A 559,692-nucleotide genomic window follows, 5' to 3' on the forward strand; every position below is an offset into this window, starting at 1 on the left:
ACCTAATGTAGATGACGGGTTGATGGGTGCAGCAAACCACTATGGCACGTGTATACTTATGTTACAAACCTGCACATTCTGTACATGTATCCCAGAACTTAAAGTATGATTTTTAAAAAGACACATAAAAAAGAAGTACAGCTTGCATATTAAAGGAGGTGAGAGATCCATTCTACTTTTTATTATTCAGATCACATTTAGTTATATTTTCAGTTCTGCCAAGTATTCCATAGGAAAGACATTGGCGATCTAGAAGACATCAAAAGAGCAGCAAAAAAGACAAATCCCTCAACCATTACATATGAGGAACACCTGAAGAAGCTTGGAATATTTGAACTGAAAAATCAGCATGCCACATATATGAATAGTCTCCATGTGAAATTCAGTTTATTCAATGATGTTCCAGAAAGCAGAACCAAATGCAAAGGTTGGAAATTACAGAGAAGCAGTTTTGAGTTTGATTTTAAAACGAAGAAAATTCTACAGTAAGAGTTATTAAAAATAAAATGGATTTCCTTGAAAAGTAAATAATTCAATATTACTGACCATATACAAGCAGAGGCTGTATGTCAACTATCATGGGTCTTATCAAGTGGGTTTCTACATTTGAACCAAGCTAAATTAATGGACATCTGTATTTCCCAACAAATCAAGACTCTCTGAAAGAAAAAGTGCACTACCTCCCCAGCCACAGTTTAGCCAAAAAGATAACTAGGTCAATTCTTTAGCTGAACTGAAGAAAGTAGATGGTAGGTAGAAAAACATTTTTTCCTCTTTATTCTGACGAGTTTGTAATGAATATTCCCCCAATCTGAAAAGATAAAGCCAAACCATTAATTTATTTCCAGTTCAAAATTTCTCAAAACAATATCCGTGAAAAGAAGATCATTGTGCATTTCCGCCATCAATCACTGCTTCTTTTCCGTGATTACATGTAATGTGGTCTTACTCTTACAAATTTTACATTTTTCATCAGTGTTCACTGATGTAGAGTTAAATCAATATAAAGTGATTTTACATTTTTGTAATAAAATTGAGATCCTTTAAAAGCAAGAATTACTGTTCTAAAAAGCTACCCTATAAACCAGATTCTCTGACATGATATTTCAAGAACAATCTGTAAGACTGTGGAAAAATAAAGGTCAATTTGAATATTTACATTAAATTAAGCAGAAAGGGAAAACAAATGACCATCTGCTAAAGAAATGGATGTTCTGTAATCATTTATACTGGCTTTTAAGACATTGAATGCAATTTGGCCTCCAGTTAGCCAAAGGATTCTAGATCATATCAAAATCTCTTTTATGCAGCTTAAAAACATTCTGTTGGCTCTCAGGATATTATGGGTACTTGTGCTTTTACATCAAACCAAGGGCCACCCCAACAGTCATCTGAACCTTGGCAGCTAATGAACTCACCCAAGTGTGTGAATCATAGCTTCTAAATGACAGAGACAAAAGCTGACATGCTTTCAGAACATAAATTAAGAATAAAAATGCTCTTTTCAGCTGTCAATAAGGCTATGAGAGAAAAATGTTTCTCCCTTGTAGAGCAGAAAGATTTTAAATGATGAGCAAAAGCACATATTAGATTCTGGTTTTAAGCACCTCTGGGTCAGTGGTTGACAGTAGAGACTAGACCTGTTGGAGAAGAAAGGAAGATTCTGTAACCAAATTCTCTGGTTTTTCTTCAAGGAGCTATTAATACTGAGTGCTTTGGGTGCTTCACGTAGAAGTTAGTCAGGGCAAAAACACCAACCAGGAAAGAGAAAATAAAACTCTATTTTTTAAAATATGTTGGCACTGGATCCCAGCAAAGCTTTGTGAAAGAAAGTCACTTTCATTAATCCTAATAACTCTAAGAAGATATATGGAGTGTGTCCGTGTTCCCCCAACATAGTGAATAGGAAGATTGTCTCAACATTGCCACTTCATTCTCAGACTCTCACCTTTGGGTATCTTCTGTCTCTCCCTTAAAGCCTATTTACAGCACAGGGTGTGGTAAGTGATTCACACCAAGGTCATAAGCAATAATTCCAGATCATATCAAAATCTCTTTCATGTCATTGGAAAACATTTTTATTGTTGTCAAGATGCTATAGGTGCTTAGGGTGTTGGCTGACAACCCCAGGATACTCACATTTTAACAGATTCGGGACCTTAGTTCTCAGGCTCTTCTGTAGCATGCTGGAATCATCCTGAGGGAGGTAGAAAAGGCTGTTCCAAAAATCCTAAAATTCCTGTACCCTGTAGACAATTACACTGGGTCAAATAATATCTTGGGTCATTCACAAATAGATAGATAGACACATGGATACATATATAGATACATAGAGGATAGATAGATGATAGATAGATATAGATAGATGATAGATAGATAGATGATAGATAGATAGATAGATAGATGATAGATAGATAGATAGATAGATAGATAGATAGATAGATAGATTTTAAACAATATATAATTGAAACAAAAAAGTCCTAAAGTTCAAACCGTACCTAGAAATCTCCATGAATTCGTAGTTTTGAAATAACAGCAGCTACTGCCATTTCCCTGATGTGGTTTTTGCAATGCCCACCCTGAAACAGGCATGAATAAATATGCTTCATTGACTTCTAGCATCGTGAGAGTTCCCCATGAAAAGCTGCACCTGGAGCTCCCCCACCGCATCTGAGTTTGGGACATGCTACAGCTTTTGGAGCCTCAATGATCATAAGTGTCTTATCAACATAGCCATTAATTCATCCATTCAGAAAATATTTTTTGAGTACCACCAGGTTTTACTGCTGCGAATGAATAAAACAGGGTCCCTTTCCTCAAAAAGCTGCTGTCTAATCTCCAGTCAAATAACTTTTTCCTTTAGTCATACTGTGATGGCAAACTCAAAAGTATAACACATGTAGGAGTTTGAACCGAAATTTACTGCTTTTTTTTTCAAATCTGTGTGTTCCAGAACTTGCAGGGCTTGCTAGTTTTGTTATATAATATCATGCAATGTAAATACCAATATAGCATATGGACAACCATTTTGGAACTAATGTTTATGCTTAAAGCTAAGATTCAGCTCTGAGTTTTAAGGATCTTCCCACAAGTGGAAGAGAAACCCCAAATTCTCAAGAAGTAAATTTAGTGGTCTCAAGTTATGGATGATACGTCTGCTGCTCTCTGTTCAGAACACTCATTTAGAATCAGAAAAAAAAATCTTAATTTCAAAAATTTTCCTTGTCTTTGGAAGTCTAAAAGTCAGTCGGCTACTGATTTTTTCCCCCAATATATATAAGGTTAGTGAAAATTCATAAATACAAGCACAAATCTATGTGATTCCTTGGGGGGTTTTTTTGGAAACATTACAGTGCCTTGGCGAGAAACCACTGAGCCAGGATGGGATTGTGTGGGCCCAGGACCATGGCTCTGGTGCAAATATTAGGTATACACCCAATATTTAAATAGATGAGTTATCAAGTTAGAAAGCTAAAAGAAAGTTTACCTTTTTGTTACTTGGTTATGTTTCTCAGTAAATGTATTGTGGGAGTCCTATATGATAGTTTTGAGATATTACTTGATTTCCTAATTATGTTATTATTCTAGAAATAATATCTTAACTGTCGTGTATATTGAAGTAATTCATTCAAATTCACTCTAAATTTGGGAAGGGCTTCTACTGCTCAATTCTATATCTTACAATTATTATTTGAGCACACTGGAAGTCTCAATTTAGGCTTCTGTTCTAGAAAGAACTTAAAAAGAAGCATGTGAGTGATTTGTCATTTGTAGTCACAGGAAAAAATGTTTAAGTGTCTATAGTGTTTGTTAATGACTTACTAGTTTATGGGTATTTAGAAACATGTTTTATGGCTTACATAAGAAAGAAAGGTCCACAGCTTGATATTTCAAAAGCAATGTAAGTATTGAAATACAATTCCTGTTTAACTATATGTGGTTAATCTGCAGACCAATTTTACCAGCCCTTAAGTTAAAACCACCCACATTCTGTAATTGAGACATGCCGATACCTTGGGTGGTCACTTAAATGTTGATACTTCTTACATTATGCCGCACTATTCCTTTTGATTTTTTCTTCTAGTTTCAGAATTCTCAAGTTGAGCTCCCAAGCAGCACCACATGAAGTTACTTTACTATGATTATAAAAAGAAAGGGTAAAGCTGCACTATTTTCATTCCCATTGCAATCATTGTCCCATGAATAGATTCTTGATCTGACATTTTCTATTCTTATTGCAATCTTTGTCACAAGAATAAGTTTTTTTCTTTTTTAAAAAAAATGTTTCATCCATGCTGTGAAAGCCAGCAGCAAAGTCTACTGCTTTGACCTTTTTAATGTTCTCCCATTTGATTGGGCAATGATTTCTCTTCTTTTCTTTTAACAGCATTGGTAACTTAGGAGAAAGAGGTAGAATAGCTAGTCAGTCAAAACGAGACCACATGAAAGGTTAAAACAGAATAGTTTATTGCCTTTCATAGATAACACTAGCCATTGAGATTCTCATATCTTGTTCTTGTGACAAAAAATGGCAAAGAAACAGAAAATGGCACAACATGAATCCATTCTCATAACAACAATTGTAACAAGAATGAAAACTAGTACAAACAACCTATTTCTCTTCTAATCTTATACTTGGAAACTTGTTGCTCTACATGACTGTAGTTGCAGTTTTCCTCAGCCAACTACAATTCCTTTTTCAATTAATTAGTTAATTTAAATGAATTCGACTTCACGAAAATATCAACCACAGATGGATCATAATCACTTGTATACTTCCATTCATCACTCATAATTACATACATTGCTCTCTATAGAAATTATTCCCATGTAACGTGCTAAGTACATTTGACAATAAAATGTTTCAGATTTGTTTGGTAGTTGTTTTTTTTTTAATCTCAAAATAAAACATTTGACAATAAAGCACGTAACTGAGTTTGAATCAATTTGGGAAAAATTATTGACCAATTGGTTTAATTTTTTTGGCATTACACGTAGATTGTGAAGGGCAGAAGTAAGCTGACACTTTGATTAATTTAATTGGTGTGGACAGCCAATGCTGGCCATTACTCTAGATGGCTGGGGAAGGCTGTGGGGTAGACTTTGAGGTCTGGATGACCCATACTGCCTTTCTGGTCAATCATATATATTGTCAACTCTTACCTTGATTTTTAATATTTATACATAACTCATTAGTGAACAAGTCATCTAAAGACATTATGTTTTAAGGCGATACACCCAGCTCTCAAAATAATTTCAAAAAAATTTTATCTATATATATTTTGTAATCAGAATTAAGCTGAAGTTTTAAGCAAACATTGAATGCATTATATACTTGGCATCATATAGATGGCTGCATTAGTTTCATGCACGTAGTATGTGTTCAATAAATTTTGGTTGAATAAACCAATAAATGACAGCTCAAATTTCTGTCTTATGTAGCTACCCATGGATTGAATGTCCAGTGTTATGTCTAATTTTTAGGTGGTTTCTTAATGGAAATCCTGGAGAATAATGAGAAAGCTCAGAAAAGACACTACTAACAAGGGAAATCCTACTAGCCCAATGGGGATGGCTCTGTTAGTATGAGATTAAGATAAATTGCACACCCTGAGCATTTAATCCTAGCAATTGCTGGCTGAATCTAGCAGGCAAAACACTCTAGAACAAGCTGAACTTTGCTTTGATAAATTCAGGGGATGGCCAATATTTGGCCCCTTAATGATCATAAAATGCCAAATTTCTGTTTCCACATGGTGGGCACTCAAAGAGAGTTGTTAAATTGAACAATTGTTAAGGTAGAAGTTTATAAATACGCCTTTTTGAAATTATTGATTTAAGGGCAACATAAAAGTTTAACACTTAATTCATGTTGTTGCTTTAAAAATACCGTGAGATAAGAACTTTGGGACAGAATTAAGAGCATTCTATGGAAGACAGGCATAAAAATGGTAAAAGCTATTGCCATAACCTGACAGATGAGAAACAAGAAAAATCTTCTGTACTAGAGAGGGGTCAAGTGAAATCTTTACAGCTGTTTTGTAATCACTTGGGGTATAGGGCTCTTTTCAAAGGCTATAATAAAATTAGTCACTTATTGTAGTTGACTGGTGTCAGAGTTAATATCCTTCAGACGTTACAGAATCTGTGTCCTAGGAGCTGTTTCAGTCCATCATTTTTCTTGCTCTTCTTGAAACATATATTCTTTTTTGAAGCATTCTACTCTTTCCTGTGTTATATTTTGAAAATCCCGTGTGAATATTTTAGTACTTTTACTATAAGAAGCCTTACTTCTTATAGCTTTGCTTCATTAAATGAAACAGTAAACTGGCTTGGAGTACTTTGGTTTTCTGAGTTTGAATTTCTGTTTTAAAAAGGCAGAAACAAGAATATACAACTTCATTTACTAAAACAGAAATGAATACAGTTTGTACAAACACAGGCTCCATTTTGGAGGTTCCCTTCAAGTAAAAAGGAATCAAAGCAAACCAGAAGGAAAGCAAGGGTAAAAGTTACATAATCAGAGCAAGAGCAGGAGAATTCTAGAATCAAAGGCCCTACCATCTATGGGGTGAACCTCACAAGATTAGTGATGAGATGATGAAAGACCAGGTCCCACTGGACTGAGAGAGCTTTGTGTGAATGGTGTTGCAAAGGTGGTGTTGCCATTCTATGTGTATTCTTTTGTTTGTGCCTCAGTTTCCCTTCTATTCCTGTGACACCCTTCCCCCTTCTTCTTGGCCTGGATAACTTCTTTGGGGTTTGCAGGACATGGCCTACATGTCGCTCTGTTGAGGAACCCTTTCCTGATTCTTCACAGCTTCAGGCTGGATACCATTCCTGGGGATTCCATAGGACTTTGTATTGTAATTAATTGCTTCTCTGCTTGTCTCTCATTCCTGCCGGGTTTGTTCTTCCATGAGGGCAGGAACACACCTTTGTATGGAGGGCACTTGACTCAGTGCTCATTACAGAGTATGTACCCAGGAAATATGTATGAAAGAACAAATGAACTCAGGAGAGAAAGAAATTCTAATGCAAGCAGGATACCTTTGGTTACCAATGACTAAGAACTGTGCAATAGAAAATACTAGCCCTGAAGTTAAGAAGATGGCCCACTCAAAAGATCCAATCACACCAAACACCCAAAAGAGGATGCAGGTTGGTTGAGCAAAGATTTAGGGTTGGTACGAATTTTCTAGTTATATCAGAACCTATCTCTAACCTTTAGCGTTTGTTCTAATACAACATATTGAATACCACCCTCTCTATGGAGAATGGGCTCAGCAAGCTTTAACAAATCCTTTTGTCATTTTCAAAAAGACCTGATTTCAAACACATCCTTAGTGTTATGACAAAATGTCTTATAATGAGAAAGACCTCATCTAATTATCATAGTTAAGATTCCTGTATGTGGGAAAACCACAAAAGCATCCGTTTAAAGAAAGGTATATGAGTATACTGGATGTTGCAGTTATTCTCATTCAAAACCATCCTCAGGGGTTTCTAAGTCTTGACAGGACAGTTTTGTTTTCCAAGTAGATGGTGCTTAGAAAAACTATGCATGAGGTAAAATTGTATGGAACTATTCACCCCCAAAATGCACTACTGGTATAACTATTCTTGCGTTGTTTTTGAACTATTTTCCCTATTTTTGAGCTATTTTCACAACTTCTTATGCATCCAAAATTGTTTCCAAATAAAAACTTTTTAAAAATACACGTTTGTGGTAGAAACAATTATCCTATGTATACAGATTAGGTAACTAGAGAAGTTATCCAGTTTCCTCAAGGTCATCCTGCTGGAACATGGCAGAAGGGGGGCTGAAATCCAGGTCTGCTCACTGTCTCCCAAGATCATGCTTTTTCCGTTTTAGCACACGACTTCCTTAAATCAGCCGAATGTCCTCTAAGTATTTAATCAAATACCCATCGGACACTTTCAAAAGCTTTAACCTTTTTCATGTTTTCTGTCAAATGGAATATGTCCCTTTACCAATACCAATACACACACACATACACATACACTCTAATACACATGTGTACACACACATATATACACTCCCAAACACGTGTGCACATACACGTGTCAGCACACACACACCTACTTCCATCTCCACCTTCACTGCCACCACTTCATGTAACCAGTGGCTATGAATTACTTAAAAGGAGAGATCTAGAACCAGAGGAAGTCGAAGTTGGCAATAAGAACTCTTTGGTGTGATTTTGGTTGAACAACCACACTCGCAGATATGGTCGTGGCAAGATTTACATATTTGGAACTGAAATTGGCATAACAGTGGTGGGGAGAAAAACTGAGACTGAAGAAGGGTTTTTTTTTTAGCAATGTGCAGTTCAGAAATGTGTTCTTCCATATGTTCTTTAGGTTAGGCCAATTTTTTCACTTTTAAGTTTAAAAATTATTCTATTTTTTCCCTACCTCACAAGCTTAAGTAATTATCCTTTATAAAATTATATAATTTCCAAATTTTCCATCACAAAGTCAGACACCAAGTTTTCTCCATACTTAGGACATTTCTATTTAGAAGAAGCTTCTCCTGGGTCTGATACACCAGGAGACCAGACCTCAATGTGTTCAGTGGTAATTATTAACAGTCTGAAATCATTGATCATTGTTCTATCAGTATGAGGCTTTACCAACGGAGAGAAACCACTTGGCAATGACAGTATACCTGCTTGATTATTTCTGTTTCCATATTCTCTTCTTCCAATCTCTACCTGAGGTCACAGAAGAATGTTCTAATTACACTAGAAAGTATTGACAATGCCCTTATACTTTACACAGCCTTTTTTTCCTTCAAAGTGTCTAACGTACTTTTTCCTTTACATAATTTGTCTAGGGAGACATAAAGCCTTTGTATTCTAGAGATGAAAAATGAGAAAAAGAGATGCTGTCAGCCACCTAAGACAACATGGTTAGAGTCAGTAATAATATGAGAGACTCACGTATTAAACATCAGACTGCTATTGCTGAATATGACAATGAGACCATCACATTATGCTTACGTACCTCTTTATTTCTACTCCAGTATATCATACTCTGATTAGGAAGCATTCCAAAAGATCATTCCCTGATGTCTGTTATGACTGAATTGTATCCCCCAAAATTCATATGTTGACATCTTAACCCCCAATGTGACTGTATTTGGAGACAGAAGCTTGAAAGAGGTAACTAGGGTTAAATGAGGTCATGGGATGGAGCTCTGTTCCGGTAGTACTGGTGTCCTTATAAAAAGAGAAAGAAACACCAGAGACATACATGTGCACAAAAAAAGGGCTATGTGATCACACACAGGAAGGCAGCCATCTGCAAGCCAAGGAGACAGGCCTTAGGAGAAACCAACCCTGCTGCCACCTTAATCTTGGACTTCTAGCCTCCTGAACTGTGGGAAAATAAATTTCTATTGCTTAACACATTCAGTCCTTGGTATTTTGTTATGGGACCCCTAGCAAACTAGTACAATATTCATGATTCTGCTGGAAACCAATACAGCATATTTGACTTTACTAACTTCAATGAATATTTGCTGTGCACTCAAAAGTTTACCTGTCCTTTCAGCCAACACATGTTAAGAACTCGTGGTGTAAGTGACATGTAGGATAAATTGGTTGGATAAGGTCTCATCCTTGCCCCATGGAGTTTTCAAGTCTGATAGAAAAAGCAGAAGTAAAATACATGAAGGAATTATTAAAATCTCTAAAATGGTTGTTCACACAGACTCACAAGGCAGTGAAATTCTGTGACACAAATTTAGCATGTTCAGAGAAAGAAGAGCTCCATAAGGCAAGTCTCTGTAACGTGTATTAACACAAATGGGGGCAACTTGTTCTGCAAAGGGCCAGTTAAAAAATATTTTTGGCTCTTTGGGCCATGTGGTCTTTGTTGCAACTCTTCAACTCTGCCATTAAAAGCAGCCACAGACAATACATAAGGAAATGAGTGTCATGTATTCCGATAAGTCTTTATTTTTGGACACTGAAACTCAAATTTTACATAACTGTCACATGTCATGAAATACTCTTCTCCTCTTGATTTATTTTAACCATTCAAAAATGTGAAAACCATTCTAAGCTCACAGGCCATACACAAATTAAGGGTAGGGTCAGATTTGCTCCACAGGCCATGATTTACTGACCCCTAGTATAACTCATTGCATTTCAAAATGGTTTCGGCGACAGATTTCTTTGTTCAAATGAAACTTGGCAATGGAGCACAATGAAGACAATGAATAAATTAACATGAGGAGGGAGAATGAAGAACCCAGTTTGTCTGTAACTGCACTTCCAGAGAAGCTCTGGAGCAACACTGATACAGTGGTTTAGGGATTAGAAAACCAGGCTTTTGTTCTAGTTGTCTTATAATTTGTGAAGACTTCATCAATTATTGAAATACAACACACTACCTTTTCCTGAATTTCAAAAGGAACATCTTTGACCCCTTTGGCTCAAAACTTCTATTTTTTATGATGAGTATCAATAATTGACTCATGCAGTAGATTCTTATACCAGAGCTTGGGTTTAAAGAATGCTAGGGACAGCCAGCAAAGTGGAGTGCCCTTCCTCATCTCTGCTTATGTGACCCCTCTCCCTTTGAATGCTCTCCACTCTGAGGATGGATACGCAAAGTATCCATCAGTGGCAGCCTTGGAGACATGATTTCTGAGGCCAAGCAGAATGGAAAATATTTGCCAAGACACAAGAACAAGAAAGTATTATTCCAGGAGAAAACAAGTACATTGTAGCCTAAGAAAGAAATGGAATTTGGGGAACTGAGAAAAATGAAATAAGCAGTTTAGGATGCTATATACATTAGGCTGCAATGACAAATAGAGTTGGATAGGTTGATGGGGATGGATCCTGGCAGGTCAAGAAAAGGAGACTGCTAGGTTTACATTTGATGTAACCAGGAGACAGAGGTGATAGCATGGCATGATCTAGTGATCAAGCAGCAGAAGGAGAGGCAATGTGGCAAAAAGATTAAGAGTTCAGACTCTGAAACTATATTGCCTGGGTCAAGTCCCAGATTTTTCATTTGCTGGATGTGAGTTTGGGCAAATTATTTCCCATCTCAGTGCCTCTGTTTCCTCAAAATATATAAATAACAATAATATATCCTTCTTTGGTTCTTATGAGAATTAAATGTGTTAACACAAAATAACATGGAATAGTCCCTGAAATATAGTACATGCTCAGTAAAAGTTAGGCTATTGCTATTATATACCAATGATTACACACACACACACACACACACACACACACACACATAGCTTCTCTCAGATAGATATTTAGCAGGCAGTGTTACTATGGGAATGACAATAGAATTGGAAAAGATGCAGTCAAAAGAAATTTCAAAGAATTATTCTTTTGACTCAATAATAGATTGGAGAAAATGATGCAATAAAAGATGGATCTAAAGTTTTGTGCCTAGAAAACTAGGAAAAATGTGGTGGTGTTAACAAATGGAGCAGTTCTGAAAGAGATTTGTGAAGGAAGAGTTCTGTGGTTTCAGGTATCCTTTTTGAAGCGTTGAGAAATTGTTTAAAGATGATTCAAAGACATGAGATTGGAGTTTGTGCCAAAGTTTGGGCCGCTGAAAACCATGGTTGAACTATAAGAGGATATCCAATCATTAAGTCAAGGAAGGAAGCTAGAAGGGAATGGAGGCCTAAACCTTCCAAGAATGGCCAGAATTCGGAAATGGAAACAGAAAAAAAAGCCATCAAAGCAAACAAGAAGAGGTCTGTCCAGAGAGGTGGTGGACAAACAGAAAACTGTTGTATGTTGGAAGCCAGTGGCAACAAAATTTAAGGAAGAAGGAAGATTTGATCAGTGAAGCAGTATCTACTGTGATAACATTAAAAAGAACGAGAACAAAAAAGACAACACTGAATTTTTAAAGAAGAAAGTAACTGGATATCTTTAAAGAAACAGATTAAATAAATTTGTCAGGATAAAAATCATATTGCAGAAGGTCAACAGAGAATAGTGTAGGAAAGAAGAGTTAATGAAGATGGACAATTCAGTCCACTTTAAATAAATAAGACATAGTAAGCAATTAGATAAGATGCTACCATTGAAGTTTCCCTACCTACTTCATAAGACAGCCTTACAGGATCACTAGACCATGGTGCCATTTTAAGAGACTGTCCATCATCTCCCATTATTAATCCATTCCTTCCTTAATACTAGAACTCTGTTTTTCAGTAAGCACACTGTCAAGCAGACATACAGCTACATTTCCCAGCTTCCTGTGCATCTAAATGCAGCCATGGGACTCAGTTCTGGCTACTGATATGTAATCAGTGTGATGTTGTACTTCCAAGATGTCTTCTTAATAGAAAGGGTGCAAATCCCAAGCATGCCATTTGCCTGTTCTTCCACCCTGAGACAGATGGACTGCATAGACATTCCGCAGTCATCTTGGAGCTCCTCAGGTGGGTGGAGTAGTGAAAGGAAGGAGCCTGGCTCCCTGACGCCATAACATCACTGGCATATACATTTCAACTTCCTTAATGTGAGACGGAAATGAGTTTTCATCCTGTTTAAGCATGCATTATTTGAGCTATTTCTATTATCGGCCAAACCTAATCCTAACATTTAATCAATGATACTCAGGATGCTCCAGGGATGAGATAAAACAAATGGATAAAATAAACAGATTCACATAGCAATCTGAGCCTAATCCGGGCCCTTCTCTGTTTATAAATTAGAAGCAATATACATTCTGAAAAACCGGAGGAGACAGAAAGAAGCTCTAGTGGTAGGGCTCCTGGCCCAAATGAGAGGCACACTCGGAAGAGGTGATTAAAAGAATGCAATGAAGATATTGTTTGTCTAACAATGCAGGGTTAAGCAAAGCCAACAGCACTAATGAAGCACCTTGGAACTAGCAAAGTAGGAAGCTGTGGGCACTCTCAAGCCTGAAGACAGAGGTGGGAGCAGTTACCTCCAGTTACTTCCAGTAACTGCTCCCACCTCTGCCTTCTAACCATCAGGCACTTGACAGAAGCTCTCACCTTCAGGAGGGATATGCGCAACTAGGTCCTGTTGGGGAGGGAGGCAAGGCAATGAGTACCCCGAGATCTCCTTATGCTCACTTGTCTCCTGCTGGGGCCTCCCATTGGCAAATCCAACCAGAAGCAAAGAGCAGGGAGCCTGTTAACTCTAGTTCATAAGGTTCAGCCTAGCAACGCACCAAGCAGGGAGAAGAAGTAGAACTGGAAGGGGAAAAGGAAAATACCCAGTTCAGGCATGATTCAAGTTGTGAAAATGGTGTGAAGACAGTTATGACAGAGAAAACTGAACGATATACAATGAGCAAATACATTGTTTGGAGCAGAACCTATGAATAGGGAACGAAACAAAGGGAAGGACCCAGTATATTTAGCAGAGTCAAGAAGAAATGGTTCTGTCCCTGAAGATCCAAAACAATCAGATGGTCAACTCAGCTAGTTGTTTCTAAACCATTCCCCTTCCACTTACAGGATCCACAGTAACAAGCGTTGGCACTCAAAGTACAGAAAATATTTATCCTTCTAATAATGCATTTTAAATATCAAAGCCTGGGTATCTCTGAATTTAAACCAGCCCTCTTTTTTCCTTTTTGTATCCAAAGGAAACCATATATATTGTCTACTATAGAGATATATTGAGATACATTTACATCGTTTAGGGAGAGGAAGCTCCTTCTCATCACCATCCATGACTTGGAAAAAAAGAGGTTAAAATTGACAGACTCGGACTTCTCGTGTGGATACACATGGCACACTATTTCCTCACTTCCAAATAAATGTATTGACTGCCCACTGCGTATTTGACATTGCTCCATATTAAGTTATTATTAAACTTGGCAGAATCAGATGTAATAGAGTAATAAATATTTATAATTTTAAAGAAGATTATCTGAGAAAAGACTCAATAACCCTGAAGTTGGAGATTATAGTAATGGAAGCCAAATGTGCTAATCTTGCACATCAATAGCAAATGAAATCAAAACAACAACAAAATAACACCACATGTTATCCCTTCACTTCCAACATCTCTAGACCCTTGATATATGTTGCCTGAAGCAGAGCCACTCCTAGATTGTGTGGGGCTTTGTGTAGTATTTGTCAGTGGGGACCTTGCCTATATAGATAACTTGATTTTTAAAATGCACTGCAAAATTCATGGGCCCATATGAGGCATAGTCACTCCTGGATGGGGAATTTCAAATCTCTTTATTGCAGGAAAAGGTAGCAATGCCAGGACTTTCTGGAATACACTTGTATTGAAACAATCTTGATCTTTACCTTTGCAGTTCCCAAGCACCATTAATGCAGTGCTGGTTACATCACTGCTAATGAACCGCATCATCCATTGTGTCCGGCACTCTGGTTGCCAATGACACTCTCAGTGGTTGTTACCCTGCTTCTTTGATACTGACCCCAAATGCAAGTCTTATCCAGAACACGCAGGAAAATGGCAATGCTGATTCATTTTCTGTTCCTATTACATTTACCTTTCAGAATTTTCTAAGATCAACTTCGAGCAACACATCCTCCAAAGTATGAGCTTTAGGCTACACTCACTGCATTCCTAAAATGAGATGTCTTTCGGTGTTTACCCCACCAGGCCACCAGCAGAAGGAACATGCACAAAGTGAGAAAAGCAATCAATCCACCCCCACACAGCCTAAGTAAGATGCACCTGGAAGGGCAATGTCACCATAGCCACTGCAGACAAGAGCAGCCAGCGAACTGAAGGGCCCTAGGGAGTTGGGTCTGGAAGGCCCTCAGAGAAAACAGAGGGCTGCCTGACACGCAGTGTGGTGTCTTCAAAGGACAGGGCAACCGCCCTGCATGCGTTCTGTACCACCATGGGGGCTGTGGCCAACCCAGGAACCTCCTTCTCCCCCTACACATGGCTCAAGCCCAAGTAAGAGCCCTGTGTCCTATTTAAATGAGAGTTACTTAAAATCAGCCTATTAGTCCCAATCTGGTGGCCCAATCTCCTGTGAACCAGGGAGCCGAGCGGATTGCCAGGCCACGCACCTAGAAACAGGGCCAGCCAAGGCACCCACCACTGGCCTGTGGTGTGGAGGGTTGAAGATCTCTGGCAAAGGAGAAATTCAGCCAGGAACCCAGCGGGTCTGGTCCACTCTGGGGCCACCCTGTTATTCTGCAGACATGGTGCTGCAGGACCCGCCCCCGCCCTCCCCTTTGGGACAAGAAGTTCCAGGAAGACATTCCAAACTCAGGCCTGGGGCAGGACCCTGCTTGCCCAGGTCTAATTGTGGGCTGGTCTGAAGCAGGTAAAGAATAAGTCTAGAACTAAACTCACAATAAACTCTTCTAGACATAGAAATGAGGGCACTTAAAGTGACTGATTTTCCCTAAACTCCTATGCACCCATTCATCCTAATGACCCTTTGGGAAACAGACACACTGGTTTGGGTGTTCCGGCAAAATCAAATCACATCTTCAAATTGAAGTTTCAGCACAATAAGCATAACTGTGGGAAAATCCATTCAATCTTTTCATTTAGAAATTCCCTCTTTGTCTTTCTAATGGCAACTTCCAGTGAATAATTGTACGCTTTAATGAAACACACACACACAGACCCCTAAACAATGTTCTACACTTGTACGCTTGATCTTAGCTAAAAAGCCGAGAAGTAATCTCCACATTTGTAAAGGGAAAAAAGAAAAAGAAAAAAAGCATCCAGGTGTAAGAACCTATGTAAAATTCCAGGGTGGAGTTATGCAGGCTGAACTTCCCAGGCAAACTAGAGCCTCAGATTTCATTGAATAGGAACACTTAGCCGACTTGTTGAGCTAATCTACTATATGTAACCCTTAGCAAAGCAAAGTGAATGTGAGACTCATATCTCTAATATAAAGCATGGTACTTATACACAAATAAACACATGTAGAACTGGGGCAATTATCTGTGTAAATAGAAGGGAAGAAAGCGCTGTGGGAGGAACAAGTGGAGATTGACTATTTACACCCCTCAGTTCCACCCAATGATTACTCAGTTCTCCAGTGTGCTGTGAAAATGCAGTTTGAAATTAGTTATGGGCTGAGTAAATAGCTTTACCAATCTAGCCTCTGCAGAAATCCTAATATGCAGACATGACAAAATTGAAACTATTTGGGGGAGAGTTATAATGTGGGACTAGCTGTTGCTTAAGAACAGACAATTATGAGGCTGTGTCCTGGTCAGGAATGAAGCGCTGTATGATGGAGTTGAAAGCCCACTCATGGTAGACTTTAAATTGAGTTTACAACCAACTGGACTGCATACGGTTTTGCACTTTAATCAAGATCTCTTTACATTCCCTGCTTCTCATAGAAGGTCTTATGGGAAAATAGCGGAATGCAAGCCCAGAATATTTCATCAGCTGTTTTGTGCCAGACTCAATTTCTTCAGTTTATATTTAGAATACTTAGGTTGGCAAGAAGCACTGAAAAACATACACTGAAGTAGTTTTTGTATAAATTACAGTACATCAGTGTCACACAAATCACCAAAACTAAGAAATCCTAAGAATTTTATTTATAAGTTATACTTTTAAAAATAAAGAAAATGAAAACACTGAGAAACACAGAAGAATTTTCATGGTTGACTTCTCCCCTCTTTAAATTGACAAGAGATAAAAAGGCATCTCATTTTTTTAACTAATTAAAAAAATTAAAATGTGTCCATCTGTTTTTGCTGTATGGGTTGACTGCTTCTCTTTTCAGGATTTCTTCCTAGACTGAAAAAATAAAAATAAAAAAAAACCTTTGTTTTCTAAGTAAGAATGTAGCCCTTTAAGACATATTTTTTCATCACACTCCAAGAAAGGGGATATCATAGCCTCCCTTATTTATTGGCAAATAGTCCTATATTTCATTTATGCTTTCAAGTGTTTCATTGGCAATCTGTGACAAACTGTAAAATTTGCCACCTCTCCCCAGAACAGCTTATGAAATCTGTCAGCTCTCTGTGTAATTTACATGAACCTTAATTATGAATCAGTGTTTCGTTATGAATAGAGGTGTTCGTCGTTAATGCCTTCACCGCTCAGTAAGCAACACCGCTATCGCCAAAAACAGTGTTCCTCTCCCACAGCACTTCCTTTTGGATGGCCACTTCTGTGGTTACAGACATTTTACTCAAGCTGATGGTCAAGTTATAGGGAAATGATGTGCGATCTAGGGACTTTTTACATTGCAAATAAGCAAGGATATTCTTACTGGAAAAATGAAAATCTCCTGAGACCGTTGGTGACTGACACTGTATTTTATCTGCACACTGAAACAACACACTTATCAAATGAAAGAGAAGAAGAAAAATTACAAGAGATTTGATCTCCTTTATAGCTTCTAATAGTAAAATACACTGTATGATTAATGAACCTGTCAGTTGTAATGGGAAGAATATGTAACAAGTAACTGTGCATTACTCGTTTGTGATTTTATCTTTTATAAATTCAGCCATGTGTAGTGTGATAAGATTAACTCCTTACAATTTTAAGGTAATGCTATAAAGTAAGTTGAAAACTGAGTCTGTTCTATTTTTGCCTTTCTGCCAATTGTCAATGTGACTTTTAAGAACACATTTCCGTCAATCGATAATTACTCAATTAGCAGCTTATTAAGTTTATATGTCAATAAATTTCATTACCAGGTGTTTGATGAAGGGGGAAAATGCTCTGGCATTCTTAGTGTATGCAACGGCTCCATGAGAAAAAATTATTTATTAAATGTGTTCTTTGCTAGATTTATTAGCCTATATAATATTCATAGAATTCAAGCCTAGACATACAACTACCATTACTCAGAAATATATACATGGCTTAAGTTAGGAAGCATAGGTAGTGAGGATATCATCTTAGCATCAGATTTATTACAAAGAAAGAAAGAAAAAGAAATTTTTTAAAAAAGGAAGGAAAGGAGGAAGGGAGAGAGGGAAAGGGGGAGGAAGAGAGGAGGGAGAAAAGAAGATAGGTAGGGAGGCTGAGCACAGTGGCTCATGCCTGTAATCCCAACACTTTGGGAGGCCGAGGCAGGCAGATCACCTGAGGTTATGAGTTCAAGACCAGCCTGACCAACATGGAGAAACCCTGTCTCTACTAAAAATACAAAATTAGCCAGGTGGGGTGGCGGCGGGTGCCTGTAATCCTTGCTACTCGAGAGGCTGAGGCAGGAGAATCGCTTGAACCGGGGAGGTGGAGTTTGCGATGAGCCAAGATTGCACCATCGCACTCCTGCCTGGGAAAAAGAGTGAGACTCCACGTCAAAAAAAAAAAAAAAAGAAAGGGAGGGAAAGAAGGCAGAAAAGAAGGGGAGGGAAGGGCAAGGGAGGAGACGGAAGAGAGGAATGGTTAGAGAAGGAAAGGGGTAGTAAGGGAATAAAGGCAAGCTCTAGTAGCAGTAGAATGCTCCAGGGAAAGGAGTTGAGAGAAGCGGTAGGTAAGGACAGTGTTATAATTGAGTCTCCATCTGCCTCTTTGCCTAAACTTACTGAGATGGAGCAAAGTATTCTCAATTACATCCTTTACGAAAAATACAAAACCTATGTGAGCATCTCAACATTTAAGTGCAAACCTGATGATATTAGCAGCCAGGACCTGTGTGGTTTGATGGTTGCCAGAAAACGAAAAGGCCTCATGACTCTTCTATTAGTCTACCTGGGTTCCCTCCTTGCCGCTGGAAACCAGCCTGAAATCCCACTGCTTAGTTACTTTAACAGACTGCAAAAGTAGGTTGCAAAGAGAGAAACGCCAAATTTAAAATGCATATATGTTAAAATGAGGGGAGAAGACGAAGATGAAGACCAGGACAAAGAAGAAAGAAGAGACATTTGTTGTGCTTACTACATTCCAAGTTTTGTGATAATAACATTATGTTTTGCTCTTTAAATATTTTTATAAAAAATAATGTTACTATTATTTGTATTCTCATTTTACTCATGAGAAACTGAGGCTGAGAGCAGATATATCACTAACTCAATGTCAAAGAGCCAATAAATAGCAACGATGAAGTCTGAACTTGCAAGGGCCATAATAGTTCTTAGCCAGAGTCTGCAAAGTGAGACTCAAGAGGGGTATTGTTTCCCAGGGGAGAGACCACACCTGGAGAGGGTGGTTGGAAGTTTCATTCACAGAGTCAGCAAGAGGTCACATGCCAGTGGGAAGACGAAGTAAAGACCCAGGTGGAGGGTGAAGAGGGATGGCACCGAGGTGCTGTAGATAAACCTCTCTTACCTCACCTTTCTCTTGCCACAAACTGATCACATCTACACAAAGTCACAGTTTAGGTTCGTCTTCCACGAAGGGGAATCCATTCCATATTTCTTCTGTAGAGCGACATACTAGAAAGGGGTCTGGTTGTAAAGAAAACAGCTGAGTTGTACCCTGGTGGGGCTTTCATGTGCCCTGCACTACTCTAGGGGATGCCAAATTGCAAAACCATATGTGAGGCCGGGTGCAGTGGCTCATGCCTGTAATCCCAATATTTTGGGAGGCCAAGGTGGGTGGATTACTTGAGGTCAAGAGTTCAAGACCAGCCTGGCCTACATGGTGAAACCCTGTCTCTAATAAAAACACAAAAATTAGCTGAGCATGGTGGTGCATGCTTGTAATTCCAGCCACTCAGGAAGCTAAGGCAAGAGAATCGCTTGAATCCAGGAGGTGGACAGAGGTTGCAGTGAGCCGAGATCATGCCACTGCACTCCAGCCAGGGCAACAGAACAAGGCTCTGTCTCAAAAAAAAACATGTATGGCAGGACCTCTCACTGTTCACATAAAGCTCTGCCCCCTTGGGGAATTTATGTAATTTTTCTGAACTCCACTTCCTCAGATGTAAAAAGGGATACAAATTTCCACCTCACGGTATTCTTATGAAAATTTAATGGGTATTACATCTGGCATAGAGGTTAGCAATCTGATTGTTGAGAGTCTGGTGTCTGGTTTAATGTTAAAGATCTATAAAATAAAGAAGTATAAAGTAAGTTTAAAAGTGTGACTATTCCTACATATGTTCAATGCATTACCAACTGTAATTTGACATATACACACAACTGGCTAATCAATAGATGTTTTCACACTATTAGGGGAATCATTTCAGGTTATATTTTGGACAAGTATTGGGAAAAGGACTCTGCCTGTGGGATCAGGGAAATATTCTGAAATAAGATGAGCTATAACTATTGGAGTGTTGTCAATTTATGGCAGTGTGGGCTGGAGAAGATTGAGAGTCATACGCCAATATTTTATTTTTTAAGTTTTGTATTTTTACTGGAGGGAATCAACTTATTACTTCACATTTCTTTTTTGTTTTTATTTTTTAAACTTGTTTTTAGATTCAGAGATACATACGAAGTTTTGTTATATAAGTAAATCCGTGTCACAGGGGTTTGTTGTACAAATTATTTCATCGCCCAGGTACTAAGCCTAGCATCCACTGTTATTTTTTCTTATCCTCTCCCTCCTTCTACCCTTCTCCCTCAAGTAGGCTCCAATGTCTGTTTTCCCCTTTATGTGTCCATTAGTTCTCATCATTTAGCTCCCATTTATAAGTAACAACATCTGGTATTTGGTTTTCTATTCCTGTGTTAGTTTGCTAAGGATAATGTCCTTGAGCTCCATTTGTATTTCTGCAAAGGACATTATCGCATTTTTTATGGCTGCGTAATATTCTATGGTGTATATGTGCCACATTTTCTTTATCCAGTCTACCATTGATGGGCATTGAGGTTGATTCCATGTCTTTACTATTGTGAATAGTGCTGCAATGAGCATATGCATGCATGTGTCTTTATGGTAGAGTGATTTATATTCCTTTGGGTATATACCCAGTAATGGGATTGCTGAGTTGAATGGCAGTTCTGTTTTTAGGTCTTTGAGGAATCGCCATAGTGTTTTGCACAATGGTTGAACTAGTTTACACTTGACCAACAGTGTTTAAGTGATGAACCAATAATTTAAAGGCCAAAATCAGACAGGAGAACAATGAATTCCTGTAAGAAACACCTATAGGAAGTAAGGAATACTCAACAGGAAAAAACAAAACCCAGGCTTTAGGGAGAATTACTGTAGCCCTGGATGAGTCATTGTATGCCAATCACAAACCTACAAAGTATCATCTTGATTCTGTTCAGAATTTGGAGAAAGAAGTGACTCAATAGCATGTTATTTCATTTAACAAAAAAATCACCTGGTATTTATGAGATTGTCTATATTTTTAAATTTTTGTGTGCATATATTTATTACTTATCTTATAAATCTGCCTACTATGGTATCCAAAACTAAAGAATTTTGCCTGCCAAAATTCCTAAGCCACAATCATAGATAATAATAACAATACTCTGTGGGATATTAATTCATAATCTAACTCAAGGTTAATTGCAACTGCCTAATTACTATGCTATCTGTGGTTTGAGTGCTAGAATTTTTCATGTTTAAGTAATCCATAGATTAGGATTTGTCAGAGGTTATTATATGTGACAAATACTGTGAAGTTAAAGCTCTAAATTTGAACATGTAACTTATGACCATATCATTTCCTGCAAGTTTATACGGAGACCACAGAAAGCACTGCCAGGAACAGTTGATTGGTGAATCATAGAATTCCTACGCCAAACATATATAAACAAGTAGAAACTTTATGTCAAAAGATAATTGGTCTTCCTTGAGATTTATTATTGCACCCCGTACTGAACCTGGCAACACAGGTGAGCTTTGTGACTGTACACTTCCAGATCATAACTTACCCTTAGTTGAAATCTTGACTCACAAAATAATTGTGCTTGGAATCTTTGTTGCAGCCTAATGAGTTACATATGGAGTGCATGCAGTATCTTTTTACCCTCCAACTATCCAAGCAAAAATGAAACCACAGTTACATAAAAAATCATCCTCTTATTAAAACCCAAATGTTTTCAATTTGAGGTGGAAGCTCCCTTTAGGACAGACAATGCTAGAATCAAGTTTCTTTTGATGGTATTTCCTTCTCTTTTCCCTGCCTGCTTCCCATACCCCATGGCCGAAGATTCTATAATATTTTGTGCCCTTTTCTTACCTCTGTTTTGATAAGATAAAAAGTATACTTTTAAAATATTCATTAGTGAAAATTGTTTTTCCTTAATTAATAGGTATATCCCTGGACAAGAAAAGAAATTATGCTAGGCGAAAGTATCAGTTAATATTTAGTATCTCAAGATTTTTAGGAAGTTATACATTTTTAAATAATTAGCTATCTTAAACCTTTTTAAAGCTTTTCAACAACCTTTCAATTTCTACCACAGCTTTTCCTTTTTGAAAAGTCTCGTGCTTTTTATTCTCTAAAATCCCTATTCATGTTTAGAAATAAGAGTAGTGTATTTGAAATAAGTTAATTTCTCAGTTTCCTAAGAGGTAGAGTACATATCCATTGAAACAGTCATTTTCTCAATAATTTTAACCAATCATAGTCTACCAACTATAAACTTGATTTTATGTCTCTTTACAATTAGCACCTGTTTTGAACATTATTCTTACTTAGATTGGGACAGAATTACAGAAAGTCAGAATCCTAGAATTTTAATACTATATCTTACCAAAATCATTTTGTCTCTACTTAAGCAGCAGCATTTTCCATGATGAAAAAACACAATCAAACTATAGGTTGCATATATTTCTGAATATATTAAGTTGTCAAAATAAAGCAGTAAAAATTATGCTGAGTCTCCTCCCACAGAAATCTCCACACTCTTATAGCCAGCGACAGTTAATAAATTATTTATATTTTAATTGGATTGATATGCCCAGATATAGAAATGAGTATGCTTTTGAAATAACAGCCAACCATGGGTTCCTAAACAAAATTTCCAGAGCCAGTAGAATCAATGTAGAAGGCCTGTTATTTTATGACCATTTAACTTACTATGTAGGATCTCCTTCACAGAAGAAACTCAGTTTCAGGCTGATTCTCCTTTTAGGACACTAATATTGTCAAGTTTCATCAAACTATATTAATACAAAATTACTTTTCAATTGGAACTAAAATCTAATAATTCTGAACTATTTCTTTTCTCTTTTTTTTTCCTCCTCTGAATTTTCTAAATTGTCTTCAGTAACTATATATATATATATATATATATCTTTTGAGACATGTGTTAAAAGTTTCATTTTCTATTTTAAAGAAGCCAACAAGAGCCCTACAACTGCCTATAGGTAGATTTAGGGCAAATTTGTCTCTCTCTGACATCATACACCAAACATAGTCTATCAAACTAATCCCTTTCAATGGTATACAATTAGCCTGATTCAAGGATTATACTTTTAATTCTTAATTCTCAGACATTTAGGTTTACAGTCAAGTTAAAAATTGCTACCATTTTGGTTATTTTTTTCACCAACATTTAAATGCCACTTTTACTCAAAATAGAACCACAGGATTTGTAAAATAAAGGGCTGCTGGGCCATCATCATACCAGGGTTATCATGACCAGGACAGGACATGGAATATGTCTTGGAAGCCAGCACTGTTCAAAGCAAGCCAGACATGGGCACAGCCTTGCAACTAAAATTAACCTGATAAAAATGGAGGTGAGGAGGAAAGTTAAGAGTCATTGCAAGGAAATACTTCTCTTCCCAAGAGAGAAATCAGACACACAACCAAGCCCAGACCTCTTAAAGGAGGCACTTCAAAAGGGAATATCTCTCTACTTCCTTCAGCATTGCCCAGTCCTGCCATTCACACTGGCTAGGTCTGACAGCGATCCCACTGTCCTCCCTCTCCCTCGCACACAGCAATTAAAATTAAATTTGCAATAGAATATTTATTGACCTAAAAATATGTTCACGATATATGATTAGGAAGATTTCAAAGCATGTACACTATAATTTAAATCCGTAGAAAAATTATGTTAACACAAACATACATACACACATACATACATGGAAAAAATGTGGGACTATGTATATTCATATAAATACATATATAGGTATTTTATATTTATATATACAGATCTTTATATTTGCATATTTATGCTAGGTGGTTAATTCATGTGGTGGGGCTACTGTCCATTTATATTGTCTTATTTTTGCTTTTCTATTTTTCACCCCAATAAACATTTGTCATGTGTAAAGTTTTTCTAATAGTCAATTGTGAATTGACTCTCCTTTATCTAGAGGATAAAGTCCCAAACTTCTTAGCTCTCACAGAGATTCTCCGGGACCCATTCCTGACCACCTCACAGACTTCCCTTTCCCATCATGCTCCTTATGTGAGAGCCATTCTTTTCCCCAACATGCCTGTTCTTTCCTGTTCAAAGGCTTTTGCACATTGTTATTTTTGCCTGGAGTGTGCTTTCTCTCCTTGTTATCTGGCAAGCTCCATTCTCCATTCAAGCCCCAGAATTTCCCAGACCTATCCCTTCTTTTGTTCCCTTCTTGACTTATACAACCTTCCACCAACATGCTAACCTACCATGACATCGTGAGTGGTCGGAAGCAGGGGCTACCTATCAGCCAACTTTGCTTCACAAGCCTCTGGTGAGAGACACTGAAGTATCAGATGAATGAATGAGTGAGTGAATGAGTGTGTGAGTAAATCTCACAGGGTTAAGCAGAAGGTTAGATGTGATGTTGCTTGGAAGGTGGAAAGCAGAGAGCCCAGAATACAGCGTTTGTGTGGTGAGTAGTGTCTGTCATCATCATGACTGTATGAAGCACAGCTGTCTGTTTTGCTTTGAGTGTTGGATCTCTGCATTGCTCATTCACCTCATTCAAGGCAAATGTATGATTAAGTTCCATCAAGTCAAAAATTCTGCTATGAGCCCTGCATACTGGGTGTTATTATTCTACAGGAACAAGATATCCAGAGCTAGGCAGCTAAAGAACAGGGGAGATCTGAAAGCTGATGATTTTTTTAAATGCAAAAGATTGAGGGCCTGAGGCTTTCATAATTAGGTTACCATGAGTCAGAACAAGAAGCAGTTGCTCAAAAAAATGAAAAAGCGCTTTACCCAGCACTTCTGCACCCTTCCTTCAGGAAGAGCGCTGCTCTTCTCTGATAACGTTTGCCATTCACTTTTACTTTTAAAGCAACTGTCCATGATCCACTTCATCCCCACTCCTTCATCTCAATGTAAGGCTGGGCTGTCTAGAGTACCTCAAAATAAATACTAACCATAGTTAAACACTGAAAGGAAACTTCACAGTAAAAGTAGAATGTAAACATATTAGAACTAAACTTGTATAATGAGCTTTCACCTGGGAAGGATGGAAAGTTGGCTAATGTGAAACTTCAGAAACTTCTCTCTTTGACTAAGAAAGCCACGGGTTCCAGGATGGTGTTCCTCACTTAAGACCCAGAGATATGTTACAAATTGGCATAGTTTTAAAACAAGTATCAGCAATTACATGTATACTAATACAAAATACTTTCCCAAGATTATTTCTCTGTTTTTGCGAGTAGGAACTTTAATTTTTTAAATTTGCCTTTAGCCTTCTTATTTGCCACTGACTTTGGTAGCAGTTTACTTGGGGCCAGTCCAATTCTTTCAAGTCACTTACGTCAATATTTTTAGGTATAGGGATATTTTACATTTTCAAAAACACGGCTTTTCTGTATCAATTTTCTTAAATGTTCCACTATAATTTCTCCACTTTAATTAAGTTAATTTTCTTGTCCTTCATTACCCTTTTTTTCTTTTTCCTGGAATGGTGAGTATTCTGTAATATGCACAACAAAAAGAATTCTCTTAGCTGTCATGTCATTTCACAATGGATAGGGTTTAAAAAGCAAAAAGACTATAGGCTGTCTTATTACATCAATTATATCAATTATTTTTAACCAATCGGTTTTATAAAAAAGATCTCAATTAATCTGGAAAGATTGCCATCATATTCCTCACATGCTATATCTCAGACAGTTGGTACTTGTGGGTGTGGGTGATTGTTTTATGCAATTACTCATGTTGTGTTGTGAGCGTGCCCCATCACATCACTCTAATTAAGATTCTGACAACATATCCCTTTGGTTGTTGAAATGCTTACTGAGCAATGTCAAGTGGTTGTTTTTTCAGACTAAATTCTAACACGAATAAAAATACTCAAATCACACATCTGTTTAAAGTGAGATTCCAGTTCCAAAAATGGCTCTCAAGTTTCTATTTAAAAGCGAGAAAATAAAAGGCATGTACACACAGAAAGTTGTCCTCATTTGGACAGATACATAAGTAGGTATGTATGTAGGCATCACTTGAGGAGCACTAGACAGGGGGTGTTCACTTTGGAAATATCTGTACCTGGAATTTCACCATTAGAAATTAAATCATTTATATTCCGTGTTTCTATAAGCACAGAATGCTTTAGGGTCTTTAATGTCTCATATTAAATCTTAAATATATTGGAAAGGGCAGTTCCTAATGGTTTCAACTACAGCATATGGAAATTAACTGACAGATGGCAGAAGGACAGCCTGTAGAAGTGAGTTGCACACAGGTAACTGGTTGAGGGGATCGTGAGGAAGAGAGTAAGAATCTTGAAAAAGTAGCTAAGAGAACACCAAAGCCACCAGTGTTTGTCACTGAAAATGACTTCATCTGGATAGATGGCAACACCATTTTTAAGCCAGCTTGTTCTGCTGAAGGTAGTGGAAATTTGCATTTAGAGATCTTGACCTAATCACTGAACACATAAACGGCTTTAGTTTCAGAATTTTTACATACGCCAAAAAATATTCACAATGCAAAAATATCTTCATGCAAATACATTCAAATGTATCAATACCAAACAACTTACCAGTAAGCATTTTTTGCTAAAGGGAGAACTTACAGAGAATACAACTGCAGAGAACAACTTGGAGACATGCTGGATTAGAAATTAAGTATGTTTAATTGAATAATTAAGTAAATGGATGGCAGCTGGTGGGAGCCAGGTTCTCACTGTTGAAGTGGGAGTTAACAGATAAGCAAGGTAGGAGGCTACAATTATCCAAGTGGCAATGGATTAAAGTTGAGGACATCAGCATGAACTCATGCTTAGGTTAATATAGATACCGATGGGTACACATGGATATATTTATAGATACCTGTATATACACAGGTTAATATGTACACACATTATTTCCTTGCCCTGTAAGCTAAGAGGGCTTAGAATCAATGATACCCCAGAAGGAAGGAGCACACCTAGAGTCCAGATCTTGCTTTCTAATACCATTCTCGAATAAAAGAACATAGAAGTATGTCAAAGCATCCTGGGAATCAACTGAAAGAGTTCCCAATGGCCAAATCTGGAACAATTTAAGCAACAAAGTAGAACAATATAGAATTATAATATAAGCTATGAAATAAATATTTGAACATGCATATTAATATAATCACAGTAATTAAATAAGTAAGTAAATAGGGGAGAAGAGACAGACTTCCAAATAATTTATGTGAATACTCTGGCCTCAAGGAGATGGAGCATAACTCCCCACTCCTTAAATGTGGGCTCAATACATCAACTTCCTTCCAAAAAGTACAGCCTGGAAAGGGAAAAAAATAGAATAACTTTATAGCAGAGAAACCTGACAAACACTATATGAGCCAGGAGATCAAAGTCAACAGCAACAGTGATCGGTCATGTTGACAATATGTACCCTTGATACGATGTGATAAATTGAAATAAGCCACACACAGAAAGGAGAATACTGCATGACTCACCTATATACAGACTCCAAGAAAAAAGCTGAATTCAAAAAATAGAGAGTAGAATGGTAGATACCAGGGATGGGGAGGAGGAAAAAAATGGGGAGAAGTAGGTCAACTTGCTATTATGTAAGTTGAGTAAGTTTAGTGATCTCATGTGCTGCATGAGGACTATGGGTAATAATACTGTATTGGATACTAAAAATGTGTGAAGAGTAGATTTTAGGTGCTCTTACCACACCATACACACACACGCACACACACACACAAAGAAAAACTATAAAGGTGATGGATGTATTAATTTGCCTGACCACAGTAATCATATCACTCTGTGTATGCGTATGTGTATGTGTGTGTGAGTGTATGTGTGTGTGTATATATATATCAGAACCTCATATTGAATACCTTCAATACATACAACAAAAAAAGACTTAAAAATGGCATTTTATTTCTCTGATCTTCCTTTTGAAAACACATAAACCCAGACTAATCATAGGAATAGCACCAGACAAATACCAGTTAAAGCACATTCTACAGAATACCTGACCAAAAACTCCTCAAAACTGCCAGCTCATCAAAAATTAAGAAAAGTTTGATCACTTGTCATAGCCAAGAAGGACCTAAGGAGACACAATAACTAATGTGATTGTGGTAACCTGGAGGGGATGTTGGAAGAGAAAAAGAACCTTAGGTAAAAACTAAGGAAATTTGAATAAAGTATAAACGTAATAATGTATCAATATTGTCCATTAGTTGTTAACAAATGTACCATACTACTGCAAGCTGTTATTATTCACTGGGGAAACTGGGTGAAGGGTATATGGCAGCTCTGTACTCTCTTTTCAATTTTATGAAGATCTAAATCTGTTCTAAAGCAATGTTTTTCAAAAAATGTAATATGGTTACTTTAGGTTGAGTGCTTGACACCAATTTAATCATAAACACGTGTGTTGAAATCACGGCTGTGCTCTATAATACCCATATTATTGATGACCCAGAATAATTTGATGTTTAGATATTCACTGAGATAGAAGCACAGCATATTTAAAACTTTCATTTGGGACTCTCAGATCACCACAAAAAACTTCTATGATCCCCTGACACAGATTCTAGTTTCTAGAATTTGGTTCAAGGACCTCTGTGCACTCAGCCCTTAGGCACACACCAGTGAAGGGAAGGCCAATCACTTTAGAGGCTTCTGTTCCATCTCCACTGAGAGCAATTGGCTTTCATCTCCCAAATAACAACATAACAACTTGTGATTGTGATTGGCCTGTAGATAGGTGTATATATATATATACATGTAATCATGTGTATGAAGAACTATAGTGATTTCCTGCTGTCTACTGATTAGTAATTGATGGTTTTAATACCTATGACTCAGGTTTGGTGCTGCAGTGTCTAACATGTGTGGCTCACTTAGATATAGTGAAAAAGCACATGGTCTGTGCAAGTGGCAGACCTGAATTCAAATCTTCAAACCTTCATCTGGCAGCTTAATAGTGCAAATTATTGAAACTTTCCAAACCACGTTTTCCCACCTGTACAGGGTAGTATGATAATATGTCAGGCAGGCTTGTCTGATTTGCCCGATATGTTATCATGCCACCCTTTACAGGTGGGAAATCAGACCATATATAGAAACACACAAAGCACACATACATATACATATAGATAAACAGGTAGGTAGGTAGACAGATAGATATAATGTGACTAGGACATTGGAAATACTCAAGTGAAAGGTTGCTAACACTATTACTATTCATGAGATTCTCTGGAGGCTCCGTCCACTGGCATACTTCAACTCTAATCCCTCCCAGGTCCCATCACAAAATACAAGCCTCGTTGATGTACAGAAAGCTGGGTTTTGATAAGTATTCTGTAATTCCTACATGCCTTTTGCTGGGTAGTGGATTTTAAAGCTCCCCAGGCAATTCAATGAGCCATTGTACTTGATCAAAGGTCTTTGCAATTTCCCACCAGTATGGAGCTACTCTCATTCTGGGACATGGTACCATCAGCCAACACTAAGCATTTCAATTCCTCTACAGAGAGGTTATACTGACAATAAAATGATACCTTCCTGGGAGGGATGCCAGTATTTTTTGGTACCTTTGCAACTCAAAAGGCAAACAAATGGTGAGTGTCATCTTAGAGGGTATTGAAATAAAACAAATCCTGGTGCATTTGCGCCTGTGAAATTTCACATAGTTCTAGTGGCCATAATTCAAGAACAGTAAAATGGAGCTGGAAAATGTGTGAAAAATAGGAATTCAAATGTTCAAGTGAAAAACAGAGATTTTAGGCCAGACACATTAGATTACTGAAGTCAAAATAGTTTCATTTTTTAAGCATTTATCTCTGAGATATTCTCGGAGGATAGATTCCAGGGACTGTTGCTACAGTGAAATGCCATTAGAGGTTCAAATAATAGAGCATAAATACATTCATTAATAACAGATACATTATGCTCTTTGTATCCAGTTATTTTCAGGTACAGAAAAAAAGCATGGATTTTTTTGTTGTTGTTGCTATGCTTCTTAATCCTAATTTAACTACATGATCACATTGAAGCCACTTAATTACTACATTTCCACTCAACACATTTCTATTCCCATTACCTCCCAAGTGGTATATTAATAGACTCCTATAAACAGAATTTCTACTGACTTCCATTAGTGTTGAATATTTATTTTCATTGTAACTAAATACTACAAAATATTAAAAGGAGCACCGTGTAAGAAATACAGACATTTCTCTCTCTCTTTCTTTTTTTTTTTTTTTTTTTTTTGCAGGCATAAGTATACATAATGAGTTGCACAAAAATAGCTTCATCTCCAGAGAGGTAACATCACTACCTCACCCTTATGGTACATATAGAATACTTTGGGGATGAATTTTCTTTTTCAGTATTATTTCACTCCTATACTCTCTACAGAAGGCAGAGAAATGACTGCTTTCAGAGCTGATGAGATCAGCCTCACAATATCACTGAAGAAAGAGTCTTTCTTTCAAGGGGCTTGTGAAACACTATTTCAAAATTCTGTTCTCAGAGATAGATTATCTTAAGGTATATTTCTCAAACACTGAGCATTTGAAGGCTCTAGCTTTGCTAATGAGTATTCATGGCAAGAAGGAAAGGGGTAGATCCCACGGCCTTAGTGGAGAAGCTAAATGCTGAGAAACAGCTCTTTCCTCCTTGGATTCCATCTCCTTAGAATATATTAGTCCCTTGATGTGGCTGGATTTCAACAGGACATACAATCCTACTAGAAGTAAGTCACAGAACTAATGACTTAACAAATGTCTACCAACTGAGAGGAGTACATGGAAAGAGCCAGTGAGTTGAAGGAAGTACTTTTCTATCTTAATATTTATTCACTCTTCAAACATTCCTTGAGTGCCTTCTCGGCCACGCACTTTGCTTAGGCACTGGAAACACACCATAACTTCTATAAGATTGATTTCCCCCACATTAATTAGAATGAAATAATATTGAAACTGTGCTTTGTAATGTTTAATTTGTCGTTACTGCAGCAGATTTCCTCCATCTTGTTATGAAGATCCACCCTTAACTGTAGTCAACAAACAAGCTCTCTGCTCAGCCAGAGCCAGAGGTGCTCTCAGTTTGTCTTTGCAAGACCTTCCTAGCAGAAAATCGCAGCAAGGAGAGCTGGCAATGAGTCTAGAGAGCACCTGGAAAATTCCCTCTTCCTACTGGGATGCACTTGTTAAGTGGGGGTGCATCCCTACTTGCAGAGAAACTCACCCTGCTTTGAATCCAGTCTCTGTGTGACCATGGGTTTCTCAGCTCCCTGATACAGAAAACAGCAGGTATGCACACTGCTCACCGTTCCCAGAAAAAGAATTAGGATTAGGATTATGTGAGAAAATTTACAGAGCATAGCACGTGGTCACACCAATTAGTGTTCTCAGGCAACATTATTATATCATCGTGCTATCATTATTTTCATATTTCTATAATATTATTATCATTATATCATTATTATAATTAGCGAGTAGCAGAAGAATGAAGAGTTAGAAAGAAGAGATTCTGGAGCCATATTGCCTGAATTATAATCCCATGTCTCCCAGTACCAGTAAATTACTTAACTGTCCTCTGCCTCAGTTTCCCCATCATGCCTAGAGAGATAATACTAGTACTGCTACAGAGTTATATGAGGATTAATCTAGTTTAAACTGTCAAAAAAAAAGCACTTGAAACAGTGCCTGGCATACAATGAACCTATTTAGTGTTTGCATTATTACTAAATAATAATGATGATTAGTTATATATTTGGAAACTGAGGCTTCCTTAGGGGACGGGACTTGGAAAAACTCACAGACTTGACACTTAGAGCCAGAGTTCACAGACCTTTTTTTTCTCATTAAGTAATAGAAATACAAATATGGAAAACAAAATAAACAGCAATATGTATTTTATAATACCTTTGCTTCAGGTGCTACTTTTCTATCAAATTATACTATTTCTCTTAAAAATGAGTTTTTAAAAATGAAGCTCAAACTATTGCAAGGACAGAAAACCAAACACTGCATGTTCTCACTCATAGGTGGGAATTGAACAATGAGAACACTTGGACACAGCTGGGGAACATCACACACCTGGGCCTGTCGTGGGGTGGGGGGAGGGGGAGGGATAGCATTAGGAGATATACTTAATGTAAATGACAAGTTAATGGGTACAGCACACCAACATGGCACGTGTATACATATGTAACAAACCTGTACGTTGTGCACAGGTACCCTAGAACTTAAAGTATAATAAAAAGATTAAAAACAATGAAGCTCAAAATGAGGAAAAATCAAGGCATCCAGGGACATATGATTTATTTAAAATGACAAAAAAGATGATCGATTAATTTCACATGGCTCTGAACTCTGCTTCTATTTCCACCCTGGTTCCTTACCACCACCAGTGTAGTTAGCAGAATTTCACAATTCACTTAAAGGTTGGTTGAAACACTGGCTTATGGAGAACCTTTCCCCCAAATCCCATTCAGATTCTAATGCTTCTTTTTCATTTCCACATGGTTTGCTTACAGTAACACTTCACTGTGCATCTCCCTGCAGATATTTTGCATCCTCCTTTTCTCTGATCAGATCAAGCATCTGCCCTGTGATGACAAACTCTCCACAAGTCCTGGGCTAATGGCTATGTGCTATTACATCCAGAGGATATACCCTAATTTCCTCGATCACTTCTCTGATGTTGAACATCTAGTTTTCCATTTTTTGTTTCACTATTATAAACAATATAATGAATGTCCAAACAATATCATGAATTGTCCAAACAATTTTTGGAAATTGGAGACTTTAAGACATTAATGTGCGTGAGCTCGTTGTTGTTTTTGCAGTGAGTCATCATCCTGTTTGTGTCTCACCTTTTCAGGTGGTCATTTGATGAACTTATTTTGCCAAAACAACACTCACACACAGACACAGCAAATTGTTGTATTTATGGCTTTTTTTCATGTTTGACTTTATAGTGGCAATGTGGAACATGATAAAACAATTGTGATAGTGCTTTGAAATGGCATAAAGAATTATACCAAAAATTATGATGTTAATCATCTGAGGTGACAAAATATTTTCACTCTTCTTCCATTTTTCCTTTCAGTTTGTTTCATTTTTAGCTATAGGGAAAGGACCATATGTCTCTCAATGTTTTTTTTTTTGTTGTTGCCTTCTTAAGTGAATTTTTTCTTGAAAAATAGGCCAATAAATGGGCAAAAAAGTTTGTCTTGAAAATTATACCAATTTTCTGAAAACTCCAATTTCCAAGTTATTTCTCTTAAGGTTTACTTAGCAGTATTTTACTTCTCCCACCTAGTTGTAGCTAACTAAGTATATAATAAAAAATGGAAATATCTGTTTATGACTCATTTATTTATAGTCTTGCTACTTTTAATGGAGCCTTTGAATCTAGGCCACACAATAGTTTTGCAGAGAAATCCCTTTGTATTTCTTGGAAAAAATGCTTTGTTAAAACCTATTCAGATGTGTGTTCAGAAATTAAATACTAAGAAAATAAAAATAGGGTTTTTTTTCTAAAAATGTAATCTGTGCCAGAGGCCAAGCTGCAAACCGTCCATAAAATTTTAGTCTGCTAATAAATAATCCAGTGACATTTAGATTAATCAGTCCACCAGAAAGGGGAAGATAGCAACAATACTTAGGGGAAATTTTTTCAAGTATTTTTAAAATGAGACAAAGAAGCTAGCTACTAAGAAACATAAGGGAAAAAAGTATTAAAAAGTTTAAGAAAAGAGAGAAAGCAGAAAGTAAAGAAACCTAAAGGCAAAAAGGAGTTTTCCCTTAATGGTTGTACATAGAAAGTTGTCAGGTTTCTCTTATTAGAGGGAAAAAAGGAAGTAAATTTTAAAAGGAAAACTTCTTAACAGAAAAAAAAAATTGATGGAATAGTTTATTACCCGTAGATGCTAATAGAAGCTATTGAAGATTTATCTAAGCTGAGAAAAATATACGGTAAGCCAAGTTTATTCAATCTTTGTGGGAAAATAAATCTAAACAAATCCAATTTAACTAACAAGATTCCACCATTAGTGGCCAGGCGCAGTGGCTCATGCCTGTGATCCCAGCACTTCCTGGGATGCCGAGGCGGATGGATCATCTGAGGTCAGGAGTTTGAGACCAGCCTGGTCAACATGGTGAAACCCTGTCTCTACTGAAACTTCAAAAAATTAGCTGGGTGTGGTGGTGTGCTCCTGTAGTCCCAGCTAGTTGGGAGGCTGAGGCAAGAGAATCGCTTGAACCCAGGAGGTGGAGGTTGCAATGAGCCAAGATCGTGCCACTGCACTCTAGCCTGGGCAACAGAGCAAGACTTTGTATATATAAAAAAAAAAAAAAAAAAAAAGGTGTCATTAGTAAAATGGATATCTAACTGTACCTGGGTTCTTTTTTCTTTATATTACACTCCAGTTTGGATTTTCTCATTTTAAATACCATAAATGAATAATTTTAGCAAAGGTCATTTTGTTATTTGAATAAAATACTACTTTATAGAGAGTTAACAACAATTAAAAATACATGCTATATGTAACAAACCTGCACGTTGTGCACATGTACCCTAAAACTTAAAGTATAATAATAATAAAATTAAAAAATAAATAAATAAAATAAAAATACATGCTAAAGTTTTTGACTCAACTAATTATGCATACCTAAACAAGCCTCTTGGTTAGAACCCTGAATACTTAACCAGGCAGCACCATCCACATGATGTCAGTTTGCTACATTGCCACCTTAGGAGGAAATATATACCAGATTGTTGGCCATGCACATTTGAACCAATGAAGAAACAACAAATATTTAAAATTCCATAAACTACTTGCTTCAGGTGGCCCTATTTGTGATCCATCTTCACAAGGAAAAAAATAATAATAATATCTGCTATAATACATCAGCTGAAAGAGCCATACCACTCAGAAGAAAATATAACCAGCTGAAGATTTCCAACCAGGAGACTGAAGAAATCAAGTATGAACCATCAGATGGTAATTTGGTAACCACAGGAGTGGAGTCTCTAGTGTTCACATTCTCTTAGACATATGTCACATGACACCAACTTGGCATCGCAGACACTGTTCTGCTTATTTATTTGATATGAGATGAGTTGATTTTACTGGACCATATCTCTTCATACATGCAGAATTCCCATTGAAGTAAAGAACCCTTCTGTTTACCATTGAAGTTTATCATCATTCTGTTTATCATAATGAAGTAAATGGGAGCTCTGTGCACACAAGGAATGAGGCAGCCAGCAAAATCAAGCCCTAAATACTAGAAATCTGGATAGAGGCCAAGGATGAACTGGCATGAAAATGGAATTACCATCTTGCCTTTACAGCTGGTCTCTTCAAACGGAATGGGAGAATATGGCAGGATGCGCTGCAGAAATGGTACCTCTGCACCGCGTTTAGTCTCTGGGCAAACAGAGGACTGGAGTGTGTGGTTGTCAATCTGCCACTGGATCCATGGGACCACTTTCATCAACCCTTTATGAAATTAATTAATCTAAGGGAAAATGAAAGTGAAGCAAAGTTATCTTGGAAGTAAAAAAAGAAATTCATCTTGTAACGAAATGGCCGGTTCAATAATTTGAAAGGAAACAGTGGCTGAAGAAATGATCTCAGCTACATTACAGCATGAGGTTCCCTCTGACCCACCCACACCCACCACAAACACTCATTTTCTGAAGGGCAAGATTGTCTCAGGTCTTATCGGCACTAACTGCATTACGAAGGCACACAGAATACAATCAGATCTCTCCCCTTCATAATGTAGATGTTGTCTTTTTAAAGCAAGCTTGATTATATTCTGAATAGGTCAGTCTGTGTGCCTGACATTTCTCCTCAGTTTCCTGTGACCTTTTAATAAGAATGACTCGGTTTTGCACTGCAGAAAATGGAACTGTCCCTTTTCAATCAGTGAATATGAGAAGCACAGTGTGAACATATCACATTTTCTGTACTGCATTATTACTCACACAACAACAAAGTCCATGAAACCCTATCTTTCTTTAAAAACATGTGTCCTATTTGGCTTTAATTTTGCCTTCTTCTGCTGCTCATTCACCTACCTTTGTAAATATTTAAGCCAATGTGCAGTCACATTTGCTCAGAGAAAGTAACAAATTAATAAATTCTCTGTTGAACAAATCTGACTTTTATAATGTATGCTTAAACAGATATCATCTTCGAATAGTATGGCAGAGAATTATTAACATGGACCTTCCATGGTTATAGAAAGACAAATCAACAGTAATCCAATTTCTAACATTTCAGAATGGTTGCTCTTGATTAGGTTTCAGTGACAGAGGATTCAACCAGACAGATCATCAGTGCTCAGACAAACACAAGAAAGGTCTCCAGCCTGCCTATGCGATGCTAGAACTGCAACGTCACGGGGGCCAGCCTCCCGACTCTCCGCAGGAATACTGATAAGTCTGTGAAACTCACAATAGTTAGCCCTTATGCACAACCCTAGAAGTGCAGGGTCACACTGCTGAATTCACATGTGCTGGAAAGGAATGGGTACAAGTTTTATTCCCACAACTGAACTGGGTTTCCTAATGTAGAAATTACATGTGACTAATTACACAAAGGTAAGCACAGAAATGGTAACTAACCTGGTGTGATATGAGCAGGAGCACCAACCACTAGAGGACATCTGAGAAGTTGAACTGGGAAGAGAAACAGAAATATATATTTAGCACTCATGGCAGCAAGACACGTGGGAGACACTGAGCCGTACACTCAAGAATTCTGCAAGGATGACCTCTGTGCTTGCAGAGGCATAAAGGAATCAGACCTTCAACAACTAAGGACCCTAAGAAGAATATAATTGCAAGGTGAGGTATGCGATATAAAGAACATAACTAGAATGCATTGGTAGAAACAAATGAATTTAGATAGGAATTGACAAACTTGCTATAATAGGCAAGACAGTGAATATTTGGGAGTTTGGAGACCACATTTCATGTCTACTGCATATTTTTTCTACAACTCTTTAGAAGCATAGAAATGATTTTTACTTAGTTCAAGAGTCTTACAAAAACAAGGCAAAGGCCAAAACCAGTTTGTGGGCCATAGTTTGCCAACCCCTAATGACAAAAGAGGAAGATAAGAACCAGAGAACAATTATGCACAAAAGCTCCAAGGTGCAAAATCAAAGCCAGTCCAGGTAATGTGTTCACCTCAGAAAGGAGGAGCGAGCCCAGGCTGCGGGGGTGGGGTGCACCCCATTGGTGGCAGTGAGGGATATAAACATCATTCTAAAGGTAGAGAGCCACTGAATAGTTTTGAGCAAGGGAAATAATATAATCCAATTTATGTTGTCATTGGTGGCAGTGAGGGATATAAACATCATTCTAAAGGTAGAGAGCAACTGAATAGTTTTGAGCAAGGGAAATAATATAATCCAATTTATGTTGTTAAAAGGCCAGTTTCCCTCCTGTGTAGAAAATTAGCATGAGTTTTATACAGAGAGTGACGCCCAGAAGATGCCACTGGTGAGAGGGAATCAGGAGAGGGCGAGCAGGCAGGATGGAGTGGTGCGGGCTGAGAACAGGAGATGGATGAGCGCCTGTTCCTTCCTTCATGAGGCTCTGTCGTGCCTCCTCCCTGCATGCAGGCTAAAGGTATCTTCCATCTGGCTGCTTCTAAGGCTCTTCTAGTAGGGTTATTGCTCCTAGACATTATTTTGTATTCTTTTAATTTCCAAGAACCCAATTTTGAGCTTAAAAAATATTCATTTTCTCTAATGTAGTTGTTCAATCAACAATATTTTTTAAAGTATGAATGTGTCTACTTAGAGGAAACTCTTCAGGGATTTTCTGGCTGAGAATGGGGATGGAAGAACAAAAACTGGTACCTGGAGCCAAGGAGAAAGGCTGTAGTATAAACGGGTGGGCAGGAAAGATTTATGAGATCATAGGTGTCCTCCTTTTCCCCATGTTTCCCCTCTTCTGGAAAGGGGAATAAACTTAATTAGATGTGCCTGGACATAGAGGGCACAGAAACCAATTGTTTACTTTCTCCAGGATGTGATTCACCTTTTCTAGTCTCACACATTCCCTGCCTCGTCCGGAGACTTAGCACGCTCCTGCCAAAGTCTCCCCTCCTATAAAATTAACCTCAGGACTCACCTTTTTTGCGATGCTTCCACAGGAAAAAAGAAACCCTTGCCTGCTTTATTTGGTGATTGCATATGTGCTCGGGACCTCCCGTATTCAGCCTTTCTTCTTGGCTCCGGGTACTTGTTTCTGTTCTTCCATCCCCATTCTCAGCCAGGAGCACTCACACATTCCAGGACGACGTCTACTCTATGAAGTTTCCCCCAAAAGGGATGCCCAAGGTGATATTAAGGAGAGTATCAGAAGTAGGGTCAGCCACATAAAAACAAACACTACCAATTTGATATAACTCAAATATCACAAAGGGAAAACTTCCCAAAATTTGTCCCCTAATCACCTATTAAGGGCTTCAGAAATTCCCACCACTTTAGGTCAAGCCAACAATTTTTAAAGTATTTTACACAGAATACTATTCCCCTAAAAGACTCTATTTAAAAAAATAAAATCAGCTAGATGTGGTCAAATATATCTGGGGTATCTTATATGTTAACTTTGTCTCTTGGAAACCAGTGAAGCAGATTAACACGTTAAAGACTCTGACCCTATTAAACTTGACTTGGACCAACTGTTTGCAGTTCTTTGACCACAGAGTCTATTTTTCTTCTAACACTTACTAGTTCCTCAAAACACTTTGGCCAATGCTAACCTCAGGTGCTTTCCCCAACAGGGCTAGCGTAGAGAGTTGTGGGGAGAAAGCAGCCATTTCTTGAGTGGTGTGACCCATTAACACTCAACCCCATGTCAAAGTAGCTCCTTGCACAAAGAAGGTAACTTGGGATTGGGGATGAGGGAAGCAGAACAGCGTGCCCAGCCCTGGACCATTTCCTGGGAAGGCTTGGCAGGGCCATTCAAGAGTCAGCTCATGGCCATGCCCATATAAAGCCCAATCCCTCACCACTAGGCATTGTTGGAAAGTGAATGGGCTGCAGAGCAAGACACAACTCATGGCAGAATGGGTGTCTCAGCGTGGAAGAACAGGCCCTTTGCCTCAGACAGGGTTGAGATAAAATCCAGGCCTTTTTTTTTTTTTTCCAGCTGCGTGGGTTGCCCAGTAAGTTCTGGATTCTTCAGCTGTAAAATGGGGTTAATGATATTAATGTAGGATTGGTGAAAGCATAAAGTTAATTTTCTCAAAGTAACTAATATATTATGATGAATAGGAAAGACTATATAAATGGAATATCTGAGAGAACTTTAGAAAGTGGTTTCAAGGACTATACTTAAATTTAGTCACAATTATCACTTTTCATCTCAGATTCAAATTTTCCCTCATGCAAATTTAAATCAAGTATTAATTTTCTTCAATTATATTCTGGCCTAAATATATGTTTAGCCCATATATCTTATTTTCATTGTAATAGGAAAATATCTAATGATGCATAATTTTAGAGAAATAAATAACAATTACTGATGGAATTAAAAATGATGAACTTCTGGTCCAATGATACATGGGTGGGTATTGGCTTATGTTAATTTCAAAATTATGTATGCATTTCTTAAACATAAGGCTTTTCCATTAGATGTACCTCCTATTTAGTTTTGTTTTACTTGTATATTTATTTCATCAATAGGCAAAGGATGATTTTTTTTTATATCAAGTTAGCCTTAAGATAGAAAGTGACTCAGTTTGGGCAAGGAAGAAATAAAATGCCTGGTGGGTAGTCACCAGAATTCTGCAGCTGCCCAAAATACTCTTAAAAATCAGCTGTGCTTACCATCTTTAATTTTGACGGTGAAATGTTTTTGGCCCAGATAACACAGTATTTGCTACACAAAAGCAAATCAAAACACATCTACCCATGTAAATGTCATGAAGGCAAATTATACGGAGGTGTTTTGTTCATATGTCCAACTACAGGCAGCTTAAATTGAAAAGAATCTCATTATCTCAGGCCTACCATATGTATATGTGCATATAAGTAGAAGGAAAACAAACTCAAAATATAGCCTCAGCTGGTAGGATTGTGAGAGCCAGTCCAAGCACTTTAAATGAAATGTTGCATATTAGCTTTAATCCTTCTGACACACATACTCCAGCAACCTTCAGGTCAAGAGAGGATAAGGGCATTGGCATTTTTTAAACTCACAATTTATTAAAAATTGAAGAAATCTCAAAATAATATTACAAAAGTTGTAGTATAATTTAAATGTTTCCACTCAACAAATTAACATTTTAACTTAAAATCCAATGCAATATAAATGTGCTTTTCATGTGATAATTATAAAAAAAATTACTGCAAATGGGGTCTCTAGTAACAGGAAAAGAGAATAAAGCTCTATGATTAACATTTTCTTTCATTTATGTCAGTTTCTCTGTAATAATGTGTACACCATCACTTGGTAATAACATCAAATATCCAAATGTAACTTACACATATGGACAAGCAAAAAACAAATGATCCCATTAAAAAATGGGCAAAAGACATGAACAGACACTTCTCAAAAGAAGACATTCAAGCAGCCAACAAACATCAAAAAATTCTTATCATTAATTATCAGAGAGATGCAATAAAAACCATCATGAGATACCACCTCACACCAGTCAGGATGGCTATTATTAAAAAGTCAAAAAACAATAGATGTCAGTTAGGCTGTGGAGAACAAGAAACACTTATACACTGTTAGTGAAAATGTAAGTTAGTTCAGCCACTGTAGAAAGCATTTTGGATATTTCTCAAAGAACTTCAGGATACAAAATCAATGTACAAAAATCACAAGCATTCTTGTACACCAATCACAGACAAACAGAGAGCCAAATCATGAGTGAACTCCCATTCACAATTGCTTCAAAGAGAATAAAATACCTAGGAATCCAACTTACAAGGGATGTGAAGGACCTCTTCAAGTAGAACTACAAACCACTGCTCAATGAAATAAAAGAGGATACAAACAAATGGAAGAACATTCCATGCTCATGGGTTGGAAGAATCAATACCGTGAAAATGGCCAAGGTAATTTATAGATTCAATGCCATCCCCATCAAGCTACCAATGACTTTCTTCACAGAATTGGAAAAAACTACTTTAAAGTTCATACGGAACCAAAAAAGAGCTCGCATCACCAAGTCAATCCTAAGCCAAAAGAACAAAGCTGGAGGCATCACGCTACCTGACTTCAAACTATACTACAAGGCTACAGTAACCAAAACAGCATGGTACTGGTACCACAACAGAGACATAGATCAATGGAACAGAACAGAGCCCTCAGAAATAATGCCGCATATCTACAACTATCTGATCTTTGACAAACCTGACAAAAACAAGAAATGGGGAAAGAATTCCCTATTTAATAAATGGTGCTGGGAAAGCTGGCTAGCCATATGTAGAAAGCTGAAACTGGATCCCTTCCTTACACATTATACAAAAATTAATTCAAGATGGATTAAAGACTTAAATGTTAGACCTAAAACCATTAAAATCCTACAAGAAAACCTAGGCAATACCATTCAGGACATAGGCGTGGGCAAGGTCTTCATGTCTAAAACACCAAAAGCAATGGCAACAAAAGCCAAAATTGACAAATGGATCTAATTAAACTAAAGAGCTTCTGCACAGCAAAAGACACTACCATCAGAGTGAACAGACAACCTACAGAATGGGAGAAAATCTTTGCAACCTACTCATCTGACAAAGGGCTAATATCCAGAATCTACAATGAACTCAAACAAATTTACAAGAAAAAAATAAACAACCCCATCAAAAAGTGGGCGAAGGACATGAACAGACACTTCTCAAAAGAAGACATTTATGCAGCCAAAAAACATATGAAAAAATGCTCATCATCACTGGCCATCAGAGAAATGCAAATCAAAACCACAGTGAGATACCATCTCACACCAGTTAGAATGGCCATCATTAAAAAGTCAGGAAACAACAGGTGTTGGAGAGGATGTGGAGAAATAGGAACAGTTTTACACTGTTGGTGGGACTGTAAATTAGTTCAACCATTGTGGAAGTCAGTGTGGCGATTCCTCAGGGATCTAGAACTAGAAATACCATTTGACCCAGCCATCCCATTACTGGGTATATACTCAAAGGACTATAAATCATGCTGCTATAAAGACACATGCACACGTATGTTTATTGCGGCACTATTCACAATAGCAAAGAGTTGGAACCAACCCAAATGTCCAACAACAATAGACTGGATTAAGGAAATGTGGCACATATACACCATGGAATACTATGCAGCCATAAAAAATGATGAGTTCATGTCCTTTGTAGGGACATGGATGAAGCTGGAAACCATCATTCTCAGTAAACTATCGCAAGGACAAAAAACCAAACACCGCATGTTCTCACTCATAGGTGGGAACTGAACAATGAGAACACATGGACACAGGAAGGGGAACATCGCACTCCGGGGACTGTTGTGGTGTGGGGGGAGGGGGGAGGGACAGCATTAGGAGATATACCTAATGCTAAATGACGAGTTAATGGGTGCAGCAAAACAACATGGCACATGGATACATATGTAACAAAGCTGCACATTGCGCACATGTACCCTAAAACCTAAAGTATAATAATAAAAAAAAAAAGAAAAAAAAGAAAAAAAAAAAACAGAACTATCATTTGACCCAGCAATCCCACTACTGGGTATATATCCAAAAGAAAACAAGTAACTCTACCAAAAAGACACATGCACTAGTATGTTCATTGTAACACTATTTACAATAGCAAAGACAATCTAGGTGCCCATCAACAGTGGATTGGATAAGAAAATATGGTACGTATACACCATTGAATACTATGTAGCCATTAAAAAAACAAAATCATGTCTTCTGCAGCAACATAGATGCAGCTGGCAGCCATTATCCTAAGCAAATTAATGCAGGAACAGAAAACCAAATATTGCATGTTAGACACTCATGAACATAAAAATGAGAACAAGAAACACTAAGGCCTATGGAGGCAGTGTAGGGATGGAGAGGAGCAAGGGTTTAAAAAATAACTGTTGGTGACATATGCAAAAATGCTCATCATCGCTGGTCATTAGAGAAATGCAAATCAAAACCACAATGAGATTCCATCTCACGCCAGTTAGAATGGTGATCATTAAAAAGTCAGGAAACAACAGATGCTGGAGAGGATGTGGAGAAATAGGAACACTTTTACACTGTTGGTGGGACTGTAAACTAGTTCAACCACTGTTGGAGACAGTGTGGCGATTCCTCAAGGATCTATAACTAGAAATACCATTTGACCCAGCAATTCCATTATTGGGTATATACCCAAAGGATTATAAATCATTCTACTATAAAGATACATGCACATGTATGTTTATTGTGGCACTATTCACAATAGCAAAGACTTGGAACCAACCCAAATGTCCATCAGTAATAGACTGGACAAAGAAAATGTGGCACATATAGACCATGGAATACTGTGCAGCCGTATAAAAGGATGAATTTGTGTCCTTTACAGGGACATGGATGAAGCTGGAAACCATCATTCTCAACAAACTATCACAAGGAAAGAAAACCAAACACAGCATGTTCTCACTTATAAGTGGGAGCTGAACAATGAGAACACATGGACACAGAGAGGGGAACATCACACACTGGGGCCTCTTGGGGAGTGGGGGTCTGGAGGAAGGATGGCATTAGTAGAAACACCTAATGTAAATGACGAGTTGATGGGTGCAGCAAACCAACATGGCACATGTATACCTATGTAACAAACCTGCACGCTATGCACATGTACCCCAGAACTTAAATTATAATTTAAAAAAAATAAGTAAATAAATAAAATAATTGTTGGGTACTATGCTCAATACCTCGGTGATGACATCATTCGGACCCCAAACCTGAGCATCACATCATATACCCAGGTAACAAAGTTGAACATGTACCCTCTGATTGTAAAATAAAAGTTGAAAAGAAAAAATATAAAACCAAATGTAAGACCATTGTGAGTATGACGATCAGGCAAAAATGTCCTCATCATCTCCCACCAATGACAAGCCAGGTTGCCAACAAAACTCTTCCATTTATTGATAATGTCCTAAAGAAGAAATTTAAGGATGTCATCTAAATTCACAATCGGAATTAATATTAGGTATAACCTAATTCAATACGATTTAATGACAGATGAGAAAACTGAGACTTAGGAAGACTAAATGACTTGCATATAGCACACAGTTTATAAAATCCTCATTAAGACCAAAAACTAGGTTCCTTGAGCAAATTGCCAAAATATTTTTATTATATCTAATTTTAAAACACATACCTAGGACCTGGATCTATTTGGTATCATGAAGGGAATGAGAAAAATTCATTTGATAATTAATATATTCCTAAAATAATTTAATAAATGATTAACATTGAATACAGAATATGCTGTGCACTTACATTTATTCATAAAAGATAACCATGTATGTGCTATTCTAATCAAAGAAACTAGATAAACAAGTATAATACAGTTGGATAAAAAGATATATGGAATCTTTCTAATAAATGCATAAAAGTTGTACCAAAAAAGTCATAAATAATTAACTTTAAAAGAGGGTTTTGTTACATACAAAAACAATGAATGAGAAATTTTACTTCTCATTTTATTATTGTCTTTTCTGTTTTATTTTTGTAAACATGGTTTTCTAACTTTTATTTTATAAAAAAGTAGCCAAGCTGTGAGGCTGGGGAAATAACCACCTGAAAGAATTAGAGAAAACAGTACCCAGCAGCACTCACACGACACAGGGAATGGAACCTGTCTGACCAGCCAGACTACAAATACTCGTAATTCTTGTAGAACTGGGTAAAGTACACAGGAAGTGGTAGAAAAACTTCAGTAGAGGAAAGTAATTAACACTAGTCTAGGACTCTCCTAATCTTAAAAGCAAGGCCTGAAGGATCAAGCCATTTTTAAGTAACTTAACATTAACTGAGAATCAAGCAAAAGCATATTTATAAATTATTCTTCTACCCAGAATGATAAAATTCATGTCTGTTATCCAATTAAGTTACCAGACATGCAAAGAAGCAGGAAAATATATCCTCTAATGAGGAGAAAATTAACTATTTTTAAAAAATGACATAAATGTTAGGATTAGCAACCAAGTACATTAAAACAATTAACATAACTGCACTCCAAATGTTCAAAACATTAAGCAGAGACATGAAAGATCTGAAAAAGAACTAAATTAAATTTCAAGAAATGAAAACTTGAGTGTCCTGGATGAAAACTATATCAGATAAGATTAATGGCAGAGTAGACATTGCAGAAATTATTATTGACCTTAATAATCTAGCAATATAAACAATTCAAAATTAAATATATAGAGAAAGAATTTTTAAAGCTGAATAAATATATGAGCTTTAGGTCACAACAAAGTGGCCTAATATACAAGTATTTGCAGTCTCAATAAGGGAGAGAGAGCATTATACAAAAAAAGTTTTAATGGTCAGGGATTTTTTTAAATATGGTGATAGCTATAAACGTGCAGATCCAAGAAAATCAATGTATTCAAACACAAGAAACATGAAGAAAATGACACCAGGGCAACTAATAAACTGCTCAAAACTAGTGACAAAGAGGAAAATCTTTTAAGGGGGCCAGAATAAAAGACAGGTTACACACCAAGAAAGAGGATGAGGATGACAGTAGATTTCTCATGCAAACAAGAAAAACAAGAAAAAGTTACACAACTGATTTAGAGTAATGAAAAAAAAAATCCCAATGTACAGTTTTATACCCAGCAAAAGATCTTTCCAAAACAAACAAAATGTAAAAACTTTTAGAACAAAGCTACACTACAAGAAATATCACAGTCTTCCAAGAAGAAGGAAAATTATATCAGATGGAGAGGGTTTGGATCTACAGAAAAAATGAAAACAATAGAAATGCTAATTATTTAGATAAATATGTAAGATTTTCAAAAAATACATTTTTAAAAATAACTGGCTGCTAAAACAAAAATAATATGAGTATAGTGTGGGGCTTAAATATTTGAGAAAGTAGAAGGTATGACAACAATAGTAGAAATGTCTGGAGGGAACAAATGAGTGGCTCCTGCGCTATACATGATGTGTTCAATATAATTTGGAGGTAGAGTGTGCAAAGATAAAGATACACACGTTGAGCATTTCATATCCAAAAGTCCAGAACTTGAAATGCTCCAAAATTCAGAATTTTTAAGTGCCAACATGATACTCAAATAAAATGCTTATTAAAACACTCTGGATTTCAGATTTTCAGATTTGGAATGCACGACCAGTAAGTATACCTAACGCAAATATTCCAAAATTTGAAAAAATTTGAAATCCAAAACACTTCTATTTCCAAGCATTTCAGATAAGGGATGCTCCACTTGTATATTTTAGAAAAACACACTAAAATAACAAAACAACAAATTGTGGCCAATAAGCCAACAACAACAACAACAGACAAAAACAAATTATTTTAAAACAATTAAAAAATCATAAAAGATACCCAAAAGAAAGAAGAAAATAAAGGAAAGGGTAGCAAAGAATAGACGAAACAACTAGAAAGCGAATGGCATGATATAGACTCAAATCTCACCATAAATTCAAACTAAACATGCCAATTCAAAGGCAAATGTCAGATTGGATAAAAAACAAAGATTTGACTATATGCCACATCAAAGGAACGCAATTCAAACATAAAGATACCAATAGGTTTAAAATTAAAGAAATAAAAGATGGAAAGGGAAACTGACAACGCTAATCAAAAGAAAAGCTGAAGTGGCCATATTAACATCAAAGAAGACTTCAAAATGAAGAATATGTCATAGATAAAGGTCATTTCATAATAATAATAAAGTACATTCATCAAGATTGCATAACAACTCTAAATGTGTATGTATTTAAGACAGAAATTCCAAGTATATGATGAAAAAAAAAGGAATTGCAAAGCGGAATAGAAATGTCCACTCTAACAGTCAGAGATTTCAAAACCCTATTTTCAATATCTGATAATACATGTAGGCAGAAAATCTGTAAGGCTTTTACAAAAGACTTGAACAATACTATCCATCAATTTGATCTGGTTGATATTTATAGAACACTCGAAGCAAAAATAGCAGAATATGCATTTATTTAAAGTACACACAAAATACTTACCAACATAAACAATATTTGGTAATTAAAAAGTTTTCATATATTTTAAATACAAAGTATTTTCTTTGACCACAATAGAATTCAATTAGAAATCAATAACAGAAAGATCTCTGAAAAAATCCTCCATATTTGGAAACTAACACTGTGTTAAATAACACTTACATCAAAGAAAAAAATCAAAAGGGAAAGAGAAAGTAGAGTGAATTGAATGAAAATGAAAGCAAGTAGAATACTGCTAAAGCAGTACTTACAGAAAATTTTTAATATTAAATGCGTATGTTACAAAATAATAAAGGTTTAAATCAATTACTTCAATTTCTACGTTAAGAAATTTGAAAAAAAAAAAAGCAAATTAAAGTAAGCAAAAGAAAGAAAATAGTAAAAATGAAAACAAAAATCAGCTGGGCATTGTAGCACATGCCTTTAGTCCAAGCTACTCAGGAGGCTGAGGTAGGAGGATTATTCAAGCTCTGGAGTTTGAGGCCAGCCTAGACAACACAGTGAGACCTCTCCACAAAAACAAAGACAAAGAAATCAATGCAATAACAAATAGAAAAATACTCAAGAAAGCCAATGAAACCAAAACCTCTTTTATTGAGAAGAATCATAAAAGTGATATATTTTATCCAGACTAATCAGGAAAAAAAAAAGAGAGAAAAAAAAACTACTAATAATAACAATGAAAGAAGCATCATCAGTACAGATTCTGTAGTTAATAGTAAGATAATAAGGATGTATCATGGACAACTTTATGCCAAGTAATTTGATAACTTAGATAAAATGAAAAAATTCCTTGTAAGATAAAAACTACCAAACCTCACTCAGGAAGAAATACGTAGCCTGAATAAAACTATTTTTATTGAAGAAATTTAATTTTCACTTAAAAACTATCCCACAAAGATAACTCTAGGTCTAAATGGGTTCATTGTCAAATTCTACCACAGCTTTAAGGAAGAAATAATACTAGTTTTAAACAAATTCTTCCAGAAAAATGAAGAGGAGAGAATAATTCCCTGTTCATTCTATGATGCCAGCATTACCCAAACAAGACAAAAATGCTTAAGAAAAAAAGACTACAGGCCAATATGTCTCATGAATATAGAGGTAAATATTCTAAGCAAAATTTTAGCACAAGGGCTCCAAAACATATAAAAAAAATAATGTTCAACTATAATAAATCCCAGCAAAGGATTATATTACATGTATATTATGTATATATATTACATGTCTATTATATGTACATATACATATAAAGATCAAATATAATTAATCCCACCAAAGTAAGAGTTTATTGCCAGGTATTTTGTATTTTGATGTGATATTGAAAGATAGGTTTAATTTTTTATTGATTGGGCTTGCAGCCTATTTAAATAGTTTCTTACTATGTTTTATAGTTTTTAGGGTACAAGTTTTCCACATCCTTTGTTAGGAATACAATTAATATTTGTATACTAACTTATATCCTGCAACCTTGCTAACCTCAACTTGCTAGTTTTAGCACTTAGCAGATAATATAGGATTTTCTATATAAAGCTATCATGCCATCTGTGAATAAAGATAGTTTTACTTTTTCCTTTCCAAACCGGATGCATTTTATTTCTTTGTCTTGCCTTACTGTACTGGTAGAACCTCCCCTATAAAGGTGAATACTCTTATTCCTGACAGCCTTCTGCCATTAAGTACACTGTTAGTTTTAGGGTTTTGTAGATGCCTTTTATTAGGTTAAGAAATTTCCCTTCTATCCCTACTAGGTTGAGAACTTTAATAAGAAATGGATGCTTAATTTTCTCAAATGCTTTTTCTGCACTAACTGATATGACCACATCAATAGACACAAAAAACTACCATTGAATATCACATCAAAAAATATTAAATACTTAGTGATAAGTCTGACAAAAGATATCTAAGTCCTGTGTAATAAAAACTGCCAAACAGTGGTGAGAAATGTAAGAAGACCTAAATAAACAAAGATATATTGTGGCCATGTGACAGAAAACTCAATATTTCACAGATTAAAAATCCTTCAAAGAGAGATATAAACGAAGCAAGGCAGCAAATGAACTGAGAGGCTCTCCAGAAAAGGAAGGTTCCAGGCAGAAGGAACTGCAAGAGCAAATACCAAGAAACAGGAGCATGATAGCTGTTTAAGGAACAAAAAGGTGACCATATGGTTGGAGTGCAGAAAGCAGGCAAAGAGAGAATGGGGATGAGATTAGAGAATTAACCAAGTGCCAGATCATGTAAGGCTAAAAACATGGAGCTTGGAACCCATTGAAAAGTTATAAACAAAAGAGTATTGTAATCTGATTTAGGTATTACAGGGAGGCAAGACAGAAGCACAGACATCACTGAGAAAGTTATTGCAATAACCCAGTAGTAGGGTGGTGGTTGAAACCAGACTGGTAAAGGTGGAAGTCATGAGAAATGGTTGGATTAGAAATGAAACCACAAAATTCTACCAAACTTGCAAAGAAGACTTAACACCAATACCTTCAAAATTGAAGAGGAGAGAATTCTGTCTCACTCATTCTACAAGATCAGTATACCCTGATACCCAAGCCAGACAAGAATACACTTTAAAAAACCCCACAGGCCAATATCTCTAATGAACATAGACACAAAAATCCTTAATAAAATACTAACAAATTGAATCCAGCAGCAGCAGCATATCAAAAAGATGAAATATATCATGATCAAATGGGATTTATACCAGGGATGCAAGCATGGATCAACATACACAAATCAACAAATGTGATACATCACATCAACAGCATAAAGGACAAAAATCACATGTATTTCTCCATAGGTGCAGAAAAATCATCTGATAAAATTCAACATCCTTTAACAATAAAAACTCTCAACAAACTAGACATAAAAGAAACATGCCTAAACATAAAGACCATATATGACAAACCCACAGCTATCATCATACCGAATGGGGAAAAGCTGAAAGCCTTTCCTCTAATAACTGGAACAAGACAATGATGCTCATTTTTACCTCTTGATTCAACATAGTACTGAATCTCCTAGCTACAGCAACTAATTAAGAGAAAGAAATAAAATGCATCCAAGTTAGAAAAAAGTAATTCAAATTATCTGCTTTTGCAGATGACATGATTTTATATAGAGAAAAACAAGATTTCACCAGAAAAGTTTTATATCTGATAAGTAAATTCAGTAAAGTTGCAGGATATAAAATCAGTGTACAAAAATCAGTAGTGTTTCTATACACCAATAATGAAATAGCTGAGAAAGAAATTTAAAAGGCAGTACTATTTATAATAGCTACAAAAAAATAAAATAAAATATCTAGGGATCAATTTAACCAAGGAGGTAAAATATCTCTACAAGGAAAACTATAAAACACTGATGAAAGAAATTTAAGAGAACATAAACAAATGGAAAGACATCTCATGCTCTTGGACCAGAAGAATTAATAGTGTTAAAATGATCATAGTGTCCAAAGCAATCTACAGATTCAATGTGATCTCTATCAAAACACCAATGTCATTTTTCACAGAATTAGAAAAAAAAAGAACTAAAATTCATATGGAACTGGAAAAGAGCCCAAATAGCCAAAGAAAAACAAACCCAAATCCTGAGCAAGAAAAAAAAACACACATACAAAAAAGCTGGAACATCACTCTACCTGACTTCAAAATATATTACAAGGCTATAGTAAACAAAGCAGCATAGTACTGCTGTAAAAATAGACACATAGACCAATGGAACAGAATAGAGAACCCAGAAATAAATCCAGATATTTACAGCCCACTGATTTTCAACATAGGCACCAAGAACATACTTTAAGAAAAGGATACTCTCTTCAATAAATGGTGCTGGGAATATTGGATATTCATATGCAGAGACATGAAAATAGACTTCTATCTCTCACCATGTACAAAAATGAACTCAGGATGATTAAAAACTTAAACATAAGCCCTGAAACTATAAAACCATTGGAAGAAAATATAGGAGAAACATTTCAGGACATTGATATAAGAGAAGATTTTATGGTTTAGTTCTCAAAAGTATAGGCAACAAAAAAATCGACAAATATTAAACGAAAAAGCTTCAGCACAGCAAAGGAAATAATCAGCAGAGTGAAAGAACAACCTGTTGAACAGGAGAAAATATTTGCAAACTATTTATCCAACAAGGGACTAATACCTAGAATATTTAAGAAATTCAAGCAACTCAACAGTAAATAATAATAATAATCCCATTAAAGAGTGAGCAAAGTATGTGAATTGACATGCCTCAAAAGAAGACCTATAAATGGCCAATAAGTATATGGAAAAAGGTTCAACATCACTAATCATCAGGAAAATGCAAATCAAAACCACAATGAGGTATCATCTTGCCCAGTTGGGATGGCTATTATTAAAAAAAGAGAGAGAGAAAAAAAGTAACAGATGCTGGTGGGGATGTGGAGAAAGGGAAACTTTTATACAGAGTTTGGGAGAATGTAAATTAGTATAGCCAATATGGAAAACAGTATGGAGATTCCTCAAAAAAGTAAAAATAGAACTATCATACAATCCTGTAATCCACATACTGGGTATTTAGCCAAAGGAAAGGAATTCAGTATATCAAAGGAATACTGGCACCCCATGTTTGTTGCAGCACTATTCACAATAGCCAAGGTACAGAATCAACTTCAATGCCCATCAGTAGACAAATGGAGAAAGAAAATGGGGTATACATGCACAATGGAATGTTATTCATTTGCAGCAACCTGGATTGAGCTGGAGATCATTATGTTAAGTTAAATAAGACAGGCACAGAAAGACAAATATCACATGTTCTCACTCATATGTGGGGGCTAAGAAAGTTGATCTTATGAAATTAGAGAATAGAACAATAGATCACAGAGCCTGGGAAAGGTATGTGTGTAGGTGGAGTTGGGATGAAGATTAATGGGTACAAACATGTAGTTAGATAGAAGGAATACATTCTAATGCTTGATAGCAGAATAGGGTGACTATAGTCAACAACAATGTATTGTATATTTCACAGTAGCTGGAAGAGAGGATTTGAAATATTTCCAACACATAGAAATGGTAAATACTCAAGGTGATGAATACCCTGAATACTCTGAGTTGATCATTACACATTCTATGCATGTAACAAAATATCACATGTACCCCATAACTATGTACAAATTGTGAATCAAAAATAACCTTGGCATAGTTCAAGTTAATATGCCTATCAAGATGTCCAATTGGAAATGTGAGTCTGAGAGAAGCAGTCTGGTAGAAGCCATCTACATAACATTAGACTTGAACCTGGATGAGTTTATACAGCGGAGTGAGAGTCAGCCCTGAGCTGTCAATGTTTAGAGATGGGAAAGACCAAGAAAACAACAAAGAAGAAGAATGGGAAGAGCAGCTAGGTGGATATAAGGAGACCAGAGAAAATGGCGTCCTTAAAGCCAGTATACACAATGTTTCAAGAAGGAAGTAATTAACAAATGTGTCAATCCTGTCTGAAGACTGACCACTGGGCTTAGGATCAGCGTTCACTTGTGACCTGAACACCGGAAGTTTTAGGTGTGGTATTAACAGAATTGGATTGGGCTTCTGAGAGAAGGGGAGTGGAGGATTTACAGACAGAGGAGACAACTATTTTGAGGACATTTTCTGCAAACAGTGGCAGAGAAAGAGGTCAACAGCTGGAGAGGAGATTGAGATAAAGGGGAATTGAGAAATGTGTGAGATGAAAGGAGAATTGTAAATAAATCAAAGTTTGCCTTTGGATGATGAAACTGTAGGAAGGTGGTTTTCTTTCCTTTTATTTTCAGTGGATAAGTAATTAGTCTATATTTTTCAAATTCCTATAGTGAGTATACGTTGTTTTTTTAACTGGAAAATAAATGACGTATTAGAAAAAGAAAAATATGTGAGCAATTTCTCCTCCCTCAGTGTTCCCACTGCAGAAGGATTAAATATGTTAGTAAGATAAAGGATTATTGAAAAGCAAGTTTTTGATTATATTTATTTATTTTTTAAGCCAGGCCACAGTATCAAGAGACAAGCTATACAGGCTCCACAAGGTGAGTGGAAATTCAAGTGCCTTGGCTCAGCCTCACCATGCCTTAAGCTATCACCAAAGGTGTGTCTGCCACCCAGAAAGCACTTTCCAAGTCTTGGAAGCTTTTCGTTTTATTATCCATCTGTTATGATGATTCAAGTTGCTTACAATTATTGTGGAATGGAAAGTGCCTTTGATACCAATAATTTTGCTTCTGATTCTAGGCATTAAAAAACCATGGGCTTAGGTCCTTTAACTACTTCTTTGATTAATTCTGCTTAGTTTTTACAAAGGCTCCAAACTCAAGTCAATCAAGGGTGCAGGCAAGTATAACCACTGCATGCACTATCTAGATGATGAACTCTGGAGAGGCCACACCACAGACTCTTTAAAAATAAGTAGCAACCACTGGATCCAGGCAGTTGTCCTGTAGAAATGCAGGTACTGTGTTCCTATCTTTTCTAGTCAAACAAACAAACAGGTAACATTATTTTTCACTGGTAAAACCATTTTTAAGACTGGGCTCAGCATTTGTTTTAAAATAGAGACAGGGCCAAATGAAACATGATGCCAGTCATATCACAGGTCCTCTGATACACACATGCAAGCCCTTCTTTTTCAGAACTCCCTCATTGTGTAAAGGACACCACTGTGGGAAACAATGACAGTCGTTAGGGCCCTGTGGGCACTGCAGCTGGGTGCAGGGCGGCATGACTTCCTGTCTCCTGGCAGAGGGGGATGCTGTGCAGAGCCATTTTGGAAATGCCAATACAGGACTGCTGTTTAATGTCCTTCAACCTGTTTTGCACCTGCCCCAACACAACCAAGGCCTGACTTGTTCTCATGCCACTCCTCCACATTGTCCACAGCACTCAGCTCTGTTTAGAAGGTCACTGCAGTTTCCTTAGGCCTGCCAAGGCCTTTCTTTTGCTTCGGCTTATCTCACCCTGTGGTTCCCTAATGGTCAGCTGGCCTCTGGCCCACCAGTTCACCTCCCATTTTACAGCTGGCCTTCTCAAAATATGGGTTGTTATACCCGGGTTGGCCTCAGGACTGCCACAGAAACCTCACTGCATGCCAAAATAATCCTAGAATAAACTCGTTGTTCCTATAACCGACTGGTGTATTGGTGGCCTCCTCAGTCTCTATTTCCCCTCTTCAACAGTTGTTAATTTCCACTTGGAGAACAAGCATTTCCAAAAAAACAGTATTTACCCATAGGGCTCAGCATGTGGACTAAGCTAACCCAATCAGCAAATCCTGCTCCTCTGGCTTCAGATATTAGTTCAGTGGTAGACATGTAACAAACACATCCAATAAACATGATTTTAAAGAGAAATCTGAGGCAAACATGTCTCTGGCTAGATATAAATATATATATAAGCAGATGTTCCTAGGATAATCAGACGTTAATCTAGGAACCATAAATGCAGCCAAACCGAGAATGAAGAGTCAACAACATAAGAGAAAAAGCAGAAAAACAAAAGGAAGTGGGTTTCTTGGTGAAATTATTAAATGTCTTGATCAAGCTATACCTGATGCTTGCCCTAATTTTAGATTTTTCATGTTAACAATAACTCTCTTTTATAGAATAACCAGTTTGAATAGGATTTTCTGTTACTTGAACAGAAATAATTCTAAAGAGGCCTTTTGTCATTACCAGATTCTTGTCCAAGTAGTGAGCAATTATAACAACACTGACCGTAAATACTGCACAAAATTAAGTGATTATAGGCTATCTGATCAAGATTGAGCTGAAATTTATTATTTAGAGCAAATTAGCCAAAATACTACAGTTTTTCCCTATCTACAAAATTCAGTAGATTTGAGAGTTGATTTCTGGGAATTCAATGGAAAGAAATGACTCCAAAGTTGCACAAGGTTAATGAATGTAATAAATTGTCAAATACAACGACAAGTTCCTCCCATCCCAGTATGCTCACCCTTTTGCAATGTGACTCTGCTACCCTCCCCAGGAGGTGATGACCACTTACCTCCCACCCTTGAATTCAGACCAATATTGCGACTTGTTTTGACCAATAGAACGCAAAAGAAGTGATGTCATGCAACTTCTGAGATTAGGCCTTACGAGACTTTACAGCTTCTGCTTTTTCCTTAAGATCACCACACAAGGAAAATGTTTAGCCCACTGGAGAAGAGGCGTTGTGAAGGAGAACCGGGGGCCCTAGCTGAGGATCAGCACCCACTGCCATAGGTGTGGATGAAGCCATTTCAGCTTTGCCTGCTTACACAATCATTCAGCTAAATGCAGCCACAAGAGTGAGCCATGGAAAGCCAGAAAAGAATGTGCTCAGGCAACCCAGAGAATCCTACATCATCTGTTTAGTCCACTAAATTGTGAGAGTGATTTAATCACCAGCAAAATCTGACTGATCCACTGAAGTTTAAAAAAATACATCAATAAAGACTCAAATAATTCTCCAAAATATATCATAACTCCTAAAATCTTCTATAGGTTGAGAACTGTTTCCTATTTGAGGGGGAGAATTTAAAAATTTGGGCTCAGAGCAGGAAAGACCATGTCAAAAAAAGAAAAAACAATAGCGAGCAGACTTGGCATGAAATGAATACAGAATCTTGCATTATTTATTCAAGAACCTGTGCATACATTTTCAAAACTAAGACAGAATCTGTGAAAATCTGACTGAAGTGACAGTCACATCTCTTTCTAGGTTTTTTTTTCTTTATGCTTTATTGTATATATTTAAGATGTACAACGTGATTTTTTGATATGCCCACACATTGTGAAATGGTTACTATAGTCAAGCCAATTAACATATTCCTCATCTCACATAGTTACTCCTTTTTTGTGGCAAGAACACCTAAAATCTATTCCATTAGCAAAACTCTCAAATATTATACAATACAATATCATTAACTACAGTCCTTATCTTGTACATTAGATCCCTAGACTTGTTCATCCAAATATCTCCAGTTTGTATCCTTTGAGCTACATCTCCCCACTTCTTTCCCTCGACCTCTCCATAACAGCCAGTTTACTGTTTTATTTTTACGCATTAGGCTTCATTTTAATTCCACATATAAGTGATTGTGCAGTATTTTATTTTTAATATTTTTCTTCTTGTGTCTGGTTTATTTCCCTTATCATAATGTCCTCTATGTTCATCTACAGTGTGGCAAATGGCAGCATCTCCTCTTCTTTGTTTTTTAAGGCTTAATAATATTCCATTATACAAATACACTCACACACACACGTACACATATAAGCACTCATCGCTTACATATCTCACATTTTCTTTATCCATTCATCTGTTGATGGACACTTCGTTTCCTTATGTTGGATACTGTGAATAGCATTGCAGTGAACATGACAGCGCACATATTTTTACAAGATGGTGACGATATTTCCATTGGGGATATATCCAGAAGAGGGATTCTTGGGTCATATGGTAGCTGTATTTTTAATTTCTTTAAGAATTTCCATACTGTTTTCCACTATATCTGTACTGGTCTATCTTGTCTTTTTGATAACAGTCATTCTGATAGGTATGAGGTGATATCTCATTGTGGTTTTGATTTGCATTTCCTTCATAACTAATGACGATGGGCACCTTTTCTTATGCCTCCTGGCCATTTTTATGTCTTCTTTAAAGAAATATCTATCACATCTTTTGCCTATTTTTAAATTGGATTATTTATTTTTCTTCCATTAAGTAGTGTGAATTATTTATATATTTTTGGTATTAACCCCTTATAGGATATAGGATTTGCAAATATTATCTCTCAATCTGTAGGCTGGCTTCTAATTTTTTTAATTGTTCCTTTTACTAGTTTGATGTAGTCCCATTTATTTATTTTTGCTTTTATAGCCTAAGTTTTTGGTGGGATAGCCAAAAAATCCTTGGTAAGGCTAATGTCAAGGATCTTTTCCCCTATATTTTCTTCTAGGAATTTTATGGTTTCAGGTCTCACATTTACAGTTCTACCTATTTTGAGTTGATTTCTGTGTATAGTGTAAAATTAAGGGTACAGTTTCATTCTTTTGCATGTGGAAATCCAGCTTTCTCAACATCATTTATTGTAGAGATTATCCTTTCCCCATTGTGTCTTCTTGGTGCCCTTATCAGAAATTAGTTGGCCATATATATTTGGGTTTATTTCTGGGCTCTCTATTCTGTTCCTTTGGTCTATGTGTCTGTTTTTATGCCAGTATCATATTGTTTGAATTACTGTATCTTTGTAATTAATTTGAAATCAGAAAGTGAAATCTATGAAGTGTGATTGCACTTTCCAATTACAAATTATATTACAAAGCTACAGTAATAACTTTTTTTTCTCAAAATTGCCTTGACAGTTCAGAGTCTTTTGTGGTCCCATACAAATTTTAGAATTGTTTTTTCTGTTTCTGTGAAGAATGCCATTAGAATTTTAATAGGGATTGTATTGATTCTGTACATTGTTTCAGGTAGTATGGACATTTTAACAATAGGGATCTTTTTTATGTCGGCAAACAAAACACATTTATTTTACATATTTGTAGCATACAAGATTAATCAAGAGATGTAGAAGAGAGTCATTATGAAGAAAAATGTACTTACTATGTGAATCATTCAGTAGAGTAGAAAGATCAAATTCTTCTCTTCAGAATATTCTGATAGCTTCGTGGTGGTACAAAAGAAAGATAAATACTGACAATTAAAAAGCTTTTTTCCATAAACAAATATTGGTGCTTAAATTTGTAAATTATTTGATTTAAAAGATGAAAGGCCGAGCAGGTCAATTCCTCCCCACCTCAACAAGATTCCTTAGCATTTATTGAATAGTGTTAAGTATGAACATAGACTTTGGCAGAACATATTTTCTCGTCAAATATAAATGCAGTTCTGGATATGAGTAAATACCTAGGGCTTGGCAAACCTGAAAACAACAAGAGGCTTGTCTTGGTGTTTTGGAGCTCAGGATTTTCAGGAGAAGAATCAGTGCAAAAGGATGATCCATATAATAAGTTTCCTCTCCCCATCTGCCTACCTTCGATCTAAATGGTCTACTTATCAATTCCTTTATTTAATTCTGCTATGTGACAGGTACTGTTAACATGCTGCAGATATGGCAATGAATAAAACCAACAAAATCCCTGCACCCGTGCAGTTTATGATATGGTATGAAGAGATTAATAAGGAAGGAGGCAGGAGGGTACCCTGTGAGGTTTCATAAGCCACAGTAAGGAATGCATACAATTTGATTCTACGTGCAATGACAAGTCACTGGCTGATTTTAGCAGGGAAATGACACGATCTTGTTTATATTTTTAGAAAACCACTCTGGCCATGGTGTTGAGAATGGAATGTTGGAAGGCAAGAATAGAAACACAGAGCCCAGGTAAGAGACAATGGCAAGGCTGTGTGGTATGGGGGATGAGATAACAGACTCAGAGCCCCTTTGAATCTTGGCTTTTTCCTATATCAGCTATGTGGCCTGCAGCAAGTGGGTTAAGTTCCCTAAACCCGTCTTTCCTCATTTGTAAGACAGCAATAATAATAATGCTCACTTTACAGGGTTGCTAGGAGGTTCTTAGGATGCTGGCACGTCACAATTGCTCTACACGTGTTTTGGTTTGCAGCATAACAGGCTTGGGTTAGAGACGTACTAGTGAATATGAGGAAAAGCAGTAGAATCTGGGTAGGTTTGAAGGTAATGTTGTTGGACATGCTAACATTTTGATATCAAATGTATGCAAATTGGTGAATCAAATGTTTTTGTCTAATCATTTATAGCTTATTATAATTCTTTTGGATTACAGTGAGTCATAAAAGAGCAGCATTAATCTGCCATACAGTTAGGGAATTTTAAATTTAGAAAAAAATCAGAGTAAGCTCAGTGGTTTTCAAAAAGAGCTCCACAGGGCTAGCCCCAAGGGCTCTCAAGTGTCCACAGCAGTGGCATGTACAACTGGAGGCTCATCCCCATGACAAGTCATTGTAAGGATGATGAAATGTCTTCCTCCCAGCAGGTATTTTTGGTTAAGTATTGCATTCTGTAAAATAGTACCAAAAAAAAAAGGATGGAAACAAGAAAGCAAGAAAAGAAACAAAGCAATTCTACTGTTCATTTATAGATTTTCTAATAACACTTTAAACAAGTAACTAAACTTCCCCCAGAAAGTTATTTAATTACTCCAAATTTTATTTTCTATATTTTGAATATTATAGGAAACAATTAAAAATAAAATGTCAGACATTCCTGTTCTTAAAATCCATTTTCCCATTTCTTGCCATCAAGAAATGTGCTGAATTATCCATTTTCCTTAGACTCCAGTCTGTAGCAATGTTTCTAAACTCTCTCTTCTTCAACTTTCTCCAAAACTTATCTACCCTTAATACCGATTTCTTATGAAAACGAGTACAATTCTTTGTCATTCCTAGCTCACACTTTCAGGCTCTAAACTTTATCTTTCCACATCTAAAATTGCACATCAAGATTTTTATAAATAGACACATTCCTCTTATGATAAATTTTAGTTGCCACCATAAAAAATTAATATTTTGTATCTATTATCCATACAGGCATGGGATGGGGAGGAAAAAGTGAACCAGATTCTAGGGCTAACTTCCAAAACAGGGATGACGCATAATTAACCTATGACATCCATCATGGCGTGACCACCTCAGGTACTGTCCAGGTTAGCACTGAACCTGGGGTTCAATCTGATGGGTCATGCAGAAATTGTCAATGTCAGCCAACAGATAGGCTCATTGATCTGGGTGATTCAACTAGTTTGAAGCAAGGCTCTAACGTGTAGCATGGTGGGTATGAAGAAAGATTTGATCCCTTGCAGGGAGGGTGTTGACAAGGACCAAGACAAATAGAATTGGACTGCATGCTTAAGAGCCTCTAGGAATTGGAGAACCAATATGAACACCAGCTCAGAAGGACTGTCCTCTGTGCTCTGCACCAACGATGATTAAAGAGGCGTTAGGATTCTGTGCAGTAGGGAGGGCCCTTGCACTCTGCACAAGGATCACCAAGTTTGTGGCAGCAAAAGTTCTAATTGCCCAGTAAAAAAATCCTGAGATACATACAGCCTTCTTTGGCAAGAACTGCAAGTAAAACGAGTCAAGTTAGCCCTGAGAGTTGAAGACATCAGTTTCTGTGGCTGAAAAATTCTGGAAACGTGAAACCTGACAAGTTGGAAGACTTTGTTTATACACAGAAAGAAGGGAGAGACACTTACTTTATTTAGTGGCTGCTTTGGAATTAACTAAAAAATACAAAATGGTGATATGGAATGCCCAGGTTCCTTGTGTCCATGAGCAAGCTACTATTCCTTAAAGTGAATTTACTATGATTTTCAAATATTCTAGATTCTTAATTCTGATAAATTATTAATTGAGGAATAGGTGTATGTAGACTTTATATCTCTGTTGTTTTGTTGCATTTAATATGTGATGTATTTGTGCAGCTAGCACAGGAAATTTTCAATGATGAGAGAAGCGATAGCTTCACAAATTCTGTTACGATAAGTCATCCTTATGAATAAATGTCTTTGTTGGTATATATGTGTGAATCCATACATGTAAAATAAACAAATGTGCATTGTACATATTTGTTTCAGAATGTGATAAGCAAAGGCAAAAAGGTATACACGTTGGTCCCAGCCTGCACCCCTATAACCCAGGGCACTCATGTTCTGCTTTGATGTGGCAAATTGTAGCTTTGGGGCACACTCCAAGGGCAAAGACAAAGTGATAAAAGTGAGCAGGGTGATAGTAGGCTGGTGCAGAGAAAGGTACAGACCAGGAGACTGCCTCTGCCACGACACACTATCAACAGATTATCCAATTTTCAGGCAGAGTTATACCTCCCTCCAAATGGAGACTTTTGATAAATACAGTGTTCATATGAAATATCACCAACATTAAATGGCTCAAGAGAAAGAAAGGAAAAGAAACAAAAGCAATGCATTTGTTTTTATACTTATAATTATAGTTAGAGTGGGTAGACTACAGATGTCTCATTCTTCAGTAAATTGTTGAATTACTCCCAACCTTATTTTTCTCTATTTTTCATTTTTTGTTCTCTTTCTCCAAAGATTACTGAAAGCTATAAACTTTCCTAGGGTTTGACCAGTAATAATGAAACTAAGCTAATCTATATTTTTTCTTTTTCCATTTGATCTGAAGAATTTATAACCCTGACTATGCAGGTTAAGCTATCTAGTTATCCTTATGACATTGGATTGTCATGTTTAGTATAACCATTAATGTTTAATAATCTGTGAATTTGCATTCACTGTTTGATGTCAGCCAGGGTAACCTGTTTCTGGTCATGCTGATCCTTCTAGAACTGCTCGAAGTCATGTTCACAACTCCTCCAAGTCTCAGCCTCCATGGATTGTGCTGCCTACACTGTGTCATTTATGAAATGCCAAAAGAATTATCTAATCACTTCATGTAAACAGTTATTATTAACGAAAATATTTTCCCACAGACTTGCATATAGCCTAAAATTCCTCCCATTAATATCATTTTATAAGGACAAATTTAATACATAGTTATTTCAACTGGACATAACATTGTCTAAAAGAGAAAAGTGGTGTTAACACATTATCTCAATGGGTTTATCTATTTTATTAATTCATTATTAATTAGCACTGCCTGCCACAAGTAGAATTCAAGTAAAGGATGAATAAGTTTTGATGGAGACAAAAGAAGAAAGGCCAAAGAAACATATTGGGCTCCTGAGTGCAGCTGACAGTCAGTCAACACACATCCTGACCTTCTTTGGACCAAATACTCTTGGGCAAAGGGAAAAGGGAATGGTGTTCTAAAAAAAATAGACTAGATTCTAACCTCATGAGACTACAGAAAATAATTGGGAGGTCACTAAGGGAAGGGTCAGAGAGAAATGAAGGCAACTTACTTTCCTTTTAGATGGTTTCATGAAAACCTCTGATCAACTCTCCCAGAACCTCAGCACTCTTTGGTCTGTTAAGGATCCCAGCAAAAATTTTCCATCTAAATCTATTGTCTAATAATGATATTGGCCTTTCTAATAAGTAGTAAAGACTGTCCTTACCACTAATGTATTACTTTCATTACTGTAATACTTGTGTTATTACAATAATATACTAATGCATCATACAAGGAGAACAAAATCTCAATGGTATCTATCACGTGGAGGAAAAATGACATTCCATTGATTGTGCCTGGAAAGAATCAAGTGCTCTGTGTTCTAAATGGTTTTGAGCTTATATAGTAATTTACAGGAAACTAAAGTTATGTACTTAGGTTAGAGTTGAGAGCTAATTCTGTAACACTTAAGTATTTTGTAAGATATCAGTGAGGTCAACTCATCTTAAGATAAACTACAAGTCAAAACAGCCAGTATAGCAAATGGTTTTTAATAGGACGTGTATTCCCAGGATCACATTAAAGCTATTACTAATAAGACCAATTTAGGAAATTTTTAAGGCAGGTACCACTTTCCAGGTTTTCAGTTCACTTTTCTTAGTTTTAAGTCCTGATTAAATACTCAGAGGAACAGAGTCCACCTGCTGGAGGTCGTGGAGCCACGGTCTGGAGAATGGTTTTACAGACTGCTCTCCCAGTTCTCACTTGTCCCTTTTCATCATTTTCTTTGTTATGGCTGATCAAAAACTACAACTGGCTGAGATCTCAGAAGGGTGACCTGCCCCTCCACTGAGAATCTGGATTTCTAGTTCCTTCTTTTCTAAAGTCATTCTGATTACAAACAAAGGAGAGAAAGGAACACAAAGAAAGAGAAAAAAGAATTCTTACAGCAAATAAAGACATCAAAACAGCATAGCCCCACCCAGAGCAGAGAGAGAGGAAATTACTTTTACGGATGACTGTCTTATTTTTTAATTACCAAAAAGGGGAATAATTGTCACTAAAAGTATTTTCAAATGATGTGTCAAAAACTTCAAGTAAATCAAATTTGAAATTTGTCACTTGCTGATAATTTCAGCTGGAAAGCACACAGCAGTTTGTATCTTTGTTTCCTTCTTACAATTAAGTAGTTTCCTAGAATAGTTCATGTCAGCCAGGTCCCATGTTACTAATAGGACTCCTAACCATCTCTAAGACCTATCTTCTGCCCACCTACTTGGGCAGCCCTCCCTTAACCACTTGACTCCTGAGCCCTCCAGCACTCTCTCTCTGTCACATGCATTTGACACTCACCATAGACTTCTCTGGTGCTTCTTCTATGTGTGAGTGTTTGTCTCCCCAGCTATACTGAAATCTCTTTAAGGAGAGAGTACCTAACTTCCTCTGCATAGTCTGTAATCCTTATCACAAAGAACCCTTATCACAATTCATTCACTAGGCATTGTACCCTCATCACTGTCATTATAGCAATGAAACGAAACAAAGCTAAGAGTTTTTATGAAGAATATCAACCCAACCTTGAAACAATCTTTCAAGGAAACTGTCAGAGAAGTTAAGCAACCCACTCAATATTAAATATTAGTACATAACAATTATCTACTCATTTATTCAACGGCTACCAACAAAGCAGTGATTCTTAATCTTTACCACATCACAGCACACATAGAAAATATGTTTGGGAGACACAATGGTCAAAATGGGCTGTTGATGGGTGAAGATGACTGTCCCAGGCTGATGAAATCCATTTCTCAGCAAGCATACCCATGACCTATTCAAAGAATACCAGGATAGCATGGTAACAGAGTAGTTCTGCTTTAAAGGACTTATATGCTGTAAGACAGTAACTTTCATACGAAGATGGATACAAGAGTCAATAAGGCTTGATCCTTGCCATTGGAAAGTAGGGATTGGGAAATGGTGAGTAAAATAAATACACAAATACCTGTAACCCAAGGCCAGAAAAGAGGCAATGAACAGGTGAAAGAACACAGAAAGTTTCATGCAAAAGGTAGGATTACATTTACAGAGTCATTGAGAAATGCCAGTTGCTATCTACTGTACACCTAGCACTGTGTGAGACACTGGGGAAACAGTTTCAGTCCCCAAGGAACTAACATGCAGACTAATGGGAAAACCACACCAAAGATACATTTTTATATGAGATAGAAAGTGGTTGCAATGATGGAGTTTCCCCATGGGGTTGTGGGGAAGCACAACCAAGTTGAGCATTAAAGAAGTTGAATTTTAACAAGCAGAAATCTAGGCTATGAGAAATAAGATTAATCTACTGAAAGGCATAGCAGAAATAAAGAGAATGATGAGTCATCGTGGTCAGAGAACTCCTGGAGAAATATGAAGAGAAATAACAGTGGGAAGCCAAGTCCAAGCTCAGTGCCATCCTGCGTATAGAGGAAAGCTGAGCTCCGAGCACATTTATAGGCTAATGGCAAGCAGTTGTTTTCTAACAGCCATCAGAGACAAAAAAACAAAAACAAAAAAAAGTGAAACAAAGCCTTGGATAGAGTAAGAAGTAGGGTCTTATGTTTAGCAAATAAAACTATAGGATGTTGTGATGGATAATACTGAGAGTCAACTTGATTGAATTGAGGGACACAAAGTATTAACCCTGAGTGTGTCTGCGTGGGTGTTGCCAAAACAGATTAACATTTGAATCCATGGGCTGGGGAAGGCAGATCCATCCTTAATCTGGTGGGCACAATCTAATCAGCTTCCAGTGAATATGAAGCAGGCAAAAAAAACGTGAAAAGGAGAGATGGGCCTAGCTTCCCAGCCTACATCTTTCTCCCATGCTGGACGCTTCCTGCCATCGAACATCGGACTCCAGGTTCTCAGTTTGGTGATTTGGACTGGTTCTTCTTGCTCCTCAGCTTTCAGACAGCCTATTGTGGGGCATGGTGATCGTGTCAGTTAATACTTAATAAACTCTCCTTTACATAATTTTTAACATAATCGTATCTCCTCCAATGTTTGGGACAGAGGTTAAAAATTATTTGTCGTTTACCTGAAATTGAAATTTAACTTAATGTTCTGGCTTATCTCAATTCTAGTAGGAGAGATAAGATTCAGAGGACAAGCAAAAGTGAGCCTTGGCCCTGAAGCAGTTTTTCTCAGGGTGAGCCTATGGCCCTTCTGCAACAGAACTCCTTGGAGTAGTCATGCAATTTCAGATTCTTGGGCCCCCACTACAAACTTGCTTAAGTGTTGTCTGTAAGGTAAATGCAGGAAACCTCCATTGTTAAGGTCTTCAAATGGTTCTGTGATTTACTAGAGTCTGAGAACCATTGCAATAAGGACCCTTTTCTCAAATATAGGAAATAAAGAAGCAGGCGGGAGGAATCATAGTGCAAAAGGACAGAGTGACAGCACTGACGTTAGATGGCTCCTGTCTCCTGATTAGTTTAGAAGGTATCTGTTCAGAACTGGGGGACTGAAGTCAAGTTAGTAACCTGAAAAGAGCTCAAAAGAATTGCTGCATTCATTGCAGATACTGGGAATAGGGATACTGAGCAGCAATGACAGCCCCAATGGGGCTAAGTAGCATGGATGTGTAATAGATTTGCTCAGCAACATACCTTTATCAACTCTTGACAGCTCAGGAGTAAAAAGAGTAGCAGTGGAAATTAGAATCTGGGGATTAATTTAGATTAAATTAATTAAGATAATAGAAGGCAGGAATGGCAGGAAGTCAAAGAAATAAAGCATTCAACAAGTTCAGATTGGAAAGAGAGGCCCTAATACCCAGGAAAGTGACAGCGGACACGAAAAATGCCACGCTAGGTCAGGACAAGATGGCACAATGAACACAATGGCTTGTCTCAGAGAGAATGGAAACTACTAAATAATAGGAGAGAAATTTTTGTATCTCTGATGTTAGAGGTAGAGTAAGTCAAAGAAATCAATGGAATGTCCAGTATTGACTAAAACTGCATGAATATGGAAGTTCTGCAAATGTGATGTTGTGAAACTAGAGTTTTAAAAGAGTCATCAAGATAGATGATAAGGTTATCCTAGAAGACCTGAAGTCGTTGAGATGTTGGTAATTTTATGGGGTTATTTATGTATGGAAAGTAAATCATAGATTTTAATGAATAAATTATTAGATCCTCACCTTTTGTGTAAAAATATTCTCCAAATATCTCTGAGGGTTGTGACAGCTCAGTCCGCATAGCAACAACCAAAATTTACCCTTCTATTTACAACTTTCCCATTCTGTTATAATGCAAATATGTTTGTTTCCTATTGAAGAAAAGCAGCATTTTCTTTCCAATGACAAAGAGTCTTAGTTTATGGCAATCTGTGAAATGCATTAGGTGAAATGAGATTTTTTTTTTTGCTTTTACTCGTCTTTTATGAAAAAATTCAATAGCTTCACATTATATGTGAACATTTTCTCACAACTTTCCTATTTAGAAGCTATTATAGCATAGTCAAATGGAAAGTAAATGCTCTCCTTATTTCACAAACCACTTACAGGAAAGCAAAAATGTACAGATAACAGATTCAAGAAAGTGTAGAATGAAATTCTAAGCATGCCAAGAACAGAAGAACCATTAGTAATGAATAGTCTCATCAAGATTTATACAACAGTATTTAATTCCATTTAAAATGTGCTTTCCCAGTTCACCTGTCTGTAGAAGATTATTATCTAGAAGGGTCACCTTAGTTCTCATATCTGTTGTCATCAGCACTGAAAAAGGTTGGCAGCATTAGACCACCTGATAAAAAGACTAATTAAAGAGTGCAAATTTTGCAGAGAAGAAGGCTTGGGATACTGCTGCAGAGACAGTTCATGATGAAATCCAGCTGCAATGCAGTGTACCATTAAGATAAATTGTTGAGGGTGATATTGTCAAAGATATAATGCATATTTCAACACTATTGGTTCTCGGCTGCTCAATTCCAAGGCCACACTGCCTAATAAAATTTTATTAATAGTAATTTCATTTGTTATGTAACTAGATGCAATTCAAATTTACACCAACAATCACCCCATAACTTGCATAAAAATTACATGATTGTAGTCCTGAATGCCCAACAATATGTAATTGTTATCCCATAATACATACACACAACACAATACAGTGAGGCTAATAAAAAATTACATTCTAGAATAATATTTAATAATGTGAAAATGTTCACATTATATTGTTAAGTAAAAAAGAGGGGGCTACAATGGTTTGAATATTTGGTTTGAATCAAACTGATAAATAAAATATGTATGTGTGTGTGCGTATATAAAGACAAAGAAATTGGACAGCAAGAAAATTCATTAAAATATTAATGGTTCTCTCACCTTGTGGAATTAGAGATGATTTTTATTATATTTTTCATGTTTCCAAATGCTTTGTAGTAAACACTTATTAATTTTCCTCACTAATCATCCAATATAATAAAGCATTTCATCTGTGCTTTTAAAAACATATTTGCCGAGCTCCAGTCTGGAGCTAAACTACATGTTTGGAAGCTGACAGGCAGGAGGAGTTAGTAGTTGAAACCACTAACTGTGCTAGATGAGACCGACTGCCTGGGGAATGCACATGTCTAAAAATCCACTATTAAATTACAGCATCCAATTATCCTGGGTAAATCCCCATTAAAGATTGAATAAGGACAGCAAAGAAATGAAAAATACAGTAAAGCTACAACAATTAGATATATATCAAACTCTATACACCCCTAATAGGAATTACATCTCCTTGAAAGGCACTGTAATTTAGTAAAAAGGGCAGCAACCTTTGGCATCACACACACCCTACTCCGACTTCCAGCATGACCAGGTACCCAAGATGTGATTGGGCAAGTCACTTAACTGTATATCTATTTTTCAACTGAAAAAAAAAAAGTGTGGATAATAACTCTTACCTCACTGTGTTGTTATGGGGATTAAATGAGATAAATACTGAAAGCCTTTTTATACGGTGTGTACTTAAAAATCATTAACTCTCTTCTCCTCCCACTCCTTTCCAACTCTCAAGTGTCCACAGAAAATTTACAAACATTGATACTATACTATGCCAAGAACAAAAAAGAGGTAGATTTAAAACACCAAACATTGTATAGATTCTTTGCCAAAGATCCAACACAATAAAATCAGATACTTTACATGTCAGAAAATGTGAAAACTTATAGACACACTTCCGACAATAGTAATTATGTCAGAGAAAAATGCAAGATCACTATTATAGAACATTTAGAAATTCATTAGATAAAAACACTACAGATTTTATCATATTAGATGCAGATGAAAAAAATTTGGAAATATATTTCTACATATTGTGGTATGAGTCCAGTCACTTTTTCACACAAAAAGGTTTCTTATGTTACCTGTGAAATAATAATACCTATTCTTTAACATGTCAATGTGTTTGTGAAGTTGCTCCTTAAAATTTGGAAATTTGGGCTGACTATTGAAACATAATCAAAAGTTCCAGCAATCTGTATAATATCTGGACACAATTATTTCTAGAAATGCTGATGTTTACACAAGGAGAAGATGTTTTAGACAGTAGAAAAATAATAGATCAATGACAAATCTAAAAGCTAATTTTGCTGGTAAACCAATAATATAAGATTTAAAATTCCAGGCAAGCCAAATATGATAAAAGACAAACAAAAATTAAAATGAGAATGGAGAAGGAAATAAATTTATTTATTTTTATTTATTTTATTTTTTTTTTTGAGACGGGTTCTTGCTCTGTCACTGAGGCTGGAGTGCAGTGGCGTGATCTCGGCTCACTGCAAGCTCCGCCTCCCGGGTTCACACCATTCTCCTGCCTCAGCCTCCCGAGTAGCTGGGACTACAGGTGCCTGCCACCACGCCTGGCTAATTTTTTATATTTTTTAGTAGAGACGGGGTTTCACCGTGTTAACCAGATGGTCTCGATCTCCTGACCTCGTGATCTGCCTGCCTCAGCCTCCCAAAGTGCTGGGATTACAGGCATGAGCCACCACACCTGGCCAAATTTTTTAAGTATTATGATTTACTACTCATAATTGATTTTAATTACTCAAGCAAATGACAGAATGTCAACAAAAAATTTTTAAATATAAAAGTTGGCACAAGCTGAAAAAGTTATACAGGCCAATATATATATACGAGAAACTGAAAAACATGTATTAAAAGCCATTCTCTAAAATATGTCAAATACTGAGAGATTTACTAATTATTTCAAATACCACAGAATAGATTGTTTTCATGTTAGATACTTTATTTCAGAAAACTGAAAAATTGTGGGAAGCTACTTGATTTATTCAATGAATAAAATATAAAAATCTTAAGCTTGATAAAGATGTCCAACTGGCATATATCTATGAAATATCAATTAAAATTGATAATATAATAAATAGATAAATCTAGATACAAATATGTTAAATTTTTAAAAGTCAAAGGCAATTGTTCAAAGTCTATTTGGTTATGACAATTAATTGTTTGAAAATGAATATGTATAGCAGGTGGTGCTAGTAACTGGTGCACCGGGGGAATTTTTTCAAAATTGTTCTGAGTCTATTTTGTCTGTGTTTAAATGTTGGAAGGTTTTGTTTGTTTTTACAGTTCAAAATGCATTTCATTTTTATTTACAACCAATTTTTACAATTCATTTTTGCTTTGTGCTGTTAATAATAATGAAATGTTAGAAACAATAACACTGCCCAATAATAGGCAACTAAGTAAATGATAGTCCAATAAAATAGAGTATATGAGTGAAATTGTATATAATCATTAATTGTGACCTTGGAGAAATTACCCATTGCCTTGGAAAGATATTCATGAAAATAAACCAGATTATATGTGTGATATTTACTCTATCTTTGTAATTTTTTTAAATTTAGTATATGCGTTGGGAAAAAAGATCTGGAAAAATGTGCAAGAATATATTAATAATGATAGGCTCAGAGTGGTTTATGTCATGGGTATTCTTTTGTGTGTGCGTTTTGATTATTTCTTCCTTTCTACATTGAGAAAAGGAGATTAAAAGCTATGAAAAGAAAACTGTCATTCCAAGCTTTAAGATTTCTTAAGTACTTTAAAATTCAATTAATTTGTAATGAATTATACCTCTTCCCTTTTAGAAATGTTTCCATTAATTTATCAACAATTTCTTCTTTTAATCACTCTCCACTAAAAATATACTAAATATTTTATCACTTCATGTCAAACCAGTGCCATTTTTTAAACATAATTGACTGATATTGATCTAGAGTTGACCACTGACAATAGTGAGAAATCCTGCTTAAAACAAGAGTAATAGACAGTGTTTATTTGGGGGCCAATTTTTTTAAAGAAAATTTTATTATGAACAATTTGTTTCTCATGAAGTTGTTTTAAACTCCATGCTACACTATGCCATGATCAAGAAAGTTCGATCTGGGAATGTAAGGATGCTGCAGTATTTAGCAAGCTATTAAAATAGTTACCATAAATGCGTGATAAACTAAAAATTAACATTCTATATCTTGATAATAACTTTAGTACATACAGTAAATTGTTAAAATTTTAATGAGAATAGAAGGATTTTTAAATAAGGAAAATCTATTTTAAATAAAAAATTCAGCATTAAGAACTCTAAAGTCATTTTCTTTTTTAAAAAAATTTATTTAGGTTTGGAGATACATGTGAAGGTTTGTTCAAGGGTAAACATGTGTCATGGGGGTTTGTTATACATATTATTTCATCACCCAGTTATTAATCCCAGTACCAAAGAGTTATCTTTTCTGCTCCTCTCTCACCTCCCACCCTCCCACCTCAAGTAGACCCCAGTGTCTGTTGTTCCTTTCTTTGTGCTCATAAGTTCATATCATTAAGCTCTCACTTATAAGTGAGAACATGTGATATTTGGTTTTCTGTTCCTGCATTAGTGTGCTAAGGATGATAGCCTCCAGCTCCATTCATGTTTCTGCAAAAGACATAATCTCATTCTTTTTTATGGCTGCATAATATTCCATGGTGTATGTGTACCACATTTTCTTTATCCAATCTGTCATTGATGGACATTTAGGTTGATTCCATGTCTTTACTATTGTGAATAGTGCTGTAATGAACATTTGTGCGCATTTGTCTTCATGGTAGAACACTTTATATTCCTCTGGGTTTATATCTCGTAATGGGATTTCTGGGTCGAATGGTAGTTCTGCTTTTAGCTCTTTTAGGAATTACCATACTGCTTTCCACAATGGTTGGACTAATTTACACTGCCACCAACAGTGGATAAATGTTTCCTTTTCTCAACAACCTTGCGAGCATCTGTTATTTGTTTTAATAATAGCCATTCTGACTGGTGTGAGATGGTAACTCATTGCGTTTTGATTTGCATTTCTCTAATGATCAGTGATACTGAGCTTTTTTTTCATATGCTCGTTGGCCACATGTATATCTTCTTTTGAAAATTGTCTACTCATGTCCTTTGCCCATTTGTTAATGCATTTGTTTTTTTTTTCCTTGTAAATTTCTTTAAGTTCTTGTAGATTCTGGATATTATACCATGTCAGATGCAAAGCTTGCAAATGTTGTCTCCCATTCTGTAGGTTGTCTGTATATTGATAGTTTCTTTTGCTGTGCAGAGGTCTTAAATTTAATGAGCTCCCACTTGTCAACTTTTGCTTTTGTTGTACTTGCTTTTGGTGCCTTTGTTGTGAAATCTTTGCCCATTCCTAAATCCAGGACCTTTGGTTTATAGGATATTTATTACCGATTCAGCTTTGGAGCTTATTATTGGTCTGTTCAGGGAATCAGTTTCTTTTTGTCTTAGTTTTGGGAGGGTGTATGTGTCCAGGAATTTATCCATCTCTTCTAGATTTTCTAGTTTGTGTGTATAGAGGTGTTCATAGTAGTTTCTGTTGGTTCTTTGGGGTCAGTAGTAGCATTCCCTTCATCATTTCTAATTGTATTTATTTGCATCTTCTCTCCTTTCTTCTTTATTACTCTAGCTAGTGGCCCATTTTATTAATTTTTTCAAAAAGCCAACTCCTGGATTTATAGATCTTTTGAATGGTTTTTGATGTCGATTTCCTTCAGTTCAGCTCGGATTTTTGTTATTTATTGTCTTCTGCTAGCTTTGGGGTTGATTTGTTCTTGGTTCTCTAATTCTTTCAGTTGTGAAGTTAGGTTGTTAATTTGAAATCTTTCTAACTTTTTGAGGTAGGCATTTAGTGCTATGAATTTCCTTCTTAACGTTGACTTAGTTATATCCCAGAGATTCTGGTATATTGTATCTTTGTTTTCATTATTTTCAAATAACTTCTTGATTTCTGTCTTAATTTCATTATTTACCCAAAAGTTATTCAGGAGCATGTTGTTTAATTTCTATGTAATTGCATGGTTTTGAGCAACTTTCATTGTTTTGACTTCTATTTTTATTGTACTGTGGTCCCAGAACATATTTAGTATGATTTCAGTTATTTTACATTTGTTGAGGATTGTTTTGTGTCCAATTATGTGATCAGTTTTAGAATATGTGCCATGTATCATTGATAAGAATGTATATTACATTGTTTTGGGGTGGAGAGTTCTGTAAAGTTCAATCAGATCCATTTGGCCCAATGCTGACTTTACGCCCTGAATACCTTTGTTAATTTTCTGCTTCAGTGATCTGTCTAATACTGTCAGTGGAGTGTTTAAGTCTCCTGCTATTACTGTATGTGAGCCTATGTCTCTTTGTAAGTGCCTAAGAACTTGCTTTGTGAATCCAGGTGCTCCTGTATTGGGTGCGTATATACTTAGAATAGTTAGGTTTTCTTGTTGAATTATACCCTTTACTATTATGTAATGCCCTTCTTTGTGTTTTTTGGATCTTATAGGTTTGAAATCTGTTTTGTCTGAAATTAGGATTGCAACCCCTGCTTTATCTGTTTTCCATTTACTTGGTAGATGTTCCTCTATCCCTTTATTTTAAGCCCATAAGTGTCATTACATGTGGGATGGATCTCTTGAAGATAGCACACTATTGGGTCTTGCTTTTTTTATCCAGCTTGCAATGCTGTGCCTTTTAAATGGGACATTTAACCTGTTTACATTCAAGGTTAGTATTGATATGTGTGGATTTGATCCTGTCATTGTGCTGTTACCTGGTTATTGTGTTGGTTTGTTTGTGTGGTTGCTTTACAGTGACACTGGTCTGTGAATTTAAGTACACTTTTGTATTAGCTGGTAGTGGACTTTCCTTTCAAGATCTTTTATAAGGCAGATCTGGTGGCAATGAATTCCCACATTTGTTTATTTTTCCTTCCCTTAAAAAGCTTAGTTTAGCTGGATATAAAATTCTTCGTTGAAGTTTTCTTTCTTTAAGAATGTTGAATATAGGCCCCCCAATCTCTTCCGGATTGTAGGGTTTCAGCTAAGAGGTCTGCTGTTAGCCTAATGGAGTTCCCTTTGTAGGTGACCTGCCCTTTCTCTCTAGCTGTTTTTAACATTCTTCCATTTTGACCTTGGAAAATCTGATGATTATATGTCCTTGGAATGATCTTCTTGTATAGAATCTTGCAGGAGTTCTCTGTATTTCCTGAATTTGACTGTAGGCCTCTAACAAGATTGAGGAAGGTTTCACAGACAATATCCTGAAATATGTTTTCCAAGTTGTTTGCTTCCTCCCCCTCCCTTTCAGGGATGCCAATGACTTGGAGATCTGGTCTCTTTACATAATCCCAAATTTCCTGGAGGTTTTGTTCATTACTTCTTATTCTTTTTTCTTTATTTTTGTCTGACAATCTTATTTTAGAGAACTAGCCTTCAAGTGCTGAGATTCTTTCCTCAGCTTGGCTTATTCAACTGTTGATACTTGTGACTGCATTGTGAAATTCTTGTATTGTGTTATTCACCTCTGCCAGACATGTTAGGTTGTTAGGTTCTTTTTCATATGGGCTAGTTTGTCCTTCAGCTCCTGTATCACTTTTTTGTGATTCTTATTTCCCTTGGATTGAGTTTTGCCATCCTCCTGAGTCTCAATGATCTCTGTTCCTCTCCATATTCTGAATTCTATTTCTGTCATTCTAGCCAGCATGGCCTGGTTAAGAACTCTCGTTGGAGAACTGGTGTAGTCATTTGTAGGCCATATGAGCCTCTGGTCATTTATGTTACTGGAGTTCTTGCGTTAGTTCTTTCTTAATCTCTGTATGTGAGTGTTCTTTTAACTACAGTGTAGATTGAATACAGTCAATAGACTTATTTTCTGGATGTTATAACCAGGCCAATGCTTTGTGTAGGGTCTTTATTTGAAGCTGACCTCTTGTCTCTGGTTTCAGAGGGAGGTATGTTAGTTAGGTATTCTTGGTGTTGAAGCTTTAGGGTGTGATCAAGCAGGTGGCACTTAGGCTTATTGGTCACTTGGCAGACTCTTGCTTGGTTGTGTGTTTCTCCTATATTTCCTCACAATTGAAGCCATGTTCTCTCTCAACACTCTGAAAGTGTGGATTTCTTTCCCCCTTGAGTGCTGGCTATAGATCATGACTTGGCATTCCTGGGCTGCCCAGAAGCTCTGGGGTAATCTCAGTGTTTATGTTCCTTCCCCAGCTTAGAGACAGCAGAGGAGAGGATCTCAGTAGTGGGTGTGGTCAAGGGTCATTTGTTTGTCTCCTGGAGTAATCAGCTCAGTGTAGTCAGCCCAGGATAGAGGGTCTGTGCTGTGAGTCTAAGCCAGGGGTTCCCTTCCTGGTGATGAGCAGTGGAGGGTGTGTGGGACCCATGGGAGACAGACTGGCCTCCTCTCCTTGGGTCAGCTTGTTGAAGGTGTAGATGAGGCACTTAGGGTCTTTGCTCCTTGTTAATCCAAGGATGACAAGTGCTGTTCTACTGCAGAAGAGTGGGAGGGAGGCTTTCAATTGCCCCAGAGGCTGTACCTAGAGAGTTGCTGAGTTGCTACTGGCTCCATAGCTCTGGCAGGGAGTGGTTAGAGGCCCAGGCCTACAGGACCTGCCCATTGAGGAGATATGAGAATGAGCATCCCAGTAACACTCTGGCCACTTTTCTGTAGGGCTGCTGCAGTATACTTGGGGCCCACTGCAGTCTTTAGTTGCCTTAGATTTTCCAACACCTAGAGGTATCACCAGTGAAGGCTATGAAACAACAAAGATGGCAGCCTGTCCCTCCCTCTTAGAGCTTTTTCCCAGGGAGATAAGGGCCTGTTGCTGACCCAAAGGCACCTGTATGAAGTGGCTGGAGATGCCCACCCAGTGAGGAGAAATGGGATCAGGGATCCACTTTAAAAAGCAGTCTGGTCACATTTTGATACAGCAGCTGTGCTATGCTGGGGGTCCACTTCAGCCCCTAGTTGGCTCAGATACTCTGAAGCTCAAAGGCTGGAATGGCTAAGTCATTCAAACAACAAAGATGGCGGCCTGCCCCTCCCTCTTGGAGCTTTGTCCCAGGGAGATTAAAAATCTCTGTCGACCAGGGAACACCCACAGTGTTTTCTGGAGGCCCCATTTGGGAGGTCCTGCCAGTGAGGAGGAGTGGGGCCAGGACCTGCTTGCTTAAAGAAGCAGTCTGCCCACGTTTTGGTACAGCAGCTGTGCTATGCTGAGGGATCCCTTCTGTCCCTGATTGCTCAGAGTCTCCAAAGCCTGAAGGCTGTATCAGCTAAGTCACCCAAACAGCAAAGATGGCGGCCTGCCCCTCCCTCTTGGAGCACCATCCCCAGGGGAATTCAGATCTCTATCAACTGGAGAATACAGGTGGGGGAGCTGGAGGCCCCAGTTGGGAGGTCCCATCCAGTGAGGAGGAACAAGACCAGGCACCTGCTTAAATCAGCAGTCTGGCCAGGTTTTGGTAGAGCAGCTGTGCTGTGCTGGGTGATCCCTTCCACCCCTGATTGGCTTGGAATTTCCAAAGCCTGATGGCTGAAACAGCTAAGGTGCCTGAACAGCAAAGATGGCAGCACACCCCTCCCTCTAGGAGCTTTTTCTTAGGAAGGTGCAATGCCACTACCGTGGGTGGCTGGAATGCCAAGCCAAGTGGGTCTTATCATTTTGAGGTGCCATGGAAGTGGGGCCTGCAGGCTGTTACTGGATTCAGCATCTTTCCTAGAGGTATGTATGGGTGTCTAGCCTGCCACCCTGCCAGAGCTGCAGCTACTTTTGCCAGAAAGCCCAAGTGTCTAAGGTTCCAGGGTCTCTATGCATGCCTGGACAGCTGTTCTGTCAAGACGCCACGTAGTTCTGTCTGTCAGACTGAAGGCCCATGGTGGAGTGGGTTCACAAGATCTCCTGACCTAAGGGTTGCAAAGATCTGTAGAACCGTGGTTTCCTGGGTTGCTCATTCACTCACCACTTCCTGGGCAGCAGAGGTTCCCTTAGCTCCATGTTGTCCCAGGTGGACCATTGCCCTGCCTTGCTTTTCTTCATTCTCCATGGGTCAAGTTGTTTCCTTGATTAGTCCCAATATAAGTACCTGAATGTTTCAGTTGAAGGTGTTATATTTACTCGCCCCTTCTTTCTTCTCGGTGAGAGTCATGCACACTAACTGCTTCTAGTTAGCCATCTTGGCCACTTCCCTCTAAAGTCATTTCCAACAAATTCAAAAACAACAACAAAAAAAGGGCACAATCTTTAAAATCTCACACACAAATCAGGAAAAAAATAGAATATCAAATTCCGGAAAATAAGAAACAGATTCATTAATAGATGATATAAATGTGTATCAAGAGTCACCATAGGAATTATTTTCAAAACAAAACAAAATATTATAGCAACATGTGGACTCCTAGTTAGTCCTTGTGGGTTGGGAATATATAGCTATAATATAGCTATGTTAAAGATAAGTACACAAAAGTCAATATATTCTTCAATTTCTATACACTTGGTTGAAATATATATTGGAAACAAAAAGATCATGGTAATAGAAAAATAGAAAAAATATTTTAGAAATCAATTTCAGAAATTCATGTGCAATAGGAAAGTAATCCACAGTATATTTAAGATAAATAATTTTTGCCAAATGGGAAATAGAATCATTAATGGTATGCTTTTTTAAATAATTAAAATACACAAAAAGTTTTATCTGTAGCTAGTTTCCTAAGATTGTTAACTCTGTGACTTGTACTAATTTTTATCCCAAGGAGTGTAGTTTTCAATGATACCTCCAGTTTTTATATATTCTCCGCATGTGTTAATAACGTCTATCAATGAATGCTTACTCTCTTCTTTTTCTTTTCTCTCTCTCTCTCTTTTTTTTTTTTTTTTTGAGATGGAGTCTCACTCTGTCACCTGGCCAGACTGGAGTGCAGTGGCATGATCTTGGCTCACTGAAACCTCTACCTCCCGGGTTCAAGCAATTCTCCTGCCTCAGCCTCCCAAGTAGCTGAGACTACAGGCACATGCTGCCACGCCTGGTTAATTTTTGCATTTTTAGTAGAGACAAAGTTTCACCATGTTGGCCTGGCTGGTCTCGAACTCCTGACCTCAGGTGATCTGCCATCCTTGGCCTCCCAAAGTGCTAGGATTACAGGCATGAGCCACTGCACCTGGCCAATAAGTGCTTGTTCTCCTTATAAATACTTTGCTAGAGTCAACACTGTACATTGCTCAAAAATGCTGAGAAAATGCTGAAGACCCTATTTACACAACTTGAGAATGTCTCCCAATGGACGAGGATAATACTGACCATTTTCCAAATGTCCAAAAGCTATCTTTCTAAGTTGTGTAACCATAGATGATATGACAAAGGAAAACATCTTTAGACTGGATTAAGAAAATGTGGCACATATACACCATGGAATATTATGCAGCCATAAAAAATGATGAGTTCATGTCCTTTGTAGGGACATGGATGAAACTGGAAACCATAATTCTCAGTAAACTATCACAAGGACAAAAAACCAAACACCGCATGTTCTCACTCATAGGTGGGAATTGAACAATGAGAACACATGGACACAGGAAGGGGAACATCACACACCGGGGACTGTTGTGGGGTGGGGGGAGGGGGGAAGGATAGCATTAGGAGATATACCTAATGCTAAATGACTAGTTAATGGGTGCAGCACACCAACATGGCACATGGATACATATGTAACAAACCTGCACATTATGCACATGTACCCTAAAACTTAAAGTATAATAATAATAAAATTAAAAAAAAAAAAAGAAAGGGAGGAAAAAAGGGAAGGAGGTGTGGAGGGAGGAATGGAAAGTAAACCACAGAAATCTCAATACTATAGTCCCAGCAAAAAAAAAGGGGACCAAATGAAAGTGGTATGATGAAATACAAGAGAGAAGATGAAAATATAAACTGTTGAATATTTCATGAATGAGGGAAACTGGATAATTTAAGAAGAATGAGAGCATGAATGGAGGTATTACTTTATCTAGAAAACATGTCACTTGAATTCTCTAGCAGCTCAACACAAATCTTTTTTTTTTTTTTTTGGAGACAGGGTCTGGCTGTGTTACCCAATACAGTGGCTATTCACAGGCTCAATCACGGCACAATACAGCCTCAAACTCCTCCTGCCTCAACCTCCCAAGTAGTTGGGACTATAGACACACACCACCGTGTCTGCCTTCCCGATACAAATCTTAACTTCAGTTGAAAGTGAAGAGGTTGAAATAATCAGGCTGAGGTTACAATCACTTTGCAGTTTACTACTCAACTCATTAATAAAACTTAATTTATATAAAGGCTCTAAATATTCAAATTCCTACTTCATGTATCAATCCATTTGTCAGCTTACAGATATATGAAGTCACCAAATTATAGAGTTAGAAATATGTACACCATCTAGTCAGTCTTTCAAATATTACAGATTAAGATACTAAACCTCTGTTGTTATCTAGATCAAATACCCTGTTTCAATTACATCAATGTTTTATGCCATTATTTGCAGTCCTGCGGGTGATATTTTGAAACCTATTTTTTTGTTTGATTTTTTGACACAGAATCTTGCTCTGTCACCCAGGCTAGAGTACAGTAGCGTAATCTTGGCTCACTGCAACCTCCACCTCCCAGGTTCAGCAATTCTCCTGCCTCAGCCTCCCAAGTAGCGGGGATTACAGACATCCGCCACCACACCTGGGTAATTTTTGTATTTTTACTAGAGACAGGGTTTTCACCATGTTGGCCAGGCTGTCTCAAACTCCTGACCTCAGGTGATCTGCCCGCCTCAGCCTCCCAAAGAGCTGGGATTACAGGTGTGAGTCACTGCACCTGGCCAAAACCTCTATCTAAAAACATCCGTGGAAATTATCCGGAGGCGATATTATCTATTCTAGTGAGCCTCAGATTATTCCTAACAGCATTCCAACAAACTGTCAAGGAGCTCAAAGGTAGCAAAACGCACTGGAAAAGTGGAAAACATCCTCCCAAAGCAGGGTGACATTTCCCTCCTTTCCTTCTCTTGTCTTGATTTAGCTTATGCCAAACCACCTAACATTTCACTAGAGTTATGATTTGGGGCTGCTTTCTTGATATATGCAGAAAAGCAATCTTTGGACTCACTGATTTTCTCTGTTTCTCTTTTCTATTTCATTGATTCCTGCTCTCATCATTAATATTCTCTTCCTTTTAATTATTTGGGCTTGATATGATCTTTTTCTAGACTCAAGTTGAAAGCTGATACAATTTATTTCTATACGTGTTCCTTTTCTAATATAAATCTTTGAAGCGATAAATTTTACATGAAATTTTGCTTTAGCAGCATGTTCCACAAATTGAAATCTTTTGAATTTTTAGTTTTAGTGAGTTGAATTTTTTCTTTGACCCATGGATCGTTTAGAAATGTGCTGTTTAATTTTTAAATACTAGGAAATGTTGCAGATAGATGTGTTATTGATTTCTATCTTAATTTTACTGTGGTCACAATACATACCTTTATTATTTAAATATTTAAAAATGTATTTTGGCTAGTTTTATGGTATGGCCTGGAACATGGTCTATCTGAATGTTTTTCATGCTTATTCTCTGTTGTGGTTGGGAGTATTCTAGAAATATCAATTATGTTAAGTTCCTTAATAGTGTTGTTCAGGTCTTCTATATCCTCTTGATATTCAATATGTCCTATTAATTACTGAGAGAGAATTACTAAAATCTTCAACTATAATTGTAGACTTAACTATGTCTCTTTAACAACTGTCAGTCTTTACCTTGCTTTTATACTTAAAATCTAATGTTCATTGGATACAGAATTCTAGATTGACAAGTTGGTTTGCATCCTGATAGCACTTTCAAGATGTTCATTGAATGTCTTAAGGTTTTCATAATCTCTGACAAGAAGTCTGTTGTCATTCTTTTTATATAACATTTATTTTTTTTCCAGCTGCCTTTAAGTCTTAGTCTTTACCCATTTTGCGAAATAATTTGTTGCAATGTGCTTGGTGTTAGAAATTTGGAAATTGTTTATTTCTTTAATTTTTTTCTTTGAATCTTTCTCATCCTTTTGGAATTCTAATAGCACACTTGATAGACCACTTGATGTTGTCCCATAGCTCCCTGAGGATCTATTCCTTTTACTAAGGTTTGTTTTTTCTTTTGTGTTTCATTTCAATCATTATGGCTTTAAGTTCATATATCTTTTTCCTTTTTTTTGCTTGTGTCCAGTCTGCTATAAATCTCATCTAGTGTTTTTCTCATTTTAGTATTTCTCATCTCCAGTTCTATTTGGTTTTTTTAAAAATCTTTCATTTCTCATCTCATGATGTTCATGTTTTCCTTTAAATCCCTGCTCATATACAGATCAACTGTCAGTGCTTGGATCCAAATACCCTTACTTTATTCCCAAAGTACAAGAGTATTCATGCTGGCAATTTGGATAGACAAAGAGAAGCCATAAAGAGCTTAAGTGGAAAGGTAAAAGTTCTCTACTTAATAAGAAGACATAAAAATTGTATGCTGAGGTTGCTAAGATCTACAGTAAGAATGAATCTTTTTTATCCATGAAATTGTGAAGAAGGAAAGAGAAATTTGTGATAGTTTTGCGATCACACCTCAAACTGCAAAAATTATGGCCACAGTACATGATAAGTGCAAAGTTAAAATGGAAAAAGCATTGAATTTTTTTAGTGGGAGATATGAACAGAAATGTGTTTCAATTGACAACATCTGTGTTGCCTCAGAAAGCATTGAGCCCAAAGGAAGCCATTTTTTATCGATACATAATAGATGTACATATTTTAGGGTACATGTGATACTTTGATACAATAATATAATGTATAAAGATCAAATCAGGGTAACTGGGATATACAAAGCATTTTATCATATCACACCATCAAAAGAGGATGGGTAAGTACAATATAATAAGATATTTAGAGAGAGAGAAAGTGGCCACTTCATGCAATTTTCTTACAGTATTTGTCATAATTGTTATATTTTATTATTAGTTATTATTTATATACATATATATATGAAAAAGCATGTTGTATATAGAGTTCAGTAGTATCCACAATTTCAGGCATTCACTGGGGATCCTGGAACGTAGCCCTTGCAGATCATAGAAGACTACTGTTACTGAATTTCACACATCACTTTCTTAGTACATTAATATGTTCTGAATTGGGCTGACGTGTTTCTCTGCTAAAGTCTGATGTTGGTAATCTATTCCAGTTCAAAACATATATAACAATGTGTGTCTGCTCGTATATGTATGTGTAATTAACAAACCCTCAATAATAGATTCCTCGGTATATTTTCCTTAAACTTTTGTCTCATGCCTATTTGTCTGCTTGTGCATTTTAGCAGGTGACTAAACTGATCAATACATGAAAGAATATAAAAGGAAAAACAAATGCTATTTCTAAAAACAGTTAAGATATAGTATTATTTTGAAAGACCAACATATACATAATAGAATAATATTTTATGTTAAGACAATTGTACTTTGATCACACGATGGTGTTACATATATTTGGTGCAGCATTTTTCACAAGAATTGTCAGATTAAAAATTTGAGAATCATTTATGAATTCAGTGTTAATTCTATATCAGAAAGACAGCTTCTGATTTTAGGAGCATTCTAATGAGAAAAATTTGACATTTTTATAAAAATGTAGTTTATGATAAGGCTAACTGAAGTGTATGTTATTGAAAATAGGAACTGTAATTATATTTTAATGGCTTACTTTCCTTTTTAATTAGCAGAAGGTGAAAGTTTATTAAAGTTAGGGAAAAAACGATTTAACTACGTTCTACCTAATACTAATTTAACCCTCTGTTGACAGAATTTCAATTATGAGAATTAATTAAAAGCCTATGGGTAATGAAATATCATTTTCAAAAAAGGAAAATGTATGTTGCTCTTCTAAAAGCAAAAATTGAGGATGAAATAGAGATGACAGGTGGGAAAGAGAAAAACAGTCACACTCTCTTTTCCTCTTTTCACCTAAGACAAAGCTTATGAAGGGAAGGGCTTTCCTCTGGGTACCCTTGGTCTCTTTGCAGAAAAGCTTGACTTTAAGAAAATGAACAAAAGGGGAAGATTTCTATTCTCAGAACAACATTTTAGGAAAATTAAGATGCTGCAATAGACTATAGAATGGTTGAACAGGAATGGTATAAAATTATTAATAATAATCCTGGAAGGAGCCAGATGGCCAACTGGATGCAACCAGGAAATGCCTCTCCACAGAGAGAAACCAAAATCTCAAGTAAACCATCACGCTTTGAACAGATTTTTTTTTTCTAGACAGAGTCTCACTCTGTCACCCAGGCTGGAATGTGCAGTGGTGTGATCTTGGCTCACTGCAACCTCTGCCTCCTGGGTTCAAGTGATTCTCCTGCCTCAGCCTCCCAAGTAACTGGGATTACAGGCGTGCACCACCACGCCTGGCTAATTTTTGTATTTTTTGTAGAGACGAGGTTTCGCCATGTTGCCCAGGCTTGTCTCAAACTCCTGACCTCAAGTAATCCACCCACCTCAGCCTCCCAAAGTGCTGGGATTACAGGCATGAGCCACAGCTCCTGGCCAGAACAGATTTTTTTAGAGAAAACACTGAAAGTCAATAGAAAGGTGACAAAAACACCAAAGTTGAAGAGGGAAGAGGCTGGGAAGCCTGCACAGAGTTACTGCCTGCCAGGATCACCTCCTGGTTCTGAACAGGTCCTAGAGTGAAGGAACTGCAGGGCACTACACTCCTGCCGTGGACCCCTGGGATCCTAATAGCAAGAGATCCCAGGACTCCCAGATATTTATACTGTCAGGGGGAAATGGTTCAGAGAGTAGGCAGAGGCAAAGCTCAAACCTATGCAGAGTCTAGAAGGTTTTGCACCTGAGACAGCTGGAACAAAATGCAACCATAGGTGCTCATGCCCCCAGGCTCTCTAGCTTGCTATGAGTGCCTCTAGCTCCTGCTGAGCCAAGAGAGAGCAGGGCTGTCTGCCACAGGACTGGGCACATCTGATCTGTGTGTCTTCTTGTCTGCTGGTCCTTCCCAAGGACCCTGCCTGGTCACTCCACAAGAGGATTCACACAGCATAGCCTCTACTGCCCCACCTGAGTGTGTGCTGTTGGCCAGACAGCAGTTCAGCAACCCTGCACAGCCATTACTCCACCCTGAGGGGCCAGAGGAAAAGCTGCAGGCTCAGTCTCAACCACACAGGCTCAGGTGCATTGAACTGAGATCTGGGGCCTGGCTCAAGCCGGGGAGGAGCCCCACTCTCAGAACACCAAGAGGAGTGAGAGGTGGTTGGTGTGCCAATGCAGGAGCGACGCATTCTTCTCTCCATAAGACCAGTCCAAGAAGGGCGTAGCCTGTTTGCCAGCCACAGCCTCTACCCATGAGAGTCCCATGGCCTGGAACACCTAACAGCCCAGCAATCTGGGTGCAGAAGGATTGGGACAAATCTAGCTTCTTGGGCTGGCTCCTGGGGCAGACACTGGAGGGAGACCTGGTCATGGGGAGCATGAGCTGGGTGGTCCCCACAGAGGTCTGCTGAGCAAAAATCCTGGGGTAGGGGAACCATATGAGCTGCACACCCACAGCACCATTGGCCTGGCCAAGGATTCTCTGCCCTTGAGCCACTTCATCACCAGAGCACCTGCAGACATACACTACAACTTGCCCTGACTCTGCCAAGCTCAGAGGACCAGTGGGTGCCTGGGTGGTTATGGGTCTCCCGGCAACATAACCTTCCTCTTGGGCTGCTCCTAAAAGAGGTGGAGAATGCAACCCGCCAGGGCCACCCTTGGGGCTAAGGAAACACAGAAACTGTGTCAGTGATTGGAGGGGGCTTCCCCAAGGCTCAGGAATGGACCTGGTCATGGGGGTCATCTCTTATCACTTATTTCCCCCTCCCCAGACTGCTGCTGCAAACACATGAAAAGACAAAAGAGGCATGTGGCCAAGAACCCATCTGCCAGCCCTTACTCTTAAGTGCCATCTGCTGCATTGAAGTCTGAATTACATCACCAAACAAAAATAAATTCCTTCAGCACACCTTGCCTATGAAACCCAGTATAGGAATCTAGCAACAACTAAGGAACTAGTACAGAGCCTTGGCCCTCTGAAAGCACCCAGAAGTGATGCACATTTGTAGTGTGTAGTCCATACGCATCATAAACTACAGTCAAACATGCAAGGGGAAAAAAGGAATATAAAAACAAAAAGCCCCATCCAAACAACAGCAACTTTAAAAAGATTTTTAAAAACCACTCCTTTCAGATGAAAATCAGTGCAAGAACTCTGCCAATTCAAACAGAGTGTGGCCTAACCTCCAAAGGATCTCACTAGCTCCCCAGCAATGGATCCTAACCAGATTGAAGTGGTGGAAATGGCAGACATAGAATTCAAAATATGGATGACAAGGAAGCTCAATTAGATTCAAGAGAAAACTGACACTTTGGGAGGCTGAGATGGGTGGATCACCTGAGGTCAGGAGTTCAAGACCAGCCTGGCCAACAAGGCAAAACCCTGTCTATACTAAAAATACAAAAAATTAGCTGGAAGTGGTGGCGTGTGCCTGTAGTCCCACCTACTCGGGAGGCTGAGGCAGGAGAACCTCTTGAACCCTGGAGGTGGAGGTTTCAGTGAGCCAAGATCGCACCACTGCACTCCAGCCTGGGAGACAGAGTGAGACTCCAGCTCCAAAAAAAAAAAGAAAGAAAGAAAGTTGAAACCCAATCCAAGGAAGCCAGTAAAACAATCCAACAGTAGAAAGATGATATAGCCATTTTAAGAAAGAACCAAATTGAACTTCTGGAATTGAAAAATTTACTACAGGAATTTCAAACTACAGTTAGAAGCCTTAACAACAGACTAGTATAAGCTGAGGAAAGAATTTCAGAACTAAAATCAACTCAATCAGTGAAAAATTAAGAAAGAAAGAAATTTTTTCAAATGAACAAAACCTGCAAGAAATGCAGGATTATGTAAATAGACCAAACCTACAACCCAATGACATTGTTGAGAGAGATGGAGAGTAACTTGGAAAATATAACTGAGAATATAGGTCATGAAAATTTCCGTCATCTTACTAGAGAGTTCAACATGCAAATTAAAGAAATTCAGAGAATTCCAGCAAGATATTATACAAGACAACCATCCTTAAGACACATAGTCATTAGACTTTCAAATGTCAACATGAAAGAAAAAAATCTTAAAGCCACCTGCAGAAAAAAGTCAGATCACTTACAAAAGGAACCCCATCAGGCTAGTAGCAGACTTCTCAGAAGTAAGCTTACAAGCCAGAAAATATTGTGGGCCTATTTTCAGCATTTTTAGAGAAAATAAATTCCAACCAAGAATTTCATATCCCATCAAATTAAGATTCATAAACAAATGAAAAATAAAATCTTTTCCATACAAGCAAATGCTGAGGGAATCAATTACCACTAGACTAGCTTAACAAGAAGTTCTTTTTTTTTTTTAACATATAAATTGCTCACAATAGAGCCTCAAATAGCTCAAATTTGTTTTCTTCTTCTTGTTGTTTTTCTTATTCTAGTTAATTTTTTTTCTCCAACTTTTATTTTAAGTTCTGGGGTACATGTGCAGGATGTGCAGGTTTGTTACTTAGGTAAACATGTGCCATGGTGGTTTGCTGCACAGAACATCCTATCATCTAAGTGTTACACCCAGCATCCACTAACTATTCTTTCAGATGCTCTCCCTCCTCCTATCCCCAATCTTCTGACAGGTGTGTTATTCCTTCCCACCTGCCATGTGTCCATGTGTTCTCATCATTCAGCTCCTACTTATAAGTGAGAACATGCAGTATTTGACTTTCTGTGTTCCTGCATGTTTGCTGAGGATAATGGCTTCCAGCCCCATGAATGCCCTGGCAAAGGACATAATCTCTTCCTTTTTAATGGCTGCATAGTATTCCATGGTGAATATGTACCACGTTTTCTTTATCCAGTCTGTCATTGATGGGCATTTAGGTTGATTCCATGTCTTTGCTATTGTGAATAGTGCTGCAATGAACATACATATGCATGTATCTTTATAATAGAATGATTTATGTTCCTTTGGGTATATACCCAATAATGGGATTGCTGGGTCAAGTGGTATTTCTGCCTCTAGGTCTTTGAAGAATCGCCACACTGCCTTCCACAATGGTTAAAATAGTTTATACTCCCACCAACCATGTAAAAGCATTCCTTTTTCCACAAGAGGTCCTTAATGAAGCTCTAAACATGGAAACAAAACAATACCTGCCACCACAAAAACACACTTAAGTACATAGCCCACACACCCTATAAAGCATCTACACAATCAAGAGTACAAAGCAACCAGCTAACACCACCACAATGGTATTAAAACCTCTTATATAAATGCTAACCTTGGATGTAAATGGCCCAAATGCCCCCATTTAAAAGTCACAGAGTAGTAAATTTTATAGAAAAATAAGATCCAGCTGCCTATTGTCTTCAAGAGACCCATCTCAAATATAACAACACCCACAAGCTCAAAGTAAACAGATGGAGTAAGATCTATCAAGTGAATGAAAAACACAAAAGAGCAGGGGTCACATTCATATATCAAGTAAAAAAGACTTTAAACAAACAACAGTTAAAAAGTACAAAGAGGCTCATGGTGGCTCACGCCTGTAATCCCAGCACTTTGGGAGGCCGAGGCGGGTGGATCATGAGGTCAGGAGATCGAGGCCATCCTGGCTAACACGGTGAAACCCCGTCTCTACTAAAAATACAAAAAATTAGCCAGGCGCGGTGGCGGGCGCCTGTAGTCCCAGCTACTCAGGAGGCTGAGGCAGGAGAATGGCGTGAACCTGGGAGGCGGAGCTTGCAGTGAGCCAAGATAGCACCACTGCACTCCGGCCTGGGTGAAAGAGCGAGACTCTGTCTCAAAAAAAAAAAAGGAAAAAGAAGGACATTATATAATGATAAATGGTTCAATTCAACAAGAAGGTTTAACTATCCTCAATATATACATACCCAAATTGGAGCATCCAGATTCATAAAACAAGTATTTCTAGATCTAAGAAAAGACTTAGCCACACAATAATAGTGGGGAACATTAGCACCTCATTGACAGCATTAGACAGATCATTGAGGCAGAAGACTAACAATGAAATTCAACACTTGACCAATTGGACCTAATAGACATCTAGAAAATATTCTACCCATCAACCACATAATATACGTAATTATCATGTGCACACAGAACATACACAAAGATCAACCACATGCTCAGCCATAAAGCAAGTCTCAATGAACTTTAAAAAACTGAAATCATACCAGCCAAACTCTCAAACCACCATAGAATAAAAATAGACATTAAAACCAAAATATCTTTTGAAAACACACAATTACGTAGAAATTAAACGATTGTTCCTGAAAAACTTTTGTGCATACAATAAAATTAAGGCAGTAAGTTTTTTAAAATCTTTGAAATAAATGAAGACAGAAACACAACATACCAAAATCTCTGAGATGCAGTAAAAGCAGAGTTAAGAGGAAAGTTTATCTCTCTAAATGCCTATCTTAAAAATTTAAAAAGCTCTCAAATTAATGATCTAACATAACAACTAGAGGAACTAGAAAAACAAAAACAAACTAATTCAAAAGATAGCAAAAGAAATAACTAAATCAGAACAGAACTGAATGAAATTGAGACACAAAAATACATACAAAGGATCAGCAAATCCAAAAGTTAGTTATTTGAAAAGATAAACAAGATTGATAGACTGCTAACTAGATCAACAAAGGAAAAAAGTGAAATGATCCAAATAAGCATAATCAGAAATGACAAAGATGACATTACAACCAATCTCACAGAAATACAAAAGAACCTCAAAGACTGCTATAAATACCTCTATTCACACAAACTAGAAAATCTAGAGGAAATGGATAAATTGTGGAAACACACAGCCTCCCAAGATTGAAACAGGAAGAAATTTAAACCATCAACAGACAAATAATGAGTTCTGAAATTAAATCAGTAATAAAAACCCAGCAACCAAATAAAGTTCTGGACCAGACGGATTCACAACCAAATTATACCAGACATACAAAGAAAAGCTGATACGAATCCTACTGAAGTTATTCCAAAAAATCAAGGAAGATGAACTCCTCCCTAACACAGTCCATGAATCCAGCATCATCCTGATGCCAAAATCTGGCAAAGACACAATGAAAAAGGAAAACTGCAGGCCAATATCCCTGATGAACATAGGCACAAAAATCCTCAACAAAACACTGGCAAACTGAATCCAGCAGCGCATCAAAAAGTTAATTCATCACGATCAAGTAGGCTTTATTGCTGTGAAGCAAGGTTGGTTCAACATATGCAAAGCAGTACATATGATTCACCACATACACAGAATTAAAAACAAAAACCAAATGATGATCTTAAAGACACCGAAAAAGCTTTTGACAAAATCCAACATCCCTTTATGATAAAAACTCTCAACAAACTAAGCATCAAAGGAACATACTTCAAAATAATTAGAGCCATCTATGACAATCCCATAGCCAGCATCATACTTAATGAGAAAAAGCTGGAAGCATTCCCCCTGAGAAATGGAACAAAACAAGGATGCCCAATCTCACCACTCCTATTCAACATAGTACTGGAAGTCCTAGCCAGAGAAATCAGGCAGGAGAAAGAAATAAAAGGCATCCAAATTGTAAAGAAGAAGCCAAACTATCTCTCTTCACTGACTATATGATTCTATACCTAGAAAGCCATAAATACTGTGCCAGAAGGTTTCTAGAACAACCAGTAAAGTTTCAGGATACAAATTCAATGTCCCAAAATTAGTAGTGCTTCCATACATCGATAATGTTCCAGCTGAGAGCCAAATCAAGAATTCAGTCCCATTTATAATAGCCACAAAAAATAAAATACCTAGGAATATAGCTCACCAAGACAGTGAAAGATCTCTACAAGGAGAATTACAAAACACTGCTGAAAAAATCAGCAGTGACATAAACAAATGGAAAAACATTCCATGCTCATGGATTGGAAGAATCAGTATCATTAAAATAGCCATACTGCCCAAAGCAACCTACAGATTTCATGCTATTCCTATCAAACTACCAACTTTATTTTTCACAGAATTAGAAAAAAAAATTCTAAAATTCATATGGAAAGAAAAAAAGAGCCCAAATAGCTAAAACGATCCTAAGCAAATAGAACAAAGTGGGAGGCATCACATTACCAGATTTCAAACTGTACTACAAGTCTACAGTAACCAAAAATAGTATGGCACTGGTACAAAGAAGACTAATAGACAAATGGAACAGGATAGAAAACCCAGAAATAAATCTGCACACCTAAAACTATCTGATCCGACCCCCAAAATATTTGTGGCTAAGTCATCAGAAGCAATTGCAACAAAAACAAAAATTGGCAAGTGGGACATAATTAAACTAAAGAGTTTCTACAGAGCAAAAGAAATTATCAACAGAGTAAACAGCCAACCTACAAAATGGAAGAAAATATTTGCAAATTATGCATCTGACAAAGGTATTACGAAACTTTTAAACAAAAAAACAAGCAAAAAACAAGTAACCCAATTAAAACATGGGCAAAGGATATGAAACATTAACTTCCCAGAAGAAGACATACAAGTGGCAAACAAGCTTATGAAAAAATGCTCATCATCACTAACCATCAGAGAAATGCAAATCAAAACCACAGTGAGATGCTATCTCGCATCAGTCAGAATGGCTACTATTAAAGTTAAAAAAAACAACAGATGTTGGCAGGACTGCAGAGAAAAGGGAACATTAATATGACGTTGGTGGTAAATGTAAATAAGTAGTGGAAAGCAGGTTGAAGATTTCCCAAAAAACTAAACGCAGAACTACCTTTCAACCCAGCAATCCTTTTATTGGGTATATAACCAAAGGAAAATAAATTGTTCTACCAAAAAGTCACATGTACCTGTATGTTCATCACAATAACTATTCACAACGGCAAAGATATGGAATCAATCTAGGTGCCTATCAGTGGTGGATTAAAGAAAATGTGATACATACACACCATGGAACACCATGCAGCCATAAAAAAGAATGAAATTATGTCATTTGTGGCAACATGGATGCAGCTAAAGGTCATTACCCCAAGACAACTAACGCAGAAAATGAAACCCAAACACTGTATGTTCTCACTTATAATTGGAAGCTAAACATTGAGTACACAGGGACATAAAAATGGAAACAATAGACACTGAGGACTACTAGAGGAGAGAAGGAGGGAGGGGAAGTTTGAAAACTACCTGTTGAGTACTATGCTCACTACCTGAGAGATAAGTTCAATCATATTCCAGACTTCAGCATCCTACAGTATACCTTTGTAACAAACCTGCATGTGTACCCCCAGATCTAAAATAAAAGATGAAAAAAAATTATGTTGGTACTTTATCGATTTGGAGCATTGCTGTTTGCTGATTTTTCAAGAGGTAAGTTTGTCACCCAGGATAGAAGCCTCTCTTCATGGGAAAGTAGTATCACCTATTCTGTTGTTTACCCAGAGCTAGACATGTAGTAAGACTTTAATTTTTTTTTTTGAGATGGAGTTCCTCTCTGTTGCCCAGGCTGGAGTGCAGTGGTGTGATCTTGGCTCACTGCAGCATCCACCTCCAAGGTTCAAGCTATTCTCCTGCCTCAGCTTCCCGAGTAGCTGGGGCTATAGGCATGCAGCACCATGACCAGCTAATTTCTGTATTTTTTGGTAGAGATGGGGTTTCACCATGTTGGCCAGGTTGGCCTTGAACTCCAGATCTCAGGTGATCCACCCACCTCAGACTTCCAGAGTGTTGGGATTACAGGCATAAGCCCCCACTCCCAGCCTGTAGTAGGACTTCAAATACTAGTTTAATTTATTTTCTCAGCCTGTTTGTTCTTTACATTAAATTTATTTGCCCCTGAATTTTTATCTTGTAGGGATCCTTGTTTTTCATCTGCTATCTACAAGGGGAAATGATCAAGAGAACTTAAACAGGCCTTATGACTCAGACCCTTAAGAGAAAATCTTAGTAAAAAGTTTAGAACTTTGTGCTCTAGCAGAAATATGTTTGTTTCTTTTCTCCTTTCATTGGTTGCATATGGGAGAAATAATGGCAATGGCCTGATTGCTTGCCCTGACAACAGTGAATCAGGACTCACATAATTATTGTTTTTCAGGGCAGGAGCTGTACCTTTATCATCTAGCCCTTTTGAATGACCCTTAAGAGCAAGGACAGAGATGACTACATTTTCTGAGAAGATTAAAAATGAAATCTATTGTCAGTAAGAGCAGTCAATGCCACACAGATTCCCTGTTTCATCAAATGGTTAATAGTTGAGATTTATTACAGATAGAATTAAGATCACTTGCTACTCCACCTTGTACCATTTCACTGCTAATAATAATAGCAATGAATTTGGAAGTGGGAATTGTTAAAAGCTCCCTTTTGTTTATAGTAAACACTTCCTATATCTCAAATCTTTAAAACTTAACATTTAAAAATATTTTCTTCTTAAATCCTGTATGCCTAATCTTTCTGCCTACTCGGAAAACACCTTTTCCTTCTGTTTTATTTTTTTTTTTTGATTCCTTGGGACCTATTGCAACAATTGACTCTTTTTAATACAATGCCTCCAATGTATTTAAGCCTCTTTCACATAAGGATACTGAGTTTCCATTTATTTATTCATATAATAAATATTTACTGAGTCTCTCTTCTGCGGCAGCCACTCTTCAAGGTGCTAGAGACAGAGCATTGATGAAAACAGGCAAGGTCCTCCTTCTCATAGAGTTTGCATGAGTAAATGAGTAAACAAATAAATAAAATAGATCATTTATAGTATAATAAGGAATATAAAAACAATAAAAGATGGTAATATTATAGAGATTGACCAGAGAGCCACTTTAGATTGAGTAGGTAGAATACGAATCTTATGACAAAGACCTGAAAGAGATTCAGAAGTTAACCATGAGAAGATTTCAGGAGAAGTGCAAGTATAAATGCCCTAAACTGAGGATGGACTTGGATAAATGCAGGAACAGAACTAAGGCTTATTCATAGAGGGTGGCTTTATTTCTAGCTCATGTGAAAAATAAAGGCTGTGTACTTCTAATGTTCAGTAAAATAATTTTTCAAAGCTAGTACTTTCAACTGGAAAGTCTCCTATTTAAAACCACATTATGAAACATCAAACAAAATGCTAGAAAATTATTCACTGACAGTATCTTTATCTTCTGGGAGTGGTTGTGTTTGTGGAGGGGTAACAAAAAGTTAGAAAGGAGTGCAATAGCGGAAAGTGCTTAGGTAACTTTACTGTGTTACTAACACATATTTCAGGCCGCTGTAGGTGTTTGAAGAGTGGCTACACCCAAGCAGCTTGTTAGACCTAAAAACATCCAGAATGCTTTAATCAGAAACTTCTTCTATTTTCAATATTGACAAAAATGATTAATACTGGTAGATATTTTGTAAGTTGAGGTAAGAAATAAAATGCTCTGGATTGGATTTCACCCTGCAAGTATCAGTTCTGAGGCCAGATTATTAACCTTTTGAACAAATGAGCATCAGACTAGCCTGGGGTTTTTTTGCCAAAATTACAAATATTGTTATAAAGTGAAGAAGTAATTACAGTAATTAGTTATTTGCTTATTTTTGCAATTCTATTCAAAGTACAACAAATGATTTATTAAAAATTTTTAAAATGGCAAAAAAGTCATGCCTTTGCAAATAATTTTTAGCAGCTGTTGGATTCATGTTGGGGTCTAGAATAGTTCTCAAATGTAATAAACATTAAAAGTAAGTAAAACTTCAGATACATTATTATATTCTGGAGGAAGGATTGGGCAGGAGAAGGAATGCTGGTTGGGAGGGGGATGGGAAGTTGGCATTGTGTTCTAGCTCAGACGTAGTTCTCAAGTCATGTCTTTATTCATTCATGTCTGAGTCATAGAAAGGGCTGTCAGCAGAAACAAACAAATAATATTTACAAAAATTGTGCTATTTTATGAATTAAGGCTCCTTAATTATCTCTAAGCAAGCTTCTCTCTACAAAATCTCCTTACAGATAATCATGCTGGACTGAAACTTCCACCATGTTTAGTGATAGGGGCTAAATGCAGTGGTTTCTCTTTTCTTCCTCAGCATGGCTGCAGAGAAGTATCATGATGAGACAAAACACACTGGGATCATCACAAGAAGTAAGAGCAATCTGGGGAAGCAGCTCAGGGATGGGGCATTGGTGAGCCCTTTGCAGCTAGATATTGGAGAGACATCACTATACCAATTGGTGGATGAGAAATGGTAGCTGAGAACAAGTTTGGAAACATTTATCATATACTATCTAGGCGATGGCAGAAATAGTTAACAATATTGAGGGTGTGGGAGGGAGAACCTACAAGCCACAATAGAATTAGCCAGAAAATCCTAAATTAGTTACAGTTACTTGTTATGGTGAGAATCAATCAAAACAGTATCCTTAAGACTTTGTAGAGGATTGTTTTCAAATAAGTGATTAAAGTTACGAACCTGGGCTAGAATTTTAACCACATCTTCCATACAAGGAAATAATGAATTATTCAGTAAATGATAAGCAATTTTTTGCATTAGTAATGATGAAATTAGCTGCAATCCAGACTTTGCCATAATATATATAATAATATCTATTCCAGGGGAGTCGCTGTGGACACAGACTTTGAAGCACACTAAAACAATCTGGAAACTCTCCTAAATCATTGTTCATTCAACTGAGGAGCTTGCCTTTATATCCTGAGAGAAAATGCAAGGAGCAAGGGAAAGAAATACAAGACAACGAATTATCTTATGATAATTTGAAATGGGAGGGGAAAAGTAGAAAATATTTAGCCCATGAAGGTCTCAACTTGATGGAGAACAGATAAATGAGTCTTAACAATCACTTAGGGAGTTTTTCAAATGACAATACTCCCAAGTCCCTACCCAGAAAGGTTCTACTATAGATTCTGATATGCTCTTATTCAAAGCCCCTGTTAAGCAGGTGCAAATGATTATCTTTGACAAATGATAAATGTCTAAATGTTATTATGACCTCCTGTATAGATTTAAGTTGCTTGTGATAGAAGAAGTCTACTACTAAGAACATCTAAAAACTACACTATAAAATAATTTGTTTAAAGGCATCAGAGACCTACTAAAGCAAGAAGTATTAGACAGAGCAAGAGCCACAGAGAGCTGAACTGATTATCTGCAGCTTCTTTTTCTCTGAAAAGACTTGCTGATTCTGTGTGCAAGAGGAGAGACTGATCATTTGGGTGGCATCCCAGCAGGAAGACCAACTCTTGGAGAAAGAGAAATGTCTGTGCTTTTGGCAGCCCTGTGAGGCTAGAGGTATAAAACTGGAGATTTTAGAGGTATCAAATAATAGCCATTTTGCCTTCAAGACATTTGCAGAATTGTTAAGAAGTGCAGGTAGAAGGCAAAACAGCTAAGCAAACTGAGGAATAAAATGGAAGACTCATAATGGCAGAGACTCCTTTCTTATACCACTTTGCCAGTGAACAGAAGTATACAGCCTAGAATCATAGGATGAAGTAGTACACTGAGCCTTATCAAAACTTTAATCCTGACTGGACTCACTCAGTTCCTGATTGGATTAAGATAATTATCTAAGAAAAGCAAGAGGTTTTCCTTATTATCTTGATCCTCTGCAATTTTATGTGCCAAAAAACAAGACCAAAATAACAAAAACCAACAATAACCAAAATAGGCAATAGAAACAAACGTACAGGTGATTTAGATATTGAGGTTAGCAGATAAGAATAGTAAAGTAATTACATTTAACATATCAAATAAAATTTGGGAACAGGTAAAGAAAATAAGTAAAAAGACGGAGAAGTTCGTCAGAAAATTAGAATACAAGAGAAATAAATGGAGATTCAAAAACTAAAATGGACAATGTCTAAAAATTGATTTAATAGTAGATTGAAGGAGAGATAATGGCAGAGAATTTTTCTGAACTGATGAAGGTTGTCAACCCCGGGTTCCTCTGTAAACCTCAGGACAAGTACAACAAATCCTACTTGACACATCATAATAAATCTGATAAGAGATGAGAGTGGAGTTGGGAGGAAAGCAGAGACAGAGACAGATGGACATAACATGCAGACTGAAAGAGATATTTTAAAAGTCAAAAGAGAAAAATGATATATTACTTTCAAAGAATTAATAGCTAAGACTGGGAGCAGAGTTTTCAATAGAAATATGGAAGCCAAGATACAATGAAATATTATGAATATAATGTTTAATGTGCTACAAAATAAAGAAAGCACAGCTTAGAATTTTATAACCAACAAAAATATTTTTCAAAAACAAATGAAACAAAGATATTTTTAGACAAATAAAATATAAGACACTTTATCCAAGAAAAAACTGAACTGAAAGAAAAAATTATGATTCAGATAAAAAATTTAAAAACTAAAATACGTTTAAAATAAAAATTAAATACTTGCCACTTCTAAGAGATGCATTTTTAATATAAAAAAGTGAAATATTTAAAAGTATAATAAAAGAATGAAAAATATCTACCATGACAATATTAACCAAAATAAATATATTTTTATACTAATATCAAAGCATATTTTAATGCAGAGAGCATTTGTAGACACAAAAAGAATTATTTCATAATGATGTAAGCATCAATCCACTAGGAAATTATAACAATTCAATATCAATATGCACTCAATAACATAATGAAAAAATTGATAAATTTTGAAAGAGTAGACAAATTTATGATCATAGTAACTTTGGCACACATTCTCAATAGGTGATATAACAAGAATATAAAAAGATATAAATTGAAAGAAAACAATTACCAAGTTTAAGTTACTTCAGATATATAGAATATTGCTTTCACTAACAACAAAACATACTTTTTCCATCTACATATGGAATATTTACAAAAATTAACCATATGCTACATTATAAAAAAGCCTTTAAAAATTTCAAAGGATTGCTCTCACTCAGAGTATATACTCTGCCAATATTGGAATTAAACTAGAAATGCACGAGTAAAGATGACTAGAAAATCATCAACTGTTAGCAATCACACAGCTAATTTCTAAATAACATACTAGTAGACACGTAAAATTGTAAACATTTCTTTTTTTTCTCTACTTTTCGTGCCTGAACAGCCAAGTACTAATAAGAAAATTATCAGTTATACTGATTGAATTATCTTTTAACTAATAATGCTTAGATTCAACTTGATCCATATTATTGCTTAGAAATCTTGTCATTCATATTCAGTAGATTTCATTTAAGTTTTTCAAAACTATCCCTAAAGTACAGAGCTCCCCAAACCCACATGCAGATATAGACATTTATAAGATTACCTTGAATTCTAATTTCCTAAGATTTATATCATTTAACATTGATGTCTAACATTTTCTTATCACTTCGTTTAGTTTTTAAATCTTTAATCTTTGTCAACCATATATGAACTCCTTGAAAACAGATTATTTTTAGCTTATTTATTGCCATCTATTCAGCTCCTAAAGCAGTATCAGGAACAAAATAACCACTTAAATATTTACTAAAAGAATAATTTGGGGCTTTGATTTTCATTAATTTGGGACCAGGTTATTCAAGCCATTGCTTGCTCTAAAAACTAAAGTACAAAATAAAATATTAAAAATATTTTTGTAAAAACAAGAACCAACTAACAAAAGAGTAAAGTACTGCCAGGCCAAAATATGAGAGAAATCAGAAACATAGAAAGGGAAGCAGATGGCCAAAACACTAATGCCACTTCTGTTCTGAAGTATTTGCCGATCCCTGAAAACATAGGCTTCAGAATGACAAACTCATCAGATGAGACAGATGGAAGATAAGGCTTACTGGCCACCCAAAATAAGGAATCTAATAGGAGAACCTCTCTACATTAAGAAGAATTTTCAAAGTGCTAAATGCTTAAGATTAAAGATAAACCAGAAGTAAATCCACCCAAGTACATAACTTAATGGATTGGCACTAAAAAGAGCATGGTGCAAAAGAAAGAGAAATAACAATTTGAGAAGTTATGGGTGAATTTACTGCCTAGGTTCACATTACCTGGATGATCCAGGCAAACTCAAAAGATGAACTGTATAAAAGTGTCCTGAGAATAGTCCAGGAAAAACAATAATCTTCTCTAAATGAAAACACTTTAATTGTAGTCTTTAAGGAATCTCTTCCCCACAAATAAGTTTTTTAAAAATAACAACAAATAGTCAGTAGTCGGAAAAAAATATATAAGCATACAAAGAAGGCACTATATTAAAAAAAAGTTGATAAAAAGACAACAGAAATAGATTCACACTATTTTATTAGCTATTAGAATTTTCAAAATGTTATTAAATAAGTATATTTACTATTTTCAATAAATTGTAGATAAGCATAACCATATCCACAATAAGCTAAAAATTATTAATAATGGCACATTTTTAAAAGATGCAAAAGGAAAGGGAATTTCTAGTAATACAAAATGCTAAAGCCAAAATTAGAAGCTAATAGCATTTTACATAGAGTTGAAGAGAGAATTAGTGAATTGGAATGTAGATTATAATAATCAACCAGAATATAATGGGGGAGGCATGGAAAACAGGTAAAGAGATCAAGAACATAGATTGAGAAAGTCTAATGTACTTACTTTTCAATAAAAATAGTAAAACTTATTTATTCTAGAAGAGTTTCCAATTTAACAAAAAGAGATAGTGGAGAGTTCCCCTATACTCCACACTCAGTTTTCTCTGTTATTAACACCCTATATTAATATGGCACATTTGTTCTTATTAATGAACCAATTAATATTGATGCATTATCATTAATTAAACTCTATACCTTACTCAGATTTGCTAAGTTTTTAACTAATGTCTTTTTTTATTGCCAGGATCTCATTATAGATAACATATTACATTTAGTAGTTTTATCTTTTTAGGCTTCACTTGGCCATGACAAGTTTTTAGACCTTTCTATTCATGACACTTTAACACTAATCTTTAAATTCTAATAGCTAATGTCTGTGTGAATCTATTTCTATTGTTTGTTTTTCCACTTGTTTTGTGTTATTGTGCCTTGTTTCTTTGTGTGCTTGTTTTTTTGACTGCTTACTGTTTGCTGGCATTCTTGAAAAATTGATGATCTCAACAGATTTGGAGAGTACAGGTCAGGTATTTTGTAGACTGTCCCTCTGTTAAAATGTGTCTGACATTTTTTATTAGACTAGCATTACGATTTGGGGGAGGAGTACCACAGAGATACGGTGCCACTCATCACATTGTATCAAGTGTACACATTCAACATAACCTATAATTGTTGATGTTGTCCTTGATCACCTGGTTTAAGGAAATGTTTGTCAGGTTTATCCACGGTAAAGCTATTTTTTGTTTTTCCTTCTCCATACTGTAGTCTTTGGAAGGAAATCACTGTATACAGCCCACATTCAGGCAGTAGGGAGTTAAGCTGTACTTCCTTAAGGGTGAAGTGTCTATGTAAATTACTTGGAATTCTCCATGAGAGACTGGCACTTTTTTCTCATCAGTTAATTAATTGCATTATTTCTTCTTATGAAAGCTGACTCATAAATATTTGCTTTATGCTTTAGGTTATAATATAATATTACTTAATTTATTTTATTGCTCAGTTTGTTCCAGATTTAACCATTTGGAGCTCCTTCAGGTGGTTCACAGGAAAACCCTTTTGATGTTTCCCCATTAATGTAGGGTTTTTTCAAGTTTTTTGAATACTTTCTTACTTTCTGGCACTACAAGAGGCTTCAAACTCATCTTGTATATTTCCTGCCCCAGGCCCGGAATCATTCATTACTCCAGGAGTTTTTTTTAATTGGAAAATGGTTTAAGAAACCAAGATCTGGGCACTAGATGTGCTTGTCGCTAGGGGGTGCCATTTCTTCCAGGCTTTCTTGACAGATAGTTATGAAATATGTGTGTGTGTGTGTGTGTGTGTGTGCGCGCGCGTGCGCGCGCTAACCTGTGTATTATACACTTATACATAAATATTTCTTTGTGTAATCTCTACACCTACACTAACCTCAACATGAGTTCATATGATGTCTCCAACTTTAATCCTTTGCCACGTGGATATTTCTAGCCCCGTCCCTTTATCTTTAATTCTCACTCCAATACTGAGAAACCTGGCTCCTACCATCTGCCGTCTATTTACTTAATTCTTCAATTCCAGTGCACATATATTGCAATTTTAGAAATGTTAACCTGTAACCATCATAGGAAGCAACTTTATCAACTAGAGTACACTGCTTAGACACAGTTTCTTTTGCGGTCTTATAAACTCTGCTTATTTTCAGTTACTTTGGTCAGCACATTTCCCCATCAAGCTTTGTTGGGTTGTTTCATATATTTTGTCACATTCTGCATTTCATACTGGGGTTTCTGACTTTCTAAATCATTTTTTAAAATTTGCGAGCAATAAGATTTATTGTTTGTGCCATAATGTTCAATAGGTTTTGACAAATACATAGTGTCATTTATCCAACATTATAGGGTATCATATAGAGTAGCTCTCTCACCCTAAAATCATCCCTATTTAACCTTCACCATCTTCTCCAAAATCCTGTCAACCACTTCTCTTTTTATGATTGCTGCAGTTTTGCCTTTTCCAGAATTTCATGTAATTAAAATCACACTGTACGTAGCCTTTCGGACTGGCTTCATTCATTTAGCAACATGAATTTAAGATCTATTTGTGCTTTATTTGGCTTGATGGCTTATTTCTTTTTATTACCAAATAATATTTCATTGTTCAAATGCATTAAAGTGAGTTTATCAGTTCACCTATTTAAGGACATCTTGGTTACTTCCACTTTGGGGCAATTATGAATAAAACTGCTATAAAAATTTACATGCAGGTTTTTTTGTGTGGGCATAAGTTTTTAGGTCAGTTGAGTAAATAACTAGAAGCTTAATTACTGGGTCATAGGATAAGATTTTGCATTGAGCCTTGTAACAACTGCCAAAGTGTTTTCTAAAGTGGCTGAACTGTTTTGGATTTTCAGCAGCAATGAATGAGGGTTCCTGTTGCTTTGCATCCTCACCAGTAATTGGTATTATCAGCTTTAAAAAAAATCAGAATTGCCGTTTATTTTTGCTTAGCACTTGGTAACTTTCAATTCTTCATGTGTGTTGCTTCTTAAAAAAATTATCCTCCAAGACAGTTTTCTGAATGAGGAATAAATATTTGCCCTCTTTACAGGTCAGGAAACTGAGGCATGGTGAGGTTATGCTCATGTTCAAAGTTACCTAGTGACAGCATGGATCAGAATCCAAATGTCCCAACCTGTGGAGGTGTTAACCCATTGCATTTACTCTCCCAGAAAATACTGATTGAGCACATACTATGTGCCAGGCATTGGGGCCCACACTGGCAAAGAGTCAAATAGATAGGAGAAATAGGATGTGCAAAGGCCCTGGAGTGGAAAGGAAAGGGAGTAAAAAGTGGGATGAATAGCATGGTACAAAGGACACAACCACACAGGGTTTTAAGGCCACATTAATAATTTAGAACTCTCCCTTGAGATCAAAGAAAAACCAGTGAATAGTTTTGAGCAGTGGAGTGACAATAATCAGATTTGCATCTTCTCCTTTCTGTCCATATGCCCAAAATCTCTCCAGGACTTAGGCACAGCCTAAAGTATGATAGATGGTAAAATGCCAGGCACCATCAGCCATGGCCCTTAATTTGACTCACTGGGGCAAAGTGATACTTTGCACACTGGCACACACTGGATTCAATCTCAGCTGCATAACCTGTGGCAGCTGTCTCAACATTTCTGGAGCCTCAGTTTCTGCCTCTGTAAAATGAATGTTTGTCGTTCTACCAGCTAGAGTTTGTGTGAGAATTAAATATGCCTAAGGTGCTTAGTAGAGTGCTTGATAACAAGTAGCTACTCTAGTGCACATTGGTCATTATCAATGTTGATGCATTTTCTGATTGGCTTGTCAATTATTATCCTGATACAAGAATGAGGCTTTGGTGGTCTTCAAAGGGCTGGTGTTTTTTAATTTTAGAATTGGGGGTGTACCAGCAGGTTTGTTACATGGGTATATTGTGTGATGCTGAGGTTTGGGCTTTTAATGATCTATCACAAATAAGTAGTGAACATAGTACCCAATAAGTAGTTTTTCAGTCCTTGCCCCCTCCCTTACTACCCCCTTTTGGATTCCCCAGTATTTATTGTTTCCATCTTTGTGTGTGTGTGTGTAATAGTCCATTTTCACATTGCTATGAAGACATACCCAAGGCCAGATGCAGTGGCTCACACCTGTAATCCCAGCACTTTGGGAGGCCAAGGCAGGCAGATGGCCTGAGGTTGGGAGTTCGAGACCAGCCTGGCCAGCATGGTGAAACCCTGTCTCTACTAAAAATACAGAAATTAGCCAGGCATGGTGGCAAGCACCTGTAATTCCAGCTACTTGGGAAGCTGAGGCAGGAGAATCATTCCAACCCAGGTGGCAGAGGTTGCAGTGAGCCGAGATTGTGATATTGTACTCCAGTCTGGGCAACAGAGCAAGACTCTGTAAAAAAATAAATAAATAAATAAAAAATAAGGACATGCCCAAGACTAGGTAATTTGTGAGGGAAAGACATTTCATTGACTCTGCATGGCTGGGGAGGCCTCAGGAAATTTACAATCATGGCAGCAGGTGAGAGAGAAGCAAAGGCACATCTTACATGGCAGCAGGTAAGAGAGAGTGAACGAGCAAAAGGGGACAACCCCCTTATACAATCATCAGATCTCATGATAACTCATTCAGTATCACGAGATCAGCATGGAGGAAACTGCCCCCATGATCCAATCACCTCTCACCAGGTCCCACCCTTGACTTGTGGGAATCTTAGAAATTACAATTTGGGATGAGATTTGGATGGGGACACAGAGTCAAACCATAACATCGTCTGTACCCAGTGTTTAGTGCCCACTTATAAGTGACAACGTGCAGTATTTGGTTTTCTGTTTCTGTGTGAATTCGCTTAGGATCCTGGCTTCCAGCTGCATCCATGTTGCTGTAAAAGACATGAATGTGTTCCTTTTTATGGCTATGTATCACATTTTTAAAAAATTTGTGATTCCCTAATGGCAGTTGATGTTGAGCATCTTTTCATATGCTTGTTTACCATATGTACGTCTTCTTTGGTGAAGTGCCTATTCAGATCTTTTGCCCATTTTTAATTTGGTTGCTTATTTTATTATAGTTGAGTTTTATGAGGTCTCTGTATACATTTGATACAAGGCCTTTGGCACATATTTGTTTTGCAAATGTTTCTCTTAGTCTGTGATTTAGTTTTAGATTTTCTTAGTCATGTCTTTAACCAAACAGAACTTTTTACTTTTAATAAAGACCAGCTTATCAACTGTAACCTTTATAGGTCAGGTTTGTCATGCTATATCTAAAAACTCATCATCGAATCAAGAGTCACTCAATTTTCTCCTACTTTTCTTTCCTAGAAGTTTTATAGTCTTTCACTTTACATTTTCATCTATCATCCATTTTGAGTTAATTTTTGTGAAATGTTAAGATCTAGACTCATTGTCATCACATATGAACTTACAATTGTCCCAACACTATCATAAACAACTGTCCTTTCTCCATCTAAGTACCTTTGCTCCTTTGTCAAAGATCAGTGGCTGTATTTATGCAGGCCTATTTCTGTGGTTTACATTTTGTTCCATCAATCTAGAGCCAATTGTTTGGGCAATAAAATCCTGTCTTGATTGCTGCAGCTTGAGAGGATTACAATTGAGTACTTTTTTTTTAGTATTTTGTTGGTATTCTTGGTCTTTTTGCATTTCTATGTAAACTTCAGAATCAGTCTGTCAATTTTAAAACAATATATTTCTGGAATATTGATTGGGATTGTATTGAATCTACAGATCAATTTGGAAATCATTAACACTTTAACAATATGGAATCTTTCAATCTATAAACATAGAATACTTCTCACCTAACATACTTTAACTTGCAGCTCCACAAAGAAACAACAACAAAGGTGGAGTAGGGAGGGAGGAGAAATGTTAAGGCAATAGTTTTTAAAAGGTATGTGGTGAGAATTTTTCATAATAGATTGAAAATAGCAGTCCACAAATTCTTATACTAAACAAACCCCAGCAGGATGAAAGAGATAGAGAGAGGAAAGTAAGCTAATCTTACACACATAATGGTGAAGTTACCAAACATTAAGGAATATGCAAATTTTTAAATAACCTGGCAATAAATTGATTGCATTAAAATAGTGACAACTAAGCCACAAATAAGTAGAACCAAATTTTCAACAGAATGAAAGAATTCTAGACCCAGTCAAAATATTTTTAAAGAATATATGTGAAATAAAGACATTTTATCATGAAATGAACTGAGTTGTCACATGAAGGTTAAATATCTTTCCACGATGATTACCAAGCCCACAATCTTAGTGTCAGGGGCTTATCTAAAGGTGATAAAAGACAGGTCAAGAAAGAGAGAAGAGGGGTCTATAGAGCTTCAATTTTTTTTCATTTGTATTTCATCTAGAGGACCCAGCACAATGTCTTTCATACAGTTAGCACCAAATAATCTATGAATAAAATTTGCCAAACATCACAAGGATAAAAACGTATTATTTATCCAATCAGCTATTACTTAGTAAACATTTATTAAATAACCACTGCATGCCAGATTCTTAGTCTTTTAAAGGATACTATTTCATATGAAATGTGACTGTTAGGAAACATTATATCCCGTAAAAGGAGAAAATGATAACTGGTCAGGAATGAACTTTTAGTAAATATAAAAAAGGGCCAATGGAAATTTTGCCATCTGCTGGAAGTACTTCTTACCATGTGATGAAAAAAGTTGAAATACTGTTCACTTTTCTACTTTTTATGACTTCAAGTAACTTCGATTTGTATAACTTTACATTCCTGTTTTTAAGGTCTTAAACAGGTTTCCAGCAGAGCCTGTTGGGTGGAGCTATTAAACCTATTATAAAGGCAACAGCATTTGGTGCAGATTGGCACCCAGTGTAGAGTGGGTGCTGGCCATTCTCACTCAGAAGGAATAGTTACACGTAGCACTGTTCACTTCTAGGGAAGGAAAAACATCTCCTGCCACTCATGGATGACATATAGTGCAAGCTTGAGAGTGATGGGATGGGATCCTTCTCAGAGCTTAAGTATACACATCAAAGATTTGCAATTACTGTGAAACATAACTGAGGTAAATGAGAAGTGAGAGCAAAGGAGTTTTCTTAGCAAATTCCAAATGAAGGGCCTCCCACAAAACCTGCCTGAGACACAAGCGTATTGTCAAGGTCATCAATAAACAGGAGTCTGAAACTCACTGCCAAGGAGAGCCTAAGGGTCAAAATGACGAAGTCGAATGTGGGACCCTACATGGGATGTTAGAACAGAAAAAGGACATTAAGTAAAGACTGTCTGAATAAACTATGGACTTTAATCATAGTAGTGTATCAATATTGGTTCATTAATAGTTACAAATTGCCATATTAATATATTGATAAGAAAAGAAACTAAGTGATGGGTATATGGGAACTCTTGGGACTATCTTCTTAACTTTTCTATAAATCTAAACTTCCAAAGATTAAGGTCTTTTTTGAAAAGATTACTGGTACTGAATTTATACTGAGGTGTGATCAAGAGCATGGGGATCCTTTCATAAGTCTAAAAATTACACCATAGTTAAAATTAACATTTTTAGAAATATTAAAATCAGGTAAGAAAGAGATACCTAGAGGTATCAGAGACAGATGTTTTGGTTTATTAGCAGTCCTGAAGATTATAATTTGATTGAAAGCTACTTTTACAAATCACAACTTATTGTTAAGTAAAATACAGATTTGAGGAGCAAGAGAGTTATTTACTATTTAGGACTACAGTTGCACCACTACTCTATTCCATTTATAGGAAAATCATAAGTATTAAAAACAAAGCCCTTTTCTACCCAGTCAATTGCTTCTAAATTACATGAGTTATTATTTAAAATGGACTTCATCTTTTATCATCCATTTGAGATATTACTATCCATTTGAGATTGCAGGAGTTATCACATATCTAAAGTGACATTTTTATCTCCAATAAATTCTAATTCAGTTCATACATTAACTGGAGAAACACAATTTTAGTGTGCTTAATCAAAATGCTTTATGGATTCTTCATTCCATACTAGTAATAGCATGATGCTTTAACAAAAATAGTAATTAAAATAATTCATTTAAATAACCTCAAGGAGGCTTTCTCTGCTGTCCCTTTAAGGGGACTCTCAAATGGACCAATCTTGTTCAGCAAATCACACTTTTCACAGGTGTCATTATAATCCAATGATTTGATTATTTTCTTAATTTTTTATTTACTTAAGGACTTCTCTATAGATATCATTTGGTAATTTCACTTTAAATAACTCAGTATTTTAACTCATAAATATACTTTTTATTGTCACCCCTATAAAAAAAATCTTTTTATTTTCAGAGACAGGGGCTTGCTCTGTCACCCAGGCTGAAGTGTAGTAACACAATCGTAGCTCACTATAACCTCAAACTCCTGGACTCAAGAGACCTTCCTACCTCAGCCTTCTGAGTAGCTAGGACAACAGTCATGTGCCACCATGCCTAACTCATTAAAAAAATTTTTTTTACAGACAAGATCCCACTATGTTGCCCAGGCTAGTCTCAAAATCCTGGCCTCAAGTGATCCTCTTGCCTCGGTCTCTCAAAGTTCTGGGATTGCAGGTGTGAGCCACTGCGCCCAGCCAAAAATATCCTGTTTTAACCCAACATTCATTCGCTTTTAACATAACTGACAAACTTATGAGTAATTCTAATTGGCATATTATGTTATACAATGAAGAGTTGAAAAGAAGAGGGTACACTATTCCATAATTATAACGCCATTTGCACAATGGTGTACTCTAAACTGTCTCTGTTTTTTTGTTTGTTTGTTTTGAGACAAGGCCTCACTTTGTCTCTGTCCCTGGGGCTGGAGTTCAGTGGTGCAATCTCTGCTCACTGCATCCTCAACCCCCAGGCTCAAGGGATCCTCCTGCCTCAGCCTTCCAAGTAGTTGGGACTACAGGCATGCATCACCATACCCAGGTAATTTTTTTTTTTTTTTTTTTGAGACGGAGTCTTGCTCTGTCGCCCAGGCTGGAGTGCAGTGGCATGATCTCGGCTCACTACAAGCTCCGCCTCCTGGGTTCACGCTATTCTCCTAGCTCAGCCTCCCGAGTAGCTGGGGCTGCAGGCGCCCACCACCACGACTGGCTAATTTTTTGTATTTTTAGTAGAGATGGGGTTTCACCGTGTTAGCCAGGATGGTCTCAATCTCCTGACCTCGTGATCCACCCACCTCGGCCTCCCAAAGTGCTGGGATTACAGGCATGAGCCACCGCACCGGGCCTATAATTTTTGTATTGTTTGTAGAGATGGGGTTTCTGGATGTTGCCCAAGATGGTCTTAAACTCCTGGGCTTAAGCAACCCACCAGCCTTGGCCTCCCAAAGTGCTGAGATTAAAGGCATGAGCCACCACACTGGCCCCTCTAAATTTTTTTGTGTGGAAATAAAATATCATATTGGATGTATTCATACAACCTTTATATGCTGTATTGGTGCATAAGATTTATTTCCATCTTATGGTACATTTTTGGCTTAAATTCTTATAATTAATATTCTTTCATCCAAGATTTATATCCTTTTGAATATCATTGACTGGAGTTTAATGAACTTACATTACTGTGTATATTTTTAATCTAATCTTCTAATTTTTCAATATTTTTACCTTCATGATCATATGGTCATTAAGAGGTTTTTGTCTCTAAATTAATATACCCCTTTAATCAAATTTTTAAAGATTTATTTCAATGAAAGCCTTTATCTACAGGTGTGTGCTTACATAATTCTTCAAATTCTTCACACACACATACAAAGTTTATCTTAACCTCCTCAAAAGTTTGTTTTACTATTTCTGCATTCTTCTCTTGAAAACAACTTTTACTCCGTGAATGGAAACTATATATTTAACTTCTGTTCTAGCCCCAATAGAGATGCCATTCTCTCTTCCCCACAACCCACGTCCTTTGAGTAATCTTTGAGCCATCTCCTAACCAGTATAAATCATTATAATAATGAACTTGGAAAAAATTCTTTAATTTTTCTCAATTATTTTTGTCTTTTGGCATAAACCAAATAAGGTTAATTTTCATGTTAGTACACAAACATACTGCTAGCTTTTTATCACATTAATTATATACATCCATTTTAACACAATCTCTTTTTGACTATTAACATTATTTAGGGATACAAATTAGACTTCAAAAGGAATAAGGCTTAAATAATTTAGCCATACCTTAAGGCAATTCTTTCCAGAGTTTTCACAGAGCATTTCGGGTTACACAGATGGAATATTTACTTTTAAAACACATTTTGAATATCCCTATGCAGAGCTGTAAGCTTGATTTTGACAAATACTAGTTCTTAAATAATTTCAGTGTTCATGTCTAGCCACTTTCCTTCAATTTTTTAATACTCTCAGGATGTTAGGCTCAATAATCTTTTAAACTTTAAATGTGAGTATTAGCTACTGTCCATTGCATTAATCAATCATTTGAAGTATTTTAACAAGTCAGAAAATAAATCAGCATGAAGTGGGATAAGCTAAAACCTTGCTACAGAGTTAATAGAAACTTGAATGCAATTTGGGGAAAATCTACACAGACCCAAATTTGTTAACTGTGGGGGAAATTAGAACCTGAATAAAAAGCACATCAGTAAGAGAGAGGAAAATATATAAAAGCAAAATATGGATTTTTTTGTTTCCTTTTTACTTAGTTTTATAACATTTCATGAAACACTAATTGAGCTAAAATGTGATATTCTAACACCGACAGTACTAATCCCCATCTGCCTCATACACAAATGTGATTTATCAGTGGTATGTGTAATAAATGAAACTCCATGTATTTAGAATGGAAGCTGTCTGTTCCTTGTAAGCTTGACACCCATTGCTGTGACTACTGTTCTGCCATTGGCATTGCCATTCTTCCATGACCTTGAGAGGGACTAAAAAGCAACAAACATTTATAAAACCAATTTCACTCTTGAAGAAGATTTGAGTTACACTTTTTAGAATGGATCATCCTTTCCCTCAGTACTCAGTACATAACAACAGTATTATAAATTGTATTCTCATTGTATAAACTAAAGGGCTTTGGAGATGAAATTCACATTTTTATATTGATGAGAAATCATAGTAGAATGCTAACAGAATTATCTCTAAATCTGCATCTGATTTGTAGTGATGATTTATAAGCTAAATAAATTTTTCTGGCTCAATTACTTTTGTGAGCAGTAAAAATAAAATTCTAGCCAATGACACAAGTTGAAATTAAGAAATGAGAAAAAGCAAAAAACTCTATGTATGATTAGTTGCCTACTTGGGGATTTCTGAAGGAACAAATTTATGGAGTTAATGTAATGAGCTACTCTGAGATCTCTTCCAAGAACATCAGCTTGTCTAATTAGGTTTTTGGACAATTTGCCAACCATAAATAAATTACAGGAAAAGTTCATAGTGTCTATGAGCAATATATTTTCCTAATCACTCCATTTCACTAAATTTGGCCTTTTCTCAAACCTCCCATTTATTCTGTAATATTCGTAACTGGTGGTTACTCTTTTGTTGGTCATAGAATCATCCTTTTATTTCCAAATAAATTGCCGGTTGACTGATACCTTCAGAGAAACTCTCTTTTAAATGGTTCTGGGTTCAGCATACATATATGTATATGTATACATATATATACACATATACACATATACACATATATATACATATACATATATATATATGCTTTCTAGTAGCCAGTAAAATCTAATCATGTGGGTCATTATAATGACTCAAATTTTCATAAACCGTAAGAGCCTGTGTTTGCATTAATGTTCACAAGTAGTCAAAAATGTAGCAGAAAATGGGTGACTATTATGTGACCCACCTTACCTCAGCTTATAACATTCTTACAGTTTAATTACACACTGTACAGTTCCCATATGCTTCCCAAATGGCCAAGAAGCAGTAAACATATGGTGAACTACAAACCCAAATTTGTCCCTTTATTTTGACATTAAGGATATAAAATATAAGTTATAATGGAAAATGAGCACTGTGTATTCATGCTGAGTAGCCTTGTCAGAGGTTTGACTTTTAAAGACCTACTTTCATGGCTGTGGTCATTCTGTCCGCCCGCATTTGAAGAAACAGTCTTTCAGTTTATCTGAATCCTATCTGTCCTGCACAGGACTACCCAGATCTCCTAGTTTTTAATTTCCAGGTAATAGACAAACCTCGGTAAAGTGACTTTATTTTTAACTTCATGTGGTGATAGGAGTGTGGTGGCATAAGTCTCTGTGAAGTGGCAGTTAACCCACACCACAAGCCGTTTCACCTGCCGAGCCACACAGCCGACATGGGTGCAGGAAGAGAAAGGGTGGGCTTCTCAGACTCATCATTGCTAATGAAGAAGGCGAAAAATGCCAGTCCACAGCAGGCTTCGGGGTGGCCAGCTCAGCTCCAGCCCGCTTGAAAGAAAGCTGGGAAATCTTAAGATTTTTATTTGTTGTTTTTAGAAATAAACTTAATGTCGAGGCTATCCAGATTACAATCAACAAGTGGCAGCTCCAGCTTGACTGTTCGTCATCATTGGATGAGCTAGTCTGAGATCTCTTCACAGGACCCTTCTAGGGTAGGAGCACAGAAGGTAATAATAGCTTGCTTTGTTCTTTTTATAAGACAGGGTAGCTTGAGCAAATAGCAACATTCTCTCTCTCTCTCTTTCTCTTACTTTTTCTCCCTCGTCTATTTATCAGTTTTCTTTGAATTAGGCTTCTTCCAATAAATTTAAGTGGACAAGGTATTTATTTATGGGGAAAAAAAAATAAGAGGTTGAATTTCTGGAACCCAGAACTGTGTTTTCTAAGCGTCTCCACTGAAGGCCTTTCTCATGGATGGCTCTGTTGTCTTCTCAGTGTTATTAAATGACACAAGTCAAAGCTGTTCATCAATTTACCCACTTCCCCATCCCAGTCTCTTGCTCACTCTCTTGCCACATTAATCGTTCCCCTGAAATCCTATCACTTTGCGGGAGGATTGATGTAAGTCTCCAGCAATTAACATAATTACAAGCCTGATTATCTTCTATTGCATTATGAGTATTTGGTTATTCACTACACAAATTAGAGGAAATTAAAGAGGAGCAAGATCCTGCAGCGTGGGCGTCAAGCTTTCTACAACAGTTATGAGCATTCGAATGTAAAGTGATCACTGGAAGGTGAAGACCATTTTAGATTTCAGTGAGGAAACAACGGAATTTTGGAGAAAGGTACTTCTTTTTTACTTTTTCTATTTTTCTTTTCGGTTAATGGCACACAAAATTCTCCCTGAATTGTTTATAAATTCTCTTCAAAACACCAAAGCCATCAAATAACTTGTGGCAGTTCCATATTAGTCTGTGTTGGTTCATGTATTAATAATAAGATCAGTGATCAAAAATAAATGAATAAATGGCAATTGAGAATACCCTAAGTTAGACACAGAAGTTACCACTTTAAACATCCATAATTTCTGGCCGGGCACGGCGGCTCACGCCTGTAATCCCAGCACTTCCGGAGGCCGAGGCGGGCAGATCGCGAGGTCAGGAGATTGAGACCATCCTGGCTAACACGGTGAAACCCCGTCTCTACTAAAAATACAAAAAATTAGCCTGGCATGCTGGCACCAGCTTGTAGTCCCAGCTACTGGGGAGGCTGAGGCAGGAGAATCGCTTGAACGGGGGAGGCGGAGGTTGCAGTGAGCCGAGATTGTGCCACTGCACTCCAGCCTGGGCGACAAAGAGAGACTCCGTCTCAAAAAAAAAAAAAAAAAAAAAAAATATATATATATATATATATATATAATTTCTAAAATAACAGTAATGATAATTCCAGGATAAAATTCACTCTAGTAAAGAAAATGAGGCATTAAACTCTGAAGTGCATGGTCTTTATATAGACTATGCTGCCATATCAGATTCAAAAAGATTAGCTTTCTTTCTAAATAGAAGGCAGAATTATCTTATACATATCGAGCAACTTTGGAGGAACAAATGGAGTCAACTCTTCCGTTATTATTCGACTGTGTTGTGGACTCTCTTGCTTCAATTCTTGTGGCTAGCCTGTGCTTGACCTGCAAGGGGGCACACACTCCTTTTAATGTTATGGCCTCATTTGATGACACACCAAGACAAACACACAAACAAACAAAACACACAAAAAAACTCTTCTTTGCTTATTTATTGCATACTTGGGACCTGCTGATTCTCAAGGGGAACTTCATTAAATGCTCAGGGAGAACAAAATGAAAATAGTAAAAAAAAAAAAAAAAACAATATAAAGCCAAGTTTCCAAAAGATACGTTCCCAAATCTACAGGAATTTCCCCAAGCACTATTCAGGCTTCCTTCTCCCTTGGCTCCTTGCTAGCAACGTCTGGCTGCGTTATTTCCTGCCCTAAGAACACATTATTTTGGGTCTCTCAGTCTTTTTCATGTCAAGAATCACATTCAGGTTTTGAAATTCTTCTCAGACTCTATTGGTGTGAATGATAAGCTACTCCAGTGGTCATTTGGCAGAACTGGGTGCTTAAAACAATGGCCTCAATCAGTGCATTAAAAAAAAAAAAAATCCGCTTTGCTGTCTTCTCTGGTCCACGTTGGGTGGGACCCTAGGTGGTCAGAAATAGAATCACCAAAAACTGTCTCTAAGTGCTTTTTACTTGGAAATCTTCAACTTTTTCTACTAGACAGCCAGGAAGGATAGAAGTAGGAATGCATCAGAAAGGATTTTTGCTGACAACAGGTTCTTGCCGACAGCTGACGTCTTACTGCCAATAGTCACCCTGGCCAATGGCAGAAAACACAGCGCATAGCAGAAGTTAACACAGGGTGGTGAATTCAAAACAATGGCCTGAATAAGAGAAACCGAACATTGGTAATTCTAAATGTGCTTTTTACTTTTTCCTGCTGCATAAATTATTTCTCATTTGTAAAATAATAACAGCTCTCTACTTTGCATTCCCATACCACTTTACTCCCCTGTCCACTTGCCATTCATCCATTCATTCAATCAAGAACTATTTAGTGAGAGCTTACTATGTGTTTGACACGGTGACCAAGCCAGATGTAGATCTGCCCTCCTGGAGCATGTGATCAAGTAAGAGACTCTTACGGAGCTGTAAGTGCTAAGGTTACTACTAAGGTGCTATGGGAGCTCATGGGAAGGCGCAATATTGGAAAGATTTTTATTTTCATAAGAAACAGCACATAAGGCAAAATTGGGCAGGAGTGGAGCAAGGTCAGTAAAAAAGACAAGTATGTCAATGGAAGACAGACAAGGGACGGCATAGGCAAAGACCAAAAGACAAGTGACTATGGTGCCTCTAGCAAACAAAATAACTTACTGTGGCTGGCTGGAAAACAAAGTGTGAAGGCAACAGTGTTCTAATAATTTACATAACATTTGGTTCATCAAAATTGCCATTGCTTAATGCCTGCCCTAGACTCTCAGCTCCAGAAGCATAAGAACAGTGTCTATCTGGGTCATCATTAAATCCTCTGCACAAAGCACTGCCTGGTACGTACTAGGTGCTCAATAACTACTGGCATAATGACACTGAATTAAGATGAGGTCAAAGACCAAACAGGAACCAGAGCATTCAGTGAATTTCAAGTCACGTAAGTGATTTGAATGTTGTCCTAAGCACAATGGAAAGTTATCTAAAGGATTTGAACATGAGAAAAGCATTATTTCATTTGAATTTTGGAAATACCATTGATTTATTGCTCTAATAACTAGTGGTTGAGTTCCAGGCGATTCTGTTGTGTAACCTTAGAGCAATGGGGCAACATAATCAGAATTTTTGAAATTATCATGAACTGTAGTGTAGATAATAAGATTAGGGTCAGGGAACAGGGGTGGATGTGGAAAGGATAGTTAGAGATTATTAGAGTTTCCAGGCAAATTAGGGTTATATTCTGGACTTGCATGGTGGCAATGATGTGGGGAAGCTTTGAGGTTGAGACATCCAAGCAGAAATATTTAGGAAGTGGTTGAATAGAAGGTTCTCGGTCACATTAAAAAAAAAAAAGTCTAGATTAGAGGTAACAGTTTTTAAATGATTGGTTTACAGATCCTGAACTAAAGAGAGGGTACAAATGTGATTCACTTGGAAGTGAAAAAAAAATGAAAACAGAATTTTGAAACTGCCCTCTTTCTTGTTCAGAGGAGGAAGATGAGCACGTAAAAAAGGAAAAGGAGAATGGCCAGAAAAAAGTGGCCATTCTCACCTCTGGAAGAGTAGAGGTAATTCTGTGGATGGATTAGAGAAAAACTAACATCTGGGAGCCAAGTGAGGCCTCAGTTTGGTAAACCAGGTGAAATACAAGGTGACTTCAGCTAAGGTTAAGTGCATGGGAGTAAAATAATTGGATGGTGCCAGAGATTCCTAATAAATAGCATTGCCTGGTCTTGGTGATGGAATGGATGTGGGAGATGACAACAGTTAACAAGATCTGAAATCTTCGGTTTGGGTAACTGGGTAAATTCATCCAAAAAGGACAGAGAAAGAGGAGGGAGCCTTATTGAGGGAGAGGCAAAATATTAATTCCCTTTAATATTTAGGGAAAAACATGTTGCTCAAAATCTTGTCAAGAAGAGTTTGGGTGGTAAGCCTGATGAAAGGTTAACGTTTTAATGTATGTTAGTTATTTGAGTACCTTCGCTTACTGTTCCTACTAGGTTTTAAGTCCTACAGAACAGGAAACATATGGGGCAAGACAACAGAATGGAAAGAGGAAGGAAGAGAATATGAGCTAATAATTTGCACCCAAAGGGAAACAATAATAATGAAAATGAAATCTAATAACGAAGAGATGTAAGTTAAACCAATGCCATACCTGTTACTAGCAGAAATTTAAAACAAAAGCAAAGCTATTGAAGCTTGTATACTCACATCCTGCATTATAATTCATATTTCAAACTCTACTTTTAATGCAATAGTACAAAATAAAAATTTTCATAATACCTATATGTATAATATAAATTATAACATATAACTTAGATGTCTCCTAAATGGCCAAAAGTAGTAAAACATGCAGTAATATATCTTCTGTAATATAATGAAATCATTAGAAATAATTATAAAATTATTCACAATTTTAAATCTATTTATTATCTAAAGTGAAGCAAAGTAAAAGCAAAAAAAAGAAATGACTTTTATTCTGTGGTTATAAAAATTATAATGCGCACAACTGAACATTTTTACTTTTGAATTTCTACTTTTGAGTTCTACTTTGGGCACCCTGGGCAGGCATAACTTTCCTGCTACTAGTGAAAAACAAGAAGAACCACCTAATGAACAGACTTGTTTAGTTTCTCCAATACCAGTTGCCAGCACTTACTGTTCCGAGTTTCCTTCCAGACAGCCACAGTGACAGAATAGGAGACAGAGCATGGATATCCGGCCCCATGACTTAGAATCAGCAGTGCCTCCCATCAAAATCAGTGGAAGAGGGCTGGGCGCAGTGGCTCACGCCTGTAATCTTAGGACTTTGGGAGGCCCAGGCAGGATCACTTGAGGCCAGGATTTCAAGACGAGCCTGGGCAACCTAGGGAGACCCCCATCTCTACATACAATTTTTTAAAAATTAGCTGGGTGTGGTGGTGTGTGGCTGTGGTCCCAGCTACTCAGGAGGCTGAGGCAGGAGGATCACTAGAGCCCGGGAGGTGGAGGCTACAGTGAACCATGATTGAGCCACTGTGCTCCAGCCTCCATGACAGAACAAGATGTTGTCTCAAAAGAAAAAAAAAAATCACTGGAAGAAACCACTTTGGTCCTCAGAAGCTTTGTTACACCCTTGCCTCAAAGCCCATTCTTCATGACCCCAACCTTCAACTGCAGTATCAACTCGCTTACAGTCCTCTCCTGGCTTTCTTCAAGACAGAACTAACCAGATATAAGTTCTTCCTCCTCTTTTTCCTATTTACTTCTTTCGTAAGGTAGACTTTTTTAAAGGAGGGGGTGGGAGGGGGACTAACAAAGTGGAAGGGACTTCTCTCCAGGGTAATAAAAGTGGGGCATCCAGAGTTCAACCTTTCAAAAAGCTTTAACTCTGTGGTCGTTTTAACAACCATATTCTCAATACAGTTGTTGAGGGGAGTTGTCCCCTCATTCTTGCATCAAAAAAATAAAATGAAACATTTCTTAGTTCTACCACGTCCACCACTCCTGTGCTCTGTTTCCCGTCAGGGTGGTGCCAATCACTCATCTTTTCCCGAATGTATTAGTGACATATTTTACTTCGACTTCCTAACTGCCATAACTTTTTCTACTTTTCGAAATAAGCAGTTTCTCTGAATATCCCTACAAACCCAATAATGATTACTATTCAAACATGAACAGTCTAAAAGATAAAATGTTAAAAATTAAACTTATTTTATTAAGATAGTTGGGTATATGTGATTTTTTTGTTTTAAAATTCTATTTTGTTTTAATGTTATTACTGTGCAAAAATACAATTTTTAGATAAATAATAATGTCTCAGGTGGAAGTTTAAAGACCTTCTCTGCCAACTGCCCAGGCTTGTGAGGAACAATGAGAAAATATATGTGTACATGTTCTGAAAATGGCAAGCCACCTCTCAAGTGAAACAGATTCCTATAAAAATCTCTACATTTGTTAGAACACTTAGCATTGTACGTTGGGGGAATTGAGACAATAAATTATTGTTTATGGAACAAACTAATTAAGAGCTGGAATTATGTAACCAAAAAAGTCCTATAGTTTCATATATCATTTTATGCAGTTATTATAAAATGAAACATAATTTCTGAGACAGCAAAAGTTTTTCCATTGTCATTGAAATGACTAAGCCCCAATACCAAGGAGGTAAAGAAAAAAAAAAAAAACCTTGTTTATTAATTTTCCAGGGGAAGTGGTTTTTATTTTATAATGTTTAGGGGAAGACTTATCATGAGGTTACAATTTAGCCTAACTTTTTTTCATAGATTTAATTTTTAGAGCAGTTTTAGGTTCATAGCAAAGTTATGTGAAAGGTACAAAGATTTCCTATAATATACCCCTGCCCCCACGCAGGCACTGCTTCCCCAGTGTCCACATCCAACCACAGTGGTACATTTGTTAACCATTTGTTACAATTCATGAACCCACATTGACACAGCATTATCACCGGAAGTTCACAGTTCGCATTAGTGTTCACTCTTGATGTACCCTCTATGTGTTTTGACAAATTAATAATGCCATGCAGCCACCATTATAGCATCCTACAGAGTAGTTTCACTGCCCTGAAATCCCCTATGCTCTATTCATCCCTCCCAGCCCACTAGCCCCTGGCAGCTTCTGCCTCTTAGTCTAATTTTTATAACAGTAACACCAGTTCTTCAGATGTTTTAAAATGCCTTTTTATACTTTCTCTATTGGTTACATAGAGGTGTACTACTGCCCGTCTCCCACTACCACGTCCCCTACCTATTTGCTTCAAACATTATCTGTTGTACAACACCGTTGTCTGAAATGAAAACCTACAACAACACGGCAGGAAAATTCATTAACAGTTACAATTTAAACACCAGTGATGTAACCACTCACTGGAAAAATATGAATTGATGACCTACTATGGGCCAAGCTTTAGGGATCCAGCAATGAACAAGCAGATAGAGTCCATGCTCTTGGGTTACTTACATTCTACCTATAATATCTAATACATCAATGGTCTGGATGCTGAGCGAGCAGTTACATATTTCTGGCTCTTGATCTTGTTTCTTATGCTTACCTTTTGAGAAAACAGCAAGATATGGAGCTAAATATATTATCCAAAAACTTTACCTCAGAATTAGTGTCCCGAAGAGATTAGAGCTAAAGTCTAACGTGATTTTGTCTCTCTTTAATTATTTATCTACAAGTCCCAAGTAGAAATTTTGAAGTTAGGTGACAGCAAAAGCAGAAAGCATTTTTTTTTTCTTGCAGTCACCACGGCAGTGGTAGTAAAAGTAACAATTAGTATATGTGGGGTATAGGCTAAGTGCTTCATATATATATGTGTATATACACATATATATGTATACACACACAACCTCATCAGTCCTATAAAAATATGTATTATTGCCCAAACTTTACCCCCAAAATTGCCATGCTGAAAGCATATTTATTTAGCATCTCATTGGCCAAAATGTGACAAATTCTGTAAGAGATACCAAAAAATTATGAGATGCTACTATTTTCAAATGTAGCAATGATTAAGATATCAGCAGTAGATAAACACGCACAAATTAGAAGCACATTTACTAGTTCCTCTCTCACTCCTTCATTCCATTCTTCAGCAAAGACATATCCAATGACCACTTTATGCCAGGCCCTCTGCTAATTTTCAGAGCTGTCATGGTTAATAAGACATAATCCCTTCCTTCCAAGAGTCCTATCTAGTGCTAAAAGGCAGCAAGTAAAGAGACAATTAAAATAATGTTTACTAATCGCTAAGCTATGGGTATTTACAGAGTGACCAGAGAGCAATATGCATACTAAACAGATATTTTCCATATATTCCCCTCCAATCTCCAAACAAATTGTTAAATTCCCCTATGGCCTTCTGAGTATGATGTTGGAAGTCATTATAACAATCTGATAGCAATTTTACTACTTCTGCTATTGCTGGCTGAATCTAAAGCAAACAGACATTATCAAAGTTATTGATTTATTGATTAATTGATTTATTGATTAATGATAAGTATCAACATGAGAAAATATTCTAGAAAAACATGGGGAAAAGAAAGTTTTGGGTGAGGAATGAAATAAACACAAGACTACTTGTCATAGGTACTTTGTGGCCTCATTCATCATTTTCAAGAAAATGTCTGCCAAATACCCAAGTTTGAAAAAACAGTTTATCTGTAATGCTATTTCAAGTAAAAATTGGTGTTACATGCAAAAAGTGGTTAGTTCCAGTTGCACCTAAAATAATCACAAAAGTGTTTTTTCCTTGAAGCAACCATAAATACCTCAGTATGCAACAGGAACACTTTATGTATACTTCCCACTTCATCATGCAGAATAGAAAAAAGGTGTGTACTCAAGGATTGATAGTTCATAAAAATAATTATTTTTACTGCTTAATCAAGGTCATTCTTAAGCAAAACTGTTTTTTTTTTTCTTCTGCAAGTGCCTGGTGGGAAATAATATAATGAGTTCTCGTATAGTTTGGTACCACTGCTTTGATTCGTACTAAAGTTCCAGCAGTTTTAACCACAATCGTTTCTGCACCAACCATTGTTTTTACACCATCAGTGCAAATGTCAACAAAGTGCAAAAGACAAATGACACCTCGGGCCCCTCAGGAGCCCACAGGCTTTACTTTGCAATCTGCTACCTTAGGGCATATTATGCCATTCCCCTCTTACTCCTTCTTGTTCCTTCACAATCTACACCTTTTTCAAACTCCTTTTTGTTCTCTAGTTCCTGGCCCCTCAAAACACAGCAAATATTCCTCCACATGCTCCTGCATAACGTGTTGAAAAATGTGAGGGATATCAAATAATTATGAGATGATACTATTTTCACATCTAACAATGGTCAGGATATCAGGAGTAGACACCATAAAGTTAGAAGTAAATTTGCTAGTTTCTTTATCATTTAATTCATTTTCTTCTTTCAGCAAAGAAGCATCAAATGTCTACTATGTGCCATATCCAATGTTAATTTTAGGAGATGTCATAAAGAAATGGACCTCATTAAAAAAAAACTAGCAAACAACTCTATGAAAGACCTTGTAAAGATGAAAAGACAAGCTACAGACTGAGAGAAAATATTTGCAACCAATTATATAACAAAAAACTAGTATCTAGAATGTAAGAAGAATTTTCAAAACTCAACAGTTAAAAGCAAAAACAAATGAGAACTAAAAGTCAAAATGAGCCAAAAACATTAAGAGACATTTCACCAAAGAGGATATGCAGCTGGCAAATAAACACATGAAAAGATATTCAACATCATTAGCCTTAGGAAAATGCAAACTAAAATTACAATGAGATATCACTACACACTTGTCAGACTGGCTAAAATAAAAGTAGTGACAACACCGAATGATCATAGGATGTGAAGATACTGAATCATGCACATGCTGCTGGTGAGAATGAAAACGGTGCAATCAACACCAGGAAAAATTTGGCAGTTTCTTACAAATCTGAACATGCAACTCCCCTATAGCCCAGCAATTTCACTCCTGGCCATTTATTCCAGAGAAATTAAAACTTAGGTTCACACAAAAACCTGTACATAAATGTCCATAGAAGCTAACTTATAATAGCCAAAAAATGGAAATGCCTTTCAATGGGTGAATAGTTAAACTTTGGTGCATCCTTATCACAAAATATTGCTCAGCAATAAATAGAAATGATTAATACATGTAAGAACTTGGATGGATCCCTCCAAGAAATAATGCTGAGTGAAAAAAGCCCATCATAAAAGGTTGTATCTGTATGATTCCAGTTATACAATGTTGCCAAAATGACAAAATTACAAAGACAGAGAACACATTAGTGGTTGTTAAGGGTTGGAAAGAGAGGAAGGAGGTGGGTGTGGTTTATAAAATGACAATACAGGGAATCCTTGTAGTGAAGGAATGGTTCTGTATCTTTACTATCATGATAGATACATGATCCTACATATGTGATAGAATTGCATAGAATCAAACACACACATATGAAACAAGTGAAATCTGAATAAGTGGATTTCACCATAGTCAAACTTCTGGTAGATATTGTACTAAGATTCACAAAATGCTACCATTGGAGAAAACTGGGTGACTGGTACATGAAATCTCTATTATTTCTTAAAACAGCATGTGAATATACAACTATCTCAAGATAAAAAGTTAAATTTAAAAAATACATTAAGAAAAGTTTCAGGATACAAAATCAAAATTTAAAAATTAATTGTCTTTATATAAACTAAAAATGTGTTAATACAAAAAAGAAATATGAAACAATTCAATTTATAATAGCATCAAAAAGAATAGAATATTAATACTTAGGAATACACTTAACAAAGAGGTGAAAAACTTATACACTGTAAGCTATAAAACACTGCTGAAAGAATGTAAAGAGTACATAAATAAATGGAAAGACATCCATGTTCATGGATAGAAAGACATCATATTGTTGAGATGTCAATTTTACCTAAAGCAGTCTAGAGCTTCAATCCCAATGACATATTTTGCAGAAACAGAAAAATTCACCACAGAATATATGTGGAATCTCATGGACCCCAAATAGTCAAAGCAATCTTGAAAAAGAACAAAGGAAGGACTCACACTTCCTGATTTCAAAACTTACTACAAAGTTACAGTAATCAAAACAGTGTGGCACCAACATAAAGACAGATATAGAGATCAAAGAATAGAAAGCCCAGAAATAAACCATCCTATATATGGTCAAAAGATTTTTGATAAGAGTGCCAAAACCATTAAAAGGGAAAGGACAGGTTTTTCAACAAATGGTGCTGGAAAAATAGATAGTCACATCCAAAAGAATAAAATTGGATTCTTACTTTACATTGCATATAAAAATTAACTCAAATTGTCTCAAAAATCTAAACATGAGTATGAAAACTATAAAATTTTAGAACGAAACACAGGAGAAAAGCTTCATGACATTGGATTTGGCAATTATTTCTTGGATATGACACCAAAAGTACATGCAACAAAAGAAATACAGATACATTGGACTTCATCAAAATTGTGTACCACAGGACACCATTAACAGCGTGAAAAGACAACACAGAGAGGAAATATTTATAAATCATATATCTGATAAAGTATAAATATCCAAAATATATTTTTTTAAAACCTCCTATAGCTCAAGAACAAAAAAATGGAAAAATACAATTTTAAAATGGTCAAATAACAAATAGACATGTCTCCAAAGAAGAAATACAGGTGGCCAGTAAGTACATGAAAAGATGCTCAACATCACTAATCATTAAGGAAATGCACATCAAAACCACAATGAGTTCATCTCACACATGTTAGGATAGCTATTATAAACAAACAAGCAAACAGAAAAGTGTTAACATTATGCTAAGTGAAATAAGCCAGTCACAAAAAAAGAAATATTAGATGAATCCACTCATATGAGGTACCTAAAATAGTCAAATTCATAGAGACAGACAGAATGGGGATTTGTAGGAGTTGGAGGCAGAGGAGAATGGGAAGTTATTATTTGATAGTATGGAGTTTCAGTCTGGGAAGATGAAACATTTTGGAAAAGGATGGTGGTGATGACTACACAACAGTATGAATGTACTTATTGCCACTGAACTGTACCCTTAAAAATGGTTTAGATGGTAAATTTTGTTTTGGTTACTTTATTAGAATAAACTTATAAAGACACATTAAATAACAACAAAAAACACAGACAGGTATAATAATGTAAAAAAAAAAAAGCAAATAGGCCATGCGTGGTGGCTTACGTCTGTAATCCCAGCACTTTGGGAGGCCGAGGCAGGCAGATCACTTGAGGTCAGGAGTTCAAGACCAGCCTGGCCAACATGGTGAAACCCTGTCTCTACTAATAATACAAAAATTAGTCAAACGTGGTGGCACACACCTGTAGTCTCAGCTACTTGGGAGGCTGAGGCATGAGAATCACTTTAACCCGGGAGGTGGAGGTTGCAGTGAGCTGAGATTGCGCCATTGTACTACAGCCTGGGCGACAGAGAGACTCTGTCTTAAATAAATAAATAAATAATAAGTAAAAATGCTTTATTTTTCTAAAACTGTACTTTTTGCTGGCCTTGCACAAATATGCATAATGTAAATATTTTGTGGCTTTAAAAAATAACCTATCTTTAGATTCATACAATTTGGTGATAAAAACTTGTAATTTGGTACTAAAGCATCTTTTAATATATAGAATATTTTATTTGAGAATTAATGGAATTATTGCAGAATGAATATATGAATTAAAATGCAAGCAATGATATTGTTATGTTTTCTGTAATTCCAGAGAGGAGAGCTGACTTCCCCTGAGATATGATCTTTCTAGACTAAAGATGAAAAGCAAATAAAGTATTGCTCTGTTGCTTCATTACCTTATTAAGGAAGGTTGACTCTGTTCTCGGCCAGCAGGAAAAATAATTTATTTCACTGTCACTTTATTTATTCACCTGCAGCAAGGTAAAGGTGTTACTTGTAATTTATTTAGCTTATATCGGACACCTACCCATCACAGGAAACATACGTTATTATTAGGAAATCAATTCTCTTCTCTTATTTGGGTAATATGTATAACTGAATTATTTATAATAAAAGTTTTCTACACGTAAAATGTTCACAATTCTTAAAATAGTATTTAAAAACGTTTTAAAAATCCATTTGCAGTAGTACATTATTTTAGTTAACAAATTATAACAAAATCAAAACTAAAATCATCTTGATACTTATGGTAATATATGACTATGTATCTCAATTACACATGGTTTTAGAAGTGGCAATTATACTGAGTTAAATTGACTCAGATAAATGCAGATTAAACTTCGCAAAAATCTTTCAAAGACTGTTAACTTTAGTAGTTAAGTAGTAGTTATAACCAAAATTGAGTGACAGTTGGGGCAGAAAAAAAACCTGAACATTTTTCACCTGATATACTCTATGTAAACTGAGGTGACCTGGAAGCTACGAGGTGCCTGATCCTAACAACCCTGTGGAAGAGTCTTCCACATCCTACTAAACTCCTTCTTTGTCTCACGCAAAGGGAGGCTCGGGGCAAGGCCATCATAAGTGTGCCTCAATAGGAGGGAAATCCTTTAGTCCTATTTATTATAGAATCAGAAGAAAGTGAAAAGTGTTCCAGAAATTAATCTTCAGGCCTCCTTTGACCTTCCTTCCAAGAAATCATGACTACCTGAGTGTTCCCTTAACATATTAAAAGTGTTACAGTGTAGGACACTTTCAGGGTGAGGCACCTCCCACCGTCATCCTTCTCTTCTTTCACTCCAGCCTGTTCACAGAGATTGATTGTGATCAGTTACAGATAAGAGAGGCCAAGAATTTCAAATCATGTGTTTCTTCATAAAGAAAATGGATACTTCCATATATAAAAACAGTTCTTCTATTGGTAAAACTGAACTGGACTTGCTATGACCGTAGAGAGCAGAGGGAGATTTCTTCTCCTTGCATTAGATGCCCAGTGGTCCTGTAGGTCTTTACTAGATGACTGTTTTTAAAATATTTAAATGTGCCTAAAAACTATATAAAACCACAAAGCACTCTGGGATGGAGAGAGAGGGAGAAATAAACTAAGTAAAGAAAAAGCCATATTTAGAGTCATTAACTCAGTTGTTCAGTTGGCTCCCCAAAATATAGCTGGGTAATAAAATCAGAATGGCCAAAGAAGCATAGCTGTACTCAAGCACACATCTATTTAAGGATCTGATCCATAAAGGGTGAAAGTCCTTGTTAATACTGCCAGTTCTGAATAATATTTACATAACTTTTCTGGGATGCCCTGCCAACTTAGAACTGGGTAAGACAAAATGGGCTTCAGACCTTGGGGAGAAGTTAGCAAGAACAAATCAGGTGATCAACGCCATAGACAAGTAGTCTGGGATACAAAATCAGAGTCCAGTCCTAGAGATAAAGAGATACACATATTCCAAGAATTGTTCAGTGGACAACAAATCCTAAATGTTGCACACGCAGGAGGGTTGTAGATGGTAAAGCTAAAGGTCCAGAGATACACAGCTTCCTAAATTCAGCACAGGATATAGATACAATTAATTATATATGTCTGGTATAGATAGAATTCTTAGCACATTTCCTAACCCATATATACATACATAGGCCTGACCCAAAAGAATGAGAACTGAAATTACACTTGAAGGAAGACACACAACATTCCTTAGTCAGGAAGTAGACTATCCTCTCATTAGTCTTGTTATATCTGATCTGTATTTATTCTCAGTGCAGAAGTAGAATTAATAGCCAACTAAAATATTTTTGAAAATCAGAAAATATGACAGAAAAAAATATATAAATTATACGACTGTATCATTATATAAACAGCATTCCACTAAATTCAACACTTATTCATTATTTTTTTAAAAACTCTTAAAAAACTAGAAAAACTAATTTTAATCTGGCAAAGAATTATCTTTAAAAATCGTGCCTACAGGACGTGGAGCCAAGATGGCCGAATAGGAACAGCTCCGGTCTCCAGCTCCCAGCCCGAGCGACACAGAAGATGGGTGATTTCGGCATTTCTGCTTGAGGTACCGGTTTCATCTCACTAGGGAGTGCCAAACAGTGGGTGAAGGACAGTCGGTGAAGCGCACTGTGCGCGAGCCGAAGCAGGGCGAGGCATTGCCTCACTCGGGAAGCGCAAGGGGTCAGGGAGTTACCTATCCTAGTCAAAGAAAGGGGAAACAGACCGCACCTGGAATATCGGGTCAGTCCCAGCCCAATACTGCGCTTTTCCAACGGGCCTGGAAAACGGCACACTAGGAGATTGTGTCCCGCACCTGGCTCGGAGGGTCCTATGCCCACGGAGTCTCGCTGATTGCTAGCATAGCAGTCTGAGATCAAGCTGCAATGCGGCAGCGAGGCTGGGGGAGGGGCGCCCGCCATTGCCCAGGCTTGCTTAGGTAAACAAAGCAGCCAGGAAGATCGAACTGGGTGGAGCCCTCCACAGCTCAAGGAGGCCTGCCTGCCTCTGTAGGCTCCACCTCTGGGGGCAGGGCACAGACAAACAAAAACTCAGCCGGAACCTCCACAGATTTAAATATCCCTGTCTGACTGACAGCTTTGAAGAGAGTAGTGGTTCTCCCAGCACGCAGCTGGAGATCTGAGAACAGACAGACTGCCTCCTAAAGTGGGTCCCTCACCCCTGAGCAGCCTAACTGGGAGGCAGCCCCCCAGTAGGGACAGACTGACACCTCATTCGGCCGGGTACTCCTCTGAGACAAAACTTCCAGAGGAACTATCAGACAGCTGAATTTGTGGTCTCACGAAAATCCGCTGTTCTGCAGCCACCGCTGCTGACACCCAGCCAAACAGGGTCTGGAGTGGACCTCTAGTAAACTCCAACAGACCTGCAGCTGAGGGTCCTGTCTGGTAGAAGGAAAACTAACAAACAGAAAGGACATCCACACCAAAAACCCATATGTACATCACCATCATCAAAGACCAAAAGTAGATAAAACCACAAAGATGGGGAAAAAACAGAGCAGAAAAACTGGAAACTCTAAAAAGCAGAGCACCTCTCCTCCTCCAAAGGAACGCAGTTCTTCACCAGCAATGGAACAAAGCTGGATGGAGGATGACTTTGACGAGTTGAGAGAAGAAGGCTTCAGACGATCAAACTACTCTGAGCTACGAGAGGAAATTCAAAACAATAGCAAAGAAGTTAAAAACTTTGAAAAAAAATTAGAAGAATGGATAACTAGAATAACCAATGGACAGAAGGGCTTAAAGGAGCTTAAAAACCACATGATTATCTCAATAGATGCAGAAAAGGCCTTTGACAAAATTCAACAACCCTTCATGCTAAAAACTCTCAATAAATTAGGTATTGATGGGACATATCTCAAAATAATAAGAGCTATCTACGACAAACCCACAGCCAATATCATACTGAATAGGCAAAAACTGGAAGCATTCCCTCTGAAAACTGGCAGAAGACAGGGATGCCCTCTCTCACCACTCCTATTCAACATAGTGCTGGAAGTTCTGGCCAGAGCAATCAGGCAGGAGAAGGAAATAAAGGGTATTCAATTAGGAAAACAGGAAGTCAAATTGTCCCTGTTTGCAGATGACATGATTGTATATCTAGAAAACCCCATTGTCTCAGCCCAAAATCTCTTTAAGCTGATTAGCAACTTCAGCAAAGTCTCAGGATACAAAATCAATGTACAAAAATCACAAGCATTCTTGTACACCAATCACAGACAAACAGAGAGCCAAATCATGAGTGAACTCCCATTCACAATTGCTTCAAAGAGAATAAAATACCTAGGAATCCAACTTACAAGGGATGTGAAGGACCTCTTCAAGGAGAACTACAAACCACTGCTCAATGAAATAAAAGAGGATACAAACAAATGGAAGAACATTCCATGCTCATGGGTAGGAAGAATCAATATCGTGAAAATAGCCATACTGCCCAAGGTAATTTATAGATTCAATGCCATCCCCATCAAGCTACCAATGACTTTCTTCAAAGAATTGGAAAAAACTACTTTAAAGTTCATATGGAACCAAAAAAGAACCCACATTGCCAAGTCAATCCTAAGCCAAAAGAACAAAGCTGGAGGCATCACGCTACCTGACTTTAAACTATACTACAAGCCTACAGTAACCAAAACAGCATGGTCCTGGTACCACAACAGAGACATAGATCAATGGAACAGAACAGAGCCCTCAGAAATGATGCCGCATATCTACAACTACCTGATCTTTGACAAACCTGACAAAAACAAGAAATGGGGAAAGGATTCCCTATTTAATAAATGGTGCTGGGAAAACTGGCTAGCCATATGTAGAAAGCTGAAACTGGATCCCTTCCTTACACCTTATACAAAAATTAATTCAAGATGGATTAAAGACTTAAATGTTAGACCTAAAACCATTAAAATCCTACAAGAAAACCTAGGCAATACCATTCAAGACATAGGCGTGGGCAAGGACTTCATGTCTAAAACACCAAAAGCAATGGCAACAAAGGCCAAAATTGACAAATGGGATCTAATTAAACTAAAGAGCTTCTGCACAGCAAAAGAAACTACCATCAGAGTAAACAGGCAACCTACAGAATGGGAGAAAATTTTGGCAACCTACTCATCTGACAAAGGGCTAATATCCAGAATCTACAATGAACTGAAACAAATTTACAAGAAAAAAACAAACAACCCCATCAAAAAGTGGGCAGAGGACATGAACAGACACTTCTCATAAGAAGACATTTATGCAGCCAAAAAACACATGAAGAAATGCTCATCATCACTGGCCATCAGAGAAATGCAAATCAAAACCACAGTGAGATACCATCTCACACCAGTTAGAATGGCCATCATTAAAAAATCAGGAAACAACAGGTGCTGGAGAGGATGTGGAGAAATAGGAACACTTTTACACTGTTGGTGGGACTGTAAACTAGTTCAACCATTGTGGAAGTCAGTGTGGCGATTCCTCAGGGATCTAGAACTAGAAATACCATTTGACCCAGCCATCCCATTACTGGGTATATACCCAAAGGACTATAAATCATGCTGCTATAAAGACACATGCACACGTATGTTTATTGCGGCACTATTCACAATAGCAAAGACTTGGAACCAACCCAAATGTCCAACAACAATAGACTGGATTAAGAAAATGTGGCACATATACACCATGGAATACTATGCAGCCATAAAAAATGATGAGTTCGTGTCCTTTGTAGGGACATGGATGAAACTGGAAAACATCATTCTCAGTAAACTATCGCAAGGACAAAAAACGAAACACCGCATGTTCTTACTCATAGGTGGGAATTGAACAATGAGTACTCATGGACACAGGAAGGGGAACATCACACTCCGGGGACTGTTGTGGGGTTGGGGGAGGGGGGAGGGACAGCATTAGGAGATACACCTAATGCTAAATGACGAGTTAATGGGTGCAGGAAATCAACATGGCACATGGATACATATGTAACAAACCTGCACATTGTGCACATGTACCCTAAAACCTAAAGTATAATAATAAAAAAAAAAAATTGTGCCTACAGCATGCAATATATTCAATGATGAAATCTTGAAAACATTCTCTGAGCTTGAAAAGGAAACAATGACCACTACTATAAACCCTTATATTTACCAGAAATTTTAGCAAATTTCAATTTACCAGAAATTTTAGCAAAATGAGGCAAAGAAAATAAATAAAAGGCATAATGAAACTGCCATTAAGACAACATGGTTGTGTAAATTGAAAATCTACATGAATCTACACACTAATTAGAATTAAAAAGTAAATTTAGCAAGATTTCTTGATAGAAAGTCAATAGAAAAAATCAATTATATTCCTGTTTATCACTGAAAAAGAAAAAATGAAAATTTAAAAATAATATTATTTATAATGCCATTAAAATAATCTCTTAGCAACAAATCTAAACAGAACTGTGCAACATGCTTACACTAATATGGATAAAATATCATTGAAAAGAATTAGAGATCTTTAAAAACTTCAGGGTTATGCCGTTTTCACAGATTAGGAAACTCAATATTGTAAAGCTAATGTTTCTCCTCAAATTAATCTATAGATTCAATGAAGTCCTAAGTAAAATATCAGCTGGTTTTATGTGTGGCAGGGAGCAGTGAAAAAATTGTTAAAATTAATAAGGAAATGCAAAGGGCCAAAAATAGCCAAGACAATCTTAAAGAAGATGAGTAAAATTGGTAGATCACACTGTAAAATATTTAGAACTATTATCAATCTACAGTAATTACAACACTGTAACATTGGCTCAAAAGTAGACAAATTGGACAATAGGACAAAATAGAGTTCGAAGCAGACCCATACATATGCAGTCACCTTATAACAAAGCTGACTAAATTGCAGTTGGAGAAGTTACTGTGAGAATTAGGTATATATGAGAACAACAAAAATATACAGATATAAAGTAAAAATATAGATGTAGATACTTTGACATAACCAAAAGTCCATTCCAAATAAATTGAAGATCTGAATATTAAAGGTAAACACTAATAATGATAAAACAAAATTAACATTTTTAGAAGAAAATCTAATAGAACATTTTTGTAATTTTGGAGTAATCAAAAGCATCTATTAAAAAATGAAAAGGCCAAGAAACATGAAAAAATTCTCAACATCATCATTCAGAGAAATGCAAACTAAAACCACAATAAGCTACCACCTTACACCCATTCGGATGGCTACTATCTAAAAACAAAACAAAACAAAACAGAAAATAAGTGTTGGTGAGGATGTGAAGAAATTGTAAACCTTGGGCATGGTGGGATTGCAAAATAGAGCAACCCCTACGGAAACAGCATGGAAGCTTCTCAAAATATTAAAAATGAAACTACCATATGACCCAACAATCCCACTTTTGGATATATAGCCAAAAGAATTTAAAACAGAGTCTTGAAGAGATATGTGTGAACTCATGTTCAAGGTAGGAGCAACCTAAGTGTCCATGAATGGATGAATGCATGAACAAACTATGGTGGATACACACATATACAATGAAATATTACTCAGCCTTGAAAAGGAAGAAAATCCTGTCATACGCTACCACATGGATGAACCTTAAGGGCACTGTGTTAAGTGAAGTAAGCCAGTCACAAAAAGATAGATAGTACATGATTCCATTTATATGAGACATCTGAAGTAATCAAATTCATAGAAACAAAGTAGAATGTTAGTTACCAGGGACTAAAGGGTGTGGGGATATAGGAGTTGTTGTTTAATGGCTATGGAATTTTAGATTTGCAAGATTATAAACTTCTGGAGACCTGTTCAACAACAAAGTGAATTTACTTAACACTAGTGAACTACACTTTTTAAAAAATGGTTAAGATGGTATATGTATAAAAAAGATATGAAAGCACTAAATTAGACTATATTAAAATAAAGATTTTTATCAAGTTACTTGATAAGGCAATTGATAAAATGAGATAAAATATCCACAATACATATGTTAGCAAAAAACTGTATATCTAGGATGTGTATTTTAACTGTAAGAATCAGTAAAAACAAAAAGACATATAACTTAGTAGAAAATGGGCAAAAGTTTCAACAGACACTTGAAACAAATGATATTCAAATAGCAGGTAAACATATGAACATCATTAGTCTCAGGGAAATACTAAAACTTAAAACAACAATTGAAATAAAATACTATTATACACCTACTAGAATGTCTAGTTGAAAAAGATAATGCCAAGTGTTGGTGAGGGTGTGGGGCAACTACGAACTCTTCTCATTCCTACCAGAAGAGTACATTGGTATAACTACCTTGGAAAACTTTTTGCCAGTGTCTTCTAAAGCTAAATACATGAACATTCTATGATCCAGCAATTCTACTCCAAGGTATATTCCCACATAAATGTCCACATTTGTTCACGAAGAGACAACTACCAGTACTAGTAGACAAGTACTAGAAATTCATAACAGATGCACTAGATTACTAACAGCAGTACTACTCAACCAAATGGTCAGCTGAGGTAGAATGACAAGTACATTGTGGTACTTTCACAGCACAGACAAGACAATACAATAGTGAAAACCAATGGTATTCAACAATGAGAATCAACAAATGCAACTGCTCCATAAAAAGAGGTTCCACTCATATAATTGACTACACCTATATGATTAATTGCCAGTCAGCTGGTTAGACGTCATGTATTCCTGATCCGAGCACTGATTACATAGCTGTCTTCAGTATGTGAAAATCTATGATGATATATACTTTCATATGTACTTTTCTGTAGGTGGATTATAATTTATTTTAGTAAATTTACATAATTCATATGGAAGAGGTTTGGCATCATCCTCTGTCCCTTCGTTTTTCTTACCTCCTTCATCCAACTGGTCACAAAGTTCCATGAATACCACATTCTAAACATTCTCACATTTTCCCCAATATCTATGTCCCCGGTGCCACTTTCTGCCTTCCATCCCCTTACTCTTATTTATTCATTCAGTAAAATGTTTGAAAACATGCCTACTATGTACCTGGCACTGTGCTTGAACTGAGAATTCACGATGAACAGGATGCTATAGTGGACCCTACCTGGTGGATGTGTTAATCTCCCATGCGCCATCTGGCACAGTGATGATTCCCAATGCCAGTCTGACCCAAGTCAGAACAATTAGGATCTTCCCTAGGATTTTGGTGGTGAGGGCATGAGTTGTTGCAAACTTTGGGGAAAGTATTTTGGAAATATTTGTTAAAATAAACTACACAATGCTTTTTGACCCTTCCACCCACTTGTATAAATCTGTTCTACAGAAGTAATGGCACAAATGTATTTGCCTGCTTATTGCAGCATTTTGTATTGTAACAAAACTGTCCATATGAGAGTACAAAACCTGAAAAATCTCCCAAAAGTCCATCAATGCAACAATCTTTTTTTCCTTTTACATTTTTCCTCCCTCCGTTTCTGGGGTTTTGCCTTTTTTTTCTCCTTTTGATCACTCTCCTTTACCACCCCCACTCACACCATCCTCTCCTGATTGGCCTCCACTTGTCTCCCAGGACCAGCTGGCCCATTCCTCCATCTAGAATGTTCCTGGTCCCAGAGACACTGTGGAACGTGCTGCTCCTTTGCTTCAATTATACTCTATGATGCTCACTCTGCATCCTCTAATAAATACTAAAAAGGATTAATTTTGACCTGCATGATTCAGTTCTAAAGCAGTACAGTGGTTAAAAGAACACACAAATTCCTCCCAAAAATGCAAGATAAATCAGCATTTTTGTTTTCTCTAACACCTTAAAGAAACTTATGATCCCCCAGCAACACTTATAAAAAAAATCTTCTTTCTCCTTATCCCTAACGTATTGCCTTTTTTCTCAAAATTTTCCCTCCCAAATGTAAATTAGTACAAACACTATAGAGAATAATTTGGAGGTTCCTCAAAAAAACTAAAAATAGATCTACAATATGACCCGGCAATCCTACTGCTGGTTATATATCCAAAAGAAAGGAAATCAGTATATCAAAGAGATATCTGCATGCCCATGTTTGTTGCAGTACTGTTCACAATAGCCAAGATTTTGAAGCAACCCAAGTGGCCATCAACAGATAAATGGATAAAGAAAATGTGGTGCATACACACAATGAAGTACTATTCGGCAATAAAAAAGAATGAGATCCAGTCATTTGCAGCAGCATGGATGGAACTAGAGATTATTACATTAAGTAAAATAAGCCACGCATGGAAAGACAAACATCACATGTTCTCACTTATTGGTGGGATCTAAAACTAACAACAATTGAACTCAGGGAGATAGAGAATAGAAGGATGGTTGCCAGAGGGTGAGAAGGGTAGTGGTGGGTGGGAGGGAGGTGGTGATGGTTAACGGGTACAAAAAAAAAATTATTAGAAAGAATGAATAAGACCTAGTATGTAATAGCACAAGAGGGAGACCATAATCAATAATGATTTAATTGTACAATTTAAAATAACTAAGAGGATATAATTGGATTGTTTTTAACAGAAATAAGTGCTTTGAGGGGATGGATACCCAACTTTCCATGATATGGTTATTACACATTACATGCCTGTACCAGAATACTTCATGTACTCATAAATATATATACCTACTATGTATAATACGCAATTTATTTCCCAAAATAATTTATTTTGTCCTCTTTTTTGGTATGCATTTTCTTGTCCTTCTCCTGTCTTCTTTTGCTCAAAATATTTCATCTCAAACACCCAAGAGCTCATGTGGCAAGGCCTCTTCTTAGAGAGGACAGAAAGAAAGGGAATGAAGTGGACAGAGCCAGAACCTTCTTTAGTATTTGGGGATCGGGAAGGGTAGGACTATTCCTATGTTCATTGTTAGCCCATCACACATCTGTTCTAACCATTATGACAACATTGGATAATTGGTATTTAAGCAGTTCTCCCTAGAATGTAAGCTCCTTGAGGATAAGGATTTTATTTCATTCACCATTCTTTTGAACACTTGTACACTTAATGAATGTATTGAATGACTGATAAAATGAATTATTTAAATATATTGTGAATCTAACTTCATACCTTAAAAATACCCTGTCAGTCCCATGGTATTTTCATTGAGATTTTTGAGACTGGATAGCATATATTTTGATCAAAATACGCTTTGTCATTCTAGGTGTATCTATGGAGAAGATGTCTGTGAGGCTCTTTTTTATTTATGAAAAGCATAATATCTTGGACTGCACTTATTTTCTTGAGCAGTCAAGAGTGTTATAAAATCCATTTTTTATCAAGAGAACACAGACTATATGACTCAACAAACCATGAGCTCATATACAAGGAAGTGTATTGCTTTGATCTTAGTACGCAGCACAGTGCAGTTTGATACTACCTCTATGTTCCAAATTGGAAATTCTAGGTAAGAAAAACTTTACATGTGAATGAGTTCAGCAAGAACTAGGAAAGTTTCCTCAAGGCTTAACTAAGTGCTGGATAAAGGATTCTCCATTTAGTAATCTTGCAGCTTTGTGAGCCACAGCAGATCACAGGAATTCCAGGATAGGGACATAAACTGAAAAATATAAATATCAAATCATATTGCTATAGCTGAATTAATCTTTAACACAATATGTGTGAAGAAGGAATTCCTGAAAGTACAGAACTTTAATGATTTGTTCTGTTTATATCCATCCTCGACAGTTTCATTAACCACTACCTTACTATTTGTATAGTTTGGGTTTTCTTTGTTTTTGGTTTGGTTTGATTTGGTTTCTGGGAAAAAGTTAAAGATCATACACTAATGTAGCCGAGTTATCTCATCAACTTTTACTGCTTTCCTGGAATTGTGCTCAATTAGTTCTTTGAGTTTGTTTACTCAGACTATCATGGTCTTTTAGCAATAAAGGTTGTTTGGTTTGATGTGGTGTACCAATTATTGCTTTGTTCTTAACAATAACAATTTTTTTAAAAAAACTAGTCTTTTCTCACACTGTTCTGCCTCATAATTCTAGCATTTCCATTTTAAACTAGTATGAAATATGGTTTACAAGATTATGTTAATTTTTGAGTTCACACAAGGATGTCTAGACTGAAATTTAGGTTACTAAATGCCTCACAAAGTCATAGAACTCTGTTGCTGGACGAAATTTGGAGAATATCTATTCGCAACTTTGAGTGTGACCTTGGATAAGGTACTTAGTTTCTCTGTACCTCGATGTCCCCATTTGCAAAATGCGGATGCTAACGGTTGAATAATAAGGTTAGAAACTCATATCTCCTTTTTTAGATAATACAGGCTTAGAGCAACCTACAGGGAAAAAGATTAAAGAAACAAACGAATTTGTGGAGTTTGTTTGAAGCTTTGAGCCTGCCAGAAAGTTATAGAAATATATGAACTATAGAAATTCGGAGGAAAATATGCTATCTCACAGACACTTTCTAAAATATGGATTTGTGGAGATCTGGTGTCCAAGGGAAAACATACACACACAGGAGAGTAGAAAAGATTAGTCACTAACTACTCAATAGAGGGAATAAATGTAAGTTAAACAAACTAGGCAAGAATGTTAATAGTCCATGTGAAACACTACAGTTATTATGTAGAATTGTATTATCTGTGTCCCTTGCAACAATGTAATTATATATGTACCAAAATCTCTTTCAGCATCAGCTCCAAGAATGCAACCTTTTGTGGAATGCCTCCATCGCAAAGGATTGTGTTTTTGTCAATATACTGGATTTTCACCTTCTCTATATCTGACATACGCTGGGTCTAAGTAGATAAGCCCAAGACAGGAATCTTTTTTTAGGTTGTCCCTCATGCTGTCCACACCACAAGCCCAACAATAAAGACATTGTGTATGAATTCAGCAGCCATTTGTAAAGTGGACATTACCAACAGGTTTAAGTGTTTCACTGGACCTTATTTTATTAAACAGTAAAAAAATCAGTCAAACTGTAAAGGCTCTCTTTATTATTTTAATTTTCAGAATTCATTAACTTTAATGAGATTTAGAAATGCAGAATGACCATAGGATTGGAACATCCATTCTTCTGAAATATGAATTTTCAAAATTAACATTTGAGGAGGAAACAATCATTATCACACTGAAACCCTTATTTTGAGTTCTTTAGGTTGCCGAAGCAAAACCTGACTTGTTTTTACAGTGTTATAAAGAGCTGTGGGAAAGTTATCCCTAGAAGGATTCATGGCTAATTAAAATTTTCAAATGGTATAATCTGAAAAGTAGTGTTTGCAACAAAATCAGCTACTCAACCTTGAACGTGGCATTCTGTGTGCTCAGCTATAATGAGCTGCTTTCGTGAGGTCTGCAGTCCTTGACATTTGTCATAATCCTCAGACCACCCAAATATAGCAATCTGCTATTTGGAAAAGACACCCTACGAGTTTCTCTCTTTCTTTTCTTAAGGCCATATTTTTAAAGAGCCATCAGTTATCCATAGAATTCACTCATCATGCTAATGGCTTCTATAAATACCCTGACAGAACATTCTTCTCAAAGTTGCCTAGCAAAGAAAGGATATAAGAAATGTGTCCTCAGAGGCTGTGACCAGGGCCATGCATGAGTCAACTTTCTGCCTCTGGTAAGTAATCATGAATGAGCATTGAAGGGCCTACCTTCTAGAGCATTCTATGTGCAACAAAGCACAGGAAGCCCCAGGTAGAAAGTATGTTAAAATATGAGGCAACAATAATTCTACTGAATATTTGTAAACTTTTCACATTATAATGTTTAAATGGTGGATTATATTTTATTTATCTTAAGGCTTTCTTTCAAGAACTCTTTACAGGGAAACAAGGTATCTATTTTATCACCCTTAGCTCAGATTGCTATAAGAAAATACCAGAGACAGGGTAGTTTAAACAACAGACACTTATTTCTCCCAGCCTCTTAGTTCTGGAAGCTAGAAGTCCAATATCAAAGTGCCAGCATAGCTGGCTTAGGGTGAGGGCTTTCTGGTTGGTTTATGGTGAGGGCTTTCTTTCTGGCTTGTAGATAGCTGCCTTCTCTTCATGTGCTCACATGGTCGTTTCTCTCTTCCTTCTCTTGTAAAGCCACTAATCTCATCATAAAGGTGCTACCCTAATGGCTTCAATTCACCTAATTACCTCCCAAAGACCCCACCTCCAAATGCCATTACATTAGAGATTGACAGTCCATATAACACATCCCCTTGAATAAAGCCAACGTCTGGAATAGGATCATCAATTGGCACTTTAATCATTGAATGGACTTTACAATTCCATGTTACAACAATATTCTCAAAATAAGCCACAGGAAAATGGAGCACAGAAACTAACATTTGATGATGATTAGAGTGAACATATAATTTGTCATGTAAACTTCTGAGATTAAGTGGGAGTGCACTTAATAATTAGTATAATCACTAATATCATTATAAGTATCAATTAATCTAATTATGAATAATTGTTCCAAGAGAACAGGTGCAAACCAGGACTGCCCCTTCTGATATCCAACCAGGCACTATGCTGACTCTATGACATGCTCTGCCTTATTAGTTCACAACATAGATGGATAGAGCCCTATATGACAGATAAAAAACTAAGCCCCAGAAAACTTAAGTAACTTAGTAAATCAAGGAACTGGGGTTTGAACACAACTTTCTATCTGCCTAAAAGCCTGAGCTTTTCTTGCCATGTTGCTGCTACTATGGGTTAGAGAAATAATGGCAATCTTTTCTCTTAAAAATTGACAAAGAGGGAGCATACTCACTTGTTCTCACTCACCCTCTGTCTCCCTGTATGTGAATGTAAGTATAGTTACAAAAGACACACATGTTGGTTAGAAGTCAAAGAGATGGAATACAATTCTGCCTCTAGCAAAGAAAATAAATTTGGGATTTCACAAATCTTTCTAAATCAGGTGGCAGTACTGACTTGCAATTCAATAGAATCTTTGTTGCATCCCCTATGGAAGCATTCCTCTTTGGAACTAAGACCACTAGCCCAGGCCAGCCTTAAGTAGCAGGAATGGGGAGCAAAACTTTGCTAGTGGATATTAAGGATTATAGGCAGTAATGTTACTTTCATTTCAACCCCCTTGATTTCTGGAATCATGAATCTTGGCCATGGGAGACACAGCCCCACATGTTGGATGCTGATTTAGAGCATATATACAGCCTTCTGGAGGACATTGCCTCAGCCCTCAGGTGTTGTCACCTAACCGGTGCCTTAACTGGGTTTTCAAAAGGGCACTCCACCACTTTTTCAAGCCAGCCACTTCAGGATGGCAAGGAACATGGTGAGACCAGTGAAGTCCATGAACAGGAGACCATTGCCACACTTCATTTGCTATGAATAAGTTCCTACATGGGAAACGATAATGTGTGGAATACCATGACGGTGAAAAAACTATTTTGTAAGTTCACAAATGGTGGTTTTTGCAGCATATTACAGGCAGAGAAAGCAAATTCATATCTGCAGTAGAATCTCTTCCAGTAGAAACAAAATGCTGTCCTTGCCTTGATGAAAGTGGTGCAATGTAATCAGCCTGCCACAGGTAGCTGGCTGATCACCCCAGGGAAAGATGACATATCAGCAGCTCAGTGTTGGTCTCTGTTGCTGGCAGATTGGGCACTCAGTAGTAGCTGTAGCAAGGCTGGCCTTGGTGAATGGATGTCCATGTTTCTGTGCCCACCGACAACCTCTCTCCTTGCCACCATGGCTGATTTGTTCATGAGCCCATGAAGCAGTTACAGGGGTGGCTATGAAAAGAGGCTGATTGGTACGAACAGAACAAATCATACTATCCTTTTCATTTTTAAACTCCTCCTTTGCCAAGACCACCCATCAGTGAGCTTTCACATGGGACACAGATATTGTCACATTCTGTGACCATTTGGAGAGATCTAGCCACATACCTCTGCCCCAGACCTCCATGTCACCAATGTTCCCATCACGTTCCTTCCACATCCCTTGTTCTGAGACAGGGCAAGGCAGCCAGGCCCTTATACACCCACATTGATCAGTCATTGAAAGGAGATAAGCTTTCTGGTGAGGCAACCGTCTTCATGGAAGACAACCCCATAGAGGAGCTACAGCTGAGCACCATCTTCCAGCAGCCCTCCTAGAGGCTCAGCGGATAAATTCTTTATTGATAAAGAGGTTCCTGGCAGCATGTAACAGGCTATCCCAGCATCTACCACATGGCTCCTTCTGTTCTCCACTCTGCTGAGCCATTTGCATCAAAATTGAACCAGAATAAATAAATGAGTTTAAATGAAACTTGAATTATTAGGTTACCACAGACATTAGCAATGTTAACATTAGAGATTTGAATTACAAAAATATTTAAAACTTTAAGTATTAATTTACTACTGAGTCCTCTTAGCCTTCTATTATTCTCAGTTTCAGAGGGGTAGTTTCCCAATGCAGATAATATTTGGAATGCTGGCCTGAGACTTTCATGCCTCTGCCTGCTTTGTGGAATTTTTTTTTTTCCAAAGGAAAAGATCTACATGCACAATTTTCTGTAATGTGGAGTTCCTGCAGATATTGATGATGAGTTTTCATTATGAAAATCACTCCTCAGTTTCTTAAAGAATCTACAAATTCCTCAACCCTCTTAATATTTAAAATATATTGTATATAATTGTTCTGCATTTTTTTCTGCAATATGTACTAAATCTGTATGGTAGAATGATTTGTAATGCTGTTCTCACCTGGAAATGATATACACATCCAAAAGATGCCTTCATTAACTAGATTAAATCTTAATGTGAAATTGAAAGCTTCTGAGATTCTCTGTCAGCTCAGTCATGGTCTCCTGGGCTCTGTGACCAAGAGCAATTCACTTCCTGCTCTCGATTCTTCATTGGAAAGGAGGTAGAACTGTCTATGCATAGAATGCAATAGAGTATCTACCTGCCACAGCCTACGTTTTGATGTCCACTGAGGATGACTAAACTGCTACCAAGTGAACCCAATACAGCTTACCTAAATGCTTCTTAAGGTGCAATTTTGAAAATAAATCGGGTTTAAAATATGTTATTTTACAAAACAATTTTCAAATGGTTGCTCCCCAAAATCAATTATTTACTTTAAAATCATTGTTTTTATAGAATGTACCTTACAGAATCAGCTAAAATGTCACTGTGAGTATATTCTCTTGTACTCAAATTTAATTATTGACTCTACAAATCATTACACAGTGAATGTCCTGGGCATTTATATACTTGCATTTGCAATTTATTTTGTTTTCAAAACATAATTTTCTCTGGTTTTGTTTTTTAAACCAGGAAGGAAATGTAAGAGTGTTACAGCAACCATAGGTACATCAGGTGAGAGAGAAAACCCAGGTCACTGTCTCAGTCCCAGCAGTTTCTCAAACAGAGGCACATTTTCCACAGGGTCACTGGGTCTCTACAAGGAGCATTCTTTCTGCCAGGCACTTTGTAATGTGCAGTGAACAGTGTCATTTATTTTCATTTCCTCACACTTAATTGCATGCTTCTTGCTTCCAACATTAAGCCAGAAGGCAGGTGGCAGAAGCAATGAACTGAGCGGGGACTGTCATGTTATAGGCCATGCTCCTTCCCTTAAATACAAGCGGGCTGTTTACAACCCAGCAGAAGCCACTCGGCTGGAAAAATATTCTCTTCCGTTGCAAGTTCTGACGCTGCAGAAGCTACTATAAAGACTAACGCCCAATGAAGAGAAGGCACTCAGTTGACTGTACTCTTCAGCAACATCAACCTAAAAGTGATGAAGATATTAATCCAATAATAGATATCAAAATCTAGTAGGTATCCTGACAAACTATATAAATCAACTGCTAGATGTTATGATGGGAGGATTGGTCAGTGCACAGCTCTTGTTCAAACTATGTGCCTTACTTCTAAATGCTCTCTATAAATTTCAAGCAAATCTGTTTAAAATTGATTACCTAGGTCAGGCGTGGTGGCTCACACCTGTAGTCCCAGCACTTTGGGAGGCCAAGTCAGGCAGATCACGAGGTCAGGAGATCGAGACCATCCTGGTTAACACGGTGAAACCCCGTCTCTACTAAAAATACAAAAAATTAGCTGGGCGTGGTGGCGGGTGCCTGTAGTCCAAGCTACTCGGGGGGCTGAGGCAGGAGAATGGCGTGAACCTGGGAGGCGGAGCTTGCAGTGAGCCGAGATCGCGCCACTGCACTCTGGGCTGGGCGAAAGAGCGAGACCTCGTCTCAAAAAAAAAAAAAAAAAAAAAAAAAAAAAAAAAAAAAAAAAAAAAAAAATTGATTACCTAAAGGAACAGTGTAACTTAGTTAAACAAATTAAATATCAAATAGATGTAATTATTATGTACATATGTAATTATTTATAAGTCATTTAATAACATATTCAAGATAGAAGATCATTTTCATACTCCTGGGGATATCTCAATGTGATACAGTTTTGTGGCCCAAAATAAAATTGTTTAATGTTGAGACAAAATAAATTTAGTTGACATCTTCCCCAAAATAACATACCCTTTTTTTCCATATTACTGTCTTGAAAGAAATATTTCATGCCACATAAGTTTGGCTTCTTCAGTAATGTCACACATGTGTTGCTAATCAGTTGTCCTTTGGAATCAGAGAATGAATACTGCATTGCAATGGTAAAGAGGAACAAATGTCACAAGAATCTAATTTCCTGAGGCAATTCATTCTTTTGTTAGGAAAAAAAAAAGCAGCCATATTGTATGAAATGTGCATTTTGCTCACTCTTAATTTTTATAGAAATGTGGCTTGAAATAATGGAAGTGAGGAACAGAGCAGGAGCCCCCACTCTTTTTCACTTCCAATGGGACACAGGCACTGAGGCTTTTCCAAGTATTTTCTCTTTTGCCCCAAATCTGGATTCTGGCTGCATATCAGGGCTTAGAAGTGTTAAGCATGCTTTTTCTCAACCCTCTCTCCATCCTTTCTGCCGTCTCTATTTCTTCTCAGCTTACCGTTGTCTCTTCAAATTTCAGCTATTGTTATGCCCCAGATCCCCTCTACACTAGTGTTTGATAAATGTCTATCTTCCATCTAATTTTTATATGTCTTCTATCCAGGAATCTGCAAAGTTTTTTTTTTTTTTCTTAGGACTCATATAACTGATGTCCCGCAAAGTACTATCACTTGGTAATCATTTGTGAGGAAGTAAATATAATCACAAATGTATTCACCATGTGTTTGGTAAATATAACAGAAATGTCATACTAGGTCACAGTTTTACCTGGGTACGGACAGCACCGTTTCCAAGAATATTAATGGTCTTTGATTAAAAAGGTTCTGTGATCAAATAAATGTGGGAAATGCTGCCCACCAAATTTCTTCTAGAAAAATTCAAATGTACTTGCAGTCCCGTAGTGAAGAAATCTAACTTGGTGTTTTCCAAACTTACCTGAGCTTGGACTCTCCTTTTTCATAAACTGTCTGTTAACACTTCTTGGAACACATTTTGAGAAACATTAGTTTAGAAGCTACAAGGACAAGTAATTTTTAGATAATAATTTAAAAGCAATCAATAGTTACATTTATGAAATCGCAGAGCTAATAAAGCAAATCAAGAATATATTCCCAAGTATGATTTATGATATTAACATAAATAATGTATATTAATAACCACACAAAGACTTAACTTTTTCCTATTCTGCACTGTAAATTTAATTAGGCTGAAATATTATCTTTCATTAATGCACCAGCATCAAAGATCTTTTGTTATTGGTAAAGTTTCTTTGATACTGTTTGGAAAAACAATGCTAGCTGTTTACAGTTTTATTGCCAGTCTACATATTTTATGTTTTTGTGAATCTTTCCATGGCCTGTTGGATAATTTTTTAATATAAACAAATCAGAGTCACTAATTTGTAACAGAAATGATCATTTCTGGTATCTCTGAGATGATTTTGACTTTCTCTGGTGGGAGATTTATTTATTCTCTATTCAATAAACACCTATTGACCATCTATTATGTGCCAGGCATTGTGCATGGGCCTTGAATTCATCAGTGAACAAAAAGATTAAGATTTCTTCTCTTGTGTAACTTATAGAAGTGGTGGCAGTTGATAAATAATACACATAATAAATGGGTAAGTTGTGTATTATAAATTATGTGTGAAGCAAAACATAAAGAGCAAGGTTAACAAATTAAAAGAGAGGGAACACGTTAAAGGGTGGCTTAATTTTAAGCAGAGTAGTCAACAGAGGCCTCTTTGGAAAGTTGACATTTAAGTTCAAAGTTGAGCATGAGAAAGTTTCAAACTGAGACCAGTGTTCTTTTCCGAGGACGCAGGCAGCACACAGGCTAGGGGAGGATCTGGCATATCTAAGGAGAAGCAAGGGAGGCAAATTGGATAGAACAGAGTGAGCAAGAGGAAGAAACATAGGAAAATGGGCCATTTTAAGGACTTTGATCTCTAATAAAATGAGGAGCCACTTGCAGGATTTGAAGAAAGAAGTATCATGATTAACTCATACTTTATAAAAAAATAATTTCCCTAATATATTGAGACTAGACTGTAGAAACACAAAAACACAATGAGGGAGGCCAGTTAAGTGACATAGTTGGAAAACCTAAAGAGGATGATGGCCTCAAAGCTATATGAAGTAAGTATGCCGATATGGAAGGTGAAATCAAAGGAAAGAGAACTTACCAACTGACCACTGAATTTAGCAACATGGAGGTCTTTGATACTCTTGATGAGAGTGGTCTAGTGCACAAGACATTCCTAAAGGACTAAAAATGCCATATGAACATTGGTTTCCAGGCATCTTTTTCAGGTGTTAAAAAGCCCAAAATAACCAGCACAATATTGAAGGAGAAGAACAAAGTCAGAGGACTGACAATATCCTAATTTAAGACTTATTATAAAGCTACAGTACTCAAGACTGTGTAGTATTGGCAACAAAACAAATAGATGGATGGAACAGAAGAGAAAGCCCAGAAATAGACCCACAGAAATATAGTCAACTCATCTTTGACAAAACAATAGCAAGGGCAATACTATGGAGCAAATATAGTATTCCAACAAATACTGGTGGCACAGCTGGAAATTCACATGCAAAAAGAAGAATCTAGACACAGACCTTACACCTTTCACAAAAATTAACTCAAAATGGATCACAGATCTAAATGTAAAATGCAAAACGATAAAACTCCTAAAAGATACCATAAGGGAGGATCTAAATGACTTTTGGTTGATGATGGATCTTTAGATGCAACACTAAAAACACAATCTATATTTTTAAAAATTGATACGTTTCCCCTCATTAAAATTAAAATTTTCTGCTCTACAAAAGACACTGTCAAGAGAATAAAAAGACAAGCAACAGACTGGGATAATATATTTACAAAAGGCATATCTGATTAAAGACTATTATCCAAAATATAAAAAGAACACTTAAAACTCAACAATAAAAAACAAACAACTCAATCAAAAAATGGGCACAGTCCTTAATAGACCCTCACCAAGAGGTACAGATGGTAAATAAGCATATGAAAAGATGCTGCACATCATATGTCACTGGAGAAATGCAAATCAAATAAAAAAATGAAATAGCACTACACACCTATTAGAACAGCCAAAATCCAGAACACTGACAACACCAAATGCTGGTGAGGATGCAAAACAACAAAAACTCCAATTCACTGACAATGGAGTGCAAAATGGTACAGCCACTTTGGAAGACAGTTTGGAGGTTTTTTATAAAACTACATATACTTTTACCACACAATTCAGCAATTGTGCTCCTTGGCATTTACTCAAAGGAGTTAAAGATATATCCACACAAAAACCTGCACATGGATGTTTATAGAAGCTTTATTTGTAATTGCCAAAACTTGGAAGCAACCAGGTTGTCCTTCAGTAGGTAAACAGATAATCTCTGACACATCAGATAGTGGAATATTATTCAGCACTAAAAGGTGAGCTATCAAGTCATGAAAAGAACTGGAGGAACCAAAAATGCACATGATTAGTGTGAAAGAAGCCAAACTGAAAAGGCTATGTGATTCCAACTATATGACATTCTGAAAATGGCAAAACTATAAAAAGATCGGTGGTTCCTAGGGGTTGGAGGGGAGAAAGGGAAATATAGGCAGAGCATAGAGGATTTTTAGAGCAGTGACAATATTCTGTATGATACTATAGCAGTGAAAATATTCTGTATGATACTATAACAGTGGATATATGTTATTATACATTTTTTCGAAACCCACAGAAAATACACCAAGACTGAACCCTAATGTGAACTATGGACTTGGGGTAATGACGTGTCAATGTAGGCTCATCACTGATAACAAAGGTGCCACTCTGGTGGGGATGTTCTTAATGGGAAAGACTATGCACGTGTCATGGCAGGGGATGTATGGGAAATCTCTATACCTTCCTTTCAATTTTGCTGTGAACCTGAAAGTGCTCTAAAAAAATAAAATCTTAATAAGAAAAAAAGAAAGAAAGAAAGAAAGAAAGAAAGAAAGAAAGAAAGAAAGAAAGAGAGGGAGGGAAGGAGAGAGCGAGAAAGAGAGAGATATGTAACAAACCTGTACATTGTGCACATGTACCCTAGAACTTAAAGTATAACATATAGATAGATAGATAGATGATAGATAGATAGATAGATAGATAATAGATAGATAGATAGATGATAGATAGATAGATAGATAGATGATAGATAGATAGATAGATAGAAAGAAAGAGAGAGGAAGGAAGGAAGGAAGGAAGGAAGGAAGGAAAGGAGGGAGGGGGAGAGAGAGAGAGAGAGAAAGAAAGAAAGAAAGAAAGAAAGAAAGAAAGAAAGAAAGAAAGAAAGAAAGAAAGAAGAGAAAGAAAGAAAGAAAAGAGAGAAAGAAAGAAAGAAAAAAAAGAAAGAAAGAAAAAGAAAGAAAGAAAGGAAAGAAAGAGAGAAAAAGAAAGAAAGAAAGAAAGGAAAGAAAGAAAAAAAGAAAGGAAAGAAAGAAAGAAAGAAAAGAAAGAAAGGAAAGAAAGAAGAAAGAAAGGAAGAAAGAAAGAACGAACGAACGAAAGAAAGAAAGAAAGAAAGAGAGAGAGAAAGAAAGAAAGAAAGGAAGAAGAAATTGAGTCTTGACATCCACAGAGAAGTCAGGGTAAAATTAATGAACACAAATGTTGTTTATGACATTTTCTGTACTATTTACAAGGTGAAAACTAAGTAGAAAATGCATCCTTCCTATATGGAATTTGGAGGTTAATCCCACATAAAATTAAGAATAAATAAATATTTATGGCTTTAACTCATGTAAGAATTACCAAAAGTATAAGAGACGTGAATCACGGTCATTCGGTACTCTTCAGAACCATAGATTATATGCCCAGAGAGATAATAATTATGGGAGCATCTGGATAAACAATAAACCATCTATTATTCTGAGTCTGCTAATGGTTGAAAATAACAGCCTTGGTGTATTTCAATGTGGGTATATGAGGGGTGGAGGATGGGTGGTCCAATCCACCCTGTTTCATGTTGCATTTCCACCATCTCCAGTATGTAGTTTAAGGGTTGCCCTCTCATCAGCTGAAAGGTAGCTAATGATAGTGTGAATGTAAAATATTGCAGGTGCTTTGGAAAATATTCTGGCAGTTCCCCAAAATGTTAAACATAACATTTCCCTTTGACACAACAATTCTATTCCCAGATATATACCCAGGAGAATGAAAACACATGTTCACACAACTTGTGTATGAATGTACATAGGCATGTTATTTATAATAGCCAAACGACAGAAACAACACAAATGTCCATCAACTGATGAATGAATAAACAAAATATGGTATATCCATACAATGGAATAATATTCAGTCATGAATATAAATCATACCATGCTACAACATGGATAAGCCTTGAAAACATTGTGCCAAGTGAAGGAAACTAGTCACAAAAGACTATATATTCTATTATTCAATTTATATGAAATGTCCAGAAGACAAATCTATAGAGACAGAAAGTAGGTTAGTGACTGGGGTGGACTAGGGAAGAGAAAGAAGGAATTGGGGGTTAAAAGCTAAAGAATATAGAATTTCCTTTTAGAGCAATGAGAATGTTCTAAAATTGATAGTGATCATAGTTGTACAACACTATGAATATAATACTAAAAACTATTGAATTATACATTTTGAGTTAATTGTAGTTAATTGTATGATATGTAAATTATATCTCAATAAAGCTGTTACCAAAAAAACCAGGAGTGACTATTTAATAGCTGATAAAGTAGAATTCAGAACAAAGAAAATTACCAGCGACACAGGAACATTGCACAATGATAAAAGAATCAGTCCACCAGGAAAACATAATATGTACACATTCAACAACAGAGCCTCAAAATACATGAAGCAAAAACAAATAGAACTGAAAAGAGAAAGAGACAAACCAACAATTATAGTTGGGGACTTTCTATCCCACTGAGCTACTGATAGAACTACCAGATGAAAATTAGCAAGGATACAAAAAACATGAACAATGCAATCAACCAACAGCAACTAGTTGAAACATATAGAACACTGCAAACAATAATAACAGAGTACACTTTTTTTTTTTCAAAAGCCCATGAAACATTCACCAAGATAACATATTCTGGACCACAAAATGAACCTCAATAAAAGTAAATACAGCCAGACACTGTGGAATGCACCTGCAATCCCAGCTACTCAGGAGGCTGATGTGGGAGCATTGCTTGAGCTCAGGAGTTAAAGAGCAGCCTACAACCAGATCCCATCTCTAAAATAAATAAATAAATATTGAAATTATACAGAGTATGTACTCAGATCAAGGTAGGATGGAACTAGAAAGCAATAAATAGAAAGACAACAGAAAAATGTCTAAGCGCATGTGTCTTAGTCCCATTGTGTTACTACAAGGAATACCTGAGGCTGAGTAATTCATGAAGAAAAGAGGTTTATTTGGCTCATGGTTCTGCAGGCTGTACAGGAAGCATGCCACCAGCACCTGCTTCTGGTGAGGCCTCAGGAAGCTTCCACTCATGGCATAAGGCAAAGGCGAGCAGAGGGGAGCAGGTATCACAGGATGAAAGAGGAAGGAACAGAGAGGGGAGGGAGGTGCCAGGCTCTTTTTAATAGTCAATGTTCAAGAAACTTAATAGATGTGACAGCTCACTCATTACCATGAGGACAGCATCAAGCCATTCATGTGGGTTCCACCAGCATGACCCAAACAACTCCCAATTAGCCCCACTGTCAACATTAGAGATCAAATGTCTTTTTTTTTTTTTTGAGACAGGATCTTGCTCTGTTGCCCAGCCTGGAGTGCAGTGGCATGATCACGGCTCACGGCAGCCTCGACCTCCAGAGTAGCTGGGACTACAGGCACATGCCACTATGCCTGGCTAGTTTTTGTGTTTTTTGTAGAAATGTGGTCTTGCTATGTTGCCCAGGCTGATCTCAAACTCCTCGGCTCAAGTGACCCACCCCCCTCGGCATCCCAAAGTGCTGGAATTACAGGCATGAGTCACCATGCCCAGCCAGGGATCATATTTCAACATGAGATTTGGAGGAGACAAATACCCAAACTATATAAACATAGAAATTAAAGACACACTTCCAAATACTCTATGTCCAAAGAGGAAGTCTCAACAGAAATTTAAAAATATATAGTAAAGAAAATGAACACAAAATTATCAAAATATGTGGGATGAAACTTAAGTGATGCTGGGAGGCAAATTTAGAGCAGTAAATATTTACATTCCAAAAAAGAAAAGATCTCAAATTAATACCCAGGTTCCTACTAAGATACTAGAAAAAGAGCAAAATAAACCCAATGCAAGCAGAAGGGAGGAAATAATACCTACAAGAGCAAAAATCAATAGAATTGAATATAAGGGCACAACAGAGAAAATTAATGAAACAAAAATCTGGCCTTAAAAAAATTAATCAAAATCTCCAGCACGACTGACAAGTCTAAAAACAGAGAAGGCACAAATCCTAATATCAGGAATAAGATAGAAGCTATCACTACAGATTGTGCAGCCATTGAAAGATTCACAAGGGACATTGTTCTCATACTAATAGAACTCTTATTCTTCTATGTACGTGTATCACACAGTAAACGAGAAAGGCTAAGAACAAGTCAGTTAGCAACATGGCTGTGATGAAAATATCTCAGAGCGCTGTGGCAGAATGACCACAGAGTGATGTAAGATGGAGTGATCAGGGAAAACCTCTACAGGGTTGATATTTAAGCTAAGCGCTGGATGATGAGAAAGAGGAGGCTCTGAGAAGATCTCGATAGAGAATTGTGTAGGCAGAGGTGACAGCTAGTCAAAGGCCCTGAGGCATGGAAGAGTTTGGTGTGTTCGAGAATTAAAAAAGAGAAGCGTGACTGGAATCTAGTGAGTGGAAAGACAGTAGGAGGAAGAAAGCTCAACAAGGGCCTCATCAGGTGAAGCCAGGGGCAGGGATTTGAGTTTGTCTCTCCTATAAAGGGGACATTCTGGGGAGTTTTAAATAGGAGAATGACGTGTTCTGAACCATGTTTTGAAAAGATCCACTATGGTTGCTCTTCGAGAAAGGATGGTGGAGAGACAAGAGTGAGAAAGAAATGAGCGAGGGGGCTGTTGCCATCGAGGTGGGAATGGCTTGGATGAGGCTTTTGGTCATGGAAATAGAATTAGACAGATTCAAATACATTTGGTATGTGGTAACCTTTCCCCCCAACATTAAAATTTAAAATAAGGAATTCCACCACTAAAATTTTTTCTCAGTATAGACTTGCTAACAATATAGTGAGTGCTTTCACTTTTTTCTTGCCTGCGATTATTATGTATTTTCTTGACTTCATCATGATCCATACTGATACAATGCCGAAAGAGAGGCTGTGTAATAGGGACCACATTTATTATTAGAAAACATCCTAAAATATTTGAAAGAACATTTCACTTCTGTGTTAATTTCAGCACCCAATCTAAGTTAAAATTTTTGTTTTTACCAAGTTTGTACATTTTTTCAAAACATCTGCTTTTCCACAATTGGTTTGATTTTCGTTTTTATTCTTAGCAAGCATCTTATATAATAAGACCAGCATCACAATCATGAAAGTGTTTTTCATATCTAAAAGTTTGTTTGTTTTAGTATCATTTTCAACTAAGGTTCATTTAATATTTACTTGTATGACATGAATGCATATATTAAAAGAATAAATAAAAATGTACATTTTTGAAATGTATCAAAAATACATGGTTTTCTGAGCAGACTTCCAGTTAATATTAGTGCTGAAAATAATACTACAAACCTTTCAAATGGCAGTCATTAATGGAATTTTCATTTTTGTTTTTGACAGCATATGATTTTGTAAGTGATCTGGCTAAAGGCAGAAATGCTAAAAATGTACAAGCATTATCTTACTGAACAATAATATAAGTGTTTCTTCGTGGTTTAGACATGTAACTCTTCCGTCATTTAGATCAAGAGTGAAGATCTTACTTATCCTTATCTTGACTTCCTTGGATGTCACATGCAGACATATAGCCTAAGACAACAGAGAGCTGAGTATTTATAGCTACTCTTAAAAATGATCATCTCCTACCCCTAAAAGTATTAAAATTGGATGTAGTTACTGGCTTTCACCAAAGCATGACACAGACTTTTTCATGCATCACCAGTTCTGTCAGTTTCAGTTCTTTTGTCCATGAAGAAGAGAACGACTTCTCTGGGCTGCATATCAGAGCCAAAAGCTTAACAAACGACCAAATGACATTCTTATTATGTTTTAAGTGCTTTCCTTACATTTGCTAATTCAATCATGCTTAACAGGAGGAAAATGACTTCCTCAGTTGGAAGTTTTAATTAATAATTATACTAAAGCAAAAACTTAGACTTTGATACATTTCAACACACACACACAAACAAATGTCTTGAGGTTGATTTTTTTTCAGATTTTCACTATCACTAAAAGAAAATTCTCTTGAAAAATATCTCAACAATGAGGCTTTCTGTTCAACTGACGCTGATAAGATATGACTGGTTAGAAAGAAACATTTGGCTGTGTTTTGTGTACATATTGGCAATCTGGAACCATGTAGCTAAGTTAAAGAAGGATCTCCATTTCAAAAGTGATGTTAACTCTTGTAGTCCCAGTCCACGTTACTAATAGGAAAAATCAGGGACCCCTGCTATATTATTCTTTTATTCATTAATTTGATACAGATTTATTGATATTTATTTATTGAAATATTAAATCAGGTACAATTCCAGGCATTGACCATACAGCTCTGAATGAAGCAAAGTCCTGCCTTCAAAAGTATATATTCTAGGACAGGAAATATGTCAATATACAAGAGAAAAATCATATTCAATATTAAGTGATGAAGTTCACAAAGGACTTTGACTCCAATCTGACCCCAGCTGGACTACCCTAAGAATCTGCATAGAACTCTTGCCTCCTGGCAGACAGGCACACTCAGGAGGACGGGGGCTGCTGGCATCTCCCTTACCCATGAGTGCCTGATGACGGCTGCTGCCATCCCCTATCTCAGCTGCAGCTGCCCCTTCAGAGCTGCCCTCAGACCATTTGCTGGGCCACCACAATCCCCGGCTCCACTTCCAGCTGCTGCTGATGGAGCAGGGGCCATGCTGCTGTAGCTCTTCACCATGGGCCACAAAGCTCTAGGAGTTCTAGCCCCTGCCCACCTAACCAGCCTCATCTGCCCACAGTCTCCCACCTGCACAGCCAACTTCAGCACACTTTCCTTGCTTTACTTTAAACTTCCTTAGCTCATTCCCAAATCAGATTCTTCTCTTTCTCTCAGATTCTTACACGGCTAGCTTTTTTTCATTAACCAAACCTCAGCTCAAATATCACCTCTACACAGAGGGCTTCTTTGACCACATTATTAAAATGTGTGTCTCCTTTCATATCACATTTTCAAGTTCCATTTTCCTTACTTGTCATTATCTGAAATTACTGTGTGTCATTGTTAGTTGATTACTGTGTATCTTCCTGACTATAATGCAAGCTCTGTAACAGAAAGGACTCTGTCAGTTGTGGTCACTCTTGCATCCCCAGCACTTGGAGCAGAGTCTGGGACATGTAGGCCCTCAGTATCTGTTTGTTGAATGAGTGAAATGAATGGTACTGCACTCATTCTCATCCAAGTTGAGTGTGAATCGTCTATCATTCCAGAAGAACAAAGTTGAAAAGAATCATACACATCAAAGAGGAAAACTTTCATTGCTTCACTCAAGTATCCACTCAAATAAGATGAACTTCCAAAGTCTGTTGACATTGCCAAATATTTTTTACCTTAAATTTTGTTTTTGTTTTGTTTTGTTTTGAGACAGAGTCTTGCTCTGTCACCAGGCTGGAGTGCAGTGGCACGATCTCGGCTCACTGCAACCTCCGCCTCCTGGGTTCAAGTGATTCTCCTGCCTCAGCCTCCTGAGTAGCTGGGACTACAGACACCTGCCACCACGCCTGGCTAATTTTTGTATTTTTAGTAGAGATGGGGTTTCACCATGCTGGCCAGGATGTTCTCGATCTCTTGACCTTGTGATCTGCCCACCTTGGCCTCCCAAAGTGCTGGGATTACAGGCATGAGCCACCATGCCTGGCGACCTTAAAATTTTAATTCATTTTATTACACTGTAGGAAAGTCTTCATTTTTCTAGGCAGAATAATGTATTTCTTCTTTGATATCCCATAGAACATTGTGTATATGTCTGCAGAGTAAAGCATAGGTGATAGTGACAATGAAGTGAGGAAAGAGTAATTTCTAACTCATTGCTTCCAGGGGAATGCATAATACGTTAACTAGAAAGAGCCATTAAACTGTACAGTGGAACATCTGTTTTCAGGTTTGTCACCAAAAGAAAGTGACTGTTTCCATCAAAGGGAATCACAAATTCCATTACCTTTAACTCAATGCACAGATCACTTAGCTCGAAGAAAAATTACTGCCACTAGCATATTAAGTTCAAAAGACAGAGTCACAGCATCATTTCTAGGGTTTAAAAACAAGGCTAGCTAGAGTTGACACATACACAAGCAAAAAAATAAAATAAAGCAAACATCATCAAAGTTTAAAACTTTTGTGTATCAAAAGACATTATGAAGAAAGTTAAAAAACATACAACAAAATGGGAAAAAAAAATTGTGTCTTAAATCTGCCAAGGGTCTAGTGTCCAGAATTTATAAAGAATTCTTACAACTCAATAACAAACAGGAAAACAATCCAATTTTAAAATTGTGCAATAGACTCAGATAGACATTTCCCCAAAAAAGATATACAAATGGCCAATAAGCATAAAAAAGGAATTCAACATCATTAGTCTTTAAGGATTGCAAATCAAAGCCACAGTGAGGTAATACTTCACACCCAACTAGCTGTCTCTTTTTTTGTTTTAATGGGAAATAAGTGTTGGTGAAGAGGTAGAGAAATTGGAACCCTTGTGTATTGCTGCTGGTAATGTAAATTGGCACTGCCACTGTGGAAAACAGTTTGGCAGTTCCTCAAAACGTTAAATAGAATTACCATATGACTCCCAATTATACTCCTAAGTATAGGCCCAAAAGAATTGAAACAGGGCCTCAAACTAGTACTTGTGCACACATGTTCATAGCAGCACCAGTCACATTAACCTAAATGTGGAAACAGCCCCAATGTCCATCCGTGGATGAATGAATCAACAAATATGATGACATATGCCACTCCACTTCATCCTGGGCAACAGAGTGATACCTTAGCACAAAAAAAAGACAAAAAATTAGTCTATGATGCTTATCAGAGATATGCCTTAGACAAATGATATAAAGAGAATAAGGTATATGTAAACATAAAAGAAAGCTAATGACATTATTAATTTCAGACAAATTATAATTCACAACTAAAATTATTAAAGCAGCAAGAGGTATATAAGTATCAAATAATGTGTAACAATTATACACAAGATATACTATATACTGAATAACATACTGTCATGGTATTTAAGACTCTTGTCTTAGAAAAAGAAACTAGAAAACCAAATTTTGTGGGAGACTTTAACATGCTTCTCTTGACCTTTGTTTGATCAAAAAGGTAAGCAGTGCAGACAGAATTTGGCTTTGTAATTTACGTCTGTATTGAATTTTATACTCTGCTAACCTCATACAGGTTTGTAGCTAGCAGCACACAGCCTATACACGTAGCTACAAACCTGCATAGCATGTTACTGTACCGAATACTGTAGGCAATTGTAACACAATCGTAAGTACTTGTGAATATAAACATATTTAAACAGAAAAGTACAGTAAAGATACTGTATCGTAATCTCATGGGACCACCATTGTATATGTCATCCATAGTTGACCTAAACACTGTTATGCAGCACATGATTATATTTTGTTTTCAAAAGTACATTGAACATTTACAAACATTTAGGTAGCAAACAAAATTTTCAAATTTCAATTCATTCCACAGTGATTTAAATGGACAGTTGTGATGATTTCTTTTACATGTCAATTTCACTGGGTTAAGGGATACCCAGGAAGCTAGTAAAACGTTATTTCTGGGAGGGTCTGTGAGAGTGTTTCTGGAAGAGAATAGCATTTGCCTCAGTAGACTGAGTATAGATAATGTGCTCTCATCAATGTAGATGGGCATCATCCAATCCATTAAAGGTCAGAATAGAACAAAAAGGTGAAAGAAGGGTAAATTCTCTCTCCTTTCTTGAGTTGGAACACCCATCATCTCCCGCCCTGGAACATGGAAGCGCCCAGTTCTCTGATCTTCAGACTCTGAGACTTACACCTGAGGCCCATCACTGCCACCACCCTGCCCCACCACCATTCGCAGGCCTTCAGCTTCCAGCTGAATTACACCAGGCAGTTTCCTGGTACTTCAACTTGCAGAAGGCAGATGATGGGACTTCTTGGCCTCCATAGTCACATGAGCCAATTCCTGTAATAATTTATGTAATAAAAAGCAGAGCAGAGGGAAAAAGTGAGGAACAGATCGAGCTGAGAGCAGACAAACAGTTTCTTGGCACTGTTGGACATTCCTGCTACATATTTTTCATCTTTCTTCGTCCTTATGTTTCAGGTGTTCTACTTTATCACAGTTTACTTTATTGCCTATCATTTTGTTTTTGTTTAAAATCTGACAGTTTCTGGATAAATATTTGTATTTTTTAAAAATTTTTCATGGAGTTATTTTAGATGTATTAAGTATTTTGTGGCTCCTTTCCTCATCCTATATGTTTGCTCTGTTAATTCAGGAAAATACCTCCTTTTATCTCATCATCCTTCTGAGATCATTTTCCTTCTACCTGAAATATGTGATTTTTCTTTTTGGTTTATTCTTGTTAGCAATAAACTCTTTTCATTTTTATTGGCCTAAAATGTCTTTAAAAAAAAAAAACCTTCATTCTTGAAAGATAATTTAGGATTGATGGTTTATTTTATTGGAGTGTCTCCTTCTGTCTTACAAGTCTCTTAACCTCCCATTTTTTCAGATGGCTCTTCCAGGTTGCTACTTCTTTTTACAACTGCTTTAAATTTACTGTTTAACCAGTCTATTAGTCTCTAATTTCATTCATAGTCTCAAATTTCATCTGTATTTTTAAATCAAATCTTTCTAGTCAATTTTGGTAGTCTCATTTTTTTGGTCATGTTTTTAATCTTATCTTTTAAAAAAGATGTCTTAAACATATTTTTCAATATTTTTATCAGATAATTCTAACAACCAGTGATTAAAGAGCTGATTCTGTAGTTTTATGCTTAGTGTGACTCACTCAGGCAGCTTGGTTTTTAATGTCTGAAGATGTTTCTTAGAATTTCAGCTGTGGGAATTCCTTGAGGGTACTTTTGAAATGCATCTCTTCAGAGGGGTTTTGCTGTTGCTTCTTCTGAATGTGGTGTAAGGCAGCAGTCTCCAACCTTTTTCCATGAAGTTGGTGGCTGGTGGGTTTGGGGGACGCGGGGGTGGTTTCGGGATGAAACTGTTCCACCTCAGATCATCAGGCATTAGTTAGATTCTCATAAAAAGCGTGCAACCTAGATCCCTTGCATGCACAACAGGGTTCACGCTCCTATCAGAATCACGCTCCTATCCTATCATGCTCCTATCAGAAGGCCACCGCTGATCTGACAAGAGGCGGAGCCCAGGCAGTAATGCTGGCTAGCCGCTGCTCACCTCCTGTTGTGCAACAGGTTCCTAACTGGCCACAGAAGGGTACCGGTCCGCGGCCCAGGAGTTCGAGACCCCTGCTCTAAGACCTGAAATTAAGATTCTGTATTACCTGCTGCCTTGTCATCTGAAACTTGGAGGACCACAGATGGCCAAACTGTAACACCCCCTTCCCAATTCTACTCCTGTGGATAAGGTCCCGTAGCCATAAAAAACAAAAAACAAAAAACAAAAACAAACAAAAAAAAACTGTGCTTATCATAGAGACCAAGCACAAGGCCCGCTTACCCCTGAATGGCAGGCTTCAGTTTCCTGCCAGTCTGCGGAATGATTTAAACTAACAAACCGCAATCTCTCACATGAAGCAGGGGTCACCTCATCCTCTTAATACTACAAAGACTGCCTATCATAGCGACTCTGTGTTCACTCTGCAAGGACAACCCCCATGTGACCCTGCATGGCACGAGGTCTTCCTCCCCCAGGCTGTGCATGTGTGTGATTAATAAACTGCTATCGATCTCTTCTGTCCAGGGTGGAGTGTGGTGTGTTCAGCTGTCTTCATAACCCTAGGTTGGGAAACCCTCCCTCAGGACAGAGTGAAGAGACAGCAAATAAAACATTGGACTTTGAGGGCATTACCAACCTATAACACTTCAACTAAATTTCTATCTTGGGAATTTGGAGACTCATTTACATGTAATATAAACAAAGGTCTCAACTCCAGATAAGCTTAAGCAAAGTTTATACCTTCACCTGGGCAAAGAGTTTTTTTTCCTTCCAGTTTTCTTCTTTACTCAAACTCAAACATAAGATAAGCATAAACTCTACCATCTCTCTCTGGAGTGTTTTCTCTATCTACTACCTAGGGTAGGTGTTGCCCTGTAGCACTTCCACTCTTTCTATGAGGGTCTCTGATTTGACTTTTAGCCCTAACAGCACCATGGTTTATTTCCTATCCCCTACGCAGGACTTATTAAACCCACTCAAGGCATCCCCCAGGTAAAATACTAACCCCTGTGCTTACTTGCCCCATAATTTCTGCTTTTCTTGCCCTTTTAGACTTCTAAGGTTTTCTTTTTCCTTGTCAGAAGCTCCATCATGTATTACAAATATTTCTGTTTATATATTTTATACAGCTGCCTTTTTTTTTCTATACCAGGAGGAGTTTTCTAAGCATTTCTGCTTCTCTCCCTCTCCCTCTCACATACACACAACCAGCATACAAAACTGAACTTGAACGTTTCTGCATGTGATTAAATGTTCTTCAAACATGTGATTATTATTGGTGTCACAGCATTTAATCATAGCCCTTTAATCGTAGAAATGCAACAATTCTATTTTCAGACATTGTTTCAAAATCGTAATATCTTTACAATTATAAATAGTGCTACAGCTACAAGAAGATGTACAAAAATCTTTGTGTCGCTGATTATTTCCTTAGAATAGATTCTTGGATATGTTATTATCCTGACAAAGGGTATGAACTCTTTTGAGCTCTTGATATATTTTGCCAAATTGCTTTCTAGAAAGGTTGTAGCAATTTACAATTCACTGCAGTGTGTGTTAGGTGAAAAGTGATGTATCATAGATGATTTAATGTGCATTTCCTGATTACCCATGAAGTTGAACATTAACTGAGTGTGTTTTATGTTTAACCAATTCCCTTGTAAGAATACAAGGTGATTTTAATCATCCAGTTTGGAGCTTTGTTCATTTCTTCACTCAAAATATTTGTGAATCTTACTCTAAGCATAATACTGCATTAAACCGAAGGATTAGCTCACCACCTTGGTGTGCTTCAATATGTATGGAATAACTGGCATACAAGGCAACAATTATGTACTGAGGCAGAGAAATGTAGCAGAAAATGAAGGCTTCTACTCAGCAAACACACTGCTGTACAAAAGAAGAGATCCTTATTTCACTGTTTTAAATAATCGAATTGAGCCTTAATGTAATTTCATGCTTTCTCTTGAAAAGGAAAATACCATATTGAAATTTAACTTTCAATGATTTTTAATTTGGCTATTTTACAGTTAATAGTGTTCTTCCACCCCAGGGCTGTTTTGGAAGCATTCAGCACTTACTATCGGCTATGCCTACGTCTTGCTCAACAATCAATGTTTCCATTGTTGTTGGGAGGGGATCAGCCAATTGGCACCTAAAGCAACTCTGTGATATTATTTAATGAACTATTAAAATTTAATACAACTGATAAAATCGTCAGCTTTTCTCTTAGTTTTATTTATAACATTCATATGATGAGTTCTTAAAAAAGTCTTCCTGTGTGATGCCTTCCCTGGAACAGCCATTCATTTGTCTTCCTGTTGCACTGCCGTAATTATTCATGAGAATTTCTCATCCTAGCAAAGGCCGCTCATGGGAAAATGTGGCCATCTCAATGAAATTGGGTGATACCCCCACCAGGATGGCCCTTCAAACCCTAGATAAACAGCTTTATGCCTCTTCATTCCCTTTATTTCCACAGACAGAGGGCCTGTATGCTGCAGGCAAGGATAAAAACGTATGCACACATCTCATTTGTCTGAGTAACCAGTATCAGAGGGCTAATAGGAAAGAATATATATATTTATGTTATGTAGTATATATTTATATTTTAATATTATATAGTATATATAAATTTATAGATGTATTCAATTGATGTAAAAGTAATTGCAGTTTTTTGACATTAAAACTAATGGCAGAAACCACAATTACATTTTTACCACCCTAATAATATACATACATTTACATTACATGATTTTATGTATAATGTAAACATATAATGTAAAAATATAAGTTTGCATAATATAGAAGTATATAAAAAGTAAGAAAATATAAGTGTATGTAACATAATGTAAAACATAAATATATAATATATCAAAATGTAAGTGTATATATACATATATAATATATGCTATATATTATATAAGAATATAATACACAATATATTTTATGTATGAACATTATATATGTACTATATATGTATTTATGAAGTACAATATAAAATATAGGGGTGTTGTGAGGGGGTTTGTATACACACATACATACATACATACATATACTTCCACTTAAAAAATAGAAGCAGGTAACATTTAATACAGAAAAAAAGCAGACTACATATTAAGAAACAGTTTTATTAAGGGAATAATTTTGTTCTGTAATGATAATTTTTGCACTACCCTCCCAGTGCACTGGCTGTATGAAGACTCCATTTACTTTGTAGGTTGCCGGAGCTAAGAAGTGTCTTTCCTAATCTCAATTGCTACAGGCCTAATATGGTAGATGTGATGGTCTATTAGAGTACCCTACACCACTAAGTCTTAGATTTACTGAAAGAATGGGAGGAAAAAGCCAAAAAGGAAGGAGGGAAGGAAGGAGGGAAGAAGACAGAGAAGGATGGAAGGTAGGAATGGTCTGCAGGATGGCAGCCCTTCTGATCTCAGCTGGGGCTGCTTGTGTATCCATAGACAACTTTGCTGAACTTGGCTGGTCTCTTCCATTATGCTAGCATATGCTTGCTCTCATAGTGGTGGCATGGCTCAAAAAAAGAGAATAGTTAGTTTCGTTAGCTTAGTTTTAAGCCTAGAACTCAAGAGTCTAGGCCTCTTGAGTTCTAGGCTTAAAACTAACATAGTTTCCATCATTTTCTATTGTCAAAAGCAAATGCCAATATGAATCTAGACTTAAGAAATAGGAGAATGGACTCTACTTCTTGCTAGAAGAAACTGCAAAGTTGTATTGCAAGGAAGATAAATAAAAAGGAGGTGAAGAATTGGAGCTATTTTTGAAATCCATCTACCTAATGTAATTATTTAAAATAAAATTATGTACATTATTCTCCCTAATTTTTCTTGTTTATTCACATTTATACATCTAACTTTTATAAAAACAAATGATGCTATAGATATTTACCTCCAGGTTTGTTGTGTAAATAACTTGATGTGATCAGTATCTTTCCAGTTAGTACATATAGCTAGATTATTCTTTTTGATGGGTGCATAGGGTTTAATAAATCATGATGCCATAATTTGTTGAACCATTTACTTATGGATGAAAATATAGTTCACTTTTTTTTCCTATTGCAAGCATATCATTACAAGCACATGTTTGTATACTCATGGTTTTAATTGTAAAGCTTTGTTTCCTAGAAGAGTAATTTCTAGTTGGAAGGGTGTGTACATATTTCATTTTAATGGATGATATTTACTTTATAGAAAGGAGCTAGTACTGGTGATATATTTGTCATAGTAATTAATGTTAGTTGCTGGAACAGATAACCATAAAACACAGTGACTTAACACAAAGTCAGATATAAATCAGGCTATCTTGGATCTACTCCATGTGGTGACTCAGGAACCCCAGCTTCTTCTACCATATGCCTCTGCCACCTCAGAGAATGGGCTCAGAGTTCTCTCACTAGACCCTCTGATTCAATAAGCTGTCAAGAAGAGAGGGAGCAAACTAAGGAAGATAACAAGAGATGTTTTAAGGCCAAGACTTGAAGTGGCTTATTTTCTTCCACCTATGTTATGTTACTTTGGTCAAAATTCAGTCAAATCATCCAATCTAACTAACTACAAGAAAGGCTGGGAAATGTAGCTTTCTTGTTTGCCCAAGAGTAGGAGTAGCATTGGCTAGCATCTGGGCAGTGTGTTCCTCTGATGATGATATGTTTTCTGTACACGATATTTCTATTATCTTTATTATTGTTATTATTATTTGAAAATCCTGAAAAGCTTAAAAAGGAACAAGGAACAAATAATAATACCAGAACAGCCTCCTGGTATTTAGCACAGCTGTGTTCTTTTTTTTTTTTTTTTTGAGATGGAGTCTCGCTCTGTCACCCAGGCTGGAGTGCAGTGGCGCGATCTCGGCTCACTGCAAGCTCCGCCTCCCGGGTTCAAGCCATTCTCCTGCCTCAGCCTCTCCGAGTAGCTGGGACTACAGGCGCCCGCCACCACGCCTGGCTAATTTTTTTGTATTTTTAGTAGAGACGGGGTTTCACCGTGGTCTCGATCTCCTGACCTCGTGATCCGCCCGCCTCGGCCTCCCAAAGTGCTGGGATTACAAGCGTGAGCCACCGCGCCCGGCCACAGCTGTGTTCTTATACTGACTGTGTAGAAAGAAAAGGAAATAAACCTACCCCATATGCATTTCATCTCCGGGCCCTGCGCCTCGTCTATATTGTGAATAGGGAAATATGGAAGACCATCATTCCAGACCTTTTAAAATTGGAAAATGAATCAAATATTCTCTATCCATTCCATCCCAACCCTAGAGGTAAACATTGCTCACAATTTGGAGTTTATCCTACTTGGTTTGTTTCTGTAACATGCACCTACCTGTTTAGTAAGTATGTGTTTATCTATGTATACCCGTATATGTTATGAGCTGAATTGTGTCTTCCCAAACTTTATATGTTGAAGTTCTAACCCCAACTACCTCAAAATATAACCGTATCTGGAAACAAGATCTTTAAAGGGATACAGAAATTAAAATGGGTTTGTTGGTGTGGGCCCTAATCCAATATAACTGGTGTCTTTCTAAGAACAGATTAGGACACAGGCATAGAGCAAAGACCATGTGAAGACACAGAGAGAAGAAAGCCATCTACCAGCTAAGGAGAGAGGCCTCAGAGGAAACCAGCACTGCAGACACCTTGATATCAGACTTTTGGTCTCCAGAGCTGTGAGAAAATACATTTATGTTGTTAAAGTCACTAAATCAATGGTACTTTGTTATGGCAGCCCTAGCAGACTAATACACTACACATAATTACACATAAAATATGTGATTTCAAACTCTTTCACACCCTTTCACAACTACCTATTGTACATAAATGTTTCTCCTCCCTCCTTATTTCTTTTCTCTTTTCTTTTCTTTTCTAGAAGTAAATCCTTTTTAAGTTTTTGCCTATATGTTTAAAATTTGGGGGGCAGTGATTTCACTTATACTTTCTCAATTTCTAATGAGTATTAGAATTTTCCCACATGTTACTGACTATTCATTTATTTGCACTTCACCTTTGGTTAAATAACTGTCATTTATCCATTTTTTAAATAATTTTTTCAATTTAAAGAAATTGTTTACATATTATGAATCACAATACACTGTTAAATAAGTTGCAAAGGTTTTCTCCCAATCTGTTGTTTGTATTTTGACTTGACTTGGTTTATGGAATGGTTTGATTTTCACATTTTTCTATTTCATAATGAGCTTCTACTTTTTAGATGATAAGCTGTATGCTGTAGGTCATACCGTGATCCAAAAGTCAAAATGCTTGTTCTCTAAGGCCAGTGGTGATGGCTCATGCCTGCAATCCCAACACTTTAGGAGGGTGAGGCAGGAAGATCCTTAAGCCCAGAAGTTCAAGACCAGCCTGGGCAACATAGTGAGACCCCATCTCTATAAAACATAAAAAAATTAGCTGGGCATGGTGGACATCTGTAGTTCCAGCTACTTGGGTGGTTGAGGTGGGAGGATCACTTTATCTCAGGAATTCAAGTCTGTAGTGAGCTATCATTGAGGCAAGGCACTGCACTTCATCCTGGATAACAGAGTGAGACCCTGTTTCAAAAAAAAAGAAAAATAAAAGAATCCTTGTTCTCAAGAAGATTATACACTCCTGGTTGGTTGAGAAGGATGCATATGGAAGACATCATAAAAGAAGAACAAACAATACATCTGAGGCAAAGAGGTGAAGAAAGGCTTCACAAATAAAGGAGAGGTTATGGAGCATCTTGAAACATGAAGTCGGCCAAAAAAAATATCTAGTATTCTAGACATGTTTATTAGGCCTCCCAGCCCCACAGGCTCTTAAATGGCAGCCTCAGAAGTATTCTTTTATTTATTTGACTGCTGATGTTTATGGATAGTATGGTGGGGGGATGAGGCGCAAAAATATTAGACAAAGAGGAAAGGGAAAGTTGAGCTTTCAAGAAAAGCTCAGAGCAGAGCAGTCTCAGCACGGTGGCAGGAGCCCAATTCTGGCTGGCCTCTTGGTCACACTTTCTCCCAAATGGAAACACCCTAACCCAGGTAGGTGATGAACCTCAGCCCTCACCAATCCTGCTAGACTTCCTTGGGCCTTGTCACATCACTCAGAAGCACTCAGCATACTACATGCACATGTTGCTGTGTGCTCTGAAATCACCCTGAGTCACTTCAGCCGTGCTTGTGAAAAAGCAGCTTTGCATAGTGGAGAAGCAGGCACCTGCAGAAGCAGCCAGGGCTAGAATTACTGCCAGCACTTAACTGCTGTGGGACTAAACCACTTCTGTGCCCCAAGTTCTCCAAGGAACTGCGATAAATATTAGAGTCCACCTCATGGAGTAATGGGATAATCCTTTTTTTTTTTTTTGAGACAAAGTCTCGCCTTGTTGCCCATGCTGGAGTGAAATGGCATGATCTTGGCTCACTGCAACCTCTGCTTCCCGGGTTCAAATGATTCTCCTGCCTCAGCCTCCTGAATAGCTGGGATTATAGGCATGCGTCACCACGCCTGGCTAATTTTTGTATTTTTAGTACAGACGGGTTTCATCATGTTGGTCAGGCTGGTCTCAAACTCCTGACCTCGTGATCCACCCTCCTCGGCCTCCCAAAGTGCTGGAATTACAGGCATGAGCCACTGTGACCAGCCAGGATAATACATTTAAGGAGCTTAAACCAGTGCCTACTATTAGTGCTCAATAATATTAGAATTATTTGCCTTTATGGGTCTCCCTACCATAAGGTATGCATTGCACTCTTAATAGCATCCGTAGCATCTACATCTTTTTTTTTTTTTTTTAAGACAAGGTGTCACTGTATTGCCCAAGCTGGAGTGCAGTGGTGCACTCATAGCTCACGGCAATCTGAAACTCCTGGGCTCAAGTGATCCTCCTGTCTTGGCCTCCTGAGTAGCTGGGATTATAAGAACATGCCACCATGTCCAGCTAGTTTTATTTTTATTTTTTTGGTAGAGACAGAGTCTTGCCATGATGTTGAAGCTAGCCTTGATCTCCTGGGCTTAAGCAATCCTTCTGCCTTGGCCTCTCAAAGTGCTGAGATTATAGGCATGAGCCACCATGCCAGCCTGCTATCCTTGCCTTATAATGAGGAAATTAAGAATCATCCAGATGGATTCACTCCCCAAAGCCTGGTCAGTAGCAAAACCTGTTTTTAGACCCAGGTTGGACCTCAGAGCCTGACTTTTAATCCCACACTGTCCTCTCCCACCCAGAAAGCACACACAACTAGCCAACAGTGTGTGCATGGTTTTTCTACTTCCCTGGCAGAAATTGTTGGTTGTATTGAGGTAGTTTCAAGACAAGCAGAGCAAAGCTAGACAGAGCCATCTAAAAAAGGGAGAAAAATATTTTTCTGAATATATTCTTCCAAGTTTATTTAATTATACTGATAAATGAAATCTTAGACCTACCTTTATTGGAAAATACCCATAAATCAAAACAAGGGCAAACTATCCTGCTGAAAGTTTGGTGGAATGGGGTCTGAGATCATTCTCCTCCTGGAGCAGGAGGCCCACATTCTTCCAGCCAGCCAGGGAGCTAGTGCATTGGCCTTGGAGCAGCCCATGAAGCATCACAAAGCAGCGGTCAACCTGGTTGGTATTTTTCAATTTCTGTGCAATTCTTTGTGTCTGATCACTTGGCAATGAGTATTGTTGTTTCTCATCTGTAGTCTCTGGATCTTTCCAAAACCTCAAATTCTCAAAATATTTTAGAAAAGAAACTGTACACTGGTTTGTAAAGTAAAAAACCTACTTAAGGTATTCTTAACAGAGAGATGTGGAGCTGGAAGGGGGTTCTTGATCAGGATGATGGTGGAGATCGGCATGTTGACTGGAAACACCAAATGGTAAAAACAGTAAACTCATCTGCACATAAGGAAAAATCACAGATAATTCAGGAAAATTTTGATCCTGCTTTTAAAGGACAATGTAAAACAGACTTTCTACTTTCTTTCCTCCAGAAAAACCCCAGACACTACTTACAAATAGGTTCAGATATATCCCAAAATGCAAATGGAAAATTCTTTGCTACATCATCGGTTCACTCAGTTCTTTCTCATGTTCTATAAATGAATAAACACAATGCTTCCAGTTAGAACAAGTAGTTACTTTATGTGGGGACCAATGGAGTTAACATTATTTTCACACTCCCTTAATGGATTTCAAGTCCCAACACTGAAGAATGTTTTGCTATGCCCTTACTTCCTCCTGCTTGTTGAAGCCCAAAGGCCCAGAATAAGGATCTGATCGCCAAACCAAGCTTATTTCAAATCCTACATCTTTGGCTTTTAATACAGTACGTTCTCGCCACCTTTGAGCCTCTTGTGGATCTTCCTATCGTAAGTTATGCATTGCACTCCTAATAGCATCCCTGTCTTATAGATTAGGAAATTGAGGATTAGAAAGGCAGATTCTCTCCCCAAAGCCTGACCAAAAGCACAACTTGTATTTATGCTCAGGTTGGGTAGATTTCAGAGCAATTGTCTAGGTCTTCAAACTGGGAACACTCACTCTAATAGCAAATAGTAAGTTTGACTATGTCTACATGTTTATAAGTTTGTATCTATACATCCTGAAAGAATTAAACTAGAAAATAGATGATAAGGTTATCATAAATTCATGAAAGGAATGCTCTTATATATGTTCCTACTCCTTGAAACTAATGTCTCAATAAAAACTTTTTTTTTCTCTCACACACTGTCCGGGAGAAAATGTTAGGTCTCTTCAGGACACTTTTTATATTTTTGCAATTAGAGTGAAGCTCCATAGCTGGACCAACAAGTTTGCAACACATATTCTAACTGCTGTCAAGGCAACCAAGTCCAAGAGTTTAAAGCACAGTAAACTGTCTGTATTCAAATCCTGGCTCAACTGCTTATTGTGATTATGTATGTCTTTGTTATAATTATTTTGGTAACATGTAGTGAGGAGAAAGCTGTTTGAATTTATTTTAACTAACCTCAACTAAACAAATAATTATTGAGTACTTGGTATTTTCAAGTTGTTCTGGGCATTGTGGGAGCCTCAGAGATGAACTGGACATAGTAATACTTCCCCTAAAACTTTTTGTCTAGTTGAAAAAGGAAGCTGGGTGCAGTGACTCATGCCTGTAATTTCAGCACTTTGGGAGGCCAAGGTGGGATCCCTTGAACCCAGGAGTTCGAGACCAACCTGGGCAACATAAGGAGAACCCCCATCTCTACAAAATATGAAAAAAAAAAAAAAATAGCTGGGCATGGTGGTGCACACCTGTGGTCTCAGCTTCTCGAAAGGCCGAAGTGGGAGGATGGCTTGGGCCCAAAAGGTCAAAGTGCAGTGAGCCATGACCTAGCCACTGTACTCCAGCCTGGGTGACAGAGTGAGATCCTGCCTCTAAAAATAAAAGAAAGAAAGGGAAAATATATATATATATATATATATACACACACACACACACACACACACATTATATATATGTTAATTATATATGTTATATAATGTATATATTATATATATTTTTCATATATATATCTGTAGGGCAGGGTGAAATATGAGAAGTCCCATCAAAGGATCACCAGCAAGCACTCCAGTGTATAAGAAAGGTGAGAACTCAGGTTGGAGCCGGAGAGATTTCAGAAAGGCAATGGCAGTTAAGATGGGAAGACAGGCTAGAGGATGACAGGAGGAAGTGGCAGGCAGGCAGGGCACTGCCCCTGAACAAACACATAGAAGCCATAAAAATTCAAGGAGTGTTAAAATCATACGAAGTGATCTGCTTTAATAGAAACACAAACTTGAGAGAAATAAGCCTAGAGATCTAAGTTGGGATCTGGAACACTGGGTGTGGAGTCCTTACCTAACTCTGAAAGCAGTAAAAATGGGCAACATTCACTGATAAGTACAAAGTGCCTCTGGAAGCTTCTAGAAAGAGATTAAATTCTAGTTTAAACTCTAGATGCAAAATACTAAGTCAATAGGAAGCAACCTTATGAGTTTTCACATGTGAAAATAGCAGATTAAACTTTGAATGGAAGTTTATACATTAATTTACAATTTTTAAGAACGTGTTGAAACTTTATCACATTTTACCAAGCGGCAGCCTCTCTCTGAAAGACCTTTTTGCTGGGATTGAAATAATTAAATTGGAGATTTGGTGTACCTTTTCAATCATTTTATTAAAAACTCATTCTGGTTTTCTCTGAGGGAGAGATAAACTACTGCTAAGGAAGTGGCTAAATCTTTTTTAAAGTACTGAATTCATCATAAAATATATGACACTATTCCCAAATAACACCTAATAGAAACTGGTCACATCAAAATCAGAGAACAGTTGCCTTTTCAAAACTAGTTTTTGTACTCATTTCTATTCCAGATGTTAGGAGTATAATGAAGATTTAGATAATCTAGAATGGAAGAAGAGCTTATAAGCAAATCTTTACAACACCATAATGAAAGAATACACAGTATGTATTGGGGGAGGGGGGTTAGCAAGGCTTTGCCAGTCATATATGACTGGGTCTTGAAGGTGATAAAAGTCATTATAGGAATATAGGGTATTGAGGACTTTTTTCATACACAGAGGAGGCAGTAAGAGCAGATGCTTGGAAGGAAGCCAAATACATGTGGCTATTTGCAGGACAACAAATGGTTTGGGGTGCTTGAGTATCAGAAAGTTGTTGGAGATGTTTAAGCAGGACAATGGTGTGCTCACGTTGTCTTTTAGTTAGACAGTCATAGGAGGTGCGTAGATTCTGAATTATATTCAAGGAGACCCCATGGGAGACTCCAGCAATAGTCCAGCTGAGAGTCGAGAAATGGGAACCATGGTTAATTATCATGGCAGGGTATTGAGTATTACTATTAAACGAGATATGTATTCCAGGAGGAAATGCTTAATACGCATATTATATTTATCAGGATTGTATTTGCCAGGGAATAAATAAGAAATTGCCTAATGGGTACAATGTACATTATTAAGCTGGTAAATACTCTAAAGTCCTTGACCAGCATGCAATTTATGCATGTAACACAATTGCACTTGTACCTCATAAATTTATAGAAAAAATGTATGTGTCTATGCTGAGTTTGAGTGTCTCCAGAGATATAGCCAGATATACCTGGTAGACAGTTGGAAATATGTACCCGGTATCAGAAAATAGGAAAGAGACATAAAGTTAGGAGGGATTGGAAAATGAGCTGGAGTTGGAGTTATGGAAGCAAATGGTCATACAGGAGAGGGTATAGAAAAGAGTTTGTGGACCTGAAGTCTAACACTGTGTCTGGCATAAAGTGAACACTCAAGTAGTGTTTGTTGAATGGATGGCTAACTGAGTGAGGGAACAGATGAATGTCGGCCATTCCCTCCTGGAAGGTACCCTATGACTCCCTGCTCCCTGGAGTTCTCTTATTTCTCTGTTTTTTTTTTTTTTTTGGTTTTTTTTTTTTTTGTCATGCTGCTTTCTCTACCTGTTTTTTTCTCTTCGTATGGATGTGCTCCAGCTGTTTATCCACCAAGACAAATAAAGCAGGATCCCTCAGCTCAAAGCCTTCACAATGTAATAGGGAACTAATTTATAAAGCTCCAAGAAAGTCAAGTAAGGTGAGGAAGAAAGAGTGCTCAGCGAAATTGGCAGTTAGAAATTCAATGGAAGTCTTAGAACCGTTTCAATAGAAAGTAGTTCAGGAGCAGAAAACCAAACTGCAAACTGCTGTGGGTTGAAGAAAAAATGGGTGCAGTGAAGAAGAACAGATAGGGAATGAATTCAGGAAGTTTAGCAGCAATAAGATGGAAGGATATAGAGCTTTATCTGGAAGCGGAGGCAGTATGAAAAATTGTTTTAGTTGAGAGAGGACAGGGTGGGGGATAGGGATATGGAAAAGGTGAGTGCTCTTCAGTCCAAGAACCCAGGAAAGCATAAACAACACTGTCTTTTCCCTCAATGAACTAACTGTTTATTATAGAAAACACACACGCAAATTGATCAGAAAGGTACAGTCTGACGGATGTTAAGAGCAGCCTAGAACATGAAGAGTTGGAGGGTCTGGGAAGCCTTCCTGAACAAAATGATGATCTAATATCCAAGTTTATCCATTCTCCAAGAGAAATAAGAGCTCTTCATGCCAAGACCAGGGAAAAGGGCACACCAGGTAAAGGAAATAACAGAAATAACAGAAACCAGGCAGAGAAATTTTGCAAACATGAGCGTTACAAGACATTTGTCAGATGTTTTCTCCCAGTCTGTAGAATGAATTTTCATTTAATTAACAGTGTCTTCTGAAAAGCAAGTTCTTAATTTTTCTACAATCCAATTTAATAAATTGCATTTTGTGTCCTAAGGAAGCTTTGTCTAACCCAGGTCCTGTATTTTCTTCTATTAGTTTTATGGTTTTTGCTTAAATGCAGATCTGTGCTCTGCTAATTTTTGTATGTGGAATGAAGTAAGGGTTTACTTTGCAAATGGATATCCAATAGTTCTAGCAGAATACGTTGAAAAACTATCATTTTCCCATTGAATTACCTTGGCATCTTTATTGAAAATCAATTGACCATGTATTTTTGGGTTTATTTCCAGACTACTGTTTGCTTGGTCTATAAATCCTTACATCAATAGCATGTGATTTTCTTTATTGTAGCTTTAGAGTAAGTCTTAAAATCAAATGGTATAAGTCTTCCAACTTTATTCTTTTCCAAAGTGTTTCGGTCCTTTGCATTTTCATAAAAACTTTTAAAATAAACTTTTTTTATTTTCAACAAGAAGGCCTAAGATTTTTATTGAGATTTCATTGACTCAATAGATCATTGTGGGGAAAATGACATCTTAATTATATTGAGGCCCCCATACAATGAACACGGCATGTCTCTGTTTATCTTGGTCTTCTTCAGTTTCTTTCAGCATTCTTTTGTAATTTTTAGTGCACAAGTCTTGTATATATTTTGTGGAATTTATTCCTGTTTCATATTGTTGATATTATAAATGATGTATTTTTCAATATCTAATTGTTTGTCATAGTATACAGAAATGTAATTATTTTTGTATACTGACCTTATATTCTATAGTCTCTTTTAACTAATTTACTTGCCCTAGTAGCTTTCTCCCCCTAGGCTCTGAAAAAGAACTCACATTCTGAATATATTAAGAAATTATATAACTCAGTAATACGTGGACAAACAACCCAATTTTTAAAAGGTAAACGTTTTTAAAAGACTTTTCCTAATATTAAATGATTTGTCATTATACATCCACTAGGATGCCTGAACTTGACAAAACTGGTAGTGCCAAGTGTTGACAAGGATTTGGAGCAACCAAAACTCTCATACATTCTTAGTGGGAATGAAAGATGGCACAGTCACTTCTGAAATCAACTTGGCAGTTTCTTGTAAATTTAACATGCATTTACCATACAATCTATCAGTCACATTCCTAGATATTTACTCAAAAGAAATGGAAACATATGTCCATACAAATGTTTGTACTTGGATTTTTATAGCTACTTTATTCATAATAATTAAAACAGGAAAGAGCCTACGTGCTCCTCAACCAGTGAATGAATAAACAACATTGTGTTATACTGATAGTCTAATACTACTTAGTAACAAAAAGGAGCAAACTACTGATGGATATGACAACATGGATGAATTTCAAACACATTATTCTAAGGAAAAGAAACCAGACATAAAAGTTCATATATTGAATGATTAGATTTATAGAACGTTTTGGAAAAGACAAAACCAGAGTGACAAAAATCAGGTCAGTGGTTTCTGGGGATTGAAGACTGGGGGAGGATTGACTGCAAAGGGGTTCAGGAAAACTTTGTGAAAAGATGCAGTTTTTCTGCATTGTCATTGTAGCAGTGGTCCACAAATGCATCCATTTCTTAAAACTTATCAAATTTGTACATTTAATATCAGTGGTTTTATTGTAGGCAAATTATTCCTCTGTTTCGAAATAAGTCACAGTGAGTTTAGCTCACTACAAGTACGGGTCCATAATCTCTTATCTGACACCCTACAGACAAACGTGTTTTGAAATAAACATTTTTTTAACTTTTGAAAAGTTTTACAGAATATTACATAAACCACATTTAATGTGAGATTTGAGGTAGTACCACATAATGGGACAGTAATATTCTGCAATAATACATATGAACATACATTGAGTAGGATCAATAAACTCTAAAGAGGCTTTTGTCAGTTCAGATTAGATGATGCCTCTAGGTTTTGCTGCCAATGTGTCATGACACAACTTTAAGTTTTCAGAACTTTTTGAATTTAGAGTTGCAATTTAGGGGCTGTGGTCCTGTTTAAGTAGTTTGCTATATTTTAAGATACTAAGGTTGGGGCTGAGAGGAAGGGGATTGTGGGGCTGGAAAAATATGAAGCTAAAGAGATAGGTAGATCACAGAGGGTAACAATACTCAATTTAATATTTTTCTAGGTATATTTACATTCAATAGCTACTAAAACAGATTTATAGAATTTTGGAAAAAGTAGTATCTGCTCTCTTTCTGTAGTAAGTGGTTCCTGCAATTGCTTATGGAATCCTTACTTTTACGAAAATAGTGTGTGAAAAATCCCATTGTTCATAAAATATTATAATCCAAATATACCAAAGTTAGGTCCTACATTAAAGCTCTTCAAGACTCCCCAGCAGAGAGTTCCAGCTCTTCAGTTAGAAGGACAACATTGCAATGATCAGAACCTCCTCCGTCTCCTCTCATGGTTCTCCTCCATCTGTCCTTTTCCTACTTCCACCTCAACACCTTAAAAATTATAGCAAATACTCAATTAATCTGGTTGTTGCCAAATTTTTCTTTGTTTTTGAAGCCTCTCCGACTCGGTTCATGCTCTTCTCTTGGCTTAAAGTGTTATTTTCTCTGTTCATTCTCTGACTAATTTCTAATCTAGAGATTACAAATGTGTATAAAGGCGACACAGAAAACATAAATGGGTAAAGCAGCCAAGAGCGGAAAAGGGAAGGGGAAGAAAAGGAGGATCAACAGCAACTAACATATATTGATAGTCACAGCACCTGACATACAGAGGACTCTTAATAATGGTTTCTTTAACTAAAGGTGATATTGAATTATAACAATACAGATGAGGCAACATAGAGAATATAAGACTACTGTAACTCTTCCTAAGCTGTCTTAATGCAGTGGAAGTGATTATATACTGTTACACCTTGAATCTGCATCAGTAGCATCCTAAATTAACTCTGGCTGAGACCAAGAAAAAGATTGCTAAGTTGTTGTCTTAGCTTGTTATAACAAAATACCGTAGACTGGGCAAATTTATTTTTCTCACAGTCCTGGAGGCTGGAAGTCACAGGAATTTATTTTCCTACAGTCCTGGAGCCTGAAAATCTAAGATCAAGGTGTCAGCATCACATGTTTCTGGGGTGGGCCCTCTTCCTGGCTTGTAGATGGCCACCTTTTGTGTTTTCACATGTCAGGGAGGGAGACAGCAATCTCTCTGGTGTCTTTTCACATAGGGCACTAATTCCAGCCTGGTGGCCTCATCCTCATGATCTTGTCTATACCTAATTATCAAAGTCCCATCTCCAGATACCATCACGTCAGAGTTGGAGCTTCAACAGGTGAATTGAATTTGGGAGAGACACAATTCAGAAGCAGTCGTCTTCTTGCAAAGAGTAATATTTAAGGAACCGATGATACATGGGGTCATATATCCTATTGAAGAGATTCAAAGTCAGGTTCAAAGAGATTCTGCCCCTTTCCTCTAGGAACCTATAATCAGTATCAAACACATTAATAGAGACAGGCATATTCAAAAGCCATTAGGAATAAAATGGAAACATTAAAACAATACATGGGTAGATAGCTAATCACATTATGTAAAGGTCAAGCTTAAGTGGATTTTTAGTGGAAGGAAATACTACCTATTCCTGGGGGAGATCGCGTAGGGGGAGGGTGCAGAGTCACATTTACCCACACAACCCTGGAAGATTTCATGGGAGAATTCGGAATTCAGCAACTGCCATCAGCCTGATTGGGAATCTAGGGTATTTCTTGTCTGAAAAACGTGTGAATTTTGACTTAGTGAATGCCATGCATTAAAATGTATGATAGTAAGGCGGGAGGACCCCTTTTGTTTTATCTTTGGCTCTGAGGTCATCCTAAAAGACCATCCCTATCATGTGAGACTATCCTTTTACAAATGTAACACTCTAAAAATGTGTTAATTATTTTGATTTTTAGTTTTATGTCATATCTTAAATTTTGCCTGCAAAATCAGATGTGTTATTTTTGTGTGTAACGAAAGTCCTTGAAAATATTCATCAACAAGTCATAATATAAAGGGAAGCATTTATTGACTTCAAAGAACTGTAAGAGATTATTTAGCTCACATCTGGCTGAACTTCCCGATACGTTATCCAAAATTTATGAGTACATCTCTTTTAGATAATCAGAGCTAAGTTCAAACTATCAGCCCACTCGATCTTATATAAGGAAAGCATACTCAAGAAGGGTGTCAGTGGATGTGCAGGTGAATTCACAAACTTTGGTTGCAGAGATTTTTAAATCAGTCCTACTGAGAGCCGGCACCTCTCCTTTGGCAATACATTTAAGCTTACACTAGGAAAAATTCTTTTCGTGCGGGCTTAGTCCTCCATGTTCTAGTATTAAAATCCAATTCCTCATGTCATATCTTCAGTGCAGGTGTTCTTTCCCTGTTGCTTGTGAAAGAGCTCTGGATATATATGATTTGAAGACATTACATTGCCTCTCAGTATTGTTCTCCCTAAACAGGTCCTTTAATCTTTCTTAAAGGTCTTATTTTCTGATCCTTTAATCATCTCTGTGTAAGAAATTTAAGTTCCCATTCCTCTTTGTCTCATTCTGGATGTGGGCACTGACTAATATAGGTCCTGTGAGCTCTCTTTATATTTTTCCACCACAGTATTACCTTTGCTGTTTAAATTGAAATGTTGCTGTTCACTCATCATACCATTTTGAAAAACAGTATCAAAATATGGCTGTGAATCCATTTCAAGATAAGATGTAGAGTGTACAAATAAATGAGAATTATCTTTCCTTTGTATTACTCTGGTTTTCTTTTGGGCCCCACTTCCCAGGAAAATATGAGCCTTGATTATCCATTCTTACCAAAATATCATTTACTAAGGCAGGAATATTAACTCAGGTAAGCAAAATGATTGTTTCTTTCATCTCAGCAATTCCACACTTACTCCCTACCAATTGACTTTTTATAGAATATTAGTTTGCATTAAAAAATCCATTTAATTGCATTGGAAAAACACTTCACTGCCACGCTCCAGGCCGATACCATGTTGCAGCTGCTCCTATTTAAGGGATAATTGTAGCCTCACTCTTCTACAAGGAACTAATTCTGATTTTGAAAGGATTTGTCCTCATAGTTTATCCTGATGAGAGAGGACTGGATTATTGCCGTGTAAAATAGCTGAATAGTCTTATTATAGCTATTATGTGACAAATGTTGTGTATTGTTGAAGATCAAAGTACTGTACCACACTCAATGGTGAGATGTACAAGCATGGCACACTTCCCAAATTATGTAAAAAATACTGCATGTTATGAGTCATTTAGTACCATGTGAGCTATCTGTGGACCTGTATCATTTCCCTCAAACTTTCCTCATCATTCTGAAATCCTTTATTTTCTGGTTGAAAGACTTACAATCTGTCATTTCTCACTAGTGTCCCCAGGAAATAAACTTCAGTACTCTGCGTTCTTCCATTGAAAGATATTACTTATTGCATATCATTCCATTTTACATTTAAATTACCTTAGAAAAATGTTAAATAACCCTGGACAACAGTAAATACTAACTGGTAAATTGAGAACATGTAAACATTTCCCATCAAAACCATGAATGATGTCCTTTTGAATTTAAGATGTGTAGCACTCAGGATTGGCTAGATTCTAAGGAAACAAACAGCTACTTCACCCTGTAACCTCATTGGGTATACACATGTCTAAGGAGGGCTTAAAATCCTAGGTGGGCCACATGAGATATAAAATGAATGGTATTTTAAAAGAATGAGGCTTTCTTTTCCCTAGAAATATTGCGACATCACCTGTCACTGGAAAACTAGCCTGTAAGTCAGAAAGGCCAGTGAAGGGCTAAATATTAATTTAGTTATACAATATGGCAGGCTTTGATTTTAGTTTTAATATCTGGCATTTCAAAATCAACCCTTCTATATGACATTTCATTCTCATGTGCATCTATAGAGGGCTTCAACCTTTGAAGAAAAGCTAACTCCAAAATCCAGCAAAGAATGCCTGCCAGGAAGTACCATGGTTTGTTGAATAATTTTTATAAGACTCTTGTAAATCACAGATAGGATTAACTGTCTAAAAGCTGTTTTCCCCAAAGTAACACATTCTGTATGTGATTTGGAGACATTACTACAAGATTTAGGACTTAACCTACATAATACAAAGAATCAGTAGACATAAAATGTGGTCACTGAAAACAAGTATAAATTTGAAAACATAACAATTTGTGAAACTATAATTAAAATGAAGATGGACAATGTTGAGGGAACAAAATCAAATGCTCCGTGTGGTTTGTAATTACTGATGAGGCTTTCCAAAGTAATCTGGAAAATTAAATAAGACAGCGAAATTCAATGTAAAGAAATTAGGACCAGGTCCATGATATAGTAGGCATTTCACAAGTAGGTACTGATAGCATTACATCAGCACTAGTAAAGAGATGTTTTGTTTACAGGCACTCATTTTCTGGTAACTAGAGTACAAATAGTTCCTAGGTCAGATGAATAAACTGTAACCTGGACCTTTACAAGTCATGCAAGTTTACTGAGAGTAAATGGGCAAATTGCCAACTCCATCTCTCAAAGGCAGTGTAGGTGATGAGGTTTTGGGAGTGGTGATCCTCAGTGTCCTCTTATGGGTATCAACACAAAATGACAATCCAGGCTATCTACTATAATTTCATACTTTTAACATTTCCTTTGTTAAGGACTGTTTCCTTCTAGACTACCTTATCTTTCCTTTTAGGCCAGTGGTTCTCAGTCTTTTCTGAAAATTAAAGCCACCGGAGAGCTTTTAAAAATTCCTGTGCTCAGGCCCTACCCGAAAAGAACTGAATCAGAATCTATCTGGGTGGGGCTCTGGCATGAGTATTTTTCGAAACTGCTAAGATGACTTCACTGACCAGACTAGGTTGGAAAATACTACTCTGAAAGACTACATCTAGAGCAGGAACCATTTTAAGTAATTTGTTTTTGTATTTTAAACCTATAAATAATACATAGCATTAGTGGTTTTACCACACTGTCTGTTGATTAACGTATAAATGAATGAGTGAATGGACAACTATTTTATTTACCCATGATGTGGAGTTGAATGTCCAGGAAACTGAAAGGTATTACAATGACGCTCTACTATTTTATTTTCTAAATTAAGAAGATTTGCTCAGAGGTTTAGATATTCAACTTTCCCCAACTTTTAGTAGAAATACATTCATTTAGCTTTTGATGGGCCTTGGATACAGCATTATAAAGTGAGCATTTTTTCAGATTACACTGAGATGGCCTCTCTTTGTATAAGTGGCTAGAAGAACTTTTTCCCCCAGTAGCTCATAGTCCCACCTATCACACCATGCCATGTACAGAATACCACTTTGACTCCATACACTCCGATGGAAGAAACCAGACTCTTGATTATGTAGAGGAATGCACAGGTCTCATGAATTTGGATTTTCCCTTAAAGCAGAGAAAACTGGTAGGTCTGTAGAGCAAAGCAGGAGATATCATTATCTCCCAGGTGTCAAGATGCAGATAATGGTATTGTTCCAGTCTTGAACCATTTCATTTCATCTTCCTGATGTTCACAAGGCCATCAAACAGACATCAATGATGAATTCCAAGAAAGTTTTACTTTTAAAAATCAAGTTTTGATATAATAAATGTTGGATTGAGGATAGAAATTTAAGCTGAGAAATGTTTAATTTGGACCTAAAAAGTTTATTATTACTATTATTATTGTGGAAGGAAATACATATAGGCACATTTTAGTATCTATAACAGTATTTGGAAAGCTGTTATGAAACACAAAACTTCGTTTAAATTTTATTATAAAGACCTTTATTAGGAGAAAGGACATATTTTCTATTTCTTACTTTTATTTTGTGCCTTAAAGGACTTGTGAATGTATAGAATAATTATTTTTTCTTACTGCTTCCTCTTTGCAACCCAATCTCCACCATGTCAATCGTGAAGGTAGGAAGAAAGCTGTATTTCTGTTACTTTTAAAAATGATAACGAGAAGAAATTAAAACAATGGCTTAAGAGAAAGAGGATGTAAGGAGTACAAAGCAAAACTTAACAAACAGTAAAGGAACTTGCATTGACAATTCACTCAGCCATGTTAATTTTATCATTAATATTGTCTTCACAATTTTTTTTTTCCAGGTCTCTCTGCTTGTATTTGCCTGGTGCTCCGAGATGCACGGGAAGAGACAGCTATGGGAAAGTTGCGCAGAGCAGTTGGCAATCAACATGTCCTAGAAGGGTGTGTGGAGTAGCAAAACAAGTGGAACGGATGAAGAACTTCCAAGTTTCTTTGCAGAGTTTTGGGCCCTAGTGTGCAGGGCTGCTCCCTCATGAGATGGAGGTAAATGTCGCCCACTCCTACTTGGACCTCCCACCGAGAACACTGCTGTTGGACAGCAGCCAAGAGACCCCAAATTCTCCCAACCTCCAGGACACGGCAAGTTGCAAGTTTTCGAGTTGGGGAGGCAAAGCGGGAAAACATGATTGGCGATTTCCTCCTGCCACTCACCGACCGGAGAAATGGGGAGGCCGACTCCAGGTCTTTCGTGGACTGCCAAGAGCCCTGTAGGGCGTCCAGCTATAAAAAGAGAAGAATCTCATGAAGGGCAACAAGCAAACTCATATGTTATCCCTTCAGCCGGATTGTGTGCTGATGATTGTTTCCCTATTTACACTTCGAATCACTCCTGTGGTCTTTTGTGAGTCCCCAAGGCAGCCTCAGCCTTCGCAAACCGTCCAGTGGGGCACGAATCTCGGAGGGGTGCGGGCTGCAGGCGGGAGAGAGAAACCAAAGAGGGGCGGCTTTTCCAGGCCGTCCACCCCCAGGCGAGCGGGTCCTCACCCTTCGATCTGCTCGAGTCCCTCGGACAGTTGCCCACTCACAGCGTGCAAAGGGGTCGCACTCCCTGTGGGTTCTCCGCCCCCAGGATCGGCGCTGCGCAGGAAAGTCACCTCCACTACGGCCCGGGAGTAGGGAGGGGAGCACAGTGACAGGGTTGGGGAATAGCCGAGGAGAAGTGTGGGGGTCGCGGAGATAGGGGTGGGGACGGCCGCGGAGGGGGCGGTGGGAGTGGGGTGGGGCCGGGAAGAGACGGGGGCGGGGCTGCGGGGCTGCGGGGCGGGGTGCGCCACAGCGCCCCCTCGCTGCGCGCTCCCCACGGTGCCCTGAGGCCGCCGGTGGCTCTGGCTAGGCAGCCCCTTTGTGTGCGACGCGCTGGCCCCGAGGAGCGCGGCACGGGCACAGGCACGGCGGAGGCCTCCCAGGGTCCCACTGCTTCTGTCCCAGCCGGGCCGTGCTCTCCTCCTTCTCCTCCGCTCCTCCTTTCTCCGGTCCCCGGCCTCCGGCTCCGAACAGCAGCCATTGGGCCGTGAGGAGCCCGCGTCCGGCCGCGCTCCCTACCCCGCCCGGCCCGGGACGCTCGCCCCCCTCCCGCCCTGTCCCCTCTGGATCCCCGCCCCACCCCCCCACCCCCCACATCCCGGGCCTCCAAGGTGGAGAAAATAAACTATAAGCAGAACAACTCAGAGTCTCCAATAAAACGCCCAGTACCTAGAGCCCGAGCGCGTGTGCCGGGCTGCGAGGGGCGCGGGAGGCGGAGATGGGGGGGCGGGCGGGGGGACAATGAGCGCATGAAGTTACCTGCCCGGCGGCGGCGGCAGCGGCGGCGGCGGGACCGAGAGGCGGCGGTGGAGCAGGCTGCGCGCTCGGCGCCGACGGGTGCGCGCCGCGGCTTGGGGGAGAGTTGAGCGCTTTTCCCCCCTCTTTTTTTTTTTTTTTTTTTCCTCTTCTTCTTAAACAAACCACAAACGGATGTGAGGGAAGGAAGGTGTTTCTTTTACTCCTGAGCCCAGACACCTCACTCTGTTCCGTCTAAGCTTGTTTTGCTGAACACTTTTTTTAAAAAAGGAAAAAGAAAAGGAGTTGCTTGATGTGAGAGTGAAATGGACGTAAGATTTTATCCACCTCCAGCCCAGCCCGCCGCTGCGCCCGACGCTCCCTGTCTGGGACCTTCTCCCTGCCTGGACCCCTACTATTGCAACAAGGTGAACGCTCTGCTTTTGTTTCCACCGTGTTCTTGCTGCTTGATCCCGGGAGGGGGGCGGCGGTGGCCGGGCCGCGGCGGGGCCGGCTTGGCGGAGGCCGGTCCCGGGCGCGCTCGGCTCGCAGCCCGCTGCAGCCTGCGTGCGCTTGGGTAGTAAATATTGTGGAGTAGCTCGGGGGCTTGCCAAACACCGCGATTGTGCGGAAAGTGATACGATTTGCTCGGATTCTTTCCTTCCTGCTGTTCGCGACTAAGGATCCCTGCCTAGGTTTGCCGGGGGGCGTTTAAAAAAATAATAAGAGAAAACCGTGGAATACTTTGGGGGTGTGTCTGGGGTCCAGGAACGGAGGCAGAGTAAGAGAATTCAGTTTATTTCCCAGTTCCCCCTTCTCTCTCCCTCCCTCTCCCGGGCAGTGGGGGCTCGTGGCACCACTTCCCTTCTCCGGATTAGTTGCCAGGGGAGCAGCCAGGAGTCGGGGTGCAGGGACCCGGGAGGCGCCCCTGCCCCCCACAGGGAAAACTGCCCCACAACTCTTTTGTTTTCCCAAAGCGGTTCCGGCAGCCGAGCCCGGGTTCGGACACAGGTCCGCGGGCCAGAGCACAGCTGGGTAGTTGGGTCAAGGTTTGGGGAACAGCTCCTGTTTTAGGGGTGCGCGCGGAAATTGCAAGTTTGTTGGGAGCCGGGCGAGCACGTCGCGTTCAAGTCCAAAGCTCCCGCACTCGCAGAGCAGCGTCCGCGGCTGAGCTGTACCCACGGCCCGCTGACCTCGGGTGCCAGGGCCGCGGGGGCCCGGGGAGAGGCGGATCATGCCGGTGACCCGGAGGTGGGGCGCTGGCCTGGGCTGCTGCGGAGTTCGGCTGGGTCCACCTATAGGACAGTCAGGGGGTACGAGGGAGGGGGTTACTCTCCCGGCTTCTCGAACTCTCTCATCCCCGAGAGGGAGAACACGTAGGGACCGGTCCCCCAGAGTGGTCGCAGGGGCACGACTGCCCACGCCTAGGGCTAGTTGGACCTGTGTATGCAGTCCCGTTGGATGAACGCCGGTAGAGAGAATTGAGTTCTCTAAAACGCTGGGCGGGCCTTTTAGACGCCCAGCTCTCGCTTGGTGATAAATCCGCCTGATACTCACAGCCCCTGCAGGCACATCCATGACGACCCTCGGTGTATTCCAAGGGAAAAATCGTTGAGACTCCCAACATATGCCTGGTGGCGAGTGATCACCAAACGGCTTTTTTACCTGATACAGAGATATTTAGTGCGCTGCCTTCTCAGCCCCTGGACTCCCCACCACGCGACTGAGTCGCAGTTCCGAGTCTTGGACAGTGTTGACACACAGGCAGGTTCTCACACACACACTTCCCCGTAGAGAAGCTCCTCGATGCTGTGTCCAGTGTAAGATCCACTCAAAGGACTGTGCTGTGTGCCGACGGTGTTTAGGCAAGTTAGAAAAGAGGGACATCCAGTCTTGAGCAAGGCAGAGGGCTTCCATTGTACAGGGAGCCCTTCAGCTAGGGGCAAGTTGAAAGGTACGGGGAACTTTGGCAAGCGCAGAGGAGTTTGTATGATGAAGTTTCATTATTTGCTGGTTCTTTTAGTCTAAAATCTGTTTTGTCTGTACACTCAAGTATTGTGTTACGTTTTATTTTGCTTATGACACCAATACTACTGCTGATAAAAAATAATAAAGTTGCAGCCCTATCTTGGAGAGTAAAGACGTATTCCACTACTTACCGGAACCAAAAGCTCAGAACTATTTTGGCAATGAGACTGGACAAATCTTATTAAGTTTATCAGTGATTTTAGGCCCCAAAAAGAAGTTAATGACTTGGATATACATTTCACTCCTCGTTCTTGTGATAAGTAGGGTCAGATTTAATTTAAAAGTTAAATGCTTTGGAAAATCAGGAATTACTTCAATATATTAAATCATTTTCCAATTAAGTGCTTTAAATAATTTTAGTGGGTTGTGCTGTGAATTGAATAAATTAATTTAGAAAGTATTCAGAATTTCTTTACTAGCTCATTGAAGTTCCTTTTAAGTCACCCCGTGTATAAGAAGCAAACTGTTCTTTTTAAATGCAAATTAGGCACCCTTTCTATAGCCTAGTTGCGAGTCTTCTATTTAACTTATCCAGAGAATAATAGATTTTTTAAAATGCAAAGTCATAAGACATGTTTCTAATAGTAGAAGAAGACTTCATGGAAATGTTTCTCCAGGGACATCTCTGGCCCGTCTGTGTGTAGCAGTCCATCAAATATATTTGTCACTGGTCCCTGATTATATTAAATGTACTGGATAGTTTTCTAGGCCTCACAAATCCCAGGCACTTGAGTTTTTTCACTCCACCATGATTAGCATTGGTACAAAATTTCTGTCCAGCTCCACAATTGTAGTTGTGCATAATGCAGCCAACTAGCATTTGTTTTTGCAATGACATGAGTGGATTTGCAGGGAAATGGAAGAAGGACAGAAGTTTGGAAAAGGTGAAGTAAGAAATCTGTGCCTACATTTATTAAAACAAGTTGGATGAGACATCCCCAAAAGAACAATACTGCAAAGTAAATCTTGCTTCCTTCGGAGGCATAATGAATATGTAGTTTATTACAAATAGCAGTCAGTTTGTCAGGTGATTTGTTTTTAATAGGGTGATAAGATCATAAATTACTAATTATCTTTATTTTAAACCTGTCAACACTTTGCTTATTTAAAGTTGGTGTGCTAAATCCCAGCGGAACCGGTATCTATCTGCGCTTTAGAATCCTACAACTGTAGCTACAGTTTCCCAGTGACATTTTTTTCAATGTCAGAAGAGACTCTAATGGAGAAAATGAATATTCTCTTCCTGAAGCTTTCTAAACTGAAATGTGATTGTTTTACTCTGCTGACACTTTCCGGCACTGCTGCTCTATAGATTGCCAAAACACTACTTACATTTTTCAGTTAATAAACTCTGGAGGAGGCATTTTTGGAAACGGTTTAATCTAGTATTGCTCTATTGTAAGACTAATATGCGTTATGAACATATCACTATGCAAAGTGGCCTCCATTTTCACATAGCCCATTGTGGGAACAATGCGAATGATGTTGGTTAAGGCAAGTGTGTGAGGCATCTCTTATACAAACAGCCAGAACGGATGGCGTGTTGCTGTATATAGGTCAGTGTTGGAAATAGCAGTGTAGCTCATAGACTGGACAGACACATGGAGGCTGGAGTTAACAGTATTCACCTCTTGCAGCCTAATGCATGGTTATATTTCAGACATTGAAAGATGAGTACCATAGTGGAGTTTCATCTAATTAGACTATTTTAAGTAACATTGTATCCCTTCATTGAGCTGAATGCTACCAAAATAAATTGGATTAAATGAGCTTACAATTGGAGTTCTGTAGTGATATAGTCTTATTTTCTATTCTAGTTAAAGATGTCAGATCATCAGTTTAAATATATACCTACAGAGTAATAACAGTTCTTTTCAGTTTCTTAGTGCAGCGTCATTTCCAAAGATTGTTTTCACTGGTTTTATGCTAAGATAGGGACAAAGAAGTGGTACTTTTTCATTTTTACAACGATGTGATGTGTTCAGTTATTGCTCAGTATCTGCCCACATAAGGAGCAGTAATACAATTATGTTATGACATGGCTAATGACAGGGATGGTGACCTCGGCCTGCAGTGGGAGGAGAAATAATGGGCTTCACTGTTCTCAGTGGTTGCCTTTATGGAATCATGTCCTGAATCTTTCTTTGGTTGATTTAGAAACAGGGAAGTCCAAAACACAAACCCATGCTTCATGCTGGTGATGTACAGAGTGAAGAATAATGGGCATTGGAATATTCAGCTTTTATCATTGAAATGAGGAAGGACAGTGTGCATGTTCTTTTTCGTAAAAACGCACAAGGAAGAACCCATTTGTGATGAACTCTGCTTGAAAATGTCAGGGCAAACATTAGACATTTGATAACTTTTAAAAATAACAAGATTCATTACAGTCTCTGCAAAATCTCCTTTGAGCTTATTTTCCTATTTAGAATGTATTATGTATTATACTTTAATGTGACAATACTCATCACATCAAAAACACAGGATTTGTGAGCACATTAAGAAGGAGTCATTATTCCTATTTTGAACAGTAAATGTAAGAAAAAGGAAGAGATGGGAGGAGGAGTAGATCAAGGAGGAGTATGGGGAGAAAGAGGGGAAAGAAGGGAGGGTTATAAGCAGTTTAGAGCATCATGCTTGATTAGTTCTTCATCCACCTCCATAACTTCTAGGACTTTGGGAAATTCATAGTTGGTAATTCATACATCACATATATATAATTAAAATTCCCCTGGGAGTTTTATCAGCTGGCACTTTTCAGAAGTTTTGAGGTTGTAAAATATGTTTTAAATAAATGCCTATGTAAGAAAGAGCATAAACCAAGCAATCATGGCTTTTTGGCCACTAAATCAGATATAGAAAAGTTTCAAATGGAGCTATCTTGACTGTGTGGGGTATTTCAGTATTGCAAATTCAATTTTAAATGTCTATGCAAACAAAGTTATAGGTATGAGCTATAGAGGGATCTGATGTTATTTTTAACATTGCATAGGTAGTTTAGTATTCTCACAGTTTATCATATATTTTAAAAGTTAGTAAATGATATTAAGGAGAATTTTGATATGTTGCTTAGTTACAAAAACTAAACTAATATGTAAATATCTAATTGAATGATTATTGTGGGTTTTGTTTAAATGATGTGATTGCAAGGGAATTAAGAACAGTGGAACAGGAAGAAGTAGGGAAATTTCCAGTTTTAGGGGTGGTTTCCTGGGTACCAACCTGGTTCTCAAATGTTGGTTTTGGTGTGTGAGACTATTTCTAGTGGTCATACATTTTTTGTGATGGGCTCCATTCAAGAGGGTTAGCCTAGAAAATGACGAAGGTAGTGGGGAGCGCAGTGATTTTATTTGGCTTGAAGGGTGATTTATTATAATGCTTTCTAAACTTTTGCTAGGACATTAGAAACTTGAAAAGACCCTGGGGGTGTCTCTCAAATACCGATGATTCTTCCTATTCTGTTTTAAAGTCAACCTTCAGTCGCAGGTCTACCAGTATGCCCAGTGCCTCCCACCTCCCACCTCTCCATCTCCTTCCCAGTTACCCATTTCCCAGCCACTCCAACTCCTGGGACCACCCTTGCTTTTGCTACTCTCCTCCCCAGTCTTAATTTGAACCTAGGAGGTCTGTACTTCTAATCTGAACTCTCTTCTCCACGGGATGCTAATCACCATTGTGGTTGCCTCGGCTGCCTGGCTCCCTCTTCAGCTCACCTTCCTTCATCACCACCATAATTATGCGAACATATCCATTCTTGCAGCAACTTGATTCCGTCTTCTATTTGGGATCTACCAGCCCTCAGGCTTATATCTGCTTTTTGAAATCCCAAATTATGCTGTTTTCTTTTCCCCATCCCCCCTACCTGAATGGGTGATGTGGAGTTATACAATATTGTACTAGAGTAAGACAACCTCCATATGATGCTGAGAGGAAAAATAACTACGACTGATATTTCTAAGCTATCATAGTGTCCCTTCCACGCCCCCTCCCATTTTATGCGGTGTATTTAGAACTCAGAGATAAGCCCCTTAAACATCCTTCCTCAGTGAGAAGGCTATGTTTAGATTCCAAAATAGTATGAAGATGGGACTGTGATCTTCAGTTGGAATACAGTAAATTAGGTTGGGTTACACTTGAGGTAAGTTACAGGGGTTAGCATGTGGATGTATTCTCATCAGAATATACATAGATAACTAGAACGGGAATGTTTGGCCATGTAGAACTGAATCAGTTAATCAAATTTAGATCACTTACCACCCTACGTTTTAGCTATGAGTGTGAATCTCAAGGTTTCTGAGAAGTCATAGGTAGGTTAGTTATCTTACATGTCAATAAAAATGAAATGTAATAATCATGAGTTGATTGTATGCTATTAACAATTACATTGTAAAAATATGATCACTTGTTGTTTAGAATAAAACATATTGTGTGCATCCAAATACAAGAATATAAAATTCATACTTTTATCAGAAAACAAGATTGTAGCACATCATAGTTATTAGACACTGTGGCTCTCATGATGCTAACTGTAGTTCTTGCCCTCAAGAAGCTTCTGTTTGAGGCATCTTAGAAGCTGGAATGCTCCCTTATTTGTTTAAATTGCGTGTTTACCCAAGATATTAATTTTACCAATTTTAGACATGCTTTTTTCCCTTTTCATTTACTTCCACCTCAGAGTTATTGATGTATTTTCAATTGATCTTTTTCTTTGAACGTGCACTTTTCAGAACTAGAGAGGCTGGTCTCCCCTGATTGATAACGAATTGTGTTAAATGGGCTGTCCACTAGGAAACTACAGTGCCAAGATGATACTGCTTACATCTGCCCTAATGAATTTGAGCCAAGTTTCATCCCAAAGAGCAATTTCTCATTAAAAACAGTTGAGTTATAAACTGCTTAGAAATGTGGTTTATAATGGAAGTGCCAACAGACTGTTAATTATAGCAGTTCTTCCATAATACTTTGAGACATGGAATTCACATTAACCTGAATGAGCTTTTCCTGGTTATAACATGTTTCTCCCTACAGCATTCATTTTGAAAATGGGAACCTTATATTGCTCTGTGCTTGGATGTTGATGGTGCAGCAGAAAAGACGAGAAGGGAGGGTAATTCCAGAAACTCCTTGCTCTTTCCTGATGGGACTATTTCCCACACTTCTTTAGTTTGATCTATGGCAAGTTTGCCTCACTTGATAAAAATTTTAAAGTTAAATTTTAAAAGCTATTTTCAGATTTCCATGTTACTCATGAAAAAAATCGTCACTGATATATATTTATAATATCAAAGGTCATGAAACCAGGGTCACTATTAATGCTTTTTTCTGTTTGTTTTTTGCTTGGGAGATTTAAATGGTTCTGCTTTAGCCAAGTATTTATCGTTTTTCATTCCTGAATTATGTGCTTTTATGAAACTGTCTGGAAAGGACTCCTAATTAAAAGAGGCCATGGTTGGTTGATAAGAAGCTTTGCCAGTGGCCAAGAAAATAGAATGCATTTTGGGTGCCATGTGGTCTTACAGGTTATTTGTCTGGTCCACAGTAGTGATGATACTAGCTTTTGGCTAAAATGCCTTTTGATTGAAGTCTTTGACGCCACTTTGGGGGTGGGGTTACCGAGCTAGAGACATTGGTGTGTGTATGGGTATGTGCATGTGTATGGGTGTGTCGGGGTGGATTTGTGTGTGCATGTGTATTTGCATGTGTGTGTGTGTGTGTTTGTGTTTCTCGTGGTTCTGGAACATTTCTGGCCATAAATGCATGAAGATTTACCCTAAATGGCAGACTTCCTCAGTGTGTATAACAGCAGCAACAAAGGAAAAACATCATGACTACTGGGAATGCCTGGTTACCACTCCCTTTTAAGATACTCAGCAATATTTCACAGGAGAAGATGCTGTTTAGAATCTTAGGGCTTTAAACAGACATGTTATATCCTAGTAAGACTACAGAACCAGGTCTTTTTGAGGAAAACCATAGGCTCTTCTCAGGGAAAGACTCCATTATGTTGAATATTTGAGATAAAAACCAAGTGCCGTTAAGTCTATGTTGACTTACTCCCTAGGCAAAATAAACCTAACCATAAGAGGATGTGATTCCCTCCCACTCTGTTTCCCATTCTCTTGAGAAGCCTGACTTTGTTCTGTGTCTGGTAAAAGTTCTGACACTAAAACCTTTAATCCATCTGTGTTCCAGTCTTCCATATATCCAGTAGAGAAACTACTTTATATTTGTATCAAAGAAGACTTATGAGAATTAAGTAGGTAGATTATTTGAAATCTTGTGGTGAAAGATGTTCAAAAATTCAAAGAATTTAGCAAAATACTGCATTCTCAGCCCATTTCTTCCATTTCTGCTGCCCTAGTGGAGTAAAAGTGTTTTGAAAAGTTGTAGACTAGTGGTTCTTTCAGGAAGAGAGTCAAAGAGATAACCTTTCTGGAGAGTCAAAGGTGAATTGGGAAAATGGGGTCTCTGCAGGTACAGTGTGTAATCTCCCTCCCTCGGATATTGATAGGCCCCTCGGGGGGCCTCTTTTTCCCTCTCCACATTAAGAGTCAATGCACCTAAGAGAGATGCTATTATGAGGGCTGTTGTCTGTTTTGCACTGTAAGAAGATAAGATAAAAGTGGAGAATAACTGCGAAAGAGGGAAATGCCCTCTTGTTCCTGACTTCAGGGAAGCAAGTTTACCTCTCTATACCTTCCTCTGATACATGGGTCAGAGATGCGAAATATAATGTGCAAGATTAATTAACGAATGGGCCAACTGGGCCTAAAGACAGTGCAATTACATTGAAAGAGTATCTGAGCACTGCCTGATTTCCTTAAGTCTGTTAACTCAATTAAATGGTTAATTTAAAAAATGATGGGTAAAGCGTTATACGCATTGGTGTTTTCATACCATTGAAAAACACCGGTGCTTCCTTTCTATACCAATACGCCTCAGCCTAAAATGCCAGTAACAATTGTATTAAGAGAAATGTTAATAATAAAGAGGCAGGATAACCTTTCAACAAAAAGTGTATTTTATCATTTGGCAGATGCAGTCATGAACATTAATCACAGAAACCTGCAGATAGTAGCAGCTTAATATCAAAGCTAATGATTTATTTTATGTTAATGACTTCCTGCCAGGGCATAAAAGACTGTTCATAATGGACTCTCAGAGCTATGTTCAGTTACTAAGGCTAATGGGATAATCTTTCCTCTCCCAAAATTAAGCTTTTTGAAATAAATTATGCTGTTATTTTTCAAGGTAACTCTCAAAAATTTACTGCAAAACTAATCTTTTAAGAACTACTTAAAGAAATGAAAAGGAAGAAAAATCCCAAAGCAGCTTTTCTAGTTCATGAACACTTTTACTTAATTAGGGAGAGAAAGTTTGCATGTATGCTAATATCCCTGAACTTGTAATGCTAAATAATTTTAAAGGCAGCCTTCTGTGACACAATCTGCCTTTTGAGATTCAGCTCCTGTAAGTACGTCCCACAAAATAGACCATGTTTTCGTCGGCGATTACCAGCCAATAATGAGCTGAATGGTAGTAAAACATTTGAATTTTTCACTGCGAAGTTTTAAAAATCATGTTTACAATTAGTTATAACCAACATTATATTTCAATAAGAGATAATTTGCCTAGTAAAGTTCACATAATGTGCTAATCATGTCTAGTGGTTAATAAAGGCCTCCTGCCTCACTCCCCTGATGGCTATAAAAGGCTATTATATTCATGGCAGCAGTTCAGGTACAGCTGCTGTGTGTTAATAATGCATCATTGTCCCACTAATCAACATAGCAGAGGTCAGCACCCCTAAGCACCTAAACCACCTATTCTCTTTCCAAAATATTTATTAACACCTTAAAAACATATCTGTTCATTTTCCTTAGCCTCGAGTCAGTTAATTCCACTCCAAGCTACTTGTGTGATAAAGGTTTTGTAACCTAAGCTAGGTCGTAGAAGAGATTAATATATATTCATAGTAATCTTCTCCCATAAACATGTTTCCATTTCCACATTGACTGAATTAGTGTCGGGTTGTTATAGCCGTGAGCTCCTTTATAATTAAGTAGGTGTGTACCAAAGTGAGAATATTTTCAGATTTTACGTGTTATTTAAAGAGATGTTTAGAAGAAAAACAACTTTTCAATAACCAGAGACTCATTTAAAGCAAACAGACCTAATCGGGAAATGGGAAGGGATATTTAAAATCTAAGAAATCAATCAGTGTTAGTTTGTAGACCTGATATGGTGGTGAGATATTATTTTCTTAATTGTTCTTTTGGCATAGGAAAGCAATAATAGTAAAAGCTTCTTAAGCCATATTTTCTGCACACAAAGAACATATTCACGTGGGATTTCCATTTTGCTGGAAAATCGTGCAAATCAATAAGCCAGCACTTATCTGCGTTAAAATTAGGTAGACAACAATTTATAGGCATAGTGTTAGTGTAGTTCTCTTCGTACCCTCAGTTCGTGTTGAAGATAATCCTTGCTTTTGTGTCCTCAGAGAGAAGCCAAAATGTTAAGTGAACAAGATCTTGTTTTCTCATCTTGTATTATTGCCTTCTGTTTTCTGTTACTCTTTTGATAACCTTGTGTGTGTGTGTGTGTGTGTGTGTGTGTGTGTGTTTCCTTTATGATTTAGGAATCTTCAGTGTTTTAAGAGAAGAGAAAAAAATGAAACTCAACTATGTTTCCATCATCAAGAGAAATGCAAAAGGCGAATGAGTGGGAGGAGCTTCTATTTGTGCAGCACATAATGTACAATGGTACATTTGTCATGCTTTAAATATATAATGCCTACAATAAAATATGTACAGGCGCAGTTGTGATCTATGAAGTCCCTGGCTCCAGTGCCATTGTTTGTAGTCTCTACGGTTGTCATACATTGTTCTTTGCACATCATACCCTTACAGCAGAATTTGACACAATTTCTAGCTTTCAGCCCTGCACCATTTTCATTGCACAATATACATGAATTTGACAGGGTGTGTTGAGGACAACTCTGGCAAGCAATTGATATTTTGAAGTGGCAGGCGTTTCAGCAGCTGCCTGCTTGTGAAAAAGGAATGATAAGATATACTGTATTGTTAGTTTCAGGGAAAGCATTAAGGTTTAAGCTCTGTAAAAGTGTACACATTATTCGTCAGTGGTGAAGCAAGTCTTTTATGTTTTTTAGAGCTTAGCTCTCTGGCTGATGTGAACTAGAATGACATTGGTCAGTAAATGAATAGGAGTACTTTGAATTTGAACTGCTGCCAATTTTGCACCAACAAAAGAACTGACAAAAGATTATGTGAGATGCAAAGCACACGCAATGTTTTGGGGGCGGGGAAAGGGAAGAAGAGAGCGAGAGAAACCCACATCAGAGAATATTCTTTAACACATACTTGCAAGGATACCAAGTAGTTAAACACATCTATTTTTCATGGCTCATCAGCTACAACCTAAGCTGTTTTATCTAATATGCTTTAAAAACCTGTTGTATACACATAGGCTTTCAGAATAGGTTCATATGGAATTTAGAATGTTTTTCTAAATATCGCACTGTGCCCTAAAGGCCTGTTGGCAGAATATCAGAGTCACACACTGCTGGAGTCCCCAACTCTCTCTCTATCTGGTAGTGGGAAATTGTAGTTTAATCAGTTATGGCACTTTCAGTGTGTAACGTTCATTAGCAAGGCAATTTGTCATGACTGTTAATGGTCAGGATGCATCTGCTCTCTCAGTTGCAGAGCATGATAGGTAAGAAGACAAATATTTCAATATCTGATAGTATTAACTTGTTTCAAATTTGTAATCCAAGGTTAGTTGCTTAAAACAGACACAGTACCAGATTAACAAGCATCCTGTATTCAATTTTACTGGGTCCTGTTTTTATGGATTTATGGCTTTAAAGCACACTAATATGCTATTATGAAGGGCACAGTCTTTGATTAGATGTTCAACAGAAACTAAGTTATGAGCAGAGTACCTTCTGGGTTCATCTGGAAAGAATTTATGTGCATAATATTTTCTACAGAGCTTCATAAATTGAAAGGTTTGATGCATGCAATATTTCTAACATGCTACATATTCTTTTCATGATTAAAAAAGTCACTTACCCACTGGTTTATAGATTGGTTGGTCACTTTTGAAGTGAGTTTAGAGCCTCGATCTACTTTAAAAGTTTAAAAACGCTAATAAAAAACTTCAGAATGAATTAGAAATGTCACATTCCCCCCCCCCCCCCCCAGCAAACTGCTTTATAAGATCATTGTTTATTGTTCTAAATGGGGAAAAAAAGTTTAAAAGATTCCCCCAGTTGAAAAGGTTAGGATTTTTTACATATCTCGTATTTTCTGGTTATGACATCACATCGCTTGCCATACAAAATCTTTTTGACACATTTTCATTTTTAATGAAAGGCCCTAAAATTCAGGGCATAATGATTTCTTAGAAACTGAACCCAATCTCGGTGAAAAATTCGTTCTTGCTAGTAACAAAAGCTGTTACTGTTTAAGTTCCTGTTGAGCGGTTAGTTGGTACGCTTCGCTGAATGTTGTCAAAAAGGCTTTCCTCATGATTGACAACCCGGCAGGAATGTGAATGGAGATTTTAATTGCATATCATGTGTGCATATCAGAGTGAGTGAATTCATGACTCTGCTTAGCTCCATATCTCTGCAGGTCAGCCGTGCCAAAAAATGCTCTTTTATGTGCAATTTTTCCAAAAAGAGAAAGGTGTATGTGTACTGAAGTCATTTGTTATTCATTTCTTAAGTGAAACACTTGTGTTCCCTGAGCCTTGGAGTTTGAAAGTAGAACAAAAATCTATTTTGAGATTTCTTTCTTTTACTCTCTGTACTTATAATATACTTGGATGATGTAAATTCTTTTCAGTTACAAGTTAGGAAAAGTCTGCCAGAACATATTTTTCTTATGGCACTTGCTATACGAAGTGTGTTTATCTTTCTTTCTTTTTTTTTTTCTCCCTAAAGAGTACTTAGAAAGGAAAGAAAAAATGTAAGCCAGTGGAAAAATTTACTGAGGTCAATTGCCTTTCTATAACTTGCAATCTTGAGAAAAGATCTGGCCTGGGGTGGGGGAGGGAAGGAAGGATGTATTTCTGAGAGGTGGAAGGTTCATACCGTTGTTTCTGAATGTTGGAGAAAATAGCAAGAATGTAATACTTGTTGTAAAATGACATTATTAAACATATGAATGTTCATTTCTTAGAAAATCGCTCTTTGATTGAAGATTCATTTCTGCTATCACTGCTTGGTCAAGGTACAGTGGTGGTGATAAGCCATTTATCTTATTGAAATGCCCAAAACCCAATGTGGTACATGTGAGATTTTAAAGTGGAGTGAAACTTACTTTGTAAGGTAACTTTGGCTACAATACCCCAGACTAATCAAGAACTTAATAATGTAAAAACAGGAAAAAAATAAAAACAATTATGCCATACGTAAGTTTTCATTTTATGTAACAGGAAACTTTGGGGTTTGGGCTGTAAATTTAGTACATAATTACTTTTTAATGTCATTTTGAATAGGTGAGAAAAAGATTAGCACCAGGGTCATTTTAAATATAACTAGAGTAATAAGTAGGGTAATGTTGAAAGGATGGTGATTTTATGGCCTTAGGATATCCCCTAGGGACTTAACTTTGTTCTGGGCTCTAATATATTATCTCAACTCATTTTAGAACATAACAAATTGCAGGCTGACAATCCAGCCTTCATATGGTATGCAGTACCGATGATCACTATATGAAGGCACTGCGGTACCTTTAAAATGCTAAAGAAGAAAAATCTATTTTATTTTAAAAATTCAGCTCTATGTACAGGGTGACATTTTTCTAATGTTATGGAAGACTATTTTGTACTTTATACTGAGAGCTCAGGCAGGGAAAAAGTCTATTTACAAAATGAAAAAAAGTGCTCAGCTGAATGCATTTCACTTTTAAAGATGATATTCTGGTAATGAACTTTATCAAGCAGAGAACATTTCAGTAAAAGTATTAAAGTAGTTCCTATTTCGGTTGCCTCACTTAAGGCTGTGTCACTGTTTCCATTATAACTTCTTATTTTCAGATAGCTCTAATGTGGTCCCTATACAAATATTTGCATAGGGATGAAATGAGAATATTTGAGCCTAAGAAGTTGACTTTTTAAAAAAAAATTTGGAATGCGCTTGTTAAAAAGCTCTGGGGTTCTTAATAGGGGACACTTAATTCATTTTCAGAAATTGAAAAGCATTTTTTGAACACAGAGTGCAGAACTTGAAGTGTTAAGGGGGTCAGGGAGGGACACAGAGATGAATAAGTCATGAAACCTCCCTCCATACGGCTAATAAGAGAGGAATACAGATAACTATCGTGGAACCACAGTGTAATTGATGTGATATGAAGTCTGTGGTCAAAGTGCTGGTGGTATAAAAGGAAAAGTTGAAGTTGGAGGAATCCCTGTTGCTTCCTGGAGGAGATGGCATTTCAATTGGCCTCAAAAATCCAGCAGTGAAGAAGGGGAGAGTCACTCCTAATTTTTTGAATTATTTCTTAGACTTCCCACCTTTTATAAAATGATCTATGACAACTCAAAATAAAAGCAACATATACAATAGGGCTATTTGAATTAACATAGAACATTATCTCCCGGAAGTGGAGATGCAAGCATACTTCTTGACCTACATATTAAGCTATAATTCAACATTTAAATTGGCCTCTTGCTTTCTTCATCTGAGCAAAACTGGAAATACATGAGTGACAGAGTTCTGATTATCAGAGAGAGTATCAACACTAATTAGTCACGTGTAATAAGTTTTCCTCTAGTGAAAAGTTGCAAAAACTCGAATGAAAGGCTGCAAAAGAGGGAAAACGAGGCAACGCATGGAGGGGCGACATCCTCGGCTCTCCGAGGGGGAGTCTACCGGGAGTTGCTTGGGGTTTCTGTAGTGGGAGATGGGGCATGGCAAACCGGGAGGGGCCTGCAGGAATAAGCAATACAGAGAACCAGGTACAGTTTAGGATTAAGGTGCGTGAAAAGATTATAACTGTGTTTGAGGAAGATACTGCTGCCAATGTAGAGATAATGTGCTGGGGGAAGTTGGGGTGGAATTCAAATTGCTATTGTCGGTGGGCTGATGTTCATTTCTAGTAACAATGTGCCAGAGAGGACTTCCCTGGGGGGACTCACATGTTGAAATGAATGACCAGCAATTGATCTATCTTTTGATGGCTTTTCAATGAAAGCTAACCTTTTAGAGGTTTTATACTTTAGCCAAAAGTTTGAGTTATGTTAAAATCTAACTTCTTAAAGCACATATGAAGTTGTAGTCTACATGCAGATTAATTTTTTAATTGATAAGCCCAGACATTAGCATGAATATTAATGCTTTATGTGTAGTCTTAGAAGCACACTTGCTGAGTTAACTTCCAATCTGTTCTAATTGTGGAGTAATATTTACTCAAGTTATTGGTAATTGCTTTCCTGAAATAGCTTGCTTAGTGGTAAACACACATATTATTAGTAAATTTGGGGAGTATATTAAAGTGTCCAAACATATTCAGAAATCTCTATCGGCATTTTTGAAGGTATCTCGTAATCTTCCAGTATCCACATAGCAAAGCTGAATGGGAGGGAATTTATATTTCAGGGGGCTAGAGGAAGATCCTTGGAACTGCCTCTGAAATCTACATAGGTCTTAGAAGGCTAAGGTTTCATCTTTAAGCAATATGTGGATCTTATATTCTACAACACACCCATGTCTATTTTAATGTGAATATGATACTTTGAAGCACTTACAATTAAGTCAACTCTATTCTAGGAAGATAGTCTTTGCTGTTCTGTAGTTCTACTGCTTTGAGATATAGTTCTTTGCTCCTAGGAGACGCATGACACAACATAATACCCTTTTGTCCTTATTATTAAAAAGTAGAGTTAAGCCTTGAAAAACTTCCCTTTATTAGGTCCTCTTTACCACAGAGAATGGAATGATTTGTTTCCCCTAATTATTTCTCTGACTTTCACTAATTCTCTACTTTTGATAAGAAAGCTTGACGAAGTGTTTTAGTCTAAACTGGATGACTTCAGTTAGGGCTCAATAGTTGCTGGTGCCCCAGGCCGACCGACGTTATGCTTTGTAGGGAGACAATGGAAAAGAGGGAGGAAGTCAAATATCCTCTGTGTAGGTGGAAGAGAAAAATCCCTTCGTTATTTCCAGAAACTGATGATGTTTAGTGATGGCAGAAGATAGTCAAATGTGGTATTATATTGTTAGGCATTAGTAGAAAACCTAACATGAAGTGAATTTGGAAAATTCAGGAAAAGGATCAGCAAGAAATTGAACAATTATGGTGATAGTTTGGGGGTGAACTGGGGGCAGGTTTAGGACTGAGAGAGGCCTGTAACATAATAAATGGCATGAGGCATGGATTCCTTTCTCCCATACTTCCTTCTTTCCTCCCTTCTTCTCTTCCTTCCACCACAGGCAGACATAATTTGTAAGATGATTGATATTATTTTCAAGATTCTTCTGAATTACTTTCTTAGATGCTGATATGGTTTGGCTCTGTGTCCCCACCCAAATCTCATCTTGTAGCTCCCATAATTCCCTTGTCTTGTGGGAGAGGCCTGGTGGGAGATGATTGAATCATGGGGGTGGGTCTTTCCTGTGCTGTTCTTGTGATAGTGAACGGGTCTCACGAGTTCCGATGGTCTTAAAAACGGGAGTTTTGACCGGGCACAATGGCTCACACCTGTAATCCTGGTATTTTGGGAGGCCAAGGAAGGTGGATCACCTGAGGTCAGGAGCTTGAGACCAGCCTGGCCAACATGGTGAAACTTCATCTCTACTAAAAACACAAAAATCAGCCAGGTGTGGTGGCATGTGCCTGTAATCCCAGCTACTCGAGAGGCTGAGGCGTGAGAATTGCTTGAACCCAGGAGGTAGAGGTTGCGGTGAGCAGAGATAGCCCCATTGTACTGCAGACTGGGGGACAAAGCGAGACTCCATCTGAAAACAAACAAACAAACAAACAAACACAAAACGGGAGTTTCTCTGCACAAGCTCTCTTTCGTTGCCTGCTGCCATCCACATAAGATGTGACGTGCTCCTCCTTGCTTTCTGCCATGATTAGGAGACCTCCCCTGCCACGTGGAACTGTAAGTCCAGTAAACCTCTTTCTTTTGCAAATTTGCTCAGTCTTGGGTGTGTCTTTATCAGCAGCATGAAAACAAACTGATATGGATGCCCTTTCACTAACACTCTCCCACCTGCATCCTCACCTGCCCACAGTTGGCTTCTGTTTCTGGGCAGCCAGGCCCTCCCATCTTCCCCATTGTTGTTAGGGGACACCCAGTAGCTTTGGTTTGGCAGGGTGGCATGCATAGATTTTAGGTGTGTGCATAGAAGACTTCTCAACAAATGTCAAACTACACGATCGCCATAGAGCACCATAAAAATAAAAGGTTTTGTTTGTTTGTTTTTTGGATTTATCCCCCTTTTCCTCATTTTAGCCTTAATCTGGTTTTGGAAGTTTTTGTTAAACGGACATGTGTAAATAATGGATATTTGCTCTTATTGACAGGAATATGTTTTTCCTTCTAAAAACTCAGTTTAGGCATATAAAAATAAGCGTTTTAGATTTTGCCTTTGTCCAAATCAAGGTAATTTCCTCATATTTAACACATTTTGAAGTTTCATCTGCAACAGCATTCAGGAGAATGAATACTACGTGTCTGCAGTTTATGTACATTTATTCTCAAGGTCTCATTAAAATAAAATGAAAAATTAATGCCTAAGAGATGTAGATTCCTTATACCTGATCCCATATCCCAATTTTCTAGGGGTTTTTAGAACATTTGCCATAGGGTTGGTACAGAGAAGGCTTCCAGGAGCATGACATTTGTGATATTGGTTAATTTATTCATTAAATATTCTCCGAATGGTTGTTTTGTGCCAGGAACTGTGCTAAAATGATGAGGATAGAAAAAGAAAAAAAATCTGTGTACTTACAGAGGTAATAATCTTAGATGTGATACACCTAACCCTATTAACAGAAGATGAGTCAACTGAGAATTAAATGGACAACTTTAATATTTGACCTAAATACTATTACTATTGAGCTCTGAATACCCCTGCGTTCACTTGTGCATTTATCTTCTCTGTGCTTTTCCTTTCCTTTAGTCTAGATGATATGACTGAGAGTAGAACCAGCATTCCTTGCCTTGTCTCAAGTCTTGCTGTGACAGCAACTGATAGCGTGTGGGATGCAGTAACTTGGTAACTGAAGCCAGTAGTGACTGTTTATGAAGTAGTTAAAGGAATGAATTTTTAAAAATTGAAATTCTAATCATGCAAATATTTAAATCTTTGGAAATTTGAACTAGGTATCATTCAAAAATAAAAAATGGGAGTTCATGTTCAACTCTTTTTTTTAATGTCTTAATGGGCTGAAATCACTTGTTTAACATTACTCAATACTATTTTTATGTATGAAGTGTTCATAAGCTCAGGATATTTTTGGAATAGTCAAATAATCAGTGTTCATTTTGTTCAGATCATCATAATGGGTTTCAAAAGGTAAACATCGTTGCGCATTTTAAAATTGTTTTTCTGACAAGTTCTACTTACTCTGTGAGAGTCATTGCAGAAATTGCTTACAAAATAATTCTGTGAATCTCATATTTTCTTACCATCTCATTTCTTCCCCTATATGGTATGGAACCAGACTGCAATTATACTTTCACAATTACTTTATTATATGGGCTGAAATATACTCCTGAAGCTCTTATTACCTTTTCCATACACCATTTACACAGACCTGCTGATGGCTGTCAGCGGTGCTTCCTTGGGACAATCAGCCATTCTTAGCAGGTTGTGTTTAAATTCAGAACACCACAAATAGAAAGCACCTCTCTCTCCTTGCTGATGAATTTTTAATGTTCAAGCATTTATAATAATTCAAAGGACTTCATTATAACAGCTTGTAGAATTAGGCCATGTGTTTTAGAATGTTGGATATTTACTTGTGATCTTTGTCAAAGAGAAAAAAATGAAAATAACACAATATTAATAGTGTGTTTGTGTCTGTAGCAACCCGAGAATTATGATGTTACCCAGTGTAGAGCTCCTTTTCCCTGAAAGAGGTTGATTAAGATTTTCTACTTCAAATAATTCACTCAGAAGCTCTTCTTTTCTCCGTAATTGCATTCTATGGGAAAAAAAAAGATGCAACTCTACTCCATGTCTTTAAATGGAAACTGGAATGCCTTATATTCAAATATTGAGTACATTTACATTTAATGACAAAATCAGGAACCTTTCTTTTACATTACAAAGCAAAATATTCTTTTAAAATAACCAGTTCTTAGGGTCTTTGAGAGTCTTCCAAAAGGAGATTTGGTTGCCTTTGAGAGCCATATGGTACAGTCAGTCTCTTCAATGTATTTTTTCTTTGTCATATTGTTTAACTCCCAAACTGTAATTACATTACAACTTACATATTTGGCCATCTCTTATAAACTAATGACATTTGAAATATAAATAATAGGACATAGTTAAAATATAATCACCTTACGTGTTTCCTGCTGTCAAATGCCAACATAGAGTGATTGCTTCTCCTTTGAAATGTTAGAGAGATTTGAGCCAAGTGCTAATACCCTATGGGTACTGTACTCCTACACGTCTATAATGTCAAATGTTCAGAAATTTCCAGATAATTGATTGCATACCTCAGGTTTTTTTCACAGTGCTTAAATATATCAGTATACTTTTTTAAACAACATAATTATTCATTTATTTGGTATTAAGCCATTTAGTGTCTGTCTTTCAGGTAATTCCTTTTACATTGCTGATGATTAGTGATAGCAAGGAAATCAATTCATGAAATGGTCCTGTTTGTAGCTTGGTATGGTAGAAAGAAGATGGAGACGGAATATCAGGCCCTGGATGTTAATTACAGAACTAACCAAATGACGTGGGGCAAGTCACTTAATTCTCATCTTTCTCTTCTCTAAAAAGAGGGGCTTGATCACCTCTAAGATTTTTTCCAGCCCAAGAAGTCAGAGAAATCCATTGGCTTGTTAACTAGTAAACTCCACAACATCAAGAGGTTCTGAGACTAAAAGCAAGTGGAGTGTCATCTCTATTACAGACACCAAGTTTAAAAATCTAATGCTGTTGTCTTTTAAGGCACCATGGCACTCGTCATAACAACTAAAAAGTACAGCAAGGTAGGTTTCCAAAGAGTGAAATTTAATCGAGAGTAGACATTGAACATGATTGTAGCTAGTTCCATCATAACATGTTGGCAGAAAACTTCACTCTTTTTAATTCACATCGGAACCATTTTTGGCTAAAGGGCAACTGGAGCATATTAAAGTAGCAAAGGATAAAGCATTTCTCCAATGTTTCCCTGTACTCGTAGGGCAAGTCATGGATCATAAGTTAGAAAAAGAATTTGGGAATCAGAAGTCAAGGAGGATGCTACAGGAGGACAGGTCTCAAAGAGCTGGGAAGAATCCAGGGATTTAGCAAGGCCTGAAGGAGCAAGCCAAACAGCTGTATCCAGGCATCTTGATTAAAACAGTTTCCTGCCCCGTTCGCAGATTTATCATCATTATTAGGATTCTTTCACAGCTGTAACAAATCCTAGCCTTTCTGATTCAGGCAACTTGAAAGGCCCTATTTTAAGTGGAGAGTGTGCAGGCTTTCAAAAATGGACCTGCCTTCTGTCAGCCAGCTCCATCTTTCACACATATAATACCAGCAGGATTCAAGGAGGCAGAGTTCCTGATTTCCAGAAGGTTTTGGTTTGGGGAAAAAAAAAAAGAAGAAGTTTATTCTTGAAAACCAAAAAATCCAGAGAGAATAGCATGAAAGACAAAATATATTCTTAGTGCTAGATTGTCAGTTGTTCTTAACCTTTTTGGTTCACACATAGAAGTGAATATTCTAGAATTTCTGACACTGTACTTAAAAGGAATTCATAGGTCAATGCTTTAAAAGCAAAGTTTTGGAAAACTGAAAAAGGAATCCTCCTCAGCTCTCTTACTGTTCTGGTGTTCACTCTCTGTCCTGTTGAACCTGGCTGCTGGCGCTCCGGCAGGTACCTGTGAGGCCACCTTTTTGGATGTTCCTGTAGGTGCCCTTTTTCTTTGACTTTAGCTCATTGTCACTCTTGGATTTTTTTTTTTTTTTTTTAACATGAGTTGCAACAAGATCGTATCTGTGCTGGTTACTCCAAATGATGGATTTCCCTCAGTGATTCCCCCAGCTATAGCGCCATGAGTAATTTATCTCAGTTAAAGCAAAGATAAATGTTATGCTTTGATCAAAATTTAGGGGCCCACCATGAAAAATTGAAAAACAAAAATATGCTTTGACACACTAGTTGACAACCACTTGTTAAAGTAGTACCAGAGATAATCTTTATGCTTACAAGATGCATGAAAACAAAATATTAAAACTGTATGTTCATAAAACATGTTTACATATCATAAAACTCTAAAATTTTCTTTAATACCTCAAGAAACCATGGAGACTTTCTATACCATCCTGTACAACTATCAGTCAAGGCCATAGCAGAAATCACTTGAGTGTTAACTGTTGAGATATTTGAGTTTTACAGATGGATTTTTCCACTAACTCTGGTGTAGAATGAATGTGCCACAGATGAGAAAGCATCCTAGGTACGAAGGAAATAGAGGCATCATGGGAAACTTTACGTGAGTTTTATTTCTTTCCTGTAGCACAGATTTCCCATCTGCAAAATGAAATTAACAGCAGTATTTTATTGGTAGAATTTATAATGAGGATTAAATGATAAAAATCGTGTAAAGCACCACCTAGACTTCCTGGATGAGAAGTGTTCAGAAACATTAGTTGCTGTTGTTGCTGCTGAAAACCTCACTCTGGTGGCGTAGACCCTGCCAGAGGAGCTCACCCTGTCTATAAACTCCAACACTTCTGAAACTCATAAACTTGTGTTCCTTGGGGTTTCTCAGACAGGTATGGAAGTTGGTGGCATTGTTTGTAAGCTCACACCAGCGCAGTCACAAACTTGTTAAGGTTATCGTCTTGGAACTGTGGTCAGAACCTTCCGAGGGATGGTGTCACATCAGGGATATCTGACCTGAAGGTGCTAGCAGACTTCCTGATCACGTGCTCCCCCACATCAGGCTGTGGGTACCTCCAGTCACCAATGAGTCCCAAAACAAAAGCCAGAGCATTGTTTATAGTTGGCTCCAGTGAAATATGCATCTCACCTGGGATTGCCCTCTATCCTGTTTCCAGCAATGCACTTAGATTAATTCATCACATTAATAAACTGACACCCTAGGCCCCAAGAGATGCCAGATAAAGAAGTCTCAACCCAAGATGCCTGTAGATTTGTGTGTGTAGGTCACACCATTTGGTTACAGAATCGGAAAGAACAGGAGATTTTTTCACAGGAAGAGATGATGGGAGGACGCCAGCAACACTCATCACCTGGTTCTTAGCTACGCTTCCCCCACAGTTGCTCCTGGAGGTGTTCACAAATCTGGAGGAGTCATAGGCAAGTCTCTCCTCCTGTGAAACTCTGTGCCTCTAGTGATCTTTTTCATTTTCTCTAAAATTACCAGAAATAATATTATGATCATTATCTGTTAAACAGGAGTCAAATTACCTTTGTTGTGGATTTCTGGGTTGAGTTTTAGTCTTTTAACTAAATTATAGACACATAATTTTTGTATGTGTCACCAAATTTTAAGAATTGTTTCTAAAATACTACAGGGCAATCTGGGTTTTATTGAATACAGTTTCATTACCATGTATCCCATAAAAGCAGAGAGGAATTCATTTCCAATTTGGAGGTATGCACTGTCTGTATTGGTTACCATTGTTAGCACTGGTTTGAGGTTAGTAAAAGGTAAATTGCCACAGTGCAAAGAAGTTAAGATGGGTTACTGATTCTCTGCATAATAAGGATTCAGCGAAAGCTCTTCAGATGGCCACTAATATTATTAGGAGTGTTAATGGGTGTTAGAAAATTAAACTAATTAAAGTCATTTTTGAAGCAATGTTAGTCTGTTTCATCAGGTGATAATAAAAGCGTAAAAGAGACCTTATCATTCCATTTATACTTTTATTAGTAATTTGATAAGAAGCAATTATCCTTTAATTGGTATTACCTCTTGTAGTTTTCAGGGCATTTGTAAATATATTTGAAATGAATAACAACACCGTTGGGGAGAGGTGGGGAGTTGGACATTTGGATTTCCATTTCACAGCTAAGGAAACTGAGGTTCAGAAAGTTTAAGTAACTTATTTAAAGTAAATCAGTAAATGACAGAATGGGGATGTGTTAAATGAATGACTGACTCAAATACCTCTCTACACATCTATTCTACAACCCGTCAGTTCTACTGAATTCCGGAAGCCATTGGAGTGCTAGCACGCCTACCTAAACACTTAAATCATTGGCTAGGTGAAAACTGCCACAGAAATGCAAACCTGTTTCACCTTATTTTTAAAGAAGTGTGCAGGAATCTGCATCTTTTTAAAATTATTTTTAATATTGGCTGGGTGCAGTGGCTCACGCCTGTAATCCCAGCACTTTGGGAGGCCGAGGCAGGTGGATCACTTGATGTCAGGAGTTCAAGACCAGCCTGGCCAACATGGTGAAAGCCCATCTCTACAAAAATACAAAAAAATTAACCGGGCATGGTGGTGCACGCCTGTAATCCCAGCTACTTGGGAGGCTGAGACAGGAGAATTGCTTGAACCCCGGAGGCAGAGGCTGCAGTGGGCCAAGATCATGCCATTGCACTCCAGCCTGGGCGACACAGCGAGACTTCATCTCAAAAAAAAAAAAAAAAGATTATTTTTAATATTCATCTTTCAGGATATTCTTGAGAAAATGAATGCACAGAAGGTCAGTGTTGACAAGAAAGCTTCCTGAGATGGATGTTAGAAATCTTATTCGTAAATTGTTTTCATGTGTTGGAATATGGGCAGAATGTATCTCTGAAATTCCTATGGAAAAAAAAAAACAACCCTTTTAGAGCAAATATTACCTTTAAGTATATAGTTTATGTATATAGTTGCAAGGTCAAGTTAGATCCTAAAACAAGTCAATTACGTAATTCAACAAAAATTAACAAAATCATGAATGATACGACTATGATCACGGTCCTTGTCCCTGATGCTTACAACATAATAGGGTTTATAAGACATCTGTAAATGATGATGTAAGATAGTGAAGTGCTGTAAAAGAAATGCAAATGATAGTGAACTTTGAATAACAGCATCCAATACTATTCTTCGTTTTTATATCATTATTTTTGGATCCAGCGTAGCAATGGCTTTCTGTACCACTACCAAATGTAGTGACATCAGTAAGACCAAAAGGCTATTTGAGTGTCCTCTCTTTAGAAAACAGGATAAAAGGTGACTAAAACATGTGTTTCTCTTAGAGTTGCATATGGAAATGTAAACCTCCTTGGGGGCTTAGATAACTTGAAGGAACACTACTCATTCTTCAGAAATGTCAAACCCATTAACAATGCGGTCTGCGGGTTTGCTTCCAAACTCTGGACTGCTTCAGAGGTCCTTCTGCACTGTGTCTCAGGACAATTACTGCTTTGCATTTTAAAAATATTTGAATTATGAAGTCTTTCAAACCCAATTATTATCATTACTTATAATTATTATATAATAATTAAATATAATAATGAAAACCCCAAGTATTATTCTAAATCTTTTAAACCCAGTAATTATGTAATACCTATAGGCATGTGCCACTACACCTGGTTAGTTTTTGTATTTTTAGTGGAGACAAGGTTTCACTATGTTGGCTGGTCTCAAACTCCTGACCTCAGGTGATCTGCCTGGCTCGGCCTCCCAGAGTGCTGGGACTACAGATGTGAGCCACTGTGCCAGTCCCACTATATGCTAATTTAATATTGTAATTATGTAATACTCATACTAATTTTTACATTTATTATGTTTTCACTTGTACAGAAATAAAATAAAAAGTCAAAACATTCCTACTTTCCCCTCTAGTTCCACTTCTAGTAATAACATCCACCAATAGTTTAGTGTGTATCTTTCCATTTTTTTTACTATTTTTATTTAAGCATAAATATTTATGTTATTAAAGATACTGATACTTAATGTATAATGAATATTACAAAATCTGTAAAACGTGTAATTTTTAACCAAATTAGAATCATGCTCTGTCATATTCTTTTTATTTTGTTTATTATAATTTTCAGTAAATAATAATTGAAAGTCCTTAGTTTGCCGGCTTACATTAATACAGCCATCACTCTTGATATTTCGATGTTGTAGGCAAATATTTGTCTTGTTTAGTGTGACAAGCTGGCAGGTAAATGCAAATGATGTGACATTTTCTGCAGGAAATTGTTGTTGTCGTTTACCAACATGCCAGTAAAAGTTGATCAAGCCTGTAATTGTATCCTCCTGGATCATTTTTTGAAAGTTGGATTATTAGGGGAAAACATTAGGATTTATAGCTCAACAATCAAGTTATCAAATAACTCTACTATTTAATTGAGGCCGTATATGTAGAAGCAAGAATGTATTTTCAAGCAAACAGCTTCTAGTTGCAGGAGAACCCGAACAGAAAAACTTATATTTTGCAGGAGAAAGAAAGGATTTCAGGTACATTTTCTACACAGGTATTCCCCCATTATGAACTTGTAACAATAGCTTTAAATATTTAATTATTTTACCAGGCTTAAGGGAAATATTTGTTGAAGAAACAACATTCATAAGACTTGGTTCAAAAGCTTTTCTAGTACTTAGCAGTTAGGCCATGTCAGATAGAACACATAACAAAGTACATTAATAATCATTCAGTGGATGTTAACTGAGCACTTAGCACCACCTGTGCTTGGCTCTACTGGGAATTAAAATATGAACAAGACACAGTTTGCTTGAGGACTTCACAATTCTGTAGATGCATTCACCGTTATTTCTCAGTGGCACTTATGAAAGTGGATGCTGTTACGGAGAGATGAAGCTTGGGCATAACAAAGAATTCACAACCAGTAAGTGATGAAGCTGGAACTGGAAGCAGAATCTCACCTCAGAGCCTACTATAGGAAGAACAGAAAGGATTAAAAAGGCGTGAGCTGCAGAAGTTCTACCATGACCCCATCCTGTGCCCCTGGAGAAAGTGCTCATACGTCTTGTGACGTTTTCTTGCTGAGTTCAGATACAGCCTCAGATTCCACTTCCCGACACTACTCACTTGTTGGTATTGGGATCCCCCTTGCCACCTGTTTGCCAATCCTGTCCAATGCTCTTTCCACTACACGTCACTGCTTCTAAAGAAAACAATAGTTTATGTCAGAGTGGCGAATACTTACTGGGCACTTACTCTGTTCTAGGCACCAGGAGGTAAAGGTGATTAGGATAAGCACTGTCCAGAAAGAGAGACACACAAATAGGTCATTATGATATATCATGGAAGATGCTAAGATGGAACAACACACAGCACAGAAAGAGGCTCTAACCTGGCCTGGATCTCAAAGAAAACTTCCTAGAAGAGAGGATGATGGAAATAGAAGAATCAGTAAGAATTAGCCAGGACAAAGGTGGGAAGTGTTTCCCAGCTGAAGAGACCAGCATGGGATGAGAGTGAAGGATGGGGCCAGACTCCTTCCTCTTGAGTTATGTTAAAGAGCTTGGCATTTGTTTGCTGATGCTTGTAAGAAGCCATTTAAAGGTTTTATTGAAGAAGTGGGATATCAGATGTAGATTTTAGAGAGATTACTCTGGCTTCCGTACAGTGAATGGATTTATGAGGACAGGATGGAAACCAGGAATACCAATTAGGAATCTATCAGACTGATAATTTTCCAACTTTTTTTATAGCAGCAAGAACTTTTTATTTTTTATTTTACATATATATGTAAAATATATATATATTTGAGATACCAATATATATCAATATCTATCTATCTATCTATCTATCTATATCTATCTATCTATCTAGATAGATAGATATAGATAGATAGATATTTGAGATGAAGTCTTGCTTTCACCCAGGCTGAAGTGCAGTGGCCTGATCTCGACTCACCACAACCTCCACCTCCTGGGTTCAAGTGATTCTCCTGCCTCTGCCTCCCGAGTAGCTGGGATTACAGGCACCCACCACCATACCCAGCTAATTTTTTTGTATTTTTAGTAGAGACAGGATTTCACCATGTTGGTCAGGCTGGTCTGGAACTCCTGACCTCAGGTAATCCACATGCCTCGGCCTCCAAGAGTGCTGGGATTACAGGTGTGAGCCACCGCGCCCGGCCACAAGAGCTTTTTATTAAAAACAAATCTTACACTGAAATTTAATAAATATGGGAGATAGAAAAAGAGGATTCCTAAAGCTTCTTAGAAGAAGTTTGAAAACCATTGATTTAGGTGAAGGTGACTGGAGAATGGAGTGGCAGCACTGACCTAGCATGGTGAAATCAGTGGAAAGATTTGGGATGTAGGTGGAAGGGAAAATCAGATGTAGATGCTTGGTTGGATGCTGGTCACTGAGAAAAAAAGTCATTTATAACATGATACAAATACTTATTGATACCACCATACCAGACATGGATTAAGCCCTGCGCTGAGGGCTCTGTGTATTATTTAATTCTTATAATAACCTAATGAGAGATGTGCTGTTACGAAACCCATTTTACAGATGAGGAAACAGTTTTGTGCTTAGGAAGTTAAAAACAAAACTGAGCTAAGACTAACAACTAGATCTGTCTGTCTATATTGTCCAAGAAGAGCGTATTGGGAATAAAGGAAAAGAATCATGAGATAACCCAAGTTTTAAGGGGTGAATAGAGGAAGAGACCCCTGAAAAGAAGGAACAATCAGAACCAGGATAGAGTGGTGTGTCATGGAAGCCAGGAGAATGCAGCGTTCCAGGGAGTGTCTCAGAGAGAGTTCTGGGGAGTGTCATCTCAACAGTGATGTTATAAGAGAAAGACTAAAACATAGCCATAGAATTTGTCACTATGGACATTATTGGCAACTTGGTCAAGGTAGTCTGAATAGAGTGCTGAGGCTGGGAGTCAGACAGTGGTGGACAGAGGAATGAGAAGGACTTGAGGCTTTGAGGCTGGCAGTATTGAGGGCTCTTTCACTGCACTTACCTGAGAAGATAAGGGAAGAGAGAGAGCAATAGTTGAGGGAGACAGAGCCCGAGGGGTTATTTTTGGATAGGAGAGGCTTGGGTATATTTATATGTGAGGGGACAACGCCGCTGGAGAAGGAGCACATGGGAAAACCTGCTGGAGTCACAGCTGGCAGAGGTGGCATAGGGACCTACTGAGGCTGGGGTGGGACTGCCTTCGGTAGAATAAAGGGCACCTGTGCTTTGCAACTGGCAGGAAGCAAGTAAGGACACATGCAGAAGGTGGTTGATTTGTAAGATGGGCCTTGAGGAAGCTCCTCAATTCCATGTCCCTGGTTACTCAGTGCACTAGGAGGTGGAATCCTATGCCCAGAGTGATGAGATGGGGCTGGCTAGCGGCCTTGAAGAGATGAGTGAAGATTTGGAACAGGTACTGTGAGATGAGGGGAAAGGATCTAACCAAAAGCAAGAATAAGGATTTGTGAGCAGCATTGAGGACCCAGCTGAGAGCAGGGACCCTGAATACTTGGATTCCTTCTCTGAGGAGCTCATGACCTTAGGAAAGTTACATCAAACTTCCCAGCATCCTGGACTCCTTTTTCTGTGGGGGATGATTTTGCTATAATAATATCAGGTGCTAATAAACAGGTGGCATTCTCTGGTTTGCTTTTTCCTTCTAAATTTGATTAGAAATACACAAAGGATACCTGACACACACCATGTCCACCTCTTGACATTAGATGCTTGGTCATATCCTGCATTTGAAACATATGATGAATTCTACCAAAGCGCTCTTAGATTTAAGCAAAATTTAAAGAGTCACAGGGCAACTAGTATGCAGATAATTTAATTCAGTTACCTACAGCAGGATTTTCCACACTATGTGCTGAAAATATGTATGTCTTGTGAAATTTTTAATAGGTGTTCCTTGAGAAAAGTTTTCCTAGGTCAAATAAAACATCACTGCATTCACTACTCTCCTCTTAGAAACTCATTACATATTAGCTAAAAAAGGCTCTGAGAAGCCCTTCAATATTGTCACTTTAACTTTGTGTAATCCAGTAGAACACAGTTGGGAAACAAATGGTTTTGTATCTTGCCATAGTGCACTGAAAGCACCTGACCACATCAGTGGCCAACGTTCTGAGTCTGATGGGGCCTTCAGTCTGATAGATCATCACTGGAGAATGCTGGCCATAAAGCCTTAAGTTCCTAGCATGGATGGAGGTGTTAGCATCCCAGACTTCTGGCTTTGGGCTGGACATGGTGGCTTACAACTGTAATCCCAGCATTTTGTGAGGCCGAGACAGGAGGTCACTTGAGCTTGGGAATGTGAGACCAGCCTGGGCAACATAATAAGGATCATCTCTACAAATTTAAAAATTAACCGGGCATGGTGATGCATGCCTGTGATCCCAGCGACTGGGGAGGCTGAGGCGGAGGATCCCTTGAGCACAGGAGATTGAGGCTGCAGTCCAGCCTAGATGACAGAGCAAGACCTTGTCTCAGAAAAACAAAACTTCTGGCTGAATGGTTTGGATTAAATCAGCCTTGCGTTTTTTCCCTGAGGCTCTTCCATGCTACCAAGGAGTGAATGGAATTCCCTAGTCACTTAATCTGAGAAGTCACTTCCAGCAGGCACTGCTGTGAAATAATACAGTGGCTGTATGAGGGACTTGCAGGAACTCTTAACTCAATGTCCCTTCCAGATTACCGAAGAGCTGAAAGAGGTCACTATGATGGTCTCACAACCCACTGAGCTGGAGACATGACCCCTGAAGTGAGAAAATATACAACAGGAAGTGACTTGAAAAAATTCAGTTACCTACAGCAGGATTTCCCACACTATGTGCTGAAAATACGTATGTTTTATAAAGCTTTATATACCTGTAAACATGTAAGCTATATCCTAAAATTGTTTTGTACATCATAAGCATGTGTGCTACGCCTGAAACAAATATGCTAGATCTACCATCAGCATGAAGCTCTGTTAGCCTGCCTTTCACAAAGTGATTTCAGAGGGTTAGGATTCACTAAGATCTTGATTTCTAATTTGTCGTGGAGAACTATTATAAATTCTTTTCTGGCCTGTACTTATTTTATCTTAAACTTGGATGCTGACATAGTTTACAATCTATTTAGGTTTAAGTATTACATTTCACTAATCATTAATAATGTGAAGATCAGTATTATTTTTAGTGAATGGAAGTCCATTAGTATGATCTATAACTTGTGGCTAATAGGTACCTGCTAAGAGATGTGTAGTCATGTCATTGTGCAAGGATACCCAAATGTCATCATTTTGTTTTGATTTGCAAGCAGTGATGCATTGTCTGTGAATGCTCCAGCTTTTCTTACACCGCAGCTACCTCATTTGCCAAATTTGGGAATGATCCTTTGTTCGTGTTAATTGAAAATGACATCCTTATTCATCATATGCAATTTTTTTAGTCATTAAAATTCTGTCCAAAGCCTATCCAACTAAGGGGAATGGCTGACTAATACCCGGGGCTTGTTAATCTATTGTTATCAGCTTTCTGTTTTATCCTCCTGACATGAACAGAAACAGGGACTATGATGTCCAAACTTTGCCTTGAATTCTGTACCCAAAATGTAATGCTGGAGCAGTTATACTCATGATCTAGAAACACTTTTGGCCTAAGTTATCCAGAAAATGTCTGGCGTCTTTCATTTCACTTGGAGGTTCTAAAACTTACGTCTGATTATATTCCCATTGGAAATACAAATTCCTATGATGAATTTCCCTTCACATTGTTACCTATCCCTTCATAAGCATACAAAGCATGATAGTGCAATTGATTGAGATAGTGAGCTGAATGAACTTTTGAAAGAAAAAGAAAAACCTTTAAAAATAAGCCTGAGTCCAAATTACACTGCTAATCATCACCTGAATTAAGATATAGCCATAGTCTGTATCTGCTTAACATCTTATTCCTTCTTTGTGACCTTCTGAAAAGTAGTAAAAAAAATTGCATTAAAATAATTTATATTCGCTGGCAAAAAATGTGTTTTTTTAATATAATAAAGGTTTCCATCCCTTTGATTAAATTTATGTTTATATTTGACACTTTCTTGAGGTACATAAATTCGCATGACAGTGAAAGTCCACACACTCACAGGACCCAGGGCCAGGTTGAGTTGAATTTGGACACACGACATAAATAAAAGTGGTTTTATGTTTCACCTTCATCTGGTAGGTGAGCACTCCACCTTTTCTTGTGAAACATAATCGGTTGTGACATGGCAAAATTAGATCCTGGCTATTTATTATCTTCTGAAATCAAACCCCATAACTGGGAAGGCATTTGGTAGGTCTGCTGGGGCAGCTTGCATGCAGAGAGGAAGGGAGGGTGGGTTTCCAGTTTTATAAGCTCAAGGTGATTTTCTCCAACATCTCGAGCATTTTAATTAATTACCCTGAAAGATTGAGTAAATTATTATTTGAATACTTTATGGCATTACATGTTAACATTTCAAGGACAAAGTGCTGTACTTTGCTTTTCAACAATGCTTCATCTGTCAGAATATATCTTTGAAATTTATGTAGTTTGCTACAGAGTAAAGGGGGGACAGACCTGGAGTCCTATGAATTATTAGGAGACACCAGAGTCAAATGTGATCTATTCCACAATAAAAGGAATATTTATCGGTATCTGATTTCAAGTTAGGTATTAACAAAATTAACAGTGAAATTGATTGGCTATATTTTTCTCCAAACATGTGAAACAAAATTGGCTTTCTTTGATGAAGTTTCTCTGATTTTTTTTTTTTTAACCTTTGGTAAAGCTGAAAGGCTAAGCAAATGCCTTTAAATCAGAAGACAAAATTCATGAAAACGGTTTTGGGCATGCCAGCTTCTCCCTGGGTGCCATGCTTCACAAAGTATGTTGTAAGATATGTGCTTGACTGTTTATGCTTTTAGAGAAAATGTCTTTCAGTTTAGATATAGAAATCTTTAAAAACATGTATTTCATTTTCAAAGCATTCTTCAGCCTGCAGAAAGCCTGGCTTGCTGAGTTTGACAAAGTCTGTTTAAATGTAGAAAGTGCATAATATGTCATAGGCTGTTTAGTTGGTCTTTGTAACCAATAACAAGCTTCTCTCTGCAGATATAATCTTTCTTTCTCCATAAGGGCACTGAACCTTTTACTAACTTCATCCTACCATCAGTAGATTAGATTAAATCCCCATTTACTGCATCATATTAATATTTTCAATGGCGCACTAATCCAAGAAATAAATGTGTCAGTTTCTATGGCTACATTGTAATGGGTATAGCCATCAGAGAGTGCCTTAAGGCCACATAAAAGACTTAATGTACAGATTGAATAGAAGCACATTATTTATTACGAAGCTATCAAGCTGAGAAATTTAGCAATCTCATTTTTTAGATTTGCTCATTTGACCTGGGCCAATTTGCCTGAATGATAATATTGAATATTTAGTATCACAATGTTTTTGCAGTTTTAAGGATAAAGTGTTTCAGACTAATTTGATTCAGAGCAGTTTATTGAATTGAATGATTTTATGTCCCTGGAATCTTTATTAACTTCTTTTTTAGTCTTAGTGACTTAAAATTTAAGTGGGACTAAGGAGTAGTCTACTTTATATACTGATGACGGGAGTCTATTTAGCAAAAACAATGACAGAAATTGAAGCAAACTTATTAGGCTGGATTCTGTCTTCTGGGCATGGACTGCTGGGGAGAGGGTAAAAATGGGTATGGAGTTGGGGAGTGGAATAATGTGCTTCTCACATCTCTTCACACCCCAAGAGTCAAATAAGGTTTAATATTCTATGGGCTTTAGTCCGGGTATGGTGGCTGTCACCTGTAATCCCAGCCTTTTGGGAGGCCGAGGCAAGTGGATCACTTGAGGTCTGGCCTATGAGACCACCCTCGCCAATATGGTGAAACCCCATCTCTACTAAAAACACAAAATTAGCTGGACATGGTGGTGCACACCTGTAGTCCCAGCTACTTGGGAAGCTGAGGCAGGAGAATCACTTGAACCCAGGAGGCGGAGGTTGCAATAAGCCGAGATTGTGCCATTGCACTCCAGCCTGGACAACAAGAATGAAACTCCGTCTCAAAAAAAAAAAAAAAGGAAAAGAAAAAGAAATACTCTGTGGGTTTTGGTGGAATGGTTTTATTCACCCTGAAATTTGTAATGGGAGAACCAGAGGAACAAAAGTTTGTAAAGAAAAATTTCTGTCATTCTCTTTCTCGTAAACCTCTCCCACATCCTTTCCTTTGGACAATAATAAGAAAAATGCTAGGATCATTTGATTAAATAAGAGTCACTCAATCAACACAAAGCCTGCTGTCTTCCTCCAGTATATTTGCATTTGAACCAAAAATAAAACTGAAAATTTCGATTTTAGGCTGGGCACAGTGGCTCACACCTGTAATGACAGAACATTGGGAGGCCAAGGCAGGAGGATCATTTAAGCCCAGGAGTTTGAGACCAGCCTGGGCAACAGAGGGAGACCCTGTCTCTACAAAATATCAATAAATTAGCCAAGTGTGGTGGTGCATGCCTGTGGTCCCAGCTACTTGAGAGGCTGAGGCAGGAGGATCACTTGAGCCTGGGAAGTTGAGTCTGTAGTGAGCTGTGCTCATGCCACTGCACTCCAGCCTGGGCAACAGAGTAAGACCGTGTCTTAAAAAGAAAAAAAAGGCCGGGTGCGGTGGCTCATGCTTGTAATCCCAGCACTTTGGGAGGCCGAGGGGGGCGGATCACGAGGTCAGGAGATCGAGACCACGGTGAAACCCCATCTCTACTAAAAATACAAAAAATTAGCCGGGCATGGTGGCGGGCACCTGTAGTCCCAGCTACTCGGAGAGGCTGAGGCAGGAGAATGGCATGAACCCAGGAGGCGGAGCTTGCAGTGAGCCAAGATTGCGCCACTGCACTCCAGCCTGGGCGACAGAGCGAGACTCTGTCTCAAAAAAAGAAGAAGAAGAAAAAAGGAAAAAGAAAATTATGATTTCAGATTGGTGGTTTGGCATCATATAATTAAAGAAAAGTTTGATTACATTACTTTTCTTAATAGTTAATGTAGATGAACTAATTTAGAAGTTGAATTCAGCCTTCAGTTACTGGTAGCTAAAAATTGTGGCATTGGAATGTGACTGATTATTTTTCATTCACTGATCTGCACATGAAAGTGAAAGGGATTGCTTTCATTAAAGTTTGGTAGTAAAGTTCCTCTCAGATCAAAGGCTGTTTTGGTAAGTGCTATAGTGTAATATCTAGAGGATACTGAAAATTTTCAGGCAGACCTGCAGGGGCCCATTTCTATCCACTTTTTGTATTTCTTTGTTTGGTTTATTCTCTTATTATTTGGCATTATTTAACGTTTAAGCAGACGTAGGATCTGGACTTACTACTACAGAATATCCATTATTATATCCATTTCATTTATACTTGGCATTACACTTGGAAAACTGTATTTTAGTTTGGGATTTGGGTAGAGAATGTTTAAAAATTGTGGGTATTTTACTATATTCTAGAAACCTGTTGAAAGACAAAATGATTTTTTCCAATATTCCTTTACACTTCCTAAGAGAGCTACTAATAACTGTGTTAACTGCACCATTGCCAAAAGCTGACATTTCTAGAATTTCACATGTCAGTAAAACAGTGTAAAACACTATAAGGAGCAGTGGGAAGACAGGAGAGAATTAGCAGAGCATGTTAATGGCTTTAAAGGAGTCCTCCCAATCTATTGAAGTCTTAAACTTTATGTTCTGGAAAATTCTATTTCTAGTAAGTAAAAATAACCCTCATGACAAAATTTCATCAGTGTTAATGCTAACGAGAAGTAAAAGATATTAATAGTTGGTAGCTTAAAGTTGAGAATGCATAGAAAGTTATTACCTATGGATTATTAGTAGTTTAAAATAACATGATATTTGCATGGATTGGTGTATTTTTATTTTACCAGAGAGTGTTATCTGTCTCTCACTTAAAAAGTGACTAATATGGACTTTTGTGGCTATTTTCCATTACAATATTAATACAATCATTCCCTTATTTTTCTAAAAAGTAAATAAAGGATCTTTGTTTTTAAAGAGTCATATATCGTTATCTTTTTCTTTATCTCTGTAGTAGTTGGTTTATAGTTTGATAATAACGATGTAATATTATAAGGCCTCCTTCATCATTCAAGTAAAAAATACCTGAAAGGCTTATTTTAAAATAAATATAAGTATCTATTTTTTATAAACCCAGTGAATGGAATAAGTATTTTAGTAAGAACATTCTACGGTGTGGTCATACGAAAAGGTACTTAAGCCTGTGGGTAAAGAAATGTTTCCTCTCATAACATTTCTTTATAACCTGAGCATTAAAAGGATTCTATGTATTGTGATACCTAAAACATTGAGTATAGCATTGTGATAAAAATTAACAGTCATAGAGCAACAAGTCAACAAGCGTCTTTTGCCCTAACAGTATTTTTAACTTAAAGTTAAAAATGTGAGGGTTTTTCTACTCTGTCACTGAGGCTTGTTTCTGAATTTAGGAAGAATAAATGCAGATATTCTTCCAGCAAAAATCGTGAAAGAAAATTTCTACAGCATTTTAGCCTCTTGGTTCCTAAAAGAGTGAGTTATCGTTTCTCTCTCCCATGGTCATTAATAATGACAGATGTACATGGTGCAGAGTTCACCTACATTATTGTCAGTAGCAGGGCTGGCAAGAGAATATTTATTACAGGAGGAGGAGGGACAGAGAGACATGATGTTGAAACAGAAGACAAGAGCAGGGTTCGATTGTTTTTTTCTGTTGAAATAAAATATAATCATTCTCCAAGCTTTCTCAATAGCATTTATTTCAAAGCACTCTTATTATAAATATATTTCATCTCCATAAACGCTCCTTGTGGTGTTGATTTTAAAATTGAAATGATGAGGCACTCATTTTTATTTTATTTTTCCAATAAACCTGTCTAATAACCAAATATATTTGAATAACTCTTAAAATATTATTTGAATTGTGGATGGGAGGACCTTTTGATTGTTAAGGTCTTTTCCCATCATGATATACAGAACTAAAGGCATTTAAAATGGATGCAGCTAGCATTTGAATCGTGATTTGAAATTTTGCTTAAATAAATATTGTAATAATAAGTAGGTTCCAAGATGAAGAATTTACAAAGTGCATTTATGCAGCCTCACCTGGACTCTCTCCTTCTACTTTCTCTTTTTTCCTCCACCCTTCCTCCCTTTCTAATTTCAGCCTATTAAGACAACGCTTCTTGGGATTCCTTTCCTGGGTTAGTCTGTTGATTGTCCCTTATGGTACAAAGGAAAGCCTGTATTTGGAGTTGTGTTTTCTGTGCCTACTCACACTCCCTCACAACAGAAATCCAGACACAGCCTCTTCAGTGGGAATACCTGACTGACTGTGAATTCTTTAAAACAAACAAACAAACAAACAAAAAACAATGATGAAGGGGTTGGGGTAGGGAGAAATGAAATTGGATAAATACACTGTGCTTCTCTAATTTCAGATTAAGGAAAGGATGAGGGACATAGCTTCCTGTTTGATTTATACAGAAATCACACAGATTCCCAAGGGTAGAGGTACGCAAATGAGGCTATATTAAAAGAAAACATGAAAGCCATTTTATCACTTAGCTGACAAAAATCATACAACTTCTCAATGGTATTCTTCAGAATGATTATAGTTGTAACAAAGATACAGTCTAGGGTATGGCACATGGGGGGTCCCTCATAAATATTAGGTTCTTTTTCCCTTAAGGCAAAGTCCATATCTTGTTTATTTGCCTACCCCCTCACCAACCAGCATTATGCCCACATCTAGAAGGCATTTCATGAATATGTTTTTGATGTATATATGTAGAGATGTAAAGGACATGTGGGCATTGATAATTAAAATTAATGTCCATAAATATATGTTAAGATCACTTCTAGCTGCACAGTCATACTGTTTGCAAGCAAACTACCAGTTTGGCCTAAGTGAATTTCACAGTGCAATTTGATGCGAGGAAACTACCTATCTCGTGGCCTCAAGGCCAAGGCCTCATGGAAAACTTGGCTTTCAGTGGCCAGACTGACCCATTGAAGAATGATGCTTTCAACTCCCCAATTCTCTATGGAAGATTTTTTTAAAAGCAGACTTTAAGGCATTAGTGGTCCTCTAATTTGAAAAAGAAATGAAATGTAAGCCTTTTCCAAATTAAAACTAAGCCAGACAAATAAAGAGTATTAGGAAATAAAATTGAACTACAATGCAAAGATCACTACTTATGGATCTACCCAAATGGCATTAACAAGAGCAGGGCAAGATCAACACAATTAAAATGATATCTGTTTCAAAAAGCTGTTCTCAGATAGAATGAAATAAATCACTGCTTTAGTTGACAAATACTCAACTAAACTTTTTATTATTTTTCCCCTTTATAAGTGCTTAATGATCCATTTTAAGTTGTGGGAAAATGAAGAAATATGTATTCGCAATTTTGGTAATGGTATAGTCTTAGAGCAGCTAGGGAAATCTGCCGTGCAGTATTCGATTTTTTTTCAACCAAGTCCCATTGTCAGTTATCTATGGCTTTTAAAACAGGATAGAGTTACCCGTTATTCCTTTGCCTCAGTTTTATCCACCGCCTCACCATCTCTTTGAACATGATGCCAAAGGAGGCTAGTGCTTCATCCTGCCTGACAAGTTCCAGTTATTAGAGCTTTCCCAAGTAACATGATCAATACCTTCAGAGGTGTTTTATTCTACTTTTCTTAGACATCATGTAAAGACACTTTTTCAAGTGCTACTTTTCAGAGATGCTGAATGATGCTCTGAGCGTGCAATCACAATGTGAAACTTAAAGCTACCATTGACTTCCTCTTCTTTTGCACTGTAACAAACTTAAAAAACCTTAAGCAAATAAGGGTGTATTGCCCAGGGAGTTGCAAGAATCTTGTGTAGAAGCCATACCTACATTTTTGCCATCTCTCAACTCATTTATGCTGCAACCCTGAATTAACTTGAAAACTCCCTTTATACACAGAATCAAATTCCTCTCATTTTAATACCTTCCCTGGCCCGGCACAGTGGCTGACACCTGTAATCCTAGCACTTTGGGAGGCTGAGGCAGGCAGATCACTTGAGGTCAGGAGTTTGAGACCACCCTGGCCAATATGGAGAAACCCTGTCTCTACTAAAAATACAAAAATTAGCTGGGCGTGGTGGTACTCGCTTGTAGTCCCAGCTATTCAGGAGGCTGAGGCAGGAGAATCGCTTGAACCCAGGAGGCAGACACTGCAGTGAGCCGAGATAGCACCACTGCACTCCAGCCTGGACGACAGAGCGAGACTCTGTCTTCAAAACAAAACAAAACAACAACAAAAACAAAACCATCCCTATACACTGTCAGATACAACATCTAAAATTTATAACTTCCACCAACACACAGGTGAACACTGACCAGTAGGTAGAGGCTTGTGTTAGGCTGTTCTTGCATTGCTATAAAGAAATACCTGAGACTGGGTAATTTATAAGAAAAGAGGTTTAATTGGCCCAGTTCTGCAGGCTGTACAGGAAGCCTGGTAGGGACTTCAGGAAGCTTACAATCATGGTGGAAGGCAAAATGGTAGCAGGCACATCACACGTTGAAAACAGGAGCAAGAGGGTCGGGGAGAAGGTGCCACATACTTAAATGACCAGATCTTGTGAGAACTCACTGTCATGACAACAGCACCAAGCCATGAGGGAATCTGCCCCCATGATCCAAACACTTCCCACCAGATCCCACCTCCAACATTGGAGATTACAATTCAACATAAGATTTGGGTGAGGACAAATATTCAAACTACATCATTCTGCTCTAGGACTTTCCCAAATCTCATGTCCTTCTTACACTGCAAAATACAATCATGCCTTCCTAACAGTCCCCAAAAGTCTTAACTCATTCCGGCACTAACTAAAAAGTCTGAAGTCTAAAGTCCAAAATCCCATCTGAGACAAGGTGAGTACCTTTACCTATGAGCCTGTAAAATAAAGAACGAGGTAGTTACTTCCAAGACACAGTGGGGCACAGACATCGGGTAAATACTCCCATTCCAAAAGGGAGAAATTGACAAAAGAAAGGGGCTGTGGCTGGGTGTGGTGGCTCACGCCTGTAATCCTAGCACTTTAGGAGGCTAAGGCAGGCAGATCACGAGGTCAGGAGTTTGAGACCAGCCTGACCAACATGGTGAAACCCTGTCTCTACTAAAAATACAAAAATCAGCCAGGCATGGTGGTGCATCCCTATAATCCCAGCTACTCAGGAGGCTGAGGCAGGAGAATCACTTGAACCCAGGAGGCGGAGGTTGCAATGAGCCAAGATCACACCACCGCACTCCAGCCTGGGCGACACAGCGAGACTCTGTCTCAAAAAAAAAAAAAAAAGAAAAGAAAAGAAAAAAAGAAAGGGTCTACAGGCCCCATGCACGTGATGTTAAGCCTTTGGTGGGTTCCAAGGCCTTGGGCAGCTCCACTCCTGTGGCTTTGCAGGGCTAAGCCCCTGAGGCTGCTCTCACAGGTTATTGAGTGCCTGTGGCTTTTCCAGGCTCAGAGTCTGAGCTACCAATGGATCTACCATCCTTGGGTCTGGAGGATGCTGGCTTTCTTCTCACAGCTGGGACTCTGTATGGGGCCTCTAACCCCACATTTCCCCTTGTCACTGACCTAGTAGAGGTTGTCTGTTGGGGCTTCACCCCTGCAGCAGTGTTCTGCCTGAGCATCCTGGCTTTTCCATTCATCCTCGGAAATCTAGGTGGAGGGTACCAAGCCTCATTCACTCTTGCACTCTGTGCACCCACAGGCTTAACACCACATGAAAGGTGCCAAGACTTACAGTTTGCATCCTCTGAAGCAGTGGCCTGAGCTGTACCTGAGGTTTTCTGAGCTGAGGCTGGAGCTGGAGTAGCTTGCATGTGAAGAGCAGTGTCCCAAGGCTTTAAAGGCCAGTAGAAAACCTAGGCCATGCCTATGAAATCATTCTTCCATCCTAGGCTTCTGGGCCTGTGATGGGAGGGGCTGCTGGGAAGGTCCTGAAATGCCTCTGAGGCCTTTTTCCCATTGTCTTGGATATTAGCACTTAGATCCCTTTTGTTTTGCCAATTTTGCTATATTTGCATAACTGAATTTTTTTAATTCCTCTCCCAAAAAGTTTTTTCTTTCTCTGCTCCATGGCCAGCCTGCAAATTTTGCAAACTTTTATGCTCTGCTTTCCTTTTAAATGTAAGTTCCAACTTTAGGTATTCCTTTGCACCCACATCTGAGTTTAGGTTGTTAGAAGCAGCCAAGTTACTTCCTCTTAAACACTTTGCTGCTTAGAAATTTCTTCCACCAGATACCCTAAATCGTCACTCTTAAGTGCAAACTTCCATAGATCCCTAGGGGATGAACAAAATACAGCCAAGCGCTTTGCTAGCTAATGCATACCACATAGGACCTTTGCTCTATTTCCCAATTATGTTTCTCATTTCCATCTGAGACCTCAGTAGCCTAAGCTTCATTGTCTCTATCTCCGTCAGCATTTTGGTCACAAATATTTAATCAATCTTTAAGCAGTTCTACACTTTTCTTCATCTTCCTGTCTTCTTCTGAGCCCTCCAAACTGTTCCAACCTCTGTCCATTACCGAGTTCCAAAATCGCTTCCACATTCTCAGGTATCTTTATAGCAAAGCCCCATTCCTAGGTACCAATTTTCTGTGTTAGGCTGTTCTTGCATTGCTATAAAGAAATACCTGAGACTGAGTAATTTATAAAGAAAAGAGGTTTAATTCGTTCACGAATATATAGGAAGCATGGTGCTGGCATCTGCTTAGCTTCTTGTAAGGACCTCAGGAAGCTTACAATCATGGTGGAAGCCAAAGAGGGAGCAGTCGCCTCACATAGTGAAAGCAGGAGCAGGAAAATGTGGGCGTTGGGGCAAATGCCACACCCTTTTAAATGACAAGATCTCGTGATAACTCACTGTCACAAAGACAGCACCAAGCCATGAGGGATCTGCACCTATGACCCAAACCCTCCTACCAGGCCCCACCTCCAGCACTGGGAATTACAATTCAACATGAGATTCAGGCAGGGACAAATACCCAAACTGCCTTGATGCTGCTGTCCCAGGCTCCTGGAGGAAGAGTCTCGCTGGCAGATACTTGCACAGGACTACAGAGACAGTGAATGCCCAGGCCACTTGGTTCCCATCTCTGCTCTGTTATAAAGTTTCATAAATTGGCCTGTGAGACTCTACTTGTCCCCAAGCTTGGGATGTAGCATAAGTAGAATTAAGCTTTATGACTTTTAGTGACATTACTAATATTTTTCTTAATGTAGCTGTTTGTATGGATAATATTTTTCCTCCATTTCCTTTTTTCTTCATTTTTTTCCCCTCCAAAGTTGATTCATCTTCTCCCTATGAACAGTGCATGTATTCCCAAGTGCAACCAAGGCCTGCACGAGAAGCAACAAGTTGCCACTTACTACATTTCACATTTGTCTTACAGTGATTAAGGGGCAAAAAGGATTGTTCCATATATAGAGTTGCCAGGCTTTCAATTGCCTCTATTCTTTATAGTCCAATAAATAAATTTTCCTTTTTTAATAGCACATTTTCTACATCATAGCCCTTAGCAAACAAGCATGAATCAATAAGTATCGAACTTCATTCAGTATCAACCATGTAAATAAAAAGTCAGTGTTCAGGCTCTTACTCTGGAAAAGTTTTAGTTTTTCATCAAGGCTATCTGGAACCTTCAGACTCCCACCAGGAGGGGATTGGTGCAGGAGCAGATCTCATTGCCAGGAGAACAGAACAGAAAGGGACTGCATGTGTAGATGCCTGTGTTATTCAGGGATCTCTTTAAGAGGGATCTCAGAGACCTAGGAATCATAGCAACGAGACACACATTCTTAGGTACCAAGCATCATGCCTCACCCATTTTAGGAGTGAATGACCTCACTCCTACAGAGACTTTATGATGAAAACTAACCTAAGAAAACACTCTAAACTTAACATGAACCCTCAAGAACAGGTGATCGATTTTTCTGCATACTTAGAGAAGAAAGGGGAGCTGGAGTCACAGCATAGGCATTGGGTATCTGAAACAGGGTTAGGAAGTAGTGTGTTCACTGGCAGAATAAAGAGCATGCACTCCTATGGTTATGGACTTTAACTTACAGGGGAAACATTTGTGACTAAGGAAAGGTGGTTATCTGTGCCTGTGGTAGAACTTCCTCAAAGATGTTCATCCTAGAGCAGAGCTGCCTTTTGCAGTTATGGGGCGTGGGTCAGCACTCTGCCCTAGCTCTAACACAAGGAGTGCAGGAGCTGGGTGACCCCAGCTTGTTCACTCCCCTGCCTTCGATATTTTCAGTAAAATGAGAAAATTCTACTGGCTTTTTTGGTGGTTGTGAGGTTTCAATTATAATATGCAATAAGATATATAAAATTGCTTTGGAAAGTGCTATACAAATGACACTCTACTATTGATACTGATTGATTATGTCTTGGTAGTTGATAGACTTGGTTTTTCCTGAATTTAAGAGAGATCATGTGGGATACAACTAGAGAACAGTGTAAGGCAAAATATAATTAAATATGAGACTGCTAGGTTGGGTACTAAAAAGGTTTGACCTATGATCCCTGATGAAGAGAGTATGTTTTTGAATAGAAATATTCTTTTCACTGAAAACATACATGAGATTATTTATTTATAACAACAATTAGCTACTGCAAAAAATTAGCATAAAATTAGGAGCATAAAATTAGCAACATAAAAAATCAGCTGTGTAAAAAATAACCATTATATTAGTCACATTGTATATATATATTTTTTTTTTTTTTTTTTTTTTTTTTGAGACTGATCTGGCTCTGTCACCCAGGCTCGGCTCACTGCAAGCTCCGCCTCCCAGGTTCACGCCATTCTCCTGCCTCAGCCTCTCCGAGTAGCTGGGACTACAGGGCCTGCCACCACGCCCGGCTAATTTTTTTGTATTTTTAGTAGAGACGGGGTTTCGCCGTGGTCTCGATCTCCTGACCTCGTGATCTGCCCGCCTCGGCCTCCCAAAGTGCTGGGATTACAAGCGTGAGCCACTGCGCCCGGCCAGTATATTTTTATCTCTCTGAGGAATAGAGGTTTTCAAGTAGGAAGATGCCAAAAGTATAGGTGCCGAGTCTGAAATATCAGTTATTTCTTTGGCTTTATTATGAATTCTTTTTTAAAAAAATTAAGTAGTTATACTTGATTTGACTCCAGATTCACCAGTGTGAAAATTCTTTTTCAGCATATAGGCAAAGCCAGACTTGAGAAGCATCCGCCATTCAGACAAAGGCTCTCTCACATCTCCTCATTTGGTTTTTCCAGTAGTGAGAAGCTCCTTGTATCTCTGGGTAGTTTACCTTCCTTTGCATCTGAAGGACTGCTGTTTTCACTTCCTCACCAGTCTTTTCTAATCAGCGTCTCGCAGCGTGACTTTCACTTCAACCCTATCTTACCGTCTCAGGGGTATCCATTGAATTCCTCTAGCTAAATCATTTGTATCCTCACTGGATTCTCTTGGATGTGTACTGCGCAGTGGAGGTCCCTCTCCTTGAAAGATTCTTCTAGCCTGGTTTACAGCACCTTCTTCTCTCTGACCTCCTGAGCTCTCCCTTCCCTCCCTCACATAGGCCCTTGCTGACCCCCTTTTTTTTTTTTTTTGAGGCGGAGTTTCACTGCTGTTGCCCAGGCTGGAGTGCAATGGCGCCATCTGGGCTCACCGCAACCTCCGCCTCCCGGGTTCAAGCGATTCCCTTGCCTCGGCCGTCTGAGTAGCTGGGATTACCGGCGTGCACCACCATGCCTGGCTAATTTTGCATTTTTAGTAGAGACAGGGTTTCTTCATGTTCCTGACCTTTTAATGCTGAGCAGGCCCTTTGACTCCACCTTCCTTGCTTTCTCTCTCCTTTTGCCCTCATCCCTCTAGTAGGCACTATCTCGTCAAGGTTTTAGCTATGACTGTGCTGCTGACTACAAAGCCAGTATCTTCAGTTTTATATTTACAGATGTAGGGGAGGAAAAATACCCTTTTATTTTACTCTTCTAGGTTCTCAGGTGGGGCCCCTATAAGAAAAGACAGATTGGCAAGAGAAAAGCTTACAAATATGTTCAAGATGAGTTTTATGTGGCATGGGAGCCTCCATAAAGAAACGAAGACCTGAAGCCACCTCATGTTAGAACAAAAGGTCATGAGCTGCACGGAGGAAGCTTTGCAGAGCTTGCTCACTCGATCTCTTGGCGTCCCTCTGTCTTCAGATAAGGACATTCCTTTCCTCTGGGTATAGGGTGGGCACCTCTCACGTGAGGGTCTCATGACCTGCTTTGGGGGAAGGTCAGAGAGTCCCTTCAGCATCTGCTGTTTCTTAGATTCCTCCAGCTTAGACTACTCACTATGTCAAGGCACCATATTTTTGGAGTGACATGTTCTGAACCCCATCACGGATGTTTTCAGGCTGACATTTCCAAAGCCAAATTTATCCACTGTCTTCCTTTTTTGTCGTTAGGATCTTTGTTCTTCTGATCCTTGAGGGTTAAAATCTGGGAGTCTCCTTTGAGAGCACCCTTTTCTTCATCATATTAATATATTTTGTCAATTTGTCTTACTGGATTACAGCTGCATTCCCATTTTCACCATTACCATCTCATGGCTGTGTCACCACGAAAGACTTTATCTGCAGTCTCTGCCTTCAGTTCTGCTTACAGCAACAGACTACCGGGTAGTCTGCTCTTCCTTAGTGACAATTTAATTTTCCCATTCCTCTAGTGGCTGCCTATTTTCTCCTGCATGGCTTCCACATAATGCCAGCCCCCTCTTTCCAAAGGCCTGGAGTCTCATGCTGTCTGAGTGCTGGACATTGTCTTGTCTTTGTCTGTTCCACGCTGCTGTCACTCCTTTAATGCTCAAGCTGTACTCAAATTTTTGGCTTCCTTTGAGGCACAGAGTCAAGGGCCTCATTCTCCTTCTGAACTTATCCTGAGATTCCAATTCACCTTGATTTTTTTATCTAACTTTAATTTCTGTCTACAACATCCAGAAGCAGTCCACTATATCTTAGTCCTTAATATTGTGCTTTTTTTTTAACACAATACTGCATTGCTACCTCATCATTTTTGTGAATAAAGAATGTCTCAATAATAAGATTCATCCCTCAGGGGCCAGATATTTTTCAGCTTGATCTGTCCGCATATCTTACGAGGTACCTGGTAGATAGATATTCATTCAGTACTTATTGCTTATAGGTGTTCATTCAATCAGTATTGAATGAACCCGTATTGAATGGTAAGAAAGATGCTTCACTCTTCATCTGCTTCTTTTTCTCTGCTCTACAAATATTCAACATTTTGCTGAGAAATGCAAATGTATTTCTCTTATGTAGGAATTGCATTTACTAGATAGCTATCAATATGTTTCTTAAGCACCCATTATGTAAGTACTTGAGCAGCACTATTAGCAGGGAACACAAGTTCCTTGCCTCTCTTCAATTGAAGCTTAATAGGTATTTGTTCAGAGAACAGATAGACAGCACGTTGGCCGACAGATTTATTGTTGGAGAAGTTAAGAGTTGAGAGGTTAAGTGACTTGCCCAAGGTTACTTATTTTGTGGTGGTGGTACTTATTGCCATGGTTTGAAGTGGAAGATTGAAGTTATTATCTAGACAATGCAAGCTTTAAGAAAAGAAAAATATATAAATACCAAGGACAATGAGGAAATGGGATAATGCTTTATGAACTTTGAAAAGTAATGCTTTGTTGTTCATAATATCCACAAGCCACACTGGACCCGTGCTATTTAAGTGAAGGGCCTCACAGAGAGTCACAATTTAGGACTATATTTTGCCCCCCCTCTGGAGGGCAGAGGGGTGAATCGAGTCTATTCTAATATGTCATTTCTAGATGGAACACTTAATATTATTTAAGTCAGGTCTTCCAAATCTGTTGGAGGGAAGGCTCTTGATTTCTATTAAATAGATTTATGAAGACCATGAACAGCCTTCTCTAGCACAATGATTTGTATTTAATTTTCTGGGATACCATCCAATGATAATGTCTTCAGCGCTCAAATTCTGTGATTTAAAACAAAACAAAACAAAACAAAAAAAACAAGATTTAAAAAAAAAAGTCTCCTACTATATGTGCTGGCCTGAAAGTAAATTGGACTCTAAATACAAGAAGCATGATCCTCAGACACTCACTAACTACAAAAGCTCTTTGGTTTCAAGCAATGCATTTCGTGTGATTTTGCTTGATAGAGTTTTGGATATTCGTTATTGCTGTTGTTTTTATTCATTTTTTGAAGTTTTCCTGGTGGTTTTTATGTCATAGCAAGGGATGTTTAACAAAATGCAGAAGTTACAATGGTTATGGAATCTGAACAAATTTCATTAATGCTGGTCCCTGAGATGTTTCTAACTCCTTCTAAGATGATAAACAGAAGCACAGATAGAGGTTTACATGTTCTCAAGTATCAGTTATAAGTATTGTGTGTTAGTAGTTGAAGCCTTCGTTGAGGAATTCGATTCTAGTTTGTCACTGTTTAGGTATAAGAGACCCATTAAAAAGTATGCCTGTGCTGGGGGTGGAGATTGGGCTTTACCTTTCCATTTGAACTTAAATTTTTCAATCATTCAGAAGACAGCAAAAATGTGAGAGAATTATTCATTTGTAAAATTATTTTTAAGTAGCTGCCCTGTCACATATTTGATGTAAATTAGCTTCATTACATTTAGCCAGTGTTAAAAGTACAAGTATTTAAATTCAAGAACAATTTTAAATAATGCCAAGCAAAGGATAAGACATTTTGGAAATTTTAATGAAAATGTGAAAAGAAAATGAAATTACAACCGTATCTTATATGCTGTCAATAATAGGTTTTTGTTTTACTTAAAAGTATTATTAAACTCACGGTAGTTGAAATAGCTGTGACATAAAATAGAAGAATTAGAAATAATATAAGCAATAAGTGACAGGAATTCTTTGTCACGTTTCCAAATGTAAGATACCACAGCTGGAAAAGATAGTATCATGGTCTACAGAGGTCTCAGTAGTTTTATGTTTCTGTGAAATGCAACTACGTGGCTATGTTCAGGGGAAGATACTAAACAACCAATTTCTTAATTCATTTCTATGTAATTTGTCAATTATTAGCATAATTTGTGTATTTCCCTTAAAATATTAATTTTTAATATCCTGTGCATCAGGCAGTTTCCTCAGCTCTTATTCTTGATCAGGAACCCTTCCCATGTCTTTTGGTTATGATGATATCATTGAATCTACTGGAGTCCAGCAGTGGCAAAACACCAGGAAATTCAGCACTGTTTCTACCTACCAGGGAATATATTTGGGGACTTTATTGCAGAAAGATTTTTTTAGTCACCATGTCAGAATGCCTTGATGATCAAGGAAAGATACAATCTAAATTGGTATTTTTACACTGATCAGAAATGCAAGTCTTATTTCCTTTTTGGTTAGCATGTTGATCTATGTTGTTTATATAGTCACAAACTTAACAAAAGCATATACTTGAACTACAATGATGTCAACACAAACATTTACCTGAACACCTGTAATGTGTAATCTTGCTGGTGGGAGGTTGGTGGAAAAGGAAGGAGAATATAAGAAAATCAGAAGAAGCCCAGGCCTTTAAAAAACTTAAAAGATGATCTCTTCGATATTTTAACTTTATATTTTTAATATTCATTTTTTGATAAATTGATAAAATTATGAGAATATTCTGTAGCATTCTGTTCAAAGGAAAAACACGAAAACTTAAGAAAATAGAAGAATTAAAACGACTGGAATTTCCTTTAAATATCTAATTTATCCAGATTGGTCTTCTTTGGCCATGAATCACAGCATGACAGAGCCAATTATTGGAGCTACTCAGTGGTAGATATAGATCCATATTCAACTGATATCTATGCCGTAAGTTTTCATAGTCACATTCAGTCAAAATCTACTTACCTGGATAAAGTTCACAGGTAAATTGTTTAGGCTTCCTTTCGTTTTGGCTTTCTGGATACCATCCTAATACTATAGGGCATTAAGGTGACCAAAAAAGGTATGTGGAAGTTTGGCTATCTCTTAATTCTGAAATTAATGAGTTTTAATCTTTCTGAAATTGTTTCTCTAGAAATTCTTTATTCCTTTTGCTTCTAAACATGCAACTCCATTTATTTAAGACATAACTAAAACAAGCTGCCATTGGAAATTGATAATTGGACAATTAATTAAGCAAGGAACATCTTTGTTTTGGAGGACTAGTGTCCAGTGAGGAAAAGGTTCCCCGAGTGGAGAGCATTCCATATGAAGCTTGATAACTCGTTCACTCTCAAAGACATAAGCAGGTGGTTGGTGCTCTGTGGTGTGTATTAAGGGTGGAGAGTGTGTCACCCTGAGTATGTGTCTTGGAGTTTTGGCATCCTGAGGCCTTCTGCTCCAAAGCCCTCTGCCCCACTCTTCCTTACTCCCTCCCTCCTTGCAAGTGGAATCTCAGTGAATCAGACACTAAACCTGCATTAACTTTAATAGATACCTGCCCCATGTCTGTGAGATTTTCACGATTATTGTAGAAACAGGAACAGAAGCAACAAAATATTTACACCAAGTTGCAATTTATAATGTAGCTGGCAATCATTCCCTTGTGTAGGTGCACTCTCTATCTGAAAAATCAGAAACACCATGTTTTCTCACTTTGAAGGACATTGCTAGCTTTTTCTGTGATTCATTTCTCTATCGTACAGGGATTTATTTTTAAATAATTGCTTTTGTTCGGGATGCAATTATGTGATAGCTTCAACCACCTCTCATTCCCCTCTGAGGTAATTGTACATTCTTACCTCATTTTCAAGCTTTCTGTCCCATTCACCTCATCAATTTCCGAAGATGACCTTGAAACATATTTCAGATGAAATAGAGGTCACTAAATGAACAAATACTTTCTTCTAGCCACAACATCTAAAAATCTGTCTGTACCCACTATTCTTTTCTTGTTGCTCTTGCATCTTAGTAGAGGACGCATCTCTCTCTCTCTCCTTCTAACCAAGACTGAGACCTCAACCTGTGCTCTTACCCTCTTTCCACAATCTTTTCTTCTGTATCTTCAGTCCTAGGTCTCCCTCTGTGTGTGTGTGTGTGTGTGTGTGTGTGTGTGTGTGTGTGTGTGTGTTTCCTTGACATGTTTATGGAATGTGCACATACTGTCTTATGGAATCTGAACAAAGTTAATTAATGCTGATCCTTGAGATGTTTCTAACTCCTTCTAAGATGATAAATAGAAGCATAGATAGAGGTTTGCGTGTTCCCAGGTACCAGTTATATGGAATGTGTGTTAGTTGTTAAAGCCTTTGTTGAGAAATTCAACTCTAGTTTGTCACTGTGTAGATATAAGAGACCCATTAAAAAGTATGCCTGTGTTGGGGTGGATATTTGGCTTTACCTTTCCATTTAAACTTAAACTTTTTGATTATTCAGAAGAGAGCAAAAATGTGAGAGAATTATTCACTTGTAAATTTATTTTGAAGTAGCTGCTCTGTCACATATTTGGTATAAATTAGCTTTATTACTTTTAGCCCTTATTAAAAATACAAGTATTTGAGTTCAACAACAATTGTTGCATGTCTCTTCCATCTTGAAAATACAAATGCTTAAAACCATGTTACCCTTGAGGTTTCTCTTCTGTCTTCACCCCTTTCCCACCAGGCGCTATACAGGTCAGCGTACCGTGTTACACATTGTCTTCACCCGTTCCGACTCCTCAGTGCCCTTCCCACTTCTTAGGCCCTTCTCGCTCTGAAAGGTCAACAGTGACCTCCGTGTGGCCACATCCACTGAACACTTTCCTTTTTGAAGCCTCTCCTCTCAGTATCTGACTCACTGTACAACATATCCCAGCTTTTTCTTATGCCTTTCTGGCTGTTTCTTCCCAAGTTCTTCTTCTTCTCTGGACCTCTTAGATCAATAAGCCAATGCATTTTAATTCACTGAAAATCATGGCTTGTTTTGGCGCTATCTCTGATGGAAGTGTGCTGAGCCTGCCAAAAGTGTGGTTAAGAGCCATCGTCGTAAGTGCCGACATTCCCTGGGGCTGGTCTCCTTTCTGTAAACATTGTTTCCTAGGGTGATCGATCCCAAATAAATGGCTTCAGCTACTAACTATAAACTGATGTCTCTAAAATTATATCTTCAATGGAGATTTCTTTCATTTCAAAACCTCTATATTCAACTGCCACTTAGGCATCTGTAATTCAATATCCTGCATCTTAAATCAAGAAGATCAAACATAACACCTTTCCTCCCAAGCCTGTTTGTTTTCCTACTGTAATCTCTAATGTGGAGGATTTTACCAAATTACCTGGCAACCCCAGCCAGCATCCACGAGGATTGCTCCCTCGTTATCAACTTCTGTAGCCAATGGACTGCCAACCACCTCTCTACTCCTGAACTTAATTTCTCTCTTATTTGCTACCCCTCTGTCCTTCAACACTTCCCCTCGCTTAGGTCAGCCCTCCTGGTTTCTTACTGGATCACTTGAATACCCATCCCTCTAGCTGTCAACTCTCTTGCAAGGCTCGCAGCACTGCTGTCCCAACTTCTGGCCGCGTCTCAGGAGCCCCCTTGCATGCACTATGCCCTTGAACCTGCATGAGCCTTGCTGTTTCAAGCCATCGTGAATTCACACAGGCTACTGTGCCTGACTCAGATGCCCCTCCCTGCTTCATCGGACTGACTCTTGCAAACTCTTCTCACATCACTCCTTCTAGGAAGCCCTTCCTGCATTGCTAGACCCAACTTCAGCTCTATATGCTTCCTCTGGGCCTGTGGCCACCTTCTTCCTTATCTTACATACCCTTAGGATGATAGGTAATGTTGTAATTCTTAGTGAAGTGGTTACAAACCTAGGCTCCACAATCAACCTGCCTGGAGCATGGCCAGACTCGAACATTCGTCACGATGGTAGCAAGTTACCTCATTTGCCTGTGCCTCAGTTTCCTAATCATTAAAATGGGGAAAGTATTACCAAGCATACAAGGTTGCTGTAAAGATTAAATTAACAAAAGCTGTAAAACACTCGGAATGCCTGATACACAAGAAGAGTAAGTCTCAATAAAAGTTTAGTTTTCTTTTTACTTTCCCTTTTCTCTTCCTCTTTTTTTACTGTCTTTTCTCTGCCTTATTCTGCTCCATCTCCTCTTGTTTTCCTTTTTCTCTTTTCTTCCCTTCATTTTCCTCTTTTGTCACCTCTTTTTTTTCCTCCTCTTCTTCCTCCTTCTTGTTTTCTTCTTTATCCCCCTACTCCTTTATAGCTATCTCCCCCACTAGACGTCTATAAAGCTCTGTGGACACTGAGACTATATTATATTTAACTCTCTGCCTTATATCCTGTCATAATGTTATTTCTTATTAGACACTGGGGAAAATATTTTTTTTCTGCTTTTAAACAATTATTATTTTCACCATTCAGAGTTAATAAGCGTATTTCCTTAAATTAACAATAAAACACAAGGATCTTCAGGAAACCTACTGAATGCTAAATATGCAAGAATTTTAGCGTTTTCTAAATGCACGATAAGCATAATAATAATTTCAGATATTTATAGAACATGATGTGACAGGCATGGTTATACACAAACTCACTCCATTATTGTCCCCAATGATAATGTGTAATATTCACAAGTTACTTTATTAATTCACATAGATTACTTATTTCTGCATATCATAATTTTATCTGTTGGTAATTACTACAATTATACCTTTTCATATCAGAAATGGTATGACAGATATGGTTTTATATCTTAGGAGGTAGGAGAGAACTGCCATTTGATCAGAGAAACGGGTATGAAAAATCTTTAGTTGTCAGATATGCAAATTAATAGGTAAAATGGAGTCTTCATTTTTTAACCTCGTGACCCAGTTGTAATCAGGGATGGAGTTTTTAATCATGAAATAAGCACCTCCTTTTTTTTTTTTTTTTTTTGTAATGGTAGGAGCCTGATCCTTGGAGCAATATCCTATCTCTGCCGTTTACAAAGAGCACTTTGAGTCAGTCAAGTTTACCCTAACAGTTTTCCATGGTGTATTTGGAAGGAGAGAATATGTTTAGAAATAATAATGTGCTGTGTTTGTTATTATTGTAGTTTTATGTATTTATTTTATTTATTTATGCTTTTGAGACAGAGTCTCACTCTGTCTCCCAGGCTGGAGTGCAGTGGTGTGATCTCGGCTCACTGTAGTCTCCACCTCCCGGGTTCAAGCGATTTCTCATGCCTCAGCCTCCCAAGTAGCTGGGATTACAGGCGTGCACCATCATGGGTGGCTAATTTTTGTATTTTTAGTAGAGATGGGGTTTCACCATGTTGGCCAGGCTGGTATCAAACTCCTGACCTCAAGTGATCCTCCCTCCTCGACCTCCCAAAGTGCTGGGATTATGGGGGTGAGCCCCCTAGCCCGGCCGGTTATTATTTTAATTTTAAATGAGAGCACTGTTTAAGTACATCTTTAAGATTGTTTTATTTTTGTTTTTACAAATAGAGAGGGATTCTAGGAAATTTGTTTTGAACTTACTTAAAAGTTAAAAATTGGTAGCATATCAACCCCCTGGCCCCCCTTCTGGATTTGCAGTAGGATTCAGATGCACCAAGAGGGTCTGCAGAAAAGGCGCTTGCAATTTGGTGTGTAACTCAGTATTTCACAAAACCTTCCCCTCCTCCACCCCAATGTCTATTAATATCTGCAGGCACATTAGTGTTCTGTGGAACACAGTTTGCATAATATTGATGTGTTTACCAGTCTGGGTTCCATCCTATGAAATGTGGTGCATTATTTTTAACAGATTTTGCTGCATTTTAGTCATAATGAGCTTTTGGTCATAATGAGTTTGACCCTCAAGCTTGTAAGTTGAGAATAACTGACAGTGAACAAGGAAATTAATTTGCGAATTAGACTCTTGGGGAGAACTTTCGTTCACTTCTTTCTTAACAGTAGCTGGGGCCTCCGAGTTTAAATGGCCTTCATACTACAGTTCAGTTTAACATTACACAGGGCAGACAAAGTAATAGATTGTAACTGAAAGAATTTTGGGGATGTTTTGAATGCAAAGAATTTGTGGGATCTATTTAATGGTGCTGCAAGACATAATTTGAGTGATGGAGGGAAGGCAGGCAATCTGTAATTAAAGAAGAACAAGGGCTCTTTTGATTAGTCATTGTCACAAATATTCAATATTATGGGATTTGACTTCTATTTGTTATTGGAATTTTTTTTTTTTTGCTGCAACTTGTTAAGATCGTAAGAACATTTAATACGTTATTAATCTGTTCTGAAAAAGTAACCATGTGGTTTCACTCATTTGTACTTTAATTTGACCTAGTAATGAAGAAGGAAGCTAATGAAAGATCAGTGGTGTTCCTTTTGTACAAGTGTAGCAAACTTCCTACTTGTCAAGCTTTTAACCGTGACATATTTGTTCATTAAATAATCCAGCAGCACATGTATGAAACTATTGTAAGTCCTTTTCTGAATGGTGGAAACTTTATTTGGCACAACTATGCCATTTAATGCTTTTTACTCTTCACAAGACCAGCATTCAGCAATATCCAAGAAGGAAGAGGGTGGTTCTGTTTTCCCTGTGGTTTGTTATACTTTCCTCCCTCATTTAAATGTTCCTCGTTTTTTCCTGTGTACCTTCCATAACTAAGGTTGATCATTTTACCAATTTGGGCATCTTTTGTCTATTTGGAGGAATTCAGCATTCAGAATTGGGTTTGTTGTTTTGCTCTCAATCAAGCCGTCATGGTAAATCATGGACGCATGTTATTCGCTTATTGGTTTTGTCAATATGTGAGACTTAACCTGATTATTTGACGATTTTTTTTCTTCAGAACATGAACTTTGGTTCTCATGTGAGCGTTGAGAAGGGAGAAACCAGGAGTGAAAGAATCTTAGTTTGGAACAGAATTTTGTTCCTACCATAATCCACATAGATGGTACACTATTTTCTCTTTTTTTCTTCTGTCATCTGTGAAGTAAAGATGTTTCTGCTCTGTGACAGAGCTGTGCAGTGGGAAGCCTGTGAGTTCCAGAAGAGTTCTTCTAAGGAGCTAAATGATTCAGAGCAAGGCACTTAACTTTTCTGGGTCTCAGCTTCCTAATTTGTAAAAGGAAGGGGTCAGATTAGATTATCTTTAATCTCACATAAGCCAATAATCTTAAATTCGAATATGCAAGTAATAACATAGATGATATGAAACTTGTACTAAGTTACTTCCTCTTAAAAAGCATTAATAACAAAACTTGTTATCTGCTTTGTATTAATTTTACATGACAAGGGAGGATAATAATGGCTTCTAAATCACTGAAAACCACTGAAGTAATGTGCAATTGTAATCCAAATTAGTCACATTTATTCTAACCATTCTCTTACTCCTTTGCCCATTTTAAGTTACTGTGATTATATTTGGTAGTTCTTTGAGGGGGAGAAATGGGTTTTTTTTGTTTTTGTTGTTTAATTATGAAAATGTTATTTCAGTAAATGTAATTTAATTAAAATGAGAATTTCTGCCAACTGTTTTAAATAAATACAGTATTCTTTTACTAGTATGAAAGGAGTTACTATTTGCTGTCTCATTTCCTCACTAATATGCTGGCGTGTTTAGCTTGAACCTGAGCTTGTGGAAGTTTATTCTTAACCAAAGCAGTTCCTTTTTCATGTAAGTAGGTTAAATGTGAATTGGGAAGCCTCAGGGCGCTTTTTTGTTCACTTTTAAAAAGCCCCCTCAAGTGGGCCCCTTTCAGAAACCTGGAATCATATGTTTGGAAGATTGATCCAAATTAACATTAGAATGGTTCTTTCATTTTTAAAAATTATACAGACTATTTAAAATATGCTAAATTGACATAGATTGAAATAAAACTGAATAAGGAAGTAAAATTTCTTGTTTTATTCTACTTTTGTGATAAAAGAATTGGAAATCAGAGAGAAAATGTAGAATATGTTAAGGTACAATTTTGCCCCCAAAATACAGAAGGAAATGTATTTGTACAAAAGGTATAAATTAATGTCATTTATTTACTTGCAATTTCATGTTCCCTAGAATAGTGCAAGCAGAGCACGAGTTTATATATGTTTTGACTTCCAAGAAGCTTGTTTATTTTTGAAAAAAATTGCATTAGTAGATTTCTAGAATTATATGCTAAGGCATTTTATCCATAGAAATGCTGGCACTTGATGAAGTATGGTTAATGTGCTTTCTCATTTGCAAGTTATATAGCAATTTTATCCAGAGTTAAGACAATGCAAACATTTTAATTTGTTGAAAAGGGGTGAGATATTCAATATGGGTAAAATTGCTTAAAGTGATTTTTTAAAAATATGCTCGAAAACTGGAGGACGACAGATTATACTTTGGCTATAATTCAGGACTATACAATCACTCAGGTCCCTAAAGGTCTCCAAAGAATGACAGAGAAGCCATGATTTTCAGATATGTGCATTATATATGCTAATAGCTTTGCAAGGAAAAAGGTCTATATCCTTGTAATAGAGGAAACATTCATTTTTAGCATTTCAGACCACAGGGAACATAGTAATTACAATAGGCACTAATACCTGGCTCCTTTCTACTCTTGCTGTCACCTCCCCCCACCCCAAGCACTTCAATAATCCCGGTGGAATGAGTCAAAGGACTTTAAACCTATGTCATTTCCAAGTCTTTTATTCTCTCTTTAGAACATTTAGCGCAACAATGGTCCTCGAGGAAGGTATAGCATAGTTCACGTACATATACACACATGAACACACACACACACGTGATTTATATATCACAGCAAAAAGAATTAGAAATGCTTTTCTTTACTTAGATATGTCTATAGACGTTTTTGTTCATGTGATTTACAGTGGTGATTTTTAGAAACACAAAGCTGGATTATGCTTTTATAGTTGAGATTAAATTTAAAGCTATGCTCTCAGTAAAAGTCTGTATCCTGGGCCGGGCGCAGTGGTTTAGGCTGTAATCCCAGCACTTTAAGAGGCCAAGGCAGGTGGATCACAAGGTCTGGAGATCGAGGCCATCCTGGCTAACACGGTGAAACCCCATTTTACTAAAAATATAAAAAATTAGCCGGGCGTGGTGGCATGCACCTGTAGTTCCAGCTACTCGGGAGGCTGAGTTTGGAGAATCACTTGAACCCGGGAGGCGGAGGTTGCAGTGAGCCAAGATCACGTCACTGCATTCCAGCTTGGGCGACAGAGAATCCATCTCAAAAAAAAAAAAAAAAAGTCTATATCCTTAGTCAAGTAATCCCATCGTTAGAACTGTCTGGCCATCATTCAGTCTTTTGGAATAAAAAAAAAAATTTTGCAAATTTTATCATTAGTTGAGAAACATAAAAATAAGCAGTCATTAGCTCTTAACCTATAATGTTTGAAATATTTACCTGTCTGTATTCAGTTAACATGCAAATCCCCTTTGAATTAGCCCATATGCACAGCATTGGTAGTTGCAATGTTTGACTGAGATTCTTACAAATCCTCAGTGCTTAGTTTTTAGGTAGTTCCATTGAGAAATGCATAGGATTTCAGTAGCTAGAGCCCTATAACTAATACCACCTCAAAATGTGCATTTGATGGCCAAAAAAATGCCTTTTCTGAAGAATTTTTGCAAGCTTATTTTTACTCAAAACATAGGCAATAAAAAAAATTATGGAATAAATGTATAAACTTTTTTCTTAACTATGAAAGATTCTTATAGTTTTACCTCCTTGTTAAAGGTATTAAATTAAATCATTTACAGAAGTTAATCCATATTATCAGGAAAAATGCTAGCTTAAAGCTTGATGATAGACCTGATTATTTTCCTTTTATTTTGTAATTTTAACTTTCTTTCTCTCTCTTTCTGTCACACACACACACACACACACACACACACACACCCTCTTTTCCAAATAATTGTCATTGATTGTATAATTTTTGAGAAAACCAAAAGGCATACAGGTGGCTTTGACTTCACTAGTAAGGAGTAAAGGATTGAGGAATTTTAGTTGTTTCAACCTCTGTCACTGGGAACAACTATAGAACGACACCTGTTGTTGAAGTTATTTTAAGTGGGAAAGTGACCCGTTAGCAACAACTCTTCAAGCTATCTGCTTATAACAGTTCATCATTGTCATCCGAAAGAGCCATTCTATTAAAGCACACTTATATAAACGTTGTAAGTAGAAACTACCTCCTCCCTACTCCCATGCAACCTTCAAACTCAATTCACATTTAATTATCTAGTTAAATTTTCCGTATTTATAAAATTAATATGCTTTTATGAGTAACCTTCTCTCAGCCACACCACCCTGCACCAGCCCTTACTGATATTTGCGCTAAAGCGGATTCATTTGGACATGTTCTCCCGCTGTGTACCCGGCAGGATTGTCTCCATTCTTCCAGCGTCTTTTAAGGAGTTGCCTCTCCAGAAGGCCTTCCTCAGCCTGTGCGGAGTTAGGACCTCCTTCTTTTCCCCTCCTACCACCTCTCCTTACCCCTTCCCCACCCTCAACTTCCCTTAGAGGACGTCTCACACTGCTTCGCAACCTTTCTACCTGACTTTTAGGTTTGGGTTTTGGTAAAAAACTTTGGTTCTGTTAAAGAAGAATCTCTTGGGTGTGAGGGCAGAATTTTCTGGGGTTAGAGACACACTGGAGATCCCAAAATGCTATAGAGGAAGCCTCTTCTTGGAATGTTTAGGAAAAGTAAATATTCCTCAAAACAAGATTTTGAGCTTGTAAAATCTCAATGAAAATACAAAAAAAAAAAAAAAATCTGAATCTGAAGAAGAGAAGTGCCAAGAAAGAAGATGGAGGGGCGTCACTCCCCTTGTTCTGCTGTTGCCTTCCTCCCTCTCCTGGCAGGGCCTGGGCATGGGCGCACGTGGATTTTACTTTTCTCTAGCTCTGCTTTCCTCTTCCATGGTGATCTCCAAGAGGCTGTCATTCCAGACCTTCCGAGTTTCTTGCTACTAGATATATATAGGAAGGTGTTAAATGATGGAATGACCGACATAAAGGAGTGGGCTTTATTCAAGGGGTTGCCGTCCTCTTATCATCACCTGGCCACCAACTATGAAACTGGTTAAGGATCTTTACAGCCAGGTGGGGGTTTTGCTAGTAGTAAGAGACTATGGGGTGGGGGAAAAGAGGGGATTTTTATCAGATGAACAACATTTATTTAAAAATTGTGGTAGAGGAAATTACCGAAGAGGAGGCCATCACAGAGAAAAAATTACTAGGTAATTACTAAACCTTTACTGAACATTATCTTTTAGAGACACAAGCTGTTTTGTTTCTCCATTTACAGGAGTGAACTGGCTTGTGGCATTGCTTTCCATAAAATCTTTTCATCAAGTGCCTTTTATCACAACAATCAGTACCAATTGCTTTGGTTTCTTTGGTTTTTGATGATCCACATTGATTATTTAGAAGCTGAAGCATTGCCATTCATAATACTTTGATCCAGCCATTTAATAACATGATTTTATGCACAAATATACACACGCACACACTCAAACACAGATTTGGTTTACAATTTTGTAAACATGTTCTGTTTTCATTTTCTATTTTACGTTATTTACAATCTATCATTTTTACCATACAATCTCTTGGTAATCTCCTGTAATCTTTGCTGACTTATTCATTTCTCAGTAACTCTAAAAGATGCAGCTTTATGGAAGATTTTGAGTCGGGAGTGATACAAGGGAAGAACATTCAGCAGGAAAAGATCGACTGTATTTTTCAAATAGGTTTTCCCCCAAAAGTAGTGTTGTTCTTCAACTAGCCTTGGTTGGTTATGAGTGGCTTAGTGTTCCATCCTAAATATAAGATATAAAGGGCACCAAACAACAAGATACAGTGGCAAGTATAGTCAATCTCTATCAGCCCTGGTTTCCTCATTTGTAACATGGGTTAATGGTATTATTTAATTTTTGATGTTACTAAGAGAATTGAATGGCATAACAGGCAAAGATGGCTTCAAAAAGGTGACAGGTACAAAACAAACATTGGCTATTAGTACTATTTTTATGTTATTGTTACATATAAAATGTTTGTTTGTTTGTTTGTTTGTTTTTGAGATGAAGTCTCGCTCTGTCACCCAGGCTGTAGTGCAGTGGTGCGATCTCGGCTCACTGCAAGCTCCGCCTCCTGAGTTCAAGCAATTCTCCTGCCTCAGCCTCCTGAGTAGCTGGGACTACAGGCACGTGCCACCACGCCCGGCTAATTTTTTGTATTTTTAGTAGAGACGGGGCTTCACCATGTTGGCCAGGCTCGTCTCAATCTCCTGACCTCATGATCTGCCCGCCTCAGCCTCCCAAAGTGCCAGGATTACCGGCGTGAGCCACCGCACCCAGCCATAAAATGTTAATAGCCAGCACACTATTAGGATTGGGAGCCAGAAGGGTATAAGGAAGAAGGAAGAGTTGGGATAAGTAAGTCTGTTGAGATAGATTTGAGTAATCCATATGAAAAGACATAAAGACACGGGGCTATCAAATGTTGTCTTGATAGAATTAAACACTCTGTTATCAATTATTACAAAAATAGTAGGAATGCCAGCTGAGACAAGGTAAAACGATAAGATAATAACATCCTAATAAAATGGGAAATCATTACACAATTTTAGAATTTTGTCAAAGAATAAATGCTTATTTGTATTTGTCTCTGATTATGAAAAAAAAGAACTATGATTGATCAAGGTAAAAGATAATAAAAGACAAGCATACATTAAGCCAGTGTCTACTTACTATAAAAATCTAGATGATTTTCTTTCTAAAAGATTTTTTTTTTTTTTACAACATAACATAAAAGGTGGAAACAAGACTGCAGTCACTTCCCAACACTAATGTGAACCATTTTCTAGATGTTCACTACTCCTTTCTGGCCACGATAACAAGAGTTCTTTTGAAACAATGCCACAAAGTAGCACTAAATATGTGCTCTCCCACACTCTGTACATAAGGGAAATCAAGTAGGGAATAATTTTACTAACTGTTTGCCAAGGTCAACTTTTCTATTTTTCAAAGAGTAATGTGTTTTCCTTGACAAATAATATAATCCATTCTGCATTGAAATATGGGCCTCCTGATATGGGATTCTTTCTTGAATAATAATATAAATTCATGTTATCTAATTTGACAGTACACCACTGTGTGGACATTTAAGAAACAAAATGAGTGTTAATGTTGTTCAGAGGAGATATATTTATTAATGACTCTTTATTCTTCCTTTTCCATTCTGTATCTTTAGTAACTTGCTGATATTTCTCAGTTAAAAAAAATTAAAGAGTAAAATATTTCTTCTTTTTACCTTCCAATTAAATTATTTTCTTCCTGTACTTGGAATGGGGATTCTGTAGGAGCTCATCTGATCTTTAGAAGAACATCCAAGGTAGTCCCACCTTCTCTAGGCTCTTAGAAAGGAATTAAATTTTATTTTAATTTTGGTTATGTGGAGGAAGGGGAATGAGAAAGGATCATGTTTTTTGAAGTTCTTTTTATATTCTAGAAGACAATTACTTAGAGCAAATTGGCTCTTACTTCACTAGTTAGGCACCCTCATTATCTACTTAAAATACCTCTATCTTCTCTCATTTACAAACAAATAGAAAAGCTGCCGGTATACCTGAATTCAAATCTTCTCTGGCCAGATTGCTCTTACTGCTCTTGAAGAAGACTTTACTATTTGCCTCCTACATTCTAGAAAGGCCAACCAGCAGTCTCACTTGGCTGAGAAGTTGGCCATCAGGGTGTGCTTGATGTGCAAGATTAAAGACCAGAGCTGGCTGTCTTCCTGGATACCCTGGTCTCAGTGTTAACTTTCTTTATTGAGATATTTTTTAAATGGCCTTTTTTGTTGTTGTTAATTGTAAACAGAGAAAGGCTCCTTGGTCTAGGAGGCTCTTGCTGGATAGTGGCTGGTAGGAAAATAGTCACAGGTGGGGAAAGGCACCATGGAGCCTCCTGAGCTCCTTCTGGAACCTGGGGAATCAGACCCTCTGACTTGGAGCACACAACTCATCACAGTCAGCATGGTGGCTGCTAACGTATTTAAGGATGAACAGTCACAGGGCTCGCACTTAGGAGTCCCTATAGCTTGTACGTCTTTAGCTGGGGCAGACCCACATGATCCTGAGAATGTGGCTTGCCTTCTTCCGGAACTTAGTGTCTCCAAAGAGAAAAAGACAGAAATGAAATTATCAAGGTGTCTCCTTCCAGTGGGCAAGCATGTGGATTCAGCTCACCATTTCCACCAGTTACAGCTGCTCCCCTCATGGCCCCACTTGCTCCTTCTGGACCACTTGAGGGAACCAGCTCATGCTATTTTTCATTCCCACTTCTATGTCATCTTAGAAACGTAGTCTTGAAATATATACATAGTTCTTTCCTCCCAAAGCAGTGCTGTCTCCCAAGCTCAGCTCACCCAGAAAGCCACAACTGATCAATCCAGGGAAATGAGCTGCTCCACCTTCCAAATGCTAGTGCTACCTTGAGCAGCTCCTGAAAATTCTGCTCGTTCGTAGCAAGCTTACATGGGGAGAACTCATCTGAAATGAGATGATATTCTTAGTTGCTTAATCATTTTTTTCTTCAAGCTTTCAAATAATAAGTAAACCATTGTCTAAACAAAAAGCTTTTGAAATAGGATAGGGATATTGGTTTTATATTTTAAAAATATTATTTTTTCCGTCTAGAGCCTGGATTGACCTGTAGTCCACATTCTAGAGCACCCTTTGGGCCAAGCATCAAAAACCTGGGAGGTAGAGGTTGCAGTGAGCCGAGACTGTGCCACTACACTCCAGCCTGGGTGACAGAGTGAGACTCTGTATCCAAAAAACTCCAAAAAACAAAAAACAACTTCCAGAAGTTTTGATGATTGAAGTTTCCCGAAGATATTTACAAAAACAGCTGATTATTAAAGGAATACATATTGCTTGTAGAAAATACGGAAAATGAAGCAATAAAAATGTGTAATTCGACCACTCAGCATGCATTTTTTCCCAGCATTCATATATATAATTATAAATGTATGGTATTCATATACACACTGTTTTGTTTGTGTACACTGAAAGAGGGGGGCGGCGGAGAGAATATACTTTTTATTCACCCACAGCAGTTACAAGCATGAGATCTGGAGTGACCCAATGTCATTTTAGGCACGTTCTTTAATATCTCTAGTCCTCAGGTGTTTGGGGTGAAGATTAAATCAGATACTAGGAACTAATACTTGTTGTTTCCAGTGTCTTGAACATTGTTCTACACATTTTATACATAATAACTCTTTTTAATTCTCACAACAAACCTATGAGGTGTGTATTATGACACTTTGCCTCTGCTTGTATGCAAATAATACTTGTAAAGGGCTCAGTGTAGTGTCAGAGGTGTAATAAATACTGTTTGTATGCGATTTTTTTTTCTATAAGATATGGCCAGTTTGTAACAGAAAATTTTATAGCATATTTTTCATTTTATGTTTCAATATTTTCCCTGAATCACATTTTTATTTAAATATAAATTTACTAGTTAATATCTTCATTAATATGTAGTGCTCAAGGCAGCACTAGCATTGGGAAGGTGGAGCAGCTCATCTCCCTGGATTGATCAGTGGTGGCTTTCTGGGTGAGCTGAGCTTGGGAGACAGCACTGCTTTGGGAGGAAAGAACTACTTATTAAAGGGCATCAAAGGGTATTTTTCATACTCTTTTGTTCTGGGGATAAAAATTTAGATTCTTACATTAGTAAAGGCTGGGGCCAGCTTTTTGTATATTGTCTGTTCAAGTAAGTGTGCAGTTTTTCTAGACATGTCATGACCTTATCTTTCCAAGCGGCTAGTTAAAATGGGGAGATTTGACTTGCTGCCAAGAAAGGGCCATTGCTTTTGTCTTTTTCTAGTTGCTCTTCATGTGGGCTCATGTGGGACTCTAGAGAAGCATGCACAGTTGGTTTTTTAAATCAGATACTTCCTAAACAGGTGGCATGTGACTTTTCAGATAACATAACAGAGTAGAAATTTCTGCATCGATGTGCATATTTTTTATATAATGAATGACACAGGCTACTGAATATTTTTTCTTGGGTTTCCATAAGCTCAGATTCAATCCCTTAATCCTTTAAGTCCTAGGGACACTGTAAAGAAAGCGCCTGGCAATTTTAGTTTCAAACATTTTACTAAGGGATCATCTTACCATTTTCATTGTAGTGGTATCAGTATAATTCTTTTTTTATTTTCTTTTCCTTTTCATTCTTTCCTTTTTTTTTTTTTTTTTTTTTTTTCGGAGAGGGCCTTGCTCTGTTGCCCAGGCTGGTGTGCAGTGGCGCGATCATAGCTCACTGCAGCCCCTTCCTCCTGGGCTCAAGTGATCCACCAGCCTTAGCCTCCCTAGTAGCTGGGACTACAGATGTTCACTACTATACCAGTCTAGTTTTTAAATTTTTATTTTTAGTAAAGATGAGGTTTTGCTATGTTGCCCAGGCTGGTCTTGAACTCCTAGGCTCAAGCAGTTCTCCCACCTTGGCCTCCCAAAGTGCTGGGATTATAGGCATGAGTGACCACACCTGGCTTCAGTATGATTCTTGGGGTCCTTGGTTTAGAAAGACTTTCAAGATGAATTTAAAATTATTCATTTGTCACTAGCTTTTATAGGATGTTTAGCAAAATGTTTTGATCTCTTTGGCAAGAGAAATGTTTATGAGCAGTCTCATAGTGTTACTTTGCAGTTACTTTAAGTAAAGTTATTTTAGGACTTATAAGGGGTAAAAATTTTTATGATTTATTGTCAATGTGCTATATCCTGAGATGTTCTCCCTGTAGTCTTGTTTAAGTTGTAGGATGGGACAAATAGGACTTGGCAAGTAGATGTCCCTTGATAAAGTGAGCAAGTACTAGGAATGCAGACCCAGTTGCTGATTTGGGAAAGATTCAGAGCTTTAGAGAGAGTTTTGTATTATACTTAGAAAGACCTTTCCCACTGTAAAATTAAAGTGTTTTCTACCTTGAAGAAAATGTTTTTCTTCAAAACACTTGACCCATCTAATGATTTAGTTTTGGCTAAGGTGTGAGGCAGGGATCAAACACTTTTCCCCAGTGGCTCCCCAGTGACACCTTTATTATGTGTTAAATTTCCCATATGTAGTGGGATCTGCTTCTAGCCTTTTTCTTTGGTGTAGTCCATTTGAGATCAAATGTATGGTCAGCCGTGGTGGCTGCACTGGATTCCTCACTAGCCACTGCCTCCTGGCTGCAGCCTTTCTTGTTTCCTGGAACTCTGTAGTAGGCAAAATGCTAACAGGCCAAACAGAAGGCACAGCATTCATGTGGGCCCTTGTTCTTTATTCACAAGCTCAAACATGAGAAAATGTTGCCTTTGAGGGGAGCAGGTAGAGAAAAGCCCTCCTTGGGTCTGCTTCATTGAGACCCTGTGTGCTAATGTTGATCCAAGGGTAGGGTTCCTGTTGCTTTACAACAGTGCTTGTCCCTTGGGGCCTGTTTGCAGCTGATCTGAGCACAGCTCCCTCTTTGATATCACAGCAAGCTTAGTTTTGAATCAACTCTAGGAGTATACAAAGTAATAAAGCAAGCTGGTTGTCACATCAGTTCAGTGGCACATGGAGTAGTCCCAGAAAAGTCCTTGGAAAACTGTAAGCTACTACAATGAAGCTAGTTAGATTTTTTTATTTTTCTCTTTCTTTCTTTGACTCTTTTTTTTTCCTTTCCCTCCCTCCCTTCCTCCCTCCCTCCTCTCTCTTTTTCCTTCTTTCTTTCTTTCTTTCTTTCTCTTTCTTTTTCTCTTTCTTTCTTTCTCTCTCTTTCTCTCTTTCTCTTTTTTCCTTTCTCTTTCTCTTTCTTCCTTCTCTCTGTCTTTTTCTCTTTCTTTTTCTTCTTTTATCACTATGAGCTTGTGGTGGCTGTTGCTACTTGGTGGAGAACATTTCTGTAATTTATGAGAATGTACATTTAGAGGAATGTATTTGGTTTGTGGCGAGGAAACTTCCTTTTTCAAAGTTGTAACGAGTCAGCCTTTTATATAATTCTCAGAACTATTTTTTTTAATTGTTGTTCCTGGAAATGTTACTAAACATATTTCTAAAACAATATATTTGTCTCAGTCAAACTTTTAAAACCAAACTCCAAACCTTTCCTCCCTGTAAATTACTGAATCCTGACAATTTAAAACTACATGATACAAATCATAGAAGCCATTTCCAGCAAACTCACAACTCTAAGGATAGATTGGCAAGATAAAAGGCAATAGTTCCTGATCTCGGACATTTGGGAATACTGGATGAAGCTTGGAAATTTTTCAGGTAGTTGAAAATGTTTTCTTGCCTTCTTTCTGCCAAAGGAAGGAGAGAGTACACAAAGATCAGAATGATCCCCATATGCTAATGACCCCTGTACTCATGCCTATTCATGAACTGTATATAATAGAGTTAATTATAGTGTAAATTATTTATTGATATTATAATGTAAGCATTTAATAATTAAAATAAATTGGCATTATGCACACGTAGCTTTAAAATGCTGTGGAGTTTTATGAGATCATTTTGGCCATTCATTCTCACACATTTACCCATGCACACTGAATAGGAGATGACTTGCAAGTTAGTTCAAGTGGTTAAACTAACCACTCTTTCACCACTCTCTGATATTTTTTTCCAATATAGTTAAAATTAATTCTAGACTCCAGATGCAAAGTTAAAAAAGTTTAATAAAAGGATGCAAGATTTTCTTTTTCAAAACATATGATATATATTTTTTTGACTTGAGAAAAATATGTTTACTTTACATAAAGTAGGCAAAATTATTGCTTGTTCTTGAATTACTACAATTATAAGAAAAGTGACATTAAAACATTAGAGAATTCTCCTTTTTTTCCCTTTTAAATGGAAATAGATTCGACATTTGAGTATCTCAAGGCCAATGATAGGGCCTAAATCCTTAAATAGCATACATGTGTTCACAATACCACTTACACATTTATCCAAATTCCCTAGATTCCATAAAGGAAGCAGTGACTCTTGAGCAATAACTCTTACTATAAAGCTGTTTGAAATACATGACACTTAAAGAAAAATGGTATAAAAATGTCAGTACAGAACAGAACATGTTATAAAGACTACATTTCTGGATAAAAGACAACTGAATTATTTGTCTTATGAAAGGAATGAAACAACAGTCAAGATTATGTTTTATGTTTTTTCTAGTTGAGGTAGACCAATATATTTTCGAGACAACCTGCTGAGATCCTAGAGGCAGTGTGATGTGAGCGCAAGGTTGCCGTAGAACACAGGCAGACACAACCATGTGTTCCGTTGGTTTTTTCAGTAGGGATAGCAGGACTTTGTTGTTTTATGGGAGATAATATTTTGTCATTGTAACATATTAAAAGATAGAAAGGGTCAGAAGATTTCTGCAATTTGGGGAGTCAAAATAGTGAGTAAAATGGTGTTTTTATTTTGATACCGAATGGCTTAGTCAATGAGAGTATACATTTGTGCTTAAGCAAAACATTTTTTAAAATAAAGTTTTATCACTGACCTAAACAGTGGTTGATTTGATTGTATTTATGATTTCTTTTCATCCAAGAAATGTCAAGGGCATCCTCAGAAAATAATAATCATCATTAGTTTTATTGCCATATGGAATTCAAATAAATATTGATTTATCTAAGTCTTGAACCATTTAGAACCACATTTTCCATTATTCAAGCTTTTTCATTATTTTACTATTCATTTTTCATTATTTGGTTCTATATATGTGATATGAAAGTAGGGCACATTAAAATTTTTTATTTTACAGCTTCTACGTGTCAGGTTTTTTTCTAAGAACTTTGCAAGTATTAACAGCTTTAATCCTCATAGCACTTTGAGAGGTATATTATTAATATGCTAAGAAATGTCTTGCCAATCCTACTAATATTATCAGAAGAAATGAACAGAGATGTTAAGCAATTTGCCCAGTGTCACCCAGCTGGTGAATGACAGAATTGGAGTTCGGTCCCAGTGAACTCTTATGTTGCCTCGTGTAAAAACATAACAGCACATATGGAAATTCAGTTCAACTAAGACCATTGCTGGGGGAGAGCACCTTGTAGCTTTCTGGTAAATGGAGCAATTGAGATTTTTGTTTTAAGAATAGTCAACTAAAATCCACACTTGAATTAATTCTGAAAGTTATAAAAGTCAGCAGAGAAGGTAAATGCTCATTTATCCTTGAACATAAATAAGCATAAATAATGTGATTTATTTCCACATGACATGTGACATTTGATTTCATTAAAGTGATCTATTCCAGAGTCTAGAACCTCACTGCATGCTTTGCAAATGCACTAAGTATTGATTGAAAAATGACTTTAGTAAATTGGAAGTCAATATGTGAAAATACACTTTTGGCATGATTGTAAGTTTCATTGTAGGAAAATATTTAAACATATAAAATAATGTTATAATGATACTTTAATGTGTTCCCACTACGTATCTAAAATATATCATCCTTGTTTCTGTATAAAAGTAGGTGAGAGAAAAGTGTTGTGGATGATTCCTCATATATTCAGATCTCATCCAAAACAGAATTTTCTTTGTAAGCTTTGTCTTATGTAGGATCATATTCCTTAGCTTTATTTCTCATCATATATAAATTCTTAACAGGGATATGATTCCAAAGGAAAAGACAAAGTAGAGAGTCAAAACTTCGGGCAGACATATATCTTGGTAAGGAAAATTGATTTAGGATCATTCAGATGTGCTTATTATATTGACTCACTAAATAGAGCTGATAAACTTCTCCATTTAATTTTTTAATAGAGACAAACCTGAAATCAGGGTAGTGTTGGGAGTCTAAATACCAATTCAACTTTTTCCATCATCTGCATCATTTTATTACTTCAGTGAGAAGTGTAAACACTCAGTCCCCATCCAACAGGTATTTTTAAAGCATCTGCTGAATACCCAGATTGTTTACGAAAGTTTTAAAATTTTAGAGTAGATTTTCTTTATTTGTTTGCTAAGACTTCGGTTGCGTAGAGACATGGATATTTACAAGGGCATTTGTCTTAGTCTTTGTGTGACCAGTTTCTAGTGTGGTGTCTCTCATATAATAGACTCCCATAAATGTTAGATGATGAATAATTGATCTTCAATGCAATGACTTTATCAGAATTACTGTAAAGATTTCTGGTGCAATTTTAAACTAAAATGCAAATTTTGTTTGTTTTTAAAGTTATCTGTTCAATTTGTATCCTGGAGATACAGCAACGTCCATGACTATTTGAGATATCTGACATAATCTCGAAGGTTTTAGGGATTGTTTTAGACTTATTCATTGTCCTTGATATTTTCTTAAACCCATATACTGCTTTTACCTACACAGTAAGTAAGGGAAACCACATCCTTATCAGATAGTGGGAAATCTGTTTCTTCTCTAAGGGACCAAATGTGCCTCATTTTCTTCAGTTTAACGTCCCAGTAAGTATGAAGGGTTATTTTCTAGACTATAATTGCCATCTATATGTTGATGTCAAATGTTCGGGGTATGCCATCAGCAGCCCTTTATTTTGTGTTCTGGAAGTCATCTAAAATCAACCTAGTTCAGCTCAGCTGATAATTTTATGCCATAGAGCATGTGAGAATATGTACATTCGTCTCCGTCTTCATATGACCTGTTTCTAGCATGGCACCTCTCATAAAATAGACTCTCATAAATGTTAGATGATGAATAATTGATCTTCAAAGCAAAGAATGATTTAATGACTTTATCAGAATTACTGTAAAGATTTCTATATTGGTGAAATACTGAAGAATGCAATGAGAGCTTTTTCGCTTTTGTTCTTACAGATATTTCACATAAAAAACAAAAACAATTCAGCTCTGCCAAAATGAGGTTACAAAGATGAAAAAATATTAGCACACACACCAAATGTTAGGTGATGCAAATGTGAGATCCAGAAGGTCATCTTGAGCTTCTCTTGACCCTGAGAACATATTTAGGTGTTTGTGTTAGTACAAGGAATTAGGATGAAGTGAAAGTATGGACTTTTCCTCCTTATGCTGCTTTAAAATTTACCGTAGAGTTCAATAAAACTAGTATTAACATTAGATTAGAAAAAAATTTCAATAAAATATTACATAATTTTGATTCTACTTAATTCATTAATCTGATGGCTCTTTAAGTACTAGATCAGAGAAATAAAACATGTCGAGTATTGAGATAATGGCATATGTGGAGTTTCATTCTGGCTTATTGTTTCTAATATTTAGGTAGTCATGTATGGTTCATGCAGCACTTTCACAAATGCTATCCTAACAACAATCCTGGAAGGGAGAATAAAACTTTGCTTGGAGTTCCAGCTCCAAATCTAACTGCTTTGTCAACTTGAAGCTGTTGCTTCATTATATCTGCTTTCCTTGCTCACTAGTGTTAATTCTGACTGGATAATAAACTTTGACAATAGAACAAAAGTTGCAATAAATTGTCTCAATGCATGAAATTCCAAGCTCTCCTATATTTAGCACAAGGCTTAGGAGTGCGGTGATAGAAAATGCACAAGGGAATAGGTTACTGCAAAGCAACCTCACTTGAAAAGAATCTAGGGATCGATACCAGGCTTATGAAATTGTTCATGTCAAGCATCCCCTGGATATGTTTTATTGCTTTTATTAGTGTGACTATATAATACAAGAACATATACTTCTGTGCTTTTAATTTTCAAAGCCTGCTTAGTATAGAAACCCCCGCCACTCCACTCTTCTCTCTTCTTTGACTACATTCCAAAAGAGAGGCGAACTTTCTAAATACTCATATTTCAAACAGATTCACTTTCTTTTGGGAAACTATAAAGCACTCTGTGATCCATAGAAGTGGTTTAACTCAGGAGTTCATAAAGGTATCAGTAGCTGGCAGAAATGCTCTTCTACCTGAGTGTTTGAAAACCATTGTTTAAAATCCTATTGAAATCTTTTTACAAGGGATTTAAAATAATTTATAGATTAGAAAAAATGGAGAGCTGGGCAGGTTCACCATACTGCTGTTTTCAGCTGGCTGAATAATTGCTTAGCTATTGGTCTACTTTAGTTGTCTTATTCAATGAAGAATGTTCGAAAAAATTCTAGTTTCTAATATTTAATACTTTGATGTATTGTAGATATGGTCATTAACACATTGGTTTTAATCTATATTTAAAAATACAACGAGATATTGAAGTTCTAGATCTTTTCAGCCCAGTATGTTGATTAAAAAATGTATTTTATCTAGTTTATTAAAAAGAACAGAAGATAAAACTTTAGGGTCTTTGTGATCCAACCAAGAGGAGAGTTTATTGATCAGCCACTTAATTATCATTGATTTTTGGGGTGACCACATAGTTACCGAGTGAAGTCTGAGTAACATTTGTTAGCAATTGAATGATTAATTAACTGATTTTTTGGTCCCTAAGTTGAAAGAGCAAACTGACTTATATTATGGATTTAAATATTGTTCAGATGTTTTAAGCATGTATGTTTTCTTATATCACCGGCTGTTTGTTTTTTCATTTTCATTACCGGGCCAAATAATAATGGATAGATAAAATGATTTGCTTATACTATCATTGAAAATGAGTCAGTGGAATAGACTGCAAACTAGCTGAAAAGAGCTCATGACTAATTTTAGATGTCTTTGAGTAAATTTGAACATTTTTTCGAAAATACATTATTTTCGATAACCATATTTCATGTATTAATATCCCATGCTTATACATACTTATATAAACAGAAATAGCAGTGTTTTACATGATATAAATACAAATTGCTTTTAATGGATGATGTAACTTAAAATATAATATTTCTGGCATGCTTGATGTGATGGATACCCCATTTACCTGATGTGAATATTATGCATTGCATGCCTGTATCAAAATATCTCATGTAACTCATAAATACACAAATCTCCTGGGCACCCACAAAAATAAAAAATTAATTAAAAATATATCTGGGAAAAATTAAAATTAGCCATAGGTTTCTCCCACCCTTTATTTTTTGGCTCAATTCATTCCTGATAATATAAAAAATGAGAACATTTCCAAGAAAACTTCCTCTGTTGCCTTCTTTTTGGGGGAAGGTCTATTAACTTGAAGCCAGAAGACCAGAAATTTTGCTCTGTTATTTATATGTTCTATGCTTTTTGGGTGACTTTTCTAACTGTCTGATGTTTCAATGTCTTTGCAGATAAAAAAGGGGGAATTATCTGTAATGTTCTAATGGTGAGCTTTCATGGAACTGTTCATGGATGTGCAGACTCAGGGAGGTACCTGAAGATTCAGACACGGAGTGATTGCCGAACACAGTCTAATAGTTTGGTTAACCCAGCAGCTTCCTGGTTATTGCTACAGATAATGGTCAAGAACAGAATTTGTCAGTTACCTTTAGAACTGAAAGCTGCCAGGATATAAAGATTTTTTCTTTGCTGATTTTGAGAATTTCTTATTCTGAGGTGCTGAGTAGCTCTGCATGGAGCCTTTGGGATCATGGCCATCTTGATCTTGAAGACAAGACAGAATATTACTTTTTACTTTCAGGAAAACTGTATGTTTTTTTTTTTTTTTTTTTGTAAAGTGATTATTCCACTTCAGACATGTCCTGAAGATACATTACTATAATAATAATCAAGGACTGCTAACAATTATACACTGTTGAATACGTTCCTATTCTGAGTATCATTCCAAATTGAGGCTAGATGTTTTTACATCCATGTGAAATGCAAGAACTTGTATTGCAATAATTTTTTCCTGTTAGACATAAATATTCTTTATTCATAAAGCAAAGACAGAAATTTTAATTTTCTGATAATTAATGTTGTTTGTAATTGAATTCTGTGATGTTTTGAGATTAGTTTATATGGTATTTTTAAGCCCCTTCTGTCTTTGAAATTCTCCAAGCCAGCATACTGTCATATTCCTGTAGTCCCAGCTACTAGGGAGGCTGGGGCTGAAGGATGGCTTGAGGCTGGGAATTTGAGGCCATAGTGTGCTATGATGGAGCCTGTGAATAGCTACTGAACTCCAGCCTGGGCAACATAGTGGAACCCCGTCTCTAGAAAAAAAAAAATCTCTGATGTGTCTCTAGGGGCTCTATTTGCAACACAATTCTTGGTGGAACTGTTCAATAAAAACCAACCTGTTGCATGTAATTAGTTTGCACAGTGAGTGCAGGTAGGTACTGCTGCTAGCTGTGAGCAGAAACACAGGAAAGCTGGAGCGTTTGCTTCTTCCCTTTCTCCATGGACGCATTCTCCACTAGCCCGGCCTATGCCATAGTGCAGAGCATTATTACCAGTGAATAGACATGGAATATGTGCTTTGCATATGCAGTTTTTAAAACATGTCACTGAGTTGTGGATGATGATTCAGTTTACTTAGACCACATGTCCAGAGTGTCCTTTTTCTTTTCCTTTTCCTTTCCTTTCCTTTTGTCTTTTTTTTTTTTTTTTTTTTTTTTGAGACATAGTCTCACTCTGTCTCCCAGGCTGGAATGCAGTGGCACAATCTTGGCTTACTACAACCTCTGCCTCCCAGGTTCAAGCGAATTATCATGCCTCAGCCTCCCAAGTAGCTGAGACTACAGGTATGCGCCACCATGCCCAGCTAATTTTTGTATTTTTAGTAGAGGCGGAGTTTCACCATGTTGGCCAGGCTGGTCTTGAACTCCTGACTTCAAATGATCCACCCACTTTGGCCTCTCAAAGTGCTGGGATTATAGGCATTAGCCACCGCCCCCACCTAGAGCGTTATTTTCTAACAGGAAGATGGTGTTTGCTCTTTCAGTGCCACAATTGTTCCTTATTTGTAAATTATGAACCCTTTGCAATCCTGATTTTCATTAACACCTAGGTTATTATTTAGTTCTCTGAAATTGGAGCTTGCCAATGAGACCCTCAGGACTGAAAGTGTTAATGCAGCTTGGGCACTGGGAGAATTTGGTTGTGTTGAAATAAATAATGAATAACAGGGATTTTTAAATCCCCGTTAAATATTTAATTTATAAAAAGCTTCTGCAGTGCCATTATTAATTCTTAGTTGAGTGTTTTAAACTTTTTTATTGTATGTATATTGAACATAAAATGGCCTGGCGCATGGGAGGCTCTCCATAAATATGGAATTTATGTTATTATAGTTTTGGTGGTTATTGTCCAATGAATGATTGAATGAAAACATGCAACATGGAGGGTAAAAGTCATCAGCTAGCAGCAGGTCTCTGTAACTGTTATAGTTTCCTAAAAGTCATTACACACAGAGCCCTTAAACCCAGGGGACGGCAGTCACCTCTGAGTTCAAACACAGGCACTATTTGTGATTGCTGGAAAAGGGCAGGATCACCAACTTAGCCCAGAACACATTGAGTGACTTTGTTGGTGCCACAGCTGGAGCCCTGTTTCACTGCTAACGTTCTGGTAAAGTCACTCTGAAGTCAAGGGCAAAAGAAGCTCTTCAAATATTTTGGCCTAATTCCATGATAATCACAGGTACTCTGCCAGCAGTTTTGTTTTTAAGTCCTATAAAAGTCAGCTTCTACTAAATTATTACTTAATCCTTTCCTAAGTTAGAAGAGACCACTAGTTTTTTCAGGCAGGAGAAGAGTAGAATGAAGCACAGGACCCCAGAATTTTGCTTATCTGGTTTGGATGTTTTGAGCATGCATTGGGTTTGCCTCCCAATGGGTTGGGACCCATTTTAACTTGAGAGATGTTTGAGGGGCCGAAAATGCTCCAGAATTCGTTGTGACCTTGCTGTATTCTACCGACCAAACAACTATGCATCTAGACTGTACCATTATTCAAATAACAACCATGGGAAGGAAATAGAATCCTGGCTATTAAACATCAAACATGATTTCTTTGCATCTCAGCAGCAGAATTATTTTTGCACCAGTTACAAGGCTTGCCTATGAATTATTTAAAAAATAAAATCTTGAGCTCTGAGGCATTTTTGAAAAATCTTTTATTACCACCATCACATAAACATAGAAAAGAACAGATGTGTGCTATCAAAGGTGAAACTCTCTTTCGTATTTGAAAAGAAATACAGTGCAGTTGCTTCTAAATATAGCTCGTTTAAATAATAAGAAAAATATGATGTGGCTGCAGGTAATGAAGGATATAAAAATTAAGAAAGGAGAATCATGGGAAAGTAGAACAGAACAGATAAATAGCTGAAAAAAAGAATGAAATTGTCTAGGAAAAAAGAGTCGAATTTTCACCCAAGAAAGACTGGAAAATAATAACAATTACATTATTTTATTACATTAGAACAATTCTGTACAAGGTGAGTGTGCACTATTTTTGCTTAGAGAAATGATATGTGTAGGTTAAATGGAATGATGGCCTCAGTGCCCTAAGCCATTCCACAGCTAATACTTCAATTTAAAATGAATTTTTGAAAGCAGTAAAACATGTGTCTAGCCGATTATTCGTATGATTAATCTGTTGGTTTTTCCTTTCATGCTTTCTTGTGTTTGATAAGGAGTTAGTTTATAATATTTTTCCCTTGAAGGGGACATTTAAGTGAGTGATGTCATTCATCCTTAAAATACATTGTTCAACTTTTGTCCAGTCTTTACGCAGGTGTGAAGAGGAAATGGGTCACATTTTGAAAGAGTCTTGGTGGAGAGTCTTAAAACCCTCTATTTTAACACAATAAAAAAAGAGATTTAGATTTTTAAAAATCATGTATGTTAGGTGAAGGAAGCATCTATTTCTGGGGAAATAAGCTAATTTACTTTAAATCATAAAAATTTCTTTTACAGAAAACTCTCTGAAATGCTTTGAATATAAAATGTTATAAATATTCTGTTGTCTCCTCCAGGATTTTGGAGGCATCATCATAGCCTGTGGAAATGTGGATGGGGATTCAGCTCTCTGTAGTCAGCAAGGGACAGGTGGGAAATCTTGTTTTTGAAGAAGAGTGCACGTGTAGTAGCAAGTTACCACAGTCAACTTTCACCTCTGCCAAATGTGTGATTGGCTTAAGCTACTTATATTTTCAAATCTGTTAATTATTCACAGTTTTGGCAGAGCTGTTGCTTCACACAGTGTTGGTGGCTGTCGTCCACCTTTTTTTTTTTTTTTTTTTGATGTGTACCACGAAAGGGAAAACGGAATTTTTTTTCCTTCTGAAGCCCTTAAGGATACCACCATAGCTTTTCTGAACAAGAAACTATTTCACAGTTTTATTATGGAATGGGTGCTAACCTCCCAGCATAATTCTGTGGTTTTTAAATGTTACACCAGAGCTGGCTCAGGGAAATAGCTATATACAGAGAATTTGGTGGGTTCCAAAAGAGAAAAAGGAACAGAAAAAAGGAAGAGTACATTTTGTGGTTGCAAGACTTATGGTTTAGGGGACCCCTTGGGGTTCAGTGCCATTCAAAGGCAGGAAGTATCCATTCATAAGTCTTGGTCCCTCTCTACTGTATTTGGTATCATAATTTAAATGAATTCAGGGCTGAATGCCAGCATCAATCAGTTCCACATGTTTGATCAAATCTCTATTCCTGCCTACATAGTCCTTTCAAAAGGCACGCTGTACTGGAGGGATGATAGCACTACTCGGGGCTACACATCCATCTCGCATTTCTGGCCAGTGAAGGAAGTCATGAAGTTGCCTCCATGCTCTATAATGAATACAATTTCAGGAATTTCTAGCTCCAAAGAAGTGATACTCCTTTTAACACTACACAGTTGACCCAAGAGTATTGCCATTGTTTGAAACACTATGGAACACCTTTTCTATAACTGTCTATAGAAAAAGGATTTATGAGACATGATACGCATGAACATTAGTTTAGCTATATAGTTTATTTTATAGAGTCAGTCTGTTACTCAATAGATTACCTATTTTACTAAGTTCTGATTTTTTCCTATAATTTATTTTGAAAATATTCAACCATGTTATTTATATAATAATAAATAAAAATACTTAAAAATAAATCATAAACATTCAAACATAATTTAAAATAAAGCTAGATTCTACCGTAACATTTTGCTGTACTTTAACACATATCTAGTTGACTTTTTGATAGTTTCTCCAATTTCATTTACTGGAAAAATAAAGTTTACACACAGACACACACAGATGCATGCACACACACACACACACACACACACAGAAAAGAAAGTAGGTAATTTCAAAACAAGAGTTTTGAGATAAATATGGATCCAGTTGAATACTTTAAGATAGAGTAGAAAGGTGATTACCGGAGGCTGGGGGCTGGAAGTAGAGGATGGGGAGTTTGGGTTAAAGGGTACAAAGTTTCAGCTAGACAGAGGAATAAGTTTTTTGAGATCTATTCTACAACATGGTGACTATATTTAACAATAATGTATTGTGTATTTCTCAGTTGTTGAGAATACATTTAAGATGTTCTCATCACAAAAAATGCTATGTGAGGTGATTGATATGTTGATCAACTTGATCAGTCATTCCACATTGTATATGATAACATCACATTGTACCCCATAAATACATACAATTATAAATTACTAATTTACAATATAAAAGAACACTCTCAAGATAACTTTAGTGCCTTAAAAAGGACTAGTTAATACCCATGGTAAAGTTCTGGTATACAATTTTTACTTAAAAATTAGCTATATTACGTTAGAGTCACGCTTCCTTTATGGCTTCAGCCATATGATGACTTTACAAATAAGATTAGATGTAGACATGTAGAAACATGGAACTAAATTACAAGCTGTTATAAGAACTAGGTGTATGGACTTGACAATCAGCAAAGATGAATTTGTGGAGAACCTGTTGTGTGATACTTTAGATCCCCACATGCTTTTGCATAATAATAAAAATGCAAGTAGTTCCTATAAAGAAGTAAATTATTCTCAGTTGTTCCTCCCTTGCTAAGATTATGGATTCGTATACAAAGGTGGTATCTGACAAAAATGGAGCATATTTATCTTTAAAATGCTACAGTTCCCTCTGGCTGTAAAAGTCTTTGATTCAGTAAGCTCTGAAATGGCGTTCTGACTTCAGTATTAAGTAGTCATATTTGAAGTATATTAATGTAGATGTGGATGAGAGGAAATGCTGTTTGGTTGAAGAACTTCTGATTCTTGACAGGCAATACTCAGGGCTCCTTGACATGCAGTGCAAACACCCATAAATGTCAGATTCCTGTAATCTTGGATTTTTTTGGCTCGTAACCCTTTACTATGTAGCGATCAGAATCCTTTAATACTTGGACACTATTTGTATTTTATTAGAAACCCCTTTGGCTGTAGTACAAGTGTTCCCAATTAAAGGGAGCACGCTATGTGGAGAAAAGAAAACTAGGGAGAATTTTCTTTTCAGTTGCATTTGATCTGGCAATATTTTAAGAAATTCTTTGGGCACATTAATGCAAGGAAAACTTACATAATGTACATAACATAACTCAGGAATTATAAATCAACAGATTAAGAGAAAATTTTAGAATTTTAAATGTATAAGAGACCTCAAAGAGACTATTTCACTCCTCCTCATTTTACATATAACATGATGGTGGTAGACAGTGTTGATTTCATCGACTTGCCTAAATTAACTCTTGTAATAACAGGCAGATCCAAGACAAGAATTCAAGACCTTTAACTTCGATGCCTATTGTTTTCCTACCATTTGTCAGATATTCTGACACTAGCGTTTTTAACTGTGATTTATAGCTAAAGGCACTGGGGCGCAAAGATGAAGAACTTGCTGGAGTTTACACAGCTAGCTAGTGGTCAAGCTAGGATTTGATTCAGGTTGGCTGGTGCTAGCCTCCATGCTTCTAAACACAAGGTAGAATTGCTATGAGTGAATGAATGAATGAATGAATGAATGTGCTGTGAGGACAGAAAGGAGCTGTAGCTCACTGGAGTTTGCAAAGACATAGAGGTTGAGATTAAATAATGAGTACACATTTTGAAGGGGAGAAATGGTAAACAGCATCGTAGGAACAGGTCACGGACTCCTGCCTGATGAGTTTGGGGACACTGATGCCCCTGAGTGGGGCTCAGGATGGGGGAGTGAAAGAAGGTGCCAGAGCAACACAGTTTGTTTCAGATGGTAACAGTGGGGTGTGCCACGTTAAGAAATTTGAATCAATCCATCAATTAAATAGAGAAAGGGAGGAAAACAATGTACATTTAATACCTATTAAATGAAAATGACAATACTTATGAAATGGAAATAAAGCACCCGATGCCAGCTCCTTTAATGTTTTACACATTTACACACACACACACACACGAAATCCCTTTTATGAAGTGCCTCCTGCTGATGGTCAAAGGTCTCCCTGCCAGTGAGTGATGGGAGCACAGGATTGTGACAGGTCCATCTGATGCTAAAGCTTATTTTGACCTCACCTGGTTCCTGAGGGCCAATGGACGCTTTGAAGCAAGGGTATGTCCTGCTCATAGTTTTTTGTTTTGTTTTCAGCCAAGGAGCCAGGATCCAGGAAGAAAGGACCAGTGAGGGGAGTGGGGGGGTCAGAGAGGCGGGGCCATCCCAAGCCCAGAGGCAGCACCAGCTCCTAAGGCAATGAGTAGCATGGGGCTCTAAAGGCAGTTCTGATTTGATTCTTCCTGAACTACCCTTGGACTTTCTAGTCAAAGTGTGCTTTGGTCGCGCTGTGCAGATGTGGCCCTGGTGACTCAGCAGTGCTGTATAATTGGGTCTATTGCCCTTCAGTAGTTGGCTAGGGCATGAGGTTGATCCCTCTGTAAGCAGGTTTTGGTCTTGTTGACAGTTATACACTCAAATGGTTTGTTTATTTAACTAATGATTAGTGCCTTTAGCACAGAATATTAGCACTCAAATTAGTGTTTGTTGAGCTTGACAAAATGCCCATGATTGGCAGGGTGGGAGGTTACTGCTGTACCTAATTGGAGGGGCCTCAATAGTTGCTGCTGATGGTCTAAGATAGCAAATTCCATCTCTGAATTTTCTGAGATGGAAGGAAATTGATGCTTCTTAGAGTCCAGTTTTTATTAAATTATTTTTCACATTTGAAATTCTCCGTGAATTTCTATTAAGCAAGGAACATTGGAATTCTTATATTTTTATGAGTTATTTTACATTTTTCCTTTAAGGAGTATAAAATTTTGTGAGTAAATCAATCTCGTGTTAACTATGAAGTGTTAATTCAATAAATAATGTGTTGTTTCTTCTTCAAGCTCATACTTAAAAAAATTATTTAAATTAGCTCTCCTCTGTCCAAAACCAGAAAGTAAATACATAAAGCTTTTCTATTTTTGCTGGATATTTTTCTGAAGGTAAAAACAGCCTCTTTCAACAATTTGCAGAAATGTTTAGGATTCTTTAATGTTTAGCCTGAAGGGGAAATTAGTGAGATGCCAGAGTGAAGTAGTTAGGGTAATGATAAGAGAGTAATGAGAAAAAAATGGACAATGGAAGGACATTATCCTGTTGGGAGGATAATGAGAGGGAATAAGAGATGAACAGAGGAGGGAGCATTCATGAAAATCAGCTGGGAAATGCATTGGGCATAGGGAAATAATGAAGATGTAAACAAAAATCCTAGAATTTTTACTCCTTCAGCTGCCTGCTTGTTCACTACAAAGGGCAGTGTGGAGCACTGCTGAACAGTGAGCAATCCAAAGCAACTGTGGTAGGGAATAGGAAGGAAAGAAAGTGTAACAATAGTTATTTCCACTTCGTACACAGTTTTTAGATTCATTAGAAGATTGGAAAATATTTGATAATTGTTGCTTTCAGTCATAAAGGTATGTGAACAATACACTTGCAATTCATATCAAATCCATTTGATGAAGGTTGGTTGAGTTTGACATTCTTTGCTTAATCAGGCTTGCTCAGACTTTTTTAGATAAGTCCGCTAATGAATGATTGATGTGAATTGACATAACGTAGGATTACCACAGTGTGGTTTGTAAGTGACTTCAGTGTATTTGGGAATATTGTTTTAATTCTAAAGCGGAGTAGGGAGGTCAGAGGTCATTTAGCCCAACTGTCGTTTCGTAGATGAAGAAAACAAAATCCTGGAGAATCTAAGAGCCTTTGCCTGAGGCGGAAGTTGGTTCAGGGCTGTCTAAGAATTACTGGCATTCCCCGTTCATCACATCACACTGCTCCCCCCGCATCGCAGGGCAGGCTGCAGGAGAGCCGGACACTGTCCCTTTTCGCTGCTATTTTATCAGTCAACTTGCTGGCTTCAAAACGGAGCTAACCCAAGGGAAAATAAGTACACATTATTTTTTAAAAAGTCAAAAGTGCCCAAGATGGCAGAGGCCAGTGCTATGGGGGTAGTGCACCAGCCCAAGAGCCAAGCGTCCTGTCTCCAGGGTTCCTGTTAATTAGTGAGCCTGGGGAGATAGCACATAGCTCCCCTTTCAGGGGAACAGTTTCTTCAGGTGAGAACAGGCAGAGGCCAAATCTCATCAAATCCAAGATTGCTACCAACTTGAAAATTCTAATATAATTTCATGGGTGCCAAGGAGAACCTGAACTTTTAAGGACATTTGTGGTTTATGCCTTATCAAAATGAGGAAAAGTAAGAAGTATAATCTCTCTGAAACAGCTACTGTTGTTATTGAAAAATGATACTATTGGCTGAAAATCTCAGATGCAATGTGAGAAAAATGTTGATGACTCAGCTCCACGTAAGAAAGGAGATATCACAAGCAAAGAACAAATCTCTGATTATAATAAAACCAAACCAAACCTAACTGTGTTGCTGCTATTTAATTGTCATCTGCCTTACTAGTATAGGCATTTATTTGATTCATGAAAATTTAGAAAACTCCCACCTCAACTTTGTGTTCAGGTAGCCATAAATTATGAAAGGAACTTAGTTTCTTTCTTTATAGAAAAATGATTAACTGTTATGACAGATTGAAATGTAATATTTTAAAGGCTTCAGTTAAAATAAATTGCCTGAGTTTACCATTTTAACTATGGCATATGATTAAAGTAGATACACATAAAATTCATGTTGGATACCTAATTCAGGATTTAATTAGTGTCACCGTCAGGCAATTCTTCCACAGGGAAGTCTGGCATTTCAAAAGTCATAGAGACACAAGATGTTCTCTAAAACTGTCTTGGAGCCCTCTGATTTTATTACTGTCCTGTGTAATGTTACTATTTCATGAAACTTTTTCAACATTAACACAAAATAGTTGAACACACACATTTGATGTTTTTTCTGGATCTTAAGAAAGGAAGAGTGGCTTGTTCGGATAATAGCTGAAGAAGAAAAAACATCAATTTTTTTTTTTTTTTTTTTTTTTTTTTTTGAGATGGAGTCTCGCTCTGTTGCTCAGGCCGGAGTGCAATGGCGTGGTCTTGGCTCACTGCAAGCTCTGCCTCCCAGGTTCAAGTGATTCTCCTGCTTCAGCCCCCCAAGTGGCTGGGATTACAGGTGCCTGCTACCACGGCCGGCTAATTTTTGTATTTTTAGGAGAGATGTGGTTTCACCATGTTGGCCAGGCTGATCTCAGACTCCCGACCCCGTGATCTGCCCGCTTCGGCCTCCCAAAGTGCTGGGATTACAGAAAATTCTGAATTAACAAAGAGAATGAAGAAATGTGCAGACCCAAAGAGGAGAAAAAGCAGTTTTATTTTGTTTTTATTTTTTTAAGTACAGAATTATGAGTACTATAACATAGCCCTAACAGTTCACAGGAGGAACATGAGAGTAAGTAGACTGACAGTCTGACTCTACTTTGAATTTTACCAGGACCTTAAGAAAGAGAGTAGCAGGAAAGTGGACAGTTGAGACAAAATTCAGTAATATATTTACAAAGTTAGAATTCAGGAAAAATCCAAAAGGAAATATACCAACATTTGATAATGTGTGAAAAAACAAGCAAGGATGTAATCAAACAGAGAGGGCCAAGATAAAGAAGGAAAAGTAAAAATAAAAAATAAAAAATAAAAAAAAAAGGAGCTTGAAAACATTGGAGGTTCTGCTAGTTAGTTGGGTTTTAACCTTTCAATACAAAGGCCATCTGGATTCACAAGGTAGGATATTTCTGACAGATGAGAAAATGACTGAATAATATCCCAAAAAAGCCTGTGTAGTCAAACTATGAGCAGCTCTTGACACGCATTCCAGGTCATATAAGGAATTGCCAGATATTAATCCAGAAAGACCACTGTTTTGAAGGCCTCTTCATGAAGGGGAGAAATGCATGAAGGCTAAGGAAGGATTAGACACACGCAGGGTCTATGTTTCTGTAAAAGATAGAAAGATGACCCAGGCAAAAATAAAGCAATCTGTTTGTCACGGACCTTATTAAGACAAATAACATCATAGTCAGACACATGCACACATACCCCAAATGTATGAAGAATCAGTGAGATCAGTGTTAAGACCAGTAATGAATAAAACAATTTCATCTATAAACACTGATACCATAGAAAAAGATGGATGAATTACCTGATACATCTCAATGTAACTTAGTTTGATTGATTGATGGTATTTTCATTAATAATTTCAGGAGGAGCCTCACCATTACACGTAGATTAACTGTTGGGTAGAGGGTTTGGACGTAGGTATGTTTAGGATGTCTAAAATTTTAACTCTCTGATGAGACTAACAAGGTCCTGAAATTGTTAAAAATTCAAAAGACGATTTTCAATAAAATGCAGGATAAGACACAGTAGAGATAACACAATCTCCCCTCATTGAGTGAGACAAGAGGCCATTGCAGGGATGAAAGACCAAAGTCTCTGGGCCTCCGTCACTGTTCCTTGAAATGTCATCTGCAGTCCATCTCTGGCAAACGATGTAGTTTCCAAAAGGGGTCAGCTATTATTCATGCCTTTAGATAATGCATTTCCTTCCCAAGAGTAAAGAACGTCCCACACCCATCCTTTTCACCTCACTGCTCTTATTCATACTTAAATATTCAACTCAAAGAGCACCTCCTCCTGGAAGCTTTTTTAATATCCCCTACCCACTACATAAGTCTGACCTGCTTTTCTTTTCCTGAGCTTCCAGAATACTCTGAATACAACTGCTAAGGGAACAACTATTTGTGCTGGTGAGAAGCAAATACTGGAGTTAGTGTCTGGGCCAGCAGGGCAGTTTGACCTCTTGAAGCTGTGTGGTCAAGGGGAGTTGCATGACTTCTCTGGGCCATTTCCTCCTCTGTAAAGTGAGGATAATAGTAACCACCTCATAGTGCTGTCACAATAGCTTAAATGAGTTCACATATGTAAACAATTAGAACAGTGTCCTCTGGCTGGCACATGGTAACCCCTGTAAGTGTGAGCTGTCATTGTCCTTCTTTGCACCATCATTGTTTTATTATCATTATTGTTATTATGATTATTTCTCTATGATCGCTGATCTAAAAAGAATTCTTTTCAGGACATTTTTGGCTTTACAGCCTGAGTATCTAGCACCCTCAGCACACAATATTTTTTACTAAATGTTTTGTTGAGTAAATAAATAACTGATAAAAAAAAAAAAAGTGAGTGGTTATTTATAGGCTCTGAGAGATTAGATGTTAGCAATGAAATGCATGGCTTTTGTTTGTTTGCTTAAGCAAATATAAAAAATCGGTGTTGGGTGTGGATGCACTTGTAGTCCCCAGTTACTCTGGAGGCTGACACAGAGGATCGTTTGAGCCCAGAGTTGGAGGCTGCAGTGAGCTATGATCGCCTCTGTGACTAGCCACTGTGTTGTAGCATGGACAATACAGTAAGACCCTGTCTCTGAAAAATAAGGAATGGAAGGTAGGCATAATTTGGGAATTACTGTTTTGCTGTAGTCACCATAACTTGCATTAAAGTATTGGCTCTAATTTTCATCTACACACATTTATGTTGCTTAGCAATAAAAATCTTGTTTTATTGGATTAAGTTTATGGATTTATGTTTTTATGGATAGTAATTTAGTATTTTTTCCAGCTGAAATCTAGTTAGACAAATTTAGTACCAGAATAGGCTAATGAGTATGGTAACATTCTGTGAAAGTGGCACTCAGGATAAACTGGGGTGGTTGGGGTGCAGTTAGAAAGACAGGTGTGCCGCCCTATTCCCTGTGGCTGTCCTTCCGCCCACACCTGGGAGGATCAGAGCACCTCCAGGGCGTCTCCTCCCAGGGCCCTGCTCTTCCCCTCTTTCCACCTTCCCTTCCACTTCCTGACCCTGAGACTTTGAGCTGGTTCTTAACTTCTGTGTGTCTCAATTTGCTCACTTATAAAATGGGGATGATACTCATTCCTACCCCATAGGGTTGCTGTGTGGACAAAATGAGCTTCTCTGCAAGGCCTTTGAATGGCACCTGGCATATAATGAGACCTGTGTAGGTATTTTTTCTAATTATCATTGCCTTTTCTTTCTCTAACTTGCCATTTTCTTCCCTTACTCTCAAACATCCAAATGCAAATTGGATGATGGTGAGCTGGTGAGGTGAAGGTGAGATGCTGCTTAGAAATTCACCTTGAGTTTTCTTGAGTGAGGGTACAGAGAGCTCTTCAGCTGTCTTCCAGGACTTTCCTGCTCAACACTGGACTTGGACGAAAGCATCAGACAGACAGGACCAAGCCATTCTGTTTTCGTTTTGAAGGAGATAGGAAGTTGTGTCAAGTGTCACCTTTCACTGGTAATCCATTTTAAGCATTTGATATTGCTCTTCGTGGGGGTGGAGGTGGGGGACAGCGTGGGGATAGGGAAGGATATCTGGACAAGGCTATATTCTCCAGTTGAGCTGGGAGTAGATGCCTAACCTCACCCCCTCGCTCCTGCGTCAGCGCTGGCATTTGGGCAGCAGTTTGTGTAGTAATTATCGTAGAGATTACTTTAAAATAGGACTGGCATAGATTTCAATCTTATCTGGTAACGGTTAACTTATTAATGATCGTTTGGGCCTGTTGGCAGCTGTTCTGTCTTTAAGCTATGAGACAGATACAATCTCTCAAACTGCACGGGATAAGCAATTGGATGGGAGACCAGGAAGAGCTCCTCAATACTGCAGGAAGGGTTTTCAAGAAGTCAGCCTCTGTCAGCCCTATGGGAACTCATTGGGGAGGATACCTGGAAGGTCCCTTTATGGATGGTCCATGTGCAAGGCAAAATCTTGGCCACTTGCAGATTTTTGTTTGGGTACATTTTCTTTCAGCGTACTTCCCTGAAGATAACAAGGACTTTCAGTCTGAAAGGGCAGGAGCAGCTAAGAAATGACTGTCAATGTCTATGTTGAGGCCGCCCTATCTGCTGAGGTCACAGGAGCAGCCCCACATGTTCTTGCTACCAGAAAACGCATTCTCTAGAATAGATCACTCAAGAGGCTAGGCTGTGAACACAGTCTTTAAATACATTCCAGTGTGGGCTCTGTCGGAAATAGTTCCCTTTCCCTGACGTGATGGAGAGATTGGATATATAATTATGGTTTGCCCCAATTCGACTAAGACCACTTTTCTTGATGATAGACTGTTTAAACTCACACCTTAGCAAACATTTACATTTATGTCTGGAATAAATTCTAACTGATCCCCCCTTTCTTGTAATAGTGGTGACTGGGCATTGACCTTTTTATTGTTGTGGAAAAATTCACATAATATGAAATTTACCATTTAAACCATTTTTAAGTGTGCAGGTGCAGTGGCATTAAGTACTTTCACACTGTTGTGCAACCATCCACCACCACTCATCTCCTCTAAAGTTTTCATCATCCCCAACTGAAACTCTGCATCCTCTGGTATCTCCCCATTCTTCCCTCTGCCAGCAACTTGTAACCACTGTAGGCACTTCATTTTTAGCATGTGTTTCTCACTGAGTGCCTACTATGTGCTAGGGGCACCAGCCTGGCAATCGAATGGTGAGTGAGCCTTCTAGGATCTCATAGGAGGAGTGTCAAAGAATTTGGGGACCATGTTTTAAATCCTGTCCAACTCACAATGGGAGAGTCATACTCTGGAATTAAGAGGAGTATGGGCATAGCCAAGTTTCGGCCATGAGGAGAGGCTTCTTAAGAGAGATATCCAAACTGAATCTTAACTTCTCTTAGCCTTGGTTTCTTTTTTTCTTTTTTCTTTTCTTTTCATTTCTTTTCTTTTTTTTTTTTTTTTGAGTTGGAGTTTCACTCTATGGCCCAGGATGGAGTGCAGTGGCGCAATCTCGGCTCACTGCAACCTCCGCTTCCAGGTTCAAGCAATTCTACTGCCTAAGACTCTGAGTAGCTGGGATTACAGGCCTACCATCACGTCCGGCTAATTTTTTTGTATTTTTAGTAGAGACTGGGTTTCACCATGTTTGCCAGGATGGTCTCTAAGAAACTTCAAGAGATCTACCCGCCTCAAGAGATCTGGCCTCAAGAGATCTACCTGCCTCGGACTCCCAAAGTGCTGGGATTACAGGCATGAGCCACTGTGCCCACCAGTTTCCTATTATATAAAATTGAGATAACATTGACCTTAGAGGGCATCCATGAGCTTTAAGTGAAATGGTATAATTGAAGCACCTAGTACATTGCCTGGACTCACAAAGCAATCCTAAATGTCAGAGTTTCATTATTATTAAAGAAAGCACAAGCATTAGCCAGAGGGATAGGTGAAGAAAGAGGAATGCAATTGGAGGTGATGGCATGGGCAGAGGCTCCAAGGCACCAGACTGCGGGGTGTGCTCCGAAGACTGTGAAAAAGGAGCTGTCACAAAACTGAAAACAATATTTGTTGGTGGAGTCATTAATAATAGTGAATATGAAATAAATTATTCAATGTGTCATTAATATCATAGTAAATATTAAAATTTTAAGTAACATTGGACATTATTTCCATTATTTGATTTTACTGTGTCACAGCTCCACTTGTAAACTTAAGGTGGCCATAAGAGAACTCTAGACTTTTCCCTTAAACTGTTCTTTCCCCAGTATTTCCATCCTAGTTACTTAGGGCTACATCCTTAAGGTCATCTTGAATCCCACACCACTTCTCCTTCACTCTCATATTGGGTCCATCTCTTCCTCTCCATTTCTAATGTTCCTGCTCTAGCCAAACCATGAGTGCAGCTCATATGAATTGCTGTAGAGGCTTTCTAACTAGTCTCCTTGATTTTCCTCTTACTCCCCTACCATCCCTTTTTCACCCAGAAGGTGGAGAGAGAAAACATTAAGCATTAAGTCAGATGATGCCACTGATTCACAAACAAATCTTCAGTTTCTTTTCATTGCACTGAGGGGGAAAATCCAATTTTTCTTTATGTACTCAAGACCATGCATTTTCCAGACCTTTTCCATCTCTCCAATCTCATTTTGTATTTTTCTCTGGTTTATTTTTTAGTTTATTTTTAATGTCTTTCACATAGGCCAAACTTATTCCCACCTCAGGGTCACAGCCCAACCTGCTTGCTCAGTCTGGAACAATCTTCCTTGAAGCTAGCTTGTTGTCATTCAATTCTCAGCCTAAATGTCACCTCCTCAGAGAGGCCTTCCTTGATTGCCCAATCTAAAACATCTTCACTATTCAATCTCAATCATTACATCTTGCTTTGCATTCTTCATAGATCTGTGTGCTTGGAAGTTTTCCCATTTGTTGGTTGACCTTGTTTGCCTCTCCCCACTAGAATTTAAGCTCCTTGAGAGCAGGAATATACATGCCTCATCTTTTTGTTCCCTAATTTATACCCAATGATTAGAACAGCGCCTGGAACATAGCGTGTGCTCAGTTAAGTATTGGCCAAATACTTAAGCACATGAATCTTATATAATATCAATAAATGGTTGATGTATGCCCAGTCGGTGTGAAACACGGGCACCTGCGATGGGCACTGGGATGAGAAACTTGTACATCTTGTCCTAGAAGTTTTCAAACTCGATGAAGTAACCAACACATAAACAATTTCAATGTGCCATTAGTTGAGACTAATGAAATATCAGAACTTTAGGTATGAGTTATTATTTTCTATAATGCCTTAATCTAATCCCCTTTCTCCAATCTAATTCATCTCTTCCTTGTTCTATTCACACCTATGGCCTCTCTTGCTCACCTGTCATACCTAACTGGAATGTGTCATACCAACTGGGCTCCAAAGTGGAAAATTACTCGTACTTCTTTGTACCCCCAATAATTTTTTCTCTGCATATGGCAAATACATCTTAGTTGATAATTGTATTGATTGACTAACAATTAATATGAATGTGATACTTCATATCAAATGCCTAGATGTGTTTTTGCCATGAAATTCTGATGTATGATGTTTCTGACACAATGACTCAGTATGTGGATGGAACAGCTTTATAGAAAAACTGAGAGGAAATTCTGATTCTCATTGAAAACACACACAGGTAATGCCTACTTTTCCAAAAGTTAACAGAGGAAATCCTTGTGGCCATAGTGTAAACATTGTAAATAAGCAGTCTGTTATCAGTCATGTTTTATTACCATTGGAACATGTTGAGTGCTTTGATAATGACCTCGGGAGCCAGTAGCCTCAGTAACCTAGATGTTACCAAGGAACTCTAGAACGGCCAGCTCAAAGCCTAAAACATTGACCTTCAACCTGCCTGGAAGCAGATGGAACACTTTGTGAACAACTGGCCATGTGTAAATGTTAACCTGTTTACTTAGTGACGTTAGAAGCAGCAAACGAGCGCGTATGCTTATGTTTTTCCATTTCGTAGAGCTTCAATGGCTTTTGTTAAGAAAAGTTCTTCAAATATTAAATAAAAGGCTGGGAAATATTAGATTCATTAGCAATGTTCAACTTGCTACCATTACTTTAGCGGCAACTGTGCAGTGTGCTTAAGAAAAGTAACATTAACAAACATTACTTATTTCTGTGGTTGTCAACATTTAATTAAACAGGGCCCCTACATCTTAAGATGTCACTGTTTTGCATATGTGCAATAAAAGGTTTAAATTAAAATACTGTACAATTAGTTTGCATAGAAAAATGACTTTTGCAGACCTCTACAATAGACAGTTTAGAGAAATAAGCATTTTGTGTTTAAATTGTGCTCCTTAGTATTTTAAACAGATGGCAATGGCTTTCCTCTTGATTATAACTTTGAGGCATGCTTTACTAAATGGAATCAGCGGGGTTCATTAAGGTCCCATTTGATGTATCAGTATTATAAAAATACCATGTTAATTATCCTCAAACGTTGCAAGTTACCTCCATTTTCCTGCAATCAGAAGATGAGAGAAACCCTGTGAAGCAAATTAGTCCTAATTGAAAGAGGACTGATTAATATTTAAATAAGGCATTGTGTGAGGGATTCTGCCATGAGAAAAATAGGCTGAACATCTGAATTAATTGCATAGCAGGTTAAATTAAATTTCATATAATGGGTTGGAAGATGAGTTGGCACAGTGCTTTAGCAGTGAGCACAATGGCTGAAATACCAGTCTTTTCTTTCACTCTTGGCTGGATTCCATCGAGGTCCTTGTAGCCATTACCTCTTTGTTGTCTCTTTCAATGCAAACAAAGGTACTAACAGAAAATTGCTACCACATTTTAAAAAATGTTAATCCTTTTTGGGAGACAGCACCTGTCTACATTTTCTCCATTTCTCTTCCACCTTGTCTGTAAAATTGGGAAACATTAGTATCTTTTTCCTTGCCAGGTTTAATGAGGATTGATGTCATAAAATGCTAATGGCTGGAATATAGTTAGAATTGTGCTATTAGTGGGTTATCACTGTCTGACATTTTCACTGCACAGGAGCATGCATGTGGAGCCTGTTTAAAGTGATTGGGTTACTTAAGGGTCCCTGTTAGGGATATTTAATCCAACATAAATTACTTATGCACTTTGTTAGTGTTCAAAGGAAGAGTGTCACGTTGTACATGCTGGCAGTTTTCCAGTCAAGAGCTGTTAATTACTGTACAGCGACTGAATACATTTTGCGGCAGTGGAAGTCATGGGGATGGGGGGTGGGTGGGGACTATATCTATATTCCATCTAACTAAAAATGAATAAATGAGAGTGTATAGGAAAAGAAATAGACTGAAGTCATTTTTGCCCTTAGGAATTATAGTGCCATTTGTTTTCATTTTGAAAATAAAAACAAATGACAGTACAATTTCCTCTGAGGAAAAGTACTTTAGTTGTAAAGCATTTCTGTCCCCAAAACAGCAATTATCTATTTGTATGCTGATGAAAACCAAATAAATTTCCTGAAGCCTCAGTTCAGAATTTTACAACTTTGTGAACCTCAAGGTTTGCTAAGTTATTGACTAATCAAGCCAAAAACTATATCAATGATAAAAACAATTGAAAAAATATTCTACAGTTACCATAATGTTTCTAAAATTACCTGTTTACAAACTTAGGTAGATCAGCAACTGTCTTTTTAATGTAACTTTGAAGGATCGAGCAGACTTTGTTCATATTAAAACTATGAAATCTGCTATTGTTTGAAAACCTAAGTGAGAAAAAGAAAAGTTCTTTCAAAAAGTCTATTTTTCTGCTTTGAGTAACATTGCAGCCAAGTCAAGGAGCTGACCTAATCTATGTTCCTGAGTGTGCACCCCAGGTGTTATTTAGAAAAGTGTTCATAGGCAATATCTATGTATGTATGTGTGTCTCTGTCTATCTATCTATCATCTATCTATCTATCTATCTATCTAAACACCTATCTAGATAGATGTTTATATCTGTCTATATATTAGATCTTCCCTATACTATCCATTTGCCAAAATAGCCTGAAGCATATATTATGAATTTTTTTGCAAACAATTCATTTTTGGTGTCTAAGAAATTATAAAATATATGGTTTCTAAGCCTTTGTAAAATAACCCCTTTTCTGAATTATGGCTCTGAATGAAGAACGTTTCATTTTTGTAGCTCGTATTATAGCCATCGGTTTTAAATTAAGACTTGGAAATATGTGCCTAGCATATTTATAAGCTTCCTTTCGAAGGAAAAAAAAAGTTCGTTCTTATTGAGGAATGATAAATTAGGCACAACTGGGTCAAACACATGCTGCTATTTTAATAACAGAATTAAAATGTTTTGATTAGCAATATTAAAAAGAATTTCTTATTAAGGGGAGCTCACTGCTATTTTATACAAATTTGTGGTAACAGATACAAATTCATGCAGTTAGTTCTAATGCTTATTATATCATCTATTAATGAATTCATGCTTCGAAAGATTTCAAAGATGTTTCTGCTTTGAACACAGAGTTGTAAGACTTGATGTTAGGGAGTTGATTCCTAATAATTCACATGGGAGATCAGTGAACTACAAAGCCCAGCTAAATTTAACCAGCTAACAACCATGTGAATGAAGAGCAGTAGGTCACAGTTTCGCAAGAAAGGACCTGTTACCATGTTCAAATATATAGAAGTCTATATTCATCTCTTGATGAGGATCATATGTGTACCGGTAACTCCTCTAAAGCTAATGGGAGTTCATCAGAAATATCATTTGTGCACTTTTGGGCAATGGACCAATCTCATGAGTGGATTGTGAGTGATGAGACTATTTCAGTGAAGTCCATAAAAAATCAGATTGGGCAAAGGTAATAATTCCTTCATAATTGGCTTAATGATGAGAGGAAACATGAAAAGATATAAATCTGTGCAACAAATCAAGAATGTTTTAGAAAGGTACTTAGACTCAAACCAATTGGTGCTGTCAAACAGAAAGACTGGTTTTAGAAAGAAAACATTTTCATGTTTTAAATCATCTTTGTCATTGAAAAATTTTAAAAAAAACCTTGTTCCTATGACATAAGGACACATTTCATGTGACTAACACAGAAACAAAGACAATAAATTGCAAAAATGTCTGCAAATCACAGAAGATCACATTTTTTTTAAATCTGAAGTGTAATTGGAGGATAATTTCATGGTCTGTAATTCTAGCATCTCTTAGGTAGACAGATATTTCTGCCTGCTGGAGATGTTATATGCTTTTGTAAAATTTGGAACCTTCTTTGTAAGCAAGTGTTTTACTAACCAGTAGTGTTCCAGGGCCTAGAACTAGACAATCTGGACATAACTTTAGCATTAAACCAGAAACCAGAAACGTTTCCTTTGTAGATTGCACCCAGACTGTTTCTTTAGCAGGTGGTAGCTTTCATGGTGAGACCGCGAATAAAGGGATGCAAAAGTGCAAACAGGGAACTAGCCAATGGAATTCTGGTAATCACGAAAGCCTTCAGCAGTCACCTTCCACCTCTTCTCCACTCTGCCTTCCCCATTGCTTCCCTCACTCCTTCTGGACTAATCACAGGGACACTGGTTTTGTTTTGTTTTTTTTTTTTTTTTCTTTCTCTCTCTTTCTCTTTAAAGAATTCTATAAATGTATTAAATTGTCTCATGTTCTTATGAAAATTTTGCATTCAAATATTTGGTGCTCCTGGGGCAAGAGAGGCAGAAAATTATGATTTGTTAAACACTGAAACTTCAGTAGGTGGAGCCTATTTCTTTTGGATGACTTGAAACTTTAAGAAGTTAAATGATAGAATCACTCTATGCAGTACATGGTACCTGAATGTCACTCAAATGGCAAGTGCTGTTAATCGCATTTCTCAGTGTCCAAGGGTTACAGGCTTATGGGACTGACAATAATAGTGGATTGTAGATCCTGTAAGCTTTCTTATCCAAATCCAGATTGCTAAAGGAAAATAGCTCATTTATCAGATTGAAAGAAGTCCTTGCAGAGTCTATAGCACAATGCTGTGAAGTACATGCACATGTAGTCCAGAAGAGTGATCAATCTAATCCCTGTGCCCTGCCTCCTTTTTTAGTTGCTTTAAAAAATGAGATGTTTGTACTCATGGCCCACCAAGTTCCATTCTTCTATTGCTTTTGTTACACATTCCTCTCAGGCCTTCCTATTGGTCCATGACTTTGCTAGTTACTAAAACCTGTCCTCTAAGATGCCAGCAGCACTCTGAAGTAAGTCATCACAGTGACATGGGACCATGGACCATCCTAGAAAGTGGACAGATCCAAAGTGTACACGGATATTGTGCAGTTTCATATTGACTCCACTGGGGCTCATTTAGTGTGTTCAATGAATGGCTGAAAGAAAAAAAAAAACATAAAATTAAGTGAAACAAATCTAGAACCCATCAATGCCCTTGAATGAGCGCAGATAGAGCATATAAATTTTGGTCTCATTTTTTTTGCCACTCTTGAAACTTGCAACTCGATAAAGCTGTAGTCCTGTGTGTTTACACTCATGCGGTGCATTGCTCACAACCAGTTCAATTCTATTCAGTCACCCTTTTTGAGTACTGACTCCAAGACTGGAACTCCATTAGTTCTGGAGGTAGAATCAGAGTGAGGCAAGGTCCCGGTCCTTGATGAGTCCCCCTCACGGGGAAGGCAGTCCTATGAACACTGGATGCTGCTTCAGTGTGAGAAGTGCAGTGACAATGATGAGGATGAAATTGGAGGGGAATGCAGGTAAGCGAACCATCTGCCTGGGGAAACAGGAGCTGGAGAGCCACTGAGAAGGTGACCTCTGAGTTGGGCCTTGAAAAAGGAAGTCACCAGGCCGATTGAGAGACTAGGGGGAGAAGGCAGAGAGGTGGGAAGATCACTGGATATGCGCCAGTGGGGTGATCAGTAGGTGTGTTTAAAATGTGGCATTTATCAGGTTAGAATGGCTATAGAGAAGGCTAGAAGGGTAGGTTGGGATCCCTTTATGCTTGAAGGTCCTGCGTGCCTGGCTAAGAATGTAAACTTTGCTGCTTACTTTATGTGTAGTGCTACCTTCCCGATTGGATAATGGTGAGCCTCCCGGGAGGGTGGGACTGGCCTCAGTCTCATATTGGATGTACAGTAGGTATTTAACGAGTGTTTAGTGAATTAAATAAACAGCTGGTGAATTTATTGATTGAATGAACTTACCATTTCTTTCTTTTTGCATAAAACACCCCCACACAGACATATTATAATGAAGCCCCACTCGAGAAATAGCATAGAATCAGGGAATTTCATCCTGAGAGGGACCTTTAGGATCCTCTGGCCCAGATTATCAATCTTGCAGATACGTACTGAGTGGCTCGCCCAAGGCTGCAGTTCTAGGGGCTGTCAGGGCTGAGGCCTGGGTCTTCTGAGTCCAAGTTAAGTGTATTTTACACTCTACGGTGTACCTACTAAGATTTTCTGAAATGCCACTTTGTGGTAGAAATATGGAGATAGAACTTTCTTTTTTTTTTTTTTTTTTTAATTTTTTGAGACGGAGTCTCGCTCTGTCACCCAGGCTGGAGTGCAGTGGCACAATCTCGGCTCACTGCAAGCTCCGCCTCCCGGGTTCATGCCATTCTCCTGCCTCAGCCTCTCCGAGTAGCTGGGACTACAGGCGCCCGCCACCACGCCCGGCTAACTTTTTGTATTCTTAATAGAGACGGGGTTTCACCGTGGTCTCGATCTCCTGACCTCGTGATCCGCCCGCCTCGGCCTCCCAAAGTGCTGGGATTACAAGCGTGAGCCACCGCGCCCGGCCGGAGATAGAACTTTCTTAAAGCACAAAGGGATTTCTGTGGCTACTATATATCATTTTCTGTTAATAGTTGATATTTAAAAACACTTTACTATGATCTTTAATAGTCCTATTAATTAAACTTTGCCAAATTTGACTGGCTTTGGAATTGGCATTTACTTTAATAATTTTACTTTTAAAAGAAAATGAATCTTGGATATGTTGTCACTGTAAATTGTATGGGATAATCACATGGCCACTTTTCTAGAGCTCAGACACTTTTTTTTTTTCTTTTTGGGGGATAAAGACAACCACACAGAAGTTAGTTTTTAAAAAGTAGCAGCCAGAAGAGATATAATTCAGATTATCTGAAACTCACATCCTATACACAGCCTAGCTGGGTTAGTGATAAGATTTCCTAGACCACTGCATTTAGCAGCAGCAAATTATAAAGAGGGCTGCTGGCTACCATGTCAGGCCGCTAGCTGACCACAAAAACGTGACAGCCTGACAGGTATGTAGGATCTGGACAAACTGTTTTTAAAATACCTACTGTTAAGAATTTAAGAAGCGTAAAGGCCTGGGGCCATTTGCTATGACACTTAGCACATACTTAGTAGCTACTGAGAATATCTTCTTTTATAGAAAATTATAGTAATTAGTGTTCCAACCCAAAATTCTGATTTATCAAGAAAAAGGAAGCTATAAGCTTTTTAGTAAAGCATCGATTATACAATTCACTTTAGAAATATTTTTATCTAAAATTGTTCAAATGATGTGAAATATTCAAATGCTGTGAAATATTTGTTATTTCTAAGCTATAAGCAAAAATAGCTATTCAGACAGTTTATCTCTTAATATCAACAAGCACATACTGAATACTTCTCATTATGTCAGGCACTAGGAGATTACACAGATTCAGAGGTCTGAGGCTTGCCATCAAGAGGTTTAGAATCCAGTGCAAGAGACAGAAAGACACAGATTCAGAGAAGGACTTCCCCAGGATGTTCTGTTAATATACAGCTATTTCTTTTTCTTTTCATTATATTGCTTTTTCTTTTCATTACCTTTATTGAGCTTAAGTATGCTCTTGATTGTAGTGAAAACTATAAACTCTTTTCTTCCATGTGCCCAACTTGGAATTCTCTTCTCTGATTTTCCCATAACTTAACTGAAGTGAGAACTTTGGGGAGTTCAAGCACTGTTTCACTTATTTCTTTTTTCAAGCTCGAGTTTTGTGACCAAATAGTCTCTATTCCAAGAAGGTAAATCTTAGTGACCTTCCATGGCATTAGAACAGTCAAAACTTCTCAACTATGGAAAAATAATAGGGTCCTTTATTTGTAATGTAGTGGAAAGAGCCACAGACTGAGTCTTCTATAATGAGTTGTGTTACTAAGTGGTGGCGGGATTTAGAGAAAATCACTTAACTTCTCAGAGTTGGCTTCTCCAGCTGTAAAATTCAGAGACTGACCAGACAAAAGATGTATTGTAAAATCTGTTATGTGATTCTCAAATATTGAAAATTAGAGTCGTAGACTACCTTTATAATGGTTTTTAATAAAGGTAGTCTCTTCAGGTATTTTCACAACTCACAAGAGTGTGAAAGGTCCATGCAACACTCTTGTAAAGATTAGGGATTATCATAGTAACAGGCACAGGTTGGACATTAACTGTGTACTAAACTGGATTCATAAATTATTCTCAAAATGATATGAAGTGCACTGAACACACATCAGCTAAGCTATAGGCTCAAAAGTCTTCTTATAAACCTTCAGTTTCTCAGCGAGATTGGTCCTCAAAGCAGGTTTGCTGCACATCATTGGTCTGAACTTCAAAAATTGCAGAGTGGAAGTCATACACCACTGAGATTTTCATAATTTAAATGTAACTGTTTCTGAAAGGAGTTAGAGCTCATAATAGCAACTGGTTTCTAGCCATTTGAGAATGGTATGTGTGTTTTTCATAGAAGCTTTTCACCTTTCACCTCCCACTGGAGTAGTGAGAGCCTCAATTCCAAACTGTAAGCTGGGTTTTGCTGTCATCCTTCAAGACAGCATTTGTCTAGGCAAAGCGAGCCAACGGTCAAGACCACCACAGGCACTGTTCAGATATACTGGCCTTTCATTCCTAGCTCCTGATTGCTCGCCTGTCTATTTCTAGTTGTGAATCATCCATTATCACTTTTAAATCCCATATTCAAGATCCGCTTCCACCTAGACATGTTAGATGACCCTTTCTTCACTATGAGTTTACCAGTTGCTACTTTTTAAGAAGTAGAAATAATTTAAGCAAAAGCAAATCAATCATCCTGTAATCTGAAAAGTAAGATCATACAATTTACAATTTGTGCATGTATCGAGGCAGTGTGAGGTAAAGGAAAAAGCAAGAATTATGGAGCTGACTGTGCATGGGTTTAAATCCCTTTGGCTGTTAGCTGTGTGGAATTAGGGAAGGTACATGACCTCTTTCATTTCTTCATTTGTAAATGGGGTCTAGAAAGTCGGTGTTATAGAGTTGTGTGGTTTATATGACAGTGTACATAAAGCTGTCACATAGAACATGTCAGAGTCTTTGGTTGGCTTTTCTACACTGATCCTCCCCCTCCATTAGTGAGATAATTGTGGGTGACTGAAATGAAAATGAATGAGTTTAAAGACTGGGAACATGCCAATGAAATTCACCAAGCTCACCAAACTTAAGTTTAACTCCATTTCACTATATGATTAGAGTTTCCAAATCATAGTTAAAATATTCAGTCTAATTTAGAAAATCTAAATTGATATAATGATGGTTCATAAACACCTTCTGCATTTAATTGGGGGTGCAACTTAAATTTCCTAATTAAAAATGGTGACACTTTAGAGGGCGGTAAGTGACAAATGGTTTCTGTAATAATCCCTTCATAGGAAATGTGAGTTATTTTGTAACGAAAAATAACATTACATGTAGACTTCAAAAATTTCTCACATACAGACTGACTAGATGATGATTTGGGTGATTTTTCTCCTTTCTCTTCTTTTATAGATACGCAAGGCAATATTGTAGCTTTTATCACCTAATAAAATTTAATCGAAAGTTTCAGGAAAAGTTAATAAAAAGATAGTATTAATCCAGGTGTGACGGTTGGAATTTCAATCATGATTTTGATTCTCTGCATATATTTTAAGGAAAATCAAAATGGTATATACCAGTTTATGGCAATTTTTAAGAGGTGCCTACAACAGAAGTCACCTTGTTTTAGAGAACTATTTCGCTATTCGAGAAAACCAATCTGTTTTTGTATTTTGGATATGTTCCAAATTGTAGGTCCCATAGAGATTTTCTTTTCTGCAGGATTACCTGCTCAGTTAAGAAACAGTGTCAGATTTATATCTATCTCTATCTCTATCTATATATGTATCTATATATATCTGACACTGTATATATATATATATGTATATTTTGCTTGTAGACAAACCTGTTGCCTGGCAAAATTTAACAAGTGACCTTTTTTTCTGACAACAGATGGCAGTATTTTTTCAGGGACAATAGCCATGTATTTATTAGCTACCAGAGAATCTTATACTACATTTCTTTCTCCAACCTCCCCCTCCTGCTTCCCCACCTCCCTAATCAGGAGCTAGTGCGCACAGGAGAGCTTAGTTAGCACTTTGACTTCATGCAATTTTTTTTAATAGAAAAAAAAAGACTGGAATGAATTGTCCCTTTGTTAAAAAGTTTTAAGTTTTAGATACATTTTCTGCTGTTACATTGGTTTAGAGAAATTAAATTTTACAACTCTCTTTTTTTTTTTTTTTTTTTTTGGAGACAGGGTCTGGCTCTGTCACACAGGCTGGAGTGCAGTGGCATGATTACGGCTGACTGTAGCTTCAAACTCCCAAATGATTCCCTGGCCTCAGCCTCCCAAGTAGCTGGGACTACGGGCATGTACCACCATGCCTGGCTAGTTCTTTTTTATTTTTTGTAGAGACACGGTATCACTATGTTGCTCAGGCTGGAACTCTATTCTTTTAATAAAAGGAAAAGCTTCTTTGGTACATAGGAATGATTACTATTGCCTAAACTATATTCTACAGATACTTTAAGTAAACTTGATAATTATCAACATGCATTTTTATTTACAATGGGAAGTTTACTATAGTTATAAAGGGTAATGGTAATGTAAAAGTATGGTAAATAATGTAATGGTATGTACACGTATAAATGGTAAATAATGTAGTGGTATGCACATGGTATGTAAAGGCAATGTAAAAGCATGATAATGCAATGTAGAAGTATGATAATACTTTTACATGACACTTAGAAATTGTAAGATGTCTGACGATATGCCTGTTCATACAGGCACATGGCATTTTAGGACTTTGACAGCAGCTATATCTTAAATACTGTATTGTATTCCTGTAGCACTTGATTGTGCATTATAGTTGTGGGCATGGAGAAACATTGATTCTGAGCTGGGCTAGAAAGTAGAGTGAGTTTTAGACATGCAGAGAGGATAAAGAAAAGCATTCTCAGCAAAGAGTAGCAGCAGAAGTCCTCACAGCAGGTGGGACATCATGGAAATGACAAATATTAATAGTCGAGCTTATCCTAAGTGAAATGATTGGAAGATGGGGTTGTACCAAATTGTGAAGATCCTTGAATGGCTCTGTGGGCCCGCAGTTTTCACATGAAAAACAAGAACTCTGTCCTTTCCTGTAAATACTCTAGTGGAAGCCCAGTATGGTTTATGAAACAAATACTTACTATAGTGGTTTTGAAGCCTATTCCTGAAAACATTTCCACAAAATTCGTAGTACTGTACTATCCTCCAAGCTGAGGTTGAAAACCAGCATTGTAGAAACAACTCATAGGCAAGGCACAAATTCGTTCATTTATTTGTTCATTCATTTTACAAACTGACTACCTACTATGTGCCATGCAGTTGTAAGTACACAGTATTTCATATTTAAACTTGAAGAGTGAACTATGTATGATTCATTTGAGAGATGCAGTTGAGTTCCATCAGAAGAAAAATATTTTGCAAAGCAAATCAACTTCTAAGTGTTATATGGCCGAATTGTAGGATATATGAAATACACTGCTCACTGAATGAAATAATAATCTGTAATAATTCCAAAGCAGAAACACACACATGTTATGCATACTCTCATTCCATTTTATATGGTCAAATATAAATGTCATATATATGGCTACACACGCAGAAAATATTCATCTGTTGTTCTAAATGATTATGTATCTATATGAAATGACAAGAGTAAACCCATTAAATTGTATTTTTATTTTACTTAGAAATATATTCTTAATATTTTGTTGATTGAGACACAAATTAAATTTCATTTTTGGCTAGGCAATCATTTTTGTGTTCTCTTCAACTTTCGACACTAGTTTGTGTCTGCTGTGTAAAAAGTAGAATGGCTGTCCTATTTCTGTCTGTTTCCATTACACTATTCTTTCTGTGCTGCATTCTCTTTCTCTCTGTGCCTAGTGGAACATTAAAGGCTCTGTAATTATTTTGATAAGATCAGGATTGTGGATTTTTTTGGTTCCACTTATTTGCTAATAATCCGGCTTTAGTGCTGAAGGCTAACAAATTTCTTATTTAACAATGCATGTTTAAAACATGATACCCTGAAGAATACTATGTTTACTAGTCTGTAGTCTATCAATTTATCTAAATTATGTAATTATCCCTCAATTTTAGGAAACATACTATATAATGTTTAAATTTTGTACACTAAAGAAGGCAAATGAATGTTGAGTATTAACGAAAGTAAATGATGTTATCCTGGTGAGAAAATTAATCAGGATCTACCTATGAAAAAATTTTTATAAAATAGGGATTATCAAACAATACAAAATCTTATACTCAGAAGCTAAAATGTGATAACAATAGTGATTACCCAGGCTACAAGGCTTAACGATGAAAACAGAACTCGCAGACATCTAAGGCACTGTCCTGGTAAGTTAAATCATTGAGACTCAACCATGAGCTAGGCCAACCACAACAATCCATATCTTTAAAAATTATAATTATTCTGTTCTCAGTCCTGGGTAGTCATAGTGGGATTGTTGTTGGCTATTCCTTAAAATTTAGGGTTTTTTTAAATCAGCAAGAAAGGCATTAACTATGAATATATTATTAAAATCAAGAAGAAAAGTTCAAACTTTCAGGTCCACAGTTGTTGAACTCACCCTGGGGAGTCCACAGTGAGCCTCAAGCCAGTGTCGGTTCTGAGTTCTGCAGCAGGAGTGAAGAAATTCCGGAACACCCCAGAGAGTAAAACGGTGGGAAAGCATGTGGGGTATATGGATTTAGAATCCTTCCATGTGACTCGGAACCCCTGGAAAATCTTGCAATAGAGACATTCATTGACTTGTTTAACCTTGCATGTCCCAACTTACTTAATCTATTGGAGCATGACGTACTATCCATACTGTGGAACCGACTTTGGGAAATGCTATTCTGGAATCTTCCTGATATTGAAATAAAACTTGAGAGCTCCTCTGTGTTGCTAAGCCCAACTGCGGGGGCAAAAGGTAGGGGACAAAAGGGAGAGGAATTCTCCAGAGCCTTCCCAGTTCCCTGTTCCCACTGACACACCCATTTCAGATATTTTCTTTCTCACCTGGGTTATTGTCCACAAAAATGTCAAGTCTTCTCCTGAGAAGGTGGTGTAAAACTACCATACTATGACAACACATATAAAATAAGACTGTCAATTTCCTTAAAACCTTACCATTTCAATGGCTGAAAATGTTTTGTTGAACAGTGGCACATTATGAATCTACTCAGTCTTTACTTGAAACTTATGGTCCTAAATAAAAGTAAAAATTAGATTACTCATATAAATATAAAAAATAAAGGCTTTATGCAACAGTGCTTTGTATCTATCGTTTGCCATTGGGGTTGTTGGTATAATGGAGAATGTACACTCTCTCTTTCTCTTTTTGACTAGAACACATCAGTGTAAGCAGTTGAGGGAGACGGAAACCAACTGTTTTTCCATTCACCTTATTATTGAGCTGTGGTTATAGAACTTCCTTTTTTGTTATCAAAAGATCTGAACTAAAGCTTCAGTTATGCAGGGAGAAAGAGTTAACATTTAAAAGTGTAGAAAAATAGCTCTAGACACCTGTTCTGAGTTTGTAATATAATACTCAGAATAATATTACCTGGTGAATTACAGTTAAAAACTGGTATAAGAAACATGGCTGATTATACTGTCTATCACATATTCAATGTAATTGTTCTTGTTTATTCCTTTTACTTAAGTTTTAAAAACATGTTTCTTTCTTCTAAGAGATCTAGCACCTAACAGGTGTCTAATAATGGAATATCTCTATGAAAATTATCTCAAAGTTATCCTCAGCAAAGGACAAACAAGTCATTCAATACTAGTTTAAGACAGACCTTGAAGCATTACAATTAACCAGCAAAGCACACTTGTTAAGCTGTTTCCCTCCAGGGGATGATACGGTGCCTCAGGTAGCATTTTGAAAGATATCGTAGAGAGCTGAAGAAGTTAGTGAAAAATACTCTCTGATGCACAATGCCATTTAAAAAAATAAAGAAAAAGAAATCAAAGCATAATTTACGTAGACAGGGTCTCTCCAAATTTCATTTATGTATAGAATGTTTAAACAGTATTACGAATTTCTAAACAGTGTTACAGTATGATAAGTAGCATATGTTTATTACAGCTAACTAAAGGTCTACTTGCGGAATGTTAGTAATACCAGCCTTAGAATTGTTTAGATAAGCTATACGCTGTCCACGCAGCCTGGTGGAGGCAGCATGCCTCCCAGAGGTGAAATGTGGACTCTTCAAGGAGGAAGGATGCCATCCGTCCCCCTGGAAGAGTTCATGGCTATGAACAGTGAAGGAGCAATACAGACATCTTCAGCCAGAAGTTATTAACCTTCATGCTAGAGGAGGTGATAGATAATATTGGGATTGGGAGGATGACCCAGAAGCTCTGCTAGACGCACACTCTACAAAGCTATAAAAGTCATAAGTAGAAATATTTTATCAAAAACTCAGTATCTTAGGACAGGTAAAGCAAATGGAATGGAATCATATGGTAAAAAATAATTAATTCATATATATTAAGCTTATTTTGTTACATAAGCTTAAATGGCCTTTTCCTCTGCAGCTAGTTTGTATCCATTTGAATATAATACATGTCTTGTGACATTGCTTGCATTTTTGCTTTGTGATTTTGATCAAATGCAGAAAGAGAACCAAGGCATTCCTAATAGAGGAATAGAATCTTTATTGATTGGGGTCACATGATAAATAAATAGCAGTTTTACATGGCAATATTTATTTAAAGATACTGTTGCATCTATTATGAGCATAAGTGCTTACAGAATCATTTACTGACGTTCATTTTTAGTTGAGCCATAGTTAGCAGTAGTGGTGTTTCTGTAATTGACATTTAACACTTGAATATATTTAATACAATGTATACTAATTGTGTTTGCCCAGGTTAATGAGTCACAATTTTAAACAGGGAAAATTAAATTGGTACTTTAATTAAGTGGATCACTCCAGGTTTGGGGGGAAAGTGAGTTATGTAAATAAAAATACTTCATAAAATAAATGGTTTATTTTATCCTGGTTATCAAAAAATACCTTTTTATTATTTTTAACTAGTAGCAATTGAATAAGTGATGCTTATTTTTGAATTCTTATGTATACCCCGGCATCCAGTATAATTCCTTGCACACAGTAGGCATTTAAATATTGATTATAAAAAATGACTTTTTTAAGAAGACCAATTTAGTGACTACATTTTACTAAAAATTGAAGTCATAAATATGGATTTCTTTAAACTAATTTGTTATTTAGGTCATCAATATTAAACAGTCTGAAAATCGCCTGCTAGAGATTATCATTTAAGAGCATAAAACTGAAAGCTGGGGGAGAAAAGATTAGTGGTACCCAGGTATTTTCTGTATTATCTTTAATGCCAACATTTAAAGAGTAGCAGCAATAGAAACATCTCAAATGACTAACCATTAAAGCTTAGCCTCACCGTGACAAAATTTGCATGTTCTGGTACTTCTATGAGCACATTATCACTGTATGTGTTACATTAAAAGAGTTGATTTTTTATTGTTTTCCTAGCTTTCATTTCACATTTTTGCCATCGTCTTTATACTGTTTGTTTTTATTCCAGGGTTAGTCAGCTATTTATTTCATTAGTATCGAGCAAAGCAAACCAATAGATAAAGCACTGTCTTTTTTATCTATGTCTTTTATAATCATTTCTTTTTTAAGTAATAAATTTACATTTTATAATCGTAATTATGAAATTGCAAATGAACTCAGTTCTAGAAAGATTAATTCAGTCGTGCTCACAGCTGTGAAGATTGTGGAAATAAATATCATTTTGCAATAATGTATTCTTGACAAAGGGCATAACAAAAGAATGATTTCTATTCAGAGATAGTGGGTATATTTATTTTGCATGTTGGGGGAGGGGAATTCAGCTCTAGCTTTTCGACCCTGACCTAGTTTTGTAGCTGCTTATTATTCAGCTATATGTTTGAGAAATCTCTGTAATTTAATTTGGCATCCTCTTCTGCATGTCTGCACCTAGCAGTAGGGGCTCATGATATTAGCAGTGTCCCGTGCTGAATCGTATTTATTTTTAAATATCCTAATGCACTCATAACTCAGAAAGAAAGTGTTAATTGTTACCAGGGAACTGCCTGATTACAGACTGGCTGTCCCGTCCAGGGCCCTGCCATAATTAGTAACCACTGTTGACATTTAGATTTAAATTGAATTTCCTTCTAATTAAACCCAGAGGGGGTTGATCCTCTCAGATGTACAGGTTAATAAAATTAGTCAGAAACTGTTAAACAGTAAGCTGAATTCTCCAAGAGAGCTGTCCCAATGTATTGTTAAGAATTCTGTAATTAATATTAAAGGCATTCATTAAATTTGAATTGTCTTTTTCTGCTTTGAGTTGCATATGGTTTTGTAGCAGTTATTTCTTTAATTAGGCCTGTTTCCTTTGATAACTATAGTATTACTAATTTCTCTCATGTTTATAAATTTAGCATTATAAATACCATTCCCCCATTCCATTCTGCTATGCATAATTCACACCACCATTATTCTAGGAGTGCCCAATGAATAATAATAAATGCTAAAAATAAATACAGTAGTGGAATGACATTTTGGTACTCCAGATGACTCTTAACTGCTCTCTATTTATCACTGTCCTTGCAACAAAGGTATTTAAGCTCTAAAGCAGGTCGTCAGCATTTTCCTCAGTATATTTTTCCATCCACTCTTCACAAGTTCTGATGTAACAGTAGCTTGGATTTGGATTGCTTTGTCTGCCGACAGGAAGCTTTCTAGTTCTAGCTACTTTGTAGATTCTGCATATCAAGATAGGCTTTGATTCCTCCTCCCTTCCAGGGACTTGGGGAAAATAAAAAAGCTCAACACTCAGTATGAAAACAGATGACAGGAAAAATTTAAATGATCAGTCATGAGAGATAAAGAGAATTTGGTAATTTTACGAGGAGGCGTCCAATGTGAACCCATTGATAGCATCTGGATTTAAAGGAACTTTTGTGAAGCACAACTTTAACTGCTGTTATCAGTGCTTTATTTCTGAACTCATTTATTAATTTCTTATGTACCCCACAGGGTAATAGCATATTGTCAACTTCACCATGGTACAAAAGTCTTGTTTTCAATATACTGATAATAGTTTTATATGTTAGTTCTTAATAAATAGCACTCTTTAAAGATGCTGGATGATTACAGTGTCTTTTAAACTTTATTCATTTCTAAAACAATGACTATTTCCTCTCCCTGTCCCCCTTACCCCTTATGAAAATGTCTAGTCCACAGAACTAGTCACTTGGGATAATGGGTTTTAGAAGTAAATGCATACAGGATTTGGCAAGGTGCTTTATTTAATGTTATACTTACTCCTCAAAAGAGGGACATGATTATTCTGTAAAGTGCTTCTTAATTCTCTAACTAAAATAAACAGAAGGAAACAACATGACTTGATTTTTCTTGCTAAGTCTACTTAACTGAATTGAATTAAATAAACGTGTTTCTATCACAATTGAGTTCAGATGGAGAAATTTGGGGCAGAATATGCTTAGCCTATGATTAATGATGCCTCATAGAAACCTATTTGATAGCCAGGCGCGCTGGCTTACACCTGTAATCCCAGCACTTTGGGAGGCCGAAGTGGGCGGATCACGAGGTCAGGAGTTCAAGACCTGCCTGGCCAAGGTGGTGAAACCCTGTCTCTACTAAAAATACAAAAATTAGCTGGGCATGGTGGCTCGTGGCTATAGTTCCAGCTACTCGAGGGGCTGAGGCAGGAGAATTGTTTGAACCTGGGAGGCGGAGGTTGTAGTGAGCTGAGATCGCACCACTGCACTCCAGCTTGGGCAACAGAGGGAGACTTCGTCTCAAAAAAAAAAAAAAAAAAAAAAAAGCCTATCTGATAGTTGGAACTTAAAGCCTACAGAGTTTTAAATTATCAAATGATAACTTTAAGATAATCTGAAGCCTCATGCTTTATGTTTTTATAGCTAGAATATGTTACATTATTGAGGATAGCCTAGGTGTAGTAACATCCAGAATAAGATGTTGCTCAACAGTTGTATCAGACTCTGAAATCCAGGATGAAAGCAATGTCCAGGAACCGGGGGTGTCATATGCAGATGAACAAGAGCAGTTCTATGATAGTGTGGTCTCACCTAGTGGCCTGCTGGAAATCAAAGAATTGAGAAAACATTGCTCTGCCAATAGTTCTATGAAGGAATAGGTAAAAATGAGTGAATAGTTGTGAACACAACCAATGACAGCAATAGAATTGCTGGATAATTAAAAAGACTGTATATCATGGCATTAACCACTAGTTTGATTTATTTGTCACCAGTGTTTCCTGACTCAGTTTACTTTAGGGCTTTTTTTTTTTTTTTAACCTATGGAAACAAATGTGGGTGGGGAAAGAGTACGCTGTCTGGGAACAGGAGGTGTCTGCCAGCCAGCTGAGAAACTAGGGCTGTCATTTTAGTCTGTGTCTCACTTTCTTTCTTGGTAAAGTTGAAGGATGGTGAGTCCCCTTCTTACCTCACTGCAATTGTCACTTTTGAAGTCAAAGAGAAAGTAAGGTGTTTGTGAAAAGGTGATTTTCTAAAAAATGTGCCATTTTATTAATTAAAGATAAAATTGAGGATTAATGTGAACTTATTTCTTAGCTTTTATGCCATTAGTTATAATTCCAGAAGCCCTTTATAAAGACAAAACAATATCCTGATTCTGGCTTTAAGATTGAGTATTAATTATTTTCTTTTTTCAAGAAAAAAAATGTGATCTCATGTGAGGTATGGGGGTTAGGCTTGAGACTTCTGCCAGCTGTGCACAAAGCATGGGGTCAGGTCAGGTTCTCTGTGGTCCCTCTCGTGGCGGGCTAAGTCTCAAGTCACAGTTCCCAAACTCTCCACTCCCTTGGGCCTCTCTGGTTCAGTTGCTCCCCAACACCCCCTCGTGGTATTCCCAGTGCACCTCAAACTTATTGCTGAAATGTCCATTTATTGAGGTCCTCCATCCTTTCTACAAACATGTCATCTGACTTTGGTTCTAAACTAATAATAAAAGGTCCTCCAATTGCCTTATCTCCAAATATCAGATTGGTGATTGGCTTAAATCACCATTAAATTCCTAATCCTTAGAGTGGGATTCCAGGTCATTTATGCATTTTTACTTATAGCCACATGAAAGAGACAAAAGGCCGGTCACATTTTTTTGAGAGGATACAAGGGTGACAGGGAGAAGGAGGATGCAATGACTCCAGGGTGGTCTTGCCTGACCCAGAAATGATTTGAACATAAAAAGGTCGGGTCAGGCCATGTTGTAACTGAGCTTCTGTCCCCTTGAACTTGGGTGTCAAGCCTCGTCTTGACCTTTAATGAATTCCTCTCTGTGGCATTTCTGTCCCCATGATGTGGCATTGGGGTCGCACTTCGAATAGTAGTTGTTTGCAAGAAAAAGCAGGCAGGAGAGACATTAAGACGTGTTGGGTATTACAGTGTACCAGGCAATAGGATAGGCACTTCTGCATCTAATCTCACCTCATCTTCCATTAAACTCAAAAGAAAGGTGGTTATTATTATTATTATCATCAGTATTACTATTATTCCCATTTTACAAACTAGGAAACTAACAGGAAGAGAGGGGAGAGGTTAAATACCTTGATCAAAGTTACAGACAGTAAGTGGCAGAGGTTACTTACCCTGCAGCCGAAGTTAACCTAATTTGAAAAAAAGATAGGAAGAACAAATATCAATATTACTAAAGAGATTGCTGGACACTTGATAAAGCATTTGCTGAGTTTTGCAACCGAGACTGCCAAGTTCAGGAGGCTTAGGCCTCTCTCAAAAATCAAACATAGAAATGGAAATACTTCTTTCTCCTTTCCAGAGTTTTTCGGTTAGACAGTGAGCCTGGCATGCTGGTTTCTGCAGGCTTTCCTGGGTAGGGCTGCATCTTGGAGGGCAGGGATTCTTCCACACAGAAAAGCTGCTCATTGTGCTTAGGAGATAGAGTAGAAATAAATAGGATTTTCCTCCAAGAGAAAGAGGTTTCGATGGATTGAAATCGCATTGGTGGCAAACTAATCTTGGTCTCTTTGTTACCTTGGCTTTTGTTAAACAATGTCTAGTTACTACCTGTATCTTTATGTGCTTTAGATAAATTATGTGTAATTGTCAATTCTGACATGTTCCATGAGCCAAATGAAAAGGGATCTAAAAATACAATATATCTGAAATTAACCTCATGGTTTTTCCGTGAGTTCTTTCTTTATCCAGGCAAACTTCTTTTCCCAGAGGTGCTGACTTTATTTCATTTCCCAAAGCAAGGATGGGAAACAGCCTTGCTTCCTATCCCGACTGTTATGACTGTGATTCAGCTATGCAAATAGGCACACATACTGGGCAACCTGAGCTACATCAGAGAGGCTAATGGAGGTGACATACACAATGATACTTTGTCAAAAACCCTGCTGGTCTTTTAAATTAACTCCGATTTGTTTTTAATAGGAGTTGTGTCTCTAGGAGAAATATATTTGTGTTCTCTTATTGCAGAAAAAGTGGATAATAGCACTTAACTCATTAGAAGGCATTGTCAAATTCATTATCCTAGTGATCCTCGTGATAACACTATGTGGTAGGTATTATTATCCCAGTTTTGTTGAAAAGGGATGTAAGGACTGAGACCCAGAAAGGTTAAATAGCTTTTATAATCTCATACAATGATCAGGTGATACATCTAGGGTCACAATCCTATCAAAACCCATTGCACTGGAGCAGAATCCAGCATGATTACGGCAGGCAGAGAGGTAACTAAATAAGACCTTTGCCATTTTGCATTTCAATTTTCGTTGGCCTCGTCACTCTTAAAATCATATGCAATATTCTAATATGATCATGTCAGCACTCACACATAAATACTTCAGCTATCTCTCCTAATTTTTAAATTCTTTCATAATGGTTTTTCTAAAAATATAGTAATAATAGTCATAGTCCTAATAATTGCTAATATGAACTACTTGTTAGGTAACTTAGAAAGCATTTAACTCACACTGTATCATTTAATATTTGCAGTGATCTAAGATTAAGTATGCTTTGTATCCTCATTTTATTCATGAAAAAATCAGGGTTTCAGATTTTAAGTATCTGGCCCAATATTTAACATCTGGTTGTGGAAGAGCCAGGAACCTATAGTCGTGAATTCTACACTATTTGGTATCTTAGATATAAACTTTGAAGATCATCTTCAAGTCAAGAGATATAATTTTGATAGAAACTCTATAGTGCCCCAGTCTTTCAAACCAAACTAAAACTCCAAATTTAAATAAGACATTCTATTCTCCTTCCATGTTTATTTCAAAACTGGATTTCAGGTTACTTCCAGCTGGCCAGATTTCTTAATACATTTTTATTTACATATCTCTTGTTAATTTCACATCTCCCTTTGCTGGTGCAATGCTGCAAATGAGATTAAATGGTAGCACAAAGTGCAAAACTAGGAGTTACTAACTTTTTATTGGATTGCTTTGAGGTGGTGGGCTGAGCTTGTGGTGGAAAGAAAGGAAACAAAAAGAGAAGAGGTACCTCAGGGAGAAGTAAAGGGAAAAATAAAACATAGAATGTGGAAGAGAGAAACAGGGTGGAAAGGAGAGGATGACTGGGCGTGGTGGCTCAAGCCTGTAATCTCAGCATTTTGAGAGTCATGGTGAGCTTATCACTTGAGGTCAGGAGTTCGAGACCAGCCGGCCAACATGGTAAAATCCTGTCTCTACTAAAAATACAAAAGTTAGCCGGGTGTGGTGGCACACTTCTGTAGTCCCAGCTACTCGGGAGGCTGAGGCAGGAAAAACGCTTGAACCCGGGAGGCGGAGGTTGCAGTGAGCCAAGATGGCACCACTGCATTCCATCCTGGGTGATAGAGTGAGACTCTGTCAAAAAAAAGAAAGAGAGAAAGAGAAAGAAAGGAGGGAAGGAAGGAAGGAAGGAAGGAAGGAAGGAAGGAAGGAAGGAAGGAAGGAAGGGAAAAAGGAAAGAAGGAAAGAGAGGAGACTGAAGGGCCAAGGAGGGCATATAATGGAAGATGAGAGCTGTGCTCCTGGGAGGTTTGTACTCATCAAGAAAGAAAGGAGAAAGGGGGGAAGAGAAGAAAAAAAATGAATAAAGAAAGGAGAGAGGAAGGAATAAAGGAAAAATAGTAGAAAGGAAAGAAGGAGAAGGGAGAGAAGAAAGTAGGATGGAAAAAGAAAGGGAGGAAGGAAGAGAGGGAAGGAAACAGGAAAGGAAGAAAGGAAGGAAAAAGGGAAAGACGGAGGGAAAGAAGGAATGAGGGGACAGAGAAAGCACTTGATGGATGGAGGGAATTTAAACCAAAAGAAAGAACTGCAGTGTCATGTCTATTGAAATCTTCCTGGTCCCATAGCTCCCTGCCTTCAGGCTCCCTATCGAAAAAAGTGTTTATAGCTTTAAATCAAGGGTAACTGCTGATTTGTAATGTGCCAAATTCTGCTAAGAAATTAACTTACTGGTGGCCATCTCTGAGGTTATCTTTATAGCCTGACAGGAAGATTTGCCAGTGGGTTTTCTGATGGAAAATGCCACAGACGGCCACCATGAGAAATGCGGCAGCCATTGAGGAGGACGCAACATTGAGACTTCTCTGGGAAAGGTGTCACCCCCATTGAACCCTGCAGGATGTATGACTGGTCATTACGTCTCATGTGATTTCCAGACCAGTGACTCATGGGGGGAGTCATGGGGGGAGGTGAGCTTCTGTGAGGAAAGACCCGCTCTCAGGTGATGGCTTAGCAGTCTCTGTGTGGCCTGCCACGTGGACCTCCAGTCCTTTCCAGGCTTGGAGAAGGCCTGGCAGACAGCAGCAAGTGAGCAGCCCAGCAGCCCCTCCCACAGGGCTTGGTTTGAGTGAGCATAGATTGCTTCCCCTTCTTTGAAAGGTAAGTATATACAATGGAACTCCCACTGTTTCTTATTTATTCTTTATCCATTAATAATCTTGTCATACAAGCAGTGATTTAAAGCTGTACAATTTCTTCAAGATATTTTACTCTAGTACTAAATTAGCCTCAAAATATGGATAATTAAGATAACTTGTAAACCTGGATATAGCTTAGTCCTCTCATCCAAGCAAACACACAGATCATTTGGCCAGTCTTTTACCAACTGACCTGAGGGAAATGGCAATCATTCCAAGAAAAACTGTTTTCATTTGATGAAAGAAACTGATGAGTAGAAGAAAATAATTTTAATCTACAAAAATGAAAAGAATGTGTAGCATACTTCATTTTGAATGTCAAAACTATCATGACTTCAAATTTAAATGTAACAGAGGTGAAACAGGTCAAAGATATGTACATGGAAAAATATTCATGCTAAATTTGAAAGTAACTAAGGTCTTCTTAAGAAAGAAATCTATTCCTCAATCAGGTTATCAGTGCCATTGTTGGTTACCTTCTGGCTCTTAGACAAACTTCCCCAAAGTTGACTGTCCCATGTTGATGGAAGATGTAATAATTAATATCACGTGTGTAGTTTAATATCTCTAGAGAATATTTAAGTAACACCAGCATATGACATAATTTCATGGACAGAATCATTCATAATATTTACCTAAAAGGGCCAAACACTACTTTTATTTATTTACATATGTATTTTTTTATATTCCCCCCAACATTACTCCAGAAAGGATTGGAAAAGGCTCCACTGTTTATTCAACAATAGATTTCCTTCTTACTGAAATTGTGATTTGGTAGTAAACAAGTTACTCAGGTACCATTATTCAAAATGTCTTCATTGATTTCCATCCTGAGCTGAATGTTGTGGATCCCTTCATATTTTTTTCTGAAAATAGGCCTTTGATTTACGGTTAGATATACTGTTCTTAAACTCCAGTAACTAGTGAAAGTTACACACATCGCCTTCCCCTGGACACTTCATAGTCCACAAACTGCTGCTTAGCAGTGCCATTTCTCATTTTTTACCTGCCTGCCAATTTTAGACATATTCCCAGAAAGTTAAATTAATTTTTCCAGAAAGAAGAATTTCATTAAACTATGTCAAATGACATGGAGTATAGTAAAAAGAAAGTTTGCATAACTGAAGAAAAAAAAAAAGATGACAGCCCCATATTTCCCAGCAGAGCTGTGGTGATACCAACAGCTCTGAGAGCTGTGGAGAACTAATAGCTTGTTTTGTGGGCACTGGGAAAGGGAAAAAGTCCTGGAAATACACTATTGTTAGGCACAGATGATATGCTAAGGAACTTCTAGCTTCTCTTAACCTTTGCAGACAAGGATTTTGTTGCCCAATTTCAACAGGATTCAATCCATCAACAAGTGTGTACGAAGTGTATGCCTCTGTTCAGCATTATTCTTTATGGAAGTTAAGAAAAGAAGGAAATCTTTCCATTCTAGAGTTAGGATGCTTCTGAGAGGAACTAGAACTTGAACATTAGAAGAGACCTACATCAAAATGGGCTTAACTTTTCTCCAGAAGTCATTTTTTGGTCTGGATGTCTGTGCACAAAAAGATCCCATTTATTTTCTAAATGTTGGTTAAATGGTTGCAATTAGCACTTTAATGTTAGTACCTCAAGAAGCAAAGGCCAGTGGTGTACCTAAGGCCAAAGTTAGATATTATCTTTAAAGAAGGTTGCTGGTATTGCTGTCAGTATTACTAATATTTAATAAAAGTTCCTAGAGGATTAGATATATATTAGGTCCTTTGTGAGAAACAGAAAGACTAGAAAAGACTGCACTTCTGTCCTTGATAAAATTGCGATCCAGTAGTCCTTGACCATCGTGGTAGAATTACAGGATTGAAACAGATCAGAAACATATAAACATGTACCTAATCACAACTTTCTCTTCTCCTACCTCTCCTCCTCCTTCTCTTCCTTCCCCAGTGAAAACATCCATCACAATAGCACAGCAGCTACTTTTCCAAGCGAGAAAATAAACCTATCAAGGCATAGCATTACTGTAAAAGCCAGTGGCAGAACCCAGTGCGTTAGTGAAACAGCATCCCAGTTTTTCTGAAACTGTTTTTCTTTTGTTCTTTGTTAAGAACCTCACAGTGTATCTTCCTGTGTGTGTGTGCGAAGACCACAAGCTTAGGAGTTATATGTAAAACATCTTCTCTTACTAAATAAAAGCACAGACACAATGAATCTAAAACATAAATGTTCAGAGAATATTTGTTTTCTGACAAGTGAAAGTGAAGTACATTGCGTCTCTTATTTGAACATTAGAAGATCTGGCATCTACATAAAACCTATCCTTAAGCAAGAGCATTTGGCAGGGAGTGCTGTACATGATCCTGTGTGCGCATCTGGGAAACTGAGGCATGGACAGCAGCCAAGGGCTGTGCGTAAAATGATCTGACAAGTACAGACCCTGGAGCATACTGCTCTACTAATAAAAAGATTTGAGAAAGATAATGCATCAGAACCGCTAAACTAATGGCTTTAAATCCAGCCAGGACAGCAGTTCTCTTTCAGCTTCAGCCAAGGGGCTGGTGGATACCAGGAGACTAGGCTTTCAGCTTCACTGCAATAGAGTGGAGAAAAATAAAAGACACTGTGTTTCAGTTCCAAGAAGGTTGTCAATGAACAAATCTATCATTCTAGAAACCAACTTGATTAGCAGGTCTTTCCTTATTGTTTCATGCTCATTAAAAAGAAATAAAGTTAAATTTTTGGTGATTAATGGTTGTACATGTAGTGAATTTTCCTAGAAAACTATGTTGTTAAATTTTATGGTGATAACTCTTACTCTTTAAAATTGTTAATGTGGTACTATTTTAACAAATGTAACAATGTGATAAGTAAAATCCCTCTTTATGTATATAGAATCCCATTTGTCAGCAGTTACTAATTTAGAGAAAGCAAACAGACCTCCCTTTTAGATCTATTTAGTATTTAGTGTATTTTAACAAATGATACTTAAGTTGTAATACTTGCTGTAATCATTTTCAAAAACTGCTTGCAATAATGATATTTTCAAGGCCAGGCACAGTGGCTCACTCCTGTAATCCCAGCACTTTGGGAGGCCAAGGCAGGTGGATCACAAGGTCGGGAGATGAAGACCATCCTGGCTAACACGGTGAAACCCCGTCTCTACTAAAAATACAAAAAATTAGCCAGGCGTGGTGGCGAGCACCTGTAGTCCCAGCTGCTCGGGAGGCTGAGGCAGGAGAATGGCGTGAGCCCAGGAGGCGGAGCTTGCAGTGAGCCAAGATCGTGCCACTGCACTCTAGCCTGGGCAACAGAGCGAGACTCTGTCTCAAAAAAAAAAAAAAAAAATGATATTTTCAAGTTTAAATTACATAAAATAAATTTCTGAATATATTTACATGCTAGCATTGTTTGCAAAAATGAAATAAAAATACAATCACACATATTCCAGATATAGGCTACTACTAAGTTGGATTGATTCCAGTGCTGGCATATGCAAACGAGCACTGTTATTTACTAGGGCCACAAAAAAGTATTATGTTTTATTATAGTAACAATGATAAAAAATGACCCAAGATTAATAATAGTTACTATTTACTATGTTGTTTAGTGTAGATGTCTAAGCACTGTATTAGGTAGTTATGTTGTCTCATTTAGTCTTTAAAGCTGCCCCTGTGTGATAGATTTTTCATCCATTTTTCAGATATGTTACCTGACTCTCAGAGGTTAAATAATTGGCTGAAATTTTTATAGTTAATAAGTGGTGGAAGCTGGAATCCTACACAAAGGCTATGTTCTTTCTAGTCTTAATTTAAATCGAATAGAACCTTTTTTCAGTAGACTATAGATCCTTAATTATTATAATGCATGCAATCATTAATGTGTACTTTACTAAATGTAAACTTTGTGTGTGGATTAGTGCCATATGTTAGTCCTTAGAATGATGGCTAAAAGCTAACCAACCACAAAAATTGAGATAGTGTGTTGTGGATATTACTAAAAGTCACCTCAGTAGGGGAAAAGATAAAGCTATAGAAAATTCCTACTGACTGGAGTCAAACTACACTAGTTGCTTACAATTGATTGTGTGTTGTTCAACCACAAAGATAAATTAGAACATGGAATACTGCAATAGAAAAGTGGTTTAGATGTCACAAAGACCGTATGACTATTTTTATCTCTCAGCTGTATAAACCATAGCTTACAGTGGCTGAAATGACGTTGAACTGTTTTTCTCTTTGATGATTTACAGCCTGTATAGTGCATTTGTAAGAGCAGATGTCACATTTTATGTATTTGAAAGTGTCAACTCCGCTGACTTATGTCTGAAGATTCTGTTCCTGAATCAATAGAATGTAGTGATTTCCATTTATTAAAAGTGATTTCCCCAACATCATAAAAAACACATAGTGAATACTGGTCATTATAATGCTGCAGTTAAACTCTTACTTTTTGGTCTTGTATTTTACATACATCATACTGTTGATCATTATTTTGTGAAATCTGACTTGAACAAATAGGGAAGCTTCTAGTGAGCTGACCATGTTTGTGCTTAAACAAATTAAAAAATGTTTGCATTTCATCCCAGACATAGCTGTCCAAAGTCTAAGATGGATTGAGCAAAAGAAAATACATCAAGGTTATCATAATAAAAAATTGTTCCCAGAAAGTCCACATATACTTTATTCATCCCATATTTCAAATTGATTTTCATTTTACCATTTAGGGTGCAGTTACTGGTAGTCCCATCTTTTAAAAAGTCAAATTTGCATTTAAATAGAAACTGTTTCAATCATTTAACATCTGAAAATCCGAACATTTTATCCATTCCTTTTCCCCCCTGTCTTTCACTGTTGAAAAAAAGTCTTGTGTTGTACTTTTCCACAATCCTCATGAATCCTGGACTTCCATAAAAACTGTAGCGCCCCTCTTCCTTATGTCACTCATTAAAATCCCATTGCTAATAGATCTCTGGGAATAGGCCAGGATCAGGTGAGAATGGAGGATGCAGCGTATAATAAACTGTAACAGCTGACAACTCATAGTAACACAATATTTTCTTGAATCGGACCTGAAAAAAAAAACATTTCAATGAATATAACTCATAAATAAGTAACTAAATAGAAAAAAGACATTGAAAATAATACCGTGCAAGTTGTTCTGCTTAAAAAATAATGAAATGCTTTTTATTACCCAGTAACGAACAGTATAACAAGTTTCATGAAAAAGGGTCAATGTGTAAAAATATTCTGAAGTTTGATCTGACTTTTGTTTATTTTAGATGAATCAAAGCCTTTTACTTTTAGAAGAAGATGAAACCAAAGATCAGTTTTATCAAAATGAAATTGGCTCAGAGGCCTCAAGTTAAAAATATAAAAACATATTGCAACACAAGTTTCAATGTAACACAGGCTTCAATGTAAAGAAATGGAATTCCCTTCACCAGCATTTATAAACATCTATATACCCTTTGTCTTTCACCTGAGGCACCATTTCCAACAATTTAAGAACATCAAGAAATGGCTCTAGTTGACTTGAACTGTAGTGCATTCATTCTGTAACTAAACTGCTTTAACGTTAATGACTAATTTATTCCCTATCAGAAATATTATTTCATATTTGTCTTATTGACCATTTATGCCTTTTACTTGTAAAATAAAAGAAAAATCATTATAACTATTTACTATTTTTTACCTGGTGACATATACATGCTAAATGGTTAGAAGATCTTTTACAATGTTGTTCATTTTACATGCCTGCTTTTTTTTGTTGTTGTTTGTTTGTTTTTTGAGACGGAGTCTCGCTCTGTTGCTCAGGCTGGAGTGCAGTGGCGCGATCTTGGCTCACTGCAAGCTCCACCTCCCGGGTTCACGCCATTCTCCTGCCTCAGCCTCCCGAGTAGCTGGGACTACAGGTGCCCGTCACCACGCCCGGCTAATTTTTTGTATTTTTAGTAGAGACGAGATTTCACCGTGTTAGCCAGGATGGTCTCAATCTCCTGACCTAGTGATCTGCCCGCCTAAGCCTCCCAAAGTGCTGGGATTACAGGCGTGAGCCACCACCCGTGGCCCTATGTCCGCATTTTTTTTTTTTTAAAAAGTATTTCCGGCCAGGTGCTGTGGCTCACGCCTGTAGTCCCAGAACTTTGGGAGGCCGAGGTGGGCAGATCACCCTAGGTCAGGAGTTTGAAACCAGCCTTACCAACATGGTGAAACCCCGTCACTACTAAAACTACAAAATTAGCCAGCATGGTGGCAGGCGCCTGTAATCCCAGCTACTGGGGAGGCTGAGAGCAGGAGAATTACTTGAACTTGGGAGGCGGAGGTTGCAGTGAGCCAAGATCGCACCGTTGCACTCCAGTCTGGGCAACAAGAGTGAAACTCCGTCTCGGAAAAAAAAAAAAAAAAGTATTTCTGTATTTTAAATTGTGCCATTGTCTCCTTGACAATAGAGAGATAATTTTATTGATAAAGGGAAAGATGTCACAGCCCAATTATTTATAAGACATTTCTCCTATGACTATTTTATTACTTATTTTTTCTGGTCTCTGATTTGTTTTTTTCTTTGTTTTGCAACTTACAGTGCAACTATCATTTTGTCATCTGATTGACCTTATAGTTATTTCTTACTTCTTGAATATGATAAAAATTTCAAAAAGAGCAGTCCACAGTTACTCAAAATAATAGTATTTTAAAAATCTTTTTGGGTTTTGTTCCACAAATGCATCCTTAACTCTACAGGTCCTTACCTTCTTTATCTTCAAACTCATAATGGTTTTTAAAACTCACAGTTGCAACTTGCTAGCATCCCTGTGTGCCCACATAACTGAGTAAGACACAAAATACCATGTACTCAATTATCCTGAGTCTTGTCAATTCATGTCCCCTCAAAACTGACGACTGATTGCTGTGAGTTGCTAGAATCGCTTTTCCCATCGTAAGATGTTTGCCTGTTTCTGAGTGGAGTTTTTAGGGTGGGAGTGAGAGGTATGTGTTAGGCGGAAGTAAGGGAGATTGAACCACAAATACTGAACGCCACGTAAGCCAGCAAAATTATTGGGAGAAAATTAGAAGAGGACAGATGACAACAATTGTGAGGTGGCTATTGTCACCTCTTTGATATATCAGCATCATAATCTATATCTGAAAAACCATAACCTTGATTATCTGTCTAAACCCAGCTAACCTGAGAAAAGTTCTTCCTGCCACATTGGCAGTGAGTAAATGGAGACAAAGAGTAATCTTAGTTCTTGCAGGTATTTAGCAGACTTACTTCTGCTTGAGAGACCATTATAGAGATTTCTACTGTGCAAAGACTACTATAATTACCAATTGGTCTAAGCTTGCTATCATAATTCTTTTATGAGTCGATGTTATTTCTAGTTGGAGGCACTAGATAGGATAATGGGAAGATAGTAAATCAGAGACACAATTGAGATAAGAAAGCACCTTTAAATTTCATAACTGAATTGCCTGGCTTAAATTTAATTTCTTGAACTGTTTCTTTATTTTCTTTAATGTCCTGGATTTTTATTATGAGAGCCATGATATGTGACAGAAGATTCATTTGCAGTGGGGTTTGATCTCTTTAATGTGTATGTGTGTATATTTTTGGTCACTGATATAGTATTGCTGTAGAAATAGCAAACATTACAGAAGTTTTCAATTCTCAATTTTTCTTTATGGCTGTACTAAAAGACTCATGGCAGCACTGACCTGGAGCAAGTTACCTAATGAGTAACAATAATACTAAGTGATTTGAGTCAAGTTAATTATACATACTGGTAGTGAAATTGAAAGATTTTCAAGCCAAACTGAGCCTGAATAAACAAGACAATTATACTATTCAGTTGATTTCAAAGATGTGTATAATGAAAATTTGGGGGTCAATTATAAATCCATCAGCTAGGACAATAACTAATTGCATTTTTCTATAGCATCCAGCTCATTTTTTTTCCAATGAACTTTAAATAATATTCATCTAGCCTCTAGCACCTCTTTTATATATGCTGGGTATTCCCATAGTGTCTTCACTATAATTACTTTATTATTTTTAGAGTGTATAACCATAGCCACAATTTTCCTTTCTTATCACTTTCTCTTCAATATCACTTCTCCCTTGCTGCCAATCAATTTGATTTAGCTTTATTTTATAATCCTCTCAGCTATTTATCTGTAAGAACTGAATATACACATCTATTCTTTTCATTTCCTCCAAAGGATTTCCTCCTCTTTTATCCTATACATAGTAGATTTCTTTAGATCAAATTCTACCCCTAAAAAGACATGATGTATTTTAAAAGGGTACCTAATTATATTTTTTAAAATAACGCATATTACTACTAGTATTTTGACTAAATATCCAGTGTCCTAATTTATCTTGGTCCTCCCATCTTGATTTCTATGCTTGCAGAATTCCAGTGAAAAATAATTTTATATATTTAAAGTTTTAGATCTGAATTTAAAAACCAAAACCAGCCCCTCTTGTGTCTACTATGTAAATTCCTATGTGGATCATACAAAATATCTTAGCTATCTCTTCTTCCACTCATGATGTGATAGAAACTCATTCAAGTTAATAAACCTAATTTTCTCTAGAAATTTCCCAGTGTCTCACTGTGAATATGACTTGATCGCTCCCCATACCTCTTCCTAAAAAATAGAGATCGCCGTGCCACTCTGTCCAAAGCACGCTTTGCCTCCAGTGGTTTGCTCTGCCTGTCTTTGTCACACATAGAGTTCTGCTGTAGCAACTCATGAAAGGATCTGTCTTCTTTACCAGCATCCTACCTCAAAGTGATCAAGCCTCTATGCGTTTAATTCATATTTCATATTTCATATCAAAATACGCCTTCAGTAGTCACTGACCCCTGCAGTTCCATACCTCCCACCTCGTTTCAGGGCCTACAGTAGTTCTACAATAGTCTTGACAACCCTTTCAACCCTTGTTTTTAGTTTTCAGAAACTTTGTTGACTTCTTAGTTTCCTTTTTTTCTCCTTTGACTTACTATACCATGCAGGGATTTAATGTCCTTTTTCAGGTCATAGTGCTTTAATTTATTGTTTTTTTCCTGAAATTATTTACTGAAATTCTAAAGATCACAGATTTCAGCTTTCATTTGTTTTTGTATTTCTTTCATCAGGTTCCTGTTTAATGAACTGACCATTTGTATTGTCTTTAAGTCAATTATTTCTCAATCATATCTATAATCTCAAAAGCACAAATATTTTGTTTCTTCCTTTGCGCTAGTCTGGCTACTAAGGAGAAGTGCAAAAAACTATAATCAAAAAACAATTTGCATTTAGTTTCTTTCCAGTTACTGGGACTTTCAGTTACTTTTGGAAACTCATTTCACTAAAACAAATGTTTTAATTGTAAAGTAAACATTTTGGTTATAAACGTGATGCCAAAGAAAACGTTTGGTAATTTTAGGAAGTAACAGATTGAACTGAATAAATAAAATGAATTAGTAACTGGTGATTTTGGAGTGTGTTCTCTTGGAAAAATTCAGAGAGTTTAGGAAACTCAATGTTTTGCACTCATACCTGTCCTATTGTTTGAGATTAAGTTCAGCCTTTGGACTTTCATACTCAAAATAGGAAGACTATCTGAATCAATTATTCAGTTAGCAGAATCTTGGTAGGCAGTGAATATTTACCTTATGTTTCTAATTGCTTGTGGACCAGATACACCTTCTAGGCTGCTCCTGATTAAGAAAACATTTTCCAAATCTTACCATATATATATAAATTTATTTATATATATATAATATACTATTATATAAATTTATTTAATATATATATTTAATTTATATAATAAATAAATTTATTGTATATAAATTTATATTTTATATATATATATATATATATATATACACTTTTGAGATGGAGTCTGGTTCTGTCACCTAGGCTGGAGTGCAGTGGCGTAATCTTGGCTCACTGCAACCTCCACCTCCCGGGTTCAGGCGGTTTTCCTGCCTCAGCCTCCAGAGTAGCTAGAATCACAGGTGCATGCCACCACACCTGGCTAATTTTCAGATTTTTAGTAGAGACGGGGTTTCACCATGTTGGCCAGGCTGGTCTCGAACTCCTGAGCTCAAGTGATCCACCCACCTCAGCCTCCCAAAGTGCTGGGATTACAGGCGTGAGCCACCACATCCGGCTGCCATATTTTTTTTGAATTAAGGCTAATCTTCTTTCTCATATTAAATATGCGTATACTCACCACTGATTATCTGACATTAACATGAGAAAAATATTACATCTGATATGCAAGTCTGAGCATTTATGTAATTATTAATGGGTTAAAAAAGCAGTTTCCAGGCTGAGGTGGGCGGATCACGAGGTCAGGAGATCGAGACCATCCTGGCTAACACCGTGAAAACCCATCTCTACTAAAAATACAAAAAATTAGCCGGACGTGGTGGCGGGCGCCTGTAGTCCCAGCTACTCAGGAGGCTGAGGCAGGAGAATGGCGTGAACCCGGGAGGCGGAGCTTGCAGTGAGCCGAGATCGCGCCACTGCACTCCAGCCTGGGTGACAGAGTGACACTCCGTCTCAAAAAAACAAAACAAAACAAAACAAAAAAACAAAAACAAAAAGCAGTTTCCAAATTTATAATCCTACTATAAATAGTATATAAATTTAAATGTATTCTTTATGGAGGGGCAAAAGTAAGTTATTAAGAGAATATTGGTTTGATTATCCATTGGCTGTGACTCTGAATCTTTATTTAAGATATGCTCCATGCCCAGCAAGATTTTGTCAAATAGTGATCTGCAAACACAATACATGAATGGGACAAAGGAATAACTAACTTAGTGACACTGACCACCCACGTGCACTCGGCAGGCTGATGAATACGGTTGTTGCACTTGCACAGGGTGGGAATCTATGACTCTGAAGCCTTGAGGCCTAGGGAAAGGTTTCAGAAGCCAAAGATTCATCAGAGTCATAGGGCCACAGAACCAAAATGTGCAGTTCCTAGACACAAGTGCACGTAAATAGTTTCAAAGTTTGTTCAACTGAACTACTGGCCTAAGTCTTCATCTACTGGTCTCCAGTCTTGCTTTCCTCTTGCTTATTTCTGCTGAATTGCTCACATCTTCATGATAACTTTCACAGTAAGGCCCCACCTGTTCTAGCTGTCATCAAACCTATTTGTGAATACTCACCTTTCCTCATAGACTGCTGCAGCTTTCAGATGTCTACCTGAGAGTATCTGGAGGAAAACGCAGTGTCTCCCTTAGGTGTGTTTTGTGTTGGAGATAGCCTTACCTTGGTATTTTTTGTAAGATCTCTTTCAGAGTGTGCTATCAGAGAGGTTAGTGAGTCTGGTTCTGGTTACTAGTTTGAACATGTGAGTGTCATATAGTAGTGCATTTCTAAAAATACTTAGGTAGGAAATCAACCACAACAGCTATGCAAGTCTGAAACAAACCTCTAGAGGAAGGTCTCCAATAGAGGAGGCTGAAATGGGGACTGTCTTGGGAATCATTGCATAACTGGCTACACCCCTAGCTAATTCCAGAAAACCCAATGACATCATTGATGGAAACTCAAGGATCATGGTCTTTTCAAAGGAAATCTGTGTGACTATTGCATTGTTGCTGTTTTAATTAAATGAAGAATAGTTTTCTAATGGGCATAAATGTGGCTAGAAATTGCCTATAAAAATGTATTTGTCTATAAACATTTTTCGTAACATTTTTCTCTAAGTAGGGCTCACTGATATAACTTAGTGCAAAAAGTACCAAAACTATCAAAACAACATAAAGGTACAGGAAAAGGTATTGTCTCATTAAGGGACACGAAGAAAAAGATAAATTTATAGGAAAGGGGCATTGGCCTCGTTTACTTTTTCATTCATTATTAAATTACTTGGTTACTTATTTGCTTGCCTCATTAGAACCAGCCTTTTTCCAGAAAGGACTTAAAAGAAAGGCAAGTGATTGTAATCTAATCTGTGTGCAGGATTGGAACCTCGATGATTCTGAGATAGGGGTTTGATGCTTCTCTGAAATGAGACTTTAGGAAGAGAAGACCCTTAAAATTGGACTTAGAAATTGTATCTGGACCCAGCCATATCTGCCCTAGTCACTTCATGATCTCAGTCTCTGCATTGCTTCCTAGTGTGGGGAAAACATTGTGAAGTCTTCCTTGTGAAGACTAATTAAACAATACATGTATAGAAAGTTTGAACTCTGAAATAGGTTTTATACATGCAAAGCATTTTCAGGGAAGAGTGTATTTCTTCACATTCTCCAGGACTAAAAGGAGAGTGGAAATATGCTTGTCAGAAAGAGTAAAACTGCTATAAAAATTACAACGTTCAAACTGGACGAAGAATAGATTTCCATATTTATTGAGTAAGGGGAGAGCAGGCCTGGAAATGGAGGGAATACCAACTAGATGAAATGTGGCATCTGGGACAAGTAAATTAAAATGATTCCCAGTCCCAGGAAAAACCCACTAAAAACAACTGCTTTTTACTCTATCTCATTACTGAGTGAGTCACCTCGGTTTTGAAATGGCACAAAGTAATCGAAATGACATTTTACCTGTTGGTAAGGATTCATTCAAGCAAGTACATCAGTCACTGAGGTACAAAATGCTAAAGTATATTTTTCATGATGGAAAAGATGACCAGCATATGAAGGGATGGATCTGATTTCTCTCCCCCAAATTCATGTTTTTATAACACAAAATAAACACATTTATTTTTCCATTTTGGAGGTAATCACTTTTGTGTGTATTTCTCACTTTATTGTTCAAATCATCCTTTTTCAGTTGTCTGTGTCATCCAGAGGGGTAGAGAGATCTTGATAAACAGTGCCTGTGTGCTCCATGCATTAGCTCAATTTGATATAAATAATAAGTAACATTCATGGTGACATGAAAATGAAACAAGATGATTGTCATTTTGCAATCTCTATTTTGCTTTTTAGGGCATTGTAGTTCATTGAGTGTTTGCAGTTTGCTCTCTTAAGAATAAAATCAAAAGAAATTTGGGATTCATAAGCAGAAATTCAGAAAACGGTTTTGTCTTTGGGAAACTGAAATAGAAATTTCATCTTTGGGAAGTAAAGGAGCTACTTGTTGGTATTTAGCTTATGAAATACAAAACAAAAAAACCAAATTACGTTAGGGGCTAAATTGGGATTTGTAATAAATGCTATACTCTGAGACCTTTATCTCCATTATAGCAATTATTCCTCAAGTGAGATTTAAATAAAGTTAGTGGCAGAAGATATTGGTGGTGGTGATATTGGTGATGAAAAGTTAAAAATTTTAAATAAGCTTTGCTTATTACATATACAGAAATAAGGACATGTTCATTGACACTGATGAGCTCATAGTGTAATGGGACAGACTGCTGTGTGAATACTTTATTGACACTTAGTGTGATATACACAATGATGTAAGATGGATGATACATGGAAGGACGGCATCACGATATGGAAGAGGATAGACCATGAGAAGGAAGTTGACGGAAGTGACCAGAAAGCTAATAGGGTGCCGTCAGCATTTCGAGTCTTCAGAGCAGTAGGCCGCATCCCACCCCATCAGGTTAGCTGTTCCGGCTTGACCTTGAATGTGTTGGGTTGCCTGTGTGGGAACAGGAGTCAGGTGAAGTGGGGAGATGGGCCAACAGCTTTCTTTGAAACAACCAAGTTTCAGGCCATCTCTGAAAGAGTAGGAAAATATTTTAGAGGTTCTGTTTGATTTAATATATATTTAAAATTTTATGACATTACTTTATATGTATCCTGTTATCTTTATAGCACAATTCTATCATAGAACTTCTGCCATTGGGTATCATTAGAAAATTACCAGTCATGCAGGACAGAAATTTAGCATTCTGGACAGTAGAACTTTCTACCTCATGGACTTGGAGTTTCTGACAGGTCTAAAGAGATTTAGTCCTTTCTTTAAAAAAAAAAAAAAATACACACAGACACATGTGCACACACACACACACTTGGCATTTTGAAAGCTATAATCTAAATATGGATATATGACCTTACTGGGTTTTTTTCCTTAATGGAAATGTATGTGTGTTCTAGTCATTCTCATTATGCAAGTTTGAATGGATTCATCTATATTTTCCTCTTCACAACACTCAGTGGTCATTTCTCTGAGTTCGTCTCCTCTCTGGCATTGCTACACCACTCCATGCAGACTTTTCTAGACTAAAGTCAATACATTACTGACAAACAATCATTTCATATGAGTCTTCACGGAACGACTGGCAAAGAAAGAAGGCTATTTCCAGTTGTCCACTCTTGCACTTTCTGGCTGTTTTAGACCTGGCTTAGGTCTCTAGAAACTCTTGATGAATACTGGCAAGAATATGTCGTGGATCTAGGTGATCTGTGTTCTATTTTTGGAAATTTTTCCCACAGGTAGACCAATTCACAACGTCTTTATGCTGCCATGGCAACTGGCCACCCAGCCATTCGGGGAATGCTTTTCTCTGTATTCTGAACAAGGTATGGCAAGATGCCTTTTCCCCTTAGGTCATCATGGAAGATGATGGAATTGCCAAAACCTCTACAATAAACTGAGAATGCAATCCATATAAAAGGATAAAACTAGTGACTCAAGAGTAAAGGTCTGTGATCTTAAGTTTAAAGGAATAGTCAGGTTTTCCCTCCCTCCCTGCCGTTGATCCCATTCAGAGACTGGAAAGTTGAAAGGCATGGTAGAAGTGAAACGTTATTTCATTCCAGAGCCCCATCAGGTCTTACCTCTGGGTGTTATTACTATTCTCATTTTCTCTTAGAAGAAAACTCTGGTTTCAACTTGTCTTCAATGCATTCATTATTTTTCCATAGAAATCTCTGCAGTTCCTGCACCTTGTAGTTGAGAAAGACTTTTCCCAGTCTGCCACAATGATTCCTAGACTAGGCTTTGGAACAGCCTGTGCTTACTTGACAGGTTCATCCTTCTGCCATTCCTGGTGAAACTTTACAGCATCAACTTTATTAATATCCATCAATGTCAGTGAGCCTCTTGAAAAGGGTCCAGCCATAAATATCCCTTGGCCATACACCCCCATCTTTCCAAATAAAATCTAACCTTAAATCTAATCTTAATTAAAACAGTATATTTACCATGAAAGTGTAGCTCGAAGACAATGACTCTAGACCTCTCTTATGTAGAGATTCTGGAGTCCTCATTGCTAGGAAACCCTTCACTCTTCTGTCCATCCCCAGAACAGGATGGTTACTCTTCCCAGTTCAGGTTCCAATCTGTCAGCTTAGTTCTTGTTCTCTGTCTTGGTGGCAAGCCAATTCTCAGGTCATCTATAGAAAGAGATGTTGGGCCTTCCCTGAGCCCAGTGACTGAGCCATTACTGGACGCGGGTCCCATGTTGTCTCACTCCCTCTGTTCTCTGACTTTTTTCTTTGCTTGGGTAAACAGGGAGAGCTCATCCTAATCTCCAGTGCTGGGATTTCACAAAATGAAAATACCTTAAATATGCAACAGTGTTAGCAAATGAACAGCAACAGAGAAAAATCATTTCTTCCCCTTTTTTGTCTCCGTCTTCAAACTTTAATTTGTAAGTGAAGAAGAGAATTGACGTGAAAAATGTTTGAGTGACAAGAGTTCTGTACAGTTGGCTTCAAAAAAAGTTAGGCAATGCTTAATTCTAAAAATGCAATTTTTGCTTAACAGAAAGATTTTGTAACTTACATAAGCATGATTGATTAAGATATGGTGTATTTTTTTTCGTGAGAGGAGACTACTGCTGTTCTCTATAGAAGGCTAATTAGTGCCAAAGATTTTTAACGTAAGTTCAGAAGTTGACAGAGTATAGTTGACCATGAATCCATACAGGAGAAAGAAGGAGTTAGGCTGCCCAAAGCAAAAAATGATGTTGGGCACCTAAAACGTGCATGTGGTTTTAAAAGAAAAATTCATTTGGAAATATCTGGATAGGAGGAAGCAGACATCCTGTGCCTATATAAGAAAAAAAAAAAATCTGTACATTATTATTTCCATTTTTGAAATCACTGATGTATTTCTACGTGTAGCAAGCATTTGTGTGCCTTGACTGACCAGGGCATAAGGGGGGAAGATAACGTGGCTTGCTGGTGCCTGTCAGTTAACCACTAAGCAGCTCGCCCATTGGAATTCTTGTAGACTTAGACCTCTGTGTTTGAAGTTCTCTCTCAGTTGCAGCCTCTGCTTATTCCCCTTCGTCTTGCTTTCATTTCATTTCAGAAAACAACTATTTTTACATAAACTACAAAGTCACAGCCGGCAGCATGTGCAGCAGCAGAGACAGATAGCCTGAGGTTGCCCAGGGACTTCTCATTTTATCTTTGCGCAGACCTAGCACTGCCTGCCAGGTAAAACTAGTGTAACGAGGGCTCCGGCGTCTCCACCACGCGTCAGCCCTGCCGAAGCCAAGATGAGCACGCTGATAACACGGGCTGCCTGACAGCCAGGGGAGATTCTGTAAATCATGCTGCTCCCATTGATTACAGTCGGGAAGAGCATTAACCCTCCTTCACCCCGAGATACGCTGTCTCCACAAGTGTTTGTAACATCAACATGCTACGGGAGCTTTTGGAAGATGAATTCATTGCTAGAGAGAAGATCCCTTCGCAAAATAAAGAAATGCCAACAAGCCTGAGTATTGTCTGGCACATTTCTTTGAAACCATTTTTAAAGTCACAAGTTTCATTTTTGTTTCATATTACCAGGGGCAGAGAGCTGCTTTGAAATCCATTGATTTCAGTCTGAGTGGTGTTGAACATTTTTAAAAAGCCTATTGGAGAAGATACACTTTTTAAAGGAGAAGATAGGCTTTTTAACTAGCTTTTATGGTCCAGAAAAAGTTCTGAGGACCGAAGCGATCCGGCCGATTGTTCTAGGTAACAATTTCCTCCTGGAACTTACTATAGTTTCCCTTTCAATTAATCTGCTGTGCATTTGGGGTCTGTATAGGCACTGTTGAGTTTTCTTAGGTAGTACTGTCACTTTGGAAAATCAGACTTCTAGTGCTCAAGGGAGAAAGTGAGTCACTCTTTCTAGCTTGAAGACCGATGCTTAATTTTCTTCTTAATCCTGTCCTAAATGAGCAGATCCCTTCAGCTTCACTAAATAGGATAATTTGAATTGCACAGTTAGGAGCTATTTTTATCATCACCACAATGTGTGTTTGTCAGCACGTTTTTCTGGTTATTTACCCACCATGGGGTGTTGGGACCACAGGGCAGTGGTGACAATGTCGACTCTGGGACCTTCTGCCTGAGTTTGAGCCTAGCTGTACACTTCCTTTCTGCCTCAGTTTTCTTCATCTGTAAAATTTCATATTATTCTTATGAGGCTTACGAGGATTAATTAACATAGGCAAAGTACTTAGAAGAGTGCTCAATTTTGTAAGTGCTCAGTACATGTTAGATTTAAAACAAAATGAAACCTCTGGACAAAGGAACTGTCTTTGAGGAGCTAAAGGTGATAAAATATAGCATTTGCTCTGAAGGAAATGGACAAGGGACACATTTAGCCTAACTGTGGCCCACATTGTGGGAGCAGAAGATGGAAGGATGCCCTCAGCACCTAGGTAGGTGAGTGCCTGCCCCAATTCTGTTGTCACAGGCTGACCTGCTGACCAGCAGAGAGATTCCTAACAATGGGTAGCATGTGTGTGCAAATCTGCAGACCTCTGGGATGCTTGCTGCGGGCTCCCTCATCCCAACCCTCTCCCCTTCTCTCCTGTTCCACATTAATTCTGCACTGTAGAATGTTGGTGTTCATGGTGGTTACCAATAGCAACTTCAGTATCCTTCAAGTATGATATGTAGAGGAAACCTTGTTGGGAAAAGAGAGGAGTGCTTTCTCTCCTCTGTTTAAGTTTCTTTTGGTTGCAAGTAACAGAAACCAATTCTGGCTAGCTTTAGCCAAAAAAATAAAAAATAATAAATAAATAAATAAACAGAAACAAAAAAGAGAAGCTTTGCTAGAAGGATACTAGAGTATTTCATGCTATCCAGGGATTGAAAAACCAAGTCTCAGCAGGACAATTGAACCTTGAGGCCATCATAGCATGGCTAAAAGCATGGACTCTAGAGTCAAATCCCACCTGAATTTCTATCCCAGCTCCTTACCTTGCTATCTGTGCGATCACAGGCCAATTCTTTACCTGCTCTGGGCCTCGGTTTTGCCATTTGAAGAATGGTGATTGATAATACCCACCTTATAGTGTGGTTATGTGAATTAAAAGAGATAGTATTTGAAAGAGCTTGGGACAGTGGGATATAGTAAATATTGCATGAAGGCTGGTTAAATTAGAAGTGTGGGCAATCTTGCACCCTCCCAGAGGAGCACAACCATTGCTGGGATACAGCTCTGAGGACTTTGTGTCTCTGGAGTGATTCCGATTGACCCAACCTGTGTCTGACCCCAATTATGGATCAAGATGATGCTGGTTGTCATGAGGTGTGAATAGGGCTTCTTTGGGCCAGTCTGTCAACTGGAGCCAGGTGACAGGAGACAGTGTCCTGAGCGAAGGCTTTGGTTTTGAGCCTCTCAGTCATAATGGGCTGTCACTCTTTTTAGTTCAAAAGGAAGAGTGGTCATAGAACATTTCATTTGAAAATAGCTTATATTAATAACTAACACATTGTCAAATACAGCTAATTGGAGGACACTTAATTTTTTTCTGCAGAAATACCAAGCCTCTTAAAACTCTAATATTTGAAGAGCTTAATGAGATGCAAGTGAAATAGCATATGGTCTTTTGCTAACACTAAAGGAAAGACAATTACTCAAGCAGACATGTAGCTCTTAGTTAATGGGAACAAAGCAAGGCAAAAATGTGTAAAGCTGTTAAAAAAATACACCAAATACTGGGCACATCACCGGATAGAGGAATGCACCCTTCTCTCATGGGTACTCTGCATCTCAACATCCGGTTGATCTCCTGGAAGATACAGGCTTATGGTGAAAAGGACACTTTATAACACCATGCACTAAACATAGCTAACAGTTTATGTTTTCTAAAGTTTTTTTTTTGTTTTTTTTGTTTTTTTTTTGTGATGGAGTCTTGCTCTGTCACCTGGGCTGGAGTGCAGTGGCGTGATCTCAGCTCCCTGCAACCTCCACCTCATAGGTTCAAGCGATTCTCCTGCCTCAGCCTCCCAAGTGGCTGGGATTAGAGGTGCATGCCACCACACCTGGCTGATTTTTGTATTTGTGGTAGACAGGGTTTTGCCATGTTCGCCAGGCTGGTTTCAAACTCCTGACCTCAGGTGATCCACCTGCCTCAGCCCCCCAAAGTGCTGGGATTGCAGGCATCAGCCACCGCACCCAGCCTAAAGTTTTGTAATAGTGAGATGATCTCTGCCAGGTTCTTGGAGGAGAAAAATTTTATTATTTCATTCATACATGTCAAAAATCTAGTGAGCAAGCAAGGGAATAAATGACTTCCTTGTTTGTCTTGGGAGTTTTGCCCTCTGCCTCTTGCTCCAAGTCTCACAGTTGCAGACAAGGACCAACTACCTGACCATTGGTTTGGCTCTAGGCATGTACACCGTAAGTCAAATAAGTCTGGGAAATACTGCATGAAATAACACACCTCACTTCAACTCAGATTTCCTGTGCACATTGGCATATCGGAGGTTGAGAAGTCCTGTAGTAAGCTTTATTATCGTTACATTATTGTTTCCGGTTATTTTCTCAGACTTTCCAAAGCTTGTTGGCCTATTGAGCCCATTTTATCAGAATAACTCTTAATATCCAAAACTCTTATTTTTGTGAGTCATAGTTTGAGAATTGCCCATCTTGATTAATAAATGTGACTTGTTAATAACACTTTTTAATCTGTCCTAGTTTCATCATGACTTAGCTCGGGGGTTGGCATCGTTTTCCTGTAAAGGACCGACTAGTAAATGCTTTGGGTTTGCAGGCCAGATAGTTGACGTGGCAAATATTCAACTCTGCCATTGTATCAGGAAACAGCTATAGACATACAGAAATGAAAGAACATGGCTGTTTTGCCCCAAAACTATGTTTATAAAAGCAGGCAGCAGACCAGATTTGGCCTGTGACCATTAGTTGATGGACCCTAACTTAGATGGATAGACCCATTAATAAAACCTATTTTTATCTGCTGAAACCTGTGTTTTTTTGGCAGTCTTATTCATTCTTTTGAGTTTTTAATAGTTGTGTCCTTTCAGTCTTTGCAATGGTGAAATTGTGACCTTAGTTCATCATTTAAAGTTAAAGGTGACTGTTCATCCAATGTTTACTTTATAGATGTATTTTTTCATCTGAAGTTTGCATTTACCTGCTGTTATTAATCAAACTGCAAAACGGTAGTGGACTCACTTAGACCCTGGGGGTCAGAAGACCTGGGTTGGATTCCTGTATTACCTTCAGCTAGTTATGTCATTTAGGCCAGCTTCTTTTCTCAGAGCCTTAATTTCCGTATCTTTCAAAGGAAATGCTTCAGAAGAAGTCCCCGCCAACACTTGGGAGTGAGGAACCACCCAGGGTGTGCATGAGATGAGAGGTGAATCTGCCAACCTCACTTCCAGTGCCTCTGTGAGCCTGGTGCAGGACTGACCAGGATCCTGCTGGTTAAAGAAACTTACTAAGTACCCCACAGTTAGGTGCTAAACACCAGGCAACTTCATCTGGCCCCAGCCTGGAGGCCTTAGCTGTCAAGGATAATTCTGACTCTTCATGTCATTGACCTTAAAACTGATTGAGAACTGAGTTCCAGTGGTCTACTCCTCCCCAGATTTTCAAGGACTCTTCCAGCTCCAATCAGAATTAGTACGTCCATTTATTTTATATTCCACTTTTTCACTTTTCATCGGTTTATAATGTACCTTCAAAGTTGGTACTTGTGCCGTCTATATTACAAACGAAGGGCTAACTTAATGAATGCAAGTTCTACTCCATGTCTTGACCAAAACCAAAAAAAAAGATGCAAAAAAGATTTATTTCCTAGCATGCCATTTCTCTGAGGGAGTGGCATCTGTCGTCCCTGCATTTGGCCGCCTGCCTTTGCCTCCTTTCTCTTCACAGTGCTGGGGGGAAGGCCAGTGTGTGACAATTGGCATTCTGTTACTCCATGTCCCTGAAAAGCAAGTGCCTCCTTGGTTTGGTCTTCAAATGCATCTGGAACGCTAAGGGAAAATCGTGTCATTATGCAAATTTAGGGATTTTCTAGGGTTAAATAACTACCCCCAATTTCTGCCTTAGGCACTAACTGGAGAGTCTCATTGCTACAGAAAACAAATCTCTTCTGGACTACAGCCTGTCCACAACTTCTCCAAATGTGTGCAAATATACCGATGCTAAGCTCTAGGCCTCTTAAAGAAGGTAATGAAATTCAGACTAGGCATTTCTAATTTAGGCTTTACTCTCCTTTCCATGTTAACACCTAGGCCTCACTTCTCCACAGCAGGATGAGACAGGACGGAAGCCCAAAGGCTGCAGGAAGCCTGCTTCTCTCTTTTTTTTTTTTCAGCCCTTTCTCTGTCTTAATGTGTCTTTTGTCTCTGTACTCAAGTCAGCCAGTGAGTGTATCATTTATCGGCTAATAAGTTGTCTGACAAGATAGCCACTTTGTACCTAATTGTTCGGTTTATTTATGTATTATTGATGAGCCCAGACTTGAACTCTGATGCCCTTGGAGACTGCTTGATAAATCTCTTGGCTAATCCTAAAACACTGAATTACCTGCTGGAACACAATAGGTGACACTGCTTTCACTCTGTACTCCTAAAAGGCCCTGGATATACATTTCGATGTCTGGGTTTAACAGTAAGAAATAAAATAGGATACATAATTCAAATTGCTCTTTGAGCTTAAATAAAAAAAGATATAAAACACATCCCTCCAATCACTTCCTGACTCTGGAGGTTTGTTCGATCCACATTGCTTAGAGTTACTTTGAACTGCATGAACTCAGTACCAGGCTGTAATCTTACTTGCTTTTCTGTGGCTTCAGTTGCAACCAATGGAATTGCATACCACTGCAAACTGAGTTTGCAGACTGGGAGTCTGTATTCTGTTTCTAAATCCTGTAGTAGTTTTCAGTAGCTACCATGAGACACCAGCACTCAGCTCTAAGTATCATGAAGGTTTTTCTCGTCTTTTGCAATGTCTCCTGTGATTAGCGGAACCATGAGTACTTCCCTAAGTGCCCTCTCTGTCCTGTCGGTTTCTCCATCAGTAAATTTAAGTGACGACCTTAAGTACTATGTTTTAAAAGAGCAGTGAGGATTTTTAAATGAGTTTATGAAAGTGCACTCAGACTAGAACATGCCATTTAGTATTGTAAGGATTAATATTTGAACAATAATCAGAGCACATAAATTATAGATCAACAGTGATAATTTCTTGCTCATTATGAGATTTATTACTATTGATGGACCCTTATAAGGCCCTTGGTGCTCTTGCAAGATGAAGAAATGGAGGTTTTAAAAATGGGAGGTTTCTTGCAAACTTCCAATTTGTCCATACCTGGTAAAGCCCAAAGTGTAGGGAATCATTTCATAAGACATTAGGACACCATTAACCAATTCATGGAAATGCAAGAAGAAAGAGATTTGTGTTCAGCTGATCATTTACCACTGAAGCAGATAATTTGTCAGAAAACCTATACCAGTCCTGCCTTTATTTAACATTTTGATATTTTGTTAAATTTTTAAATTTTAAAAACCGTGGCAAAATACATATAACATAAAAGTTACCATCCTAACCATTTTAAGTGTGCAGTTCAGTGTATTACATATATTCACAGTGTTGTGTAACCAATCTCCAGTACGTTTCATCTTGCAAAACTGAAAGTCAAACAATGACTCCCCATTCCCTTCTCTCCCTCCTAGCCCCTGGCAACTCTGTTCTACTTTCTGTCTGTATAAATATTGACTACTCCAGGTGCCTCATGCAAGTGGAATCATACAGTATTTGTCTTTTATTTTTTATGTTCTGTATCTGGCTTATTTCACTTAGCATAGTGTTCTCAAGGTTCATCCAAGTTGTGGCATGTGTTAGAATTTCCTTTTGAAGACTGAATAATATACCCTTGTGTATATATGCTACCTTTTGTTTATCCACTCAATCAGTTGTTGGATATTTGAGTTGCTTCCACCTTTTGGCTATTGTGAATAATGCCACTATGGACATGAGTATGATATATATATGTATATTATATGGATAGAAGATATAGATATATATCTATATAGACTATGGACATGAGTATAATATATATGTGTATTATATAGATAGTTATAACATATATAGATAGAAGATATATATCTATATAATATATAGATGTCCATAGCCATATATGGACCATAGTTATGTCCACAGTCTATATAGAGTCAGTTTTCAATTCTTTTGATTATATACCCAGAGGCTAAATTACTAGGTCATATGGTAATTCCGTTTAATTTTTTGAGAAACTGCCATCGTGTTTTCTACAGCCAATTGCACCATCTTACATGCCCACCAATAACGCACAAGGGTTCCAATTTCTCCACATCCTTATTTTCTGGGATTTTTTTTAGTCAATTTTTTTTTTTTTTTTTTTTTGAGACGGAGTCTTGCTCTGTCACCCAGGCTGAAGTGCAGTGGTGCGGTCTTGGCTACCTGCAAGCTCCACCTCCCGGGTTCACGCCGTTCTCCGGCCTCAGCCTCCCGAGTAGCTGGGACTACGGGCGCCCGCCACTGCGCCCGGCTAATTTTTTTGTATTTTTAGTAGAGACAGGGTTTCACCGTGGTCTCGATCTCCTGACCTTGTGATCTGCCTGCCTCGGCCTCCCAAAGTGCTGGGATTACAGGCGTGAGCCACCGCGCCCGGCCTTTTCAGTCAATTTTTATAATAGCCATCCTAACAAGTGTGAAGGGGTATCTCCTTGTGGTTATGATTTATATTTCCCTAACAATTAGTGGTGTTGAACATCTTTTCATGTGCTATTGGCCATTTACATATCTTCTTTGGAGATGCATCTATCCAAGTTCTTTACCCATTTTCTAATCAGGTTGTTTGTTTTTGTTGTTGATTTGTTGGCTTTCTTTATATATCCTGAATATTAACCCTTTATCAGATATATATGATTTACAAATATTTTCTCCTATTCTGTGGGTTGCCCTTTCATTCTGTTGTGTCCTTTAATGCATAGAAAGTTTTAATTTCAATGTAGCCCCATTTGTCTATTTTCTCTTTTGTTCCCTGTGTTCTTGGAGTCATACCCAAGAAATCATTGCCAAATCCAACATCATAAAGCTTTTATCCATCAGATGGGTTTTTTACATTCGTATAAAAAATATGGTACTAAAATGTCATTTATCTTGACTAGTCAGTTCTTTACCTTAAGTTTTTCTCCTCAGGCAAATATGCCTCACCCTAGTACAGGCTCTGGATTTCAGGGACACATATGGAATAAACCAAGTCATTCATTTGCAGTGAAGGGAGCTTTTCAACCTACAGGCCAAATTGCTTCCATGTGTACATTGCAAACCCAAGTGGGAAATTTCTGAAATATATTCACTGCATCTGATCTTGATGTACTACAGTGTTGGGCTTATCCAACACTTTTTACAGATGAACCTCTACAGGGCAAAAGGGAGGTGATTATTTCACTAGAGAATACACTCAAAAACATACACTGGAGCGAGAATAAAAGGGCACTGAGAAAAATGTCACCAAAATTGATTTGACATTCTAAGGTGGATGGCTTAATTATTTTTATTAATTCGATATTTATTTGTATGGAGTTCTACAGATTTTCAGCAATTGGTTTTAACAACCATCGTAGATGTGTATAAGTTTGGCAGTATCATGATCTCACTTTTACATATGAAGAACTTGAAGGTCAGAAAACTTGTCTCTTTATTCAGATTTCTGTGGCATTTAAGAGGTAGAACACGGATTTGAGCCTAGAAGCTTTAACTCGATGCCAGGGGTTCTTTAAGTGGGGTTCCTGGATCAGCAGCATCAACATCACTTCAGACATGCGAATTCTCAGTCCCCTTTGCTGACCTACTGACTCAAACACATGGGGACAGTCCAGTAGCCTGTGTATTAACAAGCCTCCTAGGGGATTCTGCTGCATGTCATGTGTGGAAACCACCGTTCTACACAATGATGTGTGTATAGGCACTGAACTAGACTCAAGTCCACAGTGTCTGCTGTCAGTGAGTTTATAAGCTAGTAGTTAAAGTACATACATGTGCAAATGTTTCAGGCAGACGGTGAAACTGATATAAAAGTAATACTAATGGAGAATTTTCTGATTCAAAGGAGGGATAAATACCACTCTGGTTTGAGAATCAGGAAAGGCTGCAGAAGAAGGATGGTTAAAATTTGGATATTTGGAAATAAAGTGTGACATCGCCAGCCAGAGGGACCATATGAATAAATGCAGAGAGGAGGGAATGGTGATGTCACAGGGCATGCAGAGCACATTGGTTTGGCTTCACTGAGCAGAGAGCAGATGTCAGAAAGCTTTGGATATCAGAATAAGAAGAATCCATTTTGTTCAATTGTCAATGAGAAGCCAGGGCATATTTTTGAGGAGGGGAGAGCTATGATCAAGGCTATAACTTAAGGACATTATTCTCGGAATTATATTGAATGGATTGCATTGAGAGGAAGCAGGGGATAGAAGAGATCAGTTAAATGATAATGGCAACAATCTGGACAAAAGCTGAGAAGACCATAGATTGGGATTGAACTGGTGGGAACGGATATTTGAGATCTGTAATGTGCAGGACTTGGGATGCAAAGAATAGAGAAGGATTCATAAGATATTTAAATTAGAAGCTTCAGTGACTAAGGAGGGTGAGTCATGCCTTCAATAAAGATAGAAGACCAGTTTTAGAGGGAAGAAGAGTTGAGCCTTGAACACAATCAACTTGAGATTCTGATAGGTGTCTTTGATGAAGATGTCCAGCAGGGCATAAGAATGAAAAGTTGGAGATAGGCAGAGTAATCCTTTCTGTAAAGATATTTGAGATCTTCTCTGTAGAAGGGCGCTCGTTCCCAAGAAGAGGATGTGTACGCCGTTCCTCTGGGGAGCACTCAGGAGCAAGGAAAGGGGTGTGGGGGCATAGAAGAGCCTGTCTTGAAGACTAGCATGCAAATAAAAGGCTGAGAGATCCAAGTGGGCAGGGCTGGCTGTCAGTTCTGAATGAGGGAAAGAGAATGAGTATAAGGAGAGGAGAAGCCAGCACACAACTTCAAGAGATCAAGAGGCAAGTGAGTGGTTAAAAGTGCGTGCAGAGGCATACCAAGTTACTTTGAGAAGTTCTGTGGTAATGGAAAGGAGAGAGAGAAATTAGTAACTTCAGTGGGTGGTTGAGTACAGAGAAGAGCTATTGGTTGATTGTTTGGGTTTCATTTTGTTTTGTTTTGTTTGTAAGGATAAACGAGAATTTGAGCCTTTTTATAGGCTTAAGGGGGTGATGAAAGATGAGAAATGACAGATGGGGCAAGTTACCAGGGGGGATACAGTTGAGAGTCCAAAGGAAGGATTATTCTTAAGAATGGAGAAAAATAGGCCGGGCGCGGTGGCTCACGCTTGTAATCCCAGCACTTTGGGAGGCCAAGGCGGGCGGATCACGAGGTCAAGAGATCGAGACCACGGTGAAACCCCGTCTCTATTAAAAATACAAAAAATTAGCCGGGCATGGTGGCGGGCGCCTGTCCCAGCTACTCGGAGAGGCTGAGGCAGGAGAATGGCGTGAACCCGGGAGGTGGAGCTTGCAGTGAGCCGAGATTGCGCCACTGCACTCCAACCTGGGCGACAGAGCGAGACCCCGTCTCAAAAAATTAAAAAAAAAAAAAAAAAAAAAGAATGGAGAAAAATATATCTCTGAAGCCAAAAGGAAAGAAGAAAGAAAGAGTTCAGTTTCAAACAAAAATTTGGAGATGAAGAGGAGGAGAATTAAGGGAGCTTGTTCGGGTGGACTTTTCTGTGCAGTAAGAGAAAAAGGTGATGATTAGAGAAGGTGATAAGGGATTGAGTATTAGAAGATCAGAAAAAATGTTTGGAAGAGGTGAGGTGGAAAATGTGATGGAAACTCAATGGAAAAGATGAGCAGTAAAACTAGGGCCTAGATAAGACAGAAAACATTACTGTATAGTGGAATTAATCAGATAAATTTCATGATTATTTCTGGCAATATTATGTGATTTTGAAGCAGGGACTAAAGAAAGTGAGAGAGTGGGACTTCCCCAGGCCAGGCGAAGGGTAAGGCAGATGGAGGGAAATGAAAAAAAAAGAAGACTATCAAAGATTGCAAAATAAAGAGACTTGTAGAAAAAGCTTGCTTGAAGTGATGAATTCTGAAATCTAGTCTACATCTTCTTGGAGACAGTGGAACGATGACTAGAGAGAGGTAGAGGGATTAAAGGTAATTGGGAAGGAAGATGGAAGACTCAAGAGAATTAAAGAATGGAAGATGTGGGAGGGTAGGAAGTTCTAATCAGAGCCAGAAATTTTGCAATTTGACATCCACAGAGGTCAGTTCTATGTGGTAACTAGTTCACATTACTACCGGTGCCCACAGGAAGTCAAAATGCAGTCGTTAGTTAAAACTGAAGCAACAACAAAAAAGTGAAGCTACTTTGGAAAAGATCTGCAACAGAAATATAAAAATCAGGAAAGGCAATAAACAGAGGGAATGAAGTTGGAGGTGACCTAGAAAATGAGAGATGACAACAGTTAGGAGAGAGAAAACGTGGGATAAGCAGATGTTGTAGACTCCAAAGAGGAATAATTGAGAATGGCAGTGGAATGATGCTCTGGCAGGAATGAGTTCTCACCTCTACCTCTTGACCTGTGAGATAGGTGAGTGGGAAGGATTATCTACACTGGAAAGGTGGAAACGCCTTCAAAAAAGGTTTAAGTTTTGTTTAGAATTAGGAAAGAGTGGGTAGATTTGAAGAAGGGCAGATCCAAATGAATTGGGCCACATTAGCAGTTCTAAGGCCCTCGAGGGCAGGGACCACATTGCCTTGGTTTTTTTCTTTCCCCCTCTACTTTGTAGGAATATGCCTGGAACGTGAGGATGGTAACACAAAAATGCTGAATTAATTAGTCAATCAATGAATACATTCAAAAAATGTTCAGGCAATGAGGTAATAAGAATGGGGAAAGGGATACCTATTCTTAGTTTGTACTTGATTTTAAAGAACAAGGTTGAAGGAAACAAAGTTTACGAGTAGGTTCAAGGCACTGTAAACAGAAGAGTAAATCTTAGTGTTTTTTTCAGAGTACACCTTCCAGTATTGGACAGATCACTGAGAGCCACTTCAGAGCGATGAGAGAACAGGCCAAGCGGCGGCTCACAGGAGACAGCTGATGAGGTCTCTGTAGCTACTGTGTTAGAGAACAGTCCATACAGTGGGAGAGGGGAGAGAAGATGGGCTCTCCCTCCATCACATTGTCTCTCTTTCTTCCTCATATTTCTCTGTTCTTGTTCTCAGGCTTTACAACTCAAGAAGCTAATGCTATTGATTTAATAAGGCTGGCCCATCTTTTTAAAATATAACAGCTGTATTAAGCTATCTAATTACCATGAAATTCCCCTGTGTTAAATGGACAATTAAATGATTTCTTATTAAATTTATAGAGCTATGCAACCATCCCCCAAATCCATTTTTAGAACATTTTCATCATCCCCAAAGGTCCTTCCTGGATCTTTTAAATGATAAAGTTAATGTAAAGATAATAGTTGCATTTGTTGAGTGCTTACTATAGTCTGAGCTCTATCTTAAGCAATTTATATGTACCAACTTTGTATGCTCACAGTGACCCACGAGCTAGGCACTATTGTCTCCCCATTTTACAGAGAGAAAAAGTGAGGCATTGGTCACGTACATAGTAAAAGGTGGAGTCAGGATTTGAACTCAGCACGCTGGCTCCAAAGCTGCTGCTTTTAGCTACCATGTTGTATTGCTTTTAATATATACTGGACATTTGAGAAACAAGACAAAAATCATCATGAGAATCTATATCTTTCTCTGTTTCCCTTTATATAATCAATATGGAGTGAGAAATATAGCTTGAATGCAAAAATACCCATATATTTACATATATTTCCCTTAAGCAGCTGATTCTGGAAATATTGAAAAATTATGAATAATTTTATACAGAACAGAATGAAGTTGCAGTCTTGGCAGTTGTCTGGTTAACAAATTAGATCACTGAGACAAAAGAAAATCTATTTGTTGGTTTGAAATATCTGGTAATGCCGGACAGCCATCCACATTCATCAAATTAACAGGATAATTGCCACGTTTCTACTCTCCTTTGTTCTGTATCAACATAGCCTGAAACACAAATGGAATTTTCATCCAAATGATATAAATTTTGTTACTTGCAAACATTCCTGGTCACTAACCTAGAAAGACTATTGGGGATATTTGGAAATGTTCCCAGAAATTCAGTTTGAGTATGGAACAGCACAAGAAGTATGATTGTGGCATTGCCTCTTTATGAAATCAACTACTGACATTTTAATCCATGTAAAATCCTGTATCTACTTACAGATATTTCTGGAAAGGTATCATGTCAAATGAGCAGAGCATTAAATAGGCATATCATTTTCTGTAACCCTTCCCTAATGTTAATTTAAGAAAAATCCAATTAATACTCAGTATGGTAGGGACTACAAGTAGGATTTTAGGCTACAGGCTCTATTTTTAGCAATAGCATTTTTCGGAGGTAGATACAGGCAGCATTGGCTGAAAAGAATCCTCTTAGCATTAATCGTGTACACAAAAAATACTTTAAAAAATTAAAAACCACAAGCATAGCTCCTTTTCTGTATGACACTGCAGTCGTGGATACATGTCATTGTACATTTGTTGGAATCCATAAAATGTACAATGCGAAGAGGGAACCCTAATTAATGTAAACTACAGACTGTGGGTGATAATGATGTATCAGTGTAGCTTCATCAGTTGTAACAAACGGACCACCATGTTTATAGTGGGGGAGGTAGTGTGTGCGGAGATAGGAGATGTATGGGAACTCTCTATCTTTTGCTCAGTTTTGCTGTGTACCTAATGCTGCTCTTAAAGTGTAGATTTTTTAAAAAACTAACCAATATGCTATTTTAAAAATGAAACCTATTAATGCATCATTTTCCATCTGGGAATGTGTTTAAACACTTAAAACATTAGATAGCTTATGTTGTCTAAGATGGTCTAAGACCACTCTGCGTGCATATTCCTTGCAAAGGCGGGTCCCAGAAGCATACGAAGAGTCTGTCATTTCAAGGTTTGGAAAGAACCCAAATGAACTCCTCCCAGATGTCTGCCTTATGCAGATTTTTTCCTCTCAACATTTCTAATTTGCTGACATTGTCTTCTAATCCCATGCAGACTGAAATGGCTCTAGACTCCTGTTTCTCCAGGTTATTAACCTGGGAGATCATGTACTTTGTGAATTTCCTGGGACCATCTAAGATCCCAGGCAGATCCCCTTGGCCTTTCCACTCTTTCCTGAGACTCCTCCCCCATGCCTACCCTGTTGAGAAAATAAAACTCGTAATGTTATTAACCCATTAAATTGCAATTGGGACGCAAATACAGACATACCCCCATTTTATTGCACCTCACTTTCTTGTACTTCACAGGTGTTGTGCTTTTTACACATTGACAGTTTGTGGCTACCCCACATTAAGCAAGAGTCTTTTAGCACCATTTTCTAACAACACCATGTGCTCACTCTGGTCTCTGTGTCACATTTCAGTAATTCTCACATTTCAAACTTTTTATTATTATTACATCTGTCATGGTAGTCTGTGATTAGTGGTCTTTGACGTTATTAATGTAATTGTTTTGGGGTGCCATGAACTGCACCTATATAAGACAATGAACTTAATTGATAAATGTGTGTGTTCTGACCACTCCACTGACCGACCGCTCTCCTATTTTTCCCCCTCTCCTCAGACCTCCCTATTTTCTGAGTCATAACAAAATTAAAATGGGCCAATTAATAGCCCTACAATGGCCTCCAAGTGTTAAACTGAAAGGAAGAGTCTCACATCTCTCACTTTATATTAAAAACTAGAAATCATTAAGCTTATAAAGAAGGCATGTAGCAAGCCAAGCTAGGCCTCTTGTGCCAAACAGCCAGGTTGTGAATGCGAAGGAAAAGTCCTTAAAGGAAATTAAAAGTGCTACTCCAGTGAACACACCAATAATAAGAAAGTGAAACAGCCTTATTGCTGATGTAGAGAAAGTTTTGGTGATCTGGATAGAAGATCAAACAGCCACTGCATTCCCTTAAACCAGGACCTAATCCAGAGCAAGGCCTTACCTCTCTTCAATTCTATAAAGGTTGAGATAAGTGAGGAAGCTGCAAAACAAAAGTTGGAAGCTAGCAGAGGTTGTTTCATGAGTATTAAAGAAAAATGTAGTCATTTTCATAACATAAAAGTGTAAGTTGAAACAGCGAGTGCTGACGTATAAGCTGCAGTAAGTTATTCAGAAGAGCTAGCTAAGATCACTGATGAAGGTGGCTACACTAAACAACAGATTTTCAGTATAGACAAAACTACTTTCTATTGGAAGAAGATGCCATCTAAGACTGTGAGAGCTAGAGAGGAGAAGTTGATGCCTGGCTTCAAAGGACAGGCTGACTCCATTGTTAGGGGTTAATGCAGCTGGTGATTTGCAGTTGAAGCCAGTGTTCATTTACCATTCTGAAAATCTAGAGCCCTTAAGAACTATCCCCAGTCTACTCTAGCTGCATGACAGTACATCATTTTACAGCATGGTTTGCTGAATATTTTAAGCCCACTGTTGAGACCTACGGCTTAGAAAATGAGATTCCTTTCCAACCACTACTAACAAGGCACCCAAAGGCTCTGGTGGAAATGTACAAGGAGATGAATGTTGTTTTCATGCCTGCTAGCATAACATCCATTCTGCAACCCATGGATCGAGGAGTAAAATTTTGACTTCCAAGTCTTATTACTTCAGAAATACATTTTGTAAGATTATAGCTGCCATAAATAATGATTCCTTTGATGGACCTGGGAAAGGTAAGGTAAAAACCTTCTGGAGATGATTTTACCATTCTAGTTGCCATTAAGAACATTCATGATGATTCATGGAAGGTGGTCAAAATGTCCACATTAATAGGAGTTTGAAGGACGTTGATTCCAACTCTCATGGATGACTTTGAGGGATTCAAGACTTCCACAGAAGCAGCAACTGTAGATATGGTAGAAATAGCAAGATAACCAAAATTAGAAGTAGAGCCTAAACATGCGACTGAATTGCTGCAGTCTTATGATAAAATTTTAATGGATGAGGAGTCTTCATATGGATAAGCAAAGAGAGTGGTTTCTTCTGATAGAATCACCATTGGTGAAAATGCTGTGAACATTGTTGAAATAACAACAAAATATTTAGAATATTACATAAACTTAGTTGATAGAGCAGCAGTAGGATTTGAGATAATTGACTCCAATTTTGACATTCTTCTGTAGGTAGCATGCTATCAAACAGCATCACATGCTGCAGAGAAATCTTTCATGAAAGAAAGAGTCAGTTGATGTGGCAAACTTCATTTTTTTTTTTTTATGAGACGGAGTCTCACTCTGTCTCCAGGCTAGAGTGCAGTGGCGCAATCCCGGCTCACTGCAACCTCCGCGTCCCAGGTTCAAGTGATTCTTCTGCCTTGGCCTCCTGAGAAGCTGGGACTACAGGCACACGCCATCACGCCCGGCTAATTTTTGTATTTTTAGTAGAGACAGGGTTTCACCATGTTGGCCAGGATGGTCTCGATCTCTTGACCCTGTGATCCACCCGCCTCGGCCACCCAAAGTGCCAGGATTACAGGATTGAGCCACTGCACCTGGCCTATTGTCTTTTTTTAAGAAATTGCCACACCTACCCCAACCTTCAGCAGCCACCACCCCGATCAGTCAGCAGTCATCAACAGTAAGGCAAGACTCTCCACCAGCAAAAAGATTATGACTTGCTGAAGGCTCAGGTGATTATTAGCATTTCTTAGCAATAAAATATGTTTTAATTAAGATATGCACATGTTTAGACATAATTCTATCGCACACTTAATAGACTTAGTATGGTGTAAATATAACTTGTATGTGGACTGAAAAACTAAAAAGTTTGTGTGATTTGCTTTACTTTGATATTTGCTTTATTGTGATGGTCTAGAACAAAACCCACAATATTTCCTAGATATACCTGTATACTTCCTAAAAAGTATGAAATACATTCCAAATTGAGGACTTCATTAGTTTACTTGCTTTCCTAGAAGAGAACCTGGTCATAGGCTCCCCTTTGTTAGAAAAATTGAAGCGATGACTTCATATTGCTCTAAAGTAGTGTCAATCTCCCCTCTCTCTCTGTGTGTGTGTGTGTGTGTATATATATATATATATCACACATATACATACATAGACACACTTATTATCTACATACACACATACATATGCATATACACTTCTATGTAAGTACATATAATAATATATATCTGTAAAATCTGTATATAGGTAAACAAATTATAATGTGTGTATATATATAACTTTATATATATATTTATATCTGAACAATTTATAATTCCTGCCTGCTATCTAGTAAGACTACTTAAAAAATAATGCATACTGTGAATTACATGTAACTACTTTGTGTACGTATGAAGAATTACTCTTTTTACACAGATAACATCTTGTGGAGATACTCACTTGTCCTAAGAACTGCATGGAACATAGTAGTGAAATTTCAGTTCCATTTATAAAATTAATAGTACCATCTACTCAGAATACTAATGATTTTAATGAAGATGCAGCATCTTGCAAACAAATAATTAGTTTTTCGCATGAAAGGATAAATAGAATCCTAATTAACAAATCGGTAATTTTTCTTAGAGCTTTTAGGTTTTAACCATAACAAGTGGCAGTTTTTATGTGTAGTTTGAAGAATTTATTTTGTTATTCTCTGGTCACCGAGAGTAATTATAACTCCGAAGTTTGTGTAATACAGTGTATGTTTATTTTGAGTTAACAGAGTTGTAAGCCTGAAACAATCAAGGCTCTTTGATTCTTCTTTTGAACACCACACCCAAACACCCGGAATAGTGCTAAAGGCCCTAGAAGAGTTGGGTAATTATAGAACATTGTACAAATTACCTGGTCCATATCTAAGTGATTCTTTAAAAATATATAGACTTATTGCCTGATTTAGAATTTGAGCTGTCTTTATTCCTAAGTGAAACATCTCATTGTTGACCTCATTTCTCAACTCACAGTTTGTCATGAAAATGACCAAAACCACAAACTCAACCCGTGCCTTAGACAAGGGTTTCTCAACAGCAACACTGTTGACATGAGGCTCGATCATTCTTTTCTGCAGGGTCTGGGCAGTGTAGGGTATATGGGAGCATCTCTGGCCTCTATCCACTAGATGCCAGAAGCATCCCTGAGTCATAACAATCAAAAATACCTCCAGACATTGTCAAACGTTAAATGCCTTCCCCAGGCTGGAGTAAAATCACTCCCATTTGAAAACCACTTCCAGGCCAGGCACAGTGGCTCACACCCGTAATTACAGCACTTTGGGAGGGCAAGGCAGGTGTTTCACGTGAGGTCAGGAGTTCGAGACCAGCCTGGCCAACATGATGAAACCCCATCCCTACTAAAAACACAAAAATTAGCTGGGCATGGTGATGCATGCCTGTCATCTCAGCTACTCAAAAGATTGAGGCAGGAGAATTGCTTGAACCTGGGAGGCAGAGGTTGCAGTGAGCTGAGATCGTGCCACTACACTCCAGGCTGGGTGACAGAGCGAGACTCCGTCTCAAAAAAAAAAGAAAACCACTTCCATAGAAAATGTGAGTTGCACTGTGTATCCATCGTGGTATTTAGTAGTATTAAATAAGAGTGAGCAAAGCTATGGCCAAGCAATTGAAAAAACAAAACCAAAACAAAACTTTGAATCCACAAAGAACCAAGGAAATGCTAATAACCTTCTAAATAATGGAATTACTTATACTATATGGTTAATGCAGTTGGCAGTACAGAAACCCTTCATAAAGTCAGCCTCACACCTTAAGGAATGTTGGACTGAAAATCAGTTTTCAGTGGCTGCTACTGGATAAAATATAAAAAGGAGTTTTGTGGAGAAAATAGCAGATGCATGGAGCCTCCGAGGCTTTACTCAGAATGCATATTCACAAGCCCTTTTCTTTTCAGTCATCTGATAGTGTGAAAATGCACTGTTTTTTAAAAGTACTGTTTATAACCTACATAAAAGTTGGAAAGTACATATTTTGAGAAACCACATTAGCTTTTGGAACCACTAATACAAATGGATTGTTACAAATGCAGGTTCATTGCCCGAAAATAGAATATAATGGGATCCTGTAAAATATGAATTTTAAATATTAGACGTGGGATATTTCCTGTCATGTGTCTAAAGAGCTTTGTTGCCTACATTATGTAGAATGGGGAATAGGTACTATATCACTTTCTGAGGAAAGTCCTATTAGCACTGAAGAAAAGGCAACATTGTTCTGCTTTTAAAATAAAAATATAAAATAAATTTTAGATAATTTAATCTTGTTCTAATGTTTAGTTTCCATCCCAGTCTTACTTAACTCCTGTTCTTGATACATGCTTAAGTTATTTGTTGCAAGTTTAATATCTCAAATAACATTAAAAGATTTCTTGGAAACAAGACTCATTTATTTAAAATGTGCACATTCTGCTCAGAACTGTTCAAAAGGTATTTTAAGCAATATTATCTTAAAACTACTTAATCTAACAGTAATATTAATTTACTTAATGGTAAAAAGATTACTTTATGCAAGAATTTTTCATAGCAAATATGAAATGTGCAAAAGTTATTAATGTAATTTTTTACAGAATGTGGAAAATATGGCAAGAAGAGATTACATAATTTCTTTGATGTGAGTATTAAATGGAACATTAATTGATTACTGAAACAGTTTAAGTATCTAGCTAGGTTATGTAATTGTTGAACTAGAACAAAAATTGTTATACAGTTCAATTTAATACAAAGAGTGATTGTTATGGATAATTTAATGCACAAAACTAATAAGCTATGGATACTAACACGTTATAGGAGACGTATCATCCTGTGTCGTACTACTATATTTAAGTATAACCTTATATTTTCATGTCAAACTGTCTGATATCTTTATTTTATGACAATAAATTAGCCTGAAGCAATTTTAGTGAAAGTAATATTGTGTAGTTTGTTACGACTGGGTAATATTTTCTGTATGAATTAAGAGAATAGTTCAACAGCACTTTGCATTTTCAGAAAACTCCTCCTGCAGTTTTGTGTGGTAGTTTTTAATACTGTGCTATAATAGCTGTTTCCCTAGGTAATCCGAAATAACTTTAACGTTAGCCAAATAAAAACATTGCAGGAGAAAAATATTTTGTGCACAGAGTAAATAAATGTGTACGTATTTAAAGAATCTGCACGTCTATGTATGCTTACATGCACATATATATATACATATAATGATCTACAAAGTTTTCATTTAATTGGTGATTTTACTATTATTTTCTTTTGTCCTTTTCATTACTTTCTTCCCATTATTTCATATTTCAGGTATGACTGCATTTACATAAAGATAAAAAATAATATCTAGGCTGGGCATGGTGGCTCACGCCTGTAATCCCAGCACTTTGGGAGGCCAAGGCAGGTGGATCACCTGAGGTCAGGAGTTCAAGACCAGCCTGGCCAATATGGTGAAATCCCATCTCTACTACAAATACAAAAATTAGTTGGTAATGGTGGTGCATGCCTGTAGTTCTAGCTGCTGTGGAGGCTAAGGCAAGAGAATTGTTTGAACCCCCGGAAGGCGGAGGTTGCCGTGAGTTGAGATCACGCCACTGTACTCCAGCCTAGGTGACAGAGGAGAGACTCCATCTCAAAAAAAAAAAAAAAAAAGAAAAAGAAAAAAGAAAAAAAAATCTACAGATAACTTTCCATATTAAAGACCTTTTCACAGGCAAATTGAGAGCACGTCGAATCTGATTCTTTCCACTACTTCCCGCCTGTTGATCTTTCCAATTAATGATGGAAACAGTCAAATAAATTGCCATGAGGGGGAAGTACCATAGTTTCCATATGTATAGTGCTTTATAATTTACAAATGCTCTTGCATGTCTCATCTAAATCTGACATAATTACGTAGAGCAAGAACAATTTTTACTCTCGTTCCCAAAACTAGTTGGCTAGGAACTGTCAGAACCCAGACTCTTCTCTGGGTCTCCTTATTTCAAACCCACTCCATGATAGAATCTGTCCTCATTTTGTCCTATTCTGCCTTACCTACAAGAGAAGCAGAGCCCTGAATTTCCCACACGCCATGTGGGCAATGAGAAGGAAAGAACGGCAGTGTCTGCCATTCTAGTCATTTTTCCGCATCGTGCTGCTACAGATTCAGAGCAGTGCCCACCAGCAGTTTGCTGTTGGCATGAAAGAACAAACCAGTGTGATCTGGAGCAGCTCTAGCACAATCTGCTTATTAGAACGAACCCCCAGAATCAAGAAGGAGGTTAAGGACTTGACCACTTGGTACCATGAAGCTTTTAGCCATTATCTAAACTCTGAAAAAATGAACTACTTTTCAAACTGTTTGAACTAGAGTGACTGAGTGGTCCCTATAGAACAGGAAGATGTGGAAAACTAAAGTAGGATCTGGTTTACAGAAACTTTTTTCCAATGTCCCTGGAAAATTAGCTATTTTCATGGACAGACTTTGATTTAGAAATGAAAGAATATGGAATAAATGTTACTGCAGAATAATGGAATGGTGAGATCTCTGAAATACTTTTAGTTGTGACAGTATTGCCCTGGATTTATGTGATTCATTTAATGTTATTGACTAAATAAAATGTGCTAAGCCTATGCTAAGTGCTTGAGATAGAAAGGTAAGTTAGGATGGTCTCTGCCCTCAAAATGCTCGTAGTTCAATATAGGAGAGAGGTAGTGAAGCAACAACAGTAGAAAGAAATGTGGGCTGGGATAAGCACAAGATGCCTTAAAGCACAGACACAGGCACAGAGAAGGCACCTCCATCATCCATGAGGTCAGGAAAGGATTACCTTCTGGTGGTAAGGTTTTCCTTGGCTGGGAGACTTCGAGTTTCTGCATGTTATTGGATCATAATTAGTAACTTTACCTCCTGGCACTGAAGTGTTCCAAGCTGGAGGATAAATTCTATGATCATCTTATTAGTAGTAAATAAGGGGAGAAATAGAAGGAAATGGGAGCTGGAGAAGTATTTTAGGCAGATGAGATGATGGGTAAGCATAGAGACGGGGATTATCTGACCATATGAAAATCACTAAGCAAGGATAAAATGTAGAGTGACAAGAGAAAGTAGAGAGGTAGATGCAGACAGGAGTGATATCGGAAATATTTAAAACTTAATTCTCCAGGACTCAGTTTTCTTATTGGTAAAACAACATGCAAACTGACTGTCTGTAGGGTTGTTGTGAGGATTAAATGAGTTAATGCATGTGTGTACCTGGCATATAAGTAGGCACAAAATGAGCATTTGTTGAATGAATGAATGATTATCACATTTTTATCTAAAAGTATATTGATGATCATTTAATTTTAATGTATCAACAAGACCATACTAGGTGGTTTTTGCCTGTTAGCATCATGTGGTGATACTTTGTTCTCCAAATTTTTCAGCAAAAGGGCATCACATGGTGACATTCCAGAAAGTAAGACAAGGGGCACCAATCACCTCTCACAATGCAGAATAAATAAGGCTTTGAGTAGAAGCAGGCATGCTGTTTCCAGCAAGTCTTCCAGTTTTGGCTTTGACATGTTTCTGGCAACATATGATAAAATGGACATTGTCAAAGGGGAGGATGAAGTATTTGAAAAATGCTATAAAAAATCAAACAGGAGTGGAGAATGATCTAGGTGTAGAGGAGATAGTTAGAAGTGCTATAAGCAAAGACACTTTGGAACTGAAAACCTAAAATACATTGAATGCATATGCCTTGTGAAGGGGATATCTTATGTGTGAAGCCTTAAACTAAAGCAATGAAAATTATTCTATAATCTTCATAAAAATTTAGATAAATCAGCAGGGAAAGTTACATGAGATCATGAGGTTTTATCAAAGGCAACTAGGCAATAATGACTATAACTATGTAGTACTTGAAGATGTAAAAAATAAAACATTATACTCTGGATATAATGATGGATTGAAAGACTTCTCAGATTCCTTAAAATGAAAAAGATACGTTAACAGAGCTTTGCTTCAGTTCACAATGGACAAATCCGTACTCATACTCAGTGTCCTGAAGGATTTGCCATTTAATCCAGCTATTTAAAATGACATGTTTTCATTTAGAAAACAGAAACTCTGCAGTCTGAAAAACTAAATGTCAAATATCTCTTAAAAAATGGAGTAGTTCTAGACTGACCTTCATGTGTTTCGAATTGGTCAGGTTTGCCTGAACATACCAAAATACCATTCCACACCTGTCTTACCCCGGGAGAGTTTAATCACCAAAAGTCTATTTCTGTCACTTAATTGTTGTACTTAGTCACAGTGTAATTTGTCTGAGTAATAATAATAGGGAAGTGAGACTCTCCATCTTAATAACCCTGTACCTTCTTATTCGTATTTTATTTTTATTTGATACTACCACTTTTAATCTCAAAATATTCAAGAATTGTTTGTCCTTGGTTTTTAAAAAAAGTTTTACCGTTTCAACTCACTCAATGGTCAACTAAATACAACTTCTCTGTCGTTCTTTTTAATACATCTGTCATTCTATTCCCATAACCTTTCCAATGCCTTGACTTACTAGTCTTAATTTTGTTTTGTTTTGAGGTTCCCAGAACTGAGTATACTCTTCCAAACCAGATATGTGTAGAAAAATATTCTTACTTTTTTCTCTATGCATCTATCAGATACTGAAAAACATTCTCTGTGCTTAAAAAGAAATACCAGCAATAAAAGTCCAACCCCCCAAAAGTAATTACTTTCATACTTTTCATTCCACATCTACGTTGAATTTAGGTACTGTGGTAATGAGGTGAGAGCTGATATGATGTGGAAATAAGTGAGTTTCGGCAGCAAGTTTGAATGCACTTCTCAAATTGTTTCCTTCATAGACGGCTTTGGAAAAAAATTTGTCTAAAACATGAAAAGTCAGAGGAATGTTCTGAACCCATCATTTGAAACTGTGCTGAATTTCAACTATAGGTCTAGTTTTACAGCTTTAATCATTACAGAATTTCAGAAATTACTTGGGAATTCATTCAAAAAAGAAGGCTCCTACAAAGAAGCCAAAGTCTTTGCTCCTCATTTTCTGATATCAGACACCCCGTGGAGGCCTTTTTGTAAAATCCATATTTTCATTTTATTAAACTTATTTTCATTAAATTCACCAGAGTGGTTTATAGTTAGGCTTTCATCCACATATTCTTTTCTTAAACAATATTTAATGAAAATGGATTGCTTGGTACTGAAAGTTTAGGGTTAATGAAGTTTTCTAGAAACTTGCATTTTTTTCTTTCAAATGGAGTAATGCTTTCATGATATAGGCAATTCTTGTTTCTTCTATTTATCACTATTCCATAAGTTTGTTTCTGTCTTTGCATAGGGAATTAAAATAGAATCAATGACTCTTTAATATAATGAAAGCAGATCAAAGATGGGGTGAGATTAGTATAGCATTGCAGTTAAGAGTGTTGTCACTTACTAACTGGTAGCATTGGGCACTATTTTAGTCCAGTTTCCCAGAAAGCAGAGCCTTCAGTGAAAGCTTGAATGTTAATGCTGGGAATGTAAGCCCAGGGAAGCCAGAGTGAGGGGAAAGTAAGCAAGGCAGGGAGGCATGGAGAAGAAAACATAAGGTGTGTACTTCCAAGTGGCCATAGCTTTGCAACAACTCATCGCTGGTTGCTGGGCATGAGGGACATAGAGGTGCTACAGAGGATATTATGAGCCAGTCCTTCCATGGGACAATAGGAAATTTCCCTGCACTCTCAGAGTATGTTACCCAAAACCTCCTCAGCTCCAGCCAGGTGCAAAGCTTCTCTATATAAATTGCTGCTGTGCTTGGGGACACCTTGGTTTGTAGCTGTGGTGGCAATGGAAGTGGTGCCTCTGGAGGCTACATGGGAACAGTGTCAGCTGTTCCTGGAAGCAAAGGTCAGAGGCCTGAGGGTCAGGCAGGCTGAGCAAATCTGGGGAGCATGTAACTGGATCCATCACAGACAAGTTACTGGACTCCCTGGTGTTTTGTCATCTATAAAATAAGAGTAATAATATGACAGGATTATTACAAAAATTAAATGGCTTCATATGTTTAGTGAAATTAGAGAGGGCCTCCAAAGGAAGAAGTTCAAACTGGTTTGAACCACTGTGGCATCATTATCTTACTTGTAGAGCTTACTAGGTGACTACTTAATACTAATTAAAAGAATAACTTGGCTGGGCGGGGTGGCTCACTCCTGTAATCCCAGCACTTTGGGAGGCTGAGGAGGGCAGATCACGAGGTCAGGAGATCGAGACCATCCTGGCTAACACGGTGAAACCCCGTCTCTACTAAAAACACAAAAAATTAGCCGGGCATGGTGGCGGGCACCTGTAGTCCCAGCTACTCGAGAGGCTGAGGCAGGAGAATGGCATGAACCCAGGAGGTGGAGCTTGCAGTGAGCCGAGATCGCACCACTGCACTCCAGCCTGGGCGACAGAGCGAGACTCCATCTAAAAAAAAAAAAAAAAAGAATAACTTGAAACATACTTTTGGTGTATTTGGTTAAAAAAAAACAAAAAACCAAAAACCAAAAACACAACAATGAAAAACATTGCATTGTAGCCTTACCCTTAACAGCACAGGGAAACTGTCGTGTTTCTCTCTTGAGATTCATGCCATCGAGCCACAGGTTTAGGATAAATGCATAGTATTATTGTCATTGAAAATTTCAGCTTTCACAGTTAACAAAAAGAATATCTAATATTCCTCCAAATAAGTATATCACTGGGACAAAAATGAGAATACAAACTCAGCCCCAAAGTAGAGTCCAGCTTCTAAGTTGTGGGTCTAGCACTATCTTTTGCCCACCCATGGCCAAGTCTTCCAAGCAGCTGCACTGTGCCCGGGCCATTCTTCCTCTCCATACCATTCAGATCTGTAGTTGAGTGTTTACCACTCAAGTTCAAGTGACAGGAGCCCAACCAAGAGGGACTGCTCTTCCCTAGTTCAGCTCTGTGTGCACCTGAGTTGGAATGCACATCCATAAAAAGCACTAGCAGAGTAACTCCGCCTTCTTTTCTTTGGGTGTTGATAGCCTCGGCTCAGTCTGGTCTCTTTCCTTTCAGTGTGATCCATGTCTGCAGCTGTGCTGTGCTCAGAACCAGTTTCATTCAGCTGGGCTTAGCATGGAGGCAGACTGACTTAAGACTTGTATCATCAACAGGTTCAGCCTTGACACTAGGTGATAAACAGACACCTCTTCCTTCTCCAGTGCCTCCTGACATCTTCCCTTGAGACTGGTGAGGATGTGCAGTAAGTGCGGGGGTTAGCTTTGCTCAGTTTTCACTGGATCTGTGTGACTGTGCATGGGAACAGCATTACAACTATGCATATTATCACCCTACATTTGATGCTTAACTTTCAAAATGCTTTGCTTCTAGGAAACAGCAAAGTCTTCATTGCCCAAACTTATTTCTTCTGTTACAAAAAAAAAAAAAAAAAAAAAGACTCGTAATCTTATACTGGGCCAAGGAATACAAAAATGGAAATTTTATTTTGGGGATATTCGCCTCTCTAAAAATGATTTATTATAACGCATTGTCTAAGAAATGTCAAATTGACCCCCTGTTATAAACATTTCCATTTTTAGCCCTTCTTTTCAAACATCAAAGTATCAAATACTCTTTCAGAAAACACCCAGAAATGTAAGCTTTTTCCCTTTATAGGCAATACAATGTGGTACTGTTTCATGAATTCCATGAGGCTGTTTTTCCCCCTCAGCAGCAGTTTTCTGATTTTCTTTTAATGGCTTCCCTAAAATGTTCCCATTTTCTGTACCAGTGCCAATGACTGATTTACACTTCACATTCTATTTTTGACTTTTCTTGTCTTTGTGGTTTTGGGAGCCTAATATCGCCAATTTTTGCTCGTCATTCACTATGTTCAGATATTGCTAGATTTCTCCTTTCAATTTTTAAATAGAAGAAATAATAACTACCTAGTTTGAAAGCTCTTTGGGATTATGGGTTTGGTTAATATCCTCTAAAAACAATTTCAAAAAACTGAAGTAGAAGATTATAAATGACTTTTTATATGATTGCATCCTCTGGTGCTTTGAAATAAAAACACAATAAAGAGTCTAAAAGCGCTTGGTCAGGAAGGCTGATCCTGGGTTGATGCCATTTACATTTAGATTTAAATAAATCAGCCTATTTATTCTTTCAAACTTTGCTTCAGGTTTTAAATTGAGAATACATGGAAATTTAAAACCCTAGTATGCTTAGATATATTTTGAAAAGTTATGATGCCTAAATTCAGTTGACTTCTAAGAATAATAACTGTGATGAGCATATGGACTAAGGAAATGCAGTTAGTTATGTTTAATAACTACAATTTTATTGCGATAATTACTAATAATGCTCATCTAATCTGTAATACAGGTAGAGTGAAGTGGGGTCATTAGAATGTGGTAATGTGAATGCTGTGCCTTCAGGTCTGTAGGGTGCACACACACACACACACACACACACACACACACCAGCTACAAATAGCCATTGAGTCTTTTCCCACTTCTTATGGAGATGAAGTATAAAGCTGTAGTCAGAGTCTGGTTCCTCATTTTTTATGAGTGTTGGAGTAAAAAGCAGTATGTCGTAGTGGAAAACTCTTCTACTAAGAATCGAGACCTTAGTTCTATCCCCAGATGGACCTTATAAGCAATACAAAGTCATTTATTCAGTCATGACATGAGAGATTCTGATGTGATGGTTTCAGGCATCATTCTACAAGCACACTTCTAAGACCAAGAGCTATAATTCTACTTCAAGTGACAACTGTCCACAAGCCCATGGCATGGGGTGCTTTCTAAGATTGTTGGGTCAGCAGGAGGCCTGCTGAGAACCCTGGAACCAGCTCCTGGTCAGGGTGTGATTGGACGGAGCTGTGACACTGCAGTGATAATATTAACCTGATAGGGTGGGGTGGGAAAGGTCCTGTGAGTGCTGGGATCTTGGCTTACTCTTCTCACCTGGGCCCAGGAGTGTGTCCAACCACGAGATTTCAACCACAGTGGGAATGACTATGCCTATTCTGATACACATACACATTTTTATTTGGCAGCTCAAGATTCTCTGGAGAGAGGGCATACACATTTTATTTATAGCCGGGTCTCTTGATTCCTGGCCAGTCTATATGTTTTATATTAAATAAAATTTTATTTAAAAAAAATCCTGAGGAAGAACCGAATCTAACATTTGAGTAATGGTGTCCTGGCCATTTCTGTACTTTCTTTTCTTTTTATTCTTTTTGTTTGTTTGTTTTATTTTGAGACGGGGTCTCGCTCTTTCGCCCAGCCCGGAGTGCAGTGGCGCTATCTCGGCTCACTGCAAGCTCCGCCTCCCGGGTTCACGCCATTCTCCTGCCTCAGCCCCCCGAGTAGCTGGGACTACAGGCGCCCGCCACTGCGCCCGGCTAATTTTTTGTGTTTTTAGTAGAGACGGGGTTTCACCGTGTTAACCAGGATGTTCTTTTTATTCTTTTTTGTTGTGGTGGTCGTTGTTGTTCTCTTTAAGGGCGTCCGTGCCTATATCAGTTTTAATCCACTGTCAAGACTTTGAGTCAACTGCCTTAAAAAGCCATCAAACCATTCTCTGAAAGCTGAAATTCGTCCTCTTCTCAAGTCATCACCTTCTCTAGCAAGATAATATATTTAATCCAGCAAATATGTTTCAGTTTTTGTTATTTAGGCAATAAACATTTCCAAAGACCTATTATGTGCCAGCCCTAAACCACAGAAGCACTAAAGATAAGGAAGGTATGCACCATTCCATCTGGTGGCTCACAGTCTAGTGGAATCAATTCCCCCAACAAAACCTGCCCCGAAACAGAGGGCTGCCTAGGGGAGCCCAGAGCCTGCAGACAGCCCAGCCCTCACTAAGGGGAGGTGAGGAGTCTACAAAACCCTGCAACAAGTAAAAGGGAAGGAAGGCATTCTGGACAAAGAGGGGTGATTATGTGTGTGGGATGCACTGGAACACAGGAAGTGGGTGTGATAGGAACTGAGAGCAGAGAGTCTCATAGCAAAATCAACATGGCTCTTCTCCTCTAGAAAGCAAGTGATAGCATGAAATAAATACATTTGTATATTGTAGGCTCCCCAGAAATACACTTTTGGAGGAGTTCTGAATATCCTGATAGTAATTTTTAAAAGCCACCTGTATTAGGGTGCTCCAGAGAAACAAAACCAACTGGATGGATGGATAGATGATCTGTGTATCTGTCTATCTATCTATCTATCTATCTATCTTCTATCTATCAAAAGAGATTCAGTATAAGGAATTGGCTGACATGATTATGGATGCTCAGATGTCCCAAGACCTGCAGTTAGCAAGCTGGAGAGCCAGGAGAACTGATGGTGTAGTTCCAGACCAAAAGCTGGCAAGTTTGAGGTCCAACAAGAGCCAGTGTTATTTCAAGTCATGCCCCAAAACAGTGAAAGACTGATGATGTCTCAGCTCAACAGTGAGGCAGGAGGAATTCATTTACTCTAGTCAGCTCTTACTGTTCCAGTCAAGCCTTCAACTGATTGGCTGAGGCCCACCCACCTTGAGGAGAGCAATCTACTTTACCCAGTCTATCAATTCACATGTTAATCTCGCTCAGAAACACCCACATGGACACACCCAGAAGAATGTTTGACCCAATATCTGGGCAGCCTATGGCCTAGTCAAGTTGACCTGTAGAATTAACCATCATTCCCTCTCTTGGTTTTCTGCCAGGCCAAATACTAGGCTGACAGCTCCTCACGACACTTAAAAAAATTCTTACAATACCACAAATTCTGGATAATATACCAGTGTCATTGAGATAATGTCATCACTCTGCTTTGATAATTTTTTGATGTTATTTTCAGAATTGATAGCTAACTTATCATTATGATTCAAAATATATTGATATGTTCTGGTGGTGAAGTGCATGGGTGGCTAAAAAGCCAGGGGGCCTGGGTTTTCATCCCAGCCCTACCTCTCACAAGCTGTGTAGCTTGAAGCATCTAGCTTATCTGCGCCTTTGTATCTTCTTTTGTAAAATGTAGGTAATAATAATACCTAACTCTTGGTTTTGTCGTGCTTAAATCAGTTAATACATGTAAAGATACAGGTGGCAGGAACATAAAATGTACTTAAAAATATAGTTATAATGCCTGTAGCCACATATCTTTTATGATAAAATGCTGTTTTAGTCTTGGCTCAATATTACCTAAGTATTGGTACTTCTTGAGGAAAGAGTCTTCATCAAGAGCAGTAACAATGAATGTACTCAATTAGCGTACATGTTGCATAGACTCAACCCAAAACTTCAAAGCCTTTAGCTGGCTTGAGAACAACACCAGATTTAGAAAATGAGTTAGAGAAGATGAAATAGAAAGTAACACATTTATAGAATATGCACAGGCAGTGGAGTATTTGGTTCACTCCACTTCTTCAGTTTAGTTTGTTACAGTCAGAGAAACTGTCCATATTTTAAATGGTTCCTTGGCACCTTAACATGAAAAACATTTGCAAACAAACCAGTGTACTCCAACAGTGGGTGGAGATGAAGAAATGCGCAGTGAGGCTCTTTGTTAGGTCTTGAGTTGTTAGGAGTAACAGGCAGATTGGTTGGGGCTGGCCTATCTTTGGGTTGAAAGAGTTCACCTGTTCAGCCAAGCACGGTGGCTCATGCCTGAAATCCCAGCACTTTGGGAGGCTGAGGCAGGCTTTGAGAGGATGAGGTCAAGAGTTCGAGACCCTGCCTCTACTAAAAATACAAAAATTAGCTGGGTGTGGTGGTGGGCGCCTGTAGTCCCAGCTACTCGGGAGGCTGAGGCAGGAGAATCACTTGAACCTGGGAGGCGGAGGCTGCAGTGAGCTGTGATCGTGCCATTGCACTCAGCCTGGGTGACAGAGCGAAACTCCATCTCAAAAAAAAAAAAAAAAAAAAAAAAAGAGTTCACCCGTTCAATGGAAAAGCAACCTGGGGTAAGTCACTTGAACTCCAGGCTCATGAGCCAGTTGACAGAGCAGCAAAAACACCCAGCTCTTCTTTTTCCAGTTGTATTATTTTTTATTTGCTCTAACAGCCACATCTTTCAATAAGTCATTTCATTCTGTTTAGATAAGTCGTTCACATAATGTGAAATGTATTTACAGGGTGATGTGTGAAGAAATCCTTTGATTCTCTGAGCTTAGTCTCGTGAGTGCTTCCATGTCTTTAGGGAGGTCTTTATTTACAGCTTATGTTGATGTGAATTTTCAGGGCACCCACTCTGGCGATTACAGTTTAGAGGCTGTGGAGCGACCCTCATGTTGGTATAACCTTCCTCTGCTAGCAGTTCATAGGTGGTGGAATGAGATGTCTATAGTACAATATTTTTATGTTCTTATATAACACCATTTTTTCATAGTATATAAAGTATGTCCATAATACCATGGTTTGCACCACTATCAATAACACTATTCTGTTTCAAAAAGTAATTATTCAGACTTTCAATTCCCCATGTCTGAAATTAGTCCACCAATGAAAGTATATTCAGACCCAGCTCTGTGAAGTTACCGTGTTCATCCATTTGATTATTACCTTGGAAAAATTCTTCCTCTAACTAAAAGAGAAATGCTTTGCTCATCTATCAAGTGACTAAAAATCACTGAGGATTAAGTCTGAATAGAGTGATAACTACTTTCAAAACCCCAAATAATGAAAAGTATTTTGTTGTTGTTATTGTTGTTGTTGCTTGAACTATTTGAGAGTTCTCCAATTGTGCTGCCCCTGCGAATTTCTTTCTTCCATCCTTTTCCTAACTTGAAAATTTGTGTATGAATTTCTATGCATTTTTAATACATGAATTCGATATCTGAAATATTTCAAAAAGGAGTATTTCATTGTGCCTGTGTATTTTTATTGTTATTTATTGTTATTATCATCCTTAGCCATGGTTAAAGGGGCACATGCTCTTTTCAAATATTATTATAAAGTTAAATTTTTCTTAATCAGAAGGCTATTATGATGATGCCAGTTTTAGTCTATTATGAAAACTCCGCACTTTTTCTTTTTTGAGAGCTAAACTCAGAATGCACCGAGCTGTGCCTTCGTGTATTTTTCGTTATTCTTTTCTTTCAGAAATCATGCCATTCATTTAATACTTCATTACAACTGAACTGCAATATGTATACATGGCGTGCAAAATGAGCCATTTTGTTTTAAAACAGATTGCAGATGAAAGGAAACCATTCATTTCTTGCTTGCTTGCTGTAATTACTAGAGCACTAATTACTCCAAATCACTGACATCCAGGGTCAGTAAGGATGACAACAGAAACATCAAAAAAAGATGTGGCTCGCTTGCTGTGACACATTTTCCGTAGTCCCAGCCGCAGTATTTTTTTATGGCTACTGTTTTCCAGTTTGATGGTTAAAAAACAAAACAAAACAAATAAAAACCAAACATACCCGCAGTCAAGATTGCTGAATGTTTACTATTATTTCATTCGCAGTTTGACGGTGAGAACATGTATATGAGCATGACAGAGCCGAGCCAGGACTATGTGCCAGCCAGCCAGGTGGGTTAATTAATCTTCTCTGCCTTGTTTCAAATTGTAATTAAACAAATTCAAAGAGTTGCATTGCAAATGAGTAGCACTATCAGTAACTGCCGCAATCAGGAATAATCATAATTTATAAACAAAGCATTTAAGCCTTGTTTCCAGTTAATGAGATAGAACTGATAAAACGCCAGAGTTGGCATTTGTTGAAAGATACTACCTTGTTTCCTCTCCAGAACGGCAAGCAGCTGTTTTGCCAGCATGATGTTTCCTAAACAGTTGTTTTACCTTTAGGAAATAAAGTCTTTACAGGTGCAGGTTATTTGTGCTTCTGACTGTAGACGATTTAATCATTATAAGCTACACGTGTCACAAATAGCTTTAATTATCAATGGTTGGAGCCATTTTCAACAAGATATAACATTGGTGACCCAAATCCCATGGCCGGTGGGGCTAGAAGGCTGCTTTCACGGTCTCCTGGGGAGGTAAGGAGTGGGAGCTGGGGAGGAGCTTTCAGGCCAAAAAACATGATATGATTGAAACCTTTCAAGGGCACCTTTGTATACATTTCACTGGGAATAGTTGACAAGGTATTTAATCATGAGAAATGACAACAAAAGTCCAATGAGAATGTAAATGGTTACATTTATAAAAGTAAATGTTTGACTATTTATTTTTAGATACTTAAGACCAGGTCCTTTAATTCAGCGGAACATTTAAAGCCAAATTATAACTGCCCTTGGATACCAGTATAACGTAAAATATGAGAACATTGTAAGCAAAAATAAGTGAATAAGTGAAAGCAAGGAACAGTTCACAGGAGCATTTTGTTGACACAAACATGTTTTTTCTAGAATGGCAAAAACCATGGTAGATTGGAATTTCATATGTTAGTAATTCTAAAATAAACTCTTAGTAATGTTCAATGCCTACATATCCACACATATAGATTTAGTAACTGGGAGGGGTTGGGGAATGGGGTTGGGAGGAAGCATAAAACTTCTTTTTCTTCATTAAGGTTGTCAGTGAATTAAATCTAATGTATATGTTAAGGATGCACTCTGTGACCAAAATGTCTCATACTTAACTCAAAACAGAGGCAGGCCTGCATCTCCCTGAACTTTGCATTTAGAAGTCATTAGGATTACTGCCTTCTCTGGCAGATATTCTGGAAACTACACTGTATTGTTCAGCTGAAAAGGTCATCATGAAGTTCAAAGATACTGACTACGTTGCCTTGCACTCAACTGAGCTGATCACTCTAAGAATACCTTTGGAAGGCTGAGCTTTGTATTTAGAATTCTTCCTCAACTGAATTCATTTGGCTAAGTAGACTCCAAGATCCATGGGTAGTTCTGAATAGGACTGTTTGATTAAAAAATGAAAAATGTTACTATTAATTTTCTTCTAACCATCAATCCCAAAACTGTACTGACAAGTTTAGTATTACTATTAGATTAAAGCAACCTGGTATCATCTCTTTGGTGCCTTTAGGGTTTTGAAGTGTAAGGGCTAATTGAATTTGTTTGAAACAGTAGAAACACAAACTCAATAAATGATGGCTGTTATAAAGCAGCTGCTCCCTCTTAGAGAATCATTATGTCCGTCTTAAAGAGTTTTGGATAAAGGATTGGAAATTCAGAACATATACATTATAATGACTTGGCTCCTTAGATTTTAAATTTAACTGCGATGCATAATATTAAGCCCTTACCGAAATCAAACAACTAACATTGTTTTTCTTCATATGTCAGTCAGGAGTTACTAAGAATGTTTTGAATACCAGTGATAATTTGTAAAGAAGAGCCCCAAATACTTTTGTGCTTTTTAAAGATTGGGCAGGCTTGTGAGCCAGAAATCAACACTTAAAAAAATAATGTAGCATATATGAAAATGTTTTTAGAATGTGCTGTTTTAAAATTTAGACTAGTGTAAGATAATACATACTCTGGAGAAAAATAAACTTCACAAATTACATAAGTTGAATGGCCTTAGCTAAATTTTACACTTAACATTCCTTTTGTTTACTATAATATGATATGTTCAAGAATTCATTACCTGGTATTCTTTTAGGGAATTTTAATCAATTTACCCCTTTAGGCAACCATAAAGATTTTAGTCATCCTGCAGGGGAAAAAAAATAGTTTTTTCCTTTTCCTACATAACATCAAACATCTGCATAGTTTAGTAATCCGAGACAACTTGCCTCATAGCATCACTCAACAATTATAATTCCTGTTCAATTTTCAAATCAGTACATGCTTTGGGACTTATAGACTAAGTTGCTAAGTAGCAACATATGGCGCACTACTGCTCCTGTGATGTTGCTGCAAGCAAATAGCATAATTCTAAACTTGAAATGATTTTTATAGAAAGCCAATGCTGGAACTGCTCCAGAAATGGAAGTACACTGTAAAAATTAATGATATTCTTTTAGACAGTCCCAAAGGTCTCTTTGGCACTATCTACTGCATGCATTCTCTACCTCTTAAGCTAGAGTATACAAATCCTTAAAATTTTTTGCATATAGTTTTATAACTGATAGGCAGCTTTTAAATTGAATATACCACCTTATAATAAGCCTGACAAGTATATAATAAAAACTCATATGATTTCCATTTTACTCTGGCACCATTCTTGGAATATTGACTGTTTTCTCCTATAATAGCTATAAGTGTGCTGGCCACTCAGTGCTTTAATTTAAACATCATTTAACTTTTTTCATACTCTGGTTAGAATTGGAACCAGCAATTCAAGATTTCTTTGTGTGTTTCCAAACCCTGGCTAAAGGCACCTTGTTGCTTAATACCTCCTGAACTTTGTCCCGTTAAGAGTTTGTGAGAGAAAGGGAGTGGGCTAATGAAAGGCAGCCAGATGAGCAGCCGGTCAGACACCCACTTCTTTGCCATTCCGAACTTGTCACGTTTGATTGAGGTGACAATATCTAGACTAGAAGGATACAAAGTAGTGATATGTAGGATGAACAAGTCTAGAGATGTAACTTGCAACATGAGGACTATAGTTAATAATACAGTATTTAAGGGCTGGGCGTGGTGGCTTACACCTGTAATCCCGGCACTTTCAGAGACTGAGGCCTCGAATCACTTGAGGTCAGGTTTGAGACCAACCTGGCCAACATGGTGAAACCCTGTCTCTACTAAAAATACAAAAATTAGCCAGGCATGGTGGTGTGTGCCTGTAATCCCAGCCACTTCAGAGTCTCCACTCCGGAGGCTGAGGCAGGAGAATCGCTTGAACCCACGAGGTGGAGGTTGCGGTGAGCTGAGATCGCGCCACTGCACTTTAGCCTGGGCAACAGAGCAAGATTATGTCTCAAAATAATAATATAGTATTTGGGATGCTTGCTAAGTGAGTACATTTTAGCTGTTCTTGCCACACACACACACAAAATAACTGCAAGATGATGGATATGTTAATTTGCTTCACTATATTAACTGTTTCATTATCTATATGTATATCATAACATGTTGTACACCTTAAATCTATACAATAAAACGTATCTTATAAAATATCTGGACGAATATGCCAGCAGGCAGAACAAAACAGAGGGGCATTGGGCTTCCCACCTCAACCCTGACTTTTCTCCAGAATTTTCTCAGCCCACTCAGACACGCATGCAATGGGGTTCTCTTATCTCCTGATAAAACTTCAGCCCCTTTCTCCAGCTCCTAGAATAATTGTAGTACCTTTCATAGTCCTTTATATGAGGCTGTAGTCAAGATATAAATGTTCATCTAAATTAAATATGTCAAAGGAAGCAGAAGTCTAGTTCTCTTCATCAGAACTTTCTACAGCACTAGGTTATTTTATTTGATTTTTCAGTTTTGAATATGTGCCATGGCTTTTCCCCATTCTTTCCTCTTCTGTGTCAGTTTCAAGAATGTCCTTTTCTGCCAGACGTGATTGCTCATACCTGTAATCCCAGTACTTTGGGAGGCCGAAGCGGGCGGATAACCTGAAGTCAGGAGTTCAAGACCAGCCTTGCCAACATAGCAAAGCCCCGTCTCTACTAAAAATACAAAAAGTAGCCGGGCATGGTGGAGTGCACCTGTAATCCGAGCTACTCGGAAGGCTGAGGCAGGAGAATTGCTTGAACCCAGGAGGTGGAGGTGGCAGTGAGCCAAGATCACGCCACTGCACTCCAGCTAAGGTGACAGAAGGAGACTCTGTCTCAAAAAAAAAAAAAAGTGTCCTTTTCCACAGCTGCCTGTTTGTTCATTCTGCATTTTCCACCAGTGCCCTGGACTCAGGGACTCAGCTCTTCACATGCCTGCCTCAGTTGAAGTACTGTATGAAAAGATAAAGAAGGACTGATCTTTTTAATACAAGAAATAATCCTTTAATATTAAGGAAGAATGAGAAGATTTTCCTGGCATCAGGTTATGGAAAAGCTCAGGTTACTTGATTGAACTAGATTTTTAATAAATCACTTCCTCTTGGACCTTGGCCTTTGCTCTGCTAAACCATTTCCTTCTGTTTTGTTCCCCCGCCTTGCTTCCTTCATTCCCTCCCTCCTTCCCCACCACCTTCCTGCTTTTATTCCTTTCTTCCTTCTTCTTTCCATGAACAGTTATCCTTTAAGCTTGAACTATTTTTTGTTGTTCATTATGAGCGTTATAGTAAACCCTAAATATTAAATATCCTGGCCTGAGATCATATTTTAGAGGATTCTGAGATTTTGAGCAGTTTTCTCTCTCCCTACCCCCAGCCCCCTCTGGAATTCTGTCTCTTACTTGGTCCCTCAAATCTCAAGATTAAAAATAAGAATGATAAAATATAGCAATATTATGTTTTCCTGGAATCAGTTACAACTAAGCATTTGATATACAGTTCATAAAGTACATTTTGAATATAAAATTGAAGAGCATATATATATCCAGGACAGCTTTCATGTGAATTTGAGGTTTGATTTCTACTCTACTGGGCACCTGTCGCTGATAGCAGCTCAAATTCAACATATCAGTTCATCACCTCCCACCTGCTTCCTCACCCCCAATCTTCTCTTTTTCCTTTAGGGCTTATAATCAGAAGTGTTACCACCACCTGTTCAAACACCCAAGACAGAGACTTGGGGAGTCTCTCTTGTCATTCAGCCTTCGGTTAATTCCAGATGGTGTTGATTCTACTTTTTGGCCTAACTCTTGAGTCCATCTCCTCTTTTCCAGCTACACAATTTCTGCCTTCGTTATAGGCCTCACAGTTTCTCATGAACTCATCTTACCTTCTCTCGTTTCCTTTTCCTCATCTTTGCTGCCTCGCCATTGTCTACAAGGCTGCTTTATCATGGTGTGTATTTGTCCCCGGGTGGCACATGGCACACTGGCATCACCAGGGATGTCCTTGTCTTGCTCACCTGATTGTGAGCTCTTGAAGGTAGGACTCATTCTTGTTTCTGTCTGGCTCTCCTGTGCCTGGAATAATGTCTGACATATCAGAGGTATGCAGCATTTTTTGTTGAAAGATGAGCAAATCAACTAAAATATTTTATGTACATTTTTAAATCACATGAATACTTACAGTCTTCCATTGCAATGATTCGATTCTTGACCCTGCATTGCAGACATTTAGCAAATCCAGCCCTGCCCTGTCCATTGCAGTAGGAACCTTTATCTTCGTGCCAGTGCCCTTATATATTAATAGAAGGTTATAGCACTCCCTCCTCCTTGGAGAATTATTTCAAGTACAAGACTCAAAGAGTTAACATGATAATAAACTAGATAATGACAGTCAGTGCTTATTATAATAACATCATCAGCAATGCAATGGTATAGGAAACAGTAGTGTGCTCCAAATTTCTTTTTGTACAATATTCTCTCAAATCTACTGTTAGAATTATGTTTTAAGATTTACAAAGATATTAATGACTCTCTATTTGTTTAATTTCATGTTTTCCTAATGAGAAAATTCTCCAGGTTAGAGTGTAAATGAGGTATGACAAAAAGGGCCTAGAAAGTATAATATTTTTAGAGTACTTTTGAAAAAAAAGATATCTTTACTGTGAGCCATAACATCTCCATGTTGATTGTGACATAAATTTGAACTGTAAATTAAACCAATTCCTTTTAGATTAGTTCCTTTTGGCAGAAATTTCAGAAGTAACATTAACTTGACTTTTTGACCATTGACCCAATAGAATGATAAAGCTGCCATGCTCTGAGTAATCGAGTTAGCCCAACAAAGTCTGGCGTCTTAACAAGCCCAGACTAGTTACTCAAACCAGTCTTCAGTGTAACATTCAAATGATTACTCTGTGCAGTCCCAGAGGTATTCATTACAGACAAAATTGCTCTTGTTGCCTTGCATACAAGCTGAGTTTTCAATGGGAAATGAAAGGATGCCTGGAAAAATAGGCCACCTAATTAAGTTAAACTACTCTAGCATTTGGCCTGACATCTTCATTACTCAAAATTAAAAAGATGCTTCACTTGAACACACAAGTTACTATTGTTTATGTTGTTTTCTTCCTAAATTGGCTTCTTACATGGAAGTCTGTTTTTCAGCATTATATCTTGAAATAGCTCACATATTTCTTACAGTTTATAAAAATGTCTTATAGCTGTATGGATACTGAATACAGGCACCATACAAATATATATCTTAGGGCTTGGGATAGTCAAACACACATTGGCCTTTCTGCTTATTTTGTTGGCCAACCACATTGATGTTGTTGAACTTTAGGTAATTCCTGACCCATCCAGCCTTTATTATTATTATTTATTATTATCATTTTAGTTGGGTATTGACTCCATTAGCTAAAATGATCATCTACATAAAAGTATGAATTCCTAAAAAAAAAGTAAATAGGCCATAATATTTAAACTGAAATTCATTTGTCCACTACAAGTATTTTATATCAACCCCGCCAGCGGATGAGCTATTTTAGGAACATTTTAAAACATAAACACATGTAGAGCACACCATCTACTGATTGCCAGTTTCTACTCATTGACACTAATGAGGCTGCTGACAGGTTAAATGTTGTGTATCATATACATTTCCAAGCTGTGGGATTTGTGAATATAAGGCTCATTTTTTATTTGTTTCTGGGTAGGCGTGAGAATTTTAGAATAAATGTCAAATAGTATGTTTTGTCAAGTGTTAGGGAAATGTATTTCAGTGACAAAAACCATGAAAATATCTGAATGGAATAGCATTAGTGGTAAAAACAGATTCTCAAAACCTTGCACTCCATATGGAGCATGGTTTATTCAATAGACAGATGTCAAGTGATGCCAGCACATTTAGGCATTGGAGGGAGGAGGTGTGGCACTACTGCAGTCTGACCAGTTGTGTGGTAGCATTTGATACATTTTCAAAGCAGCCATTTGGCTTGTTTACAGTTACATTTTGAACTATTTTTTTCTTTAGCATGTGAACAATTATTAAAAACTAAATGATACTTCCTGTTAAATTTTGCAATTATAACATGCTATATTCTTTTCTGGTAGTGCATAATAAACCTGTCACTAAAGAATGCCCTCCAAAATAAGTATAATACTTCGATTTAAGAAAAGTAATGTGTTGAATAATGTCACCTGTCTATGCTAGTTCCATTTCCAAGGTGCTTAAAGATTGTTCTAAAGAAACACTAAATTTTCAATATGTCATTATGTTAAGTAGAAGCAGTTTTGCCCATTTTTACTATAAAAAACAGTGGGGCTTAGAAAAACTAAGGTGTTTTCCACCCACCCCAATGTCTGCTGAGACCTCCTTCTGCGTATCCTCACCTGCCACCTCAAACACCTTTAAAAAAGTGCCAAGTTTCCCTCTGCAGTTTCAGTTCCTCAGTTTGGGAGCAGACCTAGCTAGACTTCCCAGAAACACAAAGAGGGTTTTAGTGTAATCTTCATCCATATCTGTATTTGTTTCTTTCTCCTGTGTTCTTTCTGATCTATATTATTTTACAGTTTGAGTATTTAAAAATGTAACTATAACCTTAATGATTTGAAATTAATTGGTGGCTATCTTAGAAAATGTTCTCCCTACATCCTTTGCTGTTCTTAAATTAGGATAATTGATGCTGTCGGTAGCAAAGCCAAACAAGTGACTTCTAAGGCCCAGCATCAGATTATTCAAATGTGACAGCCTGATCTGAAATTCCTAAGGGTTCCGATGGTCATGATTTGAGACCAGTAATGAAGGCTTTTCTGTTTGCAACTGGGCCTCCCAGCATTTCAGGAGAGGCCTTCCTTCGAGAAGAGCTAAGCCTACTGTTTGTTGTTATTCTCCAAAATCACAAAGAGAGTAACCTTGGAGCAAATGGGAGCGGGGGAAAATAGGGATGCCAGGTGAGACCGGGTCAGCAGCTATATACAGAAATTGCCTTCAGGGAAGCCTGGACTTCCCTGTACCATGGGTGCAAAGTTGTTTTTTTTTTATTTCTTGTGCTCTGACCTCAATGAAACTTCTTTCTTTGAAAGATGATGATAAATTTCAGTAGTAGGAAGCTTCTTCTTGCCTGGAAGTTTAGGTCAGTACCCTTCTCCCCCAGTGTCCTGAAATAATTAGATTTATAATAATAATAGCTCTCAGTTGGAAGCTACCTGTTTCTGACAAGGAACTAAACAAAATCTGTGCACTTATTTTTTCATTTGATCCTTACAACAATTCAGTAAGGATTAGAGAGATAGAGTGACTTAACCAGACCTCAAAAAGATAGTAAATATCAGAGCTAGGATTCTGACCTTGGAAGGTCTAAGGCTTCTGTCAAACTCCATCCTTGGTCAGCTAGGCTTAATTTTATTTTAGAGCTTTAAGGACAAAATGTTGACATACTTCAATTCTAAAGAGTATTGAGATAACGGCAATGTGTTACATGTGTGAGAATACTCTGGGAAATATTAGCTTACGTCAAATGAAACCGTGGATATTTTACCATTTCTTAGTTACAAAGCAGTAATTTCATACTTGTGCACATATAAAAGCTGAACAATCACACAGTGGATATTTGCTGTCCCTAGATTCCTTGATGCAGAGCAGTGATTCCTCCCGCCCCTTGTCAGCCTGCTTTTGCCATGCCTGTGCCACCACTGCCCAGTCCTTTCCCTCCACACTCCACTACTTTTCCTGTCCAAGTCCAGGACTCTTTTCCCACCCTGGTTCTCTTCCTTTTCCCCTCCAGAAGATAAACTACAGGAAGTCTTTCCACAGAAGACATCTCACCCTCCCTCCACCCTTCCTAGAATTCCCACTTCTGGGGAACTGAACATCGAGGGTTCTTATCGTCGTCAAACTGGGGGAAATTGTCTTCATTTTTTTAACTATTTTTTTCCACATCCCTATCTTTAACATAAGCTTTCTTTGTAGGAAAGATCTAGCAAGTGAGATGACATCCAGTATTTAGAGAGATGCCCTTACAATTCTTCCCTGGGAGTAGGATTCCATATCAGCATGTGATGAGTAGAAATGGGAGCTTCTTTTTCTCTTTTCTGGACCCCTTGATTGAGGAGGCAAACCAAGAGCACAGGCTTTCTGTTAGCTCTGGTCCTCCGCTAATTTGGCTTCTTTATGCAGAATGTGAGTTTACACCCAGCATTTGTTGATTTCTACTCAAGAGACAAAATAAAAATGATTGGCCATAAATAGACACATACAGCATGTATTTTTATGTGTATATATGAAATATATACATATAATATATATATTTATTTTATATTTTATGTACATATAGAAATGACCCAACACTGATTGCTCAACTCCATGCTGGTTGCCTGCATATGGCTTAGCAAATAGAACCTAGCCATAAGCAAAAATCAATTTAACACATTTCTTTTAAAAAATAAAAATTTATTAAAACTCAAAGGTTGGCTGCACATGATTTAAAATAGTATGTTAAAACCTAATAAATTGCAATCAATTGTTAACAGTAAAAAATGTCTATTTAGTTTTTTGGGGGATTCTTATCTACCCAACTAGTTCTATAAATGCAGGCAAATAATTTAACCTCTCTGGACCTCATTTTTCTCATATGCAAAGTTCAGGGACGATTTCTTCGGTTTCTTCTTGAGCAAGCATTCTATGATTCCATTTGAGCATAAGTAGAGAACTGTAGAATGTTATCTTAAGGAAATAAGTGGATTAAGTTATTTGTCATGGTGTAGTTTGCAACAGCAAAATCCGAAACATCCTAAATGTTCAAAATGGAGAACTGATAGAATAAATGAAAGAACATGAATTCAATATGCAACCATTTAAACACTAATGTTGATGATATTTATTGGCATGGAAAATTATTCACAGTCCATTTTAAGTCATCACATTAAGTGATAATAAAAATATAGCTAACATTTATTGATTGCTTCTTTGAACGAGTGTATTACTCAAAGTTTTACATTATCTTATTTATCTTATTTAATCCTGATATATCCTTAATGAATTGGAGGCTATCATCATCCCTATTTTATAGCTTTGGAAACTGAGGCTTAGAGAAATTAAGTAAATACATCTACTAAGGGATGAGCTGAGATCTGTATTTAGCATTTCCAGCTCCAAAATCAGAGCTCAATTATCTGACTTTTGTTATGGAAAACAAAAACAAAAGCTCAAAACAAACTAGCAAATATGCACTAAAAAGAATCTTGAAAGACACACATTTTAATGTTTTGCTCCTGAGTGGTTGGATTAAAGGTGATTTTTTTTTCCTATGTATATTTTCTAATTTTTTTAAGCTAGTTAACATGGGTTATTTATAAAATAAAGCCAAAAAATATAGACCTGGATCTCAGACTGTACGAACTCAATACGAGAATTGAAAAAGTCTAGATGACTAAAAAAAAATAGATTGCATTATGTATAAAATTATGTGCTGAATGATGAAATTAAATACTTCAGTTACCCCTTTAAACATTGAATATGGAATGATGATCTAGCACTAAAAAACATGTCCTGACTAACTTTCAGAAGTGGCTCTTTTCACTTGAATCTGGTCTCTCTAATGATTTGTTTATGGTTTGGAGGGGGAGTACATTATTTGTTTTCCAGAAGCTTGGGGATTTTTTTAGCCAAAGGAGAGGCCCTTATTTATGACAACTACGCACAATGCCTGATATGAAAATTTCCCCTAAAAATACTGCTTGGAGACTTATGTAGACCCCCAAGCAATACTGAGAGGAGACAAATTCCTTCCCCATTCTGGTATCATTAATGAATTATGGCGGGAGAAAGCCCTGCATGTAAACACTAAGGACTTTCCTGGAAGTATGTGGAGAGAGAGACGGATAGTATTAGGACTACCCTGCCCCAGTCTCACTTGATCTGCTTCAGGTGCTTAGCCCAGGGTTCCAGTAATCCCTGAATCCTCAAAGCCTCAGCTGGCAAACCCTGACCTCAGGGTCCCCCAGCCCAGGCCCCAGGAAGAGCCAGTGTCAGACATTCTCTGGGGCAGGTTCAAGTTGACCTCGTTTTCTGGTGTCACTCAGGCTTTGCACACTGGCTTTTCATAGGTGAAATTTTACCTTACTCCCCAGTTCCAGAAGAGGCCTGCATTGAGCCCAGTAGCCTGAAGTTTGCTTTGATTGGTGGGACCAGTCCTGCCCTTGACATTATCTCAGAGGTTGAAGGCCTGACCTTGCTGTTGAACCTGCCTGCTATCGCCTGGACAGTAGCCTGGACAGTAGCCTGGACTTGCTAATTTGTCAGTTGCGTGGTCCTCCCCTGATCACTTGTCGCATCTTGGCAGAAGTGTCTGATCTTTAGGCCCTGATATCAGTGTAAATCTGCTTATAGCAATCCCTTGATCATCCCAGCTTCAAGTAATTCTTTTTGTTTACACTCTGATATCACTTAGTTTGACACTTCAAATATATTGCTCTTTATTGAGAGCCTAAGTTCCCATTTCTCTCTTCTAATTCACTATCTTTATAACAAACTCTGTCTTTTTATTCCTAGTATACAGAGATTTTTATTGGATTTATGCAAATAACATAAGAACACTCACAGTTTTTGAATTCTGGAGGAATTAAGTAATGTAATAAAACATTTTTATCTTTGTTTATAAAATTATACTTTACCAAATTGCTGTAAATTACATATAGCTGAAGAGAGAAAATTTTCTTAAATCTAGAAGACAAAACATTTGAGTAAAGGACCAACAATATTTTAAATAAAAGTATAAAAACCTGATCTTGATCAGTTATTCAATCTCATATAATCAACTTTTGTTCTGCTAGACTCTGAGTCATTTCATGACTCCATCAAATTCTTTATGAGATTTCTAGAAATTTTATGTAGCCTATGGATCTTAAAATTATCTGAAATTTGTATTGAAGAGAACTTGGAGTCTTTCTCATGAATCTGATTGTAAATGTTTTTAGAGAAGAATAAAAAACAATAATGCTACATGACTAAAACTTAGAATAGCATGGTTAAAAAGCTGATGAAAGCTTACAATGGACAAATATTCAATTATTTTTATTATATATAACATTTTAAGATAACCAGGTTTATGACTGACAACACATTGAATTTCTATAAATTTATATGATTTTTGAAACATGTACATCAACAAATACCCATAAATGCAACTAAAAGAAGATCTAATATCACCTATAATTTGCCAGTGTTTCTTATGCAATTTAACAAATAAGCCTGATTCTTTAAATCTTTACAAAATGAGAGATATATCTTTTGATGTTTCTCACAAGCTGTGTCTTTCGGTTCTTTGTGTCTCAGATCACTCTTTGCAGGATGCTTACACATAGTAGGTATATGACAATGCTTCTGTAACAAATGAGGCACTCATTGCTTTTTATTTAAACCAGTTAAAAAAATTAATGAGCACAAATAAATGTCAACTTTCTACCAAAAATTTCATTTTGATAACTGTTGCTTGAAAAATTAGTACATTGTGTGTTTTTAAATGAAGATGATTTATTGCTATTGTCTAAAGCGTGAAGAAAGACAAAAAAATTGTTTGCAGGATCATTGGCTTGAGCACATCAATGGCACTGTTGGACGATTCTTGCTGAGCGTTAAGATGATTTATGTAACAGACCGAAGCTTTCCACAGTAATACATTATAGTCTCAAAGCTATCAACCCTTGTTCATGCAGAGACAAAAGAATCTGAAAAATACCTACTCCTGAAGGTCTTCTCAAAAGAAATCAGAGATTATGTTGACGCAGTTTAAACTCTTTCAGGAAAAATCACCATTACATGTAATATCTTTACTTCTAAAAATGAACAGAAGAAGCTTATTATTTTTCTAATAAACTTCTCGGTTTAATTTGCTTTCCCTTCAGTTCTCTGAATCATGCAACAGGAATGTTTAATAATAGAAGATGAAACATGTTTAAACATTGGCATTCTTCTATCCTTAAGTTTCAGGAATTATGTTACAGATTAAAAATTAGTGCATTATGTATATGTTTGATGGCAGTACTATTTATCTTTCAAATACAGTTCTATATAAGAAACATATTTTACAAAGTTATAACCATAGCCATATTTTTACTGTATGCATGATTGCATGAATCCATCACATAATTTAAAGATACATACAAGATGATATCTTTTGAATTCTTCTGAGTTATGGGACTTCTTGTCACCAAAGATAAAGTGCTCTGTATAATGATTGCAATATGTGGACAGAGACCCACAAATATAATGCCTCTCTGGTAGAGAAACTAGATTTTGAAAAGAGAAGAAAAGGCAACGTTTAAAAGAGATTTCCCATTATTTATTCCCGGTTAGCATATATTAACACTCTCTCTGGGCCGTATGAAAACATGCTGTAGTCAAAAGAAAAGTCAGCATAATTAACATTCCATTTCCAGATGTTGTCATATAGAATAAGAATATAGGAACTGGCTGTAGCAAAAGGAAATGTGGATTGCAGAAGGAGAAAATAATGTAAACAGGATACTCAGATCATGGAACATATAAAGCAGTATGATTAAAAAGGAATGTGAGTAGGTCATTAAACAGACAGGGGAAATGAGATCTTCCAGAATCAGGTGAGAAGTTTCCTTTTCTACTGAAATGGGAGGCTGGGAAGGTTGGACTTCAGGGAAGGACTTTGGCTTTAGTGAAATGGCTGAAAAGGCATCCAAGCAGATCAAACCAAAGCAAATCAGAAGGATCCACTATTACTTTCCCAATCTCAGTCTCTTGATTCCATTAATAGTCTCAAAAGTGAGCCTCTAATTAGCAATTTGACCTCCTTGCCAAGAATCACCCAGAGAAGATCGCTTTTCTAAGGACGCAGCCAGTATGTTAGAAAGTATAGCTTTTGTACAAATTTAGACAGTGACATTCTGGTTCAGAAATTCATTCGCCTTTTAGTTGGGTTGGTAGGAGTCGAACTGTGAGAGCCAGATCAGCCAGGGCTGCAGGCCTGCCAGCAGAGCTCCCTGAAGGAGCAAAGTTGTTGGGCCTCTGCACATGCAGTAATTCTCGGCACCTTCCACTTCCTTTGCCACCCTGTTCCCCACCATCTTTTTATTCCTTAACTTAAAAAGTGCACTTTAATTCCATTAGAATAAAGGTGAAGCCTTAACCTAGCTATTTATGGGGAGCAAATAAATAAATACATTAGGTGTGAATGGGGTTACACTTTTCTCCACTATGAGGCCTAATCAATGGCAAATATACTGAAATTCCTTTATAATGACATGGTGGAGAATGGATCTAAATCTTCTGTACTGTCTACAGTTGTTTGTTTTCTTGGACATGACCCAACCCATGGCATGTATAAATCCATTTAACAGTAACCGTAGCTATGTAAAGCCATTGTTTATCCAGAACTTTGTATCTGACAAACACATATTATTAGGCTTTTTACATACATTTTTGTTTTTAATGCTTATAAGAACCCCATGGTTTTTAAGCTTGCTGCAGAACCCAAATTAATATATGGTTTAAAGGACCTAGAAGCAGACCTTGTCCATTGGGCTTCAAAGCCTCAATTCTTGGCAACACACACAGTGGCCGTTCTTAACAGTCACTAAAGAAGTCACATGTATTCTCGCCTAGTCCAACATCTGTCTCCTTCTCATCAGAGAAAGATGTAGCACTTTATAAGCTAAATGTGCGATTACCAAATTTTAAGGTTTTAAGAGAATGACTTGAAATAGTCATTGACTCTCTATTATAGAACCATAGAAATACTCTTGGGGTTGGCAGTATTTTGAAATTACTGCTTTAATGCTCCCAACAGTCCCCTTGTGAGCTTGAAAAGTTCATCTATTTTCCAGAATTAACCATGCCTCATGGTAGTTCACTCCACTCTAACCCACATTCAGTGGCACTGGGATCCCGCTTCCTATCCGCAGTGATGCACAGTGCCTCTTGTGCTGGAACACAGGAGTCCTGTTGCATAGCTCAGCACCAGCAACACCTCGCGACTCTCTTGTGTCTCGAACCAGGGAGTAGCTTAAGATCAGGGAGAAGCTGGTTAAGTAACAGTAATATAATTTTGAGTTCTTTGAATCATGTGCATCATTTAGACTGGCTCCGGTTTAGAACAAATCACTTTGTATGCTAATATGTTTCCAATTTACCTTGAGTTAATATGGTGAAGATTCAAGATAAAATTAAAAGTGTTGGCCTGATTTTCACCCTGTAGTCCCTATATACTTTTTCTCCATTTGTGTAAGATGGTCATTGCTGACTTTCAGCATTGGTTGGGGAAGAGGGAGCTCGCATTGTTCATGCTGCTGTTCAGGTTCCAATCCCTGAACTGGGATGGGTACATGTCACTATAAAACGTGATGAAGAAGATTATACCACCTTTGAAAATCTGTACCTGGCCTCTCTCAGCGTTCTAGACTGGAACCCAGCCACATAGGACTTCCGAGGACATGTGATTCACTCCTTGGTGGCCTCTAATTTGTTTTTTTTTTTTTTTTAAAGTAGTCCTCTTATCTCCTGGGCATCTGGGGATCATCTTGGAAAGGACCAAGTGATCTTTGTTCCCAAGAGAGTTGGAGAATGAATGACTTGTAAACTCCAGGCCTCACTGAGTCTTGAGGGAGGAAAATAAGCCCAAGTCAGAAAAGGACCCTGCCGGAATAAGTGGACATGAGCACCAGGTCCCCTGTATCACCCAGGGATGGCCTTCACATAAGCCTTCTCTGACAATTCAGCCCCTGATCTCATCACTCATATACCTTCTTGTGGTCTAATCAGGCCTTCTCTTCTGGCCAGGCATGGGCATCAGAACTGCTGCTGTGACTTCCTTCGCATGCCCTAGCAGTCACCCAAGGGGCCCTGATGTCCTGCCTGCCATGGGGGTTAGGCTCCACAGCTTCTGAGAGCCAGGGGGCCACAAACTCTCCTTTACGAATCCTCTGAAATCTGTGTGTTACTATGGGAGAGTAGGTACCAGTCACTTCAGGGGATCAGAGCAGCAGTCAGAGAGGAATTTTGTTGGTCACTTTTGCATTGTAATAAAGGAATACCTGAGACTGGGTAATTTACAAAGAAAAGATGTTTAGGTGGCTCACAGTTCTGCGGGCTGTACAAGCATTGCACCAGCATCTGCTCAGCTTCTGGTGAGGCTTCAGGAAACTTTTACTGGTGGTGGAAGGTGAAGGGGGAGCAGGTGTGTTGCATGGTGAGAGAAGGAGCAAGAGAGATGGGAGGAGGCCCCAGGCTCTTTTTAACAATTGGATCTGTGTGAGCAAGCAAGAACTCACTCGTTACTTGGTGAGGAGGGCACCAAGCCATTCATGAATGGCATTACCAAACACCTCCCATCGGGCCCCACCTCCAACACTGAGGATCAATTTCAACATGAGATGTGGAGGGGACAGACATCCAAACTATATCAGGGATACAGACTGCTCTGCCCAGCCTTCCTGAAGCTGCTCAAGCCTCTACTCCCCTAACAGGATATTTTTGGCCTCCTGATATTCTGTGAGATTGTTACATACCATGTAGGTAACTGGCCTGTGCAATGTCTTGACAATAAAAGATATTTACTCAAACCCAGGAATAATAGTGTATATTCACAAACTTTGTGCTTTTAAAGAGTCATTTTAGCATTCATTTATTCATGCACACATGCATTCACTCAGTGATTCATTTATTTTTTCATTTAACAAACACTGAACACTAATTCCATCTAGGCAGCTTAATGGGGAATAGGGAAAATATTGAATCATATTCTATTGTATAACATCCCCCAAAACTGCAAATTGTCTAAATTATAAAACTATCGTTAAGTTAAATGTATGTTTATTAAGTTTTTAAAAATCAAAATAAAGCTCTCATGTCATAGAAACCAATGACGAAGAATTAGCAAATTCATTTCCACATTAAAAAATAATAAGTAATTAGCCCGGCATTGAACTTGTTCTAAGTTCTGGGACATTTTGGCATTTATACAGTTACCACTATACTTTTATATGGCATCTATTACACTGTAATAGGCTCATGGCAAATAAGCATATCATGACTTCTAATATAAAGAACAGAAACTACTAAGTAACCTTAGTAGTTAAGATTCTCTATCCACATAACTACCTATTACCAGTTAAGTTGTGGAATCTGTGGTTTTGGTGTATAATTGTCTGAATTAAATACCTTAATGTGTAATTACATGAAAAAAACCATGTAGCTTAACTCAATTGCAATACAATTGTTATCACTGAATGTAAAGTGATACCAATTAAACCTTCTTTTAAACACCACAAATTAAGAATTAACTACTGAAGAAACCCTAGAATGTAAAGTGGTGGTCTGCTATAGGTGGAATATCCCTTAGTATTTTCAGAGATTTAATGGCATTCTTAAAATTAAAAACATCTTTCTCCTTTATTGCTGGCATTAGTTGTGACTTATTCAGGAGAATTTCTTTCTCTCTTTTTTTTTTTATTTTTTTATTTTTTTTTTTTGAGACAGAGTCTTGCTCTGTCACCCCAGGCTGGAGTGTCTTGGCACGCTCTCAGCTCACCGCAACCTCTGCCTCCTGGGTTCAAGTAATTCTCCTGCCTCAGCCTCTCAAGTAGCTGAGACTACAGGCATGCGCCACCACACCCAGCTAATTTTTGTATTTTTAATAGAGGTGGGGTTTCACCATATTGACCAGGCTGGTCTCAAACTCCTGACCTCAAGTGATCTGCCCACCTCAGCCTCCCAAAGTGCTAGGATTACAGGTGTGAGCCACCGTGCCCCGCCAGGAGAGTTTCAAACGGGCACTAATTAACTTCTTAAAAGACAGATGTCAACAATTCAGCATTTGCAATGTTGACAGAGAGACAAATTATGAAATCTATGTTCATATAATTTCAGTGGGTGGGCAACGGGGTGGAATTTGGGAAAGGAAAGGCCTGATATTAATGCTAATACTATTACTTAAATTATGAAATTTTGTTTATCAGAAACAGTTGGGTGTTGGCAATTTTGTATCATTCAACCTAATAAGATAGTAGCAATTAAACTACTTTATAAATAGCATAGCAATAAAAATGCCATCTTTTATGATATATTTATCCCTCATGTGTATTGAGTTGATGTTTTCCAAGCTGAGTGAACTTGGACAAGTTATTTAATTTCTGAGTCTCAATTTTCTCTTCAGGAAACTGGGGGTAATAATAGCTACACAATGGATTACTGTAATGATTAAATGGAGGCAACATAGTCAAAGACCTTGGTACAGGGCTTTAATATGAAATAGACATCTCTCTCACCTCCCCATTAGGCATCTTTTATGCTTATATGCATACTTGTACAAGGAACCAATGGCTTAGATCTGTAAGGGTCTAAAATATATCAGACGAGTGAGAATTTCATCAAACTTGTGATTTTGACACAGCACATACATATTTTTCACATGGGATACATATTGTTGACAGGAGAATTTGGTAACAAGTGATTGAACTTCTAGAGCTGGTGGGATTTTTTTAGCAGAACTTTAGATATTTAAGAAAAATTATCTGCATATAAGAGTCAAATTTTTCCCTTCATACACCCCCTGTCTCTAACCTACATGTGCTGCTCTGTGACCAGGTCTAAATTCCAGATGTTCCAAGTAGCTCTTCATTTAATCTTGTCTTCTGATGGCACCTAAACAAATATATCAAAACTTGTACAACATTTAGAAAGTGAAACTTGAAGATTTTCTTTCCGTTAGACAAATAGACACCATCTGGAAAAAATAACCCCAGGCACTTGGACACAGGAGCATGACGCTTATTGGCTGGACACCATATGAATACCTTACACTACTTTATTTGGCTCTCACCCTTGCCTGCTCGTTTCAAATCTTGCACACTTGAGTAGGCGCTGGGCTATTAGACAAGGGAATCCTTGTTACCCATACACCGAAACATTATGAAGGCTCGCTCTTAATTTGAAAGATAAGCTTGCAAGAATTATCTGGACCGAAACGTTTCCTTTCATACTGTGACACCTGTTCTATGAAGGACTGCTATATATCACTGTGTATTTAATATTAATTGGTAACAATGTTTGATTTTTATTTCTTCCATGTATTTTTCAACATTTACCACATTCCATTTTAAACAGGCGCGTCCTCATATAATCTTTCCTTCCTGTTCCCCTCCCTCCCTTTCTATTTTATCTAATGCTAGTTTGTAAAAGAAAAAAAAAACCCACATATGTTAATGCTATTTATTTTACTGCTGGCTTTTATTCCAGAATTAGTATTATAATAATATTAGTACTATTTTGCCTTTCAAAATGGACAGAACTGAATTTAAATATTTGCAATATTATTTGTCAGCTCTTAGGGGGAAATCAAGTAAATCTTATTGGAAATCATAAAAGTCATCTTCACTTTGATTTTGATGATAAGATCTTTGTGATAAAAATAGCTCTTAATGGCATTTTCTTCATATATCAAACTTTCAGTGGAACTACACTTTTATGCAGCATGCTTAAGTCGCTTCTTTTCTAAGACACTTTCTTTTGTCAATTGTGAGCAGGTAGCCTTTCAAAACCCAAAAGCAATTGCCCAGAACTTCTGGAATTCATTTTTATTACATCCCATGATCTGAGCGGTAGGGAGCCCTGTGAAACATGCTTGATCAAACATTAATTTTATAAATTGCCTTCCTTCCGTACAATTCCCATGAAAAAGGTATTCAGCTAGATTAAAACTCTGGAAAATTTTAATGGGAACTTTGAAATCTGTTTGAGTTCAGCTTTTTGGAAAAATAAAACCACCTAATGGAAGTAGTCTTTATACCAGAAGTGGATCTGCCTTTGAGGCAATTTTCTTTCATGCATAATGATGAAATGGCAGCAGGATAATCTGAAAGTTTGAAACGTCTTTGCCAAATCCATATGCTGCTTGTAATAATATCTAAAGGGTCAAGTGTGTTTCATATGATGATGAAGAGCAAGAAGATGATAATTTGCAACAATATCACTTTTGTCTTTTCACAGTCCTACCCTGGTCCAAGCCTGGAAAGTGAAGACTTCAACATTCCACCAATTACTCCTCCTTCCCTCCCAGACCACTCGCTGGTGCACCTGAATGAAGTTGAGTCTGGCTACCATTCTCTGTGTCACCCCATGAACCATAATGGCCTGCTACCATTTCATCCACAAAACATGGACCTCCCTGAAATCACAGTCTCCAATATGCTGGGCCAGGATGGAACACTGCTTTCTAATTCCATTTCTGTGGTAAGAATCTGCTTACCTGTTTGTGGTGGGGGCTGAGGGATACCATAAGGACAAGGACCAAGTTCATGCAAGGGCCTGGCATTGTGATAATAGCATTCTGAAACTGTTTCTAGCTATGGAGACAGTTATTGAGGCGGGTGGATCACGAGGTCAGGAGATCGAGACCATCCTGGCTAACACGGTGAAACCCCGTCTCTACTAAAAATACAAAAAATTCTCCGGGCGTGGTGGCGGGCGCCTGTAGTCCCAGCTACTCCGGAGGCTGAGGCAGGAGAATGGCGTGAACCCGGGAGGCAGAGCTTGCAGTGAGCTGAGGTCACGCCACTGCACTCCAGCCTGGGCAACAGAGCTAGACTCCGTCTCAAAAAAATAAAAAATAAAAAATAAAAATAAATAAATAAATAAATAAAATAAATAAATAAATCATACACATTTCTAAAGCAATGTTCTATTTTATATTTAAGTCAAGGTAAAATCAATTAATTACTTGTGCAGTCACTCATATTTATGACCCAAAGTACTAAATATTGCTTGACACTGAATGTGCTGTCATAGAGTCAAACCAGCTTACCAGCTTTCAGAGAAAAAGTCATCTTGAAAGATGCCACCTCTCATCCAGTGGAGGATTCCTCCCCAAAAGGGAGATCCCCACATCTTCTGAACTGCAGCTGCTGTTAACCTTGATTTTCCTTCCTATTTTCGGCTCTCAGTTTCCACAAATGTATACCATAGGAAGGTAAGAAAACAATTTTCAGTTTTATTTTGGAGGTATAATTCTGGTGATCAAAATTTATCTCCATTAAAGTATTGCAGTCTATTGGACCTGTTGTCTAACAATTTATAATGACAACACTGTGAATTCCCATTAATTTTTCAAATTTAATAGAAATGTGTATCAACCAGCAAACTAGCAAAAAATCAAATTCTCAGGCTCTACCCAGGGAGTCCAGTGGTTTGTATTTTTTACAAGCATCCCATACTTGAGAAACACTGGCTTATTATAAAATCTCTCCTTCGGATTTTTATGTCATCTGAAACTTAATAATTTCTCTGTCTATACCCCAATAATGGAAAAAAATACCAGTAGTAGATGGCCAAGGAGAGAGCTTTAGACCATGTCATAAAACCCTCCCAGGTTAACAGTGACTTTTAATTAGCACTTTTTGGTTTTCATTGTTCGTCACTTAACAGTTCAACTAACTCTCTTGTCATTTTCATGAGTCACTGAACAGTACTGTCATTTTCACAATGAATAAATTGATTAACTTGCCAATATTATGTTGTTTCTGATTAAAAAATCATTTCATATTATCACCTTATCTAAATCGTTGGGGGATATATCTCTAGCTTGAGTGATTTTGCAGGAGGACTTTTCTGTTAATCATGAACATAAGGGTGGGATAAAAGTAGAGTCAAAAGAAACTCCAAAGTAGTTTCTTTAGAGAATGAAACCCAGAGCCTACTGCCTAATACACAATGGTGTATAGAATTTTCCTAAAATCTGGCAGCCATCTGGGTAGCCAAGAAGGGAGAACTCATTGGCAGCACCATCACTCAGGTTTTTGGATTATATTCCACTTGTGTAGATTTAGCTTATGAGTATTAAGTATGACTCCATAAATAGAAAATGGATTTTTTTAACATGCTAAATGTGTAAAGCTGAAAAATGTATTTCAGTATAGTCACCTTGAAAAATCACCTATTTCTCTTTGGGACTAAGGCTTCAGACCCAATTCATGAGCCAAAGAAGGCATTCAGGTCATGCCTCTGTAGGGACCCCTGTTCCCTAGAAAGGAGAAGAAGGGGGCGTTCAGTATACATGGAAAATGCCAGTTTTGTTCTCTAGGCTTATTCCCCATGGTAGGAGTGAGATTGGGGCCATAGGAAGGATAATGAGATATTCGATTATATAGTTCAAGTCTTTTTCCTTTATAAAATTTACCTCCTTTCTAGTAACAAATTTACCCTCCTTAGCATTTCTACATCCATCTCAATACACCTTTAAGAGACGTCACTCTTAAAGAAATGTTTATGCAATGTCAGTAACTGTGGCTCCGAGATTTTTTCCAGATTTGCTGCCCATGGCAGTCTTGCCATCCTCAAATGGCACATTTGGGACTGGACTCAGTCACAGCCACAGGACAGGCCATTTTCATGTCCGTTCCCACTGTCCCTTCCTCTTTCCCTATCGGGAGCTTCTTTTTGTTCATAAAATTTCCTTATGCTCTCTGCCCACCAACCTACTGTCAAAAACTGGACTTTGATAATTTGGCCTCAACATGATGTTTCCCTAGGAACTTTCAACACTTGCAGGGTATAGGGGAAACAAATCCCCTGTTTGGCCTAAGGTAAAGGAATGAAGCTCTGATTTGCCATTCTAGTTCTTGAAGGTGAGCCTGTTCGGGATTTTCATAGGGTGGCAAGCCTTCCCAATACCCCTCAAGCTACATTCTGGAGCTGCACGTCTACTGTGCCTCCTCACAGCGCTGGTCCTAGCCTTTAATGCTGCAAGCAAAAAGCGACTCCAGCAAATGCCTGTGTTGGTGAGACGGTGCGTGTTTCAGCACTTCCCAGTGGGATGTGGTGTGATGATGGAGCTCCTCTATAATCTGTGCTGTCCAACAGCAGTAGTCACTGGCTATTAAATGTGGCCAGTGAGACTGAGGGACCAATTTTTCATTTTATTTTATTTTAATTACTTTACCTTTAAGTAGCCACATTCACCCAGCAGCTACTGTGTTAGACAGTATAGGTCTAGTTAATGATGTTGATTCTAGCATTAACTCTATATTAAGCCCATTTTTTCCAAGCCAGTATGGTCTCAGAGAAAGAAGATTTGGAGATTAAATTTTTTGTTTCTGTTTCCCAAGGATTGGATCTCTGGCTGGATTCCAGAAGCCAGAGTCTGATACACTATAAAGTTGCAATAGAAATCTTATAAAGTTGGAAGAATCAGGAGCTATCTTTTGTCTACTAATTCCTGTGAGAAACAAAGAGCCTCTTCAGTTCTTGTTTTGAGCTCTCACACGATTAGAATGCCATTCCTCAGTGTATATATTTTGAATGCTTACCATGGCCTCAATGTTTGAAAAGGCTCAAATGATTGATAAGACCTAGCTACTGTCCTTCTGGACAGTGAAAACATAAGTAGTTATGAAACAATTAGAAACATGGGGCAATTAGAGACCAAGAGAGTGCCCAACTCAGATGTACTGGCCAGGAACTCAGTAGGAACTCTTAGTTCATAGAGTTTTATACTCTGGTTTGGGTATAAAACTTAGTAGAAAAGGGAGGACAACAGTCATGGCTTGAAGGAGGGCTTTGATTTGGATAAACCAAGAGGAAAGAAAAGGCATGTTGGAGAGTGTTCAAAAATCAGATTGGGTATTTTGAAATGAGAGATTTGACCAAAACCTTCAAAAACCAGTTAAAGAACTTGGGCATGTTAGGACAGGTTATAAGCAATCGCTGGTGGTTTTTACTCAAGGGCAAAAGTTTTATGAAAGCAGTGTTGTAGGAAAATCCTTCTGGCAACAGGACCCTGTATAGATAGCAGCAGTAAGAGACTGGGGTTATGGAAAGCGGCTGGGGCCTGTTATCCCAGTGTAGGTAAGAGGTGCCGAGGAACTATAGCAGTGTGGTGTGCCATTAAGCCATTTTTGCATCCGCAAATATGTATGGATCTAAAGATGAACAACATTTTGTCTTTTCATATTTTACATTTTGAAAGCATGAAGGAATTATTTTCTTTGAAAGAAACTTAGAATATTAAATTTGCTCATCACACTTCCTTGTAAAAAGTTACTAAAACTCTTTGCTAGCAAGTTTGCTCATGGCTAATATGATCACAAAATTTAACAACTGAGCTATGGACTGGTTTGCCAATTGTTGAAATATGTTTATGTGTAGGGACAGTTTACGTCATCAGTGCCCATTAGGCAGGCAAACAATGTCTACAGATACGAGATTTTAAATGTTGCCCACCTCAAAATGACAGTGCCCCTTCCAAGATTTTCTTTCAAGGTCACCTACAATATGAGAACAACTAATAAAAGCTAACAGTTGTAGATTCTAAATATTGATTTTGCTGTGAATTTAAAAATCCTATGAGTAGAAGCCATCCTGGGAAAATTTATGTGTAGGATCAACTTTCTCTAATTATATTTTCTAAAAGCTCTTGAATGTGATCAAAGCTGAGCCTTTTGCTGTTAGTATTGTGATTGTATCTTTGTATTAGTATTCTCACATGATGACATTTTAGTATTTGAATGGATCAAGGAAGTGAAAAATACTTAAGTTCTTGTATATTATTTATTGTATATATTTAGATATTGTATAGATTTTAGATGTTATTGTGATGTTTTATATATGCATTATGAGATATTATAGATATGTTACTTATATATCAATTATTATAATATATATCATTTACCGAAATTTTGTTTTTAGATATATTCTCTTGTATCTACCTCTGTTTCTCATCTCCACTGGCAACATAAGTGATACAGTTTCACCATTTATAAGCATTTTCTACTAATGCCTAATATATTAGACATCAACAATTTAGTCCATAATTAAAAATCAGTGTCTGAATGAGGAACTAGTATCCCAGTTTTACAAATGGAAAATGAAAGTTCAAAGTGGTTAAGTGACTTAATGGCTTAGCCAGTAAATACTCCAGCTTCCTTATCAGGAAAATGGGGATGATAATACTAGGCCTTACCTCACGGGGTTCAGGAAATATTTAAGATTACTCAGACCAGTAGCTGGCACATAGGAAGCATTATATAAGTGTTGGTTAAATAAAATTAGAAAAGCAAGCCTGTATGACTCTTTTGGAGAAGTTAAAATGCATGGGAAGGAAGACTTCCCAAAAGAGTTATTTATACTTTCATCCTGAATCTTCACATCTGTCAAAAAAGTCTGCAGTAAGCCTACTATTAACCAAAGGAGTATTTACCTTTTACTGGGTGTCTTTATTTATCATTGTGATTCAAAATGATGTCTTTGGGCCAGAGTGCGTCAATTCAAATCCTGGCGCTTCTGCGTACCAGCTGTGTGACCATGAGTAACTTTTTGTGCCTCAGTTTCATTTGTTTAATCTCATCATGTTGTAAGTATTAAAGTAGCTAATATCTGTAATGTCTGGCTAGATATATTCAATGGGAACCTCTTTCTGATAAAAAGGTATCCAAGATAGATATCTATATTGCCTTCTGGAATTTATCATAGACATATTGGGGTGCAGCAGACATAGGGTGAAAGTTTTTCTCAAATTTCCTACCACTTTTTTGCATTTTCTTTTCTGTGCCATTTTATTGTTAGTAGGGATTCCTGCAACTAGTTAAATTTCTGGCACTTTGAAAAAGCTTCCATTTTCCTGAAGTCCCTCTTTTCTAAGACAGGCTATAAAACAGGGTAGAATTTCTGTAAGTATGTAACTGTCAAATAAGTGCCAATTAGTTCTGATTCTCTAGGTCCAAGTTAAACAGTCATTCATGACCCAATATGCAAGAGTTCCATTTTTCTCAACATTCCTCTGAGTTATTTTGATAGTGAGTAATTGATTTGTGTGCACTTCTCAGAGAGTGGAGTCTGGTTAGAAAAGCATTGAAATGAGAGCCATGGATAAGCTTGTCAATCATGGGCAAGTCACTGAACCCTCTTACCAGCAGGGCTGGAGTAGATCTATAGAAGACTGGATCCACACTGAGCTTGTTGGAAGTGGTGTTGGGGGTGGAGCGCAGGAGTTAGAGGGAACAGTGTTGCTTTTATTTTTATTTGCATTTCTTATAAAAGTTCCCTTGAACAAATGTTCTGCCCCCAAAAAGATGGAAAGCCCCAAGACTAGTTGATCTCCATGATCCTTCTCAGGACTAGCATTTTCCTGTAATTTGTTTTCTGTCAACCTCACAACTTTGATCTAGACTTTGAGACTCACTGGGTTTGTCATTTTAGTTACTTAGTAATTTTTCTTGCCATGGCTTTGGCTGTCTCAGTGTTTTAACTGCACCCCCAACCCCCCTTCAAAGTTTAATCAGTTATAAGAACCTACTGGATAGATTTCTTTTGACTGGAAAATGTAATCCGGCCATTAAAAAAAAAAAGGGATATTGCTTTGTGTGGATGGATAGTGTTTTCATGTTAAAAGGAAACTACAGAACTATTTTAGCAGAAAGGTAGAATAAGAAAATGCCCATATTAAGTATTCATGGCTGAAGAAAAATCCTTTGATTTCTCCAAACTGAAATCAAGAGCCTCTCTTCTGTTTCTCCCCACTTTGGTATATTCACCGCTGGGCTTAATCATGGATTGGTGAACGGGAAAATGCAACCTTGTATAAAGTCATCCCAGACTCTCAGCCTGGCCTATATGTGGTGATTGCTTGTTCTTTGTGCAGTCAACAGAAGCTCTTTCATACAAAGAAAAACCGTGCAAAGTTTTAGAATGGCCTCGAAGAAAGGATTCATTTAGAACCTGGGCTTTTTGTAGAGTGTGCTTCCTAATGACACATTATAGAAAATTTACAATGAGGAAAGCAACAAAGGCGATTTCAATTTCTTTGAATGTGTCAAATTTCCAGTTCTGGAGTTTGAAATGGAAAAAAAGATGTTAAAAGGCAATAAAATTGGGGGGTTTATTTCCCAAATGCCTTCTTTTTCCAGCGAACAAAAGCAAGCATAATGTATATACTCAGATTTATTGTCATTTTTAGCATTCAGTCATGGTACACTTTGCATTCAAAGGCCACTGTACAACTGTTTTGACAACCATCGCTTTCATAGGTGGTATACAGGACTCATGAAACTGAAGCAGAAGTGTTGCTTCAGGCCTATAGGGAGTGCCGCACATCAAGGAATTCAGATGTATTAGAGCAGCATGAATTTCCAATATGTTGCCATTATGGAAAAGACCACTGGCATATTGAATAATGCAGCTTTCAAAGCCAAGTAGAAAATGTGATTACAGACAATTTGATTGCTGTTTTTAAAATAAATATTTTCCAAATCTTGAGGTATTTTATTTCATGTAATGCATAAAGTATGTAACCATGGACTAGAGCTAAGCATCTTTCAGAACACGGAGGAGCTTATGATGTCAGCCCATTTAATGATGGAATAATAGAAGTGTTTGTTTAAAATGGAATGGATGTCACAGCAGCTTGTTTCTTTCTTTAAACAAAAAGGAAAATAAGCCATAAAAAATAATTTTGCCACTTTGACAGAAGAAAAATGATGAAGAACAATTATTTAGAATTATGCCACAATTCATCAAATGTTTAGCAATTACAGCCTGTTTTTTTTTTTTTTTCACAAATTGTCCTTTTTTAAATATCACAGAACACAGGAACAATGCGTTTAACCACTTTAATACTGTGAAGAAATAGGCTGGTTTTTTTTGTTCTTAGTTTTGACCAAATACAATAAATATGTGGGTTGGTTGGGTTTTTTCTTTTTGGACAAATTCTTAATAAGGCCAAAAATAGGTGTTGTTTGTAGTTAATTGTTAAGATCTACTTAAGACCTTTGTTTGCACAAAGCAGACTACTTTGAATGTGGTATTGATATAATTTGATGGACTCACTATGTTAATGATTTGGGACTACCTTTTATTGCTATAATAAAATATTATTCCAAACTAGAGTTCTCCTTAATAGTATTCAGGAAAGGAGCCAATTTAAAAATAACACTTTTTCTTTTCTAAGCCAAGTAATCAGACTCAAGATTCACTTGGTATATAGGAGTTCTTGTACTTTTTCCTCAACCCTTGAGTTCATACAAATGTGTGCCTCACCCATGCATGAAAGAAGTAAAAAAGGTATAACATCAGTTATATAATATGCTGTAAGCAAACTCTGGGACCTACTTTATCCAGTCTCTTAAGTCCAGGCAGGAGTAAACCTAAACCATTTGAGATACGTGGTTTTCTAAGAGCCAAGATTTCATAACTTTCCTTGGTAGCCTGTTTGTGTTTAATTAACCTTGTAACATTAAGTTAAATTGCAGTAAGAGATTTAGATTCCTTCCAGGAATTTCCTTATTAAAGTTAAACCAAAATCTCTTACTTACCAAATAGGCAATTTTAGCCTATTTTGTCTGCCTCAGCCATCTGAACGCTTGGAGAACAGTTGATTTCAAATATTTGACATTTATTAAGTCAATCTTGCAGTTGTGTTTTACCTGGCCCAAATCACCCCAATTCCTTTAACCTTTCCTCAAAGGTCATTATTTTTCAACTTTTAAATCAAATTAGCTCTTTTTTTTTTTTTTTGACATTTGTGATTTTAAGGAATGTTGACCACAATGGATGGCAGAGCTCTAGAACCTGAGATTGCAGATTAATTTCTGATTTTTTTCAAATTATTCTCTGCCTCTACCTGGATGTTTTATGATAGGGTCCTTAATAGCATCATTGATTGCTGATATGTTTAATTGCTGGTTCATTGATCCCTCCTACAGTGTGTGACTCTTGTTGTGTTGGTTTCTAGCCAGCACTTTCCCGTCTTGTATTTGTGTAGCTTATTTCATGTCCTAAAGGCAAACATCTGAAAAGGCCATTGTGGTATTGCTCTTCAAGGCGTCTTTTTTTCCTACCTGGGTATCAATTATTTAGCAAACAAAGATGAATAAAAAAATTTATTGTAGTTTATATGTGAATAATTGTCTTTGGACAAAGGGGTTCTAAGTACGTCCATAAGTAAGAATTTCCAGATCCTAGCCATAAGCTTTCAGTCATTAGTTATAACTTCAAAATTGTAAGTAGAATGTTTCCTAATGTGCTGAGGGGGCAGTTTGGGGAAAGCAGCACAGAACCTGGATAAAGAAGACATAGGACTGGAAAGAAGGAATAAACAATAAATGAAAACAGGCCTGTTCTGGATAGCAGTTATATACCTGGAGGATCTGTCCAGGCATGTGTGGGGGTATGGATGGGGCTTCTTGTGGGTGGTCCTTCCTCCAGTGCTTCTTCTGGAACTGAGCTCTGTGCTCCTCATTTCAGGTCTGGCAAATGTTCTGTCCTCAACTCTCTTACCTTGAATAATCATGCTTGTGCTTCATGTATCAAGAATTGCTTTCTCTTTCCTTCCTTCACCATTCAGCATTAACACTCAGCATTAACTCCCCTCCCCATGGAGAAAAACATTTTTCTCATTCTCTCTCTTCCTCATAAGCTCATTACAGGAAAGAGGACCTAGAATCCCTGAGAGCTTACTTGGTTTCATTGCCTAGACCTCCATGTAGAAATTGGTGATAACAATGCTCTATATAAGTATACAGCCCACAGTAGGAGCTCAGTAACTACTTCTGATTGAATGAATCTATTTGTTCCCACTTAAAGTTATCTCCAGCCATAATATTTTCCCCAGACAGGTACAAAATTATTATTGCTTTTTGGGCTGACACTTCTAAGCAGTTGTTAGTCTTCTAAAATAATACAAATATTCCAGTTTTATAGAAAGTATAATGTCATTTATCATGGGGTCTAAAATGCTGTAATGCTTTCAATATAACTAAACAAATTTGAGCCCTAAACATAGATCTAACTTTATAGTCTTAATACTTAACTTACTACTGATCATTTCTAACCTATTCCACTATTAAATTGATATATTTGACAATTAATTACAATGTATAGTTGATCCTCCTTTTTAGATAAATCCATTTATTTTCTGAGTATAGCTATTTTTACAGAGAAAAACAATCAGTAAAATTACAAGACTTCTAAAGGAATATATTTGTGCCTACTCTTCCAAAGTCTTGGGGCAGAAGTAGTAGTAATGTGAAAAATTAATGTCTATTAAACATTTGCCCATATGACTCATGTTATTTTTTTAATTACAAAATGATTATATCTCAGCTTGCCACGCCTTTGACTTGCTTTATGCTTGATTTATGCAAGTAGATTATTAACATTGAAATGTTGCATTATAAACTCATTTTGTCATAAAATCACAGGAGAATGCATCTAAAATGCTTTTCAGGAGAACAATGAGCCAGTCTCATTTCAAGACACCACTTTCTTCATTATTCATTAACTATTATTATCTAAATCATGTGGGAATGCTTTAAGAGTAGGTTTTGGTTTTAGATGTTTTTTTCCCTTTCAGTTTTTTTCTAGTTTGAAAGTTTCAAGATCTGTTATGTGGACAAGCATTACCTACAGAAACATAATATTATTTGTCTTTTTATATTAGCCATTTATATACTTCTTTCTGCCAGCAGCAATACACACTGCATAGGAGAAAAGGTATGAAGTCCTGGAGGGTTTTCGATCATTTGTTACAGTCATTGAAATACTGGATTTGACTTTCCTTTTTTAAATAACTTAAAATATCACAAATACCAAAATCATCCAGATAACATCTTTTTTTTCTTTCAACTAATAAATATATTTAACATTTTGATAAATATATAATCACAAAATTGATAGCTAAATTCTCTGAATTCAATGGACTATACAAATTCCCCAGAGAAATAGAAGTACTCTTTGACAGAGAGAGGATTAAACTTCTTTTTGTAATTCAGGGTAGCATTTTTATTTTTGACAGGCAAGAAACCCTCTCAAGATGTGTTATATTTGAAAAGCATTATTTTTTAACCTTTAGGGAGTTTTGTTTTCTTTAATCATGATCTTGATAATCTTTAATAAAAATATGATCCAACCCTGAAAACATATCATGCTATTAAATGCTTTACATTTTTATATCTATTGTATATGTAATCACATTCTGTATTAACCAGTAGATGTAACTAATGGTTTACCAAATGGAGATAGGATCATAATTCATACAATATGAAACTTGCAAATGCTATGGATGAAAGATAACTCTCTCTGCAGTTCTCAAGGTAGTGGATTCATAAAGTTTATTGCTAAAAACATTTTATTATTAAGGCTATCAAGAGACAAAGAAAATTATTAGCATTTTGAAGTATTTTTTTCTGTTGTGATGCATGTGTGTATATATATATATGTGTATATATATATATATATATATATATATATATATAAAATGCTTGAAAAGTTAACAGGAAAAGGAAAACAGGCTGTGATCACGTAACTATTATTCACATAGAATAAAAGTATGCTACTTGCATCTGTATGTATGTATGTATCTTTCTTTCTGTCTCTCTACGAATTCATGTGTTGATTAGGTTTGTGTGTCTGGGACTCTGATCCCATTGTCTTTAGTATTAAAAGGTAGCTGCACCAAGGTGAAGGCATGGCTGAAAGTATCAGCAGCCATTTCCCCATTGGACAGATACAGAGTAGGACCTCTGGTTAACAGCTAATGTCACATGGATTTTTTCTTGTGTGTGGCTGTTTTTTCTTTCCCCAAAGCAGCCTCGTTCCTGATTTCCCAAGACACAAGGCTGGCCTGTATTTCCCAGCTAATAGCAGACGCTGTGCCTTCTCTGAAGCTGCGCTTCCCTGCAGCATCTCCCGCATAAATCAGACATTTCTAGGGTGACTTCATGATGCCTCAGATCTGCAGGCGGTATGTATAGTGAGTGATGGAACCCAGGAACTGATCGTTCACTTGGGTTACATATATTAAACTTGGCGAAAGTGTGAGACCAGGAAAGATCAAATTCTCAAATGTGGAACACTTCTTAACTTGTCCAGGGAGTGTTGGAGTCACCCCCAGAAACCTACTGATGGCATTGGGGTCTTGAGAAGCCATATGAGTGGTGGGTACGCCTGTGGGTCTGGGTGAGGCTGCCTGCACTTGAACCCTGGCAGGCCCTTCACTATCTGCATGTGACCATGGGGAAGTAATTGCACCTCTCTGCACCTCAGTTTTCCTGCTGGTGGTGAGGCTTGATCTGGTCTGTGCATCTGAAGCCCTGCGAGCAGTACTGGGCAGACAGTGAGCTTCATGTCAGCTACTGTGTTATTCACCTCCTCAGAACCCCCGTAGGTTGTGGTTTGGGTTTTTCTTATACTATCTATCATTCCTCTTCTTATTACTGGTATCTGTGTTCCATGGGACGTTCTAACAACCAATAACTGACATTTACTGGGCTCCGACTCTTGCCAAGTCCTTGGCTAGGTGTTTTACGCACAGTTTTCTTCTTCATCCCCACGATCACACCAGGAGGTGGGTGGTGCGATTCTCATCTTACGTAGAAGGACCATGGGACAAAGAGGCAGAGCACAGGGATGGACGGCTGGTAGGTGGTGAACTAGGCAGGCTGGGGTGCAGATCTCCTCTACATTTCTGGTGAGGCTGGGAGCCGTGCTTTTACACTTGGTAGAGGCTTGGTGAATTTGCATTGGAAACCTCAGTTGAGCCTTTTGTCCTCTCTCTGTCTCTCAGTCTCTCTCCTGATAAACTCGGCACCGTGATGACTCAAGCTGACAGTGTAAACCCAGTATTCACAGTTCTGCCCTCTTCTTTAAAAAATCAGAATAAACTCATATTATTTTTACATGGCTGAAATAATAAGAGAGAATGGGTAGAGGAAAAGAGAGATCCTACATTTCAATGAAAGAAGGATGGGCTTGAAATCTTGGCTGAGTGACTTTGACAAATCACTTGATTTCTCTGAGCCTCAGTTTCCTTAGCTATAAAAGAAAAAAAAAAGGTGTGACAGCAATCATATTTACATCGCCATATGGTTGTGGGGATTAAGCTGGATACAGGATTAGCGTTTTTAGTACCTAAAGGTGTAGGTCCATTCTCAAGTCACTTGTTAAAGACATTAGCTTTCCAGCTAATGAAAAATGTCAGCTCTTTGTCAAAAACCCAGCAATTTAAATTATACCAATCTTCCGCAAGGAAGACAGTGTTGCCGCCTCAGGTAGCAATAGGCTGTACAACAGACAAGGGTTCTGCAGCTCTAACTTAAGACCAGGAATTGGGGTCTCTGCCATTTACCACATTCCCGTTGTTGGCCAACCTCAAGGTATTCTTTTCTCTCCATCGACAGTATGAAAAATTTAGCTTATAAATGTATGAAGATATTTAAATCATTTTATAAATAAAAGGAGAAAAAATTCTAGGCAGCTTGCCAAGAATAGTAGGTCTAAAATTAGCTAGAAATGCTTACCTCTCTTTATTAAATTCCTGCTACTTTTTCTAATGTGTTTATATCAGTTTGTCCCCTCCCAAAACTGCATATTCTATATGCAGTGCCTTCACGAAAGCCAAAGAAATAAACATTGAATCATAAATAAACTCAGCCAACTTTTCTTCATTCCTGTTCGAGAACGATAAATTGACGTGGCTGGGATCACAAAAGCATCTTGATAGGCCAAGTCCCGAGGGAGCAGCATACTCATGTCCCCCCATGGGCTCAGGGCCTTCTTGATAAACCCCAGAGTGAGGATCAGAAGACTGGTCCACAGAGGATCATGAGGCCATCTTGAAACCAGCCGTCTTCCTCTCACCCAGCCCAGGGAATGTCCCAGCCTCTGGGGATAGGGTTGTGGAGATCCCCTCATGAGGCCAAAAACTCGCTGAGGAGCCACTCTCTGTGCTGTGCAAAAGTCATGCTTCGATATCGCAGAAGATGAGCTATAGGGTCCAAGCATGTGAGCACTTTGTGAGGTTTTCATGGTAATTCACAATCCAGCTCAGCCCAGGCACTCAACTGACTGCATAAAGTCTCCAGAAGAGAGTTTAGTCCGGGATGGATTTACCAGAGTAGCTCAGTGGACCAAGACCCTCTTACGCATACACAGCTGGTCTCCACTGCAAAGGGGAAGGGGCACATATTCAGAATAGTCAGTGCATGGCAAAGTGGCAGCACAGCCTCAGGTGGCGGAAAGCTATGGAAGCATAGTCCCTTAAAAATGGTACGACAAAGGGCTGTTTCTCAGAGCACAGTATACTTCAAAAGATGGAATAAAAATGCAGATGTGTTAAAAAACCAGGGGTATTTTTTATTGGTATAACGGAAAGAATATTGAAATCAGGTGGGTCTGAGGGCAGAGAATCCCAAATCTAACATCATGGTGTCCATTGTTCCAATTACCATGCAGTGATTAGAAAGATGGGCTCGTCCTAGGTGCAGAAGCAGGCACAGGGTACTTTAGCTGCCGCCCCATATGTGAAATGGAGAAAGGTTGTTATCGTAAACTTTCTTCCTCTTGTAGTGTGGATTAAATGAGATAGTCCAAGTAAGGCAATTGTCACAGATGCTTGTGAATAGCAGATTATAGATTCTCCACTTCCTTGGCCTCCTGCTTTATCACAACAGCAGGCGATGGGGCCCCGTCCTTCCCTGTGGTCTTCTTTTTTTTTTTTTCTCATAGTTTTTTTTTTTTTATTATACTTTAGGTTTTAGGGTACATGTGCACAATGTGCAGGTTTGTTACATATGTATCCATGTGCCATGTTGGTGTGCTGCACCCATTAACTCGTCATTTAGCATTAGGTATATCTCCTAATGCTGTCCCTCTCCCCTCCCCTCACCCCACAACAGTCCCCGGAGTGTGATGTTCCCCTTCCTGTGTCCATGAATTCTCATTGTTCAATTCCCACCTATGAGTGAGAACATGCAGTGTTTGGTTTTGTGTCCTTGCGATAGTTTACTGAGAATGATGTTTTCCAGTTTCATCCATGTCCCTACAAAGGACATGAACTCATCATTTTTTATGGCTGCATAGTATTCCATGGTGTATATGTGCCACATTTTCTTAATCTAGTCTATCGTTGTTGGACATTTGGGTTGGTTCCAACTCTTTGCTATTGTGAATAGTGCCGCAATAAACATACGTGCGCATGTGTCTTTATAGCAGCATGATTTATAGTCCTTTGCAAATCATATCAGTTACAGTATGAAAATTGCATTGTTTTTATGAAAACTCGCATGAGAATAAGACCCTGTGGTCTTCTTTCCTTTTGGCATCTTGGGCCACTGGAGAAGACCTAACTGTGTGATGAATGCTTAATTCTCTTGAAGGTACTATTGTAATTTCTTTATTCTCATGTGAGTTTTCATAAAAACAATGCAATTTTCATACTGTAACTGATATGATTTGCAAAGTAATGCTTTTTATCCACATTCAGTTAACATTTTGGCCTTTTTAAATTAAAAAATTCAAATTTTCTGAGGTTTATAAAACAGGATTACTAAGTGTAGGATTTGGGTTAAACCCGTAAGTTCTCCTCTAACTTGCCATAGAAGCTGCGGTGTGAATGGTGAGAGGTGCAGGCCGGCCGAGGGTTGGGGGCTGTGGCTGTGCACGGGGTACATCTCCATGTGCCATCTGGGGCTGCTTCTGGAAAGTAGGGAGCGCTGCAATGAGGAAGAGGAGGAGTCAAACTCCACCCCACATTCTCTCGCATTGTTCTCTAATGATCATGTGAAAAAAGATAAAATGAAAAATGTGAAACTATTCCAAAAAACACAGGCCAAGTAAGCCAAAAAGAAATGACTATAATACACATATTCCTGAAGAGGCCAGAGAAACAGGAAAATAGGAATAAATCTCCCTGGGCAATCTATCAAAATGTTGAGAAAAATACATTACTAATGAGAAAATATCAAACACCTATCGGGAGACAAATGCACGTAACTCTGAATCGTGGATCACAAGAGTTTCCTCAGGCACCTTGATGACAACTTTATGATGCATAAAATAGTAGATTCTCCCCATTACGGTTTATTGGATAAGCATCTCCATGAACACAGGGCTGCCCTCCACAGGGGAAAGAAGAATCATGCCCGAAGGGCTCTTGGTCTAAGTTATGAAGAAGATGCCATTCAGGCATAAAATGTGTGAGATGCGAAAGTGATTAGGGTTATGTCCACGAGAGAGCAAACAAATGTTTTGACAAGGAATACATCTGGTTATGGGTTCTTGGCTTTGAGAATCTTTGAGTGAGTGTTTGTGACAATATCCCGCAGATGGTGTCCAGGGATTTCCCTCCCTACTTCTGCTTAGTATGTATGGAGAGAAGGGATGGTGAGGACAACTCTGTATATACTGTACAATTTGAAAATCTCTCCTTCTTATGTCTTCTGCACCTTCACATGTCATTGGCAAATTAAGGTGTTTACCTGAATACTAAAAATGCATTTTTACCTAAAATAGCAAGATGTTTGATGCATGAAAATCTTTGAATATCTGCAACTCATTATTCTGCATATCATTTTCTATTTGTGAACAGAGCCGAATTACTGTAGTACTAGGAGCCTTAACTTTTTGACTGGGTTATTTATCAGAAGATTCTCTTATCAGAAGATTCTTACCTTAGAGCTTCACGGAATATAAAAGTTTCCAAAATGTATTTGAAAGTTGATTCCCAAACTGAACCCCAGTTCTTCTCTTTGTGTTGCATTCATATGCATTCATGCACACAGGACTTAGAATAGCTAAGCCGCTGAGTGTCTACTATATGTAGTATTGTATCATTCCAACCAACACAGCTGTGAGAGTCAAGCAGGTAACTGGTAATAATTAGGCCTACAACTGGGACTGTCCTGAGGGGCCTGGAACCCACGTCCTGGTAAGCTATGTGTGAGACGTTATGCTTGGTGATGGTAGGAGTACAAAAATTAATATGGAAATAGTTCTTGCCCTCCAGTGTCTAGTAAAACAAATGAGGTATGTATTCAGAAAATCATGCAACAGTTTAAAGCATCACACTCACTTTAAGTTATAAAATGATGTAAGGAATCAGGAGAAACTACCTAATTAATGGAGGTAGTGTTTAAACAGGATCTTAAAAATGAAAAAATGTTTGATTAATGAATGACAGGGAGAAGCAGGGAAGAAGACGTTTTTGGAGTGTGGAAGTTTCACTGAGTGAGTATTATGTGAAATGAACTATTGTCCATCCCAGATGCTTGGCCCAAAAACCTGGGATTCATCCTTTGTTCATCTTATTTCTGTCACTCCAGACACCCAGTTATTTTCTTAACCAAACTGAGCAAGTCTCCACAGAAATGCCTCCAAAATACATTTTGAAATCTGCCCTCATTGCTTCCTTCTTCACCACTGCCACCATGATCCAAAGCATCATCATCTTTGTGGATTATAGCAGTGATCCTAACTGGCCTCGCCTCCTGACTCCTGTTCCTCCATGATGCATTCTCCACACAAGAGTCAGTGTGAGCTTTTTAGCATATATTAATTAGATTGACCACCCTTCAGTGACTCCTCATTGTACCTAGGATAAAAGGAGGAAAAAAAATTCCATGCTTCTTCATATGATATTCAGGCTCTGCCAAGATCCCTGACCTCAATTCACACTATTCTGCCCCTCACCGAGCTAGTCACACTGGTTTTCTGTCTCCCACCTCCCACCGGATGACCTTTGTGCTTAGCCATCCCTCTGTTGGGAACACACTTGCCCCAGATCTTCACATTCAGGTCTCAGCTCAAATGTCACTGCTCGGAAACCCTAGCTGTAAGTGGCACCTTGCTCCTGCCCTGCCGCTCACCCCTCATTACATCATCCTGTTTTATGAAATGAGTTGTCACTGGAAAGTGCATGTAATGAGGAAGAAGTGAATAAATATCAGCCACTTGGAGCATTGTTACTTCCTGAAATCATCTAGTTTATTTAAGTAGTTGATTGGCCACCTCCCACTGCTAGATTGGAAGCACCGTGAGAGGTGGTGGTCTTGGCTGCCTAATCCTGCTGTGTTCCACACGTCTAGAAGAGAGAACACGGCGTGTCCTTAGTATTGCTGAATAACACATGCATATTTGGTGTTGTGTATATGTATATATATATACATATACACACACACACCTATGTGTGTGTTTGTGTGTGTGTAAAACCTATCTATAATAAATTAAAAAGTCATTGAAAAATCAAAGGCTATAGGAAAGGTCACACTTCATATTTTAATATAGCAGGGATTCCATAGAAGCAGGTGGAGGAGTTAGGTATGCGTATGTGTGTATACACACACATGCACATTTCAGTATATACACGCAAACTCTAACTGTGCAAATATTCTAACTTATCATGATTAAAATATATGTTATGTCTTATCTTTGCCTTCTTCTCCTGTCCCTTCCTCCTAAACTTCAATCCTGGAGCTGTAAAATTAACAAAGCACACAGTTAGGACAATTCCAAGAAAGCATACAGATATGATTGAGGCACCAGGGATACCAGCTTATCGACCATATGAAGTAACCCATTGTTAATTTACATTTATATAACACCTTCATTTAGGAAGATCCTAAACTAAGAACAGCTATTGTTCTCAGCTCAAATGCCTTAGCTGGTGTCAGGCCACAGCATTCTATGATCCAATAAAGAGGGAAAATTAGGGACCAAGATAGTAATACACAATTCTTCTTCCCACCCCTAGGTACCTGATCATAGCTCTTAAAATGATAAAATCTAGGAGTCCGTAGGTAATAGAACATCATCATAATAAAAGCTTTGTGGTTGATTGTACTTATGCTTTTGAAGTGTAAACATTAAGATAAAAATATATGTAGTGAAAATGACTTTGATAACTATAAATGACCTCTTTCAGAGATTTGAGTCCAACAGCTATTTAGGAAGTACTTTAATAATGAAAAACAATTATAAAAATTTCAGGTTAGTGGGTTTTAGTAAGATCTGGTTCATTGGCAAATAGTTTGCATAAGTATTTACACAATTTGTAGGGAAGGGCAGAGAAGAGTTTGAGATTTTTTTTCTTTTTCTTTCCTATTTCTGCCTCTAGGAATCTAGTTAGGGAAAGAATGCTTATTGTGTAGTGAAATTCGCATTCATTTTGGGGTTATTAGAAATATTGAAAGTGTAGCTGAAAGATCCTGGTAAGTCACTTAACTTATCTGGGCCTTAACACCAAATGTATTCTAATATTTTTGGTGGAGTATAACATTTCATAGTTAACCATGTGGATTTTGGCAAATTGTCATATAGATCTGTGTCTTAAAGAATTGTTTTTGACATTTGGATCCGATTCGTTCCTATCTAGGTTGGAATATGAACTGGATATTTATTTGAACTTGTTTATGGATTTTTATGTAACTTGATTCTTACCACATTCTTAATGTCAATAGATCAGTAATCAAGTTTCAAAAACAGCCATTTTACTTTGCTTAAATCAGAAACAAGTTTTAATGAATGAAATATAGCTTGCACTTGTTCAAGAGATGGTGCGAGAGCTTCAGCTTCCAGGCTGAATTTTCCTTTTGACATTCTTCATGACGCGACCCTCTGATGAACAGTACCTCCCGGTTCTCTGTGTTTCCTTTCTTAACTCAATGTCTCCACATGAGGCAAGATAGGTCCTAAAAAATGACTGGACACTTAATGTGATCAATCAGCCTGTCTGTCACCTATCCATGAGTCATAGATGCATATCTAGAGGAATCTTCACGATCTTATCTCAAGGTAATAATTAGTAAACTGGGAATATCAAATACTTTAAATATATATAATTTTTTTTGTAGTTCTAACAAGCGTATATTGAGCTCTACCTCTGTTCCCAGAACTATGATAGGTGCTAAAGAAGTAACTTCTCACAGAGTAGTTATTACCTAGCTTACTGTCTAGATCAGAGATTCTTAATTTTGGCATTATTGACATTTTTGGTTGAACAAGTTTTCTTGGGGGAGAAGGATACTGTTTTTTGCCTTGTAGGATGTTAGCAACAGTTCTGGCCTCTCCCCATTAGATGCCAGTATTTCTGTCCCCCACCCCCTAGCTGTAACAGTCATGAAATGTCCAGACATTGACAAATATCTTCTGGAAGGCAAAAATACCCCTGAATGAGAACAACTGCTCTAGACAGACAATTTTGGTCAATGTGGAATGGGCAATGACTAGAGATTCGTTCAGGCCTTCTCTTAAAATCACACTGCAAAAGCAAATAGGGAGTCTACCTATTTGCAGAGTTAGTCTTGCAGGAACGATCAGAGCATCAGAGATTTGAGCTGAAAATTACATGGCTCACTAGGCAAAACCCTTCATTATACCGCTCAATAAAGTCAAATCTCAGAGATGTTCAGAATTGCCTAAGTTTATACAGCTACCAGCAGCAGGACGAAACCAACCTCTTCTGACTCTCTTTGGGCAGCAGGACGAAACCAACCTCTTCTGACTCTCTTTGGGTTCTTCCCATCATACTTCATTGCTTGTGGATACAGGAGGCATTGATATTGACAGCACAGTGCTTAGAACTATGACCTTCACTGTTTTCCTTGGATAACCATTTTGACAAACGCCACTTACGCCAGTTTCCATGATTTAGTCAACTGCCAAATGATGCCAGGTGGACCTCCTGCCACTGCAATTCTCTCCACTCCGTTAAGCACACTTTCAGCACGTGCTCTCCATTTCTTGTCACTCCAATAACCAGGACATGGTTTATATTTTTCTCAAAAAGTGGCTAAGTGAAAGCTAACTTTGAGCAAAACTCAGTGATTTTTTAATTTTAATGTAAATAAATCCAAATTGTTCTTTTTTTAAGCATCTAAAAATCCAGCAATAAATATTTTTTAGACTTTTACATGGAGCTTTATAAAACATTCTTATACTTCCAAGTATTGGTAAGAAAAGAGTAATATGACATTTTTATTAAGCATCTACTAGCTTCAAGGCATAATGCTACTCCTGTAAAAAAATAAAAAATTTTATGAAACAGATACTAAGGAAGTGATATATAAATAAATCAAACTAAAGCGATTGTTAGAAGGTGACTTTACCATGACCCCACAGGTGAAGCACCAAGAGAATGAAGAAAAGGAAAAGAGAAAATGGAAAACAAGCATTCATCAAGAGCACATTCTGCCAGGCAGCAGGCTAGGCGCTGTATGAACACTGTCTTATAGTCCTAAGATTTGAAGGGGTATCACTTCCCACATTTACAGAAAATTGCAGTGAAAACAGTGGAAGTGAAGGCATGCCAAAAGGAAAGGAAAACAAAGATAAAATTTTCAATTTTATTTTTATTTATTTGTTTAGAGACTGTGTCTTTCTCTGTCACCCAGGCTGGAGTGCAGTGGTGTGATCATAACTCACTGCAGCCCCAAACTCCTGGCCTCAAGTGATCCTCCCACTTCAGCCTCCCAAGGAGCTGGAACTACAGGCATGAACCACCAAATATTTCAACTTCATTACATCATGAGATGGTGAAGGGGAGAAGTTGTATATAAGGTGGGAGTAGAGAGCCAAATCTCACCAAACATTGATTCAATGGATATGAATGAAAGAATAAACATTCGATGGGGGCCAGTTCATAGAGAACCTTGAGTGTGAAGCCAAGACATTTGAACTTCATTTGTTAGTAAGGACAATGGAGAATTTGTCATCAATCAAAGGAGACATGATCAGAGTTGTACAACTTGTCATTTCTCTCCTAAGTCACTCTGTGGATATACTGGTAGAACACTCTGCTGTAAGATTAAAGCATGACTCAAATATGTTGGGAAGGCCAGAAGGTTAGCATTGTCATCATGCTCATGAAGAGATAGGAGAGCATGTGTTTGTTTGTTACAGATAAGATCTTGGCAATGTAGTCAGAGAGAAGCGGTGTATTCCCATGCCGTGTGCACCACTGGGTCTAGAAAGGTGAGTTCACTCCTGAGCCATGGGCTATTTTAAAGCGCAGCCCACAGAGGGGCAGCATCAGCGTCATGTGGAAACTTGTTAAAAAGATAAATACTTAGGTCCTATCCTAGACCTTTTCAATCAGAAATTCTGGTTGTTGGGACCCCCAGTTGATTCTGTTACATACTCAAGTTTGAGAGCTGCTGTTCTAAAGTAACTTAATGTGAAACAAATATCTGCTCTTTTTCCCCAGATGGAAAAAAGAAAATTTAGTCAGCCGGCCCTTTGAAAAATAGAAACAGAAAAATGTAACTATTGCCATAGTAAACCCAGACAAAGAATCATGCGCAGAGTTTGAACTAAGCTTAGTTTAGGATAAAACCTAATCATGGCTAGTAAAATGAATTGAATTCGGTCTTCAGTTACCTTAGCATATTTCCTTATGCCTGTCAGAGGGCAAAATATCCTATCTGAAAACCTGATTTAAATCCATAAAATAAAAAGAAATAAATAGTAAACTGTAAAAAAAAAAAAAAAGAGCAGAAATAAATGAAATAGAGACTAGAAAAACAATCGAAATGACCAAATAACTAAAGAGTTGGTTTCTCAAAAAGATAAACCAAATTGACAAACCTTTAGCTAGACTAGAAAAAAAGAGAGTAGACTCGAAAAAATCAGAAATGAAGGAAAAGACATTACAGCTGATAGCACATAAATGCAATGGATCAGGAGAGACTACTGGAAGGTGGCACACCCCAACTACATGGGGACAGAAGCTCCTTCACTCAGGAACCTTCCAGTCCACACTCTATGTATATTTTCATCTCAGTGTTCAACTATACACTTTGTCATATCCTTTATTAATATAATAAACCAGTAAATGTAAAAAAAAAAAGGAGTAAATAAGTAAATTGTACTTCTTTGATTTCAAAATGTGAATTCATTAAATTTAAGAAAAATTATGATAGGACCTGTGGAGATAATAGGATAAAGTTCTATAACCAGAGGAATTACAATAAAACCAAAGTCCATTTCAGTGGTACTCTCTGAAACACCAAAACTCCATTTTCATTTTAGCCGAAGGCTGGGGTGGAGCAGGGGGAGCTGCACTGAAAAGTATTTGGGCCGGGCGCGGTGACTTAGGCCTGTAATCCCAGCACTTTGGGAGGCCGAGGTAGGCAGAGCACCTGAGGTTAGGAGTTCGAGACCAGCCTGACCAACATGGAGAAATCCCATCTCTATTAAAAATACAAAAGTCGCTGGGCATGGTAACATGCGCCTGTAATCCCAGCTACTTGGAAGGCTGAGGCAGAGAATCACTTGAACCCAGGAGGCAGAGGTTGCAGTGAGCCAAGATGGCACCATTGCACTCCAGCCTGAGCAACAAGAGTGAAACTCCATTTAAAAAAAAGAAAAAAAAGAAAAGTTTTGAACTTGAGTCTTATATATTTTTTTCTGCTCAGGGATAACTTGATCATCTTCCACTGCAGTTCAGAATAATCAGCTTCAGTTCAGCCATGTCAACATTTAATCTATTCTGAACAACACCTAACTATCAATGAAGGCTTACCTATGTAAGATAGAATACTTTATGAAATTGTGCATTTTCTGAATTTAATCCTTACATTATTAAAAATAGTATTAGGGAGAATATATATATATTAGATATACAGTATATGCATATATACATACATATACATATAACAATAAGAGAAATAGTATGGAATTGGAATAAAGTTTGGGGTAAAACTAGGTATTTCCAATTATATGTAGATATTTTCATTCTGCTTCAAGTAGTGTCATTGAAGTATCTAGACATTTCTAACGATCTCTCCAGGTCCAAGGTATTAAATTAAATAACTACACTCATCCCAAACTGAGAGTGACTCATTTGAACAGCTCCTGTTCAACACTTTCAAAGGGAACTGCTTAAAATGGGTCATCCTGTATTAAACCATGAAATAAACTCCCAAGGGGATTTGGAAGACATCCAAGGGGTTGTGTAATTTGACAGTGAAAAGAGAAAAGACTGCAAAGTACACCATAGGAAGGAAAGCTTCTCCGAAGGGAAAAAAAAGAGAGAACTAAGAAATATTTTACCAAGCAATAATTTAAATCCTATATTTAAATTAAATGACTAATTTAAATACAGGAATAACTTTAGGAAAGGAAGTATCTTTGGTTATCCAAGGTGCATGTTCTGTTGATGCTCAGATATCTAGCCTCATTTGACCATGCCCCTTTGCAACTATTCTTTGAATCTCCTTGATAAATACCAGTGATAGCTCCGTACTAGAGCTAAGGGCCGGGATAGGGAACTCAGATCACTGAAGTAGACTGAAGTAGAGGAATACAAGTAAGTCTACTATGACTTATTTCTTTGCGCCTATTTCTTTGTGCCTTGGAGAGAGTTTACAAGGCTATGCCACTAAGGAAACAGGCTCTTTAAAAGGTGCTTGATAAATACATTTTGGTAAATCAAATCATACTTTTTAATTCACTTACTTTAAACTTTCAAAACTGTATTCCAGAGAAAGAAAAAATTCCCAAATAATATAATTCATATTGTCACAACGTGCTCCAACAAAATATGAGCCACCTGCTAGACATGGGAATATATCCATTGTATACATGTCCAGTTGAACATTGAAACTTAATGGTATTTCTGTTCACACAGGGTCCATTAACCATCTGCCCACTCTTTGACAGGTTGCCCTTAAACTTTTGAACTCCAATAGTTCCCAAAGTTTTTACATTCTAATTTCAAAAATCTGTCATATTTTTCCAACCTGCCAATGGTTGAACTTTCAAGATTCATTGGTTTAAAAAAAATGCAGAAAATTCAAAGTAGTTGATAATGCTATTAAATCTATTTGCATTTTATGAATCTCAATAATATTTGTGTAGGCTTGAAAAACATTTGTCAAATACAGCTGTACATTTTTATGATTTGCATATGGATTCCTAGACTATTGCAATAACTTCAAAAGCTCCTGATTGAAATTTGTGTATTACTGCACCAATGCATGGCACAATTAGGGCCATTTAAGATGATGCCAAATTGGTCTCTGTGGCTGGGGTCAATTTTCCCCACCTCCTTTACTGTATTACGTGGTAGAAACATGATCTGCTCCCTGATGGGCATTTTGGAAACTCAAGATTCAAAAGAGAATTAAGGCTGGGCACAGTGGCTCACACCTGTAATCCCAGCACTTTGGGAGGCCAAGGCAGGCATATCACCTGAGGTCGGAAGTTCGAGACCAGCCTGGCCAACATGATCAAACCCTGTCTCTACCAAAAATACAAAAATTAGCTGGGTGTAGTGATGGGCACCTGTAATCCTAGCTACTTAGGAGGCTGAGGCAGGAGAATCGCTTGAACCCAGGAGGTGGAAGTTGCAATGAGCCAAGATCATGCCACTGCACTCCAGCCTGGGTGACAGAGTGAGACCTCCTCTCAAAAAAAAAAAAAAAAAAAAAAACAGAAAGAGAGAATTAAGAGACATATTCAGTGCTGCTCAAACATTAAATTTTTGTAAATCACTGGAATCTTATTAAAAATGTAGATGCTGATTCGGCAAGTCTGAAATCAGGCCTGGGAGGTTAGGCCTAGGTTACTGGTACAGAATCCACTTTTTTTTTGTAAATGGTTGCTTTTCAAATTTTAATGTCCATACAAATCACCAAGTGATCTTGTTTAAATGCATATTCTGATTCAGCATGTACGGCATGGGGGCTGAGATTCTGTATTTTTATTTATTTATTTGTTTTTAATTTAATTTCATTTAATTTTAAGTTCTGGTATACATGTGCAGGACGTGCAGGCTTGTTACATAGGTAAACGTGTGCTATGGTGGTTTGCTGCACCTGTCAACCCACCACCTAGGTATTACAGGATCCACATTTTGAATAGCAAGAAGACTTGTGTTGTCAAACCTGAGTGCTCATCAGAAGGCAAAATGCCCTGAGTTCCACCTCAATGATATTGGGTCTAATTGTTTCAGGGTGGGGCCCAAAGATTAGTATTTTCAAAAAATTCCCTAGGTAATTCTAATGTGCGACTAGAGTTGAAAACCATGAAGCTACAGTGTTTCTGTGTTCCCTGAAAGCTCACTAATCCCCAAACCCACTCGTTCCTAAAAAGGGAAGAGAGCCAATGTCATCCCATTAATGAGAAACTCTAGAAAACAAAATGATTAAAACAAGAGAAAAAGCTGTAGGTAGTTTTCAACTTTACATAAGAAAATACTTTGTATAAAGTAGAGCTGCCCATGCCTTAAGCAGGCTGCATTAGACTCAATAAATTTTTGTCCCTAGAGACAGATTGAGACCAGAGAACTCTTTGTCAGAAATAGACAAGGTGTTCTGATTAATTTGTTCAGTAAATATATATTGTCTCGTGTGTTCCAGGGGCTAAGCTAGACATTGGCCCTTGTGATAATCAATGAATAAATAATCAATGGTCCTTGCCTTTAATATCAGATAAGGAGACACAAAAGTTTTGAAACATGTTATGATCATTGCTTTGGAGGAGGTATAAACAAATTGCTTAAGAAACATAGAAGAAGTTGCTCATGAATCAGCCAGCAGTATTCAAGAATGGCTTTCAAGAGACTTTCAAATCTGAGGTTTGTAGAATTTGGGAGTAAAACCCAGAGAAACATGAAGGGCCAGCTTTCAAGGCATGGGGGACAGCATGGCTGGAAAAAGGCACAGAGGTAGGAACAGCAGGTTTGGGAAATGAGAGGTGAGAAGGCATCAGGTGCATGACAGGAAAGGCGTTGAGACAGGTGGGCACATGTACCATCTAAAGTGGCTGTGTGCCTTGTTTAGATTGTGTGGGCCGGGTTATGTGTAAAAGGTTAAAATGCTGATGTCTAGATTTCCCATCTGTGCTATTATTGTACAGTTCTATGATGAAGGATTTTAGATCATAAAATTATCTCACCTTGAACAAATCACAATTGATTTTGATTACCTTCCAGAGGTAGACATTTGCACTGGGGGGAAAAACACACACTGAGGGCCTATGGTGGGGGCTCTGGGAAAGAGAGAGAGAGAGCATCAGGAAGAATAGCTAATGTATGCTGGGCTTAATACCAAGGCGAAGGGTTGATTTGTGCAGCAACCACTATAGCACATGTTTACCTACGTAACAAACCTGCACATCCTGCACACATACACCAAAACTTAAGATAAAAGTTGAAGGAAAAAAGTTTGGATCTTTCTATATATTTGAAGACATCTAGCACAAAACCCAATGAATTGAGTCCAGATTACTTGCCTCATATAGGCTTTCTGTACAAGAAACTGAGCATCTAGTTTGTGCCCTTGAGGAATTGCCACTAGTTTTATTCTAAGTTGGCATTAATTACACCAACTTGAAATAGTCTAATGGTCTATGAGACAGCCTCACTGATACTGGACTAGGAGGGCGGATGTGGGGTCCAATTCTGCCTCTGATCCTAAAAAATTGTATGCGCCTTCATGCTTGAAAACAACATTCCTGGTGCTTCTTTTTAAGCTAATTCATTTTTTTTTTTTTTTTTGAGACAAGGTCTTCCTCTGTCACACAGGCTGGAGTGCAATGGTGTGATCTCAGCTCACGGCAACCTCCGCCTCTTGGGTTCAAGCGATTCTCCTGACTTAGCCTCCTCAATAGCTGAGATTACACATGTGCGCCATCACAGCTCAGCTAATTTTTGTATTTTTAGTAGAGATGAAGTTTCACCATATTGGTCAGGCTGGTCTTGAACTCCTGACTTCAGGTGATCCGCCTGAATCCTGTATTTTTAACTCCCAGAATGGGCAGAATAATAAGCATTATAATCCATAAACATCTCAGTACAAATATATAGACCAAATTATGAAGTCCAATGGACCCTCAAAGGACAAGACACATTTGATGTACATCCTGTGTTTGGGACATTTCCAGGAGACCTACTTCAATATGATGACCCCGATAAGAATGGAGCCACCAAGTGCCTTAGATATAGGTGGCAAGGGAAATACAGGAGGGTTTGAGAAGTCGGAGGAACCTTAGAGAAATCAGTTGACTGATCTTTTCCCTCCTGGGTTCTAGCAGCTTGGTCCTACTTCAATCTGTAGAGGATTCCTAAGCCTTGAATGTCAGAATATAATTATGAAAAGAGATTTAGACTTTCAGTGCTACAGGCTGAAGGAATTTTATGACATCCAAGACAATCAGAAACAGTGTTGCCAGAACAGCCAAAAACTGTTGGTTTTATTCATAATCTCATGCCAGGAGAGAGAGGGACATAAGCAAATATTTTTATATTTTGAAAGGGATGTTTTATTTTATAACATCTTGAAGGAAAGAAAGCAAACAAGCCTGGCTAATGCCTTTTTAAAAGAGAATATGTTTTTCCTAGTTAACGACAAAGATTTCACTGAGATGGAGAAAAAAATGTAGCGTTTATAAAAATGTTGATGTAGATATAATTAGATCCATTTTAGGACCAAAAGTTTTATGCAGAAACTGACAGAAGGATACACAATAATTATAGTTTCCTGACAAGCTGAATAGAGTTTTCTTTTTTTATCTTATGGTTTTAAAAAACCAAACTGTAAATAAATATGCAGTTTGACAGATTGTAATTGCGATCAGCAAGGCGTCTTTTCATTTAATCAGATGGTGTTATTAAAATGGGGTTACAATTAAACATTTTATAATGTGACGTAGAACTCCATTAAAATTCTTCAGCAAACAGCAATTTACATCTGATGCTTCAGCATCCCTTTTCTATTTGCAGAAATGTTATTGGCTGTGACCTTCCACTGGATGGGTCTCTTTTTATTTTTTTATTTTTTCTTCTTACTTGATAAATGATACTGAGCAGCCACTGTCTTTTTCTTCTTGCACTACTAAGATACTGGTTTTGCACCTTCTTGACTTGTGGCCCTTATAGTAGTAGACATGCTGGACTAAACACAATGTTTGAAAAAAGCATGTTTACTTGACAGGAAATTCATTTTTCTCTGTTTATATAATAGTCATCCCCATCAACTTCAAATTAATATTGAACTTATAGTTAAATTTGTTTCAGGGAAAGATTAATAGGAAGCTTTTGCAAAGTGTAAATATCAGTTAATATTTTATATTCCTAGAAAAGTACATCCTTAAACAAAGAATGAAAAGGTGTGAAATTGAATTCGACAGTAATTAAAAGGAAAATGGTCTCACAATGCTGGCAGGGGGAAATTATGAGATGCTTTACTGTTCTTGCTCAGAATCTTTGGCACGATTGTGACAATGCATCGCTGATCTTCATAAAGAACATTCAGAAATGTGACTAAACATTGCCATAGGATCAAAATCGAATGATTGGATAATGAAACATAATGGAAAAGGGAATCCAAATTGTAACTCTACACTTCCATCAGTATAAAGGAATAATGCAAGCATGGCACACGTTGTGAACCCGACTGTGCAATTACTGAAAATCTATCCCCATACAAAGCATAAGGAGAAGTTGAATTGATTTACAGCACAAAAAGTAAATTCAGCAAAGCCTGTGGGAGGACTTTTCGGCCTAGTGTTGACCAAAAATTCCCTACCTGTACATCTTATCCAGCCAAGGAGACAGTTTACTGGTAATGACCATGGTCACTCTCTGACAGCATAAGCGTTGGAAGTATTTTCCATTTCCAAAACAAAGCAAACTCTCTAGGAAACTATAATTAAAGATTTTTTTTCCAAAGGACGCCTTTCAAGTTAGAAAACGTTCAGGTGGTAAACATTGCCTGTCAAAGTAAATGGGATCTTTCAAGGAGAAAATATTTAGGAAAGTAGTCATTTGGTTAATGAATATAATTGTTCCTCTGTGGGAGTGAAATAAAATAATTTCATATTATTCAAGTTCCAATGATCTACTTTTGTGTAGTATAGATATGTTGGGCCAGGCACGGTGGCTCACGCCTGTAATCCCAGCACTTTTGGAGGCCAAAGCCGGTAGATCATGAGGTCAAGAGATTGAGACCATCCTGGCCAACATGGTAAAACCCCGTCTCTACTAAAAATACTAAAATTAGCTGGGCGTGGTGGCACGCACCTGTAGTCCCAGCTACTCGGGAGGCTGAGGCGGGAGAGTCACTTGAACCTGGGAGGCGGAGCTTGCAGTGAGCCAAGTTCGCACCACTCTACAGATAGTGCCATTCTACAGAGGGGGAAGAGCCCCAATACCGGAAAGTTAAATGGTTATACAGCCAATTCATGGACAAACAAGAGTGAGGACCAGATGCATTCCCTGAGCCATGTTCTATTCCCTCTGCAGCGTGCTACATTCAGATTTGGCTATTTTATTTTCATTCATCCATTCAATAAATATATTTTGAGTTCCTACTGTGTGGCAGGCATGTGGAAGTCATAGTGAGTTTGTTAAAGCTTTGATTATAATTCATTACCAGCTAATTCCATGTGGGAAAAGAAAAAGTAGACAATGGGGTCATTACCATGGTTAGGCCTCTGCTGCTACTGCTTAAGAGTAAAAAACTAACTAAATAAAAGTGATTACTGGAGTATAGCTATTATCTCTGAGCCGTTCAGGAATACAGGGTAGAGCTTGTCACGTAGGGTCAATAGAACACCAGTGAATGTCATTTACCAGAGACTCCCAGAGCTCAACCACAGGTGGAAATTGTTCTCGAATCCCCATAGGCTGTGGAGGTAGAATAAAATAATAAATGTGAAAATGCCTCCTTTGTAATGTGGAAAGCCCTTAAACAATCTAACAACAAATATTTATTTTACCCCCACTGGAAACTAGGTTCTGTGCTTTAGCATCACATAGAAGCCATAAACAAACAAACAAAAAATATGTCGTCTACAATCACAGTGTTTACAGACAAGCAGGAAAGATGGTTATTAAACAAATATACAAAAAGTCACACATTTAACAATGTAGAAGCATTTTGTAAATTTTTATTCCACTCTGAAGCATTCTGTGGGACAAGAATTTTAGTATCTTTCTTAGCAAAACCATTCAAATAAGTGTATTTGAACACTTTTCTCATTGGAATATACCATGAATCTTTTAAAAAAACATGATCTGAGCCTCATTTTCTAAACATCTAATATTTGTTAATAGCTAAAGTAAGGTTTTGGTATTACTTGTATGGTTCATTTTAATACTATTTGCTCATCTAACCTCTACCAGGAATAAGATAATCCATTTTATTAGATTAGATGGCACACAATAGCACAGTGGAAAGAACCCTGGGAGATCAGGCTGGGGTGCAGAGTTAAGAGTTCTGGATCTGATATTATATATTTCTGTAACTTTGGGCCATTCATTAATTAAATATCTCTAAGCCCACATAATAAGCCCTGGATATATGTTAACTCATTAGCAATTCAGTTTTCTCCCTCAAAGGAAGGATGCAAGACTAGGGGGATCCCTGAGGTCACCTCCTGTTCAAAAATTCTATATTTACCATGTACCCTCAATTCAGTTAGTCTTTTAGTAGTGTAAATACTAGCCAATATTCAAAAAGATCCCTTATTAAACTTGGAAAGCAAAGATGAATATTCCTGGAATTGATGGAACACCCAACTGAGTCCAATTCTGAATACCATTGGGGGCAAAAATGCAGCAGCTGTTTAGCAGTGCAGAGAAAAACTATATCTGAATTTTGGATTAGAAGTGAAAAATACCTTATCCAGTTGAAACTACACAGGGAATTTAAATAGGATATAATTACACAGTTGGAATTTGTCCAGAAGCTTTAGACTAACCCGCCTCCTTCTGCAAGAGCTACATTTACCCTGGGATTTTTAATGATGGCATATGATCAAGGCCCTCAATTTTAACAACCAACCTAAAACAACAGAGTCCACTACACATTTGTAATATCATAAACTCCCTTAACACCCATCTTAGAACATTTGCTTAACTGTGTTCAACACCACCAGTTCTTACAAAATCATGTCTTCTCCCCAGGGTCTGTGTTAATTCTGCAGTTCTTAATTTCTGTGATCAGTGCTTGAAATAGACCAAATGAATCCTGTTTGCTCAGTTAGTGCTTCTTCAAAAAGGTTATGCTCCATTCAAAGACTTTTTTAATGGTAAAGAGTATTGTTTTTATTTAGGACAACTATTCTCATTTTCATGATTCAGGCTGGGCTGCCAGCCAAGATTTAGAGAGAGAGAGCAGAGGGTAGTACAAAGTCATTCTAAGGCTTTGTAATAGGGATGACATTTACCAAGAACTGGTAGAGCTGGCATTTTTCTAAACAAGTAGATACTGAGTAGAAGTCATAGGAGTTCATGAAAAAAACTGCTAGATTTTCAAACACTCACAAAGGATATTCAGCATTTTGTAAGGCATAGGGTGAAATGAGGAAGAAACAGAGAACAACATATCATTGTGAAGTGGCAGGTGTAGTTCAATTAGCTTTTGAAAGAAACATTAATTTAAATAATCCAGGTGACCAGAAACAGAAAGATTTATATCCCATTTTTGGCAAAATAACATGATCAACTAACTCATTTTTCCAGAAAACTTATAAGATGCACCTTTATTATAAAAGTTCCATGATGCCAAATGCAAACTAGGCAGTACCTAAGTTTTAGATTTTGAGATGCCTCCAGATTTGACATTATTTTCTGAGCCTGGATTTGAGTCTCAAATGAGGTGCTTCTCTTACCAGCACTCAGTTTCCAGAGATTTTGATAGGTCTGTGTGAGGCTAATCGTTCTCCTATAGGACCCCCCGTCCTGCAACTGGCACCAATTTAGAACTGCTGGCTTGGATCACCACGCAGATGATGGATTGAATTGTTCATTTTTCATTCATGCACAAAGATAGAGGCATTGTTCTTCTTCAGTTCAGAAATTGATGGTGACCAGTACGTAAATGCAAGAGTTAAATGTGATTTCTATCAGATAAAGGCTGTAACTTTTGCACTGAAAGGAATATATACACCAAGTTAAGAAACAAGGGGGAAGAAAAGCATACTCATAATGATAGTTTCCCTAATTTGAAATCACAGATTTATATTTTAATGCAACGAGATAAATATAGAAATATTTATAAAATATGGAGATATGTTACCAGAATCAAGAAAATGAAAATAATGCTTAAATTAAACCAGAAATAGTGTGCTATACGATAAATAATAATATTTTAATAATATACAATACCTTTCCCATTGGACAACAATGTGGAAGATATCCGTGGTGCATTCCCAATCTTATTCTATAAAACTTGGACACACGAATGTCACTAGTATACCTATACCTTTTTGTAAAGTCTGTCCAGGCTACTTTAAAGCTTGCAATATATTCTCTCTATTGTATTTTTACATTTCAACTTGTATGTACCACATATTTATAAACCATCCTGATCAAGCTTGAACCAGCTTGATTACTTTTGATTTGTGCTGTAAGATTTCTTCATTCTTACTGGAAATTTTGAGACATTTTACTCTAAACCTATTCTTTCTTTCTTTAGATTTATTTACTACCTTTAGAAGTAGAGAAGTCCAATTTCAATCATGTTTGAAATAACTCATTTTAGACAAGTACGTGCTGCTCTGCTTACAAAACATATATGAGTGGAATATGCAATTACTACAACTCAGTTTCCTGCCACAGAAACATTTCAGCAATATAGCATTACAGAAATAGAATGACATGCATAATGAAAGATTTCAAGATTCACCCAAGGCATTTATTCTCTTCACCTTAATGTTCTCAGCAGTAGCAGAGTATCCATTAAAAGGTACTATGAATTATGGTTGCCTAGCAACTGGAAGGAGCTTGTAACAGCACCAAAGAATGAAATGGCTGGTTGATAAAATGAATTTTCTCTGAGCATTAGCCTGTTGAAACTGCCTTTTCTTGTGGAACATAAAGTGCATTTATTTGTCTCATGCATTTTTTATTAGAAAATTATTTGAGTTCCACAGACTTGAATCGTTTTGCTACAGGAGATATTTGATTTTAATGTGTTGTACTAAAATAAGTAATAAAAGACACTTTATTCAAAGCAAAGTCACCAAACAATCCTATGTTGATTTTTGAAGGAAGAAATAAAATATTTGATAAGCTACTCTGTTACCGGTTTCTAATTAAGAATGGCCTTAGATAGAATTCAAAATTTGACTGATGCTGTCCAAGGTATAGGGTTAAAATAGTGGAGTCTTTTTAGTTATATGAACTATAGAAGCAATTCTGTTGACAATAAAATGCAAGGGAAGAATGGATTTTCAAAATCTTACTCTATTTGTAAAAATTCATTTCAATGAAGGTCTCAATGTTGACAAAAAAATCCTCTACCAACTATACATGATCTTTATTTTATCTTAATTTTATTCTTCTAAACATCTTCATCTTAGTATGCTGCCCATTTGGAGAAATACATATATTTCACTGCCATTCCTAGACATTCTTTATTTGCAGTGATTAAATTATGGCCTATATAGTCTTGCCTTGCAGGTCCCTTGCCCCAAGAAATACACTCAGATGACATGAATAGATGGTGTCACCAGCTACTAAAAGTACATTTTTGAAATTGTCATATCGTATGAGCATTTTTTCAATTTAAAGTAAATCAAATCTTCTGTGTAGGTTCATAGAAACTAAACAACCAAACCTTGAAAAATCAGTTAAAAACAGCTTAAAGTAGAAATGATTAAAATGGTAGTTGATGTATTCATTTATGATTTTTTTTGGCTATTCATCTTCCACACTTCGATATTATTATATAGATGTCTAGAATGTTTCATATTTATGTTTTTGTCTTGCTGTACAAAATAAGGTATTATATGTATTCATCTACTTGTGTGTATAGAGGTTGTATTATATAAATGCCAGGCATACATTTTAAAAAGACATTTTGTATAATATTTTGATTATGAATGATTCATTTTCAAAATAACATATGCTCTGGTTGAAAAAAATAGTTATGTTGGGCCAGTGTTTATTCCACTGGGTGAATGGGAGATACTTCTTTGTTCATAAGTAAATATTCGGTTCAAGCCTGGGCCAGGACAAGTTAGTTCAAAGAGGAAGGGTCAAATGGGAATGTTATTGATCACTGCAAATAGAAGAACTTCATACAGAATAATTACCCAACTAGATAGCAACAAAAGGACCGTCTCCTGAAATGATAATCTTGGCACTATCTTAGAGTCCAACTGAAAAAAAAAAGCATTGAAAATATATTTGTTGAAACAGATCAAAATAGGCAAACAGTTTTGTAATTTCAGCTAATAACACTCACTCATAGTGTTTTCCCTGGAGTGTGAATTTTCCAACTGATAGCCTCAGATCCTCACTTCGGTATGGATATTTAGCTTTTCTCATATTATTCCTTTAACTAAAATTAGAATAGTGGCTCAGGTTGAGTATCCCTAATCTGAAAATCTGGAATCCAAAATGTTCCGGGAGCATTTCCTTTGAGCGTTGTTTCAGCACTCAAAAAGTTTCAGATTTCAGAGCATTTTGGATTCCAGCTTTTCTGATTAGGGTTGCTGAACCTGGTAAGTATAAAGCAAATATTCCAAAATTCAAAAAAAGAAGTCAGAAATTTGAAACACTTCTGGTCACCAATATTTTGGACCAGGAATAATCTACCTGTATTTCGGTCTTTGTTAATTCCATACTTGACCCAGCTTTCTCATTTCAAGGTGGAGAAGTTCTCATGTGAGCGCTCTATCACAATTGTGTGAGAGACTCCAATAGAGTTTTGCTTGAGCAAGTCTCAAAGCACTTATCAAAAGAGAGAGAATTTATATCTTTTAAAAAGACTGGTGTCTAAAGCACAGATTTTGGCCAAAAATTGAAAAATGAGAGTGTTTATCTGTATTGATTATTAGCACTTTTCCTAAAATAGTTGTCTGCAAGGGCTAACTTTCCCTGCTAAAGAATAAGAAGTTTATACAATTGCTAGCCAGTTAGTAGAAAGTGAGAAAGTATAGCTGAGAAATGATTTTGTTAGCCTGTACCTTAAGCTCTTTACCACTTACAAAGAACTTTCATGTACGTGATCATGTTAGATTTTTACAACCACTCTGTCCTATAAGTAGGACTGGGAGCTACCATTAAAGAAGGCAGAATTTATTGGAAAGCATCCTGGATCTGGAGTAATGAGACCAGGGCAGGGCTGCACCCTGATTATGCCTCCTCAGCCAAGGTACTGGACCTCTCAGAGCCTTGATTTCCTTTAGAGGGAATGATATTGCCTACTTCAGAGAGTAAACTACAAGATTATATTTGTACAAGCACCTCCATTTAAAAGATGCTTAATACATAAGAATAGCAATAATCAATTTGCAACATGGACGCTTGGAGATACAACTGATTTCCCAAGGTCAAGACACAGAAGGGGTTGACCTCCTCTGAATCTTAGTCAGTGTCCTCGTGGGATTCACCCCTACAGTTTCCATTGCAAAGGAAGCATACAACTCTCTTCATCTGAGAAGAAACTGGGTTGGGAAGAAAACGGACAACTTGGACTCAAGCAAAAGTGTGAGCACAAATACTCTGTCATTCACTGGTTTGGGCCCAAATGCTTCCTGTATCCCCTGTGCCAAAAACCCTGCTCTTGGGCCCACTGCTTATAGTTCCTGAAGCTTTTTGGCATGATGCTCTGCTACCAGATCACAACTTCCTCAGACTGAGAAACAGTATGAGTTGCTTCCCTAAACCGGATGTTTTGTAGAACAAATTTTGCTTTGATCTTTAATGCATTAGCAGTTATGTTACTAAAGTTAATTATAACCTATTGGGACTAAAATGTGTAATTTTTGAGCACAATGAGAGATAAAAAAAAGACAGCTTTTAGGGGTGAGAGCCCTTCTTAAAGCTGTATATGAATAATCAAACATATGAATAAATCAAACATTAATCACTGTTAATATTTTGCGAAGGTGTAAATTGAAATTCCAGAGAGAGCTTGACTGATTTGATTAACAATGAGTTAGTGCTGCAGAATCTCACTTGAACATAAAACTGTTATACTCATAATAATCCTATGTGGCTATTGAGGGAGCCAAATTGAAAACTCTTTCTGATATTTGCATAGATATATCCTGTATGTGTTTACCATGTGCTTACCAGATAAAGGATTTTTAATGGAGGAAGGTTCCTGAAAATATTTTTATGTTTGTTTCAAATTTATTCTCAAAATGTTATGATATTGCTATAGTTTAGAACCCAATTATTAGTTTATCTTGTGATTATAGGTAATCAGTATTAAATTCAAGGTACATGTTTTCTTTTAACATGAAAAACTTTAATTTAAAAATGTTTTTATCCATAGACACAATCAAGAACTAGCCAATCTTTTGACAGATTGCCAAGTCACTAGTAGAATTTAAAAAAAATGTAGAAATATCCAAGGTAAGAGGGCAAACAGGATTTATCATTCATGAAAATTACATTCACGGTTCAACCACAATTGTTACTGACTCATGTATGTAGGATGTGTTAAAAAAAAAAAAAAAAAGACTTCCATTTAAATGAAATCCCACTTCTACAGCCATCTATGAAAAAGTGGCAGAATCTAACATTTTAGTCTTGGAATGACTATAGCCTCATGAATATTCCATCACTGACAGTTGCCAGGATCTTCAAATAAGCAACAACAGAAGGTCAAAAAGAAGCAGAGAACACATTACTGAGTTTTTTAGTTGATGTTGCAGTTTGATTTTGAGTGATAAATTTCTCTTTACGATGAGTTCCTATCATGCCTGTGGTTGACATGAACTTGTGATACATGGATTATGCCCTCCTGAATGTGTCCTAAAAACACTATCTTCACAGGTTTTTGATTTTCTGACATGTTAATTTATTTTGTAGTATCCAGGAATTCTACATCCAAATTATTAAATTCTGCCATCCAGATAGAAAAGTTGTAGGATGGATACATTGAATTTCACTTTAAAATGAAATAAAAATGTTTCTAGAGTAGGATGTGAGTGGTAATTGGAGAAAATGATGATCATCATCTGGGAAAGGCAGGGCATTTTTATATAGGTGAATTTGCTTACAGAACTTTCCATTTCTAGGAAGATATTTTATAATCCAAGGTGTAAATGCCCTTTTATTTCAAACCATCAATGGTGATACTAGAAGGCAAATAAAATCAGGAATATTTTTATTATTATCTCCAGGGTTAATATTTTAAGAATTACACTCAGAGCTATAGTCTAGGATGAAAAATGTAACAACCTGATAAATAAAAGACTAAAGAAATGTCTTATGTGCCTTTATACTACTTAAGACAGAATGCTTATGTCTTATCACTAATGTAGGAATACATTATAGTAATACATCTCAGCATTTCTTTGTGTATGAAGCAGAAGAGTGAGTAACTAAATAATGGGTATCTTGCCTATTGTGTGGTCCATGCGGGGTAATAGGACTAAACCCAGCACCTTGGATAGACTAAAGTACTGAAATGGCATTTCCTCCCTTAAGGTGAAAAGGATTTTTTTATTTTTATTTTATTTTATTTTTTTGAGATGGATTCTCGCTCTGTCACCAGACTGGAGTGCAGTAGCACGATCTCGGCTCACTGCAACCTCCGACTCCCTGGTTCAAGGGATTCTCCTGCTTCAGCCTCCCCAGTAGCTGGGATTATAGGCACACGCCACCATGCCCAGCTAATTTTTGTATTTTTAGTAGAGACAGAGCTTCACTATATTGTCCAGGAGGGTCTCAGTCTCCTGACCTCGTGATCTGCCCTCTTCGGCCATCCAAGGTGCTGGGATTACAGGCATGAGCCACTGCACTGGGCCAGGATTTTTTTTAATGTTGTGCTAATATGGTATATTCTGATGGCCAGCTCAAAGAATGACACATTCATTACCTATTTCCAGGGGCTCAGAGGCAGAGCCATCCCCCTTTTATGTTGGGTGTGGGTGTATTGTCCCCTCTTGCCGTATTGTCTGCGTCCTGATGCAGCCAGGGCTCTGTCACTTGAGCCTCCATGTGAGCGGGCCATGGCCTGATTAGTCTGTCTGTGTCATGATTGGAAGATTTTATCACACTTTTTGACATAGCCAAATGTAGGAAGCAATGCAATTTGGTGCATCAAAGTTATGTGAACACTTGAATCTTACTAATGCTGAGAAAAGGAATAAACAAGAGAGAACTAAAAGTCTGATATTTATTAACTACTCCTTCAAGTCTCTTTTTGAAAGAATCTAGATGTGAAACGAATCCCTGTTTAATTACTTACAAGTTATCTGCTATGGGCTGGGCTCTGCGCTGGAAGCTTTGTAGATGCAGTACAGTATTTAATCCACAGCATCCCCTCCCGAGGTAGGAACTATAACCTCCATTTTTGTAGACAGAGAAACTGAGGCTCAAGGGAATTAAATAAAACAAAAATTAAAACCCAGTCTGCCTCCCTGGTGGTCTTTCCAGAGCAGTCCGAAACAAAACCATTTGCTATGTTATGCAGAGAAAAATGGAGTTGTGGCATCTTCCAGCATAGGATAATTTCAGAACAGAAGCCTATGACGCCAACACAGAGGAAGCAGATCCACATAATTCTGAAGGTCAGACAAAATTCAGTCCTATCAGATTTTGGTTTAAAGTAAACACACAAAGAACCAAATGCTTTAACTGCAAGGCTTCATATCCAGTGAATTCACTGAATCACTAGCATACTACAGAACTTAGACCTCCAAAGTTTTTCCTCTTCTTCTGTACAGCTTCATTTGTGTTTGATTTTTGTATTCCTTTTAATATAATATTTATATAAAAATGAGTAGGATAATAAATGTTTTATCTCATATATTTATACATTTGCTTATATATAATTGTATGCATAAAGAACTACTATATAATCTTTTTATTTATACAGATAGACTCTGTAAATCTTTTCTAAACTTTTCCAAAGACTAACTCTACTTTAAAAATAGAAAAAAGTTTACTCAACTAGAATTAGTAAGACTCCAAGCAATCAAAACTCTATTATCTATCTATCTATCTATCTATCATCTATCTATCTATCTATCTATCTATCTATCTATCTATCTATCTATTTTGGAGACAGAGTCTCACTATATCCCCCAGGCTGGAGTGCAGTGGTGCAATCTCCACTCACTGCAACCTCCCCCTCCCAGGTTGAAGCGATTCCCCTGTCTCAGCCTCCTGAGTAGCTGGGATTACAGGTACCTGCCACCACGCCCGGCTAATTTTTGTATTTTTGGTAGAGACACGGTTTCCCCATATTGGCCAGGCTGGTCTCAAACTCCTGACCTCATGATCCCCCTGCCTCTGCCTCCCAAAGTGCTGGGATTACAGGCGTGAGCCACCGCCCCCAGCCTATTCATTTTTTGAGACAGAGTCTCACTCTGTCTCCCAGGCTGGAATGCAGTGGCGCGATCTCGGCTCACTGCAACCTCCACCTCCTGGGTTCAAGCGATTCTTCTGCCCAGCCTCCTGAGTATTTGGGATTACAGGCGCCAGCCACCAGGCCCGGCTAATTTTTTTGTATTTTTAGTAGAGATGGGGTTTTACCATATTGGCTAGGCTGGTCTCGAACTGTTGACCTCAAGTGATCCACCCGCCTTGGCCTCCCAAAGTGCTGGGATTACAGGCATGAGTCACTGCACCTGGCCCAGAACTCCAAAATAACCAGAATTGTTAATAATGCACATATTAGGAAAGATAACTGAATAGCAAACAGCTAATATCAATGAGTCTTTTAAGAATACATCATTATATCAAAACTATTATTAATTTAGCTCTTTGTCCTATTCTTTTAACATCAATATCAATAAATAGAGGGCAAGCCCCACACATGAAGCCAGAACATCTATGTTTAAAGTTCGACTCAACTTCTTACTAACCATAGATGGCAATTAATTTCAAAGATCCTTTATTAATTCATCTGCAAAGTGGAGGATAATAGATCCTTTCCCGCTGAGCTGTTTTGAGAACTAAACACCACAATGTTTGTGCGGTACCTGCACAGATTGCCATAGCAGGTTGTGCAATCAGCAAAGATTTCCTGAATCCCAATCTGACCCATGGTCGCATGGCATGGCAATGTTTCAACTTTCAGAAAAACATTGAATTAAAGCCCTTGCACTATTATTTCAAAGCACACGAGTGCAATTGGATATGATTTTGAACACAGTTAAAAACAACAGAGGCATTCTTGGGAATCAAGTTTCCAGTAAGCTAAAGGGCAATCCATTTTACTTGGAAACTGTTTTTATATTCAGTTAAAAAGTGATCCTTATTTTTAACCTACCTAACAATAATACATCTAGTTCATAGATGGAAGCGAATGCCTTCCTATCTACTACTGAGGGAAGCTCTCATTTTCACCTGCTCACTAAGAAGCAAACATACTTTGAATTCGCCTCTTCATGCATTTATACTTCAATCTTCTTTTTAGCTTTCACATTTCACCTTAAACAGTTTTAAAAGTCCAGTCCAATGCTCAGTTGTATCTTGAGGGTGAAGTTTTGAAAGCTTTTGCAACTTTCTTCTATGTAAAGTCAACTTAGGTCTTAGGAAACACTTTGGTATTTGTGAGGGAAAGAAAACCCACCAAAGGCAGCTAAAGCCATTAGGAACTCTGCATGCAAGAAGAGGTGCTGATGTATTTTATTAGAGAGCTACTAAATTAACTCTGCCAAAAATACAATAATTGCACTGAACTTACAACAAATTAATGACATGATTTACATAAACATGCACTGAGGACTTATGTGCTATAGATTTCAAAATTGTATCTTCAGTTTTGACAAGACTTTGAAAACACCATCACTAGATAATGTGGTGCATGTTACTCAGGGACCACTGCAGTAGTGAATATCATCTGGAAACAGGTAATAGTTCACATGGGTAATAATTTCTGAAGATTATTATATAAAGATAAACAATGTCTTTGGAGAAAAGAAATATTATCTTCTTGCCACCCAAAGATATGAATAAAGTTGTTGAGACCTCCATTTTTCCCCAGAATTACAGGAGTAAGTTTGTCTGTGTTTTGTGGGAGGAGATTATGGGTGTAATCTGGAGCAATTTGAAGGGCAAATCATGATTCCCATGCAAAATTATAACTTTACAAAATTACTGTAGACAAAAAGCAGTTACAGATTGCTGAGTTAAATGGCAATTGGAGCAAAATAAACCAATATAGTAGAGTAATATAAAGACAATTTATTTGGTCTTACATTTTTATTTGACCTGAAACATACGGTGTTGGACCAACAAATTCATCTGCTTCTAGTTACTTCTAAGACTTGGTAATTACACGGTTCTGTAACATTTTATAATATTGTTCCCTACATCTTTGTTATTTTAATGTGTAATCCTCACAATTGCTTCTCCAACTCTCTTAAGCAGTAGGGAGCTCCAGTTAAGTAAATTGGGGGAGCAGGTAGATGAAGTGACTTGCCCAAGGTCATACAGAATTAATGCAGAAATGAAGCTAGAAACAGCGAGGTGCTGATTCCCAATAGAGTACATCTCCAAAGGCCACCTCATGCAATCAATACAGTCCATACATTTAACCTAGAAACTCACATGCACAGGCTGCATGTGACTCAAATTTAACCAGTATGTGTGATTTTACATATCTCTCAGTTAACTCAGTACTTGAAATCCTGCACGGGCAGTGTTCTTGTGGCCATCTGACACTTTTGAGGGAGCCCAAAGCCACATGCATTCCTCCTTTATCTGTTTTGGATACAATATTGGTAACATCCTTCATACAACTATAATCCAAATGGATTTTAATCTAAAATCAGGGCAGTTCAGGTTTATGTTTATTCAATTTAACTGTTACAGTACCCACTGGAAAAACTCAACAGACTAAAGCCACCAGGAAAGGCAGTTTTATTTTAAGTGGAGAAAAAAAATGTCCCTACGTGAATGATTGGGCCTCTCTCTCTCTCTCTTTCTCTCCTCACATCTGCCTCCTTTAAAACTTTGTACATCCTGGAATGGAATCGATCATTGTTTTTGCATTAAGGCATGCCATAAAATAAAGAAATGCTGAGAACCAAAATGTTAGACAACAATGGCTGTAAGCATGTGTCTGTGATATGTAGAAAGTGGAGCAACTGTAACAACAGTCAATTGTTGAAATTGCTGAAGAGCTTGATGATTAAGCTCTTCAGAAATGGTGCCCACCCAGGAATGGCAGAGTTTTTGTTTCCCTCTCACACAATATCAGTCTCATTGTCTAATTTCATCTGTAGCATGATATGAATACGAATGGTTTAGAAAATGTACTAGGTAGTAGAAACCGGGTGATGCAAGTAGCTGACCAAATGTGTAAATAAAAACATTAGAATGTCATACTTCTCAGTGAGACACTATTTGCTAGAAACACAGAGCCCGGGCTCTGCCACAGCAAAGCCTGCTAAAGCAGAAACAGCTACACTGCATCTAGGATGAATCTCACATGAGAAAGCAGAGTTGCTTCCTAAATTTAAAATCATGTTCAAATTCAAGCACTCCAGTCTCTCTAAGCGCTCAGCTTCTCAGTTCAACAAGGCAGCTTAACTTCCATTTCATGAAGAAATCAGAATTATCTAACAGAAAGTCTTTCAACCTTCCTTTTTCCCATCCTGAAGGGTCTCTGTTTTCACCTGTTCCCCTTACCTACATAGGCAGTTGGGTGGCGTGATTACAAGGGGAGGGTGGTACCCCCCTCCCCACACCACCACTGTTCACCCTTTGTGCTAGTCAGATGAGTTTGTAGTTTCTACAAATCTCCTTGCCTTGATTGTCTTAAAATTACACATCACATAGGGCTGAACACATAAAGCAACACAGGATGACATCTTGGTCCTCTGACTAGTCCTTCCCTTTGGCTTCTGTGGAAGAAAACTGCTCCCCTGCTCTTTATTTTCTTTTATTCCCTTTTTTCTTTTTCCTATTTAGATTAGCATGTCTAAATGTGTACTTGACCTTCTAATATGTCTCTGTATTTTTAATATTTTGTCTCTTGCTTTGGGCTGAATTCCTTCTACCTAAAAATGTGTTTAGGTCTTTTATTTTCTTAAAAGACAACTCAGCGCTGTTCCTAAAGATTGCTAGTGTCTCAAGTATTTGCTCCATCTTTCCTCTGTTTATCACCCCATACTTCAAAGGTGGCCTGCCCTTTTCCTTCTTTGAATCCCTAGATACCATCAATTTGCTCATATAGAAAATGCAGGGAAGAGAGAGAGGAAGAGAGCACCTCAGAGATCAGTATGCTTAAGTAATGAACATACAGATCTCTAAGATCCTGTTGGACTTAGCTGTGATTCTGGCTCTATGACATCTCACTGGCCCCACCTCATCTGCCAGTCTTACATGTGAACACCACCCAAGATTCTGCATCCCCAGGATCTCAACCAGCCCCAGAGTTTCCATCACCCTATTTAGGGGACTGACACATCTATGTCACCCACACTACTCTCATTTTCAACCTCAAGTTCCATGACTTCAAATGCTTGGTGAGCATCCATCCCGTCCAGGGTTTTCTGCTAGAACCTCTAATTGAATAATTTCTTCACTACACCAAGTGTCTCCTCCTAACGTTATCTATGCATCCACGATTCTACCTACCAATGCCTAAGACCTTTCTCTCATAACCCCGTGGAGTTATATGACACAGTTGCCCTTTCCTCCCTACTGTCCAATGTCACCTATTGCCCACCTTATTCAGCCTTCATTCTCGTTATTTCTCAACTTGTTCCTTATATATCCAATAAATTAAATACTTTGCCATTGTATGAACGCTTCTTATGCTTTCCTGCCCATCTGAAATTAATTTGACTTGGAATTTTCTACTTTCCCGACTTCTGCTTTCTAACATTCTACTGACCCTTCAGGTTCAGTTCAAGATGCTCTCAAGTGGACATAGTTTATCTCCTGCCACTGTGCTCTTGTAATGTGTATCCCTCCCACGACTCTACCACATTCTGCTTTTAATTGTTGATACATGTCTTAAGTCCTGTGAATATGATAACTACATTGGATTCCTCTTTGAATTTCTCCCAGTGTAGACTACCAACCATATTTTGTACATAATTCCCATTTACTGAACAATTGAGGTATTGTCAAATATATTTGGTTAATAAGAGCAAAAAATATGATTATCAGAATTATGGGCATAAAATATTTTGTTAAATGTGCAAATGATTACACCTCACTTTTCTGATTTCCCACCAAAATAATTTTTTTTAAATATTTTTCTATTTTTACACCCAACCTTTATGAATAATACATATCCATCTGGGAAAGTGTGAGTCATGTGTCATAACATATATAGCCTCTAAGGTTTTCAAATTGGAAACTTTGTTTTTATAATGTTAAGAGATCACTTTAGTCATAGTTTGAATTTTCAACTCTTGGAAACTAATAATGTACTTTTTGTTGATTTTGAAATAAAAATTCAGCAATATTAAGGTGATCACAAGATATCTCAGCATTGAAATTTTGTTGTGACAAATCTTTTAGACACAGAAATTCACTTCTTAAATCAGGGCTTCCATTAGATAAGCTCCCTCCTAGGAAGTAAAATCTTATATGAAGACACTTATGGGAGGTCCATCTATTGCTGACAGATATATTTTGTAGTATAAATGTCATTTTAAAATTTCTGTTTTGTTTCTAAATTTAATTATTTGAGTTAGTAAAACATTCACATTGTTCAAAACTGCAAAGTATCCCATTCACCTTCCAGCTTCCCATTTTCACCCCCACCACCACAAGAGGTAGCCACAGACTTGGTTTCTTCTCTCTCCCTCCAGAGCTTACAGATTCTTATTCCATCCTCCCCTAACCCTGACTTTTTCTTTTACAGAAGATGACACACTACTCCACTCCTTTCTTTTCTCTCCTGGAGCTCTTTCTCATGATAGCTGCTTTATTGTTTTTTTCATCATTGCCTAGTGTTCCGTTGTGTGTATTCTTCATAATTCAATTAACTAGTCTCCTGTTTAAGGGCATTTTGTTTTCAGGGTTTTTTTTTTTTTGCTATTGTAAACAATGCTGCAATGAAGAGCCCTGTATAAATATCTTATATGAGTGTAAGTGCAGCAGTGGAACTTCTGGATAAAAAATGTATATGCATTTGTAATTTTAATAGGTATGCCAAATTGTACTCTGTATGTGTTATACAAATTTACATTTTTATTCTCTAGATATGGGAGTGCCTGTTTCTCTTAGCCTTATCAAACTTGGATTTTGCCCAATCTGATAGGCAAAAAAGATCTAGGTATTATTTTTTATATATTTAAGAGCCATTCATATTTTCTTTTACTTGAATGAACTGTCTCTTAAAATTATCTAGCTGTTAGGGAGGAGGTATGGATACAATTTGATTTTTTTGTACTTGACTCACTTATTAAATCAATGACATGCATTGAGTAATCCCTCCTTAATTCATTGATTTGGATCCAGTGGATGATGATTTATTTCTATTATGTAGAAAATTCAAATGTACAGTTGAGCCTATTTCCAGATTTTCTATTCTGTAGTCTTTTTATTCCTGTACTAATATTCTGCTGTAGTGATTTTTTTCAAGTGTTTTAGTAAATTTTGGCATCTATTAGTGCTAATTGTTTTTCATTGCTCTTCCTGCATATTTCTGTTGAATTTTATATTTGTACTTTAGGACAACTTGCCCAACCCTATGAAACGAATAAAAACAAAAAGAACCTGGTAGTATTCTATAGGTATTACTTTGTATTTCTAAACTAGCCTATAGGAAATTGACATCTTAATGATGTTAAGTTCTTTTCTTCAAGGTCATGTCATGTATTTCCATTTCTTCAAGTCTTCCTTTGTGACCTTCAGTAGTGTTTTAAGTAAGTTTTCTTATATATCTTATACATTTGTTGTTAAATTTATTACTAGCTACTTATTACTAGGTGTATTTCATTTTGCTATTATAAATGGGGTATTCTATTATATTTTCTATCTGGTTGGAGACTTTAAAAAAATAGGAAAATGAAATGTGGCATATCAGAATGTATGAAATACAGTCATAAACTGCATAATGCCATTTCAGTCAACAGTGGACTGCATATATGATGGTGGACCCATAAGATTATAATACCACATTTTTATTGTACCTTTTCTGTGTTCAGATACACAAATCCCATTATGTAACGGTTGCCTACAATATTCAGTTCAGTCACATGCTGTACAGGTTTGTAGACAAGGAGCGATAGGCTACACTATATAGCCTGGGCCTTTAGTAGGCTATACCATCTAGCTTTGTGTAAGTACATTATATGGTGTTTACACAGTGACAAAATCACCTAAGAACACAATTCTCAGAATGTATTCCCATTGTTAAAAAACAACACCTAAGTGTACAGCTAATGCTGTGTTCGTAAGAATATTCCTAGCCTTAAATACTTACATTGATCAAGTATATAAAACATATAAAAAACAAATTAAAAAGTTTAAGAGGTAAAAGAGCAACAAAATAAACTTAAGAAAGGCAGAAGAAAGAACTTAAAGAGCAGAAAATAGCAAGTTAAGAAACAGAAAAACAGTAGAACTGAGAAATAAAATTAAAATCTAGTTCTTTGAAAATACAATGAAATAGATTGGTTGAAGAAGAGCAAAGCACAGAATATATAAAATAAACACAATTATATAGAGGATTAATGGACTCATAAGAGACTGCTTTGCTCAATTCTTTGTAAATAAGTTTGAAAATTCTATAAAAATATAATTTAGAAAATAATTGAACTGAGAAAAGATGGAAAGAAAATGAAAAAGTTGTCAAAGTTGTCCCTCTCCCCAATAAAAACAGCAGCATGTATAAATGACTTTAGAGGAGAATTTCCGCAAATACTTAAAACTCTCAAAAACTTTTTCAAAACATCAGGGGGAAAAGTAAAACTGCAACCTTGCTTGTATGAAGTTAGTATAATATTGAAACTAAAAATTGACGGGAATTACACACAAAAATAAAACTAAAGAACAGGCTCACTAATAAATACCAACACAAAAACCTAAATAAAATATGAAAAAACAAAAATTAGAAGAATCCATCCTGAATAAGAAAGATTTATTCCAAACATGCAACAGTAGCTCAATATTAGATAATGTGTTGATTTCACATAAATTACATGATAAATATATATCAGTATATCTGACAAAATTCCACACTCATTTTCTATTTTTAAAATTTAATAAAATACAATTCAAAGGATACTTTCTTAATGTAATGAAATGTATTTATCTGAGCATAAAATTTAGTCTTACATTTACAGAGGAAACCTAATGTTTCCTAATAATTCTCATAGTAAAATATGAGATAAAGATGCCCCTATAACAACTACCTTTAACACATTGAAAGTACTAGCCAATAAAATAAAATTAAAATAAACATAAAATAAAATATAAAACATAAAATAAAAGTAAACATAAAAGGTAAATTGTAGTTGGGAAGAAAACACAGTAAAGCTGTCCTTACTTACAGATGATTTTATTGTGTACTTAGAAAACTTAAGAGTATCCATTATAAACCTGCAAACAATAAGGTAATTCAAATAGAAACTTAGTATAAAGAAATTAAACTTTTCATGTGTAATTATCACTCCTAACATTTGTTTGAAGATTATATTTTTATTGTCATTTAAGCATCTAAATAATTATTTTAACTGCAAAATATGTGCATTTTTATCTGACCACAGGTAGCATCTGTAATCTCTTTGCCATTGATCTTGATTTCCTATTTTTCATTTAGGAAGCAGTCCGCTTCAGACACATACACATGGTCACATGTAGCCCTGGTTGTGTCTCAGCAAGGAAGGCATCCAGTTTCCCTTCTGATGTAGCTGTGATGTCAACACTTTCAGAAAATTTGGGAAACGATTTGATAAAATAATTAGAGTTAGTTGCAGTTTGAAATTAAACTTTATGGTGCTCAGGTCTATTGTAGCTTTCCTTAATATGTGATACTTTCCTGAGTAAGAGTGTCAAGAATTTAGCATGTATGAGGGTGGTAGGCTGGGGATTCCAGCATTCTTCTCAGTGAAGGCTATTTGAGTCCATTTGAGCATATCTAGACAGAAACATGGCCAGGTAAAAAGATTGCTCTCTCCTGAAACCTCTCAGAGGCTGTCCCCTTTTAGAATCTGTAATAGCAATCAGCCGATAGAATATGCTTTGGGACAGTTATTAGGGATAAATTGGGGCAGATGTACAAGTGTGTGAAAACACTGAAACTTCAACATTGCAATTATCTTCAGGGATCCAATGTTAAGATATATTGTGGATGAAGTCGTGGTTTAATATCCCAATAAAACCCCCGTTGTTGTGAATTCCCTACTCTAGAAAAATCCCTTTAATTGAAATTTCAGGATATATTAGGTGTACATTAGTGAAATAATAGCCAGATTATTAGGGAGCCAATATTATAAGTCTTCACTGCAGCACAGACATCAGGGATTGAGGTATAGAAATTAACCTCTGAAAATCAACACAGCAAACACACCAGACTAATCTGTAGCACTTCAGTTCAGGATGGCCCTTGTTAACCATGGACTTATGTGGTCTTTGTCATGAAGCCACAAAACAGAGAAACATTAGCCAAGAACAGGCAATAAGTGAATCTTAATTGAAAACTGGTTTTTGGTAATATTTGGTATTGGCAAGGCATATTGGCTTTCTTTTTTTACTAACATAGCAGAACTCTTTAGATACCCAGTAAATTATTATGACCATCAGAACAAGCTCATTTGGTGAGAAGAAGCCAATGTGACCAGAGTAAGGTGACACATAGCAAGAGGTAATATTTTATGCATAGTTTAAAGCTATCCAGGAAAGAGACTGTTTGGAAGTGAGCACACCTCTCTCAGTTTTTCAGCCAGAAGTAGCAATGGGTTCTAATATGACTACTGTAATGAAAGAAAACTACCAAAGAAATCAAAGAAAAGTATACATTAAGGTGATTTATTTAAAATAAGGTACTAGTAATTATGAGATTACTGCTTTTGTCGTGTTTTGCAATAGAAGAATGATAGAGAATATAAATTTTTTCATTGCCCACACCCAAATTAAATAAATATACATCATATATAACCCATTAATCTGTTGTAATGTTGAACTATCCTTATTTTCAGAAAGTGCTATCTTCTGTAAAAGGTTAATACTGTTTTAACCTTTTAGCTTATTCCTCCTCCTTTTCTGGAAGACAAATAGTACCTGCAAATACAGGTAACTCTTTTGAAAACATTCTAGGAATATTAAAGACATTGTTACACATGTTTGAAAATAAACTTTTCAACCCATGTTCAGCTTCGAATCACTTCATTCCAGTATTAGCTCAGAATGGTAAATGCTTGGAAATGTATTTACAGTGCATACTATTATGCATGCAAATAATATTAAGGAAGTGATTGTGACTATAAAAGTTCTCAGCATTATTTGGTAAAGCTAAAAGAAATGTAAGCAAGGGTCACGATGAATCTTTATGGAATAAACAAAGTTAAAAAGAATTTTTAAAGCCTTTATAAAGACAGTAGTAATTCAAGGAAGGATTAAGTCTGTCTAAATTAAAACTTGGATTTTAAGCAAGAGGCAACCACAGTTGTAGTGGGTTTTGCTGTTTTGGTGCTGGTATTTAATTACTCTAAGCCAGCACAATTTGGGTAGAAGCACCAGAGAGAGCCTTCTTATACCTGCAAAGCTTTTTGACAGTCTATTGTAATGCATTTCAACCAACTTATGAATCATTTTGCAGAGACTAATGATTTATTACTGCTGTAATGAACTTCACCGGCATCAATACATTAGTATCCACTTTGAAAAGAAACTTGTCAGGTCCCATTGGAATGATGATCAGTTTACTATTGTTATTAATGACCCTGATCAGCTCTTTGGATCTATGAATAACCTTCTTAGATGACAGAGGTCTTCCATTTGGCGGAAAAATCAATGCATATGTAAAATAAAGGTATATGCTGTGCTTCATCCCTTTATCAATGCCAGGGATTGTTGTCAGCTTTCAAAGCTTAAAGCTTCAAAACTGTTTAAAAATCTACCTAATTCAAACTTATTAAAATGCTGGTGAATACATCCTAAAAGGATATTGTCATTCCAATTGCTTGTCTCTATGTTACAAAATTATGGTGTTTTCTTTCTTTCTGCTTGAAGCCTCAGCTGGACCCTGGTGGTTTGACGAAAACAGAAATTACCGTGTTAGGGCTTTTTTCTTTTTTAATGTTCAGTGTCAGACATTTGACCTGTGAGGCTTTTAAAACTGACCTTGTTGCTTCTTTCCATTCATTAAACCACAACCTTTGCACTCTTGTCATAAAAGATAAATGAAGATTCACACAATCTTTGTTTAAGAGAAGATTTATTGTTTACATTAATGTAGATTAAGTGGAAAGATACCAATTATTTTTCAAGTCAATCATATGTCTTCTTTGAGGTTTCAATTTGTGGACTGTTTGTCATTATTACAGTTTCTATATATTTAGTGGTGCTTTTATAGAAAAACATACAAATGAACAATGTTCATAGAAATCCTACATTCCATACTTTGTCCACTTACCCAGATAAAGTTCTCAAATGTGATGTTTTTGGTAAGTGATTAAAATTAGATTTTAAAATGATAGTTTTATTCTACAAGGCTGTCACACTATTAATCAAAGCTTTGGAGAAATTTTTGAAAGGGTAATTATTTGTCAATGTAGAAAATGATTTCAAGAACAGAAGTAACGAAGTTTCGTTGTAGTATAAAACTCCCTAAACTAAGCGTTTGGATTATTGGCCACACTAAAAATAGTGAAATAAGTTGATTTGAATGTATAATTTTCTAAGGTTTTAGTAGGCCACATAATGGAATAATAAAATAGATCATTTAAAAATGTTTGATCTATAAGGTTGTTCAATCAAAGTCCTTTATTTTACTGGTAAGAAAACTGAGGCCAGAGTGTTTAAGGCAAGACCTCTTGTCTGAGGCTCACAGCCTGCTGGTGATAGTGAGCTTGGTAATGGAGAGTCATGTGTTGAGCAGAATGTGGGGACTTCAGATGGGAACTTAAACTCTGTCATTGTAAACCCAGAGCCTAGCTCTGTGCCTGGCTCCACATCATAGATGTCTGATGACACTGCTGAGAAAGTGATTAGGACACATATCACTGAGAAAATAGAATTAAAAAAACAAAAGTAGAAAGCAGGTGGGTTGTGTACATGTGTGTGTCAGAGAAATCTATGGTTTGCCTTTATTCAGAAATGAGTATTTGCAAGCGAGACATTGTTCTTCTGTACCTTAAAGAGTGGAATTTCCAATTAGGGTGGATATGTCTGTAATGAATTCTAGATCCTATCTGTCAGTGAAGCTCGCATGAGACAGTTCGAAGAATCTTAGCGTTGACAGTGACATCATCCAGTTAACTCTTTTCCCAAAGCACTCATATGTCCTACAACATCTCCCTCATGTATTTGTCAAGCCTGTGCTGTGATACTTTCAGTGATGGTAGTTGACTTCTTTGCATAGCAAACCATTCCAGTTTGTCTATTGTTAAAAGGTCTTCCTTGTGTTGAGCTTGAACTTACCTTTTTAACATTTTTTCAAAATTATAGTGACATTAGCTGTGTTCTTAAAGAAAATGGGTCAATTTCTAATGAAATTCATCTGACTTCAAGGACAAGATAGCCTTAAAAGCTTAGACAATTGCAGAGCAAAGCAGGGGCTAACTTCAGTGGAACTCATTTTGTCAAGTTCTCTTAAGTAAACCAGAGCTACTATGAAATTGCAGAAACAGCTAAGGAAGATATGACCAAATTTGGACCACTAAGAAATGCTTCTCAAACATCAAATGAAATTATCTATTTTTCTATTGTTGTTTGGTATGACAGTAGCTGCCTGTCCAATGAAAGATAAAGTCATTGTGAAGCCAGGCATAGAATGTCCTAGCACACTCAAGAAAAAACAAGAGTTCAAACAAGGAGTATATGTTAGGATGTTAGGATGATCTTCTTGTTACATTCTTATGCCATCCTAATAGCGTCGGGCAATGCCATTAGGGCATAACATAACAACTGGAAAATGAAAGTGTTTATTTTCCCCAAGAGTCATGGTTCACCAGACATGCACTGTAGTTTCCTGAAATGGCTACTGAAGTGGGAGAGCTTAGTTTTAGTTACAATTGCACAATTACATGAACAAGTTACTTACATGAGGCAAGTTAATGACATGAGGCAAGTTACTGCAAAGGCAACGGCAGTAGTAAAGTTACTGCAAAGGCTAATTACATGCAGCAAGTTACTGCATCTCTTTGAGGACTGGTTTCCTCCTCTGAGAAAAAGTAAATATTATGCCTTCCCTATCCTGTAAACTACTACTTACAGGGTGGTTTGAAATGATGTATAATCAAATTTCATGATAATGACAATACCCTTAATATACTCCTGATACTGCGGCTTGGTGTGCATGTCACCTTTCCTAAACTAGACTTTAAGATCTTAGCCTCTAAGTCTTTTTTTTCCCTTTTTTCTTTTCTTTTCTTTTTTTTTTTTTTTTTTTGAGATGGAATCTCACTCTGTCTCCCAAACTGGAGTGCAGTGGTGTGATCTCGGCTTACTGCAACCTCCGCCTCCCAGGTTCAAGCGATTCTCGTGCCTCAGCCTCCTGAGTAGCTGGGACTACAGGCATGTGCCACCACACCCCACTAACTTGGTATTTTTAGTAGAGACGGAGTTTTGCTATGTTGCCCAGTCTGGCTTTGAACTCCTGACCTCACATGATCCACCCACCTCAGCCTCACGAAGTGCTGGGATTACAGGCATGAGCCACGGCGTCCTGCCTTACCCTGTAAGTCTTAATGGTTCACATGTGCCCATGCAAGGATGGGGGCTAGTTAATCCCAAAGGTCTTGCTGCTCCTCGCAAAAATGAGAAAAATACACGAAATTCTTTTTTAAAGCAAACTTTATTGTCTTTAGAGGATAATACTTTATTCGAAGATAGTCTCCTAATTTCACGAGTGTTAAAATGTCTTTGCTTTTATGAAATGGTGATAATGAGATAGTAATCAGATTTGCAGTGTCCTCGTTTAACGAAGTTAAAAGTTGGTAAATCTTTGTCATTTTCATTACTTTGGAAATACTTTGTGGTTGGTGAAATCCTAAAGTTTGTGGATCGACATTCTGAATCTTTATAGCTCAATCCCGCTCACCCCCCACCTCCTCCCACACAGGGGAGGCCCCTGTGGGAGGCCTCTTCCCCAACCCCAGATACCAGGACAATGCCTTCTATATAGGAGGCCTGCAGTCATTATTTGTTAAATAAGTAAATTAATTGGTGATGTGTTTTCTTTAGAGGCTAGCTGGTACATTATTCACATCTTTGTGTAGCTATTCAAGGATACCTTCCATATATGCAATCAAATTGATAAAAAGTTAAAACCCTCGGGCCGGGCGCGGTGGCTCACGCTTGTAATCCCAGCACTTTGGGAGGCCGAGGCGGGTGGATCCCGAGGTCAGGAGATCGAGACCACGGTGAAACCCCGTCTCTACTAAAAATACAAAAAATTAGCCGGGCGTGGTGGCGGGCACCTGTAGTCCCAGCTACTCGGAGAGGCTGAGGCAGGAGAATGGCGTGAACTCGGGAGGCGGAGCTTGCAGTGAGCCGAGATTGCGCCACTGCACTCCAGCCTGGGTGACAGAGTGAGACTCCGTCTCAAAAAAAAAAAAAAAAAAAAAGTTAAAACCCTCCTTTAAGTAAGCCCAGTAAATCCAATTGCTTCTTCTCAAATAATGCGATGTTAAGCCATGAATAACTTAGCCGGACAGCACAGAAACATTATTTATAAGCTTCAAAGACAATCTTAGGTATACGTAAGTCCTTTCTCAGCTCACCATTTTTCTGTGAGAAACTTCATCATCTCAGGCCCATGCAGAGCTCTATCTCTCACATTTTGCTTTAGCATGTTTAGCTTTCAGGGTCTTATTCTAGCAGAAAGAGAGAGAATGCCTGCATTTCCTATTCTTTAATAACCTATCCAGTATCCGCTAAGAGGATACTCAGCTGCCCGCCACTCTGGTCTCTCATGATTATTCCCTCCAGATGTAGAAATAAAGTCTTAAGTTCGTTAAAACTCTTTCCAGCTAATGGCTATAATAATAGTAGTCACCATTTGTTAAGATCTTAATATACGCCAGATATTTTGCATGTATTATTTAACTCTCACAGCTCTGAAGGGATGGGTTTTATGATGTCTCATCTTGCATTTTAGGAACTCAAGCTCAAGGATGTTAAATAACCAGCCATCCTTTTCCCCTTTAGTCATTGCTTCACTCTGCAGTGCCATTGCCTACTGCCCGCTCATCCCAGAACACTCACATCCAGGCAGATAGGACCAACTTGCACACTACTGACTTTCCTCCATCCTCAGGGCTTCTTGTATCTCCCTTACAATTGTCCCTTGTCCCAGGAATAATCCCTCATTCTAGATTAGCAGCTACGGAAGCTGCTGTAGGTTTCTTCAGAGGTGGATTTCCTAAGGGATCTAGGAAGTCTTTATTTTTGAATATTTCAAAATAGATATGAACCATTTTAAAAAGACAGTAAAGATAGTAAAACATAATAATCCTTTATTCAGTGCCATTTTTTACAAGGAAGAGAGGAAAAAGCAAAGTATTAAAAATGGGTTGTACTAGTACAAGGACATATTATGTGTGGGTGGCACTATAAAAAATACTTTTTTTAATTCTTGGGGATCAAATAATTAAAATATGTATTCTGCGGTTTGTCATAGATGCATCCAGTAGAGCCTTGTTTGTTTTGGAATTTGGTCAACTACAAAACCAGGGTTTGGTTTTGTTTCATTTAGATTTGTTTTTAAGGAATGCTTTGTTTGGTACAAGCCAGTCTCTTGATTTTTTGCAGGGAAAAATCTCAATGTGGCATTGCCCAAAGGACTAGTCAGCCACAGTAAAGAATTTATTAGATGGCTATATTACATGGCTCAGTGCTCTTGGCATATTTTTTTTTTCATTTATAATGAAGTGTATTTGTTTGACGTAATAACTATAACTAAAAATATGTTACTTCACAATCTCCAAGTCACAAATTAGATGATTTCTTTTGGGCTTTAAGTAGGAATTAAGGAGGTTTTCCTGAAATGTGGTAATGCTCCTTTGGAGAAAATTAATTTTTATTCTGTTGGGAGAACATCTGACTTTTACTTAAAATTCTGCAAGACTTGAGTGTAATTTCTAAATTATATGCACTAATTGACATTCCATTTTAGCCATCATGGTAAAACTATCTAAAATAGATTGCCATAGAAACACAGAAATTCTTAGCTATCATGCCAGTAGTCTAGTATGGTTTCTGTACCAAATATCAAAGCATCATCAGTTCTATAGGATTCTAATTGGAGGCCTTTGCACATGAATGTAGGTCTTAATGGAAATGAGATTTCATGCATTTTCCTTCTGTTGCCTTTACTCAAACACAATTTTTGTTGTTGTTGTTGAGGTTTTTTTTGTTTTGTTTTGTTTTGTTTGAGATGAAGTCTTGCTTTTTTGCCCAGGCTGGAGTGCAGTGGCGTGATCTTGGCTCACTGCAACCTCTGCCTCCCGGGTTCAAGCGATTTTCCTACCTCAGCCTCCAGAGTAGCTGGGACTAAGGTTTGCGCCACCACACCTGGCTAAATTTTGTATTTTTAGTAGAGATGGGGTTTCACCATGTTGGCCAGGCTGGTCTCGAACTCCTGACTTCAGGTGATCCGCCCGCCTCAGCCTCCCAAAGTGCTGGGATTACAGGTGTTAGCCACTGTGCCTGGCCTGCTCAAACACAATGCTTACGTGATGATCTGTCTGCTGGCAAATAATATATTCTCAAAAAATGCCTTTACAAAGGTTTCTTTCCTTTTTATCCATAAGAGAGCTAGAAACTACAGAAAAGCCTGGGGAACATTACCAACAAGGTCCAGAAAAATAGAATTCTTATGAAAGACAAATGAAGCTGAGTGTGATACACCAACAGTACATTGCTCAAGTGTTGATACTGTAAAATAGAGCTTGATTGATTATTTCTCTATTTTCAAATGGCATTGTTTGTCTCAACATTTACCTAAAGATTGAGGAATTATTTCAAAGCAGATTTAAAAAGAAAAATGAGTAAGCCTCACTAGTTTTAAAGATGATTGAGAAGAAAGATGATAGACCTAAAATTCTAAAGTTTCTTTGGGCTGCAAAAAATTTTGTTTGGAATTTTAAGAAAGTATGCTATAGAAGCATATTACCTAAAGAACATTGCTTGGAGTTGGCCATCTGTCCTACTCCCTGTTCTTTTGATGTTGGTTTGAAACTAGGGAGAGCAAAGGAGTTTTTAGATTCTCTCTTTTTTTTTCCAAATACCACCTAACTTTGAGTCATTGCCTCTTTCCACCTTCCTATAAAAAAGGGAAAAGAATTGTGAGTCAAGATGGGATAAACATCAGGGATAAAAAGCTGATGGCACGGCTAGTGATGAGTATCAGATCAAAATTCTGAAATCTCAGAGAGAGATTGTATGCACCGTGGTTGCCAGGAACCTTTCGATACCTGGCATATCAGTGTTTGATTCTGCCATTGTGCTCCCCAGTCAGGGTAACCTAGAGCAACCCTCTGTCATCCTCATTACCCTGAGCAATCAGAACAAATGATTAAGAGTAAGCAAAATCAATTGGAAAGTTTTCCTGAGGCTTTTTTTTAAAAAATATGTAGGCTTTCTCCAAATATTCTTCTACTTCTGCAATGAAACAGAGGTTGTTGCTGGGATTAGAAAGTGTTTGAAAGGCCTGCACATTTTAGTACACTGCACGACAGCATATTTGCTTTGGATGGCAGACATGTATTTTCTTTCTGCCTGAAGAGACTGTTTGTTTTGTGAAGTACAAGTTAAAAGAGACTGCATATAACCTAGAGGATGTTCTTTCAGATCCCTGATTACATATATCTTTGGTGGTGTGAGCTTTATTGGATTATGTGCAGTTCTGTGATTCCACTAACCATGTGTGCAAACAGCAGGCAAGGTTGGAGGGTTATTAAGAAGGCTTGTTGAGTCTCTATTTCACAAGATCGAGAAAGTGAATACATTTATTCTAAGTAAAGTGTACCAGTTCAGAATTGAGGAAGCACAATTTTGTGCGGGACCACACATTCCCTCTGGTGCTACTATAACTAGCAACATTTATGCTTTTATTTTCTTGTCTGATGCATTTATTATGGTAAAGTGCATGTCACTGTTCCATAGCTATTTTAAATATATAAAAACCAAATGAAGACTTTCATGTTTATAGGAAAATCACTTAAAAATCATACGTAATGCTGCAATAGACCATCTAGATACATCACTGTAATAATTAATTAAAAGGAAGACACATAGAAAATCTTTTCGTAATGAAAAACACAATTGTGAAATTTGGTTCTAGCTTTGGCTCCCTTTGTAAACTGAGATCTCAGGAACTAGAACATAAATCGTTCTGCAAATGCAATCCTTTAGTCAAAATACAGTCTCCATAAATATTTTAGCAGCCTTTGTGATGCTTTTAATTCTACATCATTTCACTTTAGTTCACTTCAAAGCTAAATTATTAATGTGCCTCTTCCTAAAAGTTCAAAATATAATATACTGAAGGGACTTTACTCATTGGAATTCAGAACATTCTCAGAATGTCTGAAAGTATATTGTTCATGTTTATTTGCATTTCTAGGAGAAAAATGAAACTGCTAGGCAAAATTGTAACTATTTCCTTCCACCAGCAAAGTGCTTGGCATGTAATGGGCACTCCACGAATAGTTGTGGAATGAAATTTCTCAAACAGAAGTCTTTTATTCCAGCCTTTGAAATGTTGTCCTTTTTTGCTCCTTGAACCCCAGACCCTTTATGCTACCCGCTAGCTACACGTAGCTGGGCATCTGTATCTTTTCAGCCTCCGCAGGACAATTCCCTATGTCCTCTTTGACTCTCCTTCAAAGCCACATTTGCTCAGTGAAACTGATCACATAAACTTTCTGAGGAAAACAATCAGATTAAAGTAATTCAAACCAAGATGTGAAGGATTTGGGCTGACTTTATATATTTATAGTTGTCCTTTCCCCCCTACCCCAGCATTTTAAAAGAGGGATATGTTGATTCAAATTAATGAATGCATAAAATAGTGCATTCCATCCAAGGTACTTGGAGTTTGGGAGCTCATCTAGCCCACATCAAATCGTAGCACATTTTATTCTGTCTACCAGTACCCAATATCAGCCAGAATTAACCCAATTCCGATGATAAAATTCAAGGTAATAAAAAAATGTGTATACAGTTTCTATCATATATTGCTGAGCAAATATCTGTATTTCCATTTGATAATACATAGCTTCCCCTTAATACATCATCTATCAGAATCTTCTCTTAAAAAAAAAAACAAGATTGTACACTAACGTGTATTTTGTGGCAATGCTTATGATTCTGAAATATCTATCTCTATATTTAGTTTATTAGTCAAATATTAATACCTGGTAGAAAATTAAGGCATTCTTGGAAACTTTATTAAATATTCTAGGTTAAGTATACAAAGAAAAGTAATCTAGGATTTGAGGACCAGATCGGTCTTTCTTAAGCAACAATTACAACCTTGATTATACTGACTTACGCTGTTTATTCCTTCTTTCATAATTCATTGCAATATACATACCCTGAAGATACAGTCCCAGAATGGTCAGACCTCAGGAATCATCTGGTCACATCCTCGTATTTTAAAGAGCAAAAACTGAAGCTTAAAGACTATTTGTCATTGCCAGCTGTGGCTAACAGAGAGTTGAATCCAGCTCATCTAACCTTTCCAGAACTTTTGCCAACATGAGCCATACCCTCTGCTCACTTCTTTTTCTTCCACTACATATAAAACCAATTGCCAAGGAATATCACCAAAATTGCAAAGATACTGAACCAGAACTTTGGTTTAAATTATTCTAATGCATAGCCATGAGATTGTAAATTATAGCCTTTTAAACTTATTATGCTCTTTTTAGATTGTTTTACTATTCTAAGAGGGAGTCACTTTTCTGAGTCTAGGGTGTCATGGAGCCTGCCTGAAAAAAATCCCTGAACTCAGACAATCATCTTTGAAAAACGTAATGACAGAGAGAAAATGCAAAAAGTTAACTATTGAGTTACTTTAACTTTGAGATCTTTGAGTGACTTAAAAAGAGTTTCTAAGGAAGATAAGTTATTTGACTCAGCAGAATCTCATAATTCTTGCCAATCATGTTAGAAACCACTAGTTTTATTTTTACAAAAGCATAAAATAAAAATAAGCTCTAATAAAAATCTCTTTAGTTGGCCTCCCACATGTGAAGCAGAAGCAGTGACAGATGTCACCACCAGAGAGGTCTTGTACTTATGTCCAAACATACCAAGGAAAGACTCTGTGAACTGTGAACTCTGTATTCTTGCTGACTCCTAGAACAAGGGAAATGCAGGAATCTTCCTCCTGAGTGTTTAGATCAAGCTTGTGCAATCCATGGCCCACAGGCCACATGTGGCCCAGGACGGCTTTGAATGTGGCCCCACACAAATTTGTGAACTTTCTTAAAACTTGAGATTTTTGGCAATATTTTAGCTCATCAGCTATCATTAGTGTCATTGTATTTTATGTGTGGCCCAAGACCATTCTTCTTCAAATGTGGCCTGGGGAAGCCAAAAGATTGGACACCCCTGGTTTAGATACAGCCTTCATGGTGGATAAGATAAAGACACAGTCCACTAAGCTCTCAGCAATAATGGGAATTCCCAGCCTTTTAGTGTTAGACACCCTACATGTTTTTGCATCCTTTGCAATGTTGTTTTCTACTCCTAAAAGTTTTTCATGACCTCATATCTGTGTTTCAAATTAAAATAGATTAAAATTAATTTTCCCTTCATTTTGCTGTTTGCAACCTCTATTGAGATTTTTTGGAATTGAGTCCAATACAAGTAGACTTTCCTTTCTCAAGAATAAATAGTGCATGATTCTTGTCCTTGGCTCTGGTTTTCTAATCTTGGCTCTGAAATGCTTCAAGTAGGCGAATCCAGAAGCCAACGTTGCCTTAGTGCTCACAAAGTCTTAGGAAGCAAAAATGTCCCTGGGAACGCATATATTCTTACCACTGTCTACCCACACACACTCAAAACATCTCTCACTCTTTCCTTCCCTAAAACAAAATAAAAATTCCATCATTCTGAATAGGCACTCCTGTATTACTCAACTAAAAAACTTTCCCTCCTGAAATTTTAATACCAAAAGTTTTTTTTTTTTTAAATCTACCAAAGGGCAAGGGGCAGAGAGAGTAAAAATATGGATGGGCCTGTTAGCACACTTCCAGCACTTAGAAACCTGATAGAAAGGATGCCAGGCACAGATGGATTAAAGTCCCTTATAGTAGACTCACTAGGTAAAAGGAATACTCTGGAAGTTTCTTTTTCTTCAGTATGATTAATGATAGGACCCAGCTCCTTGTCATGCTTGGCCAACAATAGACCCTCATCTATCATGGTTTACCAAAAAAAAAAAAAAAAGCTTCCTGGCATTCAGGATGTGTATTCCTTTCAAGAAGTGACAAGTCACTCAGGAAATCTCTGGTCTCTGCCCTTAAATAGATTATGGAGGAGAAATATCCAATATTCATGGAATCTCTGGCAACTGGACAGCTAAATGGAGTCTCCCTCATGAACAAAGATTGAAAGTAGTCAGATATTCTACTAACCATCTTCCACAGATGTTTAGTATAAGTTTAATGCCTTCCTTTTGAAAGATTCCATCAGATGCCAGCACAATAAGCCTTTAGGGAGGGAAAAACATCCCCTGTTAACATTCTTAGCTGCACTTTGATTGACGCACATGAGATTGTAGTATACAGAGAACTTCTTTCTACTTACAATTAACATTCTTAGAATGTAGTAGAAGCATCAGGATGCAGTAGTTCCTTGGTTAAAAAGACAGTTGAGCATATAAACATCCAGTCTTTTTGGAATAGTGCCAAGGCACCAACTTACCATTTGGGTCCATGTTTCCAGCTCTTGTAGTCTTTGTAGTACGGACAACAGATATGAAAGTTTGTCTATGAAAATTTTGCCTTTAGATGTGTTTAAATGGGTGCAAGAAGTTAAAGACTCTTACGAGGCAATGTGAAAGAGGATTCTTTATGGATTTTTACAATATTTTTCATAATCTTTTAAAGTATCATAATGTAATTAAGCAACAAGTTTTTATGCAGCATATCTTTAGTCAGTCTTTCTAAAGCATTAGACTTAATTTATAAAGAAACCATTCTGTTTGTATGCATGCATGTTTAATCAGTTTGTACACTGTTTGAATAAATGTTATAATTGCATTAACAAGTACAATGAGCAAGAACATTATTTGAGGAACTAATATACCTGACTCTTGGTTAGCATACAGCTTGACTATTGGGAGTAAAACTGGGGCAATTTTTAAAAAAAAGCTTTTTATTTTAGAGAAGTTTTAGATTTAAAAAAATATTGTGAAAATACTAGAGAGTTGTCACATACCCCAGACTAAGATTCCCCTGTTTTTAACATCTTACATTAGTATGATGTATGTGTCACAATTAATGAATCAATATTGGTACCTTCTTACTATCTAAAGTCATACTTTATTTGTATTTCCTCAGCTTTTCTCTGATATCCCTTTTCTGTTCCAGAATTCCACCCAGGTTTCCACATTACGTTTAGTCCTCATGTCTTAGTAGACTCTTCTCAGTTGAGGCAGTTTCTCAGACTTTCCTTGTTTTTGATGAGCTCAGCAGTTTTGAGACCATCAGGTTTGTCCCTCAATTGACATGTGTCCGATGGTTTTCTGATGAGGATACTTAGGTAATGTACTCTTGAGAAGAAAATGATACAGGTAAAGTGCCATTCTCATCACATCATTTCAAGGATCCACAATATCAGTATGAATTATCACTGTTGATGTTGACCTTCATCACCTGCTTGAGGTAGTATTTGTCAGGTTTCACTGATGTAACATTACTCTTTTTTTTCCTCCCTTTCCATACTATACTCTTCGAAATAAAATCATTATATTCAGCCCACGTTTAAGGAATGAGGAGCTGTGCTCCCCCTCTCTGAAGAGGGAGCTAATAACTACATAAATTATTTGAAACTCTTCGGCATTGGAGACTTGTATGTTCTCCCTCATATGTGTTTACTTATTCAACCCTTTACTTTAATCAGAATGTGCTCACGGGTGTTTATTTTTGTACTTTGTGTTATGATTCAGAACTATTTTACTTAGTGTTTTGCTCAAATTGTTCTAGCATTGGCCAATGAGGCTATTTTAGGTGGCTCTTGTATGTATTTTTCTGACAAACACTCACCACTCTGTATGTGTGTGTGTATTGTTTGATTTTGTATTTTGTACATATTCTATCTTCCACAAAAAAAAATGCTCCAAACTTATCTTGTATATTTTCTGCTCCTGTCCTAGAGCAAGCCATTTTTCTAAGGAGCCTTATTTCTTTTTATTGGGGAGTGGTATCAGAAACTAAGATGGCAAGGTATGCTCATTGCTACTGGGGTTTTATTGCTTCATGGATCTCTTAACTGGCAGATTAGGGAGATATATGTATGAATACTGACCTGTATATATATAACACTTATCTGTAAATATTTCTATATGTAAACATGTATCTACATTAAGCAAAACATGAATTCATACTGATTGTCTTCAACTCCAGTCCATTGCCACATAGCCTCCTTCTCTTGCTGTAACCCACCACGATAGTGAGAAACTTGGCACCCACATCCACTATCCACTTAAATCAGGGTTCCATTCCACCATCTGCCATGGAATAGTGGTATCCAATTTGTAAGTAAACCCATTCCCGCTTGGAAAACAACTTTATCAACTAGGGTACAGTGCTTATTTACAATTCTTTTGCCTTTAGTCTTACGGATTTCTCTCATTTCCAAAGTTACTTAAGTCAGCATCTTATTATCCTGCTCCTTTCAATGAGGTTGTTTCATGTGTTTGCAATACATTAAGCTTCTTTTGTCACGTTATACTTTTCATCCTGAGATTCCCCCAATATCCTAAATAGCTTTTTAAATTTGTATATATTAAGGTTCAATTTGTATGAGATTAAGTTCTAAAGGTTTTGATAAATGCCTACTTTCTTATATGCACTATTACAGTATGATACAGAATAATACCACCCTAAAAAAGCCCCCTTTGCTTTCCATATTCAACCATCTTCCCTTCCTGATGCATGGCAACCAATATTTACTGTCCGGATATAATTGGAAGCAAATGGGATGTAGCTTTTTTTTTTTTTTTTTTTTTTTTTTTGACTGGCTTCTTTCACTTAGCAGTATGCATTTTAAAGTTCATCCATGTCTTTTCATGGCTTGGTGGCTCATTTCTTTTTATCACTGTATAATGTTTTATTGTATGGATGTACCACACTCTGTTCATCCATTTACATATTGAGGGACTTTTTTTACTGATTATGAGTAAATCTGCTATAAACACTTGTGTATAGGTTTTGGTATGGACATACATTTTCAAATCAGTAGAGTAAATTCCCTGGAGAATGATGGCTAATTATATGTTAAGACTATTTAGTATTGAATAAAAGATCCTACTTTACTTTCTTATTTTCCTTTCTTTTCTTTCGGGGCCTGGGGCAGGAGCATATGGATTCCAATTTTCCAGCACCAATTTTTTGAAAAGACTATCTTTTCCACTGAATTGCCCTTGCTCCTTTTCCAAAGATAAGTGACTATATTTGTGTGGATCTATTTCTGGGCCCCCTATTCTGTTCCATTGATCTATGTGTCTATTCATTTGCCAATACCATGGTGTCTACATTATTGCAAGTCTTATAGTAAGTCTTGAAGTCTATCAGTGTGTGTTCCTTAACTTTGTTCTTTGGTACTACGTTGGCTATACTGGGTTGTTTGCCTTTCCATATAAATTTCAAGACCATTTTGTCAATATCTAAGAAATAGTTTGCTGATGTTCCACTGAGATTGCATTGACTCTGTCGATTAAGTTAAGAACTGACATCTTAACAATATTGACCCTTTTATTTCATGAACACAGGGTATCTATTTATATTTAGCCTATCTTGGTTTTTTCCATCAATATTTTGTGGTTTTCAGTGTGTACGTCCTGTACTTGTTTATTCGATTTATGTCTTTCGTTTTTGGAGTGCTGTTGTAAATGGTATTTTTAAATTTTCAAACTCCAAATTTTCACTCCTAGTATACAAGAAAGCATTATATCCTCCATACTTGCTATATTCACTTATTATTTCCAGGAGATTTTTTTAAATTCTTTGGGATTTTCTACATAGACAATTATGTCACTTATGAATAGAGTCAGTCTTATTTCTTCCTTTCCAATCTGTTCAACCCTTTATTTTCTTGTATTGTCTTATTGCATTAGGTAGAACTTTCAGTACAATGTTGAATAGTAATAGTGAAAGGGGACATCCTTGATTTGTTTCTGATCTTAGCAGGAAAGCTTTTACTTTCCCACCATTAAGTATGATATCAACCATAGGATTTAAAGATTTTTAAAAATCAAGTTGAGGAAGTTCTTTTCCACCACTGGTTTGCTATGGGTTTTTTTTTTTTCATGCATGGTGTTATATTTTGTCACATGTTTTTACTGCATCTATGGATATGATCATATAGTTTTCGTTCATTAGCCTGTTGATATGTTAGAATACATTCATTATTGGACTGTCGATGTGTTGTAATACATTGATAGATTTTCTAATGTTGAACTTTAACCTTGTATATCTAATGTTGAACTTTAACCTTGTATATCTAATATAAATCCTGGTTGTGGTGCAGAGTTTTAGATTTGATTTGTAAATATTTTGTTGAGGAGTTTTGCATTTGTGTTTATGAGAGTTAACAGTCTTTAATTTTCTTTTCTTGTGTTTTGGTCTGGTTTTAATATTAGAGTAATACTGTTCTCATAGCATGACTTACGAAGTCTTTCATCTGTTTCTAATTCCTGGAAAATATTGTGGAGAATTGGTATAATTTTTTCCTTAAATGTTTAGTGGTAACTTTCTGGGCCTAGTGATTTTTTTGGAAGATGGTTAATTATTGATTCAATTTATTTAGCAAGTAAAGGATTATTTGGGATGTCAGTTTCTCTTTGTATGAGTTTCAGTAGTTGTTGAATTTTAAGGAATTGCTCCACTTCATTTGACTTGTCAAATTTGTAAATATAGACTTATTCATATTATACTTTTATTAACGCTTTTTTTTTTTTTTTTTGAGACAGAGTCTCGCTCTGTTGCCAGGCTGGAGTGCAGTGGTGCAATCTCAGCTCACTGCAACCTCCGCCTCCCGGGTTCAAGTGATTCCCTTGCCTTAGTTTCCTGAGTAGCTGGGACTACAGGCACGCACCATGATGCCCGGCTAATTTTTTGTATTTTAGTAGAGACGAGGTTTCACCATCTTGGTCAGGATTATTAGCTTTTTAATGTCCTTGAAATCAGTATTAATGGCTCCTCTTTCATTTCTGACATTGGTAATTTGTGTCTTCTTTTTTGTTGACTAGCCTGTCTAGAGGTCTATCAATTTTACTGCTTTCTCAAAGAGCCAGCTTTTGGCTTTGTTGATTTTTTTTTTTCCTATTCTTTTCCTGTTGTTGATTTCATTGAATCCTCCTCTAATTTTTATTATTTCTTTCCTTCTGTTTGGTTTAGGCTTAAATTGCTCTTTCTCTGGTTTACTATGGTAGAAGCTTAGGTTATTGATTTTTGGATTTTCTTTTCTTATATATTTAATGGTATAAATTTTCCTGTAAGCACTGCTTTGGCTGCATCCCACAAATTTTATTATTGTACAATTATTTTCATGTAGCTCTTTCTTAAGTTATTCATATGTTGAGAAATTTTAAATAACTATTTTTTAAGTACTTTAGGAAAGTTTTGACCCAGATTTTGAAAACTTTTAAAGACGAAGAGCCGTGGTTTGATTCCCACATTTGCTGATAAACTCTGCCATGTTTGGTGGGTGGAAGTCCCTCTATTTCTTATTCTCTCTTAATTAATAATAGCCCAGGACTTGAAAGAGATAACTTTCTCATGAGTCCACTGTGCAGAAAAGCCAGATCAAAGTACCACATTGTTTTTTAGCGATTCTCTATCATGTGAACTAGCAAAGAATTTACAACAATATTCTATTAGTCTGTTTGCATGCTGCTAATAAAGACATACCTGAGACTGGGTAATTTATAAAGAAAAGAGAGGTTTAATGAACTCACAGATCCACATGGGAGGGGAGGCCTCACAATCGTGGCGGAACGTGAAGGAGGAGCAATTGCATGTCTTACATGGTGGCAGTCAAGGGAGCATGTGCAGAGGAACTGCCCTTTATAAAACCATCAGACCTTATGAGACATATTCACTATCACAAGAACACAGAAAAGACCTACCTGTATGATTCAATTATGTCCCACCAGGCCCCTCCCATGACACATGGGGATTATGGGAGCTACAATTCAACATGAGATTTGGGTGGGGACACAGCTAAACCATCAAATACATAACAAGACAAAACTCTCTTGGGAGATTAAGAAGCTTTAACTGATGGTTCTGCAATTCAGTGCCTACATCCTAATTTCCTCTGAGCCCAGTTCTTCAGTATGCCTGAATTGGGCACTGACAACAGAGCAGTAAACAAGTCAAGCAAAAAATCCAGCCTTCAGAATTTAGATTCTGGTCAGGAGAGCCAATTAGTTTGTGCAAATTCGTGCCCTGCTGCTCAAACTTGGGTTCATACACTAGCCACATTGACACCACCTTGGAATGTTAGAAATGCAGAGTCTCAGGCCCCTCCTCAGAACTTCTGAATCACAATTACACTCTAAGAGGATTCCTAAAAGATTCATTTACATGTTAGAGTTTGCAGAGTCTTACCCTAGATAATGTTAGATTGTGGTTATGCCGTGAAAAAGATGCTTGGGTTAGGAAGGATGGATCTACGTTTAATAGGCTTGTCCAGGAAAGCCTCTCAGAGGAGGCTGCCCTCGAGGGAGACTGAAAGGTACAGCCTTATTCATCTAGACCCAGCCCTTTAGTCTCTTCAACCCCACCCCCAGAATGGGGACAGCACCTGCCTATGTGCCATACCTTGTGAGCAGACAAGGAGCGTTTGGGAGTGAAGGCAAGGAACATAAGCCAAATAAAAGCTATCTCCCTTTTTTATTAAAAAAGAACAACATCAAAATATAAGTGATTTTAGTCTTTAACTAAAATACCCCTGGCCTATGAAAGGGGAAATAAAATATAATGTACTATTCCAGAAGGTTCTGACTTCTGTCTTTGCCAAGAGTGTTTTTTGTCTTCAAAAAATAAATTGTTCCTGGAAAATTCTATTAGCTTTTGTAAATGCAGATGCAGAAGAATGATCAGAGGGTTTTAAATTTAAAAAATGCTGGGTAGATGTTCTTTCTTGTTCTCCTATGATAGGCTCTAAACTTTAATGGTGCAAGTTTCTCACTTTTCCCTCAGTTGATCAATGTAATTGAGATTTTTCCTATTTATTGGAGTTGTCATGTTGTGGTCATATAATTATGCTGAGATATTAAATATGTCTTAGACACAAAATTGTAAGTAAATACAATACAGAGGAACTTTGAGCTTATTTCCATATCATTAAACATTTTACCCATAAGCAAAGTGCATTTCTCATAACTTGTAAGAAATATCTTGCCTCACCGTAGCACACATACTTAACATTCTTTTAAAAGCTACTTAATTTGACATCAGTATTTGAATTATTCTATCACCAGGAAATTAGGGGACAGCAGAGTTGCAAATATCAATTTATAAATGTGCAATTAGTAAGATTATAATTCTGTTCTAAATGGCCATTCTGCCAATTAACATTTTTTTCAGGAGGCTGAACATCATATTGAAAAAATTTACCTAAGTTAAGATTACCTAGGGGCATTGGTTAAGAAAAGGATAGAAAGCATAAATTTGTGTCCAAAGGTAAGTTCTTACATAGCAGCTGTTTCTATCAGTTACTTTGTTGCAATTAAGGTTTTGTAACAAATAATGCTGCTATTTTTATTCCCGTGGCATTAAAATGTGTGGGGCTTATCAGTCTGGTAATTATGTAAATCCTAAAATAATTTATCCTTTTTAGTGTCTGGCAGTCTGACCCTGTTGGAGGTTATTGAACCACTGCTTGATGAGTATGTCAGTCAGTGTACCTTCTCATCCAGCAATCCCTGTATAACTAAGTGCAAGCCAACTCTTTTACGATACAGAAATTTGTTGTTTAAGTGGTTCTGTTAGTATATAGATTTAGGCCACAGTCGTACTTTGTTGTTGTTAAAAACATGTCACTGTCGGCCAGGCGCAGTGGCTCACGCCTATAATCCCAGAACTTTGGGAGGCTGAGGCGGGTGGATCACCTGAGGTCAGGAGTTTGAGACCAGCCTGGTCAACGTGGTAAAACCCTGTCTCTACTAAATGTACAAAAATTAGCCAAGTGTGGTGTCAGGTGCCTGTAATCCCAGCTATTCCAGAGGCTAAGGCAGGAGAATCACTTGAACCCGGGAGGTGGAGGTTGCAGTGAGCCAAGATCGTGCCACTGCACTCCAGCCTGGGCGACAGAGTGAGACTCTGTCTCAGAAAAAAAAAAAAAAAAAAAAAGTCACTGTCATTACCATAATTAAGAAAAAAGATAGTGAAATGACAAAATGAATATTACTTCTAATTTTAAAAATTCCCCTGACAGATTAAAATCTCTACTAACAGGACTCCAAACAATATTCTCAAATAGCTGGCTATTATTGTCTTTTTCTTTTCTTTTTGTTTTTACCACATAAAGACCAAAAATATATTTAATAAGGGCGTGTCCACAGAGCAGCATACAATTGCTTTAGTCTGTTTCATATTCCATAACCACAAAACTTCACAATTATAATTGAGGGGAAAATTTATTCTCTTGAAATCCTTTCAAGATTTTTTTGAGAATCAGGTATTTAACAGGGACAGAAAAGCAGGCAAGGGCATTCTAGAACAGTTTTCAACAAAAATTAAAACTAAAAAAAAAAAAAAGTACAAGGATACCAATTTAAATTTTTAAAAACACTGTTTTCTGAGAATATTTGGACATTTTACCAAAATTATGTTATCCTGATCGTTGGCATGAATATTCAGAGTTAACTGCAAACTTAATTGAATTCTTATTCTGAGACAGCCTTCCTATATATAATGGCAGGGACCACACCAGAGTCATTATAATCAACAAATGTATTCGTTACTCTTCTGTGGTTAAACCCCTTGTACACAATTTTAAAAGCTTACAATGGCCTAGAAATGGTTCCGCAGGCTTTGCTGTGTCTTTAAGGTCAACATCTCCCCAGTGTCTCACCCATCCACCACCTTCCTCAGTGAGATTGCATGGGAGAGATGCCACTTAATGGTTAAGTGGGAAAAGTTGTCTTCATCTAAAACTGAATGTAGGGAAAGTTCTTCTTTCATAAAACTTTTATCTTTATGAGATACAAGTTTCTGATACCAGCTCTCATAAACCCATCAAGCATCCATTTAGTCTTTCACTGTTAAAGTGAAAGGAAACTATCTTTTAAGCGAACGATGTCTACTCAGTGCTTATGCCTCACAATGAATTTGTTCCAAGCTCCTTTTCCCTTTCAATTTTGTCTTAGAGAGTTATTAAGCTTTCACATAATTAAGACATGATCCCTGTCTGGGCCCACAGTAAGACTTGTGCACTCTCCACTTTCTCTTACAGAGTGTTTTGCTTTCATTCTTCCCTTCTAGAAAACATGCTTTACTAACAAGTGAAAGGCACTGATTGACAAGTGAAACAATATAAAGAAAGGTTTTGATCAAAATGTTTGTCAGTCACTCTGTGAAAGCATAATTTATGTGGCAACATTTTTAGCTAATGAAATGAACGTTGTAAAGCTCTAGATAAAAATGGCTACTGTTGCTATGCCCATAAATGTTTTTTAAGACCCAATGAAAAAAGGCAAGTTATTTTTGAAACATTAGGCCCATATTTGGGGACTGGTGAAATGGTCTCTCTGCTAGTATAGTATCAAATGGCAGTGTATTTTTTATTTTTGTTTTTTGATTTCTTTCAGTTAAAACAACTTTATACTTAAGAATATATTCTGACATATAGTCTTGAAACTACAGACTAAGTCTAGTCATCCTAAGACTTATAGGACAATACACTTAAGAATCACGTTGCTAATTCCCAAACAGAAATCAAACTGTCAGATAGCTTTTAGTCACATTTTTTTAAAGTATAATTTGATTGTATGTTGAATTTTTGAGGTTTTAAACTCATCCTTATCATTAGATGAAAGGCCACATGATTGTTTTATTTTTGTTCAATTTTCTTTCACACTATCTTAGCCATATCATTACTTTTATGAAAATATAACATATACTGACTGTCAAACAATTAGATGGTGTGTCTGCTGTCAATTATATTGCCCCCAGAGTCAAATTCTACTCATTTCCATTTTTCTTGTACCTTCTGATGTTAAAAAAAAAAAATTCTTAATTCTAAGCTATGCTCACTGCAATTTTAATGCAATGCGGACAGACTCCTTGTTGCAGCATTATTCTCTGCAATTCTATAGCAGTGCATTTTTGGTTATAGCAATTAATCCCCTTTGACTTGTATTATAGTATGTCTTCCAGGCTGTGAGTTATTTGAGTACAGGGATAGTCTCATCTGTCTTTGTTTCCCCTAGGACCTCTCACAGTGCAAGGCAAAGAGTAGGTGTTCAGTTAAAAAAAAAAAAAATTAATTGAATTTCCTGCAAAAGGAATTAGTGCATTAAATTCAGTCATTCTAGGTTCTAGCTGCATCCTCCCCTGTAAGCCCTTCCAACTATCTTTTGTTTAAAAAACAGCTAAAAACATCAGATCATACACTAGGTCAATAGTACAGTTTCATGGTTATGATATAGGCTTTGAGATCAGGCGCCCTGTGACAAATTGCAGCTGACCCACTTACTGAATGACTGGAGAATGCCCTCTCTGTTCCTTTGGGTCCCTCGTGGGTACCATGGCAGTGGTGACTGTAACAGTTTCACCTGGTTACTGTGAGTCCTAAATAGGGCAATTCATGGAAACTTCTTAGTACCGTGCTTAGTATATTAGGTGGGACCTGTCAGTATTAGATATTTTTAATAAGAGAACTTAAAACCACAATTACCAAAGGCTAAGAGTGGACATTTGAGGAAACTGATATGAGAACAGTTACCTGCTTGTGAGAGAGAGACCAGTTCAAATCAGTTGTGCTGAGTATAGTCACTTGGAGAAATAGAGATTGAAAATGTGAAAGATATATTTCCTATTTTTCAATAATACCTAAATTTATTTATTCCACTTGTCACACATGGCTATAATCATGCAGGATTGTGATTTTTTTAACACTTTAGACCATAATGATCTAATTTCAGTGTACATTTGGTAGGTGTTAAACCAGTAAATGATAGATAGTTCAAATTATTAACATTAGTGCTTTAAAGTCAGTCCCTATTAAAACCTAATTATTAGTTGAGAGGGTCTATGTTAGTAGACATGGAACTATCCCCCCAAAATGGAAGATATTTGTTCAAATTAAAATTAGAACATGTAGTTCATATATTCTAAATGAACATGTGTGCCTCTGTAATAATAACTTTATTATCACCAAGTTACAGGATAGAGTTTTAATTATGATCTTTATATCAGTAGAAGCCATGTATTTAGGATTAAAGACTTACTGCTTTAGCTAGTCTAGTTAAAGACTATGGCTTGATACATTCTGGGCTCCAACTTTTATAAAAACCAGAGAATACTTCTAATAACACTTTTCTAATTTCATGGTTCAGTGCACAGTCAGTAAAGATTTAAATAATTCAGAAAGAAAGCCTATTCTCTTTCTTTATTAGAAGTTTGAGTCAGGCAAATTCTTTGACATTTAATAGGTTTTTAACCCTTTTAATAACTTTTTATAATGAAATTTATTGGCTGTTGTTTTAAAGAAAGGGTCATTATATTAGCATGAATAGCAGTCAGTAGTTTTTATGATTAGTTTTGAGACCTTGACCTTATGTGACTCAAAGTTTATAAAACCATAAATGAGTGAGTGATGTTAATATTAACTAAATTAGGTATACCTAGAAATATAGAGACTGTGTATAACTATATCTATCCCATTATCTAACATGCTATAAAATTTTGGCAGACAAATATTTGAATCTTGTAATTGTTTTAAAGGAGCTTAAGGTCACTTACAGAGTCAGACACTTTAAAATAGCTGAAAGACATTGTAATTTTCCTAGAATGATTTTTCCAAGTTATTAATACCATGCTCAAAAAGAGAGGATTTCCAGCCTTTTCCTATCTTGGTTTCATGCTATTTTAATGTTTTATAATGTATTATTTGAAAGGATTATTGGATGATTTCCATAATAAAATACTAATGTAAAAATTGTACTTTCCTTCAAGTCTCCAACAAGTTGGGGCATACAAATATTCTGCACAGGGAAGCTGTCTGGCTCAAGCAGAATATAAGGTTTTAATTTTGCTTCTTAAGATGTATTTTTAAGCTGAATGTCGTGTGTATTTAATGATTTAAGTGCCTCTAAATGAACTCAAATATCAGTGTTCTGAACTGATGTTAGGAAGTCAATACCCCACTTGACATCTCTATTTTTGCAAGCATGCCATTAACATCCTGTGGAAAAATATGAGAAAGCAACTTAAATTCCCAGGTTCAAATATGGTGTGAAGAAGCATTCTTGCTAACTGATGCTGCTGTGAATACACGCAGGTAGTTCTAGTAAGTGATCCACTACTCCCAGACGGCATGTCTCCCAGTACGTCCCAATTTTCTTATTACTTAACCTACACTTCCAATCCATTCTTTTTATTTCAATGCACACAATCCTTTGAAAGTATTCTAGAAATAAAGCACATTATTCGTCCCTTCTCTGAGCACATCAAAACAAAGGAGATATGAGCAAACATTCGCATGTTTGATACACTTTTAATATAAAATCATAGCCCCTTGTAAACAAAACATCGCCTACACTTTGTAGCACAGATGCAAAAGTCATGATCTATACAAATACAAATAAAAGGCTTCGTTGATTCTAAACATAGGTAGACCCAGAGCACATTCATAAACTCCCCTTACCAGAGATGTGATTTGTAGGAACTGCTAATTCAGATGTTTTGGGAACCAGAGGGTGGACCACGTGATCTTCGGAGCTCTTTTAGACAGGACGGACCCTTCAGTCCATGAGCCTCTCGTGTCCTGCCATTATCTGCAATTATGAGAGATGCACCTTGTCAAGTAAAAGTAAACTTTGCCTGTTGCCCATTTGCACATTTCCTTTATTTTTGCTGGGCAGGAAAGCCCTTGCAAGGGCTCACTGAAGCACGGTGTGTCAAACTTGGTAATATTGACGTTGATAGTTTAAGATTCACAGCAGGAGACAAACGGCATTGGCATGAAGCAATCAGAAACGAGGTGGCTCAATCTGAGTGAAAAACGTCTTCCCAACTGTGCAATTAAAAGGCAACGCTATACCCCATAACCTCCTGGCCGAAGTTGTGATCCAAAGGAGAGATTATATGTACATAGTTGATGGAAAATAATGCGATCCTATGAACTGGAATACCTTTTTATACATTAAAGTGTTTTTGAACTTTGTATCTACCGGTTAGCCTATTAGCCTTGATCAGGGAGCTATTAAAACCCAGGTTATAAGTTCAACCTTTATCTGTGCTGTTGACTTTCTCTCAGTGAAACCCTGTGCTCTGTGACTATAAGCTGCCCTGCTTATCCCAGGGAAGGTCCCCATAGATACAAGCTTTTGGCTGCCAGAATGTTTGGTCATAATTGTGTCAGTGGCTCACCAGGGACCAGAACTGGTCAGGGAAAGCAACTCAAGGATAATAACCAAAGAGAACCATCAGCGTGAGCAGCAACCACAAAAATGAATTCAACTGTGACAAAACACATTCATGGTCCTTATCTTAATTAATCCTCACAGTCATGTTTTAAGGAAGCATTTAAGGTCAGTACACTCCTCTCCTATTTGTCTCTTTAAAACATATCACTGTCCTAGAATATTTATTGTCTTGTCTGTCTCTTCCACTAGGAAGTGAGCTGCATCAGGGCACGAATTCCAACTACATGGTCACCACTGTGGACCAGGTACCTAAGAAAGTGCCTGGCACATAGCAGGCACTCAATAAGTATTTGTTGGTGAAAAATTATCCTCTTTTTATGAGGTGAAAAATGAGGGTTAAAGAAGTTGAAAGTAAGACAACTCATTAGAAACAGTGGCAGCTAGGTGTCACGAACAGGGTTGCCTCCACGGTAGCACACGGCCTCCCTCTCCTTTAGAGAAAGGAAAAAAATCAAATAAAATCGAGTAAAATTGCTTTTTCAGTTGTTTGTAAATATATATCCAGATGCATACACTAGAGCAACTAAGACACTTCTTTCTGGATCTGCTGGATGTGGCAGCAATTGAAGTGGAGTTCTGCAGAGGAGGCCAGACAAGGGCACTAAGGGCGTTAAGAGGTTCAGGGTCCCCCTTCTCTCTGTTGCTTGCTGTTCTTCAATATCTGATCTTTGGTTCATCCCTGGGAGAGGATATACAAACAAACAAACACCAAAACTGGTGACATGGTTTTTAGCCAGTGTGATTTTTAGCCATCACTTTTAAGACTCTTCAATGATGTTTTGCTCTGAACACACCAAATTCCTTGAGTAATAAGGGGCGCATTCGTGCAAGAAGCCACAATGGAGAGACCACAGTGTGAAGGAGTATGATGGTCAGGTAATGCAGAAGTCAGGCAGTGTGAGCACTGGTTTCTGAGGCAGTTTTAATCTTCCCTGAAGATGGTGGTTCTAGAGAGTGCTATGGCTGTCCGTTTGGCAAATATCTAATAAATCGTGCTCCAGGGTTCTTACTTTCCTGTGATACATTGTTTTATAATGACTAATTACCCTAACTAAACTACAAGTATTCTATTGTAGCGTACTGTAGAGAAAGCTGAACCCTACTTGTTGCTATTGTCTTTTGAAAGAAAAGCAAAGATTCCAAATATTAAATACAAAAACAATTTTGTTTTTGGAAATGCAGAGTTGAAATCAAGTTATTCTAAATTAAAATACTGAGGATAAAAATACATTTTTATAAAAATGTCCAACCTTTCTTTTGAACCTCACTTGTCTCAATCTTTAAAAATATAGCAAGTTCTGTGCGTACGTATTTTTCCAAATTTTCCCTCTTTCATTGTTAATTATCAGTGTTCAGTGCAACTAATTGAAGTCTAATAGCAAAAATCTTAACATAAAGTTTATTTAAAGTACACATTTCAACATAATAAATAGATCACAAGAAGGTCACGTAAAAACGATTTATTTAATGTGTTTGGACAACAAATAATTAAGCTCTCTCAGAAATGCATTTAGGAAAATAATAAATAAATTTTGATTATTAAATTTCCCCACACATTTATTCTGGTGTATACATTTACATATTAATTGAATCCCTGGAAAAAATATGTAATCAAATTGGGGACTTAAATAATATCAACATTTACATTCTTCTCATAGACTCTTAGAGTGCATTATTCCTAAGAAAAATGAAACCGCTTTCCCTTCCTGCTCTAATTACTCATGCAGGCCTGCATGGACAACCAAGAGCAAGGCTCAGAAGTTTTTCTTTAGGTGCTATGAACGGCATGTGTTTGATAGTGTGTATAAAAGGGACCGAGAGGAAACACTTGTCACAGCTAAAGCCAGCAGGGTCTCCTTATTGCCCTGGGGAAAGCACTCCACAGCTCAGGATGTCAAATGCTGACAGACAGGGGTAAATGGACGGGCTTCAGAGATTCCTCACGTTCTCCTGCTCCTGCTGCAACTGGCAGCCTTCCAGGCCTTGCCTGCAAAGACCACAGAAAGCAGCAGCTGGTGAGCCACATTAGCAAATAAGGCCTCAGGGCTACCCATGTTCCAGCGCTCTGTGCACCAACTGCTATTCACTCTAACAGCTGGATCAGAGCAGAGCCAGCCGAGGCGGTGGTGCAGTTTTATGTGTACAACTGTTTTGATATAGATTGTCTGCTAGAGGCAGAGATAATGATAGCTTTCAAGGCTGGCGTGTTGGACGGGGAAGGATGCAGATATTTGAAGGAGGAATACAGACTCTGGAAGGATTGTGAAGCACACAGAGTTTTAAACACCGAAAGGCAGGCCCTCCGTCATTCTGGTGCCATTCAAGTATGTGATTTTAACACTATTTCATCACTAACATGACTAATGTTATTCCAAGGATTTTTTTTTTCACCATTCCACTTACACCAAAATCTTACTCATTTTTTAAAAATAATAACCAGAGATGAGCAACACGGCTTTTTTTTTTTTTTCCTTTTCAAAGAAAATCCAAGGAGCCAGTCACAGTGGCTCACGCCTGTAATCCCAACACTTTGGGAGGCCGAGGTGGGTGGATCACGTGAGGTCAGGAGTTCGAGACCAGCCTGACCAACATGGTGAAACCCCATCTTTACTAAAAATACAACAATTAGCTGGGTGTTGTGGCACATGCCTGTAATCCCAACTACTCAGGAGGCTGAGGCAGGAGAATCACTCGAACCTGGGAGGCAGAGGTTGCAGTGAGCCGATGTCGTGCAATTGCACTGTAGCCTGTGTGACAGAGTAAGAGTCCATCTCAAAGAAAAAAAAAAAAAAAAAGAAAGAAAATCAAAGGAAAGGAAGTGAAAACATATGCTGAAATGTGTAGCTAATATTGTGCCTCATGTTTGCACCTTGAGCTCTGTCCTCAACGTGGCACTCCTCAGCTCTAGGTAACCAGACAAGGGGAGAAACGAACATGGCCTTAGCATCAAGGCAGGTCATGAGGGACAATACATGACTTCAGCTTTGGCTTCCTAATTGATTTTAATGAGACTTTTGTTTTGTATTAATTGGAAAAATTGAAATCTTCTCTTCATCATTGTAATACCCTTTCATTATTTTAATTTACATTGGTCATCAATAGCAATGTAAATTTTTAGGAAACAGATCTGACTTCCAAAAAAGTGAAACCTAGCACCCATTTTCAAATGGATAGAGTTTTGCAAATGGTAACTATTAAGAGCCACTCAACACTAAAATGCCAATGACATGCAGGACATTTTGCCAAGAAAATATGAAGTTCATTAGGCTTGAAAATAAACAAAATGAGGAGCACACGCACGAGAAATTACCTTTGAGACATTTGAGCCCTAGAATTTAGCAAATGAAGTTCCCAAAAGATTAAGGATTTATAACAACTATTTCTGTGAAGCTGGCATCATCAATTCTAATTGTACCAGACCTAAACGTCTATTTGGCGTTAACTCAAGAAATATGTATTGAGTTCCTACTACGTGCCAAGATCTGTTCTAGATACTAGGGCTATAATGGTGAACAAAATAAATTCTCTCCCAGCCTTTTAAAGTTTATAATCTGTTAGGGTGTATCAGTTAGGATTATGTTGGGCTGCCTATAACAGAAAACCCCAAATGTCAGTGATTCTGCAACGACAGACATTTACTTCCCTTTCACTCCCACTGTAAGTAGGTTGTCCAGGCTCCAGAATAGTCACACTCTTAGGCTCCTTTCTTGTGCCTTCAGCGTCCTTATGGTGCCATGTCTTGGTCCAAGATATTTTCCCTAGCTCTCTCCATCACCTCCACGTTTTTGCCAGCAGGAACTTGAAAAAAAACAAAGGAAGGTGAGCCCCTCCCTTCATGGAGACTTCTTGGAAGCACCACACGAGGATTCCGCTTACATTTCATTGTCACAGGGCCATGCACAGCTGTAAAGGAAGCTACAAATGTCCTCCTTGAGCCAGCTAGAGGGGCCCATTTTTCAGCACAAAAGGAAAATGAGTGTAGGAGGGTAGCTTGAGGTTTCTGCCACAAAGGGAAACGGACATTAATCAAATCTTTTCATCCTGTGACTAAGAAGTTCCCAGGAAAAAAGAAAAATCATCAGACTAGTTAAAGTCAGTTTATACTGATGAATTCATTTCCTTAGTTACACACTGACACAGCAAATATTTTTTGAATATTTAGAATACCATTTAACTAAAAGATATCTCAAGAGGGATTGAAAAATGCATTAGTCATGAACTAATCAAGGAGATTACTGTCTAGAAGGTACATACATGTTAAAGAAATAAATTTTAAAGTGGTGTCCCATAAAGAAAGTATAAACGAAATGCTTTGGCAGTTCAGAATAAGAAGGTTCTTGGAGCCTTATAGATAAGCTGACTTTTGAACTTGACTTTAAAGTATATTTAGGGTTTGGATATATGAAGATGGTAAAGGCAGCATGGAATTGTGGGGAAAGTACAAGTATGTAAAAAAAGTATATTTCATTTTTACTTCAGTCTTTGTTGACAGAAAGATCTGAGATCATTTAACCTCTCTGTGGGCTTGTGCAAAGCAGCTATTCCTACATGGCTCCCTCAAAGGGAAGTTATAAGGATCAATAAGTAAAAGTACTGAGCAAACCACAAATCACTGAGCAAAGTATGGGGTTTTTCCCCATTTTTTAACAACTTTAGACAACAAATTCTGGGAAAATGGTAATTGAATAATGACAGAGCAGTGTAAACAAAGACACATGATTAAGGGAGAGAGATTTAGGTAAAAAAGGAGCAATTAATTGGATTTGACTGAACAATAGAGTAGACGAAGGATGGTTATAGGGTGTGAGTTTCATTTGGAAGGTTTCATGTCACGCTGAAGAGTTTGGATTTAATTTGGGGGACAGGTGTCATTGGAGAATTTTTGAGCCCATGGCTCATGAAGATTAATTTTCTACCACTCTTTGGGGTAGATGTAAAGAGACCAATTTTAGTTAAGCAGCTATTGCAAGTGAAAAGGTAATGAAGGCCTGGATAAATGAATGGGTGTGGAAATGGGTGGAAGGGCAGATGGAAATAATTGATGTTTCAGGGTAGACCCAACAGAACTCACAAGAGTTTGGTAGAAAAGGAAAGAGTCAAAAATGACTGCAACATTTTGAGTAGAGGTGACAAGGAAGATGAAGGTGTCATCAACAGATATTGGTCAGACAGAAAAAAAATAGGTTTGAGAAAGAAAACTTTGTTCACATTTCTAGCAAGAATGATGTCCAAGTAGTAATGTCTCACAAGCAATTGCAGAATTAGGCTTGGAATTTGGGTCAGAATTGTACATTTTAGTTTAGAACATTTCCCATTAATAAAAAACCATGGCAAATTTTATCTGGGTGGAAGAAATGTGACTTAGAATAACATGTTAAGGAATCACTTAGAGGTGGGATGTTCTAGAAAAAAGAGAAGTCAGTGAAGGATTTGAGAAGAATCAGAAAGAACAACTGTTGCAATTAAGCATGACTTAAGTGAATTATTCAAAATAAATTTAAAATATTGGTGATTAACAGGAAATAATATTCTGCTACTTCAGGTTTTATATTTGACATGACGGAGCTGTAGTCAATCAATATCTTTACAGCAGGAAACCAATAGTCAAAACATTAGCTTACTTGCATGATCTAACTAATTATTCATATTTTCAGTAATCAAACTTTATTGAGTTTAATTTTCCCCATATTATACATTAGGCAGTGATTAATACTGAACTGTCTTTTAGGAAAACGAGGTAAATGGAAATACTCCTCCTAATTCAGAAATGTTGCCATGAGTGTTAAGATCCCACTGTTTGTAAGTGCATCTGAGGACTGAAGACACAGATATGCTCCCTCATTTGTGCTTGCCATGCTCCACACAGGAAAAGTGTGCTTTGATTTGGTATTCAAGCTATCTGCCTGACCTAACACCACTGATGACAGGATACATTGAACTAATTATGAGACTGTGGAAAGAGAGGTACCCTCTTGAGTACTTCACCATCCTTACCCAGATTGATACTTTACTCTTCCATAGCCACACCCACCTTCTTCTCCTTCCACTGCAAGAGTGGGAATGCAGATTTTAGTGCCCAGAGATCTACACACTACACAAATTAACATGAGAAAACATCTTAGAAGATTGCAAGACAGTGGAGGAGAGAAGGTGCGATAAAGTGAAGATTGCTTCAAGCTTTTGGAACACTTTTAGTTGTAGTCATAAATCTGGAACTCCATATGAAAATTAATTTAGAAACCATCCTCTCTGATATATTAAAATCACAAGATTTCTGAAAGGATGAGAAGAAATGGGCTCAAAACAGACATGTTACAGACTGTACGTGTTTCGTAACTTGGGATTTATGTGAAGGAGAAATAAAGATAGCAATTAGTTACATACTTTTGGAAAGATCATTTAGTTGAAGTATGATTTTGCTGGTAAATCCTTTTCATTTACAAGGCTATAAAACATATAAGTTGGAATATGCACATTAGTGCTTTATTTGGTGCAGAGTTGGGAAAGAAGACTGCCCCCTGTAGGATAGTGTCCACTTACAGGTAGCCATTACTCTGTGCCCATAATGGGAGCTGTTCTGCATGCTAAGGGTCTAAAAACATATAGGACTTGAGGACATTTGACAGTAGCCTGAAAAGAAATTTAGTATACACTGCCTCTTCTGTATATTTTCAAAAGTCAGTCCTAATTTTCATGGTACCCTCTGTCCTTGCACAACTTTAAGGGTATCTGTGAAAGCCAGTATTATTTCATAAAGAAGATCAGATTGTAGAAGTTACATGTACATCTAAGAAGAGGCAACAGCCATTTTAGTAAATGTGACTGAAGGCAACATGAATGGGCTAGATAAAACCATTGTCGATTTGGGTAGACAACATTTGAAAAGGCATTTTTAATTATCTTTAATTAACTGTAATCCTTTTTATGGAATATGTAAAATGTTGAATTAGCTGCTTAATACAGTGGGAAGTATCAAAGACTGGAATTAGGAGAGGTGGGTTTGATCTTTGGTTTTGGTCAAGTCATTTGATCTCTTTGGGTTTCACTCCTTCATTTATTCATTTATAATATTTATATACTTATTCCACAAACATTCAACAAGCTTGTGCTATCATCACCCCCTCCCAGTTTTCCTCTTCCATAGACTGACAGTGTCACCAAGAGCCTTTGCAGCTCTTGCATGCACCATTGAATAGTAAATCTGCTTTATGAGGGACATCACAGAAAGGAGAATGCTGAACTACTTTTGAAGGGTTGGAGGAATACTGTTCGGATAATGGAAAAAACGTTGGTTCGGACTTAGAAAAAGGAAGTACAAATCATAAGGCCAGCCAGAGGTCTAGGATACCTTGAACTATGTGTGAAGACTGAGAAGTAACCAAAGTTGGAAAGGAGCTAAAGGAGTGAAGTTGACTAATAAGAGACCTCATGGTGGAGGCAGTAAAGGTGTTCCAGAGAAGAACACAGGGCACACATGGGGACTCTGGACAACCTCAGTTTTAGCTTTAGGTGAATCTAACTAGATTGGTAAAATGACTACAGGGAAAATGGTAGAAAATGATTTTATTATCATAAAAACAAAAACAAGAACCTATGACTAGGTTACTTAATTTGCCTTCACAGTATTTTCATGTCACAATAACATTTGCAGACAGGTCATTGCTAAACATCTGATACTTTGTGGGATTTTCTTTTCTAATGAAACAGAATAAGGTAACATTATTACTTTTTCACTTCCAACATGTAACTTTAACCATATATCTTTTTTCCCCACAGTTTTCTTGTTTTTCTCTCTTGTTTTGTATGCCCTCTGCGTGAATTCCTCAACACCCCTCAGGATGAAAAAATTGAGCTGCTCCTATAAGCACCATGAAATATTCTCCATTGTTTTAAGTTTGAAAATGCCAGAGAAATGTTAAGTGAAATTCTCCATACTCCTGTTATACAACACATTTGACCTCTAGATACCTTAAGAGCTTCATCCTCAAATGCTTTTAATTCTAATCCTTGCAGAGACAAAATTCATTGCTTGAATTACAAGAGTGAGTCTCATTAAGGCTAAAAACCAGTGACTCAGATAGCATAATGGATTAATATGTTGACCTTGCAATTTTAGAGCTTTACTTTCAAGTCTGACTGTGCAGTCATTTCAATAGTCAATTAATCAATTGGTTAATACCAGCCTATCAGTGTTTTGAATCTGGTAGTTAGGAGATCATTTTGGCTAGTAATACCCTGTAAAGCTTTAAACTGAGTACAAGAGTACACTTATTAACTCCCAAATCCTTTCTTAAATTATCAAGATAAAACAAACAGGGTTTAATGAATTGCCGTGAATATTGTAATCACTAATAACTGAATAATTTTGACAGACACTCTAATGAGCATCAACATCTTGAAACTTACATTATATAAATATGATCATGCTATAATATACAAATACATATATAAATAATATATTTCTATATTTCACTAGTGTAGAAAGACTGTAAATATAATTAATCACATCTTGAGTAATGAAGTATTATGCTAACTAGATTTTCAAATTCTAGTCTTTTGGTAGTCTTATGCTATCCTTTATGGTGATATATACTTTTAGGATTATTTTACCCCAGATAAAATAAATGTGTATGTAACTGAGCAGAACATCTGGAAATCTAAAGAATTATTACTTTTTTGCCCAAAACATATTTGTGAAAATTACTCCTTTCCTATTTATTTATTTATTTATTGTAGATGCCAGATATACGAAACCCAGAAGGAACTCAGTACAGTTCCCATCCTCAGATGGCAGCCATGAGACCAAGGGGCCAGCCTGCAGACATCAGGCAGCAGCCAGGAATGATGCCACATGGCCAGCTGACTACCATTAACCAGTCACAGCTAAGTGCTCAACTTGGTTTGAATATGGGAGGAAGCAATGTTCCCCACAACTCACCATCTCCGCCTGGAAGCAAGTCTGCAACTCCTTCACCATCCAGTTCAGTGCATGAAGATGAAGGTGATGATACCTCTAAGGTATGAATAAGTTATTTTTAGGACCTATGGGAGACTATTCTTAGGCACCTTCTTTGACCTGTACTGGGTACAAGTTTAGATCATCCAAGTGAGAAACATTGGTGGGAGACATTGGCTTTGTTAATGAAGCATGAGGTTACAAACAAACTGGATTAAACCACCTGCTCGTCCAATTACACTTTAAAGTCCCTGAGAAATCCTTTAAATATAGATGTGTTAAGCATAAAAGTTGTCTGCACCCACAGAAGGTCTGGTGTGTATATTCAATGTACCATTTTAAGAAGGCAGTATACTGGGGTACAATGAAGGTCGTGTGTGTGTGTGTGTGTGTGTGTGTGTGTGTGTGTGTGTGTGTGACAGAGAGAGAGAGAGAGGAGATGTATGGTGATGATGTTAGATGAAAACTTTGTGGCCACCTGACCCAACCATTTCATATTGAGGACATGGAAAGTAAGTGCCAGGGATATTAGATGACTCCTTTCCTGGGTGATTCATTGCATACCTTTTGTTAACTCCTTGCCATTATGGTTGTTTATTTGTGTGTCTGTCACCAGCAGAGCCATTCTTTTAAGTTATCTGAATAGGAAGATAGGTTTTATGTCAGCCACCTTTTTTTCTTTTTGCCATTGTGGGAATTTTGTTTTTGGAAATTAAACTGTAAACATGCTACCAAAAGCAGCACTGTGCAATCCTGATATACATGGTTAACTTTCTAGTAACTTCACTAATTTTTTTCAGTCCAGATAATAGTGATTCATTGATTTATATAGCCTGATGACAAAGATAAGGTTTCTGCATTGACTATATTTTCCTACTTTTTGTATTCTTGATGTTCTGGCATTTGGAGCCTTAATCCTGGAAATTCAGGGCTAGCTAATTTTTAGAGATTGCAAACGACACTCTGCTAATCCCCTTTCTATAAACAAGGCAACAATTCACAGCTGCACCCAAACATCTCCTTTAAAAACTCTCACATACAAAGCCAGTATTCCCTCTGCCCTACATCCCCCCTAGGCTAAGTGTCAGACAACTAGGGATCACTCCTTACAGCCCATAGCCCACCAAAGTTATTCAAACTATCCAGACCTAGGCTTAATCAGCATGCCAACCTGCCTTGCCCATTCCTGCCCACAAATTCCCCCAGTAAAGGCTCTGGGCATGCTCTGTCTTCTCCCTCTTTCTGTCTCCTGACCAACCTGGGTACTTCCCTAGTGGCCCTGTGTGCTGTGCTGTGCCTTCTCTTTCCAGGGATCTATGAGTGGAAACTTCTTCCTCACAATCATCATTTCCATGTCTTCTGTCTTACCATATCTGACTGAAACAAATCCCAAGTACGTTTTAGAACAGCTGCAGAACCTAACACTGCCCAAGATAATCCCTCCATCCTTACCGTCTCCCCTTGTTGTCAGTGAGTCAGCCTGTCATGAGTTAGGTGAAAAGGCAGAAGGAAACTAATTGATATTCATAAACAATTGACTGGGTTGCTGAAAGCCTTGCCTTTAGCTGACCATTTCCAGGGCAATAATTTTCTTCAGAAAATACAGGTTATTCCAATGGCTCCAGGTACTCATTGGCTGTTAGATTATGCCTAATGGCCAATGAGTACCTGAACCCAAATGTGAACACCAATAATTTGTTTGTGGACAGTGATTTAGATGTTCATTATGCATGAATAATTCAAGTCAATTTGCTAAACACAGATGATATGTACTATATTGTAAGGGGAAAAAATTAATGTTCTGCTCATAGTAAAGATCAGTTTGTGTATCTGGATTGTGTCTTTATCAGTATTCATTCCTGACATTTCAGGAAATTAAATGCAAAATTAGTAGCATCCTCTGACAGTAAATTGTATACCAGATTATTCCTAATTACAATAACATTTTTCACAGTCTTCCACTTATATGAGTAGAAGAGTAGGTAGAAATCTGAAATTCATAGAATTAACATTCATGGGTTCTGCCATTTGCCATTAACCTGTTAGGTCCATATTTTATAATTTTACTAAAGCATGAATTTACATGTTTCCATACTGATATGAAACTTTGCCAGTGGGTATCCTATTCAATCATTCAATATCCACATCTTGAAACAATTTATAATTCTTCATTAGTGGACTGTGTAAGCATTGCATAGTAAAACTCATATTCTATAGTGATAGATTATTGAATTATCAATGCAGGAAAGTTTAGGGATTGATTTCTAAGACTGCACCCATTAAAATGACTTTTTTATCTGCACAAACATTCACACAAAGTCATGCTAAGTTTAAGTGTATTTTCCATCTCAAGAAAAGTAACCCTTCATTTCAATTCTATACATTGTTCTTCACCTTGTCTCCAATTCAAATCCTCCTGCTCATTTATTTGAGTTATACTATTATATTTATTCAAGCTAGAAAAATCCTCTGATGAAAATGTTAAAGCATTCTTCATTACAGTTAAGGATTAAACTGGATTTTTTCCTTTTATTTGAGTAGGATTTATGTGGAATGTTGTAGTGCAACAGCTCCAGTTAAATGTGAAATAGCATTAAGTCAAAAAGATCATTTAAATCATTTCTAACAAGTGAACTAAAAAAGAATATTTAGTTCCATACCAGAAAAAGCTTTTAAAGCTTTCCTCTTAACACTTTGTGCTGTCTTTAAGCAATTATATATTGATTCCAGCTCATCTAATTGAACAATTAAATGAAATAAGTCTGTTTTGATGAGATGAATATTGTAAATACATCAGTAAAATAAATTATCACCTTATAAACACTACCCGTGATTTTGATTGCTAGGAAACTGTGTTGACAGCCTTAAGTCATAAATGAGACACAGTAAAGCATCAAAGAAATACAAACTTAGGCAGCTTGTGGTTCTAAGCCTGTAATCCCGTATTTGTAATATAAGAGATACTTTAAGACACATAAAGTATCTGGTATTACAAGTATATTTTTGGCACAGTTTTCTCTTTAAGGAAATTATGGGTAAGAATCACATTATATATTTTTCTATTCTTTTACTTTCTGCTTTTCTGTTGAAAATATCCATGTTTTATCTGACTGTCTCTTATAAATGTCACGTAGTTAAATGAGCTTTTACTTTAAAATGAAACCTGTACTACATTTACATTAATATAAATATGATAATAGCCTTAATTTTCTAAGTATGTTGCTTTCTGTTTATGCCACAAATATTTTATATTTCTTCTTTTTCTCATCTTCTTTAAGATTGCTCTTATTTTTCTCATTACATTATTTCCCATTTTGAGATTAGAGATTTTATATTCTTTCTCTTCTTTCAGTATCTGTCCCTGGAATACAACTACACAGAAGTCTAAAATTTGCCAATATCTTTACCTTTTTTCTTAGATTAGTTTAACTGCATACACCTTCCATTCAATTTATATTGGGAGCTGTTATTGTTGTTCATTCTAATTATAGTTTAATTGAATTCTGTAATGGAATAAACCTCATGAAACACTATTTTAATTATTTTATGAAGTTATTTTTCCTTCGGATTTATTCACATATATATTTCTTTCACCTGACATCTTTTTCTTTATGCCTTTAAAATGTTCTTTCGTGAAGGTCTGCAGGGAACATGCTTACCTTAAAAAACACATTTGCTGGGTATAGAATTCTAGATTGACAGTTATTTTCTTTCAGCATTTTGAAGATACTATATTATTCCACTGAATCCTTGTTTTCACTATTGATTTTGAGAATTTACTGCCTGTCTTTCCTTTGAAAGTAACCTGACTTTACTCTCTGACTGCTTTTGAGATCTTCTCTTGTCTTTGGTGTCCTGCAGCTTCATGGTGATATGTGTGGGTTTGTTTGCATGCATTCTGATTGTAATCATTTCTGTCTATCAGCATTTTGGGGAAATTTTCATTCCTTATTTTTTTCAGATACTGCCTCTATCCCATTCTTGCTCCCTTCTCATGCTGTTATTCTGAGGGGATGAATATTAGACTTTCTCCTTTCCGAGACTCTTTTTCATATTTTCTACTTCCTTGCCCCTATGTATTACATTCTGATTATTTTCCAGTTCATAATTCTCTTTTCAGCTATACCTAATCTGAAATGGTCTATTGCAATTTTCATCTCAAATATTTCATATTTTTGGTTTCATTTGGTTCTTTCTCAAATGAGTTTGGACTTCTTTTTTTAGTTGCTTGCTCTTTACCCATGTATTTAATCTCTTTTATTCTTTTAAGCATGTTAAACGTATTTGTTTTGTACCCTCTTTTGCTAAGTTCAATACATGAAGTATTTTGAAGTCTGAATATGTTGGTTTTAATAGCTTGTTTCATTTTGCTTTTTGTACTTCTGAAATGAGAATTAATATTTATTAGAACTTTGTAAGAATTCTTTTAGAGCTTGTTTAAAAGTGGTTTTCTATGGGGATGATTTATATTTGTTTCTGCCATATATTTTGAACCATTACAATCAAGAACCACACTTGGCCTGAATTTTTCAGACCACCCACATAGTGTATGTTCAGGCTACAAATCTTGCAAATGTTGGCTTTTGTTTGTGAATGAACACAAGTGATTTTGTTCCACTCTTCATTAGTATCAAGGTTCCAGAGCAGCCATTCTTCCATGTTCTGGGAGGTCACATACAAGGGAATGTTACTTCACCCTTGTGCTGACAGTCTAATTCTTTTACATCTTGATTTAACAGGACCACTCCCATTAAATATCTTGCTTTTGGTAAGGCATGGGGTTTGTCTTCTGTCTATTGCACTCTTAATTCAAATGCACACGAGGTTCAACAGTATCTTAAATATGAAAGCTGCCTTTAATATGCTGCGTCTTCTCTGAGTTCACTTAGTTTTTGCCTTTAAGAGTTTGTTACTAATTCCCTAGTTGATCAATGCATGTGCTCTGCCACACTAGACAGAAGCAGGAGGTTTTTTTCTCAAAGCAAATAGGATAAATCACTAGAGCAGCAATTAAATAAGGCTTTAGGAGTTTTTATTTACCGCTGCTCTGAAGACAAGAAGACTCCTGGAATAAAGTAGAAATGAGAAACAGACAGGTTTCTACAAATATTAAGTGAAATCAAACAGTGTTAGAACCAAATGTCACGTCACTTTATCTAACTAGCAGTGGGACAGAATACTTAAAACTGGGACTTGGAAGTCTAGTATTTTCTTCATTGTACTGTACTTATATTGTAACTGTTCACTTTATCTAGTATAATGTGTATGATACTTTTAAAGAATTTATTAGACCACAGCAATTAAACTAATGTATGCCCCTTATTTTTTTTTTTTTTAAAAAGTGTCCTATTTGTTAAGGCTGAGCCTAATAAACTAGTTCAGGAGAACATGATAAAATTTAGTGAGCCAGTTAGTACCTGATTCCAAATCATCTTTCCTAAAATTTATTCAAGTAAATAATTATGCCAGGATATAGACATACCCTAGATGACTGAGCATACTTAATTAATTCATGGAATAAAAACAGAATGAGACTTAACATAGCCGCCTGGCATTTTATTCAGCGGGACCCCACCTCAACAGCTTGCCTTCTTTGTAAGCCTGTAAAAGCCCTCAATCCAAAAGAATAAGAAGTAAACATATTTCCCTACATCAGCGAATTTAGAAAAGATCAAGTGGATCTCATAAAATTGATAAACTTAACCAGTAGGTGTATAAAATAACAACCAACCTTTTTTCTCTTTAAAAAATCACTTTAAAGTGATTTTTCTGGACAATTGCCCAAACTTCCTATTTCACGTAAGGCCACTGAGTGCCTTTGCTAAACTCATTCAAAAATCATACTCAGCTATGTTTGGCAGAATCAAGGATCCTTAAAAATGAAATTGCTTTACAAACTATGACGCTGATACAATGCCCCACACTTGTGAATCATTTCAAAAGTATAGCACTTCATATGCATTTTTCTATAATTGATGTTTTGAGTCATAGAGTGTATCGTTATTAAAGATAATAATAAACCCAATTGTAAAATGAAAGAAGTATTACAGCCTTGCTGATTTCACAGTAACTAGATGACTTACTTTCCATGCTTATTTGAATTTATTCTCATAAGGGGATTTTAGATGGCATAGTTTAGAGAAGAGAGAATGAATTTAAGTAGCAAAATTTTCACTCACTGAAACATCACAAAAAGTGCTGTTATATGCCCTGTTTCTATGGAGAGGAGTTTATAATATTTACTTTATATGATAAGAGTTATAAGTGGAGTTCTATGTTGTTTGTTCAGCCTATTATGCAGATGGTGCTTGATTAAAATCTATTTTAAACTACAGCGATTACTGCAAGATAGTGTGCATTAAACAGCTCTCCCAGCTCCATTAAAGGCTTTGGGACCGCGGCAGTTTATTCTAAATATGCTTATAGACATTTCTAACTTCTCCAGGGACATTTCAATATCAGTGATTCTCTTTCCTTGATAGTCTTAACTCCTGTGCTCTGGCTTCTTAAGAAATACTATTATCTAAGCAACACCATTAGCACATGCTTTTTTAAAGTGAAAGATTATTGTTTTCTTGTGACAAATAAGTTAAATACATCTCTATAATTAACCAATAAGACATGACAGGGGTGAATTACCAGAAGCCTTCAGGCACCTCTAGGGATTTGAGATATAAATCTATGTCTTACGAGTAAGTTACATGAAGCACATGTGTCTGTGTAAAGCTTATGTGTAATATTTATTTATAAATAATAATTATTTAGGTATTTGTGCACTTATGTATTCATTAGTGCTTTAACTGATGGTGAAATCAGTGTGTGGGTAATCAGGGCGACATTTAGGGCCTCAGCTCAGCCATGTTTTAGTTGCTATGACTTTCATACAATTTTTATGTGTGTTTCAAATTTTCTTTGCCTCTTAAGTCTAAGCCTCTGCCCAGTACTATAGAATACCAGAGCAGAAATGTATAATGATGCATTGCATGTAAAACACTGTACTGATGCTATGAAGGACGTGAAGATTAATGGGACGTGTGCCTTACTTTCAATGTGCTTGTCATCATGAGGAATTCACATTTCTGCATTATATGGTTTCTTCCATATTCTAAAGATTATGATGGAATAAAGTTTAACTATCCAGTCTTAGAACCCTGGTAACTTTACAAATACTGTGTGTACTCTAGAGCAGCGTCCAGTACAAAATACTGTGCTGTCTAATCCAGTGACTGCTAGTCATGTGTGACGACTGCTTCCATTTAAATTTAACCAATTAAAATTAAATTTAGCAATTCAGTTCCTCAGTTGTACTAGCCACATTACAAGTGGCCTATAACCATATGTGGTTAGCAGCTACCCTTTTAGACAGAGCAGAGAGCATAGCTATCATTCTAGAAAATTTTACGAGACAGTGCTACTCTAGACTTTAGAAGTCAAGTACTCTCAGAAAGTTAGGATTTAAAATTATAAGCTTCCATCCATCTATGCAAGAAGTCAGGATCCAGACAATACCCAAAATTAAGGTCCAGGGACAGATTATAAATCCATTTAGCTAATTTTTCTACCACAGTCATATTTATCATCATTGTGTTTATTCCAAATAGTTTGTGGTCATAAGCACCAAGTATCTTTCAAAGTGCATCCGTTACTGACATGAAAGTGGATCCAAATTACAGCAGCATTTCTGTCTTCAAGGAGGCTTTGGACACAACAATGATCATGTGTTTTTCACACATGTGATGAAGCTACTTCCAAAAGTAGGCCTTACAAATTCCCAGTTCATTACACGGAATCTAAAATGGCAGCTCATTTCTGCATCCTTTCCACACAAGAAAAATGAAAAATAAAAAATAAGATCCCCACAGATCAGGGGGCAATGCCCAGTGTTCGTAAGACAAACAGCTTTATATTTCATAGAGCAAAGCCCAAGTACTTGGGTACATGAGAGATCCAACTACAACAAGGAGTTTCCATTCCATTCTACTGCATTCTAAAGAGCAAAGATATTGTGAATACTCACTAGTCCTTTATACAAGAACATTGAGCAATATAATAAACAATTCCCTCCAAAGTACATTTTATCTGATAATAAATAGAGATCTTTCATGCATAGTTTTTTCTCCTTATGTAAGTCTTCAGTGGAAGTCAGGGCATTGTCTTAGATTATAGTTCAGTTCTTTGAGGGCAATTTTATAAATGGTCAGAATATTATGATCCAAGAATCTAGCTTTGGTGATCTAGTTTAGTTATTGAAGGAGAGGCAGTGAATCTTGAGTAATGAATATTTTATGTGTATCCTTTAGATTGGTCTTCTCAGATGCCAGTTTTCTTGCATGGCAGAAAATTCAAACCAAGGTTAACATGAGTATTTAAAGGGAAGGCATAGTGTGATGTTGACTGAAAGCAGATCAATATGCTCTTGTTTTTAGGCATGACAAAGACAAAGATGATATAATCTTTTAAGACTGGCTGGTAGTCTGCTTTAATGGGGGCAACACCATAGCTTTACAGTCTAGTGCCTCTCAGGTACTCAATCAGATATACAATGGAAGCCCCAGAGTTACACTCCATAATGCATAAGTGATGTCTCCTGAGCCTTGAAAATGTGGAGGCAGAAGTCATGAAATACTTGCTTCTGTTAAACAAAACTTTGAGCAACATTGCATTCAGCTGGCCCTCCAGGACAAACCAGGAAAATAGGCAAAGCCTCCAGGCAACTAACAAAATGGATTGGCTGCGTGGAATTATTTAGGGTTTTCTATAGGGTTGCTATCCATCGCCTCAAAATGATAACTGGTGGTTTTCGTATGATTGAGCATCTTACTGGCAGTAACAAGTTCTCCTGCTTCTTCAGGACATCCCTAAAAGTAGGGCCTGTTGTCAAATGCAAGAGGATGACTGTCCTCCTACCTGTTACAGCAAGGAATCACACATCCAGTAGATCTAAAGCCTGTACCATACTGTCCAAATACCAACTTAAAAAGGAGATAAGCATGATGATCAGTGGTTCAAACACAATTTTGGACAATAGAGGAGGGAAATTGTCTTAGTCCATTTTGTGCTGCTGTAACAGAATACCTGAAAGTGGGTAATTTATAAAGAACAGAGATACATTTCTTACAATTCTAGAGGCTCAAGAGGCCCTTGGCGAGAGCCTTCTTGCTGTGTCTTCCCATGGTAGAAAGCAGAAGGACAAAGAGCACATGTATGACAGAGAAAGAGAGAGAGAGGGAAAGTTGTCTTTTTTCTGTCTTTTTTGTTCTATCCAGGACCCCAGCCTATTGAAGGGTGGCTGGCCACATTGAGGGTCTATCTTCCCCACCCAGTCTGCTGACTCACCCCAGTCTCCTCTGGAAACCACCCTCACAGACACACCCAGAAGTAGTATTTTACCAGTTCTCTAGGAATTCCTTAATCCAATCAACTTGACACCTAAAATTAACCATCACAAAAACTATTTAAATAATGTGGGGAAATCTTTTAATAAGAGCATTTAAATTGCATGATGGGAAATTTATCTCTATGATTGACATTTGATTATTTTCCAGAAAGATTGATATAATCTGTAATCATGGAGATTTCAATGTGTCAGATCATTAATTTTTTAATTAAAATTTAAAATGAGTCTAGGTAATATTCCATATGAATAAGCATTCATTTATTTCTGTACTTTGTTCCCAATTTCTCTTAATCTTTGATGGAATATGAGGATGACTCTTTTTGTAGCTTTATTGAGGTATAATTGAAAAATAAAATTGTATATATTTAAAGTGTACAACATGATGTTTTGATATATGTGTACGTCATGAAATGATTACCACAATAAACTAATTAACCTATCTATCACCTCACCTAGTCACTTTTTTTAAAATGAGAATGCTTAAAACCTACTCTTTTAACAAATTTCAAGTATACAACACAGTATTAACTGTAGTCATCGTGCTGTATGTTAGATCCCCAGAACTTATTCATCTTATAACTGAAAGTCTGTACCCTTGACCATTCTATCTTTAGTATTCTTCATTGTGGACCTTGTTGACTCCTTTTGCCTCCTTTTAAATAAATATTTTATGATTGTGACTGTAAGAATGGCCATGTTTACAAAATATTATCATTTTGCATTAATATTTTTGTTACTACTATAACAAACGTTAAACATTTACTATGTATCAGGGACCATGATACGTGCTAGTGGGCAAAACCAGGCCCAACCCCTGCCTTCATAGTGCCTACACACGGACAGGAGTAGATCTAACAACCACGTACATTATTGTGTAATTACAAGCTTGATACGTGCTATGAATGGAAATATACAAAACTAAATAAGCTTGACTTAAGTTTGAAATATCTTTGAGACTTGCAAATACAGATGTCAAATAACAGTTGTTTCTGTGTGTGCAAAACTCAAGGGAAACATGAACTTGGAAACCATCCACCCACAAATAGTAATGGAAACCCTGCTTACATGTGAGATTACCTAAGTACACTAACAAGACAAGGGAGTTTACTGCAAAACAAATCAGAAATTGCTACCAATTAATGGCCAGGTGGAAAAGGATGACCCTAAAATGATTCTGGAAACATCAGGGCCAGTGAGGTAGGAGTAAAACTCAGAGACGGTGATGTTAGGGAACCAGTGGGAGAGAGGGCCCTCACGGCGAGAATCGGGTAAGGGGGAGACTCAAGCATCCACTGGATTCAGCAGTGTGGCCAGTGGAGATCTAATTGAGAGCTAAGTGACAGGAAAGCACATGGAAATAGATTGCAGAGGCTGCGTCAGGCCAGCACAGCCAACCACTTGGAGGAGTTTGGTTGTGAAAAGGAGAAAAATATGGCCATGGGTAGCTTTGGGGCACAGAAAAATTTTGCTTGTTTGTTTTGTCTCTCAAGATATCGAAGTGCCAGTTGGAAGAGTAGAGTTCAGAGGGTGTGACTGAGGCCAGCCTCCCACCCCTAGGCATCTGCTTTAATCTGTGTAGAATAAGACCTGGACATCAGGGTATTAAAAGCTGACCAGGTGATTCTAATGTGCAGCCATGTTTGAGAAGCACCAGTCTAGGTCATATATATGCCTATGTGTTTTAATATAGCATTATTATTCCGGTTTGTCGAATATCAAGCACCAGACATGCTGAGTCTCTGACAGATTTACATGGTGGCCAGTGACTTCACAGGATCACCTCTCTGATCCATCTCAGGGAAGTTATCATCTAGTGTTAATCTACATTAGCTTGTCAACTTGGTTCACAGCATCCTGTCCCCCTGCGGTTCTTTGATCTGCTTCAGTAGACAATTTCAGAATGATAATCTTTTTAATAGGTTTCTCAATAAAGACAAAGACAAAGAAATCACTTAGCTTTTGCTTATCTCTTTTTGGTGCTTGGGTATATCTTTCACACTGATTATAAGGTATCACATGTTAATATTAAAGTATTTTCCATCCACCCATTCAATGAATTATTTTGAAAGTTTATACCATGTCATAATTGATATTTGAATACCCTTTTAAAGTTCTACACATATATAAATATATACCATCTTAGTCATTATAAAATGGCACCATACCTGGTTTTCACTAGAGGAAACAGAGGCCCGGAGAAATTAATTTAACCAAGGTAACAGCTAAAAATAGTAAAAAGAGGGCATGAAGCAAGGTCCTCTGAAATCGTATCCACAGACCTCTCTGTACATCATGCTTCATCTCCCATGGTCGCAGTTATTTTACACAAATACCCCACCTAGGAATTTATCTAAATAAGATATATATTACATTATATCTGCAGAGAGAAGGCAACTACAACCACCACAATAGAAGGTGAGGGTACAGAAGCTGCCTTGACACTTCGTTCGGGGGCAAGGCATGTGGAAATTGAATCCTTCAGATGCAGCCCTATTTTGTATTCATGTAGACTCATTTAATTTTAGAGCCGGAAAGAAATCCTATCCAAAATGCTTTATTTTAGAGGTGGATGAATTGATATCACATCTAGTTAGTAACAAAGATAATATTCAAATGCAGCCATCTTAAATATGTTCAATGTGTTTTTCCCAGTTGTATCAGAATAACAATTAAAATTATCAAAATATTCATATTTTAGGAACACGGGAGAAAATAGAATCTACTTTTAAATTGAGTAAAAACCTTTTCTAGAACTCTCTAGAATCTGATTTCTGGAGGTGCACTCTCCAATATGGTAGCCATTAGTCATATGTAGCTATTTAAATTTGAACAAAGTTAAAAATTTAGCTCCTGATTAACCCTAGCCACATTTCAAGTGCTCACTAGCTTCATATGGTTAGTGGCTGCCATACAGAATAGTGCAAATCATAGAACTTTTCCATCATTGTAGAAGGTTCCACTGGACAGCACTGATCTAGGGTCTAGACCATACCATTCTTTAAACCATGAGCATCGCTGGGTTTTCCTGGCAGCATTCCGTAGACATAGGGGCAAAGTCAAAAGCCATTTGACTTTATTTATTGGGCATGCTGCCCCCAAGGTTTTAAAGCCATAATTAGAAAGACAAGGATGGCTGGACACGGTGGCTCACACCTGTAATCCTAGCACTTTGGGAGGCCAAGGCAGGTGGATCACCAGGTCAGGAGATTGAGACCATCCTGGCCAACATGGTGAAAACCCATCTCTGCTAAAATACAAAAAATTAGCCAGGTGTGGTGGCGCGCGTCTGTAGTCCCAGCTATTGGGGAGGCTGAGGCAGGGGAATTGCTTGAACTCGGGAGGCAGAGGTTGCAGTGAGCTGAGATCGCACCACTGTACTCCAGCCTGGCGACAGAGCAAGACTCCGTCTCAAAAAAAAAAAAAAAGACAAGGATAACTTCCTTAGAAGAAAACAAGTTAGATTTTTCATCCAATAGTGTTACCACAAGAGAAACCTGTCATTGACACAGTTACAGTGTAAGAGAAAAAGTTAGGAATGTTAAGGGGTTGTATTTAATAGTGCAATAATATAAAAAGAGCCAACTTTTTTCAAAGCTAGGTAAGTAAAGTTGGGAGTAGGATGAATATGAAGACTACTTGAAATATGCAGTTTCATCTGGGGAAAAAAAAACAATAACAAAACAATGTGTCCCTTAGAAAAGCTTGTGTTTGAGTGATGTGAATGGGTGAGTCTATGTGTCTAAGTCTCAAAGGAAAAAAACAATATGTCTTGTCCTCAAATTGTCTCAGTTCCCCTATAATTCTCTTTTGATTTCTCTTTCAGATCAATGGTGGAGAGAAGCGGCCTGCCTCTGATATGGGGAAAAAACCAAAAACTCCCAAAAAGAAGAAGAAGAAGGATCCCAATGAGCCCCAGAAGCCTGTGTCTGCCTATGCGTTATTCTTTCGTGATACTCAGGCCGCCATCAAGGGCCAAAATCCAAACGCTACCTTTGGCGAAGTCTCTAAAATTGTGGCTTCAATGTGGGATGGTTTAGGAGAAGAGCAGAAACAGGTAAGGGATTCCCAGTGGAATGGGAATCTACATAAGCTGAGATTGTGCAGTCTGAAGAAATGGCTTCCCAGGGCTTCGAGTAATTTCTTTAGATCCCAGAACAGACGCTGAGCATGTGTCCCCATCCGAACCAGACTTTCTGAGACGTTCACATAATGTTATACTCCTTTATTACTCCTCCATAAATAGCATGTTGATTCCTTTGTTTCAAAGTTTATATAGTTTAGTTACTTTTGGAAGCACTTTTACATATCTCAGCCAGGATTGCCTTATTCCTTAATGTTGCCAATGTGAACATGAAGACTGAAAAAAAAGTCCTAAAAGTATTTTGAAAACTGTCCACACCTCTCTTCAGCACTTACTATTTACCATTTTGTCATCAAAACCCTCTTTGCTCTTTGCTAAATGAACCTCAAATTCAAGAGTTTCCGCCCCTAGCCATTCCCTAAAGACCGCCAGGGGCTGTTATTCAATCCCCAATATGTATTTACACCATATTTTTGGGCTGTGTTAAATGGGACCAGATGCCTGGTTTTTTCCTTCTCTCATGTATTGCCCTGGTGTGACTGAGGACCATGCTCAGGGAAGGCCACGTGAGACACCACGGACACAGCACAAATAGCTCAGAAGGTCTTAAAGAGGATTGGAGTCATAGAGAGAGTGAGGGTTCAGGAGAGGATGGAGCCCACCTAAACAAAGAAGTAATGTTGATCCGACATTTCTAAACCAGGAACTAGATGGCCATGGTCACCATCTAAAAATCTCAGCATCATAAACAAAAATTTAAAAGCATTTTCATTAAAATAAGTGATTGAAATAACTATGTAGATGCAGTTTTAGCCATTGCAGAATACTGAATTGCATTAGTGATGAACTGGTGTCATATTTTATTCTTAATTAGAGTCATCAATCTTTCCTCATCATGTCCAGGAATTATGTAAATACAAAAAAAGCCCACACCTATTTATGCATCTAGAAGGATCTATATATTGTGTTTATATTATATATTAACATCTATAAAGTATATAGTGTCTTATAGTTTTAAAAGCACTTTTGCATTATTTATTTGATTTGTTCTACTCAATACTCATAGATATACAGGGAAATTATTACCCAAATTTTGCAGATTACAAAATGGGGCCATATAAATTAAATTCATTCGTTTATTCAACCAATATTTGTTGAGCACGTATGTGCCAGGCACTGTTCTAGGCACTGAGGATAGAACAGAGAATAAGACAAACAGACCCCCCATTGTGTTGAATGATTTATCTACAGTTACATGCCTGGTACGTAGAATTACCATGAATAAAACTTGTCACTCAACTTACAATGCTTTTCCTAACAAACCCTATGAAATTAATGATGGGGATAATGACAAAACCAGTTGCTAAGGAAACATAGAACTTGCTCTTCCAGGTCCCTCCATTCTCTCTTTTCTGTAAGTCAAAGCTGTCTTCTAGAATCTGAAATCTCTACATATTTCCCTACGTCCTTTTCAAGATTGCCAGCCTGAAGGAGTGCTGTCCTAGGAAAGCACAGGCCTGCCCTATGGAGCTCTGTGTTGCAAGAGTTTTCTTTAAGAACAGGAAACACACCACCGAAACGTTCTCTGTACACTCAATTAAAATACCCACTCACCATTAGAGGGTAGTTGACATTGTATTATGGGATTCTAATCGAAACCTAACATGTTGTTGCAGAATTTTAAAGCTAGTTTCTATTCTAACTTGGGTCAGTTTGCTCTCACACTGCCAAACCTGAGATGTGGTTCCCAACTGATGTTGGACAATCAGGGTGAATTGTACAGTGACTTGACTTCTCCACTCAGCAGAGCCTCACTGAATGAGAAACTAAGTGTATTCCAACCAGCAATCCCAACCCCCTCCCTGTTCCCTTAATGTCACCTTAATGCCTCCCTGCTCCACCCATGATGCCACATATGAAGACATAGCTCGCTGTCTCCTCCAGTAAGCCCTCTGTGCGTTCTTGAATATGCACCTGGCTTCAGTACCATAAACTTTGTTGCTTTGTGAGACAAAATTTCCTGGAGAAAGCATCCCAAAAGCAATTCCCTTCCCTAGGGATTGGGTACAGCAATTCTTGTTCATCTGAAGACACATGATTCCCCTGTGAAGGCTCAGCCCCTCTTCCCTACCTAAGACTTAGTGACTGAACTGGGAGTATTGTTTCAAGGCTCATTTGTGCCTCTTCAGTGTCTACTTTGCCAAACTCTTCATTTCTGGAAACATCAATCGCCTGCTCTGCCACTCACCTTACTTCTCTTCTCTATCCTCTGACCCCAGTTACATTTTCCTAATTATTTTCCATATTCAAGAGCAGTGGTTTTTAAAGAGGGAGGTCTGCAAAGGCGTTCCCTAGCCCACGATTGGTTCTTTACACTGTCAGTATTAAAAAATAAATCCCTGTTCTCATGTTTCTGATGGAAAAGAATAATGATGTTCTTATGATGAAAATCAGGTAGTTCCTCAAGGCAGTAAATATCAGGCAGCAGGTTTCTTCCCACTAATTCTATTACACTAAGGCTTTTTATTTTTAATACAGCAAGAGGAGAATATTAAGATAGCATTTTGCATTCATTTTGTCTGACCATCAAAGTTATTTACAGACCCCAAAAATATGAGATTCACTGCTCTCAACTGTCATGTTAAAAAGGAAAATCACTCCCATTTTCCCATTCTGGCATTCAGAATCAAGGCTGGTCTCCCTAATGTGGCTATAATTACAATTATGTGCAAGGCTTTTTAATTGTATACATATGATGGCAAATATTTTTCTCTTTCTCTTTTGTATGTTTCTCTTTTGTAGGTTTCATATGTTGCCTAGTTTAGTAAGTAACTTGTAATGAGTATACCTTTGGGTTGTCTCTCAGTGAAAATAGGGTTTGGGGGAGCAAATTCATTTTATAAAGGATAAAATTATATAATAGCTGACTTATATAAATCATTTGGTATCATAAAGCAGTTTCTCAATCAAAATCCAGTTGCTAAAACAATTATGCCAAGATTGAGAGAAATAAATTTTTTTATCTTATAAAAGTAAATATTTTAAAATTTGAACACTTGTTTAAGAGTTACCAAAACAAGGCATTGGGATGACCAAAACAGTTTTGGCCACTCTAAAATGATTTGTTCCCATGCCGTATGCTCCTTTGACTTCACAGAAGTTCAACATAACCTATCATTTGAACGTAAAAGATGATCTTGCTTAATCAAGAGAGTGAGGCTGAAGATTATGCCAAAAGGTATGGTGTAGGACACGCGTTGGATGCAGGCCTGTGCCAGAACCAAGCAGGGAGAGGGTCAAATTAATGAAATCAGACACTGCTTACAAAAGGGAGCACATTGCACTGGCTGGGCCACTGCTCTGCTGCTCCGCAGCAGCCCTTCTCTAGCAGTTTGCTAGAGTCATCAGCAGAGCAAACGTGCCTGCCTGAAATGCACATTTGGGCATCCAGAAAATTTCAGCAAAATATCCCAAAGTGTTATAACAGTAGATTACCACCTGTTTTCTCCCTTTATGTTCACTCATTGTGCCAACATACTATAATATCTCCGTTTCAAACTTAAATTAATTGTGTTCTGTTCTCATTTAATATTCAAGTTGGGGAGCACACATACTGCTATGTATTTTTAAAAGAACGTTCCTGGAGCAGATTCGAGGCAGACAATTAAAATTCAAAATTTTGGACAAATATGCATGTTACAGAACCAACCATGTGATGCTGTTGGCATTGTGTAGGCAGCTGGTTCCGGTGGAAGGCTAAGATTTCATGTGCCACAATTGTTCCAAAATCCTGTTGTCATCATAGCCCACAATTATGAACAGCTACAAATATAAACACAAACTGGGAAAAATGGTCAAAATTATTGATGACTTATTGGGGGCCTCAGAAAATTACAATATTTAAGGAAAAACGGCTATTAGTGAGATTACAATTGAATGTTTTCTTGACAGCCAGAGGGAACATGACTAATAGAGCTGCTGTGTGTTTATATCACATGCTTCCTCATTGTGGAGTATAGGCGGGAGTAAGAAGCCACTGCAGAAGGGCAGATCTTTATTTTCAGAATCCATGGTGAGTGAGAAACAATATGTACTTTGGTTTCTGTGAAGAATCTTTCAAAGAAGAGAAATCAAAAGGAAGCTGAAAGAAGCGATAAAAATCCTCAAGGAACACAAAACCTCCCTTATGAATCATTCCTACCAAAGCCACTGAACAAACTCCACATATCAGAGATCTCCCCATTTTAATACTTTGGAAGATGGTACTGAATCTGGAATGGGAGCAGAATTGTGTTTGGGATTCCAACCGGGGGTTTTAAATGCTAATGACTCGTAAGACAATGGAGAGCCCATTTCAGAAGCATACTAAGTTGTTTAAAAGGCACCAGATGGAGAAGGAAATAAAACATAAGTATTGCTGTGATGTTGGTCTCTGCTACTTATCTTTCACGGACTGGAACCTGCAGAGAAAGAAAAATAAGTTAACAATATCACACCCTTTGTATTAGGATCCTAGGAGTTTGAGCAACCCTCAGCATCTTTTTTATGAGGTTCCAGCTAAATTTCCTGTCTACCTCCATTATTTCTAAACTCTCTGATTCTGGTCATTGTAGTGGAGGACCTGGGTTCACAGTGACAATATAGAACAAATAAAACCCTACAAAATAAAAGAGCTCGTCCCACTCTGAAGCAGAAAGGGTTGGTCCAAAGAGCTATAAAGTGTTCTTGGGTCCTTTTTAGCCACGGCAAGCCGGCTCTTAAGTGAAAAAGGAAAGTCACCTTAAATCAGAACCAGATGTAAATTACTAAATGAACCTTAAGTTCCTAATTGGAGACACAGTCAGGCTGTAAGACATTTAGCAAATTACAAACAAAATGTTCTTGTTTACATTACATTAAATGGCTTTAAAGCTGCAGCCAAAGAGCTAAATAAACATGCTGTTTTGCTAAAAATGGAGTGGAAAGCCTATTCAGTTTAGTGTATTCAGGAGAAACCGCAGCCCACGGTACCCAGAGCATGTATTTTTCTAAATGCTAGCCCTGTCGTGGAAGAGGAGAGTAGATTTACCTAGAGATCCAGAACCTAATGAGCAGTTCTCACTTGCAGGGAAACTGTTTGAATACTGTTAACTTATGCCTTCTTTCAAGATGCATAATTCATATCCAAGGATATTAGCCATAGCAGTTCAGCTCAATAGCAACACCTCATTATTTTATTCCTCAGTATTTATTCCTATGTTTGACGCCTCGTGAAATTACTGTTAATGTGTTTATATAAGGGCAGATCTGACACAAGTGGGAAGAATGTAATTTCCTACTCATTCTTTCCTGCTGCTGTGTCCTCTTCCCTGGTAGAAGTGGCAAGTGTAAATAGTTAATTTGCTTCAATTATGAGCCTGTCCTGCTAAATTAGAAGCAGCAGGGATATGAAGAGCCAGAATCATACTTATGAGGCAGCTGACAAATCCTCTGAGCCCACAGAATCAAATCATTTCCTCTTCATTGGGGCTCAGACACCCACTACATAATGCTGTCGGGGTTTCTTTTTCCCCTTTAGCTTCTGATAAAATTTGGATTTTTATGTCAACAATACTTAAGGTTAACTAAAATCCTGTCGCACTATAACATTCACACATGTGTTTATCTTGGCCATTTTCTTTTAAACATTAAGCATTTTCCCAATTTTTTAAAAACTAGGAGTGAAGGATATGTAAAACAGTTGCTCACTGAAAAACTGTAGAATGTAAGCAAAGTCCATGTTCACACAAATTTGAAACTGAGCAATGAAAATTATTACATGAAATGGTGAGCATACTTGTAAAATTCAGGTATTTATCTATATATTTATTACATATATTATATATATCCACATATACAATTATTGGTACATAAATGTGATTCTTACATGCCTTTATGGGCATAAGCATTTGTTTTACACATATACAAATATTCATGTGCTGAGACACCATGGGAGCAGACATTTCATTTGAAATTTTCCATGATGTTGGCAGGAAAATAATTTAAACATAATACTCCTTCAAGTCTGTTGTGCTTTATCTATAATTGGAAAACATGTTTGGGTGGATTGTATACCTGTGTATCAATCCACTGTTTCCATTGATGTACATTGTAATTCAGAACATGCAGTTCAGTTTCATCCTTAGCACACATGCTAATGCTGATTCATAGAAGGAGAAACCTGAGACCATGGATTAGATGCTCAATAAATATTTCATGGGCACCTACGATGTTCCAAGCATGCTGGGGCTTCAGCAGTGAACAAAAGAGACCAGGCCTTGCAGTTGTATGTCTTGAGAGAAGAATCAAAAGGAGTTCTCATGGCTAGGAGAAACCATTGAGCAAAGAAAGATGGAACATTTGACACCAGACTCATTTTATTCACACCATGGTTTTACCATATACCTGTTCTAGTATATTAGGTAAAATAATCACCCATTCTAGTCTGTTTTCTTATCTGCAAAATGGGGATTATCCCATATTCATTATGCCAGTGCAACATTTTTATTGAAAGAATTAGAGGTAACATATAGAGAGAGTGCAGGATCCACAAAATGCACACAATGGAGGCATAATTTTTAATGACTTTTTGATTGTAATTTTATAACATCGGTGCCTCACACCACAGTAGGCACATATTGGGCACTCAGTAGATTGGTAAGCGTAACTCAACAACATCATACTTTCCTTAGTGACCTTCACTTAATAAATCAACAGATATGTATTTCGTAGCCATTTTTTTCAGGCAAGGACCTGGGTTCGGATTCTTACCATTCCAGAAACAGGTCAAACCGATATGCTGAGACCATTTACCTGGGTCAGACAGTCCTCAAAAGGAATCCACAGCAAGACGTTTGTCACATTGTATAATGTTTTCAATCCTCTGAGTACCACTTTCTAAAGGCCTTGGAGCCTAAGAAAATGCTGAGCGAGTTACACAAGATGGACATTTAACCATTAAGTTAAATGGACTAAGTTCTAAATAAAATATAGATGCACTTGCTCTAACTGACCTAAATAAAACAGCCTTGAAAGAAGCTGAAAATTTTAAATTTCTAAAAAATATTGCAGGGAATTGTGGTTAAATTCTAAATCCTTATACATTTCTAAGGATTTTCTATAAATATGAAATAGTAGTGGGAAAAACTACATTTGAACTTACCCAGAATGAAGAATGCCTTTAGTTTTTGGATAGAATCCAGAATTGGGAGAATTTTACATTTTTTCTTCTTATTATTGTAAAGACTGTTGAAATAAACTATGACTAGAGATTAACTAAGGGCTAGAGCAGAAAAGAAGGAAGGAAGAAGGAATTAAATGGCATTTATAAGATTTTGCTTTTCTATATGAGCTAGATGGATTGTTTGCTTAGGGAAGAAGCAGAAAGTAAAAGGAAAATGACAGATTGTATGAGAAATTTTTTCTGTTTGAGTTTCTCATATCGTTGATATTGAACTGCTGATTTCAATTAGGGATTATTAGCTTATGAAAACATGTGTACATGCTGGTATTTAGAGCATTTCAAAAATGCCTCAGTGAATCACTAGATCATGTGACAGGATTTGGGTTCTCTAGAATTGCTATTTGATGACTATCTACGTATGTTTTAGTTTAGCCATTATATATGTTTTAGTTTAGCCACTGAGATGCAATCCTTAGATGGGATATGGTAGCTTTCTTGGAATAACAAACCACAGCATATAACTTAGTTAGGACAGGATGAATTCAAATGTGTTTGGATGAGTGGGGGAAAATGATAAATGATGTATTATGATTTTTAGATCCTCATCTGGCCAACTTTTTACTTTATTTCAAACAGCTGTGGACCATTTGGAAGCCATTTTGTAACTCAACTAAATACTAATATTTACTGTATGAATCACATACCTTTAAAATATTTGTCTTTCCCTAAGAGTGAGAGATCATTTCTTTCCTAAACTGAACTTTGACATAAATCAGACCCATCTTTGTCAGTTAGAAGGTCTGTGCACTTGCTCGTGGCAGTGGTTGTTCATTGCCAAATGCTGTGCTGGGATATCTTTGCTCTCTGCAAGCAGAGGACTTTCTTTATCTATCATTAGAGGCTTTGAAATGTTTTTGAGAGATTTTTTACGATAATTTTTAAACATCTTTTTTTAAAGCCTTTCCCCTACTTCACCTGCATGTGGAATTTTTATATATCATTATCATTCATTCATAGTTGAGGCCTTTCTTCAGACATTTCCATTAAATATAGAATTCAAGCAACATCCTTGTCCAATTTTAGAAGGTAACATCAGAAAGACATACAGAGTGTACAAAATGGGAGCCATCAGGTAGTTCTCAAAGATTGAGGTGCTAATTACTATTGAGGAGACCACCTCAGATTTTAATTCTGGTCCATGCTACTCCCCTTTCAACACAATTACAGGAATCTACCTTCTGAAATGACCCCCGTTTGAATTCTCCCTCTGAACATCTGCAGCTATTCAGGAAAGAGTGTATCCATCAATCCATGTAATGTGACATGATGAGTTTACTCTTTTCTAAAGTGGTATTTAGGCACTTATGCGATGATCCCACATAGCCAATCATCAATAGCCAATAGGGAGCCATTTGTAGAAAACAGGGGACTCTGCATGCTAGTCAGGTATCCTGTAACAACATCGATTCTGGAGGGAAACCAGGGGCACATATGCAGCCTGAAACATGTGGAGTTAGCCACCTTTCTTCCCTGGTTGTTAAGCAACAAATTTCAGGAAAGTTAACACTTTGTGTGATGTTAACTGCCAGGAGCTCAACAAAGGGACAGCATCGTAGTCACACTGTTGCTGTTTCAGTAGAAACCAATGAAAGAAAAATGATAGATGCTGTAGTCAGACCATCTGGCAATACTGTCTTATCTGCCACAACTTAGAAAATGCCACTGTGGGCAATGCTATGAACCAAAGTGCATTCTATTTGCCTTTGAAAGCAAAACACATCCTAGTTAGCTGAACGGGAGTCATTTGGAGTAGTACATTAATAAAAGCATGATAGAAATGCTTAGGGTATACAAAGATGCATTACCATAAAAGACCTATTGACTAAATGTTTGCTTCAAAGTCCTGAATAGGATTTCTATCTGTATGGGAGAAAAACCCTCTTGAAAGTTTTGAAGTATTAAAAGCAAATGTAAACATTGTCAGTTTAAGGTCATTAATTATAAATTATGTCTTTGAGAAGAGGTTTAAGGAAAAACTATAAACAGAAATCTGTCTCTCAAAAAAAGTAAATCAATGAAAAGCAGGAGAGCTGTTTCGTGGCTGCACCAAGGCTTACGATACACACAGATCACACTGTTCAAAGGCACTTACTTGACTTTAGCATTTATTTGTTTTCACGTGTGAATGTCCAAAAAAGAATTTGAATTTGACTTCCAATAATTAGCTCAGTAAATTTAGAATACTCCTGTGCTTGAACCAAAGGATTTATTGGCTTTTTGCTTAAAAAAAAACTCTGAAATATAATTTTTAAAGTTTCTTTAGTTTCATACTTAGTACGATGGCACATTGATTATATGATAATATTGTACTAATTCTTAATTCTGTATTTTACTTGGCTTTTATTAGACCAAAATGCCAAATACAGAAGTCAAGGCTGAAGCCCACCCCCCCTCTTTAGGAGAAAAATTAGCCCATTCATTTCATACAGTCCTGTTATAATTCTGTTGACAAGGTTAGTCATTTGTTTACCTTAAGCAAAATGTTCTGCTTTAATTAAAATATTCATGAATAAATAATATTTCTCACATCTCGAATTTCATAGTTGGTGTTGGGCTCAGCAAACCACAGTCAGCATTTGAAACCATAAATTGACCCCTGCTGCCAAATGGCAGATATTTGGTCTTTAGACATAATTTATATTTAACTACTCTGACTAATTCTGAAGCCACTTTTCAATACTGATCTGTGTGTCTGTTTTTGAGTTCAGCATTACAAAATATTAGCCAAGCCTTATGCCCTGCTGTAAAATCCAAAATGTGAGAAATTTAAAATAGCCGTATCAATGAAAATACATTTCCATTTACACAGTGAAGGATGAAAAATATTTTGTTCTTTCAGGCTGATTTCAAAAGACTGCCAAAAATATACTCTAAAGCCTTGAAAGAATCAACTTAATGGTAGCAGACGGCCATGTGTGTTCACTTTGCTAATCTTTCATTTTCAACTCTAATGACTGCTCACTGTTTAACTTAGCGATGTGACCTTTAGCATACAAGCAAGTCATTTTTCAGTACTTTTGCTCAATTTAGGGTGATTTTGCTTTTATTTTCAAGATGATTCCCTCTCAGAAATGGAAAGCTTCTGTAAACTGAAATTCATTTCAGAACATTTTTACCTTTTCAAAATGAGATGTCCACAGACCCATGACATCCAGTGTTTTTCTTGGAAAGGACATGACCAGAGTGGACTGCAGGGCAGTGCACGCATGCAATCTACAGCCACTTGGGCTTCCCATTCCTCTCCCAAACGTGTCCTTAATCACCATCACTGTTTCCTGAGTCTTTGAAAGTAGAACTTAAAGGCTCCAAATCTTAACTCAGTGATGAACCTGCACTCTCCATTCTGTTTCCTTTGATTTGCTTATTGAACATGATTTGTCATCTCTAAATTCTGTCTTTGTTTTTGTATTTAGCATGGAACATATATATCAGGATGTGAATGTGCTGTGGAGTTATCTGCCCATTACATAAATATGAATGCCTTATTTACTCACATGTGGTTTCCCTGGGAAGCTTCGTCAGTAGTATCTTTGTAAGCCAACAACTACCTCTACACTCATATCTACCCAGATAAATCCTTTCATATGTTTTATGTAAAAGTGTAAAGTTTTACTGTTGTTAACTTTTTTTTTCTTTTCTAGTCTATTGCCATACTTCTTAAAAATCTGTTTCAGTAAGAAAACATAATCTTTGGGGAGATATATATTATTATATTATATAACTATAAGTGTGTATGTGTGTGCAATTATCATTCTATATTGTACTTCTCTGAAAACAAAAGCAGATGCACTTTCTAATTTAAGACTCTTTGCTGTTGTTGCAGGTCTATAAAAAGAAAACCGAGGCTGCGAAGAAGGAGTACCTGAAGCAACTCGCAGCATACAGAGCCAGCCTTGTATCTAAGGTAACGTGCAGTTGTGTGATATTGTGAAGGATTGTGGCCATCTCGGCGCAGACTTTGATAGTCACTTAAAGGCATAAAAGATCACTTTAACGATTCTGCACAATCTTCTTTGTTGGAAAAAAAAGTAAATTACAAACAAACTATATGATATGGAAATATTCATTCAGCTCCAAAAGACCAGAGCAGCATCCCCTGGGCCATTTCTAAAATATTGTCCACCTGTGGATGATTGGTTTTGTGGATTAGTCACAGTACATTCTTCAACCTGAGCCAACTTTCTACTTCTCCATATCCCCTTCTTAAATTGCCTCCAGGCCCCCATGCCATTGGCCTTTACTGAGGACATGCCAGCTGTAAGTTCTAGACTCATTACAGCAGCATTAGGAGGTAAGCAGGACCCAAAAATGTTTATAAATCACATCATTTTGTTTGAAAATAAAAACACCGCTTAAAAATATTTAGTGATTTAGAATATCTTAAACACTAGTTCTTCCTGTTATAAATACTCAAGAGTTGACTGATTGGTTTCATGTTATTAAAGATACAATTTCCGTCATGGAATTCTTCAGAAGGTAACCTCAGAGAAATGGACTCAGTCTATAAGCATTAGACACTGTTATCTCAAGTCGCAAATTGGCTGTTAGTGTGTTCACTGTGGTCTGGGGCTCTGGACTTCATCCCATTTCCTCTTAGAAAAGACTTTTTTTCTCATTCACAAATATCCAGACTCATTGTAACTCTAAAATAACTATATAAATTATGTTTTATTGAGGAAAATACATACTGAATATACTGATGCAGAGAAGAAAAGAGAGCCCAAAGTACAAATGCATAAGAAATTTCAGTAAACTATTTGTCTAATCCAGTCTTATGTTCTACTTCTAAGGTATGGCACTGTGAGAAAACTTTAGTTAGATATAATTCACCTTAAAATTTCGAACTTTTTTGTATTATCTCACACTTTCTAATTTATCTAACTCCCTCTGAAGCTATTTATATTTTCTGCTGATACCAACTCACATTTCTGCATATATTACATAGAATGTATATAAAATTATAACCTAAAAAGTGTAAAATATTAGATCAATATAGCCATTGGATTAAATAGTCATGTGGATATTGTTAACAGATAATTATGCCAAAAACATGACAGGGCTTTTAAAAAGTTAATTCTCCTTATTTCATCCAAGATCAGATTCTTTTTGAAGATTTTAAATAGAGTTTTAGTCAGAGCACTTTACATGGGAGCAAATCAATACATGAAGTCTCAATCCCAATACAAAGCACACTAGTTAATGATATGCAGATTGCCAGAATGCTGTGATACTGACTAAGCCTTTACTTTCAAAACAAGTGTCCTCAGATTTGCTCTTAGCTGCAACTTTTCTTACTATTCAGTTTCAGAGTTGCAACCCGCAGTGTACGGCAATTTGTATAAATGCTGCGAATTGCCATTTCTACATTTAAAAAACCAAGCACTTTTTTTACAGCTTACTCTGACATTTTTCTTCTCTTTGGCAGTAGAAATTTTGCTGGAGCTGTTGAATATCTATTTATGTACAACCATCTATTGTGTGTATACAAATTGAAGGAAAGTTACAAACATCCTCTCCAGGTTAAAAAAAAATGACCCTTCAGTGTCGTATGTGAGTGGATATTTGCATTGTAACTGTCTAGATATCATCAGAAAATTTTCCAACCTATCCTCCTATAAGATATAATCACATATATAAAAATCTAATTCTTTTCCATTTTAATTATGACAAGGCAAATAATAACCAGTCATATTTAAACATATTTTTTCTACATTATAATTTTTTATTATGTTATAGATTATTTCCCTATTTTAAAAGATTTAAAGGGGCAAACAGAAAATGCTACACGATATATTCCATAATTGCAACTCCCAGTAACCACCATGTGCCAACCAAGCTCTATTTTTTCCCCACCCCCAATTTGTATATTCATTTGACCAATCTTCCTGGGCTTGTGCTCTGTGCCAAGCACTATGCCAGGCTCAGAGAATGCCGTGGAAAACAGGCAAATCCTTTCCCTAGACTTGAAGAACTTTCTCTTTCGTCAAGGGAAATCGTTAGTGAAAACATAAACTAATAAATGATTGAGATTTGAGAATCCAAGTATTCTGGAGGAGATAAAGCAAGGGATCTGCTTAGGTGATCTGCAAAGACCTCTTTAAAGAGGTGACATTGGATCTGGGGGTTGAAGGAAGACAGGAGCTTGTAGAACCAGAGAGCCCAAGGAAAGAGCTGGCCAGGCAGTGCTACAACAAGTGCAGAGACTCAGGGTGGCAAAATGTTTCCTTGAATTGAAAAGGTCTGTGTGGCCAGAGCTGAGTGAATGGAGAGAGTGTGGTTTGAGCTGAAGTTGGAAAGATGGGCAGGAACCCAATCCTGAAGGACTTGCAGGACATTTGAAAGGAGCTGGGTTCATTCTCAGTACAAAGGGAAGCCACAGAATGGGTTCTGGTAGGGGACAGATAGCCTGATGGGACTTATGTTTTTAAAGGATCATTTTACGTGCATAAGTTCCCTTAATCCTCAGGCCTTATCCCTTGAAGTAGGCTTGATTATCAACATTTCACTGAAGAGGAAAGACACCTGCAGGTAACCAGTGGCCAAGGCTGACATTGATCTGCACTGCCCTCAGTCTTCTGCTGGGCCATGCTGCTCATGAGTCCTCTCAATGTGCTCTCCTGTACCCCTAAAATACCCAGTGCCTCAGAGTCATGGCACAGCATTGACATTCTCTCTGATAAGGTCATTTTTGTTCATGAAAAGCTGTGTTAGCCAGAGCACCTTGTCCATTTTCCTAAATTCTTCCCAGCCACTTTGACTTACTCATCCAGAGCTATATATTTTAGTACCTATTTTCCAGGCAAGGCATTCATTTCCCCAGATATGACTTTGCATTCCTAGGCCAATAGATCTTTCACTAATTTGTGGCCATGTCATAGTCCCAGTCTGCTCCTTCTTCCCTCTTCACCCCTAGGCCATACTCTGCATCCAGAGCAGGGCTGCAGGACACTTGTTCTATGTCAGACACAGGGCTGGGTGCTGAAAGACAAAGATGTATATAGCAGATCCAAGTGGACTGTTTCATGATACTTGAAAGACCTGAAGTGATCCTTTAAAATTAGCTGCTTCTTACAGAACATAATCAAAAATAAGAGCAGTCAATGACCTTTGACTCTACCTGTGAAACTGAGTCACAGGATTGACAATGCTTTGGTGATTACTTCTTCCATTTAAAAGTACTATATACCAGCCAGGCATGGTGGCTCATGCCTGTAATCTCAGCACTTTGGGAGGCTGAGGCAGGCAGATCACTTGAGGTCAGGAGTTCAAGACCAGCCCGGCCAACATGGTGAAAACCTGTCTCCACTAAAAATACAAAAATTAGCTGAGCACGGTAGTGAGTGCCTGTAATCCCAGCTGCTCAGAAGGCTGAGGCAGGAGAATCACTTGAACCTGTGAGGTAGAGGTTGCAGTGAGCCAAGACTGTACCACCTGCCCTCCATCCGGGCGACAGAGTAACACTCCATCTCAAAAAAATAATAAAAAAATAAAAAAGTGCTATATATCATCTAATCCAGCAGATTAATTAACATGACTCCAGGCTTGAATAACATTGAAGTCTGCCAAAAATAAAATGCTTAATCCTAGGAAACAAATATTCTAGCTTTTGTAACTTCCAAATGGAAATCCTGGCCCATTCTTACCAGGATATTGAATTGTTTCCAATAGTAACAAAAATATACATGGCATCCGTCTACAGAGTAGCTTCTATGTGCCTTACACTGTGGTAGGCATTTTACATGTGTTCCTGTTTCCCATCACAGCAAACCTGCACAGTAGGAATTAGCCCCATTTTCTAGACAGTCTCTAGGCAGAGAGGGTAAATGGCTTGCCCACAGTGGCTGTGGCAGAGTAGGACTCAAACTGCCCACTGTCTTGTTCCAGAGCTTTAGGCTTTTCTCTACCCTCAGTAATTCTCAAATGTTTTTAATCTTTCAAACTGGCACCTCATTTTATTGAGGTAACAACCTCCCATAAAATTCCATGCCAGCTCTTACATAGGAAACAGCTAAGAGTAAAGCTGCCCTCACTTAATTGAGGGTGGAGTCCAGCCGACTGCCCACTCTGCTACCCCCACTACCAACAGAGGCTGAGACTTTCAGAGGAATCTGGGCCTGCAGAATGTTTGGAAAGCACTGCTTTGTGCCATGCTATTCCAGCCAGGTGGGTACCTCAGATGGTTGTGTGGAGCCAGTGACAAAACTGCCCAGCTCTGGTCACTCCTGCTGTACGAGCATATCAGAATTTCAGGACACATCTATAGGACATCGGATGCTGCAAACACAGTGCTGGTCAGACTCCAGAATACCTTGTTCAATTTTAGGCTCTGTCATTTAAAGGGGGAAGTTGGAAAAGGTCATAAAATTGGCTGGAAGGCCGAAAGTTAGAAGGTAGTAGCAGAAAAAGGGAGGATTCAAGATTATGAAACCCAGAAAACAAAGACTCAAGGGTGTTTAAGTCCACATTGGCATTAGACATAGGGTAGTGATTGTTCGTGCTTAATTTTCTCTGACTACAGAATAAGAAAATATGTTCCATTTCAAATTAGATTAATTTAATCTGAAGGGGACATTGCTAAACTCTTGAATTGTTAAAATAAACAACTTGTTTCCATAGAGAAACTTAAAAGCAGAAGCAAATGTTATAAATAAGGATTGAAGGCCTCTAAGTCAACTTCAACCTCTACGCTTCCATATGGAATCACGGGAAGCCTGTTCTAGGACATCTAAAAGTGCCACCTCTATCGTACTGGGAGAGTCCTCAGACTGAGGAGTCTGTAGTCATTGGGGTGGGTGGATCTGGATTCGAATCCCAGGTTTCCCACTTCCTAACTGCATATCTTCCTGCAGTTCCTTGGATGTTCTAAGTCTCCATTTAGTCAAATGTTAAACAGAGAAGATAATAGGACCTACATCTTAGGGTTTCCATGAGGATAAAATAAGAAAATCTATATAAATTACATGGTTCACTTGAGGACATTATGCTAAATTAAATAAGTCAGTCACAGAAAGACATGTACTGCATGATTCCACTTATAGGAGGTATCTAGAATAGTCAGTTTCATAGAATCAAAGAGTGGCACGGTGGTTGCCAGGGGTGGGGGAGGGGGAAATAGGGAGTCAATAATCAACAGGCAGAAAGCATTCCTCAAACCAGATGAATTAGCTCTGGAGATCTGCTGTACAACATTGGACCTAGAGTCAACAATACTGGATTGTACACTTGAAAATTTGTGAAGATGGTAGATCTCATGTTAAGTGTTCTTATCACAGTACAATTAAAATTTTTAAAATTCAAAAATTTAAAAAATAAACAGCATGACTCAGCATCCTGAACATAGGAAGCACTTAATAAATATAAGCTATGAGTATTATTATTAATTTTATTTTTAGTATTAGTAGGTATACAAAGGAGGGGGGAAAGATTTGCATATCATCGAAAATTTAGCTGGATGATATTTTCAATTTGTCTTTATATCAAAGGCTACTTTGATATAAGGAAATTTTAAAAGTGACATTAAAAAAGGAAAATTTTCCGTCATAGATACATTTCTTTATAAAGATAAGAAATGATCTAGATATAAACAAAAATGCATTCATCTATAGTTTTCTTAATTGAAATGATCTTCATGAACCCTGCAAAGAAGTCCAAGGATATATGCTATTATGAAGGCTTGGCCTTCCCATCTTAAGCAATTTTACACACTATTGAAGGTCATATGGGGTTGGACTGTTAAATAAAGCCTAAGGAAATATAGTTTTTCCATAGACTCAGGAATTCCTAGACATGGATCTAAATTATTATGCTGAAAACAATGTATAACTATAGAGCAATGGAACTAGTTTCATTTTACCACATAGACCAGAATTTATATTCCCAAAATGAGTGTTGCATTCAAAGTAGTCACCTTGGGAGGCTGCAAACTCATTTTATTATTGCTCCCAGAGTTCAAAAAATTTTTGAAACTCCTCTTTTAGAACTGTAGTCAGGAAAAGTTTATGAGCCACATTAGAAAATCCATCTTGTTACATTGTTTTCACACCTCATTCTTTTCCCCAAACATCACCCAGATATAACCCGCAGACTTGGCTTCAAGTGACTATTAGCTGTTTCCAAAAATCAAATTCACCATCAAAAGACAAAGAGCTGTCTGAGGATTTGTAAAACAGTGTCCCACAGGCTCTGAAGAGAATTCCAGTAGGGAAGCTCCCAAATATCCCAAAGAAAGGCAGCATTATTGAAATAAGTGTATAACTTCTCAGGATTGCCAACCTGGAAGGATATGGCATTTGGATAACTATGTTCTGGTTTACTAAATAAAGGCAATCAGATTCATGATTTTAAGGTCTTAACATCAAATATAAGATTTTGTTTCTACCTTAAGGAATAGTTCATGAAGTACTAAAATTTATAAAGGACAAATGGAAACCTTTTTTTTTTAAACGTACAGAACAGGACAATATTGAATTAAGTCAAGAAAGTTCTCTGTTTCCATAGTCAATAGTAAAGAAGCACAATGCTTAGTTCAATTAAAGGAAAGTGGATTTGAAAAAAATAGTTTCTTTTTATAGAATGAGGCAAACTTACAGATACCATGCCATGGTGAGCTATGGAGACAAATACTGAGTCTGAATTTGCAAATGGGATGGATCATTGTATGACTGTTAACATAAAATTTGCAGCTCTGTAAACCCAGATCGTGATTTAAAGATAATAAAATCTCATGCTTCAGGGTATAAGTTAATCACCTGCATGGAGCAGAAAGAATTTTCCTTCCAGAAGGAGCAATGCACAATTGAGTAGGTGCATAAATTTTGTTTAATTTTCAATGCATCAAGTATCGGTCAGTGCTGAAAACAAGCATCAAATTAGATGGACTATTAATTTGATTTGGTTCAGCAACTCTTATATTGTTCCTTCCACTGAGTTTTATGTATTGTGTTTATACTTTGCTATTTTAAATAACAATAGCTTTATCAATCTTTCATTTTTATAGCACATATCATCCCAGAATGGGGAAATTTATACACTATGCAGTATTATCTTCCTTATACAAAGTAAATGGGATTGAAGCTACCTTGGGTAATCAACAATTTGGTTAGTAAGAGGTATCTTCAGGCTTATAGAGTTGTGTCCTTTATACATTTTGCAATATGTCAAAGGAACCCCCTACAGATAATACTCAAAATGTCTCTATGGCCACTACCCCCACTTTATGGCTTGTAGAAATTATCTTCCAGAATCTGTGGTCTAAATGCAAATAGGAAAGAGAACATACTCAGAAACTAACAGCAAGAACACATTCCTTCTGTGAAAGTGTAGGATTCAAAGGTTGATTTTCAGGTGTCTACAAGCTGGGAAACACATTTGTCAGGTGACCAACACGACACTCATTGCTAAATGAAAGTGGTTAATGTGTTTAAAAGTGGAAACAAATGCGAATTACTTAGTATGTATGAGAAAATAGTTCTAATTTCTGAATGATAGGCATAGAAGTCTTCATATGCAATATAATTGATTAGCAAAATTGTAGCCTTGCTTTCACAGTTAAATTGGGAAAAAATGACAGTAAGAGTACATTATGACTTCTATGTATTTTCATTTAATCACATTATTAATTTATGGCAGTTTGCCACTGAAAATGAACTTATTCTACCTATCTTCCAGAACAATAAAATAGCTCTGTAATTAATAGATGGTCTATTGTACTAGACTGCTTAATAATTAATGAAAAGCGAAGCCAGAAGCAGGTTTTTCCTCATCTAAATGAGTGGACCATTACATAAAGATACAAATTCCCAAAGTACGGGTGAGACTGAACTAGCTGCCCTGCTACCGCCATTCCCCCAAGACCAGTGAGGCATAAAGGGCAGTGTATCTAACCAAAGGACAGAGCGGAAAGCTGTAATTTCTCATCACTTCAGGAAGGGTTTGGCTCCTGCCGAGAGCAGAGAAGAGCATGAGGAAGGTCAGTCTAATACTCTGTGGCTTTTCCAAGCCTTCAGATCCTTCCTCACTCCATGGGAAGAGGAACGGTGTGTCCGGTCAAGAGGGCAAGTCAGCAAGGGCAATGCTGACTGCCTGGAGGATTGCTCAAGGATAGTCATTCACTCCTTAGAAAACATAATTGTGTTTGTATGTACTTTGCACTACGGTAGATGCATGGGCCACAGAAATTCAAGTCCCTACTGTCAAAAAAAGATGTCTTTTTGGAGGAATCAGGACATCTTTGTGAAAGGAGACTACAGGAAAAGAACTCATATTGGAGCACCTGCCACGTTCAGGCACAAGGCTGGATATATTATTTCTGTTGTCACAGTCAATGATTAGAAAATAAAGGGAAAATATATATAACTTTCCCAAATTCTCCCTCCCCCTATGTTAAAAATTATGTTTCAAGTGTTGTCTGAATCATTATCTTTGGAACTCTATTTACTTTGAGTTTTCCAATAGTTATTCTAGTGATTAAAAGTTACTACTCTTTCAAAGTAGGTTGAGGGGGACTGGTCTTTGCATGCTTTGATATGGAGGACATAAATGACAAATAAGTGGCTAGGTAGAGAAACTGTTTTGTGTTTAATTATCCATGAGAAAAGAGAGCTTTACAAGGTTGGTAATAAAGTATCTCAAATTAGGTTGCTGTCTGTTCACTTCTATAAATCTGTACATCTATTCCATCTCTACATCTGCTTATCTATCATCTCTCTATATGATGGACCACATACTGTTATTTAAATAGTAGAATTCAGGAGAATTAGATTCATTGTTTATTTTGAATTTGATATTTTTATTTCTTTAGCCAAAAGTTACCTCATTATCTAGTAATAAGTTATATATAGAAATTAAAAATGAAAACATTTTTACAGTTACACATATTTTCTACTTTTGATCATACAAGAATGTGAGTGACTTGTATTATTTTTAAATTAAAAACAACAACTATAAAGCAAAAAATAAAGATGCACCAATATGTATCCATCTTTATAAATATGATTTCTTTCTGGTATGAAGTCAACACAGGCTGTGACTAAATATGAAACTAGCCCTTCTGCAATAGGCTAAAAAGAGGGAATTCAAACATACCGAACACTTTTCCAGATTACTTAAACACACAGACTTAACACATAATCTTTCTGGCATATACGGAATAATTTTTGAGGCATATCAATTGCAGTACATGTTATTCTGATGTGGAAGTAGTCACTGTTTACATAGCCTCGATTAACCCATTTGACCTTTTCCTTGAATTGTTAACTATTTTGCACATCAACAATAAGAATTTTTAAATGGAATCCAAAAAAAATCTACTTAAAACTTGTTCTTTTTAATGAAAAGCACCTTTTAGGAGCTACATTTAATAAAGCTTCTTCGATCTAAAACCTCCCCTTAAAATTTTTTCATGAACAGTTTTTGACGTTTTTAATGTTAATACTGAAGACAGGGAGTCTAAATGTTTGTTCCTATTTCAGAAAGCTGCATCAACGTGTGATACAGGGAAAAATGTCAGAATGAGAGGACTCTCCAAAGGGGCTGGAATTATTTCAGTACACCTTACTTTATACTGTGCGTGGAGTATTCAGAGTCTCACAGGACCCCAGGTTTCCATGGTTTGGCATACTTTTACAGGTGTCAGATGTGTCCTCTCTATAATGACAGAACGTGGGGCTAATCATCCACCCACCCCAGCCTGTCCCCCCGGGAGTCAGCAGACATACGCAGCATCATTCTTACTGTGGTTTTCATGAAACTTGACTGCATTATTGAAGACAAATGAGTTGTGTTGCTAACCGTATTGTAAGCTGCCTGGTGATAATGAAGCTACCCGGCTTGACTTTCACGCCGTCGTGCGTGATGAACCCGTTTCTCTAAGGGCCTGTCAGTGGGTTGCCCGGTGGTGCACTGAGCAGAAGGACCCCGAGAGCCCTCATGGCACAGTTCTCCCTGCAGTGCGGAGAGTAGCAAGAAACTCACTTTGACTTGAAAGCTGAATAAGCATGACATTGAGATTGCAGAGTAAAAGCATATATGCATCCTCAAGACCTTGCTTTGACAGAGTGATTTTTTTTTTCTCCAATCCATTTTGTCGTTTTTTTCCTTCCAGTTGGTTCTACCTTCTACCTTTGGTTGTTTTATCAGTCTCTTCCTCTCAGGAAATGTAGGAGGTAGGTTCAGGCCCATGAGGAATTGCCACAGGGTTAATTCTTGATTCTTTTCAGCCTTTACTGAAATGTTCAGTTTTAAAATCAATTAAAATATTATTAGGAAATGATCATATGAAGGTGTGGAAAAAATTAGGGCAAAATTATATTAATTTATGATGGAATCTAAAATTTCTAAGAGAGATTATTTTTATCTACTTCATTATGGAGGACAATTCATCACCAAATTCATTTTAAAACTCAGGATAAGTTCTGCAGTTACTTTGAAGAGTATATTAATGTAGTTTTATATGACTTCAGAAAGGTATTTTAGAACTCTGTTCTCCCATATCCATTTCCATCAACCAGCTTTGTTTTCTTTGTGCAAATATCTAGGCCAAGTCTCTTTGAGAATATAAAAAAGGAAAAATTAAAAACTAAACCTATAATCTATAGAAGAACTCCAGAACTGATTTGCTTTGAAAGTAATCTTCACGTGTGTTTCCCGTTTGGGCATTCGCGGCATCTGCCTTCTCCCGTCTCCCCCCCTCCACAAACCCATCTTGTCACCCTCGTGTGGATGATGAGAAAAGTCACCGAGTTAAAAACATTTAGGCAAAGGAACAAAATGTCATTGCAGATTGTTTTCAATTTCATAAAAGGGATAGAAGCTGTCTTGTATAAATCACATTACAAATAATGGTGAAGAAATTCTTAGATAAGAGAGTCCAGGATAGTCATGGGTATGGATTCCAGGGAAGGTGCTTTAATAAACTCACAAAGCGTCATAGCTAGAATCAACACTCATGTATCAGTCTCCCAACTCTGCTCATTTGTTTCCTCAACAGAGCTACAGTGAACCTGTTGATGTGAAGACATCTCAACCTCCTCAGCTGATCAATTCGAAGCCGACGGTGTTCCATGGGCCCAGCCAGGCCCACTCGGCCCTGTACCTAAGTTCCCACTATCACCAACAACCGGGAATGAATCCTCACCTAACCGCCATGCATCCTAGTCTCCCCAGGAACATAGCCCCCAAGCCGAATAACCAAATGCCAGTGACTGTCTCTATAGCAAACATGGCTGTGTCCCCTCCTCCTCCCCTCCAGATCAGCCCGCCTCTTCACCAGCATCTCAACATGCAACAGCACCAGCCGCTCACCATGCAGCAGCCCCTTGGGAACCAGCTCCCCATGCAGGTCCAGTCTGCCTTACACTCACCCACCATGCAGCAAGTAAGTGCAATGGCTCTGGACTTAGAGTGTGCACCCCTATTCTGAAGTGTGGTGGCGGAGGTGGGGGGAGCTGTTTATCCAGCACAGGATTGGGGATATGTGTTTTCTATCCTTCTATTTAAGTCAAGAGAGCACTAAAGATACTCAACAAATATCTGCTTTCTGTAAAACGTAATTTACAAGTGGTGAGTTCGTGTGGCATTATGCCATCACAATTGACAGTCACTTCTTTTCATAATCACTGGTTTCTTTCCCATGATATCCATTTTGCTTCATGTTTCTAATCATTCTTCTTGTTTTCTGTTTCTTGAGTAAAGTACATTTGTTATTTTAAGATACCAAGTGCTGCCGAATCTCTTTGGAATAGAGAATTCTACAACTTTTTAAAAAATATTGTTTGGAGATGAGAAAGTCTTGACTGGTATGCCTCTTGAGTCCAATAAATGCTGAAAAATGAAATCAGGTCCAACACCAAATCTGGTGGAACCCTGAAAGTCCTAAGAACTGAACATTTTAACCAGAGTTTTATTTAAAAATGGATATCTCGCTTCTGCATAAATTGAAAAACACAGGCTGTTTGGAAGCCTCCCTACCCACTCCCTGATTATTGAAACCATTTGTGTGCAATTTTAGCTTAACTTTTCTTTGAAATCAAATATTGCTTTTGGATTTTGGTGTTATTTTAAAATTTGAAAATTAGGCTCAAACAATATAAACTAAACTGAACAGAAGGCATCCTGAAATCCTAAAACCATTTTTTAAATTTTATTTAAAAAAATAAAAGCAGCTTTGCGCAGTGGCAGTATCGTAGCCAATGAAGTTTATCTGAGATGTGATTATTGCCAGTTGAAAGCTTCTCCCACTACCCTGCCATGACAACTTGCAGTGTAGTTGACACTGGCAATCTTTTATAGTTTCTGTGGAGACAATATAATTTTTAAAAAAATAAATAAAAGTAAAAACTACAAATCACATTAAAGGCAGGTATCACTTACATACTCCAATTACTCTATTGCTCTCCAAGCTATAAGGATATAAGGCAAACACAGCTTTCCTATAGAATTGATGTCTACCTCTCTGTGGAATTTGAATCTTTAGTTGGATTGGGATCGAGATGAAGCGGAAGGAGAGGCAGAAAAAGAAATCAAATATACATAGTCCCCAATTCATTATTATTATTACTATTATTATTATTGACAGGATTTTTGAGAGCTCACAGTACCAAGCCCAATGCTTTTAATACACCACCTCTTCTTTAATTCTCAGAAAACTTATAGTGTGGGTACAAGCATTATCTTCATTTAGAGGAAGACACTGAGGCTTGGCAGAGTTAAGTCATGTGCTCATAAGGTCAGAGATGGAATTCAAACCCAGGTCTGTTCAAATCTCGGAGGCTGGATTCTAAAATGCTAGGCTTGCTGCGTCTCACTCACAATCGTTCTTGTAGACTCTTAACTCTTTCATATGAGAAAACCTGTATGTCCTAAGAATTCAAAGGATCTTTAAATTCTGGTTACTTCTCAAATCAAAGTCGTTACGGAGAACAAAGGGATTCATCTTCTTACTGAAGTCTTTCTTGGTCCCTAAGCCAAAGATACTGTTAAAGCTATGACGATTTTCTTATCTGCATCCAACACAGTCGTTGATTCACTGGGGAAGAAGAGTACGTAGAAAGCCACTTCCCACCACCCTGCCTTGTCTTAAGAGGGAATGACCAAGTTATATTCTGAGGGTCAAATTCCCACTCTTCCCATCAGACATCAACTTCAATTAAAGGGACATACTTGGGTATCCATGCATCTTAATGAAGCAGTAATGTTTGTATGAAGAATTAGTTGTTTGGAGGATACCACCCTTGGTTGGATAATTGACCCCTGTTTGAGGGTGCTGCCTAGCTAAGGACCCATGTTTTGCTTACGGTGCTATAGTTGGGGGCTGTTTCTTCCTGGAGGAAAAAAACCAAAAGTTCAGTTTCCTCACCATGCTGCAGGCTGGAGCTGTGTGCAGAGATCTTTTTTCTGATTTATCAATCAGAGATGATTACTTTTTCTATTCATGCTAACATAAACACCTTGGATGATGTGGCTGTGATCCTGAATAGTTTTCAGATATTTCAGATTTACATAAGACCACATGTAAAAATCCAAGAGATTTGTCTTTCCATATAGAATCTGAACTGTATAAGAAAAAATAGAACAGATTACATTGGACAAGTTATTCATCATCTTTTAAGTCAATTCTTTTAGTGTATCCCAAAAAGTATGCTTGCTGAGATGGGAAGACCTGATTACAATTTACCCAAATGGCATAAGCACAAAATGGAGAGTAAATCGCTCCAAAGACTACATTGACTAAGAGCTCTTTTAACAATGCCTTGATCATGGTAAGTAGTCAAAATAATTGTTTAGTAGTGAACAAATAAACAAAGAAATGAGCAGTAAAAGTGTTTCACTGTTAGAAGGATTCAAAGATCAGGTAGTAGAATTTCAATTTCAATTCGTGGAAGTTTTTTAAAATGTAATTGATTCGAAAAATTTTAATTGAACCCCTAACATGTGGTAGGCACTATCTAGGCTCTGGAAATTGAGTGATGAGTGAGAACAAGTCATGAGACCCCTGCCCCATGGAGTTGGCAGGGGAGGGATGGCAGTGGTGATATGATAAACAAATAACGAAGGTCCCCTGAAAAAAATAAAACTGGAAGACAAGACTTCTAGACTTTCAGGGTGCATAGAGAAAGGACAGAGCCTTTAGCTAGGATGGACAAGGAAAGCCCTTCTCAAGGGCTGGCACAATGACCTGAAGGATGAGAAGAGGAAGCACGCTTTAAATACTGGAAAGTAGGAAGGGTGTAGAGGACGTTCCCACAGACAGCAGCAGCCAGGAAAGGGGACTCTAGCTGGGAGAGCCAATCTGGGGAGGAGCATGGCCTGTCCAGGAGATGGGAAGGAGGCCAGTGGGAAGCAGGGGAATAAAGAGAGAGGTAGGGGCAAGGTCAGAGTCAAGGGCAGGGAATTGGAGTGGGATCCTGCAGGTGAAGGGGACTGGTATCCCCAGAGAACTGATAATCCTAAAATCAGGATCAAAAAGGGAGTCCACCACCCCTCCACGTTATCACTTCATTTATTGCCACCGCCACAGTCTGTTGGGGCCCACATCCGAGTCATCAGTTAGTCTTCAGCCTGTAGATGCAGACCTGAGTTGTGGATAAAATCTGACCTGATTCATCATTCAAAACACCTTTATGCTGAAGATGTTTGCTTCCTCATGTGGGAGCCATGTGGACATACCCAAACACCAGACAGAGAGAGAGAAAGAGAGACAGAGAGAGAAGAAAGTTAACAGCAACTGTATTTTTAAAATAGTGTCTCATATTCCAGTGTTACTTTAGCTATTTTATTATCCTTTTGAAAATGAATGTATCCTACAAAAATGATTGTGTAGTCCACCAGGAATAACAGTTTCATTTTTTTCTAGAATAATGTTTTATACACTGAAACTGTGGACCTGCTTTTTTTGTCATTTTCTTCCTTTTCTTCTGCTCACGAGATTGTCGAATGAGGTCAAGAGAAAAAAATCATTAATATCTGTCAACTTCCTTTATAACCTTAAGAAAAAATCTTTGTATGATATCACACAGACAGATTTTCAATTTCCTTGTGTAATAAACAGCTGCTTTAGGATTTGGGTGTAATTTAAAGGTTTTAAAAAAATCACATTGAGATTGATGAATAAATCAGTTGTGAAGACAAAAACACTGATGCCTGTTGAAAATACCTCTCCAGACAGGCAGGAAATGAAATTAGTTCCCAGTAAAGTGTGGATATGAGGATCACTGTTTGGTTGTGCTGCAGGCTTTTTCGGACTTGCTCTGGTGGCACAACAAAACTGCGAGGGCTGCAGAAATCTAATTAAAGAGCAAATGTCCCTTCTGACATCAAATTAATCTTTATCATGTTTCCTATTTTTATTTCAATCTGGCACCAGAAAATGAAATTTAAAATTCCAGGCATGCTACAAAACAGTTGGTGATTTTTCTCCTGAGTATTAAAATGCAAAATATTCAGTCTTGTTTAATTAGACTACTAAGCAAACACTTTTTCAAAAAATGTGTATCATCATGTTGTTTCATATTTACACCAATAATCAATATTTACTGAGTGCTACATTTGACCTCAGCATCTCTTTTTATAGTGTTCAGAGGAATGTGTCATTTTCTAAATTGAAAGAAAGTAAAATAATGTGAAATAATATTACTTCAGGCTTTGCTTGTATTTTTCTAGGTCCTTGTTTTGATATTAGTGATCTTAAAATAGACGTTGAAGTTAGCTGAAGTTTAAATCTTTGAACTTGGTAGCTAACACATAATTTTGGTTTTGTAAACTGAAGTCACTCATTGAATCTTAAACTAATAATGTTTTCTTACAACCTGAGGAACTATTTTCATTGGATGGGGAAAAAAAATGGCGGTTTCTGTTGTCTTTGTGTGGGGAAGGGCAGCGAAAGGGGGTGGGTGTTCTCGTGTGGTTGCTGGGTTTATTTGTTTATTTGTGCTTGTGTTTTGCTTTTTCATATGTTTCCACACCGTCAACTAAGTCAATATATTCTCGACTACTTCTTTTTTGAGACTTTTTTCCTTTTAGGTTGCATTTTGTCAACGGTGTAAAACACCAATATGGAGACCGAGCATGGTGGCTCACTCCCGTAATCCCAGCACTTTGGGAGGCCACGGTGGGAGGATCGCCTTAACCCAGGAATTGGAAATGAGCCTGGGAAATATGGCGAAACTATGTCTCTACAACACATACATGCACACCAAAAAAAATTTAGCAAGGCATAATGGCAGCACCTGTAGTCCCAGCTACTTGGGAGGTTGAGGTGGAAGGATCGCTTGAGCCCAGGAGGTCGAGACTGCAGTGAGCCGAGATGGTGCCATTGCACTCCAGCCTGGGTGACAGAGCAAGAGCCTGTCTCAAAAACAAAACAAAACAAAAATCCAATATGGAGAACTTTACACTAAAAAGATAGCAGCTGACTACAATGGCTCATGCCCACAATCCCAGCACTTTAGGAGACCAAGGTAAGAGGATTGCTTGCGCCCTAGAGTTCAAGACTAGCCTGGGCAACATTGCAAGTCTCTATCTCTACAAAAAATAAATAAATAAATTTAAATTAGCCAGGCATAGTGGCACACACCTGTAGTTCTAGCTACCTGGAAGGCCAAGGCATAAGGGTTGCATTAGTCTAGGAGTTTGAGGCTGCAGTGAGCTGTGATCATGCCACTGCACTCCATTCTGGGTGACAGAGCAAGACCCGGTCTCTAACAACAACAAAAAGATAGGAAATCCTTGACATTTAATCACTTATATACCCTGCACCTTTCCAACAGTAGCATCAAACAGTCTGCAATAAACTTTGCTTATGAAAAACATGATTTATTGAGCCACTATTATAGGCTAGGCCCTGAGAATACCCAGTACGTATTTGAAACACTCTCTGATCTCAAGATGCTTACAGCAGCCTTGTGATGAGGCTGAATAAAGGAAGCCAAGACAAAGCTCCTCTCAAGAGTTTTCTCCTGCCCTTCGCCCAGCATCTAACTAGACACTAGGGAAATATTTTGGAAGATATTTACAGCTTGAGGAACAGGTCACATCTACATAGACAAACTTATTTTCCGTAAACAAGCTGTGAATTTCTTCTAGTCTGTGTGAGATCAAGTAACCAATCTGGTTGAATTCTCCATTTTTCAGTGATTTGTCTCCAATCATTCAGAGTTTTGTCTTTGTCCACAGTTTGTGTGGGAATCAGTGGTGATGTTGGCTTGAAGTCTTTATCATTTGAATAAGAAATAAACTTACTATCTAAAACTGAATAATGAGAAATGAGAATATTTGGTAATAGGTGCCTTCGAGTCTTTACACGAGGGACACTCAAACATGAATAAAAGTCTAAGGAGGTATCCCTAGTTAAAAATCAATCCTCCTGTCATCCTGCTGAGTTCTTTAAAAGTGTGAAAATTCAACAATATTATGCCTTCAAAAGCTTTCTCCAAGTAAATAGAGAATGGTTTCTTTTTCAATCTCTTGATTTCTTAGTGGTTAAAAATCATGGATGGAATCTGCTTCAGAGACAATCATGAGATTAATCAAGTTGCCTTTTTGGTCATTTCCAGAAAAGCTTGCTTATGTTGCTCTTGAATTCACCAGAGAAGCTAAAAATAAATCTTAGTGTAGAATGCTTTTTGTTTACCAGATATAGCTATATACTTCAGAGATTCTGTCCCTGAATTTTTAATAGCTTTGCTAGGATTAAAAGTCAACACTTCACCATGCCAGTGTATTAGAAGAATCTTCCTGAAGTCTGATTATTGTTTGCCAGTTAATAGACTTTTCAATTAAAAAATATTTGCTCTGTGGTACACTTTTCCCTCCCTGTGTTTTGCAATGGCAAGTTGCTTTGCATCTCTTTTCCCTATATTAGTCCAACAACTGTTAAAAAGCTTTGGCTGAAATTTTTTAGCTGAGAGAGAAATACAAATAAAAGAAGAAGCAGATGGTCCCTTTGTGACTGAATGAAGAAAAAGAGGTTTGAGAACAATATGTGAATAGGTGTAGTCTAATAAAACACTCAGCCACCTGCTGCCTGAATCCTTCAAAAAAGATTCTGTTGCATATTCTGGGGATTAACTATTAATGTATCCTTAGGTTTGATAGAAAACATAAACTTTGAGGGGTTTAGGCCCTCTTCTCCCTTTGTTTTGATTGAGTTGGCTCCTCTATATTTGAAATTGTTTCTCAATTCAATTTATCTGCTCAAGGGTATAATTAAAGGTTTTCTGACACATGGCTAAATGAAGGAAAGGTAAGAAGAATGGACTTGTGGGCATTTCTTTTCTACCTTTGTTTTAAATTTTCTGGGCTCTTCCGACAGGCTTGCCCTTGCAGAGACAGAAGCAAGGGGCCTAGTGTGTCTGCAAAGAATGAATAAATATTTAGGTGCTTTTCTTCTTAAAATGCATTTTGATCCTTATTTGCGGACTTGCTTTCCCTTTCAGGGATTTACTCTTCAACCCGACTATCAGACTATTATCAATCCTACATCTACAGCTGCACAAGTTGTCACCCAGGCAATGGAGTATGTGCGTTCGGGGTGCAGAAACCCTCCCCCACAGCCAGTGGACTGGAATAACGACTACTGCAGTAGTGGGTAAGCGGCCGGTCATCGCCACCTGGTGGTGGACAGCGCTCATAGCATGCATATCATCCCTAGTTGATCGTTTTCTTGCTTCCAAAAACATGATCCGGGATAGTTTCACGTTCATGAAGGCAGAAGACACCAGAAATTGTTAAGCAGTCTTCTAGCTCTTCCAAGAACAAATGCCTTTAGCTCACTTCTCACTTCAGATGTAGGTTAACTAATTGCAGTTTCCCAGTGAACAACTCAAGCTGGAGCAAATAATTCAAAGCCATCTATCCCCCCATTTTCACCTGTAGAACAGGTTGCCTTGTAACAAGGAACTGTTTTTTTTTTCTCTCTCTCTTCCTACAGGGGCATGCAGAGGGACAAAGCACTGTACCTTACTTGAGAATCTGAACACCTCTTCTTTCCACTGAGGAATTCAGGGAAGTGTTTTCACCATGGATTGCTTTGTACGGTCAAGGCAGTTCTCCATTTTATTAGAAAATACAAGTTGCTAAGCACTTAGGACCATTTGAGCTTGTGGGTCACCCACTCTGGAAGAAATAGTCATGCTTCTTTATTTTTTTTTTAATCCTTTATGGACATTGTTTTTCCTCTTCCCTGAAGGAAATTTGGACCATTCAGATTTTATGTTGGTTTTTTGCTGTGAAGTGCTGCGCTCTAGTAACTGCCTTAGCAACTGTAGATGTCTCGGATAAAAGTCCTGGATTTTCCATTGGTTTTCATAATGGGTGTTTATATGAAACTACTAAAGACTTTTTAAATGGCTTGATGTAGCAGTCATAGCAAGTTTGTAAATAGCATCTATGTTACACTCTCCTAGAGTATAAAATGTGAATGTTTTTGTAGCTAAATTGTAATTGAAACTGGCTCATTCCAGTTTATTGATTTCACAATAGGGGTTAAATTGGCAAACATTCATATTTTTACTTCGTTTTTAAAACAACTGACTAATAGTTCTATATTTTCAAAATATTTGAAAATAAAAAGTATTCCCAAGTGATTTTAATTTAAAAACAAATTGGCTTTGTCTCATTGATCAGACAAAAAGAAACTAGTATTAAGGGAAGCGCAAACACATTTATTTTGTACTGCAGAAAAATTGCTTTTTTGTATCACTTTTTGTGTAATGGTTAGTAAATGTCATTTAAGTCCTTTTGTGTATAAAACTGCCAAATGCTTACCTGGTATTTTATTAGATGCAGAAACAGATTGGAAACAGCTAAATTATAACCTTTACATATGGCTCTGTCTTATTGTTTCTTCATACTGTGTCTGTATTTAATCTTTTTTTATGGAACCTGTTGCGCCTATTTATGAAATAATAAATATAGGTGTTTGTAAGTAAATTTGTTAGTATTTGAAAGAGGTTTCTTTGATGTTTTAACTTTTGCTGGCAAAAAAAAAAAAAATTCACGCTTGGTGTGAATACTTTATTATTTAGTTTTTATAGTAACATGAATAAAGCCAAACCTGCTTCTCATTTAGCAGCAAATTAAAGTAACCAGTCCTTATTTCTGCATTTCTTTGGTTGATGCAAACAAAAAACTATTATATTTAAGAACTTTATTTCTTCATATAACATAACAGAATTGCCCTCCAAGTCACACAAGCTCCAAGACTAAACAAACAGACAGGTCCTCTATCTTAAAAAGGTTGCTTCTTGGTTCTCAGCTGGTTCTAGTCAATTCTGAACCACCCCTCCCTTTCCCCGCAAAAAAGTAAAAGTCAAACCAAACTTCCTCAAGCTGCATGCTTTTCACAAAATCCAGAAAGCGTTTAAGAATTGAACTAGGGGCTGGAAGAAGTGAAAGGGAAGCATCTAAAAATGAAAGGTGAGTAACCAGACAGCAAAAGAAAAGGGAAAGCCATCCGAATTTGAAAGCTGTTGATAGAAATTGAGATTCTTGCTGTCTTTTGTGCCTCTACAAGCTACTGCTCTTTCCAGAATTCCTGGGTCTTCCAAGAGAATTCTTAAGGTACCAGAGATTTGCTAGGGAACCAAAAGTGCTTGAGAATCTGCCTGAGGGCTTGCATAGCTTTCACATTAAAAAAAAGAAAAAGCTAGCAGATTAGTCCTTTTTAGGGGATCATATCAAGAAAGTTAGTCTGGTTGGAAACCAAGAGAATGGCTGATGTCTCTTTCTTGGAACATGTGAAATAAATTTAGCAGTTTAACTAAATACAAATATATGCATTGTGTAATCAACTCAGAATTAAACAGACAAAAGGTATGCTTGCTTTGGAATGATTTTAGGCATTGTACAACCTTGAATCACTTGAGCATGTAATAACTAATAAATAATGCAGATCCATGTGATTATTAAAATGACTGTAGCTGAGAGCTCTAATTTTCCTGTCTTGAAACTGTATAAGAACTCATGTGATTAAGTTCACAGTTTATTGTTTGTCTGTTTAGTATTTTAGAAATATACCAGCACTACTAATTAACTAATGTCTTTTATTTATTATATTATGATAAAGGAAAAATGTCACTTGCATTAAGTCTAAACTGAGAAGGTAATTACGGGGAGGAGAATGAGCAGCTTTGACTTTGACAGGCGGTTTGTGCAGGAAAGCTCAGTGCTGTGTTGTTTACAGCTTTTCTAGAGCAGCTGTGCAACCAGGGTAGAGAGTGTTGAAATTCAATACCAAATACAGTAAAAACAAATGTAAATAAAAGAAAACACATCATCAATAAAACTGTTATTATGCGTGACCGTATTCTATCTGGCGATCCATCAGTCTCTAAAAAGCAAGCCTAGTCAGATGAGAAATCCCAAATAAATTTTATGGTGGAAGTGATCGGGCAGAGTGGGGGTTAATGGCTGCCATGGCCACAGACGTTCTTTCCTGAAACTCTGAGAATGCCCTCTCACTAACCTGAGGCTCTAGTATAGTGAGCTGTTGCCTAGGAAATCCCCATCTTTCAGAAGGCCAGAATCCACCCCGGGCACAGTAGCCCAGGCCCTGGCTTGGAGCTTGGAGCTGAGAGGAACAGTGGGAGTGCACACCGAGTTCTCTGCTGAAGCACTCCAAAGATTTCCAGGACCACCAGTAAAGTCATTCTGAGAGATAACAGCAACACTGTGGAACAGCAGATTTCTTCACCGACACACCAAAACCAAAATTATAGCTGATTAGAAAAAGAAAAAATTGCGAGAGTGTGTAGGAGTGGGTTGAGTTGTGTCTCTAACATAATCGAGAAATGATTAGGAAAGAATAATTCGAAAATCCCGATTCCCATTCAAATGTGACCAAGTTGATAAGGCAAAATGAGTCTAATAATAACTTCCAGTTAGTCAAATTAGTGAACATAGCCAAGGATGAAGTTGGTCTCTGTGATTATTTTTATTATTTGTGTTAAAGGCAAAGAGGCCTGTCTGCATAGACCACAAGCAGTCCATAGGAAGCCGTGGCCACCAAAGCAATACAGTCAACCCTCAAACAATGCAGGGGTGGGGGCACCAACTCCTCCCCACACCCACGCAGTTGAAAATGTCCATGCAACTTTGACCCCCACAAAACTTAGCTGCTAATAGCCTATTGTTGAGGAGAAGCCTTACTGATAACATAATCAGTTGAGTGACACATATTTTCTATGTTTTATGTATTATATTCTTAAAGTAAGCTGGAGAAAAGCGAATGTTATTAAGAAAATCATAAAGAAGAGAAATAAATGTTATTGACTAGTGTCAATAAGTGGAAGTGGATTATCATAAAGGTCTTCATCCTCTTCTTCATATTGCATAGGCTGAGGAGGAGGAGGAAGAAGGGGGTTAGTCTCGCTGTCTCAGATGTGGCAGAGACAAAAGAAAATTTGCACATAAGTGGACTCGCTTGCTTCAAACCCTTGTTAATCAAGGGTCAACGTATACTCTGGCTCAGATTCATTACTAAGATATGTCTTAAACTTATGAATGCGTGACTTAAAATTAGCACATCAACAACCAATCCCTTTTCTATGGATCTCTTGCCCTTTGCAAAAGAGTTGTCCCACTCATTGGAAAAGTGATTAGATTGAACCATATGAAATTGCTAATATTTGACCTGTTTTATCTACAAAATGGTAATTTCATATGGTTCAACCAAAAGGTGTGGGAATTAGAGACAATGGGGTTTTGACTATAACTTGATATGAAATTTCAAATGGAATTAGAAGTACTTTACAAAGTTCTAGGAGAAAATGCTCAAAGGAATAATCAATTATGTTTGTTTACAAGGTACCCCACTTTTAGAATGAGTCCTAGACAGGTATGTTATATTAAACAAGGAATATTTTAAATTACCAGTAAATCCCAGTAGCCATTCATATTTCTTTGTTATGGTAAAAAATTCATGTGAACATTTGTAATAAATAGGTTATCTGCTGGAACAGAAAGTTTTTGTTAAACATAGAAGTCCTCATGTTTATCCGTTAAACAGAGATTTGACCTACATTTTCTTGTTCTACTCATAATTGTCATTTTCTTTTTTTTCTTTTTCTTTTTCTTTTTATTTATTTCTTTCTTTATTTATTTTCTGGGGACAGGGCCTCACTGTGTCACCCAGGCTGGAGTGCAGTGGCACAATCTTGGCTCACCACAACCTCCACCTCCTGGGCTCAACCAATTCTCCCACTGCAGCCTCCCAAGTAGCTGGGACCACAGGTGCATGCCAACACGCCTGGCTAATTTTTTTCTATATTTTGCAGTGACAGGGTTTTGCCATGTTGCCCAGGCTGGTCTCAAACTCCTGGGCTCAAGCGATCCACGTGGCTCAGCCTCCCAAAAGTTCTGGGATTATAAGCATGAGCCACCATGTCCAGCCATAATTGTTATTTTCAAGAAGGGATAGAAACAGAAATTCCATCTCTTTTGCTGATTATTAAATATTGAAATAGTGCCAAGACAAGGTGAAAAATTCATATCATGAGTTTAACCTCTAAATCTAAGTCACCCTTCCACTTAATGGTTGAATTCATGTGAGTCACCCCATGGTACAAATGTCTTTGTCTGCCGGAAATTCAGCAATTTCCTTATCTCCAAAACAACTTGGAATGTCGTAGCACACAGTAGGTGCACAAAAAATTCAATGATAGAAAGATCAATAAAACATCACCAATTATCCTCAACAGGAATTGTATGGTGTTTTCTTGATGATTTAAAGGCTCTTTAAATATAGATGGGAATTGAATATTACAGGCAAGCATTAGGAGTGAAGATGCAAATGTTTCATTAAAAACCTAGGGTTACAAAAAGATTGAAAGAATTTCAAAATGAGTTATCCCATATTTTTTTTGGCCTACATAGTTGAACAAGAGCTTTTCTATTTGTGACAAAAGTAAAAGATCTAATACACACTCGTCTCACCAAGAAAATAAGAAGGGAGAAAAGAGGTGCTAGACATGTAGGGTGTCAAACACAAGAGAGAACATTCAGGAGACAAGTTTCATGGATTCTAAATTAAACTATTGATGAACAGGATACTGAATTTCTTTTTTTCTAATTACCAAGTGTTAGTATGACTTGGTGAAGCAAGGAAAAGACTGTATTTCCTGGTTCTATTTTTTAGGATTTTCAAAGGCGATTTCTCTACTTTTATTTGGAACCATTTCCCAGTGTGGAAAACCTTTCCTTACAAAAAAAAAAAAAAGCCTCCAAATCTGTACACGAGACCATTGCTTGGAGAAAGGGGATGGGGAGCCCCCTAACCTCACCAACCACGGAGGAGGAAGGCTGGGAGCCGCGGGAGGAAGAGGTAACTTCAAACCCCCGTTGGACACACTTGGCAATCTACGTGTACACAGAGAGATTAGACTTTGCCTTCTCATTTCATGCTTAGCCAAACATCTTGTTGTTTGTATCCAGCACCAGCCTGCAATGTAGTAGATGAGAAGAAGTGAAGATGAAGTTCTTGTTCCCGGATGGGAGACAACTGAGAACAATGACCTGTTATATTTCAGCACGGTCAGAGTTGCGCCTAATTAATGAAGCCCACCAGCAGGAATCATTTCACGTTTTATTAACAGCTTGCTAGCAAAGACATTTGAAAGTGAAATTTTATTCACACTGACATGAGGCCAGAAGAAAAGAACAGTGACTAGAAAATAAAATGGAAATACTTACGATACTACAGAGAAAACAAAAATACCATTCTAAAGAAAGAGTATGAACCAAACTACAGTATTTTAAAGTCTGGAGCGTCCCTGTTTGACAATTGTATGTTTACAATAAGCCCAAACATAATTGCTCTGATGGGCTGTCAGGGAAAAGATTAATTTGGCAAAGATTAGTATTGACTTGCTGTTTATTAAGGCTTTTAAACAGCTGTATCTGGCAGCATTCCTGTAAGTGGCTGTCATATCTGAAAATCAGCCTCACACCCTGGTGCTCGCCAGCTGTTCCTAAACAATCTTCTACCACTCCGAATGTCTTTCTCCAGGCCAAACAGCAAAAGCAAACTATTGCCAAATGAGCTTTTTTCTCCTCCTGTCACTTACTTCTGGTGGGGGTAGGGAGCTTCTAAATGCTGAAATGTCAGCTCAGGGCTGATGGCTTAGCTGATAAGAGGTGCCGGAAGCCAGTAGATGGTTTTGGGTGCTAGATGAATACATTCCCCACATAGAGAGCGGTAGCGGTAGCACTGTTAGTCACCTCACACAGACAAAAAAACCACAGCTTGCAACTGTTGTAGGCAAAATGTTTTAAAGACAGTTAGAAAGTGATGATCAAAGGTTTAAAGCCATCAGAATTCCAAAATTAATGTTTTGTTTCTTCAGGCCAGGCACATGCCATATCTGCCATGTAGCTGGGAAAAGACCCCACAGTGGGATGCTGAGAAGTTCAGTAGTGGCCATTCATCTTTAGCATTGGAATTGGGATTTCTCCCAAGAACTCTGAAGGAGGACAAGCCACTTACTTGGCAAAGCATGCACCTTGCTTTTTGATTCAGTGGAAACCTGTAGAATAAAACAGATTTGGATGTTTTGAAGTCTGTTAAAGACAAGACAGATTGAGTTTTGTACTGGAATAAGACCTGGTAGTTTCAAATCCAAGTATAGTCAGAAAAGCAATGGAAAGAATAACATTCCAATGGAATTAAACATCAGACTACAAAGGGCCCAGTGTCGTGGTGAAAGTCACATTAGCCTTTCCAATATGACTGCTTTTGCGGGGATTAATCTCAGGCTTTTTGCATTGCATCAGGCTGGACTAAGTTGTCAGAGCAGATGCAAAAGGACATTGTTATCTCTTAACCCTTTCTCTGCCGGCACTTTCCATTACACTCTAAGGCATGGGGTTGGGGGAAGGAGGGAGGTGGCTTAGAAGCTAAGCTGTCTACAAAGACATTTCAAGCAGGTGTTTACCAACGTTTAACTTTTAAATAACTTCATTTTGATGTCTCTGCTGTTGATGCACTCTGATGCTTGACATTTGAATCAGGATCAAATCCAGCCAGATTCCAAGGTACAGACAAACGAGCCATCCGCTCGTCCCTGAATATGTCACTTTCCACCATGAGCACCCTAAAGCTGTCTCTCCGGTCCTTTCCACATATCACAATGGGGGGTGGTAGTGGGATGAGAAATAACACTAATTCAGCACTTACAGTCAGAGAAATGAAGTGACTATAGACATTGAGAACACAAGAAAGGTGTATGTTTGCCTCAGCCCCACTGAGTCTGGCTCTGAAGCCCAGGCTGTGAGCAAAGAAAAATCAAGAGGACAGAATTTACTTAAAAATTAATCTGTGACCATAAGTCGTTGAGTGTTCTGAGTTCTAAAATAGCCCTGGGCTTAAGGGCACTGTGGTCATTTTCTGGGGCAAGAACTCTCTCTGCAGAGGCTGCTCACACTGAGAAATCAGGCCAAGTGCCAGATTGTACAGAAATACACCCTCTTACTTGCTCCAAAGGTACCTCAGACCTTACAGCAAAGCAAGAGTTCTATCACTGGATTTAAAGCACATCGTTGCTAATCAAATTACAAGACTACATCTTCAACCTTTAATCCCAAAAAACCTCAATACTGCTTTAAATAGAATCAAAGAAAGGCCAGGGTAGGGGCAGGGAAAAAAATCACTTACATGTATTCCTATCACACTTTGTAGGACAGCATGTGGCACACTTACTCTTCATAGCTCTTTTATAAGTTTGGTTGCTTCCCATTGGCCTGTAATTATTTGATTATTCAGATGAGTTAACTAAGTGTGGGAGATGAAGGGGTATACCAATTCCAAGACTGAATCTGATAAAGCCTATGAATTAAGTGAGGGGTCCTTGACAAACTGCTGGGACCCCACTATGATTACCCAAAAACCAGTGAACTTATCCCCGTTGCTTGTGGTCCATGAGTAAAGTCCCTCCAGAAACCTAACGTCTTGGTATAATGCGTAGACGTCTAGTAATTGTCCTGTATAAAAGCAGCCTGTACTTTTATCCTACTAGATTTGCCTTTGCGAGGACTATCTGGTTTCTCCAGCCTGAGGAAAACCCTCAGAATTCATCTCTCTACAAATTTGGAACCAATTCAGGGGTATTTCATATTTTGCTTTGTTTTTGTTTTTTATCAAGATAGACCCACAGAAACCTAAATCTGGTCTTAGCAAGAGTTTCATACATGAACAAAAGAAAGAACAATGTGTCTAAATGAAACTGCAATTTCCGGGTACTATTACAAAATACTCATACCTACAAAGCCATTCTAGCTGTTGAGTTGGGTCATTTTTAACATATGGTTTCATGATGTGGTTTCAGGAGACCAACATAACAGAAGTGACAGTCCTTTATAGTACTAAGTCTCTGGGAGTTTAGGTCCCCCTCTCTCTTTCTCTCTCTCTTCCTTTCTTTCTTTACTTCCAGGACAATCTGTTACTTTATACTACCTATTGGTAGTTACTGAAATGATTGTGGTCTTGTGTTTTCAGAACATTTACCTTCGACTTCTGGACAGCTGGAAAAGCCAGATTGCCTGCAGCCAGAGCAAGCTGGCCTGCAGCTTCACTTTGCTGATCACTTTGTTAATTCCCAGAGAGATAGAAAGAGACCCCATTTTTTTCTCCACCCCTTCTCCTTTCTAATGTAGAGCGATCAGAAATCTTTAAGGACTTTTCTATATGACTTCCCATTTCACACCACAGATGGTTTAGATAAAAACTATTAATTTTATTCATTCAAACAGCTTCATTTCACCAAAATGAGCCTATTTTTAGCATTTTGCCTTAAGGTTTGTTTTCACATTTTTGAAGATGTAAAAGAGTTTTGCTGATGTCTCAGATTTTAATCATCATCATTTCTGCCACCCAACAAGCTTTTGGACTACAGTGGAGCTGATGAGTCTTTTTAGAGGGAATTTGCTTTTTAAAAAATGTCATTAGTATTGCTTTACAAATTTGGTTTATGTATATTTTCATACAACCTTTGAGTGTTTGCATTTTTTCATGGGGTTAGTTTTGATCATTTCAATTTCAGAATAAGTCCTGTATATGCTCTGTCAAACATAATGATGTCAGCTCTTTATCTTGGTTTTATCCTTATGTCATTACTTTGCAGAATATTTTCATTTGGACAACATACCATACTGGAAAAAAAATCTCTTCAGAGACTCCATGTTCAAAGAAAGAAACTACAAATAAACGAGTCAAAACTTTATCCACTTTTGGTTGTTGTACAGGGTCAATGTAAACTGCTTGCTAGATGTTACCTGTGTTAACATAAGAAGAAAAAAAATCTGCTAAGTTACTTAAAATTAAAATGGCAGGTGGAAACATATAATAATAGTCTAGTGACCCAAACAAGAACTATAGAGTGGTGTGAAGACTTGACTAATTGCTGAAAACATAGATGATGAAACTATCCAACTTTACTTTGAACTCCAATCTTCCCCCCACCCTTCCTTATCTCTATAGGAATATTTCTTACTCCTTTCCCCAGAGATATCACATGTGCCTGTGCCTGTGGGCTCAATGAGGAGGGAGAGGAAAAGATTCACACCCTAATTGTTTTCCCTTCAGTTATTCAGTAGCCCTCAAGATCTCCCATTCCTTCACAGATTTGAAAGGCACTAGGTATTGATGTTATGTATTATAGAATCAACCTAGAGCATGTCAGCATCCAAGCCTGACTTTTCTAATGACTAGCTTTCCAATTAGCTCTTTAATTGTTTCTTTAACTTATCCAGATATAGGCATAACCATCCATCCCCAGGGGAATGACACAAACTCACTTTCACGGGCTGCACGTAGTATAGCGAACATGCATGAATCTGAAAGTGGCATAGAAGAATCATAATCTATGCTGTATTTCTCAAACTTCAGTGCATTAAAAGTAGATTTCCGGGCTCCATTCCCAGATAGTCCGATGCAGTTAGTCTATAGGTATGACCTGGCATTTGCATTTTTAGAGCTACCCCAAACTATTTTGATGTCAGTGTCCATAGAATAATTAATAAATGGATGGCAAGTGGATCTTGCCTTCAACTTTAAGTCTCTGAGACTCCTTGTTGTCAATGGCCAGGTTTAATACCAACTTGAGGATTTAGTTTCTGATCATGAAAAGACACCCAGCTAATAAAGCCCTAGGTTATCTGATTAAAGCTATTCAACAGTTTGTTTGACTTACAAAAGAAGGTCTCTAGAGGCAGATTGGTCAGAATCAGTTCAGGGCTCCACAGTGCTATCTTTCTCATCACCCTAAATGTGTAGACAATCATTGTCATCTTTGTTGTCTCATATAGTATTCTGGGACAGAAGAAGCAGGAAGAGTAAAGAGGAAAAATGAAAAGAAGTAATGCCTGTCAAGATCCACAAACTTTCCCAGAAATCTCCAACAGAATTCTACATATGTCTCATTGACCACAAATATCTCACATGGTCATCCCTAGCTGCTGATGGCCCTTTGAATAAAACCAAGGATCTATTGACAAAGACTTGGAGAGGAGATATTTGCAATATTAGCAGTGTCTACCACACCAACTTCCAGTCATTCAACTAAAGTATTTTCTACCATACCACCACTGGCTTTGCTCTTGAAAATTATCTGCAACCATCCCTAATTGCCAATTTCATATGAGTTGTATTCTGTATTATCTTCCTAGATTTCTCTGCTACTTTTTTTTTTTTTTATTATACTTTAGGGTTTTAGGGTACATGTGCACAATGTGCAGGTTTGTTACATATGTATCCATGTGCCATGTTGATTTCCTGCACCCATTAACTCGTCATTTAGCATTAGGTGTATCTCCTAATGCTGTCCCTCCCCCCTCCCCCCACCCCACAACAGTCCCCGGAGTGTGATGTTCCCCTTCCTGTGTCCATGAGTTCTAATTGTTCAATTCCCACCTATGAGTGAGAACATGCGGTGTTTGGTTTTTTGTCCTTGCGATAGTTTACTGAGAATGATGTTTTCCAGTTTCATCCATGTCCCTACAAAGGACACGAACTCATCATTTTTTATGGCTGCATAGTATTCCATGGTGTATATGTGCCACATTTTCTTAATCCAGTCTATCGTTGTTGGACATTTGGGTTGGTTCCAACTCTTTGCTATTGTGAATAGTGCCGCAATAAACATACGTGTGAATGTGTCTTTATAGCAGCATGATTTATAGTCCTTTGGGTATATACCCAGTAATGGGATGGCTGGGTCAAATGGTATTTCTAGTTCGAGATCCCTGAGGAATCGCCACACTGACTTCCACAATGGTTGAACTAGTTTACAGTACCACCAACAGTGTAAAAGTGTTCCTATTTCTCCACATCCTCTCCAGCACCTGTTGTTTCCTGATTTTTTAATGATGGCCATTCTAACTGGTGTGAGATGGTATCTCACTGTGGTTTTGATTTGCATTTCTCTGATGGCCAGTGATGATGAGCATTTCTTCATGTGTTTTTTGGCTGCATAAATGTCTTCTTTTGAGAAGTGTCTGTTCATGTCCTCTGCCCACTTTTTGATGGGGTTGTTTGTTTTTTTCTTGTAAATTTGTTTGAGTTCATTGTAGATTCTGGATATTAGCCCTTTGTCAGATGAGTAGGTTGCAAAAATTTTCTCCCATTCTGTAGGTTGCCTGTTCACTCTGATGATAGTTTCTTTTGCTGTGCAGAAGCTCTTTAGTTTAATGAGATCCCATTTGTCGATTTTGGCTTTTGTTGCCATTGCTTTTGGTGTTTTAGACATGAAGTCCTTGCCCACGCCTATGTCCTGAATGGTATTGCCTAGGTTTTCTTGTAGGATTTTAATGGTTTTAGGTCTAAGATATAAGTCTTTAATCCATCTTGAATTAATTTTTGTATAAGGTGTAAGGAAGGGATCCAGTTTCAGCTTTCTACATATGGCTAGCCAGTTTTCCCAGCACCATTTATTAAATAGGGAATCCTTTCCCCATTTCTTGTTTTTGTCAGGTTTGTCAAAGATCAGATAGTTGTAGCTATGCGGCATCATTTCTGAGGGCTCTGTTCTGTTCCATTGATCTATGTCTCTGTTGTGGTACCAGTACCATGCTGTTTTGGTTACTGTAGCCTTGTAGTATAGTTTAAAGTCAGGTAGTGTGATGCCTCCAGCTTTGTTCTTTTGGCTTAGGATTGACTTGGCGATGCGGGCTCTTTTTTGGTTCCATATGAACTTTAAAGTAGTTTTTTCCAATTCTGTGAAGAAAGTCATTGGTAGCTTGATGGGGATGGCATTGAATCTATAAATGACCTTGGGCAGTATGGCCATTTTCACGATATTGATTCTTCCAACCCATGAGCATGGAATGTTCTTCCATTTGTTTGTATCCTCTTTTATTTCATTGAGCAGTGGTTTGTAGTTCTCCTTGAAGAGGTCCTTCACATCCCTTGTAAGTTGGATTCCTAGGTATTTTATTCTCTTTGAAGCAATTGTGAATGGGAGTTCACTCATGATTTGGCTCTCTGTTTGTCTATTATTGGTGTACAAGAATGCTTGTGATTTTTGTACATTGATTTTGTATCCTGAGATTTTGCTGAAGTTGCTAATCAGCTTAAGGAGATTTTGGGCTGAGACAATGGGGTTTTCTAGATATACAATCATGTCATCTGCAAACAGGGACAATTTGACTTCCTCTTTTCCTAATTGAATACCCTTTATTTCCTTCTCCTGCCTGATTGCTCTGGCCAGAACTTCCAGCACTATGTTGAAACGGAGCGGTGAGAGAGGGCATCCCTGTCTTGTGCCAGTTTTCAGAGGGAATGCTTCCAGTTTTTGCCCATTCAGTATGATATTGGCTGTGGGTTTGTCGTAGATAGCTCTTATTATTTTGAGATACGTCCCATCAATACCTAATTTATTGAGAGTTTTTAGCATGAAGGGTTGTTGAATTTTGTCAAAGGCCTTTTCTGCATCTATTGAGATAATCATGTGGTTTTTGTCTTTGGTTCTGTTTATATGCTGGATTACATTTATTGATTTGCGTATGTTGAACCAGCCTTGCATCCCAGGGATGAAGCCCACTTGATCATGGTGGATAAGCTTTTTGATGTGCTGCTGGATTCGGTTTGCCAGTATTTTATTGAGGATTTTTGCATCAATGTTCATCAAGGATATTGGTCTGAAATTCTCTTTTTTGGTTATGTCTCTGCCAGGTTTTGGTATCAGGATGATGCTGGCTTCATAAAATGTGTTAGGGAGGATTCCCTCTTTTTCTATTGATTGGAATAGTTTCAGAAGGAATGGTACCAGTTCCTCCTTGTACCTCTGGTAGAATTCAGCTGTGAATCCATCAGGTCCTGGACTCTTTTTGGTTGGTAAGCTATTGATTATTGCCACAATTTCAGAACCTGTTATTGGTCTATTCAGAGATTCAACTTCTTCCTGGTTTAGTCTTGGGAGGGTGTATTTGTCGAGGAATTTATCCATTTCTTCTAGATTTTCTAGTTTATTTGCATAGAGGTGTTTGTAGTATTCTCTGATGGTAGATTGTATTTCTGTGGGATCGGTGGTGATATCCCCTTTTTCGTTTTTTATTGCATCTATTTGATTCTTCTCTCTTTTCTTCTTTATTAGTCTTGCTAGCGGTCCATCAATTTTGTTGACCTTTTCAAAAAACCAGCTCCTGGACTCATTAATTTTTTGAAGGGTTTTTTGTGTCTCTATTTCCTTCAGTTCTGCTCTGATTTTAGTTATTTCTAGCCTTCTGCTAGCTTTTGAATGTGTTTGCTCTTGCTTTTCTAGTTCTTTTAATTGTGATGTTAGGGTGTCAATTTTGGATCTTTCCTGCTTTCTCTTGTGGGCATTTAGTGCTATAAATTTCCCTCTACACACTGCTTTGAATGTGTCCCAGAGATTCTGGTATGTTGTGTCTTTGTTCTCGTTGGTTTCAAAGAACATCTTTATTTCTGCCTTCATTTCATTATGTACCCAATAGTCATTCAGGAGCAGGTTGTTCAGTTTCCATGTAGTTGAGCGGTTTTGAGTGAGTTTCTTAATCCTGAGTTCTAGTTTGATTGCACTGTGGTCTGAGAGACAGTTTGTTATAATTTCTGTTCTTTTACATTTGCTGAGGAGAGCTTTACTTCCAACTATGTGGTCAATTTTGGAATAGGTGTGGTGTGGTGCTGAAAAAAATGTATATTCTGTTGACTTGGGGTGGAGAGTTCTGTAGATGTCTATTAGGTCCACTTTATGTAGAGCTGAGTTCAATTCCTGGATATCCTTGTTAACTTTCTGTCTCGTTGATCTGTCTAATGCTGACAGTGGGGTGTTAAAATCTCCCATTATTATTGTGTGGGAGTTTAAGTCCCTTTGTAGGTCACTGAGGACTTGCTTTATGAATCTGGGTGCTCCTGTGTTGGGTGCATATATATTTAGGATAGTTAGCTCTTCTTGTTGAATTGATCCCTTTACCATTATGTAATGGCCTTCTTTGTCTCTTATGATCTTTGTTGGTTTAAAGTCTATTTTATCAGAGACTAGGATTGCAACCCCTGCCTTTTTTTGTTTTCCAGTTGCTTGATAGATCTTCCTCCATCCCTTTATTTTGAGTCTATGTGTGTCTCTGCACGTGAGATGGGTTTCCTGAATACAGCACACTGATGGGTCCTGACTCCTTATCCAGTTTGCCAGTCTGTGTCTTTTGATTGGAGCATTTAGCCCATTTACATTTAAGGTTAATATTGTTATGTGTGAATCTGATCCTGTCATTATGATGTTAGTTGGTTATTTTGCTCGTTAGTTGCTATAGTTTCTTCCTAGCCTCGATGGTCTTTACAATTTGGCATGTTTTTGCAGTGGCTGGTACCGGTTGTTCCTTTCCATGTTTAGTGCTTCCTTCAGGAGCTCTTTTAGGGCAGGCCTGGTGGTGACAAAATTACTCAGCGTTTGCTTGTCTGTAAAGTATTTTATTTCTCCTTCACTTATGAAGCTTAGTTTGGCGGGATAGGAAATTCTGGGTTGAAAATTCTTTTCTTTAAGAATGTTGAATATCGGCCCCCACTCTCTTCTGGCTTGTAGAGTTTCTGCTGAGAGATCAGCTGTTAGTCTGATGGGCTTCCCTTTGTGGGTAACCCGACCTTTCTCTCTGGCTGCCCTTAACATTTTTTCCTTCATTTCAACTTTGGTGAATCTGACAATTATGTGTCTTGGAGTTGCCCTTCTCGAGGAGTATCTTTGTGGCGTTCTCTGTATTTCCTGAATCTGAATGCTGGCCTGCCTTGCTAGATTGGGGAAGTTCTCCTGGATAATATCTTGCAGAGTGTTTTCCAACTTGGTTCCATTCTCCCCATCATTTTCAGGTACACCAATCAGACGTAGGTTTGGTCTTTTCACATAGTCCCAAATTTCTTGGAGGCTTTGTTCATTTCTTTTTATTCTTTTTTCTCTAAACTTCCCTTCTCTCTTCATTTCATTCATTTCATCTTCCATCAGTGATACCCTTTCTTCCAGTTGATCACATCTGCTACTGAGGCTTCTGCAATCTTCGCGTAGTTCTCGAAACTTGGCTTTCAGCTCCATCAGCTCCTTTAAGCCCTTCTCTCCATTGGTTATTCTAGTTATCCATCCTTCTAATTTTTTTTCAAAGTTTTTAACTTCTTTGCTATTGTTTTGAATTTCCTCTCGTAGCTCAGAGTAGTTTGATCGTCTGAAGCCTTCTTCTCTCAACTCATCAAAGTCATCCTCCATCCAGCTTTGTTCCGTTGCTGGTGAGGAACTGCGTTCCTTTGGAGGAGGAGAGGTGCTCTGTTTTTTAGAGTTTCCAGTTTTTCTGCTCTGTTTTTTCCCCATCTTTGTGGTTTTATCTACTTTTTGTCTTTGATGATGGTGATGTACAGATGGGTTTTTGGTGTTGACGTCCTTTCTGTTTGTTAGTTTTCCTTCTACCAGACAGGACCCTCAGCTGCAGGTCTGTTGGAGTTTACTAGAGGTCCACTCCAGACCCTGTTTGGCTGGGTGTCAGCAGCAGTGGCTGCAGAACAGCGGATTTTCGTGAGACCACAAATTCAGCTGATAGTTCCTCTGAAAGTTTTGTCTCAGAGGAGTACCCAGTTGAATGAGGTGTCAGTCTGACCCTACTGGGGGGGTGCCTCCCAGTTAGGCTGCTCAGGGGTGAGGGACCCACTTTAGGAGGCAGTCTGTCCGTTCTCAGATCTCCAGCTGCGTGCTGGGAGAACCACTACTCTCTTCAAAGCTGTCAGTCAGACCGGGACATTTAAGTCTGTGGAGGTTCTTGCTGAGTTTTTGTTTGTCTGTGCCCTGCCCCCAGAGGTGGAGCCTACAGAGGCAGGCAGGCCTCCTTGAGCTGTGGTGGGCTCCACCCAGTTCGAGCTTCCTGGCTGCTTTGTTTACCTAAGCAAGCCTGGGCAATGGCGGGCGCCCCTCCCCCAGCCTCGCTGCCGCCTTGCAGCTTGATCTCAGACTGCTATGCTAGCAATCAGCGAGACTCCGTGGGCATAGGACCCTCCGAGCCAGGTGCGGGACACAATCTCCTAGTGTGCCGTTTTCCAGGCCCTTTGGAAAAGCGCAGTATTAGGATGGGACTGACCCGATATTCCAGGTGCCGTCTGTTTCCCCTTTCTTTGACTAGGAAAGGGAACTCCCTGACCCCTTGCGCTTCCCGAGTGAGGCAATGCCTCGCCCTGCTTCGGCTCCTGCACAGTGCGCTTCACCAACTGTCCTGCACCCGCTGTTTGGCACTCCCTAGTGAGATGAAACCGGTACCTCAAGCAGAAATGCAGAAATCACCCGTCTTCTGTGTCGCTGGGGCTGGGACTTCTCTGCTACTTTTGACCATACTGAAACCCTCCCCAAAAACTCTCTCTGAAATCTTACCTCTTCTAAATACTAAATCATAGTTCCACTGACCACAGACAGACAACTCTTATTCTGTGCCTAATAAATAATTGACATTAAAAGAGTTGCCTAAACCAAATTTATAACCTTCCAGTAAAGACTTGTTCCTCTTCCCAAACTCCCTTTCTTGGAGAATGGCATGCTGACCTACTTAGCCTTCCAAGTTAGGATTCTTCATATTCTCCACCCTTCCCTCCTTTCATCCCACACACAGATAGGACCATTGTGTTTAATGATGCTAAATCCTCATTAGTCATCAAATTTTCTGAATTACTTTTCATCCATTTCTCCCAAACAAAATGAGTTCCATTTCTCTACATTCTCCCCTGGAACATCACAACAGTGACCTAAGTTGTCAGAGTTTACAGACAGATGTTAGTCTTTTCTTAAAAACCCAGATTAAATATAATAATGCTTTCATTTTTAAAACTCTTGTGGCTCCTCCATTGCTTATGGATTAAAATTCAAACAGCTGAGGCTAGTGTATACAACCACGCAAAATCTGGCACCAGTTTACCTTACTTGCTACTGCTTCTCAATTTTCCTTCCAAGATTCTGAAATTTGGCAACCCAGTTCCTTGTCAATTCCAAACACATTAGACTATTAGGCTCCACACCTTGTGATTATTATTTCCGCTGCTTCTTTTGAAGACTTCTCATCTTCTCACTAAATTTAACATTCCTTTTCAATATTTCCACAGTACTCCGTTTCACATTTGGAGGAAAAATTTTTAAAGTATTATAAGTATTTACTTTTGTGTTTATTTCCATGACTAGATTAAGAGGTATTTAGATCCTATTCAACTTTGTGATCCTGCCACACTTATAAGAACAGTGCCAGGTAAACATGTCTATAATAAATGTTGAACAAATAAATAGTGCATTTTATTTTTCCAGACCAAATCTCACAAGCAGAAGATTGTCCCCTAGACCAAGAGATATAGAAAATCATCATCCTATGGATTACTTTCCCAAAAGTAATGAAGAGACCAAGTTTCTTTTACAATCACAGCTGCTTTCTAAAGGGAATGGCCTTATTAAAAGAAAGTTTTGTTTTGTTTTGTTTTGTTTGGTTTGGTTTGGTTTGGTTTGGTTTGGTTTTGTCCTGCAGAATGTCCTAATGGAATCGCATATGCAAAGATGAACCAGGAACTGAGCTTATGGTGAGGGCTAGAAAGAGCTGAATTCCTCGGCAGGAAGGAAGGAAGGAAGGAAGGAAGGAAGGAAGGAAGGAAGGAAGGGAGGGAGGGAGGGAGGGGAGGAGAGGGATAATTTTGAGTTTCAGGAGATATTTTACATAAAAAGGAGGGAGGAAGAGAAATGAAAAAGGAAGAGATATGAACCAGCAAGTGCCATGAGTCCAGGGGCTCTGGGAGTGATGAAGCAGCCATCAACTGCTTGGCTTTTAGGTGGCTTTTAGGTGGCTTTTATGTATATCCCCTCAGCATAAGATCACAGAGGTTTCAAGGAAAAACAAAAAGGAGTTCATTGCAGCACTAAACACAGGTACACAGGTCTGCATTTTACTAGGTATTTTTGTCAGTATAATTTAAATATTTCAAAATTTGAATTTTTCTCAATTTTAATCTCAAATACCAGATACTTAAAGACATTTAAGTTCAGGAATATTATGTGTGAAATAGTTTGAATTTTGAGATGAAGCACACCGTTGTCCTTCAATCCCTACCTACACTTCTGTTCTCCCATAATTTCATGAAATTCTCTACACACAAGAATTTATAAATGTAACTTTTTTTCTTTTCTCAGTTCTGCTTTAGGTTCATGGGGTACATGTGCATGTTTGTTACATGAGTAAACTGCGTGTCACCGGAGTTTGGTGATTTTATCACCTAGGTAGTGAGCATAGTACCCAATAGGTAGTTTTTTGACCCTCAACCTCCTCCTCCCACCCTCCCCACTCAAGTAGGCCCCAGTGTCTGTTGTTCCCATCTTTGTGCCCATGTGTACTCAATGTTTAGCTCTCACTTAAAAGTGAGAACATGCAGTGTCTGGGTTTCTTTCTTTCTTAAAATTATTTCAATTGTTTAGGGGCATAAGTGATTTTTGGTTACATGGATGAATTGTACAGTGGTGAAGTTTGAAATTTTAGTGCACCTGTCACCAGAGTAGGGTACATTGTACCCAATATGTACTTTTTTTTATCCCTCATTTCCTTTCCAGCCTTCCTGCTTCTCAGTCTCCAGTGTTCATTATACCACTCCGTATGCCTTTGTGTACCCAATAGCTTAGCTCCCACTTATAAGTGAGAACACTTGGGTTTTCATTCCTGAGTTACTTCACTTGGAATAAAGGCCCCCAGTTCCATCCAAATTGCTGCAAAAATATTACTTTATTTTTTTCAGAGCTGAGTCATATTCCATGGTGTATATATTCCCTGTTTTCTTTTTTCAGTCATCGGTTGATGGGCACTTAGGTTGGTTCCACATCTTTGGTATTGTAAATTGTGCTGCAATAAACATACACATGCAGGTGCCTTTTTAATATAATTACTTCTTTTCCTTTGGGTAGATTCCCAGTAGTGGATAGAATTGTAGATTTGCTTTTAGTTCTTTGAGAAATCTCCATATTATTTTCCATAGAGGTTGTACTAATTAACATTCCCACCAGCAGTACATAAGTGTTTGCTTTTTTTTTTTTTTTTCCACTACATCCGTGCTAACATCTATTGTTTTTTGACTTTTTAGTAATGGCCATTCTGGCTGGGGTAAGGTGGTATCTCATTGTGATTTTAATTTGCATTTCCCTGATGATTAGTGATGTTGAGCATTTTTTTTTAAATGTTTTTCGGCCATTTGTATATCTTCTTTTCAGAAATGTCTATTCATGTCATTTGCCCACTTTTTAGTGGGATTATTTGTTTTTATTTCTTGCTGACTCATTTGAGTTCCTCATAGATTCTGGATATTAGTCTTTGTCAGATGCATAGTTTGCAAATATTTTCTCCACTCTGTGGGTTGCCTGTTTACTCTGAGGATTATTTCTTTTGCTGTGCAGAAGCTTTTTAGTTCAATGAGGTCCCATTTATTTATTTTTGTTTTTGTTGCATTTGCTTTTGGGGTCTTAGTCATAAATCCTTTGCCTAGGCAATGTCCAGAAGGGTTTTCCTAGATTTTCTTCTAGAATTTTTATAATTTCAGTTTTAATTCACCTTGAGTTGAATTTTGTGTATGGTGAGAGACAGGAATCAGTTTTATTCTCTAAATGTAGTTATCCAGTTTTCCCAGCACCATTCATTGAATAGGATGTCCTTTCCCCAATTTATGTTTTTGTAGGCTTTGTTGAAGATCAGTTGGTTTTAAGTATTTGGCTTTATTTCCGGGTTCTCTATTCTGTTCCATTGGTCTGTGTATACACTTTGATACCAGTGTCATGCTGTTTTTGTTACTATAGCCTTGTAGTATAATTTGAAGTTGGTAATGTGATACCTTCAGGTTTGTTCTTTTTGCTTAGGATTGCTTTGGCTATGTGGGCTCTTTTTTGGTTCCATATGAATTTTATGATTTTTCTTTCTAATTCTGTGAAAAATGACGTTGATGTTTTGATAGGAATTATATTGAATTGACAGATTGCTTTGGGCAATATGGTCATTTTCATGATATCGATTCTTCCCATCCATGAGCATGGGATGTGTTTCAATTTGTTTGTGTCATCTATATGCATGTAATTTTTGTGGATATCATGGGAAAAAGCTAAGTTCCACATCTGGGTCAGCATCATAGGAAAGAGTGACAACTTGCATTAAGTGAGAAGATAATTAAAAACCTACCGAAGTTCAGCAGATGTACGAGACTGAAATATGAAAAGCCCATGAGGTATAAGCACCATTCCCTCACCCACTGCCCAAGAACCCACAGGAAACATGGAAAACACTTTGGATTTCCACAGGACATGGGAAGGGGGCTTTGTGCAGCTCTTACCAGGACTTTAGGAACAAGTAAGATTTCAGACGATACACACATATGCTATCAACATTATTGTATTTACTAATAAAGACCTCTACATAATCTTTGGGCAAACATCTAAATATAGTTTTGATATCAGAGCTCCCTTCTTTTTCTGTTTATTCCAATAACATTACAATTTTTCCTTTTTATATATTGTGGCTGGGCTGAAGAAGAAAATCACAGGAAATTTTCCTAGTTATTTTTGGTCCCCAGAAAAGTTGTAGGGTGACTCCAGTAGTCCTTGCTATGTGCTTCACAGCATCCCACACGGGATAAAGGCTTATCTTCACTGAAAGAGAAGGGTGCCAAAAAGAAATGCATATCTAAAGGTGGGGTAACCCCCAATAACCAGCTTGGAACTTTTTACACCATGATTTCTTGGGCATATAATTCTTTTTTCTGTAAACTGACTTATTCTGAAGCCAGGCATTTGGGGAAAAATAATTTAAATCAGTCATATCAAAACACATGGGTGAAAATGAAAAGGTAAATCTTTGTTACCAACTAAGGTACCCTCTAGATACACTCCATCTCCAAATCTTTCCCAAAATCCAAGGTTGGTACCAGAGAATGGGACAGGTTCAGAATGAAGTGAAATACATGAATAAGGTGAGAATATCTATTTCGCATGTTGTATAGTAATGTTAAGAACTTGTGGTTTTACAGTTTTTAAGCCCTGTCAAAAGGTCTCTCTTGAAAATGGCCTCATCAAACTGAATTGATCCAAAAGGCCACGTTGGAAGGGCAGGAACCAACACATTCTAGATGCCTGGGAAGATAGTGAGAAAAGAAAGAAAGAAAATGTCTTGAATATGCCACTGAAGACAGAAAATTCTTAAATTGGAATGGGAGAAATGGTGGTGACTGAAATATTTTATATCTTCACAGCCCTGAGTAATTCAGATAAGAAATCTCCCAGTGAGACTTTTCCGTACCTATGTCAAGCTCAACCTGAGACTACTCTACTCTCTTCTTCTAAAGCTGCCAGGCAAGGAATTCAAGGGGAGAGCAGCAACAGTTAACGGATTTCTTTTCTTTCTTTCTTTTTTTTTTTTGGCCTTTTCCAGTGCTTTTAATTCTTAAGTGAGTCATTTATTTAACTGAGAATTCTATCTGATGCAGCTGTACAGGAAAATGTTACTTGGAAACCAAAATGATACCAATTGTTTTTAGAGAAGAGTGGCGTTTTCTGTTCATTTCTGAACCTCAGCCAGGAGGGTCACTGGCTGGTATGTTGGGAGGGCCTCTCTGGCCCTTAGATTTTGCTTTTGATGCATTTGTTAGTTTTTAAACTGGGAGCTTTCTAATTCTGTATTTTAGCTGTGTATTGTAATAAAAAGTGAAAGCTCAAAGAGACTTTGTTGTTTTCACACATTTAAGAGACCCCAGTTTCTCTCTCTCTCTCTCTCTCCCTCTCTTATCCCAGTAGGTTAAAATGTCACTTAGAAAAATAAATGTCTCTTTCCTCTTTCAATCATGTGATGGAGAAAATGTTAAATGGCATAATTTTAAGGTTGTTTTTGAAAATTAGTGGATCTTAAAGACCACTCAAATTATTCCAAACCAAATTCCAATGAAAAGCCTTCTTTGTTTATTCCATTAACAAGGGAAGGGGGGAATATCATTATTAACAAAAATAGCAATTGATGCTTACTGCTAAGATGAGCCTGATGTCCGTAAGGTGATGTCCAAGAGGAGTCATAATTCCTACAATGAATAGACTTTGAATGTTGAGCAAATCAAATAGTTGCTTTGAAGTGTGAGTCATATTAAACTATTATAAAATATTTTTTCTGAAGACATGCTCAATCATTGCTTTTATAAGTATCAAACCAAGGTGGTTTGATAATATTTTGGGTTATTTGGGGTTGGGGGAATTTTTGAGCTGTTGATGGCTTTGAGTGTTATGATATATCATGCATGAGCAGCCTCATGCAGAATGCATTGGATGTTAATGCATTTCTGACTATTCAGATACGGCTCCAACCTCACACATAATCCTGCCAACTTCACACCTAATGCTGCTATCAAAAGGTGCCAACAGCCCCATACCGGAAGAGCAATATAGGTTCTTCTCGCTGGGAGCTGTATTCACCCTGCTATTTCCTGGGGAAAGACCAAGTATCTCACTGGGAAGAGGGTTGAAGATGACTGGCAGAATCTAACCTGCTAATTCACTTACCAGAAAGCATAACTCAGTAATAAAAATCAGCACAGGTCCAAGTTCCCCTAGTCTAAAAAAGAATGCAAAAAAAGAAAAAAGAATCTTAACTTAATAAAAACTCTGCCTTACATCTGTGTTTCTTTTGGGCCAGATTTTTGTGATCATATATGTTTGAGAAAAAAAATCCCTTAGTGGAAAATACAATAGATTCTGGTTTCTCCTAACTGGTGCTGTGGAAGACAGTAGGCAGAACCCTGGCAGAGCCAACACCTGCTTGGTGGAGAAGAGACTGTTCCAGGTCCCAAAAGCCACATGCAGTTGAGAAACTATAACTTTCTAAGACCACTGCAAGGTGTTAGAGAAAGCCTGAGAGGCAGATTCAATGTCAAGAAGCCTGAGCCCAAAAGCCAGATCATGTATCATCTGAACCAAGAAACTCATGTGAATAAAAAGGAGGTACAACTAACAATTACACTGAAACAACAGAGGACCATTTTGAACAAACCAGAATGTATGATTGCCTTACTTCTAAGCCACACAGACCGTGGGCAACTGGCTTAATCTCATAAGGGCTCTATATCCTCATCCATAAAATCATATTGGAAGAAGTCCAACACCTGACCTATTTGGGGTTGCAATAGCAACCTCAAATAGGATAATGAAAATGTCAGGTCAGAAACTATACAAATTTAAGGCACTGCACAAATTGATTAATTTGGAAATGTGTCACTCAACAGCAGGATCTAGTCAACCCTGGAACAGCCTGCAGGTCTCCAGCTTTTCCCCCACAGCCCTCTAGAACTTGGCAGTTCTCTTGACCAAGGTTTCTGAGCCAACACTCCTCAGCAAGGTGTGTGCTTCTCTGGTCTAAGAACACATTTCACTGGCCAAGTTCCACAAAGTGGTTACAAACCACTCTCAGAGGGAAAATGCTTTCTTTGTCATCATATGACTACGAACACTTGGACAACCAGAGCTGAGGACTCTGTGGTCCTTCAGGCCACACCTAGACCTGGCAGATGATTTTCAAAGCAGACACGTTTTTTAAAAACTTATTTCAAAAGTACTTTTTCTCTCCAGTATTTTGTCTGCCTCTAGATACCCATAAAGACCTATAAAATCCTGAGCACACCAGCACAGCACACTAGGGTAGATATAAAAATAGATCATGTAGATATTATAATAAGATATATGATACAATGTATATATGTTATCATATGATAGCTATATGATATATGGTTTACACACAAACACACACACACAGACACACTACATAGAGGAATTTTATCCCCAAAATCGACCAAACAAATGTGTTGGTAGGAAACAGAGAGTACCATGGGAAAGAGCTTCATCAGGTTTTTGCATACCTTAAGAGCTAAGCCACATAAGGAGAGTGGTGTGGCTGCCGTGGTGTGACACCCAGATGTCTCCCTTCAGGACTAAGTGACTCATTGCCCCAGCTGTTGGGAGCACTAGGTACAAGGCTCTCAGCTAAGACCCTCTCTGGGGGCTACTCTCAACCCAGGGAAGCTGCCCTGCCAGGTCCATGCCCACACCCCAGGGGCAGTACACAGCCGGTGGTTTGGCACACATGGTTGGATGAAGGCCCTATCTCCTTGCCTCAAGCCAGGACAACTCTGCAGGGCTGTCCCAGCCCAGAGCTCTCTGTGGGATCAGGACAAGAGGTAGCCTTCTTGGTGATTACACTGTGGTTCTCTGTCTGGTCTTCCTTCCCTCTTGTTCCACAGGTGTTGATCCCAGAAACACTCCTCAGCCATACTCCTTTGCTCCAATCCAGAGTCTGTTTCCCAGGAAACCCAATTTTAGGCAATGCACCATTCCTCTTTTTGGCTTCTTGAAAGAAAAAAAAAGTACTAATAAATAAAAAGAAAATGTGTTAAGATGCCTTGCAAGGCCAGGTACAGTGGCTCATGCCTGTAATCCCAGCACTTTGGGAGGCCAAGGTAGGCAGATCATTTGAGGTCAAGAGGTCGAGACCAACCTGGGCAACATGATGAAACCCCATCTCTACTAAAAATACAAAAATTACCTGGGCATGGTGGCAGGTGCCTGTAATCCCAGCTACTCAGGAGGCTGAGGCAAGAGAATCACTTAACCTGGGAGGTGGAAGTTGCAGTAAACTGAGATTGCGACACTGCACCCCAGCCTGGGCAACAACAACAACAAAAAGATTTCTCCCAAGATGAGCAAGGCAAGGTAGGTCTCTTAGGGTGAGCTGGGGAGAGAGATACTCCACAGCCAACTTTCAGCCATGAAAAACTCAAAAAAGACACGGCCACAGCCAACCCATAGGAAAAGAGCTTTATCCTACCAACAAACACAGAATCATTTAACTGTTATTTTAATAAAGACATTTTTAAAACTTTTTATAATGTGTAAAGCCGTATGTTTTAAAAACTGCCTATTTTTCTAAATTCCTGACATGCCGTTAATCATCCCTGGGGAAAATCTATCCAGTTATTATTATCTAACTGCTTACGTGGGGAACCCTATCTGAACTGTAGACAGTTCCAAGGAGGAAAGGCCCGTTTATGAAGGTCTGGTGGGAACACCAGAAAAACACCGTTGTATTTTGGTGATGCAAACGTTAAAGGAATAGTTCTGTATTCCTGGAACCTAATTCCTAATGCATTTCTGTACTGAAGAGTTTGCTCCTAGCTCAATTCTTTGGCTGAGTGCTGCTGAAAAGGGAAATCCCTCTCATAGTTGACCTTTAGTCTTTCTGCACAGATCTGTATAAAGAATCTTGCTGGAGAGTTTCCCTAAGGCTTCTGATTGGACAAAAGTTTCACTGTCTGACAATAGGAATTCTCTAAAGCTGATCAGTCAGAAAGGTAGCCCTCCGGACAAGTCAAAAAATACCCTTCAAGATATACTTTCTTATCATCTACAAAGGCCTGTGAGCTCAAGGGCAGAAAGACACTATAGAATAATAGATAGCAAGTTCCCTTTTGAAATTACTATATGCACATAAATCCTTCCTTTTAAATTATGAACCAAAGTATGTTAGTAGTGAAATTGAAACTAGGTGAATGAAATTCAAGGAACCAGAAATTATTACTTAGGATTTGCTACACTGGATCTTAGTCTATCTTGAAGGCCTAAAGGGAATATGAACAAGAGTTAAACAGGTGAGGCATTAGCATGGACCCCTGGGATCTTGTCTCTGCAGATATAAAACCCTCCTTTATATTCCCAGGCCAGTACCATATAATTCAACAACGAACTGCAAAAGCACATGCATTTGAAAGGTGGCCCCTCTCTCTAGCTGTCCAGGGTGGCTCAGGATTCTGGCTACCCTCCAAGAGTGGTATAGGCATTGAGCTCATTTGCTCCTGTGGCATTTAATCTTCATATTCTCTTAATGGCATGAATACAAACTCACCTTTAAGAGAATCAAAATGAGGCCTCTCACCTACACGGGATAGCAAATGCCCAAATCCCTAGATTTCGTGTACCTAATGGAATCTATAATTCAGAGGTATGTTCAGGAACAGCACTTGGAAACCGTGTGCAAAAGAAACCTGAAATGCCAGAAATGGAAAAATCAAAGTGCTCCCTCGCAGCAAGCCTCCAACTCCATGTGTGGCCTCTCTCTGTATACCCATGTTGTTTCCCAACTTTCCCCACACTGCTAATGGAGATCTTGAGTCACAAGCTGTCAGAAAGACTGTCGAAGGGAGAGTAGCCTTTTGAGAAACAGATTCAGTGACATACCCAGAAGCTCCTGAGTGGTCCCAGTTAATGTACTGAAGCACACTTCTCCCCCAACTCCAAGCCCATGTGACATCCTAAGCAGCATTCTGATGTCAGAATTCAGGTGGATTCCTACAATGCATATCAAAAATCTGAAGGCTGTGGTTAGATTCCACCTGGTCAGACAAGCTGACAGAAACAGGGAGAACATTCTCTACAGAGAGGTCACTGCAACAGGAATGAAGTGCACCACTCAGCTCCATCACGGGACAGTAAGACAATCTCTAGAATTCTAACCAGCAGAAATTGGGACTTGAATTCTTGTTGTCCTTTGGTTATATTAAAATCTTTTATTTCTGTAAAATTTTGAATTTTTCAGAGTATTTCCATCTATGATTTCCTTTCACTATAAGACAAACAGCACCAGAAGTGCAACATGAAAATAGACATAAATCAAAATATCTGTATGTATACGCTGCTGAGAAAAGACTGCTGGTGACCCCAGATGCTCACAGACACTACCCACCCAGACCACAATGCCCAACCATGGCATCACCTAATGGACTAAGACTGCTTCATCTCTCGGCAAGGCACAGGCACAAGCAGTTCATTTTCAGGTGCATTTTTAGCAACATGGGGCCAGGGTTTACTCCTATTTTTGATGGATTCTGGCTTTAAGTCTTTAGGGTTTTGTTGAACATCTTTTTTTTCTGTTTGACTTCCACTTGAACCCCCATCTGAAATATAACCTGGAAATAGGGAAGATAGAGGGAGTTATGAGCCAAAAATTTTTAAAGAATTATGTGAATTTCTCCTGTCTACTCTCCTGGCATTCAGTTGATTCCAGGGGCATCCTGCTGCAAATAGAACTAATTTTTTTTTATTTAGTTGACAGGCAGACCCCATTTTATAAACCCCAGAAAGGGAATGCCAAGGAATCGCTTACATTTGCTGTTCATTTAAATCAGAGTTTCTCAAGCCATTGTGCCACACAGCCAAGATGGTGGCTTTCAGCAGACTGGCTATGACTTGGCAATGCAACCAGTGCTAACCTCTTTGAAGAGGTAAAGTAAAAAAAAATTTTGCTGCCATCAAGGAAAATGAAGCTGAAAAAGGAGTGATTTGAAAAGCAGGAAAGCTCTGGTTGGGAGAGTGGTCTTTACACAATACTATTACCTTCAGCAGTGGGATTTTCAACCACACTGTGTTAGCATCGCATTACCACTCTGTTCTATATTCTGAAAAGGACTGCTTTTGCAATCTCTGGTGAACATAAATTATGTGGCTCACAAATAATTTCTAACCTAGGTTTTATTTTAGCCTATGACTTAGAGTTAAGGCGATATCTTGGTCCCAATCCGCTCACAATTTTAGCTTTGAGAAGAGAAAGAGAGAGAGGGAATAAAGAAATGAGAACAAGGGGAGTTTCTCTATGGGTAGTAAATTTACTACACCAGGCAGGAGCTCTGCGCCCCACAGCTCTGATTCGCATCACAGAAGCCTTGGTGGGTAATGACAGGGTGTGGGAAGAAGCTTCATCCTAAGTCATAATCCTGTCATCACTAAGGGAGTCAGTAAGGAACGTTTACACTCCTTGGGGAACCTGAGCATGACATTTCAGAACCAAGGAAAATCTAAAGCTTCTCTGTCTTTCTTTCTCTTTCATAAATCAGGAGGAAATGATAGGTTTCTGAAACTGATAGGGATCCATTTATAAGGCTCACTCAATCGGTTGAGTGCAACAAAACTCTGGTTGCTGCAGGGACCACTACTGTTTCAGAACCACCTAAAATTGAAGGCTGGAAATTAGAGGTGTAATAAGAAAAATACCAGCAGGAGGTAATTTTGTGCTGTAATCATGAAAGCTCAAGTGCCATTCAGTTGTGTTGCATACACCAAATGTTTATATCCTACCATGTACCAGAGTGATGGAAGGCCAACAGATCCCTCAACTGGTCAAGGAATGAAACTCCAGGAGCCACAGCAGAAAAAGACTAAGGAAGAAAGGTTACAAACAGGGAGAATCAGTTGCTTCAGCCATTTTTGTTATCATGCATAAATAGGGTGAGTGATTTGAACATGAGTAAGAATAACAGGAATGGTCCATGATGTGCCTGTTTCAGGCATGAAAAGAACAACTGGCAAGAGTGCCAGTAAGAAAGAGGAGGAGTGTGTTGGCATCTTTCCTTCAAGGCTTCCAGCAAGTTTTCATGAGGTGGTTCATCTCAAATTACTCAGTAACAAAAGTGAGCATCACCGCAGCAGCAGGCGAGCCCACCAAAGGAAAGACAAGAAGGTGCCAGATGGGGCTCTTGTCTGGACAGATAGGTCACGTGTGGCCGTGTGCTGCAAGGTGCTGCCAAGGTGACAGCACGCTGTGCCTGGATACACTAAATCCAAGTATCATTCTGGAAGAGAGCAGTTGCCTGAGGGAAACATCTGTTCCTGATCACTCATGGGCTTAATTGTGAGGCTCTTATCACCCAGAAGTGTTTGTCTACACACCACATGCCATTCCTTCTGTCCAACAGCAGTGGATATCCACCCAATTCGGAGCAACCAGAAAAGCTGATTAGTTAATTGACTCATAGCCTGATACTTTCAACCAGCTGGTTAGCTTCCTTTATAAGGAGGGCAAACACAGAAACATGGACTTTGGAATATGAAAGCATTGCCTTGAATTTTATTTTTAAAGGACAATATGAATCAGCCAGGAGTTTGGGGGAGGGGGACTATTTTCTTGTTCCTGGTCCCTACTAGTAGTTTTCTCCCTAGACAAATCTACAAGTCTTCACTATAGAATGTGCAATTGACAGGTATATCCACTTAGTCATTCCAATAATGTCCACGTGTTTTACCAAAAACCAAGCTGAGGTGGAATAAAACTGTAAATCATTCTCCTCTTGCAGCTCGCTCTCTCTTAGGTATGCTGCACCCACCTCCATGCTATACTGGGCACCAGGCATTTAAATTGAGGGCATAATTCCTGCCCTCACTAGGCTCACATTCTCACCAGAGATGCACAAAGGAAGCAGCACAGACTTCTCTTTTCTTCAGCTTTTCCTGCTATCCTGTCAAATCAGCAGGAAGCTCTGGCGCCAGAGATGCACAGCAAATTGCTAGTGACCAAGCAGACAGAAAGGCTTACAAATTCTGCCGCCTGTTGTTTTTTTTTGTTTTAACCCAGATAAACCTTTGTCCTGACCTTTAACACTGGACTCTACAACCTACAAACTGTGCACCACATTTCAAATATCTACCTGGATTCTCTGTGCTTAACCCAACATAAGAAAATGGAAGCATTCACTAAATCCATTTACTTGCCTATGAAAGAATTGGATAGGCATGTCTTTCTAGGGTAGTATCTTAGTGAGATTAATTGAATCAAATCAATCCCAGGGAACCCTAAGAAAATTTTGATGAAAAAGAGTCTAACTCCACCATAGCAGACGATCTTTTATATGCCTACCTTCTCTAGGATTTCCACAGTGTAAATATAATTTTGTTGATGTGGGTACTTTGGGTTTTTTTCTTGCCTGATTTTTATATTACTATTTTCTGCATTCATGCTCCTTTTTAGATAAAACCCCTGCTATGGAGGGTAAGAAGTTTTGTAGGCATACAAAAGTCTTTCATTAAGAACATCTGCTCCTCAAGAGGGCTTCTTCAATCCTGGAAATTATTCCAAGAACAATTACAAGTATGTCTGAGTTTGGAGAACTGAGTTGTTTCTGCATTCAAATGAAGGCCAACTTCTGAGCATGTCAGGTCAAAGACAAGTGGCTTCTGTGGGCTTCCAGGGAATGTATCTGTATCAACATTTCGTTTATTAAAAACAACAACAAAATTATTCACTGTATTTTTAATACTAACACTGGGATAAAATAATGGCCAGATGGCCAGATGTTCATTCTTTTAAATCTCCAAATTGCATTTATGTGACTTATTCCCTTAGAGTAACTCTTAAAGGTTTATGTCATAGAGACTCTGGATTTCTTTTAAGTTGTATAAAGTTTTAGTCAAGTATTTCTGGTAGGATTGAGCCCACTTCCTAATTGGGTTTTAAAATTGCCACTTTACCTTTCCTCTTTCTCAATTTGACTTATGATTCATTAGATAGTTACAATGAGGAAGGAACTGTCTTAAGAATTAAATTTCTTAAGGCTGAAAATAGGCAATAAACCAGAGAAAGACAGTCCTCTTTCCCACAGAATTTCCTGTTCATTTTCTGTTTCTCTTTTCTCTGTGTCTGTCAAACTCTTTTCTTCTTTCTCTCCCTCAGTTTCTTCTCTGATCACAAATGCACTTCACAATCAAGAAATCCAGTGGTAATATTTTTGTTACATACAAAACTGAAATCATCATGTCCGCCTTCCCTGAGTCTACAGGTTTTCTTGTAGGCCTCAACACTATTAATAACATTGCCTTTGCTCTCTTCTCATTGATCCAAATCAAAAAGTGGTCACTCTCAACTCCTCTTATCTCTTCCATCTCTTACAATGAATTGGTCACTAAAATCCATTGCAACCTTCAAAAGACGTTCTTAATCTATCCCTTCTGTCCATTTCACCATCATTGTCTTAGCTATTGTTTCATTGTGTCTCACTTGGACCTTTGTAGTAGGCAAATGGAATTCACACTAGCTATCCCTTTACTCAGATCCATCTGCTTGTATCACTTAAGAGATCTTTCTAAAATGGGAAACTGGCCATTCACATTCTGGCTTAAAATGTTTTCAATGGTGCTTTACTCCCTGCAGTTGAAATTCAAATTCTTCTGTGTAGCATATACACATGGCCCTTTTGTGATCTGTGCTCTTCTGGATATTTCTCCTCTGTGCATCCATATTATTGAGCCATACTTTATCCTTCCATGAGCACCACAGTCTTGTGGTTTCACTTCTTTACTCATGTTCTTCATTGGTCTGTAATGCCCATACATCCCTTTTCTGCATGGGAATTCCTTATCAAGGCATAGCTCAGTGTTACCTTACCCACGAAACCTTTCATTATTCCTGTTCTTCTTGCCTCTTCTTCACTTCTACCACAGCACATAATTATAACAAGCCATTTACCTCATGCACTTAAACTACTGTCATGTCTCTCTCTCACACCAGATTGAGAGTTATGTGAAGGTAAGGTATCTTTTTGATTTTCTTTGTATTCCTGGCATCCAGCACCATACACCACATATAATATGCTGTCATTAAACAACAGGTAAGTGAATGCTGATCATCTTCTGTGTGGTTCTGCAGCTTTCAGCACAGTTGGCTGTCAGTCCTTCTGGAATTCTCGAAGCATTTGTTTTCCAAAGCATTGCTCTCTTCTTATTTCTCTATACCTCTCCAGACCATCTTTTATCCAGATCATGAGGAATCAAGGAATCAAAGGTCTAAAAAGATTTACAGACCATAATAATCATGAAAACAAATAATGTCTTGTTTATATCAGAACATAAAACTCAGTGTGGAGCTAGGATAATTTAGACAGAAATTAAAGTTAGGCAACTCCTATTTCCTGTTTGTATCTAGGAAGCCATTCAAGGCAATTAATGTGATTGCAAAACTCTTAGAGTGATAATTCCATTCTAAAAGGTGAATCTCACTGCCTTGGCCTCACCTCACTGATAGGTATGTGGAGTCCGGAGTCCAAATGGGAGGCAAATGCTTAATTCAGTGGAGATAACGCTTGCTGTCCTTTGGAGACATTGTTTTGGGAAAGCAGAAATGGGAATTCTTCTCCTAGAAGGACAGGCTTGCTGCTTCAGTGATTGTTTTTGTTTGTTTCTTTATAGTCCATCCTTCACCAACTTCCCTATTTGTCTTCTTGGGATTAGAGAAAGCAAGAATCATGTTCACTTCTCACTCAATTCATAGCCTTATTATTGGTGGCTTATTTGGCTTTGGCATTGGGTGCAGGCCATAGCCTTATAGAGGAAAATTTCATTATCTTAAAGGATGGGGATTATCTCATAATTCTGCTTATGTCCCATGATGGAAAGAACACAATTTACCAAAAATTCTTTAAAAAAGTGTCTGTGTGTGTGTGTGTGTGTGTGTGTTTTCAAACAAACTGCTTCCCCCTAACTACACAGATTGAAGATTAAAGAAAATCACAGATCCTCTTTATGACTCATCATAAATTGTGCCTGGCCCTGGCCATACAGCTATCTGAAGGCTGATTTAGTACAATGATGAGGTTCCTTAATATTCACTTAAAAAATTCACCTATCTTCTCTTCCTGGATGTCCAGTGTCCTCAGCTTTGCCCCTTTTGATAAAGGTACCAAGAACATATATTGGGGAAATGTCACCTTCTTCAATAAAGAGTGCTGAGGAAACTGAATATCCATGAGCAGAAGAGTAAAACTAGATCCCTATTCCTCATGATACATGAAAATTAACTCGATGTATTAGAGACTTAAACTTTTGAGACCCAAAACTGTAAAACTACTAGAAGAAATCTTGGGGAAAACACTCCAGGACATTGGTCTAAGCAAAGATTTTATGGCTAAGACTTCAAAGGCACAGGCAACAAAAATAATGGTACTATATTAAACTAAAAAGTTCCAGCACAGCAAAAGAAAAAATCAACAGAGTGAAAAGACAACCTGCAGAATGGGAGAAAATATTTGCAAACTATGCATCTGACAGGAGAGTAATATCTAGAATATACAAGAAACTCAATTCAACAGCAAAAAAAAAATCCCATTGAAAAGTAGGTAAAGGCCATGAATAGTCATTTCTCAAAAAAAAAAAAAAGACCCATACAAATGGCCAACAGGTATATAAAAAAGGCTCAATGTCAGTAGTCATCAGGGAAATACAAATCAAAACCACAGTGAGATAGCATCTTACCTCAGTTACAATGGCTGTTATAAAACGGACAAGAAAATAACAAATGCTAGCAAGGATGAGGAGATTAAGGAACTCAAACACTGTTGATGGGAATGTTAATTTGCATAGACATTATGGAAAACACTATGGAAGACTCTCAAAAAAACTAAAAATAGAACTATCATATAATCCAGCAATCACACTGCTGGGTATATACCCAAAGGAAAGGAAGTCACTATGTCAAAGGCACACCTGTTCCCCCATGTTTACTGCAGCACTGCTACCAACAGCAGCGATATGGAATCAACCTAAGGATCCATCAATGAATGAATGGATAAAGAAAATGAGGAATATGTGTGTGTGTATATATATATATACACATATGTGTATATATAAATGAAGAATATGTGTGTGTATATATATACACACACACAATAGCATACTATTACACACACACACAATAGCATACTATTATATATACACATATATGTGTGTATATATAAATGAGGAATATGTGTGTGTGTATATATATGTATACACACACACATACACACACACACACAATAGCATACTATTCGGTCATAAAAAAGAGTATAATCCTGTCATTTGCAGCAACATGGGTGGAACTCGAGGTCATAAGTGAAATAAGCCAGATGCAGAAAGACAAATATCACATGTTCTAACTCATATGTGGGAGCGAAAATAGTTGATCTCATGGAGGTAGAGAGTAAAATGATGGTTATCAGAGGCCAGGAAGCATGAAGGAGGTGGAGATGAAGAGAAGTAGGTTAATTGGAACAAACATACTATTAGATAGAAGAACTAAGTTCTAATGCTTGCTGGCACAGTAAAATGTCTATAGTTAATAACAAAATATTGTATATTTCAGAATAGCTAGAAGATTGGAAATGTTCCCAACACAAAGAAATGATAAATGATCAAGGTGATAAATATCCTAAACACCCTGATTTGCTCCTTACACATTATATGCATGTATCAAAATACCACATGTACCCCATAAATATGTACAATCGTTATGTATTAATAGAAACTTTTTTAAAAAGAAGTCCTTTTAGTTATGGAACGCTTCAACTCTGTGGTGTGTTGGCAGCTGCTCCACATTTCAAAAAGAAGTGTCCTGGCCTAAGACATTAGAGGCACAGGAAGTATTAGGAAAGGACTTCCCAAGTGTTGGGCCAACTCTATAGTATCTCATTCTTTTACTTCTGAGTGGCTAAAAAACTCAATGAAACATGCACTTCCTCATCCCCTGCCTTCCTCTGAACTTCTATCTTCCTTCCATGGCCTGCTGCTCCTTGTCAGCTTTATTCTCCCTCTCCCCAATAGTTCCCAAAGGGAGAAAGATACCAAACCCATGCCCAGGATCAGAGTGGGGGCAGCCTGGGCATTCCTTTCGCCCAAATCCTTGTCCTACAGAGCAGAGAGGCAGATTCTGTATTTCCTACAAAGGCTAACCCTGAGGACACCAGTGCTTTCCTTGTTCACTTGGTGACTGTCCATCTTGAGGGAAAATTATACTCCTCATGATGGTTAACCTTATGTGCTAACTTGGCTCGTCCATGATACCCAGTTTTTGGTCAAATACCAGTCTGGATATTGCTGTGAAGGTATTTGATGTGATTAATATTTAAATCAGTAGACTTTGAGTAAAGTAGACTATTCTCCATAATGTGGATGAGCCGTATCCAATCAGTTGAAGACTTTAAGAGAAAAGACTGATGTCTCCCAAGAAGGGAAGAAATCTTCCCCCAGTCTGCCTTTGGACTCAAGACTGCAACATCAACCCCTCTCTGGGTCTCCAGCCCACTGTCCTGCCTGCAGATTCTTATTTGGGTTAGCTAGCCTTCACAATCGTGTGAGCCAGTTCCTTAAAATAAATACCCCACACCTGTATACACACACACACACGCACACACACATTCTTTTTTTTTAGATTCTGGGGTACATGTAAAAGTTTGTTACATAGGTTAATTTGTGTCACTGGGGTTTGTTGTACAGATTATTTCATCACTCAGGTATTAAGCCCAGTACCCAATAGTTATCTTTTCTGTTCCTCTCCCTCCTCCCACCCTCCTCACTAAGTAGACCCAAGTATCTGTTGTTTTCTTCTTTGTGTTAATGAGTTCTTATCATTCAGCTGCCACTTGTAAGTGTGAACTTGCACTATTTGGTTTTCTGTTCCTGCATTAGTTTCTTAATGATAATAGCCTCCAGTTCCACTCCTGTCCCCACAAAACACATGTTCTTGTTCTTTTTTAATGGCTGCATAGTATTCCATGATGTATATGTACCACATTTTCTTCATCCAATCTGTCATAGATGGACATCTAAGTTGATTTCATTTGTTTGTTATTATTGTGATTGGTACTGCAATGAACATTCACATGCATGTATCTTTATGGTAGAATGATTTATACTCCTCTGAGTATGTACTCAGTAACAGTATTATTGGGTTGAATGGTAGTTCTGCTTTTAGCTCTTTGAAAACTCACCATACCGCTTTTCATAATGGTTGAACTAATTTACCAACAGTGTATAAGTGATCCCTTTTCTCCACAACCTTGCCAGCATCTGTTATTTTTTTGACTTTTTAATAATAGCCATTCTAACTGATATGAGTGGTATCTCATTGTGGTTTTGATTTGCATTTATCTAATGATCAGTGATATTGAGCTTTTTTCATATGATTGGTGGCCACATGTATGTCTTCTTTTGGAAAGTGGGTCTGTTCATGTCCTTTGCCCACTTTTTAATGGGGTTGTTTTTCTGTTGTAAATTTGCTTAAGTTCCTTATAGATGCTGGACGTTAGATCTTTGTCAGATGCATATTTTGCAAATATTTTTTCCCATTCTGTAGGTTGCCTGTTTATTGACAGTTTCTTTAGATGTGCAGAAGCTCCTTAGTTTAATTAGATCCCATTTGTCAATTTTTTCTTTTGTTGCAATTGCTTTTGGTGTCTTTCTTTTTTTTTTTTTTTTTTTTTTGTTTGAGACGGAGTCTCGCTCTGTCACCCAGGCTGGAGTACAGTGGCGCGATCTCGGCTCACTGCAAGCTCCGCCTCCCGGGTTCACGCCATTCTCCTGCCTCAGCCTCTCCGAGTAGCTGGGACTACAGGCGCCTGCCACCACGCCCGGCTAATTTTTTTGTATTTTTAGTAGAGACGGGGTTTCACCGTGGTCTCGATCTCCTGACCTCGTGATCCGCCCGCCTCAGCCTCCCAAAGTGCTGGGATTACAAGCGTGAGCCACCGCGCCTGGCCGGTGTCTTTCTTATGAAACGTTTGCCCATTCCTATGTCCAGGATGATATTGCCTGGGTTGTCTTCCAGGATTTTTATAGTTTGGGGTTTTACATTTAAGTCTTCAACCATCTTGAGTTGATTTTTGTATATGATGTAAGAAAAGGGTCCAGCTTTTATCTTCTGCATATGGCTAGCCAGTTATCTCAGCACCATTTGTTGAATAGGAAGTCTTTTCCCCATTGCTTGTTTTTGTCAGCTTTGTTGGAGATCAGATAGGTGTAGGTGCGTGACCTTATTTCTGGGCTCTTTATTCTGTTCCATTGGTCTATGTCCCTGTTTTTGGACCAGTACCATGCTGTTTTGGTTACTGTAGCTTTACAGTATAGTTTGAAGTCAGGTAATGTGATGCCTCCAGCCTTGTTCTTTTTGCTTAGGATTGCTTTGGCTATTTGGGCTTTTTTTTGTTGGGGGGGTTCCATATAAATTTTAAAATAGTTTTTTCTAGTTCTATGAGGAATGTCACTGGTAGTTTAATAGGAATAGCATTGAATCTGCAAATTGCTTTGAGCAGTATAGCCATTTTAATGATATTGATTCTTCCTATCTATGAGTATGGAGGTTTTTTCATTTTTTGTGTGTCTCTTCTGATTCCTTTGAACAGTGTTTTGTTATTCTCATTGCAGAGATCTTCTACTCCCTTGGTTGACTGTATTCTTAGATATTTTATTCTTTTTCACACACACATTCTGTTGGTTTTGTTGCTCTGAAAAACCCTGACTAACACATCCTTAAAGGCACAAGCCCAAGACTCCTGAAACCAAAGGAGAGGATGTGTAGAACCAATATATTTTCAGGCTCATTAGTTCCTCATTTGGTTTATATACACCACCAATTACATTGCACACTTTGCAAGTGATTACCCAGAGGGTTTCTAGGATATCTCTGGAGTGACCAGATGATTGCAGTGGGACTAAGGTGGCAAATTTGATTTTATATCTAAATTCATTTTTCAGATATGTTGGTATATTAAAGCTGCTTCTCCTTTTTGTACTGTTTCCTTGGTGATTCTGTCTAAAATGTGCATTTTGTTTCTCTGTTCTGTTCTAAGGAACAATTCCTCTTTGTTTTCTGTAAAATCATCCTAGTTAGTCTTAGTGTTTTGCCTGGTGCCTGACACTCCTTTTCATTGATTACCTTGGTATAGAGTCAACAGATATATAAACACACACACACACACACACACGTAATGGATATATGAAATCTAAGAATCTAGTAAAAAATTGATTCCATTGCTTGGAACACCATTAAAAGTAATCAGTGAAATGCTTGACTTCCTTAACTCCTTTCTGGATTGAAATGAAAAATTAATAAATTAACACATAGAGTGTGCCATATTCCAAGAGGATCTAGTAACAGAAGCTTCAGGAAAGTAAGATTTATGAAATATTCCCACATATCTGCTAATTCACATTCATGTAATTATCCCCCCAATTTTTTGCAAAGTGCTATAGAAATGAAAAGTCTAAGTAAGAAAATGGCAATGACTTTTAATGAAAGCATTAAAATTAAGTCAACACTAAGATAGCTGGAAGCTGTTCACTATTCCGTTTGGTTGAACTAGTTTCTTGGAAAATAACAAAATGAGTCAACATGAGTAGATACACACAATTGACCTATTAGATGGATGAACTATATTGGTAGCATCTGTGCTTACGTAAGACGACTCTGTATTTTGGTCTTTAAAATATATTCTTCTCATCTTTTGACCACTGCTAAAAGCAAACAAACAAACAAAATGGTAAATAAAATGTGACTTCAAAATGCCTGTCTCTTTACAAAAATGATCCAAAGAGGAAATGAAAGTTTTGAGCTCTTTGAGTCCTTGGGTTTATTCTTCTGTCTATAAAGGGGTTGGACAAGATCAGAAGTTTCTGAACTAAGCCAATCACCAGGGAACCCTGGAGATAATAGCTGCACATTCCCAAGCTCCTACCCAGGCTAATTAAGTTAGAATCCCAGAAATAGAGCTCTGGAATCTGAGGTTGCAAAAAGCTTTTCTACTTTAATCTACGATAGATATATAAATCTTCTCACAGTCAAAACATCTAGGATTTTATAGGGGAAAGATGGCTGGGCTTTTTCTTCCATTTAAAAATGTAATGATAGCACTAACACAAATTACTGAAAGGGAAAAAAGGTCATCTTTATTAGCTCCATTTAATATGTTGTTTTAATTCTTCCATGGTGGCTAAAGACTTTTAGGAATTGCAACAACAAAAAGTAAATATTAGGAACTGATTTTATTTCAGTTTTAATAAGATTTAGAATATTTTCATTGTTGCAGACTCAGACTTACTCACGTCCCTGCCCTACCCCAAGGAAACGTCCACAGGCTCCCTGTCTTTCAGCATCAGGCCCACCCTACTGCCTGTAAAGGAAGGCTGTGCTCGCTTCCCTCTGGGGTACAGCATTTATTTGGCAACTCTGACCCTGCTTCAACTTCTCTGCAAAGTCTGATTCTTCAATTAGAAACCACCCCGCTCTGTATGAGTTCATCTGTGTAGGAATTGATTGAAAGTGGGGTATGGAATTGATTGAAAGTTGAGTATTGGCCGGGCGCGGTGGTTCACGCCTGTAATCCCAGCACTTTGGAAGGCCGAAGTGGGCGGATCACAGTCCTGGCTAACACGGTGAAACCCCGTCTCTACCAAAAATACAAAAAATTAGCCGGGCGTGTTGGCGGGCGCCTGTAGTCCCAGCTACTCAGGAGGCTGAGGCAGGAGAATGGCGTGAACCCGGGAGGCGGAGCTTGCGGTGAGCCGAGATCGCGCCACTGCACTCCAGCCTGGGTGACAGAGCGAGACTCCGTCTCAAAAAAAAAAAAAAAAAGAAAGTTGCGTATTGAAAGTTGGTACAAATGGAATTCACATTTTATATTTATTTCTACTGCATTTCCCCAGAGTGCCTGGCTTAGGGTGCTAAGCCATGCTGTGAAGTAAAAGAAAAGGAGCACAAAAGAAGGCCACATTTGGTCTGCCAGGGCCAGCAGCCCAGGATCCAGCCTCTGCACACAGCCCATGGAGCTCTCAAGGCTATTATTTTGAAACTCTGGTGTTCAAGGTCTCTTAAACATCCTTACTTCACTTAAAAACTTCTAAGTAGCATAGATATAGTCTCTCTAAAATTACCTAAATCCTCCTTGAGTTTATTCATACTTTTAACTTTTCCTATCTTCATGCTGGATGTTCTAACGACGTCCAATAACTCACCTTGTAAAGGCCTGTATCCTTTTGTTGGATCAGAAGCAATATTTTTTCTTTTTTTAATTTTACTTTAAGTTCTGGGATACATGTGCAGTGCAGGACGTGCAGGTTTGTTACATAGGTATACATGTGCCACGGTAGTTTTAGAAGCAATATTTTTTCAAGTTTAATGTATTGACATTCTAGAGTTTAAGTCATTCTTCATCCTTTTTATCTGAGGGCACTAAGAACACATAAGGAAGAGAACAAAGTTGTTGTTTCAGTGGAGCTTATTTCTGGGGAAAGGAGACAGAACACTAAAAATCAAATAAATACATAAGACAGTGGCTAGGCAGAGTTCACATGGGGTGGCCAGGAGAGCTTTTCAAGGGCTTAGGCCCTGTGCAGTTGTAGAGGGCCCCGAACTCAGAAGGGCCTGCACCTGGGGCTTAATGCCCTGTGGTTATTGTCCTGATAGTCATAATCTCATCTTTGCATCTGGGTTTTGTAAGTGAAATCTTATGGGACAATGGGGCATCTCGTGGAGACTTGGAGCCTCAGCCCAATCCTGCCTCCTGCCACTTCCCAGGACAAGTTCCCAGACACCTGCTCCCGACCTTCTGGCACTCCAGGCCCCATGGGGCCACCCCATTCATGCATCCACCCCTTGACCGCTGCCACCCTGTGGCCCCAGCTGGGACCTAAACAAGAGCATGGGAAGGGTCAGGATTGGGCACATACGCTCTGTGCCATCTCAGGTGGGGTGTGGCCAGGGCTGTCTTCATCCCAGAGTTTGTAGCACCACAGTGCATTCAGTGGGTGACTCAATGAGGGCAAGCCTCTCTCCCACCCCGATCTAGGTACCTAGGGCATCGTGGTGCTCACCTGCAACTTAGTGCCTTGTGCAGCTCTCTGGCTGCCAGGTTCCCCTTCCCACTGACTGCCAGATGATTGATGTGCCATGCCCAGGAAGTTGGGCCAGGCATCTTTCCTTCCTCCAGGCCGACCACAGTGGATGGGCACCCCATGTGCTTCTGAAGGTCTGTTCTCAGTCTACAAGCATCCTGTGTTTTAGAGCATAGCATTAAATAGCAAGTTAAAAAACAACAAGTTGAGAAAGAGGTCATGAAGAAAAGAAAAAAGCTTCCTATTTTAGTACTTTTAACAGCATTCTTCCCCTGCTTTTTGAACTAGATATCTCATATTTTTTTTTGTACTGGGTCCTTCAGAATAAGTAGCTGGTTTTGGGGTCATGGGAGAGAGAGCAACGGGTGAAGAAGCTCTGGTTTATTCAGGGTGATCAGGGACAGAGGGCCTTTCTGATACGATGTCTTTTGGACAAAATCTAGAAGGAGGTGACAGTGAGCCGTGTGAATATCTAGGTGAGAGGGTTTCAGGTGGTGTGAAGAGCCAGTGCAAAGGCTCTATGGCAGGAGTGTGCCAGTGTATTGTAGGAGCTGCTGGGAAACCCTTGTAACTTAAGCAAAAGGAACACTGGTGGAAAGGTAGAAGATGAGGTTGCAGCAATTGTGGAGTGGGAGCCTATTAGGTAGGACATGGCAGTCTATTGTAAGGACTTTGGATTTTACTTTAAAATGAAAAATCACTAGAGATATTTTAATACGTTAGATCACTGAGGAACCTACTAAAGAATGGCTTGGTATGATTTATACTTTAGAGGAATTATCCGCGAGGTCTCACTCAGCATTTGCATATAACATTTCTGTTCCTCTCCCATCCAACATCCTTCCCTATCCCTTTGTCCTGTTCACTCCTCCTTCATAGAGCACTTAACATTACCCTGCATATTACATGTGCCTTTATTTATCTGTCCCCTCAGACTAGAATACAAACTTCACGAGTGCAGTGACTTGTTCACCAGTGTCCCTGAAGCCTAGATCATTGTCTGAGGCTTACTGAGTGCTCAATAATCATGCGCTGGTTGAGAAATGAATAGATCCATTAGGACACTGTATAGAGCATCTTGAGGTTGGATAATCTAGTGCTCCCTCACCTCCACGGCCTCTGCAGATCCTCCTCCAGGGTCTCCCAGGTGCTCTCTCACCTCCATGGCCTGTGCGGATCCCCACCCAGTATATCCAAGGTGCTCCCTCACCTCCACAGCCTCTGCAGATCCTCCCCCCCAGAATCTCCCAGGTGCTCCCTCACCTCTGTGGCCTCTGCAGATCCTCCCTCAGAGCCTCCCAGGTGCTTCTTCACCTCCACGGCCTCTGCAGATCCTCATCCAGAGCCATCAAGGCCACTCACTCCACTCATGGAAATGTGTCACCGTTAGACAGTTCCTGCAGATATAGACGTAAATCTAACTGCATTAACCTCCATCCACGGTCCTTCCTCTGCCTCTTTGTCTTTCTGTTTGTTTTCATTTTTAAATGTTTTCCCTGGATATCCAGGTAATGTTTTTGTTTATTACAGAACATGTGGAAAGAACAGGGGCTAATAAAGTGTACTGGTCAAGAGCATGGGCTCTACAGCCTCGCAGAGCTGGATTCAAACCCTACTTCCTTCACCTACTAGCTGTATGACCTCGGAAAAGACAATTACCCTCCATGGCCCTCAGTTTTCCCATCAATAATATGGGGACATACTATTTTCTCACCAAATTGTTCTAAGAAATAAGAGAGGCAACATTTGTGAGGTGCTTGAAACAGCGCTTAGTGGTAGTTCATGAAGTCTAAATAGGGTAGATTTTTTTAATTAAAGAAAAGGAACAAAACAAAATTATTTTATAATCCCAGCACTCAGATAGAATCAAATGCAGTTTATGACAACGTTCCTTGTATTTGAAGATGGTTTCGTATTCCCCACAAGGCTTCATACCTCTAAGTTAACTCTCTCCAGATCCCTGAGCCAGCACGACATAGAGCAATAGCAACTGAGTTGAACCAGGTACTGGGCCATCTTGGTCATCTTCCTGAATCCTTTCCACTTTATCAATGGCCTCCTTTTTACGTATGTCTCCCAGAACCGGATACAACACAAGACTATCACCTCGATCTAGATTTAGATTTTTAAGAACACAGCTTGGGTTTGCTGTGACTCATTTCCCCCAGGATTTTTTTCTCAACTTTCATCCTATCTTATATAATGTCTTCATCTTCAGTATTGTATTGTACATTTATCTGACTGAATGACATTTCATTAGTTGAATCCATAAATCTAGCCCATAGGTTTCATTTTGAATCTTGATTTTATCATCCAGTATATGAGCTGCACACTCCACAAGTATATTTTCTATGTTTATAACTATGTTCTTAATGAAAGCATTAACCTAGGACATGCTACCAATTACCTTTCTCATGTTCGACAACTACCCATCCATCTACATCCATCTAAATTTACCATTTTCTAGGATATGTATTTAACTATAGTGATATTAAAATATTCTTGTCAGATGCTACGTTAAAAGCAAGATTCATCATCTCTATGGACCGAATTGTGACCCCCACCCCACCTTGAGTTCATATGCTGTAGCACTAACCCCTAGTGTGACTGTATTTGGAGATGGGGCCTTCAGCAAGTAATTAAGGTTAAATAAGGTCATAAAGGTGGGATCCTAATCCAACAGGATTGGTGACCTTCTCCTACCCCCTCTTTCCACACTCAGGCATCAAGGAAAGGCCACGTAAGCACACCGTGAGAATGCAGTCATCTGCAAGCCAGGAAGAGAGACCTCACCAGAAAATGACCATGCTGGCACATTGCTGTCGGACTTACATCCTCCAGAACTGTGAGAAAATAAATTGTTGAATCTAGCCAGTCTATAGTGTTTTCTTGTGGCAGCCCGACAGAATTTGAATATTTGTCCCACCAAATCTCGTTGAATTGTAATTCCCACTGTTGGAGGTAGGGCTTGGTGGGAAGGGTTTGGTTCATGGGGGTGGGTCCCTCATGTCTTGGTGCTGTCCTTGCGGTAGTAAGCGACCTCTCACTAGATCTGGTTGTTTAAATATGTGGCGCCTCCCCCCACCCCACTCCGCCTTGCTGTTGCTCCTGTTCTCATCGTGTGAGCAATGGGCCTGCTCCTGCTTTGCCTTCTGCCATGAATAAGAGCTTCCTGATACCTCTTCAAAGCTGAGCAGATGTTGGTGCCATGCTTGTACAGCCTGTGGAACCGTGAGCCAAATAAGTCTCTTTTCGTTATAAATTACCCAGCCTCAGGTATTTCTTTATAGCAATGCAAGAACAGCCTAATAGCCCGAGCAAACTAACGCAACCATCTTTGTAACATTTTCCATAGCTTGCAGAATAATAACCCCACCCAAAAAGGGGATAAATTAAGTTCAGTGAAATTTTCTCTTAGTGAACCAATCCTGACTTCCAGGAATGATTTTTTCTTTTCTAAGTGATCACAAAACCTTTGTTAAATGATGATTTCTAGGCTTTTTCCTGTTATCAACATTAAATATAGAAGTTTCTAGTTTCAAGAAGTCACATTATTCTCCTTTTGAAAAGTCCAAACCTTTGATCATGTGTTATCTTCTGGCATTATTCCGGACCACCACTATTTCTCAGAGATTGCTCTTGGTAGAGATACATGATATCACTCCTGCCATTTCTCTTAGCAGCCTGTAACTTGGTAAATGTGTAATGATATGAGTCAAAACATTTGTAAGTTTCCATTTCCCCATGTCTCATTTTTGTATCTCCTGGGCCCAGCACAGTGCCTGGTCTGTGGTAGGAGCTCAATAACTTTTTACTCAGATGAAACCAAACTTACTGAAGAATGAATGGGGGTATCCAGTGCCAAAAACGCAGAGTTGTTAAAAGGTTTAAGGGATACTGAATGTGAATGTGGGCATGCCTAGTAAACTCTAAAGCACAATATAAAAAGTCTCAAATTCTAATCATACCTAAGGGAGTCTACCAGGAAACATAAGTGGGTAATACCTTAGGGGTATAAGAGATAATAGGGAATGGATCTTGTCATACTGAGGTTTCATGAACCTGGCTACAGAGCGTATTGGGTAGCATCTGCTAACTGTTGTGTCTGATGAATGCCAACATACACAATGGCTCAAACATCACAGACGATTACTTCTTGCTCACCCAATCTTGTTTTGAGTTGGTGCAGGGAAAGAGGAGGAAAGAGTGGAAAAGGAGACTGTCTTCCACACTGTCATTCAGGGAAACAAAAGGGCAAAGAGCTGGGAGGGCTGCTCATGGTGGGTTTGTATGGGCCAGACCTGGAGGAAGTGCCCATTGCTTTCATTCACATTTCACATGATGTGGTGGAGGCTGAGAAATGCAATCTAGCTGTGTGCCTGGGATGAAGTGAAGCAGTTTGGTGAATAGCCAGCCTGTTTCTAATTTTAAATCTGGGTAACTACTAAAAATTTTTACAAACACTACCTGGCCAATGCTGTGTGGGCCAAACAAAACATATTTGGAGACTGAATGCAGCCCAGGGGCCTCCCATTTGCAACTCTGCACTGTGTAAATGTTAAGTACCATATTATTACCTAGGATGTAATTCTTGGGGGTATTGAGATCCGAGCTCATTTAAAGTGGTGGGTTTAGAATGTGGTGGGTTTTTTTAAAAAAACTTTTCATTCTTCTCATATGGAAACCTCTCTAGCTCTTTTATTATTTTACACGCTGTTTTCTTGACTCCCGTTGTTTAAAAGCAGCATGTAAGAGAGTATTTTACCTGCACCTCATTTTCCTCCGAACTTTTTAATAGTAATCGCCAGTCACCTTCTCTCACTTTTGCCCCAGATGATTTTCTTACTGGAACAGCCACCCTTGCCAAGTATTTTCTAACAAACTGACCAGACTGGTTTCACTTTTGTCTGGTAGGAGACAGTGGAGCCAAATGGGAGCCCTCCTAAGGCTGCCTGGCAGCCTCTCAGACCTCCTCTCACCCCCTTTCTATCCTTCCTCTCTTTACCCACAATGCAGCACTCAGGTACTCCAGATCTATTATACCAACAGGGAAACACCAGCAGGGAGAAAAAGGAGTCATAATTGAAGTAAAAGTAAACTCTAAAAATAAATTTTAATTTCCAATCACTTGAAACCATCTCCCACCCCAACAACTCTTTAATGAACAAATAGGTGACTTTGCTTAAGGCCTTAATCTACTTTAATGTTGCAAATAATTCCTGAGGAAAGATATGTATTTGCTCCAGATTGCAGGGAAATGTAACACTGATTAGTGGAAACTACCAAAATGAATGAAGGTTGTTTTTCTCAAGAAGCCTGTAGTCTAGAGGAAATAAAAAGGCACACATTAAAGAGCCTGTGTTAGTAGGAATATATTGATAGGTTTAAAAAAGAGATGAAGGAAATAAATCTTGACAAAGATGTGCAGAAATTGACCAAAGCCTAGTGTTTATTTAGTAACGGTGTCTAAATACTTGGTGATGTCTTGGTCCATTCAGGCTACTATAACAAAATACCATAAACTGAGTGGTTTATAAACAACAGAAATGTATTCCTTACAGTCCTGGAAGCTGGAAAATCCAAGATCCAAAGTGCCAGCCAATTTGGTGTCTGGTTAGGGTCTGTTTCCTGGTTCATAGATGGCATCTTCTCACTGTGTCTTCACATGGTGAAAGAGGCAAACAGACTCCCTTGGAACTATTTTATAAGGGCGCCAATCCCATTCATGAGGGCAGAGTCCTCGTGATTTAATCACACCCCAAAAGCCCTACCTGAAAATAACATCACACTGGTAGTTAGGTTTCGACATATGAATTTTAGGGGGACACAAACATTCGGACTATAGCAGAGAGTATAGTAATTGTTGCAACCAGCCAGGAGAACAATTTATCAGGATGCATAAAAATCTTGATGTACATTTCCTTTGTAAAGCAATTTTACTTCTAAATGCTTATCTTAAAGAAATAATAAGATAGGTATAGTAACATATCTTTATGTAATTGATTTAATTATAGCATGGTATATAATGGAAAAACTTGGAAACACTTGAGTATACATTTGTAAGAGACTGCTTAAATAAATTATTTCTATACATATATAGAAAGAAGCACCATGTAATTATTTTAAAAGATGAGACACATCTCTACAGGTTGAAATTTAAAGACATCTACTATTTACAGGAAGTAATAAAAGGAGATTAAACACGGTATAATCCTAATTAGGGAACATTGTTTTTATAGTAGCATTAGAATATCTAAAAGGACATTCACTAAATTATGTACCATAGTAAGTAGAGGGGATCCTAGAAAATGTCAGAATGATAATTTTATCACTATCTATGCTCATGATCATCACCATTATAACCTTCATCATCATTTGGGAGGAACATACTACGTATCAGACACTAAATTAGGCCATATAAAAATATGACCTCATTAAATCCCTGTGACAACTCTGTTAGGTATTGCTCTGCAGAATTTAAATATGTAAAAAGCAAGGTACAAAAAGGTAACTTGGCCAAGGTCCCACAGTTAATGAGTTGCTGAGCTGGACTCAAACAGCTCTATCTGACTTAAAAGTTCACACTAACCCCAAAACACCGTAACTGTAAGCTATCTTACCCAGCCTCAAAAAAGTGTATAAATCTAATGTGGTGGGAATATACAACCGAAAATGACAGTGGCAACAGCAATAATAATAATAACTAAAGCTTATTTAGTACTTCTTGTTTACCAAACTCTATTCTAAGTGTTTTGTATTTAATAATGTGTTTAAACTTAACGGCAACTGTGTGATAGATACTATTATTAGCCCACTTCACAGAAAGGAAAACTGAGGCCCAAAGAAGGTCTGAAACTTTTTCAAGGTCACAGTTTCAGGATCTTAATGTTTAGTTATTCTACTTGCACTACCTCTAAAATTAGCACAAGAAAGGAATCAATGGATTTTTATGAGAGATCAAGGGACAAGATTACTTCCCAATAGAGATTTGCAAATCTTCTGAGGCTGAGGACCTTTTCTGCCTCTTCTCCTCTGTGTTTCCAGGGCCTAGAAAAGAGGCTGATGAATAAGACCTGAAATAAATGTTTGTTGAAAGGATGAACAAGCATCCTGGAGGAGGCGTTTCAGCAGGACCTTGCAGAACCGTTAGATTTGGGCTGTACATACGTATGTCAGGTGAGCAGGTTCACTTCAGACAGAAGATACGACGTGAGTTAATGCACTGAGGCAGTGAAGTCTGGGTCCTATAGAGGCAACATAAAGAATGAGTATTTGGCTGAACATTAAAGTTCACGAAAGGGGAAATGAAAGATCAGTTTGAAAAAATAGGCTAGAATCAAGTCATAAAGAGCTTTAAATGTCAGGCAAAGGAGTTTGAGTTCTAATTCGTAAACAAAGAGGGATTTGTTTCAAAATTGTTTTAGCAAAAGTTTAACAGATTTTTAAAGCTGGCCATTAGGTAACCATGAATAAGATGAAATAAAGAAGGAGAAACTAGAACAGGGGTCAATTAAGAGTATTCACTAACAGTACAAATGAAAAATTGTGAGAATCCAAGTGAATGAAGTTATACTAAGGATAGAGAGGAGAAGGATGCAAAAGATATTGGGAACACAGATGTGTAAAATGTCTACTTGGAATTGATCCAAGTAGGGCATTGAGGTTTTTCAAAAATGGCTGCAGATTTTTTTACATCCCTCCCACTGGGAAATGGGGTTTATGTTCCCTCTTCTTGAACATAGCAGGCTGTGGCTGCTTCAATCAACAGAATGAGGTGGAAGAGACACTAGGTGACTTCCAAGGCTTGGTCATAGAAGTCATGCAGCTTCCACCAGGCCAGCCATCTTATTAGAGGGTCATCTAATTACCCTGAGATGTCCACTGTGGAGAGGCCACATGGAGGTACTCCAGTCAACTACCCCAGATGAACCCTCTCTCCCAGCTATCCCCAGCAAAGTTCCAGAGTCCATGAGTGGACCATCTTGAACCCTCCAGACCAGCCCATCTGCCAGTTTACTGCCTCCAAGTGACTGCATTCAAGGCCAGTAGAGCTAAAAGAATTGCCCAGCTGAGCCCTGCATGAATTCCTGACCCATAATATTGTGAGCTATGTTAAAATTTTTATTTTAAGCCATTAAGCATTGAAGATTATTTGTTACAAAGCAATAGATAACTGGAACATGGAACAATCATGTAATTTATCACAAAACCCAGGGTGTCGGGGGGGGGGGGCGTGCAAGTCAGTGTTAACAATTTTGCCAAAACAGATAGATATGGTTTGTAGAGATGGTTTTCCTATCTATAAGCTTCTTGAGATCCTGCTCGTTATTACATCACCAACCCCCAGCCTTGTGCATTAGTAAACCTTTATTGATGAAATAAATCAGTTTGTTTTTCTTTCTTATTAACGTATACCTTACATAAAGTTGACAAATGTTAAACTAGATGAAGATTTAAATATAGATTGACCCATGTAACCACTACCCAGATCAAGATCTAGAACACATTTCCGTCTCTCTTGATGTCTCCTTTGTGCCCCCTCCTAGTCTATAACCCACCCAAAAATAATCACTATACTATTGTTTTAATCTCTAACACCACGAATCAGTTTTGTCTGTGGATGAACTTCATAAAAATGAAATCAAAAAGTATGGTCTTGCTAAAATTGTAACTGTGAAAGTCAACCCTGTTATTATATGCAGTAACAATTTGTTCTTTCTCATTGCTGTGTAAGATTCCATTGTATGGATATAGCATGCAATTTTTGATGGAGATTTTGGGTAATAACTCTTGGACTATTATGAATAATGCTGCTATAAACATTTTTTATGTCTTTTGATCCATCAGCTGACAATTCAATAAGACCTTTTAAAACAAAGTTTTAGAAATCACTGGCTCATTGGATTTATTTATTTAATCAATTTCTGGGAAGAATCAAGTGATTATTAATTTACCTGCTACTCTTTCACTTAGAGCCACCTTTTTAAATCCAGTATACTCAGAAGGGGAGAGAAGAATGGTGATAGTGTTATCTGAATACACCTTTGTGAATTATATTGTCACAAGTTAACTATTTTATTTATTTGTTTATTGAGACAAGATCTCATTCTGTCACCCAGGCTGGAATGTCGTAGTGCAATCATGGCTCAGTGCAACCTCAGGTAATTCTCCTGCCTTAGCCTCTCGAGTAGCTGGGACTGCAGGAACGTGCCACCACACCCGGCTAATTTCTTTTGTAAACATAGGGTCTCCCTATGTTGCCCAGGCTGGTCTCAAACTCCTGGGCTCAAGTGATCCTCTCACATTGGCCTCCCAAAGTGTTGGAATTAGAAGTGTGAGCCACTGTACCTGGCCCCACGTTAATGATTCATAGAGCCTACTTTCACTCTCAAGAATGCCCTTGTTCGATTGTAGGTTTTATGGTAACCTGAGTTTCTACACTCCAGGCAACACACCATAATGAGAGCCAGGCTGAGTGAGAGACGTGCCTTTCTTTTGTAAAGTGTAAGAAACATGATAATGACAGTGGAGGTGGTTTGCCTGTGTGTTCTCAGTCAAATAAATTTTAGAAAAGAGTATATGTGGAAATCGAAGTTCTGAATGTTGATTTCCTTTAAGTGTTTTTGTCTGTGAATCACCTGAAAAATCTTTGTCCCTCCCCAGAAATACTTATGCCCCAGTTTGAAGACAGCACTAGCTTATTTTACTTAAAGTGGAACTCCTAACAAGAATAGACAATTGAATTTACTAATTAAAAAAATTAAACCAACTGATTGTTCAGGAACTTTAATTAATTATGGTTAAGGAGTCCTAACACAAGAGCTTTTGTTCAATTGTAATAGTTTCCAAAAATTCACTCATTCATTTATTCAACAAATACTTCTCGAGCTCCAAATATGGACCAAGCATGGTTCTATGCCCTGAGAAGACATCAGTGAATAGAGCAGACATATCCCCATGTTTGTAAACTGGGAATTTACAGTGAATGGAAAATGGCAGTGATGTAAATAAGGAGGACTGACGGAGCCAAAGAGTCCCACAAAAGGAACCATGGAAAGAGACTTTGTGATAAATCTCAAGGCATGTTTTCATTGCTTTTACAGTTTGAAGGAACTTGTTCCCAACTTCTAACTGTACTGCAGGGCTATAGTAACCAAAACAGCATAGTACTGGTACAAAAACAGGCACATAGACCAATGGAACAGAATAGAGAGCCCAGAAATAAGGCTGCACACCTACAACCATCTGATCTCCAACAAAGCTGACAAAAACAAGCAATGGGAAAAAGGCTTCCTATTCAGCGAATGGTGATGGGACAACTGGCTAGCCATATGCAGAAGATTAAAGCTGGACCCTTTCCTTACACCATATACAAAAACCAACTCAATATGGATTAAAGACTTAAATGTAAAACCCAAAATTATAAAAAGCCTAGAAGAAAACATAGGTAATACCATCCTGGACATAAGAACAGGCAAAGATTTCATGACAGAGACACCAAAACAATCCAACAAAAGCAGAAATTGACAAATGGGATCTAATTAAACTCAAGAGCTTCTGCACAGCAAAAGAAACTATCAACGGAGTAAACAGACAACCTACAGAATGGGAGAAAATATTTGAAAACTATGCATCTGACAAAGGTCTAATAGCCAGCATCTGTAAGGAACTTAAACAAATTTACAAGATAAAAACAAACAACCCCATTAAAAAGTGACAAAGGACATGAGCAGACACTTTTCAAAAGAAGACATACATGCAGCCAACAAACATACGAAAAAAAGCTCAATATCATTGATCATTAGAGAAGTGCAAATCAAAACCACAATGAGATACCATCTCACACCAGTCAGAATGGCTATTATTGAAAAGTCAAAAAATGACAGATGCTGGCAAGATTGCAAAGAGAAGGGAACACTTATACACCGCTGGTGAATTATTAGTCCAATAATTGTGGAAAGCAGTATTCCTCAAAGAGCCAAACACAGAACTACCATTCAATCCAGTAATCCCATTAGTGGGTATATACCAAGAGGAATATAAATCATTTTACCATAAAGTAATATTCATGCAAATGTTCACTGTTCACAATAGCACAGATATGGAATCAATTTAAATGCCCATCAATGACAGATTGGATAAAGAAAATGTGGTACATATACATTATGGAATACTACACAGTCATATAAAAAGAACAAGATTATGTCTTTTGCAGGAACGTGGATGGAGCTGGAGGCTATTTTCCTTAGCAAACTAACACAGGAACAGTAAATCAAATACTGTGTATTGTCACTTGTAAGCAGGACCTAAATGATGAGAACACTTTAACACAAAGAAGGAAACAATAGACACCGGAGTCTACTTGAGGGTGGAGGGTGGGTGGAGGGGTGGAGCAGAAAGGATAACTATTGGGTCGTGAACCTAATACCTGGGTGATGAAATAATCTGTACAACAAACCCTCATGACATGAGTTTACGTATGTAACAAACCTTCACATGTACTCTAGAACCTATAATAAAATTTCTTTTTTAAAAAAAGAAACTTGTCATATTCAAGTGTTTATATGAAAAATGTTTAAATGCACATTGCTAATTAAAGTCATCAGCCCTATGAGAGACTGAGAGCACAACAGACCAATAATGCGAACCCCAGATCCTGCAATGCTATTGTTTAGAGGCCTGTTTGCATTTCTATCGGACTCTCTAATTGCATTGCCTGTCAGCGAACTTGGTAGACAAGTTTGAATTTCACACTTACTTTTTAAGTTAGGAATAGACTAAGTCAATATTTCACATATTAACACTTAAAAGGAAAGTCATGGTGTTTTATTTAAATTTACACATTATGATCCTTCACAGAGCTATAAACAGAACTCTGGTTCATTAAATTGGTAATGACTCCTCCCTGCTGAGAACATTTATTTCTATTTAGTTGTAAGCCACAGGTTCATTTCTACTCATAAGTAAAGAGGACTTGGATGAGCTGTTATACAAGGTTTGCCAAAAGGTTTGTCCCTAAATAACTGCTCCCTTTAGACTGTGGAGATCTCTGAAGTAACCAACATTGCAATTAGTGTGTTTCCAAGAGACAATGATTCTAAACTCACCTAACACATGTCTGTCACATAAATGTTTATAAAATCTGAATGGGGGAAGAAAGATCCTTTAATATTACAAACTTACTAGTAAGAAGAACAACATGTTAAGTAAGCTCTTATCAATTTAAATGAGCTTGTATTTTCATTTCAACTGTCCAGTTACCTAAGAAGGGCCCAAGAAAAGGAGACAGAATAGCCCTTTTCCTAAAATCTCTCTTTCTTAATGCCACAACCCTGATTTGAAAATTTAAGAGCAAACTGGGACTGTTCAGGGGTATTGAAAAAAAAGCACCCATTATAAATGTTCTACAAACACAGAGCTGCACCTCGAACTCTCCTCCTACAGCCCCCAAGTGCTAGAGAACTACAGAAAGTTTTGTTCTCACAGAGAGTTTTTGTGATGGCTGCTCCCTGGGCTATGACAGAATGGATCCTGACCATATCTGGGCTCGGCAGGTGCTGTGATCCTCTAGGACTGCCTGTCATAGGCATAGGGAGGAGGAGAGAGAAGACAGATGGATGCATTTGCCATTTCTGTGCCCTGCCATGACAATGACTGATAATGACGTGTCTGGCAATGAAACTTTGAGTTGGGTGAATTTCAAAGCTCAGGAAGTTAAAACCATCGTGTCCCTAGCAATTGAGATTAGATCATCAGACAGATCATTCCACCATTCTCCCCTTTAGCTGAGTCATCCAAAAAAACTATTCATTGACTCACACTGGACTGGTGTTTTGTTCCTTAAATAAGACTGCAAAGTATATTTTTAATGGAAAGAAATCTTAAAAGTTGATTTAAGTGTCTTATCATTCTTTTAATGAAAATCTGTCGGTCCAAAATAATATAATTCCATGATTTAAAACATTTAATTAAATCATGAATTCATACAACATGAACAAAACTTAACAAGTTATTCAATGAACTGGCTGGGTTCATTCATGCGCAGGTCTTTGTAGCTCCAACTCTAGAGCCGGCCTCCTGCTTCCTCCTGTTTCTCTTACTTCCTCCCCATGCAACTTTAGCCAAGTTGTTCAATTCCTCTAAGCTGTGTCTCTCCTTATTGTAAGTGAGTATAATAACAATATAATAATAATTCCCTCTTTGCAGATTGTTTTAAGAAAAAAACTGAGATATCCCTGTAAAGTGCACGTGGTCCATTATGTTTACTCAATATGTATTAGCTGTCATATCACAGTATAGAAACACCTGGCAGAATCGTTTCTTAACATATTTGAAAGCCAAATGGAAATATAATTAACTTGGGTTTACAAATTATTTCACATTTCTACATCTCTCTTTCTTCCATGGTCACAAACAAGTGATTTCTCATTACGCCTTGAAAGTTTAAAATATATTTATGTTTAAGAAGGTCCTATCATATCCAAATAATTAAAGCCAAAATGAGGTAGGAATTAAATTATATTGTAATTTCTTTAATTCTTTTTTGTGTGCAAACATGACCTCAAATTCATAGGCTAACTTTTTCTTCACATTAGCAGAAACTATAATGTTTGGAAAGATTCCTCAGATATCTGGAATTTCTCATAGAAATTCTAAGATTCCGGAGCATTCACAGAGACACACAGAAAAACCAGACATGGCTATAAATACTCAAAAGTGTACACTGTAGCTGCATTTAAATGGTGACTACTTGCTTATCTGGTAGCTCCCACTGTGGCCATTCAGGGACGTTTTATAGTCCCCTCCCTACAACTGAGCTGGTTTGATGATGGATTGACCTATTTATCCTCTTCTTTGTTCAGGCCCTTTGATCACTGTCAACAATTACAATGTGGGAGGATTCTCCTAGATGAGACATACAAATATTAATGTCTGAACATGCCTGCTTTATAGAAAATAGGTTTACCTGAATTACAAACACAGCAAATTTTACAGAGCAGAAGTCTCTATTCATTTTGTAGCACAATTTTTATGTTAGCTTGGTTCTTGTGTGCATGGTTGTGTATGTATGTTTCTTAATCAGAAAAGGACTTCATTTGCCTATTCAGAGCTCTAACTTATTTCATTCTTCAAATGTAATGGCCTTCATCATTTCACTAAGCAACTTAAGCACAAGTTCACTCTTGTTTAGAAATTAGGGAATCTGCTTCCATTAATCTTGATAGCATCTTGATCTCTGCTGGGTTTTCCAAAATCCAAAACACTGAGATGGAGTTTGGGTACAAAATCTTTATTAGGAATCCATACCTGGGAAAAGGAAAGAAGTGGAAGTAGCTTTGGGCAGATGAAGCAGAACTACAGTGCAGGCCCCCGTGGGAGAGTCTTGAACAAGAGCTGACCATCAGAGTGTCCCACATCAGGCTGAAAGGGCTGGGCTTTTATGACCCTGCTGCTCTCCATTACTAACACAGGCTGTCCTGTAAGGGCATCACTTCAGCAAGGAGGCTATCTGCAGGGGAGGTGGGTCCCAGAGTGTCTGACGGCTGGATCATCTGCTGGGCACACTCCCTTGGGCGGGCAGTGCATCCTTCCTTGGAGGGGGAACTGGCAGGCGCATCTCTGTGTCTATCACCTTTGGCTTGTTAGCATGCCTTAAAAGTGGTGGGCTACAGAATGAGGTGATTAAAAATAATCCATTAGAGGCAGGAAAAAAATAGTAACGAGCATTTATCTCTTACGTATTTTATTAAAAATTGTGGTAAAATATGTATTACATAAAATTTATCATCTCAACCACTTTTTTTTTTTTTTTTGAGACGGAGTTTCACTCTGTTGCCTAGGCTGCAGTGCAGTGGCTCCATCTCGGCTCACTGCAACCTCCACCTCCCAGGTTCAAGCAATTCTCCTGTATCAGCCTCCCAAGTAGCTGGGATTACAGATGCACAGCACCACGCCCAGCTAACTTTTTGTATTTTTAGTAGAGACGGGGTTTCACCATGTTGGCCATGCTGGTCTTGAACTCCTGACCTCAAATGATCTGCCTGCCTCAGCCTCCCAAAGTGTGGGATTACAGGCATGAGCCACAGCGCCCGGCCAATTTTAACCACTTTTAAGCATACAGTTCAGTAGCGTCAACTACATTCACATTGGTTGTACAACCACCACCACAACTCTTTTTATTTTGCAAAACTCTGTACCCAGTAAACAATAATCCCCATTTCTCCCATTCTCCATCCTTTGGCAACCACTGTTCTACTTTCTGTCTCTATGAATTTCACCTAGGTACCTCAACTACCTCAAATAAGTGGAATCACACAGTATGTCTCTCTTCATGTCTGGCTTATTTCATTTAGCATAAGCTCCTAAAGCCTCATCCATGTTGTAGCATATGCTGAACTTCTTCCCTTTTAAGGATGAATAATAATATTTCATTCTAAGTATATACCATATTTTCATTCTAAGTATATACCACATTTTCTTTATCCTTTTGTCTTTGACTGTCTGTGTTGCTATAACAAAATGCCTAAGACTGAGTAATATATAGAGAACAGGAAGTTATTTCCTACAGTTCTGGAGGCTGGAAATCCAAGAACAAAGCATCTGCAAGTCTCTGTTTCCAAGAAGGCACCTTGTTGCAGTGTCTCCTGGAGGTTACTAACACTCTGTCCTCACATGGCAGGAGAGACAGAGGGAAGGGCAAAAAGAAGAAATGTAGTGTCCTCATAAGGTAGAAGACATGGAAGAAAGTGGCAAATGCACTCCTCAAGCCTTTCCATAAGGGCACTAATCCCATGTCTTAATCACCTCCTAAGGGCCCCATCTCTTCGTTCCATCACTTTGGGAGATAAGTTCCAACTTATGAATTGTGGAGGGACACATTCATACCATAGTGCCATTCATCTGTTGATGAGCACTTGGGTTATTTCCACCTTTTGGCTATTGTGAATAATGCTGCTATGGACCTGAGTTACAAATATCTTCTCAGGACCCTTCCTTCAATCCTTTTGGAGATACACCCAGAAGTGGAAATGCTAGATAATGTGGTAATTTTATTTTTAATTTTTTGAGGAACCTCCATACTGTTTCCCATAGCAGCTGCACCACCTCACATTCCCACCAACAGTGCACAAGGGTTCCAATTTCTCCATGGCACACCAACACTCGTTATTTTCTGATTTTTTTTTAATAGTAGCTATCCTCATGAGTATAAGGTGATATTTCATTGTGGCTACTTCATCTTTCTAATGTTTGCTGGTGATATATAATACAAACTCTCTGTTACTGCAGTGGCAGATGTATGAACTCGTTCACTCAGCAAGGGGCTCGGAGCAGAAGCAAGGCTGAGAGCACGTTCAGCCTTGAGGGCCCTGAGAAGGCCATTTCAGCATAGAACTGTGAGATGGTAAGTCTATAAACATGTACTGCGGTGGGGTTTAAACATTTTATAAATAAAAGTATAAGATTAAAAGAGCTCACAAACTGTTTGAAGAGGACTACTTCTGTATTCCAAAAGTTAGAATCTAGAATCCTCAGACCGTGTCTGTTTCCTAGTTCTCAGTCAAAAGCCCATATACAACTGTCATCATTTGAGCTGTACAAAAAAAAAAAAAAAAAACACCAAAAACCTAAACATTAAAACCAAAAATTAAAATGTGCAAAACTCGGGCTGGGCACAGTGGCTCACGCCTGTAATCCCAACACTTTGGAAGGCCAAGGTGGGAGGATCATCTGAAGTCAGGAGCTCGAGACCAGCCTGGCCAACATGGTGAATCCCCGTATCTACTAAAAATACAAAAATTAGCTGGGCATGGCGGAGGGAACCTGTAGTCCCAGCTACTCAGGAGGCTGAGGCAGGAGAATCGCTTTGAACCACGAGGCAGAGGTTGCAGTGAGCCGAGATCGCCCCAGCCTGGGTGACAGAGCAAGACTCTGTTACAAAAAATAAAATAAAATATGCAAAATTCATTTTGCGGGGAGGAGTAAAAGTTGAAATAAAGAGTAATAAAACTGAACAGAATCTAAAGATGTTAAAAGTAACATTTAGGAATAAAACCTGTAGATGAGAAAAGAGGCATCTCTCCTTAACACCATTCCTGGTTGTTCTCAAAGGCAAAAAGCTGAATTACCGCATGGAAAATGTCAATGTTGAGGTGTTTAGGGCAACTTGAAGTGATTGGCACAGGATTACCCATGGTTTTTTTGGGAGACTAGTGACTTACATAACTGTGTGCCAAAAACAGCACTGCAAGATGATAACAAAAAATAAATAGAATCAGACAGTCCTATTAGACACGGCTCTCTTCTGTGTAAGTTCACCTACTGACTGAGTGTCAAAATATACAAGTGCACAAATAAACTTTCCAAGGGCTCTCTAGTGGGTTTTGTACTAAAAGCCAAGTCTTCTTTTTCCATCCAATTCCTTTCAAACAATAGAGTGCCTGGGTAAGATGAAAAACAGGGATTTCTAAGAGATACTTGAAAAACTTAAATGTTAGATATCACAATGATGAATTACTTATAAAGATGTGAAAGACTAATTTAGATTAATCAATGTCTACATTAAGTTCTACAGAGGAATTACATTTATCCCACCACAAATCAAGAAGGTGACTTGAGACTTAGATGACTTGAGACTAACAGAAAGTACGCCAGTGATGTCTTCCAGAGGGAAGCCTTGAACTTCATGGTAACCATCACAGGCTCCCAAGATTTGGCCAATCTTTGAAAAGAGTGGCAAGGATGAAATAAAGCAGTAACATATTGAGGGATCTAAGATTTGCATTTATTGTCCATGTGCTTTTAGAAACCCAGCTAACTCAAATGATCTCTAACTTCAAAAAGTTGTATGAATAAAATGCTATCAGGGAGGTTTAAACCATTCATGAATATCCAGGTGTCTGAAAAGTGCCGGGAGTTATTGTAACCACTGTAATAGTAAGGTAATCTGGATGTCTCCTAGGGTGTAGAGCTGGATTTGTTATTCTCCACACCACCAGATGCAAAGCTGAATGTTCCATGTTCATTAAAAATGCATCTAGAGTTACCCATATTCATAAACAATATTTGCATGCACGAATTTTCCATTTCTTGTGATATTAGAGCTGGGATAAAGTAGTAAAACTACTCTCCTAGACCATGGTTAAAAGAAGATAAACCTTTACAATTAGAATCTGCCACTTCCCTGAGATAAAGGAGGGTTTTGTTTCTGTTGTGTTTTTGTTTTGTTTTGTGTGTTTGTTTTCGTTTCGTTTGTTTTCTTGATGAAGTTGACACAGTGTGGGAAAAGCAAATGAAAGCCCAAAATTCGAGGTCAGCTCAGCTCCCCAAGGGTGAGCATATTGTGCATAAAACGATAGACTATTTAGCACTAAGTATTTTGTATTATCATCAAATTGTTCCAGTCTGTTCTAAAATAGTAGAGAAAGTAACTTAATAAAAGTGAAGTCACAGATTGTCACAAAATAAAAGATTTTAAAACTAGCCTAAGAGCATTCTTATATAAATACCAAAAAGGATGGCCTAGACTTGTCATGTAAAATTCAGCTAACGCATGTGCTTTGGCCCCCAGCCAAGGGATGTTAGCTACCAGAGGAACCACAGTGGATACAGCCTCGCACCAACGAGTTCTTGAGCCTGAATCCAAAGGCAGTGATGATCCCAGAGTACTGTTAGTTTTAATTTAGAGATGGAGTTTTGTTTACCAAAGGGGTCAAGATATTTTATATCCTTTATTAACGGTCACATTTAATATAATACCATTAATAATAGTATCTTCATTTATTATGAGTTTTTTACTATGTGCTAAGCAATAAGGAAGCACCTTTATACAGGGATTGTTTAATTTAATTCTAAAAAAAAGACGTGTGAAGTACTATTATTATTTCCATCTTACCAATGAAGAAACTGATGCTTAGAGAGGGTAAGTAATTAGGAGGTAATGTTTGTTATTTTTTGATCTTTCTATATTGATTTATCTTTTTTGATCATTTTAGATTTCTATTTTACAACTAGAAAAAAAAAAGAGAGAGAGAGAGAAATACCAGGACCTAAAACCCTGGGAGTTTTGTCAAAGCTCCAATTTTCAAAATGCCCCCTAGAGACCAATATGTACATTACAAAACAAAAACAATAACAAAAAGCACCTTGTGATGGGTAGAAGTTCCCTTCAGGAAGGACTGCTATGGCCAGGGGCGGCGGCTCACGCTTGTAATCCCAGCACTTTGGGAGGCCGAGGCGGGCGGATCACGAGGTCAGGAGATCGAGACCACGGTGAAACCCCGTCTCTACTAAAAATACAAAAAATTAGCCGGGCGTGGTGGCGGGCGCCTGTAGTCCCAGCTACTCGGAGAGGCTGAGGCAGGAGAATGGCGTGAACCCGGGAGGCGGAGCTTGCAGTGAGCCGAGATTGCGCCACTGCACACCAGCCTGGGCGACAGAGAAAAAAAAAAAAAAAAAGGAAGGACTGCTAGAACATTTCATGTCAATCTGGGTGATCTTCTCATTTTGAAGTACCAATGATGATCACAATTTACTCTTTCCTTTTGCCACCAATATCTCCAATTTCTCATGTCCAAGACATCCTAAACTCTGTCTCCAAGATATCAAAATATATTTGGCTATATGTCAAGCCCATGCCAATTTCCAAGAGCTCCGAATTCACAGCACACTATGCCTAGCCTAGGACTTGGTGCAGGCTTGCAGAGGGCCGTGGAAATCAGGCACAGTCAGCCAGAGAGCTGCCTCTGTCCCTCACATCCAGTCCTTAATGCCTATAGGCTCTATCTTATTACAGAAATCAGAGTAATCGGAGATGTTCTTTCTGTTTGGTCTGTTTGTCTGCATGCCACACCTTGAAACGAACTTCACTTAGATCCGGTGGAAAAATCCAGTAGATGAGAAGGTGAAGCTTTGGCTTAAGAAAAAGAAAACCTGGGTTTTCTTTCTGAACCTTTGGGTAAGCTGTCAAATGTTCTGGTATGATAGCAAGAATTCAAGGGGAATATTGAAAATTATAAGCCAATTTTTCAGATATTTTATCTACACACCACTATAGGCTTCCCTTGCTACCCTGAAACACCAGAAGGAGACACTGGAGGGAATCTGAACTCAAGGGTCTCAGAGCTGACCTGGAGAGGAGACTTCATGTCATTGTGAGTCACACCAGCTGCATTTGGGAACTAAGCCAAATGAGGTTGCTAAACACATGGGATAATGATTCAGAAAGTCTGGATCCAAGTCTGTGCTCTGTCTTAATTTGGGGAAGATAATCTTTCAAATCCTCAGTTCTCTCAACCATAAAATGGTAATACAAGCGTCTCATAGAATTTTTGTGACTAATAAAATAGATAGTGCATGAAAAAACTAACAGAAATCCTGGCATGTGGGAAGTACTTTAAAAACGTTACTTTTCTTTTTCTTTGGTTTTTTTTTTTTTTTATTTTAGCTCTGTGATATGAGCTTTGGCCTATTTTCCCTCAGTCAATCAAATTGATTGAAGGCTTTGGCATCATTGTGGCACAGACTTTATCTTCCTTTTGCACAACTGTTAGTGTCTTGTACTTACGTTTAAAATAAAGGAGAGATCAGCTTTAAATGCATTTCTAATAATGTATAATTTCAATGGTAGTAATTACTTTGGTCCTTGACTGTTGAATAATTTCATATACATCAAAGAAGATAAAAAAACAAATGTTTAGAATTTTTAAGAGGAGTCCTACCAGCTTTTGAAAATTCTATAGAAAAGATTTGCTTTTTTAAAATTGATAAGGCCCTGTAGGTTACTTTTTTTTAGCTTTTCAGAAATAGTACTGCATGCATAAAAGATGTTAGCTGAAACATTTTTGTCCTCAAGGGCAAAAAAGAGAAACCACCTCCTAGCTTCCCTCTCTCCTCCTCCAGGACCCAATGCCTGGTAGAGCAGTGGCCATTAGAGGGCACTCAGTTGTGTTCCTGACACACACTTGACTCACTCCCATGCCCCAAACACCCCTTACACCACCTTGCATTTCCATCTCCCAAATCCTATTTACTTTCCCAGACACACTCTCAAATAAGCCATCCTCTACTGCTGAACTCACCTTCTTCAACCCCTACGGTGTCTATAGTCTGCATTCTGCCTTGCGTGCTCTGTCATCCACAGCTCTTAGCAATTTAGCTTTATCTTCCAGAAGTAGATTCTAAAAATTCCTCAGTGGCAAAGACTACTTTTTGCTTTCCACTGATACAACAAAGCATAATTGTTAAGCACCCGTACCCTGAAACGAGACTGTCTGGGTTCAAACACCAACTTCCTACTTCGCAGCTGTGACCATAAGCAAATTTCTTAACCCCCTTTAACTCAGGAATCATAAAAGTCTCTACTTCATTGAGTTGTTGTGAATTAATACTATAAAATCTTAGAAAAGGGCTGAGCATATCATAAGTGCTAAGAAATTGTCAGTTATTGTAGTGCTGGGCCAAGTATATTAAGCCTCTGTATCAGTAAACATGAGAGGTGGTACATGAGGCAAAAGTGTGGGATCAATAGATATAGGAGAAAAGTGGCCCTTAGCTGCCAAGAATTTACAGTCATCCTGTTGGTTATGGAGTAAACAGAGAGTACCTCACAGGCCAGGGCTGTTTAAGACTCATCTTTGTTTCCGGGGGCATGGTAAAGTCCATGACACATGGCAGGTATTCAACAAATGCCTGTTGATTTATGTGGGTTTTTTTGTATATATATATATATATATATCTCATATATGTATATATATATGATACTATTACATATTATTGTATTATTATTTTGTAATATAATTTTGTCTTTTTTTACTGTTGTTTTATGTTTTGCCATAATTAAGCAAATCATTGGACTGCGGAGTGAGGTCTATGCAGTAGATACCTGTAAATACACATTGCTGTTACATGATAGTCCAAAAACAGTTGTAGAATAAAAAATTTCACAGAACTGAAAAATGTGGTGGCATTTAAAGTGAACCATCAAATTTCTCATTTCACACGCTTTTATGTGGCGCCATTTGTGTCCTTGGATTGGTCTCTGCTGGCATGAATTTGACCAAGGCCACAGCATCGGTCTGTTCCCCATAATGGCGAAAATCATAGAGTAGCAGAGATCCCAGAGACGCACAGCTGGATCATAGCATTACTGCCTTCTCACTTTTCCACTCCAGGCTTACCAGGCTTCCCCACCCATGAGACCTTTGATTAGGGACAGAGCTTGGATACACCCTCCTGGTTACATCGAAGAGAGCTGTGGATCCAGTTAATGAGGTTTCTGAATGATGAGTCTAAATTGTCACTCCTTGCCTTACCTGTTCTGAGAAGAAGGCTCTTGATTTCCAAGGTCAAATTCCCACACCTTTCTACCCCACGTACTCCACGCCTAGATAACAATAGAGTGCCTCTCTTTCTTTATCTCTTTCCCCACAATTTCTTCTTTTTCTGGAATCCCAGCCCATCCTTGAGGCCTGCCACCAATTGGAAGAATCTTCAGTTCCACCTCTTTCCTGGACACCTGACTGTATTGCCCATCATTGTCTATGCTCTGCCCACCGAGAAGATGCATCTGGATCCTTGGTGTCACTTATTGCTGAACTGTTTGAATACCACGTTATACCGACCTGAATCTCCCAAGTACCAACAGCAGCCTGGTGAGTGACTCTCAGGCCAGGCCCTGGTCCCCTCTTCATTTTCCTGCCTCAACACTGAATCTTAATATTGAACTAGAGCAGCTTCCTGTCTTTGCTAGAGCCCCAGGTATGGAATACTTCTGAAAGCCCAGAGCCAGAGCTTTAGTCAGAGGCTTCTGATTGTGAATTTCATTGCCCAAAATCTTATTGTCCAGAACAGTTTGTCTATTCTTTTTTTAGCCATGACATTTAATAAAAAGGAAATATTGCTGAGGCTGACATATAAATTTTTTTTCAAGCCTATGAATATCCCATCACATATTTACATATAATCACACATGATTAAATATTTTTATTGCTTCCAAAATATTGTTATTATAAGCTACTCTGTAATAAATACCTTGTATATACATATTTGCATACATGCCTGTTTATTTCCTCAAGATATACTATTTAAAGTGAAATTGCTGAGTCAAAATATATGATCATTTCTAGGGTCTTTGATATATTTGATATATATGGTCCTTCGGAAAGGTTGTACCAGTGGAGAATTCCATCAGAGTGTGTATGAGTCCCAGAATTCTAAAGATAATAGCAACGTAGAGAAGCATCTGCCTAATCTTTTACTTTGAAGATGAGGATACTAAAACGAAAGATGGCAAGCCATTTACCCAAAGATGGAATGTAAAGTGTAATTTTTGGTGAATGCATTTTTCCTTGTGTTCATCTCTTTGTATTCTAGCACACTGCTATCATTAGAGATAAACTCTTGAATGGCAAATACAAGGAATTAAATGTGGGCAACAGTCTCTGTTCCTAACATCGTTCCTATTTCTGATTTTTCATATTCCATATCACATTATAAATGCATGAAATGGAGTTTCAGTATTCAGGGACTATCTCAAGCTTAAAATTACCGAGAAGGAAACTCCAGTTAGAAAAACGCCTGTAGCTTACTCCGTGGTCCTGCCTTCTGGTCTCTTTCAAACCCATCTGTTTTCTTGATGGACAGGGCTGGGCTCAGAAACCAGATGTGTTTTTCTTCTAGATGCCATTCTTCTAGAGAACCGAATGTCTGACACATGACAAAAGGCAGGAATTTGCTTATTTATGTTAGTGTTAAATGTGGAACAAATCAACAGTATGTCTCTTCTTAAAAATACTTTGGCAGGCCGCAGCTTTTCTTTCTGTTTACAAATCTTTGCTAACATAATTACAGGATTGCTTTCCTTAAATATCTTATCCTGAAGTTAGCTAGCCTGTAGCTCCCACAGCAGACCCCAGAATCTTGGTGTACCTATGGAAATTGTCACAAATATAGCACCTACAGCAAACAACTATAGCTTCTCAATTTTGCTCTCAAATAATGGGCTCGAGGCCAGAAGGAATGACTGGATGTCGCAAGTACCTGATGGCCACATAAAGATTTGAAGTATCAAGCATTAGAAGCAAGGTAAGCAGGTTGATATCAAGTACTGTGCCAGACAATATGACTACAATACAATGGTGAGCAAAACAGATATGAGCAGAATTTACAGTGGTAGAGTTTTCTTCTTTGGGGGTTCTCCAATTATTTTGCTTAAGTCCAATTTATAAAGAACGTTATCAATTTAGCTCTGGTTTCTTTGCGGTGACAAATATAACATTCTGAACCCTGAATAAATCCTCTGTGAGATCTGTGGTGGACACCTTGCTCTCTTGCAGCATAAAAGCTTGAAGGTATCATGTATGTCTTACTCTTTCAGGAAAAAAGTACACAGGGCTTTAAAAAGTCTTCTCCAGGGCAGTTCTATTTTCCCCCTGAGTATCTTCCAGTAAGACCAATAAGATTCCATTCAGTGATTACAGGCTTCATTTGCATAGAATGGAGAATCCCACTGTGCTAAGAAGGAATCTTAGAATGTAATGACTTAGCTTGTTATACACTGCCAGAAAATCTGTAATTTCAAAATATATTCAGTAGGTCTTGCTTGATTCACGCTTTTTTAAGTCCTAAAATTTCTTTTTCTAAATTGACACAAGATAATTGTACATATTTATGAGGTACATGTGATATGTTGGTACATGTCTATAATGTGTAATAAGTCCTAAAATTTATTGTAAGAGCTCTCTCTGTTTATTAATTCAATAACCTGTTTTGTTCCACATAATGGCCCTTTCAAAGGTAGTTACAGTCAGGCCAATTAGCAAATGTTGTACAGGCTCAGACTTAAGTACTGTACAATCAGACCAAATTACTCCTTCACTTAAATTCAGACAATTTCATTTTGGTTTATCCTTTAAAAAAATTTAGGGGGGAGCGGGGACGGATAGCCTTAGGAGATATACCTAATGCTAAATGACGAGTTAATGGGTGCCGCACACCAACATGGCACATGTATACATATGTAACAAACCTGCACGTTGTGCACATGTACCCTAAAACTTAAAGTATAATAATAATAATAAAATTTTTTTAAAAATTTAAAAAAACACTTCCCCTGTCCCCCCAAAAATCCATACAAGCACTTGCAACAGGAAGGAGGCTAGGTCTGAAGAGTTTCAGGAGTCTTCTGCCCCTCTTTTCTCCCTTTTAGCCTATCAAGATGCCTGGAAATCCATGATTAAAGAGTCACTCTTGGGTGTTTTGTTTCTTTTAATGTCTTCTGGTGATTCACAACTGACAACAGGAAGAAAAAGTCCCCATCCATTCACTCATTCATCTCTCCATTTACTCTCTTATTAATTTATCCTTTTATTCCACAAGTATTGGTGGGGGGCATTTTTATATACCAGGCACTGTACTACCTTCCATGACACTCACCTTACTACCTGACATAGCACACAGGCTCATATTGTCAATAAAGATGCCAGAGAACCTGAGATCTCACCCTGCATCAAGCTTTACTAGTAATTTCGGGAGTCACTGTGAGCCACAGGAGAAGCAGTGAGAGGTCTGCCACCCTCAGAGCAGCTCTCCAGGACCTTTCCTGCCATGGGTCATGTGTGACCTCTAAGGCCTCATGCAGTTCACATCGCTTGCACAGAAGAGGGCCACATTGGGCATGAAGGTTTTCCATCTTATACTCACAGTCACATAGCATATATATGTGGTGTATTCTAGGAGGTCATGCTCCATCTATTTGTAGATTCCAGGTCTGGTTACCACAAACAATCCTACACAAACGGGTGCATCCTAAACACCATTTAGCTGTTTGCCAAGTCTACCATTAACCTGTTTATAGAAAGATTACAAAGAAGTCTCATAGGAAGAGAATGGATTGCAAAAAACCTGGTGTTTTATCAATTAACTTCCCATTACCCAATCTGAGCAGGCTCTAAAAGGGAGAGGGTGGGCTACCAGAGAGCTATAGGAAGGACTTGATGACTTTTGTCCAACACTGACACCGACAAAATCAAATTGAAGCCACAGTGTACTTGCATGGAAGTAGAGAAAAAAAAAAGAAAAAGAACATGTAGTGTCACAATGGAAGGGTATTTTATTAAACATTTCCATAGCCCAACCCCCCAAATGTCAAGCATTTCCTTCCATAACTTAGACAACTACCATGGATGCTACTGCTGCTGCAACTTGCTACTCTTTATTGAGCACTTACTATGTAGCGGGCACTGTGCTGGGCATTTATATGTAAAATCTCATTTAATTGTCACTTTCCTATGAGATGGATACTATTAATCTTATACCATTTACGAGGAGCTGAGACCTAGCGAAGTTCCATACACCAGTTTAATGAGGAAGCTAGCATCCATTCCATCCAGCCAGTGTGAGTCAAAGTCTGGAATCTCTATTACCACCCTCTCCCTGTCAGGGTGCAGGGCGATTGAATGAGGTGGCTCAAAAGGTCAGGAGTCCTCTCCTAAAGACCCAGAAGCTATGGGACAGAACCTTCCCCAAGGAGTGAGTTCCCTTTATAGGCCATTCTCTGGGTGGAGCAGTGCCCCAATTCCAGTCCACTTTTCTGGGGATAATGCAGGTTAAGCAGCTCAATAGCACATAATGTCTGTGAGGCCCAGACCAGAGATGGCAAATTAAGGTTTTAGAGCAACATCGTGTGGTCTATTTCAATTAGGAACCTTTATTCACTTTGAAAAGGTCCCCAGAAATCTTTCGTAACTTCCTTCGTTCAGGTGTCTCCTGAAATGTAAATTCATCAAGGGGCATCACAATTCTACAAACAGTGTTTGAGGGAACAGATTTCCTAGGGTGGCACTTAGCTGTACTGAGGATCTTCTGGAAAATATTTAGGGCATGTTTTTGTCCTCTCGTGGACGCAAAGTGAGTGATGGCCTCTTTGTACAAATGAGCAAAAATAGAAGCTCTTCTGTATCTATTGCTAAAGTGACGGGAGTTTCAGATCATCTCCTTGAATTTAGAACACTAGGTTATTGAATTAACTCCTATTACCCTGCAAAAGGCCCTTCTGGAATTATTCTTAAGTTTCAACCAACAGTATAACTAAGAATTTTTTTGGAAGTAAATGATAATACTTTTCCAGTGTTAATAAGAAAAAAATTTTAATCATATAAATTGTATCATTGTATTTAGATTTTTTTTCCTCCTGCAGCAGTAGAGGCAATTTTTAAAAGCACCTTCAGAAGGAAAATGGATGTACGCAACCAACACAAAGAACATTTTGAGGCAACACACATCTGTGGCTACTGAGTGCCTGTTTTGAATTACATTTAAATTGCCTGAAGAGCATTTGGCAAATGCAAACTTTTAAGTTGGTTTAAGCTTTTCCATGGACAATTTAGGTTTTGTACTGTTATTGTTATATCTATGCTTTTGCATTCAAATCTTTTCAACCAGCATGGAAAAGAGAAAAACATTGTGTTAAAGGCTTTTTAATGACATAGTAACTCCTCTTGACAAACAGTGGATCTGTTCCATTATCTTATCTGCCAAAAAAGAAATATCTTCCAGGAGAATAATATGTGCTTAATCATGAAAGCCTTCAGCTCTGAAAGCTTCAAATGATAGAATCAGCAACAGAAACAAGTACTCCACATCCCCAAATTAGATGTGTTTTTTTGATTATCTTGCAGTAACATCTGTGGTAATAATACTTTCTGGAAACCACTGCTGATATACTCAAATAGCTTTACCAAGTTTGCCTGGTTTGTCATGTCAAAAATCAGTGATTCTGTAAGCATAGGATCGCCCCTCCCCTCATCATTTGCCCTTTGGCTTTGCCACCCCCACCCAGGAAGCTCAGGGAGGCTCCCGTGAGCTAGGACTTTGGAACACGACCGTCCCTTAATTTCTGCACTCTCCTTAGAGCTGACCATCCTACCATATGCAGTGCTGCCAGTTAGCTCTAGGGAAGTCATCATTGCTTCTGCTGCCTTGAAAATTACAAAATTACAATCAAAAGATAATATAAATTTAGAGAATGTACCTACTTCAAATGGATGTATGGTCCTGCCTGTAGACAATTCTTAATAGGACTTCTCTTATCCCCAAGGCCAGACTACTTTGCAGGTGAGAACTCAGGTTAAAGAGTTTTAAGCTTATCTTACCTGCCTGGGCCCAAATTAGAGGTAGCACAAGTACGTGTCTCTCTGGCAACCTCTGACTGTGAACAGGAAATTCTATTATTTGACCTCATTAGGAAATAGAACCTACTCTTCCTCTGCATTTGTGGGGTTTTGTACTACATGTTGTGCATTTATGAAAACATTAATGTTATAATGGTAGAATACAGAATCCACTTAGATCAGCCTCAGGCTTGGTGTGTTTGCAGAGGGCGGGTTGCTTATTTTGGGAGCAGGGGTGAGTTGAGAATCTGATGAGAAGAATATTAAAATATCAAACATTTTGGAATCAAATGGGCTCTTGGTTGTCAAAATACTGACAGATATTAAATTTCTGAGAGATATTGAGTTCGTAGGATACTAAAGAAGAGAATGCTAAGAATTTTTCATGTCACTACTTTAATACGTTTTATTTTTTACCGTGTTTCACCTCTCCACAAGGGAGAGAACCTATGTTGCACAGCAGAACTAGAAAAAAAGCACTTATCCTTCCAGAACCACTAAGTAGTTTACTATATATGGTCCACATTGTCCCCAAGAGACAGAAAAAGCTGTCCTATATCTTAAATAAAATATTATTAGTGCTGGAACAGAATCACATAACTTCGTTCTCATAATGTGATACTGGAAGTCATATGAAAAGTATAGAAATAGAAATAGAAAAACAAAACCTTAAATAAATGATATAATCTGAAAATAAAATTTTATATACTTTTCCTCCTCCAAAAAAAACATAATATTACCAAATTTAGTAATATGTATGAGAAGATAGCAGTATTCTCATGCATGCCTCGTGGTAAGATTAGCTACAGGCAGTTTTGCAGAAAGACAGAACTTTACTATGAGCTCATTCGATAGTATATTAGTTTTTAAATAGCATACAAAATTTAGGTTTTAAGTATGTTCATATGTGTTAAAAATTTGATCACTTTCCTGGAGAATTCTTTACTCCTGTGTAGTGCATAGTAAACAGTTCAATGATGGTGACAGTGGTAGTGAGGTTTTGAACAGCTGTGGTACTATATTCATACACTGATTTTATTGGGCCTATGTTATAACCCAGATACAAAAGGATTCCACCCAGATTTGGGGGGAAATGTAAAGCCATTAAAATGAACTGAAAGACTTTTTTTTGAAAAGGATATTAATGATGCCAATGCCTTTTATATCTGAATTTTGAAAAGCAGAATATAAATGAAACCCATTAGAGAACATTTGGGGAAATTTAGATGTTGAAAACCTGCCTTAATTGATTGCAAAACAAAGAGGCAGCTAATGTACGACTTCAGTAAGCATTTATTTTAATGAAGAAAGAGCTAGCAGTTCTAATGATTTTGAAGGAATCTCTGCACATGAGCAGGGTTAGTATGGACAACTGCCAACATTTGTGCCTTTCACCAAATGGACATCTTTAGCAGCATGTTGCCACGATACTTTCAAGGCTCAACTGAATTTATGACAGTTTGGTTGTATTTTTCTTGGTTGCCATAGAAGCTGATCAAAGATTCCTCAAGTCACTAGCTAACGGTCAATTAGATAAGAACGCTAAAATTATCTGGGTAAACCGTATTGTGGCCAATTATTTTAATAATTGGAATTGGATGAATTATGTGTTAATATAAACAACTGTGCTCAACACAGTTGTGTGTAAACCCTCAAGACGACTGAGCTCAGGGGCTGTATAGACATGGACATGCTCATTCAGCAGATCACACTAAGCAGTCAGGAGCCATGCTGAGCTGCACGTAGCTCATCAACTTCAAGGTTCTGACTCATACCAACTGCCTTTGCTCCAGATTCTCAATTTTTAGTAGTAAAATCAATGCAACATATTTCCTTGGTATTTTTTTCTGATTAAAGGTAGCTCTTCTCAATAAAACTAGTTTTCTGCTTACAGGAGAGCTACCTTAAAAAATGCCTTATGGCAGATTGTAACATTGTATCCTGTCTTTCTAGCATTCCCCAGAACTGAAAAATTGGATTGTTTTAAGGCTGTGTCAGATTACCCCACAAGTATTTACCACCATCACTGGAGATGGGGCAAAGGAAGGAGAGAACATTCACCATGACTCAGGATCTTCCTGGGGCAAGCTGAGCCTGGGCAGCAAATTCATTGTCATCTGAAGAAGGCCAAGGATAAACATGAACTGAAAAGTAAAATGCCAACAACACTTCTTTCCTAGGCCCAGAAGGATTTTTAGGTAACAACTGAGTGAATTCTTCTCCCACTGCTATTCAATTTTGTTGTCCACAATAAACTAGGACAACCGTGGACACAGAGTGTGATCTAGTTTATCCTCCTTGTTACATTACACTCACACGGGAAGCCATCAGAGTTGAAAGTGACATTCTACTCTGGCTCCAGAAGTCATAGTAAAAAGTGAACCTTGGAATTTGTGATGAAGAAGGAACATATCTTTAAAGGAGAAATCTAATAGCATCTTCCCTCCACGGGACAGGTAGTCAGTCAAACAGTATCTAAACCCAGTATGGAGAGAGAGTAAGGAGGCATACTCTAAACTCACTCCATGTGATTGAATTCCATGAACTATCCTATTTTGTTAGATCGGCTCTTGAAGAAAGAATGAGTTAAACCTCAAGACAGGTGCTGCACATTGTATTATTTTTTGTACTTTCTTACACTATACATACAATACTGTGAATTATATATTGATGTATTTATTACAAATATACATTATATACACTAAGGAAGAATAGATATATGGTATTATATATATATTCTTTCATATTCTGTTTCATCTTTCATCTTATCTTTGTGAATGTGTGGTTTAGATAAAATTAAACGTAAACTAGATGAGTCAGCTGTCTTTTATTCTTCCTTAATTATGCTATGATTAATCAGTATGAAAGAGGATCAAGAAATTTATTTTCAGTGTTGAATAACTACAAAATTAAACAGAGTGAGAGGTGGCTGTCTAATCTGGTATAATAACCCTCCTAAGAACAGCCTTATAAGAGAGGCTTTGGGGGAGCCAAGATGGCTGAATAGGAACAGCTCCGGTCTACAGCTCCCAGCATGAGCGACGCAGAAGATGGGTGATTTCTGCATTTCCATCTGAGGTACCAGGTTCATCTCACTAGGGAGTGCCAAACAGTGGGTGCAGGACAGTTGGTTTAGTGCACCCTGCGCAAGCCGAGCCGAAGCAGGGCGAGGCATTGTCTCACTCAGGAAGCGCAAGGGGTCAGGGAGTTCCCTTTCGTAGTCAAAGAAAGGGGTGACAGACGGCACCTGGAAAATCGGGTCACTCCCACCCTAAAACTGTGCTTTTCCAACGGGCTTGGAAAATGGCACACCAGGAGATTGTGTCCTGCACCTGGCTCGGAGGGTCCTATGCCCACGGAGTCTCGCTGATTGCTAGCAAAGCAGTCTGAGATCAAACAGCAAGGTGGCAGCGAGGCTGGGGGAGGGGCACCTGCCATTGCCCAGGCTTGCTTAGGTAAACAAAGCAGCCAGGAAGCTCGAACTGGGTGGAGCCCACCACAGCTCAAGGAGGCCTGCCTGCCTCTCTGTAGGCTCCACCTCTGGGGGCAGGGCACAAACAAAAAATCAGCAGTAACTTCTGCAGACTTAAATGTCCCTGTCTGACAGCTTTGAAGAGAGTAGTGGTTCTCCCAGCATGCAGCTGGAGATCTGAGAACGGGCAGACTGCCTCCTAAAGTGGGTCCCTGACCCCCGAGCAGCCTAACTGGGAGGCATCCCCTAGTAGAGACAGACTGACACCTCACTCGGCCGGGTACTCCTCTGAGACAAAACTTCCAGAGGAACAGACAGCTGAATTTGCGGTTCACGAAAATCCGCTGTTCTGCAGCCACCACTGCTGACACCCAGGCAAACAGGGTCTGGAGTGGACCTCCAGCAAACTCCAACAGACCTGCAGCTGAGGGTCTTGTCTGTTAGAAGGAAAACTAACAAACAGAAAGGACACCCACACCAAAAACCCATCTGTACATCACCATCATCAAAGATCAAAAGTAGAAAAAACTACAAAGATGGGGAGAAAACAGAGCAGAAAAACTGGAAACTCTAAAAAGCAGAGCACCTCTCCTCCTCCAAAGGAACGCAGTTCATCACCAGCAATGGCACAAAGCTGGACGGAGAATGACTTTGACGAGTTGAGAGAAGAAGGCTTCAGATGATCAAACTACTCCGAGCTACAGGAGGAAGTTCAAACCAATGGCAAAGAAGTTAAAAACTTTGAAAAAAAATTAGATGAATGTATAACTAAAATGACCAATGCAGAGCAGTGCTTAAAGGAGCTGATGGAGCTGAAAGCCAAGTTTAGAGAACTACGTGAAGAATACAGAAGCCTCA

General features: G+C 37.8%; 1 protein-coding gene, 1 non-coding gene and 1 pseudogene across 3 annotated transcripts; all 3 read left to right on the forward strand.

The window, feature by feature from the left end:
- Positions 1 to 160,720: 160,720 nt before the first annotated feature.
- LOC116814002 (small nucleolar RNA SNORA51) lies at positions 160,721 to 160,840 on the forward strand (annotated as a pseudogene).
- Positions 160,841 to 178,705: 17,865 nt separating this feature from the next.
- On the forward strand, positions 178,706 to 487,191 carry TOX (thymocyte selection associated high mobility group box). 2 transcript variants are annotated; one of them, XM_032759710.2, is made up of 9 exons: positions 178,706 to 178,973; positions 338,483 to 338,548; positions 358,901 to 359,143; positions 442,291 to 442,572; positions 455,731 to 455,961; positions 467,073 to 467,153; positions 478,236 to 478,622; positions 485,680 to 485,831; positions 486,174 to 487,191. In XM_032759710.2, exons 1-9 carry the CDS (start codon positions 178,872 to 178,874, stop codon positions 486,208 to 486,210), a joined length of 1,581 nt encoding a protein of 526 aa, XP_032615601.1. In that variant the 5' UTR covers positions 178,706 to 178,871; the 3' UTR covers positions 486,211 to 487,191. The 2 variants fall into 2 exon arrangements, with proteins under 2 accessions (XP_032615601.1, XP_058300129.1); XM_058444146.1 differs by lacking the exon at positions 338,483 to 338,548.
- On the forward strand, positions 479,408 to 479,548 carry LOC116814062 (U4 spliceosomal RNA). The gene has a single exon (XR_004371151.1). It is a non-coding gene; the product is annotated as a U4 spliceosomal RNA (small nuclear RNA).
- Positions 487,192 to 559,692: the final 72,501 nt, after the last annotated feature.

Source organism: Hylobates moloch, unplaced genomic scaffold (assembly GCF_009828535.3).
Source record: "Hylobates moloch isolate HMO894 unplaced genomic scaffold, HMol_V3 SCAFFOLD_9, whole genome shotgun sequence".
In the NCBI taxonomy this organism is placed as follows: Eukaryota; Metazoa; Chordata; class Mammalia; order Primates; family Hylobatidae; genus Hylobates; species Hylobates moloch.

Excerpts from the sequence above, each read along its gene's own strand:
- TOX (XM_032759710.2), top strand. The coding sequence starts at position 178,872 with ATGGACGTAAGATTTTATCCACCTCCAGCCCAGCCCGCCGCTGCGCCC. Across the intron at positions 338,549-358,900 it reads ACTATGTGCCAGCCAGCCAG|TCCTACCCTGGTCCAAGCCT; the intron begins GTGGGTTAATTA and ends GTCTTTTCACAG. Across the intron at positions 442,573-455,730 it reads AAGGTGATGATACCTCTAAG|ATCAATGGTGGAGAGAAGCG; the intron begins GTATGAATAAGT and ends TTTCTCTTTCAG.